This window comes from Mauremys mutica, chromosome 16, assembly GCF_020497125.1.
Source record: "Mauremys mutica isolate MM-2020 ecotype Southern chromosome 16, ASM2049712v1, whole genome shotgun sequence".
Lineage (NCBI taxonomy): Eukaryota > Metazoa > Chordata > Testudines > Geoemydidae > Mauremys > Mauremys mutica.
The window spans coordinates 5543971-5973140 of record NC_059087.1 but is presented as its reverse complement, the minus strand read 5'-3'; the positions used below and the strand labels follow the sequence as shown (position 1 = coordinate 5973140).

Sequence of the window (429170 nt, the reverse complement as noted above, 5' to 3'; positions counted from 1 at the left end):
TGGCAGCTCACCGGAGGATCAGCGCAGGAGAAAGGAAACCAGGGTGGTGACGTTGCCTTTCCATGCAAAAGCACATGCTCAGAGTAGCAGCTGAGAGCAGTGCTAGCTCCCGGGGTTGCGGGGAACCAGAGTTCTCCTGTAGGAGAGGTCAAATGCAATGAGTTTGGAGTTAGCAGGGACACCCAGGGCTGAGCGAGGCCTGCACTGCTTTGGGGCCAGCTGGGTGGTGCGCTGTGAGCCCCACGTATAACCCAAAGCAGCATTCAAAATCCAAAGGGGATCTTTATACTTTCACGGCCATGCTTTGTTTTGCCCAGGGATGTTCCAGCTGCTAGCCGGCCAGCAGGGTCAGGCAAAGCCAAATCCCAGCCATGCTCATGCTGTGAGCTCCAGAGGCCCAAAGAAAGCGGTGAAGCGAGGCGCAGAGGCTTTGGATTAGCAGGCGTAGCCGTTCCCTTGTGTTGGGCTTTGGTCATTCGTTCCCCGTTCTCCCCCTGCCCCCAGCATACCCGGAAACGAACACTGGCTGCCCAAGAGACAGCAGCGGTGAGGTAGCAGGAGCCACCCAGCCCCGGAGGAAGAACGAGCAGCAGCATCTCTAACGCAGCAGCGTGAGAGACAAAGCAATTCCTGCTGCAGCGGCACATTCAAGCTCCATGGAGCATGGCTGCAGCCTAGGTCAGTGTCTTTCCTGCCTCCCTGCAGGGAGCCAGCCCCACCTGTGTCTGCACCTCAGCATGGAGCTTCCTTTCTGCTCTGGCTCACAGCTCATTTTCCTGTATCGCTCGTCTCTGAGCTTTACCCTCCTGCCGCGGATGCTGCGGTTCACACTGGCATAGATCCCACCTGCGCTGCCACCATCTCGGGCACAGCATCAAGGCCACTGCTGCTGGATTTCCCCCTTCGTGGGCCACCAAGAGCACCTGGCTTCAGGCTGCCGGCTCCCACAATCATCCAAACCTTTCATGTGACCAGGGCATTCAAGGCGATTGCAGGAGATTGCCCTGTCCGTTACAGGTCGCTCCCAGAGGCCCAGTCGCTGATTGGCAGCTAGATGCTTTACAACTACACAATGGGAGATGCTCTGTTATGGGGCGGGCTGCCCCATCCTGAAGAGGAGCCCAGCAGGCGGGTGCTGGGAATCGCCTGTCCCAGCTGGATAGCATCAAGTGATTGGAGCTAAGCTAGCTAGGAGATATAAACAAGAGCCTGGGCCCAGGAGAGGGCTGGAGGATGCTCTCCGGGGGCTGTGATGAGGACTGGGAGAGAGCAAGCAGGCCTTGTGGACACCCCAGGCTGGGAAATTACCTGCCCAGTAAGCTGATGGAGGCCTGAGGGCCCCATGGGCTAGCAGGGGCACTTGATATTACTTGATGTTGTGAATATAAGAACGTCCAGACTGGGTCAGACCAAAGGTCCATCTAGCCCAGTGTCCTGTCCTCTGACAGTGGCCAATGCCAGGGGCCCCAGAGGGGATGAACAGAGCAGGGAATCATCCAGGGATCCATCCCCTTTGCCTTGTTTCCTTCCTTTTGCACTGGAGAGTAAGCAGGGCCCGGAAGTAAAGGCTATGACCTGACCAAAGCGTGGCCAGGTGCATTCCCCAGGCTGGCGAGCGAATCCACCAGCCTCCGCGATCTCTGCCCCAGAGATCCCTCTCCTGCTCTTGACTCTCCCGTGTGCCCCACTGAACCAAAGGCAACTGCAGCGTCAGGGCGTAAGAAGAAGGAAAAGCAGGCGGGGAAGCACATCCTAAAGCTTGGTGTATGTTTTAAGGCTGGGAATGAAACTCAATGGGAGTTGGGCACCTCACTCTCCCAGGTGATTTTAAAAATCCACCATCTGGCTGTTCACAAGCTCAGGTGCCCATTGGCATCAAATCTTGTCTCTCTGGGAGTGACATGGCAGCCACAGGGCAGCTGTTTGCTTCTGCTAGCTGTAGACTTGCTGTTTTTATTTTGTTAGGTGCTAACAGCTACGTCAAAAGGGCTCAGAACAAACTGCAAACGGGGCAAAATGCCCTGGTGCTTAACCAGATTAGCACCGGGAGCCGGTCCTGCTTCCAAAGCGGGCCTTGCCCCCAGGGCCGGCTCCAGGGATTTGGCCGCCCCCCCCCTGCAACTCCCTTTTTGGTCAGGACCCCCCGTTTGACAAACACTGGTCTCCCCATGAAATCTGTGTAGTACAGGGTAAAAACACACAAAAGACCAGATTTAAAGGGGGGAGACCAGTTTTCACGCTCCGTTTTTCATAGCTGTGAACTTGGTAGGACCCTAATTATAGCCCTGGCAAAATCATTCTCTGAGAAGAACAGGAAGACCCTGGCGTGACTCACAGGAGCCCTGTTATTGCAAGTGGTGCCTTCTGATTGTGGCAAACAGCTGTTTTAAAGAGATGCTGGCAACTAGCTTTGAGTCTCAATCTTAAATGTTTGAGTAAAGGGTCTTTCATTGTGGGGGCGTTGGGCTGGTTTGGAGTCACATTCCCCCGCAGCGGCAGGCGAGGGGCCCAGTTTATGTCCCGTGCTCGAGTCGATCGAAATGTCCAGGAATAAAAAGTGCCCTTGAGGGAGAAGAGTCACGCTGGTCCTGGGCTGCCAGCCTCCTGTTGATCCAGGGAACAGGAGATCCAGCCCCCTGCTGCCATCCAGTCTCCCTGCCCGTCATCAAATCCCCATTTGCTTTCCCCACCCTTTAGGGCTAGCACCATCTGGCTGTTCACAAGCTCAGGTGCCCATTGGCATCAATTTCCTCTGCCTTTAAACCGACCGCATGATGCAGCCCTGTGAGCCGCTCATTGAGCGTTCCCTGGCACGTGGCCTTTGTAACCTTCATCCCCACCCTGTGCTAGCGGCAGCGGCTACTGCTCCAGGGGGCTGGCCCTGGAGGGGACCCCTAGAGCTGAACAGCCTCTGAACTGCAGGATTTCCACTTGGATGGCTGTTCTCCTCCTCACCTGCATCATTTGTATCCCTCCATCACCATAGTTAAGCTACATGGCTCACACCTGCCAGGCCTTTGCACTGTGTGTTGGCCCAGATAGCTACTTGGGCGCTAGGTGCTGTACCAAGGTCAGTTATGTTTTCTCACAGCGGGCCTGAGCCGCAGCAGCTGCTTTGGAGGGGCACTGAGCCCCTTCCATTCCCATGGACTCCAAGGGGACATACAAGTGCTGACGGGGCTCAACACTTCTATGAGCGACTTGCCCGGCCCATCAGTGGGAGCCGCATCTTGTCTGACTATTGCACGTGGCAGGCATCAGCAATGCACCGGGTTTCTGGCACCGGCTCTGCGACGGGGTGGCTGTTGCTCAGCCCTATGGGCTCGGCAGGTGCACAGCTAGGGGTTCCATGCTACAGAGTGAGGGATGATCCCTTTTTTCCACAGTGGAGGGGGCTTGGAAGCCAGCTTGTAGTGGGCATTTTTTTTAAATGACTTCTGAGACTGTAAAGTTATAGGGCATGTTCCCTAGTGATTTGCACAAGCCTGAACGAAGAAAGGGCCTGGTGGAAATATCTGATTTAGTCTTGGACGACTGAAGAAAAATAAACTAGCAGCGTGTTTGCAGACAATCCATCTTCCCTCGGATGACACGTCTGCTGTTGCCCAAGCTGGCAATTCTTGGAATGATTTTAGATGTGCAAGTACTACATGCAAAAGCTCTATGAATAGTTCCACTTCCTGCACTTTCACACACAAAAAATCCCCCGTTTGGAGATTTATGATCTCGGCTCTACGCTGTTATTCATAGCTTGCAAAAAAGTATGAATTTTGGTCTGACTTGCAATTTTCCATTATTTTAGTTTAAAAAAAATAAAATATTCATCCTTCATCATAGACATGAGAGAGCTTCCACCGAGAGATGACAGGTAGTTTATAGAGCAAGGGCTGGAAGCAATTTGTGATCAGTTCATCTTTGTGGATTTCCCAGCACTAAACTAGCAATTATCAGATGGAAAACAAAACCCTTGGTGCCTCGCAGTTCTGTAGCATTTGGATCTCCCAGCATTTCCCAGGCCGTAAGGAGTGGATTTCAAACTGTAACCTCGGTGGATTCTTTAATTATTCCATTAGGTATAAACCCTCCCTCCCCCCGTAACATTCTACTTGAATTTGCTTCCTCCTAGGCCCAGGCTGATAAATGGACCTTTGACCTAGTTCAGAGTAAGTCTGTGTGATGGTATTTACATAAGCAGAACAGCTCCCACACTAGCAGCAGCTTTGGTCCTGACACTTTCACTATTAAAAGCATGTGCCTCCACCCCTTGAGCGGAACAGTAATTCCATGAGCGGGTAGCAGTAGTAAACTCTTGTCCTGTACTGGGAGGGGGTACAGAGTCCCACATTCTGCCAGCGGGGGTTACACATGATAGTGTCCTCGTGACCTGTTGTGTAAAATTGTTAGGGGTTAAACCTGAGTATAACTAAAGTCAATGTCAAAACTCCCTTTGAGTGGGGTGGGACCAGTGATGAGCTGCCAAAATATTAACTGGTTCCCTCCTCCTCACCCCATGAGGGGGTCATGCCCCATCCAACCCCCCCATGTTCCTTGACAGCCCCCCCCAGGACCTGTGCCCTATCCACCCCCCTTCCCTGTCCCCTGACTGCCCCTTGCCCCCCCATCCAACCCCTTCTCTCATTCCTGATGGCCCCCCAGGACCCCTACCCCATCCAACCACCCCTTCTCTCTGTCCCTGGAATCCCTACCCCTAACTGCCCCCCACCGCCCCATCCAACCCCTGCTCCTTCCTGACTGCCCCCCCGGGACCCTTCCCCCGTTCAATCCCCCTGTTCCCTGCCCTCTGACTGCTCTGACCCTAATCCACCCCCCCAACTCCCCTGCCCTCTTCCAACACCCCCTCCCTGCTCCCTTACCGCGCTGCCTGGAGGTGGGGGCCCAGCTGGGCTGGGACTGGAGCCGCCCGGCCGACGTCGGGGCCGGACCCGGGGGCCGGGCAGGAGCCGCGCCGCCCGGCCGACGTCGGGGCCGGCCCCGGAGGCCGGGCAGGAACCGCGCCACCCGGCCGACGTCAGGGCTGGCCCCGGGGGCCGGGCAGGAGCCGCGCCGCCCGGCCGACGTCGGGGCCGGACCCGGGGGCCGGGCAGGAGCCATGCCGTGCTGCCAGGCGAGGTCGCAGCTGGACCCGGGGGGCAGGAGCCGCACCGCCCGGCCCCCAGGTCTGGCCGCGACCTCGCCGGGTGGCGCAGCGCCTGGAGCCCTCCTCCCGCTGGCGCCCCCGCCCCCCACTCAAGCTCACCTGGTGGAAGCCGCTGCTTCCTTCTTAGCCCTCCCAGGCTTCCCGCGTGAACAGCTGAGTCGCAGGAAGCTGGGAAGGGGGAGGAGAAGCTGGAGGAGCTTCAGAAGAGGAGGCAGAGGCGGAGTGAGGTGAGCTGGGGCCGGGGGAAGGGTAGGGAGCTGCCAGAGCTTTTGTTAAATTTAAAAGCCCTTTTGGAACTATGTATCAGAAGGGGAGCCGTGTTAGTCTGGTTCTGTAGAAGCAGCAAAGAATCCTGTGGCACCTTATAGACTAACAGACGTTTTGCAGCATGAGCTTTCGTGGGTGAATACCCATTTCTTCGGATGCAAGTGAAGAAGTGGGTATTCACCCACGAAAGCTCATGCTGCAAAACGTCTGTTAGTCTATAAGGTGCCACAGGATTCTTTGCTGCTTTTGGAACTAGTTGTCCCTCCAGGAACAACCGGTTCTAAACGGGCTTCTAAATTTAACAACCGGTTCTCGCGAACCGGCTGCAGCTCACCCCTGAGTGGGACCAGGATCTGGAATTAAAACATGCAGGGTGTTTAGACTAACAAGTCAAAGCTTGAACACATGTAGAAAGCTTTAGTAAGGAAGCAAATACATTCTGAGAGAGGGAACATGCCCATGTCCCTCTGAAAGAAAATTAATGCCAGCCAAACTTGTAATGACATTTCTTTGCAAAATGTTACACTCTTGCAAGTTACAAAACAGCTCTCCCTTTGGAATAAAAACACACAGTCTTTGACAGTCAGACACTAACATAAATAAGGATGCCAGTAAATGAAAATTAAGGTACAATAACATGAAGCAAAATGGAAAGGCCAGGCCTACGTATATATAAAATGCAACACAATCCAGCTGGAGAATGAGGAGGAGATAATCCACTAAAACATGGCTGGGTTGTCTTAGTGTTTATAAGGTGGGTGTAAGACAAGAGTAACGCGCACGCACGCACACACACAGCTTTAATACAGCCCCTGAATCATTCAACGCCTCGCTGATGGTATCATTCTCTGTCTGACGTGTTCTTGTTCAATACACAAGAGAATTCCCCTCCAAGTGTTTCAGGGACACTTCCCCTTAAAGACAACTGACACTGGGATGCTGACAGTTAACACATTCAGAGGTTTTGATGCCTGTAGCACTCAGCTGTTTCTGCCTAGCCATGTATTTATTTACTCCACGTGCAGTGAAAAAAAAAATCCCAGAATTTTCATTCCCTGCCAGCATTAATCCAAGGCAGTCAAGTGTCATAGGAGTTCGATTCCATGCAGTATTTTCCAGTATGCAGAAGCCTTAGGCAACTGAGCTGGGCGGTAATGCTGGAACGATCATGTGTTCCTGAAAACCCTTACCCTGTCTAAAGGCAAGTTCACCTCTTACACTACAATATGTGCATCTGCAAGGCCAAATTCATCCTGGAGGTAACTCCACTGACTTCTCTGGCGTTACTGCAGGGATGAAGTTGCCCCTGTGAGTTTAAGGGCTCCTACTGAGCACAGGCTGGACACACAATGCCAACCACTGTAGATTGCGAAATGATCCAAGTTAAGCTCTTCTGCAGTTCTACCAGGTTGCTCTAGGTAACGTGAAAGAATTTCACTCCTGCTGTGTAAAGTTAATGGTGATTTGCTGTCCAGATGCAATTGTCAAGTCCTAAGAAACCCCATTTATCTAGTGCAAGAGTCTGGCTCCTCTCTCCTCTATTTTTAATGTCCCTGGAAACTGAGAACATTAGGAAGAGGCAGATTTCCCACAAACCAGTTTGTGCTGGAGTAGTCGAAGTTGTCAGCACAGAGATTGACACAACCAGGGTTGATTTTTCTGACCTATTCCAAGGTCAGCCTGGCTTCCCTCTGCATGAATAAGGTATTTTCCACTGCACTCGCCTACCTAACTGCAGTCAAAGACGGTGAGGTCAAAAGCAGATCTCGGCAACATTGCTTGCTGGGATTGTCAATGGATTCCTCGTGGGGGTCGATTCTGTGCCCAGGAGAACTCGGTGTTAAGTCACGGGTAAGGCAAGCATACAAATGCTAGCATCCTTCCCTGGGAGAACAGATTTAAAATGTACCCACACGACAGGTTGGAGAGGAAAAAAGTATTTTTTAAAGAAAGATCTTATAAATAACTTTTCAGTATTACAAATAAATACACACACACACACAGACCCAGCAGTGAGTCTGTGGCATGTTATACGGTACATACAAGGAACACAAAACAAGGTGCATGGAAATGACCTCAGACCTTATGCTCAGGGAGGCCATTTTCTATTTAGGCAGTCTTAGGAGTGTGAAATATTCCCAAGAACTGGACATCACTCAACGAGCCAGGAGCTGCAATAATATATGCATCTCTTCAATGGAGACGTTGTCCCACAATGGAACTGACAGGAGAGAGTAAAATTTAAAATATTTCAGCAATAAAAAAAAGGAAACACCAGAAGCCTTCAGTTCCTCACTGTGCTAAAATGCACCGGATTTTTCAGTTCTTTGCAAGCTAAATTTATATCCATGAGCAAGTGCCTTTCTGGGTACTGAATCACTGAGCTGCTGTGCATTTCCTCTATAAATTACAGAAGCTGGTTTGAAATTAGCTTGGAAAAGATGAACATTTCCATTGACATTCGTGTTGCGCTTCCCTCGCCATAGCCCTGCAGTGTTCATTGCTACAACCCCTTCAGACACAACCAAACACTTCTTATTAATACTCATTCTATTACCGTAGTGCCTAGGAATCCTAGTCCTGGACGAGGACCCCACTGTTAGTAGGAAGTCTGCTTTACACGGTCGTATGTAAAACACAGAGCAAGCCATGCTCTGCCCAAGCACTGTGGTTGTGCTCCAAACCGAAGCCCCGGTGCTGCAGCCATTTACGCCTGAAAATTACTCACTTCATGGAAGTCTTCCCATGTAACTCTCGGGGTAGGATGTTCAATCACTAAGGATCTGATTCGGTCACGGATTCCATGACTTCAAGGGAATCTCTGGGACATCGTTGGGTTCAGCTCACAGCGGCAGGGCTGGAGCAGCCGTCAGCCCCTGCTGCAGGAGCAGCAGCTTCAGGCCTGGGGCCACCAGACCAGTGGCTGGGCCACAGACCGGGGCTGGGTGAGCCCCCAGAGCACAGCCAATGCTGGGTGAGCCCCTGGCGCTGCAGGAGCAGTGGGTGCAGCAACAGGGGCAGCGGTCGAGGCCGGGGCAGCCCCCAGGAGCAGCAAGGTGAAGACCTTTTTCTTAAGGGAAAAAACTAACTCCTGTTCTAGCAAAGCCCCTTCTCTCCTGGCCGTGTTGCCTGATCTAGTTTCAAGGAGGAAAACCATCCTTCTTTAAGGAACAAATGCTTTTATCCTGCTCAGCTGATTTTCACCTGGAAAACCAAGGAACTGTGGCATTGTTTGACCTTCTTTCTGCCCAGCCCAAAAATATTAAATCCTGACCAACACAGACCTAGAACAAATATTCACACCAAGGCTTGTGCCGCTCTTTGGCCTAGACAAGTGGTTTTCAACCTTTTTTCATTTGAGGACCCCTTAAAAAAAATTGCCTGGGGATGCAGACGCTTTTGGAAATCTTAGGGGGTTGGCAGCACGGACCACAGGTTGAAAACCACTGTTCTATGGTAATGACACCTTTCCCGGACCCCTTAGACACAGTCTGTGGGCTCCCCGGGGTCTGCCGACCACAGGCTGAAAACCACTGGCCAAGAATGAACTAGGCACAAACCAGGAACTAAGAATTACCCAGCTATAATCCAGCCTGGATCAGTGCCAAAAATAGCATTGCTAGGCCAAAGGAATTAATGCAGGCCCATGTTTTTAAAGGTCCCGTACCACAAAACCAGGAGGGTTGGAAATAATTATTTAGGCCAATGTTAAATGGGGTCCCAGCTTTCCGGTGGCATCATGGAAAGTGGCAACAGGTCACAAGGTATCAGACTGTAAAAATCACAGTATCTTGGTCACTTTCTTGCTTCTCCTACTTCCACACTGATGTGATTTCAGCAGCTGCTGTCTCCAAAACCGAGAGGCCGAGAAATCCCACCCGGAAGCAGCGATTCCAGCTGCCCGGGTGCTCTAGCACATTTTTTTCTGACTCCAGCATCTCACGGGATGTCAGACACTAGAATAATTTCAGGAGGACCGTTACATAGAGTGACCGTTTTTAAAGGGACAGTCCCTTTTTTGGGACTTTTTCTTATATAGGTGCCTATTACCTCCCACCCTCTGTCCTGTTTTTTCGCAGTTGCTATCTGGTCACCCTAGCATTACAGAGACAGTCTGCAAGCAACGACACACGCTTTGAGAGCCCCAAGCGTGTCCCTCCTGAGCTGTGGTGCTGGACCAGCAAGCGCCTGAGCCCCGTGTTAGTGCAGGAAATGACTTTCACTGATCGACACTGGCCTGAGGGGTTTGGACACAAAGCCGCTTTGGCTCAGAAGAGCTCATCGTCTCCAAGGTGCCATGAATCTATTGCCAGCAATGGGCAGGTCAGGCACCTAAATCCAGAGGCAGAGTTCAAAACCAACTGTCTCCACTTCCACATCAAAGCCGCTGCTGGCAATGGAAAGACAAGACTCAGCGACCCACGGGATCACTGCTGGAGCCGGGCATGCGACACCGGGCAGGCAAAGTTCCCGGCATGCAGGAGTCGGATCGGCAGCATGTGACCGTGTCTCAGGCGGCACTCGCAGCCAGGCCGACTTCAGAGATGGCTTCCTGTTTCCAAATGAGCCCCCCCTCACCCCCCCGGGCTCATCTCGTTGCACTCACCCCCGCCCCCACCAGAACCTCCATCACAGTTTGTGGCTCTCCTGCCACTCTCTCCTCAGCTCAGTGATCTCTCTGCCATACCAGTCGTGGAGCTTAGAGAAACACACCGTGCCTGGGCACACCGGGCTGTCCGCCACCAGGGCCCCAGGGCCACAGGTATTGCCAGATGATGCGCGTCTGCGAGGCGGCAAAGGAGGCGGCTTCACGCTTCCCTCGTGGCTGCCGCCCGCAGATGTTCTCATGCTCCCTGAGTCAGCAAGGCCCCCGGGGATATCCCCAGCTGGCAGGGTATCCATGCACTGAACGTTATTCCACACGGCACAGCCGTTCTCTTTCAGGGGGGCGCAAGGCGGCACCATGGGTCTCTCCCGGGGAGGTGACAGCTCCAGAGCTGGAGACATGGTGTCCAAGCAAAGAGCCGACTTGGTTTTCCGGTAAATCGGTGACCTCCTTTGGATGCTTCGGCTGCCAGCCAGGCCTGACTGCATCTCCTCCAGCTGCTTCTCCAGCTCCTTCACCACCAGCCGCAAGTAGTCGAAGCTGGCGCGCGACAGGGACTTGACCCAGGACTCCATGGCAGCCTGGCTCTCGGCCGCCAGGACATAGGTTCGCGACTTGGCGCAGTTAAACTTGATGGCGAAGGTGAACTCCTCGGCGGCCTCGCAGAGCTCCACCGTGCAGCCCTCCAAGATGATCACGCCCACCGGCTCCCGGCTCTCCCGCTCCTCGAAGTAGAAGAGCATGTTGCCCTTCAGCACGAACCAGCGGCGGTGGTAGGCCGTGTTCCGCTCGCCCTTCTTGAAGAGGAAGCCGGCGTTGTCGGCGGGGGAGTCGCAGGTGGCGTAGAATGCCAGGCTGCGCTCGTTCAGCTTCATGGCGCCTAGGCCTAGAGGGGGAGAGAGATTCATATGGGATCGGGGGCGAGGATCTGCCGGGTTCTCTGAGCTACGAGCAAAGGCCAGGGAGCCCAGGCAGTCCCATCCCAGGAGCTAGAGTGAGGTCCCTACTCAGAGTGCCCACGTGGGTACTGCCTGGAAACGGACAGCAGGTAGCAAACCCCTAAACAGGGGCACCGGGGCAACCTGCTTGAATTGGCTGCTTGGGGAGCCCAGGGCCAGAATGCCTCTGGGAAGAGATGGGGTCATGGAGGCCTTAACTTATCAGCAAGGAAAGCGATTTTCTATGCTTGAGGGAGAGACCCTGCTCACTGCAACTGGCTGCTTCTTTCTTTGTCAACTCCCCTGCTTGCCATCCAGGTCACCAGGCCCTATTTCTGCTCCTGGCTGTTTGTCTTTCCAGGGAGAGCCCATTGGATCAGTTTCACTTTGCTTACTGTCAGTTTCCTTTCTGGTTCTTGGGCCCTGAGGGGGAGGGGAACCACTGTTTAAAACAGGGGTCGGCAACCTTTCAGAAGTGGTGTGCCAAGTCTTCATTTATTCACTCTGATTTAAGGTTTTGCATGCCAGTAATACATTAACGTTTTTAGAAGGTCTCTTTCTATAAGTCTATAATATGTAACTAAACTATTGTTGTATGTGAAGTAAATAAGGTTTTTAAAATGTTTAAGAAGCTTCATTTAAAATTAAATTAAAATGCAGAGCCCCCCGGACCGGTGGCCAGGAGCCGGGCAGTGTGAGTGCCACTGAAAATCAGCTCACGTGCTGCCTTCGGCACACGTGCCATAGGTTGCCTACCCCTGGTTTAAAACATACTTTCAATTTAAAAGAGTTCTATTGATCTCCGCTTTTTGTTCAAGGCTGACTTTTACAAAACCAACAATGTTCTGGGTGAATCTGATGCCCTTTTCCCTTTCCCCTCAGTGGGATCACGCCCAATCTAATGCTATTTATCTAGGAATGGCTCTTCAGCTATGCCTAGAGTACACTTCCCCCTCCCCATAAATGCACTTGAACAACGCAGAATGCAGCTGGCCCAGCACTGCTAATTGGGTTCCTAGCACCAGTTTATTGCTGCCCTGATCAGCAGGGACCAGGAGTACTCAGGGTGCTGCAAACACTGCTGGCATTGGTTACTCCCTGTCAGCCATAGTCAGTTGCTTCAAGTCCTGTGGTTGCTAATCAGAGCGTCCTAGATGCTGCTGTTTTGCAAGCTGGGTGAAGTTAGGCCCTAGCAGCTTATCTAGCCACCCAGCTGCTCGAGCACATTCACAGCTGCCGCAGACGTTGCTTGTTTAGCTGTCCTTGCTCCTCCTCTGTGGGGGAAGAACTGGGAGTCAGATGACCCAGGTTCTTTTCCCACATCTACCACTAACTGACTGTGTGATTCGTGCTGCTCTGTACCCATGTCCCCACCTGGAAAACAAGGATTGTGTCACCTACCCTGCACTGCAACTACCAGCCATGAGTCCGGAAGCGTCATTCTGAGCATGTGGGTGGTTCCGCTGATTTCAGTGGGAACATGTCCATGCTTTCACGGTTAGTGTCTACTTAAGCACTTCACTGCAGCCAGAGCAATGCAAAGATGGAGGGTTGCCAGAGCTTCCACGATTCCAGTGGCCCCCGATGGCTGGCTGGAACGGAACCTCAAACAGCCCCCACCATCCCCACAATGGACCTGCCACTAGCCTTTGGAACAGTCCTTGCCGAGTGGTTTCCTTTCAGTTTAGTGACTTGGTTCTGATCGAGGAAGTAAATGGTCTTACAACCTTTGTTACCAACAACAGCTGTTGCTGGTGACCAAGCCACCAATGAAAGAGGTTTTCATGCTGTTAGGCTGCTGTCCTTGACCTCAGCAGCAGGCGTGTCACTTGTGGTGAGGAAAGGGCAGCATTTGTCCCCAAGATCTTAGTTTGCCCCCTGACTTTTAACAGGTCCATATGCTCCACGCTCTCTTCCACTCCCCCCCACACCCAGCCTTTGCAGAGTGAAATAAAATCATGTATCACGTTGGGTATGCGGACATCAAACTTCTCCCCCTCCCCCAACAATTTTTCTGAAATGCAGCCTCTGTTCAGTGCCACAGAAGCCACAGCCTCTGGGGTCTATAAATATAACACCACTGCTAGCTTTTGCTTCCTTGAAGCTACTGACAGCACCTCCAGCGCAAGGCACTCAAAGCCTGGGAGGCTGATAACTATCAGTAACCATTTTACAGCTGGGGAAAGCAGCACTCAAAGGTGAAGGTCCAAGTTTTCCAAAGCGGCCCATGAATTTTGGGTGCCCAGGTGGGAGCAGCTGGAGGTTGGCTTCTCCGAGGGCCTGAGCAACTGCGGCTACAGTTAAAAAGCAATGGGCGCTACGGGTGCTCAGCAGACCGAAGCAGCAGATTGTAGCGTGTCAAATGTGGCACCCAAACTCAACACCCAGGGGTTTAGTGACTAGCCCCAAGGAAACACAGTGAGGCTGTTTCAGAACTGGGACTAGAATCCAAGAGTCCCAGGCCTTTGCTCTGACCACTAGACCACACTCCTCCCTGAAAGACCATTGCTGTTTAACTCTAGTCCTAATCTAGTAATTTTTTTAAACATACGACTACAACAAAACACTTGGACATGGACAAGTACTTTCAAAGATTAATTGGGCTTTTCCCCTGTTACCAGAAGGTTATTTTTATAACCACACAGGAGCCTCATTCGGTGTAGAAGCCATGTAGGAAATAACAGGGAAGGTTGCAAGCTTCACAGCCTCATTCATGAAGTGACTTTTTTGTTCGTTCGTTTGTTTGTTTAACTTATTAAAAAGTGACTTTTATTCTGCAGCTAGCAGGAGGCCAGCCCAGCTAGCATGACTAAGGGATGAAAATTAAATACAAGTCTTTAACGTAGCAGCAGACCATTCGCTCATTCTTGGGTTTGTAGCTGTATGAGGTTTTGGGTTTTTTAAGTGACACTGAGAAAGCCGGGTTGAGAGCAGCCCCCATTGCACCTTGCAGTGTGTCTTTCAGCAGGCGTGTTTCCTGCATGTCAGCCAGGGTCCTAGCTTTCTGTGGACTCCTGGGGGAATTGGGTTGTTCCCCCCCGGAGCCTGCTAGGCATGGGGCAAGCTAGCAGCACCTCCCCCCCCCCGAGTGGCTTAGCTCGCCAGTGGGTGCTGGAGTCAGACACGAGTGGGGAAGGGGCTGCGTGTCTCCTGCTGGGCCCCTGGCACGGTCAGCGCAGGGAGGCAGCCAGCTGGGATGCGGGGCAGGGGAACAACCCTGGTGGCACCCAACGCTGGAGACTCCGGGCTCGAGCCCAGCCCAGCAGGGCTGCGCCAGGCAGCCTCTCGGCGCGGGCCCATCCCCGTGGCCTCCAGCCCCGCTCTAGCTCGGCCCAGAGACCGGCCTGTCCCCTGCAGCCTCCCGCCTCGCCGGGCTCTGCCCGCGCCCCGGCTCCGGCTCCGGCTCCGGCCCCGGCCAAGGCTCCGTCCCGCCCCCCGCTCTTACTGCTGCGCGCCGCCGGCTGCGCCCCGCTCCTTTGTTCCCTCCGCGCCGCTCCTGCGGGCCCCGGCTCCTCCTCCGCGGGCTGCGGCTGCCGGCCACCGGCCGCTCTTAAAGAGCCAGCCCAGCCCTGCCACCCGCCTCCGAGCCAGCGCGGGTGGGTGTGTCTACACGGCCTCGGAAACCCGGACTCACACCGCTGGGAGCCCAACCCCCTGCCGGCCACACGCAAAGGTGCAAGTACCCGGGACCCTGAGCCCTGCGGCGACTGGGGGCCAAGCCCCGTCATTGTGAAGTGTGGACGCAGCTCAAGCCCCAGAGCCCAGTCGGAAGCTCTGTGCAGCGGGGGAAGGGCCCCTTAGCAAGGCGGGGAGATCTGGGGCCAGCCCTAAACCCAGGTTGACCATGCAGTGTGGACATACCCTAAGGCAGTGTTTCTCAACCAGGGGTATGTGGGTACGCTGAGGTCTTCCAGGGGGCACTCGAATCCTCTAAATCAGTGGGTCTCAACCTGCCAGTCGCGAACTCCGTGGGGGTTGCAGGATGGGTTTAGGGGGATTGAAAGTGCAGGGCCGGCGCTAGGGGTGGCAAACTGGGCAATTGCCTGGGGGCTCGTTAAGCTAAGTTCGGTGGCTCGGGTTTAGACAAGGCTCACAAGTGAAACACAGGCTCCAGTGTCCCACGGAAAGGTAAGTACAATATAGTCCAGTGGATGGATTTGATGATGGTATGGTAGAAATGAGAACGTCAGCAGTTTTTCAGTGAGAGGGCGCCGTGCCACTTGTATTTTGATGTCTGATTTTGTAAGCAAGTCGTTTGTAAGTGAGGTGTAACTTGGGGGTGGGCAAGACCAATCAGCCTCCTGAACGGGGTACAGTCGTCTGGACAGGTTGAGACCCGCTGCCCTAAGGGATTAGAGGCGAGCCGGATGGCCGTGTGGTACAGGTCAGAACATTAATGCTTCTGGGAGAAATTGCTATTGCAGGATGTTATTATTAGTCACATTACTGGAGTGCAGGCCATGGACCCTGCTGTGCCGGGCACTGTACAACCACGGAACAGAGTCCCTGCCCCAAAGAGCTTCCAATCCGAGTATAAGACAAGAGACAACAGATGGCTATGGACTGGCCAGGACAAGGAAACAGCAAGACAATACGCAACGAGTTCCACCCTTGGGCCTTAACTTCAAGGTGCTGGGCCCACAGATAACTAGGGCTCTGGGTAAAGCCGAGGGGTGACAGCTCCACTCCTGGGCTCCGTGAGAAGCTTTACCACAAGGCTAATTGCTCTATTTGAGGTGCCCTCCTTTGGCTGCCTCTTCTGACACAGATACCGAGCAACGCGTGTATCAAAACATGCCTGTCAAAACAAGCTGGTCCACTGCCCAGACTTGTCCCCCTGGGGAAAAGATGAAAGGACAAAGAACATACGACAGGTGCTAGGCCCAGCTATTACGGTCAGCCTGGTGTACGGGCCTGTATAGAATAGAATATTGGCAGCAGGGCAGCCAGTGGTACCAGCGTACGAGCGGCTGCACTTACAGGCCCAGCTGCGATGGGTGCCCCATTGTCTTAGCTCTATGCGAGAGACAGTCCCCACCCCAAAAAGTGAGTAGTCTAGAAAAACTAGATTTATTATCCCTATTTTATACACTGCCTTGCCCAAGGTCGCACGGGGCGTCCATGACAAAACTGGGACTAGAACCCAGCTCTTCCCAGGTCCCTGTGCAAAGTTTCACAAATACATCGCCGGTCACTGACAGGCCTGAGCACAGGAGATGAATCTGGGAATTATTATTGTCAAATGTTTATGCTGCAGCAGCTAGCGCAGAGGCTTCAAATCTGATCATGGTAGGTGCTGTATGAACACACATAAAGCCCTGGCCCTTGCCCCAGACAGTCTACAGTCTAACACGAGTTCGTCCATTGAAGCCAGGGGGAATAGTTGGTGGGTTGAAGCTAAGCACGTGTCTCAGTGTTTGCAGGCTCAGGGCCTGAGTCTACTAGTGCACTACGCAGATTGTGTGTATCTCCTTGTCCGTGCTTTCAAGAGGACACAGCCAGTGCCCACTCTTTGAACGTACTGGTGCCATCAGTATTTAATTGTGGCTTGATTCCTTATATGGGGCATCGATTGAGTGATGTTATACATTGCACAACAGCCTGACAAATCTAGTGACTGCGTTATCCTTCTTAGGATAGCATCACTTACAGTATGTAGACATTATTGCTTCTTTCACAAGACCAGAATCCTTTTGTGGGCCCAACACCGGAACATAATTTGCAATCAAACAATTAATAACAGGGAAATTAAGCCTTCCTCCTCGCCCACATAAAAAGGAAATGCACAAACCACTAAAGCCTATGATGATGCACACTATAATACACATGACTGAAATCAAGAGGTGGCCACTGAGCCAAGGGTGAATTTGGTCCAGGATAGTATTGCAATTATGCAAGTGTCTAGGAATCAAAGGTCCCCTGCAGACAAGTCCATGTAACCTTGTGTGTAGGTTTTTCTTTGTAGAAGGACAGTGTTTCCTCAGGAGAGTTGGTTGACCCTGTTTTCTGTCAAAAACTGCAATTTTGTCAAAAATCTAAATGTTTGGCAGGAACGTGTCGCTTTGGCTGAAAATTTTGATGGAAAAAAAGGCGAACTGAATCGTGAAAGAACGTCAGAATGGCCATACTAGGGCAGACCACTGGTCCCTCAAGTCTAGTATCCTCTTCGCTGCCAGTGGCCAGTGCCAGATGCTTCAGAGGGAATGAACAGACCAGGGCAATTATCGAGTGATCCATCCCCCGTCATCCAGTCCCAGCTTCTGGACTTTCTGATTTTGTTTCAATAATGACAAAACATATTAAAATGTGTGTTTTAATATTAAATATATTAATGTTTTGATGGTCTTGAATGGGAATTTTTTGGAATTTTCATTCTGTGGGAAATTTTGATTTTTTATGCTAATTAATTTTGGCCTGTCGTTCTAATTTGGAATGAAAACAGAGATCACATTTCCCCAGGTTCAGCGCTGCAACACAGCTGTTGGTTTCCTTGGCAGCTAGACCCTTTCCCCTCTGGAATGGAGAATGGGTTTCGAAAGGGCAGCCAAATCAGCCCTAGTTTTTATCTTCTCTCAAAACAGGTTCTGGATGCATGGTCTGCTCGACTCTGCTGCATCATTCTCTACCCATCTTTCCAGTTCTGCACAGAGAGGCCTCGGCTAGTAGAGAGCCGTTGAAGGATGCTTTAAAAATCCCTTTCATGGGAGTTCACTTGCTCACCAGATTAGCTCTGCAATGCAAACTGATTCTACCCACCTTGTAGACCTGCAAACAGGCACCTTCAATGCATTGCCTGCTAAGGGCTGAGTGTAAAGTTGCTACGGCGTGTGTGCAGGCTCAGGCACATGTATTGCACACCAAATACAAGCCACTCAAAAAATTATTGTTGCAGCTTATTTCTTACACGCTAATGCCAGGCTGGGCACAGTGCGAGCTGCAATGATCAAGGCAGTTCCCTGCTCTGCAGAATTTACAGAATAGAAGAGAGCCATGGAGAGGGGAAAATGAGGTGCTGTGAACCCCAGAGGAAAGAGCGGGTGGGTGGGGGGAAGCGCAGTTGAAGTCAACCACAGGCTTCAACAGGAGGTGGATTGGGCCCCCGTCCAGCTGACTGCATGAGCACATGAGGTGAGTAGCCTCCATCTCACTTGGCAAAAGACTGCTTGTGGCCAGAGAATGCAGCCCCCTACTCCAGATGCTGTCAGAAGGGGGGTAGTGCAGTGTTTGGCCTAATCCCTAAGGGCCTGATCTGGCAAAGAGCTGAGGGGAACGAGGGGGCTCTGCCCACTGGCCCACAGGATGCGGCATTGGGCCCAGAGGCCTGAGCTAAACACACAGTTGAACTAAAGGTGTAAACGTATTGATACAAGCTGGTTTAAACCAGTTTAAGCATCTCTGCTCAGGGCTGTGTGCTAAATCGGGTCTGGGCCAACATGTATGTATGTAGATGAGGCCTTAACCGGAATCCAGTGTTGCTTCATTGCCTTGGTCAGCGTTGTGAGCCACACCCCGAGCAGTGCCTGGCACTATCACCCTTCCTTCCCCAGGACAGGGTGGCATGAGCCATCGAAACATGCACAGTTCATTAGTGGAGGCAGCTGTGTGGGTTGGAAACTGAACTGTGCCCTGTTGTCACTGAGCCCAGGCCAGGGCAGTCACAATGGAACAGGAAAACCCTGACACCAAGGTAGCAAACAATCCGGCAGATCCCTTTGTGAAGCAATTAAAGGCAGCCAGCTGCTGTCCTGCTGGCTAATTAGTTAAGAGGGTTTCCTCTTTAATCCGGATTTACCTATTGTTCTCATTCTGATGGCTTCCCATCACCCTCATCCAGCTGGAGCTGTGTAGGGAAGGAAATTTCACTCCACACCTGTTTGTCGCAGGCCCTATTTGTCCTGCTTACTCGGCCCCCTGGAAGGTTGTGACAATCCCTGAGTTACATCTGGCCTGAATGGGTCTCCTCTGAGCTGCGTCACACCTCAGGCATGACTCCAGTACTTAAACGGGCGTGATGGAGAACAGAACCAGGGGAGTCTCTAAAGCTGCACATACAACTTGTGTGTGTGCCCGCGCGCATCGGCGCCTTTCTGGGTTTGCTGAGCTAACCCCCCACGTACCGTGGCTGCATCCATTTCTTACAGGAAACACAAGGCTGCTCAAGAAGCTAATGGAAAACCTCACCAGTACAGCATTCTCTGAGCGAGACGCATTCATTCTTTGGGACCAAACTGCCCGCCAGCTCTTTCCAAACTAGGACTCTTATTAGTATTGCAAGGAGTTCAGACCCCAATTTTTGACTTGTGGGCTCCCTATTCCAGTGCAGTCAACACTGCACAGATGAGTGAGACCCCCAGCTGATGAAATAGTCTCTAGTCCATGGGGGGAATCTAGGAACCAGGGGACCACGAGTTTGAGGCTCACCTCTTCTGCTCCCTGCTGTTTATAGTTCTGAGCCCTTCACTTCCCTTATTCAGGAGCAAGGCCTCTGACCTGGCCCTTAGGAAGCAGGCAAGTATCATTTCCCCCTCATTTTACAGAGAAGTTAACTGAAACATTGCACTGGGTCATTGCAAGGGTCATTCCCTTCACTGGGAATTGACACCACGCTTCTAATATGCCTGACTGAGGTTTCATTCAGGCTGAATGTGCCAAATCTATATGGTTGGCAAGCCTGGCTGTAACCACTAGGTAACACTGCCTTCTGAGACAGCAGTAGAGTCCAGAAGTCCTGATCCCTAATATTCTACTGCTGTCTTGCAAATAGTTATGCATCCCACTGGCAAAGAACGTGCCACAGGATCCTCTAGTGGCTGGCCCGAATATAGAGCTAACAATTACTTGTTAGCTCACATGGTAGAGCTCTGTTCTGTGGAGCTAATGGACCAATGGCCAAGCTCCTCAATGGGAGTCAGGTGCCTGTTGAAATTAATGAGAATTAGGTGCCTAAATACCTTTGGATCTGGGCCAAAGTTCAAACCCTTCTTATGACCCAGGGGAGGATGCACCTGCTGGACATCACTGTTGTTTTTCCCCCCAGTTTTATTTTTGTAATGGTTTTTGAATCATATTATTTGGAATAATACAACAGGAGAGAAGCTCCTAAACACCAGGCTTCTAGCTGGAAACAATTACCTGTCAATGGTGGCATGAGGGGGCCACCAAATACAGGGGTTCCACATTTCAGCCATATGGCCCGCAGCGACTGTACCACTACTGCTACTGCTCTCTGGCATGATCTCCAAACTTCTCATAGCCTCAGTGGGCATTAGGAGTGTGGACAGAATGCAAGACGAGGTCCTATTCAGTAGTATATTGTGAAAACCCTTCTGCTGTGTGTACTGGGATTTTTGAATGTGTGGGGATCGAGTGTGAATTTGTTACCCAGCCTGGTGACAACCAGGTAAACAAAGATCTAGAATTTCAAAGCGGATATAAAACTTTTGTCAAACACTGATATACAGTAACTCCTCACTTAACGTTGTAGTTGTGTTCCTGAAAAATGGGACTTTAAGTGAAATGATGTTAAGTGAATCCAATTTCCCCATAAGAATTAATGTAAATGGGGGGGATTAGGTTCTAGGGAAAATTTTTTCACCAGACCAAAATATATATATATATATATACACACACACACACACACAGAGTACACGTTTTAAACGAACAATGTAATACTGTTCACAGCTATGATGATTGTGAAGCTTGGTTGAGGTGATGAAGTCAGAGGGTGGAAGAGGGTGGGATATTTCCCAGGGAATGCCTTGCTGCTAAATCAGTGGTTCTCAGACTTTTGTACTGGTGACCCCTTTCACACAGCAAGCCTCTGAGTGCGACCCCCCCCCCTTATAAATTAAAAATACTTTTTAATATATTTAACACCATTATAAATGCTGGAGGCAAAGCAGGGCTTGGGGTGGAGGCTGACAGCTCGCGATCCCGCCATGTGACCCCCCCTGAGGGGTCCCAACCCCCCGTTTGAGAACCCCTGTGCTAAATGATGAACTAGCACTCGGCTGAGCCCTCAAGGGGTAACACCTTGTTGTTAATGTAGCCTCTCACTCTACAAGGCAGCAGGAATGGAGGGAGGGGAGACAGCATGGCAGACAGAGACAGCCACACCCTGTGTGTGGGAGAGAGAGAGAGATGCGCACTGCCCCCGCCCGTGTCCCCACCCTGCTCTATATGGAGAAGAAGGGGTAAGCGGGGTGTAGGCGCAGGGGGAAGGGGGACACCCTGACATTAGCCTGCCTCTTCCCCCCCCTCCACCACACTGCAAGCAGGAGGCTCGGGGAGCAGCTCAGAGGCAGAGGCCAGGAGCAGCAGGGGCAGCGAGTTCGATGGGCCCATGGTGCCCGTGCTCCAGCAATATTCAGGCCCCAGGGGCCTGGCTCCACCACTGTTCAGCCCCACTTGCTGCCCCCACGTGCTCCCCCAAGCGTCCCTGCCTGTGCCCCGGGCAGCAGGTGGCTGCCCCCTGCAGCTCTGCGCTGTGCTCTGCTCTGCCAGCTCCTGGCATCAACTGCTGCCGCAGGGTCCTAGCGCCTCCCATCACACGTGCCAGGGCAGGCTGCCTATGCCCGTCCGCCTTGGATGGAGGGACCCTTCCCTTTTCCGGCGGGACCCTCCACCAGCACAAGCCCCGCCCCCTGCCGTTACCACTCCTGCCCCACGCTGGGCAAGAGGCAGTCCCATCCCCCACCCCCAGTGAGGCTACAGTGAGGGGCAGTAGCAGGGGAGGAGGCACACATGTGATGGCAGCCCCCCTCCCCCACCACAGGGAGGTGAGGGAGGCTTCCTGGACCGGAGAGGGCCTTAGGAGCACGTGAAGTTACAGTGGTGCAAGGTGAGTGTGCTGCCTGTGGGGAGAGGGCTGGGGGGAGTCCTCTCTGGCCCCAGCTGGGGGCAGCCTGCCTGCAGCCCAAACACCTCATCCCTGGCCCCGCCCCACCCCAGAGCCTGCACCCCGAACCAGAGCCCCCGCCCCCCAACCCTCTGCCCCAGCCCTGAGCCCCCTTCTGCACTGTGAACCCCTCATCCCCTGCCCCACCCTGCAGCCTGCACTCCAACCCTCTGCCTGAGCTCCTCCCACCCCCCAAACTCCTCATTCCCAGCCCCACTCCATATCCCTCACATTTTTACATTATTTTAAAAAATATATCGGCTTACAAGGCAGGTGTGGGGGGGGGGTCGGACTTGGACCTGTTCTGGGCACCACCAAAAATTATACAACCCTGCCACCCCTGAGGAGCAGCACATGGCAGTGGGGGGAGGGACAGTTGCACTTGCTAGCCTGCTGGGCAGCTGCTGCACAGGGAACTTAGGGGGGCGGGGAGCTGATGGGGGGCTGCTGGTCCACCCTGGTTCCAAGCCCCCACCAGCTGGCTGCAATGGGCTGCTCTTCCTGCAAGCAGTGGACAAAGCAGGTGGCTGCCAAATGACATTAGAAGAGAGCACTGCACAACTTTAAACGAGCATGTTCCCTAGTTGATCAGCAACTAAACAATGTTAACAGGGACGGCTTTCAGTGAGGAGTTACTGTACGTTTATTAGGGCAGGTCTACACTAAGGGCGGGGGTCGAACTAGGGTACGCAAGTTCAGCTACGTGAATAGCGTAGCTGAACTCGAAGTACCCTAGTTCGAACTACTTACCCGTCCAGATGCCACGGGATCGAAGTCCACGGCTCCAAGGTCGACTCCGCCACCGTCGTTTGCAGTGGTGGAGTACCGGAGTCGACCGGAGCGACGGGGAGTTCGAACTCACCGTGTCGACCCGGCAGGTAAGTGTAGACTAGCCCTTAGAAAACAAATTCTCCCTTATTAGCCAGCACAATACTAAAAATGTCCACTAGATGGTAACAGAAACTCACTTTTAGGATTGTGGCAGCATTCCTTTCTTACATGCAGGAATTGTAGGTAATTCCTCGGTTCTGGCCTGCGTCATCTCCCCTGCTGTTCTAGTCTGGCGTTCCCATTTTGGCACCAGATGCTATTTAAATGAATCCTCTGAGCCAAGGATTTCAATGTGCTTTACCCATGGTGATTAGGTTCCACAGTACCCTTTGTGCAGCCAGTGAGTGTGAATCTCTCCATTTTCCAGATGGGGAAACTGAGGCACAGACCACTGACGTGACTTGCCTGAGATCACACAGCAAGTCAGCGGCAGGTCCAGAAGACAAGCCCAGACTCCCAGAACCCTGCAGTAACCATGACACTCACCCCCCTAAAACTAAATAAGAGATTACCAAACGGGCACAGAACTTACACAGTGCTCTCCTGGTTCAAAGCAGTTTGCAACCGCTACCCTTCCCCCACTCTGCCTCCTTGCCTCGTGTCTCCCACAGCCACGTGTGCCTTTTTGCACACTGTGTGTGTGCTTGCTACGCCCTCCCTATTTCAGTCCAGCAAACCCCACTCTCCTTTTATCCCAGTGGCTCCTGCAGACTCTCTGCAGTCTAGACATCCCACAAGACGTGATTCAATAATACTAAGGATGCTTTATATAGCATGCCAGCCATTCGCTCTTCAGTGCGTCCTGGCTACTCTGAGATACCAGCTCCTTTGGAGCAGAGACTATCTTTCTTCTGGGTGATGTAAAGGGCTGAGTGTATTGCATTCATAACTAATTAATCATTAAACAGCATGCATCAGTAGCTCTCCAAATCTTTTAAGCCAGATAGCCATGAGTTCACTGAGACCCCTTATAATTTCTTTAGGAACCAGTCTCCCTAGTTACAAGAGCAGCACTGAAGCCTTTAGAAAACTGTCAGAGAACGAGGCAGCAATCGGCCGGGACACCCTGGCTCCTGGGCTGCGAGTGCATCGCCCTTTATCCTTAGACAAATCCTAGCTGGAGGCATATTACGGAGGTTTTCCTGGTGCACTCCGGAGCAGCATGGACCTGGGCCAGTCACAGTGATGTTTAACATTCCTGACAGGAAGTCACTTCCCAAGCGCACCAGAGCAAACAAAGAATCGTAGCTAAAAATAAACATCGGCTTAACCCGCTAACGGAATGGCTGTGCTGCCTGTGTGGAGTGATCGGGCACAGATGGGACATGTTGTGACTCCAACTGAGGTGATGCAATAACAACAGTGAGAGGATACCATATATGGCCTGCTCCGCAGGGCTACGCCATGAACTGTCTCGGAGGCCGTTGGACACTTCTGCTACCTGCACTCGGCCTGTTCCTGCATCTGGCTGCAGCCCCAGCAGTCCCCATGACGGCAATGGGAGCTTTGCCCTATATTTAGTGCTGAGTTGGTGTGGATAACGAGTTCCCGTGCAACAGGAAAAAGCCAATTAAAAGAACTCTTAGTCTGTGTTTTATAGGGATGGTTACAAATACGTGTGGAGGTAAAGATCTGTTACATGCTCAGGTTTTAGGGATGGTATTATATACAGGTAACAATGGAGGGATATGGGGCAGTATTGTTCTGTTATTGTTCTGTCTTATGGTTGCACTGGGGTCCCACTGTGCTAAGAACTCTACATCTTACACAGTAAGAGACAGTCCCTGCCTGCTGAGCTTACATCTAACCAGACAAAGCAAGGATTGTCATCTCTTTTTTTTTACAGCTGGGGAGTTGAAGCACAATGAGATTAAGAGATTTGCCTAAGGTCATCTAGTAAGTCTGTGGCAGAGACAGGAATTGAACCCAGGATCCCAGCACTATACCTTCAGCTTCCCAAGACATATGAGTGTCATCAGCTGTACATAGGAAGGTACTCAGCTAGTTAGTGTGGAATTACAATACACAAGCAGACAGGCAGAGGCTGGTGGTCAGCAGGGTTAGCTGTGATTGCCTGTAGGGTTAGGCACTGTGGTAGGTGAGCAGGTGTTTTCTACCCAGGCAGGTTTTAAAGGAAGCTTCAAAGTCTTTTGTGCGTCAGGTTGTCTATTGTCAGTGAGGGCACCAGCCATTGCCTATGCAGTTCTGCTCAAGAAGAAGGGAAAACCATTAGTTCCCCCAACGTTTCTGATTCTTCACAGCCTAGGTCTGAGTGTAAAAGGCCAAAGAAAGGGCCCTGTTCTTGATTTTTTTCACATACAGGCCTTGCAGTGAAGCCAGTGGGAGAAGTGACTGCACAGACCAACTAAGTTTCACTCTACAGGCAAATAAGCATCATCCTGTCATTTTGGATGGCTCAGTAGATTGTGTGTCTGAGGGCCAGTCATGCAGCCCTTAATTCTCTAGGACAGTACAATTGTCCCATTGACCAGTCTCAAACTGGAGTTACACCCAATGCTTCTTCCCTTTGCTTCCAAGACAGCAAAGACTGCTGCTGGTGGAGTCCATCCCTCCTCGCTAGGACTGGCTTGATCATAGATAGAGAAAGGCATTGTGACTGCACTTTTTATCCTGATCTCCTTTTCAAACACTGTTAAGGGAAAATCAAGGCACCGCTCTCTACTATGATCAATATTCTTTGGGCTTGGCTAAAGCCCCTCAGCTTGCCTCTTGCAGAGGGATTACGTCATTTAACAACGACGGAAGGATAAAAACAAGAAGAAAAGATTGCAGAGAATTCCCAAGTGCATAAATAGCTTTCCTGGAAGCATGACAGACTCCCTTGTGCTATAACACCAGCCACAGGATGGGACTGGCTTTTAAGGAACAAAGACCCATTTTCTGAAAACATCCCTGGTAATAAAAAAAAGTGTGTGGGTGGAAGAGTACTGAAAATATATAATATACCAATACTCTGCACTTCAACAGCATCTTCCATCCAAGGTCTCAAAGTGCTTTGCACACAGAATTCATGAACCCTCCTCCCAAGCCTTTCTATCCTGGTGAGTGTGTAAATGGCACTTTTACACCAAATTCTAGCTGGAAAATGCAAAGTCTGTGAGAACCTTTTTTTCCTTTGGTTCTTCTTTAACTTAAAAGCAGGTAACTTTTAAATTGGGAACGGGATAGCTCAGTGGTTTGAGCATTAACCTGCTAAACCCAGGCTTGTGAGTTCAATCCTTGAGGAGACCACTTAGGGATCAAGGGCAAAAATTGGTCCTGCTAGTGAAGGCAGGGGGCTGGACACGATGACCTTCCAACCCTGACATTCTATGGAAGGGAAAAAAAAGGAAATGAAGAATTAAACCAAATACAACTTTAAGTCCCCCCCCTTTGATGACACAACCACACCTCCAGGGGGCGCCGTTGCAGAGCAATGGAAGCGCAGCCGGAGGAGAACGGGACGGGAAACCTCGTGCTGGAGGCAGCGGTTTAATGTCAGGGTGCAAGTTTTTCTCCTGTCGCTGGAAAACCACCCGAGCCGAATTTCTCCTCCCCGCGCACGGCGATGGCTTCCCGGCCGTGTGTGAGCGGGGCCGCGGCATAGGCGGTGCACTGGCGGCGCAGGCTGGGGGTGTTTCTCCGCCTTTCAAGCCGTAGATAAGACGGGGGGGCGGAGGGGGGGGCTCATTCTGTGCCGCTCGGTCTCCCCTCCCCCCGCAGCCCCGGCGGGGCGCAAGGCAGCACTGAGCAGCCGGCTACTTTCGGTATCGTTTGCGGCCGGACTCCGACTCCCTCTCTCCTTATTGGTCCGAAAGTTGCCTTTTAACCGGCGGGCTGTAAACACGCAGCCCCTTTCCGCGGCGCCCGGGGAAGAGACCCACCCGCGCAGCAGCGTGACAGCGACTTTCGCGGCCCCCGGGGAGTGCGGCGCACGTGGGCGCCAGGGAAGAGGCGCTGGGGGCGGCAGCCCCCCCCGCGCTGTCTGCACCCGGGGCCCGCTGGCCTGCCCCTCCCCCGCACCCCCCAGCGCCGCTGCTCTTTGCCGACCAGCCGGGGACCCAGCAGCGGGGGGGTCCCGCGCTCCAGGCCAGTGCCGCGGGGCGGAGCCGCCGCCGCCGCCGACCCCTCTCCGCGCCCGGGTTTCCTGCCCGAGCCCGGCGCCGCCCGGCCCGAGGCAGCAGCACCTGGCCCCGCGGCCAGCACCATGGGCGAGCGCCACACGGACGGCTTCTCCTGCAGGTACGGCCCCTGCCCGCGTCCCCTCGCCGCCTGGCCCGGGGGCATCCCTCTGCCCGGAGCCCGCCTCCCGGGGTGCCCCGGGGGACCCCCCTGCCCGGAGCCCGCCTCCCGGGGTGTCCGGGGGACCCCCCTGCCCGGAGCCCGCCTCCCGGGGTGTCCGGGGGATGTGGCCTTGGTTCCCTAGCGCTGGCCCGGAGCGCAGCCCGGCGGTACAAGGGGCCCGATCCCCCCCCCCATTGGCAGCACCACGTGCGCGCCGAGCGCCGCCGACTCCATCCGCCCGAGGCAGGGACAGGTGCGGGGCTCGCCCGGCCGGGGCGAGGGGCCGGGGCCGGGGCCCTTCCCGCCGGGCTGCCCTGGAAAGTGAAAGTAGCGGCGGCCGCGGCTCCTATTCCTGCTGCGTAGGGAGGGGCCGCGCGGGGGTGGGGGGCGGCCAGGTCCTCCCGAGCCCCCCGGGAGCTGCGGGGCACAGGGGCGAGGAGCCCCCCAGCCGCTCCCGGAGCCTGAGGGGGGGGGGGGTTCAGGCCCCTCCAAGCAGGAGCCTAAGCGGGGCGGCCTGAGGCTCCAGGGCCAAGCGGTCCCCGTCCGGGGCGGGGGACCCCGCCCGCTCGGTGTCGCTGGCCACGAGGCCCCTTTCCCAGCTGCGGGCTGACAAGCCCCGGGGCTGGATGGGGCGCGCCCCGGGTCTCCGGCCTGATCCCCCGGGCAGGGTCTCCCTGGGGCAGCCCCAGTGTCAGTCCGGCGAGGCAGAGGCCCGGCTGCCCCCCCCCCTGCATTCACAGCGGGGGCGCCGAGAGCAGGGGCTGCCCCCGGGCCGGGCAGCCGGACCGCTGGGGTCGGTGCATCGCGCTCGCTGGCGATGCTCGCTCCCTGGAGCAGCCCTGCTGCCCGCGGCACCCGGGCCCGGCTCCTTCCCCCCAGCCGGGCGCTCGGAGCAGGGACGTTCCCAAGCCTGCGGCTGTTTGCCGAGGTGCTTTGACAGCCACCTGACCTGGGATTGACTGGAGTTCTTGTTACCGGTTGAGTCAAGATGGGCTGGGGAAGGGGGGTGGTAGGTGGCCCGCTGGGGGCTCGAATTATTCTTTGCAATGAGGTAACTGAACAAGTGGCGGAGAGAGGAACTGACAACATGCTCCGAGAAGCCTTTTTCTGAGGCACCTCTGGTGGGACTGGAGTTTTACCAGCAGGTTATTTGATCGAGTAGAAGGGCCTGTGAAATCAAAGGGAGGTTTTTGCCTTTGGCTTCATTTTGACAGATCAAACCCTAATATTTCCTTATCAGTTACCTCCCCCCCCCCAACAAAAACCTCCACTTTTATTTATAATTTACACAACTCGGCATTTCTGGCAGTTACAATTTCTTGTTTGTGATGATAAAACCTCAGGAAGGACCCTTTTATTTTTGAATTGGACCCATAGGAGTGGCCAGCCTGCTGGCATCCCGAACTGTTCCATGGAGATTTGTTTATAATGAGAGCTCTGTGGCTTTGCATTGTGTCTAAGCAAGGAAATCAGTGGCTTTTACTTTCAAGTCTTGTTTTGTGTGAGCTCCTCGTTCGGTTGTGGAAAAACCTCGGCAGGATGATAGAATTGGCACAAATCCTACAGAGGGTGTAGGCATAAGACAAAGTGTAAGCTGTTTAAATAGCCTGTTGTGTTAGAAGGATCATGTTGTAACACACTAGTGTTGCCACTGCAAACCTATAACGGGCGTGGCGTGACTATACGTTTATAAAGCGAGGTAAGTAGGTCCCAAGAGAAGGGGTGTGTGTGTGTGAGAAGGTGTATGACTAAGCAGGGGAAGTCTGCTTTTTAAACCCTGCTGTTAGGTACTGCTCCAGCGGCACTCTGCTCTTCCACCTCCCCGTTGGGCTTATGCCAATGTGTTGCTACGTAACTTAGACCCTACATCCCAGCGGGTACATGAGGCTCCCTGGATATTTATATCGCTCCCATCACTGAGTTAAAGGAACGTTGTCTCGACACAGAAGTTGCACCGGTTTAACTTGACTTGGCCTCGTTAAACCAGTGCAGCTTTTCTGTGTGGGCTGTTCGAGACTGGTTCTGTTGGTTCTGTTGGTTCAGCTTGCACCTGTACATTTACCAGTGCAAATTAAACCGAGATACACTAGCTGTAAACTGATCTAAGATTGTGAAAACACACAAGTTGCATGGGTTTAACTCAATTGATATAAAATCACTCTTTGAGTTAAACACAGCTCTGTGTACGACCAGGCCTCCAGCAATCCTTTTATCTTTCCAAACGTTGATATTTAAAAATAAAACCCATGTTGATTGCAGGGGGGGGAACCAGCGTGCACTCACCAGGCACATGCCTTCGTCGCCCCTCCTCCCCTCACATGCGCCACAGTTTCTTTGCCCACCGTGGCGAGAGGGTTCTGTAGTTTACCTTTGCTTGTTTCAAGGGATGTGTTCTTTTGTTATCAAGGGCACCTGCTCCCTGAGCTTCAGTCTCCCTCTGTTGCACACACACATCAGTTTTCTATCTTTCCCTGGGTTGTTGGTTTTTTTAATATTTCTGGATCTTTAGAGATCAGTAGAAAAAAGTTCCCAGAAGTACTTTCCACATCCTTTGCCTACTTAGTGCATTTATTTTACTGTCTCTCATTATTTGATCAGTTTGGAGCTGCTGTAATACCTCTAATGGTGTGTTAGATCATTATTCATACGGAGTCTGTTTCTCACGGACCCTACACTAACTTTCATTTGCTTGAGTGATTGGAACACACGTTTTATTGTCAGGATTGCGGTAGCAAGCTGTTCAGCCTTCAAGCAGAGGGTGGCTAACGCTTGCAAAGGTCAGTTCATGAGCAGGTCACAGCCTGGTATCGTGGCAATAACCTGCCAGTCACTGGGATGCCCGCTGGCTTTTCATGCAGGTGTGAAATAACTGGGCAGTTTTTAAGGTGTGCAAGTATTGTCATGTGTGTGAGATTCCAGTGACCTTTAAAAAAAATGTTGGGGAGAACACTTAAGATTTCTTTATACACTATATTATACTATTGAAAAGTCAGTGTCACTCAAGTGAGATCAGAATGTGGCCAGTTATGACCGTATTATGTTGTACAAATATAGGTATGTTTGGGTTTGATATCTCTTCCCACACTGGTGTAAATCAGGAATAACTCCACCAAAGTCAGTGGCATGATGCTAACCGGATTTTCCTCTTCATTACTTGCAGGGGTGTATGTTTAATTATAAAGGAAAAGCCCCTTGAAGTTCTGTAGCATTGCAAAATGTTAACTGTTAACAGTACTTGGCTTGAAATAAAACAGTGATCAGAGTTGGAAAATCGAATGGAAATGTAGCAGTCAGGGTGATGTCAAGTAGTGTCCCAATTCCTCTGAGGCTGGGAAAGGGAGGGGGGATAGCAGTAACCATGGATGCAGGGGAGTAGCGCATTTATGAGTTCACCCAGAGGTGTGGGGAACAATAGTGCAAGTTCTTGCCAGGCTGCTGGAGCCTGCCAGCAGCGTGACCTGGGAAGGGGCAGGAGCAGGGTTAGCCAGGTGATCTGCTGATCGGGTCACTTCCATTGGTGGGGGTTCTGGGGGAATGCAAAGCTGCCCTCCCCTGGGGGAGTGGGATCTTGTAGGCATGGTCTTGTTAGAGAGGCTAAGGAGTGAATGAATCGGGCATGGGACTTAAGCACCTTTTCACCCCCGAGGGATGGTCCCTTCAGGTCAAGGCTAGAGAGCAGCTTCTGCTGCTCCCACCCATGTTGTACCCACTCTGCAGATGCAGAGGATTTCAGTCTCCCCAGTTGCAGCACTACGTTTACTTTACTCAAACTGGTCACTGTGTCAGGTTCTAAAGCATGGTTCATGTATGATCGGGCTGGCAGCGTGCTAGACAGAGCAGCCTCAACCCTGCTAGGCAACTGCCTGGCGTACAATGCTTCCTTTAATGCATGCGATCCTGGAGAAAAACAGTGAGTTTGTTCATAGAATTTAGTTCTGGGAACTTTCTGTTTTGTTTGAGAAGTAAGTCGTAAGCAGGGCAAGAGTGTAAATGTATACAGAAGGAATGTTAAATACTCCTTGAATTTAAAGGGGAGCTGTCAGCTTAAAATTCATGAGTCTGGAAAACTCTGATTTCCTTGTGTGTGTGTTTATGTTCAGCTGATAATGTTAAAACTGAAAGTATTTCTTTAAACATCCAATTTACTTTTCAGGGTCTACATCAATTGTTTACATTTCTTTTGGCCCCAAGAATGGAAACAGAGCAGTCAGTTTCATTTTCAGCTTGCCTTGCCTAGCTCCGTTTCTGCCGTGTTTGGGTTGCAAATGCTCCCTGGGGATGTTACGTTTTGGGGTGTGGGGGTTGTTTGGTTTGTTGTTGTTTGTTCTGTTTTGTTTTATTTTATTATGTTTTAACAATTTCCACTGCAATGGCAAAAGAAGAGTTTGTTCTTGGGTTTTGTAAAAGGTGAATTTTACAAATCCTCAGTGTGGGGCCAATTTCATTTGATAGTGTCCTTTTAAAATAGCCTCTTTGTGGGTGTGCGTGTGTGTGTGCGTGTGTGTATCTCGTTTGTGATAGATGGTGGGCCTGATTCTGCAGCTCTTGCATTTATCACTAGGCCCCCTCGCTGGAGCAGTGGTTCTCAACCTATTTACCATTGTGGGCCACGTATGCAGCTCTCTGTGTATTGTGTGGGCTGTATCCACACAAAGATATACTACCTGTACACTTACAGAAAAAAAAGGTTTCGTATTTGTTATATGACAGCAATATGATTTAAATCGATAACAGTACCTGTCAATTCAACACTGGCAAAAGTCTGGCAGGAGCTTTTAAATTAGAAAAATAACTCAAAAATGAATTAATTTCCTGTAAAGGTGGCATGGCATGGTTTGTGCCACCCTCCCTGCTGTGCTGCTGCTGGCGGAGTGCCTGGGGAGTGTGGCTGCAGAGCTTGCCTGCAAAGATGGGGACCTCTGCCTGGTGCAGGGCATGCCCTAGCCAGGGACTGTCCCCCATGCACCCAGCTCCCCCTATCCAGGGGCTGTGCCCCATAGCCCTCCATCCAGGGACTGCCCCCAGACACCCGTCCCCCTCCCAGAGTCTGTCCCCCATGCACCAGCTGCATTTCCCCCCCCCCCCAGCCCTAGCCCTCTGCACTCACCCCTCCCTGCGCTGCCCTGGGCCCCTGCACCCCCTTCCCCGTGCCTGCTGGTCTCCTACCTCGGCTGCACATGCTGGGCCTGATGCTGATGCTGGGCCTGATCCTGTGCCACCTCTTTTTTGCACTCACCCTGCGGGCTCTGGGCCCGGGGCAGTGCTCCTCCCACCCCAGCCTAGTTATGCCCCTGAGGATGTCACATGGGCTGCAGCCGTGTGTGCTGATTGGGCAGCGGGTTGAGAACTACTGCACTAGATTGTGTCCCCACGTCTCTACAAAAGGGACCCAGTTTGATATGTGACTACAGCGTTAGTGAACTGCACAGGGAGACTAGGCCAGATGGTCAATGTTAGCTCCACGCGAGCTGAGTACCTGGCCCAGTGTGCCTCCCTCGCCTTGTTCCTACTATAGTCAATGGCAAAACTCCAATTGGTTTCACTGGGAATCCGCATCGGGCACAGGAACGTGAACGCCAAGTAGATCATGTGCTTGTGCTGATGCTATCGGTAGTTCTGGGGCCAGTTGCTGTTCGGGCTCTTTTAAAAGCTTCAGCACTCCTCTGCTAGGAGAGAGATTCTCTATTCTGCTGTAGCTTCCTTGCTTTGAGTAAAGCAGAGCTCATTGCTGTTGTCAGAAGCACTCAAATGAGCATGTGGAAAAATGGAAGCTCACGGTAGATCGCTTCTTTTAAAGCGTGACCTACGCCAGGCGACCTGTTGGAGTTGTGCCTCTCTTTGCTGCTTTGTGGTGTAAAAGAAGCCTCTTTCCTGTTTGTTTTTCCTTTAGAAATACCAGGTATGTCAGGTCTCCCCTTTTTGTGTTGGTCTGTTAGGCTGATGCAGAAGCTGTCTGTCCTCTTAGAGCAGGGCTGGGAAATCCTTCCCAAAGGGACTTTCTCCCATGTGTTAGCAAAACCCAGTGAATAAACATCCCAACGCCTCTCAACAAACCAGCTTTAATTGCCTTGCTTTGTGTGATGTCACAATCCCCCCGGTTCCCCATTGGTCGCTGAGACCTGAATTTCTAAAGTAATGAAACAAATAGAAAACAAGTTTGGGTTTTAAATTAAAAAAACAAACACACACACACACTCCAAACAACCAGCAACAACTTTTACCATCATAAAAACGTGCCAAAAAAAGAAGCCCCAAGCTCACTTTTTTCTCCCCTTCACGGATCACCCTTAGAGGATGTTTCTGGGGCTGTCTGCATGGCAAATTCTGGGCCAAAGCATTTGGGAAGCAATTTATTAACATCTCCCTACAGTAGGGTGACCAGACAGCAAGTGGGAAAAATCAGGACAGGGGCTGGGGGGTAATAGGAGCTCATATTTAAAAAAAGCCCCAAATATCGGCACTGTCCCTATAAAATCAGGACATCTGGTCACCCTACCCTACAGTATTAGCAGCCCACTGAGGATTGCTGCCAGCCAGTGCGACCTCACTAGAACATGGTCCTTTACAGGACTGCAGCCCAGCTTGGTGACTCAATTACAGAGCAGGTTAGACCCATTTACACAGACTAGGCCAGCCAGTGCTGATGCAACACAGATGTGGGACTATGGTGTTCTAGTGGGATCCTCCGACCGGGCAGCCTGTGCTGCCTGGGCCAGATGTGTAAGCAGGCGGCATTGCTTTGGGTCAGCATTTCTGAGACGCTGGGCTCTAGGCATCTTGTTCCCACTCAGCACAAACAGAGACACCCCCACTCTACTCTGCACACAAGGGCAGCGCAGCCTCTGCTGGGCGCTGAAAGACAATGATCAACAGGAAGGGAAAACATTTCACATGCCTGCACCTCCTAGAGACCAGAATCTCCGAAACGCTGACCCAAAGCAATGTTCATTTGAAACCTTATTGGAGCATGGCTGCTGAGCTGCATGCTGATCTGTTTTGGTCAGGGCATGCCAGAGCCCCAGGCTACCGTTTCCTGGCATGGGCTGACCCCATGTCAGGTCCTGAGGCCGCCGCTTCCCGGCATGGGCTAAACTAACAAAGGTGCTAACTGTGAAAGTGATTTTTCTGAGGACGACTCTTCCTTTTGGAGCTAGGCTGAGACCACTATATTCATTGCAGGCAGGCCCCCAGTCACCAGATAGTAACTTTGCTTCCATGACCCAGGTCGTGTTTGACCCCTGATCTGTAGGTGGAAGGTTTTGTATCCTGTTACCAACTCCCCTGGGCAGAGCTAGAAGTGTTCCATCACCAGAAGGCACGCAAACTCACTACTGGTATATTCTCATGGTACACAGACATGTATTCACAAGGCTGCCTAATGAAATCACTTCAGTCGGGTTACAGAGCAAGATTTGTAAAAGCAGCAAAGAGTGCTGTGGCACCTTATAGACTAACAGACGTATTGGAGCATGAGCTTTTGTGGGTGAATACCCACTTCGTCGGATGCATCATGCTCCACGAAAGCTCATGCTCCAATACGTCTGTTAGTCTATAAGGTGCCACAGGACTCTTTGCTGCTCTTACAGATCCAGACTAACACGGCTCCCCCTCTGATACAGAGCAAGATTTGTGGTACATGTTTCATGATGTGCTTTGTTTTATGGTTGAATAGTTTTTTTGTGCATGTAGAATTAATGATGATAGCTCTAATGGGTTCTGAGGTACGCATGGGGGGGCGAAGGGGTTTGCATGCAGCGTGTAAAACCAGCTAGCTTTTGGAATGTTTGCATTCAGTCGGTGTTTCTATCACATTTACCAGTGAAGTAAATCTCTCCGGGCCTGATTGTGGGCGGTGCTTCTCATAGCCTCAAAGCCAATAAAATGGATCTGAAAAGAAACTTAGCCCAAACCAGAGATGATTGCCATAGTTCAATTTCATGGAATATAACAAAGTGTAGTGGAAAGAATGTTCATTTTCAAAACTGATTACAAGGAAATACTGTTTTCAGACGGTGCATAATTAGACTGTGGAACTCATTGCTACAGGATGTTATCGAGGCCAAACATTTAGGAAGATTCAGAGACTGTTGAGTCATTTATATGGACAGCAAGAATATCCAGAGTTGTAATAGCTAATGCTAACATTTTAAAAAGGATGTATAACCTCATGCTTCAAGGATTAAGCCAATCGCTAGCTAGTAGGGATTAGGATGATACCTTCATGGGAGGCAGATTACCCCATGTCTCCCAACTGTGGTGTTCTTGCACCTTTCTTTGAGGCATCTAGTTCTGGCCACTGTCCTTGATACTGGACTAGAATGACCATGGGTCTGATGCAGTCTGGCAGTTCCTGTGTTACTGTCATTGTTCATTTGCAAAACAGGTCTGTTAAGAATGCAGAAATTATCATGACACCAAATCCTATTGGCTGGCCAAATCTGAGACTTTATTGCCAATCTGGGTGAAACGGCACATCCTTCAGCTCCCATGTAATTTAGGAGATATTTGCATCTGCATGCAGTCAGAATTCCCAGCAATATAATATATTCTGTCCACTTTTGAAATAGAGGAAACTCTGGGAGTGTATTTCCGATTATAGTCCTGGCTAGAAAAATACATTGTATTTTGAAATGTATTTTCAACCGCTTGCCATTACTGCTCCCAGCAACCCATTGGGACGTATCAAACACTGGATTTGGGCAGGTATCATGGAGCTTGTGGACGCAAACAACCTCGTTCATTGGCCGGTTTTGCTGGCACATTCATGGAGGCTAGAGGAAGAGCTGCTAGTTCCTGTGAGCAAAGCCTCATAACTTGCTGTCATTTATCAGCGTATTGAAGGCACCTCTGTTGAACTGAATTGCTCCATGTGTGTATATGGTGGTGTGCATGGGAAGGGGTCAGCTGATCCATAGGTGTGTGCAAGGGGCATGTTATGGTGTGTTAAATCAGAGAGCGTTGCAAGAATCCATTGGTTTCTCGGCTACTCTGCTAGTCTGCCAGGGAAACAAGACAAGTTGTCTCCTTCGTAGAAGTGTGCATGGGGAGCTTGGATTTGCTTTCTGCCCCTGGAGGGCAAGTGCAGTTGGAGAAGGCTGCTTTAACAGCCCTGCTGTCTATCCCCATTTCAGCAGCCATTGAAATTCCATGGGCCGAGCACTCGTGTTGTCTGCGAGAGGAAGCCAGAGCTGTGCCCGAGGATGCTGAGTCATTCGCAGGCTGGCAGAGCTGATAGAAGGAGAAACTCAGGGGCCCAGAGGGGGGTGAATGGCTGGGACAGTCACAACGAAGCACGTCCCCACTCTGCCTGGTTCTGGCTCTGGAGCTGTTTCTTCCTGTGTTGTTTCATGTCCCGTCAATTCCAGTTATTTCCAAACACACTCTGTTATTCTGAGAATATTGGGCAAGGCTCGGATGGCTCTCGGCAGATACAATCTCTCCCTGGCCTCGAACATTCGAAAGACGTAATAGGAAGCACAGTGGGTCTGCACAGATATTGGTCCACTTTGTGAACAGGTTAAAGTGTTTATCGTCCCAGGGGACGCTGGATGTAAACAAGAGGGGGCGCGTTCTCTGCTTTGACGTGCTCCAAATCTCCTTGCTCTTTCCATCCAAGTTGTTAAACCCCTTGGATTTTCTAGAAAAATGTAACCAATCCCTTTTAGAAAGGGCTTCCCAAACGACGTCACTGACTATCCGCCTTAATCACAGGGAGGCTTACCAGAGGAGCACTAAGCCACACGTCCCCGGAGCGGCAGGATATTTAGCTAAGTGCGGACGAAGGACGTTTCCTGTTTGAACAGAATGTACGACTTTGATAAACGCTTCAGGCAAGCAAAAGGTACAAGCAAAAGGTACAGGAATAAGCAGCCTCCCCAGAGCCAAGCTGCAGAATGTGGTGGTTAAGGACAAGTTAGCGGGTAGTTACAAATCTAGCGTAGAATGTTTGTGTCTTTAAATTCAAGGTCAAATCCTACAGTCTGTACCCAGGAGTAGGGGTAGGGAATTCAGTGCTCTAATCTTCTCGTGTCGGTGGCATTCTGGAGGTGAGTGAGGCAGTCCTTAAAGGGTAGAGGCTCTGGAAGGCCATTAGAAGGACAGCATTGTCAGAGTCACAAGGCGTCGTGTGGTTTGTCTCCAGAGCAAATCTGCTTAGTGTAAGGGTGGCTTTTCTAATTGCCAGCCCTGTAATCTCCCTGTGGGATCTGAGAGTCAAGCTGGGTTCTTTCAGGCTCACACTTAATTACTTGTAATAGAGGTTATCAGAGCCAACAGCCGTCCTTAGTTATATCCGCGAAATTCTGCTGTCCTCAGTGAGGTTGCCCATGTGTGGTCAGGGGCGGCTCTAGGAATTCCGCTGCCCCAAGCAGGGCGGTGCGCCGCAGGGGGCACGCTGACGGTCGCCGGTCCCACGGCTCCGGTGGACCTCCCGCAGGCATGACTGCGGATGCTCCACCGGAGCCGCCTGCCACCCTGCCGGCAAAATGCCGCCCCAAGCGCGCACTTGGCGCGCTGGGGTCTGCAGACGGCCCAGTGTGTGGTTGAAGGCAAAATTGGACCCGGCAACTGGAACTGAGGGCCCAATGATGCTGCTCTTTCTCATGCTGAGTAGCACCGTATTCCATGAGTAGTCTGGTTGAAATCAATATGAGTGAGAGGCAAAATCTGGGTCTGAGTTAACAAACCATGTGATGCATGTGCCAGAACAAAATCCAGCTCACTCTTCCATTGCTACCTGGATTGTGTAGGGCCAACAAGAAGTAAAAAACAGACACTTTGTCACTAAGGTTGGATGCTATGAATCTGGAGACGCATGGTGGGCCTGATCCTGGTCTGCCTTTAGCCATTTTTACAGAGCTGTGACTGTCGATGTCAGTGGAATTATTCTTGTATTACACTTATGTAGGTGAGATGAGAGTCAACCATGGGAGCATGGCTAAGAAGAAGCCTTTTTTCATGGTCCCTTGTCTGGTGACCCCTGCGGTTTGAGCCAGCCAGCTGATGTCTTTTTATTATTATGGACTCCTTCAGTCATCAGCTCTAAAGAAGGAGCTCTTTGGAGATGAAGGGGTCCTGTGGGTTTAGCGGGGAGCTAATGAAGGTGATATTGACTGGTTTAGGAGCATGCAACAGTTCCCTTGAAAACGTGGCTCACAGATGGCTTGTGGAGGGCTGGCTTTCTGTTGGGTTCACAAAGCTGCAGCCACACTGACACTGGGAAAAAATGAAACCGTCCCCAGCACCACTGTTCCGCGTTACTACAATGAGACCCCTGGTTCCCACGGCGTGCCTGGGCACAGGTGGCTGTCACTGGGCTTGTGGGCTAATGTACGGCGGGGGCAACTGAGTTGGACTTTATGTCGCTTCTAGCAGACCTGTTCGTTCAGGCTGGTCTTGTCTCCCAAGGAAGGGAAGCGATCTGGGATCAGGCAGTGCAAACAGCTGCCACCTTTGCCTCAACCAGCACTGCGTCCTCTGGAGGTGGGAATTGTCTCAGGTCCAGGTAATGGAAGGATTCATAGACTCTAGGACTGGAAGGGACCTCGAGAGGTCATCGAGTCCAGCCCCCTGCCCTCATGGCAGGACCAAATACTGTCTAGACCATCCCGGATAGACATTTATCTAACCTACTCTTAAATATCTCCAGAGATGGAGATTCCACAACCTCCCTAGGCAATTTATTCCAGTGTTTAACCACCCTGACAGTTACCTAGAGGGAGAGCGGCTGCTGTTGCTGCATTAGGGGAATGAGGATGCTGGTTGCTGCACGGGCAGGGGAAATGCCGCGGTGCTGCTGTTCTGGTTCAAATATTGACACACGTTTAAGCCACCCAGATTTGGCTTTGCACAACAATAACTGCAAACCCTGTTGTTTATGTTGGAGTCGGTCCAAATATCCAAAGCTCCGAAACAATCCCTCCTGTTGTTGAAGTCTCTAGGGTGAATCCCAGCTGAGACTGCGAGGCGAAAACTCCTTTCTTCATCACTTCCCATCCACTTGTGGCACTCAGGCCTGTGCGTGTGAGAATTAGGTTTGCAAGCATTAAAGTGGTGATTTAAACAAACATGACGCACCAGGAAAACCACAGGGGTTAAGTGTTGGGTGGTTAAGCTCAGTTCTGCGTGTCAAGAATCATCTGTAAGTCAGATTCCTACGGCTGGGTTCCGAGCATGCCATTTAGAATGGGTGCACCAGTGAATCGGCTCTCGCGGAGCTGAGCTGGCAGGGGTGCTGTCTTTCTAGGTAATATGCTTAGAAGAGCAGAGAGTTTCAGATAAAAGGCATGTCTGAGGGAAGCTTGGCTTTGGCGGCTGTACCTGCAGGAAAATGTGTCTGGCCATGGAGAGTCATGCAGAGTAAGAAGCTTGTGCTTGTTTTGGGGGGGAGCTGGTGCACGTGGGTTTAGTTGTGGTGTCAGTGTAATTACTTCCCTTTTACACTCCCCTGTGAGCCTGCCGAACGGCAAGCCAAGCGTTTGTTCTTTACCTGGACTTTTGCAGGAAGTTATTGATCCTCCCCACCTCTGGCATCTTAAACTAAAGTGAAACCTGCCAGGCTGTTCCGCATGGGTGAAATGAAACTGTGCATGCTTAGGGCAGTGGAAGGGAGAGATGCACAGAAAGGAATTGAAAGCAGCTGTGTGAACAAGGACCCCTGGAATGCTCAACATGCTTATAAAACACTGAACTAATTTAGCTTCGCAGCACTCCCTTGGGACTCATAATTTTTGCCCCATCGGGAAACTGAGGCACAGTGCAGCTAAGGAACCCACCCAAGGCCACACACAATTATGGCAGAGCCAAGAATCAAACCCGGGAATCCTGATTCCCAGTCCCTTTACTAACCTCGAGCTGACGGGTGCCTTGCTCCTGGTGTTTAAAAAACAAAGCTTTCCTTTGAGAGACGAGGTGGGTGAGATGACACCTTTCATTGCACCAGCTGGTGGTGGAAGAGACAAGCTTTGGAGCTACACAGAGCTCGGAAAAGTACTGAGTGTCACAGCTAAATGCAAGGTGGAAAAATGGTTTAGCGTAAGGGACCATTTAAGGTGAAGTGGCCAGTCAACCTGGGGTGCGGAGGAAAGTAGTGAGTTAGGGATTCTTGTAATAAGCCCTAAATCCAGTGCCATAAAGACACTATCTGGCTTCTTACAACACTCCTAAAGAGATGAGTAATGGCTTATTACAGCAATCTCTTGCCAATAGGTCCCCTCCCTTCTCTGTCCTATGACTGCAGGGGTGTTGCTGGGCCTTGAATGGTCCCATATACTAAACCATCTGTTCCCACCTTGTATTTAGCTCTGACACTCTGAGCATCTTTCCTAGTCCTGAATAGCTCGAAAGCTTCTCTTCCCCCCACCAGAATTTGGTCCAGTAAAAGGCATCACCTCACCCGCCTGGTCTCTCTAATGTCCTGAGCCCAGCAAGGGTACAATACCGCCCAAAGCTTCCCTGGGTCACCCTCGGAGTAAGCGGCTGTGGAAGTGGCAAGCGCCACGTGCCACTCTGGAACTTTTATCCACTTATATTTTCGAGGTTGATTTTTTTTCCCCCCTATCCCCCAAGGCACATTGCTGCACATACTGATAAATCTTCACTTTAATTGTTGTCTGAGCAGGAAAACTTCCATTAAATCCTCCAGTGGACCTGGAGGTGTGGTTCTCAATTCAGTCCCAACCGTGTGCTTAAACGCTACATAACATGAGCTTGAATTGACTTGCTGCCTGTAGCAGAGAATCGTGGCCTGTTGTTACTTGATGGCGTAGGGCCTGGTTCTGGTCTCTCCCCTTTTTACCTAGGGTGGCCACTGCTGCATCCCTGGAATACCGGCCGTTCCGGTGCTTCCGGGAAGGACTGGTGCGGGACCTCCCCTGCCAGCGGGCCCTTGCAGAGGGGTGTACTCTTCATAATGGGGCCACCCATTCTTGATACAGGACAAAACCACGTCCTGTTTTGTCTCGGTACCGGACAGGGGACAAAGCCATAGTTAAAGAGGACTCTCCGGTATAAAACTGGATAAGTAGCCTGCCTAGCTTTACCCTAGTGCAGTTCTGTGGGGCTCCCAGGCATTACTCATCTCAGGGAGAGTGAGAGCAGACTCAAGTCCTTTTCTAAACTGATTCCCGCTGCTTGTGTGCAGCTAAGTACTAGGGAAATCCCACCCTGAGTTAATGAGAGTTTGTCTGAATAAGGACTGGAAAAACCGCAGCTCTCTCACTGGTGTAAACGTGGAGTGATTGGACTGGTGTCAGTGCAGTTCAGTCATCACAGAACTATTGCGAGTGAGATCAGAATTGAGTCCTGAATGAGGACGTCAGGATTTGGCCCTGTGTACACATTGTACAACTTCACTGAAATGCAGCTACTTCTGGGGTGGAAGGCAGCACGTCACACAGCAGTCACGAGGGGAAGTGTCATAGGATCTGTAATATGTGTGGAGAGTGGGTGGGACGTTGGCTTTTATAAGGTGTTATCCCGGAGCACCCCTCCCCCGCGAGTCACCAGCATGGTATTTGATCATTTGAACCTGTTCTTCCAGGGACTCCAATGCTCTGTCATAGAGCTGCTCCAGCGCGAACCCTTGTGACTTGCACTGGTGCAAACTGTAGTGCACGGAGGCCAGGTGTGGCTGCACTAGGGGCTTGATCTGATGCACTCCACTGGTGCCTGAAGTCCCTGTGTTGACAAGGTCTGGGCTCTCCAGGCCTGGCATTTCCATCTCTGAACCGCCCTCTGCTGGCCTGTCAAGCAGACAGAGCCCCCCACCGGCCCCAAGAAAACCCCTCACACAGCCTTTCTTCCTTTGTCTTTGCAGCGCACCTGAATCGCTCCAGTCACTGCAATGAATGGCCAGACTATCCCAGCAAGCACTCCCGGGCGTTCCCAGGGCTGGAATGAGTTCTGCGAGCTGCACGCCATCACCACGGCCAAGGAGCTCGCCAAGAAGTACCTGCTGTTTGCCACCGAGAACCCCCACCATGACCTCCTGGCAGCCGAGAACTTCTCGGTGCAGTTCACAGACCTCTTCCAGCAGTACTTCTGCAACGAGGTGAAGGAAGGCTTCGCCATGAACCAGTTCAGGGTCCTGCCCTTCAGCAGGGTGCGGGACTATAGGGAGACCAGCAAGAGGCACGCGGACGCCTCTTCGGGGCCGGTCGCGGCCAAGGTGGAGACGGAGCTGACTGCCCAGTCTGAGGCTGACAGAGCTGCTGACACTAACGTCCGGGGCCTGCCCAAGTCGTGGAGCTCTGAGGAGCTGATGGGGGCAGCCTCCCCTCTGACCACCAGGAGACACTTCTCCCTCACCCAGCTGCGGCGGAGCTGGCGCAAGTTCCTGCGCCGGGGATCCTCCGAGGCCATCCCGGGAGAGGGGGAGACGCTGGAGCCTGCTCTCAAGACTGGGCTGACCAAAAAGATCCTGCCGTGGACCCTGTCCCGAGATCAGGCTCACGAGGTGTGCAAGGAGGGTCTCTTAAAATACGGCATGGTAGATGAAACCACCATGGACAGTGGGACACGCTGGCAGCGGTGCCGATTGGTTCTACGGAAGGCAGGGACGTCGGACAATGAAGAATATGTCTTGGAGCTGTTTGATCCCCCCAAGGTAAGCGGCCCGAGGTCTCGCAAATCCCTCCCCTGTTTGCTGCTGGCCACGGCTCTTCATTGCCTGTGCATTACTGGAGCAGTGGGTCTCAACCAGCGATACCTGTACCTCTGGCGGTAGGTAGAGGTTTCCAGGGGTACATCAGGTCATGTAGATATTTGCCTAGTCTTACAACAGGCGACATAAAACGCTCTAGCAAAGTCCGTACAAACTAAAATTTTATCCAGACAATGGCTTGTTTATACCGCTCTATGTACACACTGAAATGGAAGTACCATCTTTATATTCCAATTCATTTATTTTATAATTATATGGTAAAAATCAGAAAGTCAGCAGTTTTGCAGGAATAGTGGCACTTTGGTATTTTTGTCTGATTTTGTAAGCAAGTAGTTTTTTAAGTGAGGTGAAACGTGGGGGTACTCAAGACAAATCAGACTCCCGAAAGGGGTACAGTAGTCAGGAAAGGGTGAGAGCCACTGGGCTAGAGAATGGTCCCTGGCTGCTTGGACTGGGCTGGATTTGCATGATGGGATCTGTGGTTACTCCTTTGTCTTGGAGAGGAATGGGCCAGTTGGTCTGGCCTGACACGTCCTTAGCTTTTCTTTTAGAACTCAGACCGGGGCTCGTTTGTGAGCCGTGGTTCCACTTTGTCCCCACTGGAGGAGCCAGATTAGGTCTGATTTGAGGAAGTGACCTTTGCTTCCTGGTGCTTATATCCCCATGAAGTGTAGGGTGGAATTCCCCTGCACAGAGCTGCGGCTCCCCCCTTATGCAGCTGTTATTGAAAGACTCCCACAATGGAGGCAAGGAACAGGTGACCTAGGGAGGTGGGGGAATCCTGTCCGGGTGGTCTAGGTTTACCTGCAGTAGGATGGACTAAATCAGTGTTTCTCAGCCACTGGTCCGTGAGAGCTCCCTGACATTGTTTGGGAAGGCAGCAAACCGATCCCTGGTATCAAAAAGGTACAGAAACACTGGACGAGGGAGGCTCTTGGGCTAGAGGGAACCTCTACATTTCTGTGATGTTTCTTTTCCTCTACAAGTTCAGGATGGGATCTCCAAGTGGCCTAAATCTGCCTGGCCGTTTTTACTGGCATCATGGTTTTATTTAAAAAACAAACAAAACAAAACAAAATGTGAATCAGCTTCAAGTTATAAAGGTTCCTAGTGCTCTGGGCGAGTGAATTGGGTGTTCATTCCAGGAATTCCTTGGCATGTTTCCCATGGGCAGAGATAATCATCACTTTCCCATTATGAGCATTCTCTGAGTGGGGATTGAACTGCCAGTGGATTCAGATGCGGGGAGGGGTTGTCAACCTCTGTGCAAAAATATGGAGTTGAAATGAGTTTCCAGCTTTGGAAATAAGCGAAGGAGCCTTGTGCGTGAGGGTTTTATTGATTACAGTAGGTGAAGGCTACACTTCAGCTGGTTTATTTTCTTCCCGGAGGAGTACAACATTAATGTTTAAACCTTGATTGAGCCTCAGAATAATAAAGGGTCACCTGTCCTGGGTCTGATCCTGCCTCCAGTGACGTCCATGGGAGCTGGACTGGGCCCTTGGTGCGGCTCTGAAAGTGAAACTTCACCACACTTAGACTTTGTGCCCTACATGTTCAGAACTTTGATGCTAGGTGAGAGTCATATGGATTCCAGTCGGAGAGTTTCTCCTTTGCTTCTGCTTGAGGCTTTAGGGCCTGATGTCTGGCAAGATTAGCTTTGTTGTGAAACCTGCTTCTCGTGATTTGTGAACGACTGGTGCTCAGAGTGGTTTGAGATCTAAGCTGTCAGGTGTCTGAGCTTTCCAGGATTCTGCTCTGATGAGGCACTGGAGCGCTAGCACCCTGGGGAAAAGGCCGGGAGTGGGAAGAAAGAGCTAGCGGGAAGTTCTCGGCTCTGTTACTAGACGTCCTTTGCATCTCATCCAGAGCCTCCAAAGCTGGGTGAGCGTTACGAGCCCTGCTTTTCCGATGAGGCACGGAGGGCTTAGGTGATGTGCCCAAGATTATGCAGGGAATCGGTGGCAGAGCCAGGAACAGAGCCCAGGGGCCTGATTCTGGTCTTATCCTGGGGAGACCCCATTAACTTCAAGAAGTGACTGACTGGTGTGATGGGTGAATTGGGCTCTGAGAGTCCACCTGCCTGGGTTCTTATGTGGCCCTTATCACTGTAGTAACCGAGTCTGGAGTCTTTCCTCCTGGCCCCCCTTCTCTCCCCTCCTCCCCCCGTCTGCTAGACTGGGCCTGTCCTTGCTTGGGTATACGGTGCTATAGGATGTGGGCCCCGCTTTGGCCAGGAAGTAGGAGTGCTCTTCTGTAACAAAGGGGCTGCACGGCGTTCGCACGTAGGCCCCTGCCCTGCTCCGTGGAGGGAGAGGATTATGCTCCCTTTCAAGCCCAGCTGCAAGGTTACACGTTCACAAGGCCCAGCCCGTCCTGGGACGTGCCCACCCTGAATCAGCACAGCCAGACTTGCAGCACCCAAGTCTGGCCCTGGCTGTGCAGTCGAGCGAGAGGTGCCCTGTGGTGACTGGGAGAACCTATGCTGCTTCCTGGGTGGAAGGGCACAGACTGCTCTGTATCAGGGACCTGAATCGGCCGTTCCCACGCAGGCAGGTCACCTCCTGAAGTGACGGGGAGCTTTTCTTGCAGGGGTCCGACAGGAATGGGCCAAATTCAGCCTTTGTTGACCCCTGTGCAACTCTCCTGGGCCAGTGGGCTTTGTGCTTGGGCCAGAACTGCGGGAGAAAGCCCCCTGGAGTCTGTGTTTAGCTTAGTAGAGACGCTTGACACAACCCTGTATCTCTGTACCCGCGTGGGCTCCTTTACTCCGCAGCAGGGCTGTTATGATCAATAGGTTGACTAACCACCGCTAACTATGTCAGAGAAAGTAAAACATCTCTCTGGCTCCGATTCCTCGAGAGCCCCTCTCTGGACTGCCTCTCTGGGCTATTTTATAACCTTCTGATTTCCTTGTTGGGTCTTTGACCACGGCCTGTGAAAACCTTGTCTAGTTCCTCATGTCGAAAGTGCTGGTTGTTGCACTTTGGGGTGCTGTCAAAATAAGAGCAGCAGATGCTTCTATTGAAGAGCTGGCAGTCTAGAACTTAGGTACAACACCGCACCGGAGGAGAAACACAGGGAAGGTGGAGGGTTGGAGAAGGGTTTCAGAAATGTACAGCACATAGCGCAGGGAGCCCTGATCCCAGCTCGGGGCCCGTAGGTGCCTCCACAATACAGATAATTCATAGTATCACTTGGGTACTGACTGGGCGCATCTCCTTGGTTTCCAGTGTTGGTTCTTGTACGTGTCTTGGGAGAAGGGAGTTTGCAGGAGGGCCTGGACTGTAGGGAGGGCCGAGGTTTGGGTACCTGCTCAGCGCACACCTGTGATACGGAGAAGGAGGGAATTGAAGGGACATGGAGGCTGGTGACTCTGCTGGTGCCGGCTGAGAAATGCAAACCTTACTGGGGAGGGCGATTGGCCCAAGGGCGGCTGTGTCCAGCAGAGAAATCGGATCATGGACTGTCGCTGGAAAGGTGAACGTGGGACAGAGCCTGCACAATGGACTGATGGCTCCGCAGGGCTGGCTGCTGCCTCGGAGAGGGGGGACTTTGATCATTGACTAGAGCGGTTGGGGGGTTTGATGGGTCTGCACGGTCCGGTTTGGGGAGAGGTGATCGTGTAAAGATTGATTCTAAGGAGCCTGGGCAAAAAGGTCCCCAGGAAAACCCCTGTGTAGGATTTGATATTGGCGAATGGAGGCATCCATGGCTGGCTTGTCTGCTTGAAGCACTTAATATCCAGACTGTGGGCCGCGTTCCCCGTGTAACTCCATTGGCTTCAGGGGGGAATTGAGTCTCGTTTGCTGGAAAATTGGTCAGGTTAATAAAAGCTGACAGCCCATGACCAACGAGCTCCAGTCTGTCGGGGGGGAACTGGTCTGCGGCCCCGAACGCCCATCCCAGCTGGCCCCTGTTGTTGGCAGCCTTGGAAGAGAGAAATAAACTCCCTTGGGTTCTAGATGCAGCTGTTTCAGGCCAGAGTTAGGAATAGGGTGACCATACATCAGTCCCCTTTCCCAGTTCTGTCCCGGACGTCGCTGCTTTTCGCCAAAACTGGGCATTTGTCCCGGCTGCAAGGCAGAGCGGTGGCTGCTGCCCCGGGGTCAGCTGAAGGCAGCGCTGCCTGCCAGCAACAATGGAGAAATTTGCTGCTGGCGGGCAGCGCTGCCTTCAGAGCTGACCCCCGTCAGGGGCCTAGAGCTCAGGAGGTCAGCCCCAGCCCCGGGTGGCACGGGGCTCCCAGGTGTCAGTCCCTGCCCCAGGCAGCGTGGGGAGAGCAGCCCTGCTGAGCCCGGGGCCGTCCCATTTTTACTTTAAGAAATATGGTCACCCTAGGGATGGTGCCAGGATAGCATGGGAGAAAGAGACAATCTGCTCGTTGTGCCTTTGAAGGTGAAGACTTTATGATGGGGACAGAGGGCCTGGTGGGATAAATGTCTTTCTTTATTTTAATGAGGTGTTTACATTAGAACGTCAGGTCTTGTCTACTCTGGAAGAGTCTGTGATTAGAGAACTAGTGGAAAGTTGAGTAATTTTTTTTAGGGGGGGGGATTTTTAGTCAGACTGTTTAAGACTAAGTTCTGTGGTGGTTTTTTTGGGGTGGGGAGGGGGATGGCTAATCTCCCATTTAACTTCAAAGACTAATTAACATTCTGGAAAAGGGAAGCCTTGGCTAAAGTTTCAAGAACCTTGTCTCCGAATGGTTCTAGCGCTCAGTGCATCTGTACAGATCCATGAGGTCCTCCAGCAAAACCAGAGAAGAGTAGACTTGAAATTCTTGATATTTCTAAATTAAATAGCAGGCAAACTCCACCCCCCAAAAAACCCTTTAAAAATTAAAAATCAGGCTGCCTCTCTGTATCACTGAGAAGTGCAATTAAAAAAAAAAAGACAAAAACTCAGTTAAAAAAGGCTTTCCAGTTTGCCTTCTGTGTTGCTTTTATAAATGGTTGCTGGTCACTTGAAATGAGCACCCGCCTCACGTCCCTGGAACCGCCCGCTGTCCGTTTCATCCAGTCCATGTGGAAATGAGCAGTGTTTCAGGTCTGCTCATAGTACCACATAGACCACAAATGAAGAGAGAGCAGTTTGCACCCTTACATGTTTGTGGTGGCGCCTGGGTTACACGTATTGGTTTCACTTTTCACAGTTCCCCATGAAATCAGTTTCAGTAACGGGTAGAATTTGTAACAGATTTACACCTCCTTGCAGTTTCCCGTGAGCCTTTCTGCACATGTGCACGCTCACAGAGAAACTGAAATGTCTTCTGTATGGGCTGCCTGTCTGGCTCCACTCTTTATCCGGAGATCGGCCTCACACAGCCTCTGTCCTCAGACAGTTCTAGGCACAACGGGCTGGGTCCTGCTCCCATCCGGTCACTAATGGCCCTTCCATTGGGCCAAATTCACCCTGGCGTAACTCCATGCCCTGCAGCAGAATTACCCCAGAAACGAATTTGACCCCTGACTGCAACAGAAGCAGCATCCGGCCCAATAAGATTTGATTTGGAGGCTAATGTTTAGTGACCCCCCCTCTTCCGAGCGATCAGAGCCGGCCTGCTCTTAGGCAGTGTTCCCAGAGCAGCAGCCGGCGCTGAGACCCCTACGCCCAGCGCTCTGCCAAAATGCTTCATGAAGTGTCCTTACAGCTGAGCTCTGTGCAGAGCATCTCCCGCCAATCCAGATTCACCTGAGGGGCCAGACTCGGAAGGAAACTCTGGGCTTGGGGAAATGCAGCAGCGGCAGCGACCCTCAGTGGAGCTGGGAGGAGAGGGAACTCGGCTCGGGTAAGCCACACGAATAGGGCCTTCTGACCTGCAGCATGGTTAGTTCTTTTAACTGGGCAGCAGCACTGAATTCTGGCTCCCGGAAGACTCACACGAAAGAAGCAGCAAGCAGACATCACCTCCAGTTCCCTCCTTTTTCTGCTCCCTCTGTGGTGCAGAGAGGGGAAGACGCTCCACCCAAGCCCACGCCTGCGTCTTTGCGACCAGCGTCTCTGTGTCTGCAGAGAGAGGGGGATTTCACAATTTCCCCCAAAGGGGAGTTCTCCCTCTTTGCTGTTAGTCATTGCAGCCAACTTGCGGAGCAGCACGTGACCTGGCACGAAGATGTGGTGATAAGCTCGAAAATCAGATCTAGGGGCAGGCAAATTGCGAGCTCTCAATACTTGGTTTGTGTTTGCTGTCAGCGCTACACAACCATCAACTTGTGCTAGTTGGTGAAGCAGGATCCATCTGCTAAACTGTACAGCTGCAGTGATGGGACGGGGAAGCCGTTGAGCAAGGCGAATGAGCTCTGGGATATCAGGATGTATATCTCTGGTCAGTTTTTAGAGGTCTCTGGGGTAAATTCATTGCTAGGGCAAGTGGGCACAACTTGGTTGCAGCCAAGAGAGCGGCATTCCCTGTTTCGTTAAAGAGCAGCTGAAGTCAGCTGCATTCTTGGGTGGGATTGAGGACAATCATTTCAACAGGGCCTTTCATTCCAAAGCTGACCCGAGTCTTTCTAGTTTTACAAACACCCACTGAAGTGCAGCAGGTGGGGGAGAGGGATAGCTCAGTGGTTTGAGCATTGGCCTGCTAAAGCCAGCACTGTGAGTTCAATCCTTGAGGGGGCTACTTAGGGATCTGGGGCAAAATCAGTACTTGGTCCTGCTAGTGAAGGCAGGGGGCTGGACTCAATGACCTTTCAGAGTCCCTTCCAGTTCTAGGAGATGGGTATATCTCCATTATTTTAAAAAAAAAAAAAAAAAAAAGCCACTTCTGGGATGGCTCACCACAGATGTTCAGCCGCACACAGCAATGCTGCTCAATTGTTTGGAATCAGAACTGAAGAATACCACCACGTTCAAGGGGAATGTGAAATTAGCCCAGACAGGACACCAAGATACTTTTTTTCTCCTTTCCGTCAGTTTATACTTTTCAGTCCTACCTGTGGCCAGTGGCTCTAATTAACCTATTGTGTTTCCAAATAGTCTTTGTCTTTTCAAAGCAAAGTGCAGCCTGGCTCGCAATCTGAAGGCAACTGTAGTAACCACGTGCATTTTCCCTGACCCAGTTTAATCTTAAATGCCATTTTTGGTTTTGTACTTGATGTCTTTGTATTGAAGGAAATAATTGCCAAGGAAAAGCCACAAACTGCAAACGCCCGTGGAGGTGGATAAATCAATAAACGCAGACAAGTAGGAGTATCCTCAACAGAATAACGCTAGCTCCTCCTTTGAGCTCCTGTTTGCAGACCCCTGTCTCTCTGGGTCCTGGTCCATGAGGGGGGCTCCCAGGGGCTACAGTAAAACAAATAATAAATAATAATACTATGCAAGTACTGTATGTATAGAAAATTGGGAATTTAAGCAGTCTATTTACATTGCTGGAGTTTTATTTGTTAGGGTTATTTTTCTTCTTCTATACACCTCTACCCCGATATAACGCGGTCCTCGGGAGCCAAAAATCCCTACCGCGTTATAGGTGAAAGCCTGTTATACTGGGGTAGCGGCGGCAGTGCTCCAGCGGTGATTTAAAGAGCCCAGGGCTCCAGCCACTGTGGGGAGCCCGGGCCCTTTAAATCACCGGCCGAGTCCCGCTGCCGCAGCTCCGGGGTAGCAGCAACAGGGCTCCAGCGGTGATTTATAGGGCCCGGGGCTCCCCGCAGCAGCCGGAGCCCCGGGCCCTTTAAAGCGCCGCCCTTGCCCCGCTGCTGAAGCCCCGGGGTTACCGCGCTATATGCGAACCCATGTTATATCGGGTCGTGTTATATCGGGGGAGAGGTGTATTTAGAGCTAAAATCAGTGGTGGTGGCACAGATGCTGGTGTTACACATCAGGCCTGAGTCTGATCCTATTACGCTATTACTCCAGGGAGTAACGCTGGAGAAGTCAGTAGAGTTACACCAAGGTAAAAAAGAGGAAAATCAGGCACGCTAGGTGCAGATTAGTCAGGAAACTGGTATAAGTGGCAAGGGGCCTGGCACATGTACCCAAACCTGTGTATACCTTCTGGCCATGATCTCTCCATGCATGTTACACTCATTTTGCACACTCACTGAATGCTAAATCAGTGCAAGCTACCAGTTATCACACCCCATTTCTAACCGGTTTGTGCCCAATGTGGCATTTATTCTTCTGTTTACATCACTACTAAAGGATCAGTCCTGCAAGCACTTACACACGAGTAACTTCACGCAGCAGAGTAGCCCTATTTAGTTCAGTGGGAATGACATGAGTAAAATGACTTGTACATAAATGTTTTCAGGGATGGGATCCTAAATTTGGCCCTTCATATCTGAATTAAGGGGAACACGCTAATGTGATTTACGCCAGTATAAATCTGGAGTAATTCCCAGTGACTTCAGTTGAATTGCTTTCCATGTGCGGAATCAGAATGTGGTCCAAACACAAATAATTTTGGCTTCAAATTTAAGTTGGGGTTTTGTTTTATTGTTTTAAGTAAGTAAAAGGTGGCGATTAACAATCGGATATGAATTGAAATGCTTAATTGGTGTTAAAACAATGGAAAACATCTTTAAAACTTAAACTGCAGGTGGCAGCCTCAGAAAACTAAATGCAGCTGTCTGGTCTTAGTTTATTAATACCAGAAAATGAAACTGATTGTAAACAGAAAGTGAAACTGATCAGTCTAGTTTCTCAGCCAGGCTGACTGAAATGCAAAAAGAAAACAAACAGCAGAAATGGAGGAAAGTATATTTAGCTTTTGAATGCTTGCCCTGTTAAAGTAACTGAAGTTCTCATTCGTAACAGAGAAAGGCGTCTTTCAGATTATGGGCCCAATCCTGAATCCTTTCTCAGGCCAAACGCCTGCTAAGCGAGTGGGATTCTGTTATGTATGCGTACTCCCAGCGTTCTGTGGAGTGACTCAGGATTTACACCCTTTGGTCACAGTTTGTTTCAGTGGCAGTTTTGACTGAGGGAGGAGTTCAAGTTTGGCCCTTGTGATTCTTCTCTTATCAGGATCCCAGCATGATCAACCTCCGGCTCTCAAAAATCATGAGATGTAAAACAAACAGATGCACCTTTGGGTTCTTGGTCATTTGCCTTGGGTTCCCGAGCCACTGGGGTCACACTCGGGTCCCATTTTCAAGCTTTTTTTCTACCACCCCAAGGACTAGAAACTTACTGGGTTGGTTGGTTTGTTTGTTTAATTGAAAGTGAGATTCTCACCTAATCTCATGCCTCCAGGAGTTGAAGCTGTACGAATGGGGTGTGTGTCAGTCAAGCAGTCAGAGGGCTCTGGTAGGCTAGAGCATTGCAGCTGAACTTGGGCAGACCAAGCTGTTTTCTGGAGAGCTGCTCTCCTCTGAGAACTGCCAGGGTGATCTCTAGGATTATTCTTTTTCAGATCTTTCTCCTCTGGAGAAACCTTTTTCCCCTCCCCACCTTCTCCCCCAATAAACTCGAAAGAGGCCTAATCCTGTCAAGCCCGCTGTGCACAGCATCAGATAGACTAGGGTTGCTTTGAAGAGCTCCGATCTCGGGGTGGGTTGGCTGGCTGGGGCTGGCATTGCATCTGGCAGCAGGGTGGTTGCAGAACTTGGCCCGCCACGCAGTGAAAGCCAGGGTGCAGTGCCAAGGTCTGATCAGCCAGCCTCTCAAATGCCCTCCTTGACATCTCACGGGCTGCTTTCCTAGGTGGTAGCCTATAGGTACAGATTGCTGGATGCTGAGCCCATAGACGTCAAAGGCAAAACTTCCATGTGGTTTAATGGGGAGGATTCGGCCCTTGAAACGTGCAGCCAGCCTTATTTCATGTGTAGGTAGGTGTTTGTCGTGTCCTCCCCCTCTGCCCCCCAGGTATTGGAACGTGGGACTTAAAGAGGATTAAAAATAATTATCTAATTATTTCATGTCTCGAAAGCTTCCAGGGACACTGACTAGGAATCCATTCAGCTTGTGTGTACAAACCGAGACTTATCGAAGACCACGAGATAGGAATTGGATTTAAGCTCAGTCTGAGTTGCCGGCTGCATGTTTTGTTTTTTCCTTCGTGAGCTATAAATAGATCAATGGTTCTGTGTTTGCTGTGAGCCTTCTCCTTTAAACACTGCGGTGCTCTGATCACACAGGATTTGGGTTGCTCTTTAGGGTTTGATGTTTTTCTGTTTTTAATCTGAAATCGAGCACACGGAGAAGGGAAGAGTTCTGGGCCACTTGGCCCAGCTGGTTGTGGCTAGAGACAAACACCTGTTCTGAGGTTTGCGAATACCTGCTCCTTAAACACATTTTTCTGTGCAGAGGCAAAGCTGCAAATGCAAATTTTGATCCTTCTTTTCTTGTAAAGCTGTGAAAACGCTGCAGGCAGAATCCTGATCTCACGTACTGAAATCACTGGAGGGTTACTCCAGATTTATGTCAGCGTGGCTGGTATAAATCCTGGCCTTGCATCACTCAAAAGAGGAGAACATTCAAATGCAGATATTTAATTAGCTACTCTCCGGTTGGGAAACATATTGGGCCCAGTTCTGTGGCTTACTCCGCTTAGGAGATGCAGAGAGAGTGCAGAGCAGGGTTCCCACTGGCATGGGGAGTTCCCAGTGGATGTAGAGTCAGTATAGCTGGCGCCTTCACCCCAGCTTCTCTACAGTCCCTGGCATAGGAGGTGGGAAGTGGGGTGTTGGAGCGTGGCTGGAGCCTGCTCTGCTCCAGCCAACCCCAGCTGGTGGCTGGTCCCTTGGGGATCATTACCAGCTAGTGAGGTTTAGAGCAGCCTCCAAAGTGCTCTAAGTTCTGCAGAGCTGGCCTCAGAATCAGGGAGCTGGTAGAGCAGCAGGGGATCCGTGGAAATACTGTTTTCCTCTGGGGATCCCAGCACTCAGTGGGTTCACAGAAAGAGCCTTTCTTGTGTTTTTTAGCATGGGTGGGATCCAAGGTACCAATCAGCTTTATATGAGAAATTTAGCAATGGGAGATCTGTAACCGAGAGCTAGGGTGCTCTTCTGAGCATTGCTGGGAATGCAGCTCTTACGGCTGGCCTCAAGGGACAGGAACATGGGCTAAAATAAAATAAACATGAATGAATGTGGGGTTTGACTTGTTCTACCCTCTCTTGCTGGTAACGTTGGCTAGGGAGATGTTCTGGGCTGGGAACGATGATCCAGGATCACTCCCTCAAGCGAGGAAAATGACGTATGTTCTGTGAGCATAATGTTCCAGGGAAGTGTTTGGAAAACTACAGAGCAGTTCAGTTGAATTCGTTTCCCAGCCCTGCTTCTGACTCACTGCGTAGACGTCCCCTGGGCAAGTCACTTAACCTCCTTGAACCTCTGTTTTCTCCAGAGCTCAATGGGGTTAAGAAGAACTGATTAATAACAAACCATTGCTTCTAACGTGTTTTGAGATTATTTGATCAAAGGTGATATCAAGGCTCGATCCTGTAAGGAGTTAACCATCAAAGTCATTGCGGGTCAGCCCCTGCCAAGACACCTGCAGGATCAGCCCCTAAACGGATAACTTTTCAGTCACTGGAGGCCGGATTTTCAAAGAGATTTAGGCACCTTTCCAAATCTTGTCCTGGGTCGTTAGCCTTAGTGCTGTAGTTTCAGTAGATGTTTACAATTCCTTGTTTACCTGCCTACCTGATTCAGGCTGCTGATTCCCTTGTTTTTGGATTTTATAGGTATAAATAGATGTTAGTTTTGTGGTTGATTTTCCCCAAATCATGATTGTTTCATTGTGTAAATGCACATTTTGCTTCACTTGCATTGGCATCACTCCTGTGTGTTGTCCTGGAGTCACCACATGGCATCAGAGGGAAGCAAGGGACTTAAAGATGCCCAAAGGGCTTGCAGAAATAAACAGCTCTAGCAACGCTTTCGCAGAGGCTGACACATGTGTTTGCCAGTTTCCAGCTCTTAGTAAATTTTTGCAGCCAAGTCCTAAACCCCATGAAAATTGGGATTTCTAATGGAAATGTCCCCGGATGTTGTTACAGAAGGGAAGGGAGGGGGAAATGGGGTTTTCAGTTCTGCAGGTTTCCTTACGGCATTTGTAATGATCATGCTCTGAGATGAGCCAAGATGATTCCTGCCAGTGGGCTGCCCGAGGCAGGCCTTCTGCTTAAGGTGGGGTGAGGCTAAATCTTATCTCATTTGTGTTCTGAGCAAGGCTATTTTCAGCTTCCTTGGCTAGCCGCCGAAGCATGTTTCTCAGACTTCTAGCCGACTGAGCCAGCAGCTTTCCTACCCTGTTACGTGCATAGACTTCAGCTCTCTGGAGGAGGGATGGCCCAGTGGTTATCATGCAGGCCTGGGAGGTTCCCTGCTGTGACTTCGGCAAAGCGCTGATGTCTTTGTGCACTTCGGCTCCTACTTCTCGGCATTGTGAGGGTCTGTATATTAAAGGCACTGGGGTGCTAAGCTAAGAAGAGGGGGCATATGAGTACCAGAAGTAGACGAAGCAAACAGGCTTTATGCAGGGGCTTTGAACCTCCCCAGGGCGAAGCAGACAGTATCCTCAGCGGCAGCCGTGGTTGTAACAGAGGGGGTGGGAAGCAGGGCGGTTAAACAGTGGATAATGTCTGTCTGATTCACTCAGGCTTTGCGTGGGGGATGGGGTAGCAGGGACACCATTTGGCCCTTTACACAAATCTTAACTAGTAACAGATTGTAGGAACTTCCTTGCAGTTGGTTTGGTTGGGGGAATTCACGGCTGGCACAAAATACAGGTGGGCTGGCCTGCAAAGGCCTGGCCTCCTGCCGCAGGGGCGCCCCAGCTGAGAGCTAGAGGAGTTGGCGGAGGGTGGTGAAGGTCAGTGAGTGCATCCCAGGAAGCTAGAGCGCGATGTGTTAGTGTTACCCCGCCCTCTATATAGCGCCTTGGGTCTGGCGGGCTTCAGAGAGCACGGGGAACCCAGGCTCCGTGTTCTGGAAATGTAGGGTCTGTTCGCACTGCAGCTGGAAGCGAGTCTCCTAGTCTGGGTGGGCAGATGTGACCTAGAGTGCTAAAAATAGCAGTGTGGACATGGTGGCTTGGGCCCGCCCCGCCCCCTGAGTGTGAGCGTGGGTGCCTAGCCCGACTCTCCCAGGGCGGCACGGTCCCCACAGCTATTCCTAGTGCGCAAGCTCAAGCCCTGCTAGTGCAAGTTTGTCCACTTGGGCGAGGAGGTTCGCTCCCATCCACACCCTTATGGTCTGACTCCAGACCTACAGTGCCCAGGGCATCAGGCCAGGTGCGAGGAGGCGCAGAGAGCGGGTTAGTGCAGAGCCAGGGTTAGCGTGGATATCAGCTTTGCAAAAGAAGTTGGTTAACCATAGATTCTTTTCTGTGTACGTTCTCATCCCACATTAGTCACGGTCGTATCGGAGCCCCTTCCACCCAGCACCTGAGAGCAGCTCACAGCCACGAGACACCTCACAACCGCCTGGTTGTTACCCCCTTTCACAGAGGGGGAATCCGAAACACAGAGGCAAAAGACCCCTCACCCAGGGAGGCTGTGAAACGGAACCTGGCTGGCCTGACTTTGTCCTGTGCCTTAGCCAGGAGTCTGCCCTTCTCCTGCCAGTGGCTGGGAAGGCGAAAGAGGATGCTTGGTCATTGGCATGGAGAGAGGCCAGTGTGGCGGGCATTCCAGAGGGAGCAATGTAGATGAGAAATGTTCGCTTAAAATCTGTTTTTCCTCTGTGTGTTACCGGTCCTGCATGAAATGTCAGCAGGGCACGTTTTTCCAGGGACAGCTTTGGAATGGACAGTCTTGGCAATATATCCCTCTGTCAGAAACAGGGCTGGCTGGCTGTCCTGCCTGCCTGTGTCGTCACTGGCATCTGAGCACGTCTACCTTCTGCTTTGACTTGTGTCCTGGCAATCCAGCTGAATCGCGTCTCACTGTGCAGTTACCAGTCTGATTCTTTCAGATGTTGTGGTGGTTACTTAAAAAACAAGCTGATGTGGACTTAACCGCAAGCTCAGCTTTATGTACACCCTGGAAATCCCCACCCTGGTGTCTTTGTGAATGGAAAAAGGTCTTTCTTTCATTCATAGGCAGGAAGGGCCCACTGGAGGTCTGCTTCGTGAGCTGCTTCCGCCCCAGCGGGAATACAGACCCTTGCGGGAGCTGGTGGGCGGGGGGGTGTTCGGTTAAAACTGAAGCGGGGACTGAAGAAAGCAAAATGTGAAGTGAAGCCCTAATTGCTGCAGATTTGGGAAGTGTTCTTTGAAGGGGCTGGTGGGACTTAGACCTCAGTGCTCGCCTTCAACTTCATACACCCCACCGGGCATGAGGGCACTTACCACCTCTCTTCAACGCGCAGCTGCTTGCAGGACTGGGCCTGCCGTTCAGGAGCTCCGAGCACTCGCACCTCCACCAGCTGCCGTAGCTGCAGGAGCTCAGACCCCGGGTGCGTGGCTGTAACCCTGCGGGATGGGGCCCTAACCAGCCGCGCGGCAGAGCCAAAGCGAAGCAACAGAATCTCCGCCAGCACCGCGCTGGGTGCAAACTATCGCTTTGCTGTTTGAAAAACTGCATCTTGTGCTCACCCTTGGGCAAGCGGTTGTGTATCCCCAAGGTACTTCAGGCCTGTCGCTTTAACGTGTACAGATTCCAGCACCAAAGAGGAGGCTGTCAGTCAAGCTAATACCCCCCCCCCACACACACACACTCATACCACATGCCTGGAGGATCCAGCCTTGTGTAAATAAACTGGCTAATGCACTCGCTGGCATGCTGTGAGCCTGCTCCCACTCCTCTTGAAGTCTGTGGGCATCTCAGCTGCTTGAGGACAGGCTTTACCAGCTTGGCGCCTAGTTCCCCACTGTATGCTCACTTCCCCCCTGCCAAACAGGTGTGAGACACTCCCAGCTGGAATTTGACACGGGCTCTGCACAGGCCAGAGAGGAAGAAGGGAGTGCAGTACTTAGGGGAGAGGTTTTCGAAAGCACATACTGGATTGAAAACCAAGGGACATCAGTGCTCCTCAAGGTGCTTTTGCAAATCTCTCCCTAGATATTTTTAGAAAATCTTTAATTTTTCAATCCAATCTTAATTGCCTGTTTAAGGAGTTTAAACAGCTGGAATGAAAAAACCCGGCAGTTTGGCAGCCTGTCAAGCCAGCTTCTGTGCTGTGCCTTTGGAGAAACGCAGGACCTGGGTGGCTCTTGAATTTGGGCTGACTGCTTGTACTGACAGATTTTCACATAGAAAATCAAGGGCTGGATGTTGGAAATTTTTTTGTCACAATAAAAAGTTAAATAAGGATTTTCAAATCCTAGGAGAGAGCAAATCCCCCGCAGGTGGGAGCTGGGTCACTAATCTTACGGCCACAAGGGACCAGTACAACCCTCTAGCCTGATTTCCTGAGTCTCCACCTGGCGATTCCTGCCTGAACCCTTGACCTGTGGGTGGGTGCTGGCCAGGAGGGGAAGAATCTTCCCAAATGTTAGGGCAGCGGGAGGTGATGTGTGGGAGTTCAGAGAGGGATTTTGGCCCCCAAATGGGGCTCAGTGGATGTAAGTGAGAGCAGAACTAGCCCCTTGGCATTACAAGGGCTTACGGAGGGAGGAGTTAAAGGCTCAAGATACTGATAGGGAACGGAGGCACTGTACTGCGCTCCTGGCCCAGGCGGTTCCTCCAGGAGTGATACAATCCAGCACAAACCCATTGGTGTAAACCTGCCCACGGTGGCGTTTGCTGCCGATCGCAGCGGCTGCCTCCTTGCCCGGCCCCTCGGTGCTTCACTTTCAGCTCTCTCTTTCGATCGCCGTTCTTCGAAGGCAAACGGGGCTGGGTGTTTGGGGCTTTTTGAGATTTCAGCGGTGACTCTTTTCATTTTGGTGAGCAAGCGGGGGGAGGGGAATGGTGATGGAGGGGTGAGGGGGAGGAAGATGTGACAAAAGGTTATTTGTCATTTATTAACCACAACTTTTTCCATCCTTGGTCATGCACGGAAAAAACACTTTTAGCAGTGTAACCACAGCCCCAGCGTTAATCGCTGAAGAACGGAGTTTCTTATTTTGGAAACTGTGTTGCTGGGATGAACTTAGCTTGTGTTTGATTGGCTTATGAAGGGAAGGTCACAGGAAAAAAATCCCCAACCTGCCTGGGTAGAGACGGCTGCACCGCGTTCAGCTTCGAGCACAGCAGCTGAGAACAGTTCACTGCTCTGCATTCCCATGGCTCCCGGTGACCCAGTCCTAGAAGCCTGGAGGTGGAGGAAACTTGACGTTCGCTAGCTCATTTCACTGCCCGTGCTGGGTTGTTCCCTCTAGTTAATTTAATGTTTTGTCTAGACTGAGTTTAAGTGTCTCCAATGAGGGAGTTTCCTCAATTTCCCATGGGGAATTTCTCTGGCTAATGCATCTGGCCATATATGAGTGCTAGCTGGTGGTGGTGATCGGGAAGTTTTTCCCTGACCCCCAGCAAACTGGTTCTGTTTGTAGCACGCCGAACAATTCCTTTCCATCCTTCAGTTATCTGCAGACGTGCACCACTCACCCTGTCCCTTGGGCTGTCACTTAGTCCAGCTCCACATACCTGGTTTATATAGTGTAGTGATACTGCGGTCACCTCACACGTGAAAAGTTGCCAGTTTGAAACTCGGCAGAAACGTGTCAGAATTGTACCAAGGGTCGTGGTGATGGATTCTCCATCGCTGGCCATTTTAAATCGAGATTGGATGTTTGCCTAAAAGCTCCGTTCTAGGTTACTTGGGAGTTATTTGGGGGAGATTCTGGCCTGTATTGTGTGGGAGGTCAGACTGACGCCTGAGAATCAGTGCCCTCAGCTCCCACTAACTCAGGATGCACTCCACAGAATAGGGCCCTGTGACTTTCTAGTAGGGAAATTAAACCACAGGACATTTGTAACCCTCTCCCCAGGACCAGCTCTATGCTCCCTCATTTGGTTTTGCTTGCAGAGGTTCTGTACTTGCCAACTCTTGGGATGTTATCACAAGTCTCCTGCTAGGTGGTTTTTTCCTTAAAGTCCCAGCTCCCAGAGTCAGGAGATTTTGAAAGAGGATTGATTGATTTATCTTTAAACAAGAGTAAGTTTCTACCTCTCACGGCTGCAGAGACCAGCTTGAAAACGTGACCCTAAAGCCAGAAGGCAAGAAAAAAGAACCCACTTTTCCCCCCTGAATTCTCATTATTATTATTATTATTTTATTTATTACTTGTATTGTATTATTGCCTAGGAGCTACAGTGGTGGACCAGGACTCCGTTCTGCTAGGGATGTAGAAACAGAATAAAAATAAAGACACCTTTGCCCCAAACAGCAGGATTTTTAAGCCAATCCCATGACTTTTCTCAAAGCCCGAATCCTGAACACTTGAGTTTGGAGGTGCTGTGCTCCCAGCTACGGAGCCAGCCCCGTGAGGTGCACAGCACCTCAACGCTGGCAGGGCCGGGCCTGGGGTCTGCGATCCAGTGCAGACATGAGGCCTCCTTTTGCATCCTACGCGGTCTCTACAGAAACTCATAAATATTTACCTCTGAAATAAGCACGCAGCCTTGAACCAACCACATCCTGAACCAGAACAAAAAAAATATTACACAACGAGGAGGCATGGTACGTTGCTTTCCAGGGCTGACGCTGCCCACGTTCAGCAAGTCACTCAGAGCCCTTCCCGGTCCCAGGGACCCCTTTACCCACTAATACACAAAAGCAAATATTAGCCTCTACTTTTCAAACCTGTTTCACTCAAAATGGCTCTTGAGAGGCTTCTAAGAGTGCTTGGAAGCTAGTAGAAGGGGGAAGTGCGATAGCCGTCCCAGCACAAAGCATGTATGGCACGGCCGGCACCAATACAACCTGCCCGCCCCTTCTCCTGACAATGGACTGCACTTCAGGCCTACGGATGAACCGGCAGCTCAGTTTCCAAGGCTCATTCACTCTGGTGTCTCCGTTGACGGTGCCATCTGTGGTTTCTCTGATCTGGCCTCCATGAACTGAACTGAGGCAAACAGCGAATGTCTCTCTGAGCACAATGATCTACCACCCCTCAGACACCATTCGTACAAGCAGCCTGACAAGAAAGCAGCTCCTGTACGTCCAGCTAGTAATCCACGGGGCCTGCTGGTCCCAGCCTTATCTGGCAAGATCCTGGCATAAATGGAGAACTGTGTCATTCCCCTGCCAGCCAGCCCCTTTTTCTACTTAACTTTGCACCAAATCCGCTGTCACCAGAAACTGAGCTGGGCCGGACATAGCAAGGAAATGTCATGCTCTTACCACAGCTCTTTTTGCTGGAAAATAAAGAATTTGGAAACGTGCAATGCATTTTGCTGGCACCCACAGGAAGCCGACGATTAATCTCTTCCAATGGACTTAAAAGGCAGGTGCCCTTGTTCCCTGCTATGAACACACCTTCAGTGGAAAGCAACAGAACCTTTCACAGCAATAAGAAAGGTTGTTAAAACCTTGGATAACCACCAAAATCAACGGGATGAATTCAGTCAGGCCCTTTTAAAGAGCAGATTCGGGGAAAATATAACCTCCCGAACCACCACCATCCTCCCTCCCTCGCATAAAAAAAATCACAATCTTCTCAGCAAGATTAGGGCGTTGGAGGGCATGATTAGAGAAACGACGCGTGGACGGTTTAGATGGGGCCAGGTTGACAGAAGAATTCCGTCGACCTAGGTACTGCTGTTCAGAGCGGTGGATTACCTACGGCAACGGAAAAACTCTTTCCGTCGTCATAGGAAGCAGCCGCACTACAGCGGCATGGCTGCAGTGTTGTAGCTGTGCGGCTGCAGCCCCCGTTGTGTAGACGTGGCTTCACTCCAGTTTTGCACCAGTGTAAGAGAAGGCAGAACATTGCTGCAGGTCTCTGCCCTAGTTTTGTAATTACTCTGTGTCCTGAAGTGAGCAAAACATCACCATTTCTCAAGGGCACGTTCCCCACCAGATGCACCTGCTGGCTCTGGCTGGAGCTTTTCAGACTTTTCCCTTAGGCCTTTTGACTCCTCAGTGAAATGTGCTGGGAGAACGACCCTTTGCTATCTGCTAGCAGCTTCCCCTGTATTTCAGCACTGTCTTTAGTTTTTGTTCGTTCTTTTTCAGCTTCTTCTAGTTTTAATGAAACACAAGATGGAAAAAGAGAAAATAATTCTCCTTGAGTTTGGTTGTAGTCTCAGGAAAACCCTTCTGGGAGGGGAAGTCTCTTTGATAGATGGAGTTAGAAAAGGATTCCCACCCCACCAGTTTTGGAAAAGGGGAAACTAAACCCTGGAGGCTGGCTTGGGACAGCCTCCGTATCTATAGCTGCAGGGCTGTTGCTTCGAGCTCACTGGCTGTGTTACAGGCACATCAAGAGAGAAGGTCCCTCTCTGCAGGGCGCTGTGTGGCTGGGTATCAGACGTGTACTCAGGGTAACAGTGGCTTTGCTGAAGAACGCACACAGCTGAGCCTATGAGCTCTCTACTTCTCTGAAGTTTCTTTTGTCTGAACGTCCCCTTTCAGGTGCAACCCAAGGGAACGATTGATTGGCAGGAGAATTCTGACCGAACAGGGTGATCTTCCAAAACGTGCTGAGTGGGGATAAGGAAAAGCTCGTTCTTGCATCTCTCTGACGCTCCTGAACCTTCTGCTTGGGTTTCCATCCGTCGTTCCCTCTATCTCCCACCGTGTTTTGCCATTTCTTGTCTCAGCAGTTTCTCATCTGGTAAAACCCGAGTTGCTTTTCCGCTTGTGCTGCTGGCCGGTCACCCCGCTAGATCTTAGGCTGCAGTAACAATCTCCTCTGTGGCTCTATCTTGATTTCCTGCAGGCTGTATCCGCACTGGGTTTGTCTGCAGAGTCGGAGGCTGCCAGCTCTGGCCCTTATCGCCCTGTTTCCTACATTCTCGTGCTGTATTACAATCACATGTCCAAAGAAAGAATCCAAGAAGAAAACATGAGTGGTGATTAGAAGCGAGGAGAGAGGGAGGCTGGTTATGCAGGTGCTTGTATCTGGCAAGCCACGCCGCCCCACACTCCCTCCCTTGAAAACGTGGCTCCTCCTTTAAGCCAGACTGTGCACGTTTAATAGCAGCAGTAATTTAAACATCTGGTGTTAGACATTTCTTCCCTTCTCCCATTTCGGGGGGAGGGAGGAGACGTCACACTGAGGTTTTTTGCTCTCCCTCCCTCCTACAAATCAGTGTGTATTTAGTTATGGAATGGAGCAGGTTTATTGGCTACACTGGGAGACTGGCAGAGCATCAGGACTCCTGGGTTCCCATTCCCAGCTGTGCCACTCGCTCACGGTGCAACCTTGTCACGTCACTGAACCTCTTTCAAAGATCCATGGTGCATCTCACAGCAGTCGAGGTGTTAACCCTGGTTTAACGCAAGTGTCGTAACAAGTTGACGTCCTGCCCCGGCTTCAGTGTGGGTAATTGCATCCTGTCAACCTAAATTCCTCCTGTGGTTTCAATTGGGTGCAGCTGTTATCTGAAGTTGCTGCATAGTGTTGCTGTGCACTTAGTTAAACAATGGCTGTGAGTCACCCCAGAAGTGGCTGCATTTTAGTGAGAGATGAAAATTTTTTAGATATAATTAGGGCTGTCAATTGCAGTTAACTCACGCGATTAACTCAAAAACATTAATCATGATTGATCATACTGTTAAATGATAGAATACCCATTGAAATGTATTAAATATTTGTGGATGGTTTTTTTTACATTTTCAAATATATCGATTTAAATTACAACACAGAATACAAAGTGTACAGTACTCACTTTATATTTCTGATTACAAATATGTGCACTGTAAAAATGATAAACAAAAGAAATAGTATTTTTCGATTCACCTCATACAAGTACTGTAGTGCAACCTCTTTATAATGAAAGTGCAACTTACAAATGTAGGGTTTTTTGTTACATAACTGCGCTCAAAAATGAAACGTTGCAAAACTTCTGAGCCTACAAGTCCACTCAGTCCTACTTCTTGTTCAGCCAATCACTAAGAGAAACAAGTTTGTTCACATTTACCAGAGATAATGCTGCCTGCTTCTTAATTACATCACCTGAAAGTGAGGACAGGCGTTCGCATGGCACTGTTGTGGCCAGAGTCACAAGATATTTGTGTGCCAGATGCAGTAAAGATTAATATGTCCCTTCAGGCTTTGCCCATCGTTCCTTTCACTGCAAATCTGACAAAATGCAAAGAAGGTACTAATGTGAAATTTCTAAAGATAGCTACAGCACTCGACCCAAGATTTAAGAATCTGAAGTGCCTTCCAAAATCTGAGAGGGACGAGGTGTGGAGCATGCTTTCAGAAGTCTTAATAGAGCAACACTCTGATGCGGAAACTACAGAACTCAAACCACCAAAAAAGAAAATCAACCTTCTGCTGGTGGAATCTGACTCAGATGATGAAAATGAACATGTGTCGTTCCGCACTGCTTTGAATTGTTATCAAGCAGAATCAGTTATCAGCATGTCCTCTGGAGTGGTGGTTGAAGCATGAAGGGACATATGAATCGTTAGCGCATCTGGCATGTAAATGTCTTGCGACATTGACTACAGCAGTGCCATGCAAATGCCTGTTCTCACTTTCAGGTGACATTATAAACAAGAAGTGGGCAGCATTATCTCCTGCAAATGTAAACAAACTTGTTTGTCCAAACAACTGGCTGAACAAGAAGTAGGACTGAGTGGACTTGTAGGCTCTAAAGCTTTACATTGTTTTATTTTTTAATGCAGTTATTTTTTGTACATAACTCTACATTTGTATTTTCAACTTTCATAATAAAGAGATTGCACTACAGTACTTGTATGAGGTGAATTGAAAAATACTATTGTTTTTTACAGTGCAAATATTTGTAATCAAAGATAAATATAAAGTGAGCACTGTACACTTTGTATTCTGTGTTGTAATTTAAATCAATGTATTTGAAAATGTAGAAAACATCCAAAAATATTTACATAAATGATATTCTATTATTAACAGTGTGATTAATCACAATTAATTTTTTTAAGTTTGACAACCCTAGATATAAAATAAAATTGGAAAAACCTCCCTGATTTCTGTAGCTTGTACATGATATTAAGCATGCCAATTTAAATTCTAGCAGTTTGCCTTAAAGCATTTAAATGGGTAAACAGTGAGGTGGCAAAATTGACAGATGATCCAAAACTACTCAAGATAGTTAAGTTCCAGGCAGACTGCGAAGAGCTACAAAAGGATCTCTCAAAACTGGGTGACTGGGCAACAAAATGGCAGATGAAATTCAGTGATGATAAATGCAAAGTAATGCACATTGGAAAACATAATCCCAACTATACATATAAAATGATGAGGTCTAACTTAGCTGTTACCACTCAAGAAAGAGATCTTGGAGTCATTGTGGACAGTTCTCTGAAAACATCCACTCGATGTGCAGCGGCAGTCAAAAAAACAGAATGTTGGGAATCATTAAGAATGGGTTAGATAATAAAACAGAAAATATATTATCTCTATATAAATACTATGAATACTGTGAATCTTTGAATACTGTGTGCAGATGTGGTCGCCCCTCTCAACGAAGATATATTGGACTTGGAAAAGGTTCAGAAAAGAGCAACAAAAATGATTAGGGGTATGGAACGGCTGTCGTATGAGGAGTGATTAATAAGACTGGAACTTTTCAGCTTGGAAAAGAGGCGACTAAGGGGGGAGTGTGATACAGGTCTATAAAATCATGACTGGGGTGGAGAAAGTACATAAGGAAGTGTTATTTACTCCTTCTCATAACACAAGAACGGAGCCACCAAATAAAATTAATAGGCAGCAGGTTTAAAACAAACAAAAGGAAGATGTTGTGGTTTTCTCCCACCCAACACACAGTCAACCTGTGGAACTCCTTGCCAGAGGATATTGTGAAGGCCAAGACTATAACAGGGTTCAAAAAAGAACTAGATAAATTCATGGAGGACAGGTCCATCAATGGCTATTAGCCAGGATGGGCAGGGATGGTGTCCCTAGCCTGTTTGCCAGAAGCTGGGAATGGACGACAGGGGATGGATCACTTGGTGATTATCTGTTCTGTTCACTCCCTCTGGGGCACCTGGCATTGGCCACTGTTGGCAGACAGGATACTGGACTAGATGGATCTTTGTTCTGACTCAGTATGGCCGTTCTTATGTTCTTTGAGAACCCTCATAGCCTTGCTGGGTAACATCTAGTGTATTCACTCAGCCAGTTCACAATCCTTCCCCACAGTATAATTTCTGGAAACTTCAGTACATGGACTGAATGAAGCTGTTGCAGTTGCATGCGGATATTGTGTTTACCTTCTGTGCTCTTTATTTATTCCAGGAAGTTATTAAAACTGCCCACAATTCGAATGACTTTGGCTTAAAATAAGAATAAAACCGCTGGCAAAAATTGTCTGTTTAAAGATCCTGTTTATAGCCCTGATCTTCAAAACCAGCATCCAGCCTGTGAAATGCTTTGTTGATGTGGGGAATGTGGGTCAAAGGCGGCCCGTTTGTTTCTCCCACTCACCCTCCTTTTAAGAGGAAAGAAGAAAGAAACCATAAAAATAATAACATGTGAAGTAGCTGATAAGTGATGAGAAGAAGCAAAGTAAGATGGCGGGTTGGGGCTGTGGAGCGAAATGCCCTGTCTGGAGACGTCTTTTAAAGGTGATAACAAAGGCTCCTTGGCGCACATCGGTCTGTCATTAGATGATCTGGAGGGAGGAGATAAGTTTTCTCTAGGGCCGGCTCTGATGGAGATGTGTGGAAATCCTAATACCTAGCACATTTCCCCCCGCTAGATCTCAACGTGCTCAATCCTTGAGGGGGCCATTTAGGGAACTGGGGTAAAAATCTGTCTGGGGATTGGTCCTGCTTTGAGCAGCGGGTTGGGCTAGATGACCTCCTGAGGTCCCTTCCAACCTTGATATTCTATGACTGTGTGCAGGAGGAGCGGGTGAAGGTGTCTGTTTGGAGGTATTCTTTATCTGCCTATACTTGTGTGAATCATGCTAATCACTTTGCATTGGAGGCGGGGCTGGTAGTATTGCCTCTAGTTAAGCTTGCCCAGTGCCTCCTACTATAAGATCCTGTTTTCAGTTGCTTATAACTTTCCGAAAATTTAAGTGTTTGGACTGAAATTCTTTGAAAATCTTTGAAATGCTCCACCATCTCCATGCTTAGGAGTGGGGACTTGGCATTTGAGAGGGTGGGGGTCTTTCTCAGGGATGTGTCTTTTGCTATCCCTGAAAATCCACCCAACTTTGGCCAAGTTATAAGTTGCACATGCTCAGTAGAGACTTCTTAGATTTTAGCAGGCGTATTTGCTGAAGGTTGGTCTGCACAGAGCGTGCTGCGGGGGTCCGGTGGAAGAAGTATTACATCATCATGTCATCAAGGAGGGCCATAATGATGCAAACTTGCAGCCTTATTCTGGCACCGCCTAGCTTTTTGAGTGCTTCACTTTGCAGCTTTAATAATGTTCTTTTAGCACAGTTTTCATGTGCATAGCACGTACATAGGTGCATTCTATGGCATCTAAGCCCCAGAAAGACCTCCTGGGGTATTATCTTCTGTAACATTCTGCCACGTGTCCCACAGCCATTTAAAACTCTGATCAGGCAGTGCAGCCAATGATAAAACTTAATATTATTCTGCTATTTCACTTCTCACTAGTTATTACATGTTACCAAGATGGAAAACAGCAATGAAAAGAAACCAGTTCCATTAATGCAAGATCCTGATAAATAATGCATTGGACTGGCTAGTGTGTTTGCATGCACACCACCGCCCCCTGTTGGAAGGAATCGGAACTGCTCAGCTGTTTGATATGCTCTATATACCACTAAAGAAGTTAATGGAAATTCTCTTTGAGTCGGAGAGGGCCGGGCATTTGGACCAGGGGACTAGATGCTGGGCCTAACTGTGGAATCTCTTAACACCACAGTGTTCAGCGGATAGTGAAAACGCTAGTGAGTGTGTTCACTGGATGGAACACAAAACTGAAATATGGTGGGAGTCTGGGTTTTTCACGGTGTATGAATTTGTGATGGAGAGCCGCAGGCTAACAAAATATCCAAGTACTGTGTGTAGTTTTTGGCTGGAGCCAAGCTAGCCTGGGGCTCCCGTGGTTCTCGGTATATGCCATGTCTCCGTTACAGTGAGGAAACTGTCATGTGCAGTGCCTGACACTCCCAAGTGGGAAATGTCAGCATTCTTGTGGCCTGCTGCAGTTGTTTTGGAGCTGGCCATGCATTTGCGATTCCTAAACCTCTTTTGCAAGAGTACAAGTGCCAACCCTGGCCTCTTAGCCCAAATCCGACTTCGCCGTGGCCAGCAGTTTCAGCTGGAGGCCAGTGTTGCAGTGATCTGTCACATGCTCACCAACGGACCATACACCCGTTGGAGTCAATTGCAAAACTCCCATTGACTTGATTTACTGCATTTCTCCCCTGGGGTGGGGGGCGGGGGGAGGAAGCGAATCCTTTCTCTCTAGTTTGCAAAGTGACCCCAGATGAAACGGGTGAGACGGCATCATTGCAGGATAGTTTTCACTCCTGTGCCCTCTACCTTCGTTTCAACAACGCTAATGTTCCAGCTGCTTTTCCCTATGCCGGTATGATCTGTCTTCCCCTCCTGGACTGTATAACTCCTCTTGAGGTTAGCTGTGCTCTCTGAACTCTCAGTTTGAAAAACTGAGAAGAATCGCAGCCTCAGACTCCAGCTGAAAGCTAACCAGCTGAATAGCTGACATTCAATCTCGATCAGAATGAAAGTACCTGTGGTTTTTGAGACTTTCAGTAGTGAATGAGTAAATATTCATACCCTGCATAGGAAACAGGCCAACCTCTGCCTTATTTATTGACATTTTTATCAATGGACAAAGAGGGTTAGTCATATGCGAGTGATGTAAAAGAGCTGCTATAATTTGCTCATGAGTTAGTTCTCACCAGTGCAATTTTAATTTCCAGCCACGGCCCTTTAAAGGATGTGTTTCCTTTCAGCACGCCGAGCTTTCATTAATAAGAAAAACATGTTTGGCTGGTTGATGTGGTTTGGAGCCTGTTTTTTATTTTAATTAATTTCTTATTTAGCAGCTGTTTGCAATTTGAATAGCAGAACGTTGAGTGTTCTGTTTATAAGTCAGCATTTCAGATTGGAACTACGGTATCTGTTTAAAACTAGGAAAGTCCATTTCTGTTGGGCAGACCCTTTTGTTTAGTCCCTAGGGTAGTTCTGCAGTCAGATTGCGTGGTTTCTTTCAGGTAGGTTTTTCTTTACAAAAGCCTGCTTATTTTTTCCTCTGGTAACAGCTAATCAAGAATAACTTTTTTTAGCTGCATTTTACAAATAGGTGAAAGGCTTGGAGAGGTTTGGATTTGCTCAGGGCTATATAGTGTCCGTGACAGAGCTGAGAACAGGACCCAGGAATCCTGACTCCCATATTCAGTGATCTAACCATTAGACAACATTACCTCACTTCCTAGCCTGTAGAATATTATTGTTGTGTGATCGGCAGTGCAGTTAGGCTAAAGGAAAGCTGTTAAAAGTGACAAATGCTGCTAATCACAAGAGTATGACGGCTTGTGTGTAATGAGGAATGCCTGTAGTTTAACCCAGAAAAACAGGTTTTCACTTGAATCCTAAAAAGAGAGACATGTTTCAAAACGGCTAAGATACAGTTTAAACATTTTTTTAAGAAGCAAACCAAAAAGGCATTCTTTGCCTGAAGTTTCTGCATCAAACAGTCTAGAGTGTCGTTCTGTAGGGAAGCCGCCAGCTGCTGGGTGGGGTTGTCGTAGTCTTGAAAGTACGGGAGGGGAATTCAGAAGGATCTCGACTTCCTCCTGAATTGCGACAGGGTGCCAGGTCAGGAATGCACATGTATAAAAGGGCCTTTAAGACTGTCAGCAGAATATGGTCACTTGTTGGAGAAATACTAGTACTGTCTAGCTCCTGCAGTGTCTAGATCAGCGGAAGATGTGATAGATCTTTGCATAGGACATTTAAATGACTGGAAATTCATAACCAAGTGCGGGAGGAGAGAAGTGCCTAGATTCTAAGGTCAGAAGGGACCATTTTGACCCTCCAGTCCAGGGGGGGGCAAACTACGGCCCGCGGGCCACATACGGCCCATGGGACCCTCCTGCCCGGCCCCTGAGCCCCTGCCCCGGGAGGCTCCCCCCCGGCCCCTCCCCCGCGGTTCTCCCTCCCCCGCAGTGCTCTGGGTGGAAGGGCAGCACCGCTGCAGAGCCACGGCCTGACCCGGTCTCTGTGCTGCGCAGTGATGCTGCTGGCTCCGGCCGGGCGGTGCAGCTATAGCGCCGCCAGCCACCGGTGCCCCAGGCAGTGCGGTAAGGGGGCAGGGATCCGGAGGGTTGGATAGAAGGCAGGGGAGTTCGGGGGGTGGTCAGGGGGTGGGAGTGTGGATGGGGATCGGGGTGGTCAGAGGGCAGGGAACGGGGGGGTTGAATGGGTGCAGGGGTCCTGGGGGGCAGTCAGGAAGGAGGGGGGGTTGGATGGGGCGGCGGGGGCCAGTCAGGGGTGGAGGTTGCAGGGGGGGTAGAAGGGGTAGAAGGGGCAGGGGTCCTGGGTGGGGCGAGAAGCAGGGGTGGGGCTCCTACCCAGCCCTCCATACAATTTCCAAAACCCGATGCGGCCCTCAGGCCAAAAAGTTTTCCCACCCCTGCTCTGGTCTGACCTCCCGCGTGGCCCGAGCCAGAGAACTTCATTGAGTGGTTTCTGCATCAAGCCCGGAACAGTTTGTAAGACACAGTGAGCACTTCAGTGCTGCAAATCAAGCACCAATGCCACTGAGTCCTGCCCTGCCATCACCTCTGCTTTCCTCGGACCTGCACTCTCCTGGGCCAGTGACGTCAGCTGGTCTGCCCTGGGAGGAGGGAACTAGTCTGAGGCCTCCTGCTTCGTCTCACAGGTGATGCAGTCCCACGCTGGGACCAGAGGACACACAGGTGGGATATTCTCTTGCACGGTTAACATGACTTGTTGGGCAGGTGTCTACTGCACAGGCTTTCCCTGCCTCTTCCCACACGCTATCAGCTAAGCCCTGGCGAGACCCAGCATTCTCCTGCTCTGCAGTCCTTGGTTGCACAGCTGTTTATGGTTTCACCTCACTGCCTCGGCTTGGCCTTTCGCCCCCTAGAATCTAAGGATTTGTCTGTGCCTGGAACATGTGTGTGTGGGGTGGGTACTGAGGGCAGGATTCAGCATGCTCCTGCTGAATCCAATGGGATTGTGCACCACTGATTGCAGTGGGAGCAGACTCTGCCCCAGGATGCAGATGGGGAGTCTGATGTGGGGTGCGGTGTGTTTTTAGGAAGCCCAGGGCTGTGTAACCAAGCTGGTGTGAAGTTGGAGCAGAGCGCGGATTCCCTCACACCAGCCGTGCTGCAAATTTGGCTCATCCGCCTCCAGTTCTGCAACTCCCGCTCCAATGAACCCACCAGTGAGACTCAGGGATGGAGTGGGGGGGGCTGCTGACCCAGGCTCTCCCCACATCTCCAAACCCAGAGCAGATCAATACTTCTGGGTAAGAAAAATCATCCTAGTTTAGCACTTCCATCGATAGACTCCAGAGTGAAGACGCCACTGGGACAGATGGGGGCCGTTGGCAGCTTGAGAGCTCTTACTGCGGCATGTCTGTCTGCTGACGGAGACGGGCAGCCCTGCACTGAGACATGGGGGGAAGGCTGCCTTTGCCGTCAGAGAGGCTGGAAAGGACGGGGTGGCTCTGCTGGCCAGTACTAGTCTAACCCGTTAGACCCCCGACCAAGTATTCTGAGTGCCCCTGGACCCTGCCAGGCTCTGCAAGGGGACGCCGTGGGGCGGAGAAAACGTGAGAGAAGAGTGTGACGCATAGAGAAGTGTGTGCAATGGAGCCAGTCTGAAAGGACCACCCAAGGGATGTCAAAATCAGTTGCCTATTTAGAGGTTGGTCTTTACCTGAGGGATGAAGTCAACTGGACTGGAAGCCTTTACAGCGGTAAAACGACTACTTCAGTCAGGACGCTACTGATTGCATGTGGGCACAAGTGCCGGCGTCGCTGGCAAGGGAGCTAGCTGACGAGAGCAAGTGGGTCTTTCATATGGGACCCGATACTGTTGTATTTTTGCAGACGTTGCTAATGTTGCAGAGGCAGTAAATGGTACAGAGGTTTGTTCCTTACAACCCCATCTTAAGCCACCAGTTTATTGGATTTGTATCTGTTTTACCCTCAGAGCAACCTCTCTAGATTCCTGCCAGGGCTTGGCAGTGGCCAGCGAAGAGAGACCGGCCCCAGCCCAGGCTTTACCCAGAGCTTGGTGTGCTCTGGGAAGGCACTTCTGGGGGGTTAGTTTGTGCTGTGAGGAGACTCCCGCAGGCAGCCGTGGTCAGGTGCTTGGGTGCTGAGATGGTGTGTGGGACAAACCCCCCACAGGTGTGTGGGACAAACACCCCACAGTAAAGCTCATCACTGAGACTTGGCACCTGGATGTTAAGCGTTTCTCACTCACCTCTCAGAATGGCCCCTTGACCACCTGAATTAACCCCTTTGGTGCTGCTTGTGCACAGAGGCTGCAGGGGCGGGAGGTAGCTAGTGCCTGGCCCTGGGGCCCCTGTCGCTATGCAGCTGTTGACATAAGGGCTAGGGTGCAGTGGAGGTTGTCCGCTGGCTCTCTGCCCCTCCAGCACTTGGGAGATCAGCTTTGAAGAAGACCCTGCTTCTGGGCCTAACCTCAGGTCTGTTCAGGGTTTTACTTGGGAGCAGAGGGAGGAAATCTGGAGAGTCCAGGGCCTGTTCAGTATCTTAAGCAATCTGAGACGCCAGTAGTAGGGGGATCCGAGGAGCCTGTCTCTCCTGCCTTCTGCAAGTCCCTTTCGTTTATGGGCTCTGAAGGGACTGACTCTGTGCAAACAATCTGCGAGCGAAGGCTCAGGCAGTGGCTAAGCTGGTCCTGTTCACAATCTCTCTTAGGAGGACACGGGTTGGACTCTGCTCTCAGTTACGTAGGTGTAAATCCAGAGTCACTCCAGCAAAATCAATGGAGTTACTCCAGTGCAACCGGGAGCTGAGAGGAGGAGGAGGAGGATGGGGAGTGGTGTGGGGGACGGGTAGGGTGCAAGATGGTACTGTGGCCTGGTTTACACTTAAAAATGAGATCGGAACAGGGGGCCAGGGGACCAAGGCGCCATCACTTTTTACTCACCTTAAGGGCGAGTGATGGGGGAAGAGGCGGAGGAGAGGAGCGAGTGGGGGTGGGGCCTTGGGGGAAGGGGTGGGGCCCACTCTTCTAGGCTGCTTCCGGCACTCCTGGATCAATCTAGCTACGTCGCTCAGGGCTGTGAAGAACTTTGGCCTGGGCACGGCAGTTAGGTGGCCCACAGCCCGGGTTTCGATGGGGCTAGGTTAGTGGAAGGATTCGTCCGTCCCCCTGGCTGCCCCTCTCGGCCAGGCGGATTACGTACATCAGCGGAACCCCCTTCCAGGGAGTCCCCTGTGGACAGAGACCTGCTGAAGCCTTTATTAAAGAAACGGGGACGGAGAGAGATTTGCGGGGAGAGACAAGTGAGCGACGAGGCGTGGTGCTGATTTAAGGGAGCAGGGGAAAGGGGCATATGGAGAATAAAAAAATCTGTTCATAAAAACTGTAACGGAATGAAAAAACAAGACTCCGTGTTAGCTTTGGCAAAACTTTGTGTAACCCCTGAGGAATCCCCGGAGGAATCCCCCGGGGCTGGGGCTGCCAAGCCGCCTTAAGTGGCCGAAGTCAAACAGCCATTCAAAGGAGCAGAAGGATCCCGGGGGGGAGAGGGGAGCGGGAAGCAAAGAAAATAACAAGCAAAGGGGAAACCGCGTGAGAAAAAGCGAAGGGAACGGGCCTCTTTGCCTTTTGGAAATGGAGGGGTTTTCACCCAGGAGCCCCGTGGGTTCCTTTGGGGGGGACCTACAACACTGCACCCGGAGATGGCGAGAGATGAGGACCGACGTGTCTTAGGGGCTCAGGCTCCCTCTTCCAAGGGGTCCCCATTTGCAGATGCTGGGGACATAGTCCTCGGTCTGCAGTCTCCAGTCCAAAGCCCCGCACAGAAAGGCTTGTGAGCAGCGGATCCGGGTTGAGAGCCCAGGATGGCACTTACTGGGCTCCTTCTGGAGGCAATTACTCACCTGGCCTATAATGGGCCTCTACCATCACTGATCATGGCCTGAAAAGTCTGTTTGGACGAGCGGTGGCGTCTCTTACTTACTGAGCCCCGGTTCTGCCAACAAACTGGAGCCACAACCTGACACGGAAGACACGTTTCTCGCTCCTTCGGCCTGGGGCTCCCCTCTGAGGAGACGTGACCTGGTTACCGTCTCACGATCAGCTAACGGCTGAGGCTTGTCCTCTGCTGCGGGCGTGTGTGGGGGGATAGCAGGCATTGCTTAGTTCTTCCCCCCCATTGTACAAATGAAGGAAATGGTCAGGTAAGGGCCAGAGCCGGCACATGTCAGGAGTGAGTCAATGGGAGATTTGCCGAGATAGGGGTTGGGGTGAGGTGAAAAGCACCCAAGTGATTTAGGAACACAAATCCCATCCAGGCTCAATGTTCCCAACTCCCTTTAGAAACCTCCACCCTGAGTGAGGCGTGCAGGGCTTGGGTCTCGGATGGTGTCATCTGTTCCTCCCAGTGGTTCTTTTAACTATTTGTCCGTCGTGGGGGAACCAGTGCCTCCCCCGTGGAGCCTCCTGCCTGCAGGGTGTCCTGGTTGGGCCATGACTGGTCATTTCAGGTGAGGTTTAGCCTGTTGCATAACGGCTCGCAGGCCTCGGCTGTGACCTGCCATTTACAAGAAGCTGTGAAGTTTTGTTGCACTGTCTTTTTGGTTCTTTTCTCTCGGTGGCTTTGTCGTGATTAAGAGTAGAACCGAAAGAAGAAAGGCTGGGGATTTCCCGGATGAGTGACAGCCTGCCTGCCCCCCCATCAGCAACCGGAGTTACTTGCCATTTGTCATTCTGTTGCTCAACAAATCCTCTCCCGTCCCGCCCCCTATGATTCGTTGTGCGTGGTGGGATTCTGCAGCACGTCTGGGTGCAGGGCCACTTGCCAAGGCCAAGTCCAGGTCCTTGGTATTTCTCTAGCGCAGGGACTGCGTGGAATCCATCAGTGGCTGGGAGAGCCCAGAGAGCCTCAGTATCACCCACTCTCCATGAACTCTTTCCAGCGCCCGTGGAAATCAGTGGCAGTCTCTCCGTTGACTTCCCGGCGAGTTGGGACAGACTCGGTGTGTAGGCGGGTGCACCTGGAAAGTTTTAAATCATGAGCTTTGTAAGCTTCAAAACAAACTTAACAAACAGCTGGGAGCATCTCTCTGCTGGGAATTTCCAGGTCACCCCAAGATCACTGTGGGATTGCTCTATTTCTCCCTGCCCCAAGGGAAAAAACCATCCTGCAAAAGGTGTTGACGTTACAGTGATGCTATTTGTGATGACCTTACAGCGATAAATCCAGGATGCTGCTTTCTCTTAGTATCTGTATCTGCCTGCGATCACATCATGATGGCCATACAAGTACCAGGGTGCACGGATGTGTACACACATCCTACTCCACGTCTGTGTTTTAGGCTCTTGTGAGTTTACAGCGTCCTTCCTCTCTGAGATGATCACAGTGGGACGGTGGAACATTACATCTTTGCTACAGTGGTCGCCCTTCACAAGAGCCTTAAACAAGCCGATAATAATGGCCCAATATTTAGTGTCTCCACATTTCCTTTTACACCAGATCGTTTCAGTTGCCTGAGGCGACTGGAAAGATTTGAAGGGTGGAAAGGGTTTTTTGTTTTTAATTAAACCTTTTGGGCATATGAGTGTGTTGGAATAAATTTTATTTAATAACAAATGAAAGAAACCCGTGAGTTAATTGGCGTTGGACGCATGCCAGGGTGTGGAGACAGAATCTAGTGCTTTAGTATGATTGATGTAGCTGAACCAGCAAGCTTGCATCAACTAATTCTCCATGAGTGACTTTGATCAAAATATATTTATTGTACTTTATGTTTAAAAACAAACAAACCAGAAAGCTGCGTTTCTGCATTCTGCTGGCAGGTCTCTCGGAATGGGAACTGAATCTATTCTAGATAAGTGCTCTTTTCAGAGCAAATAGCATGGGCCTGTCTCCTAACCCAGGAGCGTTGCTTTAGTACTTCTGCCGGGGGAACCTCCATTGTGCTCTTAAGAACTCCCTCCCCACTGCAGCTCCAAGGGCAGACTAGTTTCCATGCCTACAGTCTTCAGGACACATAAGTATTAAAGAAAGTAAACTGAAAAGAAGCTGTGGTAATGTTTGGCACTGGAGATTTTTCAAGCCGGAAATTCAGCAGTTACCCTGTGCTCTTACTGGAGAAGCTAAGTCTTCAAAGCGGGTTGTGCAGCTGTGACCTTGCCTTGACCTTAAGGTCTTCTCTCCAGTGCAACCACAGACCTGCCACTTAGTGTGAGCTGTCGTGTTTCTCATTTCCGTGTTTGGAAGGGGCAGGCAAAAATCTCATGTCTTCCTTTTCCCCCTTCTTCAGATGTGCCCGTACCCAAGCATTTAGCCCCAGGGGCCGTGCAGGTCTTCACTTGGCTCTTCTCTACCCCTGGAACCAGCTCTTGGTAAAAATTGCAGAGTTTAAATATTTGCCAATGGCACATTTGAAACTCCAGCAAAAGAATGTTCCTGTCTCAGTGCATCATTCCTGCCCATCAGGCTCCCCTCCTTGTGCAGCCCTATCTGTCTGTCTCTCTGTCTAACGACGTGTTGTCTCTTGTCTTTGTGCTGCATTTGTACTGCACCTAGCACATGGTGTCATGGTGTGACTGGGCTCCTAGACATTCCAATAATGCAGATAGTAATCGTACACACTTTAACTCCGCTTTCCACTGCGGCAGCCACTGATTGCTGGGGGGGATGAAGTCTCTCCACACCATAGTTTCACCTTTGCCCTCCCTTCAGAACCGTTCTTAACTTTAGCACCGTGCAGGGTCCGTTTTCTAAGAAACATCGCTGGAAGGGCGGTCGCATGTCAGGGCATGTGAGGTGGGGAGATGGAGCTGAACAGCTGAGACTTCAGTCTCTTTTTGTGAGTATTATGAGGCTTGGAAAAAAGAGACATTGCAAAGCAACGGGTTGGGAGAGAGCTGCTTCAGACTATAGAGAAAGCAGCCGCAGAGCCCAGGCAGCAATGGCCATCTTACCATTGTCGTCATTCTTTGGTAACGTGGCGTTTCATTCACACGCTCTTGATTTCCCGACCCCTTTCTTGACTGTCTGCGCACTGCCCCAGCCCGGCGCGCGAGCGCTCCCCAAAGAACCTGAGCGTCGGATGAAACCATGATGCGTTGGTTTATGGAGCGCTTACGTTTCATTCGTTCAAACCATTCCTTTCTTTCAGAGCCTCCCCCTCCCCCACACCCTCTTTAATTTGTTCAGTGTTGCAAATTTCTAGCGGAGTAACTATGTGCCATTGACTGATTTGGTGTTAGCCAGGCAGCACCTTGCTGTAGTGAATTTCATGGGCTGTGGTTCCTTGTGCTAGCAGGACTTCATCAGCTGAGCCCCTGGAAATCATCTTGATGTGTTTGATTTGCTTTAACGTCCCTTCCTTCCTGTGAGCCCTGGAACCCTTCCCTGTTACTCGTAGCACCTTGGGAAGGATGGCAAGGATGAGCAGCTCCAGACTCCCCCCTGCTCAGCTCATCAAACATACCCGTCCATCACGTTAGCAGATGGTTCCACTTCGCAGGCCGGTGCAAGCTTTATGGCCCATGGCTTTCTTGCTTCATGAGCAATTACGTGTGTGGCTGAAATCCAGGAGGTCGCCTCTGCACACGGGGACAAAGTCATGACTTTGCTGCTGTGCCAAGGGCATGGAAGGGCTGGGGTTTCTCTAGCCAAACCAAACCTTCTCTGGGATCCTTGAATTCATAGATTCCAAGGTCAGAAGGGGCCAGTGATCATTTAGCCTGACCTCCTGTATAGCACGGGCTATAGAACGGCCCCAAAATAATTCCCAGAGCAGATTGCTTTTAGAAAAATATCCACTCTCGATTTAAGAGTCGGTGGCGAATCTACCAGGGCCCTTGGTCAGTTGTTCTGGTGGTTAATTATTGTCACGGTTAAAAATTGACGCCTTGTTTCCAGTCTGAATTTGTCTAGCTTCAACTTCCAGCCGTTGGATTGTGTCATATTGTCTGCTAGGTCAAAGAGCCACTTTCGTCCCCCCCCGCAGGTACTTACAAACTGCATCCGGTCGCCTTTTAACCTTCTCTGTTAATCTAAGTAGATGGAGCTCCCAGAGTCTCACTGTTAGGCAACCCTATCATCAGTCTTGTGGCTCTTCTCTGAACTCTCAAATTTCTCAAGCTCCTCCTAGTTCTGTGGAGCAGGTTTCTCAAAAGCCGGCTGGAAAAGGCTCTGGGCCCTGCTGGACATCTCGAGATGGCTCCCGCCGGTGCAAAGAACAAGTGTGGCACTGGCAGAGCATGAGCCAGATGCTGCTGCTAAGAAAGCTAATGCTAGAGTGACCAGACGTCCCGTTTTTAAAGGGACAGTCCCGTATTTAAGCCCTCCGGCAGGTGTCCGTTCCCCCTGCCCCCTGCCCATACTGGCATGTCCCACTGCTGGCCGGATTCCGGCTCTCCAGCTGCCCACCCACCAGCAGTGGGGGCGGGGGTCCATCTGCCGATGATGAGGGTGGATGTGTAAGGCTGGTAGCGGGGTGAAGATGCAGCATGCGGGGCCAGCCGCTCCCCCTGCTGGTCCATCAGCACATCCCCACGCTGCGTGCTGGCTCTCGGCCAGCAGGGCCCCGCCCCCCGTCCCGTTTCCGGCTGGCGATGGCTGGTGAGTGCAGGCAGGCGCCACGCAGCGGCCAGTTCCATGTCACCTCTGCTGCCCACCCGTCCGCCCTTTCCGTTTCTCCCTCTCACTGTCCTCTCCCTGCTTCGCCCCTTCGCCCCCCCCCAGCCCAGCTGCTCCTCCATATCCCCCCTGGTGGGGCGCGTCCCGCCCCCAGCGCTGTGCGGAGAACCAGCCCCCGGTTGGAGCGCTCAGCCCCTTTGCAGGGTGCTGGTGCTGCTGTCCCGAGAGCTTGGCATTGTCTGAGGTTTGTAGATGGGCAGAGACACGTCTGCCTTTGCTCTCTGCTGGCCCCGTCTGGCGCTGGGAGTGACTGGTATTGTTTGGGGGAGCTGTAGGCGTGTCCCTCAGGCACGTGATCCCATTGCACTTTCACGATTGTGGATGTCTTGTCAGAATAAGGGCAGCCGGATAAGGCCCAGAGTTCACAAGCCCTTTGCTAGGCAAGGACCCCATCCCCTTGTATTTGTCTGTGATCCCCCCATGCCCCCCCGGGCACTGTAGAGATTCCGGGTGTGTCTGCAGAGGTGATGAAACGATCTCCACCTGGCAAATCGCAGGGCCATGTGTTTAGGGAGCTTGGCCAGGATGCCAGGGTTCAGTGAGCTTCCTTCTTGTGCCTGGAGCTCTATAATGAGTGTAGGTGGCAGGTGTCTGACGTCAAACGTTGCCCTGCAGTGGCTCAGCGACACCCCGACCAAACATCAGTACAGAGACAGGGGCGGGAGCACCCCAGAGAAACACCAGCCCTTCTTCCTGCAGATCCCAGGGTTCCCTCACCGGGTCCCTCAGAGCGTAGCTCACAGGAGCTGCTACGCGTATGCCTTGAGTCGATAAGGCTGCCGGCCGCATGCTAGAAATGTTCAAGAATGACTCATGCGAGTGCCTTTGCCACCCTGTTCTGAAGCATGAGCCTGTGGTTCCTGAATGCCGTCTGGACGCAGAGTGTTGCGTGTGCAGTTCTGGTTACTCAGAAATCCCTTTCTCGGTATGATTTCCCATCTCACCCATGTATCTTGAGATCAGGTGCCCCGTCTCAGGGGTGGGGTGGGTATGTATGCAGGCTGTGGCTAGGCAGTTCTCCGAAGCCTGAGTTTGCATTGGTCACCCTATCACTGCGCTGCATCATTTCCTTTTGAAATACTTTTTTTTTTCCTCTATCTGCTCTGAGAAGGAACCTAATGTTAGTTCTGAGCACTGATGAGCTTCAGCTCCAGCCGTCGCACTGCAAACGTGCTTTTCGGGAAACTGGTTCTGTCCCAGTGCCAGGAAAGCAGGTGCAGGGCTGCAGCGAAAGCGCGGATCCCAGAAGAACAGGGGAGCATTCGACAGGTGTTTGGAGCTGTACAAGGCTAACACTCGACATCCCTGCAGCGCTTTGCGGAAGTTAACTAATGAGCCCTCGCTGTTCTCTGGCAGCACGGATCAGTCCTGGATTAATATCCCCATTCTACAGACAGAGGAACACACAAGGGTGGTGTGATTTGCCTAGGGCTACACAGTGATTTTAGTGTCAGAGCTGAGGTTAGGGTGCAGGTTTGCGCTCAGATTAGCATACTCCAAACCCGTCTCACTGTACACATAGCAGGCCTGATCTGTGTAACGTGCTACGTGTCCTCAGTCCTCCTAAGTCAGTGCGTGTTGAGAGCAGTCTCCTTTGCAGGAGGAGCTCAGAGGATAGGGCCTTTTCTATAAGCCGCTGGCATGGCATCTGAATCCTTTCCACCGCGCAGCTCCCCTCTCCCTCCCTTAGCTCCACCCTCTCCTCCACCAGGTCCCTGCTTGATCTGCTAGCCCTCCGTAGAGACACTTTCCTGCAAAGCCCCATGGTAAATCAAGCTCCAGTTGCCACGGAGAGGACGAAATAGCTGTTCACCTGGGTTAGCGCCTGCTGCTGCCATACCCCAGGACAGCCCAGCAGCATGTTTAGCAGCAATCGCCTTTAATTACCCTACAGTCGCTGCGTAAAGGCTGTGAGTGCTGCAGCAGGTCTCTGGCAGGCTCAGGAAGTCCCCAGCACCTGGCGTTGTCTTTTTCACACATTTCTTTGACTACACTGATTTGTGGATGTGATCATGCAGTTTCTGAGCACCGCTCTGACCCCTTTGCACGATCTGCTCCGTGTGAAACTTCTAAGAACTTTCTTTCAGCGGAGCTCCAAGCTGATAAGGGCTGGTTTCTTTCATGTTGCATTTCCGGCCTCAGAGTACGTTTTGTCCTCAGTAGAAAGGAATAAAAACAACAAGCAACCATCAAGGTTTCCAGAGTTTCTGGTAGAAGCTCTGTCTCCCTACATGTCTTCTCTTCTGAGCTCCTTTAGCCGAATTCCTCCGTAACGCCGCGTCTTTCAGTCACTCTGTGCAGATTCTCCTTCCCGCACAGAAGGTGCAAACTGGGTTTGATTTTTCTCTCTCTCCTCATGGAGCCCTATAAATCAAAGATGGAAAAGATGTGCTGCGAGTCTGTCCCATTCCTTTGTCAATGAAGGATTGCTCCCTGTGGGATGGTTTCTGGCCCACTGAGTTTTAAAATCCAAAGAGATGAGGTTTCCACCACTTCCTTGGGAGACTATCCCACTCTCTAAGACGGCTGTGTGCCCTATGAATTTTATACCTTCTGTTCTGCCTAAAATTCCTCTTCTTGTCCTCCTCTCCAAAGCCCTGGGTAGGACCCACTCCACCAGTCCCAAAGAAACAAGGTCTCGGGGGACTGTTCTGTGGTGCACTGTATTTAAACTGTCCCCACCTAAAGGTCTCGCTGCAGAAGCCCAAAAAACCTGCCACTGTCCCAGACCCTTCCAGGTGATTATCCACATTGAGAATTTAAAAACACCGGAGCAAATTTAAAATTTAAATTGCTGAAAGTGGCTGTAAAATGTTCATCTTGGGGAGCGGTGCCGTCAGTCATACAGAGCAGAATGTTATACACCTGCTGAAAGCCTCATCACTTGGGACCTTTCACACTAGACCAGGCAAAGCTCTGGTAGATATGGCTTGGGGAACTGTGCTGCTGGGGCAGGACGTGCGATGGGACAAGGTCACAGGTCTCTCTCCTTTCTGGATGACTCTGTGGTATATATTTTAAAGACCAACTTCTAGAGGAATCCAGCCATTCAGGCAACAACCACTGGCTTCCGCAGAGCTCGTTGTGACATTTTAAAATGGGAGTGTGTATGTGTGTGTGTGTGTGTGTGTGTATGTGTGTTGCTGTGGAAGGTCCTATCTTGTGTACCTTTTGTTAAACAGCGAGGTGGGGGGAGTCGTTATCAGAATTCTTAGAGTTTTCCGTTCTGACTGATTTCATGACCACAGCCTCGCCCACACTCAGCACAGAGACTGCCCCAGATACTGTGGTAAAGTTAATTATTACTATGATTTATTTGTATTGTGGGGGTGCATTGTGCTAAATGCTGAACAAACACAGAACAAAAGGCTGTGGCCCAAAGAGCTGGCCATCTCCTTGCAAACGCCACCCCAGCCCGGGCGGCAAACACTGAGCGAAGGCAGAGTGCCACCTCTAAGGATTTTGAGGACAGTCTCTGTTTGGATCCCTGCAGGAGAAAGATGTGGTTGAACACTAGCAATCTCCCTGGGACAGGTAAAAGCCACCCTTCTTCGCAGTCGTCAGTTCAGGCTCTCCCTCACATGAGGGCAGGTCCAGTGCACTGCAGACTGAACCTGTCATTCAATATAATACTTCTATTAAAAGATGAATGCCTACAACCCCAGTGCTGCTCCAGCGTGTACCCTCCGCATTTGCTGAGTAGGAATGGCTCGTTGGCTGACTTCACCAGCTCCCTAGGCATGCAGCCACGGGGAGTAAGGAGATGAGTTTATAAGAAGAACCAAGAGTGTTACCTAGAAGGAGGTCTGGGCTACACTGAACACACATGTCAGCATCGCTGCGTCTCGCAGGAGTGTGAAAAACCCACTGCCCCGAGAGAGGTAGCTATGCTGACCTCTAACCCCTGGTGTAGACCCTTCTTCCAGCCTAGCTACCTCCTCTTTGACGACGGGCGAACCTCTCCCGGGCTGGAGAGGGTGTCTCTGCTGAAGTGCTGTAGCGTTTTAAGTGTAGACGGAGCCAAAGTGGAAAAACCCAGACAGCTGTTAGGACCCGATCCTGATGGAGAATTGCCCTAGAGTCTGGGCTGCTAGACTGACTGCAGATCCCCCAGTGCTAGAGGGAGCTCTGTGACCAGGAGAAAAGAGCGGCCTCCCCAGGCAGTGGAGGTGACAAGCCCCACGAGAGTGTGGGGATGGAACCGCACAGCCGCGCCCGCCCGCTCCCCATGGTGCTGCTTCGCAGTTGTGGCACTAAGCAATCGGGGAAGGGGAGAGGCTCTCCAGGGGAGATCAGACCTCAGACGAGGTTTAGGATTGACCGAGTCTGAGCTGCCTTAAACCACAATCCACTCTGCAAGGAATCCTCCCTCCTGCTGCAAGAGCCAGGCTGCAGCGTGGTCTGATGACAGCCATGGAGCAGCCTCCCCCACCCTGAGATGCAAGGACAGAGCACACGGGCACAGAGCATGGGATGTCCTCTGGGTCTGAGCAAGGGGCTTGGAACCCTGGCCAGGCCGGAACTCCGTGGGGCCAGGGAGCGCTGCTGGGCCCCTGCTGTGGTTCCAGAATGTGCCCTCTCCCTAGGTATGACTGGGACATGGGCAGGCTGACCTCGTGGTCAGAGCAGGAGTCAGGCTGGGTCAGATCCAGGAGTCAGAGTCCGAGGCAGGCCAGAGAGCAGGCTGGGACTCAGGTGGCTGGAGGCAAGGTCAGCTTGCCAGGAGATCAGAGTCGGGCAGTAGGAGCAGGTAGCGCAAGGGAGACTGTCCTACACAGGGGAACCCAATCGCTGGGACAACTTCCTGTTCCTGCGCTTGGTTCAGACAGAAGCAGGGAACCAGTCAGAGGCCAGGACTGGAGTCCTCTGGCAGGGGTCAGCTGCTGTTCTGGGGGCTCTCAGACAGTCACTGGGTGGCAGGTCAGAACATACCATCTCCTAAGAGCCCAGTGGGCCAGGGCTCAAGGTCCGCGGTCCCTGGCACTGAGGTCACCATCCCTGTAGTATCTGAGCACCTGACAGTCTCCTCACGCACCCAGGAGGCAGGGCGGTGCTATTACCCCATTGTACAGCGGGGAGCTGAGAGACTCCGTGAGTTGTCTCAGGTCACACAGGGAGTCTTGGGCACAGCTGGTCTAAGGCCCAAGCTAATGCTCTAACCACTGGACTCTCCTTCCTCATGGCAGCACCTGGCCTGGGGCTGACCCGGGTGGGCTGGAGGAGGACGAGGGTGTAGAGCGAAGATGGGATCAGTACTTGCAACCTCAAGTCATAATCCGCTTCCTGTTAACATGCCCAATATTCAAATACTGCAGGTGTACCCAGTCTGGGAAACCTCTTCCATACGTTTCGTGCAGTGTCCAGGCTGCACCCAGCTGCCGTTGGTACGTTGGCCACACAGATGGTCGTGTTCTGGAATAATCCCTACTGCACCTGCATCATCTGTGAGGCTAAGCTCTGTTGCTCAGCCGCTGGACCAGCCATCATTACCGAACAGCTTCTGAGCCAGTGTTGCTGAGAGTCAGACCTTGCACCGGTTTCCTTCAGTGACAGAGGAACCGAAAGCTGACGTCAGTGGGTATTATTAGAGTTTATAGAAGCGTTTGCTCAGCATTTTGTCATGTGCCTCTTCGATGGTTTGTCAGAGTGAAACTAACTTGGCTTGGATACTCAATCCCAGCCTGCGTGTCAGCGGTGCTCTCAGCATACGAGGTGGAGCCGGCTAGGTGATGAAAGCTGGTGCAGAGACGGGCTCGGCCCATGCGGATTCCTGCAGATTCGGAGATTGAGCTTTACGCTAGGGGAGCCAGTCTGGGGTTGGTGCTGGGTGCGAATCCTGGGATGGGGCCCAGTCCCGCTCACTTTAGTCACATGACTGTGATCCGTTGTTCTCCGGAGCCAGTGCAAGTAGGACAAGAAGTAATGTGCTTAACCTGTAGGCAGGGAGACTTTTGGTTAGCTGTTAGGAGAAGCTTTTTAACTCGATGGGGAGCAAAGCTCTGGAACGGGCTTCCAGGGGAGAGTGTGGAAGCCCCGTCATTGGAGGGTTTTAAGAACTGGTTGGACCAACGCCCGTTGGAGATGGTCTAGGTGTGCGTGGTCCTGTTTCAGCGCAGGGGGATGGACCTGCTGGCTTCTCGAGGTCCGTTCCGGACGCTCTGGGACGAGCAGTCCCAGTGACCTCGGTGGCATTGCTCAAGGAGCTGCTTCTGCCACCCTCCCCCATGCCGAGCAGCTTCCCCCTCCATGGGCGTCACGGGTGAGGCCAGCGAGGCTGGCAGAAGAGCTGCTCAGCATGAGGAGAGGCTGCAGAATCAGGTCCTCCACAGGGCATGTGGTCTTCCATTGAGGCCCCTAGAGAGCGCCCGCTAGTGGAGACTGGAGACTCGCAGCCCTGCTGGGGAGGCTCCTTCTCTCGTCCTGGGCTTGTACCGGAGCTAACTGAGCTGCGGTGTGTGTGTTAACTGCATGTTCATCGGGGCTCCTGGAGCCTCCTGCACTGTGTGCGGCCCTGGTTAGGAAGGAGCTGTGGGTCCAGGACTTTTATTTTTCCCGGTGGGTGCTTTGCCCCAGGCCCCGTCCCCACACTGCCTCTTCCAGGCCCCACTGAACAGCTGTGGCTGGTGGGTGCTGAGCACCCCCTATATTTTTTTGGGGTCCTTGAGCCCTGGAACACCCATGGAGTCAGCGCCTATGGCTGTGGGTTTCAGCCGTGGCCTGTTTGGGGCAGGGACTAAGGGCCATGTTCCTGGGGACATGTTACCCGTAGGGGAGACATGGCAGCGAACGTGTCTGTGAGCCTGTTCCCCTCGGGTGCAGCATGCATTTCCCCTGCTCCAGCCTGATTCTGTTGGACAGCATTGGCTGGGATGGGGCCACTTATCTCTGTCCCTTCCAGGTTTCTGATGCTGCTCTGGTCTTTGCCCCTGGGGGATCAGATCAGGGGAGCGGGGAGGAAGTGGTGCTCTACTCAAACTCCACCCACACCCCCAAGCTCCACCTACACTCCCCAATTAGTTGGATGTTTGTGCTTCAATGATCATCAGTGCAGTAGGGTGACATTTGTAGTTAGGCTTTGTTGTTAACCCAGTTTGCTTATTAAAAAGTTCACCTGTGGAACTCATTGCTACAAGGTATTATCGAGGCCAAGCGATTTAGAGAAGATGTGGCTGTTTCTGTGGATAATAAGACATTGTTAATAAAGCAAGATGATATACTAACATAGGGGCGCAAAGCCTGTTGCTTCAGGATATAAGTTGAGGGCACGTGGTTAGAATGAACCCATCCCTCCGGGCAGTATATTCCATGAGGGTTCCTGCATCTTCCTCTGAAGCATCTGGATGCTGTCAGAGACCGGATACTAGGTTAGATGAGCCACTGCTTTGCTCCCCTGGGCAGTTCTTATGTTCCTCTTGGCCTAGAAATATTGGTTCATCTGCAACTAACGAGTCTATTTCCTGTCTCTCCCCCTCCGCCCCCCCCCCGAGCTAAAATTAGGTTACAAATATCTCAGACAGGACTCCTGTTTCTGTGAGCGCAACTCAGAGCTAATAATTCAGATCATCGCTGGGTCGGCCCCCGAAGAGAAAACAACGGACGCCAAACTTTCCTGGAAGTGGTGCGCAGTGTGTAGGCGGAAGGGCCGTCCGGAGGGAGACGCCAGCCCTGAAGAATTCCACTCAAATTGATTTCCTAGACAAAAGAAATATGCAGGATGGTTCGTTTTCTCCAAGTAGTAATAATATAAAAGTTACCCAGGGATATAAAATAAAGCCTGGCTCTTGTTGGTGCCAGGAATCTGACAGCCCGGCTAGAGCAAGCATCCAAGGAAAACCCATGACCAGGATTGTCCGGAGCACGTGGAGGAGGGGTGATTGCTTGCAAAGGCTGGTGTGTTTCATTTGTGTGTGTGTTAAATGACCACACTGGCCCAGCCATGGCTTTCTCCTCGGGGAGCCGGGGCTCTCTGGAGGACGTGTGCGCCCTCAGGACATAGGGGGCAGTAGCACAGCGGGTGCACTTTGTAGACTGGTCTCCCTCGCTTGCTTCCCGGCGGATGGGACGCTATCGCCTACAGCAGTTCGCAAGCTCTGGGTCAGGGCCTCATTTTAATGGGGTTGCCAGGGCTGGCGTTAGACTTGCTGGGCCTGAAGCTGAAGTCCTAGTGGGGCTCAGGTCACAGGCTCTCCGCCTGCGGGGGGAGTCACTAGACCCCGAACTCCTTGTGATACTGTCCGAGCCGAGCCGAGGCCGGGTCAGAAAGGGATGGGGAAGCTAACGGAATCTAAAGCCAAGGGGGTCTTGGGAGGCCTGGTCGCTGTGACTCGGAGTGTTTGAATTAGGGCCTGATTTAAACCATGGTGAAATCAAAGGGAGGCTCCGTCAAAGCCCTGCTCCTTGGCCAGCGCCTGGCACACTCTGACCCGCTCGGACCGTTGATGTAAAGAAGCAGCAGAGCCGTAGCTGTCACTGGGATGTTCCAACAGCCTGACGCCGCTGGGAATGGGTGACGGGGATGGATCACTCCATAACTGTCCTCTGAAGCGTCTGGCACCCACAGACGCTGGCTTCCTCTGGGCCCCAGGGGTGCTTAACCCCCTGCTCCCCTTGCTGTCATCTCAGCACATTGCCTCTGTCTCTCTCACCTCCTGTCATCGAGCATTCAGGGGAGGTGCTGTGGGCTAGGCCTGGAGCCAGAATGGAGCCCCGGCCCACCAGGCCAGGACAGACTGGGTGGGAAACATAAGAATGGCCAGACTGGGTCAGACAAAAGGTCCCTCTAGCCCAGTGTCCTGTCTTCTGACAGTGGCCAGTGCCAGGTGCCCCAGAGGGAATGAACAGAACAGGGAATCATCCAGTGATCCATCCCCTATCGCCCATTCCCAGCTTCTGGCAAACAGGCTAGGGACACCATCCCTGCCCATCCTGGCTAAGAGCCATTGATGGACCTGTCTTCCATGAACTTACCTAGTTCTTTTTTTAACCCTGTTATAGTCTTGGCCTTCACAGCATCCTCTGGCAAGGAGTTCCACGGGGTGACTGTGTGTTGGGTGAAAAAAATACTTCCTTTTGTTTGTTTTAAACCTGCTGCCTAGTCATTTCATTTAGTGACCCCTAGTTCTTGTGTTAGGAGAAGGAGTAAATAACCCTTCCTTATTTACTTTCTCCACCCCAGTCATGATTTTATAGACCTCTATCTTATCCCCCCTTAGTCGTCTCTTTTCCAAGCTGGAAAAACAAACAAATGACAGATACCCTGGGAAAGAGGGGCTGGTGTGGCAGCTCGGTCGTCCTCTCCTAATGCGCTCGGGTGCATGAGGCCGGAGTCCTGCCTCTGCCATGGGGCTACCCAGGCTGAGAGGAAGGGGAGAGACTCCTTCCATAAACCACAGGCTGGCTCTGGCCCTGTTGCTGGATATCTCTGCGTAATACTGCGGGACCCCACTGATTCTGCTTCGGGATCTGAAATGGCCCAGAGCGACGAGGGCTGCGCTGCCACGGAGGTCCTGTGTGGGTGTGTTTTGACAGAGCACATGCCGAATGAAGAGCTGAGAGCCGTGTGTTTGTCTGGCCGGGGCAGCCCTGGTCAGACCAGTACCTCTGTAGTTGCTGAACTGCAGCTCTGTAGCAAGAGCTTTGTTTCAGAGGCAGATAATTAGCTGAGCTAGTGGGGGCCCAGGTGCTAGCCTTCTGGCTGCTCCCCTGGTGTTTGGAAGAGGCTGGCAAAGGCAGAGGGGGCTGATGGAAAGGCAGGAGCTACCCTGATGCTCCATTCTGAGCCTGCGAATTTCAGTGAGGCCTGCCCGGAGGTTTCCTCTCTCAACACTGCAGCAGCGTGCAGCCTCTGAAACAGACAAGACCCTGAGTGCACGCTATGTCCCGTGTTGATCGCCAGGAATGTGCTGGCTGTGTTGAATTGCCCTCCTTGTGGAGGGTTGCATCGACATGGATCCACAGGGTGGTGTGCTGTTGTCACTCATATTTACTTGTATCATGGTGGTGCCCAGGAAGCCAGTCAAGAATCAGCTCACCCTTTGTGCTAGGCACTGTATGGATTGGCCATGCCCTGGGGAGATTGAAGCCTGGGTATCACAACGGAGATTAGACAGATGAACTGAGCACGGGGTGGATGGAAGGACAAGGTAACAGCAGCATGAACAACCCCAAAAGTTCCGAAATCATGAGCCAGGCCCCAACCCCATGAATGACTTAAAAATCATGAGGTGTAAAAATGAATGTGTGCAGGGTTTTTTCTTTTTTTTCTTCTTCTGGTTTCTGAGCCTTAGAGTGCACTCTGTGGCTCATTATCAAGCTTTTCTCTGCAATCAGGAGTCCTAAAAACTTTTCTTTTTTAAAAAAAAAGGACTCAGTAATCACCTGACTCCAGAAGCTGGGGCTTTAAGAAACACCCTAAGTATTGTGAGAGTTGGCAGCAATGTAACAAAACATTCAGAGTGGAGGAAAAATAGGTTAACTTGTCTGTCTTGCAGATCTCCGCCTGAGGAGAGCACAGCTTTTCCTTTAAGCTTGAGGAAGTCATAAATCTAATTTTGCCAAGCACAAAAATGAGTAACCAGATGTGTTTAATTGTCCCAGTTACATGTACAAGGAGAGTAGAACTCCTAGGCCAACATATGGTCAGTTCTACGTGGAGGAGTCGAAACTGGCAGGTGGATTGTGACCACAGCTATGCGTACGCATACACGCATACACACGTAGATGGTGATTGCACACCTGCACTTATACACATGCCCATGCCGAGAGTTTTGTAGGCATAGCTGTAGTCTTTGAAAATGTGGCCTTGTGCTTTGCTGAAATCGATTTTGTCAGCCCATTTTTCCTGCGTTCTCTGTGCCATGGGGTGGAATCCTGGCCCTGCTGGAATCAGTGAGAGTTTTACCATTGACTTCAGTGGTTCCAGGATCCACTTGCATGTCTTTTCCCTGCCTCGGGGCTCTGGTTTTGAGAGAGAACTGCCCACATCAGGGCTGAGAATTATTATTTCCTGTTGCTAATTGCCGGCAGCAGATAACACTTGCTGGAGAGCTCAACAAGACAGCAGTGTGGGAAACCGTAGGGCTTGATGTATGGTGGGTGTAGTATGCAGGTGGTGGTGGTAGCCTGTGCTGTATGGGAGGTCAGATGGCAGCGACTCATAGCCCAGGTCAACTGACTCGGGCTTGTGCTGCGGGGCTAAAAACAGTTGTGTAGACGTTCCGGCTGCGCCTGGGCTCTGGGAGCCTCCGCTCTCCCTGGGTCTCAGAGCCCGGGCTCCAGCCCGAGCCCAAATGTCTACATAGCTACTTTTAGCCCCATAGTGCAAGCCTGAGTCAGTTGACCTGGTCTCTGAGACTGACTGCTGTGGGTCTTTTTTTTTTTTTCAGTGTAGCGCACCCAGGGGCTATTTGCAAAGTTGTGGACCATGCAGCAATGAAGGGCAGAGCCTCCTGCTCCAAAAACAGAAGCCCTGACCACTTGAGCTAGAAGAGAATCTCTCAGTTGTTGGCAGTATAGGGCATATGACACACACTTTAGCAATTCTGATTCCATTCAGTACAGAGCAGTGGTAGCTCTGTCTGTCTCATGTCTCTGTTTGTCTCTCTATACACATGCCAGTTAATTGTGATGTGTTCTGTTTCTATATATACTAGCCATGATGTGCAGCATCGTAAAACTTCTCAAAGGACGAGAGGTGATCATACACTAAAGGGAAAACAGTAAAGGTGAGAATTAGAGAGAGGGAATGACTCAAAGGGGTGGGTTGTGGGGAAATGGGATGGTCCAGCACAAACAGCCAGCCCGGATATGTTAGAAGCTATTAATGAGATAGTAGGAACTAATCTGCTATCGATAAACCTCCATCCTGCAAGCAAGTGCTGTGCACGGTAAATTAATTATGGGTGTGCTGAGAGCCAGAATGCCCTTCCAGATCCCTGGGAGTTTAAAGCAGGCCTCGTGACCATGCTCTGGGAGTAAACCAAAGGGGTTGGCTGTATCTGCGAGTGGTGCGTTCACCTCCCGCCCACAGCCCTCCGTGGGGACGAACCTTTGTTTGTTTGGAAGCACTTTTAGGAAGCCGACCCACCAGCTCCATGTAAACTGTGTATTTTAGCTGTTTCCTAGAATACCCTAAAAGCTCCCAGAGTAAACTCCAAAGATTCGGCGGAGCTGGTTTCCTGTGCTGGACGTACATCCTGTCAGTGTTTAGGTAGGGATGGTTCCTGTAAACAGCTTCTGTGAAGCAGCACTGAGAATAACTTCCTTTGCTCGGAGAAAGTAAATAGAAACACAAGTGTATCCATGTGTCCCATGTGTGTACGCGGGCAGGGTGGGGGTGGGAGGGGAGGCTGATTTCTTGGTAAACAGTCACTTGGAAAATGCTGGCTCTCCCGGAGTCTGGTCAAGAGGAGTTTCTCAACCACTGCTCTGCATCTGGGGGCTCCCGACCCCCTGTTCTGCTGCACTGCACGGGCTCGAGGGGCGTGGAGGCTAATCTAGTCCCCGCTGCCTGCTGGCATCCCCAGCGTCCATCCAAATCGCTCAGCAGGGCACTTGTAACAGGAGTCACTTGAGAGCCATCCCTTTTGTTCCCCTGGGACAGGCCAGGATATAAAGGGCAGTTTGTTTCCAGCCTTCCTGTGTGCCACATCTTTATCTCACTCCACCAGTCATCCACCCTGCTGGGCAGCTAATTTGCGTGCAGTGGTTTCATGGCTTGTTTGAGGGAGACGGCACAGATTGTGGATTACTCAGCCCCTCTGCCTCACCCGTGTGACAGCACAAGCTTTCAGCTACTCATAAATCCGGTAAAGATTGTGAGGTGCCCAGAGACTGTGGTGATGGCAGCTGTGTAAGTACCATACTTAGAGCATTCTTGGATCCCAAGGATGGGCAGCTCGCTGGCCCAGCAGTGCTGCATGGCCCCAAGCAGGGCTGGCTTTGCTGGTTGGTCTCATTCAGTGAAACCAAAGGGCAGTTAATCTTCAGAGAGCAGCTCCTGGGGGGACAGTCTGCAGGAATCCCTTATTATAGAACATGTATACTGTGAATGGCACCAAAACGCCTCAGTCGTGCTAGGTGCTGTACAAACACATAACAAACAGTCTGTGCCCCAAAGAGCTTACGCTCTAATACTGCTGATTCACTCAGAACGGTCCCAGCTGTGCAGTCACTCAAATGCAGCTGCCTCTAGAGTGGAGCCTGGCGGCTATTTCACAGCTGAGAACAACGCTGCGCAGCGTTTGTTAGGATGAGAAGCAGGGTGTCACTAACCCGACGGAGGCAGGCAGAATGTGACCCCCTACTGTGTTGAGAGGCAACCTTGTGCCCTCGCCACTGTGGTGTATTGTGCACATGTGGGGGTTGTGGGTTCTTTAGGAAGAAAGACAGAGCCCTTGAGGTTTGTTGACAACAATCCAGTTGGCTCTTTGAACCCATTTCTTGTTAAGGATTATGGGTAATGTAGTCCAAAACAGGCATTTCTTGTATCTAGAAGCACTATCCTTAGAATAACCAGTAAAGGGCATTCAGAATATGGTGTGCACACATTACTGCACTGAGTATATTTGTGTGTGTGTTGAGACTGTGTGTGGCATGCAGATTGATCTGTGATTGCGTGTGTGTGTGTGTGTGAGTGAGAGCTTGTCTGTCACCTGCCACCCTGAGAACATTTCTGGAAATGTCCTGATTTGTGACACTGCCCCTTTGAGCCCAGAAGACAGTCCTCCTACGTGTCACCCATGCAGATTCTGTGCTGACCAATCTACAGGCCTTGCCGGAGGGGTGGTAGGATTCACATGCAAGATATTAGGAAACAGCTGCTATGGTTTGTAACAGTTATGCTGGGGGAGGGGGGAGCGACTAGACCTGTGGTTCATACTCTCCCAAGTGATCTGGGGAGAAGGGCAAACAGCCCTGATTAAAACCCAGGGCGTTGGACGAGAACTGGGGTAAGACGGCCTCTCCTGTCAGCCGTGGCCATTTTGCTTTGAATGCATGCACAGCTTCGGAGATCCCATTTCTGATGGGTCAGAATTGTTTGTTTCCACACAATGGGAACGAAATCCGTCGGAGGCTGTATTCTCGCTTTTATCTAGTCCTGCAACACAACGCCTATTGATTTGTCAGCTGCTGCATCCTCTGTGCTCTTCATATCCTTTGTGCTTTCATGTAGCAGCTGACTGAAAGGAGGGATTCAAAGGCTAGAGCTGGGGTCTGGAAAGAAGCATTGTCCAAGCAGGAGAACTGTAATAATGCCTGTGTTTGGAAGAGACTAAGGGGGACCAGGGTCTAGTCCAGTGTCCAGGCCTCATTACGTTTTACCTGCATTCCCCCTGGTCCAGGTAGTGAAACATCTCTTCTCATCCTAGCACACGCTGTACAGTGTTGCTGTCAGCTGTTCAATAGCTGCCCAGCGCCACTCTAGAGGTAGCTGCATTTCAGTGACTGTATGGCCAGTGCGGGGCAGAGGTGTGCTGGCTCAGTCCAGCTCTTCTGAAGGAATCTCCCCCAGTAACACCTCTGGCGCTCTGGGGAAGTCCTTCCTCAACCAAAACTGCTTTTAAGCTCCTCTAGCACTTCAGTCCTGTATGCCTTGCAATGCTGGGCGCTCCCTGAGGACAGAACCACAGCTTTGAAAAAACAATCCACCCCCAGGTTTGTTAGCCTCCTAGAGCAGGGGTCAGCAACCTTTCAGAAGTGCTGTGCCGAGTCTTCATTTATTCCCTCTAATTTAAGGTTCCGTGTGCCAGTCATACATTGCAACGTTTTTAGAAGGGCTCTTTCTATAAGTCTATAATATATAACTAAATTATTGTTGTATGTAAAGTAAATAAGGTTTTTAAAATATGTTTAAGAAGCGTCATTTAAAATTAAATTAAAATGCAGAGCCCCCCGGACCGATGGCCAGGACCCAGGCAGTGTGAGTGCCACTGAAAATCAGCTCGCGTGCCGCCTTCGGCACTCGTGCCATAGGTTGCCTACCCCTGTCCTAGAGTGTCTCTGCTGACAGACCTGCAGATTGCACTGAGGTGGGACCCATGTGACCCAGTTCAGAGTTGATACCCATGTCTCCAGTGGCCCAAAGATCAAAGAGACAAACCTGCTCTGCCAGTCTGGGGCTTTTCTTTCGTTTTCTCATGTCCCTAGTTGGGTGTAAAGCTGAAGAGTTCAGACTCTGTCACAATTGCAGCACGTCCCCTATCAGGATAGACTCTGCTGGCCTCTGGGTCCCCTGTCATTGCTACAGGGGGTTGAGCCATTACCGCAGTCACTGGATTAGTGTTTAGGCTGTAGCGGTTTTCCGAATCAACTGCGTAGTTTGGCCCGTACTGTAGAACGCTGTGGTGTTTGTCATGCATTACGTCTGGCCTTCAACATTTGGTTGTGAGATGGCTTCGTTTTCATGCTGTTTCTCCTACTTTATCCCCAAAGCCGGGTGGATCAGCTAAGCTCCTAGGCAGGGCTTTCTTAGGGTGTCTTTCGTCCCCAGCATTCTCTTGTTGACAGCTGAAAACACAGGAGCACTGGTGCAGTCGTTGAGGACTGCTGCGGCGAATACTGGAGTGCAGGTTTTTGTTAAATAAAGGTGTCCCAAAAGACCCAGTGCTGCCATGGCAGCAGGCCTCATTCCATTGCATATTGTATTCCTTGTCTCTCTAACCCAAATGCATTAGCTCCCTTTTCTATGATTGTTACTTTCCGGTCACTTTGTTAATTCCACCCTTTGTGGAGCTGTACATTGCACGGCAGTTCCTGTGACGCCAGCTGCCTCGAGCTGTTCCTGTCGGGCCCCTGTGCTGTTTATAGAAAAGGGCGGCTTTTAAAAGGACAGCTCTGGGTTAGTGCGTGTCCCAGGTACCGATTTCGTAATAACGAGGCTTTTAGAAAACGTCAGGTCACTGTAAAAGTTTCTGTGATTTTTAAAAAATTTGGTATGAAACCAGGGTTTGTTTGCACAGCTGTAAATGTGACTCTGTTGTTTGCAACAAAGTCCTTGCAACCTTGTGGGAATGCCTGAGAACCAGGAACTGAAATTGGCTGGCCTGTTTTCTGCTCAGTGAAAAGCCAGAAAGCAAGCAAGCAGCATGAATGATTAAATAAAAGTGGATTTTAACCTACTCTCAGTGGGTGACATACATTTGGGCCAGCAAAGTCTAGGCACCATTTAATCCCTGTTCCTGTTGTTCTCACGATCAAGGACCTGTTCTATACCTTAAATGGCAATGAATCCACAGTCCTGTTCTCTGTATGTCAGGGAAATTGTTCAGACAGGATTGACTGGCCAGTGCATCTGGCTGGCCTGCTTTGAACATTTATTACTAACTAAAAATGCAACTAGTGGGTGGGTTTGTTTGGTTTTTTTTTAAATCACCTACAGACCTACAGAGTGATCAGATGAGGTCTAGAAGCAAGCTCCCCCCCTCCCATGTCCTCTGCCCACAGGTCCTATGATAAGCTCAAGCTACCCTGTTAAAATTACACACCACCTGACCTGGGCAGAACTTGAATTGCAAAACTCTAACCACATGACAAATGCTTCCCTGCTCAGGGTTTTGCTCCAAACTTGAAATCCAGACCATGTTTTCTCCCAGAAGCCAAGTGAGTCATGTTAAAGCTCTATGAGGCTGGCACAGGCTCCGGGAGATCTGGAATATTTGTATTCATCCCCAGCTGTATGAAGCCTCTGATGCTGGAAGAGGAGATGCAAGGGAGAGATCAGAGACTCATAGACTTTAAGGTCAGAAGGGACCATTATGATCATCTAGTCTGACCTCCTGCACAACGGAGGCCACAGAATCTCACCCACCCGCTCCTGTAACAAACCCCTAACCTATGTCTGAGCTATTGAAGTCCTCAAATCGTGGTTTAAAGGCCTCAAGGTGCAGAGAATCCTCCAGCAAATGACCCGTGCCTCACGCTGCACAGGAAGGCAAAAAAACCCCAGGGCCTCTGCCAATCTGCCCTGGAGGAAAATTCCTTCCTGACCCCAGATATGGCGATCAGTTAAACCCTGAGCATGTGGGCAGTGCCTTGTGCTCTTTCTTCCTGTTTTGAATGTTGTGATGAAGGTCTATTATGGCCTTCACCCTCCTAGACAGAGAAGGAAGATTCTGTTTGTGGTCTGACTTAGCCCCCTCTTTTTTGCTGAAGAACTGTTTGGATGACTCAGAGATGTCTCTAGGAAACTTTCTCTGTCCTCAGCTGAAGAGGTTGGATGTGTTGAAACCTTAACAAGGAGATTTTTTTCCTAACCAGCTGCTGAGAAAAATAAGTCAGGAGTGAAGAGTTCTGATCAGTCTGAATCAAAATCACTTCCCCTATCTGTTAACTGGGGTTCGCGTCTGTGGCACTTGGGATGCCTTCATCCTTCCAATTGTCCATGGAGTCTGCTAGTGTAGATAAGGGGGGGTGATTTTCAAAGGCACAGATGGGATTTGGGAGCCCAGTTCTGTTGACCATTCCAGTCAGTGACTTCCAGTGGGAATTGAGAGCCAAAGACCTGATGTCCAAAACCCAAGCAGATAAGAAGCCTTTAAAACCAGCCAACGCTGAACTCTCTTGATCGGATGCAGATTGCCTGGTGAGAACTGCAGGGTGGAGTTGCTTGTCACATCTGTGTTTTGTCAGTCTTCACAGGGAGCTGGACGATATTGTGTTCTTGTTTTTTTCTTTTTAACAAGTCCCAATTTACTAGACTGAAATGTTTTCGCTCACTCCAGAGACTCGTCTTCCTCCCTAGCAGAAGCTGGTCCAAGAAAAGATATTATCTCACCCACCTCATCTCTGTAACGGCCTGCCCTTGTCAATGGAGTTACTCTGGTGCATCCAAGTGGGGACGCCAGCCCAGGGTGTTTCATGCCATGGGGCTCCTGGGATAGGTAGAAAGCCATGCAGGGAGCAGAGGGGTCAGTGATGGGAAGTGCTGGGGGGCTTGGGCCTGCTCTGAGCACCCAAATGGGGACATTTTCCCAATGGTTTTAGAAGCATCCTGGGGAGTCGGCACATGGGATCAGCTAGGCCGGGGGGCGAGAGGCTGGAGCAGTGAGCCGAGCTCCCAGAACAGCTCAGCACTCCCCAGTACCTGCCCTGGTACCGCGCCCTAGCCTCTGACTTCAGTTCTGTCACTGGTTTTGTTCTGCGTCACTCCCATCCCCCTGTGGTGGTGGGGATGAGGCCTGGCCCGGCCAGCCACCGAGGGACCGTAAATCCCCTGCGCTGGGCCGTTTGCCGACTGCACGCCCGCAGGCGGTGTCACAGTGGCACGGCTTAGCCTCAGGAAATGGCTCCAGCGCTCAGCCGCGGGGGAGCTCATTTCTACCGGCAGGGATGGAGGCTGTTCCAGGGCCTTGTATTTCCCTGACCCCGCCGAGCCCGCTTTTCACACGCCCCAGCCTCTTCCTCCGTGCTGCGTCTCCACTGGGAATCCCTGAGCTGGCTTTGGAAAGGGCAGCTACAAGGCTTAGGCATAAAATCAACATCCTCCAGCAGCGTCCTGCCAGGCCAGCCCACGGACACAGGGCAGCCTGGAGCGATGGCTGCTCTGGGGACAGCACGGAGCTGGGAGCCAGGCTCTCCGGAGCCCCAATCACAGCCTGGACGTTGGGAGAGTCATTTAAACGCCTCTCCGTGCCTCAGTTTCTCCTCCTGGAACAGAGATGCTGATGCTGTTGACCCGATAGTGGAGCTGGAGGGGTTAATTAGTCACTGTTAAGTCACTCTCTTTTGCAGATTTTCTGTCGCTCTTTCCTGGTCTCTATCCCTCTGGATCACTGGGTCATCACTGACACTAGCGATTTGCATGACAATGGGATATTGTCACTTATAACTCTTGCTTCCCCTTCCTCCTGTCCCTACTGCTTGCTCCTTCTGAGGCCCCCTCACTTTGGGACAGCAGATCCTACAAACCCACTCTGGCATGTGGCTTCCCTCGCTATGTAACGGCGAAGCCTCTGCTCGCTGTGTAGTGCACCTTTAAATCAAAGGCCCCTCGGCAGCCATTGTTTGTTTCGCACAAGCCACGTGCCTTGGGAGTGCTCTTGTAGACTTTACCTTTCTTCTTTTTTGTCTTGTCCGGTTAATCTCAGGGGAGGCGATTCTGGCTGTTGTTTGCTCTTGGTGCCTGCTGGAAAAGCATTACTTGCATGAGTAGCTCTGATTCCCAAAAGCAGCCCCCTTTCCCAGCTCCCACAGAGCCACTTCCGAGAGCAAGTGTTAACTCCCACAAGGAAGGGATCACAGAACCCGGTTCCAGGCCTTCGGGTTGATCCAGTTCTCACGCAGGTCTCCCAAGCAGTGAGCAGAACCCCTGGTCTCTCCCCAGCAGAGCTCTGTCCGTGCACATCTTGCTGCTTCCTCTCCCTGAAAGCTCATCCAATCTAGCCTCAGTCTCTGCCCTGCAGATGGCCCAGCTCCCAGATGTGCACAGAGGAATGGGAAACCCAACATCAGAGACGGGGAAGTAGGAAAAACTGACTGAAAACAAACCCCAAGAAGCCAAAGCCTCTGTCTGAGTTTGGAATGGTGGGCTGAAAAATAACTCTCCAAGGCCCAGTCCTGCCTCGGCGGCAGAACACCCAGTGCCCTCGATGGGAGCAGGACTGGGCCCTTGGATGGGAAGTGAGCCGTTTGCCTGCTGGAATGCAGAGGGGTGAAGCCTTCCCAGGGCTGTGACGAGGAGGTGGGCACGGCTGCTGTGATGGTGCCCTGATGGGGTTCGGTTCCCGGAGGGCACGAAGCGAGCGCAACATTCAGCACGTGGGTTGTTCTCATGCCGGAGTCAGACCCGTGCGGCCTCTCTGCGACTTCAGTGGCTGCCCTTCCGCTTTCAGTTTGAGATGCCTGCCCCCAGCCGTGCAGTAAGAGAGCCAAAGAGGGGCAGAGGAGAACTCCCCAGAACCCAAGGGGTTTGGATCTGGGCTCGGGCTGAGGTCCATCTCTGGGCATGGCAGGAACGTAGGAGACGCTGCAGCAGAGCCGGCCAGTGTTCCTTCCTGCCCCAGATCCTGACTCCCAGAGGAGGCTGTGAAATCCCCCTCTGGCTGTGCAGTGCAGCTCACGGGGCTGGGAGGAAAGGTGTCCCTGCCAGGCCCCGGTGGCGAGTCTGTGTCTGAAGCGTGGCGTCTGTGACCTCAGAGCGACATCGTCCCCGCTGCTTCGGGTGCTATTCAAAACACTGACTTCCTCTCCCTGGTGAGGCCCAGCTGGCTCCGTGGCCACCTGTCTCCTCCACCCACCTGTGGCCTGCCTTTGGGATGTTCTCCTGGGCTGCTCCCAGCGCGGTGCTCGGGGTGAGCAGCGGCCCATCGCCATGAGCTCGGTAGTTCACTCTTGTGGCTGACTGAGACGCCCGGGGGCAGATTCTGCCCTCAGTCACGCGGGTGTAAATCCAGAGCCGCTCTGGCGATGTCAGTGGAATGCACCATATCAAGCCCAGGTGAATCTGGCCTGTGAACACTGGTGACCTGTGGGCCGTAGCTCAAAGTGCACCTCTTGTCTCTGCCTTGTTGCTGAGCTGGGGGTGGGACTGTGACGGGCGGGAAATGGCCAGTTTAGGGCCTCTCGTCAGCACGGCCTCCTGTGTGTGTCCCGTCCCAGCATGGCAATAGTGGGCACGCTCTAGGCCGTGGCTCAGTGACTCCGTCAGGCCAGCCACATCCCTGGGCTGCTCTGGCAGTGCCAGGTAGGAGAGGAGCTTTCCCTGCCTGGGGCCGGGCCCCCGGAGAACTGGCTGGGAGAACGGTGGCCTGGCGGGGGGGAGGGGAGACAGCCTTGGAGCTGGGCGGATGGGGGAGGGCAGCGATCAGTGGGGTGCTGAGTTCAGTGTCTCTCAGACCTAGGCACACTTTGCTGCTCAGGCTAAAGCCGGCTCAGTCCAAGCCACCAGGGAACTACCCTGCAACATTTCCCCCTATCCTCTCCCCCCCCCAAGCCCTCGAACGGGGCAGGTTTTGCCCCTGCACCTCATTCTTCTCCTGGCAGTGAGCTCCGCGCGGGTGGCGTTCGGTGGCCATTTCCTCAGCGCTTGGATGAGGCTGGCTGAGCAATCTGTACATGAAACTGACGAGCATAATTCCCCACTCCCTTGGTTTGAGACCCCAGCGCCAACCTGCTCCAAGTTCAGGGCCTCAGACTGAATCTCTGTGTTCCGTCTGAGTGAGGGTTTCGCAGACGCTGAACCAAGCCAGCTTTGCCACTGTTCATTTATAATTGCACTTGTTCAACATGTTTTCCCTTCACTAAATACCCCGTTGACACAGTGTGATGAAGTGGGAATGGTCTCACTGTTTTCTCTGAATACTGTGTGGGTGCCTCAGTTTCCCCCATGCAGTTCTTAAGTAACTAGGTGGTGGGATAAGGGGGTGTGATTGTTGCAGAGTCCTAGAGCCAGTGTGATGGTGTCTGCACAGAGAATGGCCGACCCCCTGTCTCTTGGCAACTGATGGCCTGGGCCCCTCTTCTGCACGGGTGCCGACTGAAGGTGTTGGAGAACAAAGAGATCAGGTGACCTCCTGGCCCCTCACCTCCGGGGCTCTGGGCTCCCTGGCCCCAAGATGGACCTGACTTTAGGGGTCCTATTCTCTGTACTTACAAGCTCTGTTTAGGACCGTGTTCCTGTCATCTAATAAACCTTCTGTTTTACTGGGTGGCTGAGAGTCACGTCTGACTGCGGAGTTGGGGGTGCAGGGCCCTCTGGCTTCCCCAGGACCCCGCCTGGGCGGACTCGCTGTGGGAGGCGCGCGGTGTGGGAAGAGGATGCTGAATGCTCCGAGCTCAGGCCCAGGAAGGTTGAAGCTGTGTAAGCTTCTTGCTCTGGAGACAGTCTGCTCCCAGAGGGGAGGCTCCCCCAGAGTCCTGACTGGCTTCGTATGGAGTAGTTCCAGAGCATCGCCCAGTGACTTCTCTCTGCGTGGGGCTGGCCGGTCTTTGGGGCGATTAGTTGTCCCGATTCTCAAGGGCTGGACGATCTGGCATAGGGACACTTTCTGCGCTGGCCACGAAGGCACCATCTGTTAGCAGCTTTGCAGGGATTACTTCCTTGCTGCTCTGTTGGACACCAATGAATCACGCGGCTCATCCCAACCAAAGATGTTAACTCAGATCCCGGTGGAAAAGCCCAGGTCATTGGCTGAGGCTGGTAACTGCTCCCAGAAGTGAAAGGTTTCTGGTAAAAATATTAAGGGGTGTCACTGCCTCGGTTTCCTTCCTTAACTAGCTTTGCTCACCTGGATTTCAAAATGGCTCATTAGTTTCAAGACGAAGTAATAACAACGCTAGTGTTTTCACACATACGGGCCCATCTGAAAAGCCACATGGTTCTGACAAATGGAAATTGATCCCCGCTGGGTTTTTCCCCTTGAGTCTGTTTCTTCCTGCCCCAGAGAGAGCATCCAGGTTCCTCCCCAGTGACTAGTCCTACTGATGTTAATACAACTGGATCACAGCAGTGCGCCTTCAGCCGTCGTCCAGGTCCTCTGTCTGACAAGGCTGCTTCAGAGGAAGGTGCAAGAAACCCCCCTAGCTGCCATGTATGGAGTGACCTGCCCCTAGGGTAAGTTCCTTCCTGACCCCTCACAGGGGCTGGCTCATGCCATGAAGCATGAGGGTTTTTAGTGGATGGGTGTCCACAGCATAGAAACCACCTGCCAAGTTAGTATTAACTGGCCCCCTTGCTGGAAGCAAAGGCTGGAACAGAGCAGGTGATGGTGGGAAAGGGTGGGGAATGTTTGCTCTGCCATTGCCCAGGCTGTACCTGCTCTGTAGAGACCCCTGTGGCTCTCCCTCATCAGCGGGGGGTGGGGAGGCCTTTTGTTCCTTTGGGGGACCACCCACCATCCCAGGGTTCCAACAGACTGGCACTTCCCGTTTCTTACCCTGTTTGATTTACCCCACCTGACTGGTTGGCCCCGTTCCTTCTGGTCCCTCCCTTTTCTAAGGGTTGACCAATGATGTTTCTGCAACAGGGCTGTCTGGGCCCCTGCCCTTTTACTGAAGTCAGGTTGACTGGCTCCTTCCACCAGCTTACTCTGCCTATTTAAACAAGTCCTGTGCACGCTGCGTAGCTTTCAGAGGGTGGGATTCCCCTCCCTGGAGCGGGCCATAAAACCTATAGGTATAACTAGGATTGAAAGGGTGTCCAGCCCTGGGGCTCAAGGAGATTTCTCCCGGGGAGAGGGAAGAAGTGCTGGTTCTTTTAAACCACAGCTGAGCAGCCCAGCCGAGCAGCAGTTCCTGGGATCCTTTTTACACCTTCAGGGATTTTCAGGGTCATCGGACAGATGTTTCAGTTAGAGGCCAGCGCAGCAGCCCACGCAACAGTCAGGAATGTATCCAAGGCTGCCAGGATAGATTGGACCCAGGCGCTTTCTCGTTAGATGTCCGGGAATAGGAAAATGTGAGGATGTGCCGCTGATGCTGGTGGTGGGAATTCTGGCCAGCTAGGAACTGGCTCAATGTTCTCGTTGTGCTAAGTGGAAGGCCCGAGTTCTTCTCCAGTCTGTTTTTCTGGGGCCAGATCTGGGTTTAAACAAACGGCAAGCACAGTGAAAAGTAAACTCGCTGTTTAGGATTAATGGAGTTTTAATCCTCTCCTGTGTATTAGTCACTTGGATAACAAAACGGGGGGTGAGGGGGTTGAAAAACACACGGGCCAAGATTTTACAAAGGGGTTACTGAGTTTGGGTGTCCAACCCCAGAACCTTAAAGGGGCCTCCCGGTGCGTCCAACCCCATCTTTAGAGCTGATGGAAAGAGCTGCTCAGAGGGAGCCATTTGCAGGGCACGACATTCTCATTGTAGCAAACCCATGTGACGCTGTGTATTTTCCACTGGCACCTTATCTGTTACATGTACACAGACCTAGAGCACGCTTGTAACACTGATCGTCTATGCCCGGAAAGCCAGGCCCCTTTAAGGTGTGGCTAATTGGGCATCCCACATCACTAGCCACTTTGGAAAATCTTGATCATACCTTTTAAACTTAAAGAGCTGCATCCCATGTCAGATTTTCAAGTCCACAGGCCCAGCGTTCCCCTGGTGTAACTCCACTGAAGTCCCGCCACGGAGAATTTCTTTTTATGACAGCCGTTTGCAGAATCCTGCCCAGGAGGCATGCGAACCTTTCATGCTGGCTGAGCACTGGGTCCTGATTTGCAGCATCAAAACTGCAATGTTTCAGACTACGACAAAAGGTCTAATTGAGAACAGCCCTGGAAATGTTGGTGCCTTTTCCACTTGCGCTCTGTGCAGTCTGGCCTATAAATAGGGATTTGAAAATCAGGCTGATCGTTTAGTTCTCCGAGAGCGACGGAGACGAAAGGTTAGGAGGCCTAGAGAACGTATGGCAGCAGGGCCATGCAACTTGGCAGTCCTGACTTGTGGGAGGAAACTTAGCCTGCATCTGGGAACCAGATTATGCGGTAATGTAGTTTACTTTTGCAGTACTTTCCCATAGTTATTGTTGATTAAAAAGCAATTGCTTGCACATGTCGATCTTGAAAGGGGGTAAACAATGAGGCTCTGAAGCTCTTCTCTGGGTAAAGCAAGGAGCCCAGATTTGCAAGCTTAGGAGCAAGAGCACAGCTCATGTGTTAGAGATCAGCTGCCTTCAGGCTGGTGTCTGTTGTTTTTATCCCATTAGGAGGTTGCAAGGAAGCTGACTGCGCCGCGTGTCTGAGAGGAGGGTGCCAGGGCCAGATGTTGTGCAATATATTGATTGTGATTCCTTGCAGAGCCGCTGCCTTGTTTTGGTAGCTTGTGCCAGTTATTTGCTTAAGCACAAAGGACTGGTTTGTGTTTCTGCAGATCTGGACAGTAGAGGTTAAAATGCAATGCCAGGGGCTGCCTCAGAAGTTGTTCTGAAGTTTGTCTCATTTAACTGAAGCCAAAATGAGCTCCAGCAGGGGTCACGAACAGCAGCCAAGGTGCAGTGCTGCAGAGCAGATGAGAACTGTTTACTAGTTTAACCTTCCTCCGTAGAATATTACTGTCTTGGCCCCCAATGTACGTCTCTGCTGGGTGATATGCTGGATGGCCCTGGAGACAGGAAGCAGGACCCAGAGCCTTTCACCACAAGGTTGCTAGTAGCAATTCAGTCAGGTCGGCAGGGAGCTGAAGTCTGTGATTCTCCCTCCACCCCCCGCCCCCCTTAGGAGCAGGTCTTGGTGCTTTCCCTGCAGCGCACCTCTTGCCACATGCGGGCACCCTCTGTTCCCATGCCGGGTGGTGGGAGCTGAGGGTGCTTAGCATCACAAAGGATGCGGCCCCGCCTTAAGAGTCTCCGGGTGGGCTCTGTGTCATTCCGGGTGCCAGGGTTCTGGTTCTGCCCGCTCAGCGATCTCTCTTTCTCTCTCCAGTGCTCCAAACCCAAGCTGCTCACGACCTGCTCCGCTGTCCAAGAGATCCGGAGATGCACCCGCCTCGAGATGCCAGACAACATGAACACCTTTGTACTCAAGGTAGGGCCTGCATCTCCCCTGCCCTTACGGAAGGCCCGCGAGGGCTGACCGTAGGGTTCTACAGGCAGTGACCCCTGGGATGGGGGCCAGAGATCTACTGCCTGGCTCTGAGCCCCGGACCAAGTCCTGCAGCAGGGAGCGAATGCTCTGTGAAACTCCAGGGCCGGCCCAACACGTGACCTCAGTCTGTGTCTCGTTCTCTGCCCCTGTCAGTGATCTGAGTTCAAACAGGCCAGCAGTTACCAGCCGTTGGGGCAGCTAACGCCCATGCTGCGCCAGCCAGTGCCTGCTGCTTGTCATACAGCAGTGCCCTCTGCCAGAGCCTTGCCGCCTCCCCAGCTCTCTTCCTGCCAGCACCAAGGGGCCCGGCAGAGGCTCCTGAGCCTGGGGTGGGGAGCCCAGAGGCCCTGTCACTAGAGACAGCTCTGGGGCGTGTACAGGACAGCGAGCGTGGGCTCTGTGGCTCTCCCTGCAGGCGCAGCCTCGGCACGTTCCAAATGGGTGCCGGAGCTGCTGCTCAAACAGCCCCGGGGCCTGCAGTCCGAGTGTGCAGGTGGAGCAGAGCCAGGCTCCTTCTGTCTGGGCGAGCAGCCTCCTTGCACCGACTCAGCAGCTGCCTCAGGGCACATCACAGGCTCTGGGGTTTCCTTCTCCCCTCGCAGCATGTGTCCGCTGGAGCTCGGATGCCAAATTTCAGTTCCTCTTCTGCTTGCGGGGGAGTGGGTGCTGTTGGCTTGGGCTGGGTGTTTCCTTCAGGCCGCTGACTTCCCTGGTAGCTTTCTCTCAGCTCGCAGTCACGCTGGTTAGATGCAGGGTGTTTCCTTGTGTGGATAATGCACTGGGCTGGGGCGGGATCTGGCCCCCTGGAGACCAGCAGAAGGATGGTAAATGCTACCTGTGTCATTGGCAGCATCTGGGCTGGGGGCTTCCAGGAGCCGGTTTGTCATCTGTCACCCCCTCCTTGGTGCCCGCCCCCACTGCTGCTCTGCAGACGCTGCAGTGACCAGATTCTTCATAGCAGCGCTTGTCCGTTCCTTCCCCAAGAGGGGACGACCGAGCTGGCACCAGCCCCTCCCCAGACTGTCGTCCCCTTCTCTGCCTGCTGCCTACCCCAGAGCTGGGAGAACCGTCTGTCACATGTATCCTCTCCTTTAGGCGCATGTCCAGGCCCCCAAGCTGCGCCCATGCTGCTGTGGGCACCGGATGAGGCAGCCATCGCTCCTCGTTGCCCCGTTCTTCTGCTAGAGGTCTCCCATCCTTAGACTGGGGACCAGGCTCCCAGAGGGGTGACTGCCACACTGGCTTCTGGCCCCTGTTGGTGCTGAGGTTGCCCTGTGCAAAGCACACGTCTCCCCCTCCCATCTGCTCTGCTCCTGGTGCGGCTCTGCTGCCTGGCCTCCTTCTCCCCAAGCAGTCCTCTCCCTCTCCCTCCAGGGGCTGGCACGTCCCGCCCCATGCCCACAAAAGCAATTGGGTACGAGTCGCAGAGCTAGCCAGGACTCGGGGTGCCAGTGCAGTTTGAGACGCGCTGGCTCCAGGGGCCATGGTGCGGGACTTGCTCTTCAGTTCCCTGGCTGCAGGCACAGCATTCTGCCCACCGTCACTTGTGCCGCCCAGCCATGGGGGCCCAGTGAGGGGCAGGTGGAATGTGAGGCCGTAAGTGGCCAAGTTCCTCTAGGAAGTAAGTGGCCCAGATCTCCCCGCCCTGGAGCCAGAGCCTTCCCCACAAGAGTTTCCTTCCTCCCTTTCCTTTCCGCTGCAGAGGCCATGAATCATTTCCACTGGAGACGGCTGCCCAGCCGGGGTGGGAGGGAGAGTGGGGCGGGGGAGCAGAGAGCCAGAGGGAAGAACAGGGAGGGAACTCCCAGGGGCTGGTGGGAGTGATCCTGTAGCTGATTCTCAGGACCCAAGCGGAAATCCCCGCTCCTGTGGGGTGGGCCGTGGAGACCCGGGCGGGACAGGGGTAGCAGTGTTTTCGTGCCACGAGGCGTCCGTCCAACACTCGCCTTCTCTCCTGTCTAGGTGAATAACTGCACAGACATTGTATTCGAGGCTGGGGACGAGCAGCAGCTGAGTTCCTGGACAGCCGAAATCAAAGAATGTACGGCCCGAGGGTAAGGAGCGCTAGGGCCAGTGGCTCGGGCGCTTGCTTTGGTTGACCCCGAGTTCGTGTGACACTGGGAACAGTCGGCTCTTGACACTTACACTCGATGGGTGCGATTCCCTCCCTGGGGCCTGGGCCCCTGCCTGACACTCCAGTGGGCATCGCCTGTGCACACGTTCCCCCCGCAGAGCTGAAGGGATGCCCAGGCCAGATGGTGGAGGAGCCGCCCCTTGTTACCCTCCCCCTGTTTCCCTGGTCCAAACTCCACCTCCCGCCCACGGGCCTCAGGACACGGACCTTTGACTCTCTGCTTCTCAGTGACTGGGCGGCTTCGAGCCCTTCGAATGCACAGGGCAGGGCAGCTGAGCTCCTGAAAACATTGCCCATGTAGGGCCCAGCCCTGCTGGGTGCTCTGGGCCTCGGGCTCCCATTGGAGGCCGAGGGAAGGGAAGGGGCTCAGGCCCTGCATTGGTCCGGGCAGAGCTGTGCTCTGGGAATCCCAAGATGGAGCTGTCCCATTGCTTTAGCCATGCGGGGGCCCGGTGAGAAGGGGAGTCTCTGGGCCGGGATTTCCAGACACCCTGAGCGAGGGCTGCAGGGGAGTCACTGGCAGAGCCTGCAGCTGGCAAGGCCGAGCTGGGTGAGTGAGCCCCTCCAGGCCAGTCTGCCCACAGTTTTGCTAGGCCCCAGGGCTCCATGTGCCCAGATCTTGGCTCCAGGAAGAGGCTGCATCAAGACACAGGCGCTACAAGCCACAGTCCAAAGCCTTTATGAGGCTGCAGCGTGGCTAGTCTGGCTTCTCCAGCCTCCTGCAGCCAGTGGGGGCAGGTGAGACTAGCCCAGTGCCATGCGGCTCCCCGGGAGACCTGCCCAGGCTTTTCCCTGGGCCTCTCGCGCCCTCCCCTCTCTGGGCTGAAAATGTCGGATTTCAAATCCAGCACAACAGGGAGGGGGAACTTGCTCACGGGGTCAGTGCCCGTGGAGGGCGGGGTCCTCGGGATCCGGCACCCTGGCACAGAGCCCCCGCTGGTGGCAGAGACTGGGACGTTGGCACACTTGGCAGAGCTGCCCGGCTCGGGCACTGATATGGAAATACAGCCGGCCAGTGCCACCGTAAACGCCTGTCGCAGAGTTAGTGTCATTAAAGGAGCTTGCCGAAGCCCCCAGCCGGCTGGGGGAGCACTTGCAGCGCTGAAGGAACTCCCTCCTGCCAGCTGAGGAGCCCCTGGGCGGGCTGCATTGCAAACGGAAACGCCCCTGCCCCCGGAGCCTCCTCTGCAACTGTGGCTCGGAGCCTGCCCTCGGGTGCGTGGGGATTCCCCCAAGTGCCAGCCAAGCCTTTCCTGGCAGCCAGCCCCCCTAACAAGTGGCCAGAGCCAGATGTTCTGAACACCTGCCAGGAGCCGGGCTGGCTGGGGACTGGGATTCCTCACCCCCGGCACGCTGCTGCTGGGATGGCAGCGAGGGGAGGGCAGAGCAAATGGCTCCCTTCCCTGGGTGGCGGGCAGGCCCCTGTGCCAGCTGGCACCAGCCTGTGCCGCCTGGAGCACTCTGCAAGTCGGGGGATGGGGGATGCGCTGCGGGTGCTTCTGGGGAGGGAGGTGAGGGGCTGCAAGCAGGGCTCCGTCGACAAAAGCTGCTGCCCCGAACATCACACCTCCCAGCTGGGCTGCTCTCCTGTCCCGCCTCCCAGGAGCCCCCGAGCACCATCTCCCCTCATAGGCTCTTCCTCCCACGGGCACGTGGCTCTGCTCCCCCCATGGACACACTCACCCCTCAGGCTGCCAGGGCCTGCTCTGCATGTGTGGCTGGCGGTTTCCCAGGCCAAGCTCACCCCTGTGGGTCCCAAGAGCCTGGGCCTTGCTGTGGACTGAGGGTGGGGTGCGGGCTTCCCCCTGTACTGACCCACTGCCTGGGAATTGGGCTCTGCAGGTGATGGCCGGGCTCCCTTGGGCTAGTGGTGAGCCAGTCCAGCCATGCTGGGCCAGACGCATCCCTGGTGTGAGTCACCTGGGCTGGGGAACTATACTGGGGAGTAATTGGGCCCTAGCCCTGAGCGAGCAGGAAGGCCTCAGCAGGGCCTGACGGGGAGCCCCGAAGCCTGGGTTGTGCTGCCGCGCTCCGTGAGCTGGTCTCTGCCCCTTGCTGGGCCTCGAGCTCCGGGACTGTGGTTCCCTGGCTCGTGGCGGGGAGCTGCCAGCCTGTGTTCCCAAAGCGCCCGGAAGGGGCCGGCTGGCGTGATTCCCAAATCCCTGCTTGGAAGGCCAGGGGAGAAGGGGGGCCTGGCTCTGAGGGGCACTGGGTTGGCACAGCGAGGTGGCAGTGCCGCTCCCTGGGGAGGAAGCGCCGGAAGCCCCGGCTGGCCCGGCTATCGCCCCGTCCTGCGAGCCAGGCGCTTCCTGTTATTGAAATACCCGGTGGCGTGTCAGGGCTGAGCCCTGTTGTGATTTACGAAGCGCTCTGCTTCCCCGGTCCCCGCTGTGCTCCTTGTTCCCATGACTAGGCCAGGGGTCGGCAACCTTTCAGAAGTGGTGGGCCGGGTCTTCGCTTACTCACGTCAGCGTAAGGGTTCGCAGGCCGGTAACACAGTTTAACGTTTTTTTAGAAGGTCTCTCTCTGTAAGTCTATAGTATATAACTAAACTATTGTCGTATGGAAAGTAAACAAGGTTTTCAAAATGTTTAAGAAGCTTAATTTAAAATTAAATTAAAATGCTGATCTTACGCCGCCGGCCCGCTCAGCCCGCCGCTGGCCTGGGGTTCCGGTCACCTAGTTTGGCAGCGGGCTGAGCGGAGCCGACAGCCGGGACCCCAGACCGAGGGTGCAGGAGCGCCTGGCTGGTGCTCAGCGTGGGGGTGGGGATGTGGGGGGGGGGGGTGCAAGAGTCAGAGAACGGGGTGTGGAGGGGCTGGGTGGGGGGGGGTGGGGGGGTCAGGGCAGAGGGCTGGGGTGCTCACAGCAGGGGGCTGGAGGGGATATGCCCCGATTCCACCCCCTTCCCCAGGGGCCCATCCCCACCTCTTCTCTGCCTCCTCTGCGGAGCAGCGAGCGCGCTGCGGCTCCGCTCCCCCTCCCCCTTGCAAGGGCGATCAGCTGATCGGGGGCAGGTAGAGGGAGTGGGCGGGGAAGGGGCAGGAAAGCACCACGCTGGGGGAAGAAGTGGGGGAGGGGGAGCTTGGCTGCCTCCTGCCCCCTTAAGGAGAGAGCGATGGGCGGGGCGGGGGGCTGAGTGGGGCCGGGCCCCCAGCAGGCAGCAGCGTGCCATTAAAAGTCGGCTCGCGTGGCGCAGGTGGCCGAGCCCTGACTTCGGGCCTGCGTCCGGCCTGTGGGACCCACCTGCCGCGGTTTGACCCCGGCCCGACGGAGGCCCCGCGGCTTGCGTCAGCCCTGGGCCCTGGATCCCCTCCCTCGGGCCTAGCGCCTGTCAGAACCTGGGGCCTGGCTGCACAGGGGGCAGCAGCCCCGTGCGGCAGCAGCTGCAAGAGCCCCAGTGCCCTCGGGCAGGCTGGGGACATTGGGGCTCACCGAGCTTGGTGCAGTGCCCTGCTGGTAGAAGTCTGCCCCTGCCCCAGTGCCCTCGGCTGCTGGGGCCGGCTGGGCTGAGGGTGCTGTGCAGTCTGCTGCACGTGGGCATGGTACCTGGGGGGGGGGGGGCTGTAACCACCCCCGATGGTGGGTCTGAGCAGGGGTCAGCTCGAGTAGTTCTTAGAGGGCACAGCCCCATTCCAGGGGGTCCCTGAGGTTTTCTCCCTGCCGCTGTGTATTTTGGGGATACTTGATGCATTTCCAGGGCAGCATGTGCCCTTTTCCTCTGGTTCCTGTTTGCATCGCAGCTGTGCCCAGAGGAGCAGGGCCCCGTCGTGCTGAGTGCTCAACCTCAGCCCCGGCCCGAGAGCTCCCAGGCTGGTCAGGGGCAGGGACGGTGCAGCTGTACCCAAGTGGGGAGCTGAGGCCCACTCCGAAGCAGGGAAACCTGCCCCTACCTCAAACACAGGGAGGGGGCGGGGGCTGAATACAGCATCTGCTGCAAGCCAAGGGTGCCTCCCAGGCTGCTCCAGTGCACTGAGTCGCCCCCTGGGCAGCTCCAGGGCTGGCAGCCGAGTCTCGTTAGCCCCAAGGAGCTCAGCACTGTATTTCTCCAGTTACGCAGGCCAGCAGTGTACTCGGCCCTGGTTGGCCAGGCAGCCCCCCCATCCATCTCCAACACCGTCCTTTCTCTCCTCCCCTGAGCATCCCCATCTACTGCCTGAAGGCACTACACACAGGTGGAGACAGATGGGGAAACTGAGGCAGCAAGCGCGGCTGTGACCTGCCCATGGTCACAGGACATTTCTGGAGAGAGAGAGAGAGAGAGAGAGAGAGTGTGTGTGTGTGTGTGTGTTGTTAAAATCACACATCTCTTGCTCTCCCTCCTGTTACTAGTGAGGCCTGCGACTCTAGCAGGGGGGGGTTGCAGCTCTTTGCTGGGTTTTCCCCAGCTCTGCTGTCTGTTTCCTTTGGGCAGGCTGGCCGATGGCCCGGGCCCTGCAGCCGGTTGAGAGTGTTGCTCACGATGGCTCTGGGAACGCGCCTGCAGTAGGACCCCATGGTGCTGCAGCCCCGCAGTGTTTAGAAACTTGTTTCCCTCGGATTTTTTTTTTTAATTCATAAAAACACTTGGAATTTCCCAGCATTTCATAACCTCACGAGCCCTGAATTCTGGGCAGCGGCTGAGCTGTCACGTTCCCATCCAGGCAGTCTCTCTGCCTGGCATGTTTGCACAAAGGGAGCTGTGTTTCTCCTGTTCGCCCTGGTGCTTTGCCAAGCGGAGCAGCCGGTTCTCCACCTGGGTTCGGCGGCGGAAGCTGTGACATCCTTCCTGTGTCTTCCTGGCAGGTCCGGGGGAGCCGATGTAGAGCTGCTCTCAGGCCAGCACTCTGACACCGTGGCGTCCAGCCCTGCCACTGGCAGCACCGACTCCCTTACCCAAGGTGAGTGCCCTGCATGGGAGAGTCCCTGATGGCTAAGGGCTAATAGAGCAGACGGACCTTTACCAGCCTGCAGCAGTCCTGGGGCTCCCAGCCATGCATCACTTCTGGCTCGAGCGGCTCCAGGGGGCACCACTTGCAGGGGTGTCTAGTGCCAGTCACCCAGGGAGTGTCTCAGGTGGGTTGGGGCGGAGGTGGCTCCTACCTAGAGAGCTGGTGCTGAAGCCCAGCGAGGAGCCCCAGGAAACTAGCCAAGATCTCTGATTGGAGAGCGAATGAGGAACAACCAGCCCAGGGCAGCAACTGGAGGACTAGCCTAGAGAAGAATTACACAGCTTCTGGGGCAGGAGAACTGCTGATCTGGGGCTTGATCCTGCAAAGGACTCAACACCCTTAAACTGCCCTGGATCTGGGAGGGAGCTAAGCACCCTTGGGCCCCTGCAGAGCAGGATTCTGAGAGTTTCCTGCTCTGCTCACCTGTCCCTGCAAGAAACGTGCTCCCAATCCTCTGCCAAGAAATTACTTATCAGGCGCTGACACACAAAGCTGATTCACAGCACCGTGCCAGTGGTGTTCTCCCCTAAGGGGAGGCTGAGGTGGGAGGGGCCGATTAGCATGCTGCTTTTGCCTTCTTTCCAGCCAAGAGATTAAATCTGAACCATGGCCTCCAGAACCGTTCTGGAGCTGACGGCAGCTGCTTTGGGAGGTGGGGGGGTGAGTGGAGGGAGAGCTTGAGATTCGCTCCTGCTCCAACCCTGAAACGTCAGGCTGGTGCCTGTGTTTCCTGGAAAGAGGAACTAGGGTTGCCTGGGTCTCAGGTTGAGTTGACAGGAAACAAGAGTTTTATTGATGGTTTAAACGCTGCGTTTCAGTGTCACACAGCTCCCTCTGTGCTGTTGGCGAATGCCAGTACCGCAAGGCGAAGGACCTGGAGTAAATCAGGCTCTGGCTAAAGCAGAAGTGGCCAGTGACTGATTCAAAGCTAAAGCGTGCAGGGTGCTGGGGGAGCCTGTCACACAGTATGTTGGGGGCGGGGGGACCACCGGCTTCTGTCACTAAGGCACATGATGCACAGTAATGATGTGAGACGCCAGCTAAGCAGGGATGTGGCGAGGGGAACGAGGCGTCGGGCGGGCCTAGCGCCAGCCAGATCCGTGGGGTCAGGGCTGCTCATGTTCTCCTTGTCACCAGTTGGGCTTTTGCTGTTTGACCGGCTCAGGATGGTTTATTGGCTCCAAGTCCTGCCTGAGCTGTGCCAGGTGCTTTCCAGAGAGCAACAAAGTAGGAGCCCTGCCCTGCCCTGCCGAGTGGGGAGTTCAAGGCGCTGGTCCCACGGGGTGGGGGTGGGCAGCCTGCCAGGGAATGGCCCAGCTGGGCCCACTTGGGCTGTAGCCAAGGCTTCAGCTTTCCCAGAGCCCCTCAGCCCTGCTCAGGGTTTGGCCTATGGGGTGGCAGCGTTTCTCCCACCGGGCCTGTCCCCACGGCCGTGCCTCTAATGCTCTTCTCCCTCCCCAGGCGCTATGCACTGTGGGCAGCCAGAGCCGTCCTGCCAGAAAACCGACCAGTTCCTCTCGTCCTACCCCTGGTTCCACGGCCCCATTTCGCGTGTCAAAGCCGCCCAGCTCGTGCAGCTGCGGGGGCTGGAAGGCCACGGGGTTTTCCTTGTTCGACAGAGCGAAACCCGCAGGGGCGAATACGTCCTCACCTTCAATTTCCAAGGCAGAGCGAAGGTAGGGCCTGTGCGGGGGGAGGTGCGGGAGGCGCCAGCCCTGCTTTTCTGCTCAGGGTTTCCTCCCTCTGGTCGACTCGCCGGACACCTGAGCCCTCCCCATGCAGACCGCTGCCATTCAGAGAGGGGCCCGGACCCCCCGGCACAGCCCCCCCTCCCTGCTAAGCCAGCGTTCCTCCGGAGAGCACCAGCCGTGGTATTGGGCAGCCTTGTTTCTAACGCGCCGCGGGTCAAGGCTCCCGCGTGTCTTTGGGCTGTTCTACCCTGGGGGTGTCTGACTCCAACACCCCTGGCCCAAGACCCAGAGGCAGGGCAATTTCCAGGTCTCTCCTGAGCTCCAGTGTTCGGCCTGTGGAGGCCTGTGTCCCTCGCGGAAGGCTCTGAACAGCCATAGACCTGCCTGCAGAAGCCTTCCCCACTAGCGGCTGGCTCGGAGCCCCTGGGGAAACATGGCTGCTCCCGCCCCTGGCCTGCCATCCCCTCATGGCAGGAGACAATCCCACCCCTCCCAGCACAGGACGTAACCTGACCAAGGCCAGGCTGGTCCGACTCTTGGGGTGAGGGAAGGAAAGAACCCGCCTCTGCCGAGGAAAGTAAACCCCGGGGTTGCAAACCGGTTGTGCTTGGCTCAAGGGACCTGCTCCCGGTGACACAGACGGGGCTCAGGTCTGCTGCCCGTGCCCAGCCACCAGCCTCTGGCCCCAGCTCGCTGCCACTCCCCCCGCCCAGCCGAGCCAGCAGCCTTGTAACGCGTCCGTCTCCCTCGCAGCACCTGCGGCTCTCGCTGACCGAGCGGGGGCAGTGCCGGGTGCAGCACCTGCGCTTCCCCTCCATCCTGGACATGCTGCACCACTTCCAGCGGTGCCCCATCCCTCTGGAGTGCGGCGCGGCCTGCGACGTCAAGCTCTCCAGCTACGTGGTGGTCATCCCGTCGCCCCAAGGTATGAGGGGGTAGGGGGGCTTCGTGTGCACGTCCCAGAGGGGGACGTTTGTCTCTCTTCCCACCCCCATCACCCCACTGGAGAGCAGCTGCCCCCCACCGGCCCCATCCCTGGCTCCAATTGGCAGCTGCTGCGCCCCCGCTCTGAGAAGCTGCCAGCCCCTCCTCTCTGCACGCCCCTGGGGCCGGCTGGCCTCACCCATGTTCCAACCAGCCAACGCTGCTCGGACCGTCCGGTCTGTTAATTGAGCCAAAGCATTAGACCGTGGCTTCATTAATTATTGAATTAATCCCAAGCCCGGCCTAGAGTAGGTGCTGGAGCCCACCTGAGGCCTGCGGCCACGCTAAGACCACAGGGTTAGCGTTCCACATGGCCCATAATGATCAGGCAGACCCCCTGCCGCTACCTTAGTTCCTCAGCAGAGCCGGCAGCCAGGTGCCCAGTGGATGGCTCGCAGGCGTCAGAGGTGGATCCTGGCCCCCTTGGGCCAGGGCTGTGGGCCTGTTGGACTGTTGGCTAAACTAAATTAGCCCACAGGCCTATCCTGCCACTCCCCTCCCTTTCCCCCAGCGCTCAGCAGCTGGTGCCGCTGCCTAGCAACCCCACGCTCCTTGCTGCTGTCATCCGTGCACTGTGCTGGACACGCTTCCCCGGGAGGGAAGCGATTCTGGCAGGAGCTCACACATTGCCCTCGAATGAGGAGAGAGCTGATAACACCAGGTATTTTTTATCTCAAGTGTCAATGGTAGAGCCTCCGTTTACAGGCGTCTCTATGTTGACCCTTTAGTTTCCCAGCCTAGTGTCTATCAGCAGTGCTTTTCCTCTCCGTCCTAAGAGCAAAAATCTGTGCCAACCACCCAGTCTCCCCTCACACCTCTGGTGTGACATGTGGCCAGGCCAGGCCAAGCCAGCGGGCTTCCTGAAGCAGCTGTCTGGCCTCCTGCTGCAGTGGGCATTACCCCGCTGGGCTCTGCAATCACAGAAGCCGTTCAGCACAGGCTTGAATGTAGGAGCCTCAGGTTCCAGGTACAGCGTCTGGCTCTGCTGGCTGCTTCTGCTCTCGCCTGACTTAAAGCAACTTGTGAAAGATGCTTTTACCGTTCCCTCCCCTCCCCCTTTGAAAGGGGTGAGGTGGCGTTTAGAGGAGGTGCAGAGCCTTTCAGTTCTACACTTTAATTGCATTGCAGGGGTCACTACAGACTAATTACATGCCAGGTTATTTAAACTTCAGCACTGCTTCTGCGCTCGGTTTATGGAGGAAATGCAGTTAATGGCCTGCCTCTCCATGCAGCCTGCAGCGGGCCCCAGGCCAGCTTGCTCTGCTTGCACAGCTTTGTGCAGTGGCAGACGCTTCCCTCTTCGCCCCCGGGCCGTGAGGTCAGTGGGGTTACAGTGCCCTAGCGCAGGTGCGGCAGCCCAGTAGCTGTGATTTTACGAGTTCCACTGAGCGCAGTCCAAAGGGGGGAGCTCTAGCTAACTTCCTCCTGGGGGTTCGGTGGAGGTGGGTAGACTGCAGTCCTGACCGAGCCTGGAGTGCTGCCTTGTGACCCCCAAGTGGTTAGAGAGGCATGTTCCTGCTCGAATGGTTTTCGATTGGATAGAACAAAACTCCAAAGAGCCCCCGGCACTTTCACTCAGTTGCCTTATGATCAAGCGTTGGCGAGTCAGATGACGGGGGTGGGGGTGGGGGAGGGCGGGAAGCAGAACTGCACACTGCCATGCAAGGAAAGGGGTAGGAGCCCAGTTTAGCACTGTGTCCTGAACTCGCCTCCTCTTTCGGTACATTTTAAAACCATGGTCAGGTAACACAGTGTGGCTGAAATCTTAAGGGCCCAGCTGACCCCTAGAGTCTCAGAAATGGGCTGGAAGGGAACATGGAGTCCAGCCCCCTGGGCTGAGGCAGGACCAAGTAACCCTAGACCATCCCAGGCAGGTGTTTGTCCAGCCTGTTCTTACAAGTGTGGAAGTAGAGCAAGAGCTGACAGGGATTTGAATGTAAACAGTTACCTCTGTTAGCAGGAGTTAGGCTAGCTCTAATCCTAATAACGTGAGGTTTGCAAAAGCAAGAATTGGGTAAGGCGAGTGGAAAAAACACTGTGTGAGAAGTTGCTGCGACCTTGTGTCAATAAGGTGAAATGCAGACTAGCGTCTAAATAGAAGTGAGAAAAATAAGATATCAAAATGGCCTGTCTATAAACAAAATGCAGCTGTTGCTTATTATTATATGTAACAAAAAGTATAAATGCTTCCGGTAATTGTTTACCTGTAGAAAGACCTGCCAGGAGGGGAAAACCCTGTGTCCTAGCACACTCTCTCCCTCTATACAATTGCTTAAAATAATAAAGTATCTGACTTTGCTGCACCCAACCAAAAGGTGAGAACTAAGTTTTTCTCCGACAAAAGCCTGCAGTGATGTAAATCCCACCGTCATCCTGCTAACCTGCTCCACTACTTAATGAGCTTTATCCGTAGAACGTTTTTCCTCGTTTCTAAGCCAGTTACCTCTTGTTCTGTCTTCAGTGGACATGGAGAACAATTAACCACTGTGCTCTTTAACCATGCTGTGGTGTGAAGCCAACTTAGATGAGCACAGACCTTTCAGATGCTGGAGCCTCTAGCTCTGGCAAAGGGAATACGAATTTGCAGGGAAAGAGTAGATAGAACTGAACTGAAGCAGGAGGTAATTCAGGTCTCAGGTGATAAGGGGAGGAGTATGGGCCAGGCCCCAAGAGGCCTGCTGAAAGTCAGGTCCTAGGTTCCTAGAGGGAGTTCTCCCCTGAAGAGTTTACTCCCTCCCTTTGGTAGCTATGGGCTCTGCCATCAAACATGAGCAAAGCTGCCACGGCATTCCTAGAGCTGGTGCCGGTAGCTGGTCACTGAGTGAGTAGCAAGAGGAGGGAGAATCATAGAAGATGAGGGTTGGAAGAGACCTCAGGCCCAACCCCAACTAAATCATCCCAGCCAGGGCTTTGTCAAGCCAGGCCTTAAAAACCTCTAAGGATGGAGATTCCACCACCTCCCTAGGGAACCCATTCCAGGGCTTCACCACCCTCCTCCTGAAAAAGCTTTTCCTAATATCCAACCTAAACCTCCCCCTCTGCAACTTGAGACCATTGCTCCTTTTCTGTCATCTGCCACCACTGAGAACAGCCGAGCTCCATCCTCGTTGGAACCCCCCCTTCAGGCAGTTGAAGGCTGCTCTCAAATCCCCCCTCACTCTTCTCTTCTGCAGACTAAATAAGCCCAGTTCCCTCCTGCATTCAGCAGGAGTGAATGGCAGCAGCCTGTTAGCTGAGTGATCGCACTGACTCCTTGGGGCAGACAGGTGCAGCAAGGCCTGGGAGCCTGTATTCAGAGCAGGAAGTGCCTCTGCAGATAGAAAAAGCTTGAAAGTCACCCTGTGTCTGTTTCCTCTTTCTAAAAGAGAAGCTGCTCTAACCACTGGCCACAGAGGCGGCTCAGCCTGTTTCCCATGGCCGGCTCATGGGGATCTGATTCAGAACAGGCTGTTCTAGGAGTTCGGACAAACTCTGCGTGGAACGGGTCACCTGAGGTGGAGCGCAGCAGCGCCACCTCCAGGCTTTGGAGCTGTAGGCTGCAGCTTCAACACCTCTGCCAACCAGCATGGGCTGAGCAGGAGCAGCCCTGGATGCTTTTGGTGGCACAGACACCTTAGGGGGAGGCACCCCCCCATCTGTACATTGCACCAAGGAGAGCTTTACCCAACCTTCCTAAGGAGAGCCAGTCTGAAGGCTGCTCTGCCTCTGCAGCCAGCTCTTTAGTACAGAGCAGCTCTCTGTCCCAGACCCCTGCTGCTTCCTTGGCCAACAGGGGGGAGTAGGAGCTGCCATGAGCAGGGAGAGGCAGCCAGAGAGAGAGGGTGGACAGGGTAACCATAGACCTTCTCTGGTGCCGCCACCCTCCCTCTCACCCCCACCCCACGGCATTAGATCACTGGCCAAGGTACACGCAGGTTCAAGGGCCAGGTGCTTAGGAAGGACCCAGGAGAAAGGTAAGTTTCCTCAGCTGTGGGTCTTAAGCCAACAGGGCTTGGGTTTCTCTTAGGCTCCTGCCCATACCCTGGCCAGTTATCTAATGCTTGGATTTCTCCCCTCTCCCTGCAGGTTTGGGCTCAAGCAACACCATCTTGCTCCCGTTCTCCGTCCCTAATTGGAGCTCCGAACTCAACCTTACCCCCCTCAGTCCCTCCAGCTGCCCCCGGCTACACATGACAGACGACATTCACCACAGTTCTCAGCCAGAACAGATCTTCCACCTGGTGCCCTCTCCAGAAGAACTGGCCAACAGCCTCCGAGACAGCGAGGTGGCCGTCCTGCACTCCAGCCGGCAGCGAGACTCTGACTACGAGCTGGATTCCCCTGGCAGGGGCCACCTTCGGGCTATTGACAATCAATACACACCACTCTGACACGATGTGGGGGAGGGGTGCAAACCATGCACTTTGGCTTGGAGCCCTGTTAGGGAACTTGTGTTATAGATTTGGGGAAGTAGATGAAAAGAATGTAACTGGGGATTTATTGTTTCTGGTAAGGGAGGGGGTAAGATATAGAAATTGTTCACGCCACTATGGGTGTGATCCCTCGATTAGGCCTGTTAAAGGGCCTGTTTTACATATTAAAGCTTTCTGATGACTGTTTACACCTCGTTCCTGTTAACATGCCAGGCTCTCTGCCCTTTAGGCTAATATCTCACTTCGGCTCTGTCACAGGAGCTTCTGGTCTTCGCTGCCCTTTTTGACATGACCGAGCCCAGAAAAGAAACCAGAAGGTTCCATTACAGCCACATAATTGGACAAAAATGGATTTGAAGTTCTTTGTGACAAGTTACTGATCTGGGTTGTGCGTAAGCAAAGAAAAGTCATTTTGTGATGGCCAAGGAATGTGCTGCAGTTGCATAAGTCATAGTTCCATATTTCAAACAGAGCAGTAGCCTTATCGCTAACCTAAGAGTTCATTCGTTACTTTTGGATATGGAGAGTTCGGGCTTTACCTTAAATCACGTTAGCATTTAAAAAAACAAAACAAAACAAACCGTGGTGCCATTGAAGTCACAGCTACAGCCATGGGCAAAGGAAATGCTTACATCTATTAGTCACGATTAAAAAGTGAACACTAACTTCCTCCTATTAATATAGGCTTAACGTAACTGATCAGAGGACAAAAGAGGAGACTGACATCTTGTCATAGCCTTGGCGTAAAACTTCCTTTCTGCTGTGGAAATCTTTTAGGCACAAGTCTAGAGTTCAGCAAAAGTTTTTTTCCCAAATATGTTACCTCAGGTTGGTTCTTCAAAGCAGGAAGGGTGTTGATAACCAGCCCGTTGCTTGCATTTAAAAAAACAACTCTTTAAATACTAGATCATATTTTGTTAAGTAAAGCTATGCAATACAACTCCCCTGAGTGTCATGGTTTTCCAGCCAGTTTGGGTGTAACCTTTTCTCCCCAATATTCCCCTTGCCTGTAGGTCTTAGGAAAAGCACTTTGACTGTTGGGGTTTTGACAGCGCTTTTGCTATTTATGGAGAAGCAACATGATCCCCTTCGGTGGAACAAAGTTACCCAAAAGGGGGGGTGCACTAATGACCCTTCTTCTCATACCTTATTGTGACTAGGGTTAGACTTTGGCATTTCCTCAGTTAGAATTACAGTTGCAGGAGGAGATGTGACATATTTGCCTTGTGCGTCTTTACTGAGAGACAGGTCTGTGCAGAGCTGTGTGTTAGGAGTTAAGATTTATAGATTCACAAGCAGTAAATAGGTAATTTCACTAACCCCTAAAATTGTCACTAGGCCCAACCTCTTTTCAAGGTAAAGCACTTCAGTTACGCCAGAGTTGAGCCACACCAGAAGGGGCTCAATGGTAGAAGAGACTCTCTGGAATGTGGCTTAAGGGAGCAACGCTTAAAAAAAAAAAAAAAAAAAAAAAGACATTCAACTTAAAAAGCCCCTCTGTCTGAATTTTGTACACCCAGTATGTGTCTTCCTGTAATTGTAAGTTCGCAAAAGATGCTGTTCCCTCCAGATCACTTTTGTGCATTTGACAGCACTTTGTCAAGTCAGCGTCTCCCTTCATGGAAAGGCCCTTAAATTCTGGCCATAGAATTAAGTTCTATATACATAAATGGGACCAAGATTTCTGCACCATCAGAAACTGGAATTCTACCATCTCCCTTTTTTATATTCAAGTGGCCAGTGCCCTTATCCTCACCAAATACATTTCTAATGCACGAGCAGACTGCAAGGGACAGGAAAACCAAGACAGTCTCAACTTCATCCCAGCTTTGCAAAAGAAGCTGCTGAAGCACCCATCAATCTCTGTTCCCCCACTTTTGTCTTGGGATTTCTCCGAGGCAAGGTATTTCTCAAGCCCAGAGTGATAGGCTATAGTATACTAGGGCTCCTTTACACTCAGTAAGTGGAGCTAGCCACAGGATGGTTTCTGCCAAACAATTCACTCCCCTCCATCTCTGACAAACTGAGTCCACTTATAAGCCCATAGAGTAGCTTCTCAGTTGGAGTAAATTGTCCATTGCCCCCGGGTGACTTCAGCGGAGCTCTGACACACCACCAGTCAAGGATCTTCCCCTTGGCCTTTTAAAAAAATGAGGTTCAAGAACTAAATAGAAGAATGATGTGGAAGATGGCTACTTCTCTCTGCAACCCTTAGGAAGTGCTTGTTTTATAGGCTAAACCTTGCTTCAAAGCCATCATCAGCATGTCCCACTGACCACTAATCAACCTGCACTTTTGGCAGGCATGCTCAAAGTATTCATTCCATGCAGAGCAAAGCAGGAGTGGCTGTGACAGAACAGGGTGTGAAGGCGGAATGCTCAGCACAGCTCTCATGCCTGTTGGTAAACAAAGCACCCAGGCTGCTTCTGGGTTGAGATTTTTGGCCTAAGTCTTATTAAGTGCCAGCAACCAAACATATACATATTTGGAATTAGGTTGAATTGCTAGGGCCTTCTTTCTGGACTAAATGGAACTTTTTTTTCTTATTTAATACAATATACACCAAGTTGGTCGTCATTCATTCAGTGCTCCTGTGCAAACAAATCCAAGCACGTGACTATAAGTTCCTTCTTCTGGTACCTAGTTGGAAGGTTGTTCTGATTATTCACCAAAGTTGCAGTTGTTTCCTTCTAGAATTTCACTGTCAAGTTAGCCAAAGCTAGGGAGAATTTTGATAATCCAGATTGAAAGGCTGGCAGACCACTCCAGTTCACTGCTGAAGGGGATTGTGTATGGAATCTGAAGAATTGTACACTGACCGCTAACAAACAACAGAATGACTGTTCACCATCTCCAGCCTTCCCCAGCAGTGTTTGGCCCATCTCATTCCTTTCCTTCTCCAGCCAAAGGTCTAAACTTTCCCTAACTGGGCAAATATTCTTCCAGTCCTTCCCTGTGTTGCTCCAACAGAGCCTCTCATCTCCCCCTCACTTTGGTGTTGGGTCCTAAAACCAATTATACAATAATTGCAGGGTCAGTTCTTTAATCTATTTTCCCAGGTCGTGGGAAGCTGAACTTCTCAGAATTCCATCCCTGCTAAAAAGTAGTTGGCTTGTGATACATTTCCAAGTCTGACTTAGTTTCCCTTCCTCTTCTGTACTGCCAGGACTATTTCATAACTCACTCAGTACACACAATGCCCTCGTAGAAACCTGGGGACAAAACATTATGCCCTTGAAACATACGCAACTTCAAAGTAATTATATGGACTTCTCTAAGATCTTTTTGCCGAGTAACTAGTGAAGGTCTGTGGCATGTTTCAACATTGACTTTTATTGTAAAAGATTTTTTTTATATTTAAAAGCACATTAAATAACATCTTGTAGGCCAAGGAATTAGCTGCATTTATGAAGCGTTCTCAAGACAGTTGCTTTCAATAGTCACAGTCTTAGCAGGATGGAAAGGCAAAGGGCGACACTGAACTTTTGCATGTCTCACCTTAGCAGCTGAGCAGTTGCCTTCTCCCCCGGACTACCGGATACCAGGGAACACTGCCAGCAAGCTGCCTGCTTTGACCTAGGTTCTCAGCCCCTGCTAGAATCTCAGGATCCAGAGAAGGGGCACACAAAATTAAATCTGATTGGTTCCAAAGTCTTACCTCTGAGGCTGACTGATTGAAAACAGCTTGTCTAAGGGCTGGCACCATAAAGGAGACCAGCATTTCTGATCTTCCACAGCAATAACAGGTGGCTGGGCTAGTGAAACGTTTCTTTTTTCATAGCAACCTTAGGGCTGCGCTCCACAGTGAAGACGTAACAGTATGTAGGGCCTCAACTCGCTCAGCCTCTTGCCAGGCAGCAGCCTGGTTTAGCAGGTCACTGTGAGAGAGGCTACTGACTGTGCCAAAACAGAAACAGAGCCCTCCCACCCCCAACTCTACACCCCCTTATTCGTATGAAAAGCCTTACTTGCTATTTGCTGACAAACGGGCACTGCCTACAGGCAACTCTCGCATGTCCTCCTGGTAGACAGGCTGTGCAGGAGAAGTTTGTGTTTATCACTATGAAGTACCATTCCGGTCTAGCTCACTGAATGGGCCAACCCCACAGGGAAAGGCTAACCCAGCGTGTAAGAACAGGGTACCTAAAACACCGACAGCAACCTCATTGATCCTTCTGCTTCAAGGCTGCGTTCCACAGCGAAGCTTTGAAGAAAAGGTCCAGGTCCAGCAGAGGAAGCATCAAAGCCAACATCATCAAAGAATTAAGGCAGCCTAGTCTGTGCCACCGTGATGCAATATTGACTGACTGTTGATATTCCTTGGACCACAGAAAACTGTCAGTTTAGAGCCGATGTGGTTTTACTTTACTATGCATATAAGGCCTTTCAGTCTTGACTGACAAGTTTGAGTACAATATTCCATATTTCAATGTAAAAGCTTGTTGTATGAGAACAGGATGTTATCTTAGCCAGCACATGCCCACAGCGTAAGAGTTCAGAGTGCATTCTATCGTTCACTGCCTTTTTATCCCATAGGCAAATTAAGGCCAACAAGGGTTTTGTTGGAATCAAGTGCATTTATTTCAAAGCTCTACTTTTCATCAACAGAATTCTTGTATAGTAGATTTTCTATGTATTGTTTCTGTATGTACTGTACAAGTAACTTATTCTTGAATAATGCAATTTTGCTATAATGTACAAATCAGCTCTTAAATAAATTGTTTTTAGAATCTGTTTGTTCTTATATTAATACTTTTAGCCTAATTTTTTCCAGAAGCTCTCACTGACTTGCCAGATATTGGACTAATAGCTGCTCGAGTACAAGAGCCCTCCCTCCCCACTTTTAGAAATGAAAGTTACATGAATGTATGGTGGTGGGGTAGCCATGTTGGTTCCAGGATATGAGAGAGCCAAGGTGGGTGAGGTCTTGTCTGGCTCACTTCTGTTGGTGAGCCAGACAAGTAGAGCCATGTGTGGATACAACATTTGTATATGCATCCGATCCGCCAACATGGTCCACAGATAGCGGCAGATATCAAACGGATATCCGCAAATTTGCAGGTCTCTAGAGACAAGCTTTTGAGCATATCTCATCCAGTGCACTAAATGCCCCAACAACAACTACCGTATTTTCCAGCATATAAGACGACTTTTTTTTACTAAAAAACAACCCCCAAAAATCGGGGGTCGTCTTATACGCCAGGTATAAACATACTGTAGCTTCGGCTACATACGTCCCTGTGCTGATTTAAAAGGCTCTGGGCTCCCCACCGCAGCAGGCAGCCCAGAGCCATTTTAATTAAAATTATTTAAATCAAATCTGATGTTATTAAATGGTGTTGCCTCGGAAGGGGTGGGGGTAGTCTTATACGGCGAGTATAGGCCAAAACCTATGTTTTAACTGGAAAATTAGGGGGTCGTCTTATACGCCCAGTCGCCTTATACGCCGGAAAATACGGTATGTGGCTGAAACCAAACAATCACTGCACTCTTGAATGAACTCACACAGGAAAATGATAAGACAAAAACACGACATCACCGGTGGGTGAACACTTTTCACAAAACGATCACTCTGTATCTGACCTTTCAGTCTTCCTCCTCAAAGGAAACCTGCACAACACTTTCTAAAGACGAGCCTGGGAGCTTAAATTCATATCTTTACTAGACACTAAAAATCATGGACTGAAAAGAGACACTGGATTTATGGCTTATTACGACCATCTGTAACCCACTAAGCTACTTCCTCTCTTCCCTGTAAGTGGAGGGCCCCCATCACCTTGAATGGTCCCTTGAAATCATAGAATCATAGATTATTATGGTTGGAAGGGACCTCAGGAGATCATCTAGTCCAACCCCCTGCTCAAAGCAGGACCAACCTATGTTAACTACTTATGCTAAACAATCTGTTTCATCTTGTATTTAGCTGTGATACTGCAGGTAAGTTGCCCAGACCTGAAGAAGAGCTCTGTATAAGCTTGAAAGCTTGTCTCTCTTGCCAACAGAAGTTGGGCCAACAAAAGAGGATATCTCCGCCACCTTGTCTCCCAGTTACATGAATGTTTGCTAACCTACTTCAACAAGCTATGCTGTGTTCTTTATTAAGAGTATTTGATGAACAGAAGTACAAGGCATATTTACTCACTTGGTTGAGTAAGATACTCCATTAGTATTTAATGGTTTTATGCCCCCTACTGCCTGTCAGAATTACTTCTGTAGAGCAGTGACATTTTCATTGTACGGTGTCCATATAGTGGATTGATTTACAAGACTAGCTATACTATTTAGCCTCATCTTGCACTGAGCCATGGTATACTTTGCCAGCTATATTTAATATGTACATATTTACACGAACACATTACTAACCCACCTTTGAAATGCAACAACTGGTTTGTACCTTAATAGGTCACTGTTTTTCTCCTCCTAGCCATTAACTTTTGGTTAGCAGATGTAAGTATGCTCCATAAGGAACAGCAGTGAAGACCACCATACATTTTATGGACATGGTCTGAGGTAGCTCACGTTCACATGAAATTCACGCACTTTTCTTCTAGTCTTTTTCTATAATTCTATCTCACATTTTGCCCATCACTACTGCAGCTTTTTCTTGCTCAGCCTGGCAAGTAGCTTCCCCAAACACCAACAAACACGACTGACCTTTGCATTGTCTCTTCTGTCCCAAGCATCAAGACTTCCCATTCTGTTTCTTTCAGAAGATGCTACCTTGTGGACCGAAGCTACCGCAGTTGAATCTAGAGAGCTAAGAACATAAGAACGGCCATACTGGGTCAGACCAAAGGTCCATCTAGCCCAGTATCCTGTCTTTCAACAGTGGCCAATGCCAGGTGCCCCAGAGGGAATGAACAGAACAGGGAATCATCAAGTGATCCATCCCCTGTTGCCCATTCCCAGCTTCTGGCAAACAGAGGCATTTAAAGTAGGATACTTTGACTGAAATAATACGTATGGTAAATTGATAGTTATACTAAACCTCATGTCTTGCATAGAAAAAGATGTCAAAGGTTTGACGTCAAAGACTATTTAAATTTCATAATGCCAAATCAATTTTACCTGATATTAAATTGGACAGAATCTTATTAAAGCTAGAGAAGCAAGTATGGCAAGAGTAACATACACACACACACACCAGATTGATCAGTTTTTAAAACTTTTTTTATTTTTTAATTTTTTTTAAAGTTTTTATTTTATATTATCTACAAAGTAAAAGTTTTCTTAACTTAAAAGTTACATCACTGTCTTGCAATAGTGATCACTTCATCAAACGTGATTTATAAATAATAATCCATCAGTTTGACGATTAGAATTTTTTTTACTGAACCTGTTTCAAGTTTATTAGACGTAAAAGGGATCTCCGAGTCTTGATTTTTAGTGATAATAGCAGCAAGAATCACTTGTGTTACTTCTTTTGCTAGCTGATGAGTTCATAACTTTGAAGGGTCATTAAAAAATAAATAACTTCCAGTTTTCAGCAAGCAGAGTTTGGGCACCTGCAGGACTCTGATACAGTGTATGGAATTATGGAATAACCCACAAGTTCCCACATGCCTCTACTCAGTCCGAATCTCTCCCACTGCAAGATGAACTGTTAGCATTCCTATTGGATGTTACAAGAAATCAAATTTTTTTTTTTAAACAAAATAAATGAAATTCTAGTTTTCTGTGCTTCCAGTTGGCAGAAGCAGTGGAAGGAAGGTATTTGGCCTACAAAAGGTATCCAGCCTTTGTTACTCCAGATCAGCCTTACAACTGCTGTTGGTGGTGGGCTTGTACTGCAAAAAAAAAAAAAAGAGTGCAGGTGTAAATAGCAGATTGAGAAGCCACACAACAACGTGCTAGTTAATCAAATCACAGGATAACTATTTAGCTCAAGTCTGTAAAAAAACCCTGCATTGAAATGTCCTTTGGCTGTTTTTCTACCTAAACCCTAAGAAAGCAACATTTATTTTCCCCACCCATTCCACACCACACAAAACCAGGTATTAGTTCACGGTACAAGGTCACACCCTGCTTTGGGGAAAAACAGTATTTGAGACACCTAGGTAAGAGTTACATTTAAAGAGCAACAAAACAAGTAGGGCCTGGTTTTCCCAAGCAACAGTACTGCAAAATGTCACTCTTGGGATAAAAAGTCAACTTCAAACTGCCATCTGCCTTCAGCCATTAGTTGCCAGGAATACTCGTATCCCTGGAACAATCTTTTTACAACTATCCTCAAGACACTTTATATATGTTACATGTACAAAACTTGGATCATTACACCATAAGCCACCTAGATATTCTATCCCCCAAGACAAGGGCAGGCGGATATTGTCCTACACACACTGAAGTCTGCATAATATGTTTCAGCCATACAGAAATAAAGTCTTTGCTAACTGAGTTCATCTTGTATGCATTCCAAGTTCACATTTGGAGCACCCAAATACAAATACTAACTGCAGAAATACTGTCTGCCACCTTCAGCAGTTTGCCTCTGTAACAGGACATCTTACGGTTTTTTGTTTCTAACCCAAACCTGGCTCATAACCTGTTTTGCTCACTAATTTGACCTGGCTCAGTTAAGGTGCAGGTCTCACACGCACACACTCCTCACCTGAAGGGTGCGTCATATAGGGGAAATGTGTTGTTGTCGAGACTGGAATGGGCTGTAGTGCACTTTGAGCGATGGCGGCTTGGGGACCACCAGGTGGCTGTGTCGTCATTAGCATCATTGGAGCATGGGCAGTTGGGTGAGAAGGAACCATTCCTGACTGTACATGAGCCTGAAACAAAGAGCTCTTTAGTATAATGGTCACAAGGAGGCAACACTCCTGGCCACATGCCTAGCAAAGATTCCTCCAACTGTAATAGTAAATCCTGAGATTTACTTCATTTTAAGTCGATTGGCTAGAATGTGCACATAGGGAGTAAGTTTGAGATTTTAAAACACGAAGTGTCAAATCCTTATTCTTGGCTTTGCTGACAACATCTCCTCAGTTTGGGCAGGAGCTCATTGCTGACTAGGAGCATTGGTAAAGGATACTTTCGGAATATTATTTTTAAAAACCTGTAGATGTTAAGAATTGAGAAGCATTTCCTATGCAGAGAATGAATTGGACACTGCACACAAATAATAGGCCCTTATATAGGCCTTTACATACATGAGAAGAGCCGCCATCCCCTTCTCAGTACCTCATATGAACGCATGGTTATAAAGAGGAAGGAAAAGCATGAAGCAAAGGCAAAGATTTCTACATTTTCCCCCAGCAAAAGTCTCCAACGTAAACTTCACCCCTCAATGAACTGAACTTGGTTTCTTACCTCTCTACAATTCCCAATTTCATCACGTTCACCTGTCCTAGATGCCCATTGTCTCTCCAATGTCCAGTCTCTCTCTCTCTCGCTATATTCGCTCCCACATAAACAGTTGAAAATTAGTAATATCCCCCTTCATTCCACTATGTAATGCTGCTAGCTCAGATTTGTTCTATTTTCAGTTAAGCTCACAATATCACAGTTCTTGTGTACTGAAAGCGTTCATAATTAATCCCCAAGGGAAAAGTGAGATGCATCTGTCTCACTGCTTATCTCCTCAGTTGGTGGGGAAACTCCTTTCACTTGTTAGTAACGCTTCCTGACAGGAGGCAGGCAGAGGGACTATCTGTATTTCCTAGGTGAAAGCCCAATCAATCTCGAGCAGTAATTTCTCAATTACAAGATGACCCTCAAAAATCAGACAGCATTTAACACTGTCCATGTTTAGATTCAAACAAGTTTTCAAAAGAAAATTGGTTTTACCCATTTTAGTTGTGGGTGTGTTTTAAGTGAACTGGCAGAGGAAACTCAGATGCCAGACACCACTCCAGACAGTAGCAGGCACTGGCTGACTTCAGACTCATTCAAGTTAGATGTGCAGAAAGGGCAAAGTTCCCATGTGGCTAAACCCTGCAACTCTTTCCATAGGCACGACTTTTGCTGCATCACTGTCAGCTTTAATCAGACTGGCATTTGATTAACGGAACTCCTCAAGTTGTAATATAGCTTCCAAGAAGCCCCTGAAGGCATGAGAACTAACTCCCAAATCATACTAAGACTGTGGTTGTGCTCAAGAGCCATGCCTTCCAAACCTCATGCATTACATTCCTCATGAACACCAGCATTGTTGCTTTGACCAAGCAATGCTATTATAACCATAGCAGCCATGCTCAATACAGACATGCATATACGATTTTTTTGCCATGGTAATGAAGCTTTGCAAAACTTGATGCGTAGGTGCTGACTTTTGTAACATGCTCAGAGTTTCGTGAGTCAAGGATTCAATTAGCATCGAGTTACTAATTGTCTTTAAAATGAAATTAATTTAATCCCTTGGTGTGAGCACGTCTGGAATTCCCACCATAAAGTGATGATGAATTTCATGATAGAATTTAGCATTAGGAAATCCCTATCTCTGGTGCTTCGGGATTATTATTTGTTTTTCCTGTAAGCAGTTGAGGTAGCCATTTCATAAGAGATTTTTAGATAAATGAAGCTATCATTCCTTCACTAGAGGCTTATGGGGCACTGCCTCAGCCTGAGAAACCATCTGGGACTTTGTCAATCTTTTGAGATGTCCATGCCTATTGTTTTTATGTCTGTGAAACCAACAGCACAGATCAGAGATATAGAAGACTGGATTGTGCTCATTAAAAATATCAGAGACTTTAACAGTCATTTAGTTAATTCTGCACTACAATAAGCTCCTTATTTACTCTAGTAGTTTTTTGTGAATCCCACAAAGCAAAAAAGGAGCCAGTAAGAGTAGAGAATTAACTTCCATTTACGGAAAGCATGCTGGCACACAGGTATGCAATTGTCAGTTACACTTCAGTACAGTTCACCTAGTCCTTTCCATCATGGAAGTGAAATGATTACCTCTGCTTTTGAGGTTTGGTGCTCTAGGTGTCTATATAGCAGTCACTTGCAATTAGGCACATCTGAGGGTCCAAATGCAGGACCTTACGAGGACCCCAAAGGAACTACAAAATCTAGTCAGATACAGAACTACCGAGCTAAAACAGATCAATATCCCACCTACACCAATATCCTGTTTGAGGCAATGGCCAGATGCTTCGGGGGAAGATAAAAGGCCTATAACTAATTGGCTAAAGAAAGTCAGTTGGGAATTCCTTCACAAAACAAGAGCAAGGCAATGGGAGACTCTGAAATTAAAAAGTTATACATTTAGAATGGGTAAAAGGAAATTTGGTAAAAACAACTTTTTTTCCACATCTCCTAATTAACTTGAACAGAGACTGTCCCAGAGATTGTGTGAAAGATTTTAGCAGAATTCAGAAAAGGATTAGACTCCTTTTGGATTAACAAGCTCTTGAGTTACACTAGCCAGGGTAACATGCAAAGGGAGTATCGACCCTTCTGATTTAAGGCATAAACCAACCACTAACTGCCTGGGGTTAGGAAGAAATATCCTCCACAGGAATGATCCTGCTTAACTGTCCATTCTTTGATGTACCCTTATGTTTCCACTAATCTCGGTTTTCTAAATTACATAGTGCCAATCTCTGTTGCAGTGCCTCCTGCAGTGGTCTCTCCACACCTCTAATCACATTCACTGCCCTTCCCTGGGCCTTTTTCTATTTTTTCCATACAGGTTTTGAAGTGGGGTGACCAGAACTGAAAACAGTATTCAAGATCAGCCCATTACAGACCACTGAGATGTCCCCCGTATCCTCAATGGCAGTTTAATTGACAACCCATCGATGTACATGGTTACTCTCTTTCCTTCCCACCTCATTTTAACCTTTTCTGATGTTCTTCATAATCCTCTCAGGAGTTTTCAAGCACCCCTGAGTATTTCTCATTGAATAGACTTTTTATAAAGATTTGGCTTTGCATTCAAATGTGTTTTAACAAAATACCTTTTCCAAAGCTCTAAGTGGAGCCCCACAGTAGCTATTTTAGATGAAGTGGTGTAGCAAGATTCTTGAGCACCTGTGGCGCCTCCAGACTGCTAAATTAACGGCACTGTGCAAACAGAAACCTAAGCAACACAGAAAATAGTCGGCCAAGAGAAATGATGTAAAAAGAGGCCACTACCCCATGCGAAGACGAGATCTTTGAGGCAATAGGACATTCAGTCTTTGGAAGGTTGTTAAAGTTTGTTTACCTGGGGTACATGGGCCATGTGTGGCGGATTGGTATATGCAGGCTGAACATGGGAAGGATGAATAGTGAAGACTGTTTGTTGTGCTGTGGGAAAACTATTTTGTGGAGACTGCGTATTGGAGCCTGGTGTCATGGAAGGTGGGGTTGGAGCAAGACCCGCATGGTACATTGCTGACTGCTGCTGTGGGTTTGCCAGGTGGAGTGCCTGAGCAGCCTGGTGCTGGTGATGCTGCAAAGCAAACAGAAGGAAGAATTAGTGAGTTTCAGGTTTTGGTTCCAGGGAAGAAATGATAAATGTTTATTCCATGGAACTAATAATGAATTATTAAAATTCCACTTAATATAAAAAATTTCAGAAGCATCTTCCTATATACACTGCACAAATAAACACAAAATAAAGTGCCACATTCTGATCCTGTAAATCTTATTATCCAAGTCTGTTGCATAGGGGGGAAAAAGTCACTGGACCCTGCAGACCTGATGTGTTCTCCAGAATTGAGGCTATCATGTAAAAACCAAACGCCATCTTTCAGCACTTCTGTCTGTGACTAACTTCCACGCCATAAATCCACACATACCGAACCTGCAGCCAGAAGCACCAGGGGAGTGACGTTCCTTAATGAATTACAAATCATTCCTTATCAAAAAGGGTCAAATGAGTAACTCCCAAATACTGGACTTGTGTGTGTGCGGAGGTGGGGGAAGAACCACCCCCTGATGTTTACACAAAGTTTTTTAAGTCATTGTTCACTATCCTTTACCCTTATTACTATCATCACACTCTGGTATAAAGGCAGGCCGACTGCACTTCACTTTGGATTCGCATGCAAATCATAAGGAAAATGATATTTCCAAGCCACATTATTTCTGGAACAAGGGAGTATGAACATAGCCACTATAAAAGATTATTTGTCGAGAAGAATACATTTGGAGCTGCAGGAAGAGCAAACCGATGCCGAAGTAATAGACTGGTGCCGTGTTTTCTAAAACAATGAGCTACAAGACATGTTCCAAAATGTTTGCTCTCTAGAGTTTTGCTGTTACCTGCACTGGACTGGGAGCAGGGTGGCTTCCAGCATGTTGACTTTGCTGCTGTCCTGTTGGCGTAGCAGAAGGCTGCGGATGAGGAGGGTGTGGATGCAGGGTAGCATTCGGGTGGGCATATTGCTGAGCAAGTGAGCCAGTAGAAACTAGAAGGAAAAGGAGGAAATTGACAAGTGACAAAGAATATACATCTCACCAAATTCACTTTGCATACGAGGATTTTACAGCACATCAGTGATACTGTGAATTGGCCTTTTTTTCCCCTACAAATAGTTTATCTTGTAGTTACCTGCACATCTTACCTTGGATCTAAAAATCTATATTTACTTTAATGTAGTTTACATGGTTTTGCAGGAAAGTCAATAAATAACCATAATAAAATAGTTCAGCTTTCCTAGCTTGATTTAATAAAAGATACCGTATAGATCAAAACACAAAAGCAGTATTTAATCTGCAATTTTAGTCAAACAGATAAGTCTACAAGTGATTTGTAATCAGTTTCTTAAATTTTATAGTTCTGGAAAAAGTAAATTCTCTATTGTACAGCGTTAAATAATTTACAAACATGAATATTTATTCTATTTCCACCATCCACAAAGTCTTTGGCCTTTTACCTGGCTAACCTCACCATGCTACTCTTCTGGAGATTATTCGCAGTACAGTCAGCACACGTATATACGGTGTTCTTGCATGTAAGTTACACAAAAACAGCATACAGAAGAGCTGGGAAACTGGCTCTCCGAGAGCCAACCAGCTTTCATTGAAGTTGGAGCCTTGCATACAGCACCCACTTCGAGACGCCCTCTTGCTTTACCACCATTCCCATTGACTTTTTGATGTTGCTCTAGAACCCTTCATTTCTGGAAATCATGGACTCTGAATTCCACAACAAAGAAATTGAACACACATGTCAAACAGCAGCATTCACTAACTGCAGCAACACAGGCTTAGGGAAATCCTTCTACAGCAAAGTGAAATGTAACAAGAAGTCCCTGCTTGGTCATTCCTATCATATCGGGCTACAAAATGGGCCATGCAGAGTTTGCTCACTCTCTTTTGTGAAAGTAACAGTAATTTTTAAGAGTAGGCAGCATGAGAAGCCACACTAAATTGTTTCTAAAAGGTTTTTACTAGAGCACTAAGCAATGTGTTTAAATGACGCAATAGTCTCCAAAAAATGACTACATGCTTCCTCTATACCTGTAGCTTTTAGATTTTACATGTTTAAGATCATGCACAACCTATCAATCGCTTGTCTATGTGGCTTGCAAAGTCATTACTAATTCAAGCTCACATTCATCTCGGTCCAATACCACATTGCACTGAAGTGGAGACTAGCTTTGCTTCCCACAGCGCTAGAAATGGAATGTGTGAAGCAACCTATCACTTGGGTCCTGAACCCAGCTCCTGCCTGTATCCTAATTTAACAAGCAATTGTTTCAAGGAACAAACAGGACTGTAATTACCTGCTAAATCAGAGAGCTACACATGTAAAGTTCTGTACTGAAGTGCTAAGAAAGCCAACATTAGGAGAATCTCAGGGCCACATTACATGGACCACTGCTGCACCCTTCTAGATTTACAAAGCAGTTCATTGGAAAAAAAAAAAAAAAAAAGGAGCTCCATCTGGGATATAGTTTTAAGGTTAGATTACAGTTAAGGCCACAACCACCCACATATTCATTGCCGGCAATTCTTTTTATACTAGGAAATTCCAGCTCCAAGAGCAAATAGATTTAATTGCTCTAACTTCTATATCTCAATATGTCAAAACCCGTTACCGTTTCTGAAAGGTAGAACTTCTCCGCACAACACACATAAAAGAATGGCCTTTGATCTATTCATCCTAAAAAGCAGGGGATTGAAGGAGAGAACATACCAAACATACGGCCATTTGATAAAGTGCAGCGCTGTCTGCCACAAGGCCTGCACAGAAACTTACCACTCCATCAAGTGCCTCAGACATACTCCAATTACTTCTGAGCAAACACCCACTGTCCCAACCTTTCCCAGTCCAATTTGCTATTACTTCTGTTGCTTTACATTTGGTCAATACTTTACAAAATCCTAAACACTGACTTTATTCAGCTAGCGGTGAGCTCATTTCAGTATAAATAATCCACCTACTGAAGCCCATTCAACCCTTCAAGAACTCCCCTCACATCAAAGTGTCATTAACTCTTCATGGACCCTGTGTTTCCAGCACACACTACAACAGCATTTGCAGATTTCAATGGACAGATGAATCTTGTGAACTACACTGTAAGGCTTTCAATTTGCAAAGTACTCCAAGGGCTACTTTGACCATGACATACTTGTTACAATATTAAGTCTTTACATACCATTCATGTTTTTAGTTAGGAGTTGGGTTTTTGGAAGTTCTAAAGTTTCTATGCACCTAAACAGGAGTTAGTCTCCAGTGCCACGGTATCCTGTTATGCTTTCAAGCAGAAAAACGGTGTCTTCATTTTTAATGTTACCACTTAAATTCCATTTACAGCAGCAGCAAATTTCCATCTAATTTTTTTTTGTTTTTTCACTGCCTGCAAGCTTGTACAAAAATTTACCTATTCACACATTAGAATTAAAACTCAACTTACTGTTACAATTTCAAGTTTCTCCATTTCATCTCCTTATGAAATTAGTCTTGAGCCAATATTTATATGGCCTATCTCTAGTCTGAGTAATCCCTACAAAAAAGGGACACAGTATCTCTACTTTAACAATAAGGGACTGAGGCACAGATGGATTAAATGGCTTCCAAATCTAACCTACCTCTCCCAAGTCTGATTCTAGTGCCGCAGCCCCAAGAACTTCTTTCCTCCCTCCTCATTCCATTCTTGAGGAGATTTGTTATAAGCATGTACTGGAAGATATAGGGTATTCAAGGTTTCCCACATCTATTCTTTATTCATTGGAGGCCCTGAAATAATGTAATTATTATTCCCTAAAACGATTACTGTGCTTCATCTTTTATTTTTTTCATAGCTTGAGGGAAGACCCAAATACGAGGTATTCTGAAGCAGGTATCTATATTATGCAATAAGGCTTCATGTTGAAAAGAACTTGTTATGCAAGTCCAGAACTTACTAAAACATTTTTACATGCAGAAGGAAGTGGGAGAAGAGCAAAACACCAGTTTTCAGTAACTTCTCCTAAAGCAGTATGTCCACAGCTTGGCAGAGAATTGTGAGAGTTTTGTTTGTTTAAAATCTAGCATTTACATTTTCCCAGCTGTGTATTTGTTTTCAGAACCTATTCTAGTCAGTTTATATACAGTAAACTCCCCACTTAATAAGAACTGGAGTACTTGTGGCACCTTAGAGACTAACAAATTTATTTCAGCATAAGCTTTCGTGGGCTACAGCTCACTTCTTCAGATGCACTTAATGTCCTCTCACTTAACGTTGTTTTGATCTTACATCCCTCAATTACAGAGCATGCTCCATTTAAAGTCGTGAAATGCTTTGCTCCAACGTCATTTGGCTGCCTGCTTTGTCCACAGCTGGCAGCCCTCCCCAGCTCCCAGCGTCTCCCGCCCGCCGGCAGACCCTGCGGATCAGCGCCTTCCCCTTCTCCCCCCGCCTCCTGCCCATGGCAACCGGCTGGCTTGCAGCGTTCAGGAGGGAGGACTCAGTGTGCAGGCTCCCCCTCCGTCCCCTGCCTCCTGAACGCTGCAAACCAGCTGATTGCCACGGGCAGGAGGCAGGGGAGAGCCTGCGCACAGAGTCCTCACTCTCCTCTCCCTTGAACGTTGCAAACCAGCTGATTGCTGCTGGCAGGAGGGAGGGGGAAGGAGTGACGACGCAGCGCATCTCCCCCCTCCCTCGCCTGCCTCCTGCCCATGGCAATCGGCTGGCTTGCGGTGTTCAGGAGGCAGGGAGGGAGGGAGGGGGAGCCTGTGCGCCATGTCCTCGCTCCTCCCCCCCGCCTCCTGAATGCTGCAAGCCAGCTGATTATGGGGCAGGAGGCAGGGGAGGAGCGAGATGTGGAGTGCAGAGTAAAGGGGGAGGAGGGGGAGGGAAGAGGCGGGTTAAGGGTGGGGGACTGAGGGAAGGGGTTGCGTGGGCAGGCTGAGGGTTGAGCCCCCCCCCGCCCCTGGTGCTTACAGAGTAGGGGAAGCTGTAGCTGCTGCTGCGCAAGGTGCTTCTCCTAGCCTACAACACCTTCAGCCTCCTTGCCTGCCTCACTGCCTCCAATGCCAGTGGCTGTGCCTGTGTGGGGCAAGACGGGGAAACCTCCCAACTATAGTACTGTACTGTACTGTATGGCAAAAAAAAAAACTTCCCTGGAACCTAACCTCCCCATTTACATTCATTCTTTTGGGGAAACTGGATTCACTTAACACTGTTGTATTTTTCAGAAACATAACTACAACGTTAAGTAAAGAGTTACTGTACTATTGTGTACTAAAATGCTCACTCAACTGCTGCAAATATTTTAATAGTAACATTTAAGAAAAACACTCACCTTTGTTATTTTTCTTGAGGCTTTACCAGATTCCATAAACATCTTACTCAAGAAGGCTTCAGGAATAATGGAGCAGATCATTTAAAAAAACAAATGTATCCACCTTTTCCAGTTTATAGCCAAAGTTCAACTTGACCTCAGGAAAATTAATTTTAGGAGTTTTTTCCCCCCCACCACTTATTTCTACAGAATCTCAGTTTCTACAGAGCTGCTGATACCTCATCACTTCAAGAGAGATTCTGATACAGTGTTTCACTTTCAAAAGGACTTTCCTTCCCTTTATTACTAGGGATGTGTGAGAGGAAAACTCTTGAGTTTTATGTGCTGTAACTGTGTGCTCTCACCTAAAGTCAGGTCTTTAACATCACTATCAGATTCCACAGAGATTTAAATTGTGGTGTCACAGGATTAATTCAGATGAGTAAGACGCATGAACCCATTAAAGAAGCCTTGCAAAAATAGTCATGAAAATTTACCAACCCAGATACAGTCTACTCACCTTCATTATGATAACTTATTATAAACAATGTTTTACATGCTCATCTACAGAGTTAATCACCCTAGGTGACTATTTCCATGCTAAATTTCTATAATAAACATGGGAAGAAAAAAAATCATTGATAAGAGTAATCAGAAATCATATTACATTGTCCTTGACATGTCAGCAGTGCTATGGTTTTCCAGCTGTCGTACTAATACAGTGGTGAAAAAGCTCTATGGAAGCACATAACAAAGTGTTGCAACCTCTGCTCATCTGAGGACTGCTGATAATATCATGGTTTGCCTCCAGCAGAAGTCTACGGCTATGTCTACACTACCACGGTAAGTCGACCTACACTACGTAACTCCAGCTATGTGAATAACGTTGCTGTAGTCGACATACCTTAGGTCGAGTTACCGTGGGGTCTACACCACGGGGGGTCGACAGGAGAAACTCTCCCATCGACTTACCTTACTCTTCTCATTCAGGGTAGAGTACAGGGGTCAACTGGAGAACGATCTGCTGTCGATTTGCCAGGTCTTCACTAGACCCGCTAAATCAACGGCCGGTGGATCAATCTCAGAGCCTCAATCCTGGCTGTAGTATAGACATAGCCTAAGTGAGAAATGCCTTCTTTCCTTATGAAGAGCTCTGCAGCGTGAAAGCTTTCCTCTTTCACCGCCAGAAGTTGGTCCAATTAAAAAAAATAATTTAAAAAAATTACCTCACACACCTTCTCTCTCTTCTTTCCTAGGAGCACTTCACTTACATCACTTTTTAAACAGGTGGATTCTTGATATGGGCTACATTATTTATAACTAACCATTATTTTGATATTGATGCACAGTTAGGACAAGCAATTCCATATTGGATTGGACAAAGATACTATACCAGACAGGGTTTTAATTACTGATTTGAATTTCAACTAAAACAAGGAGGAAAGAGTAACAGTCAAGGTTGCTGACAAGAGCAAAGCAAGAAAGGCGAAAGGCAGCTATTGTAAACCCACAGAAATGGCCGACATTAAAAATCAGAGCAGCACAGATCAGAGACAGCATTACCAACCACTAGCCTAGACTGAAGTCAATCCCTGAACTTCTGACATTCAAATTTCTCTTGTGGGGAAAACGGAATGCTGACAATGGACCGAGTGAGAACTGTCAGAGGAGTAATGCACTGATACTCAGAACCTACTAGGTAGCTTCTAGGTGCTGACCAGTGAAGTGATTCCAGACTATTGCCAGACCCAGTAAGATGGTGAGGATAACTACATTTAAAGACCTCAGTTTGAATGGTAGGAAGCAGAGATATAGCATGTCTTTTTCATGTTATAAACACATACAAAATCATTTTATACATTTACAGTGGACTCCACTTAAAAGAATATCTATTAAAGGAAGAAACTTGTTAAAGGATTTCAATGCACCAAACCAAGATATGTGAACACCCTTAAGTGCTCAAAGTAAATTTTCAGTATACAATCATAGGAAGTCATTCTCTAAAACACATTTTCTGCATGCCAAAATGAAAGCTACAAAGTCTTTTAAAACCAAAATTTGTTACGGAACACAAATTACATGATTTATATTGTTCTTCATACCCTCTTGAATGAACTGACTCACAGGACAGAGGGTGTATGAAACAGATCACTACTATGAACAGGTATTGCTGCAATACAGGAGCAAGTTGAGAGGCCCAGCAATTGCACCTCACCTATCTGTGGAGGGCTAGAGTCTCTGGTGGGATTCACAGACTCTAGGACTGGAAGGGACCTTGAGAGGTCATCGAGTCCAGACCCCTGCCCTCATGGCAGGACCAAATACTGTCTAGATATTTATCTAACCTACTCTTAAATATCTCCAAAGATGGAGATTCCACAACCCCCCTAGGCAATTTATTCCAGTGTTTAACCAGCCTGACAGTTAGGAACTTTTTCCTAATGTCCAACCTAAACCTCCCTTGCTGCAGTTTAAGCCCATTGCTTCTTGTTCTAGCCTTAGAGGCTAAGCTGAACAAGTTTTCTCCCTCCTCCTCATGACACCCTTTTAGATACCTGAAAACTACTATCATATCCCCTCTCAGTCTTCTCTTTTCCAAACTAAACAAACCCAATTCTTTCAGCCTTCCTTCATAGGTCATGTTCTCTAGACCTTTAATCATTCTTGTTGCTCTTCTCTGGACCCTCTCCAATTTCTCCACATCTTTCTTGAAATGCGGTGCCCAGAACTGGACACAATACTCCAGTTGAGGCCTAACCAGCACAGAGTAGAGCAGAAGAATGACTTCTCGTGTCTTGCTCACAACACACCTGTTAATGCATCCCAGAACCACGTTTGCTTTTTTTGCAACAGCATCACATTGACGACTCATATTTAGCTTGTGGTCCACTATAACCCCTAGATCTCTTTCTGCCGTACTCCTTCCTAGACAGTCTCTTCCCATTCTGTATGTGTGAAACTGATTGTTCCTTCCTAAGTGGAGCACTTTGCATGTGTCTTTATTAAACTTCATCCTGTTTACCTCAGACCATTTCTCCAATTTGTCCAGATCATTTTGAATTATGACCCTTATCCTCCAAAGCAGTTGCAATCCCTCCCAGTTTGGTATCATCTGAAAACTTAATAAGTGTACTTTCTATGCCAATATCTAAGTCGCTGATGAAGATATTGAACAGAGCCAGTCCCAAAACAGACCCCTGCGGAACCCCACTTGTTATACCTTTCCAGCAGAATTGGGAACCATTAATAACTACTCTCTATGAGTACGGTTATCCAGCTAGTTATGCACCCAGCTTATAGTAGCCCCATCTAAGTTGTATTTGCCTAGTTTATTGATAAGAATATCATGCGAGACTGTATCAAATGCCTTACTAAAGTCTAGGTATACCACATCCACTGCTTCTCCCTTATCCACAAGACTCGTTATCCTATCAAAGAAAGCTATCAGATTGGTTTGATATGATTTGTTCTTTACAAATCCATGCTGGCTATTCCCTGTCACCTTACCACCTTCCAAGTGTTTGCAGGTGATTTCTTTAATTACTTGCTCCATTATTTTCCCTGGCACAGAAGTTAAACTAACTGGTCTGTAGTTTCCTGGGTTGTTTTTCTTTCCCTTTTTGTGGATGGGCACTATATTGCCCTTTTCCAGTCTTCTGGAATCTCTCCTGTCTCCCATGATTTTCCAAAGATAATAGCTAGAGGCTCAGATACCTCCTCTGTTAGCTCCTTGAGTATTCTAGGATGCATTTCATCAGGCCCTGGTGACTTGCAGGCATCTAACTCTTCTAAGAGATTTTTAACTGGTTCTTTTTTTATTTTCTCTTCTAAACCTTCCCCCTTCCTATTAGCATTCACTATGTTAGGCATTCCTTCAGACTTCTCGGTGAAGACCAAAACAAAGAAGTCATTAAGCATCTCTGCCATTTCCAAGTTTCCTGTTACTGTTTCTCCCTCCTCACTGAACAGTGGGCTTATCCTGTCCTTGGTCTTCCTCTTCTTCTAATGTATTGATAAAAAGTCTTCTTGTTTCCCTTTATTCCTGTAGCTAGTTTGAGCTCATTTTGTGCCTTTGACCAGAGATTATTCTATGGCCATTCCACTAGGGACCCTACCCGGGCACACCATGGGTTTCTTTCTGAAGCTTCTTCCCCAAGTTTTGTAAAGCCTTCAAATAGAAATGTAACCTCACTCAGCAGATTGTAATTTATTTCTAAGAGAATACAACATACTCCATTTTGGAATGTGCTGTGTATGGTTACTAGGATCTATTATCAGGAGAGAAACACAGAGGCTATCTGACATATAATTAAGTTGAGAGTCCAATATTCTCCTCATAGCTTAAGCAGAGCGAGTTGAAGATGTCTTTGTTCAGTACCTGGACTATCTGGCACCTTTGTTTGGCAGTTAGAGACTGCTGATGCAGCTTATCAGTTAACCACAATGACTGCTAGCCCTTTCCATTAAGTATACAGAACCACGTTGTATTTGGCCATACTCTCACACACTGGAGAAAGAGGGTGCAGAGAAACTCCCCCACTCAGCACATTGCTGCAGGACCACGTGGATGGCAGCACGCTGAAGCACAAGGACCAGTTAATGTAACTGGTAGTGCTTACCTAGCCAGCGGGAACCCATCCCCACCATACCCCATGAAAGGACACAGGGCTGAGACTAGGCTACACTTTTACAGGAATGACAAGATGTGCTGCTTGCCAGGCTCCTTCAGAGGCCCCAGAATAAGAATTCTCGAGTGATCTCTCCCATGACTACAGCGGGGATGCAGAAGGTGCTCTCCCCTCAACAGGACTCAAAATAGAGTTTTATTGCTAGTAAAGTGCTGGGGTTTTTTCCCTTCAAGAATTTGACCAACCTTGAGAAAATAGGAAATCCCATTTTGGGCAGGGATGGGGGAGGAGTGGAGTTCCTGGAAATCCTAAGGATGGTGATGCCTATTTTTTGGTGGCAGACTAGGAAGAAGCAGCTTTAAGTCTTCATCAGTTCAAGATACAGTAGAGGCTAGTTAGATGCAAGACTTCATTGCACAAAATGAAACGCAACTTGTCACGCAGAAATGTATTTACACAAATCTATTCTATAGACAAGTCACACATACATTGTACTTTAGCTTTTGGTGCCCTGTAAACTCATTCATTCAACAACTTTGTTGCTTGAAAAGAGTTTTCTTACATTTTCTATATTTTGACCTGGTGCAAAGAAAAAATGTTCCCTCAGCATGTCTATTCCTTTAACATCTACTCTTTAAAAATTATTTTCTGTACAATCAAAATTAGTACAAAAAACCCAACTCACTGGCAAAGTAGAAAGAAGGACCTGTCTCCTTGCTGTATGGTATTTTGGGACATGCTGAATTTGGGAAATAGAAAGATAAATTAGCCTCTTGCCATGTGTATACTTCCAATCTTCTGGAAAGGTCGACATTCATTTATTTTTGAAGATTGTACGTTCATGCAGATATCATTTTTATTTGTTTAGTTAATAGGGCTGGATATTTTTACTTAATTTTACAACTGAGTGAAGTTGAAATAAAGTAAGCCCCAATAAGCTCTCCTTTTGAACTGTAACACTGAGGGCTCCACTTCTTACTTTAATACAAAAATAAAGATGAACAGATATTGAGCCTCTATTACACTCCAACAATAACCTCAGAGGTAGAGTTAAAAGAGTTACAATAAAGTAAACAAATAATTAGGCTTTTGTTTTTTCAGCTGTATCACTGAGGTCTTAACAGTTCCAAAAGACACCTTTGGAGATGGTTCATTCTTAATCCCTGGAGACTCGTTGAAATTTATAACATACCCACCATTGAACTATTTAGGATATTAGAACTTATTGCTAGGACAGAAAAACAGATAAAGGTTAGAGAGAACACCAGACCAATAAAACATGTGCAGAAGAGAGAGGGAGAGGTCCAAGAACCAGCAAAAGAATAAATAATGTATCTGTGTAAAATCCAAATTTTGTTTTACACAAGTCTTTCAGACACACAAGGGAAGTTTTACAGAGGACAGCAATTACCTAAAACATATACAATTTAACCAAACAATAAACTAGTGGGAGTTAATTGTAACAGGAATATATTTGTCCTCACAGCTTGAATCGTCAATAGAAAACTTGATAACTCATGATTACCCATCTCTGGATTCTGGAGATAACCAACAGCCCATACCTACCAGAAAGTACAAAGCTTGAGCCATTGTTCTTTAGAACCAATAAACGAATTAGTTCTGTAGGCGTGCCAATCATACATATATTGTTGCTTTGTTTTAGTGCTAAGTGCCCGTTTCAAACTTTTCACACTAAGAATTTATATACGATTTAAAGGAGCCAACATTTCAAACCTAGAGCCAGATCAAGTGAATATCAGAGTCTTTGTGTTAATGATGTCCAGTTTTAGTGTTTATTTGTAGGAGCAAGAGGAAGGAAAATTGTTTAACATTCTCTCAATGTTTTAAGAAAAAACACGGATTTGGGTGTTGCTCCATCATATGTTTAGAAGTAACACTAATTTATGGTGCCCATATAGTTTAGCTACTTTCCATCTGTTGAAGAACATTCAACTTCAGGAACTGAAGTGATGACAAAATTGTGGCACTCAAGAGCAGTGACAAAGACACCAATCAGATCTCCTGAATTGCCTGTTATTGTAGACATCTAGCAGAAACATTCAATTACACAGCATTAGCTAAATGGGATCTTGAAAACTGCATCATCCTAGCCTTCACTATTCAAAAGATTTAACAGGTATAGAATGTTACATTCATTTCAGGATTCAGAGTCCTCTGCTATGAAGGAAGAAAAGTAACTTTCAGCAAATCTAATTCTCTTCACTGAACACTGCCTACTGTTTGCCATGATTTTTACTTGCCTCAAACTAATCAGGAAGGTGAAGCTTTCAGAGATTTTACTCACAGATTAAAAAAAATGTTAGGAGAATGCTTTACAAGCAATTAACACCCCCCCCCCCAATGCAGTTGCCCTTTCAGATTTCTTCATTCTGCAACACAAGTGCTCAGATAGAACAACAGTCTGATATTAAAAGGGAGTGATCCGTGCAGGGAGGCACTTGATATCACAAAGAAAGCACCCATTAGCTTCAAGGACACGGGAACCTTAACACAGTTCATCTTAATAGCAATGGGAAATCCAACGGTGTAAATGAAAAAGCCAGAAGTAAAATCTGAGAACTCACTTGGGCAAATTTATTCTAAAAATTATTTCTAACTGGGAATGGTATAATCATATGGAAGTTATTCATCACTAAATATTCCTGAAGAATTAAGTAACATACCCAAATCAAAAGTTTATTTCCAGGATATGTTGGTGTATTCACTATATGGATGCTATGCATACACTTGAGATTAATAAAATGTGGAGAAAAAAAACCTGTACTCTAACGCAAGTGGTTCTAGCTACCTGCTTACAGTATAGTCCAAAGTGTCTGGGGGAAGCTTAAAATATCTAGCGTCTCCTAATGTAAGTGACTGTTAACACATCCAGCAAGTTGCCCAATAGCAATTTACTCCACATGCCGCACATCTATTAAATGCTACAAATAGATACTCAAGCAAACAGCCACACATTGATAAATGGAAGCAGAAGTTTTATTATCCAGAAACAAGGTCGTTATTTGTGGGAAATGTAACCACACTAAATGCCACATTTGATTTGAGAATATCCTATATTTGAGCTACAGCATTAGGAGTCATCTACTAAATACCTGATGGCAAGCCCAGAAGGCTAAAAGATACAGGTTAGCTGATTTATGTTAAGGCAGGCAAAAGATGACATGCCTGAAGATGGTAAGAACATGCTATCATCCAACAAGCCACCTATGATGTAGCACTGGCATCAGACTGGGCTGAAGCAGATTTCTGTGGCAAAAATTTCAAGCATTCAGATATAAAAAGAAGAGAGGGTCAGCAGTTCAGAAAAGCAAACCGATAACCACCCAGAAGAACATCTAGCTTCTGGCAAGACCAAGTTCTGTAAGAGATATGCTGCTTGGATTTAGGTAGAAGGACACACCACCACAAAAATCTAGCGTTTTCAGGTTTCTTGTCACACCACCAAAACATGTGTCATTAGATTGTCTGAAATATATACCGACGATGGATTGAAGCTGAAAAAACAACAACATAAAAACTAGAGTTCTACAGTATGTTGGAACATCAGAAAAATAATTTGATATATCTGATTAAAGTACACTAATAGATTAAAAAATTGCTTCTTCTATTTAGTTCTTGAACCTCATTTTCTTGAACCTCAAAGACCTGCCAAATTGTGACAGGTAAGAATGATGTACAACGTAAAATTGCTGGGGAAAGTTGCGATCAACAACCAAATTCCAGATACTATTTCATATCTAGTTTTATTTAAGATAGGATTTTTTGAGGACTGCCTTTTCACCAAGAAGTCTAAAAGCCTTCAAACAGTCACTCGATCAAGACAGTAATCCCATAAAAATCACAATAAAAGCTCCGTTTACATGAATGTCTCAAAAAATTAAAGATGGACATGAAAGAGCAGAATACTTTAACAAACGTCAACATGGGCCAGTGAGCACAAAGACCTATTACTTAAACTTTACAAGTTACTTTCTTTTCAATTCAGCTATATCACATGAAATTTCAGCTGAAATATACTTTTCCTCCAAATCCAGCATCAGAACTTTTTACTGTGATGTTGTCTGTATCTGCATCATTTTTTCCTGAATTAACACACACGAGCAAAGATCAGACTTCAGTATGATACTTCAAGACAGACATGATAGATTCTGTTATCAGAATCTTAACTCTGCATTAAGCTTTAGATTTTTGGGCTTGCAAGTTTTCATAACAGACCATATTCATCCATAAGGAGAAAAATGCAAAACTTTGTCACAAAAAAACGTACAAAGATGTCTAAAGTTACATGACATCCTTTAGCAGACCCTAGGTCAACATTATTTGATGAAGAAATTTTGTTAGGTCAATCATACTCAGCCAAAAACTGTTGAATAATCATATTTTCAAGAGATGATCCTTCTGTTTTGATATCTGTGTCAAATCCTAAGCCCCCTTTAAGATCATGGACAGAGTCTTCAGTGGCAAGTTCTTGCAGCCATTTTTTCCTTTGGACGACATATTATTTTAGTGCAGATTTATGTGGCTTTAGAGATTCTTTGCATTGTATTTTTCAACCGATATCTCACTTCATGTTTTAACTTAAATATTTCAGTGAGGTTAGTGCTAGTGAAAAATGCCAGACTGACAACTTTGGAGACTTCTATTTGTCACTGAAATCATATAGCAAGCACTTATACATTAAATGTTCAAAACAGGATTTATATTCTTGGGTTTGCCAAGAAAAGGAGGATCGCCCACACAGAAATTATATTTTCCTCAGATGACAAATCTTTTTATACTGTTACTGTACATTACTAGCATTATTAAAGCAGTGGTTTTATCATGCTATTGTTGTGAGAACTAGAAGTCAAGTTTTGAAATGGAAGTCAGTTTTGTGACAACACTACAGTCCTTGTTATAATGAAGAAACAGTCAAGGACGTAGTGTTAACAGCATCAAGAAAAGCCTGTGACAGACTTGCTTAAGCTGGTATTCCTTAGCAGCCTCTCATGCTAGCACATCATCTCCAACACTAGTGCCTTATTAAAACTAGCATATTTGGATCTATTTTCACTCTAATCATATAACTCAAGTTTGCAATACCTTGCTTATTAGTTTTATGAACCATATTCTGTGTCTACGGTTACAGCTTTCGCTGTGATGCCAATGGTTGAAGCTTGAGATAGTAAATATATCCCTGCACAATGTAACAACGTAAAAAGTTACAAATAACACAAAACGTTTCCTACCATACATAGCATGCGTCTGCTCATGCGCACCATACTGTGTTGCTGAAGAAGATACTAAACCAGGCTGTGCATGTGTTGGTGGTGCCATCATTCTAGTGTTACCCTGTATTACAGGGCTATAAACATGAGGATGCTGTGTCCAATAAAAATAAAAGACAAATCAATTAGTTAAAAAACATGTCTGTACAAAAGTTAAATACACCCTTTAATCAAGCTCGTACAGTGCATGCTTAAAGGCACTTAATGATAATTTGAAACGCTACAGCTTGCTTTGCACTAGCTACAAGAATTTTTCAAAATATACCTGTCACCATTATCCAGATAATTCCTGCAAACTTAAAATGAGAAATACCTTCCACAAAAGGAAACTAACAAAAGGAACTACTCTGCTGATCTTACATTGACAAATGGTCTCTTTAAATTGAACAGAAGAAGTTTTAAACTATACCATATCCCATCCATCTTATCACACCAACTATTTTAGCAACTGCATCTTTTAAATCTACATCCAATTAATCATTTGAAAGAGATGTTCCACCATGGGATGTAGTTAATGATGAGGTACAGATATTCTGTATTTAAGATTTGTATTTACTATTAAGTGGAGATTAATGTTTGTGGAGGGCTATGATGTGAAGTGCAAAGTATCAATATTTCTGCAGTATTTGAATACTAATTGTAGCAATTACATGATGTAACAGAAGATACAGTACACAGAATTCCAGAATTAAAGTCTTAATTATACATCTGTTCCAATACGAATGCAGGAAGAGGCAACCACACACTAAAGGAGTCTTACCTGAGACTGATAATGTGGCACGTGCTGCACAAGAGGCTGATTAGGGAACTGTTGAGGACTATAGGTAACATACTGTGTTGAATAGGCTGGTGGTGTAGCTACAATAGGGGGGCCTGCGGCTGAGGCAGGATGCATCATGGTGCTCTGATGATGCTGGTCTTGGCGTTGTTGTGGCATATTTGGTACTACAAAGCAAGGAATATTTCACATTAGGAAGGGGGATCTAAAGTAGCCAGGTCTTTCCTGAAAGTTTTAATTTAAAATTACTGTGCCTAATTAGAATATCCTCACTATCAACTTTAACCATGGTCTGTAGAAGTACATTACACGGGTATGATTCTGAAGAGGAAAGATGATAAGCTGAGTTTGTAAATTAATTTAAAAATCTTTCTAAATGCAAAAAGGTAGCTTCATCAGCACAAAATGGAGCTTTCCGTGCAGGGGATTTAAATACAAGCAGCTCTATATGAACCTGGTTGTTGAAGAGAAATGTGAATGGCTCCATGTTCACAAAACTGAAACTGCTACCAAAGGGATTCTAAAGGAAGCTGTTCAGAACAGAAGAATTGTTTTATAGAGGAAAGTAACTTAACACATACAAGAAAACACTTGCATATTATCAAGCGACCAAGAGCAGGAAAGAAAATGGCTACACTAGTGGCCACTGAACCTTAGTGAAGGCATGTGCACAATTTTTCCTTAGTGGAGCTAAACTCTTACCTAGCACTGCAAAGAAATCTTGACTGCTGCAAGCAGAGACTGCATCTAGTCTAAATATGCACTTTAAGAGCTTGAACATTAACACATTCTACATAGCCTTGGATCTCTCAGAAACAGGAGCATGGTTGACTAAAAAACTCTTAAATATACATTTGGTAAAATCAGTATTACCAACCCCAAGTGGTCAGAAATCATACTTAATAAACAAAACACATTTTGGGGTTTGATTTAGTTTCTGGGGGTTTTTTTGTTTGTTTGTTTCATTTTCAGGCTTTTCTCCACAATCATTAGGGCAATAAACGTGATTTTTTTAATTAAAGCAGAGATGCTCACGTGATCAACTGCCTCCAGGAGCTGGGACTTTAAGAGCGCCACCAAATTTCCAAGAGTTGTCAACATTGTAGAATTAGAGTATTATCTAAAACATAGCTATAACAAGAAAGACAGTTCCTGCCTTCCGTTCACTTTATGTGTATTAAAAAATGCAGATAATGCACTTAGCCATACATGCACACCAAATTTTCCAGATTATCTAGCAACAGCTTTCACTCATTGGAGAACAGTATCTAGCCATAAAAGTATTATGTTAAATCACTTCCATTATTTTGGTGTAAGAGGGATGAAAAGGGACAGTGAGATACAAGGACTAGCAGCAAATCATTCTAAATAGTGTTCCAGTAGAATAAGAAGGGAAGAAAATAAACCCTTTCCACCGGAGCAGTGTAGAACTTAGTGGAAAGAGTACCATATACAGAAAATATTCTACTAAGGTGTAGCTCAATGCTCTGCTGCAAATTGCTAGAAAGAATCCCTCTTTAACAACGTCAACTAACAACATTTAGGAAAACATTAGTGATTGAAACAGTCAGCTATTAAACAATTCAAAATATTTGTAAACATTTTTAAATCTGATTTTCCTGTACTGAATTCAAAGACAAGCAATTCTCCAGTAATCAAGCTTACAGCATTTTCTTTTTTACAAAGACAAAAGCAATGTATTTATCTTTTGCATTGTGATTTTCAAGTATTTGTACCAATTTAAAATACATAAATTAACATGAACCGGATAAAAATGTGCATGTCTGTTACTCTATTCATGCTACATGCAGTCTAAAACCAAACAGGCAGTATTATTCTCACCTTTACCTGCTCTATAGGTCTTGGCTTGGTTCACTGGCATGGGAGTCATGGGAATAGGATACAAAGGCTGAAACAAAAAAGAACTCAGTGAAGTTATGGTATGTTTTTGGACATGTTTTTAAATATACAAGCTTTAGAATTTTCACTCCTGAATCTAACAATACTGTTCATAACCACCCTGAAATTAGAAGTGTTCTTAGTTTTTTCCTAAGAGCAACTGTACAGTTTTTATTCCCATAATGGGATAAGACAAATGATTATATTAACAGCCTGGGAAGGACAGTGCTTCCCTACTATGTAGGTCCCCACTGCAATATTAACCCTGAAATAAAAGCTAGCGTACCCTAGTTTTCCAGCTCTATTTATAAACTTGTTAGGAGACTACTAGGTGATCACTGTTATCTATACTACACTCACCTACACAACACAGAAGAGTATGAAGATGCCAAGGATGACTTATAAATAGCACCTTCTTACTCAGAACTAGTCCCTGCATGTATCCAGAGTAACATCTGCTGATTTTAGTACATGCTTATTTTTCTCGCTGTCTTTTACTTGTTACTACAGCAGAGCCAACACAGGTGCTGAAGAGTGAGCTGCATCCTATTCGGTCTCATTGATGACTCAAGTTGTGACAATTTCATATACAGAATCAGATTCTGCACTGTTAGATGTCTGAGGTGGTTTAGCAACGGTGATGAGGCATGAGCCAGAATGGAAATGAAGCTGGGTTCTTATTCCGGGTTGAGTTTGCAGGACAGACAATTGGAAAAATATCTTTATACTTGTTGACCAAGCACATTTCCTCTTGAGTCAAGGACACACAATACAGGCCCAAGTTTTGAAGTCTAGGAGCCTAACTTTAGGCACCCAAGGGTTGTCTGATTTTTCGGAACTTCTTTTAGTGTAAGTGGGTGGTATTTTACATCTCTGAAAACCAATTGTTTTACCAGCTGCTTAAATGTATAAATTTTAAGGACAGAAGAGACCATTAGATCATCTAGTCTAACCTTCTATGTAACAAAGGCCAGAGAATTTCACATAGCCATCCTCTGCATTAAGCCCACTAATCTGCATGTAGCTAAAGTATCTCTTCCAGAAAGGCATCTACCACTTTTGATTTGGAAATATCAAAGAGATGGAGAATCCACCACTTTGTTGGTAGTTTGTTCCAATAGTTAAAAACGTCTGCCTTATTTTTAATTTGAATTTGTCTGGCTTTAGCTTCCAACCATTAGCTCTTGTTCTGCCTTTCTCTGATAGACTGAAGAGCCATTTAGTACCTGTTATTGTCTCCTTATGGAGATTCTTATACGTTATAATCAAATCACTTTTCAATTATTTTTTTTAAAATAAGCTTAACAGATTGTGCTCTAAGTTTCTCACTGTAAAAGCATTTTCTCCATCACTCAAAAAGTCTGTGTGGCTCTTTTCTGTACCCTGGCTAATTTTTCAACATATTAAGGATCATATTAGCCCTTTTGCCACATCACCACACTGGTAGCTCATGTTCAGTTGCTTGTCCATTATGACCCCTACGTCCTTCTCAGAGTCACAGCTTTCCAGGATACAGTCCCCTATTCTGCAAGTAGGGCCTGCATTCTTTGTTCCTAGATGTATGACCATGCATTTGGCTGTATTAAAATGTGTTGTCTACATGGGCCCATCTTATCAATCAGTCCAAATTGCATCATATGTGCCCTGGAATCTTTCCTCATTTATCACTCTGCCAATCTGTGTTGTATGCAAGTTTTATCATCAGCACAGATTTTATATTTACTCCAATATTTTTATTAATGACCTGGAATAGCACCAGGCCCAGGCCTAGTACCGATCCCTGCAGAACCCCACTTGAATGCCTACATGTGATTTAAAAGACAGAAAAGTTGGGTGAGGTAGTATCTTTTATTGGACCAACTTCTGTTGGAAAGAGACAAGTTTTCCAGCTCCACAGAACTTCTCATCCACTCTGTCTCTCTCATATCCTGGGATCAACATTGCTACAACACCACTGCAAACAATACATTATTTGTAATGCAGCAGAGACCATATTCCCCAATCAGGCACGTGTTTCCAGACATATGGGAAACAATACACCATCCCTCAGTTACTGCAGACTACAACTGCAATTTTAGCTTATGCAGAATGAATATTAAAGAAGCTACTAGACTGAACTATGAAGTTACTAGATTTAGAGAGGCTTCCAATGACTATTTGGAGCCTTTTTTAAACTGTGCAAGTAACTATTTTTCCTGAGATTAATTATTTAGGATTTGTCTGAGACCATATTAATTTATTTATTTATTACCTGTGAATTTTAGGTTTTATATTTGCATACTTAAACAATAAATCACTGCAGACACTATGTAGGCAACTGATATAAAAAAGAAAAAAAGGACACAGAAAAGGAGGAGTGAAGTACATTTAATTTTAAGATGACACAGTAAAACAGATTGTTTTAGTGATTAGAATGTTGTACCTCACTTGAGTCTCAGTAAGAGAGATCTTAAAGACTGGTTGGAAAGCTACTGCATAATTAATTTGAATTTAAAACTTTATGCTGCTATATTTGCATTTTAATTTTCTTTTATGTGACATCACTGAAAAGCTATTACCATTCGAAGGGTAAAAGTGTATATTATTTAGTAGTTACCAAAAATAACCCTATCACATTCTAGTTACATGAGGATGAGCAGCTATGCTAAGAGAAAATGTGCTACAGCAATTTGTATGTTTGATGGTTTTTTGTCCTAGACTAGAGTTTCATGGTATCAATATTTGAAAAGCTCACAGTCGTACCTACTACAGGCTATTTGTCAGCCAGGAATTCGTGTAGATTCAAAACAGTGGGATCTAACTTGCATTTGGGAAGCTAACAGATACGGTATAGGTACCCTTCATTTAACATTTCAGAAGGATCGCTTCAACATTACTGCAGTAATCCTTTTTTCTCTCATTCTCCCCAAAACATATTTTATTGGAAAGACTATTAGTTGAGTCTTTATATTGTGACTAAAAACACTAAATTTTGGCAAGGGATCAGAAGATTAATAAATGTTCTAGGCTTGTAAGCACAGCTCAAGTTTCCAATTACTCAATACATAATAATAGTAGCTATGCTAGAATGCTAAGTTTGCATGTCCAAACATCTACAGACCACACGGTAGAAATCACAGAATTGTAGGACTGGAAGGGACCTCGAGAGGTCATCTAGTCCAGTCCCCTGCACTCATGGCAGGACTAAATATTATCTAGACCATCCACGACAGGTGTTTGTCTAACCTGCTCTTACAAATTTCCAACAATCCACTCTTGAAGCTAGTAGTGATTGGATGTGCTACTCTGAACAACATCTACAATAGAAAGTTTATGGATTGGATTTACGGCCAAATGCTGCACTTCAAGCTTTCTATCATGTAGACTGTAGCCTCTACAATGACAGAGGCTGGAATTTAGAGTGCTAGACCACTATGTATTTGGTAGCCTGAGGCACAAAACTCAGCGCTATCTTCACTAGTATTTGGGCAAATGACAGCATGAGGGTAAGCCTGTATATATGAACTGAAGTCCCTTCAAAACCCACTTCTGCAACAACACCTATAAGTAATCAAGCGATGTATCAGTTACGCTGAGAGGCAATTGGGGAAGTTTTCTATTTTTTAGTTGCTTACATAAATATTAAACATACATCTGAATAATGGTGTAAATATTGATCACAGAGCACATCTATCCCTGTACAGCACTGGCACAACAGGGCACTAACAGCTTACTTCTGATTTTAAGTCCCACCTCCTATTAATCATCATCTTAAATGTGCCAAGAATATTATATTTAGTTAAGCTGTTAGACAAATCTATTTTACCTGCACGCCTGGGCTCACTGGAACCGGGTACATCATATTTGGTGCAAAACAAACAGGCTGAGTATACACAGGAGTTGGCTGTTGATGACCCACCATAGAAGGGCTAGGCTGAGCTTGTGGACGAGGTGAGGTTGGTGTAGTAGAAGGCTTGGGCTACAAATAAATGAAACAGTTCACTCTGTGTCAGTGCACAGTTCACTCACGTATACCATATATGCCAGTTTTACCTATGCTCAGAGTTTGCTCATGGCAGTCAGATAGGAATGGAACAGGTTGTACTTCTTTAAAGACAGGCATTTAAAACATGTAAATTCTTTTCACCTGATTGCACAGTGAAGTTAAAAAGACAAATAAAAAAGTTTATCAAGATTTTAAGACTCTGAAGGCTAGTCCTAGAGTTAGTGTTTTCTGACTCCAAGTACTTCAAAGCAGAAAGGCTTGCTCCTTGAACAGAGGTGAGCACTACAGAAATGGCACACTGCCGGTGGGGAAGGGAAAGGCAAGAGCTAAGAGCACCTCATGCCTCCACATTTCCTAGCAGCATCAGTTTTCAAAGATGCCGCAGACCCTCCTTGTGGAAGGCTGGATGTAACATTCACAGCTGCTGTTTCCTCACTAGGAGGAGGAAACTTTTCAAGGGAAAGGTGGACTGGCTTTGGACCCCCTGGCAACAGCTCCAGGTAGAATATTGTTGTCAGTCAAGACCAAAATCTTGAAAGCCTTCCTAGAGGGCTTGTGACCCTCTGTGAATAAGTTAAATACGGTCATTAGAGTTCAGAAGAATGTAATTAAGAACCAGTTTCGACAATGGGTGAGGGAGGGGATGAGAGGATATGTGGTGAAGATCTGAAGGAAATAAATATAATCTGGCCTCCCAAATGGTCACTCAGACCAGGTATTTAAGACGTACTATTTTATTTAATAAAAAAGGCTACCACATTTGGTGTAGTCTGTTGTTTACTGAAATATAGTGAACCCCTTTCAAAATGTGTTATGGTTTGATGTACCAAACTGCTGTTGTTAAAAACCCTGAGAATTAATCTGGTACACTGTTCAATTATGAAGGAGAATTGGTCAGACACACAAAGGGTATGTCTACACTTCAAATACTAGAGCAGCACTGCTTTAGCACTTCAGTGTAGACACTACTTACACCAATGGGAGGGGCTCTCCCATCGGCGTAGGTAATGTACCTCCCTGAGAGTCAGTAGCACTGTCTTCTACACCAGGGGTTGGGTTAGCACAGCTACATCTCTCAGGTGTGTGGATTTTTTACAGCCCTGAAAAACGTAGCTATGTCAATGTAAATTCAGAGTGTAGCCCAGCCCTCAGACTCAACTAGCAGAATACAGCATACTTGACCCAAATGTACAAAGAAAAACAATATTACTGTGCAATTACTTGAGAGGTTGTATGTCACCGCATGCAATATCGCTTAATACAACTATCAACTTACTTGAGCAAAAGATCGAGGGTTGAACTCCTTTGCATTGGGATTAAGTGTTGATTTCCTAACTTGCCTACACACAAAAACACACAAAGGATTTAAAGTTCAGAGATATTCCTTCACAAACATTTCCCCTGAAGTCTTCCATAGTTCAACTGTTCGAGTTATTAAAATCCCATCACAACATAAAAATATTGTTGGATTAGGTTTATGACTGAGAAGACTTACGGGAAACTAAGGGGCACACGGCTAATCACACTGTATGGAAAGAAAAAGGAAAAAGTAATCTACTACATTTATTTCTACAAAAGCACATTTTTGATGGTGCTTAGTCTGATTGACAAAGGGACAGCGTTTAGACAAATGAGTGCAAGACTAAGTATCAGGAGGATCAGAGTTCTAGCTCGGCCACCAACCTGCAGCATGGCTTTGGGCAAGTCATTTAACTCCTGCCTCAGTTTCTCCATTTGTAAAACACAGATATTTATCCACCTAACTCAGAGGCATTGTGAAGATTAATTCATTAATGTAAAGTCCTATATAAATACTAAGAATTAATTTTTTCAAAACAGTAGCTCTCCCCTTTGCAGGGGATTCTAAAAACAGAACACACCCAATGTGCTTATTAAGAACACAATTACTTACTCAGAGGTATCTTTCTTCTCTTCTTTATCCTCTTTATCTTGTTTACTTCCAGGTCCAGATGTCTGTACACCCTGAGAGGTTACCTCTGGCCCTCGCTTCTGCTCAGAGCTACTACTAGTTGATGGAGAAATACTGGGACTATTCGATTTGCTACTGCCACTGTTAGAGTTCGCATTACTACTGGTTTCAATGACAGATTCTTTAGAGTTTGATTCTGTTTTCTCTTTAATCACATCTCTGGATTTTTCACCTTCTCGATTTTTGTTTAGCAGTTGATCCACAGTCTCTGAGGTGGAACTTGGCTGTAACTGAAAGCACCAATAGTTAACACTTTCGATAAATATCATCCCTATGCAGGGATGAAGAAAACACATGAATTACTACTAACAATACTTATGCAATCAAAAAGGAAAATGCCTTTTCCATAAACTTCCATAAACTGTTCCGCTGCAGGAGCCTGAAATTATTTTAATGGAAAATGCAGGTTTCATCACTAAAAACAAAAATAAGCGCACACATGTGATGGGTCTATAAACTTAAGGAGGCTTAGATGAAAGAACGAATTTGATGGGATTGAAGAGGCTTCCTTTTCATTTTCTAATGAAGGTACAAATCACAGCAACACCTAAGAAGTACTAGACACTATTCAATACAATGTAACAGTAACACTTAATGATGAGATAGCAATTTAAGAAGCCATGTTTGCCCCCAGATAGAATATTTAATTGAACCTTTTAGCTAAGTTAGGTAAACTATTAGATATATTATGGCATAGCTGCTTTTGGGATTTAGAGATTCTCTGGGAGGGAAGATGTGCAACATAGCTACATCACAGTTAATTATATGTGCCCCAAGTGCTCTAGCTATTTACAGTGAGACACAAAAGGGTTCCAACTAGTGTTCCAATAGACAGTATCTAAATTACCATATATACTCATTCATAAGCCGAATTTTTTTTTAGTAAAAAAGGGAAGCACCAGAGACAGGGGTCGGCTTATGAACGGGTATAGAGAGGGAAAGGTGGGACACAGCCCCTCCCCCCAAGAGAGGGAGCAAGAAGAAGCAGCACAGCCAGCAGAGACAGAAGGGAAGAGGCAGGGCCAGAGTCTCTCCACTTCTGGCCATGCTGCTCTCCCACCAGCCTCCAAAGCAGCTACCACTCCAGGGCTGGCAGACTGCAGCCGTGCCGCTCGGCCCCACCCCCCAAAGCAGGCTGTGGCCAAGCCGCCCCAGGGCACGCTGCAGCCACGCTGCCCAGCCCAGCCCGCTGGAACATGCTGCAGCCGCGCCACCCGGTCTGGCCCGTAGAGCAGGCTGTGGCCGCCCCGCCCGGGCTGCCGGAGCAGCTCCAGTCAGGTCAGAGACATCCTCCCCTGGCCCTCCCCAGATAAGGTGGGAAGGGATGGGATGGGGAGAGTGTGGGGGTCCCAGGCTAGAGGTGGGGTCATGTGGGGTGGTCACAGGGGTTACTCCCCTGACTCCCAGCTTCTACCCCAAAAACAATTCCCCACCAGTTGCTGTCCCAGCCCATCAGGGTAAGCAGCTGGCACACTTTGTTTACTTAGGTTTACCTCTGTGCCTGCAGACGCTCAAGGTAAATAAACCATCTCAGACCTGATGGCTTATCCTGATGGCCTGGGAGCCAAAACGTTTGCTGACCCCTGAATTATGGGGTCATCTTATGAACGGGTTGTACAAATTTTTCCATTTCTACTTATCCATCTTGGGGGGGTGGGGGGAGAGGGGGCTGTGTGTGTGTGTCAGGGGTCGGCTTATAAACGAACCGGTTTATGATCGAGTATATACAGTATAATCTGCATTTTACATATGCTCAATAGTCTGAGACACCTAAGTACCACATACAGATTAAGGAGAGTCTGCACTGACTTTGTTTATATTGGCTTGTATCACAATCTTATATGAATATGTTTGTTTGAATGACATTCTAATATGTACTCATTAATTTAAGGGCCTATTTTCCTATTGATAAATATGCTCAACTCCTTAACTGAAAATATAGATACACATCAATGGAAAAGGACGGTATAAAACTCTTTTAGTCAACGCCCACATGAAAGACACTTACCCTAAAGTCATTCTTAAATTTCTTTAAATCATCAATCTGTTTTCTGTGTTCTGAAACAACTGAAGATACACCTGCCAAACATAATATACACATGAAAAATTCAAACTCCTACTCCACATAAAACAAAACTTATAATAACTGGAGTTATGTCAGTAACACAACTATCATGTTTCCCAGAATGAAAGAAAGATAATGCCTTTGATTTGGAAAGTTGTTGTTACTCCAACAGGAGCAAACATTCAGTGGCAATTCTAATCCAAATCACTGCATAAGAGAAAATGAAAAGCCCCAAGGGCTGAACTGATTGATCAGTTATCTACGTGCTCCCTTAAATACATTACACTTTGGGGATTTTAAGTTAAATTTTGTGCTTTATCTGCAGAGATACTTAAATTTAGTTACAATGCAGCCTCCAAAATCTTGAGCTGTACTAACGAGGAAAGATCCAGTAATGTATCAACCTCCTACCCACGTTTCTAAACAAAGCAGAGAGAGAAGTAGAAGCAGCTCTGTATCTCAAGAAACTGCAGCCACTCATTCTTGTTTCCCCAAACTGAAGCAGTCTTGTTCGATTCTGCTTTTCCCACTCTCAAATTAGTTGTGTGAGCGCCATGGCTTTTAAACCATTTGAAGTACAGGGCTGTTAATCTTTTTATGGAGACCACACCAAAAAAAAAAAAAAAAACAAATAAAAAACCACACCGGTTCTGTGCTTTATAATACTAGAACCCTACAACAGAATGACAGCAGGCCATAATTCACAATAAGGAACACACACACACACACGTTAATACAACATCAAGTTACAAATTTAAAATAAACAAGGAAATGCAAGTGTTAAAACTTTAATACAAAATAATTTGACCTAATTAGTAATTCAAAGTACAACCTGTGTGCAAATTAACTACAAAAACTAGAGCTGACTGAATAGTTGAGTAGGTCAATGCATTTTTCTGAATAACCATTAGTTGTTAATTTTTCCACTCACGTTATTCAGCCATTTCTAAGAAACATAACTTCTGCATTTCATATTTTAAATTTGCAACATGAAAGTAGATCTTTGTGCTTATTTTCTTCTTAAAAAAACCAAAACACTCAGCTGCTTCATTATAGCTCTACAGTTTTACACAACTCCACAAACTGCATTCCTAAACACACAAAAATCCTTACCACTGAAACCATGGTTATTTTTTGGCAGATCCATAGGTTTTTGCTACACCACACTCTAGATACAGGAAAACCTAGATGTAGAGCTAAGAAACTCTGCAGTGTACTCTGTCAGACGCCAATGCAATAATACAACCTTAAAGTTTACATTGCATATGGCCAGAAACATTAAAATGTTAAGACTAGAGACTAAACTGAAAAAATTTAATAATCATAGAATATCGGGGTTGGAAGGGACCTCAGGAGGTCATCTAGTCCAACCCCCTGCTCAAAGCAGAACTAATCCCCAGACAGATTTTTGCCCCAGATCCCTAAATGGGCTCCTCAAGGATTGAACTCACTACCCTGGGTTTAGCAGGCCAATGCTTGAACCACTGAGCTATCCCTCCCCGCATAGAAGATTTTTTGAGACCTATGAGCAACTATGGAGCAGGTTATAAAGAAAGCTGAATCAAAACCATACATTTACTTTTTGTTACTATGAGAACTATAATATCCAAGAAGCAAAAATCTTATGTATCATGAACATAATACTTAAAAGGAAAACTCTGGTCCATTTAAGCTTGGTTAAAAACTAGTCTTTACAAAACTAGTCAACAGAAGTGTTCCCATATTTTATTTTAATGTTGATGGAATGGTTAAGGAATAATCCCTCTGCAAAGTTTGTAATGCTGTTCACTTTCACAGCTGCATGAACAAAAATTCTTACTTGTAGAAAGCTGAAGCAACTGCCTAAAAGTCACTCTAATAAGATGTTAATTTCACTAACTGATACTGGGATTTGTGCTTACAATTCCCTAAATTACGCTAAAAATATTTAAGAGAACTTTTAGATACAAACCTTTGTTTTCAGGTTTAGTAAAGCTAGGAGAAATCTCACTTGGCTTAGCATTTTCCTTGTTTCCAGTTGCAGAATTCTGCCTCTGGTCCTGAAGCCTGGAATCTTTAGCTAGAAATATAATTTCAATTCAAAGTTACTTTCAAATATATATATTATGTATAAACACACACCTCATAAGAAGATGGTAAGAACTGCAGGGAAAGAAATATTTGAGGGAAAACTTTAGGCCAGAAGAGAACTTAGGAGGAGGAAGAGGAAGCTAAGAACCATTTTACATTTACGAAAATTCTGTTAAAGGTGAGCTGCAAAGGAAAAAAAATAGGCTTAATTTTTTAAAATGCTTTATGATGTCTAATGAGAAACTGGGAAAAAAAATTGCACTTTGTTTTACATTAGAAATTCAGGGTCTGCCTGGGCTGAAGGACTATGGTGACTTGAGAACTAGTGAAAAGAACTCACAACAGTCAAGTAAAGATTTAAACAGTTTGGATAAAGAAAGCCACTGTTAGAAAAATGAACCGCCTGGGCTCTTCAATTAAGGTTTTACAGGTGTTTGGGAGTTCTGAGACCTTCAAGCATTCTGCTAACAAAAATATTTCTAATATTTTGGATACAAGACAAGGCTGCAAATTCAGTTTTTAAAAAAAATCTTTTCAGGTCACCTTTAAGTATGACAATAACTGTATGCTACACATTCTGTTAAGAGAAGTACAGAGGAATGGGGAGAAGTTTATTAGGCTTGGTCTACATTTAAAATATGCATTAGCATAGCTATATCAGTCAGGGACATGAAAAAAAAAAAAAAACAACCCACAACCGTGACTGACACAGCTATGCCAACAAACCCCCCCAGCACAGATGCAGACAGAAGAGTGCTTCTGCTGGCATAGCGAATGTTATCCAGATGTGATGTTCCTACACCAGCAGGAAAAATTCCTTCTGGCGGTTTATGCTGCATCTACAGTAGGGGCTATGCCACCATAGCTATGCGAACACAGGCTCTGTAGTGTAGACACAGCCTTAGCCTATCAATGTTTTTCAGCAGCGTTGCTGTGTAAGATACCCACCCCCACACTCGAATATCATGAAACTGACTATATACAGTGGAACACAATGCAATAAAATCCACAAAACAGAAGAAAAATGTTGTTTCTAATAGGAAAGAAGTATAGTGTTTGGGTCAGTATATCCTTTCCCTTCACTTAAGACTAAAACTGCAGAATTTGAAGTATCAGGACAGTTTACCTTCACTAGATGGGGTAACTGCTCTATTGGATGCAGGACTGGCAGGTGTGGGAGATGCAGCTGGGACAGGCATGGCAACTGATTCAGTAGGAATAGTACCAGCTTGCGGAGAGGACAGAGCTGGCCCAGCTGGAGTACTTCCAACACTGCTCTGTCTTGGCGACCTAGGCCTGTGTGTTTTAGGGGATAATCTTGGAACTAGAATAAATAGAAACAATAGTTATAGGATAGCTGAGCCCCTATAGCTGTTAAGTGCTTAAAAAAATGAAGCCTAAGAACATGCTTTAAAAATAGTTAGTGCAACATAATACAATTATTGAAAACCTGTTTACCTTTCAGGTACATTTCTTAGTTCTTTATAATGCAGCATTTCAGATTACATGTAGGATTTGTCAGAAAGATTCCCTCAATACACAATCACTGCCCTGCAGTCCTACAACGAAGCTGCAATTCCAAATCGGTCCAACCACAACAGCTCAGATTAACACACAGTTTCAGGCACAGCAAAAGAGGTGGCCCGCTATACAAACAAATGTAAAACACTTTTTTAAAAGTGACTGAAGGATAGGACTATCTTATATATGACTTGCTTTACATGCTCGTCTTTAGAGATTGATGCCTACTGGAAAACTGAAGTATTCCACTGAGACAGATACTTATATATGAAATTTGCTGCCATGCCAGAAGTTCTATAACTAAGAAGAAATATATGCATACAGAATAAATATTCCTTAGGAGACCACCTGCTCCTCCTGCCTATTCCTCGCCATATATTATAATCTGCTTTGACACTGATTATCTTGAAAGCAACTAGCTGTGATGCCAGAAGATTATGACCTCAAGTGAGCCCCCCCCCCCAAAAAAAAGAAAAAAAACTAAAAAAAAAATCCTGTTTTCATGTTAATAGCCCTATTGTATGTTAATAAAAGAAAGAAGAAAAATCACCAAGGAGAGTGACAGAATTGTACTGAAATAGAAAGCTTAAGGCAGCAGGTCTAAGAAATAGCCTTAGTCTATCAAAATGTGGCTATGCATTACAAAATGACATTCTTTAAAACAGTGTCTCCATTGCATGATCTTCTGGAGGTCTAGCAGTGCTAAGCTTCAAGCTCCAGACTGTATCTCACTTGTTGGGGGCGGACTGTTGCTAACTCACTAAGACAGCCCACATTATAAAAGAGTTTAAAAGCCTCTAGAGTAGACATTCAGTGTCATAAAAATAAGCTTTAAATACTACGCCTTCAATTAAGAGGCTGTTAACTGAAAATTCTGATTGAAAGAATTCAGAGCTATAACAGAACGAGACAGACCTATTTGTACTGACTGTATACAGTAATCCTGATTTATAAGATTGGAAAGGAAGCAAATTAAAACCTAGGACAGTTTTAAGAGAAACATGTAATTTTGAATTCCCTTATAAAGGCTTCACCTTAAGTAGAATTCCAACTTTTCTTGGCCTATCACTCTTACTTTCCTCGCTACCCAAGGTTCTTGTTCAGATACAACTGCACATGAATTTAGTCACACAGCAGTTACTACGGTATAGTTGTGGGAGTGGGGCCTATCCCTGTTACTCGCCTCTTCCAATAGCTTTCTTAGGAGTACACTTCCTTTCAGCTAACTCCTAGGCATTTTCCTTCCTTTCAATTATGTTTAATTGCAGCAAACAGTTGACGGAACAACCCCTTTGAAGTTAAGGCAATACTACAATCATTTAGCAGATCTGATGTTTATTCAAAGGCTGAACTGCCTGGAAGTTTAAGATTTTGCTTAACATTAATATTCTAAAAGCATCCCTGGAAAACCATCTGCAATAAGCCAAGCTATACCTACCCCCACTGACAACTGATGACCACGTCCCACCTGATGGGCTGCCTCGTGCCACTGCAGAAGTAGATGCTTCCCCTGGTGCATTATGAGATACAAATTCTAAGCCACTTGAAATTGTACCCCTACCAGTAGAGACTCTGTGACCTCGAGGGTGCCGTTGTGCCTTAGGAGACATCCGCGGTGGCCCTAGGAAGAAGAACACATCTCCACACTATGAATACCTAAAATCTCTCTTACTGTAAGTGTAGCTAAGTTTACTATCCATTTTTACAACGGGATCTAAGCTCCAATTCCCGTAAGCTCTAGTAGGACAATAAAGTCAAGCAAGTTAAATAGGTGTTGACCATAACCAGCGTGCCATGGGTTCAGGGCAATTGGACACATGGGTGAATATTACTGGTCCAATCAATCTAGGAATCCTAACTTGCCAATCATCTTGATATCTGGGCATGAATTCACTAGCAGTTACAAGCTTCATTAGTGTTTAACAAAAAAAATTTGCAGCACCAATTTACTTCTTGTGAAATTTTAAATTCAAGAATTATGTGCATTTTAATATTGCTTACTGTGACCTGAGCCAAGCAAACTAGTCTACTAGCCTCCTCTGGAGGAGTGTTGAAACCTGAACCATCTAACAACATGCTTCATTCCACACTTGTTGAATCAGAGCAGCTAAAAAACAGTGGAACTTGCATGCTGGATTCTCAAGATTTTATTTAGTCAATAAGGCTAGCAACGATAGCCAAAAGCAATGAAGGAAACTGCTGCGGGTACATCTATTACCATCTTCTTTGAAAGAGATGATCTTGAGATTCTCGCAGGCAAGTCACGACATATTAGTAATTGATTCAGCTGATCGGAGATTGCTGTGTCCCTGACTGATGTTTCTGTTGAAATATCTATTTTGAGGGGTCATCAACTTTCCAGTTAGTGCACTGGTATGCAATATTGTCTATTTCTTTACATGATTTGACTATGAATCACACATTCATGAGGTGTCCATCACCATAATACTGGAGTGCACCATATATAAATTCAGTTATACGTGGAGAAGTGTTTGAACTATGAGATTGAAGAATGTGATCCTTTATATGTACTGTTAGCTACCAAAGGTATACCATGTTGCTGCCCCACTGATGTAAGCGTCAATTATGTCAATATTTTCTATAGGTTCATTTTTAAAGTAATTCATTCTAATCTCTTTTCACAGTGCACTTTTATCAAAAACAGGATTTTGGGATCTGTGAGTAAGCAGTTGGAATGAGTCTGGTTTATTTAACTGTTGTATATGGTACAACATGACAAAATGCTTGAAATTTTTACAGCGATCCTAAAAATAACATTCCTAAGAAAGCCTTCTAAAATAACTGCCAGGCCCTGTGTGTTGCCGTTTGCTAGGTTAAGACACTGAGCAGCGTTACAAAGCTGAGTTTATTTCATACCAACTTGGGAAATTTCACAGCTTTATATTTTGTTTTTGTAAAGTTTCTTTAAATAAAAAGGTTAATAGAAATAGTCTGATAAACTAAAGTTAAACACAAATTATAGGTTAAGTAATGAAGAGGAAAAACAATTTTGTAATTAAACTCACAAAGGAGTTAAACAAAGACAAACAAAAACATGAACAAATTGTGGTATTGTACCTTCTGCAGACATGCGTTTAGGCATAGTAGAGACAGGAGCTGGAGAACCATGAGCAGAGGGGTGAGACGGGGGCCTGGACGGCCGCGAGGGGGGCCTGGAGGGCGGCCTTGTAGGGGTGGCTGCCCGAGGTGGAAGAGAGTTGGGACCTGACTGGTAGCGAGAAGGTGGGCGAGAGGAAGGAGATGGGCAAGGCGATGGCCAGGGAACACCTGACAGAACAAATGATATGAAGGAAAGTATAAAAACTAAAGAAAAATTATGGGGGGAAAAGGTACACAGAAAAAAAAAAAAGTAAAATATGACAAAAATGATTTTTCATATGATTAACCCTTTGGGGACAAATTCATTCATTTCTACAAGTGGTAGAAATAATCCCTGTTAGGTTGTTTTCCCCTCTTCGAGACTGGTCAAATTTAACATCTAAATGTCTCATGAGCTCCCCAAAGGGTTAATTTAGGATCTACAAATACTACTGAGGAATAGATAGTTAAAGCTTAATCTGTTAGCCTGCTTATATACATGTTTCTCAGTACACATTTCTCTAGATAAGATGCATAAATAGCTACTAAAGGATCTCATACAGTGATTCACATACAGTACTGACTATGCAAGCTATTACTTTTCAAACTTAATGACAATGAGCGATATCAACTTTAGAAAGTATTTCTTTACAAAAAACAGCGGTGTTCAGTGTCTGAAGTCTGACATTTGTGCCCCTACCACTTCTGTAAAGGGCTTATTTAAAATTTGTTTTTGAAACAAAGCAACCAACTTCACAATTTAAGAACATAATGCATACACTTCTGACTGATGTGCATTCAATAAACTAATACAATGAACAATACAGGCACGAAATGTAGATTTCAAACAAAATTTATATTGTTTGGGCAGTAGTTGAGTGCTGCAGATCAGAACGTTTAAAGGAAAAATATTTAAGTAGTAAACATCACTTACCTTTATCTAGGTATTGCCCAGGTCTCCTCCCCAGAGCGCCACACTTGAGTATTATGTGCTGTTTTATTTCTCCACATCTTTAAATGTTAGGCTTTTTTTTTAAAAATAAAAGTATTCCAACGAGGCTGGCGTATTACTGAACTCAATAAGCAACATATGCCAACAACTGAATGTCCAGTTCGCAGCATATAGGACTCAATTAGCTCTGTTAAAGGAAATAGTGCTGCACTTTGCTCAGTTATGTGTGTGTGTGTGTATATTATACATACATACATACATACATACATACATACATACACACACACACACACACACACGTACACACAGCCAAAGATACTCAAGAGTATTTATCTGGAGAGAAAACTTCTGAAGAACTTCCCTCTCTACCCAGTTGTTTTTCCTTCCTATTGCATATCTTAATCACGCCACACTACGTCACACTGAAATCAATGGGAGCCTTTACATTGCTTTCAGAGGAAGTTGGATTGGGTCCTCATACAAGTGCGCCAAGTGATATTTCTTCTTACACTGCTGCCTCTTTCCCAAGTCGCACCAGAGACTAGTTTGACATCTGGAGATCAGTACTTCAACTCTTCTCACACCCACCCACAACACAAAGCTGATCCTCACTAATTTAATATGTACAAGACTTCACGTAACACTACAGAAATGTGCATCAGTCATCTAAAGATTCATCTTCCCCTTCAAGTTTAAGGTGTTTTAGCAGAAGGTAAAGAAATTAAGTTCTCAGCTGCATGAAACTACCCACAATGTAGTTGAGAAAATATTTAAGTGTTCATTATCAGATAGCAATAAAAGGTTAAACCAAAGTGAAAACCATAAACTCTATATACTAGTCTGACTTATCCTTGGAAAAAGGATCAGTTTTTGCTATTTTAGTTGTAGGATTGTTTTGTTTTATGATCAGTATTTCACATAACTTCATAGTTGCCACATTTTTTAGAAACAAGAAGTCACTCAAATAAGACTCATTGATTCAACTGAGATACTTGCCTCCATTAACTACTCTTTGGTCTGCTCCAGAATTAGGACTAAAGTCTGAAGTATGGGATCCAGATCTCGAAATTGAGGGGCCCGATCCAGATTGGCCCATCCTTGGTGAATTTTGTCTGCCTCCTCCCCAGGACAGAACATCTCTATTTCGTTGTCCAGTTGGAACATACTTGCTTTCCCTGGAACAGAAAATTCCTTTCAGTGTTATAGACAGAGATGGAAAATAAGAGATTATCTGACCATTCAAAGAATGAATAAACTTTACTTATATGTACCTTCCCCACTGCAATCAAAATGAAGGTAAATCCTACACTTCCTAGTTCATATTTTGTACTCTTTTAATGGTTCAATATCAGAACAAAAAGAATACTTGCATGCGGTACATAGCTGTTGATACTATTTGTAAACCCTCACAGTTTGGTTTCTATAATCCTGCAGGACACTGGATAATTTAATGCTGAATTTTCAAGGTTTTCTGGGGCATTTTAGATGCTTTGATATGTGACATGCAGAGCCTACATTGCTATTTCCTGAAGTCTGTGTGAATTCAATACACTGATTACACTGTTTCTTCCCCTACAACAATTTGTCTTTTCTTTTTTAAAAACAGCCATAATAACTGGCAAAGACAAATAAGTATCAATGCGTAAATTACTACTGTACTACATTTATCTTTAACAAACCATGAGTAGTAGTTTTCCCTTTAAATACCTAGTGTTCACACCATGTCCTTCTCGTTCACTTGCATTTCTCTGAACAGCAGTATATTTTTCTTCTTCTGTCCGGTCATCGTTTTCCAAGGCAACCCGAGCTTTGTATTGGGCACTTGATTCAATTTCTTCTGCTAATTGAGCTGCTCTTGCTTCCCGTTTTAAAAATTCTTCTGAATTATCCCTCTCTAAGGGCACCCTAAAAGACACAATGGGAAGGCAGAGAAAAATATATTTGACATTTATAAGTGTGCAGATAATCCACAAAAAATACATTTACATAAAGCTAAGTTTAACAAACCCACAAGAGCAAGAAAGCAGTTCAAGATTAAATGAAAGGATGTTTAACTTACACATTACTTCTAATTTTAGAAATTGACCAAATTCTAAGTTATTTCCTTGCCAACCAAAGTCCGAGTTCAAGGTGCAGCATTCCCCCCATGACTAAAGATGTCCCTCACCACTAATGCCAAGTGAGACTCCAGTTTTCAACACTGTTAAAGATATGAGAATTAGCTATCAAGATCTGAAGCGAAGGTTGTTTCTCCTTTCAGTTCAACTCTAAAGCTGAAGCTCTATAACTGGAATTTCTAGAGGAGCCCAAGGAAATAAGGTGTCCAAGTCCTTCTGAAATTCAGTGAAAGTAATCATCAGTAGGTGAGGATTGATCAGAAGCTTCCAAAAAGGGCGAGATATGATCAGTAGGGATATCAGACCCTTCTTAGCCACATTGGTGCAACCAATGAGACTCTGGCTCAATCTTGTTTGATCTTGTTGAGAACCTTTAACAGTAGCAGTGTTAGTAGATATGCATACAGAAGTGCTTTCACCCATGAGATTAGGAACATGTCTCTAATGGATTGGGGATCAAGCCTCCCTCCAGAGCAATACCTGATGCATTTTGCACTGGCTGCCTTAGCAAACAGATCAACCTCCGGGAACTCCTAGGCTATGAATATCATGTGGAGGACTCGTCATTTAGGAAGAAACATCTGGTGAGATTGTCTGCCATGGTGTTCTGAATACTTGGCCTGTATGAAGCTCAGACAACTATGTGGTTGGCTATGCACCAATTTCAGAGTTTTATCACTTTGGCACAGAGAGATGGGGGAACATGTGCCTCCCTGATGGTTGATATAATACATGCATACTACGGTTTCTGCCATTATCTTTACTACTAATCAAACTGAAATCAGTAGACAGTGTAGACAAGCATTTTTGATGGTTCTCAATTCCAAAAGATGGATATGGAGAAGCTATTCTTGTCATGACCACTTTCCCTGAACCTTGTGAGGTCCCAGATGTGCCCCTCCAACCCAAAAGTGAAGCATCTGATGTTATCGCTATGGTAGGGGGAATCTGCAAGAATGGAACACCTGTGCAGGTTTTGGTCCTTACAAAGGTGGAGTGATCGTAGAACCTACAGTGGAACAGACAGTGAGATGTCTAGACTGTGTTCGCTTGGTTTGTAAATCGTTCAAAGCCATGCCTGTAGATCTCAGGAGGTGTAGTCTGGCATGCTGCACTACAAAGATGCATACTGACATGTCTCAGCACCTGAATACAATCTCATACTGTTACCTAGCACTGCCCTGAATCTTTGAGATGAGATTGACAGGGAGAAAAATCTGCTGGATAGTACGTAAGCTGAGAGACGGCGCTAGGCATAAGCAGACTAAGCAATTGCTGAGGGCCTCAAGCCACTCAAGGGAGTCCCTATTAAATTATTAATGTGTGTTTAGGAGGGCCCAAAAATATTCTTGTTTAGGGCCCCCAATGGGCTATTACTGGAAGTGGGTAAGCACTGCTTCTCACTGCATCCAGGGAAGCTCCTACGAAATCTATACTCTGTAGTAGAGTCAAAACTGACTTTTCTAGGTTGATTTGAAGGTGCAGGCTGGGAAACAGGAAACACATGATCTTTACTGATGCCAACACTTCCCAACACAATCTGCCCTAATCAACCAACCACCCATATATGGGAAAACAATTATACCCAAACAATGTAGGTGACTGGCAATCACTGCCAGAATGTTTGAAAATACCCTCAGTGCTGAAGATAGGCCCAAAAGGCGCATCATGTATTCATAGTCCTTGTTTTTTAGAAAACAAACCACTTGTGTGAAGGGTGATTAGTCACATGAAATATGCATTTTGTAGGTCTAGAGTTGCAAACCAATCTCCTACTTCTAATGAAGGAATTATTGTTGCAATTTCTGTTGCTTTACATATTTGTTTAGAGACCTGAGGTCTAAAATTGGCCTCCACCCTCCATTCTTTTTTGGAATCAGGAAGTACTCTGAACTGAATACTCTTCCCCTGTGTTGCACAGGAACTGGTTATATGTGCTCCCAAATGTAGAAGAGAGGTCATCTGCGGCTCTAGCAATTGATCATGAGAGAAGTCCCTGAAGAGAGGAGAGACAGATTTGAAACAGTTAGTGTAACCATATGTTATAAACTTCCAGGGCCCATTTGTCCAACATTATAGGCTCCCATGCACCCTGAAAAGGAGAAAAGAGGCATCTGAAAGGAGGGAGGGAGGCAAGATGCTGCAGCTATAAGAACTTGTCAGTTCAATGGTTGAGACTTTCTACCACCCCACCAAAACTGTCGCTTGGAGGACACAGAAGGCTGAGAAGATGTAGCTGAAGGAGGTTTCTTGAGTATCTTAGTTTCTTTGCTGGGGGTTCAGAGGGTCTACAATACGTTGAATTTGGGTCTGGGCATTTTCTTTGGGCTGCCTGAGACCTACTAAACCTCTTTCTTTACAGGAATGTAAATCCCTAGGGATCGCAGCATGGCTCTTTAAAGTGTGAAGAGATGTATTAGTCAAGTCCACAAAGAGCTTGCAAGCATCAAAGGGTAAGTCTTCAACAATATTCTGAACCTCTCTTGTAAAGCCCGGCAGCTGTACCCAAGACACTCTTCTCATGACCCCTGCAGTGGAGAGGGACCATGCTGCAGTATCTGCCACATCCAAGGAGGCCTGGAGTGGTATCTTTGCCAGGAACTGACCTTGTATAATGGATTTAAACTGGTCTCGATTTGTCTGGTAGATGCTAACACATGGCACATTCAATTATATTAGTGAAACAGTTGTATTTTCCCATGAGTGCCTGACGGTTTGCTATCCTGAAGTGTGGCTGAAGCATAAGATTTACAACGAAAAAGATCAAACCTGTGGTGAGTCCCTACTGTACAGAGTGGGCTTCAAGTTATGCTGTCTGCCTTGTTCATTAACAGCCTCAACTACTAGAGAATTCAGAGCTGGGTGAAAAAAAACAAAGTCCGATTCTTTAGCCAGAACATATTTTTATCCTCCCTCTTGAAGATATGCAGTGTGTTAGCAGGGCTTTGCCAAACCATCTGAGTGGGCTCCACAAGAACGTCATTGACTGGAATGGCAATCTTCATAGATGTGGAAGTGTGTAAAATATCTAGGAGTTTATGGAGGGACTCCTGAACCTCCTCCAAGAGAGTCTGCATGTCAGCAATCCACATCATCAGGTTCTGAAACTGACTGAAGTCATCTGCCATAGGAGGTGGGGGAGGCATGACCGCTTCATCAGAATAGCCTCAGGACAGGAGAGGCACCTTTTAAATCACAGGAAGCACAGCATTCCTGAGCAAAACTGGCAAAAATTTAACCCCTAAAAGGGGAAATCTCTTAACTATACAACTACCTCTATGAATAAAAAGGGGGTGGGGCACTTTAAGGTAAGTAACTATCTGAGAATAAGCTAAATATTACAGAACAGGCACACAGTAGACTCCATCTCAGGCCAATGGTGGTTGAGAACAGGCCAGACAGGCACAGTAAACAAAAATTTCCATCAGAGGTGCAGGTGCCCCTGAAGTGGAGGACCCACAGGGACACTGCTCTAAGAAGAACTTGACACTTCTGCAGCAGGCACTAAATCATTTAACATCTTTCTCCTTCCAGTCACTAAAATGCTGAGTGAAATCCTGCTTTCCAATTTCAAGCAAGGCTAAGATTGCAGTGTGAGCAGTCATGTTACTTAATCCAAAAACCATCAATGACAGAGCTCAAATGGAGCTGCTGCTACAAACAGAACACAAAATACTACCTTTAGGCCACAACTTTTTTTAAATTCTTGACCATGGAGTAAGACTTAAATACCTAGAGTACAAGGGATTGGTCCTCCCATCAGATAATTTCAGCTTTCAAATATCTTGGCACTCTCTCTAGAGCAGGGGTTCCCAAACTATGGTACGCTTACCCATGGGGGTACACAAGACATCTCTCGGGGTACATGGGAGATATTGTGTAATGCTGGATTTTATCTATTAATTATTTTATTTATTGCATTTTCATAATAGGCTACTCAGACAGAGCTTTAAAACTATGGGAATTTATTATATAAAATACAGTAGTTAATTTACATCAAGATGTACCACTGAGACACTGATGTACAGAGCCCTCACTTCCAATCACCGTACAGCATGGGTTCAGTTGCCCAGCAACTGTCCATTCTAACTGAGCTCAGAACTTAGTCAGTTGTATATGTCGCACTATAACAGGGGTCGGCAACCTTTCAGAAGCGGTGAGCCGAGTCTTCATTTATTCACTCTAAGGTTTTGCATGCCGGTAATACATTTTAACATTTTTAGAAGGTCTCTTTCTATAAGTCTATAATATAGAAGTAAACTATTGTTGTATGTAAAGTAAATAAGGTTTTTAAAATGTTTAAGAAGCGTCATTTAAAATTAAATTAAAATGCCGAGCCCCCCCAGACCGGTGGCCAGGACCCGGGCAGTGTGAGTGTCACTGAAAATCAGCTTGCGTGCCGCCTTTGGCACATGTGCCATAGGTTGCCTACCCCTGCACTATAACTATATCTGTTTGTAACAGTGAAATATGGACAGATGGCTAAAGACAGGTAGTGTTAAGAACACACAACGTATCAGTGATGAGAAGGGATGGGGTACGTGGTTAGCTGGTAGGTCTGGAAGGGGGTACGCAATACAAAAAGTTTGGGAACCTATCTGCTCTAGACAAAAGAAGCTTGTCAAATGGATGTGGATGTCCACAATATATTTAAAAATATGAACGTAGGCATTTTTTCATATCAAAGTTATCCATGCAGCAGTATTGATGGCAACCTGAAAAGTGGTAGAGAAAGTGCGTTTTCACAGTCTGTATCAAGGAGAGGACGAGTAAAAGTGAAATGAAGGTAAGAGCCAACACACGATTGTCTACCTATGTTAGGCATTACCAAGATGCCAACTACCTTGATATACGACAGTTTATCAGCACAAGAATTAATCAAATATGCTTGTTGGCATGCAAGTATCTAGTTTATGAAGCTGTTGAAGCACAGCTACAAATGTAAAATAAGTATTGAAACTCAGGAACAACAGAATCAGACAATGAATCCTTTGCCAGAGACTTTTTTTTTTTTTAAACCACATTCAAACAGGAATTTAGCATGTTCAAAGAAAGCCAGCCTTATTCCCCCTCCTCCAACTACAATCTCCCACAATTTAGTGGGAGAAATACAGAGCCAATTTTGCTTGTGTTGCTCTTGCAATGATTGGGAAACAGTGAATTTTTCCCTTGAGATTTAAAGTCATCTTTACATTTTTAGTCTGCTCCCACAGTTATCTATAGAGGAGATAGACGCAAGAGAGATATTTACAGTTCAAAAAAGTACAGAGGGGTTACAGCAACAGGGCCAACGTTTTGGTAAGGAAAGCTAAGAAAGTTATGAGTTTTTTGGTTCAAAGATTGAGAGGACAGTTTCTTAAAAAGTTCCAGTCAGTTTAAGTACCATTAAAAAACAAACCACACACACACACAAACACACACACAAATTTGAGTAGCACTGCAACTCTGGTGCCACATCGCAACACCACTCATTAAAATTTGGCCCACCTAGCCCTCCGCCATGATGGCGGGGCAGCCAAGCCAAATCTGAGTGAGCGACATTGTGACCTGACAAGTGGGGTTCACAACGCCACTGAAATTTGCCACAATAGTACAAAGTTGCAGTGTGTATCATTTGCATCTATCACGCCAGAAAGTAGGTAAAAATTCTGCATCTAAATTTAGAACCTGAAGATGAGCTATGGAGAATATTAATACAAATCTAAGAACAAAATATTTTGGAACTTACGTATAGGAAGATAAACTGCTGTCATAAGTTGACACTATGCCATAATTTTCTTCATTGTAACGAAACATGTCATTAGGATCCCATCCATTAGACTAGAAGAAAACAAGGTTTATTTTTCAAAATGACACTGGAAACATTTCCCTAAAATTTATGGCTGTTACCAGAAAGTTTAAACTTTTGCCCTTACTCCTGGATTTACCAATCAGATAGTGAAATTACAAACCCCAAACAGTATCTAAAATATATTTTACCCTCAAAATCCAGTATTGCTGCTAGTGTCTTCTCATTCCCATTTGACACTATAGGATGTACACTGCCTTACATTAGCCAAGAGCTTTGATTCCTTTGCAGAAAGTGGCACTCAGATGCATCCATTTCTGAAATATGGAATAGTGTTCCTCCCTGTGGCAAGTACCGGAACTTTTCAAATGCACTACCAACACAAGTATCTAACAAGGGATCCTCCTTGATCTCACACAAAAGCAACATGATCTCCCCATTTCTTAGTGAAGTGTTGTGTGCCATAGTAACAGCATTACTAAGATTTTTACTTTTACAAAACATACAGAATGTTTACTACAATACTTTTAAAAATATTTAATAGTTGATGACCCAATAAGGTGGATATATAGAAAGAACATGATCTATCTGAATATTAGTATTCATAAAGTAAGTGATCTCCGCAACATTACAAAGATTTCTTGAACCATATTGTTAGTCTCCTCTAATCTACAATACTAATTTCTTCTTATTCTTACATATTACAAACTTTATGTCCTTTAGTAAAAGGCTGCATTGTAGCATAAAACTAGTTGCTATACCATACACAGCAAATCAAGACAATGTAATAGATGTGGAAACTCATTCAAGACCAGTCGCCATCAAGTAATTCAGGACCCTCAGAGACAGCGTTTTGGCACTTCAACTAAACACAATCACAGTGGTGTCCAAGATTCAGTTATTCCTTTTAAAATTGTAGGGGAAACTGTGATATCCGTTGGCAAATGATGAATTTTCATGACAATACATGTTTACATTACACAGCCATGTTACTTAAACAGTTTAGTTTCAACTAAAATTCCATTCTAGATTGAACTTAAGGGACACCATGGGGCAAAACAACTTATTTATCATACATTGAAATCTTTCTAGAAAACAAGTTTACTTACAACATCTGTCTCTAAAGCTTCAAGCTCCTCAGTGGTAGTAGTCTCACCTCCATCCCATGGTTCAAGGTCCTTCTCTTTGTGTTCACCATTTACTTTAACACCAATGGCTGAATCAGTAAAAGCATCTACAATGGAGATTCACATTTGGTTAAACAAAGAAAAACACAATACACACAAGTGTTGAGGAATAACCAAATGTAAATGCATTATAAGTAAAGAACACTAGCATGATCCAAAACCATCAGAGTTATATATTAATTGAGAATAAATTCAAAACTAGGATGTGTTAATACTTCTGTTTTTGAGTAGTGTACAAAGTGTATACAAAATATGTTTTAGTTATGATGCAATTACTTAGTTTCAGCTAAGTGCCAGCTAACACTGAAAACTGAAAGACAGGCATCAGGAAATAGTTTTCGTTGCCTTTGATTTAAGAAAAATCAAAGAACATTAACATTAACTAGGACTATGCCTTTAATCATGTACAGTATTGCTTCAAGAGAGTATCATTGTTCTAAGAGACAAAATATTCACTGATGTTTTTAACATACTACTTGAAACAAAAATGCTATTGAATACAACTATACTTTAACATATTATAGACACCAAAAAACATTATGCAGATTTACTCACCCCTATGCCCAGAATGTCTAAGCTGTGTCTTAAATTATACCTCCCCTCTTTGACTCAATCCCAGTTTCTTCCATTTCAATGATTCCTTGATACCCGTGTTCACACCTTTACAGTCTCTCCATAAAAGAGCCCTGCAATGCTTGGAATTATCCATTAGCTTAATATACCAGTTTTACAGTGTGAAGCTGCTGAAAACACATTTTTCTAGAAGAAGCTTCTTTAAGTGGCAATTTACCCGAATTACATAAAATTCAAAAACCCTCTACTCACATTCAAGACAACTATAAAACTAGAGAACTAGAAACATATGAAACAGTATTATGAACATACCAATAGGCAGGTGTACTAAGCTACTCCAATCAGTAACTGGATCATGAACTTTTCTTTGCAGGCTCATTTATGTTCTATTCAAACCAGACTGTAAGAGTACAATTGAAGGCATACTAGACTATTTAAATACTTTATTAAAAATAATGATGCCATTCAGAATTAAGGAAGCTAAGCTTTAATATTTATCAACTAAACAAGCTCAAAGCTGCCTGCAGATTTTTAAATGCTTTTTTAAAAAGACAATTACTTTATAAACCCATTTTTTCATTTTGTAAGTGGCTTTCAGTCTAGTTTTGAATCAGAACTATACACTTTTCATTACAAACATACAAATGGAAATAAGCAGCCATTTTGACAGTAAAATCAGGGTTTCTCCTAAGATTTTAGGAAAAGGTAGGGACCAAGCCAACAGACTGTGCCAGAAGTGGAAGAATGCAGCTTTAACTTATTTTGGCAGTGTCTGAAATTGTATTGAAGAAGAACGCACACTGAAGCCATTGTGAGAAGAGTTTACATTTATATAAGAGATTTACTTGGCCACTAATCTGTTACATTTCATCTGCAATCACTGAAGACATGTTTTAATTAAGGCTGTCAACACAGCCTAACTATTATTTCTGCTTTATCCAGTTTCACAGTCAAATTCTGTGCTTATATCGCCACAGTTTATTGCAGAAATCATTCTGTAACAACATTCAGCATTATGTCTTATAAAATACATACTCAGCTCATATATGGCATAGCAAGACCAAATAGGATACTTCTGAAGGATTAAGCATTTAAGCATAAACAGCTTTGTTAATTAGCAAATACTGTATAAAAATTAAGGAATGTGTATAAAGATAAGACAACTGAATTATATTAGCTTAATATGAAAGTTTCCCTGAACATGAAAGACCCATTAAAGAAAAGAAACCACATGAGAGGAAGATACCCTGATGGGGCCACGTCACTTTTAGGGCTTGTTGTGTGAAAAATTAATATCAAGTCAGCTTGTAAAATGTTATTGCAGAGTCTGCCAATGAAAGCAGTGATAGCCCCTTCCTCCTTGAAGGTTGGCACTTTTTACTGAGGTTGTACTTTAACCTGTTACTGCCACATAGGTTGTGCCTGCAAAGGCACTTGGGCTACTTGTACGCTGTTCTGAAGCAGAGTAATTTATTTAGTACCATACCACTTTGTAGTTTTGGTATAATCATTTTGCATACTGAAAGCAATTAAAATGCAATAGCTAAAAATCAATGTTCTACAAAGCTCAGAACAAAAAAAGTAAAATTTTCTAAAAATGATTCTGTGAAATTATGCATGCATGTTTTATAGTGCCATAAATGTGCGAGCAGAGGTATTAAATTTCCATTACATATTATGGAAACAAGAGCATTATGAAAAGGCAAGATGCAGAAACACAGAGTGACCGCCAAAAAAAGTTACCTGTTTCTGAAGGAACTATAACAGATATGGAAAGAGAAAAAAAATTGAAAATCAGATAAAAATACACGTTCAATTTTTCAGGTGTTTCACATTACATGGTTAAATTCAGACATGGTTAAACTTCATTTATTTTGACGTTATGATCACAAATCTCTATGAATCCTTCATCTTTGAAAAATATGACAGCGATACATCTCATTCAAATTTTAATAAATATGTCCCTCCATTCACAGCTCCCTCTATCCCCCCCCCTTCTGCCTTCTAAAAGCATCTCAATCTATTCTACAAATCTTCAGGGTGAGGAATTCTTAAAAAGCATCTAAACAGCACCAAGAAAAAAAAGATGCCTTGATTACTTCCTACTTGTAGAGTATGTAAAAAAATAACTTTCAATGTTTATTGCTATTAGTTAAATACAAAATAAAATGTAAGTGTTACATCAAGCCAAAGTTAAATAGTAACAAAAGAACATGTCTGTTTTTAAGAAGGCACAATATTTTCTTGGAATGTCTATATTTACCTATATGACATTTTTATAGGCACAGGAACAAAGCAGCAACCTAATGAACTCAATGGCCTACTCCTACATTTGTATGAAGCACAAAATGTCTCCTCTCAGATCAAGACATTGAGTGGTCTCCAAACTCACTCTTGGAGTCATTGTTTATCCAAGAGGGAAGGCCAGTTTCAAACTGCACCATAGCAGCAACTGAGAAAGTCATTCCCAACAGAATACGGCGAGTATCAGGTAAGACAGTATCCAGGTAGAGAGGGATTTACAACTTTTTGCATGTTATTGAGACTTCTAGTTTCTATGAAGTGGCCTCAAGACACAAAGCTGAAGTATGCCACTTAGATAGAGCGTGAATAAATACTACCTGAATGGTATTTTATCTATCTTGCCCACCCACTCCTTGTCATAGATATTGGGGGTGGAGGGAGACAAAAAACATTCAATGGAGCTCTATAAAAAGCTACAAAGGTTCGAGGGAAAAAATATGCTGTCTGATGAAGTTTACAGAACTAACAGCAGCGTCTATAATCTACAAAGCACATAATTTGTAAGTGTTTAAAAACAGTAATACGGGGCAGACAACCTATGGCACACGTGCCAAAGGCGGCACGCGAGCTGATTTTCAGTGGCACTCATACTAGTCTTGGCCACCGGTCCGGGGGCCTCTGCATTTTAATTTAATTTTAAATGAAGCTTCTTAAACATTTTTAAAACCTTATTTACTTTACATACAACAATAGTTTAGTTATATATTATAGACTTACAAGAAGAGACCTTCTAAAAACGTTTTAATGTATTACTGGCACGCAAAACCTTAAATCACAGTGAATAAATGAAGACTCGGCACAGCACTTCTGAAAGGTTGCCGACCCCTGCAGTAACATATAGTTGTGTACAGCCATTCTTATCAAGATGATTAATAGCAGAATCCAGTACTACTATGAAGCAATGCGGAGGCACTGTTGTTTTCACCTATGCCTCACGTTGGACACGTTTTCATAAAGTTACAGAGCATGGCTCCACAAGCTTAACCATCAGGATGAATCTCAAATGCGAAAAATACAGTTACCCTTAAGGCTAATATATATTGGGGGAAAAATGGACTTCTAGTCACGTGACTCCAATCTCATGTGCAGACTCCGAACAAACTTTAAATGTATCAGGAGCATATACCCTTATGTTATGTTTTGAGAGAGGAGAGAGAGAGAGAGAGATCAATTGATGCTCATGTGACTCCTTGCAGAAGAATCTAAATAATATGCCATGTTCCCTTACTTCACTGAAGGCGATCTGAGATCTTTGATAGCCTAAGTTAATTCAGAAAGCCACATGGAGAAAATGGAGCAGTAATCTACATGCTAAATAAGTATACACAGGGCATTGAGATATTTTTTTATTTTTTTTTAAATTTAAGAGGTAAAAACAAACAAGAAGTGAGTTAGCAAAGTTTATGAGCAACTGAACATTCTGGAAAACTACAGAAAAGCAAAGAAGTCCGTAATAGTTCCTAAAATAAAAAAAGTGCTCTTATTTTTGATGAGTGTTAACATGGAAGACAGTTGAATACATGGAGTGCTGCTACAAATGTTAATCGGCAGCATGGTAACAGACAGGACTGTGAAACAGGCTTCGCATCTATTGTACATGGCAATTCATATCACCAAAGCACCTCATGAACTAATTCCATGACACTTGGAGAGATAGTCAAGTCCACAGTCAGTCCCATTTTATACCTGGTAAAACTGAGGCAAGGAGATTAGTGAGTGCACTTAGGCAAGTGAAGCCAGTAACAGCTCCTGGCTAGTCCCATGCTGGCTCTCTGACCTGATGAGGACACAGAATACACACCAGGAGGCTAGAGTTTTAGCATTCAGATCCTTTTCTTTCCTGTTTTGAATTCTGTAATTGAGCAGCGAAGAATCTCAATGGCATTTCTTTCTCTACATGGCAAAACTGCATGTTATGCAAAGATAAGAGATATATATACACATGTTCTGAGAAGCTTAAGATTAATATGTTCTTGAACAAGGTAGAGACAAGCTTGTCAGAGCTGGAGTGTGACTACGGAGATTAGCACAAAATGTTTCATTTGCTCTTGTTTTCATGAGTAAGTAGGTTCTAAGTTGTTAGATGCATATTCTAATTATTGCCCCATAAGCATGACTGGGAGGTTCAGATTTTACTAAACCAGTGTGCTTTATAGTCCAAGGATGTTCAAATTACTTGTAAAACTGAAACCAAGTTTACTTTCGCTTGAAGTAAATTGTGGTTTTAGCTTAAATGTTTTAAGAGTAACAACTCTGATGTGTATTGTCCCTGCCTACTACTGACTTGAAAGCATTAAAACAAGCTACCATCACTGCACAGTTATATTTCTTTCCTTTATTCATATTATGCCTACTGCCATTCCCCTGCTGACACAGTTGGTCTGGAAGGATGCCACCTCCACCATTACAACCCCCCAAAAGAACTTGATAGCTATTTCCCTTTGCTTTTTTATATTTTAGACTGGTGGTACAAGCTCGAATTTACAGCACTGTCAAAGTACTGTGAACAAAACACTGCAGAATCCTGCGGTTGGACTAGCAGAACCCACCCTCTTGAATTACCTTCTCTTAAGAGGGAAGCCAATCAGCCACATCTGAGCCTTGTTCCAATTTAAACCACATGAGAGCTGGCATTGCTAACTGGCATTTTAAATCAAGACAGCTTTTAGGACTACAAGAAATGCTGGGAGAGACTCACTCTGCTGAGCCATAAATGCAAGGTAGTGGGGCAGCTGCTGAAAAGTATACATGAGCCTGGTCTGAATCTAAGTACTCTGAAGTCTGCTATCTTTAAGCATTTAGGAATAAAAAGTTGCTTAATGGTCACCTATTACAGAAGTTCAGTTTCACATATTAAGGGCTGGATTTTCAGCCTTTTGATGCTACAAGCACAATTTGTATCCATACTTGGCAGGTACTTGTGACAAAGGCTATGAATAAGTACAAACAGCTTCATATTTATTTCCTAGTGCATGTTCATTTACAGAAGCTAAAAGGGGAAGCAGCCTGATTGTCTTGAACTGCTCAGTCAGCTTTATTCATCAAGCTACCCACACAGAGTAAGACTCTAATCCTGCAATAGGATGCCCTAGCACCAGCCCTTTCACCTATAAAGTTCTACTGTAGCCAATGGGAGTCCACATGGGCACAGGAGTCCACAGAAGCTCATACAGACATAGGTTAAGGCCCATACAGCCTTTTTAAAAATAAATTGGTAATGAGCCCATTGCAACCAACCCCTTGCCTTTCTTCCCCACTTCAAATTTCTGTAATCTGTAGGCATTCCTCTCCACTGCACAATCTAAGACTCAATCATTTCCCCTAGCTGCCATGGTATATTGGAAGATGCCAGATACTAGAATTATTGGGCACTAGTAGTGTACTAGAAAAGAGTTATTTTAACAAGTGATCTATTGGCATCACAGGGAAAAGTCAGTAGGGAAAGGAAATTGTTATTTTCCAGTGGAGCAGATGGGCTTTTACCAAATAAATTGGAGAGAACCCTGTAGATGGATAAAGAGAATATGGTAAAGCTACTTGGACTCTAGCTTTTGTTACTTGTCTAGGCCCTAAAGACTTCCCTTATCAAACACCACATCTGCCAATGGCAAAGCTTTCAGCCAAGGTGACAGTTTCAGGTAGCTCTTTCACTAAGGATTCCCCATTTCCAGGCAAGAAACCTCCATGGCTCCTGCAGAAAGCCTTGAACAGGACCGGAAATGAACTGAGCTGTCCCATTCTTCCACCTCCAATACCAGATTGGAGTTGAGTTAGTTTCTGTCCTATCCTATCATCTTCTGTTGGATGACTGGTTTATGACATAGCAGATTTAAGGATAATAGCAAAAGTCTCGTCACTGTTCTCAGATCCGTGGACCATGGTCTTCCAGGCTACTCCAAGGCTCAAAACCATTGTTTAACTGCACTTCCAGATCACATAACTCCACAGCAGGAGAACAGAATATGCATGTACAGAGAAAAACTTCCACAGGATTGAAGAGGAGACTGGCTTTTACTGAATCAGGATACGGCTACAGAATTTTAGAACTAATACTCCATGAAGGGAACATTTGTCTGAAGCACTCCCCAGAAAGCTATTAGACTCTGAACATTTTTTTAGACACTACTCTGGTACATGCAGAGGCTTCCAGCTGAGCCTGTCCTGCAACATAGCAGAGATGCCACCTGAATGAAAGGGCCATTTCTTTAAAAACTGAGCTGCCTTTCACATGCTATTCTCGCCAGACTGTCCACTGACTAATTACTTCACAGCAGAGAGCTCAAGAGCCAGGCAGAACTTTACAAACTTTGTTGGCTTTTGGACATGTTCTTTTAAAATCTACAGAATTTAGTTGGCTGTGTTTTACATCACACATAGTGTTGTCAAAATTAACTAGGCACTACAATGTATCCATTTCCAGTACAAACACTAAAGGAGAGCATAGCTCCATCAAGAAACTCTTATAACAAGAATCTTTAGCTTTCACTATGAACTGAAAGTGCCTGTCTGACACTACAAACCAAGAAAAATGTGAAGTTATTTTTAAAAAACAGATCGCCCACAATTCCTGTATGTCCATAAGCATGCATTACTCCCTGGGAGTCTATATTTATTATCAATATACTTATTTCTCAAAGGAGTCTCCTATTTCTTTCAAATTTTCAAGTGTGATCCGAAGGTTCACTTACTCCTACAAATACTATCCTGGCACTATTCCTTTTGAGACACCATGGAGAGGATATGAATATTCCACTACAGATCATCATGCATTGCAGCCATCTCTGATCTACCCTGCTCCAAATCTCTATAGGTTCATCCAAGTTCTCAGAGGTAAACTTTGATCTCAAAGTAGTTGAATCTAGTATTTCCAAAGTTTCTTTATTCTCAGAGAGATTCTATCCAATAACCACATGTAGCAGGTGACCTTTTAGTCTGAGGCAGCTGCTCCTTCTAGAATACTTCCCATCAATGAAAGATACCTGGAAGGAGATCGGGTGGGAGAGAAGTAACAGAATCTACATCTCTCTGCTTGCTGCAAGGGTCGGGATTATTAGCCCAACTCTCATTTATGTTAAGGCTATTTTAAACTGATCTGGAAGAACTTGCACTTAAGTTCTATACTTCACTGCCCCTTGTGCTTGGAATGTGTACCTTCCCCTAAAAAGGTAGGGTCTTTCAAAAGCCTGGAATCAGCAAGGCTCTATTCTTAGGATTAACATTAAGATGGAGATATACCTATCTCATAGAGCTGGAAGGGACCTTGAAAGGTCGAGTCCAGTCCCCTGCCTTCACAGCAGGACCAAGTACCATCCCTGACAGATTTTTGCCCCAAATCCCTAAATGGATTGAACTCACAACCTTGGGTTTAGCAGGCCAATGCTCAAACCACTGAGCTATCCCTCCCCTCATGGCAGGTCAAAGGGCATTAAAGCAGATGCTCCTGTTATGTCTCTTCTACATTACAGATGTGTAGAAATCTCATGTCTGGATGGTCTCTTCAGCAATAAATCCCAGGCTGTTGTGGCACAAACATCTAACCTACCAGTGGTACTTGTTGAGGCCTGCCAATGTACAAGCTCCACAGGTGGTGCACTTGTGGTTTTGTTTCACTGCACAAAAAGGAATAGATTACCTTTCTTCTTTTGTGGTCCAGCAAAGTGGGGACTTGTTAAGTAAACAAAGGAGACCTTAGAGATTTGCTATAAACAGAGAAAAACCCTTCAAAAGAAGCAGAGCTGCCTGACCTGTGAACATCTTAGACACCAAAAAAATAACTAGAGTCTTGGAGGCTGCACAGTAGAAAGAGAAGAAAGAAAAAGACACAAAAAGTCTATGTGACTGGCTGTCAGATGCCTGATATGCTATAAAATTATTAACCCTTTCTGGCAGTTACAAACCAAACCCTGGCTTGAAATATTACGGTAATTTTTGTCTCAGGTCCCACTGGATTCTTTTATATTTTTTAAAGTCTGAACTATAAAGCTGTATGCAGTTGATAAGAAATAAAAGTTAGTTATTTATATGCAGAGGTGGGTTCTTCCTAAGAAAAAACTCATAATTTGAGCTTTTTACTCTCCACTTTTTTGCAATAGTTTTTAGGATTTTGAAAAGAGACTTCCTTCTAAGCAAGCATGATCAGAGACAAATCCTAATTTTTGACTAAGAGGACTTCACATACCACATTACTTCTTGAAGAATGCAATACATTTAAAAGTATTTATGAATTAACGGATTCTCATGGAACATTAAAGTGCCTAAAGCAAATGCAAACAAACCATCCACGTTTGTAAGAAAATTGAGCAATTTCTGTGAATAAATTACCTCATTTTCTAGGGAGCCAGTAACATCACATTTGTTAATACTTCCGGAAGTTAACTTTTCAGACAACATAAAATTACAGGCAATGTTTAGCCAAATTTTTAAATCTGAGTGCCTAAAGTTAGGCTTCAACATACATATATTTAAGCACCTAAATAAACAGACTGATTTCAAAAAGGTACAGAGCACCTGTACCTCCTATTGACTTCAATGAGCTCTACTGGTACTCAGCATTTCTGAAGAGTCTTATTCAGGTGCTTACATTTGGTTTTCAGAGCCTAACCCAAAGCATCAAGATTTAAAATGTTTACCTTTATGATGTAAAGCTATACCCAATTTTAAAAAGCCATTTAAAATACAGAAACATACCTCTCCTTGCATAATTGGTGTCCATATCTTTAAACTGCACCATAACAAAGTCTGAAGACTTGAACAAGATACTCTCTAATATGTCTTCCCGTTTTGGCCCCAGACTGGATTCTGCAGGTTTTCGATGAGCAGCATCAAGCACTAAATCACACTAACATTAAAAATGCAAGTGAGTTTGATTCTAAATATTTAATTTAATAATACATATTGTGACTATAGAACAATTAATTACTTGTTAACAACCTACACAACAAGATTTGCAACAAGTATTAGGCATATTCAAATAGTGAATAATTTCATGAAAATGAAGCTGCTTGTGGGCAATTCCCAAACAGAAAGAGGCTAGATCTGAATAAACTTATTAAAAATTATTTGCTTTACTCTACTAATGAGTAGTAAATCAGTGGAGCTTTGTAGAAAACTGATCAGAAAGAAAAAACAAGCAAAAAAAAGTTACCTTAGGACTGTAGGTTTTAAAAACTCCTTCATATATACCTCCATTTTTCACTTGTACTTCACATTTAGATCCCTAAAATGCAAGATAAAAAAAATCAAATATGCTCTCTCACTCTGGCATAAAGACTGTCAAGTGACATTTGAATGCTTTCTTCTACACTTGTGTCTTTATGTATTTAATCTGAAGGCTCAATTTTTAGCCAAGCCTCTACCCAATCACCATTTCCATACATTCACAAACATGTGCCTATGCTTTGCAGATGCAAACACCTGTGCGCACTCAAGAGTTTGTCTTAATGGGGTTTGAAGTTGTCAATTCAAACATTTATGGCACACAAGTGTTACAACTGTCCAAGTGCACATGCAAGTTTTTGCAAGAGCAAAGTGTGCGCACATATACATGCATGCAAGGGGAGGGTGGAGGCTGAAAGCTTACCCAAAGTATTTAGCAGCAAGAATGTGGGATTGCCTGGGTGATTCACTTCTTACTTTCACCATGTCAGCATTTTCCTTAAAACATAACTTTTTTGGTGTGCTGTATTCAGACTTAATGATTTTTTAACTATCATTTGTTTCACTCATTCAAAATCTATCCTAAGATGGCAATGTCAAAAGAAGTAGGGTTGTGGGAAGAAACATACCATACCCATCACAAGCAACTTGCAACTTTCTAAACTAAGAAAAACAGAACAGTCACCACTGTGGTTCCTCATGGTTAAATCTTGGCACAAGATATCCATTGTTCTAATTTAAATGCTCTCAATTAAGCTGTGGTTAGTTTAATATTTTATAATTAATTCTGTATCAACATCACTAAAGATGTTTACCCTCCTGTCATATGACAACTTACAACAACTGATGTAAGTATGTGAACCATTCTCATGTTTGCATAGATGCCATCAAAAGAAATCTGAAAGATAAAAAGCTTGTATCAGAAAGCAAAAAAGCAGAACTATTCACCACAACAATTCAAATGAGGTTATGCCAGCTTCAAATATATTACAACATTGAACATACCAGTTTGTAAGAGCGTGTGGATCAAATACCTTGCTCAGGGCTTGCCAACAAATTTAGTTAGCATCAACCTGGAGTGTGAATCTACTAGCCTGCTGCACACTGCTGACATGCACTAACAGTTCCTCAGCGCACTCTGATCTACTCCTGTTTCAAAGCAGGGCAGATCAAAGTGCGCTAATAAACTGTTAGTGTGTGGCAGGCTAGCATGGGGCAGATTTACACCCCAGCTTCATGTGAACTACATACTCCTGTAGACAAGGGTAAAACACAAAATTCATTAATTCACAGGTTGACTCAATGCCAACAAAGGAATTAAGCCATCCAAAAAACCTCAAACCCCTCCCAAACATGCTCTGCTATCATTGCCCTCCAGTTTAAGGCTACGGGCTGTTGGTGCAAATACCTCAACTGCCACCCAAGAAAGAGAGCTGCTTTAGCTAAAAGCCTGTTGATATACCTTCTTCCCCCCCCCCCCTTCGCCCCCATTTCAGGGACTAGCTAACAGACCCAGGTTTAGGGTGACCAGATAGAAAGTGTGAAAAATCAGGACGGGGGGGTGGGGCGTAATAAGTGCCTATATAAGTAAAAGCCCCGAATATCAGGACTGTCCCTATAAAATCAGGATATCTGCCCACCCTACCCCAATCATATTAGCAGCAGTTAAAAGTATCAAATTACAAATTGCCAAGACAACTACTGAACATATTCTAAATAAACCAAGACTAGATTTACAATCGTATCAAAATCTAAGATCCTAGGCTAGGCAATCTAACCAAGTATCAAGCATGATGCTAGATTTGTTGGATTTGCACTTGCATACATTAAGTGATGAGAATGTGCGCATGGTGCGACATCTCTCCTCTCTCCCTGCCAGCTTCATTCTTGTGAGCCAACGGATGCTGAAACAGATGAATACCCCATCATATTTTGAGCTTGTCAACTGACAGCATCTCTTTTAGGCTGTGTCAAACTGTTCAGCTTAATCTAGTTATGCCTATGTATTGAAGTACATGTTTTGTGACATCACCCATTGTTCTTAGAAACCATCTTTAGAGGCACATACTTCAATATTTGTTAGTGTGGGTGATTTAAAGACATCAAACACAAAATATTTTGTTTAGCTTTAGCCTCTCAGATAAAGTATATGAAGTTTGAAGGGACAAGGGAAAATTGTGTACTAAACTGTTACTATAAAGGCACTTTTCTATCTGTAAAAATGATGCACCAGGTATAGCAATTTCAAGTCGCCCTCTCCCCCTACAGAAAAAAATTAAACAATTTAATTGCCCTTAAAAACTAGCACCATATCAAAGTTACATACATACATGCTTTTAGGGAAGGGCTTATCAAAGGTGTCTGAAGCAAGGTTTAACATAATTTTTGTTTCGCTAGAACTCCAAATGTGTAAAACTATATAAACTATGCTAATTTGTAGAACATTTTTCAGAGTTGTATGGAATTTGAAATAACCAAAACTAAACTAAACTGCCAGTTTAAGAGACAATTAGCCCAACCTTATAAATAGTGCTAAAACATTTGTTGCTTTTGTTCAACTGAATGTCTTATACTAGCTTTAGACTTCTCTACTTAAGGGAGGGACTAATATTACAGGCCTCAAATAGGAACAAATATGCAGCCATTGCCATGAGTAACACCTATATATGTACTACTATACATGTGTACGGTACAGTTGCCAAGAATATATAGAAAATAGATTTACACAGCCACAGTTCTATATTTTGTAGGTAAGTGCTTTGTTGGGGAGACTACTAATATTAAATGAATGCAAGGCCGTGAATTTCAAGAGAGTCACTCAATGTTTGACCAAGTGTTTCCTAACAGTGTCTGTGAAAATGGCTAGAATATCCATAAAGGTATTAAAAACCAAGAGAGATTTGACAATTAAGACAGTTTACTGTCTGCTGTTCTCAAATTACCTCTCTACACTGAACCGAAATATTAGAGATTTAAGTTTATTTCCCTGAAACAAGAGTTGAAATTTTCAAGTTATTAGATATTAAATTTCCATGCAAATCAAGATAGTACTATGAGAAACAATGAAATATGTACTTACTGTAGGCGGAGGCGGCCCTTTGCCACTGCTGCGACCTCTGAAATTATTAAATATGTATCAGATTCAACAAAAACAAGACAATAAGATTGCTGAAATTAGACATCTCTTGAAATCAAGTATTCAGGGAAACTGGTTGAGTACAGAAAACCTACCCAGATTACTGGTGTTGAAGAGAAAAATCAATCTCAAAGAGCAAAAAGTGTTTTATCCCAATAAAGTTTCCCTTACATCTTTTTTAAAAAGAACAAAAGCAGAGATAAATGTTAAAAATCTTAAAAAGACACCATTTCTACATCTACAACAGACCAAGGAACATAGCAGTGAAGGAACACTTCTAAAGCAATTTCACTTTAAAGACGTGTTACCTCTTAAATACTAGCCCTTTTCATACTAAAGTTGTCATGTATTTATGACCAAGTGCTATGTGTCACAAAGGTAATTACCTGATGTTTCAAGTTATAGAGTCAAGTACCACTGCAGAGTCATAACTGAGAACACTAACATGTACGTCCAGAAAGAGAAGTGGCAACTTTATAAGCAAATAAGTGTGAATTATAGCATCTTTATTCTACTAAAAGGTGCTGATACCATAGTACTTTAGAATAAAGCATATCAATATTACAGATATTACACATGTATCTAAAATTGTAAAAAAGTTTTCGTATTTAATAAATTTGATTTTGAAACAGTATGATCGCAAAATGCATGTGCACATGAGAATAGTGTTCTGGTTTCATGTTAAGCCATAACTTTTGCATTTCTGACTTCAGACTTTTAATTTCACATAATATAACATTTTTTGCATTTTAATTTGATCATCTTGTCTCCTCCCATCCCAAAGAAAAATTCTAGGGGCTATTTAGATTAGAGGAATTTGAAAGGCACCTTCTTTCTGTGGAGATCCCAAACTCAGAAAGGGTTCTTCATTCTAAAGTACATACAGCTTTCAATCCTGAATCTGTTTCTGCACGGAAAACTGTATGAGGTGAGAGATAAACTATGAAGACACTGTCAGTAGTAAAATAAACTGGAACGCCTAACATTAACAGTGCAAAGTATGAGTTTCTAAAATGTTAGCATTTGGTTTTCCATAAATAAAAAAGGATCTGAATAGCCATTCTGAAAATCTGGTACTACAATATTGGGCAGTTCATTATATAAGAGTCAGAAAGCAATTTGATATACTTAAAAATGAGAAAGACTTTCACCCTTCCAAAACTAAAACAAAATCCAGAACAGCTGACCATTTTTTCTTCAAACACTTACAAAAAAAATAAAGGCCAACGTCAACTACAGAAAATTTCAGGCCCAAAACTAAAGCTTAAGCAACCCAAAACAAGGGATTATGGAAGTGTCTCATAGCTGTAGCAGACACTACCAGGCACTAGTCGTAAGACAGAATCTGTGTTGCATGAGACCTGCATAGCAGTAATAAGCACCTCTATAGTGCTTTTGAATTACACTCAAATTACTTTACAAAGTGATATAAAGCAAAAGATGTTCATATGTAGGAAAAGATCTACATTTCCAACATTAAGAAAATAGCTGACTGAATATTAGCCCTTCTGAGTCCATGTGTTTACCTTTTATAGAGCTGCATAAAAAAAAAATGTGAAAGAATTTGCAACTATCTGAATAAGGACTTGTCTACATAGGGAATCTGGCTGGAATAGCTATTCTGCAATAACTCCTCATGTGGACACTTGTTTAAGGCTTGTCTAGGCTACAGGGACTACAATGGCCTATAGTACTGCTATTATGCCACCATAACCCCATAGTATAGATGCAGCCTACAGTGACACGAGTGGTGGTAGCAAGGCTGATAGAAGAATTCTTCTATCTATCTAGTTGCATCTACACCAGGGGTTAGGTCACCATAGCTATAGCGCTCAGGAGTATGAATTTTTCACATCTCTGAGTGATGTAGCTATGCCAATCTAAATTTAACTGTAGACCAGGCCTTATTGTCCATACAGGGAGTTATTCCAGAATAGCTGTGGCACTTTAGAATTCACATCGTCTTCTTCCAGAATAACTTCCCCATGTAGACAAATCTTAAATTCCTAGTGCCAATTTAGAGGTATCAGCACACAAATAATTTTCCAACTGTCTTATGTATTCAATATTTGGCATATTTTAGCATTTGAAGAATGAGATGTTCTGCATCGGAATATATTGTGTGAGTTGTATAAATATATCTTTCTGAATCATATTAATAGTCCCTTCTAACCTTGAAGTCTGTGTTAGACCAATTGCACATATAACCACACAAAAATCACAAATACTGGTGGTCCTACAAATAAGTGGAATTACACATTTCCTGAAAAGTGATACTGAATGGAATGGTAACTGCTCATGAGTAGCCCTACAGGTCCATCACTGTGATAAAAGGTCACAGATTCAGTGTTTTTTTCATCTGTCCAAGACTTCTCTTTGTATTAACAAGAAGAAGGGGAACAGGAAGACTCTGAACTGTCGGCTGTCCTGTTTAAAATATAAGCTTCTTGAGCAGCAGTTCTCAACCCATGGCCTGCTATGGCCCAATCAGCACACAGCTGCAGCCCATGTGACATCCTCAGGACTATACAGGTAGTATACCTATTGTGTGGATGCAGCCCACATAGCACATAGAGAGCTGCATATGTGGCCCACAGTGGTAAATAGGTTGAGAACCACTGTTCTTGAAGCATGACTTCATCCACCTTTCTGTTTTACACAGCCTCATGCATACTGATGATGCCCCATAATTAGTAATAAAATACAGGTCATTCAGAAGTCAAGCTGCCCAATTAGTTTTCAGAAGTCTAGTGAAACATAAACCAAGTAAATACAAGTTTATTTGCATGAGTTCTCTGCCTCTCCATTAGCATCACAGCTTTCTGCAAAATAGTGCCACACACTCTATTTTGAGCTTTGGTTACAAGTAGCTGACTAGGTTAATTACTTGTCAAACTACATGCTATAGCATGGTGAGCTGTCCATGTTCCTGTAACATAGGAACATCCATCTGAGCCACTCATGCAGAAGGCAAAAAAGTGATGTAATCAGAGGTGAGAGCTCCATGAAAGAAGATGTAGTTGAGTTTTCATTGTGCTCTATTACACGAATGTTCAAAACATTTAACTTTTAAGCATTACAGAAAAGTCAAGACAGCTGACTCAACCAGTCTCAAAGCAGGCTAGAAATTAGCTTGGAGATTCTTCACTGGACTCTCTTTTGTTGGTGTCAAAAGTCATTTCAGTAACCTACATGCCTCCAACGTTAGATATAAAAGTGACCATCACAAATGAAAAGATTACAAAATCACAGTTTTATTCTAGTGAGAAGCGCTTCTTAGCCTACAAGCTTTTAGGATGCTGGACTGAGCAAAATGGTTGCAGTTTTTCTTAATATTTTCAGTGTGTGCAAGGTTTTGAATTCCACATCTGCTGCAGCACTTCCATTAACAAAGTTACCGTTTTTTCCTTTGTTTCTGTAGCAATGGCCCTCAGCAACAATTCTCTTTGTCCTCACTAGCAATAATGTCTCAAATTCTAAATTGGTTCAAGAGTTAGGTTAACTTTGGGGTTTTCACCTTCTGCATTATGAGCTACTAGAGATCTTTCTGAATCTTACTTCTTGTTTTCAAGCTACATCTTAAGTCCTACAGAATAGAGGGGGGAAATCACCAAGATTTTAATATCATTCTGTTTATATCTTGCAATGCAACCAGAGTGGTACATGCCTTCTGAAAGAGGCCAATCAACTTGATGTTTCTATCCCAATAAGAAAAGGCTCAACCTCAAAACATCCTTGCTGAAGTACAATAAAGAATATTCTGAGCCATTATAATTTATTATGTTCATAATACCCAAGAGCATACTAGATTTTAACTAAACAGAGAGATATAGATTGATGGTAAACTCTTTGGGTCAGAGACTGAGACATAACCTAAAGGAACGTAACAATCAGTAAGGGCAGGAGGTGGTGAGAAGGGAAAGCAATCACAGCGATCACCATGCAGACTGTCTAAGCAGTGCACATCCTGACTGTTCAGCTAAGTTTCTAATGTAATAGATTATTACTCACTTCTTGTGGGCACTGCAGAAGTGAGGTTAAGGAGGGATTTGAATAAGAGGGTAGCAGCTGGCAGACCAAACTTGGAAACCATTCCATGCATGGTGGGGGAGCAAAATCACAGATAAAGGCACAGACGTTGTCTGTTAGAGTACGTGTCTCACAAAAGAAACAATTTAAGCCATTATTTTGTAGGAAGAGCGCCAAAATAGCAAACTTCTCATATCAAGCCGATATTTACATTATGGGTCTGTTGTGCTCAGAATTCACATTGAAAATTCAGACTGTTACAAAAAGGTATCCCCATGTGTGAAATGGTAAGTAAGTTTTCTTGGTAAGTAAGTTTTCGAGGTTTATAAAAGCTAAATCATACTATTTATAAATGCTACACAATTATACTTCAGTTATCACCTAACCATCAAATACAGTATTAATATAAAAGACAAGCAGAAAGCCATTCCTTTAAACTATTTAAAGTGTCAACTTTTATATATTTTTCTAGTTAAAAAGACAAACATACAAAGAACACATGAATATTTAAAGAAAGGGAACTTAGTTTTCCAACAATATACATAAAGTCTCATGATTCTTCTCCAAATGGAATATTTTTGTTGGTTGCATTAATTTTGCTATACAAGACTGAACATAAGAAATAGCTCCACATATATGCTGCATTTAATGGAAACAGCTAGCGCAGAGAGTTTAAAACAAGCAACTGCAAACTACAATTGTTAAATTCAACAGAGCAAAGAGAAGACTTTTGGGGGCATCAATTAGTATTACTAAGGCTTCGAAGACGGTATATGGGATGAGTTGGCTCCAGAACACTTTCCCTACAAAATAATTTGCCTAGAAACTGTAAACCAGTTTCTTGTATTGGAGAAATACCTTAACAGACAAGTATACTTTTTTTTTCAACAAATTCTCTCAGGCCCGGTCTACACTACAAAGTCAGGTCGATGGTGTCACCTTGTGTCAACCTATTCTTGCATGCGTAACTGCCTTCATCTTCTGAGAACCTCTACAAAAGTTTATCTACCTCATTTCAGGTTAGCATCTTGCAAAAGCAGACTGTCTTTATACAAATGTTTGTGTACCACAGATGCAAAGTTAAAAATCCTACATGAAGTATTAAAACAAGATTTTCAGAAGATTTTCTACAATACTGTCTACTTCAGAGGTGGGCAAACGACAGCCCGCGGGATCGTCCTGCCCAGCCCCTGAGCTCCCAGCTGGGGAGGCTAGCCCACAGCTTCTCCTCTGCTGTCCCCTCTGCCCCGAAGCCACAATGCGCTGCTCCTGCTGGGCTGTGCAGCTTGCACCCACCCACCTCCCAGCCTTTCCAATAAGCCAGTCCTGCCGCTCTGAGAGGCATGGTAAGGGGGCAGGGAGCAGTGGGGTTGGATAAGGGGTAGGAGGTCTTGGGGGACAGTCAGGGGACAGGAAGCAGGGGGCAATTGGATAGGGGCGGGGGGTCCCGGAGGGTGGTCAGGGGACAGGGAGTGGTTGGATGGGGTGGAGGTTGGGGGGGGGCAGTCAGGGGACAGGGGGTTGGATAGGCGTGAGAGTCAGGGGGCGGGGATCTGGGCAGTCAGCGGACAGGGAGCGGGGGGGTTGGATAGGGGGTGGTCAGGGGACAAGGAGCAGGGGGGGGTTGGATGGGTTGGGGGCTCTGAGGGGGGCAGGAAGTGGGAGGGGGCGGACAGGGGGCGGGGGCCAGGCTGTTTGGAAAGGCATAGCCTTCCCTGCCCAGCCCTCCATACAGCTTTGCAACCCTGACATAGCCCTCGGGCCAAAAAGTTTGCCACCCCGATCTACTTAATGCAAAACTCCTATTCTTTTAAAGTACACTTAACTCCATATTCACTGTAAATAAACAGTGAACATTAGGTCAAAGTTACAGCTCAGTAACATATCAGTTTTTATATACCTCTTATATAAAGTAGGAAAGTTGATATAAGAGGCACTGAAGAGCCTTCTTTGCATAATTGTTGCAATCACAACCATTCATGTTGTCAATTGCACTTTCTAGAAAGTATGACTCAAACATCACACAGATAATTGTTTATTAACATTAATAGCAATCTACAATTAAGAGTTACGTGTAGGTTACAAGTTAGTTATTCTGTTTGATAATTTAACAGTGTTACATTAAGGCAATATTGGGTTACTAACTAATTTGATGTAGATTGTATTATAAACTTGGACACCACAGAAGATTATGTAATCCTGGAAAATATTTTACACACATAGTGCCCTCCATCCAAGGACCTCCAAGTGCTTTAAAACGGTACGTTAAACCTTGAAGTAGCATTGAGAGATAAAATAGGAAATTATCCTAATTTTGCAGTTGAGAAAAGTGAGGAACAGAGAAATTTAGTAACTTACCCTAAATCACACAAATCAACACCATCAGGCACCTTACACATACAACAGCCGACCTTTCCCTAAAACAGTTACTAACACGATGTACAAAAATGAAGAAGTTACAGGTATTCAATGACACCAAGGGAATGATTACTATATCATGAAATGGTTACTATGACGAGGTGAAGGCTTCTAGTCAACTGAGCTCACTACTAAAAGTGTGCATGCACACAAGCACAGAGGACAGTAAGTAAGCTTTTTAGGGTAGAGAAAGTGGCGGTTTAACTTTGACTCTGGCAAAACCAGTATGCATTTCAAAAGAAGCCACCACAATAATATCTAGGAGTTAGCATACACTAATATTCTCAACTAGTTCTGTCCAGGTGTGACAACCATTCTTCCTCCTGCTCTTGGTTTACACTTTTTGGTGAGACTACTGAAAAGTGAAAATGACTAACCTACTTCATTGCCTACAAGGAAATTTGATAGAGGACAATTAGCATTAATGGTGAAAGGGGAGTTTTCAATCATTTCAGCTTTAATTGGTTCATAAGCAAGGAATTTTTAAAATACTTTTAATTTGCATCCCTTTAAAACTGAATGTTCAACATAGTTAGGCAATTGATCAAGATGCTAAAGTACTGAAAAATAGTTTTCTACAAAAGTAGACTGCAAAAAGAATGAGGAGCACTTGTGGCACCTTAGAGACTAACAAATTAATTTGGGCATAAACTTTTGTGGGTTAAAACCCACTTCAACGGATGCATGTAGTGGAGTATACAGTAGCCCATGAAAGCTTATGCCCAAATTAATTTGTTAGTCTCTAAGGTGCCACAAATACTCCTCATTCTGTTTGCAGATACAAACTAACACGGCTACCACTCTCAAAGTAGACCCTGATTTAAAAGATTGTTTTAAATAACTTTACCTGAGGACAAAAATATTGATATTTCCTCGCAACAACAACATTTTCCTTTGGATGGTGCCTCTTGATGAGATTGATGCAACGGTTTATGATTAAACGAGAGACGCAGAATAACTACATTTATATTTGGATAAAACTGAACCGATCATCAAAATATAATTCGAGAATGTTTGGCTAGCATGCTGTAGCTGTAAGCTGTAATTTGTCAGGTCTGTATACAGTGTCTGTATTTTTTGTAATATTTTTTAAGCAGTTGGACGGAGGATACCAACAGCATGTTATGTCCGTATATGCCATATTCCACATATACATACCCTAAATAAGCATGGCATTTAACACATTTGCCCATTTGTGAGACACATCTGCTTCTTTTAATGCACCTTTTCGAGGTTTTTTTTTTTTAAATATTCTTACTGAGCGGCTGCTAATCCCCCATCCAAAATGCATACAAATCTTTATCTTATACATAAGGGTAGTTATAGCAATCATCAAGTAAGTAAAGCAAGGAAGCATTCCACCCCACTGTCAAAAGAGAAGCAGGTGCTTGTCCTTACTAATTTCTACAGTTATAAATGTTATGCCTCCAATAGCTCAAATGAGCTTTATGGACAAATTTCAACTCCTAAAATATGACTACCCATGCAAAACAACAGCATCTCAAGAATGTATTATGCATGTAAACATTATGGAGTGGTAAGTAATAAAAATGTTAAGAAACCAGCTTAGCACAAGGAAGAAAATTTAATTTTAAATTTAATACCAAGGCACAAAGATTGTAAAACATATTTTTTAAAAAATAAGCTTGTTTTTAAACTCTGCACACAAACAGAGCATACATACAAATTTGCAGCATGAGGTAAATTTTTAAAAAACACTGATAATCCAAAATTAAGATTTTTCTCTTAAACTAGCAGTGGGAGTGTTTTAAAGGTGCTTCATTCAGACCCTTGGCAAGACTTACAGTGAGAAAGAGTCTCATAATTTTACAGGACCCTTCATCTAGAAAGATCTCAAAGTGCTGTGCAGGTTACATAAACAGAACATCAGTTAACTGTACCCGTAACAATTTATCCATTTGAAACCAAAAGGATAACATAGGTAGGGAAAATGTAATTGCTTTAGTTGGAATTTGACCAGGAAACATGGAAACATGAAATGACACCCTTTCTCTTGCACACGCACACACGCACAAAAGGGTTCACACCCCCACTAAAATTTCAATGGAGGAATGTTGAATGTAAGAAATCACTTCAGTAAACTGCTCAAAGTGTTAATACATTCTTAGTTTACATTGTTCTTTTCATCCTAGATCTTTTCCCCCACACTTTGTTCTGTTGACTGGTAATGAAATGAAATCCTCCTTTCAGATGTGTCCCACAACAGTCGTCTAGTATATTTTGTTTTACTGCTAGCACACAGAACTTGAACAAGAATAGAACTCCCAAACTGGAGTGCAATGCAAGAAGGAAAACTTTAATAGCAAGTACCCTGATAGACCAGGAACTCCAAACTGGAAACATTATGCATGGATCCCTCGGGATACCAGAAAGTCTGCATGGTGGGGCTGGGGAGGTGACAGGGGCAAGCACAACTAAAGAGTGGAACCCTTTTGAATGAAGAAGAATTGGGAGCATATCTTTGCCCTGAGAACCATACCCAATCATCAAGCAAAGGAGAGCAGCTCTGATATAGGGTCATGAGTAGGGAGCTTACTGCAGGGAGAGTCTCAGTACCATCAGTGGGCACTGAGAACACCTGACACCTCCCACCAGTGAGAAACGTCTTTACATTACGAACTTGGATGGCATTTCACGACATGAGCAAGCGCGCTCAAACCCCTCTTCTCCTCTGCAGGGGCTAACGTTAATCATCTTCACCTGCATCGGCAGACTTGGAGACTTTCGCCTGCTAGGGGCACTGCCCACCCGGCGGGGACGCGCCGCCTATTGCGGTGCCAGCCCCGGGGCTGAAGCAGACTCACTACGCGGGTCTCAATAAAACGCCTATTTCGAAAATAAAATGGTCACCTCTGTACCGGCGGCAGCAGCGCCGGCTGCGGGCAGGGCGCCCATTCGCTGGGCCGGGGCCTCCTTCCCCCACCCCCGCAGGTGGGGGGTTAGTCCCCGCCTCCCGCCATCGGGACCCGCCCGCTGCCCGCCGGCAAAGCGATCCCCGAGCCCTCACCCGGCACCACGAGCGTCCTCCGCGAGCCGGCCTCGGCTTTGCTGCAGCCTCGGCCTGGGAAACGGAGGCCTAGCAGCGGCTGCTCCACTGCGGAGCCGCCAGCCCCCGAGCCGGCTGCCCCCCCGCGGTGCCAGGGCCGGGTGCCCCTTCACCCGCGGTGCCAGGGCCAGCCCCCCCCCGGGCCGGGTGCCCCTTCACCCTCCCCCCCCGCGGTGCCAGGGCCGGGTGCCCCTTCACCCTCCCCCCCCCGCGGTGCCAGGGCCGGGTGCCCCTTCACCCTCCCCCCCCGCGGTGCCAGGGCCGGGTGCCCCTTCACCCTCCCCCCGCGGTGCCAGGCCCAGCCCCCCACAGGGCCGGGTGCCCCTTCACCCTCCCCCCCCCGCGGTGCCAGGGCCGGGTGCCCCTTCACCCTCCCCCCCCGCGGTGCCAGGCCCAGCCCCCCCCCGGCCGGGTGCCCCTTCACCCTCCCCCCCCCGCGGTGCCAGGCCCAGCCCCCCACTTGGCCGGGTGCCCCTTCACCCTCCCCCCCCCCGCGGTGCCCGGCCCCGGCCCCCTCAGGGCCGGATGCCCCTTCACCCCCCCCCGCGGTGCCAGACCCCCCCCCCAGGGCCGGGTGCCCCTTCCCCCCCGCGGTGCCAGGCCCAGCCCCCCACAGGGCCGGGTGCCCCTTCACCCTCCCCCCCGCGGTGCCAGGCCCAGCCCCCCCCAGGGCCGGGTGCCCCTTCACACACCCCCCGCGATGCCAGGCCCAGCCCCCCACAGGGCCGGGTGCCCCTTCACCCTCCCCCCCGCGGTGCCAGGCCCAGCCCCCCACAGGGCCGGGTGCCCCTTCACCCTCCCCCCCGCGGTGCCAGGCCCAACCCCCCCCCCTGGCGGGGTGCCCTTTCACACACCCCCCGCGATGCCAGGCCCAGCCCCCCACAGGGCCGGGTGCCCCTTCACCCCCCCCGCGGTGCCAGGCACCCCCCACAGGGCCGGGTGCCCCTTCACCCTCCCCCCCGCGGTGCCAGGCCCAGCCCCCCACAAGGCCGGGTGCCCCTTCACCCTCCCCCCCGCGGTGCCAGGCCCCCCCCACAGGGCCGGGTGCCCCTTCACCCTCCCCCCCGCGGTGCCAGGCCCCCCCCACAGGGCCGGGTGCCCCTTCACACACCCCCCGCGGTGCCAGGCCCCCCCCCACAGGGCCGGGTGCCCCTTCCCCCCCCCCCCCCGCGGTGCCAGGCCCCCCCCCACAGGGCCGGGTGCCCCTTCACCCCCCCCGCGGTGCCAGGCCCAGCCCCCCATAGGGCCGGGTGCCCCTTCACCCTCCCCCCCGCGGTGCCAGGCCCAGCCCCCCATAGGGCCGGGTGCCCCTTCACCCTGCCCGGCCTCTCCCACGGACTAGACCCACCCACCCAATCGCTCCGCTCCGCAGCCTGCCATAGGCCGGAGCGGCCTAGCAGGGAAAGGGAGTCAGCGCCCGGCCCGCGCCGCGTCCTCTGTCGCCCCCCCTCCCCTTCAGGCCCGGGGGCCGCTGCAGGCCCGCGCGGAAGCGCTGCTCTGAGGCCCGCTCTCCCCGCGCCCAGCCCCGCGCCCCAGACCCACCTGCCCATGTTCTGCCGGCCGCCGCCGCCGCCTCCCCCCGCTGCTGCCGGGATGCCGGGGCCGCCGCTGCCGCCGCCGCCGCCGGGGGGTTTGCGGTTGTTGCCGGTGGCCTGGGCCGCCTGCTGCTGCTGCTTGAGGGACATGGCGAAGGGGCCGGGCCGGGTGCGCGCCGGGGCCTGCTGCGCTCGCTCGCTCGCTCGTTCGCTGCTCCGGAGCCGCCGCTGTCTCGGCCGGTTGCTCCCAAACAGTGTGAGCCGGGCCGGGCAGGGAGGGGGAGCGCGCGGGCAGCGGGGCGCGGAGGGATCCGGCGGGGGGAGGGGAGGCGCGCTGCGTACCTGCCCGCCCAGCCCTGCCCGCCGCCTGACAGCGCCCCGCCGGGCGGCCGCGCCCCGCCGCGCGGCCCGCGGGACCCGGCCGGGGGCGTTCGGGAGCCCGGCTCCGCTCCGATCCGCCGCCGGGAGCCTCCCCGCGGCCGGACTCTTTACGGGAAGTCGGAAGGGTCTGAGCGGGGAAGCGGCGGGTGAAGGGGCGGCCGGGGAGCGAGCGCCGGCCGGGACACGTGAGGCGGCCGGGGACGGGCCCAGGGACACCGGCCTCCCCCACCTTCTGCGGGGAGGTGGCTCCGCACGGCCGCGCCGGGGGGCGGGCTCCCGGCCTGGCCGCTGGCGCGTTCCCCGCCGGGCTGTGCGGCCCGGCCCCCGCCCAAGCGCCCTTCAGCGCCGCCTGGCCGAGCCGCGGGGGGGACGCTGCTCCCTCGGCCCGGCCAAACCTCCAGCAGCGCCGGGGAGCTGGGGGCAGCGGCGCGGGCACCTCCCTTACCCTGGGCTCCCCTCTGCGGCGGGCCCCCAGCAGCCCTCCCCGCGCCAGGCACAAACGCTGCTTCAGGGCCGCTGAGTGCTCAGTGGAGCCCCCTGGGAGGTACCCGCGAGGCTGGCACCACAACGCTACCCTCTCCCCCCTCTGCCCCCTCACCTCCCGCTGCTCCCCAGCTTACTTTCCACTCCTCTCCACGCCTGGCTGCTGCCGCTCAGGTTACGTTTTTGGGTTGTAGCTGTTTAGGGCCCAGTCCTACAGTAGGCTCCGCTGGTAGAGACTTCTGCACTCCTGTGACCTGGCAGACTTCACCGAGGCAGAGCAGGCCCCTGATTGCAGGCTTAGGACAGTAGATTTGTAAAAAAGTTTTGGGGCACAGACCTCTAGGTCTTCCTCCAGGTTTGTAATGCACAATGTTCAGAGGGTGCTGTGTGTTATTTCAAGTTTATGAAACGATACGCCCCCTCCTCTCATCAATTAAACATTAAAGGACTGCTAATAGATAAAAAATTATGGGAATTGGTGGTTAATTATATTGTGCTTTACATCTTCAAATCACCTTTGCAAACATTCTTAACACTCCCATGAGGAAGATAAATATTCCTGTTTTATCCAAGGAAAACTGAGATGGATGTTAAGCCTTTTACTAGTTCTAGATACAGAATTGGCTTCAGTTAACATTTTTTACATTTGAAATTTAAAATCTTTGCTTCCCTCTTTGTTGGAGCACATAGGTATGCAGCTGACCCCAGAGCTGTAACATTCCCTAATCTCTCTGCTTTTAGGAAATTGTTTCCTTCATCTGGAGGAGGAAGTGAGGCAGCTCAGTTGTGTATGACGTCACTCTTCAGATCCTCCACCAGAGAAGGAAATAAGGATCTAACATTTATATAAAAGACATTTAAAAAAATGTCAAGCCTATCTGCATCACAGAAAAGTAGTAAAAGAACAAAGTGGATTTTTGGCTTTGCATTTCACCTTTAAAAAGACTTATCCAAGGCTACACAGTTTAATTTCAGTCTCCTTAACCAAATTGCCCTAATCACCAAACAAGGAAACCAACCTCACATCATATATGCAAACTTCTAAACAAGTAGTTTAGAATTTTCTGAGGAATCAGTGGTCCTTTAAATGTAGATTTATCACATATCAGTAACTGATTATAGCATTAGTATTGTATTTAAACAGCTGAAATAGATCCCCCAGGGTTATCACATTGTTTTCCCAACTCCCTCAGTACTTAAGATTCCTAATTTCTTAAAAATGCAGTTTAAGACATTCAAAGAAAAACTACCCAGTTAATGTTGGATTGCCATAATTGACAGAAGCCAGAACATACTGTAAGTGCTGAAATGCCAACTAACCCTGGTAGCAAGACATTTTATTAATGTATGATATTGAATATCATCCAGTTTTAAGCATGGAGTTTTAACTTTAGAACTCTTTGAGGTGTTCCTTGTACCTGTTACTTTATTCTACTTGTCATTTCCAGAGGCACTGAAGTGCAGCCAATTCATTCTAATATGTAAAAATAAAATCTGGACTGGCCTGCTAAAAGTCTGTCATGTACATAATTAGCATGAGCAGATGGAATTTCAAAACCAGGAGAATAAATTGATTTATAACCATGGTTACTCAAAATTCTTGAGGCTAATCTATTCATAGAAACTCTCTAGGAATCCCAGAGAATGTAAGTGTAAAAAAGAAATGATGCTGCTAGGCAGGCATTATTTATACACCTTGCTTGTAAAGCAAGTTTTCCATAGGTTTGGCAGAGTTGTGGGTGGTAAAACACAATGGTAAGAAACACAGCAATATTTTACAGTTTCTTAAATTAGCATTTCCCCCACATTTGTGCACTTTTGGCTGCTAAGTTTCTTGTTTTGTTTTATCTTACAGGCCTGAATAATGATGTGGTGACACATTATTGGCTGGGTGACAGTAGATGCCAACTGAAGTGGACACAGAAGAAAGAGTTCTTTATATTTAATTGGAAATGCTTGCACTGTGTGGAGCCAGAAATTTAAAGCTCTCTTTTTTCTCCCCTTTTTAGTAAATTTTGTGGCCAACTAATGATTTCATAACCACAGGAATTGAAAGCCATGGACATCAAGTATTCATGCAGTTCGTGGAAGAAACTTCTGTGTCCAGAGCTGGAGACTGCTAAAGTTACTCCTGGCACAGGTTTCAATGATATTTGCAGTAAAATTAGTCTGATGCCAAAATGCTGTAACCCACCTGGTGCCTGCTACTAGAGATGATCTTGAGCCTTAAATAATGCAAAAAAAATACAAATAAAAAAATCCTTTAACGGCAACCTGCATATTTTTATAAAATGAAGCAAGTACCCTGAACACCTAAATTGGACTAAACTCTTCAGGCCATTGCCTGAAGAGATCATATGTCCGGTTCCTAGTAATATGGTGCTTTAATCACGACAGGGGCCTCCACATGCTACTACAATACAAATAATGTAGCAGTTAAGAGACTTTCAAGCTTGTTTCAAGGCATATTTTGGATCTTTCAAATTAGTTGGAGCAGAAAAGGATTGTGTCTAGTGACTTGTAACAATGTGCCCCAAATTTAAAGGAAACGACAAGATACAATTAAAGTAAAATTGACAACATACGATTATTCAATAGTTTTTTGCATATTAAATTTTAATTCTAGAAAAATTTTAAGAGCATACTATCAGTTTGATATGCAGGTACTAGACAGTTACATGATCTGGCATGCACAAGATTGACAGAATGACAGTCCTTGCAGTTCAGAAATGCTGGAATGGGTACACATGGGATGCATTGCCAGGGCCAGCTCTGGCTTTTTTGCCGCCCCAAGCAAAGAAAAAAAACAAACAAACAAAAAACCCACCACACACAACCCTGTGGGCTGGCTGGAGCAGCGAGGGGGAGGGGGGACAAACCTGCGGGCCAGCCCTGAGCAGCGAAGGGGGAAAAAAAAAACCAACAACCTGCCGGGCTTGCTACAGACCTGGCACTGCTCCCAGCAGGGTGCTCCCCCTCCTCCGCACTGCTGACCCCTACAGGGCCGCCGGAGTGGTGAAGGGGGGTGGGGGAACCTGCAGGAATACCACCCCTTGGAATCTGCCGCCCCAAGCACCAGCTTGCTCAGCTGGTGCCTGGAGCCGGCCCTGTGCATTGCCATAGGCTACTTCCAAGAGATCTAGTATGAACACAGATATTTAAACAAGTTCTTTAACATTTGTATAAGAACAGTCTCTTGTTAATGCCTGGTATAGCAACCTGGGTGTTAAGTGGTTGATGTCTACTAGAGTTCCTCGGTGACTGCCTTGAAGGACATTGGACCCATAATAGAAAAGCTGAAAACCACTTAGGAGAGAGATACTCCCTCTCAATCCCTCACCTTTCAGCCAACTTCTAGTGCTTAGTACATTATTTTATTTTTTTTTATTCTGCCTATCCTGCTTCTGTGATGTTCGTTTCCTCTCCCTTGCATACTCATCTCTCTAGTCACTTTGCAGTTTGGCTCTGTTGATCTAGGAGTTTTGCCTCTACTCTTTCTGGTGACATCTGCAGGTTTGATCACAAGTGAATGTGTGCCAAAGAAGCATTTACGTCAAGAGAGAAGAGATAGCCAATTGGTTTAATCAAAAAAGTTTCTATAAATCCCCATGGCCAAATTAAGACCTCAACTAGGATTAAAAAAAGGCTCATGCTATATGGCATCTGTAATGTTTATCAGCTGGATGTTTTCTATAGAATGCAGTTTAAGAACCACTGTTTTCAGGGCATACTACAAATCCCTTTTAATTTTGTTGGCCTTCCTTGACTTGTTTTTCCCCTTTCCACGCTAATCTTTGCGCCAGCAAAAGAAGTGTTCTCTTTTGTTGGTGGGGTGGTCTGCTGATGGTTATTGGGTTTGCCTTTGTGCCAGATGCAGCTGGCATTGTCCCAACTGTGTAGTTCAGTTGTTTGTATTTAGGTGGGTTTTTAATACTTTGCCTTTGGATACCTTCAGCAGGCACCTTATAAACTAGACCATCCAGCATGAGTGATTTATCTACAGGTTTAGCAAGGGGAAGGATCAGGAATCAAGAAGTTTTCAAAGAACGCAACTATTTTTTACAAAGAATTCTTATTTTACAGCAATTGATGGGTCTGAGGGTCTCATTAATTCAGTCTCTGATTATTCTTTACATGGTATTGTTCTCTTGCTGGAACTATTAAGGATGGGGACCATATTTAACAAGGTGATGCACACGTGCCTGTGATGACACAGCTGACAGTAACACTCTGCTTTTATATAAAATGCTAACAGCTTAAATCCCTAATTATAATAGAAGTTGATCTTTAACAAAAATATTCAGAAAAAGACTAATTTCTTTCCCAAATTCATAGTCCTCCTTTTGGACACAAACATTTTAATTCTCTGTTCAAGCACATAAAAGTCTATCAAAAGAAGAGAAAAATACATCCAGCAAAGAGACTAGCCAGTGAAGCTACTGTTTATTTTACGTGAGGAACATGATATCTTATTCAGGTTTGGTAGGTACCTACACAACAATGAACAAAAAACAAAGCTATGTTTTAGAACTGGCAGGTGAGAGAAACTTATCTCTGACTCCTGTTGGTGAGAGAGAAAAAGCTTTCCAGCCACACACAGCTCTTCAGGTCTGGGAAAGGTACCCCTAGAGCTGAAGAAGAGCTGTGAGGCTTGAAAGCTTGTCTCTCTCACCAACAGAAGTTGGTCCAATAAAGATATTATCTCACCAACCTTGTCTCTCTAATATCCTGGGACTGAGGCAGCTACAGCTGCACTCATACATATTTGACTCCTTCATTCTCTTTCTTCCCCGTCCCACTCTCCCCCCATTGCCATACAGTATCTCCTCATTGCTTGGAATTCCATAAGTGGTTTGCTAACTCCCACAGTGTACATTTCTTGAGGTATGTCTACACTATCATTTTTGTAATTCTTACGGTTGAACTACCATCAGTGCAGTTCCACTGATCATTGGAAATGGTGGAAGTACTCATGTGGACCAGCCACCAGCATTTAAAGCCACCATGATGTCATCCAGCTCAAAGGAGATGTAGGTGACATTAAAATGCCGGTGGCTAGTCTAAATTAGCATTTTAACTGTTGTTGCCACCAGTGGGCGATTTTAAGAAAAATGTTAATGTAGATAAGGCCTTGGACAAAAGCTACAAAGATGCAACAAGCTTATGTTGCCTGCTACAACCTCCCCACTCCACCCCTTTTTTTTTTTTTTTTAATTAAGGTTAATCTCAGGAATGGACCATTTAAACAAGAGCATGTTTTCTAGGGGAGGATTGTGGTTCGGCAGGGAGATCACTAGGAGTCTGATCCGATTGTCATTGGGAAAAAAAAATGTGGAAAGACTTCCATTAAATTTAGAGCACATTGAATTGAGCATAGGACTACAAATCAAGAGATCTTGGTTCTACTCCCAACTCTGCCAAGCAATTTACTGTTCATCCTTGGGCATGTCACTTCACCATCATTACTAACCCTTCTTCATAAAAGCATTTTGATTAGCTACAGATAAAAAAAATCTCAAGTATTATTACTAGAAGGTAGCAGTAGGTAAAGCAACAATTATCTCAAAGCTTATCTCCAGTATAGTTCTATAGGCATCATGGTCTTAAATACTTCTACAGAGCATGTGTGCATCTCAATGTAGATGACAGAGCCTCCTAACCTAGTCATGACTGCAATCTCACACCCCCAAAAGTGGTTACATAGTGTACATCTACACTATAGGGACTATACCCTATTCATCCTCATAGCTACGCTGGTGTGAGCCTGTAGCATATGGAAGCAGCCTACACTGACTGAAGGAGTTTTTCCTGTTGGTGTAGGACCTCCACCTTCCTGAGCAACAGTAGCTAGGTTGATGGAAGCATTCTTCTGTTGACAGAGCTGCCTCTGTCCTGGGGGGTAGGTTGTCATAGTTACAGCTTTCAAGGGGGTGTATTTTTCACACCCCTGACTGACATAGCTATGTCAACCTAAATTTTAAGTGTAGGCCAGGCCATAGATACTTTAGTATACCCTTCTTCCATCCCTGCAGTTTATCAGTGTCAGAACCAAATTATTGCCTTAGAAACAAGGAGTTCACTCAATGGAGAAAAAGGTTGCATTTAAACAGGTGATAGGTCAAACCCCTCATACCAGCAATGCAGGGGGAGGATGTTCAGGACAGGATATTCACTTAGCAGGTGGATTGCAATCTGGTTTTCTTTGATACTCTTTCTGGGTCTGTTGGTTACATCTCAGTTTCATCTCTGACAGTTCCCTTGGTTTCCCTATTAAAGTTTCCTTGCTAACTGTTCCTCTCTGGTCCTGAAGGGGGTTTCCTGCTGGCTTTTCTTCCAACCCATGCTCCAACTGCCACAAATGTTTAGGTTTCCACATTCCATCCCTTGACATGCTGCTCACTGTTTGAAGTGGACATGAGAAAGGATATGGTGGTGTATGTAGCTATGAACTTTGTGATGCCTTGTTTTCTTTGTTCCACCCCTTTACATTCTGAAAGTTTTCCGTGAGTGGGTTTCAGCAGCCATTTTGTTCTCAGCTGCGCCAGCCTGTTACAGAGTAACACACACCATGCTCTCTTTTGTTCATTCCTGTCCTTTTCCTTAATTTGAAATGAAAGTCCTCAGACCAAAAGGGAAGGCTCTCCTCTATATACAACGAAACAGTCTCATGCCATACAAGCACTTTTTCCATTCCCTCCTGCAGAGCTTCTCTTTGGGAAGAGTCCTTTCATCCCTGCCTCATCTGCAAGTTCCCATTTCCTTTAGGCTTTGAACACAGTCTCTCTGGTTCAGAATGCAAGGTTTCCCCTGTATTTCCTGGGGGTATCCTCGTGCTCTTCTCCCATGCAGTCAAATTTCAGAAAAACAGCAAAGATATTTGTGTATGCAGTGGTGGTGTTGCCACCTTGATCCCAGGATATGAGAGACACAAGTTGGGTAAGGTAATATATTTCATTGGACCTACTTCTGTTGGTGAGAGACAAGCTTCTGAACTCCACAGGGCCTGAAGAGTTCTGCATAAGATGGAAAAGTTGTCTCTCTCACCAACAGAAGTTGGTCCATTAAAAGATATTACCTCATCCACCTTGTCTTAAGGATATTTGTCTCAGGCACAGCTCTCTCCTCCCTGGAGCAGGCAAAAATGGAGCTGGCACTGATGGAGTCCGAAGGCTGGCTGACTGCCGTGCTTGGGGCAGCAAAAAAGCTAGAGCTGCCCCTGCCCTCAGAGCCTCCTGCACACTACAAAACAGCTGATCAGGAGGTGCAGGCAGGCAGGGAGGGAGGAGATGCTGATCAGCAGGGCTGTAGGTGGGTGGGAGGCACTGGGAGCTGGGGGGAGCTGATAGGGACCTTACTGTGGCTCTTTGGCAATGTACATTGGTAAATTCTGGCTCCTTCTCAGGCTCAGGTTGGCCACCCCTGCTCTATAGAGTGCCACAATTTAAATTTACCTTGTATATTCCCATCTGGGTATTCTAAAGACTTCATGTTTATCTAGTGCTTTACCTCTTCAGGGCACTGTTCAATATCAATCAATCATCATAACTTCAAGGCAGGTAAATGCTGTACCCCTGTACAGCTAGGTTATGCTTTGCCCAAGAAATCAAGATTCGAAGGCAGGAATTTCTGCTTCCAGAATTGTATTCAGTTCACCAGATCATGCTGCCTCACTGAACAGCATAGGCCCATTTTGGATTTCTCAGAATGACCTCATTAAGTGGTGGTAAACTAAAGTGCTTTTGACAGGGAAGCAGTCAAAGTCATTTGGAGGTCTCCTGGTTACAGACAATCCTATACTGTTTAATTCCATTTGCAGAGTGAAAACCCTTGGTGAGATTAGACTTCACTTTAACAATCAGTCAGTTCAGCCAACAGGGAGGCTGTTCACACTAGTTTGTTACCATGTCAACAGTCCTACTTGTAAGAGTAGTAATAGTCTGGCTGAGATGTAACAAGTGACCTCCTCAATAGGGACTCCACACACACACACAAAATTTTAACCCAGACTTCAATATTCTTGGGTTTCACCTGTACTGAAACATCAAACAACATACGCCATGTCATTCTAAACATTGGTCTGATCACATTTAATGCACTAGGCATATTTGCCACATTTTGTCTTACATTCTTGGAACTCTACATTCTTTGCCATGCTGTTTTAAAGAGCATCCTCAAGTCCGGTTTACGTTTCCTTTGCCTAGGTTACTACTACGGGAAGGATTGAATTAGTTACTTTTCACTCATCTTGGCAAAAGAATCCAAACTGACCAGTTTTATTTTCTAGCCACCATCAGTTAGTCAATTGTTATAGGATGAATATCTCCTTATTGGATTCCTTTCTGTTGTTACAAGCTTGTTGCATCTCATCTTAAATTAATCCCTAATCCTGCAGACACTTATCCACATGCTTAAGTAAGATTGTACATATTCCCCCATGGATTCAATGGGACTCCTCATGTGCTTAAAGTTAAGCATGTACCTAAGTGTTTGCAGTGTCAGGGCCTCAGACTGTAAGTTCTTTGGGGCAGGTACTTTTTAAACCTATGTTCATCCAGCACCTAGCACAGCAGCATCCTGATCCAGACTGGGCCCTGTGAGGATTGCTGTAAAAAAATATTTGTCCATCTTCTTCACCAAAACATGAGGATTCTACTGGCACTTGACAATCCCAGGTTGCACTGCTTCTCAAATGCCTTTAGTCAGCACAACAGTCTATCTATCCCCCTTAGCCAGTGCAGATTTGTACCCACAACACATTCTTGTGAGGGTGAACTATGGGGTTTGTTGTATTTTACCCTCACTGTAAAGATTCTGTGGCAGATTAGATACATCTGCAGATTTCTATTTTACAGTGGTTTGGGAGTGGGGAATGGAAGGAAGAACAGAGACTGTGAACAATGTGCAGAAATCCCACATTTAGTCCAAGACTCCCAGGTGTCCTTTTTCCAGTGTCTCAGACTAGATGATTTCTCAAACACACATGGGTTTAATCTTGATCCTACAACCCTGTCATTTCACTGAGTGATAGATCACGGTTTGTGGTAGCCTCACAGACAAACAGCACAGGGTTGTGTGTAGATTGCCAAGGACTATTCAGAAATACAAAGCATTGCCTATGTGTGTAGAGGTGTCAACAACAGGGGAGCCCAGTTGCTAGGCTAGATACTTTCCAAAGCAGTAACACAATGAACATGCAGGGACAGCCCTACCACTGAACATTATGGATCCAGACAGTTCATGTGCAGGAGACATGGACATATCATGTCTCTAGTGACAAATACAGGACACATTTAGTAGGGATAGCCACTTATTTAGGATGATTCTTAGGGAAGCAATTTAAGCCCAATATTAGCAATGACTGATGTTTAACAGGGATGTTAATTCTGCTTAATAGGGACAGCTTCAGAGGATTTATAGAATTGTAAAAATGTCAGGCTGGAAGGGACCTTGAGAGGTCATCTAGTCCAGCCCCCTGTTCTGAGGTAGGGCCAAGTATACTTAGACCATCCTGGACAAGTATTTGTCCAGCCTGTTCTTAAAAACCTCCAGTGATAGGGATTCCACAACCTCCCTTAAAAGCCTATTCCAGTGCTTAACTATTCTTATCATTGGAAAGTTTTCCTGAATATCTAACCTAAACCTCCCTCACTGCAGATTAAACCAATTATTTTTTGTCCTACCTTCAGTGGACACAGAACAACTGATCACCATCCTCTTTATAACAGCCTTTGACATTTTTGAAGACTGATCAGGTTCTCCCTCGATTTTTTTCTCAAGATTAAGTTTGTTTAACATTGTTTTTGCATAAGTCAGGGTTTCTAAACCTCTGATATTTTTGTTGCTCTCCTCTGGACTCTCTCCAATTTGTCCACATCTTTCCTAAAGTGTGGCCCCCCAAAAATTGGACACTGCACTCCAGTGGAGGCCCCACCAGTGCCAAGCAGCATGGGACAACTATATCTCATGTCTCACTTACAATAGGCCTGTTAATACACCCCAGAATATAAGCTTTTTGGTTTGGTTTTGTTTTTTTGCAACAGCATCACATTGTTGGCTCACTTCCATATAGTGATTGAGCAGAGTACTTCCCTAGCACTGGTCTCCAGTATTAGATCGCTCCCTCCACATCATCTCCTATGCTAGGCATCTTCCACAAATAGTAGAGTCAAACCCTTTCCTTGGGCAGGCTATACCACCTCCCAGCATCAGGGGTCTAACCATGAACATAACAGGTTCAGTAGCATTCCAGAGGGACATATTACTATTAAAATAGCATCTTTAGTCAGTCAGGAATTCCACTTAATGAGGCCTGAAAAGTCAGCTAAAAGAGCTACCCAGTGAAGTGAACTCAGCAGTACTAGAAGTAGTAACCAGCACTAAAAAGAGATTAGTATTGCATTCAAGATGCCCAGATAAAGAACAAGAGGTACATGATTTAACATGAACAGTTACAAATAAATAAGTACTTTCCCCATCACTCACCTACCCCATTCTGGAGTCAGGAATCCATACAATCGCTAGTACAGTAGTGACCCATAACAATAACAAAACCATCACACCACTGAACCTATGCAAGATGCCCAAACAACCCTCAAATTACTCAACACATGCAAGTCTGCCCACTTGCAGAATAACCACATTCCAAGACACAAATTCAAGTAAAATCATTACTGTGCTCTAATCCTACCACAGTTAGGAAAAACCACCAGCTCACAGGAACAAACCTTTACCTGCTCCACATCAAACACCACCTCTATTTCATTAAGGCAACAATTCAGTCACCTGTTGCTGCTTTATAGTAGCTATTGTCCCTGGGACAAGTTCAACAAGAATTAACTTCCTGATGGGGGAATCAACATTCTTTTCCTTCATGGGTTTGGCTATTTTAACTGATTGGGTGTGGAAGAAATCCCATTGTCCCATGAATTGCCCAAAAGATAGTGGTAAAACTCCGTGGTGACAATAAATGCTTTTGGTGTTTATTTTCTAATTACATTATCAATCAATCACTTCCAGGTCAGCAAGGAACAAAGCTATAAAAGCTTCCCTATTCTGTCAGTAGAAGTGCAGGTGCAGCTGTGCTTAACTGAAAGCAGACGGTGGCTGGGAAGGGTGCCTGAAATGCAAAACTATAGCTTGATTTGCCTGGAGAGGAAAATAGGGATGTTTTAGCAAAACCACAATCACTTAGAGTTTCACTGTTGTCACCATACTCAACACCAGGGCTGCTCAGAACTTCCTGGTGAGAGGGACTCAGAACCTCTTGCTCTGCAAACACAAGTCCCTTCCATTTGAGCTAAAGGAGAACCTCTGTAATTTATCAGCAATGTAGGCTCATGGTATACAGTTAAAGAGTAGAGGACAATGATATTCTGCCCAGAAGTTAAGTACAATAAGAATACAGAAAACGTATCTTATCTGTAGCCCTTTAAGCCAAACCTGAGTATAGTTAGAGAAGCACATTATTTTAAATGACAATATACTGGATGTGTTCTCAAGCCAGGTGTCAGATTAGAAAATTGGGATAGCTACTCCAGCTCTACCCATGTCTCCAGCTCTGTCCATATCAACTGTATGTTAATACTAAAAATGATCAGTAGTGAAATAGTTAAGGATGTTTAATTTTTATCATTAGGTTTCAGAGTTAACCCAAATTGATCTGTGCAGTGGCAATTCATGCTATTGTTTGTCCTTCTGCAGGCTCAGGAATGTAGCACTGCATAAGGTCACGTTTGGAAGGTTTCTTCACAATCTCTGGGCTGGAATGTTTTATAAATCTCAAAGCTTAAATTCTATAGAAACTAACTGATCCATTGGAGCAGTGTTCTTATTGCGACTGCCCCATCTACTGTTCTTTTGAGGCTGCAGATGCTGTTCAATATCGTCTGGTGAACAGCGGCGGTCCCATCTGACTGGCAAAAAGGCATTAATTTACCACTTTGGAAAGGTAAAGGCAACAAATGAGACTGTTCTAACTATTGCAGCCGTACTCTTCTGTCTGTCATGGGGAAAGTTTTTGCTTCTACCTTATAGGCCCAAACCGCTGATATCTTAAGGATCAAGAGAAGACAACAACAAGCTGGCTTCACTCCCACAGTGGAGCAAAACTTCACAGTGCACCAGCTTATTGAGAAGGCATGAGAATCCGGTTCACATTGCACTGGTGGATCTCAAGACTGCATTTGACTCTCTTGACAGGGAATTGCTTTGGGTGATCTTGAAATTTATGGCATCTCCAACAAGCTTTGTAGAATGCTCCATCTCCAATGACTCCTCAAGCTGTGTTCTTGTATATGGGGAAAGAGCCACCTTCTTACAAATGAAGTCAGGCATTCAACCAGGATGAGCTGTCACCCCAGCACTCTGCAATGGCATCAGATTATGTGCTTGGCCCGACACTAAGTAAATGCATTTTAGACATAGGCCTTAATGATAAGAACCTCACCATTGTCCATTTTGCTGCTGACATACTGCTAGTGGTTGAATCAGTGGATGAGCTAGTTGCAGCATTTAAAGCCCTGGAAAGCTCAGCAGCAAAAGTTGGCTTGAAAATTAATTGGGGTAAAACCAAAATTCTTCCAGTCAGTGATTTTGAACATTTTTCAGGCTCTAGCAGCTTAGTGGGCAACCACCCAGTCGAGAGAGTCAGGTATTTCACCTTCCTTTGCTCTGCTGCTGACAACATAGGTGGCCTTGAGAGAGAAATTGAAGCCCAGCCTGCAAAAGCATCATTAGTAACGGGGCACCTCCCCAAGAGCATCTTTCGCAATCGGTAGAGATAGTCAGAGAGATTAAGCAGAGGATAGACACTGCTTCAGTCGTCAGTAAGCTGGTCTTTGGGACTGAAACATGACCACTCACTGTCAAGAGTGAAAAGAAGATGGACCCCATTCAGTTGAAGAATCTCTGAATGATCAAAAACATCAAATAGCATGAAGTCAAGTTGAATTAAGAGCTCCATCGTCTAATTAAACAGGTCCTGGTCTCTCAAACAATTGGCCAGCACTCTTTGGCTCATGATGTATTTGGTGGTCTCTACTCTGTCCTTGTGCCAGCATAAAAACTAACCAACCTAACCTGTCTACTTGTTCAGCATGGCCCTGATCTCAGCTGTGTTGAATAGGTTAAGGGGAGAGGCATAGTGGCAGAACTTTCTTTCTCAAAGAGGCTCCAAGCTAGGGTGACCAGATAGCAAGTGTGAAAAATCGGGACGGGGGTGGAGGGTAATAGGAGCCTATATAAGAAAAAGCCCCAAATATTGGGACTGTCCCTATAAAATCAGGACATCTGGTCACCCTACTCCAAGCCCATTTTGAAGATGGCTGAGCATTCGACCTTGCTAGGAAATAGCAAGCTCTGAAGCCTGCTCAGTTATTTATGGAAAAAGTGTCTGCCATCCGTGCTCTTTGTTTGCTTAATGATTCCTCCAGCTTGCATGTTTCCAGAGAGGATACAAATTGGATGACTATCCTGATTGCTAAGGAAATATTTTACCGAGATACTGGAAATTGAATCAACACTCAAGGAGCAAGAACAGATTATGATGCAACTATTAATGAGCATCAAAAAGAGTTTTTAAGAAAATGGGGACACTTTTGGGAGCCCTTTGGGGATGATGTTAATTGTTGAATATGACCCATCAGGACCAAAACAAACATGATACAGAGAAATCTCATCTTTTGGATTTTCTATCTTAAAAACCATTAGTGCAGTTCTGGTCTTCCATGTTTAAAAAGGATGAATTCAAACTGGAACAGGTTCAGAGACGGGCTACTAGGATGATCCAAGGAATGGAAAACCTGTCTTATGAAAAGAGACTGAAAGAGCTTGGCTTGTTTAGCCTAACCAAAAGAAGGTTGAGGGGGGATATGATTGCTCTTTATAAATATATCAGAGGGATTAATATTAGGGAGGGAGAGGAATTATTTAAGCTTAGTAACAATGTGGACACAAGAACAAATGGATATAAACTGGACACTAGGAAGTTTAGACTTGAAATTAGACGAAGGTTTCTAACCATTAGAGGAGTGAAGTTCTGGAACAGCCTTCCAAGGGGAGTAGTGGGGGCAAAAGACATATCTGGCTTTAAGACTAAGCTTGATAAATTTATGGAGGGGATGGTATGATGGGATAGCCTAATTTTGGCAATTAATTTGGCAATTGATCTTTGATTATCAGCAGGTAAGTATGCCCAGTGGTCTGGATGGGATGTTAGATGGGTTGGGATGTGAGTTCCTGCAGAGAATTCTCTCGTGGGTGCTGGCTGGTGAGTCCTGCCCACATGCTCAGGGTTTAACTGATCGCCATATTTGGGGTCGGGAAGGAATTTTCCTCCAGGGCAGATTGGCAGAGGCCCTGGAGGTTTTTCGCCTTCCTCTGCAGCATGGGGCACGGGTCACTTTCTGGAGGATTCTCTGCAGCTTGAGGTCTTCAAACCGCAATTTGGGGACTTCGATAACTCAGACATAGGCTAGGGGTTTGTTATAGAAGTGGATATAAACTCTTGAGCAATAGTCAACATGGTTTCTGTAAAGGGAAATCGTGTCTTACTAATCTATTAGAGTTCTTTGAAGGGGTCAACAAACATGTGGACAAGGGGGATCCGGTGGACATAGTGTACTTAGATTTCCAGAAAGCCTTTGACAAGGTCCCTCACCAAAGGCTCTTACGTAAATTAAGCTGTCATGGGATAAAAGGGAAGGTCCTTTCATGGATTGAGAACTGGTTAAAGGACAGGGAACAAAGGGTAGGAATGAATGGTAAATTCTCAGAATGGAGAGAGGTAACTAGTGGTATTCCCCAAGGGTCAGTCCTCGGACCAATCCTATTCAATTTATTCATAAATGATCTGGAGAAAGGGGTAAACAGTGAGGTGGCAAAGTTTGCAGATGATACTAAACTATTCAAGATAGTTAAGACCAAAGCAGATTGTGAAGAACTTCAAAAAGATCTCACAAAACTAAGTGATTGGGCAACAAAATGGCAAATGAAATTTAATGTGGATAAATGTAAAGTAATGCACATTGGAAAAAATAACCCCAACTATATATACAACATGATGGGGGCTAATTTAGCTATAACGAGTCATCGTGGATAGTTCTCTGAAGATGTCCACGCAGTGTGTAGAGGCGGTCAAAAAAGCAAACAGGATGTTAGGAATCATTAAAAAGGGGATAGAGAATAAGACTGAGAATATATTATTGCCCTTATATAAATCCATGGTACGCCCACATCTCGAATACTGTGTACAGATGTGGTCTCCTCACCTCAAAAAAGATATTCTAGCACTAGAAAAGGTTCAGAAAAGGGCAACTAAAATGACTAGGGGTTTAGAGAGGGTCCCATACGAGGAAAGATTAAAGAGGCTAGGACTCTTCAGCTTGGAAAAGAGAAGACTAAGGGGGGACATGATAGAGGTATATAAAATCATGAGTGATGTTGAGAAAGTGGATAAGGAAAAGTTATTTACTTATTCCCATAATACAAGAACTAGGGGTCACCAAATTAAATTAATAGGCAGCAGGTTTAAAACAAATAAAAGGAAGTTCTTCTTCACGCAGCGCACAGTCAACTTGTGGAACTCCTTACCTGAGGAGGTTGTGAAGGCTAGGACTATAACGATGTTTAAAAGGGGACTGGATAAATTCATGGTGGCTAAGTCCATAAATGGCTATTAGCCAGGATGGGTAAGAATGGTGTCCCTAGCCTCTGTTCGTCAGAGGATGGAGATGGATGGCAGGAGAGAACTCACTTGATCATTGCCTGTTAGGTTCACTCCCTCTGGGGCACCTGGCATTGGCCACTGTCGGTAGACAGATACTGGGCTAGATGGACCTTTGGTCTGACCCGTTACGGCCTTTCTTATGTTCTTATGGATGGGTGGGATTCTGTGGCCTGCATTGTGCAGGAGGTCAGACTAGATGATCATAATGGTCCCTTCTGACCTTAAAGTCTATGAGTCTATGAGATCCTCTTTTCTTTCTCTGTCTCTCACTGATGTTGGAAGCACAAATTGAAACAACACAAGATCTATCGGGGGAAATATTAATTTTATTAGGAACAAGGGAAATCTGCTAGGTCTCTTTTCCCTCCCCAGCATGATATCAGATAGATAAACAGTTAAGTTTGGGGAACTGGCTGGCAAAGGGAATCGCTAGTGGGCTAGAGAATCTTTCACATGGAGAACATCACTTCAAATCACAGCCACATTCATAGTGACTGATAGTTGTGGCAATCTGCTGGCTCTTTGGTGAAATCCAGTGTTGGACTTAATCCCTTGCTAGGCTAGGCCAAGAGATGAACAGACCTGGAGACTAAACTCAGCTTCCCACAGCTCCAGTTTAAGGGGGTACAGGGGAATGCTGGTGCTGTCACAGCTTGTGCAATTCAACATCCGGGGCAGTCAGACTAGCATGACGTTTACAAAAAGAAGTTGGGTTTTGCTCCTTTGTTGGTGCAGCATGTCCCTGCTCAGTAACCAGCGCTATCCACCCATAGGAAACAAAACTCAATGTAAAAAATACGTGAACAGTTATGGACAACACCCTGATAGCCTCCCAACGAGTTGTGGTGTTGAAGATAGCTTTACTCAGGTTTCTTTCATTGGGAAATAATTTTGAGCCCTTGTGTCCACTTAACATATAAAGCACATGAAGTCTGAGAATGCTGAATGAACAGCATGCATGAAGCACTTCTGGATGGAAAATACGTTGGTACAACAAAGGCTACAGGACAAGTGCAACTGATGAGCCAACTTTTGTCCTCAACTGTGTACCCAGCTTTAACCAACCCCAGTGCAAGGGCTGAACTTAGCTCCACATAAGGGGCCCAAATCATCAGTGGAGGGCTCATAACAATGATCTGTAAAAGGAGTGGAGGGAGTTTTACTTCATGATGCAGACAGGAGGCATGAAAAGTTAGGAGTTCTGGCTGATTTTTTTTTTTTACCTTAGCAAGAACAGGGCTCTCCAGTCTCATCTTCCCAATTTTTCTGGGAGAGTTTATGTCCATGGGGGCTGTCTTAGCCCTTAATAGAAGGGGGAGAGGTGTTGGATGTTTAGCTACAGATCTCTATCTACAGGGCTTTTAAGTGGGTCGGTATCAACCACCACCCAGGGGTTTGGGCAGTCTGAATGAGAATCACTTTCTCTCTCAGTCATTCTCTATGTATGTAATATCTATGACGTAATGCTCCTGGTGGTTGACCGCATCTTCCAGGAAACACAACATAGAGAAGATATAAGATTTCCCAGGAGGCACCTAAATGACTTAAGAGCATAAATACCCTTTGAAAAAGCACCTAAGACAATTTCTAGTGGGGACAAAAATGACCCCAGTTCTGGCCTTCCTTATACATCAGCACACATGGCACAAACTTGTTCATTTTCTCCATTTCAGATCATGTTAAAGAAAATGGGTTAGAGGGAAGAAGAGTTTAAATTCTTTAAGGCAAAGAACATTATCTGTCCACGGTTTTGTAGTTCTGCATTATGACAAAATGTGGCAGATGTGGAGCAGACAAGACTAGTGATGTGTAATAGTTTTATGAATACTATATGGGACGGCGCAGTGAGATGAGGTGTATATGATGGGTTATTACACTTTCCTACATGAATATCCTGATCTAGCTTAACAGGGAGGCTGCTGGAAAAACACGCAGGAAAGCAACACCCAGGCTATAGATAAGTAACCTTCCACCAAACTCTTGGGGGACAATGACAGGACAGAGGCCTAGGGCCCGGTGTTTTGGCAAGGATGGGAGCCTAGAGGCCAAAGGGACACAACAGCTGAAAGGACGCTGGAGGGAGAGTTAGGAGTGTGCTGTTTCTGGGGAGAACATGCTGAGAAGAACCAGACACACAGGCCTTGCAAAAATGTCTGAAGCAGTTTCCAGGGGCTGGTAAGCTTTGAGGCAGTTACACATGGTTCTAGTTTTAAGACCTATTTCCACTGGATTTCTTTGGTTCTACATAAATAATACTTTGCTTTAAAGAGAGTTTCTGGTTACTAGATACTAGTCATAGGTCCCAGCAGGAAATGAACTGCAGGCCTGCTGAGGTAATCACCCCTAGTACCTGCGGCCTGCAGCCTGGGGCCCAGTCTGAGAGTGGGAAAATTGCATGATTCCACCCCGAGAGATTATGGGCCAAGATAGGCCTCAGTGGTTAGTGTGCAGCACTATAAGAGGCCAGGAAGGGACAGTTAGGCCAGTAACTGTGACAAACAATTATCCTAGTGAGTAACATCACCTCCAGCTACAACAACCAATTCTTGTAAAGACAGAGAAAGTTGAATGGGATAAATCTGGACTCTTCTTCCAGGTTAAATAAACCGATTAAGAGATTCTCTTCCCCTTTGAAATTCATTCATCTCCTTTAGGTGGCATTAAAGATCTTTTCCTGGTACATTAGCTAAACACCCCCATGCAGTTACATTTCACACAAATGCAGAGAGACCATTCACCCAAGTTTCAGCACGTTTAATATCCTTTGTTTCAGATGTTACTGGACAGTGTCAGTCAGTAAGAACTACATCAAGGGCTGTCTCACACAACTGTTACAATGTAAATAAGAGGGATTCTAATCTACCCATTTACAAATGCTGATCTTTCTGTGCAAACACTTGGCAAACTACCTTAAAATGACTGAGTGCCTGTGAACGGTGCAGCTGTGACAGCTCAGGGCAGAAGTCCTTGTTAGCTACAGTAGAGGTACAGAGTGAGCAGTAACAGGCAAGTCCCCCCGCTCCCATTGCCCTGCCAGCATGCGTGTAGCTGGATGGAACGGGGTTAGGACAGAGAGTAGTTTACCCCACTATCAAATAGGGAGGTGTTAATTCAGCTGCTGGCCTTGCAACTTAGACTTGCAGAGAGGTGATTGTCTGAACTAGATCCCTAACCAGTAATATCAACTAATGTCACATACGCCCCTGAACAGCTCTCAGACAGGCTGGCATTAAGCTGACTCTCTTATCTTGTACTTTACTAACGCCATTTCTTTGACAGCTTTACCGCCAACACCGTTCCCTTTCACAGTTCTCCTTTTGCTCCCGTTTTAGTCTCTTCCCCCCCTCCACCCCACTCACAAGCCTGTCTTCCTCGATTAGAGAGTTCCCCCCTCAATAGTGTGATCAGCTACAAAACAAAAATACTGTACACGTCTAGGTCTCATTTGCTGAAAAGGAATTCTAGGGCACAGTGTTCTACACACAGCAAGCTTTCAGCAAAAGGGAAGAGGATCCCAGCTGGTGTAAAAATATATTTTAAATAAAATAGAGTTTCTATAGGAGAGCAAGCTAGGTTGTACATTTCTAATTCTTTAGAATATTTTACAGCAGCCAGAGGCCTGGTTGTAGAGTCTACACCCTAAAACAAAGCTCATGTACAGTCATGCTTCAGCAGATGAGGGCAAGTCTACAAAGCAAAGAATTGGATGCATTCAGTGCATGAACAAAAGTCATGTACGTGAGAAAACGTAACCTTCCTAAAATGAAGCCAGCCAATTGGTTAAGGCAAGAAGCAGATTTAATGCAATGCATTCTAGCCTTGCTCCTGTAACTCACCCATAAAAAACCTAATGCTATTTTCACTTGTTGGTTCTGCTTAGCAACTGGATAAGTCACAGCTTCAGTTGCATTGATTTTGGCCTAAATTGAGGAAACCGCTGCAGTTGACTGTTGAACAGCTTATCCAACGGAGAGGACAGAGGCACAAGATCTCCCACACATTTGTAAGAAAGGGTAGGTCTGCATCCTTCAAACACTGAGCACGTCATCTGACACATTCGGGCCTTCATTTAAGGGAGACACTGTAACATATCAAGTTTAACATGGGTTCTAGGATGAAGAGCCAGATTTGAACCAGAGAGTTTTCGCCCTAAGAAGGTTGCATGCCCACAGATGGCTGTAGGGCAAACTGAATGGGTGGCTTCAGTCTCTACCTCTCAACTGGAAAAACGAGAGGGGTTAAAGGAAAATAAGGGAGCCCCTGAGGTCCAGATCCTGAAAGCTATTTGGGCTCCTAATAACCTTCAGGACCTGGGCTTGCAGTGTGTGTTCAGCTACCACAGGAACTGGGGACAGCAAATACCCTCAGCTAGTCACTGCACCCAGTCTGAAGATGTTACATTATCCTGGCAGCTGGCTGTGCAGCCTGCACACGGAGTGTGAGCAGTTCCTCAAGCGTACGGCAGCCTGGAACGGTAGCAAGCTAGTGACTCGTGTGAAAGCCCAGAGTATTTGGGCCATATCTGAAAGATGACCGATTCAGAGACGGGAAAGTGAACGTGTGGTTTTCACACTACACGCATCATTCCCGCCTCACTCTGAGGACAGCACTCAAGAGTATGCAGATACCTCGCACTTGCACAATTTAAATATGCAGAAGACAAATGTATAATGCATCTTATTCCAAGAAGTATACTTCAGAGAGCAGAACAGTGTAACAATGTTAGTCTGCAACAGGTACCAGTCTTTGTATATATGGTTCCTATTTAATTAGTAGGAATGCTTATAAATAATTATGGAGACAAGGTGGGTGCGGTAATGTCTTTCATTGGATTAACTTCTGTTGACGAGACAAGCTTTCAAGCTTACCAAGACCCGAGGAAAAGCTCCGCGTAAGCTCAAAAGCTTGTCTCTCTCACCAACAGAAGTTGGTCCAATAAAAGATATTACCTCCCCCACATTGTCTCTCTAATAACCTGGGACTAACACAGCTACAACACTGCATATAAATAATTATGTTCAATTATTTCCATCGCATACTCATTTCACAATCCCTTGTACTTTAAAGCAGTTAGCACTGCACCAGACCACCTTCAAAAGGGACAGCTGGTTAATTGTTTAGCACGGACTCCCTTCAGCAGGGAGTATCACATTAATTCTCAACACCATTACCATGGTTTATTATTTTTAAACACGTCACTCCGTTTCATTGTCCATGCTAACTCATCTATTCCTATCCTAATTCTGCACTAGCATAATGCTGCAGTGTTTAGGTTGCACACACTAAGTGGGATGGGGACTGAATCAGGTTTTCAATTAAAAGGTTTTATTTATATGAGCATTTCTAATCTTGGTTAGTAGGAAGAGGCTTTTAAAAAAAAATAAAAAAACAAAACAAAACAAAAACTTTAAAACTTTGGGCTGAACCTACCCTGGCATGTCCTTTTAAGGGGATCCAAGATTTGTTTTGTGTTTCAGACACGTCTAAAACTGAACACAATCTCCAAGGAGAAAATAATGTATGAAGTGGGACTTAGATAAGATAGGAAGGCAAAATGGTGATTAAAATCTGCCTATGATTAGCTAGCTAATGCAGTGAAATGCTTTTAAATACTGTAGATTCCCCATTAGCTGGCAGCCAGCTTTATGAAAAGCTCTGAAAACAACTTCTAGCTGAGCCTTATTTGGACGTGGTATTTAGTGTTGAACGTAACATTCAGCTTGGGTCCCGACACTTGGACCTGGTCATTCAGAAGTGGGGCCAGTTGCAGTGAGGTCGATCCGCTTGTCCCAATCCTCACTTGCCCCTTTTGCTACGGCCTCTCCTAGAAGGTGGCTTTCCCATGCCCCCCGCTGGCGAGCTTGCAGAAGATGCCACTGCAATGTTGATCTGTCCTTCCTGGATTTCCTGCCTGGTCTCAGCTGGGAGGTGGTTGATTTTCTGTTGTGTTTCTAAGTAGAACATGACATCCCGCAGCTGCTCCTGTATCTCTGTGATCTGCAGGTCCTTCTGCTCACAAGTTTCCTTTAGAACCTTCTCTTCTTCCTTTAGTTTGTTCTGCAGTAAGACCTGATTTGCTCGCAAACATTTGTTCATTTCCTGTTCCTCCTTTAGCTCATTGGAGAGTTTGGCCACCTTGTTATTCAGCTGAACGCACCTTACACACAACAGACAAGGAGGAAAAAAGCAAGTGAGACATTGCAGCCACAGTGGCCTAATTATCAGAGGAGTTAAGCTATCAGGGGTGTTAAGTCAGACAAAGTTTATAGAATCACAGAAGTGTAAGGCTGGAAGAGACCTCAAGAGGTCAAGTCCAGCCCCCTGTGCTGAGGCAGGACCAAGTAAATCTAAACCATCCCTGACAGGTGTTTGTCCAACCTGTTCTTACGAACCTCCAATGACGGGGTTTCCACAATGTCCCTTGGAAGCCTGTTCCAGAGCTTAATTACCTTTAGAGTTAGAAAGTTTCTTCCTACTATCTAACCGAAATCTCCCTTGCTACAAATAAAGCCCATTACTTCTTGTCCTACACTCAGTGGACACAGAAAACAATTGATCACTGTCCTCTTTATAACAGCCCTTAACAAATCCGAAGACACTAATCAGGTCCCCCCTTCAGTCTTTTCTCAGGACTAAACGTGCTGTTTGTTTAACCTTTCCCCACAGGTCAGGCTTTCTAAACCTTTTCTCATTTTTGTTGCTCCTCTGGGCGCCTTCCAATTTGTCCACATCTTTCCTAAAGTGCGGTGTCCAAAACTGGACCCAGTACCAGCTGAGCGTCCCTCACGAGTGCTGAGTGGAACAGGGCAATTGTCTCCCATGTCTTACATACGGCACTCTTGTTAATACACTCCAGAATGATATTTGCCTTTTTCACAGCTGCATCACCTTACTGCCTCTCATTCCATCTGTGATCCACTATAACCCCCACATCCTGTTCAGCAGTGCTACTGCCTAGCCAGTTACTCCCCATTTTGCAGTTGTGGATTTGATTCTTCCTTCCTAAGTGAAGCACTTTGCACTCATTTTTATTGTATTTCATCTTGTTGATTTCAGACCAATTCTCCAATTTATCAAGATCATTTTGAATTCTAATCCTGTCCCTTGAAGTGCTTGCAACCCCTCCCAGCTTGATGTCATCTGCAAATTTTATAAGCGTACTCTCCATGCCATTATCTAAGTCATTAATGACAATATTGAACAGTAATGCAGCAGGAGGATTAATGTGTCAGGCAGGATTCCTTGCCCTTGATTTCTGAATGGCAGGAAAATACTCTTTTGGGTGAAAACGGAGATCTAGGCATTGGCTAGATGTTAGAATCAACTGGTAACACCAAGATGCGAGGACAACAAGCTACAGTGCAGAAGGACAATAGAACTGTCACATGTTAACAGCTATCCCTTATCACACAGGTTTTCCAATCCAGCCTATGGTTTACTGGCAATTTTGTGTCATCTGTTTGCCTACAAACACATGTTCCACATGCAGTATGGTACAGTAGCTTGAGCAGACTCCAGCTTTACTACTGACTTTCTGGATGATCACCACCTTTGTGCCCCAATTTAATCAGTGTGTATGACAGGGATAATGCTTGCTGAATTTCCAGGAAAGTGTGTAAAGCACCAGGGATGACAGGTTCTGTACCAGAGTGCTAGGGATTGTTACAAAGACAGACACTTTGTGAGGCATCTTTAATTTAGATGCTTCAAAGTTTGTTTTAATAATGCATTATTCATGGAGAATGCCTCCTTCCAGCTGCTTTCCTTCTTTTGCAGGTTGTATTCCTTCTGACTACACAGCTGACTGGCTTCCACTTCTGAGTGGGCATGGAAGGAGAAAGATTTAATGAATGCTAACCAAGCAAACAATGAGGAAAGAGCAGAAGCTCCAAAGCTGCATTCCATGCTACAGCCACTTTAAATACATGACACCCACAGAGGTGGGACATGGGATTTTTAAAGTCGGGGTCCTTATCACACCAGCTGAGGGTATTAAATATTCATATTCAAGAAATACTGAGAACCTGATGGAGAGTTTTAAAAAGTCAGATCCAATTTGAGTCTTAAAGTAGCGTGCATAAAAACCAGAGCTGGGAGACTTGTTAAAAATCTACTTTTAGAGACAGAAACATACTTCCTTTCCACAGATTGTTTCTCTTTAAGTAAGTTGTTCAGCCTGTGCTCCAAATTATCACATTTCTCAATGGTCTCTTTAAATTTAGTCTTCATGTTGTTAATCTGTAAAAACAAACAGACATTTCAAACAGGTCAAAGTCCTGTGCACTTTCATTACGACAGTCACGTTTTCGGGAGCATTTTCTAGACTTTGACCAATTACTGACTCAGGCGAGCAAGTGTTCAGAAAAAAAATCCCCTCCCCCACCTTTTTTAAAGAAATCCCTATAAATGCTGCTTGCCAAAAAAGAATAAGAATGAACAGAAACACTGACAAGAGGCTAATTGTTATGGAATCTGCTTCTAGAGAACCACACCTAATCTTGTAAAGATGGTGTGGGGAAGACCTTGGTGGACACTAAATAAGCCTACAGCAAATCCCTAAATTGCTGTTTTCTTTTTCTGAAGTTTAAATGTAAAGAGAGAGTTAGTTTAGCAATTCACACTCAGATGCTGGTTCCACTTCAGTGTTTACTAAGCAGCAGCAAGAGACCTCTGTCATATGACAGTGACCTATTGACATTATCTCTCAGTCATGCATAATGCAAACCAAAAAGGTTGCATATGTCCGGGTATGCGTCCTGTTCCACTGTAATATACAACCAGGCACCATTGCTTTGCTTAAAGAGAGCCACACTCCAATACGTGAGCCGTGGACCTAATATGATGTATGAAAAAACAAAAAACAAACAAGGAATGTCTTGTATCCTAACCCAGTGAACAGAATGATGGCTCAAAGTGGGGAAAGAGAGATGTCATTCAATATCGAATGAAAAAACCTTTCACATACTGGCAGCATGGACTCAAATGGACACTGCTTTTTTGAAACAGCAGCCTTGACAAGTTTAAAAGCCACCACACACACTGATTTCAATGGAGCCACTGTGAAAGCAGGTCAGGTTTTATGCTTTCCAGACTCATAGTTTAATGTTTATACAACTTCTGGTTAATTTTGGGAGGCACACTTGCCAAGGGATAGTGGAATATTTTGTACAGTTAATTCAAAAGGCCCTTCTAAGGACAGAGTTCCATGAACAATTACAGGGATCTCTAGAACAAGGAGGAGTCTTCAGAATATATGGCCTAGTTATTTTAGTTTAAAACTAGAGCTGTATCTACTGTGTTTTCAGCTATTTCAAAGAGGATTTTAACTATAAAACTTTTTCTTTTACAGACACAGATAAAGGTCTTCAGCCATTTCTTATTGAAAATGAAGTTTTCTGGACCCACTACATGTAGCTAATTTTAAATGAATTCTTTATATGTTTATGGAGTGGCTTAACTGCAGATACAGTGCATGATTAATTGGAAGCCACAAAGTTTATGTAATCTTATACAGCATGCAGACAAGTGGCAGTTGAGGATTTAGCCAAGAGCTTTTACTCACTTAAAGCACGAACACCAATTGGATCAGCAGATTACGGATATTTTTTATATTCTCCAATTTCACTAAAGCTTCTCTGTACCTTTCTGCCCAAGACATTTTGGATCAGTCCTGCCCATAAAACGCTCCACAAATCATAGAACTCTAAACCAATACATCTTTTGGGGGATGTGCGGAGCAGAGATTATTTCTGCTTTCTTCAGTGGAGCAAGATAATGTCACAAAAGACTAGTGAGGGCTAGTGTAGCATAGAGTGACATTTCCCAGATTTTCATTTCAGGGCTTCCTAACATTTCCACTAGTTCCATAGGTTTCAGAGCCACCAAATTTAAGTCAGGCTTCAATCTGGGCAGTGATTTGCCTCCTTCTGCACAGCTCATCAGCAATTTTCTGAGTCTGTGCACAAGACAGGGGAGGAATCTCCAAACTAATTCCCCTCTAAAGAAGAAAAAGAGCTCTCCTTCATATGGCAGCCTAATTCCCGGACACTCAAACTGCACAGTAATGGCCAACAACCACAACTCCCATTAGAGCCAGTGGGATCTGGGGGTGTTCAGCACATTGAGAATCAGGCCAAGTGTCCAATTAACAAGACTAGGGAAGAAAAAAAAAAAAATCTTACTTCTTCCGCTGTATCCTTTTCTATTCGGACTATCTTGTTTTCCCAGTAGATGCGCTGAGATTCCAGCTGGCTTGTAAGCAAATAGGAGTACTACAATCATACAAGACATGTGAAAATACATAGTCAGGGCAGGTTACCACCATTTCACAGATGCCAATAAACCCAAAGGGCTCCAGAAATCTAATACAATTAAACTGTGCAGAAGCAGCACTCTAAACTTTTCACAAGCGGGTACAAACTGCAGATGCAGTGCACAGATAATGGAAAAAAAATCAAATTAATTGCAAAATCTTTACTGCAGGCTCGTGGGTTCCCCCTGTGAGTTTTAAATGGGCCATCGCTAGCATCACAATAGTAAGTGCTTTATAATGAGGGGAAAGGACAATAAAAGCACCCTAGAAAAAGTGGTAAGTCCCCTTAGCTTTTACCTTCAACGAGAACATGAATTTACCAGTCACACCTGCTATCTGCATTTGATCTACTGAAGGATCTCCGAGTCAGCACTTTGTTTTCCATTTTCAGGTGGTTTTACTCTACAACTGAACAGGCTTCTAAAATCCTTAAGAAGAGGGGTTAGGTGCAAATCTCATGTGATCTGCACCTGGAGAGAAATAACTGATCTTCACCTGTGAATACGTATCCTCAGTATTTTGTGCTTTCTTCTGGCCAGGAATGCTCAATACCAATGCTATTTTTGTGTTTAAACAAGGACTTCTTGCTTTACATCTCATCTTTTCCTGTTTGATCTTCTAGTAAATTTATAATGAGGATTTGGAAAATATGATCATTTGCTTAGCTGCACACTAACACCCACCAGATTAGGACTTCAATGCAGGTTTAAGCAGGAAGACAAAGCCCTTAAACATATTCAGTAGAGACTCCAAATAGCTACTAAATGTTTCTTTCTACAAATGTTTGATCTAGTTTGCTCTACCAGCGAAGTATCCATTTAAAAATCCTACATTAAGTTCTGTTGATGGTTTGTATGCTGAATTTGAACCCAAGGCCAATTAAGATGGCAGAATTCAAGTTCTCAGAAAAAATAAGGTGATAGTGATTTAGCCATCAAGTAAGGTTCCACACTGAAAAGTATAATTGTAAAAAATGCCACCCTGGGGTCCTAGAGCTTAGATTCTAGATCAAGCATGCTCAGTTCACTTCTGTCTGCCCCACAAACTCACCCTGGGTTCCTGCAGTCAAACTAGGAGTCTTCCCTTCTCATGTATCACCACCACTGGCCAGAACTGGCCATCAGTAACACCTCTGCAACGCCACTGAGTTTGCACAGGTGTAACCGACTGAAATGTATGAACTTTTGGCTGACGATGCACAGGAAGGAACAGAATCCAGCTAACTCTTCGCTGTGTTGGCTCTGCAGGGCCAAAAGACGTAAAAAGCAGTAACACATGCGCCATTTTTGGTCACATTCAGCATTGATGCACATTTACATATAGCAGCACAAAGTGGTATCTGAAGAAAGCTAAATATTTACCTCTAACTGTAAGGAATCGATTTTTTCGTCCTGACACAAATCCCCCTCACACTCATACTGAACTATCTTCCCATCAGTTTTACTTGCAACCAGTCGATGGACATAATTATCTAAAGAGAGAAAAGCAACCAAACCAAGGGTCGTTTCAATTTGAGAAAACCCAGGTGTTATAACTTGGCTGGAACAATGGGAAGTACTTGACACAGCACAGGTAATCATGCAGCTTGATGCCACAGAGTAATACTGAGGCAAAGAGGTTAGTAATTACGTAACGTATTCCACATTTAACAGAATCTGCATTGACACTAGCTAAGATAGTTACAAAAGCTCAGTCATGCTTCAGGAGCCAGGCCTCTCCATTCCACCAATGCTACAGGGTTGCCCCACGGCATTATGGGTTTATGGCCTCCCTCTGAAGCATCTGGAATGGCTTTACCAGAGAAAACAGATGGTCCCAGAAGATGGGATATTAACACTGCAAAAACTCCCTTCAAATCTTCATGTTAACTTTATTACTAGGACGGTGTTAAAAATGCCACTGCAGAAAGATTCTGAGAACTATGTGCAAGCGAGCAAGGTTACCGTTAAGAGCAGAAAGGAGAGGTTTACCTCCAGCATAGTCCCAAACTCTGTGATTGGTTAACTGCATTGCATAAGTGTGCTGAGTCTCCTCAAAGTGTTTGTAAGCGTGCCGGCTCACGTAACGGCCGCATCCAATGTGGCCACATATCAAACAAATCCAAAGGTTCTGTCAACAGAAGGAGACAGATTTTGCACATAAATAAGAGTAACACTTGTTAATGTGAAAAAGGTGCTTGTGTGGTTTGAGAGGTTTGAGAAAGCATCCAGCAAGTACAACTGCTAGCATCCTCCATCGACAGCATGCACTGCTGCTCGAATTTCCAATCACCTTCCTAGGCAAGGCACAGGGTTTGCTTGTTGTGAACCACCGTGAAGACTAAAGGCAAGACAGCAGAAGTACAGTACAAGTCTACTGAAAGAGGTCTCAGTGTACCAGATGCAAGGGCAGCCCAAAGAGTGACCTTCCCAAAGTGAGGCATCCCGAAAGAACACTGAAAGCAAGCTCTGAACATCTGCTGTGCTTCTCAAAGGCCCTGGGAAGATTTTTCACACAGCAGGACATCTTTTTTTGTGGGACAGCATCCCCTCCCGGTGGACCGACCCCAGTGGAAAATGGGTTCATTAATCTAGCCAGAAGGAAGATGGGCCAATAGCAGCCTCATGCATTAGGGATTTAGGAAACTAAAATGACAAAGTACCAGTGGGATCAAATCTAGTAAGTCTCACTCATCTCCCACCCCACCTACTTACTTCTTGAACTCCACACTCAAAGCATTTATTCTCTTCCACTGGCTCAGGTGTTTGGCAGTACCTGCAGACAGGACACCTATAACCGTAACAATCAAGCAGATACAGTTAGATACATGGAACCCGATGGTTACTGCTGAGATGGGGAGAAACTGACCTTATCCAGGAAGCTTAAGGCAGATGTTGCATCCTGGCGTTTTGTGGGACACTCCCTGCCCCTGCCTGTCTTTCAGCTTTTTCCTCACTAGTTTGACCCAAAGTTTGCCTCCCTCCTACACAAACCAGCTGTTCTCTCACTATTTATTCCTGTAAAACTGATGAATGCCATTTCTTACACTAGATGAAGTGTCTTGCAATAATCTTAGTTTTAACTGTGATCCAGGAGTTGAACAGCAGGGATAAAGCCGGGAGATGAGCTTGGCAATGCACCCAGTCTTTTCCATGGAGAATGCAATGCAAATCAACTGATGTCATGAAACATTACTTGTCCTCAACATTAAAAGAAAAAGCACCCAGTAAAACTCTTCTGGATAGTGAACAATCTGATTATTTTGGACCGCCTCAGTACTTCCTTCAATTGATCACCATGATGATTTTGAGCTTAGAAGAAGAGAGCTGGAAAAACAAAGCTAGCCCCTTTGCTCACCATGAGTGGGGCTAGCCCCCTACATCACTATCCATCTCACATTTCATGTTTAATTTTTAATGCATCTTGGTTTGGGTCTGTGTCACGCATTTGGCTCTTGTGAGAAGTAAGAGCTGTGTAGATACAGAGTGAGGAGCAAACTCCTGGTTGGTGGGCTGTGTCCGAATCATCTGGTTGGTTAGGTCTGGTAGAGTTTTCATTCAAAGGAAAGAAAAAGCCACCCTTCTTCTCTACAGCCACTTCCTTGTTACTCAGGGTACATCTTCACTACCGGCCGGATCGGCAGGAAGCAATCGATTTCTCGGGGATTGATATAGCGCGTCTCATCTAGACACGCTATATCGATCCCCGAACGCACTCCTCTCGACTCCGGAACTCCACCAACGCGAACAGCGGTAGCAGAGTCGACAGGGGGAGCCGTGGACGTCGATCCCGTGCCGTGAGGACGGTAGGTAACTCGATCTAAGATACTTCGACTTCAGCTACGCTATTCACATAGCTGAAGTTGCGTATCTTAGATCGATCCCCCCCACCCTCCCCCAGTGTAGACCAGCCCTTAGATGTTCTCAATTTGAGACAACAGAACCCAAATTTCCTTACTATCTGTGTAACGCTCCACCGGATCCTCTTGCATTCTCGTGGGAGGATGCTGCAAATACGCACTACTGAAAATATTCTAGTCTAGCAAAACAACATTAATTAGAAAAAAAATTGTCATGCAAGAGATTTAATTTTAGTGAGGAGATGTAGCCTTGTGCAATACACATGTTTTAAGCTTTGATATTGTGCCAGTTTTTGGTTAAAAATGAGCCAGGAGGGATCTGGATTAGTCAGTCACTGGCAAAATCTCATTTCTTGAAATTTAAACTGTTTTTGATTTATGAGGCACCAAGCTATTTTTACGGAGAAGTTATTAATTCAATCCTGCTGACATTTTGTAAGGAGTATAATTTGGGACAAGACCAATTAGCTCTGCTGAAACATGGCATGCAAAAGAGGGTATATAGTGAAATGTTAACTGTAACAACAAAGGAATGATGCCATTATAGACAGGAAAGCAATAAAGAATTTGAGATGGGTTCTGATATTTAGTTTTCTGTAACATCGGGCAATCCAAGTTACTGCAACAAATGGCAACTAATTACCAGGAGGAATGCAAAATATGAATGATAGATAAAAGGATTTTGTTCTCATTGGGAGATTCTGTGAAGGACTCAGACATGTTCAAATCTGACTGCACTATCTAAATGGAATGCGTAAAACTAATAAGAGCAAAACTACTCTAAAGGATTAAGGTTAAGTAATTAAAGACAAGAATGCACAAGTTTTAAGGATAAGATCTCTCAAATCCTTCCACAACACACATTTGTAATGTTAAATGGCAGTTACACACTACTTCACTCTTCAGTGGAAATTTATATTGGCCTTTCCATGTAGCTTTTGGTGCAAGATTCCCTGCAAAGCCCAGCTAATGCTACTCCAGAAGAGGTCCCTGTAAAGCAATACAAGGCTGACTCCCCTGAGATTACTGCCTGGGAATATCCCAGCTTCAGCACACTCAGCCTCCACTGGATTGAGGAGAAAGGGAGAGGCCAAGACTCAGACCAGGGCTTTGTGCTTCTATACGCAAGTCCTATTCTCCTCCTCCCCCCCCACCACTTTTGTTTCTAAAAACTTTTGAGTAAGGGGTCAGGTACAGGCAGCTGGGTAGAACTTTAGTTAAAATACAATGCCTCTGGAAAAACCCAGCGGTTGTTGTAATGAAACGGTGATGGCAGCTAGCAGCACTGTGTGCAAGGGATCAGTCGGAGTCTGACGCTTGGTCCTGTGCTCCCTGGCTAGAAACATGAGTGCATATCCCCTTGGTCTCAGCCTAGGCCATGTTTTTTCTGCTGCGCTGTATGACTGAAGCAGCCTCCCGTTTCCCATTTGCCAAGTAACCTTGTTGGCTTTTGATCCCTTCCCTTCTGCTTTGCATTGCAGCTAAGATCTCCCCTTGGACACAGTCTGCTCTAGCTATCAGGCCCAATTCTTTGTCATTATTGTAATGTCAAGTTAGATTGAAAATGCCTCAGAGCAGAGACTTTGTGTATCTTTGGAAACATCTAAGTCAGACACCTATTGCACTACACTTCCCATACAGCCTCAGTTATCCACATGTCACTGGAGAGAACACTGACCAAATGTAGATAAGGAGAAGCTGAGCCGTGCAAGACTGGACAGAGTCAGTGGGGGTCTCTGTGTCAAACAGTGACAACTGACATCTCTCTCCTACAGCATTGTGTTGCTCTGCAAATAGCTCATGGCCGAGAAGAGCTGGAGGGAGCTTTGTCCAACTATCCTTGTCTAGATTTATCTTCTGTGCCTCCGAACAGGGAAGGCAAAGATCACTCGAGCTTGGAGCAGCTCCCATCCCCACATTAGAGACGAAGAGCTGGTCCTGTCAATGTAGACAAGGAAAAGCTCCACCACACCTTAAACACACCGCTTTGAATCAGGAGAATAAAAAGCCTCTTACGTGGTGTCTTCCCAGCGCTGCAGACACTGGCTATGAAAGCTGTGGTTACACACTGTGGTAAGGATCCCGTTCACAGACTCATCCATTCTTTCCAAGCACACCGTGCACTTTGGCAGCTCCGTCAGATCCATTACGGGAAGGCTGGCTCCCTTCACAAGAAGAGGAGCACAAGCTTATTGCTGCACACACCATATGCTATGGGTAAGTTATGTACGTTTAGCTACACAACAACTTCTTACCCTACTGCTTCGTACCTGCGGGGGCTAGGGAGTAAAGGGATTGTTGAACATTCCAGTAAGTTTAAATGCAGACAAAAAAGTCAACCACAACAGTGGCTGACCTCATTAGCTATTTTGATTATTGGTCTAACCATTGACAGTGCACAACTAATACTCAACTGTATGCACGGCAAAACATTTCAGTGATTTTTCCTAAACATCTGAGAGGAGCTATGCCAGAAACATGAGTAGGAGCCAGGCCTCAGGTTCTATTCCTAGCTCCGGTACATTCTCTGTGACCATCCACAAGTCACTTAATTGTTCTGCTTTATCTTCCCCATAGGGGTCACTTACTCCACCACACCGAGGTGTTGCGAGGGTGAGGAATTACTGTGTGTTAAAATACCAGCGGATAAATCTGAAAGGAAAATAATCCATTTGTTTTTTTTTGGGGGGGTGGGGGGGAATGCTTTGCTTTGCTATCCTAGCCCCAGCATTACTGATTCAGAACATACAACCGCCTCTCAAAAACACAGACATTATATGGTAAGTTTATCTGCACCATGCCCAATTCAGATTTCGGGAATCGCTAAGATCTACTGCAAGAGGAAGAAATTTGGACCTGGACAATTTTCAGTGATCACTTATTAGGGCTGAGCTCAGTTCGGAGAATAAGTCATTCTCCCCTATGAAAGTACTGCAACAATGAAAAGCTGCGTCGGGCTTGCTGCAGTTAAGTATCCTCCAGCCCCACAGCCAGGCCTGCCCTACCCATTCCCAGATAATCCTATTAAACTGCTTGTAAAATATCAGAAAAAGAAACTTACATCTTCCGATTTGAAGACTTCAGCCCTCTCCACATATACCAGCTGGCACACATCTTCCTCTATGGAGTTGAACTGTCGACCGTTGCATGCCATATAAAAGCTATCAGCATCAGCCTGTGCACAAACCAAAGGGAGCCAGTTGAAGAGGAGTAAGGCAAATGAGACGTTTTCCAAGTACCATGATATTACCAAAAATAAAAGGTATTTCACAGGTTAATCTCTTGAGCGCTCCTGCTAGTCAGGATCCCTTCATTTCCACACTGGTTTCAGCAGAGTAGTTTTCTACTTGAATTGGCAGGAAGAACTGAAGTGCACAGTGAGGAGAGCTATTATGATCTTAATATTCAACAGCAATAGCCAATCTCTCTCTTTAGTGTCAGTTTTGTCCCTAGTCAGCAATTTCAGCATGGGTGGAAAGCAAATATTGTCTCTTTGCAAAAACTTGGAGTAAAAAGTTTGCTGCAAAGGGCCCTATTCAAAAACACTGACATTCATGTAGGTGAAAAGGATGGCATATAATTTAACTACAGGAGAGAATCCATTTCACTTAAAAGCATCTCAGATATTTGTTGAGCCACCGATAACAGAGTATGACTTAGGAAGGGACACTCACAGACATCAGGCCCAAAATTTTACCTGCCTCAGAATGACTAGCCAAGTCACACACTCAGTGGCAACATCACTTGGTGGCAACATTTTAACAGGCTGGGATATTCCAGTAAGTGATCCCACCATCACGTGAAGCGAGCTAGATTTCAGGGCGTTTCCTCTTCCTTGCCACCCCATGTTTTAATAGTAAAATATGAAGTGATTCCAGTCTGTCCATGTCATTGTTTCAAGTCGCTTCATATATACACAAGCCCTACAGCTCCACGAAACAAATAATGATGTAATGTAATTCAAATGGCCTTTTGCTGCATGCAGCAATTGCCTTTGAGGGCCTACTGGAGCAGAAATCAGCAATTTTTGATAGACAAATGAGAAGTTGCCAAGTCAATTAACTCTAGACAGTTCTGCTGAATTAGTGCAAGATTGCTCGGAAAACGTCCAGTGCAAACAAAGCAAGTTGATATCGAGTGAGTTTTTCTGCATTTCTGGGTGCATATACATGTACACAACACATAGGAATTTTCGCCTTGTGACAGCCATGGATGAGAACTACAGTACTCGGTCATCTAGACCACCTCACCCAATTTTGAGAGAAACGAAGGTTATTACATAGTGTATGTTCAGTGGTCCTGCTGATCTTGACAAATGCCCCACTCTCCTCAGAGCAGTGGACTAGATGGATAATCAATCCTTCATTTCTATTTAAACTAATTCTGCCACACTGATCAGGCTCTTTCTGCTCTGCGTTCTGCACCACGCGCTCATGAAGATATCGGAGTAGGTTTATGGGCATGCTGTACTTTTATTCTATCCTTGTCTACTTACTAGAAGCAGTCATTTCTGAAGCACCCAAAAGCAGGATTTTCTAGGTTTCAACACAACCATCTGCTGTGATAAAGTATGAAGTAGGATAGAGAGGCACTTGCTTTCATAGCAGCCATTCAAGATGAAGGCCTAATTCCAGGCTTACCAGGCTCACTGTTGCTTTAAGGAAAGTGTGAGAAAGACATTTTGCTTTACACAGCAAGAGGATAAGATGTGTGATCTCAGGTAACACAGCAGACCGCTGAAGCTGGATAGCACCTTCAAATAGTATCTATAGAGCAATACACAAGCCATTTCTAAAACAGTTCCTACGGCAAAGGAGTCTAATATCTTTAGGTTTTACCTGTGTACTAAACTTTATCAGCACCATATACTGGTTTGGAGTGGAATCTCTGATGATTTTCATATGTTCAATTACTTCATAGAATGAGGCCACAAACTTCATAAGGTCATGACTGGTCATTGTAGCAGGGACTGTGAGAATACACAGCATGGCACTGCGCCTTACATCTTCTTTTAAGGAGGTCATCTTACTAATAAGACAATAATTAGATAGTCAAACTGAGGTCAAGTTAGACATCCTATTATAAGACAATGCCATTTTAAAGAAGACAAAAAGAAAACGATGCTTCATAGTTCAAATGGTTAGCTATTAACATTATTTTAAACAGCAACTTCAAAGCTCTTTACCTATTTGTAAGCATTTAAGATTTAACAAGGAGGTTGTGGTAACAAGTCTAAAAATGCCCATACAAATTTTGTCATGAACCGTTTGCTGAAGATATGTGCAGCACTGGAAGAGACAAATCATCCCCTTCAAACGGATATCTGTAGTTCTAGAAAAGTAGCTGGAACTTGCAAACCACAAATGCTCAAAATATTCCTAGAACAAATGAGCAATGGTTATCACTAAAAATGGAGTATGCATACAACATGTCATTGTGTCCTGGTAACTTTCACGATGAATATCGGAGACTGAAATTCTCATTCAGCTCCCCAAGGTATACAATTGTGCTATCATAAAAAAAATAATAATAATAAAAAAAAAATCAACACATTTTGAAAGTGCAGGTTCTCACCCTATTTCTGCTGTAGGAATTTGAATGCAGGGATATCCTTCAACAGAGTCCTCTCAAAACCAGTTTGTCTGAAGCCACTATTTTTTACTTATCTCGTCACTTCTAACCCTGGCACAAGCACGCACTACAGGAAGTGACCTTACCCATGGCTGGAAGGCCCAGACCTGCTTCAGGTTCTACCATTACTGCAGCTATATAATTCAGATGGCACTGTAATCCTTTCTGGATGCCAATATATCGCACTGCCAGTGTGTCACTGCTCTGCCAGTCCAAGGAGCAGCAGCCCCAATGGTTACTGACTCACCCTTCTGGATGGCAGCATAATTCTATGGCACTGTTCCCACTAAGTCTATAAATTAGTTAAGCGTGTTCTTACTTTGTTTTGTACAGGTGCATAATGCCATGAACTATTTCAACTGATGGATTCCCACTGAAGAAGGAAATCTGGTCAGGAAGTTGCTTAGATGGCGAGTCTGGAGCAGCCTCAACACATTCTTTAGTTTGACCATCACGTTTACTTTTATCGTCAACAGATGAAGCCTCTGAAGATTTTCTTCCTTCCACTGCAGCTTTTGTCTCATCTTTTACAAATCAAAAGCTTTCTGATTACACGCCACACATTAGAAACTTCAATTGCACTTTAATTGTCATCTTAATGTACAACAGAGCCGGATGTTAAGTCAAATAATTCCCTTTGAAAACAGAATTACAGACAGTTCTAATCTATGGGGTCTGGACATACAATAATCATCAACATAACTACTAAGCATCTTTAGTCACCAGTATTAGAGAGCTATTGGCAAGGCCCCGGGGTGCCGTGAAGCCAGCTAGACAAGCTCTGAAGGGTGCCATGCTAAGTTCTGCAGCACACTGACTTTTCTACAGTTAAAAAACAGATTTTATTGAATTAAATATGAAAGCAAACAGTGTCGTCAGGACAATTTTCCTTGGGATTTGTTTGGCCATAGAATTTAATATCACCTAGTTTTAATTTTTTTTCTCCATTCTGAAGTAAGTTTTCCACAAGTTATAGAATTTTACTTTAAACAATTGAGAATTTCAAAACCTGCCTGCTAATCACAAGGATAGGGTACTCTAATGTGCACGCGCACATAAACCAGTGTATGCTTTGCGATTACTGGCAAGAGGCTGTCCCTGCTGGGTAGTGCTTTGCCGGGCCAAATGGATTCACCTACCCGGTCCCAAAAAATAATTCTTAAAAAAAACCTGGCATTTTCATACCCTTACATTTGTAACACAATAGATTTTGGTTGATAGGCACTCCTGCATGCCCAGCACTTTGGAAAATCAACCCGATTTTAAATACTTCTAAGAGACAACTTATGCAACAAATTGTAGCATAGCCATACAAATGTACCAGAGAAATTAACAGGACCAAACCCACCCTTTTCAAACTTTTGGAATGAGTACCTGGATTGGACTTTATGGTCTCTATGATCATATCTGTCATCTCTCTGCGACCAATATGCTGGTGAATAGTTGCTGCTTTTTCCATAGGTGCCTTTCCTTCTAGACAGGCTGTAGCTGAAGCTAATGACTTTTCTTTGATTTCCTCATCAGACATTTCAGTGGCTAAGTAGAAACAATGATTAATGTCATTGCAATAGCTACCCAGAAGCAGAAACAAACAACTCTACTCAATCCAGGACAGAGCAGACCTGTGTAATAACAGCAATTAGGCCATTACTAGCTTATTAAATTAATTCTTGAAACTGCTTTTATTCCTTCTTCCGGCCAGCAAAAACATGAATCAGAAGAGCACTCTCCTGAGAATATATTTTACTTCCGCTACAACAAACATGTGGTCTGTCACTCTTTAAAATAATTTCTCTCTCTCTTTTATATTCAACAGCTGTGAAGCTACAAAAAGGGCAAAATGTAGTTAGATATTAGGACAAGTTAATCATCCCTCCAAACAGTGCACTTAACCAACTCTGAGTCATCATATAAGCACCATCACTGCATATATATCAGTGGCAGCTATAGCCTGGTCAGATTTCATAGGGTTTTTATCTGGTAACAAAGGGAGTCTTGATTTATTATCCTTTATACAGGAGAGTGGTCCCTTTTTAGTCACTCTTGTCAAATTTGAAAATTTGACTGCATTTATCTGCCTATACCCCAATGCACTTTAATAACAGTACCAGGTGTTTAGTCTAAGAGCTGTTGATGAGAGGACCCCCGCCCCACCATCACACCCATTTGCTGCTGCCACAAGTTTTAGTTTGCCCTGAGCAAAGTTGTTTTCTTTTAGAAATTACAAAACAAAAACTTAAAAAAATAAAAAAAAACCCACCACCAACAGAACACGTTAACCCTCCCCCTTCACAGGGCAGGGGGGCACCTGCTTCCAAACCCCAACCCACTTCAGAGATCTGCAGACAGACACGCTGCTTCCCCAGCACCCCCAGAAAGAGACAGACACCCTGGTCCCCCTCCCATCAGTCCCCTCCCACTACACAGAACGAGGAACAGGAAACTCGGCTCCCACACAGACACACTAGCCCCCCACCCCGGCTCGGCGGGGGGGGCTCCCCGCCCCTGAACCAGGGGGGAAGACACCTTGCTCCCCCTCCCCCACCAGCCCCGTCCCCCTGCACTGGGGGGGAGGATACCCTGCTCCCCCTGTTCCACCGGGGGGGGCACCTTCCCGCTACCCCCCTCAGATCAGACCTCCTGGGGGGAGGGGCGAGCGGCTCGGCTCGGCTCCCCGGGACTCACCGGCCGCGCTGTAGGGGAAGCCGGCGGGCAGCGGGGAGTGCTCGGCCAGCTCCAGTCGGATCACAACGAGTGACACGCTCATAGGGGCCGGGGATCCCGGGCCGGCGGGGCCCGAGCGGGAACGGGCCGGACACAGCACAACGCCGGGGATTGTGAGCCGCTTGCTTCCGCCCCCGAGACCTTTGCCCTCTGACCCGCCGGGGTCACGCAGGCGCTGCGCGGGGGCCCTGGTCACGTGAGATTCATTTACCTATCCCACGGGTGTTGTTGCTAGGAGAGGGCTCCCCCCTCTAGGGCCACAGCCTCGTTCCGCAGAAGGTCAGAGGTCACCAGCTGTTGTGGTAGTAACTCCCCTGGGGCCTAGGGGTGTGGAGCGCGGTGCACCTGGGAGGGAGGCGGGCGGGCGGGCTGGAGATGGGATTGGGGGCAGATGGGGGTGGACCTGGGGGGGCCTTGGGGGAACAAGCCTGGGCTTTGCTGGGGGAGGCTGGATGCAAGGTGGGGAAGGGAGGGGGGAATAGAGCGGGGCCTTGGTTAAGGAAGGTGCCCAAGGTAAATTTCCTCCCCCGGCTAAGGTGTGGCGAGGGTAGAATTGAGCAGCATGAACAAGGGTTTGTGGGATCTGGGATGGCCCAGCATAGGGGAAATTGTGTAATTGTATCTGCTGCCATGCGAAGCTGCTGTATCATGTTGACACGGGGCCACCTGCTTGGGTGAGATTCCTTCACGCTGTCTCCCTTATCTTTCCCATGGACCATGGGCAACATGATCCCTATCCATAGCCTGTGTGTTAGACATGCTCAGATAGTGTCCTGATGGGCACCTTAGAACTGTGCGTAATAAAACTGTGATACTAATAAAAATTGATACTACACTTGAACTCAGTCCAAGGTGTAAGTGGTGTTATATAAAGACCTAAGTGCAAATACTTATAATCTAAAGAAGAAGCCAGAGAATCCTAAATATATACCTCTAAAACATTCCCTTCTCCACACAGAGTTTTGCAGAATGGGCCTTAGGAGATTTATCCAAGCCTCTTATTTCCAATGTGCCAGAACATCAGGAATCCTAAAGCATGTACGATACAAACCTCCAAGTTTGGTACAGTGGAGGTATTCTGGATCAAGTCTCTATAAAGCTGTAATCTTTGACATGGGGGGAGTTCTTCTCCCTTCCCCTTACCGGGTGGCTGTAGGTGAGTATTTTTGACTGGACATGTTGACTGGAGTAGCTGACTAGTGACCTTTTTGTGCATTTAATACAAGTATATTTCACATTTATTTATAACTCTCATTGTTGTTTCCAGTACAGTGATGGTCAACTTGACTTCCTCTTTGGGGACTTACATGACATGGTGGTGGTGATTCCAATTCCCACTGAACACATACACATCATCAAAACTATTAGAATTGACATAGTTGGCAATCTTGTTGGCATTTGCAGGTGGGAGGGTCAAGGGTTGAATGGGGGGTGAAGATTAAACTGTCCTGTAGTACTTCTGACTACTATATGAACATGAACTAATCCTTTCACTCTCTCCAGTATAGGATTGAGGCACATTGGCCGGATGGCTTGGGGGAAACTGTTACTGTATTTCTTCTGTGGGTGCATAGAGGATATCAGTCCCCTGGGCTATCAGTTCAACACCTTTCATGAATGCTAATATTGCCTTTTCTGTGCTAGACTTCATTGTAATGCCAACTAGTGCTGAGGGATTTCAGTTCCATTAGTAAGGCTAAGATTTAGTCACGTGATATTTTTAGTAAAAGTCATGGTCACAGGACATAAATGAAAATTGACAATTTGACCTGTCCATGATTTTTACTATATAAATACCTCTAAATAGCAGCCCCAGGGTGCCACTGCTTTGGGAGGCCCCAGGGGCCGATGGCTAGCCTCTGCATTGGCTGTGGGGGCTAATTACCCCCAGCCACCCGCTGCTCCGAGGCCCCGGGGACTGCTGCCATGGCACTCCCTGGGGCCAGCTGCCTGGGGCCACCTGAGCTGCAGCAGGTGCAGCTGGCCCTGGGGCATTCCCTGGGACTGCTGCTTGGGCACTCCCTGTGGCCAGCCGCCCGGGCCGCCTGAGCAGCAGCTGGTGCAGCTTGCCCTGGGACCACTGCTTCGGTGCTCCCCGGGGCCAGTCTGAGGTCACGGAATCCGTGATGACCTCCTGAAGTCCCTTCCAACCCTGAGATTCTATGACTTCTGCAACCTCCGTGACAGAATCGCAGCCTTATCCATTAGGGCTTTCCCACTCCTGACAACGTTATAAGTGCTGTCTCCTCACTCTGCTACCTTCCTTTATTTAGAATGGGAGGTGCGGAATCGTATTCCTCCTGGCACTATCAAACAAGCCTTAATATCTGGAGGGGAGAACAGGCCCTGGATGAGGTACATGAGAGGGGAGCTGACATCAGCGGAGTTTTTGCAAGAATTTGGACATCAGTGCTCTGAGATTGTAAGCCAAGCTCCCAGCTTTCCTGCTTGATTCTTGCTGACTCCTCACAGGAGAATGGGGTTTCGTGCAGATTCATCAAACTGCATAGAAATCATAGAGCTAACAAAAGAGCAATTTTTAAAAGAGTCCTGTCTGTAGAAGGTTCTGCTGCTGCTTCCACTGTTGCTTCATGTATAGCACTGGGGCAGGGGTGGACTTTTCTGTCTGCAATGCAGTTTTCTAAAGCATCTTCTCATGCATTTAAGAGACACAGCTGTCTATCTGCCTAGCTAGATTTTTACACTGCAGTCATTATTCTGGTACTTTGGCAGAGGCTGCCTTAATCTGGTCCCCTCCCTCCTTGCTTCCTTGCTTTTTTTCTTAGTTTTTCCACTTCCAGTGCCAAGAGAGCCAGTGTAGATGTGTGATATCCACCTCTGATGAAGGGTTAGCAGGGAGAGAGGAGAAGCAGAGGCTCCTCAGCAAAGAGATCACCTCCTTCCTTAGGCATCATGCAGGTGGCAGAGACTGAATTTTGCCAACAGTTCCTAGATGGACATTTAATGGCTAGAAGCAACATGCTTGGTGGAGCGTCTGTCATTTCAGTGGAACTTGCACCATGCTCCAGAAGCCAACATACTCAATCTGTAGTGGAGCAAGGCTCAGCTTTTCAACCAAGCCTTTGTCAAAAAGATCAGTCTACAAGGAAGGCTCCTTTTTTGATTGCTGAGTTGTAATGAATGGTTTTATTTGCAATCCGCCCTGTTGCCGTGGTGGAAGTGCACTATCAATAAATAAGGGTCTCTAGTTGTTTCTCTTCACCAGCATCATCCCTTTAACGCTTAACTCTTCATCTCCTTCTTTCATAGAATTAGGAACCTACAGAACTTTTATTTATTGTGTTTGAGCAGTTTAGCCGGAGAGCTAGGCTGAGTGCCTCCTGTTACAGGAGGAAGTGGGGCAATAAGCTAAAATGATCAGCCAATCTCAGGCTATGCACTAAGTTTCACATTTTCTTCCATTTGCTGCTGATGATCATTGTTGGGGTTTCTCTTGTTTCTTAGGCAAACTTGTCTGTTCCAGTGGACTCCTTTCTCTCTGATCTAACCAGTAGTCAGATGTCGAAACAGCTCCCCATTATGACTGAAGCCTTAGAGTGTATCCGGGCAGAAGGTCTTAAGACAGCTGTTCTAAGCAACAACTTCTACCTTCACAGTGGGGTGAGCTTTTTGCCCCTAGACCGAAACCAGTTTGACGTGGTAAGCCTGAACAGATTAAAAAATGCATGTATGTCGCTAGATTTATAAAAAGCATTCAGCAGAATTCTCTAAGTGCAGGTCCAAATTAAAGATAGTAGAACAGCAATAAATATACTGTGTGTTAGTATAACACATGGTGTGTCTTCAGCTGCATCTCCCTCTAGTGACTAGCCCATAGCAAGGGTTAGAGTGAGTTCCAGCCACCTGTGCATTTGGTGGATTCATTACAAAGTGGCCCACAATTAGCTAGCGTATTACATGTCTAATAATGCCTGTAAAAGGTTTAGAAGATGGAATGCTCTATATAAGTTATTATTAACAGTTCCAAAGCTCCGTTCATCTCAAAGGGTCCCAGAGAGCATTTCACACACTGCATACACACGGCCCCACTGAAATGCTGTCATATCTGGGGAAGTGGACAGCAGCCAGGCAGATAGCCATCTCAACAGTTGGAGAGAGGAGGGGAAATTTTGGCCAGGGACATAGGGACTCGTCTTTGGTCTTATCAGAGGTTAAACTAAGCAAGCTGGTGCTGATTCAGCAAGCTATTTATATATTTATTTATTGTATTTAGTTAGTTAGTTATTTTGGAATGCTGCCACCTCGTGCTCCAGAATCTAAGCTTAAATCTAGTCGGGGGAGATTCTCGCTCCGCCATGGACTTCTCAAGAGGGATGGATTTTAAAGTAAAGTATTTTGGCTGTCTTCGGTGAACGTTCTCTCTCCTGTGCTGTAAACGAACACAGATGCTAAGCGTGAGCAAGGAATGTGGACAGCATTGTGAAGTCTGAAACCTTTGATGTTCAGATGTAAAGTCTGTTCTATATGAAATAATTAACCTTTCCTCTGCTGTTCAGTGGGTGGTCGAATATTCAGTCATTGAATGCTCCAGACACAGTAGCTTCATCTTCAACTCTCAAATAGCCAGTTGTGTACATGTTCACTTAATAGATATGTTTTAAAAGAAAAAGTCCCAAAGTAAATATACATTTTACCTAAGTTAATAATCTTTTTTTTTTTTTTTTGCTGATTGGTTATCTTAAATCTGGCTGAGTTTTCAGCACATTCGAAACTAAACAGGAAACTCTATACTTCCAGTTTCCTTGCATTTGCTTTAGTCACCAGGTGTCAGTTCGTTTTGCATATTAAGTGTGGAACAGTCAGTGCTGCACCTAGATTTAGCGACAATATCAGTGTATAGTCTGGACACAATTTAAGTTTTATTTTACAAGATTTCACAAAATCTACCATGAGTAGAACTCTTTCTGTGTATGTGTTGAATCCCAACTACAGAATGTAAGGAGACCCAAACTGTGAAACTGCCTTCATAAACAGGTGAGTATAGTGTCCCAGGCCTGGCTGAGTGACGTGCAACACTGAAGCAAATAGCATAGGGGAAAAGGAAATCAAAACTGTACAATTCTGTGGATTTCAGTCCTCTAGGATGTTGTTTTGTAAGGAAGGAATTTCTTTTTTTAAATCTTTTTTTTAACAATGCACTTTTCCTATATATGCCAACTCACATTTTTGCACTGACGGAACTCCAGAAGTTCACTCATAATTTAGGCTTGTTTTATAGCCCTCACTGAAGGAAAAGCAATTCATATGTGAAGAAAATCAGATCCATGTTTTTAAAAGTTATGACTGTTTAAAGTCATCTTGTTAACATCTGGACGTTAGATCATTTTCTATTCACCTTTCCTTGTATGTGTTTTACTAGAAAAACCAGTATCTATTAAGATAATATATTGTTATAATAGTAAGGTATGTTTCTAAAGTGCATTTTAATAGCTACATACCCTGTATATAGGACACGCCTAGCAGTGAAATATCATCCCCTCTGGAATGTGGTTGCCATTTAACAATGCACAGCAAGATTACGTAATAATTTAGGACAGGAAGTGAAGGAAAATGTCTATATCTTAGATATGTCTTTTTAAAGTGCCCATCAATGTGGCATCTAAGCTAATTTTGCATCCCGTTGTAAGTGTAGTATTTATGGAGACAGTATGTACTTCCTGAAATTGGAATTTGGACAGGACATTGGGGTTAACATCTCTACTACTGTGAAAATTGATTAGGGATTGCTGATGAGCATAACAGTCAAGACCTCAGTTTTGCATTTCAGCTGCAAGATGACACCCCCAGCAGTTCAGCCCGCCTTTAGCACAATATCAAACTATTGGTTTAGTACTGACTGGTGAAAGAGTGCCACCTATGGAGCCACCTGCACCCTGAGTATTCCGTGAAGGCCTCCCATCCAAGTACTGACTTGACCTGCTTAGCTTGGTTGATCCGACAAGATCACTGCTGAGGCAATATGTCTGCAGAACAATGATTCCTCAGATTAGGTCATAGACTCTCTACCAGGGCAACTCTACCCCTGTTTAGGTGTGTGCAGCAGTCTCATGGTCCTTTGTTTCATTTATTGCACTGCGTGTCAGTCACACGCTCTTTCATACTTGTATCCTCCATGTCCAGAACTGTCCTGATATTCATGAACAAGAATTACAATGGCCTTGTGCATACCTGTCTCGGTCGTATGTTGTTGTAGGTAATTGAATCTTGCCGGGAAGGGATATGCAAACCAGACCCTCGTATCTATACGTTATGCTTGGAGCGCTTGGGTGTTCAGCCAAAGGAGTCCATCTTCCTTGATGATATTGGGCAGAACTTGAAAGCAGCCGCCCAGCTTGGCATTAAGACAGTGAAGGTACAAAGTAGCACCCTCAGCGCTGCATGGGGACAGTTGTTGGTAGAACATTTATTGTCTTAAATATTTTGGTTTGGTTTCTAAATCCAAATTCTGCATTTGATGTGAGTGTGCTTAGTATTTTCACACAACGGCATTAGATACAGATTGCCTTGCTTCACACATTGAACATGTCCATTGTCCTGTATGACACCAGTAAGCCAAATAACCACAGGGTTAACTGTGGATGCCAAGATTGCAGGGTTCCATGTCCAGCTCTGCCACCAACTCCCTGTGGGCCTTGGGCAAGTCACTCCTCCCTCCCTGTGCACCTCAGTTCTCCATCTGTTAAACAGCAGTAATGACATCTGCCAAACATGGGGTTGTGAGGCTTAATTAACTAGCCCTGTGGGAGCTAGATAAGCCTTATGTACATTACACCTGGGGGCTGGCTAACTTCCAAACCGTGGTGAGGAGGTGGAAGGGTAAGGATAGGACTCATGGATGGACTGAGTTCTGACCTCCCTCTGCCTGTCCCACTGGGAACTCCCACTGTTATCACAGCCTGTGCTTGCAGTACGATCATCCTCTCCCCATTGGAATTCCTTCCCCCTTCTCCTAGGACAGAAGCCAGGCAAAATGTAGGTGCTTAGATCAGGAGAGGGAAGGCCGTGTTAGGGCTACCTTTGGTGTAGTGTCATGGCAGATGCTACAGAGCAGTCACAGGAATGCAGAGCCCTGGCTTTGCCAAGAGATCAGAATCTTCTTAGCTATTTATCGTACAACGTTTTCTTGCTGGTATCAGGTTGATGACCCAGAAGCAGCTCTCAAAGAGTTAGAAACCTACGTGGGTTTCCCTTTGCGGGGATTTGTTCCACACACTCGCCTAGTGAGACCAACAATGGAAATTCCAAAAGATCCCCTACAGAAGTACCTTGAAGAGGTCCTAGGTGGCCGGACAACAGGTATTTTAGCTCTTTTATACTTTACAACTTTAAAGGTCACATATTCTGGGTCTGCTGGCTCTTTCCAGCATAAGACAAATAGATTTTAAAAAATATTAATAGTATCAACTACTGCAAAGCCACTCTCATGGTTTAGGTACCTTTCCAAGCTCTTTGTGAAATGCTAGGCTGTTTAAAACATTGTTATTGGTATTTACCTGGATAGTTAGAAGGAAAACCTACTCTGTGACTATGCTGCATTTGATGTCTGTTCATCTGCCTGTACAGTGAGTATCTGTATTGTGTAGTATTGTGCTCCCTGACCAAAAGCTTCTAGATATTGCATTTTTCTTAAAAGGCATTTGTTGTTCATAGTGGTTCTTCTCCAACACTTGTAAAATTGGTAATAGCCACTGAATGATATTCCCTGGCAGGAGGTCACTTCTCTGCCAGGGGATTCCAGCTGCTGCCTCAGGCACATGGGTATTACATTGCCATTTAGGACCACAATGTAAACACCTCATCATCTAGAAAGTCTGTAGTTTAATTCGGACTAGGTCAAGTTTTTAAAGCAACACTGTCAGATTTCAAAGTCATGTTTCAATACAAGCAAGTATGTTAGCTGGACTATTAATAACTACTAAGATTATTTAAAGAGAGAGAATTCAACACATCTAATTTCCTTTTCATTATTCATGCTATTTGTTTACTTGCATACTTCATTCTGCTTGGGTAATGAAAACAGATCAGTTAACTTTGCTTTGGTGTCTAGTCAGTTTCATTTCTGTGTTTTCTTGCATTAGCACAGTTGTGCAACTTTTGGATGGCAAGCATTGCATGGGCAATGTTTAACTAAATTACAAAAAACAACCTTTAAATTTAAATTAAAAACAGATCATGAAAATGTTTCTTTTGACATTAGGCTTGAAGAACTTGATATGTTGAATTTCTGCTGCTTGACAATATCCTTTTGAGTAGGGCTTGGAGGATCGGGTTACAGAAATCCCGAATCCCTAGCATTTGCATGTCTGAACCAAACCTGACTTTTTTTTTATGCTCTGTATTGATTTGGATTTTAAAAAGCAGTATTTTTAAAACCATAACATAGTCCCAGTTCCTTGGCTCTAGTTGTAACTGGTGCGAAACCAGTTGCTGCTTCTTTCTGCCATTAGATTTCCAGAATCTCACCTCTATTTCAAGCCAGGAGAGGGGCTGTATTATTAAAGAAATTGCACCATTGACTTAGAAGCTATGCCCTTGTGGGTCACACTATGTATAATATGTAATATGCTGTATTAGTCAAACAAAGGCGCCGGTGTTATGTAAATGATATTGAAGTGCATTTATATGGTATTCTGAAACATGACTGTCAAAGACTGCAGATCATATGTGCACAGTTTACAAGCAAAAAGGATGATTTTCTAACTGTAATCAGACCCTGCGATCAAACTGAGGTTTTTTCAGCTCATATATTATCACCCCCATAATAAAGATTTGGAAAATAGCCGTTAGTGAACAATTCTGTTGATGAAGGAGATAGAATAGAATCCCTCTTATGTGTCAGCTCTGCAGGAATAACATTCAGTAAAAAATGATTTTCATCATTAAAATCAGCAACTCTGACTCTGAAAATGCACAAGGAGCAGATCTGCTGAGCCAAAAGGGATCATTTTTACACAGTCACTTTTCTAGCTGACTGCACTTTAAATTGGAGAGGCCATGCTGTCAGCAATTACTGCAGATTACCAGTTCAGATTGATCAGATGACTTACTAATTAATAGTTGAAATACTAGTGGGGTATGTTAGTGAATTAAAGCTGGGAGTCAAATGTGCTGCCAAGTGAGAGGATAAACGTTCACAAGCAAGCTCACACCTCTGTGCTGAGGAGCTGACCCTGTCCTGGGACAGGAGGAGTGCAGAGCTATGTGGTCCTCACTCTCATATCGCTAAAGACTGGGTCTGGAGTAGCCATAGAAATGTCTGATTGTCCTTTTGGTGTCGGAATAGTGCTGGTACTACTATAGATGACTAGAGAGGAAGGGATGGCTGAGACTGTAAGGGGAATATGGCTAAATGGGATGACAAAGTATGGAAATCCCTGAACAAGGGAACCTGCAAGGTGCAGAGCGCTCGGTCCCCAATCCAGTAAGCTTGTGCTTAACTTTGAGCATGTGAGAAATCCTACTGCCTTCATTGAAACTCTGCACCTATTCAAAGTTATTTATATAGGTGAGTGTTTTGCTGGATCAGGGCCAGTGTGCTCAGTACTTTTGAGGATAAAGCCCTTAGAGCAGGAAGGGCACGTGAAAGGAGCCTCTAGCTTGCTTTGCTGGATACAAGGTAGAGGGCTTTAAGGATCAAGCAAACAGCTGCATTCTGTACTAGCTGCAGTTTCCAAATGGTCTTCAGATGTCGTCGTCCCCATTCAGAACTCATTGCAGTGATCCAGTCTCCAGTGACAAGGGCCCAAATGACTGTAGTGAGTGCTACATTTTGCAGCCTTCAGCTCTTGTTGAGGCAGAGTAATAGCTCCTTTCCCTTTCTCTGGGAAACAACCTGTGCATAGAACTTCCTGATTGGAAAGAGCGCTGGGCAAAAATACAGAGCAAAGGTCAAGCCGATTTCTGGCCCTCTGCCATCCGAGAGTGATCCTGGTCACTCAAAAGAGGCCCATACTGATTCCATAACAATGGGGCAGTGCTCAGTCTTCTGCTGATGCAAGTGACAGTCTCTAACTTTGTCCATTTTAGACTAAAATAAAACATGGAAAAGAGAGGATAAATCATTTCAGTTCCTGTACTTTTCTCTTCATTGATCATCCCTTTTCAAACTTTCAGGTCCTCTGATATTACGACAGTTCAGTCATGGACAATCTAACCCCACTTACTATATCAAGTTTGGGGATCGTCACTTAGTCCTGAGGAAGAAACCTCCTGGCAACCTACTTCCGACTGCTCATGCTGTGGAGAGGGAGTACAGGTGAAAAGGCACAGTGTGCTACAGAGCCGTTCCCAATTCTGGCTGGCCAACATAGGCGCTCTCTGATTACTGGAACACAATTCCAAATGTGCACATCCTGTAGACAGTGCTGCTTTCCAGTCTCACCTTTAGTGTTCCAAGCCCTGCTCCATGAGAGTAGTTGTCAGTAGGAAACTGGCAGACTTAGGAAAGAGACCCTTTTTTGTAGTATAAGTGACAGGCATATTCCTCTTAGCACATTTAAGGAAGTGCTGCGTGCGAGTCAAGAGGTGACCTGGTTCAATCTGCGTTAATACTGCACCAGTGACTCAGCATGGCATTACGAGGCACTGTGCTGCCGGTGTTGCCTCCTTTAGGATGATACATAAAACTGAGCTCCTGCTGATTAGAGCTCTAAGAGTGCATATTGCAAGCATTGGAGGGTGGTAGCCTCTTTGACTTAGAATGTAATTACTCTTGGTGGAAGTAGACTATCCTGTTAAACTCACTCTGCAGCTTCAGTAGGACACAAGCTGCCTCCATTTTATGATGATTCTGTGGATGTCATCATCAGGAATAGGCCAGAGGTCTCTCCCCACCCCTACTTGATGTGAAGGAGAATCTTCTTTAGCCATAGTAGTATTAAGGCTTATAGCCTCTGGCCTCTAAAAGGTGACATGGCAAGTCTGACATTCTGTCCAGCAGAGGGGCAGTGGCACATGTATACACTTAACAATTTAGACAGGGAATTGTAATGTACGGGTTAGGTAATGTTGTGTGCTTTAAAACAGTCCAGAGGTGGCTGCATTTCAATGGGGGATGAAGTGATTCTTCTGTGTGTGTATGTTAAAGTGCTTTGAGTTCCTGCTAGGTGAAAGGTGCTGTATACATGTAAGTCAGTAATAAAGTGGAGATGAATGCTAAATATTAAATGAATAGCATGATTCCATTTCTATATGTCCATCTAGCGCTGGGGTTTTCAAACTGGGGGTCGTGACCCGTCAGGCAGTCACAAGGTTATTATGTGGGAGGTTGCAAGTTGTCAGCCTCCACCCCTAAGCCCCACTTCACTTCCAGCATTTAATAGTGTTAAATATAAAAGAAGTCCCACTCAGAGACTTGCTGTGTGAAAGGGGTCACCAGTACAAAAGTTTGAGAACCACTGATCTAGTATATACAGTCGTATTTAAAGGAAAACACCTTTTTTAACATCACCAGTACGGCAGGCAAAAAATGATCAATTCTTTCTCTCCTGACAAAGTCTCTCTGGGTTGCTTGTCCTGGCAGGGTATTGAAGGCTCTTGCTGAGGCCGGAGTTCCTGTTCCTAAAGTGCTTGCGCTCTGTGAAGATTCAAGGTGATTTTTTTCCCCAATTTTCATCAAAAGTAAGTGACAGTTGTTGCCAGAAACTTCCACTCCCAGTTTATAGCAGAGCAGAGGAGGAGGCAGCTGTCAGACTCAACGGTGGCAGAAGCTGTAGAAAAACCTAGATAGACAGATAGAACTGTTCATGTGGAAAGCAGCAGCAAAGGTGCAGTAATTTCAGTGACTGTGTCATACCTGTGAAGAAGTGTTGAAATCAACCCAGGAGGAAGGAGCCCTGTCTCGGCTGTTTGTGGAGGAGATGTGTAAAAGGCACAGTGTGTGTGGCCAGTGGAGAATGTGTGGTCTTACTGCAGATATGCTGAAATATTGGGCATTTGTGTTTTGGATGGTCCTGCCTGTTTCTGGCCTCTAATGATCCCCTGGCACTTTTTGCAGAAATAATGGTGTTAACCTAGGTGTTCTGACCAAATTTCCACTCAGATAATTCCATTCTGCCTACCAGTTGGGTATATTAATTTTGTTTCCCACTCTAAACTATTCTATAGCATTGCTAGGTGCTGTTAAACAGCTGCCATGATCTACCCCAGAAGTTGCTGTAATTCAAGGTGGATGACGCGTCACCTATGTATCCCTTGTCCACACCTCACAAAGGGCTTTTGTGGCTTAACTAATAACTATTGTGAAGCACTTTGAATTCTCCAGATGAAAGAGGCTATAGAAGTGCAAAGCACCATAATATATTATTATTATTCAGCTTGTGTTGGGTGTGTCTTTAGTATTTTATTTTTGCAATTAATTAAAATTGCTCTTACGCTCTCAAAAGAGACTGCAAAAATGGCATAATGGCACTCCCTGTATGGTTCCAGATCAAATATGCTCAGGTTCCAAGTAACAAGATGATTTTTCTACCTGCCAGCCCTGCAAACTCACCCTGAGAGCTAAAGCTGAGTTCTTTCTGGCTTTTGCATCATCATCATCAACAAAAGATTCTGCAACTGGAACTTGGTTAACAGTTCTTACAGGCCCTTGCATGAGAAGGAATAGAATCCATCTCCCTCTCCCTTTGCTATGCTGATTTTACAAGACCAATAGGTATAAACAGTAGCACAAAGTGGCTCTTGATCCTAAAGTCAGCCCTTCTGTTGAGAAAGGCGTTATTTTGACATAATCGTGTTTCTAACCTTAACTGCACTTTTGTTTTGTACGGGTATTTACATCAGATGGTTATAATGGTTAACTGGGTTCTGTCGTTATTTATTATAACTGTTCTGATTTTTGTTCGTTAGGCATAAACACTGCGCTCAGCACAGAACAAATCCTAGAATTAAAGAGCATGTTCAGACTTGGCGATAACTGCTCTACCCTGATGCAATAGCTGCAGGAATATTCTACTCATCTCTGAGGCCTGTCACTGAAATACCGTTGTTTCAATTCTGTCATTCTAGTATCATTGGCACCCCATTCTACCTGATGGAATACTGCTCTGGCCACATCTACAAGGACCTCTCCCTTCCTGGCCTGGACCCTGGCCAGCGGAGGGCTATTTACATGGCTATGAACAAAGTCCTCTGTAAAATCCATAGAGTAGACCTCAAAGCGGCTGGACTGGAGGATTATGGGAAGCATGGTGAGAAGAAAATCTGCTGTCATGCTCTTCCTGTGTGTTAGTTTTTAAAGGGGTATGGTCACATTAGGCCAAATCCTTAGGGCAGTGGTTGGGAAGGGGAGCTGTCCAGCAGCATGACGGATCCTCAGGCCAGTTAAGGGGGCCTGGAACAGCTGCTTGGGATCCTCCAGGAGTCCGTGTTCTTTGGAAATAGTCTCCAGAGCTTCCTCCCATTGGCTCTTCCTGCCAATAATTTGTTTGCTATCATCATGACTGGGCTCCCTCAGATGCTGCCCCCAGAGGTTCAACAGTACCCCCTGCAGAGCCGCCTCCGGGGGCAAAGGGCTCCTGCTGAGCAGCAGCGCCAGGATTTGGCCTTTGCTGGAATTATATTTTTTGTTTAGGACCCCAGTTATTTGTAACCAGTTGCAATATCTAATCCATTCCCCGGCCAAGAACCGATACAGAGCCCAGATAGAGAACATACTGGGTTCTTAACCCAAACCATGGGAGTGGCAGTATTACAGGAGGAGACTCCCTTCTTGAGACAGCAACAAAACGTGACTTGGGTGACCATCTTGCCGTAAGCCGCTATGCATGATGCTCTACCTATCCTGCTCCTTAAAGCTGCCAGGTGTAAAACAGGTGACGGATATTTCTGCTTCACCAGACTTACAGGACCAAAGGCAGCCTGAGCAGAAGCAGGCAAATCTCCTGGGCTGCTGGGAGTTCTGCCCAATTATTCTGGGGCTGATTGTGGCCCATGGCTGCAGCAAAACGCTCTCTTGGAGAAGTGTATTTGTCTGGTTGGACGGAGACTGGCTTTATTTTTGGCTGTTAGACCGTTTCCAGATGCTGCTCTTTTGTGGTTATTTTGAAAGGCCTCCTTGTATTTGGAACTATACCCCAGAGACTTAATTCCCTTGGCTTTAGGTAACTATGTTCAACGGCAAGTTCAAACCTGGACGAAGCAGTATCGAGCCACAGAAACCCACACTATTCCTGCCATGGAGAGACTCATTGAGTGGCTCCCATTGCATCTCCCAGGGAACCAGAAGACCACGGTTGTGCATGGAGATTTCAGGTACTAGCTGTCTGCAAGCGCCTGTTTGGAAACGGCCCTGTGTGTTACCTAGGGAGGAAGAGAGGGGGATCTCAGAGAAACCCCCAGCATTATGGTCCAATGTTGTTTGAAAAGGAAGCTGCATCACTGCTCTGTTCTGCCCTGAGCGCTCACAAGAGCTACCTGCAGCATTTCACTCCCCATTTCATCTGCCTAGTGCATTTGTAGCCTTTAAACCAGTGGCATTTGGGTGCAGAGGAGTTTAATCTAGTAGTTAGAGTAGGGAACTAGATGTCAGGACGCTTGGGTTCTAATCCCAGCTTTGCTTTTGGATCAGCAGTTTGGATTCTCTTTCGGGCACAGCCACTGCAAAACGGCACCACTGCTGATCTCACCTTAATTGAGACATAACACTGGGGATTATATGGTATTTTCTGCCTCACTCTTAGCAGTCAGAGAAGGAACCTTGCGATGTGAAGTTTAAAGTAGTGAGAGTTTAACTAGATCCGTGGTTTTGATGGAGCCTTGCCTGACGGTGGCATTAGCTCACCCGCTGCCAGTATTACAAAGGAGGTCACCCTTCAGTAATACGATGGCTGCACATGGGGAGGTCAACATTCTGACTGGTGAGAACTACTTTTATCATGAGCTAAAAAATTTGCCTGGAGCAAGAACTGCATTTGTCTCTTTAAAAGGTCATAGGTGGTAGGCAGGCTTGCAGATCTGCTGGAGCATGACACAGCTTCCGCTCTGTACACTTCAATCTGCTGGCTGAACAATTATTATTGTTTATTATTTGTATTACCGTAGTGCCTAGGAGAACCCCATTGTGCTCGACACTGTTCAAACTCAGAACAAAGTGTGGGTCCCTGCCCCAAAGACCTTACAATCCAAATATAGGCTCTGCTCCTCTAACTTGTAGAAATCAGAGCTGGAAAAGATCTGTTATCTCCCATGTATTCTGTGCCCTGGGAGCCAGGGCAGGATCGGCCCCTGTAAATCATTTCTAGTTCTCAGTGCCTGGGGAGTGGCATGCACGCTATAAATAAATGATAAGCAATGACCTGACTGCTCTGCTCCCACCTTTCCCCTCAGGAGAGTATCCCAGTCTAATCTGTCTCACTCTCCCCCGTCTTAATATCATCCCACTGTGCCCAATTATACCTCTCTGTTCCCATCCCGCCTTGCAGCCAGCTCTCATTCACTTGCCTTGCAAGGGCCTGGATTAGGGGAGCTCATGGCTCTTCCTTTGCATTTCTGATGCTGCATGGTGGATCCGTATGGCGGATCACTAACTCATCCAGACATGAAGCATTACAGTTTCCTTCACCAATAAAACTCCTATTTGTGAGTGGAGTGAGTGGGTTCTTTGCATCTCAGCAGGAGCCTTTCACACCCCATTATCACAGCCAACCTCTGTGCAAACTCTTGGAAGTCTCTAGTCTACACCACACAAAAAGTCAGCAGAAAACAGTTTGGAATCTTGAATCACTAACAAATTATAAGTGTTGGCTTAAAATGACCAATAAATCCATTTTGAAATTGACCTGAAGTCTGTCATCTTCCAGTTGGCACATGCCATAGTTTCTGTTAGTGATCTGAGATCCTAAACTGTCTTGTTTAGCTCTTTAAACCACGTCAGTTCACAATTAACCAGCCAGAAGGTTGAACAACTTAAGCCTCTTCTGTCCATCACTTCCCAGAGCTGAGCTCTCTGCTTCCGCAGCCCTCCCAAAGGAGCTAGTGATATAGAATCAATCCCCCAACTAGCACAGAGTTCCAGGTCACCTGTTTAACTGAAACTAACCAACTGTCAGGAATGCTGCTCCCTCTGATGAGTGTTTTTTCTCTTAGGACTTATCTAAACCCTTCCCCTTTCTGATCCAGGCTGGATAACCTGATTTTTCATCCAGAGGGTCCAGAAGTCCTTGCTGTCCTCGACTGGGAACTTTCTACCTTAGGAGATCCCATCTCTGATGTGGCGTACAACTGCATGGCCCACTATATGCCTTCTGACTTGGATATGTTGAAAGGTACAGTGTGTCCTCTTGGGGAAGGCACAAATTGCTTCCTATTTTGAACGTTTTACAAATAAAGAGCTGGGAAACATTGTTTAGAAACTGCCAGGACTGTTGTGCAGGGTGCTCAGCTGGAAATGTGACTCAGTGCTTCAGACGCGGGCTCCCTTTCTTATCTCATCCCATCACCACCTCTACCTTTTCTCACCTCCCTAAAGAATCCTCTTCTCTCCTTGGTGTTGACATCTTCAGATATATGTAGCCAGGGCCGGCACAACCCATTAGGTGACCTAGGCGGCCCAGTATGTCCCTTGGCCCGCGCTGCTTCCAGCAGCTCCCATTGGCCTGGAGCAGCAAACCATGGCCAGTGGGATCCGCGATCGGCCAAACCTGCAGACAGGGCAGGTAAACAAACTGGCCCGGCCCGCCAAGGGTTTTCCAAGCGGTGTCCCAAGTTTGGGAAACACTGTTTTATAAGAAGGGTAGTTTGGGATAAAGATACTGCAATCACATGCTGCCTGCCTCGGGAAAGGCCAAATTCCTATAGAGACTTGTCAGTTTTCTTCTGCCGATGTAAATTCAAGTATCTGTTAGAGGCAGAGGGTAATTTCACCTCATTTTAGCTTAGTCCTGAGCCTCTCCGGAGCTAATTTGTCCCTGGTTATAGGTGGGCTTACGATTCAGACACACCAGAGTTTGGAACCTGAGAGCAGAAAGGCCATTGCTTTATCCACCGAGCATGTGTGCCAGTCATGAAACTAACAGAATCCGTAGAACTGTCTGACTCTCTTTGAGAACACCACCTGCCTAGTCATTGTTATGCCGGATTCTCTTTCAGGTTTGAAGAACTGTGATGTAACACAGTTGGGAATTCCCACAGCAGAGGAGTATTTTCAGATGTATTGTGAGCACATGGGAATTCCACCCATTGAGAACTGGAATTTCTACATGGCCTTTTCCTTTTTCAGAGTGGCCGCCATCTTGCAGGGTGTGTACAAACGCTCGCTCACAGGTGAGAAAATGAAGCCAGCCCCTGAATGTTTAATTGATGCCACATGTATTAGGATGGAGGCTTATCTATCCTCTATATGCTGCACACGCACGCTGTCCACCCACAACCACACTGAAGAGATGTCAGTGCTGTACCAGTGTAGTAGTGTTTAACCACTGGCCGGGAGGTGACTTCAGTTACAGATGTCTGTAAAAGCAGCAAAGAATCCTGTGGCACCTTATAGACTAACAGACGTTTTGCAGCATGAGCTTTTGTGGGTGAATACCCACTTCATCGGATGCAAATAGTGGAAATTTCCAGGGGCAGGTATATATATGCAAGCAAGATGTCTGTACAGTAGCTTGTGTAGCAGTATTACAACTCTAGAGGGCATCATAACGATACATTTTGAGCGGCTCTGAAATTCCGGCCAGTAGAAGGCAATAGTGACTTACACAGTGTGGCAGGATTGAGGGACAAATGTAGCAAGTTTTTCTAAAAGGGCTAAGGTGGCTTGTGGCTGCAGCTGGACATTAGGAGATCTGGGTTCAAGTCCCAGCTCGGTCTCTGAATCTCTTTGTGATGATGGGCACGTCACCCAGGGGTACGTACAGTCAGACTGAGCACTGCCCCCACTTTTTATAGACAAAGTCCATACCTATAGAGCCTACACCTGTAAAAAGAATATAATTGGAGGGGCACACACTCGGATTTGGCACTCAGTCTGTTAGGCTGGGTTCCTTTGGGATTTGCCATGATGATGATACTCTGATTGGCACTTGCATTTCAGTTTCAGGCCCAAAAGGTGCCATCCTGAGAATGTACTCTTCCCCTTCCTCAGAGGAGTGATGGGGGACTTAATTCCTTAATGTTCGTAAGGTGTGGGAGGGGGCAAAGGGTTATTATTCAAAGAGAAATAGTTAAGAGCTCACAACTAGTACAGAACGAATCCTCCCTTGCATAGGCCTTGGAAGGCTTTGGCTTGGAAGCTAGTTGGAATGCCACGCAGCGAGCTGTGTTTGCTCAGATAGCCATCTGTAATAGAGGAGTGGTTTCTGCAAACAAGCACAAAGATGGAGAGAACAGTGTGTTTTACTAGCTGTTGCGTTTTGCTGCATTGCAAGGTCTGATGTGGTTACTGGGCGGGGCGGCTGTAGGTGAGCACTAGTATCTGCCTGATTGCTGCTCTCTACCCCAGAGCTGGCCACTTTTCAGTGGGGCTGCATGTATATTGTGAAGGGCTTTGGGAGCAATATTAACCATACCCAGCACCTGGCCTGCTGTTATCACATGCCGAGTCGAAGACCAGGAAACACAGCTCAAAGCTTGCCTGACCTGCTGTGCCGCGGAGGAAGGGAAGTGGGGTGACTGCTATTGCAGATGATGAATCTGTGAACAAGAGGAGAAATGTTTGATGGCTTTGCATGAGATCACAGAAGCAAAGCCCAGGCCTTTGGTACATATGCGAAAAGCTTGGTGCCACTACTTGGTGCTCTTGCTGGTTCACTAGCACAAGGAAACCATGGAAAGGGATGGACGTTAGTCTGTTAAACTGAGAGCGGAATCTGTAATCACCCTGGGTCCTACATAGTGTCCTTTCCCCCTTTCACTGCAGCACAGTGCGTCCCTCCGCCTGGGCTCAGCTCTTCCTGCTGCTGTAGAATGTGCCTCTTGCTTTGCTCCTTGCAGACTCATCCACTGGGGTATTCAGGGCTGACTCTAGGCACTGTGTCCTCCCAGGCCAGGGTGGCTCAAATGTTACCCTACTAGGGACTCTCTTGGCAACTTGCCAGGGTGCTGATAGACTTGGTGTTTAATCAGAGAAACTGTGACATCGTTGTCACGTCCCTTATACAATAATCCTGCGGCTCCAGCGCTGAGCACTAGTGTATGCTGGTGGTTTGGAGCTTTGTCATGTGGACTCTTTAAGCAGACAGGGATTATTAACCACTTTCATTTCACGCAGGTCAAGCAAGCTCAGCTGCAGCTGAAAGCAGCGGAAAGCAGGTGGAGCTCATGGCCAACTTAGCGTGGGACTTTGCTACAAAAGAAGGATTTCGAGTGTTTAAAGAATGTCCAGCTGCAAAACCTTTAGCAAGACCTTACAGTACCTGGACCAGGAATGGGGCATTCTCCAGGAGAAACTATGTCACCATGGCACCTTCCTCACCAGCTCACACTTCCAAAGCTCATCTTATTCTTTCTCCTGACGGCCTTCCCGGAAGAGCCCAGGATCTTTACCACAAGCTGAGGAGATTCATGGAAATCCATGTCTATCCTGCTGAGCAGGTTCTGAGAGATCATCAGGTTTCACAGTCTAGATGGACTCCACATCCTCTTATAGAAGAGCTGAAGGTAAGTCAGACTTCTGCTTAAAGTAACAATGCCTCCAAGCCTGGGTCTGTAAGATGGCACATTGATGCCCAGGACGCCTCTGAGCCAGAGCTGTGCACTTTCCTGATCAAATCACGTATCTGCTCCTGTCAGTCCACAGATCCAGTACAGTAAGAGAGGGGGAGCTGGAGTCTCATCTGGCTTGCAGCTCAATTCTGACTGCAGAATTTGTATTATGGGTGGCAGTGACTTAAGTGGGGAACCAGCTTGACTCCCAGAGCCTAGGGAAAGTTTACAGGGCTGGGAATGAAGTCATGGAGAGAGGCAGTAAATACAGAGCCCACATCATCATGTAAACTGACTGACTACAGTTGCATTTTTCAGGGAAACATTTGTCCTGGGCATCTTCTGGTAGGTGTAGCCCCTCTATCGTGTCTCCCATCTCGTGGATATGAGCCATCCCCTACTTCTGACCAAGTTGTCTGGGCTGCATTGGCTCAGTGACTTGCTCACTCAAAATCCTGTCTTGTGTATTAACCTGCCCGTGTCCCAGCACAGTTCCTGATCTAACGGGTGCTGTCTTCCATTAGACGTCATACTGGCTGTCTCCTGAATTTGATCTCTGGAGCTGTGGAAAGAGGATTGAGGGAGGGACTTCTACAAGTACAGTGTAACTGTGATCTTCATTTTTATACAAGAGGGCCTGGGCATTAGGAGATTTGTCCTTGGGGCCTGAGTCTGATCTCACACCACTATGTCCCATTGACTTTAAAGGACTTACTCCTGATTTACGCTGCTGTGATTGGCCAGAATCAAGCTCTTCAGGTCCAAATCATTCTCCAGTCCAAAGCCATCTCTCTACTATCACGCTAGTGTTTGTCCCTCTTACAGGCTGCACGTGATGTTTCCATAGACCCATAGGACTAAACTCACCCCTGGTGTAACGCCATTGACTTCAATAGGCCAACACCAAGCTGAGGCTGACGCACTGTCTTTAGCTCGTCTCTTCCCCACAGCTTTGGGTGTTTGTCTGTTGATGAGTGGGAAAGGCAGAATTCAGGCCTCAGCTCTTCTCAGCAGATCCCAGCATTGTGGGGTTGTCCTTCCGGCATCCATGCCCACTGGGGGTCTCTATGGGCAGGGAGCTGGCCCCTCACACCGGAGAGCAGAATTGTGCCCGAAGTGTCATGCTGTTCCATTCTCTAAGGACAAGGCAAAGTCTGAAGGACTGTGGAACCTTTTCTTACCCGCGGAGAGTGATCCAGAAGTGAAATATGGAGCGGGCCTCACAAACCAAGAGTTTTCCCATTTGTGTGAGCTCATGGGAACATCACTGTTTGCGCCCGAGGTACCTGCTTTAAGCCTTTACTAAGTCATCTGGGGTGGTGGAGGGGAAACACGCGGTCTGGGGGAGGGATTCTTAGCTACCCCTCTGTTGCTGGAATATTTACAGGTCTATCCGCTGCACTACTGCCCCCTGCACACATTTCCCCCCTCCTCTCCCAATTGCTCCTACCCTGGCACCTGTCTGCTTTGAACCTGAATGCTAATGCTGCCTTTGCAGTGTGTATTTGTGCTATTTGGGAGGGCCAGTGCTGGCCAGAATGTGGCCCATTGTGCGCTATGCTAGTCAGCCCAGCACCAGCCCCTGATGGAACCACGTGTGCGGGTTTCCAGTATAGCATGGAGCCATTCTAGCCAGGCTCCTACAAACCTGGCTTCCAGCCAGGTTTCACCCTGCCCTGCATTGCCTGGGGTGTGGAGTAGGAGCCTTTTTCCTGCTCCAGTGCTCCCAGGCAGTAACAGGGCAGGATCGCACCAAATTCTTAAGGGAGAGCTGGCTGCAGCACACACACCACCCAAGGGGGTTGCCTGTAAGGGGACTTGGCCAGCTCCTCCGTAGTGTCCAGTCCCTTGATTTGTGTGCTCTCACTTAGTAGTTTAAAAGATAAGAAATAAAACCAAGCTGAATGTTAAGGTTCGAGCCTCCGGGGCAGTTGCAGATCATTTAATGGAGTGAAGGAGTGTGAATGACACAATGGGTGATTTAAAATTAAAAACTTTATTTATAGTTAGTTAAAGCCAACAGGCCTTCCACTTAACCACGCTCTGCACTGACCCTGGCATTCTAGGATGGAATGATGCAGTGGGGAGGTTCTCGGGCTGCAGCTGGCCCGCGGGCCGGAACGTTGAGACCCCTGCTATAAATAGAGAGAGCGTTTTCCAAAATATGACCGTGATTTAAAACACTTGTGAAAACCAGTTAGGATCAAACTGTGTTTACAACATGACCTGGGGTTCTGCCATAACTCATCTCTAACTGGCTTCTGAATTGGCTCACTTCACTTTACTCATATCGTACCTGGCCTCACTTGATTATTGTCAAGCCATTTTCAGGAAATAGATTTTTGGGTCCACTTACATTTCTATGTAACATAAGAAAACATCATCTGTATAGGCTACAGTGTGCGCTAGCCCCAGGGGCATGCTGCTCCCCCTCAGCATTCTGCTGTGTGCTGGCTCGGGGACCTGTCTCTGCAATGCAGCTTCCACCCCTAAGGGCAAAATCTTTGCCCTTAGCTCTGGCCTTTGGAAACCAGCATGAGCTTCTGTCGTCTACATTTCCTGATGCTTTGGAATGGGCTTTTGGCAGGCAGAAGTAGCTGTGCAGTTTGAGGTTGACCCACAAACTCCCTTTCCCAACAAACATGCCTCTGCCGTGCTGACTGGTGCTTGGCTTTCCCCCCTCCAGATATTCAACTGCTCTGCCCCTGACACTGGGAACATGGAGGTGCTGGTTCGATATGGGACGGAAGAGCAGAAGGAACGCTGGCTGCAGCCTCTGTTGGACGGGAAGATACGCTCGTGCTTTGCTATGACTGAGCCGCAGGTCAGGATCGCTGTCCAGTCAACCACACAATGGAGTACAGCAGAACCTTGCTGATCCACACCATAGAACGGCGCTCCCTGTTCTCAGTGCTGGCAGTTGTTATACTCACTGGCCAAGGTTTTCAAAAGTGGCTCGTGATTTTGGGAGCCCAACCTGAGGCCCTTCAAAGGGACCTGCTCTTCAGAGGGAGGGTGCTCAGCAATTTCAGAAAATCACATTCGTTTAAAGTGTCTGTTGGAGGCACTCAAAATCACCAGTCACTTTCCAGTAATCTTGGCCACCATGTTTCTTAAGCTGTGCTCTTGTGCAGTTAGTGGTAATTATGAAGTGTAACAAAGTGTTTTCATTAAACTACTGTCTAGCTGACCGCCCGATTGGCAGAGGGGCTGGGCACCCCTTTCTAGGGGAGCTGGAGGTGCTCAGCACCACCAGGAGTCAGGCCTGGAGTCCATTGTGTGACTACCCAGCTTTGCTTTTAGAGGTGTTTGCTCACTCGGTTGTTCAGCTGAGCTGGGGTTCTCAGCCTTTGCTGTGCTGAGCTCTGCCAGCTTCAGGCAATGACTTCTCGCCTGCCAAGCCACCTGATTAGAATGTCTGAAACTTCTCTCCGACCCCTCTGAGGCTGAGAGGAGCTGGCAGATTCAGAACTGAAAGTGTTTCTGCTTAGGTTGCTTCATCTGATGCCACCAACATCGAATCTTCAGTCGTAGAAGAAAAGGGTTTCTACATTCTAAATGGGCATAAATGGTGGATTTCAGGTACATTCCAATACACACTGGGTCTCCGTCACAAAGCCGTGTGCTCCCTTGGCTGCCTGCTGTGGCGTGAAGCTGTCCTGTTGCACCTTGTCTCCAGGGTGCTGATCTAAAACAGCTCTTGAAAGGGGCCCTGGGCCCTGACTTGCACTCAGCCCTCGCTTACGGAGGGTCAGATTCTGAACTCAGTTACACCAGTGTAAATGCAGCATAATTCCACTGTCTTGAATGGGAATACTGTGGATTTACACCAGAGTAATGGAGAGCAGAATTGCTATATGCTAAGCCAAGAGTTCAAACAGCACTGTTCTGTTTCACGTACAGTTGTGACTGTTACAGGCATTTGTGCATTAGATGCTGCTGTGACCCTCCCAATGGCCCTCTGGGAAATGCTTTTGCTGCAGTCTTCAGCTTTCTGTTAATCATTAGGAAAACATCCCCTTTTTGGACGATAAAATACAGGGCGTCTGGTGGCACATGGGGTTGCTAATGGGATAGGGAAGCTTTCACCTGTAGGCGCCAGTTCTAATCCCAGCTGGGTCAGTAATGACTGCGAGCAGTTACCATCCACTGGTTGCTGGCTGTCAAATGAGTCGGGTGGTCTCGGTTCAGTTCCCAGTAGGCAGTAATGTTGGCAGTTCCTATGTTGGCAGTTCCAGCAGAGAGGCCAAGGTTTGAATGAGCCTTGAAGAGCCTTCTCCCCTCCAGGTGGTCCCTCCGTCACAGGGATGAGTGGGGTGATGTGGGAAAGCTTGAATTTGCCTGGTAATTCCATAGTAATTGTGGATAAAGGACTTCAGAGCCTTTATCAGAGCCTGGAGTTCTCATGCCAGCTCTCATCTCTTCTGTTAACTCTTGAAACAAACTATCAAACCAAATAACCAGGTCCTGAATTAGCTACAGCTAAGATGGCTGGATTTGCTCTGCTCTCTTAAAGGGCTAAGTCAGAATTAGACACAGGCACCAAATTCACCCCGATGTGCCTTCGCTGCAATCAGTGATGTTTCCCTGCGGATTGACTGGGCCTGAGGTCTACAGCACCAGTCAGTCTAGTTTTCATTGTGTCTGTTCCCGGCAGGGGCTCTGGATCCTCGTTGCCAGCTCTGTGTGTTTATGGGGAAGACCGACCCGGAAGCCCAGCGCCACAAACAGCAGTCAATGCTCTTAGTTCCCATGGACACTCCAGGCATAACAGTCACCAGGCCTCTCAGTGTATTTGGCGAAGAAGATCCCCCAGGTGAGGCAAGGAACTAGCTCAGTTTGTAGCTGACATGCCTTGACAGCTCTGCTTTGTCCACTGAATTATTCTGGTTTTGAAAGGGCCCATGTTGTGGGCACCTCTGATACACTGGCCCTAGCTTCTGTGGGACCCCACTGGGCCTTGCCTCTCCGTATTGTATGACTTGGGCATTACTGTCCTGTGGATCAGGGAACTGGGGCCCAGAACAGGGAAATAACTTGCCTGAGGTCACATGCGTGGTGGCAGAGCTGGGACTAGAACCTAGGTCTCCTGACTCCCAGTTCCTTACGTCACTCACGCACTCTTCCGTTGTCCCTGGTACATAGTCAAGCAGAGTTGTCTATTATCCAGAGCAGGGGGCTGGGAGTCAGGACTCCTGGGTCCTCTTCCCAGCTCTGCCACCAACTCTCAGTGGGCAAATCACATGACTTCTTTGTGCCTCAGTTCAATAACACCTGCCTCCCAAGGCGTCAGTGCTGTTTACTGACCGTGGAAGGCTCGGGAGTGAAAGGTGTAGTAGAAACGGGCAGAGCAGTGGTATGAGAAATAATCATTCATGGAATATGTTATGATGCTACTTCCTTTTAAAGCAAACACTGGAATCCGGGGGCTACATTCCCCGCTACAGCCTGTAGCACATTGTTAAAACATCCCAGTGACATTAACATCACATTGTATTTAATTACTTAATTAGTTTTTTCAGCCAAAGAACCTGATAGATGATCTTTTGAGCTGTTGAGTCTTTAAGTGACGTTTCCTGGCTTTGACCAAGAGAAACCACAGCAAAACCTGTATTTCAGTCCATTTAGCATTGGACATGCTTTCTAGTCCACAGTCTGTGCATGCGGAATTACAGGAAGTGGCTGTGGTTGGGGGAGCTGGGAATAACAAGGAATTGGCTGGCTCTGATGATGGGAGCTGGAAAGTGCTGATAACAGAACGGGGAGAAGCCTCCCACCAACCTTTCTGCCTTGGCTTTGACTTTTTTTTTGTTCAAGCACTGGAAAGAAACCAGCAAACCTCAACGTTTGTTAATCCTGACGAGAATCCGAATTATTAGCTCACTTGCCTGCTCCTGGCGGGTGAGAGACCATTTCAGAGCTGCATGGGCTCTGGAAGAGCCAGGAAGAGAGGAATGGGAAGAAATTCAAACTTCCTGCATGCGGGGATGTGTCCAGTGAGTGACGCCGCTGAGCTCTGTGCATTCTGTCCCTCCCTCTGCAGCTGGCCATGGGGAGATCTTATTTGAAAATGTGCGAGTGCCCAAAGAAAATATACTGCTGGGACCTGGCCGAGGCTTTGAAATTGCACAAGGGAGACTAGGGCCCGGACGGATTCACCACTGCATGAGGCTCATTGGCTATTCCGAAAGGGCACTGGCGCTCATGAAGGAGCGAGTGAGTATTGCTGCAGGTTCGACGGGGTTCCTGTCTCCTCAGTTATCTTATGCAACTGCATTCCAAGTGCTGCCTTATCTGCATTTCAGTCTCATTGGCTCTAGCATCATATTTCTCAGCAGACTGTCACTGTAGTGTGTAAACACCTTTAATCCATTTTAGCGGCATATCTTCCTGACACCCACAGCGCCATGGGTAGCAGGAAACAGTCCACTTATCCAGCCTGGCATCCAGAATCAAATCCCACCCCTGTGAATTCAGCCTGTAGCAGTGGATGTTGGAAGCCAAACTACAGTGAGTTATTCGTGGAGTCCTTAGATCTCTAGCAGGGGTGAGATTTCAGATCAATAAAATATTTCACAAGAACAGCCTCACAAGAGCAACACACCTGACCAAATGGGTTTCCCTGCCTGACTGAGTACTCCATGGACAAAGGGCTGTTTCACTCCATTGCTTCCCTTTTTCTCATGGGTGGGGAGTTTCTCTCGTGATTAGAGAAATCGACTGCCCCTGTTTGCAGCTCTGTTCAGCCAAATAAGGCCCCCAGTACACTCTGAATCTTCCTCCTTCCATTTCCTCCTAAGGGTCGAACTCTTCTGCTCTCCCTAGCGGATTCCCTCCTTAGTTGTCTCCAGCATCTGGGCCCTTTCCATGTCAGTTCAGAGTGTGCTCAGAACAGCAACTAACCAGGCAATTCATATTCCTGGGATGAAGCCCAGCAATATCTTCGGATACTCCCTGGCCAATAGGCAATCGGATCCTGACGCTGGCACCAGAACCATTGTGGTCACCCAAATCTTCCTTTTTAAACACATTCTCAGGCTCTCCACTATTCCGTCCCTCTGTTACACCCCATGCTGCTTCAGTATAGCACAGGGAGGAGAGGTAGCTGGGCCAGGTGGATCCTGAGAGTCTGGGAATCAGCAGGACAGTTAAAATCTAATTGCAGGCTTTTGTGAGATGTCTTAATGCAGGTAGTTTGAAGGCAGCTTTCAGTACCACTCTTGAGTGCTTCACTACAGATCCTACCTTCCAAGCATATCTGCCTGTGTTAAGCGGACACTGAGAAGCAGGGGGATATACTTTCAAAGTCTCCCTGTTTCTAGAAGCGTGGGGTTCCCTGAGCACTCAAAACTCTCCTCTTTCCACTTTTGTACGAGGGACATTACTTGCTTCTTCCCCTTTTTCCTTCCCTTGCTCAGAACCTGCCTGAATTTCTCCCCCGCCTTTATTGGCTTGGAGTGGTAATGGCAGGGGTCAGTTTGTCCCTCTGCCTGCAGAGGAGAGAAAATGCAAAGGGAGTGTTACACAGTGGACCTGCAGCTGTACCACCCTGGCCTGTGATCACATTGGTGCTCACGAGCTAAACAGGGTAGGACCTAGTCAATACTTGGATGGCAGACCAGCCAGGAACGTTGCAGGGAATGGGGCTGGTCCCTCTGTCAGCAAGGAATCAATGCTAGCGGGTGCTGTGCTGCTTTTTGGGGATCTGGAAACTTGAGATTCTGACTGCTGTTGCACTCTTGGAAGGACTTGAATCCTGAGTCCTGGTTAATTTCATTTTAGGCAGGGTGTCAGTTACCCTTCTAAACAATTCCCCAAGCAATCTGACAGCATTCTTCACTTCCTGTCCCAAACTGCCATGTAGTGTCACTGTGCCCTGGCAGACAGCAGCCACATAGCACCCCAGAGGTGGCTGCATCAGGATGAAAGCTTCTCTGCAGATGTAAGATATTATCACCAGCAAAAATAGCTCTCTAAGCTCAAGGCCCTTAGCCCTGTGTGTGCCTATTGCAGGTGACGTCTCGTGTGGCCTTTGGGAAACCCCTAGTCGAACAGGGCACTATCCTGGAAGACATTGCCAAGTCCCGCGCTGAGATTGAGCAGGCCCGGCTTCTTGTCCTGAAGGCTGCCCTCCTCATGGATACAGCTGGCAACAAGGTGTGTGGCTGGGGCCCTCCGGGGGCTAACAGTACCAGCCTGAGGACTGCAGCGCTCGGCCCAGTGTGCTTAGCTTGTCTGGTCGCTGGTGGGGAGTTCTAATGCTTAATCTTTTCCTCCCCGGAGGCCTGAGCAAAAATATAGCTTAAAAAGTGAGCTTGGGCCTCTCCTCCTTGGATGTTCGTGCCCATCAGCATTATCACACGAGCAGTCTGTGTTCGGGAGAGGCCCAGGACTGGGATAGCAGGGGGGCTGCAGGCCTAGCCCGGGATCATTGTTTTGGGGAGACCAGAATGGGAATAGCAGGGGCTGCAAGCCAGGACTGAGGAGGGTTCACCAAGCTGGATGGATCTGATGTGTTTGATCCTGTTTCTATACAGGCAGCTGCTCTAGAGATCGCCATGATCAAAATGGTGGCTCCATTGATGGCTCTGCGGGTTATTGATCGTGCTATCCAGGTGAGCGGGGAATGGTGCACTTGTCATTCGTTTCTCTCCCATTGCAGAAGGTTAGGGGTTAGCCCAAACAAAGCAAGCAGTTGTTTGGAGCCCCAAGGTTCTTCTGCTTTCAGCCAACTCCTGCAACTTACGAGTTAGTCCTATCCTCACCTCCTGGGATGAGGAAACTGCTGCCAGACCTCTTCTTCCTAGACATGATCCCTCTGGGGCAGGACTTAGGCACATTAGCAGGGGCTGGTGTGGGGCAAACTTGTCTTGCTGTTGCCTGTGCACTGTTCCTATTCTATGGAGAACCTTCTTCTAGCACTAAATTCACATGAAACCGTGTGATAGGAAGCAAGCTCCTCAGGCCCGTGGAGTTTGCCTTCCTGCTTCTACAGTTCGAAGTGTCCCTGCTTTGCTCTGCTGCTCCCATCATGGCATTGTCCTGCCCTTTTCACACCTCCCATGGGTTTGTTGCAGGCCTTTGGAGCAGCAGGTCTCAGTAACGATTACCCACTGGCACAGTTCTTTGCCTGGGCGCGAGCCCTGCGTCTCGCCGACGGACCCGATGAAGTTCACAGGACAGCAGTCGCTAAATTGGAGCTGAAACGCTAGCCCTGGCCCGCTGTGAAAAAGAACCACTAGGAGGCAGAAGAGGAATCTCCCAGCTGCAGCCTTGGGATGTGGAAATGTGAGGGGGGGTGGTCCTCTGATTAACACAGGGTGTTTGTGGGTGGCAATAGCTCTTTCATTTCAATGTCCTTGCAGATTGCCAGAGCCCTGGGGACAGAGGCAATGCGCTCCCCAGTTGGCTTTAATGCTGGGCTCATTTGGTGGTGGAACAAAAAGCAGAAAATGTGTCCTTGAGCCATGCAGAGTGGCCTTGCTCCAGCTGCGATGAGGCTGGCTGCAACCCCTGCGAGTCCCAGCCCTGCTCTCAGGCTTCCTGGGCTAGCGCGTGCTCAGCCTTCAGGGATGGAGAGGAAAGTCTTGTCACCCAGCAGCAGCCCTCCAGGGGCCTGCTCTGGAAAGACTTATTGACTTCACTGGGCATTAGCTCAGGCCCCGGTTGGCGGAGGTGCTGACTGGTTCGAAGGGAACCCTGCTCCTCGGAAGGGACGGATGCCCAGGCTGGGGTGAAGGGAGGAGGGGAATTGGGTGGCTCCTGAGGACTCTGCCAAGGAAGTCGAGCTCTAGTTCTGTGATTTGCTGTGTTTGGGGCGTGGGGGTTGCCATTTGCCACCTGAATATACTTGTTCACACTTCTGTAATTCACATCGCTCTGCAGAGAGAAAAGAATCATGGAAGGAATTGCGCTGATTTCTGCGCCATTCATTAGTAACGTCGGATCAAATCAGAATAAAAATAATGGACCCACTTCCTTGTGTGTGCCTCACCTGATGCTGCAATCCTTCAATCGTTTTTCCAGAATGTTTTATACCTTCTCCCCTCCCCAGGAATGATCAGTTCTGACAAATGGAGAGATGCACATAAGCACGGTTGGTTTCCTTTTTGGGTGGTCTTGAGTGACCCTGAAGAGACAAAGCGTCTGTGCATGCTGCAGCTGGGCGAATGCGTTGCAGCAGTATGGATGTTGCGGTGTGGTGGCGACTTGGGTGGCTAGCCAGAGCCTCACTCCCAGCTGCAGCATAGACCTATCCAAAGGGCCCATCGCAGCTCGCATACAGCTCTGGTCTGAAATGTGCCGACCAGGATCCCAGAGCATCATGTGCACACGAACGCCCCCATCTGGTCACTGAGGAGTATAAAGGAAACCTGGTCAGAGCGGCTTCTAACCAGGGTTTCTGAAAGGGTGCTGAACTTGCAGCCAACACGTGCTTGGCACCAGGGCATTTCAGTATGCGAGAGGAGCTCTGAGGGGGAGTGTGGGATGGAGGCAGGAGCTCAGTGACAGGCCTCATGGAGGGGGCAAGGAGGCTACAGTATTGCAGGAGACTTGTGGGGCAGCCCCTGCTGTGCATATGTGTTCCACCAGTCTGCTGTGCAGTTCCTGTCCCCAGCTCTGCAGGCCGGTAGCTCCTGCAAGGGGCCATTCTGCTGGGTTTGTGAGAACCGGCTATTCTGTAAAACAAACAGTGACAGGCCCTGAGGACAAAGCCCCACGGTTCCCTGGCTAGAAACACGGAGGTGGAATGGGGCGAGTGTGGGAGACGAGCCCCTCTGTCGGGAGGTGCGGGAGCATAGCCTGTTTTGCACAGGGAGGGTGGGTGCTGAGGGCCAAATACACTCCAGGGGCCATTGTAACTCCAGAGTGACTCCACTGACTAGAGCGGATTTACAGTGGTGTCTTTGGAAGCAGAGTGCAGCTGGCATGGATGAGCAGATGAGCTCTCAGGTTGCGTGTCTGACATCGGTGGATGTGTGCAGAATGAGCACGTTCCCTGCTGCGAGTGCGGCCAAAAAAAGCAGAGCCCCAGGCAGCTGTATCGGGACACCCAGCATGACTACGGGGCTCGGGGTAGCTACCCTGTATTAAAAAACTAATATGACACACAGAGATACAATTCTAGCTGTGGGGGGTGGGGCTGGCCGCAAATTGCTCTGCCTTGGCTCAGCTCAGCTTTCTCGTGGGCTCCGAGGATGGAATTCCACCTGTCTTACATGCAGTTGGCTTTATATTCTCCACTTGACAGAACGGCGTCTCTTGGCCCATAGCCCATGTGCACAGCCAACTGCTCTGGAGAACACTAGACTGCAGCAACTCTCATGCTGAACTCACCCCTTCCCTGACCCAACCATCTTTCTTGGGACGTCGGAGGGATTAGATCCCAAATGGCCAGCTGTGATTTACCGGAGTACAGAGCAGCCCAGCAAATTAGGAGTTTTTAAATACCTCACAAGGCAAACCTTGTCCAAATATTATTACAGTGGGTGTGAACACAGGTATATTCTGCAACGCAGCCACATTCCCTGAGGGAGAATGCTTTGGCTAGAGTCAGGCAGCCAACAATGGGGGTGTGTGTGAATTTAGCGCTGCTGAGAGAGACGTTATGAATCCTCAGAGAAAGGGAACAGAGAAAGCCCCCAAACAGGCCCTGGCTAAGAGGAACAAAGAATCCCAGCCTGCCCCCCCACCAAAGATGCCCGGCTGACACCACCTCTTGCTGCATTTACAAAAGCAGCAGAATGGCACATTTTGCTGGATAGGCACAGCCCACAGACAGTGCCTTCCCAGATATCAGTCTCTGAGCACATACCTCCACCTCCAGTGATCAGCAGATAAGGGAAACAGGCAGAACAGCACTCAGGAGCTTTGCCATTAACTCAGGACTCAGTGCTGTAGTGCAGCCATCTGAATACTCTGGGGCACAGACATGCGTAACCTGCCCCATCCTGTCCAGGACGCACACAAGGCAGCTCAGCATGTGCTTCCCATAGCTAAGGGGGAACTTGGGTTTGACTAGCACATACTGAAATCAGGGAGCAGTGTCATGGGGCTTGGCTTAAACCTGCAGGCTTTGAAGAGTAAGTCTGTGCAGTTTAGAACGAGCTTCCCAGTCCGTGTTCCACAGACCTGGGTTAGTGCGGCTGAGCCAGACCAGTGCTCCAAAAATAGCTGTGCAGACACTGCTTTGAAGCTGAGGCCTGGGCTCTGAAGCCTGGGCAGGGGCTCCAGGAGTGGAGCTGTTCGGCATGGGCAGACCCCTGGGCATGGATCCTTGTTGCAGTCAATAGGGCTCAGGGGAGGGGTCGAATCCCTCTGTGTGGCACAACTAGCAGGATCAGGTCCTACATATTAATAGTGTGCAGGAGATGCACATGAGGCAGGATGGTCCTGTGGGAAGGGCACTAGCCTGAGACTTGGGAGATGTAGGTTAAATTCCCTGCTCCACCCCAGCCTCCCCGTGTGACCTTGGGCAAACCAGGCAGTTGGCCTGTCTGTGCCTCAGTTTCCCCATCTGTCGGACAGGAAGAGCACTGCCCTACTCAGAAGGGTGTTAACACATTAAAGGCTGTGCGGTGCCCAGATGCTACAGGGACGAGGACCATACAAGTATCTAACACAGAGACAGCCAGGGACCCTAAGGGGATGCATTAGAGGAAGCCCCGGTTCCTGCCACAGCCCCCTGGACTTAGGGGGTCCAGATGGCCTGATTTAAAGGGTCAGCAGTCCCAATATTCGGGGCTTTGTCATACAGGCGCCTAATTCCCCCCTGATTTTTCGCACTTGCTAGTACATGGACGGGGCCCTCCTGGCACCGCCCCTGCGCGGGGGATGAGCTTAGCCGGGCAGCAGCCCCCTTAGCCCCGCGCGAGCCTGGCGAGCCCGTTCGCCCGTAACCAGGCGAGCTTGGCGCTCCGCTGCCGCAGCTCCAGCGGGGCCGGGGAGCGGCGGGACGGAGCTCGCTGGATCCCGCCGGCCCGAGCCCAGGCCCCAGCTCCCGAGCCCGCTCCCCGCGCACACGTGCTCCGGGGCCCGGACCCTCCCCCGGGCCGCTGGGAGGGGCTCGGCCCCGCCCCCCCCCCCGGTGGCTGCATCCGCGGCTCTGCCCAGGGCCCCGCGTCTCCCCCGCGCCAGGATGCTGCGAGCGGCCGCGCTGGGCTCCCGCCTGTGGGGCCGCGCGGCTCCGGCCCAGCTCCGCTGCCCCTTCTCGGCCGCGGCGCCCGCGATCCCCGCCCCCAACCCCCGCCCGGAGATCGCCTACAACAAGGTAGGGGGCGGCCGGGCGGGCTGGGGGTTCGAGCCCGGCCCGCGGGCGCCGCCGAGCCCGGCTTCCCTGCCGCCCACGGGGGGAGCGGGGCTGCCCCCGACCCTCCCTCCAGCTCTCGGCCCCGGGACCCCGGGGGCGGGATCTGAGCTGCGCCGCCGGCGGTCGGGCTGGGGGCTGGCCGAGCCGCTGGGCCCCGCCGGGAACCCCCGCCTGAGCCGGGGCAGTGGCATGTCCTCCCCCGGGGACAGCCCCCGTCTCCCGCAGGGAGACCTGGCACCAGCCCCCGCTGCCCCATCCGCCCCCGGGGGCCTCTCTCTAGCCGGGGCCCCGCTGGGCGCGGGCAGCGCGGGCTCCTGCTCAGAGCACAGCCCCCGAAGGAGCCCACACGGCCTCAGAGGCGCTTGTTGCCTGGGGCCTGATGGCAAACCAGCTTCACCCAGCTCCCCTGGTAGCGCATCAGACATTTAATCTGAGGGTCCAGGGTTCATGGCCTTGGTCAGGCGGCCTCGGCCTCTCCAGCCCTGTCAGGCACCCACAGCTAAGAAAGTTGTCCCTGCAGAATCCTCTCCTGCCCCAGTACATGGTGTACTCCAAGGTTGCTAGTAAATTGAGTGACTATATGACCAACCCGCTAATAAACAGAATCCTCAGATCCGCTTCACAGTCCGGCTGTCTGTCCGCTCTGCAAGCAACGGACTCGCTGCGTTGTGTCCTGCGCTGCAATGAGCCTGCTGTCGCTGCTGCTTTATTGTGGGGGTTGTTTTTAAAGTAAAAACAATGCCATGCTACTGGCCTGGCATTTGCCACCTGCATCGTGGTGTGCGGAGGGTGGAACCAATTTGCAAGTCCCTAAGTGCTGCAAGTGGAGGGTTACATCATACTTTGCTTGTCTCTGTAACCTGTCCTCTACAAAGGGTTGTGCCAATACCAAGTGCAGAGCAAACTGAAACCTGCCTCCTGTAGCGGAGACAAACTCCAAAATAATCAATCTTTGCATGGTGCTGGAAAGACTCCGCCCCATGGAACTGTGCACTAACCGCCCTCTGAAACCGCTTATTCTTCATGCATTAATGTTGTTTACCAAAGCACCAGTATTTGGACACACAAACGGGCACTGCCTCATTTTAAAAGCTTCCTTACCTGCTTTCTTAACACCTGAGATTAGGTTAAACTACATTAATGCTGAAGTTTGACTTTTTTTTCCATAAAAAACAGGAGTAATGCTACAAGGTGAATATAATACAGTCCTAATAATACCATCTTCTGTATTGGTGGTGAGCAGGAAGCTGAACAGAACAGGCCTGCAGAGCAAATGCTGTCTTTCGTTGCAAGATATTCTTTTAAAAAACAAAAAGAACCCTCCCAACTGTTCTTAATACAAGTAATTCAGAGTCTATTGGCCTTCGCAAGCAATGCAGTCAGTTCCTGAATCTGACCAATAAAGCAAGTTGTCCTCCAGAGTGTGTGTGTGTGTGTGTGTGTGTGTGTGTGTGTGTGTAAATTCAAGCTGAGTCATGACTGTCACTGGGTTCTACACTTAGATCAATTGCTGTCACCAGTACAAATGAATAGAGAGAAAACAAATTGATCCATTGGCTAGGATTTAGCATGCACCCTGGGTATGTTGTTTTGCCTAGACTATCTTCTACTCTTCCTTCACTGTTATCTCAGGGAATGCTGATTAGTCCGTTCTAATGATGGAAAATGAAATGTGACGAGGCCCTGGATAAGTACACTCTTACAGCTGCTGCGTCACTGCTTTTGAGTAACAACTTTATATGAATCAGTTGCTTCTATAGGGGAATTTGCTTGTTTTCGCTTATTGTGCAACACTGCTCTGATAAAAGTGCTGTGGTCTTTGCACTGAGACTTTGCTTTGGGTGTCTGTTTGGCTTCTGAAAGATCTCTCACCTCAGTTAATGTGACAGCTATGCTAGCGTTGAGTATTTCATGCAAAATACAGTCGAACCCATTTATGTCGACCTCGGTTAACTTGCCAATCCTATTAAGTCGACGGTTTACAAGTGGAACCGCCAAACTCCCTCTTTGTCTTATGAGTTTCTCATCCGTTATGTCGATTTGCCGAACCCTAATATCTCGAGCCCGTCCCCGACCCACCGTGTCCCCAGCCGCCGGCTCCCCGGCTCTCCAGCCGCGTGGTTCCCCAGCCGCCCGCTTCCCGCGTCCCCAGCCGCCCGGCTCCCCGCGTCCCCGACCCACCGTGTCCCCAGCCGCCCGCTCCCCGGCTCCCCAGCCCCGCGGTTCCCCGCGTACCCGCCCGCCCGCCGGCTCCGCTTCGCCGCCCGCCCGGCTCCGCTTCCCCGCCCGCCCCCGCATACCCGGTCCCTGCCTGGCCCCGCCCGCCTGGCCCCGCATACCTGGTCCCTGCCCGTCCCCGCCCCACATACCTGGTCCCGGCTTCTCCTGCCGCCCGCCCGCCGGCTCCGCTTCCCCGCCCGCCGGTCCCCGCTTCCCCGCCCCCGCATACCCGGTCCCTGCCTGTCCCCCCCCGCCCGCCCGGCCCCGCATACCTGGTCCCTGCCCGTCCCCGCCCCACATACCTGGTCCCGGCTTCTCCTGCCGCCCGCCCGCCGCCGGCTCCGCTTCCCCCGCCGGTCCCCGCTTCCCCGCCCCCGCATACCCGGTCCCTGCCTGTCCCCGCCCGCCCGCCCGGCCCCGCATACCTGGTCCCTGCCCGTCCCCGCCCCACATACCTGGTCCCGGCTTCGCCTGCCGCCCGCCCGCCGGCTCCGCTTCCCCGCCCGCCTGTCCGTCCGCCCGGCTCCGCTTTGCCGGATCCAGCCATGTGCAGGCAGCGCGGTAAGGGGGCAGGGAGGGGGTGGGGGGGTGGATAGGGGTTTATCTCGATCATTGGTTATCTCAACGGCTTTTGGCAAACCCCTAGGCCGTCGAGATAACAGGGTTTAACTGTATATCCCATGTCGCTCTGACAAAGCAGAGAGAAACCGGACTTATTTTTGTCCTTTTAAAAACACGTTAACGGCTCCTCAGCTCACGGACTGTCTGGAATAGTTTGTGGCCCTAGTGCTTAGCACAGAGCAGCCAGGCTCCTGAGTGGGGCTTTTGTGTAATGCTCCCCTCAGAATAGCAAAACAGTGTCTAGAAAAGACATGAAGATAGAGTGGGTGAGGCAGAAACTGAGCACAGTGGGTCCTTAGCAATACTTGGCAGGAGCTGAAGAGCAAAATCTTGCTCTAGTGGTGAGGAGATTGTGTGAATGGACAGCAGGAGCCACTGCTAACTGAGCAGTGAGGGGGAATTGAGAGACTTCAGTGATGTGCCCTAGCAAACACATCCTGAAACCTTCCTAAATGAAGGCTGTAATTCCTCAGGCTGGCAACCTACTAGCGCCCAGGTGCCAGTTTGCTTTATAATGTCATTAGGAGTTGAATGAATCCGTCCTCACTGGCTAAATGCAAACTGAGTCTGTGTTTAAGACTGCTTCTTCTCTAGTTCCGATAGGAATCGGGGGGGATTTGTATGGAAAAACTGTTTATAAACTAAGGCCCAAGTGGCACTGAGTCTGCAGATCAAGTCCCAAGGAACCAGCTCTGAAGCACATTGAAAACTGGCAAGTGTGGGAAATGCAATGGAGTGGGAGGAGCAGGGCCGCCCAGAGGATTCAGGGGGCCTGGAGCAAAGCGGGGGAGCTGCGGCGCTTGTACTCACCCGGCGGTGGTCCGGGTCTTCGGCGGCATTTCGGCGGCGGGGGGCCCTTCAGTCCCTCCGCGTCTTCGGCAGCAGTGAAGGGCCCCCTGCCGCTGAAGACCCGGACTGCTGTCGGGCCAGGGCTCGCGGGGCCCCTGCGGGGCCTGCTCCCCCCCCCCCCCCCCGGGCAGCCCTGGAGAGGAGTGTTGTATCCTTGCTTAAAACAGCATACGGCTGCCAAACTCAAATTAAGCATCTAACCAAACTAGACAGCTGCGGCTAGAGCTGTAGATTGCCACGGACTCGCAGGGGTGAAAGAAAATGCAGGCCTATTATTTACCAGGCTGCACGTGGCAACAGACTATATTGGTAAGGGATGCAAGGAGAGTGTGGGTCACGATGCAAACTGCAGACACACACACACACACACTACACTTAATCAATTTAAAAGTTTTATTGGGGATAATTACAAGGGGTAAGGGAGCAGCGTATGATTAGCTAATAGAGTTAATGAAACTTAAAACACACAATGACTAAAATATCTATTAACAATATTTATAAACAAAGATGCAGCATTTAGTAATAAGTGATACTTACAAATACAAACCAACGCATAACGACCGGCAAACGTAGAAGCTCTGTTTGAAACACGTGAGCTGAGAAAGAGGCTTCGAGGTGATCAGGCTCGGTTACGGGTATACACAGGATACACGGGTATACACAGGATTCGTTTTTCTTTCTCCTCTCCCTGCCTGGCAGGCAGGCCATAAAGTACCCACTATGACATCATAGAAGTGTCATAGGGGACGGGCCCAAAACCTGTTTGTGTTTGTTTCTGATTGGCACAAGCGAAGTTAACACCATGTAGGGGAGCAGGTGCCTTAAAGTCTGGCTTCGCCCCCAAAAGGTGAGGAAATGCATATTGGTTTAGAATGCGTACAACACTGAATGACAAAAGAAGAGGCCAGGGCAATACTGGTATGGGCAAGTTTTACAGGATGCAGACAGGAACTCATCTCAACAAGAGCGTGTATTGCAGTCACGTGTAAAAAGCCCTGATAAGGAGCCAGGTTCTATTGTGTTACCTGTGTTTATTGTACCTCCTGTACGAGCAGCAGGGTGGATTTGATTTAAATCACTAGTCGGGAAGACTCGATTTAATCATGGCTTTCTACATAAAAGTGCATTCTTGGTTGTTATAACCTTAATACATATTCTTCACAACTCAGAGGTAGAGGTAGGTTTCATTTTTCGAAGGTACACACGATACATTTTTAAACAGTGATTTATTTTGAAAACTTTTCAGATTAGTTTTAGTTATATCAGAAAGTGAATGATTGTTTGGTTATTTCATTTACCAAAGGTAATTGAAGCAGATTGTTCACCTCCCAATGACTTCATAAATATCTCCAGTTCAACAGGTTAATCATTAATATTTAGTGGATTTTCTTGCCATGCTGTATCAGGAGGAGAACAGCACCAGACAGACATTTAAATTGTTTTATTTAACTAAAACAACAATGTTATGGAATCTGAATTTTTTTCTTCAACAGCAAACATATAATATTTTAACAAAACAGGCATATGTCCCTCGCTTCTAACATTTATCTCTGGACTTCTTCTCCTTGTCCAGATCTGTTCCGCCCCCAACAATCTTCTATTGAACTTTTTGAAACTTGCACTTTTAGAGAGAGGTAAGGGATTGACTCTGTGTACACAAATTTGCAGAGGGACAACAGAGTTTAGGTCTGTTATTTCTCATCTCTCTTATTTATTTATTTAAAAACATGTTTGCTATTAACAAGCATGTTCCCTCTGGAGACACAAATCCACAGTTTGAGAACTGCAAAACTAAGCATCTCTGATGGTATCTTCTAGACTGAGCACTGAGTCCCACTGAGTAGATAGAAAGATTAACCTAAATAATCTATACAAAAGCCCCTGGAACCCCATAAAATTGGGTCCCTAATCCATGAACTATTGGAACTCATTTACAAAAAACTTTTCTTAAACATGACAGGAATATACTGTCTCCTACTATAGAATTAGAATTTTTAATCCCTATTCCATGATGAGATATCTTTGAGCTGTAATGTATCGTAATTAAAACTATCTTTAGACAGGTTTTTTCCTCAAAAAGCATTTTATCAAAAAAATCCGATTTAAATAAAAAAAATCCAGTTTTTTTTTAATTTGATTTTTATCCACCCTGGTGAGCAGAGTAGACGCAGTTCTTGCCCTCTGGAGCTTAGTCTAATTTGAGACAAGATAGAACGAGTGAGTGTGGCAAACAGGAGGGGGAAGGAGTTGTCTCTTGCTTGTTACACAACATACATAATAGGAAGAACCCACATAGGCAAGTGAGATCCAAGTATCTGTGTCTACTCCCTGTACGCAATGTGCAAGCTACGTGTAAACCCTGCAGCTCTGGCAGAAGGCTGGCGGTATCTGAAACACTGAGGAAAGTAAGCAGGAGACTGAGGGTGCACTCCCTATGGAAAGGGCTAGGGCCCTGTTCCTATACAGTCCGCAGGGCAAGAGGAAGATCATGCCGTTGAATAGGGAGCTGTTGCAAAACTTGGTAGCTGCGTTTTGGACTGGAGGTGTTGGTCTGAATGTCACAGTGGCCAGGATGGGGGGAGGACTCGCACAACCTAAGGCGCTGCCTTGTGTATATCGTGGAGCCCCAGGCTGGGCATAGAATTGGAGGACTGGAAGGCACACAAGCACAACAAGGTCACTAAGGGTGTATTTTGTTGTCTTTCCTGGTGTCTTGTGTCTTGCTCTGTTTGTCGCCTGCCCCACTCTGCTCCTGTTTACTCTAGTTTCACAAAATATTTAGAACTAGGGGAAGGGAAGGAAGATGCCTTTTTTCAATAAGCAGAAGGTCTTTCCGGTGGGTGCTGTTCCCTCTGCTTGCTAGCTTGTCTCGGCGGGAGGAATGGCTAAGCATGCCCTGGGGTCTCTGGCAGAGGTGGCTGGGTGAGCTCTGTCCATTGATCTAGTACCAATACCACACTCATTGTTCTGGTATCCAGGGGCCTGGAGGGGTTCTCTGCCACACTCCCAAGGGCATATGTGTGGGCTGGGATGTCTGCAAAATGGGACAGTTGCACAACTGGCTACCCTACCATGGCAGAGTCTAGCACAGGGGAGTCTGTTGTTATGGGGTCCCAGCGGCTGGAGCTGTGTCTGTTGTGGATCATGCACTGGTCAGTTTATCTCCCTAGAATGAGGGGGTTTGATGCTGTCCTGACTCAACGCTTGACTGTGGATTCCTCCCTTCCCGTGCAATTTTGCCTGATCCAAAATGCTGTGAGATTAGCTGTGTACGGCTTAATGACTGCTCCTCAGAAACCCTTTGCACGTGGCACATGTCTGAGGGGTTTTCTTTTTAAAAGCCCCAGTGGGAAATAGCTTTTCTATGACTCTCTAGTGTTTTGCATGTTAAAAATTATGTGCAGAGGCACACACATTTAATTTGAACTGCTTAAGGTGCAGAGCTGTGCTTCCAGCTTCCTCTTAAACCCAGCACCAAACAATAGAGCTTCCAGATTAGAAGACTCTTGGGCCTGAATACTTACGTCTCTCTTCTTTGAATTACAGATTTTCATAAACAATGAATGGCATGATGCAGTCAGCAAGAAAACCTTCCCTTCTGTCAACCCAGCAACGGGGGAAGTTATCTGCCAGGTTGCTGAGGGAGACAAGGTAAACGCTGTCCTTATAAGATCTCAGAGACTGATAGGTGTTGACTTACAAAATCATGGCATAAAAAGAGATCATGTACATGGCTCTTTATTACCCCTGTCCAGAAACTGTTTGCTCTCTATCCTTTATCCTGCATGTGCCTGAACTCCATGTTATGGGAAACTGCTACATGTACTGTATAGAAAGAAGTGTCAGTGTTGCTTTCCTACCTAGCTTTGCTCTGCTCCTAATCAAAGGTAGGAAGTCAAACAGGCAGTGAGGATACTTAGCTGTTATATGGGACTTTGCTATTCCCTGCCCTACCCCAGAAAGGTGCCTGTTTCCCCACATTTTGAACCTTGGGAGACTGAGGCAGCAAGGTGAAGTAACTCAAGGCCACCAATGAGTCAGCATCGGAGCCTGGATTAGAACTGCGGCGGGGTGGTGAAGACGAGGCTGAGCTCCCAGGGTTGGGATCAGTCTTTGAAGAATGTTCCTACCCCAGGCAAGGACGGAAGCCAGCCTTGGTGGGTGCCAGAGGGCTGTGTACGTGACCTCGGTGCTGTCAAACAGGACGGAGGCTTGGGGGGGTCCCAGTGAAATGGAAGGGATGGATGTTTTATCAGCAGAACAAAAGGGACCCGAGCGCCTCGTATTGCCGTAGTACCCTCATGTACTACGTGCTCCACATACACACGTGGGGACAGAGACGCTTCCAAAGAGCTTATAGTCCAGAAAGACACGAGAAGAATTATCTCGATTTTTACAAGCGGGGAATCGAGGCACAGACAGATGAAGTGACTCACCCAAGGTTGCTTGGAGTCCAGGCAGTGCCAAGGATTGAACTCAGATCTCCTGAGTCCCTATTCAGTGCCTTAACTACAAGACCAACCTTCCTCTCTCAACTGGTCGATTTATGGTGTTGTCGGAGGAGGGGGAGGAAATCACTTGGATTTCTGCATGCCCTGGTAATCAGCTTCATTAGTTTGGCACATATGCCAAAAATGGGAACTGACTAGAGATAATAAACACTATAAAATAGAGAGATGCTGGATTCTAAATTGAATCAGCCATGCTAAACCTAAACAAATCCAACTAGAGACTTCAGAAGTCACCCCACCACCCTTGCTCTTGTCCTCTGTTGCCAGAGGATCTAAAGTAAATATTAACCCAGCAGATACTGCCACTGAAATATGCCTAGTGTAAACATGCTTGGCTTTACCCAGGGCAGTCGCCTTTATGTGGTGATGTTTGCTCAGCCCGTTACACCCATTCTTTTCAAATATAATTTCATAACGTTATCTCCGGATGTAGCATGCAGTGCTGGGCAGGCTACAGCTGGGTCCATAAACAGTGACTCTGCAAAAACCCCGCAGGCTGGAATCAGCCTGCAGCCTGCAGAGGATCAGCTGACAGCAGGGCTGGGTTTTCCATGTATGAAAGATGCCACCTGGTCTTATCAAGGAGATAACAGGAGCTCTGTGGTGTCACTTGGATGGACGTTCTGTTCCCTCCCACAATCCAGCGACCTTCTCAGCCAGTGGCTGGCAGCTGTATTTTGAAGGGGGAGGGTTTCTTTAAGTTGCATGAAGTTCATGAATAAATCATTGGCTTTGACTTAGCCACTGTAACACCAGTGTTTGGCAGTGCTGATGTGGGATTATCCAGCTCCTGGGGATGGGACTTTTGCAGCCTCTCCACCATTCCCTTCAGCTGAGTCAAAGCGGGAAAAATCAGGACAGGCTGGGACCTATCATCCTGTAGTCCAAGATATTGACGTAGGAGACCGTCTCTCCTTCCGGCGAGGGCAAAGGTGGCCAGACTGCATGGCTGCTGGCTCCTGAGCGTCAGCCCTTCCACCGAGGCCTTACCCAGCATCTCTCTGCATTAGGGCAGAGGAAGGATCCCATTTTCCCATCTAATATACATATGTGATGAGACACACAGGGTTTTGTCCCCCTGCCTGTGTCGTGGCTTGGAGTACGGCGCTGCTACACGCAGTACGCGGCCTCCCACCGCCCTGGGACACAGGTCAGTGTTAACCCCAAGGCAAACACAGGGGACTAACCTGGCACAGGGACCTAGTGTAGAAACTAAATGTACAGTTAGAGCATGCGCCGGGGACCCAGAAAGCCCTGACTCTTAGTTCAGGCTGCATTTCAGCTTCCTCTGTCTTTCTCCTGGGCCACTTCTCGCCAGCCTCTCTCAAGTCTTTTTCCCTCTGAGTGCGGCCTCTTCCATTCAACCTCAGATAGGCGGTGGAGGAGGGGAGCACTGTCCACTCAGCCTGTCTGTCTGGTTTCCTCCTCAGGCGGATGTGGACAAGGCCGTGCAGGCGGCCAAGGCGGCCTTCCAGCTGGGCTCGCCTTGGAGACGGATGGATGCCTCTCACCGGGGGAAGCTGCTGTACCGCCTCGCCGACCTGATTGAGAGAGATCGGGCTTACCTGGCCGTGCGTATCGCACTCCCTGGATGTTCTGTCTGTCCTCCCCAGGGTGGCACAGTCTAATAAAGCTGTCTGCTGGGCACTGCTGGTCTGGTTCAGCTGGGGAGGGGAGGGATTCTGGCAGTGTCGCCAGAGGTGGATATGGCCGTCTCGGGGGAGGGAGCTCGCCTGTGCGCTTGGCTGCATGTGTAAAAGGGAGCTGCCAGGTCGGGTGGGAGGAGCTGGCAGTTGTAGCTCATGCACTAATGGCAGCTCTGTGGGGTACGAAGGGTAAACAAGCCATTCCTCGTGTCCGGTAACCCATTCCTGCAGTCAGAGCAAAGGAAGGACCCGACTGCTTGCTCCTGTCTGCAGCGGCTATGGCTCAGGCTTGGAACCCTCTGAACTGGCGGCCGCCGGAGGCTCTTTCTCCACCTGGACTGAGTGCTCTGAGCATGCAGCAGGCGTGACCTCTGCTAGAAGGGCCTTGCAGCCTATCGGCCAGTCCTGCTCTTGCACGGCTCTGAATCTTGCACTGTCAGAGACGAGGGAGCTAGCCTGGTTTCACTGAGAGCAGACGTTCACCCTAAGAGTCTCACAGGCTGAAGCCTCACGGCACACTACTGTTAGTATGATACACGCTGAGACAAACCCATCTAGCCCAGCCAAGGGCCTGCAGCCCCATTGCTTCCCCCTACCGCTCACAGGCACGATGACAGTGATCACGACTACACTGCTCTGTCTCGTTAGTGGGGAAAGGAATAACTGACTGTCCTTTGGGGTGTCTGACGGTCTGAAAGCTCCGTGTGCTGCAGCATGGGGTGATCCAAGCTCAGGTCTTTAGCCTGGAGTTTGGAATAGCTCTGGGGCCAGTATACTCTGCCCTAGGAGAGGGGAGAAGAGGACCTTGGATCAGTCCCTTCTAGCCTATGCAAGGAAGGAGGTGGGGGGAGTCTTCACAGTGTTGGGCATTTGGGGCTAGGTAGGAAGAGCTAAATGAGGAACCTGTCCAAAGAGCAAACCCAGAGTCAGGCTCACCTTGGGCTGTGGCTGGGAGTCAGGGCTGGGACTATCCAAATATGAGTTTGTAACTCTCTTTGTAGGAGCTGGAAACTCTGGATAATGGCAAACCATACTCCATATCCTACTTAGTGGATCTGGACATGGTAACCAAGTGCATCAGGTAGGAGTTTGTTTTCTTCATGCAACGACGAGAGCAAGTCCAATGTGAAGTGCCATGAAGTCTGGCATTCAGCTGATCTGTGGTAGCTGGAGATTGGTGGGAATTCCTGTCTGGGTGCTGCGGTAATTTGAGCATGCTAGCTGGTTAGACTTGATCTGACCTGATGGCATCCTGTGTCCCGTCCTGTTGGCCTGAGGCAGGGCGAAATGCACCCCGAGCCAGTGACTCTCACTTTTAATCAGTTCAGCCAGGTTAGTGCAGTCAGTTGCTTCCTCAGTATGGCCCTGGAATGCACATCTCCAAATCCTGCCTTCCTAAAGCCACATACCAACCCTGAAAGATGCTATTGGCAAATCTGAGACCTCTGAACTTGTTAAACCCATCGTAAAGGGTAATGGGCTGCTGCGAGTCCTGGCTGGACCCAAACAATCTGTTTCTGCTGTTTGTATTCAACTTGTTGTCTATAAAGCAAGGAAAATACCAACCTATGAGTCTGGTGTCTGAAGACGTGCCAGTGATCAGGTGCTGGCTAGAGGCTGGATGGAGGCTTCCTGTGATGAGTATTTGACACTGGCAGAATCCTGTCCTTGGGGCTTGTCCAGTTTTGAGCTGAACTTAGCTCAGTGGCATAGCTCAGTGGAATGCATGTTACTAAAAGTAGCCTTGCCAGATGCTCATGAAATCATTAGCCGAGAAACACACAACCTGCTCTGCCAAGTGATAAGGAACCAAGGAATGCAAGTGTTATTTTACTTGCCTATCAAAAAAAATCATGCTGGACTCGTGGGTTTAGTCACATAGGTGGGCCTGCCACCCTGGGAGCTAAAAAAGGCCTGTACCCTTTGAAGCTTGCAATGAGTACTGAGCTTAGACTGCTTTGAAGGAGCTCTCACTCAACCCTAATGCACTGTATATTTAAAAAAAAGTGATTTCAGGTGACCTGAGCCTCTTAGCAATGTTGTGGCTTTCCAGTCAGGTCCCTTTTAAAATCAGTGTTTGAGAAACATTCTTCTTTGAGTCATGGTCCGTATATGTATTCCTGTCCCCCATCATGCGCGCCACGTGCTGGAGCCAGGAGATTTTTTGACTCCACATGTTGACCCACATGTGCGTCATGCGTCACCTCGTGTCTCAGGCAAGGTTATAGTAGGTCATGTGGGGCGACGCCTCTGTAGTTCCCTCTTATTGCCGCAGGATCAGAGTCTGAATCCCTGCCCGAGATGTCAAAAAAAAGTTCACTCTTATTCCTAAGTGGGAGACTTGTTGTCCTAAACCAATGACTAAAACAATGTGATTGTCAGGTACTACGCTGGCTGGGCTGACAAATGTCATGGAAAAACCATTCCCTTAGATGGAGACTTCTTCAGTTACACAAGACATGAGCCAGTAGGGATCTGTGGACAGATCATCCCGGTAAGTAAAATGTATCATGAGCCTACAGAAATGCACCTTGGCATAGAGAGTAACATTAAGATGCAAGTTTCTGGCCTCTGCTAGGCATGATTTCCCTTTAATACTGAGGGAAATAACGCTTAGCAGCCCTTTGCATTGTTCTGGCAGTGATGAAGCAGACTTGATGTAATTGTCAATCCGACTCTGTGCATCCAGCTGTGAATGACAGAATTCTAACCCTCTTTACTGCAAGTACCTCATTTACACTTATAGCCCAGATCTGATGCAACTTCATTTGTATCTATGAATATTTCTATGAATTGCTGTGGACATAAAATAGTGTGTAAATATTACCTTGTTAGAGATCAGACATGGTTGTGATGCATTGGTTGTGATGAACTGTGCTTGTGTGTCTCCTAATGAGCAGGAATTGGATGTAAACCTTTAATTCTGGAATCTTAATCTGTTAGCGAGTTTAGCATGAACTTTTTCATAAGCAAGCTCTTGCAGACACTCCACTATCAGTGTTTCAAAGCAACTCGTGGGCAATTAGAAGAGGCCTGGTTTCCAAGAGTTAAGATTAAAACTTTCAAGTTAGACGTAACTTTTGTAAATAGACATCCCCCAAAATACGTCACTCATTTAAAAATAGCAGCATCTTGAGAGGCAGAGAACCAGCTCTTCACTCTGTCTACTAGTCTCTTCTGTTTTTGTTCCTAACTATTTGATAGACTCCAGAAGTGAGTGAACAGTTCTCCTGTTCAGTCAACTCTAGCTGTGGGAAATGAATAAAATCTTTTACTTCCTGTCCCCCATCAGATGAGCCGTGCAGGTACTTGCAGTTAATGCAGCATCCATGTCTAGTGTATCCCAGGAAGGACGGCCTTGAGGTTTCTGCACTTGACTGGGATGTGGCATTTTGGCTTTGGTTCTTAGCTCTGCTACAGACAGTGTGACCTGGAACAACTTGCTTAATCTCTGTGGCTCCGTTCCACATCTGTAACATGGGAATAATGCTCTTCTGCCTCACGGGGGTGTTGAGACTAAACTCATCCATTTGTGATGGATCCTGTGGTGGGGTGTGTGATTACGTTAAATCAGTAATGAAATGAATAAAAACTTCTAAGAGACAAGGCCAGAGGTCAGGCCCATAACGTTGAATCATTTAAGTAAGTTTTTAGGAAGTTGTTTTAAGTGTCAATGAAAAGGCTTTAAATTTTTTTGTATCAAAATTTAAACGTTTGCAGTTCCATCTTACCAGCGCATGAACCAAGGGCAGGGATAGCGAAAGGAACCACACATTTATAATCCAGGGTGTTAGTAAGGCAGGGATGGAAAGGGAGACAAATACAGGGTTGGATCCACAGCTGGTGAAAGTGACTTCAGTGGAGATGAGCCAGCTACAGAAGCTGGGGATCTGTCAGGCCCTTATTCATCTCTCTAATTAATTCAAATGGCGAGTCCGTGTTTTCAAATGTAGTCAAGAAGGTTTCCTTGTGTCTTGCAGTGGAATTTCCCACTCCTGATGCAGGCATGGAAAATCGGGCCTGCCTTGGCCACTGGGAATGTGGTTGTGATGAAAGTGGCTGAGCAAACACCCCTGACAGCTCTTTATGTGGCCAGTCTGATCAAAGAGGTGAGAGAAGAAGCTGGTTCTGACTCAACCTCCCACTTATACTTCCCGCTGTGGTTGTGCAATGTGCTGTGACCACATAGCAACACAAAGAGTGGGCTACAGGAACCTATATGAGGCGGGGGCTGTGGTGGTGGAGGAACAGCCAGAGGAAAAAGTTGCCATGGCCGAAGAGGAAAGACATGTTTTGTTTTGTTTTGTTTTTTAAACATATCCCATCACCTAGACTAACCAGATGTCATTCCTGTTCCTGCCCTTCTCTCCGGCAGATACAGGAGATGCTGCTTTAGGATGGGGATGGAGTTTTTAATGAACTTCAGTGGGCTAACTAACTAAAACGAACTTAAATGAATGCTGTCCCTTTAAATTAGTCAGGGGTCACCCAAGCTGGCAATCTGGCTTTAAGCTACTGGAGGCAGGTGTCTGTGGTCTAGCAAAGTCCGTAAAAGGCTGCAGCCTGGAGGATGAGAGTGAAGTGGAAAGGAGCTCTGTTTTTTGCGGGGCAGGGTATTGGAGGTTGGTGTGACTGATAGGGCTGTGGATCCTCTTGATTTGTAAAGGGCATAATTAACATCAGTTTTCTTTGGCTGGTGAATTTACAGGCTGGCTTCCCACCAGGGGTGGTTAATATTGTTCCCGGCTATGGGTCCACTGCGGGGGCTGCCATTGCGTCCCACATGGAAGTAGATAAAGTGGCCTTCACTGGCTCCACTGAGGTAAGACACGGCGTGTCTGCATCCCCGTCAACAGTCTCGTGTAGGTGGCCTGGTGGTCTGTGTAAAATTTATGTTCTGTATCAAACACTAAAAAACTGTTTTGCCTTTTTTTTTTTTAAATGCATCTGTCTTTAAGCACCAGAACTGATTTGTAACCAAACTAAGCCTTATGCTGTTGAGATGGGTTTTTTTGGAATGCCTTTGGGCTGCTTTTCTGTAGGTGAAGTTTAATCTCTGTGCAGACTTCAATGATTCAGCTAAAATGCAGACAATGAAGAGATTATAAGGAAACCGCTGACAGATACCTGACACCGGTAACCCAGCCAGGTGACGCAATAAGCTCTAGCAGGTGCTGAAATATCTAGGATGCTGGGAGATGCACAACACACAGATTTTAAATTCTGTATGTCTCTCTTAAAATCAAATCCGCACAAGCTGTACATCTGTGTCCAGCTCTGCTTGGTCAGAGGTTCTGATGTCTGTCATTACTGCTGATTTTTGTTACCGCCTAGACTTCCTGAATGAAATCAGAGTGGAGTACAACAACATGGCTTCCTTTTCTACGTAGTGTATGTCCTTGCACTAGCTGCTTGAAAAGCATTAGGACAAAATCAGACCCTTCACTGCAATGCCCAAGAGCATCAGAGTAACACAGGGCAGCTATAAGAGTTGCTTAGTACAGTGGTTCATAAACTGTTTAGTAAGGTGACCCACCAACTGTATTTTTTTTTTTGTGATTCCTCCCAGGGTCCAAATTTTATTGGGAATCATAGGCCAACATCCTTCGCCACTGCCGCCTCCTTGCCCCACCAAGGAGGCTCCGATCTCCCACAGCAGTACCTTCTGTCCTGGCACCACAACCCTAATCCCAGGCCGGAGGGAAGGCCCTGAGGCAGGTGATTTGGAGAGTGAGCTGGCCCCGCACTTAACCCCGTGGGGCTGGGCCAAGCTCCTCGCTCTGGGCGTTGTGGTGCACAGGTTGAAGTGCCATTCACTCAGATTTGGCCCGGCCACCCCCTCCATCGTGACAGGGTTGCTGCTGTGGGGTGAGTGAGGAGCAGGCTTGCTCTCTAACTCCCACCTCCCAGGGCCTCCACAACCCACATGGAACCTTCCATCCACTAACCATTTGGGAAGCACTAGCTGAGAGGTGTTTATTTCCTAATCTTGATTCCGCTCCTTCCGATACAGGTTGGGCATCTGATCCAGAAGGCTGCAGCAGAGAGTAACCTGAAGAGAGTGACGCTGGAGCTTGGCGGGAAGAGCCCAAATATCATCATGTCTGATGCCGACAGTAAGCACCGACTCAGTGCAGTGTTTGAATTGTAGCGCTCGGAATGGCTTTTTGCAGCCAGGATTTGTGAAGGGCTGGAAGGTTCTCACAGTGATTCCCACATAAGCTCCTATACCGAGAGACTCTCTGGACTTCTGTTGACAGCGCCACCTGGCTATTGTCCTACAGAGTACACGGTGCATCTTGGGAGGAGTATCTTACACACAGTGAGGCAGCCAAAATGGTGTATCAGCATTTCCTCACAAAACAATAGAGGGCATGGGTGGGGATGGGGGAACTAATTTACCCACAAATTACACTTCTTTGTTGTTTTCCTGCAGACCTCTCACATCTTTTACTCATTCTTTTGGGCTCTATTTCATTATCTTCTGTATTTAGTAGTGTTTCCTCCCATTCTTTCCTCCATTAGGTTTTGCTTCACTGCTGTGCCTGCCTCTTTCTAACCTCTTGCATTTTTTCTTAGTTAGACTCATAGACTTTAAGGTCAGAAGGGACCATTATGATCATCTAGTCTGACCTCCTGCACAAAGCAGACCACAGAATCTTACCCATCCATTTCTATAACAAACCCCTAACCTATGTCTGAGTTATTGAAGTCTTCAAATTGTGGTTTGAAGACCTCAAGCTGCAGAGATCCTCCAGCAAGTGACCCATGCCTCACGCTGCAGAGGAAGGCGAAAAACCTCCAAAGCCTCTGCCAATCTGCCCCGGAGGAAAATTCCTTCCCGACCCCAAATATAGTAATCAGTTAAACCCTGAGCATGTGGACAAGACTCACCCGCCAGCACCCAGGAAAGAATTCTCTGCAGTAACTCAGATCCCATCCCATCTAACATCCCATCACAGACCACTGGGCATACTTACTTGCTGATAATCAAAGATCAATTGCCAAAATTAATTGCCAAAATTAGGCTATCCCATCATACCATCCCTTCCATAAACTTATCAAGCTTAGTCTTAAAGCCAGATATGTCTTTTGCCCCCACTACTCCCCTTGGAAGGCTGTTCCAGAACTTCACTCCTCTAATGGTTAGAAACCTTTGTCTAATTTCAAGTCTAAACTTCCTAGTGTCCAGTTTATACCCATTTGTTCTTGTGTCCACATTGGTACTAAGCTTAAATAATAGTTCTCTCTCCTATTTCTCTTCCATGTGGATTTGTGTGTGTGCGTGCACCTCTCACTTGAGCCAAGAAACTGGCACACTCTGTAAGTGGTGGTCGGGGAAGGAAATTTCGCTGGATCTGAAACAACTTTTCAGATTTGTTAATTTTAATGGACACTGCAGTTTGGGTAGAATTTGATCTAAATAAAGAGTTGTTCAGCATGTAGATCCACATTTATACCCTTGCTATAGGAGCAGTAGAACCTTCCATATGAAGTGACTGATTGGACAGGAGTTCATAACCCTGACATTCCTGCTGTTGACTTAGGGGAGAACCTTCCTCATGCCATCTACTGAGTTTTTGCCCTCTCTTTCCTAGTGGACTGGGCTGTTGAGCAAGCCCACTTTGCCCTATTCTTCAACCAAGGCCAGTGCTGCTGTGCTGGATCCCGGACGTATGTCCAAGAGGATGTATATCATGAGTTCGTAGAGAGAAGCATTGAGAGAGCCAAGTCCAGGGTGGTTGGAAACCCGTTTGACTCTCAAACTGAACAGGGACCTCAGGTGAGAACATGAAGCTTCAGTTTTCCTTCTCTTGAGATGCTACTTGATTGTGCATTGAAACCTGGGACTGTATCCATGAACCAGTAGGCTAGAAGGTACTTGGCACTCATATGCCTAACTTGCGTTAACCTTTGCCTGTTATCTAAATAAATGGGGATGAATGAACTGGCTTAGATAATCACTTTGACCTCAAAATACTCCCTCTGAAACTTAGATTCAGCAATTTCTGCCCTTGCAGACTGGCTTAGGAATCTGTCTGAATGCAGCATTGTTGTTCTATTAACACCTTCCTAACTCCATGTAAAGAACTGGTGTATATAGACCACAATGTGGTGGAATCCTTTTCTCTCTCCATAAGGATCAAACTGACCTATTGCTATTCTTTTTGATCTTAGGTAGATGAAGAGCAGTTTAAGAAGATCCTTGGCTACATCAGCACTGGGAAGCAGGAAGGAGCCAAACTGCTCTGTGGTGGCAATCCTGCTGCAGACAGGGGCTATTTCATCCAGCCGACTATCTTTGGAGATGTGCAGGACAACATGACCATTGCTACAGAGGAGGTCAGAACAACTGATTTGTAAATGTCTCTTTTCTCTAACTTTCTGCCAAGTGTCTAGCCCCCACCTCCTATCTGCCCCTCCTGTTCCCTTATGGCGTCCCCGGGACCCTTGCCCCAGCCAACCCCTCCTCTCATTCCTGACGGCCCCCCCACTCCCTGCCCCCTTACTGTGCTGCCTGGAGCTACCAGGTATCTGCCACCCAGCTGGAGCTGGGCCACGCTGCCGCCACCATGCAGCTCAGAGCACCAGGCCAGGCCTGGCTCTGCATCTGCGCTGCCCTGCCCCAGGAGCTCGCAGCCCCACCACCCAGAGCATTGCACTGGCGGCAGAGCAAGCGAATTGAGGCTGTGGGGGAGGGGGGACAGCAGGGGAGGAGCTCGGGGGCCAGCCTCCCGGGCCAGGAGCTCGGGGGCCACGCACGATGGTCCCGTGGGCAGAATGTGGCCCGTGGGCTGTAGTTTGCCCACCTCAGGGCTAGACCATGGTGGATTTTTTTTTAATATGCTTTGTTTTGATTTCACAGATATTTGGGCCAGTTATGCAGATCTTGAAATTCAAAACCATTGAGGAAGTCATTGAGAGAGCAAATAATTCCAAGTATGGTCTGGCAGCAGCAGTCTTCACAAAAGATATTGACAAAGCAAACTACGTGTCCCAGGCATTGCGAGCTGGAACTGTCTGGTAAGAGTCTACACACAGGATCTCTGTTGCCCAATCCTTCCTGAGTTTTTAAAAGCTGTGGCTTTCTCATTCAAGCTACCTCCTTCATTAAATGTATAAACTGTGTTTTATTACACACCCTCAGTGCAGGTACAAAACTAAAACCAAACCAAATGTCAAAAATCTCCAACCTTCCTCTGGCAAAATCTGTGCAAACAGATGAGCCTTGAAGAGTAAACAGAGGCTTGGTGGGTGGGATGGAAGAACAGGCTCCAGCATTAGGTCAGAAGATACAAGGGGGGGGACCTTGCCAACTCCCAGCCCTGTGAATTTAGAAGCTGTTAGGTCAGCAGAGAGGTTTGTGCTGTCTTGGCTGCTGCAGCACAATACAAAAAGAGAGCTGTGTCTAGTCAGGGCTTTTAGTATATAGGTCAAAAACAACTTGAACTGTACTGTAGAAACAAACTGGAATCAAGTGAAAATTCTGGAACACCAGCATCTCACTTTCCCTTCTAGAAAGGGCATGGAGTAAGCAGGTAGTCGGTACTTAAAGTTGGCCAGATAGGGGCAGCCTCAATGCTTGGTGTGCTGACAGGTGGGAGACCTGAATTGGATTCCTGACTCTGTCTTACTCCCTGGGTCAGTAGGGATGAGGTTAGTGCTCAACCAGCAGAGGAGTGATCGTTGTACCTTATTTCCACCCCCCCACACACACATCCTTCCTGCTTGACTCTCCGATGGATGCTGAATTGTGCCTCCTCTGGATCTGCTTGGCCAAAAGGGTGGTGTGTGGGAGAGAATCCTTGTAGATGTGGACTACTTGCTGTAACTGAATCTGAGGAAATGTTCATCTCTCAATCATGGAGACTTTCATGGAAAGTCTTTGGTACTGTAGATGCTCTGGAGCAACAAACTGCTTCTAAGGTTTGATTTCCATTCCAGGATAAACTGTTATGATGTGTTTGGAGCTCAGGCGCCGTTTGGTGGGTACAAAGCATCTGGGAATGGGCGAGAGTTGGGGGAATATGGCCTGCAGGCATACACAGAAGTGAAAACTGTGAGTATCAATGTGTGCGCGCCAGGGGAAAACACTAGAGGTATGGGCTTTGTACCTTTTGACATAAGACTGCCAGAAGAAGGAAGCTGGCCCTCAGTATTCAGTGTCACAAACCGTCCTCTTCTTATTTATCACTTTACACTTTAATTCTTGTAGCTCTGAATTTTATGCTTCTAAAATAACAAAACTTGTGGCACTTGCTTAGCATGTTTCATTAGAGAATGCCAGAGTACTTTACAAATGGTAAATAAACTTCACATACCTATGTGAGGTGGGACAGCTAACCTCTGTATCAGGTTTCCTCACCTGTAAAATGAGGATGCATGACTTGCTCAAAATCTCACAGTGAGGCAATGGTAGAACTGAGGCATCCTGGGTTCTATTCTAACTTCCAGTTTATTGCCCCATGAACACTATCTTCAAGAAACCTCTTAGAATCCCCCCGTTTTAAGTGCATTTGATTGTAAAGAATGAGTGGGCTAATAATGAACTCATTTGGGAAAGGAATTAAGCCTGCATTTCTGAAGAACGTGTGCTGCTTAGAAGCTTGAATATCAGTAGTGCACTTATAAATCAGCCCCTTAATAGTTGGAGTGTAGTTTGTTACTGGAATGGAAGACCTCCAAGCAGTGCTGACTATTTAAGTGCCACTCTTCCATCCAAATCAAGATTGAATCCAGGCCTTCGCATGTGTGATACTAGAAGAAAGGAAACTACTAAACTGAAAGTCCAGAAAAGTGAGCTCTGTTGAACTGTAAAATTGTGGTTAAAAACCCACCACATGGTGCACTTAAAACTAGAGTATAGAGGATGAGTGAGCCACAGGGAATAATCAGTAACAGCGATGACCTAATGTCTCTTCCAGTTCTAATTTCTGTGGTATTTATACTTGAGCAATGGGAAGGGAACAAAGTGAATCTTATAACACTTCAAATATAGGAAATTAACCAACATTATTCTTTCTAGGTAACAATAAAAGTTCCACAGAAGAACTCTTAAGGAACATGCTAGTTGGTCCATGCATCTGAACCCTTCTATGGAATTGAAGTTTAATGGGATAAGAACGTGGGGAAACCCTTCTTAAAGCAAGCAAAACCTGAAGTCCATAAGTGCAAAGTATATAACTTTTTTTCTGTTTCTAAAGATTTTTTTTTGTGCCTGAGGCAATTTTGTTCTCTGCTTGTCTGAAACTTCACTTAGCTTTAACTTTTTTTATACCAAACATAATTCTCTGTGCACTAGTGTTGCACATATGAGTAACCTTGTTTGCATTTGTCCAAAGAATCTAATGTGCTCTTTTGAAATCATTTGAGTGCTTTATGAAAATACCGCTACTAGAGACTGCCAATTAATTGCTTATAATTGGCTTGCTACATATTTTTTGTGAGGAATAAATCTATTTGCTTGATTTTGAGAGTACTCTCCACTGACATGCATGAGCAAAATTTGGCCTTCTAACCTAGTAGCAGAGATTAGGAAGATACTGTGTTACATTCAGAGTAGCTATAGTTTGTGTATGACTTTTTTGATAATCTGAATTACTCTGAATCAAGGTAAAGATTTTTCTCTCCTATCCTGTCATCTGTGAAATATCTTCTTGTACTATTTGCCCTTTCATAATAAACATACCTGTGTTTAACCTGCCAGACTATGGGAAAATTAATCTTATATTTTGGTTGAGTCTAGGGATTGTTATATTCTAAAACTGTTAACCTAAATTAAAGTGCATGCAGAAGGTAATGGTTTCATACAGATACTCAACATGTACTACCAATTTTGATACTAATTTCAGGAACTATGCCTTGGATAAAGTCTGAAAAACAAAGCTAACTTCAGAAAAACCTCAGTCTACCATCTTTTAACGTTCAGCTTTAGTTTAGTTTTGAGCAAAAAAAAAAAAAACTGAAGAATTCGGAGTTCCCTGCAGAAATATTACCTTTACTTTGTACGGGTAACAGCGCTATCCTTGCATTAAACAGTGCTCTAAAAGAGGAAAAACGTCATACTTTCATTACCTAGATAAGCTTTTTCCAGTGGCAGAGAAGATTGCTACTTCAAACTGGATGTAACAGTATAACCTTTGGCACCTTATACCCACGAAAGCTCATGCTGCAAAAACATCTGTTAGTCTATAAGGTGCCACAGGATTCTTTGCTGCTTCTACAGAACCAGACTAACACGGCTACCCCTCTGATAGTATAACCTTTGTGATGTAGCTTCTTGCCTGAGCCAAATGGATGATTTTCCCCCCCTTTTAAAATGGCTGGGGGGGAGAGAAGAGACACTTGCAGGTGAATGGGATTAGGTTGCCACCTCTAGGACACTAAGCTTTTCCATTATCGTGGAAGTTTTCACCTATGACTGTCACCCCCACAGCTGTTGCTGTTTAACTGAAGCTTAGTCTCAAGAGATTACACATATACACCTTGTTTCCCGTTCGCTAAGGGCACCTGCGTGCCGATCATGCCGCTGTTAGTCAGTGCTGACACATGCTGCAGGGCTGGCCAGGGCCCGAGCCCAAGGCCCCTGCAGCGAGCTCAGGCTTTTTAGCGGCTGCCATGGTGCAGAACCAGAAGGCGACAGGGCCCAAATAACGTCACCGCTGCCCGGCGTTGGCCTGGGGGCCGGGCCCCTGGCTCAGCTGCCGCAGAACTGCCAGGGCCCCCGTTAGCCCGGGCGCCGAGCGCCTCACACCGCCCCAGCGAGGGAGGCACTTTCAGCCCGGGCGCAGAGAAGCGCGGCCGGGCTCCCCCAGGGCGGCCGCGGGTCCCTGCCTCAGCGCGGTACTTCCCTGAATAAAGCCCCGTCCCCGCCAGTCCCCCCGCCACGACCCAGGCTCGGGGGGGGTCTCGCCTCCGCCCCTCGGGCCTCACATGGAGCGGGCCGAGCCCCACGGACGAGCCGGCACGGCGGCTACAGCGACCCGCCCCCCCGTTAGCAGGCTAATGCCTCCTCCCTGCTCCCTCCCGGCGCGGCCGCAGCGCAAAATGGCGCTTCAGGTTCAGCACGGCCCGCGCTTAGGTGTTCGTTGGCCTGAAATCTCGCGAGATCTCGGGCGGGACTGTCCCGCCATGACCCATCTCGCTGGTGCAGTCTCTTTCGGGACATTTTCGCGCAGTGGGCGGGTCCTAGCTGTCTCTAGGGCGGAGCTACGGGGGGGTCCTGGTTTCTCGCTCCGCCTCTTCCCCCTATTGTCTGGCCTAATCTGCCCCATATCCCTTACGTCATCAGTGCGCGCCTCAGAGGTCGAAGGCCCTCTAAGGGGTCCTTGGTGGCGGCGTCGCCTTCTTAGACGGGGAATGCGGGCGCCTGTTGATTATATAATCGCCGCAGAGGTGGCTTCTAAAATCCTCCTAGTGGCGTGGGGAGTTAGCGGCGGGTGCGGGCCCCCGAGCTGCGTTAGCGTGGGTAGCGCACCGGGTGACTCCGTGCGGCGCGCAGCCTGGCGGGGCTGTCCCTCACCAGGACCCCGGCAATGTCTGGCTCCCAGGCAGCGCTGGCCGTAGCGGAGTGTCGGCTGCGGCGATTACCGGGTTAAGCGCCAGCCTCCGGGGCCCCCTGTGCCCGCGCAGAGACGCCTCCCGGCCCCTCCCAGCGCCCCCTCCCGAACCACCGACCCGGCCGCGCGGGGATGAGGCGGCGCAGCGGCACAAAGGCTCCTCGGGGGCTGCCCGTTGCCTAGTGCGGGCGCGGCCCGGCTCCCCCTCCCCTCATCCAGCTGGCCGGCCTCCCTCCGGCTCCCCCCCCTTCCCGTGTCCTCCAAGCTGCCCCACCGCGCAGCGGCCCCGGGTCCCTGCCCTGCTCCCACGGCCTCCTTTCCTCTCTCCCTGGGGACCGGCAGGCGGGATCCCCCGCCTCCCCTCCCCGCTCAGCTCGGGGCCCCGTGGGGGAGGATGTCGGAGGATCACGAAATGGATAAAATGATTAAGGTAGGAAGGAGGCGCCGGAGCTCGGGGACCCCCCAGCAAATCCCTCTTCTCCTCCCCCCCTGCCTTTCCGCTCGGGGTCTTCAGCCCCCTAAAACAGCTCACCTCTTTCGCTTTGGGGGCTTGGACCCCATCCCCAAAAATCTCTTGGGATGTGTATGGGGGGGGGGCGAGGCGAGTCACCCATAGTGCTGGCTGCAGTCTCTACAGGGGCCACAAATTTTTGTTCAGTTTTTTTTTTCAGGGGGAGGAGGAGGGGAGAACCTGGCTGATCTTGTTTCACTCAGATGTCTCACGTATCTGGGGGATGATAAATCTGAGCTCCCTCTTACAAATCTTATTCCTTCCACCAACATATTCTTTCACACATGCTGTCTCTCTGAAAACAAACTTCAGCCATCTGTGTCCTTTGATGCTGCGAATAAAGAGCTAAAATATTTGAATATTACTTTAATTACAGTGCTGTTAAATTTGGCAATGGAAATTTAACCAGCTGGCAGAATAGCTCTGTGCTATGGTTATTGGCCGATCATTGGTTTGAGTGCTGTTAGGGTAATAAATATGTAGGCACTCTGATACTATGTTGAGTATAAAAACTTGCACCTGCATCCCACTGATTGCAGGAGCAACACCCTGAAGTCTTTTGCCTTGTAGTGGACCAAATTTACCCAGACAGTTTTGTAGTTTCACTCCTCAAATTGATATGCAGGTAATTTGTCCACTTTAAAAGAAAATACTGCTCTTTATGAAAACGACTTTGGCATGTGTGACATCTGGTTTTTGGGAGAGGGGAGGGCACAAAACAGACTTAGCTTTGCACAGCAAGAATTATTGTAAGAACTTAGGATTCAATAGGAAGTTGTCACTGCCTGAGTTGATTTCCTGAAGAAAATAGTGAAAGTCAGTGAGAGAAAAGAACAATAAAAATGTACTAGAGGATTTCTGCAATGTTTTGGTCTTGCATCAAAAGTTCACTACTGCCAGCTGTAAGGCCTTCATAAATGTGTTAGAATCCCTTCCTGACTCATAATTAGATAGCACTTCATAATCCTAGATAAGTACTACTTTTGCTAATGAAGCCACAAGGATAAAACAGAAATTCCAGAAAGGCACCAGAATTAAATACAAGTGGTACCTGGGGAAAAAAGCATTTCAAGTTTCCTCTCCTCAACCTCCCACCATCCTTTCAAGACCTGAAGGGTTTCTTATAGGGCACATATAAGAAAATGTGAGCTATTTAAATTTATGTATAATCTTGTAACATTGGAGTCTAGATTTATTTGAAAATGTGATGATGGATCTTGCTTTTTAACAATGCTAGCATGGCACTTTGGTCTGAGCATCAGGTTGGGAATACCCATCCACCTCTGAAACAACACAGTCAAATACTAACAGGGTACATCATTCCTGAGGTAATAGACTGAGTACAGTGCTGTAGTTGTCCAAAAGTGAGCATCCATCTGTCTGACTTGCATAGGCACTACAATCCTGTGGCACAGTTTGTAAGAGTAAGTGTTTGCCTAGATGTCCTTGGTTTAAAAATCCACAACCCCATGGTGTGTACTGTGGTATCTGCCAGCCATCTACCTGGCTGCTATTGTCAGGATAGCTAGTTAGCAGTGGATATTGTGTGATCCTTTGGGATAAAAGGCATTATATCAATTCAAAATATAATTCAATCCTTCATTAAAGCGTGAGGTTGAACTTCCCATTTATCATCAATCAAACGTGATTATTAAAGTTTATTGTTTTCATGCCCATTGGTTCAAGTTCTGCAACAGAAGTTGGGAGAGCGTAGATCACTGTGCCAGCATGAACTAGCAGAAGTTGGAAAGTACATTTGAGCAATGCAAATCCACTAATGTTTTGAAGATCAGGCATTAATTACTCCAAATAAAATGTTTAATTGATTTTGATGTTGAATATGAATGGTTCTTTTTAAAATCCCTCTCTACAATTTTTCACTGGATCTAGGTGGAAAGTGTTGGGAAAACAAACTTGCAAGACTTTTCCCCCAAAGAGTTGATACATGCCTTCACCTTGTGCCCAGGAAGAGCTTAGTTGGTTAGCTGAGACCCTGCCACTCACTTGCTGGGCTGTTGGAGCCTGGATAGGAGATGTGTGGCATGAGTGCCCATGCCACTGTTTTTAAGTGCCCTCTGCTTATTGAATGGAAGTTGAACTCTTTACCAGTGGAACTGTAACTGATAGAGGGAGGTTGCGGGAAATACATGGCAATGAGAGTGAACCCCAGGAAGCAGGCTTAGTTCATCCTTAAGCCCAAAACAATAAAAGGCTTAAAAATCCCACAGATATAGGTGAGAACTTCAGCATAATGCTCCATGCACCCTCTTTGCATAACAAGCATGAGTGTTTGAAGCAATGTTAAGGTACAACTTAGCACATTTAAAATCCCTTCACTAGTAGCAGCTGAAGCACTTACATTCTGAGCATCCACAAATTAGTTCCAGCTGACCTGCCCGTCACTTTACAAGTTCACTGCTTCACTACACTGCTACTCCAAGTTGCCAGGCCTGTCCAGCTGGAGAGCTAGCTCCCTTTGGTACCTGCATCTATAGGTGCTGTCTCAGCCCTTCAGAAGCTATTTCCTCCACCCCACCCCCCCCAAAAAAAAGACTTTCTTCAGTTTCTCTAGAGAATCTATAGGTTCATTTCAGAAGCTTTAAAATAGCATTAAAGCTTTAAAAAGCATTGCTTTAGCCTGTACCTTTCTCCTCTCTGGTCTCTTTGTCCTATATAAGGCAGGAAGAGACCGCTGTCTTGCTGGGCTTCTCTGAGGGAGGGTTTTGAATTCCTCCTTGCATCAAGGAAATTCCAAGTTATTCCTTGGATGGTCTTATAGAAGCCATGAATATTGTTTGCCATTCTGTTTGGGCAGGGGAGGTGCTGAGGAGATGTAGAGTAATGTGTGAGCCATTGTTCAAAGAGACCCTGTCTATACTTGAATATCTTTTTAGACTGCAAAGGCAATTTTTTCCAACAGCCTGCACTCTTCATTATACAAATAACTGATCAAAGAATAAAATACTGGGATAAATCTGTTCTTTTATATGACTTTCTAAGATCACTTAAATTGATAAGAGAACTACACTTTGTCAGTGTTATTACTTGAAAACAGTAAGCCAAGTAGTAGGCACCTGCTCTAATTTTCTCCTATTTTCTCTAAGGAGGTATAACTGCTACATGTGAAAGATGCTTAAAATTTTGCCTTTGTACCTTTGTTCATGCCACTCATTTATTATTAGCACCCAACTTTACTAAGCACTCTGCAGGTCATATAGAGAGGCAAGCTCCCCGTCTTAGACAGCTTACAATAGAATTTTAGATTCATGTCTCCCCTTTACCCTGGGACCTGTTCCCTTATCCTTACATGGGATTCAGTCCTTTTCAAATCCTGCTTAAAATACCACATTTTCTGGGAGGCTGTTCAACATTAACCCACCAACTGCAGTGTATACGGGGGGTCTTTTAAATTAATTTAATTTAAAAAGACTGACCATTTGAGTTTTGCCTCTTCAGCCTGTCAGTAATATATCTGAACATCTATTTTACTTTGATGATCCACTCCTTTATCTAGAGGATGACTTTCTCTGTATACAGCTCTGAGCACACAAATGCTTAAATATGCAATTAGTTGTCACACATTCCAGAAAATGACCAGTACAGATCTTGCAGAGTGAGGGAAGGATGAGGAGCAGAAAGAGAGCTCAGACCCCAGCTTTGGTCACTATTGTACTACTTAGTCTGACAGAAAATATATAGGAAAGACTAGTCAAAATAGTCACTTGGCAAACAGTTTATTCTGTTCGCTGCATCCTCTTAACTTTTTTCTCCTGTTTAATCTTTCCCTTGCCCTGTCGATCCCTACTTCCTGTGTTCCTTATAGCAAGCCAGAAAACAAACTTATATAAATTACTTCCTGAGAGGAATAGCATCAGGAACAATATGGAATATATATTTCCCTGGAACTGTATTAACAGCTAGCATGTATAAATCTATACTCTTCTCCGGTGGCATTGCCTTTAACAGCAGTGGTAGAAGTTTTAGCCAAAACTCTGTCTATGCTAAGGCCCCCTACATATACAACAAACGATGTAATGTTGAAGGAACATGTTTAAGTACAATAGTTCCTGAGGCATATAGTACAGTTTGGTCTTGTTTGTGCAAATCGGAGGAAAAAATGGTTATCATGAGTGTGGTTCCTTAACAAACAAGATCAAAGTTTTTAGCACTGGCCTCTGCTGTGCTTAATTTGCAATGTAAGGATCCAAAGACTGGAAACCTCAGTTCTTTAGCAAGATGCTAATGTGGACAGGACCAAAGAGTAAATTCAAATTTAAAAATATTATTCATCCACGGTTTATTTTTTGGGAGGGAGAAGGGGTAAGGCAGAACTCAGAAGCAAGATAGTCTTTGCATATTATTATTTCCCAGGCCCCGTCTATCAATTGATGGTTACCCCATTCAGAATGCTGCATGACCAGCTTTAGCAAACTGCCATAGAAGCACAGAAAACATTTTACACTATAGCACCATGTTGTTATGCTAGTATTTGTATGGGTGTGTAACTTTCCTTGGTAAAGTGAAATAAAAGCATATTTTCCCCATTGATTTGTCTCTTTCAAATCTGGTCTGCAGATATATGCTTTTCAGAAAGGTTGTAGTAATTTTTTTCCTTTTTGCCTAGGAAACCTCCATTTTAGAGGAGTACAGCATTAACTGGACTCAGAAGCTGGGAGCTGGAATCAGTGGTCCAGTTAGGTAAGACAGTATACCTGCTGATTTGTGTATGCCATCAAATTGTCATGTTAGCAGCAAAGTAAAGTAGGGAGTATATATTTTAACTGTGTTAATAGTAGAAAGATGTGTAACTCTTGAAAAGTTCCTCTCATTTAGTTATAAGGAAATAGGAATAGTTTGTGTGTAGTAACAAGTTCTTGACTCGGATGTAAGGTACCGTGTACATGGCGCATGTATGTGACTCGTGTACTCTGCCACTATTGGGAATGTTTGAAATAAAAGTAAAAATCCTTCATCTCATCTCATCTCTCTCATTTTGCCCCATCATCCACCATTCTATTTGTAAAACAAACTAGGAATAGTTTGTGCTTGGGCAAGATGCTCATAGAAAACCCTGTTCCAGCATCTATTTCTCTTTATAAAACACTGTCCATACAATGCAGAGGGCACCACGCCTATCAATAGTATTGTCAGTTGGTTAGCGAAAAGGCATCTAGTGCTGAATAATTTTACCAGCTCTTTTTTCAGCTTATGTGAAGCCAATTCAGATACTGTAACTAGTCCAGTATCTGTTACCAGAACTAACTGGGTCATTAATAGTCTTATCACTGACATGCAAGAATTGGTGCTGCCTGTGAAGCACCATGAAGAGTCTCTGTCTGCCTGAAACCCCAGAACAGACGTTTGTGCTTCTGTCCTTTTGACTCACTGCTGGAATGCCCCCTCAGGGCTGGGTCTCATCGACTGCCCCTCCGCTGACAGGCGTTCTTGTCCTGCGGGGGCTTGCTTCTTCTCATGGCTCAGCCGCATGGCAAGGTTACATTTAGTCCCCCCTCCCAAGTCCAGTAAACTAAACTCAGACATAACTCCTTGCCCCTAGCCTGACTCCCTCCTCTACAGATTCTTTAACCTGAAGGTCTAGCTCCAAATGCAACAGTCCTCCCTGCATTGTGTCAGGATGTTCCCATACCACCTTTCCCAGTGGTGGGTAGGGGAACCCAGGGCCTCCCTCTCCTCTAGGTGCCAATTTAGAGACTCCATGGTGAGTAGCTAAGGTTTGTTCCCTTTGACTCTTGCTGCTTCCTGGAATTCTCTCTACCTTAGCTTTTCTTCAGGCCCTTTCCCCTAGTGTTCCCTCTGCCTCTCTCTAGGCCATTCTTCACTCTCTAACAACCAGAGATGGACTGACAAATCACCCTTCCTACCTGGGCTTCCTCCCTTTATACTCACCACCCAGCTGGGCTTCATCTTGTTGGACCTAGCCCCGCCTCCAGGTGCAACCAGGTTTCTTAATTGAGTGTTCTAGCTCCAGTTAACCTGTTTAGTGCCAGGATGGAGAATATACCTCATTACAATCCTGGAAAACAAACTTCACTGCCTCCATCACTGGGAGACTGAGAGGGAGACGACCAGTTGGGCCATCTCATCTATTTCCCTGTCCAGGAAGGATGATTTCTTACATTTTCTATCACTCTGTCCCATCTAGTTTGAAATGTCCCTTTGTTCTTTATTTGTTTATATTTGATGGCTGCCAAATAGGCCTAAGACCCTTCCCTCTGAAGCAGTCCAATCATTAATATTAAATATACATTGCACAAGTGCTTGTTTTCAACATGGTCAGGGGCCTTGTCAGAACAATGGCTTTGCATTGGAAACATTGTATGTATTATTGCTGATTAGACTCTACATTCCAGATGTTTAATTTGTCACTGAGTCTTTAAGCAAAAGCTACTCACTTAATAATTAACATGTACAATATATTGTTTCTGATCTGCAAAGCTATTTACCAGTTTCAGTCCTTGCCTTCTCTTGAATCAAGATGTGCTGTGTATTGTTGGGAGAATAAATTCTGTGTAAAATGTCCATTTTTCAAGTATGTCTTGTGATTGTTGTGGAATATGGTGATGACTTGTCATTCCTTTGAGGCTTTCTAGTCTAGTTTCTCAACAAGCACCCTGTATATTACAAATAGCCTATGTTAATCTTAGCTCCCATTTCATGAGCTAATACCAGTAATTATAAATCAGTTAATTAAAATATCTTTTTCACAATCCTGCTGACTGAATGATTTTATTGCTATAATACCAGAGTCTGCGTGAAAAAATCTACTCAAGAACGGTTTGCACTGAAAATTCTTCTTGATCGTCCAAAAGCTAGAAATGAGGTATAGTCCATTTTTAAAAAACCTGTATAATTATTGAAATGTACAAGATCTCTCCCGTTTTGCAAATTATTCCACTTGTATTAAAAAGAATTAGCTAAGGTAGAAAGTCAGTCAGCCATTGGCAGATTCCATTAAGATATGTTAAGAAGGGTTTGCTTTTTGCAGTACTGCTTGCTAGGCAGTGCTCTGTGCTTTTGACCCTCTGAACTCTGTATGTTTGGTTTCTACTGGGAACACTTTTGTGGTCTTGCTAGACATGCTATATTCACAATGGTTACCTGCTGTTTATGCACAGAAAGTTCCATTCAGAAAGGTGCATGAATTTACAGTGCCTTCCTCACCCTCCATTATGTAACATAATATGAATAGTTTAGTAATGCTGGGAGTGAGATGTATGGAAGCTAAATTACCTCTAAAGTAAGAACTGTCAGACATGCTTCAAGTTGCACTCTAAATGATTTAGGGTTGATTTGGTGTAGGAGATCTTAGATGAGCACACTAGCTTAATTTGTGATTACATTAGTGTGAGTGACAATAACATGGGAATAGCCATGTGGAATGTATGATCTTTAAGATGACTATTGCAGGTTTATATGATTTTTGCGTACTGTTTATGTTCTTTTGAATTTTGTTGAATGAAAGATGTGATGTTTCAGGCAATATTTCATCAGTGTACATTCAAATGTCATTTATTCTTAAATTAAAAATAATATATATATCACACATTCTTTACACATCTAGCATCGGTTTCCTTCTCCCTTCTTCTCACATTGAAAAGTGTATCAATCTACATAAAATTACAAGCAATAGTTTAAAATGTTAACGCTTCCCACTCTAAAAAGAAAAAAAAGAGAGAAAGAAATTGTGCTTAAGATTTATGCAAATTCCATTTCCTGCTACAAAGCAAATTCTCATTAAATTGCCTGGAAAAGCTATATGAAAATAACATCAAGGACCTGGCTTGATCCTCCAAACTAAGAGGTTTAAAACTGGTTGAAACTTGTCAGCTTCCAGTATGGCAGAATATCTGAATAGAAGGTGACTTTACGTATCATGATTACTATTCCATCTGGTCATAAAAGGAGGCAGGGTATAGAGTTTCAGCTTTTATTGGTGAACTTCCAGATTTTTGTCACTGTAAGCCATATCCTTACTGTTACAATAAGATCATTTCTTTAAAAAAAAATCTTCTAAAGATTGAACTTTGAGTGGTTTATTAGCATTGATGTCATAAACTGTAACAATTCTTGACAGGTAAATAAATTGATAATATTGTCTTTTTGTCTTATTTGAGTGTAATGTCTCCTTGGCTGATTATATCAATTCTTTTAGGCATTGTTTTGAAATAAGTGAATGGGCTATGTCATTTTTAGCCTTGGTAATTTACATTGAAGCAGTTAAATCATTTTGATTTATTGGCTCCTGTAATCTTGGGGATATGGGGAGGGATGGAGGAGTTTGATGCACACCATTGTGTACAGTAACGTTTCTTACCTTCTCTTTAAGGTACGTCTGCACATGATGTGTGCAACACATCCAAATATTGTTCAAATTATTGACGTTTATGCTAACAGTGTGCAGTTCCCTCATGAATCCAGTCCAAGGTAAGATTACATAGGGTGATTGATTCCCACAGCTTGCTTTCCATTTTTAGGCCCAGGTATAGTGGAGACTTTTTTTAATAATAATTAATGAACCTGAAAGGAGCCTCCAGCTGGGGTTTCCAGGCAAGATACTACACTTCATAGTAAGCTGCACCCATTTTTCTCATCACAGTGCCCTGGCTTTATAGACAGATACTGTATACATTGAACTTCATTTTTTGATTAAAGTTTGATTTCTTTGCTGCATATTTCCAGCCATCATCTTGTTGAAAAATACCATAATTTGGGACACATACATTGTCTGAGAGTAAACAGGCTTCTGTCCTGTTTTAATACTAGTTTGGCACATAAGAGCTTCAGAGTCAGCATTCTTTGAGGAGCTTTCCATTTTCAAGCCTGTATTAAAACAGGGTAGGAGTTGTAGTTTTATCTCTCTGACACTGATACTTTCCCTTTACATGCAGGCTCACAAATGAGATCCCTTGCAAGAGATTGGTGACTTCTGGCCAGCAGCAGGTTCAGAAATGCCAGCGTTGTTAATAATAATAATAAAAATAATAAATCTGTATATTGAATTGCATTTGAAAAATAACATTTCTGGCCTTGCAAACAGTCAAAATGTTGCCAAGCTTAAAATAGATGCAGAAAAAACATGAACCTGGGCTATTGTCAACTATTGATATGACAGGGAAAAATACTGATATTAGCTTCTAATTGGGTGTTAAGTGTAAAGAATTTAAGAGTGGGTAGAGTTTTGTTTTAATATAAAATAAAGGACTGACATCCTCTGTCTTTTTGTTCTCAGGGGGGTTGACAGTAAAACTTTAATTAAAACCGGGAGACACATGGTACCCTGCCTCTAAAACTTTAAAGATGGCTGTCAGCTTCACATTTGTAAATTGCTGTGAATACCTACAGCTCTACATAAATAATCCCTAAATGCATTCGCTTCAGTTGGAAAGCATGAGAGCCTAATGTGAAGTGCAAACTGTAGTCTCCCATGTGATAATACAATGCACTATTCAGTGCACTATGCAGGAGACCAGAAGAAACTGTATTTGACACTGTAAAAGCCAAAATTATTAAACTAATGTAGACAGAACAAGAGTATGAGACGATTACACACTCTCTCTTTTGGCCTGCGTCACCAGCTGTGAAATGTTCATTACTAGATTAGCAATTTTGTTATATTTTGACAATTTTTTTAATGTAATGAAATGAAATGCTTTTAAACAGGGCTCGGCTTCTAATTGTAATGGAGATGATGGAAGGGGGAGAGCTATTTCACAGAATCAGCCAGCACCGGCACTTTACTGAGAAGCAAGCAAGCCAAGTAACAAAGCAGGCAAGTTAACTCCCATGTATAAGCAAAACCATGAACAATAATGGTTAAAATAGTTACAATTTCATGGGGGCGGGGAAGGAAAAAGGAAGCTAAAATAACCCTCAGTTCTGATCCAATGATCATTGCCTGCTTTGTTATAATCTGACAATACCAAAGTTTTGATAGAACTGAAGAATTGTAATTTTTTTTGCTAGTCTTCCTGGGTTGAGATCTTTATACCTTTGAAGTCCTTCTTATTAGTGGTTCTCCAACTTCTTCATTCTGCTGAGCACTTAACAAGAGAGAGATCCCCTCCTGGATAGTCTCCCTGCCCTGTCCCTGGCTTTGCAGTTCTCAAAGTGTTACATTCAGGAGACCACCAGGAAGGGTCTTCATGGGGAACAGATGGTCGCAGGACTACTGGTTGGGAACCACTGCTAAATATCAGCTATAATTACTAATTAGTAGTGTTTCTCTTGGCCCATGGGAGACAGCAAATATACCATACCATGTATATATGCCCTAAGCATTCATTTTTCTCGAAGTCTAGAAAATACCAGTGTTCTCTCTAAGTGTTAAGGATCTGCTAATGTCTCATGGAAGACCTAAAAATCCATTGAATTCCAAGATAAGTCTACCAGTATGTATAGCACATGTCGTCTATGTTTCTCTTCTCTCTCTAGTCAACGATAACGCACTCAGCACTGTGGTATCTTGGCATCTCCCCAGCTTGTATTACTAAGGACTTTTGCATCCATCAAATGCTTTGTTGCTTATCAGTTCATCTGCTCATCTCCCATCAGAGGGGCCAGATGTGGTCAAGCTTGAAGAAGGGGCTCAGTGGGATGGCATTTCTGCAAGGATCCCCTTGGGAAATTCCCCACATCATTCCTTGGGGGTGGGGGGAAAAAGGGGAATTGTTCCTTCTGTGTGAGCTGTGGGGGCCACCCAGAAGAGCCCAGATTCACCAGAGGGCTGTAGAAAAAATAATATCGCTTTAGGCTGTGGTTCCTCCAGAGAACCACTGTGGGACAGGAAAGGCCTCTACCAGGAGCCACAGCAGGAGAATATTGCTGCAAAAGTGTTTGAGCCCTTCCACGCGCTGAAGGGCCCCTCTGCATGTGGCTATAGGGAACACAGTCCCCCTCACTTAGTTCTTGCAGAGAGGATTATGACATCCCAAAATGAAGATGCATGAATTGAGATGGGAGATAAGCAGAGCAAGATTCAATGAAAACTCTAAGCTACAAATATCCTGGTCCCCTGAAAATGACCATAGTGGATTTAAAAAGAAAGAGCAGACAGGGATACATCATTGTTTCTAAATAGAATTCTGTTTAAGGTTTCCATAGTGTGTTTGGCTCTTTAAACTGTTGATATGGTTGCATAGTGATTTCTTGATGTCATGATTGTGCTTCCAGTGTATTAGGCAGACTATGCTGGCTGCTGTTTTTTGAGGGGGAGGCAGAGGGGAGATTTGGAGGGGATGGAGCAAATTCTGTTCTTTCCAATTTAATTTTCTATAAAATACCTTATGTCAGTGGCTTTCAACCTTTTTTCATTTGCGAACCCCTAAAACATTTCAAATGGAGGTATTGGACCCCTTTGGAAATCTTAGACATAGTCTGCAGAACCCAGGGATCCACAGACCATGGGTTGAAAACCACTGTCTTACGTTTTGTAAGTTGTTTCTCATGAAGTTTCTCATTAATTGCAATGACCTTTCTGGCTTTCCATTCTGTGCAATGGACCAGCATAGAAATTAGATGAGAAGTGCAGGATTGTTCTCCGCAGTAAATTTACTAGTGTTTTATGAAGTTTGGTTTTAAAAGACAGCACACTTTCTGAACAAGGGAGTCTCCAGGAAGAACTCGTCAAAAGTATCTTTGTTTATTTAACTCCTTTTTTTTTTTTTTAAATCACATGGACAGAATTCAGCTCATTCAGGTCCCAGTCCTACAACCATGCATGTATGAAATCCATTGATTTCAATGAGACCACTGAGTGCATTAGTGTTTGCAAGACTAGGGTTTTAGAAACGACTTTAAAATGTTATTCTTGTGTCTGGCGTTTCCTGAATAATATCTGCAGTTAGAGAATTTTAACCCTGTGTGCCCAGTTAATGAAGCCTTGACACACAGCTTACCTGAGAACACACATTTAAGCTTTTGTATTTGCTTCTGGGTTAAGTTAGCATTAAAGCTCTCATTGCACTATTTTTTTAAGCATTCATCACCCTATCCTGAGACCCTGCTTGGGCCGAAGTCCCACTGAAATCAATGAATTCTCCCCAAATAAGGACTGCTTGACTGGGCCTTAATTTTGTTTTGTTTCAATGATGTTATGTAAACATTTTATTTCTTTTCATTGTTTAAATGAATTACACCTTCACATGAACAATCTGTGGAGTCTTAAGACTAGGTAACAAGTTTCTAAACAATTGCAGCAGTGTAAAACTATCATCCCCTTACCTTGGAAGGACTAGTAGTAGTTTTGTGTGTCACATGGAACAGGTGAAATGTAGACTGTCCATTAATGTGTTAAAGAATAAAGTTGCCTGAATGTTAGCTCTTAAGTAATGAAAGAAAGAAAATGTTGGCTGCAATCAACCTTCATAGCTGAAGTCCTGAAATAAGAACTTCACTGTTGAAAGTTAAGCAGAATGGAATCACTTGAGTACCTGCAAACATGTTAGTGACACTGCTGACCAAGTACAGAAAAGAAAGGGACACTGTCATGGTAAAACCTCAGTACTGAAAATGCATTACATACCTGGGTTAGTAATACTGTACTGCTCTGACTTATTAACGTAATTAAAAGAAAATCAGAATTTATGCAGTTTGTTTTCCTTTTGTCTAAGCTTAATGAAATGTAAATTGAACAGACTGGTCAGTGTGTCTACTTCTAGGCAGTTTCACTTCCTGATTTCCATGCATTAGTGCAGTGTGCTGTTTGGGTTTCCAGCGCTGCACAGGAATGTCTGAATCTGAAATTGGCTTTCGTTAAATATTTAACTTCTCTCTAAAAACATTTGGGGCCTAAATGATGTTACAGTGTCTCTGCAAAAGTGCAAAAATACTGTCAAGGCAAAGGAAGAAGTTCTATAACCGTAGTTGATTTATTGTGCCCTTTTTCAGATAGCTTTGGCTTTGCAGCACTGTCACACATTAAACATTGCACACAGAGACCTCAAGCCTGAGAATCTCCTCTTCAAGGATAACTCTTTGGTAAGATGGGGACTTAGTTTTCTTTCTTTCTTGGTGAATTTTATAACATGATCAAAGATGATGCTCAGAAAAGTGGAAAATAATAAGAATACTAGTTCCTATATAGTGCGTTTCATCGTTAGTTCTCACCGTGCTTTACAAAGAGAGGTCATTGTGCAGTGAGATCAGCCCAATCTTTTGGTGATAGGAATCCAAAGGAGTCAGTCATGTGCTCCTTCTCAGTGCCCCCAGGGTAATCAGATTGTGATTTCCTCAGAACAGAAACTGTCCGCACCAAAGAAATCTTATTTAGGGCCAAATCCTGTGCCTAGGCACGAAAACACGATAAATGGACCTTACATAAGGAATCTTTTCAAGGGTTTAGATGGGACAGAATCCTTCCTACTCTGTTTTTATTACCTTAGTCACTGCATCTCAACCCTCCCACCCCCAACACACACTTGCAAATATACACAGTACGGGTGTTTTGACTAGAGCAGGGGTGGCCAAACTGTGGCTCACGAGCCACACGCGGCTCTTTTACAGTTAAAGTGCGGCTCCTGGAGGCCCCCACCCCCAACCCCCCTCACAGATTGGCGGGGAGGGGAACTCGGGGCTTCTGGCCCGTGGGGTGTGCCTGCTGGGGCCCTGAGCCTTGTCAGACACCTCCCATGGGGCAGAAGCCTCAAGTCCCACCATCCTGCTGCAGGGCGAAGCCCCGAGCCCCGACCGGTGAGCCCCACAGGGCAGAAGCCCCGAGTCCCAGCAGGTGCGCCCGGCTCTAAAAGTTATGAAGATTATTGTATGTGGCTCAGAGGGCCTGTAGGTTTGGCCACCCCTGGACTAGAGGGTCCATATAGTGTGGAACCACTGTTGATGGCCCATCACATCCCTCCCTACTCCCCACCCACTCTGCATATACAAAGGAACCACCACAGTTTGCGGGTAGGACCTTGCAGACAAGGGGGTGGGATATACTTTGAGTTTCTGAGAGCAGCGTGGAGCACAAAGGGTATTCATTGCTCAAGTAAATCAGTTCATGACACCGGAATAGCAGCCTTGTGGCAGTGGGAAGGAAATAGCTGAAAAAGAGGAGTAAGCCATGGCAGGAATGAGATGAGAGTCGAATGCAAGAGGGAAGGAAGAACGCTATACTGTAAAGTAAAAGAAATTAAAATACCACAAGATTCCATAATAAAATCCCTCCTGCTGCTTGTTTCAGGACGCTCCAGTTAAGTTGTGCGACTTTGGATTTGCCAAGATAGACCAAGGTGACTTGATGACACCCCAGTTCACTCCATACTATGTAGCACCTCAGGTAATGAATGATTATTTCTCTATAACTGAAAGGACAATGCATGCAGTATTTATTGGCCACACCTCTGTACGCATGCCAGTCTAATACCCCTTTCTAGAGACTACTTAGGGACTCTTGGGTGGGATTCATTAATAAATGGATAGTGTGGATAGCCTTTCAAAACAGACTGCCTATTGCTTTACACCACTGCAATCTACTGGCTACAGCAGGGGACTGTGAGATGAGGGTCTAGAGGTCGTTTCTGGCGTGGACGCTGCCTTGCTGCATGTCCGTGGTTAAATCAATCAGTTAGCCTTTCTGTGTTGTAGTTTTCCAAGTAAAATGGTATTAGTCTGTATTTTAAATCTTGGATTTTGATCTCAAGGGGAGGCTCATCTGTAAATCGGGCAGAAACCTATTGTTGCATCTGTGTTGAGACTCAGGGTCTCAAAGTGAGCTCTGGTTGTGTTAACACAGGTGATCTGGGGATGCCTGTTGTACTCCTTGCCCCAGTGCAAACTTTTATTAAACTACACTTTAAAAAGCTACATTACAAGAACAGTAAGTTGCAAAGCCAAGTGCTCAGAAGTTAGGAAATGCCAGAAATCAAGTGCTCCATGCATCCTTCATATGGCCCCTTGGTGCACGTACGCTGTCTTTAATTATATGATCCCTTCCCCCTCCTTTCCTCAGTTCTCTGCAGCCAAGTCAGATTAATTCCTCCTCCTCCTCCTTGCTGCCTGGGTACCAGTAGGGTGAGTGTTGAGAGCACAGCAGAGGCAGTCTTCCTGCTCTGTTATGGTGCCTGGCATCACAGCAGCCTCTGAAAGCCAGGAGCAGCCACTGTAGGGAAAGTCCTGCTGAGCCCCTGCAGCCCCATGAGGGAGCATGTTCACTCATTCGATGGGATGGTGCATGCGTATTCCCCATAGCATACAGACATGTGAGGGGCTGGAGCACACTTAGTGAAAATGGACTCTTTGGAAAATTTAACTGTTCAACTCTGCCCAGTCTCTAAGGAGCAGATTTTTTGGAGGCTTATAACTTGATCAAATTTTGGCAAATTTTCACAGGGATAGCAAAAAAAGGGCACATCCCTGACTCCAGGGCAACACCCACTGCTGGAGGTACTAGAGCTTGCCAACAAAGAGTTGGAAGGATTTTTTTTGTAACATTAGCTAAACATCTAACCTTCATTCTCTAACTTCATTGTTTTGCTAACCTCATTCTCAGAAGTGGCCAAACCATTTTAGCTGAAACTTTCCCAAAAAATTCAGCCTCAGGCAGATACGTGGCAGGGAAAATTTCAGCCTGAACTGTTTGTTTGGCAAAGTTTTAAGCAGCTGAAAATAGGGTCATACAATGGAAAGTGTCAGGCAGCTTTAACTATAGGCATGTGATTTAGATTTGTGCTGTAATTTCTAATGTGGATTCTTGTTTTTGTCTCCCTGCAACAGGTACTAGAGGCACAAAGACGACATCAGAAAGAGAAATCTGGTATTATCCCTACCTCACCAACACCCTACACTTACAACAAGGTAAACTTTTCAAAGAATCTGGGTGTTGACATCTTTTAAGGAAAGTGCTTTTCCCTTCTGCGGGTAGATGCAACCATAGAAGTAACTGTAATAGCTGCTTATCACGCTACCATGAAGTGGGGCATTTGTGACCAGGAACAGTAAAAAGGTTCAGACTCTAGGCTTTCTAATACATAAAACGAACCAGATTATACCACACAGAGTTTCCCAGTGAAAAGCAGGAACTATAACGAACCTTAGGGAAATGTCACTTTGCCAAATGACCCTTTCTTTAGCCGGAATGAAGTAACCTCAGGGATAGAGTTTTTGATTTGGCTACTTTACAACGTAGCAAGTGTTGGAAAATAAAAATTTAAAAAACGAGCAGGTGGTGCATTGGCACTACTGTCAGTACTCCTTCCTGGGTATATGGTTGGTCTGATTTCATTAAGTGGGCTTGGAGAATTGTGTGCAGGTGATATGGAGGAAGGTAAAAATATTGCCACAAAAATGCATTTAATTGCAACTTAGCTTAATAGTTCAAAATACATATGTCCCTGTTGTTCATAGTTGCTTTTTTCAATAATCAGTTATTATTTTAGGGTTAATCGATTTCAGAGGTACTATGATTAGTTTCTGCTTGTTAACTGGGCTGCACAGCTTAGCTGTCGCAGGTCTAGAGATCCGTGACATGCTTAACTGTGCTTCTGGCTTTGAGTTCTTCTTTCTGATGGGAGTGATCTGTTGGTCTGAAGTATGAACTCCTTCATAATAGCACGATCAAATGAGAAATATGCCAGCGCTGTTAGCAATAGCACAGTATTAGTAACAGTAATGGTATTAAAAACTGCAAGGAAAAATGATTCCATTGGGATATAGCTGCCTGGGAAGAAATTATTTCACCACTGTCAAAGCTCTTCCAAAAGAATCCTCTCTTCTGTTGATATTAGGGGCTCCTGATAGTAGAGCCTGCTAACTTGAGCTCTCTCTTATTCATACTGTTGTCTTTTTTTAAGATGAGAAATAGTTTTATTATACAATGAGAAACTACTTGAATATCTGTACCAGTAAAGTCATAGGTATCACAGCTGATGCTAGGATTGTCTTGGCAAACGTTGTGATAGAATTTGTCCTGAGATTTCTTTTATGAGCACTCTCAAGGCCAACCAGGAAGGTTGCATTCCTTTCTGGCTTCTCCTAAAAACTAAGTCTGCTTATCAGCATCTTCCCCTCCGTAGTTAGTGGTGTTTTGGCCACTTAGGGTTTTCCTGTGATGTTTTCAGCTTTGATTGAAGAAAGCCTAGAGTTCTCTGGTTGCAAGGGGAAATGTTTGCACTGACATCACTCTCAAGGGTAATTCTTCAGCTCAGCATACACTGAGTCTTCGGTGTACGGAGGTACATTTGAGTAGACTATATCAGAAATTCAAATGGCAGTACACAGAGGTGAACTCTACTGCATTACCCCATATGTCTTGCTTGCTTCTTCCTTTTCAGGAGGAATCCCTGAAAAGTAGCTAGGGTAGAGTTGAGCGGGAAGAAACCAGTACTTTCCAGACACTTACATAAATAATGGAACAGATAGAGCAAGTCTCTGACAGGAGTTTCTTTCAGTATAGTGATTCACATACCCTGGCACTCTCTCACCCTCTCTCGCCCATTTGCCATTGAGCCTCAGGGATGGGGAAAGTGGTCCAAGTTCTTTTTGATAAGCTTTTAAAAGTCACAATCGGGGGACATGGGATGCACTTTTGTGGACTGCAGCGAGTAGATTATGCAATAGCAGATAAGTAATTTCTCTCCCTTTCAGTACAGAAGTGTCAAATGCAACTCTTGCGAGTCCTAAAAAGAAAATATTTTTTCACTGTCACGTTGATACAGAGCTTGAAGGCAGTTTTGTTCCTTCAGTGGATTAAATCTGTACGTTATCAAAGTATGAATCATATTTTAGCATAAAGGAAAGAGTCAGAAGAATAGGAATGAACTCCACAGTGCGTACCTGTATTGACAAGGTTAACCAGTTTGTTGCCAATGTGTTATCCCTTTTCACCCTGTTTAGTTGTCGTCTTGTCCTGTGGAATTATACTGTGATAAGCAGCCTTGTTTGCATGTGACAGAGATCACTTAATGAACTGTTCCAGCTCATTCTTGAACAGCTTTCAGTCATGGCTTCATTAACTAGTTAGGAGTGGTGTATAAAATGTTCTTATCAGTATCCTCCTGCCAAATATGACTCATTGTAAAAACAGCACCTAGCATATGCCCAGCTCTCTGAAATAGACTGTGATAAACTCCCACGTAAACTGTCTTTACATAGTAATTCTTGGCCACTCTGATTGCAAATGTTTAATGATCCACCTTCATGAGTAATAAATGCTGCTTATGTCATTTTGCTACAAAGTTAAATTGGAGCCTTCCCTTGAGCCTTTGAGTGTTGTTGTTTTTTTTAATTTTTGTGTACTGGATCAGAGGAGAGAGAGAGAGAGAGAGAGTGTGAGTGAGTGTGTGTGTGTAATATTTGGAGTTTTTTTTGTAAGTACAGAATTGGCTGTTAAAATGTAGACTCTAAAGGGTGGAATGCTCAAAAGAAGTTAAGCTCCTATCCATTGAAATCACTGGAAGCCTGGGGAAAATTTTGACCATGAAAGGTATCTGGTGAAACCACATAGGAGTTTGTTTAAAAAAAAAATAAAAAATTCAAACCACTGACTTTTTGTAGAAGTAAAACATGTTGGGTATCTACTTTCCAAATCCACCCTGAGGATCTGGGTGTTGGAAGGCCTTCAGTATGTCAGGGGCACGTGCAGGTATACTGGGCAAACTTGCGAAGTGTTGTCGTTTGTTTTTGACTGATCTATATACAAGGATACTTGAATCTTAGCATGTGACTATCAGAACATTACTAAGTACACTGGGAAATTACTCATTTTAAAAAAGTAAACATTTAAAAAAAAAACCAACCAATTTAGCTGGCAAAAATACTTAAAATTTAATCTGTTTAAGAAAAAGGTAAAGTATTAAGCAGCTAATGGGAGGGGAAAAAAAACTTTTGAAATCTAAATTCTTACAGAGTTTGGACACTTTTCATTGATTTTGTTTTTCCCTCTCCAATAAACTAATTCAGACTAGACCACTAGAGAGAGACCAAAAGGTATTTCAGCATTTCATAAGAAATCGTGTAGATCTTTTAACATGGCTACACAGTGCTTTGCCGTAAGTTGTGCCCCAAAAGTGATAATTTCCTTGCTTTCAGAGCTGTGACTTGTGGTCCCTGGGTGTCATTATTTATGTGATGCTGTGCGGATACCCTCCTTTTTACTCCAAACACCACAGTCGGACAATTCCAAAGGACATGCGGAAAAAGATCATGACAGGAAGTTTTGAATTTCCAGAGGAAGAATGGAGCCAGATCTCAGAAATGGCAAAAGACATTGTGAGAAAGTGAGTCAGTTGAGGAAAATGTTATATTATTCTTTATTATTTATATCAAGACATTGGAAAATCACTAAATATTTTGTCACTAAAGGCTCCATTTTCAAAAGAAAAAAAAATTGTCTGCTGTGTATAAAGCTGGAACATTGTATTTCATATTCAGCATGAACAAAGGTTGGTAAATGTTTTCCCTTGTTTCTCTTTTTCCAAACCACTGTCTTCAAATTTTATCGGCTCCTACCACTAAAATATTTAGAGTTGCATGGAGATTTAGCCTTTAACGGGAGCGGTACGGTTAAATCCTCATGCAACACTTCTGGAAAAGTACAGGTGTTTAGTGCGTAGTGCACGTGTACCCAGTCTAAAACAAGCAGCTGATCAGAAAAGGTTTTTGAGCACAGTGCAAAAGTTTTTCTGGTATGTATTTTATCAAAGGGACACTGTCAGGTCACCTTTGACCTAAAATTTGAGCATTAAAATCTGTTTAATCCTAAGACCCCAAAATAAGTATTTCTGTACATTTTTTTAAAAGCAAACCAATATTCCCTGAAGTGTTTGCAGCTCAAACATTGCAGCACTCTGCTATTGCATGATAACCAGAAAATGGAACTGATCAGAAGCCAACCGCATTTTTTAAACTGAAATAGACTAGTTGTATTTTCACTGTTCAGTCAGAGAAATGAAAAAAAGTTAAAAGCAACATAAATAGTGAAAATCAAATCCATTTAATTATTTTAACCTGACACTGTCCCCTTTAAGGCACTGTAAAAACTCCAGGAACTAAACCAATGGCATACTTTTGTAAATATTGGAGGAACCTGTTTTTAATGGTATTGAGAAAGTCCAGAAGGGCTTTGACATACAAATTACAGTTATGGTTTCACTGAAACCTTCACTTAGAGTGAAATCAGCTTTTTTCATAGAGCAGCTTCACTCTAAGAAGGTTCCACTGTATTTCAAAATGGCCACGATATTGGATTCCACAGACCGTCTCTAATTTGGATAAAGTCAGTTTTCTTTCATTCTCTTTAATAAACTATCAAAACTACTTTTCCTCTTTGTCCTTCTCCAGCAAATGTGTCAGAACCTGTGTCTATGGCTTGATGTACAGTAAGATATTTAAGTCTGTATAGGGGACCCTCTTGTTTTAGAGAGGTTCTTAGCCTGTGTGTGTGCTGTTTTCTGTTTATTTTGGGTTTTAAAAAAAAACAGATTGTTATTCACATGAGCCTTGGCTCTGGAGGTCACATTCTGCCTTCAAGTGGCTGCTTGCTTTGGAGCATGTTTAGCTGATATGTGGCCTTGATCTTTACTTAAGAATATAAATTATCCCTTTTAAATCTAAAGGAAAAAATCCATATGGCTTGGGGTCTTGAATCAAAACTGAAATGGAGGCCTGTTTGCCACCTGTGCCTTGTACCTAAATCTATGGACTAGCCTGGGGCACTGCTGACACTTCTGTAAAAGTCACCTACTTTTTCTTCCTATATTGAACAATTCTGCTATGCAATCAGATAATCAGTTTACGGTATAGTTGTGCAAGAAAGTTAATTATGGCTTCATTTGACCATATTGTTTTGTCTATTTCCAACTTGACCTTTATCTTTGACCATCAGCAATACCAATAATATATCAGCCATAATACTGACAACTTATTTTATATTAAACAGTGGTGCTTAATAGTGGGAGCTTTAATTTACCTGCAGAATCTTTTCCAGGCTGCTCTTTCTAGTCAATGTCTAGTGATTTATCTTTCTCTCCATAACAATCCATGAGGTTTTCACAGAATCTCATAATGCAACTCTTATTTACAATCCTATCTACAGTTGTTGCGTTATAGTAAAATTGTGCTTTGAGTGTTGGTATAAGTAAAAAGCAAAGAATAAGCAGATATCTGGCAGTATAGAAACTTAAGTGGAAACAGCTAATTTATACTGTTAACATGGGAGAGCTGAATATTCTGGAGGCTGTTCAATCAGTGTCAGGGGTGGAAGGGAAAGGCGGCTATCCATCTGTTGCAAGCACAGCCATTAAATAGTTGCCTAAATCAGTAGGTCACTGGAGAGTTCTTTATATTAAGTGCTGCTAATTCACCAGAGATAGAGGTTGTCTCAGTTGTAGAGGTGTCCACTTCTCCATCCTTCTGCTGAGGAAACAGTGCAAAGAAGTTGCATTATAGGAGCAGAGTCTGTTCAGTAAACAAATACCTAGCTTTGAAATTCTGCCTTACTCCGCATGCACAAAATCCTTGATTAAGTAAGTCTCACTAGCTGGCAAATCTGTAGAAGCGCATTGCCAGAGAATATTGGTCCTTTTTGCGTTGGCTATTTCTTAAAGGAGGAGAACTTTTCCTACCACAAGATCTGAAGATACAAGTTAGCTGAGTGCATTCATTACAGGATCCCTTTCTCACTTTGTGTCACTGAAGATACCCACTGTAACTCTGCAGGGCTTAAATAGAACTCCAGAAAGGGTCATTGGAATAAAACGACTGATGAGGAGCAAATCGTTTGAGAGAGGTTTTGTTGGCATTCTAGTCAAAGAAGAGCTCTCATCTCTGGGGATGGTAACTGCAAAATTAAAAGCACTATGATTCTAGGCAGAACAGCAGGTTGTTGCATAGAAAGAACAGAGCATCTTTAAGGACCGATTTGTTTTCTCTCTCAGGCTGCTGAAGGTCAAGCCCGAGGAACGGCTGACTATAGAAGGAGTCCTGGACCATCCCTGGCTAAACTCCACTGAAGCTCTCGATAACATTTTGCCCTCTTCCCAAATGATGATGGACAAGGTTTAGATACCGTTTTATTATTTCAAAAAGGTCAAGTCTGGGAACGGGCCACACTGATGTGTGTTAAGCATTTTGTCTTAAAACTGTGTCCTGCAGATTAAGAGCTCAGAGGTTGATGACCTTCAGAAAGAGAAGGAGAATCTTTGTTCCTGAAACCAAAAAGTTTCATTTAAAACTGGGCTAGAAAGAAAATGCTTGAAGATCAGCTGTAAAGAGCAACCCTGACCTAGTGAGTCTCAGGAGGAGATGGACAGTTATAGTAAATGTGACCTATTAGGGCTCTTCTGGCTCTAGGTGCTTTGCTCACTTCAGTATTGCATCCTCTTTCTCCTTCGTTTACCTTGGTTCTGCAGCTATGAGTCCATTGGTTGGCAGTCAGGGATTCAGCTGTGTGGTCTGTATCCCCGCCTTTAAATGACTAAGAGGAATACTCATTTGCACAAAGGTGGTCGCACACTCAGGTCTCTAAGATCATGGAAGTTAGACATGGAGAAGACTGAGTCCAGGCCCTTGCAAGCTCAGGATATTATCCCGCACTGGTCATTGCTCAGTACTGAGCTGGTCTTGTGGAGCACAAGCATGATTTTATTGTGCATCCCTGAAACGTGTGCAGGATTTTTATGAACTGTTTTTGTACTGGCTTATATTGGCCTTTTATACACAAAGGAACTAATTAAAACACTGTGTAACTTTTTCCATTCCAGGCAATGGTTGCTGGGATACAACAGGCTCACGCAGAACAGCTTGCTAACATGAGAATCCAAGACCTCAAAGTTAGCCTCAAACCCCTCCACTCTGTCAACAATCCAATTCTACGCAAGAGAAAATTGCTAGGGTAACTTTCTAAAAAATTAATGTTTTAAAATCTAATCATTCCTAAATGTCAGAAGCCAAGGTACTTCAATTGTTGTTTAACACTTAAACCTCTGTTAAGGTTTGTTTGACTGAAATTCCTAAAATGTCCAGTTGGTTGGTTGGCTAGTTCCTACTTCCTGTGCTGAAGCAGCTGGAGTCAAACCTAGTAACAATAATACATGTATAGCATGCTGTATCTTCACAGCTCCAGCCAACAGCTCTGTGAGGTGTGAAAATGGGGGTGTTATCCTCATCTTACATATAAGTATATTGTATTAGGAATTTGTGGACAGGGCTTAAGAGGCACTTTGCAATCTACCTACCAAAGAGTTAAAATTTAAGCTTAACAAGAAAAAAAAAAATCTTTTGACACATCTGACACCACTTAAAATGACAAAGGTTCAAATTAAGGCTACCAATCAAATGGTATGTGAACTTCAGAGCAGGTAATACACATAAAATTCAAAAATTGGAAGCAACAGACTAACTATAACTTGTAATGGTATTTTGGATATAGTAACTTTCTATTTGAGTAATAAGCAGATGGAGTGTAAGTATCTAGTTCTTAAAAGTACAGTAAATTGAGTATAATTTTTTTTCTTCTGCTGTGGTTAGAAGCAGAGTAGCTACTCTTCTTGGTTTTTTCCCAAATAGTGTTTGTATTCAGGTAGTTGGAATCTTTTATTGCATTGTATTATGGCATTTTGTTTGGAAAAATAGTTGATTTTTTTTTTAAATCTCTAGTTTTAAATGTACGAAAGGGCATATCAAGTGGGGCCCGAAGGGATCAGTTACAGGTCCAATTCTGTTCAATATCTTCATCAATTATATAGATAATGGCAGAGCGAGGACACTTATAAAGTTTGCAGACAATACCAAGCTGGGAGGGGTTGCAAGTACTTTGGAAGATAGAATTAAAATTCAGAATTATCTGGACAAACTGGAGAAATGGTCTGAAGTAAATAGGATGAAATTCATTAGGGACAAATGCAAAGTACTCCACTTAGGAAGGAACAATCAGTTGCACACAGACAAAATGGGAAATGACTGCCAAGGAAGGAGTATTACAGAAAGGGATCTGACGGTCATAGTGGATCACAAGCTAAATATGAATCAGCAGTGTAACACTGTTGCAAAAAAACAAACAGACATCATTCTGGGATGTCTAAGCAAGACACAAGAAGTAATTCTTCCGCTCTACTTCTTGCTGATTAGGCCTCAACTGGAGTATTGTGATAAAAATCCTGCCTGGCCCGGCCCGCTCTTCTCCGCCCCTCCTGCCGGCATTTGCATATGCTTTCCTGGCCCCTGTCACTTCCGGCGGAAGGTTGTGTTTCCGGGTTAGCGTGGCCATACCGCTACTTGGTGTCTGCGGAGTCTGAGCGGCCCGGAAGCGGCTCTGCCGGCGGGGGCAGGAAGAGGGACCCCGCGAGGCCTGTAAGTGGGGAAGGGTCCTGGGTCCCAGCTGCACCGTGCGCTCCCTGGACTCAGGCAGGCTGCCCCGGGGTTGGAGCCCCGGTGCTGGGATGAACTCGGCTCTGTACTGGGGCAGGCCGCGTCCCACAGCCCAAACCTGAGCCCGGGGACTGCGGCTCGCCGCCTGCTGGACCCTGGGAACAGCTGGGTCGCGCCTCTTTCCCCACCCCCGCTCCCCTCCAGCATTGAGGGCAGAACCCAGAAGTCCGGAGTCCTAGTCTCCGTCTGCCCCCCACCCCCTCAAACAACTAGAGCCCAGCTGGAAACCTAGGAATCCAGAGTCCTTGCTCCCAGCACTCCTCCCCCGAACATCAGACACCAGCCCCTTCCCGGAGCCCAGGAGTCCCAACTCCCACCCCCCTCTCCACACCCTCCAAGCCCCTGCCCAGACCCCTGCACTCCCCCTCACATATACCCAGCCCGCTGCCCTGACCTCTGCACCCCCCCACAACCCCAGCCATGACTCCAGCCCCCAACACACATCCCCAGCCCCCCCATACTCCATGCCATGACTCCTGTACCCCCCTCAGATGCCCCCAGCCCTGACTCCTGCACCTTCCTCACATGCCCCCAGCCCCCTGCCCTGACTCCTGCACCCCCCCCACATAACCCAGCCCCCACACACCCCATGCCCTGCCTTCTGCACCCCCCACATCCCCACCCCGAGCACCAAATGGGAGCTCCTGCACCGCCCCCCCATTCCCACCTGCACCCCTCACACCAAATGGGAGCTGCCCAGGTAAGCACTCCACACCCAAACCTTCTGCCCCAACCCCGAGCCCCCTCCCTCATTCTAGCTCCTGGCCAGACCCTACACTGCAACCCCCAGCTCTGTGCTCAGTGCACTCCCACCCTCAGCTCAATGCAGAGAGGAAGAGAATGGGCTCGAACCAGGGAGAAGGTAGGTACCCACTGTATGTAGGCAGGGCTGGGACCCCAGACCGGCAGCAGGCTGAGCAGCAGTGGGCTGAGCCGCTCAGCCCACTGCCGGTCTGGGGTCCCGGCTGCCGGCCCCGCTCAGCCCACTGCCGGTCTGGGGTCCCGGCTGCCGGCCCCGCTCAGCCCACTGCCGGTCTGGGGTCCCGGCTGCCGGCCCCTTGCCAGTCGGGGTCCCGGCCGCCGGCCCCGCTCAGCCTGCTGCCGGCCTAGGTGAATGGAACCCCAGGCCAGCAGTGGACTGAGCAGGCCGGTGGTGTAAGATCAGCATTTTAATTTAAAAAGCTTCATTTAAAATTAAACATTTTGAAAACCTTGTTTACTTTCCATACAACAATAGTTTAGTTATATACTATAGACAGAGAGAGACCTTCTAAAAAATGTATTACTGGCATGCAGAACCTTAAATTAGAGTGAATAAATGAAGACTCGGCTCACCACTGCTGAAAGGTGGCCGACCTCTGGTCTAGATAATACTTAGTCCTGCCATGAGTGTAGGGAACTGGACTAGACCTCTCAGAGTTCCTTCCAGTCCTACGATTCTATATCATTTATAGTTAGAACGGAGCAGACCTCGCTATAAGGAAGTGGTTAGAGCAGGACAGCTTGGGAATCAGAACGTCAAGATTTGTTCCAGGTTCTGCCACTGATTCACTGGGCAAACCACTTAATCTCGCTCTGCTGCAGTTTACTCATCTGACAATTGGGATATTAACCTACCTTCTAGGAGTATTGAGCATGTTACTAGATTCATGGAGGACAGGTCCATCAATGGCTGTTAGCCAGGATGGGCAGGAATGGTGTCCCTAGCCTCTGTTTGCTAGAAGCTGGGATGGGGTGACAGGGCATGGATCACTTGATGATTCCCTGTTCTGTTCATTCCCTCTGGGGCATCTGGCATTGGCCACTGTCTGAGGACAGGATACTGAGCTTGATGGACCTTTGGTCTGACCCAGTATGGCTGTTCTTATGATATAAGTAAAAGTCTTAATCTTCTGATCTAAGGTGCCATCATAAGGCAGAATACGACGTCAGAACTTTTAATAAATCTACTTTCTTTTACAGGTTTCCAGATCCTATAAGAGAAATATGCATGGGTTCAGAATTATGTATTGAGTAATGGATATGATCAGACTTCTTTCAAACTTCTGCTACTAGCAGTTATTTTCTTCTTAGATTTGGCTTTTGGTTACATGGCGGTGTTGTGCTCAGACTATAATAGTGTTTCCTTCTCCCTCCCATCTGTTACAGCACTAAACCGAAGGATGGTGTCTATATCCACGATCCTGAGAATGGAAGTGACGATTCCAATGTGGCTCTGGAAAAACTCAGAGATGTCATTGCACAGTGTATTCTACCACAGGCTGGTAAAGGTCACCGCTTTTAAGAAAGCTAATGTATGTTTACTGTGGTGCCAGTTTAGCCCCTGTGTCAGCAGTGAAGGAGTATGCCCAGCATTCCTATTGCTATAGTCAGTCTCAGGAGATAGGGAGCTGATCGCCTGACATGGAGTCCTAAAGGGGCTTGTTTTATAGCTATAGGACAATAGTTTCCTTGCAGGAAAGCCCAGCATCTTTGGAATTGTCCCTTTTTACCATCCCTGAAGGCAAAGCTAACACACACGTGAATCAATGCCCTTTTGCCCTAGAATGTGTATCTCTATGACACCTTATTCAGGAAAGTTCATTGCAGAAGATTGATTCATATGCATAACTTTGGTGCGACCCTTTGCTGATTTGTGTGTGATGGGATGCCTAGCTAGAAGAGCCTTCCAGTGCTTGGGAGTCACACATGCCACTGTAGGGGATCTGTGGAGGCGCGTATTGTCAGTTGTGCAGCCTTTCGAAGGAAATCAGCACCCTGTTGGTCAAGAGGCAGGAGAGGATAGAAGGCGGATCTACAGAGCCTGGGGAATGAGTTGCTGTTTAGAGCAGTTACATGGATTCTTCTTGGTATGGCCCAATGGAGACCTGGGAGAAGGAGGGATTAAGATGTGGGAAAGATCACTGCAAAACTTTCCAATTACAAGAATAGGATTGCTCTTTGTAACGGCATGTGCATTGTAAATTACCTGTGTATTAAAGTGTTAACACCTTGCTTTAACAGTGGCATATGGTCCTATTAAACTGGCTTTCTAAACAAAGCCTCTGCTCCCAAAACCAGTATGCAGGAGAAAAAGAAGGGTGCATTCTTTGCTGAGAATTTATATGACAAATCTGTTTTATCTTGTCTTTCTTTTAAATAGGAGAGAATGAAGATGAGAAACTGAATGAAGTGATGCAGGAAGCATGGAAATATAATAGGGAGTGTAAGTTATTGCGAGACACTCTACAGAGCTTCAGCTGGAATGGTAAGTGACGCCTTCTCCTAAGACAGAGACTGCTCTTACATGCAGGGTATATTTTGAAACCATTTTAACGAACCTGTTTTAAATCCATTCAGGCTTAGATGGCCCCAAATGGTGTCAGTTTTGCCAGCACAGAGCATGAATTAAATGGTTTTTTAAAACCTGTTTAAATTTTATGTTTGAGGCTCAGGTAACATTTTAAAAAAGCACCTAAGTCCCATTGATTTCTGAATGTGGGTTAGGCCTCTGAGTCACTTGGGGTTTTTTCAGAATTTTACCCTAAGCTTTACTGTCCGGGATCAAAGCATCAGTTTGTATTCAGCCAGTTACGACTGTCTGCTTTCCTCCCTGCACTACACTGAAGCTGACTTGCTTTTTCTTTAATTTCAGGCAGAGGATTCACAGATAAGGTGGACCGGCTAAAGCTGGCAGAAATAGTGAAACAAGTTATTGAAGAGCAGACAAACTCCCATGATTCACAATAGCTAGAGCTTGTTACTATTTTTTTTTTTTTACCATTTGAAAGCTATTCTTTAACTGTAAAATATTTTTATGTAAATTAATAAATCATAATTATTTCATTAAATTTCCACACTGCTTGAAAATCCTGTATAGTTGTAGATACAAAAATCATTGGTACTGTAATATTTTTTTAAAAACTCAGTTCCTCAAGGTATATATGATCACTCATGTACTGTTAATTCATGAGTCCCTTGAATGGGACAAATTATATTGTTAAAGACCGTTTGTTTCTTAATAACCAGATGCAGAAGCAGCCTTCCATCTGCTATACAGACAGCTGCAATGACTAAGTATATGAATGAGACAACCACAGTTTCTTAGCATTTTGCTCAGTAAATATTTGAAGCAAATGCCATGGAACAAACTTCACAGGCACCCTTTTTACCTAAAATCTGCAGCATTGTAGTGACAGCAGAATAACTTTCTCCTCTGCCAGATAACTCAAGAGCCACTCTTAGCATTGCTAAGGAGACATGCACTCAAGTCCATATTCTTGCTATAATTTTCAGTTCTGATTGGTAATTCTGTACCTCTCTTCTCCAGCTCCACATCTTGCTCTTGGCTTCACCAGGACTTGAGTGGCTGTTCAGCATCAGACTCCTCATCTTCATTTTAAAACTTCAGTAACTTGTTCTTATTATTTTTATTTTAATGGTGATCTTTCCCTCAGGCAGCAGCATGTGGGTGGATTTGTTTGCCTTTTCCCCACATAAATAGTTGATCCTGAGTTTTGTTTTTTTCCACCACTCCACCATTTTCCTTCTGGAATATATAACCCTGTAGAAGCACAGAACCAAGCTTGTTCTCCTGACTGGAAGGGATCATCCTGTGTATAATCACAGTGCTGCTGTGCAAGATGGCTAGTGGTCATCCATCTGTGTCCCTCATTGGAGTCCAAGCACATCCGCTCTATGATTTTCTTGAGCTTCATCTGCCTGGGGAGGGATTGACCCAGAGCTGCCCCCAACTCAAGTCCCTATGTTGCAGCATACTGTGAAGGGCCACCAAGGGCAAATCCTTACACTAGTCTGAAACTTTGGCTCAAAAAAAAAAAATCTGCTTTTTTTTATTTTTTAAAAAAATCTGTAAATATTTCTAGTTTTCTATTTTCTGATACTTTCCTTTCTTTTGAGACTCGTTGAAGGCTTTTTATAGAGATATTTTGGTACCATACCTGTGCAGACACAGAAAGTATGGTCTGCAGACTGAAGTGCCAATTCAGGGCTATTAGGAGTAATTACTCTTGAACTTTGTTACATTTCATAGCTCAATTACTCTTGGGTTTACATTTAACAACCTGAGCCATAAATCTCCCAGTGTACTCAATATGGCAGTTGGGCCACATTCTGTCTTTTTCTAAATCAGACTTCCTCTTACCTGTTTGCTTTGGCTAGCAAAGCTGCGTCTGATACTTTTTGCAGGATTTTGTAAACAATAACTCGTTTTTTCCTACATAAAGGAGATGTTTCAGTTTGCATTCTTTTCCAATGCATACATCATCTGTGTGTCGGCTGTTTTCATCCCTTCCAGCAGTTCCCGCACTGCTTAAAGCTTTAAACTGCCTGATTATTGCAATTTTAGGACACAGTCTTTACTTAGCTAGCACCTTTCCTGACTACAATGGGAGATTTTTGCGTAAGTAAGACTTGCACCCTTAAACACTACATGGAATACTTGTGCACTGATACATACTAATGAGAAAGTGAACGAGCAGGCAGTGAATAATGGTTTTATATTTCCTTGCTGGAAACCTAATTTTTTGGGAAAGTGAACTTGATCTCTGGCTAGTTCTGGTTAGTAACTGTCCTGCCCCATAAAACTATATGAGATGGGAATAACTTCCAAGGCTGTGGTCCATAGGACAAATGGAACATGGATACTTTAACTGTCCTCCATAAAAGAGATGACCTCTCCAGATTAAGGCATAGGTACAATACATTAGCAGAAATGAGCATTCTTCACTTCTCTGTAGTAGCAGCTGCAAGGCTTCAGGCTGGTACCCCTTTCCTTTGCACTAATCTCTCGCTCATGTCAACATCCATAAAGTCTTTAAATATTCTAGATTGTTTTAAACTTTCACTCGACGTCTGTTTTTCCTGGGACATCTTAATTGTCACCTTTTAAGCATGGTGTATGGAGAATTAAACAAGGCAGTCACATTTTAATAGGAATTGTGTAGCTAATTCCCCACAAACGGCTTTGAAACTTTATCCTGTGAGCCAGGAAGCCCAAACTTTGCCCAACTGAGCACCACACTGGCATCTTCCCAGGAGCATAAGGCCACATGTAGCTCGCATATAAAATGGATCAGACTGTAGTTATCCTCATCTTTAATATGGAATGCTGGGCAACAAAAAAATACCGGTCCCAGAATGCCATGCTCTCTCATGATCCAACCAATTTCAGCTTTGTGAGCAAGATGGCGTATAGCATGCAGGGACCTGTTCGCTCATGCAGGTTGATCATCATCTCTCATTAAAGGTGATCGTGACAAGGCTTGTCTTGTAGAATTCCACTGGCCAAACTTTGGGCACCACTGCCTTAACCAGTGACCTGGTATTTCCATATTGCTTTGCTTTGGAAGCGAAGCCAAGATGGGATTCCCAAAAACCCCTTTGGTGCTGCTATTGTGTAATCCCCTGTAAGAACTAGCTTCAAACTGTTTCCACAATACAAAATGTCCATTTTGTAGAAAACCTTAGAGTATTGTGGCAACTACTTCTAGGAGAAATCCAAACCAGGGCTAGAAAATGGCAAGGAAGACCTACAACTGGCTGGCTAGTTACTGAGCATTGTGACCGAGTCCCTCCTCCATTTATCGGTTTTAATTTATTTAAATGACAGGATGACTTCATGCCGTTAGTAATTGCAAGATGGGTAAATTCAGGCCTGACTTAGAACGGTTTCAGTATTTTAACGGTGCAGGTTTGGAGGGGGAGAAGTCAAATTTCCAAGTCTCTGGTGGAAAAACTGCCTTTTGTAAGTTTACTTTGATATTGTCCATTTACTAATTGAGAACAGATTACGGTAATCTGAAATGCGTGTAGGAAGGAAGAGATTATGGTGACAGTAGTTGAAACCGAAGGTCAAATGGTTTTATAAAATGATAAAACTGATTTATTTTACTTTTTAAAATTGTTACATTTAATTTTGAATTCAAAATTAAATATACTAATGGATTTTGTTTAAATATTTTTTAAGTAAATTTTATTTTTTCTGCCCTACATTTTTATTTTTCAGTGGATGAAATTGCCAGGTATTTTGTCTTGATTGTGCATATTTTTGTTTGGTAATAAACACCAGTCCTCCTTAGCAGACTGTAATATTTTAAATATCTTGAATTGAAAGGGTCTGATGGATGGTACCCCATAAAAGAACCTCTCTTTATAAAAACACAAAGGATAAAGGAAGCTACTATGCGAGGGGTTCTTTTGTTTTTAAATAAAACTCTAAATAAATCTTTGCCTGAAATCATTTGACCTTTTTTTTTTTTTTTTTAAATATATATCTGGCTTATCTTGTGATTTGACTGTTTGGGGCTATTTAAAAAAGAAAAGATTAGAAGAACTTGTCTAGAAGGAGACTGTGTTGACTTGGAAATAGGAAGTTGTTAAAGTTTTGATATCATTACCACGTGTTTTTCCTTTGGAAATCTCTCTTGGAACCCTTCATATGCCATGTTTAACTTCTGTGTATTAAGAATATTTTCATTTCTCCTTTTCAGTGTTCTCTGTAATATTAGTTTATTTTGGATCAGTATTAGATTGTAAATATTATTCATCAGTGTACATAAAAAATGATTTTACTAAACTTAAAAGGTATCTGGCTTTTTTGTTTGGATCAAGGCTGAATTTAAATCTTTGTAGCCCAATGGAAGAAAGGGACAGTCCTGTGGTCAACACCAAGAACAACTGGACTCTATTTCTCTCACTATAAGTCATCTGATCTCTCTGCTTCAGTTTTACCCGCCTGTAGTAGAATGGAATAGTCACATTCCTTTGTACCTCACAAGAGTGCTGGGCAGCCGAACTTACTCATATCTGTAAAGTGCTTTGAGATAGACAGCCCATTCTAAGGGCAAAGTTCAAAACTGGGGCTGGACCAAGCACCAGAAAATTAAGGTAGGTGACACTCTCACGCTGATTAATAGGTGGGGCAAGATAACCTGTCATCTTGTCTTTAGTAATTATGATGCCTCCCTGTAGATGGCAGCATTATACACTCGATAAGAATACAGCTTAGCCCCATTCTGTCAGAGTACATACAGTAGAACCTCAGAGCTAAACATATCAGGAATGGAGGTTGTTGGTAACTCTGTTCAGGGTTACAAACATTTCAAAGAGTGAGGGTTGTTCTTTCAAAAGTTTACATAAACAACTGAACATTGACTTAATACAGCTTTGGAACTTTACTATGCAGAAATAAAATGCTGCTTTCCCTTTATTTTTTTTCCATAGTTTACATTTAAACACAGTACTGAACTGTAGTTGCTTTTTTTCTTTTTTGTCTCTGCTGCTGCCTGATTGTATACTTCCGGTTCCAAAGGAGGTGTGTGGTTGACTGGTCAGTTCGTAACTCTGGTGTTTGTAACTCTGAGGTCCTACTGTATAACTTACTGTAGCTGTAATTTTTGAGTTGGGAAGATAAAGTTGATGTGTTTCTACTATGGTAGCTAAGACTCAATTGAATGTTTTAAATCTGATGTCTCCTTTTACATTTGGTAACCCCACGCTGTAAGGGTATTCTTGGAAGCAGAAACTAGTTATTCTTATTTCCTTAATGCGTTGCATAAAGGGAAAACTCTCTCATGCCATTGCATTAAAGAAAATGAAACTGAAGCAAAGGAAGGCATTGCAAGGCTTTGAATTCACTATGTTGAGATTTCTATCTGTAATGATGTTGCTTTTATAAGAACTTAACACAAATGGGAATAGCCTAACTATTCAGTAAAACTATTTTTAATCATTAGCATAATAGAAAGTGAGTGGCTATTTGATCTATAAAGCATTGCTGTGACATAGCATCCATGTTACCGGAGAAAGGAGGAAAGAACAGGCCTAAAAAGTCCTGGTAACTTAAAAGAAGAGAGATTTCAAGAACACAAGCAAGCTGTATATATGTAAAATTGTAGTGGGCAGGAAGCTTACAAGCCTCTTCATTTTCTCACCCTACTGAGAGAATATCTTTCAGAGCAGAATTGCTCAATGCATGCAACCCACTTTCCAAAAAACAATTTAAAAAAAAGTTAGCTTATGAGCAGCAATAAGGTGTTTAGAAAAGGGCAATACGCTAGCCAGTGCGCCAAAAAGCATGAATTAATAAGCCAAGGTGTGTCTTGTTGCTATATGGTCCCAATGAGTGACTGAAGCATTGTTCACCACCCTTTATCTTTCCATTGCCTTATTCATTCCAAATTTATATCGAGTAGAATCCCAGGGATCCAAATCTCCATTTCATGCCCATCACTGCATGGGGGAACACATGGCTGCATTCTGAGCTTCATGCCGTAGAATGTTCACATTCAAAGAGGCACGAAGAGAAACAGACACGATCTGGGCCATTCCATTGCAGCAGAAGTTTCGGGAGTAACATTTTATAAGTGTTATCCTGTTCCCAGTTTAGGAGCCTAAATTTCCTTTCGCAGACAGACTTGTTAGTGTTTCTGTGCTGTATAATATAGCAGGGTTGGGCTCTCTGGCTGGCCTGCTGCTTTGTTGGATGTAGTATTGCCCTGCCAGACAGAGAGAGAGCACCCCTGAAAATACAAAAGACACAGATGGGGAGGGTGCCCATAAAAATGTATGTGAAAGGCGGCAGGCAGCTTTGATACTCCAGGCGGCTCTAGCTGGTGATATGTAAGGAGAGTGTGGGGAATATAACTTGGTCATTAAAATGTTCAGAGTCAGAGAGGGGGGCAGTTGGTTGTGGGTATGGGCAGCAGCTAGCAATGGAGAGAGGGGCATTACCTGTGTCTTTTTAAGATGCTGGGCTGTACTGTGTGAAGGAGCTGCTCTGTGATTGAATTAAGGGCAGTACTGCTGCATTAACACACCCCAAGATTTCCCTTCTCTGCTCCAGTTTGGGCATCAGCAACCATAAATCAGATCCAGAGAGCATTCAGTTTAATCCAGCGTTAATGCCGAGGAGTCTGATGGCAAGGGACAGAGTACCGGGACAAGGGCTGCTCCTCAGACTGAGCGTCTCCATGGTGCTGCTGGGGTCTCTCCTTCCCAGCACAGACTGTAGTCCTCATCCACCTCCGCGGTTTGCTTCCTATGAAGTGATAGTTCCGAGGAAGCTAGCACCCAAGGAAGGCAAAGCCACCAATGATGAGGTGTCCTATGTCATCAAGGCAGAAGGAAAGAACCACATTGTTCACCTAAAGCAGAAGAAAGGATTCCTAGTAAAAAATTTCCCAGTCTTCACTTACGATGCTAGAGGTCAACTGAGAGTAGATCTGCCCCATATTCCAGATGATTGTTACTATCATGGGTATGTGGAAGATACCCCAGAGTCTCACGTGGCCCTCAGCACCTGCTCTGGACTCAGAGGGTTTCTCCAGATTGGGAGCTTAAACTATGATATTGAACCTGTGGAGACTTCCTTTACATTCCAGCACCGTCTTTATCGAACAGAGGAGATGGAACCCAAGGCTGTGACATGTGGATTAACCGCCAAAGAGATCAAATATCAAGCTTCTGAGACGGAGAGGAGGCAGGTTCCCAAAGCGGAGGCATTTCATCCCTGGACACACACTAAGTATATGGAGCTTCTTATAGTGGTGGACAAACTGCGGTTTGAATATTCAGGCAGAAATATAACTAATGTTTCAATGCAAGTTATTGATGTAGTCAGTATGGTGGATGAGCTTTTTTATCCTCTTCGTCTTCGCGTACTACTAACTGGACTAGAGATTTGGACAGAAAGCAACCCCATCAAAATTACACACAATATAAGTGAGGTTCTTTTCAATTTTAACCTTTGGAGAAAACGTCACATTTATCCACGGGCGCCACATGATGTAGGACACCTGTTTGTGTATATGAATTTTGGAGCAAACATTGGAAAAGCGTACCTGAGAAGTGTCTGTGATAAGAAACGTGCATCGGGTGTCGAAGCATTCATGCATGGCCCTTCAAGGGAGTTTGCTGTGCTTTTTGCTCATGAGTTGGGACATAATATTGGCATGAAACATGATGGAAAAGAGTGCGTATGTGCCAATGACAGTACCTGCATCATGAATGCACATCATACACAAGTCCATCAATTCAGTAACTGCAGTTCTAGAGACTATTTTGACCTAACAGTGTCAGGGCAAGGACGCTGTCTGAATAACATCCCAGAAATTGAAAAACTATTTCATGTGCAGCATTGTGGCAACTTCATAGTTGACCCAGGAGAACAGTGCGATTGCGGCTCCAAAAAGCAATGTAAAAAGGACCCTTGCTGTGATCACACTTGCCAGTTGAAGCCAGGGGCTATTTGTGCTTTCGGACAGTGCTGTCACAAATGTCAGTTTCTTCCAGAAGGAAGAACATGCAGAAAGAAGACAACTGAATGTGACCTGCCTGAGTATTGCAATGGGACTTCTCCATGGTGCCAAGAGAATGTGTATATGCAAGACGGGACTTTATGCAGTGACAACGGCTACTGTTTTCATGGGTTTTGCTCTACTCACAATTTACAATGTCAACACCTCTTTGGCAAAGCAGCTATGGCAGCTCCAGAAAGTTGCTTCAAAGAAGTGAACCTAAAAGGGGATCGGTTTGGCAACTGTGGAGGGGACGGGGGAGATGTAAAGTTTGAGCAATGTAAATTGGAAAACATCTTGTGCGGAAGGGTGCAGTGTGTGAATGTAAAAAGAATACCTTGGGGAGAGGATCATACGACCCTAATTCAAACTCCAGTGGATAATATGTGGTGCTGGGGTACGGACTTTCACGTGGGGATGGAGCTCTCTGATACTGGTATAGTAGAAGATGGTGCAAAGTGTGGAACAAACAAGATTTGTATTAACCATACATGTGTCAATGAGACAACAGTGCTGACATCCAGCTGTACTGTAAAGAAGTGTGGCGGTAGAGGGGTTTGCAACAGTAACGGGAACTGCCATTGTAATGATGGTTGGGCCCCTCCAAACTGTCAGTTCGCCGGCTTTGGAGGAAGCATTGACAGTGGGCCCCCCCCACTTTCCAAAGTTGGACTCTTTAGTTTTGTCGGGACTATTGTGGGCATAACCCTTGCTGCCGCTGTAGTCACTGTAGCTATCGCTCTCTTACTTAAAAAGCCTGTAGCAACAGTGATTCATAGAGCATCTGAAAGCATTGGGCAAATACATCCATCTCTCAGGAGCATGTGAAAACAAGGCGTTAGCTTCAAAAAGCCAGTGCAGAGTGGCAAGTCCATGGTTTAGGGTTTCTCAGAACAGTTGTGGAAATGCCTGGGGAACCCTGCCGGAGAATCGATGGATCCAGATGACTAGTTTCAGTAGGACTCATGTAAATGTACTTTATTCATATCCACACACACTTTTGGCAGTTTGTTCTGTTTTTTAAAAATAATTAAATAAATTTGGTCTTGGAATCAAATAGCAAAACGATCAGCGAATTAAAAAAAACTGACGGATTTAAATCTATTTATCATCCCCTTGGCCCCATCAGGCCCTAAGCAATTCACAGCTTGTCTGTGCCAGGGTTTGTAACTGGGGTCTGACTGGAATCCGGCAGCCCCGCCCCAACGTGGTTTTTTAGGATATTGGTGAAGTGGCACACAAGCGGGCAGAGGAGGGGAGAGACCCAATTGGGAGTTTTAAAAACTTAAAATTTAGGGCTAAGGTTCCTATTTTTTGCCATTTTTGCTTCACAACCCACAGGTTTTTCCCCTCAGCAGAGACTGGCACCTAGGGTGACCATACAGAAAATGTGAAAAATTGGGACGGGGTGGGGGGGTAATAGGAGCCTATATAAGAAAAATACCCAAAAATTGGGACTGTCCCTATAAAATCAGGATGTCTGGTCACCCTACTGGCACCTAATATCGTCCCCCTCAGGGGAAGTCAGCTTTCCAAATGGCCGCCATCTCGCCTTGTTCTCAGTGAGACAGAAGCCACAGGCAGCCCTCAGTTAAAATGGCTGCCACTTCCCTACAGCCTGTGGAGGAGCAGCTCTTAAAAGAAATGGACACTGTCCCTGTCCCCCATTGTAACCCGTGGGGCTAAAGTTCTGCTGCCCTGAGGGAGGAGGGCGGCCCCATATTCTGTGAGGAGACAGAGAGGGGCACTGTGAAAAACAGGTGGGTGGGTGGGGGGAGGGAGAAAGGGTCATTGACCCCAAGGGAAGGACACTGATGTGGGCAAATATAGATAAGTGAAGGAAGAAGCCATGGAGGCTTCCCAGAGAGGGTCAGGAGGGAGGTGGGTTATTGACAAGGGCAAAGGCTGGAGTGGGATCAGTGGCAGCCACTCCTGCCCTACCCCACCCCAGGGCGTAGGAGAGGGCAAGTGGAATCCCTTAAAAGCAGTGAGCGGGGGGGGGGGCACCTCTTTTTGTGGTTTTTAGCAGTTCAGGTTGAATTTTGAAGCCCACAGAAAATCAGGGTCAGGCTGCCTGACCCTGTAGGCTCAAAGGTCAGAATGCAGACCAAAAAAAAAAAGTCCCTCGCTGTTTAAAATCATCTCCTGCTATGTGGGGAGCTGAGTCATGATTTTTAAATGCTTGTTTTGGCAACACAGCCTATGACCCGCCTGCATTTTCCCTCTTCACAAGCCCTTATTTCAAGCTTCCTGCCCCCCCCACCCGCAAGCCTCAGCATAGTAGCTGCTGACAGCCATCCAGCACCCTATTCACCAAATTGTCTCCTTTCAGCACATCAAAGGATTTCTCCAAGCACACACACCTCATTATCTTAAGACGGGGAGGTGTTGGAAAAGGAGGTAGTGAAAGATGCGATGGGTGCTCTGTGGTGTACAGGAATGGGGGTAGTGCCAAATGCTAGATACCATTTCATTTCTGTCTTGCAGTTGTGGCACAGGTGCCATGTGCAGCAATATTTTAATTGCGCCACAACAAGGACTTTTGTGAATTGTAGCTTGAATAGCTGCACCAGCTTGCGTGACAGCTGACTCAAGGAACGGGGCATAGCTGGGCTTTCATAGCACTGGGCTCTGGCATAGCTTGGAAAAGTGCTAGTTTCTCTCTCTCTCTCTCTCGCTCTCTCTCTAATTGACGTCCTGCATAACTGAAAAGCCCTAAAGTCTGGCTCTGCACAAGCCACACATGGCTACGTTCTAAGTCCCTCTCTACCTCAAGCCACATGCCGTAGAATGTTCACGTTTAAAGAGGCACCAAAACAATCAACCGCCATCCCGGACATTCCACAGCCGCAGGAAGTTCAGGGGTTAAACATAACCCACCTTTTTTTTTTTTTTGGTTTTGCCCATTTAGAAGCCTGGATTTCCTTGCATAGAGCGGTTTGTTAGTGGGGCTGTGCTTTATTATATAGCGAGGAGGTCTGTTGCGTTGTGGTACTTGGTATCCCACAAATGGTGAGCATAAGCCCTTGATGTTACAAAGGAGAGATGGGCGAGGAAGGAGCCCACAGAAATGGGGTTGTGAAAGGGGGCTGGCCCCTTTGTGCATTACATGATGCTGATCTGGAGCATGAAATGTAAGGGGAGAAGTTTACTGTGTCTACTCACTAAAGCGCAGAGAGGCAGTTGGCAGCGGGCATGGGCAGCAGTTGGGAGTGGAGAGAGAGAGGCATTACCTGCTGCTTTTTAAGCTGAGAAGGAGCCACTCAATGACTGAATTAACGACTGTGCTGCTGATTTAACACACCTCACAATTTCCCTTCTCTGCTCCAGTTTGGAAAGCAGCGACCATAAACCAGACCCAGAGAGGATTAGCGTTAATGCCGAGGAGTCTGATGGCAAGGGACAGAGTGCTGGGACAAGGGCTGCTCCTCAGACTGGGCGTCTCCATGGTGTTGCTGGGGCCTCTCCTTCCCAGCACAGACTGTAGTCTTCATCCACCTCCACGGTTTGCTTCCTATGAAGTGATAGTTCCGAGGAAGCTAGCACCCAAGGAAGGCAAAGCCACCAAGGACGAGATGTCCTATGCCATCAAAGTGGAAGGTAAGATCCACGTAGTTCACCTAAAGCAGAAGAAAGGATTCCTAGTAAAAAATTTCCCAGTCTTCACGTACGATGCTAGAGGTCAACTGAGAGTAGATCAGCCCCACATTCCAGATGATTGCTACTATCATGGGTATGTGGAAAATACCCCAGAGTCTTACGTGGCCCTCAGCACCTGCTCTGGACTTAAAGGATTTCTCCAGATTGGGAGCTTAAACTATGGCATTGAACCTGTGGAGACTTCCTTTACATTCCAGCACCGTCTTTATCGAACAGAGGAGATGGAACCCAAGGCTGTGAAGTGTGAAGTAACTGATGGAGAAAGAAAACGTCCAGCAACAGTAATGGAGACTAGGAAGGACTTAATAGGTAAAGACCTGTCTATAAGATTCAGACACACCAGGTATCTCGAGCTCTTTATAGTGGCAGACAAAAAACTGTTTGACTATCATGGGAAAAATGAAACCAATGTGACATATCTCGTTGTTGACACAGTCAATATGGCAGATTCTCATTTTCAGTCTCTAAAGTTACGTATACTTCTGGTTGGGCTATTGATCTGGACGCAAAACAACCCCATTAACATTCCTGAAGACATCAGGTTGCTTCTTCAGAGTTTTAATGACTGGAGAAAACTTAATATTTCTCCACGGGTGAAACATGATGCTGCACACCTATTTATTTATAAAAATTTTGGAACACTAGTTGGGAGGGCATATGTAAGTGGGATCTGTGAAGGCTATTATGGAGCAGGAGTTGAAGCATACATTTTTAATTCTCCAATACTCTTTTCAAAGGTTCTCTCTCATGAACTGGGTCATAATCTTGGCATGGAGCATGATCACACAGGCTGTATGTGTGGCAAACACACAAGTTGCATCATGAGTGAAGCGAGTTCAAGAACCAGTCTATTCAGTAACTGCAGTAAAAATTATTTTTTAGACCTAATGGATAAAGGAAAAGGAAACTGTTTGTTTAACATCCCTGAACCTCATGCACTTTTTACCATTCAGCGCTGTGGTAACAAAGTAGTGGACCGTGGAGAAGACTGTGATTGTGGGAACCTACGAGAATGTAGAAGAGATCCTTGTTGCCATCACAATTGCACACTGAAGCCAGGAGCTGTTTGTTCTGTTGGACAGTGCTGTAGAAAATGTAAGTTTCTGCCAGCAGGAAGAACATGCAGAGCAATTGCAGACGAGTGTGACCTGCCCGAGTATTGCAATGGGATTTCCGAGTGGTGTCCTGAAGATGTGTATGAGCAGGATGGAAATGCATGCAGTGACAATGGCTACTGTTATAAGGGGAAATGCGCCACCCATAATTTACAGTGTGAAAGTATCTTTGGAAAAGGAGCTAGAGCTGCTCCAGAAATTTGCTTCAATGAACTGAATGTAAAAGCTGATCGGTTTGGCAACTGTGGGGGTGACGGGAAAGAAATGGCGTTTGAGAAATGCAACCAGAGCAACAGCTTGTGTGGGAGAGTGCAGTGTGTGAATGTGAAAGACATACCTGTCTTGGAGGAATACGCAACCATAATTCAAACGCCGATGGGCAATGGGTGGTGCTGGGGCACAGACTATCATCCAGGGGTAGATATTGTTGACATCGGAGTAGTGGCAGATGGCACAATGTGTGGCAACACAAAGGTTTGTATGAACCGGACATGTATGGCTGCTTCAGTGATTAAAAGAGCGTGTGATGAGGACAAAAAGTGCAGCAGGAGAGGAGTTTGCAACAATAATAAAAACTGTCACTGTGTCGAGGGCTGGGCCCCTCCAAACTGTCAGTTCCATGGCTTTGGAGGAAGCATTGACAGTGGCCCTCCCCCACAGAGAGTGAGGGACAAAATCTGGTGGGGTTTTTGGGCAATACTTGGTCTTGCTCTCCTCATCCTCATTGCTCTTATTCTTGCTATAAGAAGATTTAAAAAATCTATCCTATCATGTCTGCGTCGTACGTTCCTCAAGAAGGCGCAACCAAAAGGTCGGCCAGCATCGAAGGATTCAAAGAAGTCTGAAGGAAGGAAACAACGTAAGTGAAATGCACAATGGAAAATCCATCATTTAGGGTTTCCCATTGCTGCCTTAGGAAGGCTGGTGGTCCTGGCTGGAACATCAGTGAATCCAATTTACTAGTTCAGGGGGTTCGTTTAAAGTTATAAATTCTTAGCATTAGCATTATATCTTCTGTTAAGGAAGACAAACTTCAGTACGTTTGGTTTGGGTATAAATAAAGAAAAGTAAAACTTACCAAATAAAGATGAAAGTTTTACAATTTTCAGCTCAACACCAAATTTGAAAAAATAATAAAGTAGGTTCTTACTAATTAAACGGAGTGGCTGGAAGATCACATTGCACATTATTTATTTAAATTCATGAAAGGTTTTGAAGAGACCCAGCTGAGGCTCTGGACTCTGACATAAATTACAAGATAGCAGACTCCATGAGAGCCAACAAAACTCCCTAGCTCTACAAAACGACAGTCCTATCAGTCTGCAAGAGCCCGCTAGAGCGACGCGCCATTTAGCATGCCATGATGCTCAATTTACACAGGACCTATTTAGGACTAGAGCTAGTGCCAAAGTTTTAGGTACCTTCATGGAGAATGTAAATTTGCGAGTAAGCAAACAAACATTGCTAACAGTCAAAGCTGCTGCCTCACAGAGAGTACTGTGCTTTGGCAGCCTCTGATGTTATGGATCTGGACACGTCGAGGCTGATCTCAGCATTTGTGACAAGAGAAAGGACTAGAAACCTTTTTCTTTTAAAATCAGCCTGATAATGTAACTGGTGTAACCCAATCATTAAAGCTTCCTCCCAGCCATGTGCCACCGTCCTGCAGATGAGCCAACTTCTCTGGCAAGTAACTAGAGTGGCTTCTGGGTACACGAGGGGGCAGCTGAATAGCATGAGAGGCAATTTATTCTAATGGACTAAACATGCTAGGTTTGATGACAGTGGGAAAATCAGTAGTGTTATTAGCAAGTTTTAAACACCTGCTTTCCCAGTGTAGATAAATCCCCTGAGAGTAAAGTACTCCTGTAGCCTAGTCCTTCCTCTGATGCCTTCTGTGGCTTTGGGAAGTCACTGACCATCTCTGCCTCACTCTCTTTCAGTATCTCTGTCTGTAAAATGGTAACAATAATATTGACATACCTACACCACAAGAGTGGAGGGTCTGGTGATAAAATTAGTTAATTGATTTTAAGGCCACTGTAATCATATAGTCTGACCTGCTGCAAACACAGGCCAGTGAATTTCTCCAAATGATTCTGCATGAAGTCCTAGCTTGTTTGAGTTACAGAGTGCCTTTTAAAAAGACATCCAGTTATGATTTATAGATGTCAAGTGATGTGGAAATAGTGACATCCCTAGATAAGTTATTCCAGTGGTTAATTAAGGTGCAAAATATAACAGTGCAGTTATTTCTCTGCACTTGTCTATCTTCTTTTACCATCGTCTGCTCAAGCGCTTTCTACTTGTAGAAACCTTCTCCCTTTGCAATTTTTTATAGACCATGATCAAGTCACCTATTAACCTTCTCTTGGATAAACTAAATAAACTGAACTGCTTTCATCTCACCATATGGCAGGTTTTTCAGACCTCATATCACTCTTGGTAAAGAGCTCTACTATATAAGTGGTAAAATTCACCCCCACATACAGAAACTCTCCAATGGCTGCCTCAGGCCCCTAACTTTTTTGGAGAAGTAGCCTTGAAATCCCTTTTAAACATTGTCATCTACCCATTTCCTCCAGCCTTAGCAGCTGCGCTGTGCATCTCCTTCAGTGGGAGGCTGGTCACAGCATGAAGGTACCCTCAACCCCTTTTCATATACAAGGGAACCTATGTTCTGGGACTACCCCCAAAGAATCATCATGCTCTTCCTCACCGAAATTCTAGGGCTAGCACCATGCATAACTATGTGATCACAGTGGGAATGATTCATTTCTGATTTGAGAGGTGGGGGGAGGAAAACCCCTCACACAAGCCCACCCAAAAAAGGATGCATCAGCTCTGAATATTAAATGTTTGCTAGCAATGAAATCTGAGACATCAATAACATTTGACAGGAGTTGAGCATTGTCATCCTCTCCTTGTACAGGGCAGATTGCGGAGATTGTTACATACTGCGCCACCTAGTGGCTGAACGTAGTAGAATTGTAGCATTACGCCCCAGACACCTAACCTGTTCAGGTGCTTTAGCATATCTCATTAGGCATCTCTATGTAGCTTTAGGCTCCTAAATACCTTTGAAAATCTTGCCCTCAGTGACTGAAGCTTTGAAACCATTCAAAGAGAACTACTTAACTAGCGTGCAAGGAACAATGGTGTCAATATTACAGTAGTGCTCAAACCCAGAGTAACTCCACTGAATAAAGAGTAATCATATGTTAAATTTAATTGGGTAATTTATTGCTAAGACCTTTTTGATGTGTGGAAAGTATTATATTCAGAATGATTCTTGACTGCCCTGTGACTGATGGTGTGATACATTTCTAACACAGAACGTGGGAGTGCCAAAAATACTCTTTTTTTTTTTTTTTACTATTAATTATCAATGTGTTGTAGAATACTCTTTTAGTATTAATTAACAATGATGTGTTGTAGAATGTGCACTTCACAACATACAGCTCTCTGGTGAAGATGGTATTAAAACAAGTTTTAATACAAAACAGCCATCCAGCCCACAAAGCCTAGAGCATGAAATGAATGAACCAGCAAAATCAGAAGAGATCCAAAACAATCATCAGAGAATCATAGACGTTAACGACAGAAAAGCCATCACTCATCTCTCCAGTTAGACGTAAGCCAGTCACTAGAATTTGTTTTGTCCATCAATTAGATTATAAACTCCTTGGGGCAGGGATCTGACTTTCTGGGAAGCACCCTTTATACTGGTGGGTGCCATAAAATAATTTCTAACAACAATAAAATCCATCTGATATCCCATCTAGGCCAATCCCAATCAATACAGGATTGCATCCTACAGTCTATTTCTCCACTGCCTAGTTTATTCCAGTTTCAACAACTCAAGGTGATGCTGCCATCTCTTTAAGGGAGACCAGTCTCTGTTTACACACTGCAACTGATAAAACTTCTGTAGATACACGAAAGAGTCTGCAAACCCTAATGTCCTTCCCTACAGGGGACTCATGCAGCTATAGTCTCAGGCCCTCTTTATCCTCAGTCACATGTTGTAGACTGTTCACCTTCAACCAGACATGGAAGACGAAGACAAAATGCTGTTTGAAACATTCCACTGCAGCGGGTGTTTCAGAGGCTAAGGCCAAAACACTTTTCTTCTTCCCAGTTTAGGAGCCTGAATTTCCTCTCATACTACAGAGATCTGTCAGCATTTCAGTGCTCCAGAATTGAGCAAAGCAGGGCCTTTAGCTGGCCTCTGGCTTTGTGCTATGTGCTAGCACCCTTCAGAATTTCTTGTAACCTCATCCAATAGCTATCCTAGGTGTTTTACATGCATTAGCAATAATGGGTGGGAATAACGCCAAAGACAAGGCCTTTAGCTGAAGTCTAGGTTGAACTAGTACATCAGCAATATGGTCATTCAAGTGCTACAGCTGCATGTGTTCAGCTGATCCTAACTCTATCCCACAATGCAATGCTTTGATTTTGGAGGTTGCGCCAAAGCCTCTGCTCTCACCAAATATACTAGGTGAGCAGTCAAATTTTTTTCAGCTTTCTCCAGCTGGCAACTAAGGCTCCAATGCTGCAGCTGAATAACCTGTGGCTGTGCAGCGGCCTTCCAGTGTGCACCCAGTTGCTGGCTAGGGGTCTTGGTTTTGGGGCTATTTGCCCTTTGACAGTAACCAGCAGAAACCAGCTGAATGATTCTAATAGAATTTCCTCTGGGGGAGGAAGAGTAGCTGGAGTGACTGCCAAAGAACAGTGGATTCTGGGTATAGTGAAAAAGCCAAGAAAGTTTACTCAAGGTTGTTTGGATCTGACAAGTCAGGCATTTGCTTTAACTAAAACCATGTTTTCTCCACCATAATTTGTGGAAATTTGGCTGGGAACCAAGCACTGTCTGTCTATTTGCATCTTTATGAATTGCCAGTGCCAGTTAACTACCACATAGTTAAAAGAAAGTCAGAAACCTTCCACCCCTAGACTAACCCTTGGAGCTGGTGCGGTCTAGTGCATAGAGCACAGACCTGGAGCCAAGAGTGCCTGTGCTCTAATCCTGACATTAACGTGCGGCATTGCCTTGGACACGTCTCTTAGCTACTCTGTGCCTGGGTTTCCACATCTATAAAGTGGAGACTAGACTTCCCTACCTTTCAGGATGTTATGAGGATACATTGGTTAGTTTGTACAGTGTTTTGAATGTAAAAAGTCCTGATACTATATAAATAACACAGCAATGACATCACTTGTGAGTGTGTGTTTGTGCTGCACTGCCCCATGCTGGATAGAATCAGAACTGCTCACCGGTGTGTCATTGGTGCTATATTGCTGCCAGTGAAGGGTGATTCTCCTTTAGCCCAAATAGAAGGGGCCTGTGATTGTGGAAGTGAAATGTGTAGGAAAAAGAGGTGCTAAGGTAACAATGATGGGACAGCGTAAGAACCTAGCTACGTATCCCACTGCTGCAGTAAAGTTCAGCATATGGAGAACAGTGAAGTCATAGTTAGCGCTGGATTTACTACAGCTTTTGGGGGGAAAAAAACAAGAAATTCACAGTTCTCGAAAGTCTTTTCTTGCTCTTAAGGGATAGTATGAATTAGGGATGAAATGTTAGCCTCGTATGTGTATTTACTGATTCCTATTAGCTTGTATCCACTCTTTTAATGCTCCCCCTGCTAAACATTTATTAGGATGGTAACGTGACACATGCCAGCAATCCAGTGGTTAGCATTACTACATGCAGGAAGGTTTGGAGTTTCTGGAAATGGTCCAGTTCAATGACGGCTTTTCTCCTATGGTTAAAATGAGTCAGAGTCTGCAGTCCAGCTCCAGGCCCGAGCACAGATGCTGAGAAGGACAGACAGGGAGTGCCAATGACGGCATTTGGGGGGGGGGCGTGAAGACCTGTCAGCACCGACACTAACAGTCGTTTGTGTCCTCCGAACAACCGGCCTTACTCCAGTGGTGAATACTGCAAACAGAACTGAGCCTGGCTCAGTGTTTTCTGAGAAGCTACATCCTAGGTAACCTGGGGCCAAATCCTGAGCTCCTTTCTTGGGAAAAACTCCCATGGAACAGAATTCCCACCACCTCAGTGGGAACCCGAGAATTTAGCTTCTAGACTAAGAGCTTCTGAAAGCAGGGGCTAACTCAGGGGTTCTCAGACTTTTGTACGGGGGACCCCTTTCACACAGCAAGCCTCTGAGTGCAACCCCCCTTATACATTAAACACACTTTTATATATTTAACACCATTATAAACGCTGGAGGCAAAGCGGGGTTTGGGGTGGAGGCTGACAGCTCACGACCCCCCCCCAAGGCAGGGCCGGCTCCAGACCCCAGCGTGCCAAGCGTGCTTGGGGGGCGGCGTGCCGCAGGAGGGCGGCAGGCGGCTCCGGTGGACCTCCCGCAGGCATGCCTGCGGAGGGTCCGCTGGTCCCACGGCTTCGGTGGAGCATCCGCAGGCACATCTGCAGGAGGTCCACCGGAGCCGCGGGACCGGCGACCGCTAGAGCGCCCCCCACGGCGTGCCGCCCTGCTTGGGGCGGCGCAATTCCTAGAGCCGCCCCTGCCCCCAGGTAATAACCTCACAACCCCCTGAGGGGTCCTGACCCCCAGTTTGAGAACCCCTGGGCTAACTTATCCATCTGTAAAGCACCATGTGCACCCCTGGGGCTGTATAATGAATGATCACATTACAGTCAGAGGAACCAGACTCTACATCAGTGTATTTGTTATAGAACCTAGTGAGACAAGACGCGGGATACAACAGCAAGAGATAATACAGGCCAGGGGCATGCATGATTTTGGAGGTTTGCCCCTTGTAGCTGCCCAGATCTGTTTAACCTCACTGCTAACGAAAACAGAGAAATCAGCTTTCAGCCCCGGGGCATCTGCAGCTATGTCATTTGTTTGCTAAGTCTCTCTAGCCTGCATCTCCAGGCTGAGAGTACTTAGTTTGTGGTGGAACTTGTTCTTTCTCTCTCCTGTTCCTGAATAAAGTCATCAGGATTGAAAGTACAGGTTTGATCTTGGTTTATGAAAGACAGAGCAGCTACTATAGAGCAGTAGCAGCCCTGGACACGTTCTGTTTGTGCCATGACGTGCTCCCATTCCTCTTAGTTGGGAGCACCTTGGCAGAAGGTAGCCTCAACTCAACTAGTGTTTTGGTGGAAAGGTTTCTGTGAAACTCCTACTGTTACCTGTTTAACTTAGTCTTAAATTTCTCTCTCCCTTTGGTTCAAAGTCTGTACTCCCTGCAGGACTGATCCATAACTAATGAAGCTTGTTCCCACCTCTACATGCATCCTGTAAGAACTAATATAACAGCTCTGTGAATAAATGGATTTAAAATATCTAATCTGATAAAAGGATTTGGATTTTTTTTTTAAATCTATGAATTTTTTTTTTAATTTTCCCTGCAGCATTTAAGCCTCAACACTGGAGTTTTGTGTTAATGCAAGTCCCTTAAACGTCTCTGTGACCCAGTTTCACCATCTATAAAATGGGAACAATAGTACTGTCGGAAGTTCCCACAGTTGAGGAAGGCGGTCCTGGGTCCCCATCCACATACCTCTGCACAAGTACCAACCCTTTTCCCTAGAGGATTGTTAGGCCTCTGGACCAAGTACTCCACTTAACCACAGAACAATCACTGTATCTAGCTCAGACAGTGCCAGGAGTATCCCCAGGGAAGGATCTCCAGCAGGGGTTACACAAGCTCCTTTTCCCCTTGGTACAGCATATATCATACAGCCCCCTATGCCCTCCTAGGTAAGCACTTGCTCTCTGTTTTGAGCTGATCCATGGCCCCCTTCAGTCAGTCCTACCTGCCTGGCACTCTGGAGCTGGGGTGCGCTGTACACTCAGCATAGTGGGGTCTCAGCTGTCCTGTTGGCTCCAGGCTGTGCGGTCTACGTTGCTCCCTCTCTGCAATGGCCATGGCAGCTCTTGATTTGTCTCTCCAAAACCAAACTCCCCTCCAGCTGCATGCAGTCCTGCTTTCCAGCCCTACCCTGTCTGCTCATTCATCCAGAGTCTCCCAGGTGGTCTGTAGCCAACCCCTTGGCCTTGGTTTGGAGTGCTGGTGCTTCCCCCAGCCAATGAGGCTTGAGACTTCTGCGGCCAATAGTCTGTTCCTGTTCCAGAGTGGCGTTTGCCTAACGCAGTAGGAGTCAGGCATTTGACAGCCAATCACTCACAGCCACCTCACTCCCACAATTGTCCATGCCAGTTTTCCCTGGAAGGGAGGGTCTCTACCCAGTCCCACATCCCCATCCCCTAAACATGCTTGTCCTCAGGTCACCATCTGTAAAATGGAGATAATAGAACTTACCTCACAGGTGCAGGAACTAGGAGAGCTGGGGGTGCAGTAGCGTCCCCTGGCTTGAAGTGGTTTCCATCATATCCAGGGTTTACAGTTCGGTTCAATGGCTCCCAGCTCCCGCACTATACAAATTGTTCCAGCAGCCCTGCTCACGGCGTGTTTTGGGGATAATTAGCTAATGTCTGTAAGCTGTTTGAAGACATGATGCTCTGTAGAAGTGCTACATGTCACTATTACAAATGGACCACAGGCCAAATCCTGCTCACCTTACTCATGCAAAGAGCCCTCTTGTCTTAAATGGGGTTACTCATTTAAGTACTGTCAGCTGAGCATGATTTGGTCTTTGGAGCAGAAAATAAACAATTTAGTTTGTTCATTCTCAAAGCCGAGTGAAGCACAAAAGGTAAACAAACAGCATCAATGATGAAAATTAAATTCTGTTTTCAGAGTAATTTCTGTGTTAATTTAAAGCAAAGAAATATAGTTTATAAAAGCATAATGTAACTTAAATGGGTTTACAGGGCACAGTGATTTTTAACCTGAAAGTGTGACTTTAAAGTGTGACTGGCATTTAGCTGCCAGAGTTGGACTTGGTTGCATTATTGCATGGAGGTAGAAGAGCATGATTTATAAATAGTCACCTTGGCTTTATTGTTCAATTGTAATTACAAATAGCTGATAATCACTGAGGTAAGAAAAACATCCCCATGTCATCTACCCTTATGAGAACTGTCTTTAAGGAGCTGTAAAGGATCTCTGATATACAATTCCCAACAAATCCTGGAGATGTTTCCATAAGGAAAAGACTGCACTAAATGGCTTACACAGGTAAAATAATCCATTACAAATTCATAAAAAACTATAAAATAAATAACGATCTTCAGTGAAAACAGCTGATCTCCAGCTAGATGTGCTCAGGCTTTTCCAGTCTAACTCTGCATGTGCTACTGACAAAACAGTTCAGAACAAGAAAATCAGCAGAATAGCTCTAGCTGATGTCTCACAGACATGACCGGGCCAGGGTTGCAGGGCAACATGCTGCCCACTCCTTCTGGGCAGGGAATTATCACAACGCCGTGGATGTAGCTACAGCTGCTGCCTGGGTGCTGGTGGGGTACGTGCTGGCATAGTACTTCTTCTGGGAACGTAAGAGAGGTGTCTGTGTGTCGATGTCACGGCAAGCATTGCGTTTCATGCAGCGGAACGTGTGCTGGGTCCACCCATAAACGATGCAGTTTAGGAGCCCCTGGGAAGCTGCTGTTAGAGCCTAAGAGAGAACCCAGAGCATAAATGTCTCTTTCCACACACATCATAGGATATAACCCTGCCCTACACAGCTTCCTGCACATCAGGTTTGGTTAACTTCTAATCCGTAGGTTTCACCATGCCCACTGGGCCAGGGTCTGCACTAGACTCAGAGCTGCAGTTCTGTTACTGGATTCAGCTAACCCACAGAAGGACACATTTCCAAGGAAAAGCAGTGTTTCCTTGAAACTGGAATGAATTTTAAGAGCCCTATCAGGAGATCATGATCCAAAGCCCATTGAGCGGGCTTCACATCAAGCTTTAAGTGTGCTTCAGCACACAGACACAGACCTTTTGGAATCAGTGCTAGATCCTTCCACCTGTCCTGTTTTCAAAGTGCCCTCAAAGACTGTGCCCACAACCTGTGTGGGCACAAACAGGTAGGTAGAAGCTCCATTCCACAGCAGATGCTTGTTTGCAACCACCCTGGCGTTTATGTGCCATGGTCGAGGCTAGTTTCTAAATCTACCTTTAGCCGTTCCACTTTGAGCGCTCACCAAACTCAGTGGAATCGAGTTTGTTCGGTGCTTAGATGAGGAAACCACAGGCAGCTGCAGGACATGATATTTATGATTCAGTAGCTGGCCCTCTTCCCTCTGAGGCAGTATTGACCCCTGCGTGGTGCAAGGGGAATGCTGTGCTGCTGGAGTTGCTGTCTTCTGAGTGAGATGCCAAACCAAGGCCCTGACCACTCATGGTTATAAAACCCCCACTGGTTCTTGTCACAAAAGGATGATTATTAACTCTGATGTCCTGGCCAAATGTCAGGGTAATCATTTTGTCTCCCTGCATTTTCTCTGCTCTTTCAGTTGGAGACAGGATTCTTCATGTCTTCCTGGCCTCAACTGCAGTGTGGTGATGTTCTGGGCTAGGAAACAGCTACTGGGTTCTACCTCAGCGGCAGCTGCCATTCAGTGGGAGCGGAAATGATCCCTGGGTATAGTTTGTGAATCAGAGTGAAGTTTGCAAAATGCTTTGGGGAATCCTAAGGGGAAGAGAAGCACTACAGAAATGTAAGCTAATTAATATCTGGCCCTAAGAGATTCAACAGTTTGCACATTTGTCTGTTCATAAAACTGTGCCTCCGTTTTTCTTTGAATTTTTGATCTGTCTACATCCCAGTGTGACAGATGAATTTTGGAATTTTTTAGTGCCCAGTGCTAACTGCAGCTTCAGTGGCATCAAGAGATGGCCTTCCAAGAAAACTCCTGGCTAACAGTGTCACGAACCAAGGTTATGCATTCAGGTCCTGTAGAAACCCAAACAGCAGTATTCAAGGGGACCCAAATAAAGTTCTTTATCTTAGGGTCTGCATTTGACCTATTCCACCAGGGCTTTTAATGCCTTAGAACTCCATTTATGGTCCAGAATAACATAAGATCTGATCTTCTCACAGTGTTTCCAGCACCTAGAAGCCCTAATAGGGTGAGGAGACGAGGTCTTACTTATTTTCGTTCTTGTGACCTTAAAAAGCATGTAAAAAACAAACATAAGGACCACTACAAAGACCCTTCCTCAATTCCATCCATAAACCAGACACAAGCTCATCTAGGCACTGTTTGTGTGGGTGGCAGCAGACTGTACGTTTCCTGTTGGAGTACAGAACCAACCAAAAGCTCACATGACTGACAAGGAGAGAAGACAAGTTCGAATAAGAGATTTCAGCCTGGAGGGTTTTACCTGTAGAATATAAAGAACCATGCAGATTCTGCTGTTCACTGAAACAGTCAACTTCACTATTCCGAGGAGGATGGCTGTGAAAAGGGATTGATAAAATGATATTGATTTAGCCTTCATTCTTTCCAGTTACTATTACTACCTCTCTCCCTATGCCAGAACACGAGGTTTAGAACCTGGCAGAAGTAACCTAGCTCTCTACTAACCTGGGCCCCAACAACAGAAGAAAGCGATAGGGTAGAAAACCACTCGTTGTTCCACTATCTTTATCATTGCCCACTGTTGATCACCCAGGAATCCTGTTGAGTTTATGAACCTTTTGTACAAAGCTCGGGCTTGGATGAGAAGAACCTAGAAAAGAAAATGCATTTCTTAATATACTTGACTACTTAAATGCAACTCTATGATTCAGTGTGTCTCATGTACTGGCTGATTTAAGAAGTATTCATCTAGAGCTTCAAAGCACTAGTGTACTGTTAATTGGTTGTTCTTCATGTGGTACTTATTTAATCTAAGAAATATCTGGAAAATAGACACTGCAGTGCCAGATCAGAGCAAGGGTCCATTTAGTCTGGTATCCTGCCTTCAGCAGTGGCCAGTAACACACTTCTGAAGACAGTATAATGGACAATTAATGTCATAACTCATCTATGAGAGAAGTTGTGGTTGATTTATGTTTTAATGCATGAGAGTTGATTCCAGTTATGATTTGTATTCTAGCTAGTGTGGCAGCAGATAATATAGCTGGACTCCAGGAAACAATGAATCACCCTTAACATGTTTTAAAACAAATTATCACTCTTTTGTATGAGATGTAAGATTGAAGTCCTGACCACTTGCAGTCATTAAATATCCTTTGGGACATGTGTTAACCCTGGTACCCTGACCCAATTCTTAAATCATACATTCTGCCTGTATTATCAGTTGGATTCAATATTCTTCTTCACTTCCTGCCTTATACTGCTGTATAATGTTGTTGTGTACTGTTAAATAGTTGCTGCTTTCCACCTCAGAGAAAGGGCCATTTCAGAGGTGGGTGGAATAATTCCTGTGCCCACAAAGGGCTATGTATTTTGGATGGAACTTCTACAGATATTCAGTGGGAAAGGGACAGTCACACAAACTAAATAAAACATGCATTTATTTTAATAATTTATATTCTGCCCCTCACCCTGGCATCTAGGCACATCACACACACAAACCAACATCTATTTATAGCTACCCACAGAGGGAAGCAATACTACCCAGCCTCAGAGGAGAACAGGAGAAAGGAAAAGAAAATGCCTTTATAATTCTGACCTGGTCAAGCAAAGGTCTGGCCCAAAATAATAAAAACAACAATGCCTAGTTCTTATATAGAGCCTTTCATCAGCAGATCTCAAAGCGCTTTACAAAGGAGGTCAGTATCACTATCCCATTTTATAGATGGAGAAACTGAGGCACAGAGAGGCAAAGTGGCAGTGCCCAGGTTCCTCTATTCAAGGGGGTGAATCTAGGGACTGCTGATATGGTCCATCAGTGATTTTGAAATGGCTTAGGGATCATCTCTGTATAAATGTCAGTCACTATCATCCTTGCAACTCACTGTTTGATGGACAAGGACAATATTTCTTACCATAATGGCTATGAAGCTGATCAGGAAGGAGACCAGGAAGACTCCAACACCATAGAAATATATCACAGAACAAACAGAGCCACCGTGGGTTTGCAGCTGGCCAGTGAGCATGGCTGCTTCTGTGTGCATCAGGAGACACCTGCAGTCAGAAAGGGGACAGCCTGAGTGTTTACTTTTGTGACTCCTTTCATCAGCCCCAGAGGAAGCAGGGCGCTCTCAGAGGTGGGTTGCAGCTTACCCGTTGTTCTGGCTGAAGTTCTGGTAGCAATCACTGCTGTTGCCCAGACAAAACACAGGAACCATTAATAGGAAAGGGATGACGCTGAGGGGAGAAAATGGCAATAGCTCAGTTACTATACTTGCCCTCTCTTCTGTCACTATTGAGAGGTCGTTTTGCTTTTTATGGAGAACAGCCTGAAACATAATTTTTCTAGCACTCAAGTGTTATAGCCTACAGCTTCTGTGTGGCATAAAGAATGGGCCACGGGTAATGGAAGGAATTGTACCTGGTTAGCTGTTTTCAGATTCTATTACTGATTATCTCAAAGGAACATTATCATCTCAACATACTACTGTTAGTATCACTAATGCTTTATGGTCTCAAAGAACTTTAGAACCACTAATTAATCCTTGTCAGATATGTAAGGGACAACAGTAACAAATTCGTAGCAACCCAAGGTTTAGTGGCTGTCACGTCGCATATCATGGCCACTTGAATTTCATGGTGACAGTGAAATACGACTGGCAGCATGAGGCCAATGACACACAAGTGAGCAAAGTCCTGATTCCATGCACTGGAGGAAAAATGTGTGTGTATATATATACACACACGCGCACTCACTCTCATGTGCTCGTAAAAGTTGGCTCATTGCAGTTGAGTTATTATAGCTAAGTTGAATGGAGATCAAACAATTTACAGCTGAGGATCTGGCTCTTTGAGTTTGGTAAGCCCAGAATACCATGATTACCAAGTTACAGGAAACACAGTCAAGTTTGAATAAGATTTGTTTCTAAATAAAGAATATTTTGGGTCTAAAACACTCGAGTTTATTATAAACATCTAACCCTGTCAGAGAGAACAAAAGCCTACCTGGACAAAATTGTTGCTATTCGGCCAATGCAATTTGCATGATCTAAAGCCTGTAAAGATGAAAAAGCTTAGTTAAATGATCATTCCTTATATTTCAGTGCAACCATCATTTAGTTACATTTCAGCCAGGCTCATCAAAACAGGAACTCTGAATAGCTCAATGCACAAATTCTCAGTAGGGATACAATGCCAGTCTTGGGTAAGATTGCCAATTTTGTTTGGACATATTCCTGGATGTTTCATCACATGACATAATCTTTAATTAAAGAGTAATCTATAATTCTTGGAGACTCCAGGACAATCCTGGAGGGTTGGCAACCATCATCTTGAGGGATTACTGGCGGGAAAGTACCCAGATTACTAGTGTAAATGCAAAGGTCGACATTTTGGCTTGCTGAGAGCACTAGTCCCTCACAGCAACTCCTGCACTCCTCTCCAGGAATGATTCCCACTTAGCCATTTTCCTCCAGGAAAGCCACCCGGGGAGGGGGATCCGACTGTGTGGCTGTCAGAGAACTCTGACTGCTCTGAAAAATGTTACAGAGCAAATGGACCAAATTCTGAGGTCAGTGACATAAATAATGGGTTAAATTACACATAAATGGGCATCAGTTGTACCAGTGAGTGTAAACTGCAGGGGAGAAATGGAAGGCAGGAGTGCACCAGGAAAAACCACAATCAGGTGCGTATATGATAGAGCTGAAGGGTGCTTTATTTTAAAGCTTTCCTACATCTCCTGCCTTAGTTGTTTTCTCCTGCTACAGGCCCACCCTTGCATCCTGCTGGCATGTAAACCACACCATCAAATACTCATTCCCTGGACTACATCATGGCCCCAGTGAAAGCAACGGGAATTTTGCTCGACCAACTTTCACTGACTTACCAATACGTGACTTTCCTGCCCCCTGAAGATTTGTCCCTCATGTGTCAGTTTCTCATGTCACATTAAGGAAAGGACAAGAAACATGGATGCATGTTTAGTCTTGATGCTCTCCTCCCTGGGAAGACTATGTGAATATGAGACTCTGGTGTTCCAGAGACAGCTATGGGTATATGTTTACCAGATGCTGTAATAAATATTAGTGTGAGAATCCATTAAAAGGGCCAGAAAACAAATTAGAGCTGCTCACTGTATGTGGACTAACATTTTCCTCCTTTGGGGAATGAGTCAGTTTTTAATACTCAACATACTCTGAACCAAATTCCCCTTTATTCCCATGACTGGGTACTTGCCCGAAACAAAAGGGAGTTATAAATAATAAGACTCAGAGAACTTTATAAGATCAAAATGCTTTAAACATTCATTAATCTCCATATCAGACCATACCAGAGGTAGGTAAATTTTTGAAATCAGCCGCTCCTGGCTCTCAGAACTGTGTTCAGATCACTAGGTCACACCTTTCTTTGGTCACGCTTACAGGATGTGGAGGGATTTTCCCAATGTGGGCTCATGGCAAAGGATTTTTTATTGAGTCAAACTGAAGGGTGCACAATGCACTGGGGAGTGCACGATGCAATGGAAATTAACCTTGGGGGTTGTGCAGCTGTTTCTTCCACCAATGTATTGAATGGCTTCTCCTCCAAAGCTAGAGGATTCCAGTTTTCAGAAGCAAACTGGAAAAGTAACAGACTTTTGATGAGATCTTTGCATGTAGCTTATTTATTTTGTGCAGCATAACTTGGGACAGTCCTGCAGAAGTGTAACAAAGCTATGAAGAGAAGCACAAACAATTCTGACTGTTGGAGACTCTGCTCGCTGGCAGGGGCGGCTCTAGGTATTTTGCTGCTCCAAGCACAGCAGGCAGGCTGCCTTCAGCGGCTTGCCTACGGGAGGTCCCTGGTCCCACGGATTTAGCGGCATGCCTGCGGGAAGTCCGCTGAAGCTGCGGGACCAGCGGACCCTCCGCAGGCCTGATGCCGAAGGCAACCTGCCTGCTGCCCTCACGGCGACCAGCAGAGCGCCCCCCGCGGCTTGCCGCCCCAAGCACACGCTTGGCGTGCTGGTGCCTGGAGCCGCCCCTGCTCGCTGGGAGATGTATTGTGGGTGCTGGCACCAATTTGCCTTTAGGAAAGGGTAGAATTATCCTACTTTTCAAAAATATAACACAATCCTGTGCTGCAGTCATGGATCATCATTCCCATTTTATAGTTGGGAAAACTGAGGCACATAGACATGAATACATTAGCATACAGCATGCTTTCCCCTTTAAGATCAGGAATTTAACTGGTATCACTCCTTCCTCTTCCCCCGTGACAGTCTGTGTCCCTGTATTCACCTCTTGCACACTATTATAATAATCTTTGTGCAAGTATGCCTTGTGCGCTATCATTGGAAAACTCACAACTCACTGGTCTGTAACATCCTGATAAAATATGTGTGGCAACATTGTATGTAACGTTATAAGATTTCACTCTAGGGTGTTACTAAGGCTTTGTCTACACTAGCTGTGTACAAGGCACCACAGGTTACAGAGCTGAGGTGACTCAGCTGTTCATCAGTCCAGATTGTGCCCTGGGAATGTCACATCCCCTGAGTCACTTTGGGGCACAGAGAACCTATGACAGGTTAAAGAAAAAATTGTTCTGGCCAGGAATACAGAATGATGTGAGGAATTATTGCAGGTCTTGTGAATTATGTCAAAAAAGGTAAAGACGTGCAGGACCCCAGAAATTTCCTCTATATACATTGCCTGTAATACAAGAGGCATTTCTGAGGGTAGCAATGGACATTGAGGGCCCTATATAGGGTTGCTAACTTTGGCTGGACGAATTCCTGGAGATTTCATCACATGACATAATCTTTAGTTTAAAAATAATCTTTAATTCCTGGAGCCTCCAGGACAATCCTGGAGAGATAGCAACCCTAGCTCTATGCCACATCCTATCCGCAGAGGGAATACATATATCTTGGTGATGGTGGATTTTGCCACCAGATATCCTGAAGCAGTAGCTCCGTCTAACATTGAGGCAGAATCTGTAGCAAGAGTCCTTTTCACTATTCTTAGCAGAGTGGGTTTCCCTAAAGAGATTTTATCTGACCATGGGACATATTTCATGTCTCAGCTATTCAATGAGCTATGGAAATTATGTGGGGTGAAACAACGAAAAGCTGCCTCATATTACCCAGAAACCAGTAGGACCCTAAAATCCATGCTGGGAATGTTGCAAATAAAAGGATTCAAAATTAGGATGAATTATTACCATTTTTGCTGTTTGCTTATAGGGAGGTACCTCAAGAATCAAAGGGGTTCTCCCTATTTGATCTCCAATATGGAAGGAAGGTGAGGGGACTCCTAGATCTCATCAGAGACTCCTGGGAAGGGGACACTGAGGTAAAGGAAGAGACAGTAACTGAATATGTACAAAAGCTCAGGAAGGAGTTAAAAGACGTGATGGGTATTGTTCAAACTAACCTCAAGGACAGGAAATCCAAACAAAAAGTGTGTTATGATAAAAATACTTGGAAACACTCCTTTGATATAGGAGACTTGGTGTTTTCTAGCAAGCCAGGGAAAACACACTTGCTAACTGACAAGATCATCACAGAAGGACCACAGCCACCTCACAGCAGACCCTACAGGGCCACTAACAAGGTGCAAGAACAAAGCTGTGAAGAAATACAGAGCATGTTAGACCTAAGAGTAATTAAAGAGTCTGACAGCTCTTGAGCATCACCTGTGATCTTGCTCCCTAAGAAAGACAGCACTGTAACAATGTGGTCACAGTACCAGATGATGTATATCCCATGCCCAGAACTGATGTTACGCTGGACATTTTAAGCAAAGCTAAATAGCTCACTCATGATTATTGACAGATTCCTTTAGATACGGATGCACAGGAAAAAAAATCTGCTTTAATCACTGATATAGGAGTCTATGAGTTCACAACCGTTTGGTTCAATTAATGCTGGAACCACCTTTCTGAGGCTGATCAACCACGTGCTAAATGGTTTACAGAACTTTGTAAGGGCATAGGTGGATGACACCACAGTGTTTGGCAACCCTTGCGCTGATCACAAAAAAACACTTGGAAATTGTGCTGTCAAAACTCAAAGAGGCAGACCTACCCCTAAAAAGCCTCCACATGTAAAACTGGAGCAGCCAAAGTCCCTTTTTTGGGACACTGGGAAGAGGGAGGTCAAATATCCTGATCCCTTAAAAGTTGAAGCCATTGCAAATAGGCCTGTGCCTCTACCAAGACACAGGGCCAATCTTTCATAGGCCTAGTAAACTATTACAGAAGGTTTGTGTGTGGGTTCAGTGACTTTGTATCTGCAATCATTGATCTATGTAAAAAGACTAAACCCATTTGGACGAAGGCATGCCAGGAAGGGTTTGATAAGGTAAAGAAAAGCTTGTCTGAAAAGTCTGTTCTAGCTAGTCCAGATTTTGACAAAATGTTTGAACCATCTGCAGATGAATCAGGCGTTGGTCTAGGTCAGTGGTCTCCAACTTTTTTACGCCCAAGATCACTTTTTGAATCTAAGGACAACTCAGGATCTACCCCACCCCTTCCCTGAGGCCCTGCCCTTTCCCCAAAGCCCTGCCCCACTCACTCCATCCCCCCCATCTCCGTTGCTCGCTCTCCCCTACCCTCATTCACTTTCACTGGGCTGGGGCAAGGGGTTGGGGTTTGGGAGGGGGTACAGGCTCTGGGCTGGGGCTGAGGGGTTCGCAGTGTGAGAGGGGGCTCTGGGCTGAGCCTGGGGCAGGGGGTTGGGGTACAGAAGGGGGTGAGGGGTGCAAGCTTTAGGAAGGAATTTAGGTGCAGGAGTGTTGATGTGTAGGAGGGGGCATGGGGTGCTGGCTCTGAGAGGGGAGTCAGGGCTGGGGGCTTGGGGTCCAGGAGGGGGTTTGGGAGTACAGAAGGGGGTATGGGGTGCTGGCTCTGGAAGGGGGCTCAGGGTGGGGTTTGGGGTGCAGGAGGGGGCATGGGTGCTGGCTCTGGGAGAGGGTTCAGGGATGGGGGTTGAGGTGCGGCCTCCTGCCGGGCAGCACTTACCTCTGGTGGCTCCCGGTCGGCAGCGGGTGCAGCGAGGCTAAGGCAGGCTCCCTGCCTACCCCGCTCCCACACCGCTCTTGGAATGGGCCAAGACGCCCTTGAGGCCTCTGGGGTGGGGATAGTGGGGGGCATGTGGCTCTCCTGGCCAATGGGAGCTGCGGTGGTGGTGCTTGCAGGCAGGAGCAGCGAAGGGAGACCCCTTTCTCCCTGCACCCCCAGGACCACGGGGCTGCAGTGGCCGCTTCTGGAAGTGGTGTAGGGGTGGAGTAGCATTAGGCAGCCACACTGCGCTGCCGCTGGAGATCGTGATCAACTGGTTGGTGACCACTGGTCTAGGTGCTGTGCTGATGCAAATGGGAGAATCAGAAGCAGCACCCAGTTGCTTTCTTAAGCAAAAAATTGACATCCACTGAACAGAATGATTCTGTCTTAGAAAAGGAATGCTGTGCCATAGTGTGGGCAGTCAAGCAATTAAGGCCCTATCTTTTTTAACAGAAAGTTCAGGGTCGTAACAGATCATTCACTATTAATCTGGTTAAACAAAACTAAAGGCTCAAATTCCAAGCATCTACGCTGGAGCCTTATACACCAAGAATTTGATATGGAAATTGTGCATATAAAGCTTAAGGAAAACATGGTGGCAGATGCCCTGTCCAGGTAAGAGGCCCCTGACCTGCTGCCTCCAGGTCACCAGGGTCTAACCCTCTTGCAGCTTTGTTAGGAGGGAGGTGTGACTGTCTGTACCCCTGTACTCACCCCTTGCACACTATTATAATTATCTTTGTGCAAGTATGCCTTGTGAGGTATCATTGGAAAACTAGTAACTTGCTGGCCAATATTGTCCTGATAAAGTATGTGAGGCACATTGTAGGTAACATTATAAGATTTCACTGTATGGTGTTACTAAGACAGGTACCAAGTCTGTGGAGCGGCCAAACCAGTTCCACAGCGACAAAGGACAAGATGACGCCTGAGCCAGGTGTAAAAAGGTCAAATGGTGTCTCCCTTTATCTCTGCCCATGGCATCCACAAAGGCGAAGAACAAAGGAAGCAGCGTTGGACTGGGGGAGGGATCCTGGCTGAAAGAAGTTCAGCCAGTAGGACTGCTGAAACGTGTGCTGAGGGAGACTTTGCTTTGAATTCATTCTTATTTGTTAAGTTAAGCATTAGTTGCATTTCACTTTTATTTTTCCTCTAACCAATTCTGACTTTTATGCCTCATTACTTGTATTCACTTAAAATCTCTCTTTTTAATAAACTTGTTTTATTGTTTTATTTAAACCAGTGCGTTTGAACAGAAGTGTTTGGGAAACTCCATTTGGGATAATAGGGTTTGTGCATATCATTTTCTATTAATAATGTCCAGGAGCGAGCTGGGCACTAGAAGACGTTCATTTCTGGGGAAAGCCTGGGACTGGGAGTTTACTTGTATCACTCTGCACTGTAAATCAAGAGTAGTTGGCTGCAGCACTCACAATATAACTGGGAATAATTTACATGATGGAGGCTGTGTGAGCAGACCAGGAGTGGTAGCTATCACAGCAAAGTCGTGTAAAAGGCACCCCAGGTTCATCAGTCCAGATTGTGCCCTGGATATGTCACATCCTCTGAGTCTGTCTTTTCCAGATGCATGTAGACAGGGAAGAAGGGACAAGATGGAGCTCTTGGGGTTTCTAGGCAAAAGAGGCCCTTAGGTTAAGATGGTTTATTAGTATTAGTGAGGCCAGAGTTGTCCAGGTGGATTGAGCCCTAAATCTGAAATAAAGAGAGAAGTGCCAGCTAAGCACAGAAGGACTAGAGATGGTCTCAAGTCACAACACTCAGAACTAAAAAGTCTGAAAAGAAATTTGGATCTGAATGTAGGGATTAGTGAAGAAAGGAAAACATCGCCCTCGTGAGCTGATCCAAAATCTAAGCATGGAAATTCTCAAAAGTGCATTTTCATCTATCAAGTCTGCTGCTCCCCAACAGCCATGCAGAACGGGAGCCATCTGAGGAATTTAACTCTATGATGTGCAGGGTGACATCTATGCAACTTCTCGATTGGGAAGAGGAATGATATGCAGAAACGTAGCCAGTGTGTTCATTGGGATGAGTCGTATAAGTGTAAAAAAAGCCAGTTGTTCTGCAGCAATACATCAAGAGGAATTCTCAGAGAGATAGAAGCTGCTCAGAGTTTAGTCAGGTACGAACAACAAGGAAACTGCTCTGAAAAGATTGAGTTTGGTCACAGGGTGTGTGAAGTGTTTGTTTAGCCTGTACTCAAAGTCTGTTTTTCTGAGGACTGTGTCCTTGTTCCTTCACTCCCAAAGATTACACTTGATCTTGAAGAGCCATTTTTAAAGGCTAATGACGATAGTAGGGACCCCTTCTCCGCAGAGCTAATCTGTCCTGCTCCAAGTATGAATAGTACTTTAAATGCCAGCTCACTTCCATCGCACTGCTCACCTGATGCTCTTAAAGCACTTCACAGACATTCATGAATGGAGCTTTACCACACTCCTGTGAGATACTCAGTAAGTATTATCCCCATTTTAGAGCTGTGGAAATTGAAACACAAGGACATTAAGGTCCATCTTTGAGCCTTTTTCCATGCTGCTCATGCCCGGACTGCCTCCCCACAATTCTGGCTTGTCAAGCCACATCCCTTTCCTTCAAATACCTCCTTGAGATTTGTTTCTTCTGCAATGCCCATCAGAAGTGGGTTAGTGACAATAATAAACCACTTGGAGCCAGATGCTCAGCTGATGTCAATAGTGTAGTTCCACTGACTTTAAGAGATCTGGCCCTCCCAGTTATTCTTTCCTCCTGAGACCTACTGTGCAAGTTGTCTTCTCTGTTTTTGACTTTCAGGCCTAGTCCTGCAGTCAGAACACAAAAGCAGATCCACGAGTAGCCCCTGTTGACGTCCATGGCTCTGCATGGGCACAGGCACCAACCCACACAGAATCAGCTGCAGGATCAGGGCCTTAGATTGTAAGCTCCTTATGACGAGAATTGCCGTTATGTTTATGCTCGTACAGCACCGAGCACAGTGTTAGTTCTTAACATATAATAAATAATATGAAAAACTGCCAAGGTGGCACTCACCAGAGGGGACATGCTGTACAGGTTCTGATTGTATTTCACCTTTAAATCCATGTACAGATGCCAGGTATAGTTGACAGTGTACAGAAAAGAGGCTACATAAAATATCTGAAAAATAAAAACAGGCCTTATTTTATTCCATCTGTAATCATTTGCACTTTCTATAGCACCTTAGCTCCTTTCATCTCCAATAAACCCAGAGCACTTGACAAAATGACACTGTATAAACTATAAAAACGAGCCCCGAGAGAGTGTTAAAGGTGAAATATAAAGCACTCAGTAGGGGCTCAGCTATCATAGCCCTGAGCATGGCAGAAATGCCTGGCGAGCTAGATACAGAAATCAGGACATGCCAAAAATTAAGAGGCTGATTCTGGCCCGTCTCCTGAGCTTGTATGCTGCTCCAGCGGCAGGAAAGGAGACAAAGGGATGGGGCAGAATTTCCTGGAGCAGCATAGGGCTGAAGTAGGCAAGTACTCACCCTGCCTCTTCCTGCTCCCTCTTCCTGCTCCTGCTCCTCTCCCTCCCCCCAGCACCTTCTGAACACAGCTGAACAGCTGATCATACTGAACACCCACTATATTTTTTCTGTGGGTGCACATGCATGGTAGAGTGGGAGGAGGAACTGGGTGAGAAAATCCTTCATCTGGATTGGCTACCTCCTGCTTGACTGAAGTGAAGAGGACTCAGTGTCAATCCTGGTGTCACCCATTGGCAAGCCTCATGTCACCTCATCATGGGAGACTACTGACGAGGTAAGAGACACTGCGTTTCTTGCTTCACTGGATATGTCCACACAGCAACTAGTCACCCACAGCTGGCCCAGTCGACTCAGGCGTGTGGGGCTCTGGATTTAGGGCTGTTTCATTGCTGTGTAGATGTCTAAGCATGGACTGTGGCCCAGGTTCTAGGACCCTGTGGGGTGGCAGGGCCCCAGAGCTCAGGCTCCAGCCTGAACCTGGAAGTCTACACCACAATAAAACAGCTCCGCAGCCTGAGTCAGCTGGCATGGGCCAGCCATGGTTTTTTCTTTGTTGTGCAGACGTATCCACTGAGACCACAGATGTTCTTAGCCATTGCTAAGAAGGTCAAGAGAAGTGATGATTGCTTTGCAGTAAGGTATGTTGCAATGACTCTCCGGCTCATTATAGGATTTTTAATAAGGAACCATTGCCCTTCCATGGGAGGCTCTCAAAGCACTCTACAAACATAACCCATTTTACTTCTTACCAGCCCCCGAGAGCGAGGTCAATGTTATTACCCCATCGTACAGATGAGGGCACTAAGGCACACACACTTAGCCAAGGCTTCTCATGGAGTCACTGGTAGAACCAGGAAAACAGCCCTGCTCTCCTAACTTCCTATCCTCAGCTTCTGGCATTGGGGATAATCCTGCAGGCCGAAGGCCATGGTCCCCATCAGAGCCTGGCATACGGAAATAAAGCTGGCGCGTAGGAGAAAGCAGGAGCCCTTTGTTTATCTCTCTCCAGTTGCTACTTATAATCATTTTGCGATTTTCCATTGTGCGAGCCAAACAGAGTGTAATCTACCAGGATGTTGTTAGGTCATTAGAATTTAATTGGGGAAACTGTGGATGAAGTGTGTAATTATAGCATGTCATCCTCTCTGTTTTGTAGCATGGAATCAAGGGTTACGACCGGAAAGGGACAGCAGAGGAGAAAGTATGTTACTTTTTACTGTCATTTGTTCAGCTAAGTGCTGGGGACTGAAGTGGAGGAAATTGTCAAGGAAGAGGAAATAAAAGCCTGGGCCAAACTCATATCTGGTAAATCACTCATTGACCCCAATTGTAGCTCCACTGACTGCGGTGGAGTTATGCCAGGGATGAACTTGGCCCTGCATTTGGGGAAAGGAACTATCATTTGTATTGTCTTCCACTGAAGAAAGTAGTAGAAATTCTATGAGCCCCACTGGTAAAGCAGAGTGGAATTATGATGCTTGTCTTTGTCTGAAAACATAAACAGGGACAATGGGGGATAATACTTCTCTATCTCACGGGAAGTTGGGAGGGAAAACTATTAATGTTTGAGGAGCTCAGGCCTAAAACCTCAAAGGTATTTAAGTACCTATCTCCCATTGAAATCCATGGGAGTTAAGTGGCAAAACACATTTGAGGGTCAGGGCCTCAGAGTGATGAGCACCACTGAAAAATGAATAATCCAGTACAGGTTAGTCATGACTGAAAATGTTGTTACCATCTGACAACTGTTCAGTGGTTGATATGATGAAGTGTGTGCAGTCTCAGTCTGGCTTTAGTGTCCACACAGCACAAACCACCACCACAACTGGCACTAATTGAGCTCCTGGTTCTCAGCAGAGATGCCAAAGACTGAATGCGCCAGACAGTCAAAACTGCCTTCTTTCCTCTTGAGATCATCCCTCCATGTCACATGGTGAGGCAGCAGAAGGGACACTTGCACTGCTTTCCCTTTGAACTTAATCTAAGAACACTAATAAATAACAGTCTTTTGCCCATCTCCAGCCCCTCGTGGCACTTTACAAACATTAATCAGTGCCCGAAGGAACATTCTGACAGGAGGAATGTCATTGTTATTTGCTGCACATCTATGAAATGCAGCATCTGTGAGATTCTTGAGCCCAGGACAGGGAAGGTGGGGATGGGGGGAGGTTTATTCATTTAATTAGTTTACAGCTCACGTGTGGCCTGCTGAGGTGCTGCTCAACCTGTCTCAACCTGTGCCTGAGTTCTCACCCCGCCTCCTCCCCGCCCTGTATCTTATCACAAGTCCCAGGTGAGGCAGGGGTTGCTATGGTAAGCACTCAAGTTATTTTAATTCTGTCCTAGAGTAAATAGCAGAAAAGGATCTTGCCAGAGTGCGAGCTGGATCTGCCAGACCTAGCACCCTTACATCAGAGAGGGACTGCCTTTGTCCTGACCTGGGAACAGTCTGGGGGGCTAGTGAGTCCCCTGTAGCCCCCTTCACTGGCCATATGTGTTTGTGTAACCATAAGAGATCAGGGTAATGGATTCACTCACACTCACTGCATTCAGGAGCTGGCAGCGGTAGCATAAACATCTCAACAGGAGCTCACTTATTGCCATCTCTCAGGTTGGGACAAAGGCAGGTGCTGATTGGTCTCTCTCATAGGGACACGCTGTACCTTGCAGGTCCGTGTAGTCCAGTGTCCTGCCTCCAGCAGCGGCCAAGACTTTATGCTCCAAAGGAAAGACAAGTTCTCTCATTTTGCAGCTACCCTTTTAGGCTCCGTTTCCTCCAGCCTCTTGCAGATGCCCCCAAGCTGCTTTGCCATAAACCAGGGAAGCAGAGTGTGCCGTCCCCTGAACTCAGGGGTTACAGAGGATTGCCTCGAGCACACAGTCTCCTTCACTGCACTTCGGTCAAGAAGGGAGGCGTCTCTGAAGTCATTGCCAAACCCACATCTCCTGTGACACACTACAGCGCTCAGACGCCAGGCCAACATGCATTCCAACCTTTCCCAAAGTAGTCTGGAGTAAACAGAACCAGACAAATGGCAGATATTGTCACTCCCCAGAGAAGCATGTACCACGACAACCTAATCTAGGGTGATTTTATCAGGACTGTCCTGATTTTATCGGGACTGTCCCGATATTTGCTTATTTGTCCCGCGTGCCGACCTACCTTCGGTCGGGATGCGAATTGTCCCGATATTTTGCCTCCGCTCACAGGCAGAGTGGAGCCCGGAGGGGCTCGCGTCCCCCCCCACCCTGACTCCGCCCCCTTCCTCCCCCATTGGATCCCTCCCCAAATCCCCGCCCTGGCCCCGTGTCCTCAGCCCCACCCCCCTCACTGCCCCATTGGATCCCTCCCCAAATCCCTGGCTCTTCCCCAAGCACGCCGCATTCCTCCTCCTCCTCGCTCCCTCCCAGGCTTGCGCTGATCAGCTGTATGGTGGCGCAAGTGCTGGAGGGAGGTGGAGACGGAGCGGAGGCAAGCTGGTGCAGGGGGCGTGTGGCGTGGAGCTCTGGCGGACGTTTTTTTCTTTTTTTTTTGCTCTGAGCCTCCCCCCCCACATCCCGATATTGCACCTGTGTGATCTGGTCACCCTAATAATCCCCTGACCTCTTTGAGCCATGTGTGACCAATAAGACCCATGGCCTCATGATAGTATTCCAATGGCAAACTTGCATATGTGGCCTGTGAAGAGACTTTTGTCCCGCAAGCTCCCTGCATCCACACGCCTAGTGAATCTTCCCATATATTCACTTCTCTGCCCCGGCTCATTCTCCTTGTATAACCCCCAAGTAGACTATCTCCTCATTGCCAAGGGGTCATTGCCATGCCTTCCCTAATGGCTGAATTACATACAAACCTTTTGTTCCGTACCTCCAGGCTCAAGGGGAATGTGTATCATTGTTTTTACAGCAGCGTAAGAGGAGCTAGAGAGATCAGAGATAAGCTCCAAATGGAATAGCTGCTACCTAAGTACAGTACTTGGTGTCATGAGTAATAGGAATTACCCATGTGTACTGATGTTTAAAAAAACCCAACACAAAACTATGCCACATAACCCAACAACCAAATACAAAACAATGTGAGCACTCTCACGTGCTGTACATTAAGTTACCTTCCTGCCCTCTCTACAACATGCAAAAAGCCATTTCCAGCTCCCACCAGCTTGGCTTGACAGAGTGGGGTGGGAAGTTTCCTGGTAGCCTACATGGAAAATGTGTGGCCTACACACCAGAACAAACCTGATTCAAGTCTGGACTGCAATATAGGAATTAAAGAAGAGAAAACCTATTAGGTAATTTTCTCCACCACCCCAGGGGCCAATGTCATACTGCTCCCTACAGTGTGCTCTTCAGTACATTGTCTTGTCCTGTTCAAGGGTGCACACCCAGAGAGGGACCTCACTCTAATGGACACTGCTGGGGATGACAAAACAGTAGCTTTAGAGTTTTCAGCCTTTGTAGGTTGTTTTTTTAAAGCCGATTACTTGAGTCAATATTCCAAATTAGACATAAAACTGAGCTCCTGGCTGCTTGTGGCCAGAGAGCCCATGACATTACCTGTAAGAGCGGTGGTGGTAATAGCTGTGCCTTGGCCAAACTGAAGTTCAAGTAATTAAAAGCTGCCTCTCTAAATTCTCCCTGTAGTTTCAATGGGATAACAGTTCTCTTCACTTCTCACCTTACCACTGTGGCCATGCACTGCTATGTGCTGTGAACCAGTTGCCATATTCCACCACATTGGAGTGATGGCTAAATTGATTTCCATCAATTACTGATGGAATTTGCACACAGTGTAGAGATTCCTGGGCCAGTGTGAGACTTAGTTACTGTATGTGAAATTCTTTGGCTTAATGCTGACACAAGCCAGGCTGTGAACTGGGAGCTCCTGACGGGGCAGAGAGGAAGGATTTATCAATCCCAGGCAGTGAAGCAACTTCATGACCACCACTCCTGCCTCTCGAGTACAGTGGCCTTCACAACCAGCATGCTCCCTCTCTACTGGGTGAATGGCCTGGATCTATGAAGTGACAGATCAACCAGTACTTCCCTTTCTCCAGCCCCAAATCCAGTGTGCTGGTGGCTCCCATAGAATGGGGTCTCTGGCACACAGGCATGAGCACCTCATGTGCAGCTACCCAAATCTTTGCATCCCCTCCACTCCATGGAGTGGAAGCACATCAGCTCCTCTGCATCTGGGGACTTCCCTGGCCATGAAGGCAGAGGCAAGGTTTGTCATGCTAAGAGGCTTCACTTTATTTCCCAGCTAAGCTCATTCGGCCCAGAATATAGTTCATTTTTAATTTGGCCTGCTTTAAATAGCCCCAAAGTCCTAAATGCAAATAGCTTCCGAAATATTCTCCCTTCCTTACAGTACAAGCCATTCCAAAGCCCTATAGCCATTGGAGGGTAATGGCTTTCTGCACTGAGCCGTTCCTACTGCCACAGTGTTCCGTTTGCAGCCCCTCACACATTTCCTCTCCCTGCAGTCATTACCTGGCATGCTTCAGACGGCTACAAATCGACTCTGACAGGAGGAAACCCTAATGATGCAGCGGCAACCCAATGAGACAAAAAGAACTGTCAGGAAAATGATTCCACTTCACTGAGGCCCCTGCACATGAATTCAGCACAGAATAGCACACGCAGCTGACCTTCAGGGCACCAGGCTGAGCTTACCACGAGCACAGCAGCCCACAGACAGAGTAATCCAATGGGACTGCTTGGGAGACTATTGGTATAAGGGTAACAGGAGCGGATCCCTTGGGGGCTACTCATGGGAGTAAGATTTACAGGGGTGAGCCCAAGGGGGATACCAAAGTTTGTTTGTTCTTTTACAGGAAGGAGGAGTGTGGAAATACAGCAGTACATTAGTCACAGAGATAGCCTTGGGTACCTGCTCAACAAGAGATGAGACCAACTCATTTAACATAGACAACTGAACACTCCCCATAGCAACCCTAAAGTTACTCTCTGTCTCTAACAGACTTTACCTTTGTAAGGTAGGTCTGTACAATTATCCTCATTTTACAGAGAAGACACAGAGATCTTACCTATTAAGGTCAATCAGCAAGTCAGTGTCAGAGCCAGGATCAGAGCCCAGGGCTGCCTAACTCCCAGTCCTGTGCTATAACCGCTAGACCAGTTCATGACATAATTTTGTGCAAAGCAACCTCACATCACAAGCTGATAACCCAGAGTTACTCACCTGACCAGTTGTTTGAAGATTATAGCAGACAACATCTTGATTTGTGGTTGGCGTGGTATAGAGAAGCGCCCCAATGAGCCAGCACATCCCCAGAAACAGGTCAGAGAGGCTCAGGTAGAACAGAGGGCGCACCTAGAAAAGTTGAAGCGATCATTTGGCTTGGTGAATATTGTACATAGTCCCACAATGGTCAGCTAAAACAAGGGTTTCATTTTCACCCTCCTTCTCCTGATATACTTTCATGCCAAGCCAGCCTAAGAATGCTGCTATCCCCACACAAGGAAACTGGACTGATCTGTGCACTCAAGAGATGTTTACACCAGGAGCACCAAGATTTAATGTTGGCCACATTAGCAACTGCTCAAGAACCTGAGAGCTGCACCAAATCTGGCTCTGAAGATTCAAAATCCTATGATTTAATAAAATAGATTTCCTTCACTGCATTATTAGTAACATCTGTGGTGACAAACGCTGAAGTATTTTGAAAAATCCTACATTTTTCTGTCTATGGGTATGTTTGTTTCCCTGCTACATAGCACAGCTTGGAAAATGGAATACCACTTTAGTTAGCTTGTGGTCAGTTTCTAGCCAATTTCAAGTTCTCATGCACTGGCACAAGACCACTGCATTTGAGTTGTAAACACTGCAGGGAAAGATTTACATGTTTAAAAATGATGACCACGTTTTCATTGACAGTAGGAGCTGAGGGTGGTCAGCCACTCTGAAAACCAGGCCAGTTATCTAGGTGCCTAAATGTGGATTTCATTGCCTAACTTTCAGCATCCAGGAGTGAAAAATTTAGCCTTTTTTTCTATAGAAATTTTTAAAACTAAACAAAACATGCAAACATGTATATAGGTCTTGGCTTTGGGAAACATTATTTATTTTATAGAACCTACATTAGTTTCCATCATCAGGTTAATTGTATTTATTAATCCCTCTTAAAACATTTTTTAAAACACTTGCACACATTTCTCCATGCAGAACCAAGCAGTGGGTATACAGCAGACTAGAATTCTCTGCGTGGTTGTTACTATGAGTATATTAAAAACGAACAACCCTGGAAGAAGGTAGATGATCAGTTGTAACGAGTGAACAGGTATTGCAGGTCTGTGCAAGCGTAGCGAAACCCAACTGTTTATCTAGTGGGTTATTTAGGTACAGGCATATATAAGGAAGTTGGAGGAGTAGGTGACGCTGTTGTTAAAGTGGAAGGCAAGCCAGTTCTTTCAGGAAGAAAAGCCAAATTATTTATAAACTGGAGGAAGGAAATGTAAAGAAATTTAATGGTTTAAAACTGCTGGTTAGCTGGACAAAATGTGTAGCCATTATTATATATGTTCAGACTGGGCTGGGGACTCTCTGAAGCACATCTGCTTGCATAAGAAATCCTTGTATCTTCTATGGTGCATTCACAAGTGTTCCAGGGTTAGACCCTGTTTATATTTTTTAGTCACCCTGTTTTTTCTTTATCACAAAATGGGAAATTCTTTCGTTAACATGTCATGCCTTAAACGTGGTTTAGTTAATGCTGAGAGTTTTCTGGATTCTGTAGATCCAGAAAATATGTTTCAACAATTAGGCATTCAGCTGCAAGTTCTACTGTGGAAAGATAAGTATCTATCATTCCCCTACTTCTCAATAACTGGGAAATAAACCTTTCTTTTAAAAATGTTACTCTTTAAATATCATGCATCAGGGAATAATCTGATCATAGCAAGCATCAGGAAGGATTCAGCCTATGCCCTTCATTGACAGAGTTGCATAACTGGTCAGGTGCATGGTGGGTGTGAGTAGGAGTGGGATCGTACTGAGGTACTCAGCTTCCTCTGAAGCATCAGGAATCAACTACCATTCTAGGCAGAATACAAGTCTCAAAGTCTGAGACACAGTTAACAGTGCTATGTTCTTATGTAACCAAACTAGCTCCATCACAGTTCTTGAAATAAGACACTTTCTGACACAGATGGGATGGTCTAATCACCTCTAGACATCCGGGTTGAAATACCTGGGCTCCCTAAAGCTACTTCCTCAAATCCTAGCAGGGGTGACCCAGCCCTCATTCTTCCAAGGTAAATCAAAGGAGTTCCGGGAAGTTTACTCTGTGTATTGGGTGGGCTCTTTCTACGAGATCTTAAACACTGAGGCCCTGTCTTCTCTCTGTGGACAAAAGTCCCCCATTTTGTCAGAATAAGTCCTGTAAGTTTGCAATGGACTCCTTGGCCCACACACACTGTGTTCCATGGGAGTTTTGGGTGTGTGGGACCCATAACATGTGACATGCTTTGGAGATAAGGAAGATACAGAAATAGAAAAGTTTGATATAATTATAACAGAATACAAGTTTAGAAGTACTGCTCACCTAATTTATGACAGAAAATTACTATTCAGCCTCCCTCACCTTTCCTTAAACATTGAAGTTCTTGAGTCTTATTAGTGCAGTCTTGTGAAAAGCAAATGTTATTCACACATTTTGATTGAAAGTGAATTTTAAATTATTTCTGATTGGAACATTTGCTATTTACATTTTATTGGTTAGCTCTACAGGTCATCCAGTCAGGGAAAAGAGACACCATGTGACATACGTAATCAACTAAACCATGTGAATCTCAAATATTTGCAGCAAATATTTGGGGGCCATTCATATTTGGGAGAAATGCTAAGCATAAATTAATGCATCTTTTGGAATCATGAATAAATCTAAGGGTTTCTGCTAATCACCAGAAAAAGAGATGAAATTCAATGAAAACATTATTTGTTGTGAATCATTCATTCAGCTTCAGTAAGGATAATGCTTATAGCTTTACATGTAATTATATTTGGTCAATTTGTGCTCTCAAACAGAGCACAAACAGAGGTGCACAGTCCCCACTAAAGTCAATGGGAGTTGAATGTGGGTATCTGAATGCAGAATTTGACTCAATAATACTCAGCCCTTGTAACCTTTGCAGTGCATATATAAATTGTTAATCCTCACAACCCCTTTTCCTCCATCTCGTGAAGTTTTATTCTTGTTTCCATTTAACAGACTGGAACACTCAGTCTGAGAGGTGAAGTGACTGTCCCAAGGCCCAGAAAGAGTCAATGTCAGAGCAAGAATTGGAACTAAGGAGTTCTTGACTCAGACCACATGGGCACAATTTAACTTACATACATGTAATGGGGAAGGATTAAAAAACACTGATGGCATATGAACTTCATGAAGCAGTATATAAATACAGCAAAATATGCCCATGGTTTGTTTATTCATCTGCCCCGCAGCATTAAACCGTTGGTTTACTCTGTTAATAATGAAAAGAGAATGTGCCTAAATATTTGAAGCCTTCCTAGTGGAAAACTTATGCCAACACATCTGTTTTGTTACATAAAATATGATTTATCCTCAGGGTAACAAACATTCAAACTTAAAAACTGAAAGGCAGAATCCTTACCTCTGGGGATCTCACTACATTTTGAAAGACAGCATATGCAATAATTGAGCTGGAACCTATAACACTGAGAAAATAAAGAGCAGGTTGGTTGGAGAACGTTACTTTGGATCTTGTTTCACTTGACCTGTGTATAGTGGGTTGCTATTCGCTTTTTATACTCTTACTAATAAGAAAAAATAATTAATAATAAATTACTTTCTTGAGTTCCAATTAAAGAGATTTAAAGGGAATACTAAACCTCCAGGCAAGGTGCAGGGAAGGCTGCCATTTCTGACATTTGCTTACTAGTTTAAAACAATATACTGTACCTTAAAGTGGCCATGACAAACTGTATCCATTTTATAGCAGAGTAAATCTGGGGGAAATTAAAAAATGCAGATGGTAAGTGCGGCTGTAAACATACTCTGCAATCTCATATTCTATCTATAATAAAAACGGCTAAATAGTTGTCTAAACTCGATGACAGATGCGTACAGCGGGGCAGTGCAAACGCTGAGATGCCTAGGAGAAAACTCAAAGCCATGTTTGCACCTTAAAGCTGAGAGAGCCAGGCAGCATTTACCCAAGATTTCGCTTCAGCAGGTTTCCGTCCCTGAGAGTTTGGGTTATGTAAGGTGCCCTGGCATCACGGAGAGGCGAGGTTAGCTGAATGGCTAGAGACAGGGAGCGCGGAGGGAAGCCTGGAGAAGATGGAGAGAGACTCGGGGAGGAGAAAGAAGGATGACAGCAGAGAGGAAGAAGCTCTGCTCCAGTGGAGGTGAACCCAGAGAGGGGCAGACGGATTGGATCGCGGCGGCTAGATCACTCAGAGGGGCGGCTGGCCGGCTGGCTGGCCGGGCAGAGGGTGAGATCCCAGGGCTAGCGAGGGAGAACGGACGGGGCGGGCTGGGCCGCGGGAGCTGGCCCTGCTCCCGGGGGGCTCCCGACCCGCAGTCCCCGGCCGGGACTCGCCCGCTCACTCACCTGCCAGTCCCCGTCCAGCCGGGTGACATTGAGCCCGGCCGCCTGCGCTGCGAGGGCCATCGGGACACTGAGCTCTGCGCTCCCGCCGGGAGCCGCTGCCCGGCTCCTCCTCCCGGCCCGGCCAGTCCTGCCCCCGCCCCGGGGCCGCTGGGCCCGGCCACCCCCCGCCAGCGAGGGCACCCGGCCGGGCTAGAGCCCCCGGGCAGGGAGGGCGGAGAAGCGACGGGGCAGAACCAGGATCGGCCCCGACTTTACCCTGCCCCCGTCTGCCTCGCAGGGACCCTGCACCTCGCTCCTGCCGCCTCTGGCAAAACTCCCCCCGAGCTGCAACCAGCGCCCCGGGAAACTCCGCGCCACAGCGGGGTCTGGCCGAGCGGTGGGCGCGGCCCGGGGAGCAGGGAGCGGGTTTGCTGACTGAGGAGAGAAGGGGAATCGCCCCTTCACATATGCGGCCCCCTGTTGTGTAGCCAGGTCACTCTGGCGTGTCTGTATAAACTCCCCCCTCTCCCTTCCCCTGCTAGGCGGCTAGTCCTTCCCTTGCATCCTATTTTGTCCATTTCCCTCCCCGCCCTCAGCTCCCCGGGGGCACTGATGGCGCCCGCTGTTCTGCAGCCTGCGTTAGTCAAGGGAGGCTTTGTGAAAAGGTGGCTTCCTGCACCTTGCTCGGAAAATGGGCAGGATCAGGACCATCACGTCACAAAGGCACAGAAGTCACTAAGCAAACTGGGCCCTTCAGTGCAATCCGGGCCGGACTCGGTCCGTGGGGACTGCGGCTCATCCGGCTTGGCTCGGCGCGGCGCGGCGCGGCCGGCAGGATGAAGCAGCCATTAGTGGATGACACTGAGGATGTGTCTATATACTCTAACACGGCTACCCCTCTGATACTTGACACTGAGGATGTGTCTCTTGACTTTGGGAATGAAGAGGAACTGGCATTAAGGAAAGCAAAAATCAGATGAGCAAGTCATGGTGGCTCAAGTTTGCCTACTTGATGGCATCAGATACAACCACAGCCAAGTGTTAGCATGTGCTTCCTCTGCTGGGTGCACAGCCACAGAGTACCTCAGCAGTAGATATGAGATAGCTGAGTGGAGACTGAGGAAAAAACCCTCTTTTTATATAATCCTGAGATTTGAAATTTTCATTAATAGGCAAAAGATAATTACTCTGACAATATCTCACAACTCCCCTAAAGGATACTTTCATGCTTGAGGTTTTTTTGCTATATCACATTTACTACTCACTCCAGCATTCTTTGTTCTGATGAAACTGTACCAGACACAAAATCAGCTTTGCCTGCTCTTACCTTGATGGAATGGACTGAATTTATTCAATTTAAAAAAAAAGAGTAGCTTATCCACTACAGACAAGATCAATTTGCAAGACTTTGCTATAATGAACTTTAAAAAGTGCATTTGTAGGATGAGTAAGTGGCCACTCTGAATGTTGCAAAGTTTTAGGAAGGTATTTTTCTCAAAATATTCTTACAAACAATTGTGGCAAATTGATTAAGAACAGATTAAACACATCATACTTGTAAATAAAGAAGTCAAATGCAGATCCAATGCATATTGAAGTCAGTGGAACAACTTCTACTGGCTTCAAAATGGGTGTTGGATGGGATCCCAAGGTAATAGAAAATCTAAAAGAATTGGCTCTTAGATTGTATTTTCCAACCTATTGTTTATGCTAGAGGTTTTTAAATAAATCCTTGAAAGGTGAAAATAAAATTTTCATGGGAACAAATTATTTAACTCCATTTAAAGTGAGGTGGAGTTGCTCATAAGTGCTTTAAGTGTTTATAAAATGTTCCTTAATAGAAGGGCTCTTTTATTTAAAGAAAAGGGGCAGGGGAGTAGATCGATCTGTTAAGTTTTCAGTACAATTCTAAGACTAGGGGCAGATAAAAATAGAGCAAGATTTGAGCCTTTCAACCTTGACATTGTTTTTAATGAAATGATTTCACTTCCTTCTTTAAAGATCTAGCGCTTTTTTTTTTACTGTTAATCTCAAATTAGACTCTTTACAGACACTAATTCTTCTTAACATTGTCTCCATTTCAATTTGATAAATAAACCGAATTTTGGATGAAAAAAAAAAGTTCAAGTTGACGGGAAGTCAGGAGATGTCATTGGCAGGCTCTAGAAACGGCACTAGGGGAGAAACCAAAACAGAGCAGACTGTATTGTGGAAAAATGCTCCTGGACTTGAATCTACCCTGGGAGCAGCAGGGATGTTGAGAGCTCTGGGGAGAAGAAGAGGTTAAAATCCAAGCAGTCTGCTTTACTCAGCTGAGTAAAGGGAATGATGATAATGGGGTAGAAAGTTCCCCGTAAGGAAATGGAAATGATGCAAGCTTCAGCGTGTGGAAATTCCTCTGAACTGGGAGATGAGGGGGGTTGCTAGAAAAACATCTAATTGGGCTCCTTAAATTGTAAGCGCCCTGTTTTCCAATGTGTCAAGCCTGACTGGAATCTCCTGGCATTCCTGAGATATAAATAGTAAATAATAGTGATAACTCAGGACATCAGGACACCCTTGGTCATCGGTGTGGTGGCATAGGCCCAACTCAGGATAACTGCCACTGGGAATAAGGCAACTAACTATCTTTGAGGATCTGGGCCTCAGTGCTTCCACAGCTCCCAATTTCCTTTATGGCAGCCTGGGTCAATCTGAAGCAAGGCTGACCTGGCCAGCACTTCCCCCAAAACATGAATTATATTTTGTCTCGCTTGGTTTAAATCCTCCTTCTACCACAGGACAAGCGGCATTTATGACCATTTCCAGGGCTGTTTAGATTTTACACCTTCTTTATAGGACTGCTGTGCTCACAAGTCAGCACTGCAAGAGAGCTGGGCGGTAGTTACTAAGGACTAGTCTACCAGAAGTGGTACATCGGCACAGGTGCGCCACTGTAGTGCATTTATTCTGTTCTCCCATCGGCATGATAAATCCATCTCCATGAGAGGCGGTAGCTAGGTTGGCGGGAGAAGCTCTCCCGCCGATATAGCACTGTCCACACTGACGCTTAGTTGGGTGTAACTTACGTGGGTCGGGGGTGGCTTATTTATACCCTTGAGCGACAGAAGTTATACCAAGGTGAGTGGTAGTGTAGACCTGGCCTAAGACTTGGGCCTATTTTGTGTTTACAGAATATGTATAGGATGTACAGAGTCACTCAGTGGACTGTTAGCTTTGCCTGCCATTGGTCAGCTGTCAGGCTTGTTTAATTAGTAGGAACCTGGATCAAAAGCACCTAAGATAGGGAAGAGCAGAGCATTATCACATGGATTTAGGTGGATGCTTTAATGGGATAGAGAAGAGGTACAAAACAGCTCATCCATAACTGAAATTCCCACAAGTGTCCTCACCTAATCTGTATAATGGAAGAATAAAGGTACAAGGCACAACAAACAGAATGATCTTTCATAATGAATATGGAGCTATGGAAAACACCAAGAGTGACATTCACACCGGGCAGAAGGCCAGCACAAGGCCCTGTGCCCCATTTAAATCCTTTAGTGGTTCCAGGGGATATAAACAGGGTGACCAGACAGTAAGTGTGAAAAATCGGGACAGGGAGTGGGGGGTAATTGGCACCTATATAAGAAAAAGTCCCAAATATCAGGACTGTCCCTATAAAATCAGGACATCTGGTCACCCAATTAACAGTGCACAGGCCTTGTGCTGTTTCTCTGCACAGGAGTGAGTTTCACCTAGTGAGAATAGGAAGGAATAGTCAGCCCAACCGTAGTAAACATGATGAATGAGGATGGAGGGTGACCATAAAATTACCAATAGAAAGATTCCAGATCCCATTACCAATATTCGGAGTCATCTTTCCTCTACATTTCACAATCTGAGTTTACCAGATTCTATCATACAATGATAACATAGTCAATAACATCAGATCATATTTATTGGACCAGTTTTCCTTTCCCAAGGTGGAACATGCATAATTTATGCTAAAGAGGGAGTGGGTTACTGGCCAGGCAAAGAAAATTCCAGCGATTAAAAAGAAAAGAAAAGTAACTGAGACTTGTAGTTGCAGATATCACAGCTAAAAAGAAAGCTTTTGTTGACCATGCAGTGTTTATATAAGTCAGAACTCAAGAATGATAATGCTTTATTGCGCTTGTGGAAAGTTATGATTAATGTTCCACAAGTGAGTCACCGCAAAACTTTTTAAACAAATCATGATCTATGTTCCCAGTCACGTTGAAGGTTACTAATGCTGAAGTAACATTTAAAATACCATTTACTTTTCACTGTTTATGCTGTTTGATCAATTTTTGTATTTCACTCAGTAGTCAGTTTTAGTTAGTGGCTTTCATGCCCTAACAGAGTGCTGCAGTGTTTGGGCTGCAAACACTGCAAGAGGATGTTGAAATCCAAAACAAATACTTTTAAAATTTCAATCCTTTTTATAGAGAAAAATGAGGACTCTCCAGTAAGGTAAGGATAGTTATGGAGGGGAGATTTACTAGAAGTCTTTGGAATTTGCAAATACCACTGACAAACACATATTTAAACACACCGAGAGTCAGATACACACCGACACTCACACACTCAATCATTGGCTATGATACCATGGTGATGAGTGCACAGAGATAGGCAGATAGATATGCTCCTCTTGAGAGTACTGAAATTTGGACTCAATTAACCAATGTAATAATCCATTTTATTTAAATAATGCACAAACTATCGGGGCAGTACTCCTGGTCAATATAGTTTATAAAAGGCAATAGAAAGGATGATGTCTGGGCTTAATGCACTAACAGAGTGTTCACTATACACCTGATGGTCACTGTGGGTTTATGCTGGAGACCAGCTACAGTTGGCTTATGGAGATGAATACATGTCTTGTGGGACTCACAGGAAATGAATGAACCAGTGTCTGCCCTATCATTAGAAGTGGAAAAGCCACTAGAGGGAAACAAGGCTATCTGTCATTTGTACTCATTCAGTTTAAGCTCTGGGACAATTTAAACAGTTAATAAAACCTTTTACTTTATTCCTTTGGTGAAAGTTCAAGTGACTCATATTTCTTGGCCCCTTGTATTATGGAGAGTTGCTAGACAGGAGTGTCCTTTGTCTCCATTATTGTTCATTACATAAGTAGAGGTTTCAGGGGTGATACCATGGAATCAAAATAACATGAAAAGAATGCAAATTGGACAGGTGGCCATAAGATTCTGCTATATGCTGAGGGATCATCCAATGAGATAAAGTTATCAGACACTACAGGTTTTTGGGGTACGATTTAGGATCACTGAACATAGGTACAGGTGAGGCATGAAAGTAAAGACTGAAAAGTTTCATCATCTTACATGCAATTATACCAAACAGTGTTAATACACCCCATCCTGTCTTTCTGGTAATATAAAAAGTGAGTGAACTTTTCTCCAGTATGTTGTTTCTTTCTGCCTTGCACTGTAAACTCTTCAAGGCAGGACACCTCTTTTTAACATGATTTGTAAAGTACACTGCGAACAGCTAGGACTCTATATGAATGTCAGTAATCATTTTCCTCTAGCCTCCAGGCATGGTCACTCTACAGTAGGGCTGCAGGTCATTGAGGGGGAAGTTTGCACTACAACTCCCAAGAAGTGGAGGCCAGGTGGGGGTTCCCTTGAAAGAAGTGTTTTTTTGTAATGTGAGCAGTGGAGTTTTATTCATCAGAGGAAAAGATTTAAAATAAGAGATGGATGGGCTGTTTTTACAGGACAAGCTATGGACCAGATTCTGATCTCATTCATTCCACTGAGGATCTGGAGTAACGCCATTGATTTAATTGTGGTTACTCTAGATCAATCTTAAATCCCTGAGCAGTTACAGCCGCGGGCTGCACAACACAGGCCTGCTTTCCAATCTCCTTGAGCCCCCACAGCCCGGGTCACCCATTACTTGGCGACACCCAACAGCCCCTGCTTCGCTTCCCCACGCGCTACTGCGCGCACAGGCAAGCCCCTCCCCTCCAGTTTACGTTACCTCCTCGTTACTCGCTGGCGTCACGCGCTGGGCGGGTCTCGCAGACGCGCGTGCACCCGGCAGCCCCAGGGAGGGTGGGTGTGGTGCGAATAGCGCGCGCGCGGAGCCGTTAGTGCCGGCGCCTCAGCCTGCGTGGTCGGAGGCGCTTCGTTGGGGGCGGCTCAGCTCCCGTGGGCCCGGGCGAGTCTCCCCGGAGCCCGGCAGGGGGCCGGCCCTGTTGCTTGGGCAGTACTAGGTGGGGGCTCCCGGGCCCTGAGGGGCCGGGCCGGACCCCGCGGGAAGCGGGACCCGGTCAAGCCCCGAGCCCTGTCCCTCCCGCCCTAGGGAGGGAAGCGGCTGGCCGGGGCCGACGTTTGGATGAGGCGCTGGGCGGAGCCCGGGATGGGGTTATCCCCCTCCCCCCGCCCCCCAGGCGTTTGCTGCGTCGCGCGCCTGCTCTCGGCCATTCTACGGCTGCAGCGCAGGGACTGGGAGGCGGCGGCGGCTGGCGCGAGCGGACGGAGACAGGTTTAACGTAGCAGTAGTAACGCACAGGCTTTATTTGCAGCAATACTCACGCTTTGCACCCACCCCTGCGCTCCAAAGGCAGCAAAGCCTCCACTGCAATTAGCTCGCTGCGTAGCGTAGCGCAGTGCCCAGCCTCAGCCTAGTCCTTGCAGACCCTGTGTTAAACCCTTTGTACAACTGCATTTAGTGTCTTAGGGCAGCTTCCTGAGTTTCACATGGGAACAGCACATGTAGTAACACTTGCCAGGGCAGCAGAATCTGCTTGTTCACAGAGAATAAAATGATCTCTGGAAAAGGTATTATTTAAAAAAAAAATTATAGGGAGGGCTAGTAGCACTGCCTGTTACTCTGGTTGCCCAACTGTTTCCCTTATAAGACCTTATGTACACTTATAATTTTGCAAAATGTTCACCATTTGGGCTGAACTTTTCCAAAGTGGGCATCTCCTCCAGGCTGACTTTTGGAAAATTTCAGATAAAACCGCATGTCATTTTTTCAAAACAAGGCTTGCAGAACAATGTTGTTTGGCCCATGTTAAGTTTCTGAGACCATTTATGTCAGGCCTGCACAACTCGTAAAGCGGCGAGGGCCACATTACTCCAAAGAAAACAGCTGAGGGCCGAAACCCCTCGGCCCCGTGGAAACACACACACCCCCAGGACCACCTGTCCCCATGGAAACACCCCACCCCCAACACCGCCCAGCCCTGCAGAAACAAACCCTCCTTCCCCAGCGCCGCCCCACCAAAATAGCTGTGGGCCAAAAAGGAAGGTTGGGGGTAGGGAGGTGATACTTGATTTTAAATCAACCGGGGGCTCCCAGCTGAAGAGGTGGCTGGGAGCCCTCAGGGGCAAATTAAAGGGCCCGGGGCTCCGGCAGCTGGGGGAACCCGGAGCTTTGCAGGGCTGGGGCAGGGATTTAAAGGGCCCAGAGCTCCTGCAGCTGAGGGGAGCCCGAGCCCTTTAAATCCCAGCCCCAGCCCGGCTGCCAGAGCCGTGGCCGGGATTCAAAGGGCTCTGGGCTGCCTGCAGCCGCGGGGAGCCTTGAGCCCTTTAAATCTCAGCCACCGCTGGGATTCAAAGGGCTCTGGGCTGCCCGTGGCGGCGGGGAGCCCTGAGCCCTTTAAATCTCAGCCGTGGCAGGGAATCTCTGCAGGCAGCCCAGAGCCCTTTGATTCCCGCCGCGGCTGAGATTTAAAGAGCTCTGGGCTCCCCGCCGCTGCCGGCAGCTCAGAGCCTTTTGAATCCCGGCTGTGGGCCGCACAGTGAGCCTCCACGGGCCGCATGTTGTGCGGGCCTGATTTATGTGAAATGCTCCAAGAGTCTGCCACCAGGATGGGACTGGGAATTGGAGGAGGAGCAGCGTAGGTTGAGATTGAGAGCTGGTGAATAGAAGTCAGTTGGCTGGGGGTGGGAGTGAGGGAGCAGAGGGATACAGAGACCAGACAAGGAGCTTGTGGAAACTGGATCTAGGAACCAGTGTAGAGGGGGTGGGGGAAAATGGGGGAGAAGAAACAGATCTGAGAAAAAGCTAGGGTGCAGGAGAAAACTAGGACTTGCTGGGAAAGAACTGAGATGGGGATGAGATGCCTGAAGAGCAGAGACTGTAACAAAAAACCAGGGGTGGGGCAGAAAGAGGTAAATTTGGGGAGAAAAGTTCTGTGCCCACTTACCGTATTTCCCGCCAGAGCCTAGGATAGAACCCAAGATTCCTGAATCTCACTCAGCATTCTTTGCTGTCAACAAATATCTATGAAACTCAGTGGCAAAGTGGATCTTCCACCTCTAGTGCTGGTCACATAGAAGATGACAACCTGTAAATTACTATCCCTTACTAGGTCTGTGTGGTGGATTTAGTGGTTTCAACCCTGCTGCTGAACCATGTGTATGACAATATAACACTACATGGTAGGATTTCTGCTTGTTCAGTTTGCTTTTTAAAAAAAAAAAAATCTAGGAAATTACATACACAAAAACTACATTAAAAGATTATTAAGATTGCAAAGCCAAATACTCAAAAGTTAGGAAATACCCTTTTTACAGATCCAGACTAACACGGCTACCCCTCTGATACTGTACAACCTCAGTTCAGCCCTATTGTACATGTGCATTATGATAGTCTTTAATCATGTGATCACATTTTTTCCACAGGACTCCTACCCCCATTCAGTGCAGTGGAGGGATAGTTCTGCAGAGGCAACCTTAATTATATTATTTCCAAAATTTTTGAGTGTTTGACTTTGCAACCTGAAATCTGTTTTTAATGTATTTCTGTGTGTAATAGTATTTATCAACTAATACAAATCAGTTTCACTTTAAGAGGTGATTGTTTGAATCCCTACTACAGAATACTGTCATTTTTCAAAGACAACATGCCTTCCTCTGAGTTTTCTAAAGCACCAAGCACACTAGAAGGAATTTTGCTGCTCCCTGGAGGTCAAAGGGAAGTTTGCTTGCATAAGGAGAACTGGATGGGACGTTGTGTCAGTATTTCACAGCTTGTAGAAAGTTCTCCAGCAAGTTAAAGCTCTTCTTTTTCACTATTCTTCTTTTGAAAAGAGGCGAGGATGTTTAGGCTTTTCTGGAGCTCCTCCTTCTTCCCATCACTCATTTTGTTCTTCTCAAGCAGTTTTGTGATCCGGACAACTTCATTAGCAGCAAACTCCTCTCCTTGCTCCAGGATTTTACTCATGATTTTCAAGTACTGCTCAGCCCGTTTCTTCTCCGTTTCCTTGGCTTTTGCTAAACTGTCCTGCCCCTGTTTGAGAAGAGCTTGACGCTCTAACTCTTTAGTGGTGCTCACAAATTTGCCTGCCAGGATGTCATATTCTTGTAGGCAGCCTGGCATTCCCAGATAGATGCCTTTACTCTTCAGCCAACGCTGAATAGCACTGGCTTTTATTTGGCCACTGTAAGGTAAGGGATTGTCAAAGTCCCCATCCTGGAACAAGTAAAAAATAGGATAGCTGTCCTTATCCAGCTTGTATTTCTCACCCAACACTGTGTTCAGTTTATCACCATAATCTGGGAACAGAAACGAAACATGAAAAGGATCAGTGCATTAATCAGAGCAAAATCAGTAAGTAGGATCCTTTCTTCTCCAAAGCAATTCATGTTTATGTTTGTAATTACAACTCTGCTAGCACCCTCTCTCTACGAGGAATTGCCATAGGATGGAACAACCCAAATGTCCAGCAAGTCCACTTGCAAGAGTAACCATTATCGACTATTTCAGAGGAAGGTGCAAATCCCCCATAATGTATGTGTTTAACCTTGCTTTACTCTATCACTGATTTTGTCTCTTGAATGTGGGGTGGGATGGAATGATTCCTTCCTGATCCCCATCAGATTAGCTTGTAGCCTGAAGCATATAGACTGATAATACTCATTATAATTTCTAGCTGATGTCCTTGCAGACACTTATTTAGAATATGCTATATGCCAAGCAAATTTGTAAAATGACATCTAAAGAAACAGAAATCCCATGTGAATTCCTGAAGCTAGAATATTAATATACTGATTTCAGATATTCTACTAAGGTATAAAGAGTTTGTGTTTAGGTAGACTTCAGTGCCTTGTGATGTATGCCACCTGGGCAGTCTGTAGAGGTTTAAATCCTTTGTTTACAGAACAGGCAGCAGCAGGGGTGATGGCAATTCAGTCTTCAGTGCTTATATAAGCCTTGGCTCTTCTCTTGAGACTACCATAGCGACGTCAATTGGTGCCAATTATGATGCCGACACCTCTATCATAACCTCAGCAATGAATGGCAATGCTCCCTAGAGTGAATCAACAATGTAACGCTTGTTTCTTGTGACCATAATTATGCCTCATAAGGCATATTCCATAGAAGTGGGCCAAGAGGAACTGCAAATCAACTTTAATTCCATAGCTGTGCTGAGAGGCTTCACAAACTGGCCCACGGGCGTTGGGGATATCCAGCACTCCTACTCCCACTTCACATGAGGCTGTGAGGGCAGCCAGCTCCACTACCAACCAGGCTAAGGGGACATTCAATATTTCAGTAACTAAAAATGAACTTTTCAATAATTTATTCTTAGGTTCCCAACGTCATGCTGGGCCATCCTAATTCCTCAATGACCTCTCAGCATGCCAGCTACACCCAAAACCCAGCTAACGCAGAGAACTGGGTGACATTTCACAGTACGTAAGAGGTCGAGTTGTGCCATTTTGTTTTTCCCCCCACAGATGATATTATATTAGTCTGTTTACAGCTCACCTGATATTCCCACTTCAGCTATAAGCAGATCTTCGCTGGAAGCTGAGCTTTCTGCTAGCTTTTTGAATTCATCTTGCTTCTCACCATAAGGATACTGGGTGTCAAATTTCACCAGGACAAACTTATTCTTTGGAATCACCTAGTACAAGAAAAACAAAGATTAACGGAGGAATTATTGAATACTTCATAAACATGCAATATACAATTACAGGAATTCTAAATTGTATACTTCAGTATTTTGTTAAAATGGCTTGTAATTATACTCTGAAAGATTTTACTTTCACTTTGCTTATCTGAAGTCAAATTCTGATTGACATAATAGGCCAAATTCTGCTCACCTTACTGGTAGGGAGCTCCATTGACCTAGAGAGTAGAATCGGCCCCAGCTGACCTCAGGGGGACATCTCAAGTGAGTAATACAAGTAGGATTTTAGGCCAAATAAAATGTGACTGCTGAATTCAGCAGTAGAACTAACATTAGTTTAAATAAGTGAGAAATTTGGAAGTGAAGTAAAAAGTGTTACTCAGCAAACAGAAGCACCTTAGATTGCTAAAGTGAAAGTTTTTGAAAAAAATCTTATTAACATGCCATCATTTGCGCTATTGGCTTTTAGTTTCACTGCTTGGACAGTGAAACTGGCCTTGTCAGGCTGGCACCAAACACACTGACTCTTTGAGGTCAGCTTGGAAACGGACTTGTTTGCTTTCAGTCAAAACTTGGTTTGTGTCTACACCTGACACGTCTTGGCCCTTTCTATGCTAAGTGGGAAGATAGTGCAGCAAATTCTTGCTAGGAATGTTCTGAGATTCCAGTAACTGCTCCCCACCCTCCTCACAAATGCCATCCCAGGCATTTTATAAGCGTTCGTAGTAACGTATGCAATACCTGGAACAAAGTCTTTAATTCTGGTCCTGATAACTAGTGTAGTTGGCAGTACTCTCCTTCCCCTTCTCAGTATGTCTGAAAATCGCAAATACTGTAGCTCCACCTCTCAGCCAGTCTTTTTCGTTCCATCCCATAATGTAGTGCTTCACATCTGGAAATTACCCCAAAGTCCTTGCTCCTAGCAAAAGATGCTATGGAACAAGTGCTTAAGGAGTCCCAGAATGCAAATACACCAAAACTGGTCTATCAAAGTGGAGATTCATTTCAAGTGGATGAGATGAACTGTCATAAGAAAAGGTTTCAGAGTGGTAGCCGTGTTAGTCTGTATCAGCAAAAACAATGAGGCGTCCTTGTGGCACCTTACAAACTATATGCCCAAAAAAATGTTAGTCTCTAAGGTCACAAGGCCACCTCATTGTTTTTGTCATAAGAAAAGAAAACCTACAGCCATGTGCAGTCAGTGCCCCTACCACAGTTACTTGCTTAGGGTGAATGCTTCCTTACATACTTTGAGAAACAAGTTAAATAAGCTGATATTGATTCAGTGTTATTACTGCATGGACCTGAAGTAGGTGCCTAGTATCCCTTCTCCAGTGTCGATTAGAAGTCTGAGCCATGACAGCTGACTCATTTAGCTGGTGTGCTTCACTCCTACTTCTCACTCCGATTTCTTCTATTTCTGATCAATTTTCCTTCCTATTTCTAAAACCTGGCTCTTGTGCTTAAACATCATCTTGCAGTGCTAGAAACCTAAATCTTTACATAACAAAAGTACACCCTGTTAATGAAATGGAAAAAAAATCAGGAAGGTATTTCCATTTCTACTTGGTTTAAATTTGGTGAGTAAGCTACTTGCCTTTCCCTTACTTGGAAAAAAATAATCTGTACTGATTTGTCTAGGGAACTCAGGGGCAGATTGCATAGCCCATCCGCAGGCTGCTAAGAAGCATCAGTAAGAGTGAGAGGCTCAATACCATCTAGTGTGGCTGTTGTATACGGGTATAGAAGAGGGTGTTTCTGGATTTTCTCTCTTGTGGGAATGTCGCCCAGGCACATGAAATGCGAGGAGCCCGGCTGGGGCTGGACACTGACTGCTCTGGCTGTTCAGAAGTGCTTAGTGTAGGCTAGGCGGAGGTGCCTCGCACTGCATTTGTGGAAGGGCATGTGCTGCCCCAGCAGAAGTGTGAGGGGGCAGTGGCCTGTGGCTGGAAGGAAACCTGATGGATGCAGCAATCAGACACCTGCTGCAGACAAAGAGAGGAAATGCTGCAGTAGTAGAGCTGGGAGGTGCTCAGGACACCGCTGCCCTGCCAGGAGCGATGCCCCTTCTCCCACAGGTGATTACGCTGCACCGCAGCCTTGGCAAAAACCTTCACCCACGTTCGCGGTGCAATTAAGACACTTGGACTCCTGTGATTGGCCAGCTGCTGAGGCCGCCTCTCCTCTGCCCTTTCCCCATTGGCCACCGTGGTCCAGGAGCCAACGCTTGAGCCATTCCCGAGCGGCTGCCAGCCTGCAGCTTCTGAAAATGGCCCTTGCGCCATATCTGTTCTTGCCGTGAGCCGAGCCCTGCAGGGCTGAGCGCGCCGCCGTGCTATTGCACCCGCAAAGTGCCCGAGGTGCCCCATATCAGAGCGGGGGCGGGGGAGAGACTCTCTCTCTCTTCTACCTACCCACCAACCCTTTCCAAAAATCCCCTTGAAAAGCCCGGCGCTCAGGGCACGTTCCTGTTGCAGCCGCCCGGGACCTGCGCTGGAGCTGAAATGTATTTTCAATCCAGCGAGCTGAAAAGGCCCGTAGCTTTCAGGTCCTTCCCCGCCCCAACTGCCAGTGTCTCCGAGCCGCAGCACCGTGCAGGCGGGGGGAGAAGGGACGGCCAGGCAGGTACACGCAACCAGCAGCACCCCCCTTACCTTGTAGAAGGTGATGACATCCAGGGGTAGGGAGCCCTTGGTGTGCAAAGCGCTGCTGCTCTCCCAGGCGAAGGACAGCCAGCAGAGCAGCAGGGAGGAGACCGACACCGCCCTGCTAACAAAAGCCATGTTGAGAAGGATCTAGATGGAGAGGACTTGCTTTGCGCGGTTCACGTGACCCGATCCGTTGTAACTGGCTCCCCCCAAAGGGGAAGGGAAGCTTCGGAAGAGCTGTAGCTCTAGAGCCAAATGCTAACTCAGCCCCCGGGGAACGGAGCAACCGAGAAAAGGGGCGGGCTGGGGCTGCCCATGGACCACAGAGCAAACTCCTCATTACACGCTGTTCTGAAAAGCCAGCGCCTCCATTGCACAACCCCGTTACTAGCTATCCTTCCCCTCTGCTTTGCTCCATTGGTCGTTGGCTCTTTCTGGCTGGCCAAGGGCACAAGCAGCTGCGTGAAGCCCTCCCGCCCCCTTGTTAAAAATTAATTCGTAAGCCTAGTCTTTGTCGTCCAGCTGGGCATGTGTGAGGACATGCTCAGTCCCAGAGCAGGGGCTATTTCAAAGGTAGCCTCGGTTTAGCCAGCTGCAAACTCTCTTCACTACATTTGTGGACGATCTGGTTGGTCCCTGGAAATCTCTCTCTTTTACTGAATGGATTTCGACCAGCCCCCCATCAATCCAGAGTAGTTCTGAGTTATTGTTTGGGTAGGACCACACCGATCTGTAATCCATTCCACTACCGGAGAAGGCGTCCATAGAGCTAGGAGCCCTCTCAGTGCAGTAGAAAGCACTGAAACAAAACTGTGTGTGTGTGTGAGAGAGAGAGATCATCCCCCCCCCCAGCTATAACTTAAACAGTGATTATAGCTTAATTATAAGTGAGGGCAGGGCTGGCTCCCTAGTAGGGAATTTTAGCAAAAGACACCCTCCCTCCCATGCACCAAAACAGTAACAAACCCCAGTAAACCGCCCTCACTCAGTGCTTACCCTACCACCGGTTGGGCTGCACCAGGAAGACAAGGCTGCAGCATCCTTGGGCATTTTTATTATGTTAAGTAAAGCGGTGCCTTAGCACCTGTGCAGCTGAGCAGGGCATAAGTACCAGGGGGAATTTTTGGGCTAAAATTCTCTAGTGTAAAAAAAACCCCCAAAACCTTAGAATAGCCGTTCCTAAATTATGGTACAGAAACCAGCATAGGGAAAGTGCTTGCTGACGTGTGGAGAGGGGTCTGGTTACCTGATGCAGGCTCCTCTCCTAGTTTCCAGCTAGTACATTGTATTGTAAAGAGCTGAAACATAAATAATTTATTGTTTTTCTATATAAGCAATGGCAGTAGTTGCCACAGGACCATGAAACAATTGTGAATGGAAGAGTGGGTCTGCGTAATGGCAAACAGAACACTGTAAGACCACTCTTGTTAAGATGGGAGATTTACACTGAGAAATGAGAACCTTTGCCTGCACCTGATGCTTACACTGTGGGGTGAAATGTACTTGACATGCACACAAAATGCAATGCCACTATAGCCTTATTTAAGTTGAGCCACATTTCAGAAATGGCCCTTGAGCTATTTGGATAATTAGGGTTGTTCTGTTCTGTGTGCATAAAGTGACCAGATAGCAAGTGTGATTTATTTTTTTTGTTTTTAACACGGGTGGGTGGATGGGTATAGTTGCGTATGTAAGACAAAGCCCTTAATATCAGGAGGATCCCAATATCAGGCCATCTGGTCACCCTATGTATATATAATTCAGGTACCTTTCTTTGCTACTACCCAGTTAAACTTTTCTAAACCTTTGGTAGTGCAGCTTTAGAGTCACTACCCACACAAAAAAAAAGAGGAGGGGGGAGATAAAGGGATGTGTATTGTTAATGGATTTCTGTGTTCTTATCCACAAATATTGTAGCATTTAAAACAAAAAGAATTGGCAGCAGGTCAGCAAGGAATTAATGTGTAGAAGTTTCTGTTAAACAGGTTTCAGTTTCAAGTGGTACATTTCTAAACACGAATGAGGAGAAAGGTTTAAACAAGCATAACTGTCACCTAAAATATGTCCTTTTAGCAGCGCAAATGGTTCACCAGAGGATAGTAACTAATTAACCATACCTGATCCCCTCCACATCAGGGTTGACTTGCATCCAGAGGCATGGGGTTTAGGGGAAACTGGTCGTGCCGCTGCTGGTACAGTAACTAGACTCTGGCAACTTTCAACGTCACTGTGTTCACATAACATTTAAGAGAGTAAATGGAGATGGCAAACTCAAGATTAAGTTCTGAGTGTGCAAGGGTCAGAACTTCTCTGTAAGGAAAGAGAGAAAGCAGCACAAGACATGGCTTGAGGAAACAAGGGCATATTGCTTCTATCAGTGTATTGCATGTTGGAGTGGACAGGGCACTGACAGCCAGATGGGGGGCAGTGATACCGACTCCCAGATGCCACATATTGTTGTTCAAGCTGTCCCTGACGCCAGGGCTACTCTATCATAATTCCACTGGCTGCATCATACTGCAAGTTCCTACTTCTTCCTTTACTTGTCTTTAAAAACTTGGGTGGGGCGCAAGTAACGCATAAACTGACATTGAAAGTTTCTTCAACACACTGCTATATGAACATGCCACAGAACATCTGCTTCCCAATTCCACTCCTGCCAGCAAGCCATTCCCTTATTTTGCACAAAGCTTGTTTTCCCTCCCCCCTGTTCTGTTTTCAGGCAACTTTTACTCCCCTTCATGCAATAAAGGGAGCATCTGGCTCCGAGTTTGATGGGAGATTAGCATTATAAAGCGAAATGGTGAAAAGGACTTCAACTATTTCCAAAGATCCAGACAGAAAATGAAAGGCAGCAAAACTAATTTATAACGAAACTGACTTTTATATAAATTATAAACCCATCCAGTTTAAAGCAGATCACTTGTGGTTGTGTCACTTAATTCCGTAGAAGGCTGAAGCATACATAACTTCCACAGTCATAAATTACAACAAATAATCAGGAAGAGAAAGTTCAGATAAGGCTGCAGACTGTAACAAAAAACCCTTTTATATTAATGAAGCTTAAAATAAATCATGATTTAACAATGATTGCAAAATATAAATGCAATTTTTGAACAGTTAAAACTGCTAAAAAGATACAAAAACAATGGGCAATACAGGTAGGCATTGCAAATTTTTCTTTATGAAGAGAAAGGTAGATGGAGAACTCGTCACCTTTATCCACATCAGACAAATGATTTAAAGCAAAGAAATCAATTGAGGAGGAAATCTGTAGAAGGATCTTGGCTCATGATCCCAGTAGTATAAAAGCAATAATTTTCAGTCTGTAAACAGTAGTCTTGGTAGCTTTTCTAAACATATGGTTCATTTAACCACAAAAAGGATAACAGCAGCAATGGGTTATACCCTGGATTTCCTATCAAATCCCAGTGAAGGTGTATGTGCTGGAGGGGGAAAATGCTCTTTACTTTAGTAAGAAATATATATTTAACTGTACACAATTTATAGGGATTGAGGAAAGATTCCCAAAGGCTCAGGAATTAGTCAGCCATTTCTGCATACCCATCTAGTTGCCTCTTTTATAGACAAACCCTGGAGTTTTAAGAGCATCTGATTTTCATGCTAGAGAATTAGTACAGAAACATCTACTGTGTAACAAAAGAATCACACTGTTTGACATTAGGCTTAGGGTCAATTGGGTGGCTGCAAGTGGAAGTGGGAAAACAGCTGTAATCTGGGAAAAACTGAACATTCCTCCTGAACTGGTATTGAGCAAGGTTTAAATGCTAGTGCAGACTGAACACAAGCATGTTCAGTGCCATTTCTGAAAGTGTGACTGATGCTTGGTTCCACCCACTCTCAGAACTCAAGCCAGCTGACTAAAATTAACACAGCCAGATGTATAACCCAGTGGTTGCAATCTTGTTCAAAGGGAACTGACGCTGAAAAACATGTTTAGCAAGTTCTGCTTTCTAGCGTACACAAGGCTTTAAGGCTTGTAGTCTAAACTTACTTCACTAACATTTTCTACTGTTCAGTTCCGCTGGTAGTAGCAACGATGGACAGGAACTCCAGCATAGACTACTGCACTGTCTGGTCGTGTTCAGAGCTCTCTGCAACTTGGTACTTAAAAGTGTCAGTGTTTGCCTGGAGCCCTGTCTATACTAGTGAGTCCTACTGGTGTTTGCAAGGTGTGAATATTTTAGCCAAAAAGCCTAGTGCAGACTTCACCTCAGTGCCACTGTGCAATCTTAGTGATGGGACTGCTTTCACTTAAACTATGCATTTCAAATGATCAACTTCAGTCATGAGTCTTGTTTTAATGTAAATAGCACACTTGTCTTTCCAAAAGTATTTCCATACAAACATATAAGATAGTTTGCTCAGGAAAGATGTTTCACTATAAAACAGAGTTAATACATTTTGGTATTGTTTTCCCCCGGCCCAAAGCACTTACCAGACACTGCATCTACATCATAAGCACATCCATCACAATTCAAACAACTTGGAGGAAGTCCTCGTTCTCGTTTAGGAAGGGGCAAAGTAAAACTAAATCCAGCAAGAGCAGCAACTTGAAATTTTACACAGGGCTTTTAAAAAAATACTCTCGTCAACATTCTAGCATTTCTAACAAAATGTATTCAGAAGAGACAACAACACTAGGATTGTCAGCTCTCTTAAAACTTTAAATATAGATTTCAGATTATACTTGCTTTTCTTTAATCAGAAGATAAGAAATCTGTAAAAGTCTCAAGTGTCCCTCACATCCTAGGTGCAACATGTTCATATTTGTGCCTATTTGTTTTATAAGTGTGTCTGTATTACTCTTTAAATTAAAATAGCAGAAATGCAGATTTTATGGGATCGGATGATGAATTACATTTCTCTAACAGAATGACTAATGTGTCTATACTTGGATAATCATAAAAAATCAGTTACAAAAGGAAACAGTTACAAACAAAAGAGTAACATTCTCAGCCTCATACCACACTGGAAGCAAAAATTACTTCTGCCAATTTACAGCCATAGAAAGCTGACAGGACTCAATTCCATTAAAATTATTTAAGTACTTAGTCTTAAAATTTCAAGCCCCTTTTAAAGTCACAATTACTGTTTTACATAAAACTGACATGAGATCAGAGTCAGTGGTGTCAGACTTCACTGCAGATATTAGGTACATTGCCTCTAGATTTTTGCTGAAACAGTGATCAGGCTTGTAATTTTTTGAACCACCTTTCCACTAGAAACAATCTGTATGTAAACTAACACCACTCCCTTCCTCCAACAATCGCTGGGGTTCAATCTTAGAGGAAACTGCATCAATACTAAGCATGACTTACTCTGACCCTCTTCAGTTAATAATGAGCATCACCGGAAGGCAGTATATGCCTAAATAAAAGATGTGCTTCCAATATAACATCATCTCTCCCTGCTGGACCCACATGAGATCAAGTCTTTTTTTCAGCAGGGCCATGTGGCTTGTCAATAGAATAGACAGCTCCAGAACTAACCTGCTTTAGTGGAAGAGGCCACACAATATGCTCTAAGGTTGAATGTGGGCATCTACAATTTCTGCTTTTCTAAGGCAAGGACCATATAAAACCTATAAACACTGTATGGCAGATGAAAATACAACTCCTTTGAGATATATGCTTTATACTGGATTTCTATTGCTGCTTCTAAAGATTATCTCCAGTTGTCTCTGGAGACCAAAAGGGAAGAAAATTGAATTTTTCCTGTTGCAATATGCTTATGAACATGTATAAAAAGTGGTCAAACCCTGATGGAGGGTCCCTGCTTCTGGTTTATGTACAATAATTTAATCAGCTGAATATATCTTTAATACCTAAAAAAAATATTTATGATTAAAGTCCTTCATGCATTTATGAGGAAGTTCTGGATTAAAGTGATGGTATGTTGGATGTTGCTTCTGCCTGGGATTATGGTGTCACTCTGTTGTGAAGTCCTTATGCCTGGGGTGCATTTCTTAAATCTTTAGTTTTTTTATGGTATCAAGTCTCTTTTTCAGCAGCTCCCCAATTTCCTGAATTGAGTGCTGGTAACTGCTCTGGACCTTTCCTTGCACAGTCTTTGTAAACTTTTTTTCTTCCTGCAAATCAAGAAAACACAGTCATTCACCCTGCAGGCTAAAGACCATTTTGTATTTTAAATTCCTCTGTAAAATTCCCCACACCCTCTTTGCAAATATTGAAATGGAGAAAAAAGTCCAGTTTGAAGTCTCAGTACATTGTAAGGGGGTTGTGGTAATAGTTTGAATTTACTAAAAAGATCAGAAAGCTCGTCAATCCAGAATAAAAACCCCACAAGCAGTAATTTTTTTTAAACTTAAGTTAATGTTAATTTTAGCTATCACAGGATTATTAGCACATCAAAATTTCTTGACACTTGCAGGAAACATCCTTGTATAATGAATTTAATGCCAAAAAATGGCTTCCCTTAACCCCAAGTCAGTTACAAGACAGACATTTTAATCCAGTAAATTATTTATTAAAGCAGGAAGTCTCTTAAATACAAAACAAATTGCTGAAATCTAAGTTTTCATAAGACTAAGGCTATGTCTACAAAATACTCCACTGGTGGTGGTGCGTAGGGTATGTGTAGCTAGATGCTGCAGTGAAAAGCAAGCGGTGTCCATGCTGTAGTGTGTAGCTACATGTCAGGGATAGACTCCGAGAACGGGAAAAGGCTTCAGCAGCTCCACACTGCCAGAGCCTTTCACTGAAGTGAGGAAAGATGCTAGCAGGAGGGAAATCTCCCTCCCAGAGTCTTTTCTTGCTGCAGGGAAAGGCTCCAGCAATGAGGAGCCTTCCCACTACTGGAGTCTTTTCCTGTGGAGAACTTGTCTGATTCAGCGGACACAAACTTCAATGACCTTTTCAAAAGCACCAGTAATTGCGTGCATTCACAATTTTCTGGCGTGCATGTGTACACACCCACCCACCCCTTTGAAACTCTGGCCCCAAGTAATGTTATACAGCTTATGCACACTGACACTCTCCCAGTAAAGTATAAATAATGAATAGCATAACAAACATAGTATGCAGGTAGGAAAACCCCACAAAACTCCCAGCCAATGCATTCTTCAGGGTACCAGACAAATCAATACATGTGAAACTTATGTTTTCTTTAGGCTTCTGCATTTCTGATTTCCAAATTCCCTCAATGCTTGGCAGAACATAAAGGAAATATGTAGAATTTGCTGACTGAATGAGTTAGCAGAAAGTTTACTTGTGCCACTCCTAGATCATTAAAGAACCAGAAAAACAATAAGGTTTGAAGTGCTAAGGCAATTCTAGAAAACACTTCAAAGAAAATGTAAAGGGATAGGACAATTTGAAGTCTAGTCAATAAAAGAAAAAATAAATCTAAGGAGTTTCATTTGCCCCCACCAGTTTTTGTAAATGTACAGTGAAATTTTCATATTTAAGATATTAAATTTCACACAGCAACAGCAGAGAAGAAAGACCAACAGAAATGGTGGAAATTGTACACAAATTGCAATCAAATGCATACGGTCAACAATGAAAATACAATTTATTTTTCTAATCTTTCAGTTACAAGTCAGACCTAAGATGACTGTAAAAGCAGCACTTGAACGCAAACCCAGAAGTGTGATTTTTAAGTTACAGGGAATCTTGTCTTCACATTAGTCTGTAAAGCTCCTAAAAGAATGTAAAGTTGTGGCAGGACAGACAAGCTGAAAAGAGTTTGTCTGAAAGCAACAGCCCCACAGATCTGATTCTATAACTGTGCTACGCGTCTATTTTCCAGAGTCAATGACAGTTTTGCGGCTACAACCACTGCCCATTCAGTGTTTTGAGCAGCTTCACAGCACTGTTCTACAGAGTTGGGTTTTTCTCTTCAGTCCCATTGGAAACATATTTATATCAGTTCATACAACTCTTTTAATTAAAAATTGTAACAGCCCCCAGCTATTTTAGGTGAGGAGAGCATAATTTTGCAACAGAGAGCAATTCTTATACTCATTCCTATTTGGCAATAGCACAAAATCATGGCTCTCAAAAAACCCACCTCACTTGAATTATGCTATGACTTGCAACTTGTGGTCAACTTTCATAACCTAAGGTGAGGCAAGAACACCAATCTACTTTAGAAAAGACTCTCAGAACACATTTAAAGATAAAGAAATGGCTAGTTCTGTGCTTTATTTGCTAAATCAGATCTGTACATCTGAACTTGATCCTCCACCACTCAACGCCAATGATATTTTGAGGCGCTGAAGAGAGGCAGGCCATTATTTCATTGAAAGACAGATTCAACAAGTGGACAGTGAGTACGTCCTGTTGGAGGATAATGTGCTTATTTCCTGGTGTCATAATATCTTGGTCCTTCAGGGCATCTTCTCCCTCATTTAATCAGAGCAGCATTCACTGCTTCAAAAAGATTTCTTCACTGGGAATAATTTTCATATACATCTTAACACATATTGTGCCTGACGTGTCTGGGACCTATAGATTCCTGTCCTTGATGCCCACTAAACCGCTAAGAGTTAGACGGGAGAGCCATTTTCTTTCATATGGATTCAGTAATTTCCCTGGCAACTTTTATTAGTCAGAAATAATTGAACCAAAAGGATTTCCTGTCACAACTGTGCTGGCCTTTATTATTTGATGTTGTCATGTCTTTCCATATTGAAAATAAGAACATTCATTTTCATGGCAACAAATTAATGTCACAGACAGCATTTTGTTGTCCACATACTCAACTCACTTAAAAAAAAAAATACATAGGTTTACAATTCTCGGGTTCCAGTAACATTTTTTAAATTAATCAATTTGTGGAAATAAGCAAGAAATGATCAGTTTAGGGAAAGTTACTATGCTGGGCTCTACAGGTAGGAACTTTACCACTCTGGGTCAGTTTCAACCAACTGTGACACTATTCTTTTTAGCTAACAGCAAACAACTGAGTCAGTCACATCAGTGGTTATAAAGCTTTTTCAATAGGTAACATTTAAAGAAGAAGGTAAAGTTAGCCAAGAGATATTCTCTAGGTTTATTTTTTTGTTTTTAAAAGAAATCACATAAAATAAGGTACAGTGTCTTACCTGTGAAAGTAAAGTGTCATCTATGGACAGTTCTTCAAGTTTAAGTGCAGTCAGAATTATTTCGAGCCCTTTGATATGATCTATAACATTGGAAGTTAACGTCTGTAGCTCAGTAACATAATCCAAAAAACTGGTAAATACAGGAGGCTACGGAAACAGTAAGAAGTGATATTAAAACACACTTTTACACCCATTTTAAATATTTTTGTATATGACACTCAAGTCACTATTTTAAAATAAAATGATTCATTTATGTCCAAACCCACAAATGTCCTATTCAAATATAGCTTAAAAAGTAGTGCTGGCTGACAGGCCGGCAAGCATTTCCATTTTGTGAAAAACTGAGCTCTTAGAATTTTGTTGTTATGCTATATAATGAAACTGACTCTAAGCCCAGTAGTTCAGGCATGTACCTGGGAGACTCAGGTTTGGGCCTAGGTCTCCCACATCCCAGATGCATGCGCTAACCACCAGGCTATAGAGCCAGTCAGTAGCTCAATCACTCCTGTTGGAGTTGTTCCACTTGGTATAAATAATTAAACATTCACTAGGCCAGAGAGAGTCTGACTCTATTGCCCAGTGGTTGGGGCATGCACCTGGGATGTGGGAAGCCAGGTTCAAATCGCTGCTCAGCCTGATTCAGCCTGGATCTAAGAAACCTTCTTGAGGAAAGTTTCATCGAAACAGATATATTTCCATGACAGGTTTCAGTTTAGACCACCTGGCATTTTCCAATGGAATTTTTCAGTGATTTTTTTCCAACTAGCACTGTTCAAAATTACATTTCATTTAGTAGTTAATGTTTGTAAAAAAACAAAAAACAAAAAAAAAACAAACAAAAAACCCCTCTGAAGATGAAAAATATTATGTAACTTGATAGTATCCTCATTTTAGAAGCCTTTATCTTGAAAAACTTTTTTTGTGGGAACACTTTGGAAACTGCACCAACCTTGGACTTAAGATGGTTATATGCAAAATAGAAATCATACTAACTCTATCCAACAGGCTAATGCATACACTCAGCAGTGTTGGTTATGATATATTCCATAATGTTGCATTTTCCCATTAATTTTCAAAAGCACATAAGCAACTTACAAGTCCCACTTTCAAAAGTGGTTTAGGAGAGCCCCTTAATGGAGGTTAAGCTCTTAGTCACTTTTGAAAGTAGGACTTCAGTGCTTTTGAAAATTGCACCCATTCCCTTTACGGAAGCATCATAGGAGTAGAACTCATGTCTCCATTGAGTTGCCTACCATAACTACACTGGTTTCTTTTTTTTTCTTTTTCTTTTTCTGTAAGCTCGATTTGAAGGGTCGCAGGACACTATCACAGTAACTTGACACCCATAGGGTGATGGACATTGTCTGAAAGGAAGAAAAACAGATGTACAAGTCTGGTACAAATAGAATGAATACTACTGGAGCCATTTTTAAGTTCAAAATTATGCCCTTTATTAAAGACTTAAAATACAGTAATTGGGATATAAAGGGAATGGAGAGATGGTTTCCATAATTGTACATAAAAAATTGGGATCTGTGCACTTCATTTATTATGCTAAAGTCCTGAGCACAATCAATTCTAAAATATTTTACCATTATCTTCATCTACATCTCATTTCCCAAAAATTACGCCAGACCCCTTCAAGAAACAAAACGTTAGGAATCTTGATATTCTCCTGTCTTAATTCCAAGTCTGGAAGTCAGGTTTTATTTTTGCATCATCATCATCATGATTATTTGTATAAAGCTCAATGTGAAAAGGCAGGGTTCAGGGAGCCACAAGGTAGAACTCAGAAGAGAGCAGGATACAGATTTAATCTTGTAATTTGGATTGTTGTAAAACAGAACAATTAAATTAGAACAGCAGGAATTTCCAAAGCGACCAAGAACTGCAGTAAATGAAAAACGCTTACCTCAACAAAGAAGACTAAGTTTTCTAAAATGTTTGGATGAGTTTTCAAGATGCCATCTCTGACTTCCATCAAGTCACCTTTACATTTATTGAACAAGTCTGAAAAAAGGAGGACAATTCTTATGTTCAGAATAAGGATCAACACAGATGCTTACATATTTTTGATGTGGTACACATTTTAATAAACTACATGAAGCTACAAAAAGACCAATTTCAAACTAGTGTATGACAGGATACAGTTAACCAAAGACTACTTCTAGAGTGGATACAGTTTTAAAATAATTTCTGAATGAATCTGTAATGTAAAGCCTTTCTCAAAAACCTGGTATGCGATTTTTGTCTGTTGTCTTGTGCATTTGTAATTACGTGCACTTGTCACATCAATACAGCCAGAAATGGAGTAGGAAGTCAGATAACCCAACATTTGCCAGCAAACAGATTCACCTGCAGGTTTTTAATAATAAACTGGTTTAAATCAAAACCCAGGCGGTCTGCTTACAGGAAGAAAGATAGCTACAGGTGGAGATGATGGAGAATATAAGGAAGGTTAAGAACAGTAAAAGGCCAGTTTTACATGACTGTCCTTTTCTGACTGATTAAGACTCTCTTACTGCATTTTCACAGCATTCTCACTAACGTCAGTGAGAGAAATCCAGCTCTCTTCCACTTACTGATATTCTGGTGGCTTGGTGTTCTTCCTGTTATCATGCAGGCAGTTCTCTTTACATACAGAATTTTACCTTTAAACTTGATAAGTGCTTTTACTCAGTTACAGGATTAGTTTAAACCTTGTGTGCGCGATTTTAGTGCTTGTGAAGGGTGCTGGACTGACAGAGCTAGGGAACACAGCTCCCTATTATGCACAAACCTGATACAGCAGAGGCAGTACCAACTTCCCAACCATATCTCACCAGAATGCCCTAACCTTGACCTGAAGGGAAGGTTCATTCACCCCTTGCTCCCTCTGCTAGGGCTGCCAACAAGGTTGCCAGTTAGTGCCTTGGTGGTGGTTTGTGAGATATACAGACCCCTGCATGCTGGGAACTGGACTCAGTTCTAACCCATTTCACACAATACCAGGCAGCAATCATACGTTGGTAACTTTTGGCCATTACAAATTGACAAATTTCATTAAAATCCTTTTAGGGTTTTCTCTTCCCCTTTAAACAAATGTTAGATTATAACCCCACACACAGAAGTGCCAGAGCATTTGGCTTTGCTGCTGTATAGGGTGCTGGGTAGTATAACAAAACCATTCTGTGCTTAACAATGCAATCTAGATCTGTAATGACTGACTTTTTGCTTCAAAATTACCTTAATGTCTGGAATGAAGAAAGAATATTTCTAAACAGCAGCTAAATCATTTGGATTATTCTTATACCACCACAACCAACAAACTAGAATTCCAGTGTGTGACTGGTATAAACCCACGGTTCTATTTGTTTATTTATTTGGGGTGGGGGGGGAAGAGGGGAGGGAGTGGGGGGTGGCAATGAAACAATAGGACATAATACCATTCTCAGCTTCCAGCAATTTAAGGATGACATTATCAAAGAAGCCTAAAGTGAGTCATTTTAAATTTTAAAATCACTGTTTGAAGTGTCACCTTGGCTATAAATGTTTATTCCCAAACTATTACTTACCTGTTAATTGTTCTAGTAAAGATTTAAAACTATTCCCTATCCTCTCTTGGATTTCTGTTGAATCTTCTGAAATAAAAAAATGTTACAAATACATCTTTTTTAAATAATGTTTTTTCTGCTTCAAAATACAAAACAATTTAAAAAAACTCACAAAAATATGCACTGTATGGAATGCTTCAAGTGTGACTGACTGGTACATTAATATAATTGTAAGAAAATTCAGGAAGACAAACACATAAGCACACAAGATTAAATCTGTGATTTTCTTCACAACCTAAAGTGTCACACAAAAAATGGTCACTCTACACATGGTTGGTTTATCAATTTGTTTCCAACTCATTAATATAATTTATTAACTAAATGCAAAGCCATTTTGAAACTGTTTAGATACACCTCCACCCCATCCGACACCCCACACACATTGGTTTAACCTCCCTGCAACCCAAACACTTACCTAAGCCACTGGTATCTAGTTCATAAATATCACTAACAAGATAAAACAAGCTAGTCTGGCACTGACAGCTGCCATTACTGAAGAAGCCAGCCATTCGGGTAGGAGGAGGGCCAAGGGCAGGATACTAGACAAGAAGGAAAGAAAAAGAAAGATGTTGCAGCTTTTCCTTAAACAGAAAACAGTATTGTTCTTTGGCACATCTCAGATTTCAAAAGCTACAAACTCAGGATCAGTTAAGTGAATGTTGCAGCCTGCAGAATGTTACAAGATGCACTGAGTTTCTGTGCTTGCATTCATGGGCATTAAAGATTCTGGGATCACTTTTCCTTAACAGGTACCTGAATTTTCTGCTCAAGAAACTGCTTCCCTGAATCCACTGCTGTTTCCAGTTGTTGAAGCAGAGACCGTATTGTATCAATTTTGGATGAGACACCATTCTCAGCAGTCTTTTCAGAGTTCTTTGGGTGAACAGTATGACTAAGCGTTGGGAGTCCGCTTACTAGCCTTAAAGTTAAAGATCGGATTTGCAACCAGATGGTTTCTTCCTCCAATGACCGTTTCCTATGCTTCTCAGAAATGTCCCTAGAGAAAGGCACCAAAAGGTTTTTAGACAAATGTTTTATATTCATAACAGTAGCAAGCTTCCATGAACATCTTTTATCCTACTCTGGTGCAGAGCTTTGGAATCCCATGTGGAAAGGTGGGAATGACTGGAAATTCAGGGAATGGTATTAATGTGAATAAATAAGAGGAGAGCATTGTTAGAAATTGTAAATGATGCTCTTCTTAAATGTGCAGTTAGCCAGCCTAGAAAATATTTAAGTGACACTTGGAATTTATCCTGAAATTATTTTCTCCCTAAAACACATTTCTGAAAGACTGACCCCTGCAGGCCTTTGTACTCACCTGTCTTTTGGGTCCCAATTAAATAAGACCGTTAGGTCTCTGTTGTCATGCAAATCTTTCCATGGAATATCATCTTCCTCTGGACTCAGACTCATGGACTTTATACTTTCTTCTAAACTGGTTGATCTAGCACATAAATATTAGTATCATTAAACCAAATGTTTAATAGCTGAGGTGAAAGCCCAACCCACTGATATAGTCTATACTCTCTACAGAGCACATAACTGTTAGCTACCATATAGAAAAGTCAAACCTACCTACTAGTGTTAAAGAGATAGAACGCTGGTGGGGACAGCAAACTAGCAACTAACATGGATTAACTGGAGCTTGTACTGAAGGTAGTAAATGTTATTGGAGGGATTAGAAGTATTGGATAAAGTTTTTATTATAATAAATGAGTCTATGTTGTACTTCAATAGCATATTCCATCAGAGCACCTCAAACGTTAAACCTTCCAACATCCCTTTAAGGTACCCTAGTAGTATAACACATTTTACAGATGGGGAAACTAAGGGCTTGTCTACACTTATAATGCTGCAGTAGCACAACTACAGTGCAACCCACCTCCCCGAGAAGCGATAGCTAGGTTAATGGAAGAATTCTTCTGTTCACCTAGCCCTGCCTATGCAGGGACTTAGGTTGGCTTAACTATGCTGCTAAAGGGTGTGGATTTTTCACACACCTGAGTGATGCAGTTAAGCCAGCCTAATTTTGTAGTGTAGACCAGGCCTAAGGCTTACAAGGAAAGCAACTCTGATGACTTGTACCAGGTAGACAAGAAGCACCCGTTCAGGAAAGGCTGCCCTTCCCATGCAGAACCTCTGACTGGTTTACTGTTTGAGTTACTGTACTTTTGTCACTGCCATACTTACATATTTGCTTCAAGTAAGAGGTCTAACAACATCCGTTCAGTGCGGACTTGTGCAAAGTGAAGTGAAGTGTTCAGCCTGTTCCTAAAAGCAATGAATTCTGGGATCTTCTCAAATGCACCATACTTGTAGGCTTGAATAATATATTCTGAGGTCTAGGAAGGAACACACATCATCTCTGTATTAGTTGCCATGATAAAGTAAAAACAACTAGAGTCTTAACAGGGTTACAGCCAAATCAAATTGCCATGAATCTGAAGGTGTAGAGTCTATCAAGCACTTTTCACTTGGGAGAAATGTGCAGTTCTGCTTGCCCAAGCCTCCCAGACACAGATAGTGGTGTAAGCTTCGCTGCTTTCCTTTAGCAAAAGCAGACTGTACCCTGGGATAGTGTGTCTAGCAAGCTACCAATTTCTTTATTAAATAAAAGAGCCATCACTAAGAAACCGCAAGTTGGTGCCACCCCTAAAACTGAAAGGCAACTTTTTTTTTTTTAAATTGTGGAAGCTTCCTCTTTTCTTGAGATCTTGTTATGCATGCTATAGAAAGTGGGGGCATCTCGAACAAAATGCAACCATTTCATTGAGAAAATCCATTATAACCAAAATAAATCTACCCCAGATTTTCCTGCGTCTGACTTGGGCATGTGCCATTGTGTGTTACTTTCACATAGGTTTAAAAAAATTACTCATGCTACACTTTTGCTTCTCATTTTTATTAGGTTTTGAATACAGCATCACAGGATAACACCATGCGGCGTGTACACATTACATCTCAATACAATCTAAATCCCAAAGGAAACATCAGAATCCATGCATTAGTTTGCCTCCCCTCGCCAACGAAATGCAACAATAAAAGCTTTAAACCAAGATTTCAGGCCCTTCCGAGTGTTCCCCATGAAGAGATTTATATGAGTAGGGAGCCCAAAATGAGCACTTATTTTGATGTAAATATCAAAATATAAAGACATAGGAAGCAATTCATGCACCAAGACAAGATAGAGTAATTCTAGTAAAGTATCTATCAATGAGAAATTCTGGAAAATCAGAATGAAAACCACAAATGAAAGATTATGGGATGAACTCACACCTGACATACACTAGATCAAGTCACCAGTGTGTGTCTATAATACGCTATACCAACTGATTGAACCTGGCCTGAAGGGTTTGAGAGACTGTACTTAACAAAGCCAAATGTCACCGTATGTTTGCCGAAAACAGGGAATGTCCGTTTAGCCAGTTCTCTCCCTGTCTTTTTACCAAGCAATTTGGTTATTTGCATAATATGAAAAATATGCCAATATTCAACAACATACCCTCTGATAAACAGCCTTGCAGAATTCATTTCAGGCTGCGGGATTGCGCCATGGGCGCTAATTCAACTGCATCGACGCGGCTTTTAAATCCCCATGGGACACCTCGGTGCTCTGTTTGCCTGCAGTATCTGGAGAAATTAAAGACGGACGGACACAAGAAAATTAAAGAGATTACTTGTGATTCTGCAGATTTAAAGAAGGACTCTCTTGAAAAGGATGAAGTTGCCTTTTTAGTTTTGGTCAAGTACAGCAATACTGCCTCTTTTCCTCCTGGTCTCTCTCAGAACAGGAATATTCAAGGCTGTTGAATAGTGCACCCCACAGGATTCCTTAATGTTGGTCACCTTGTCAGTTTAATTCACCTTACCAGGGGGCATACATTCAGCAAGCAAGCTGAAAAATGCATTAGTTTAAGATGATCAGTACTGTTCACTAAGAACAACTGCACTTTTATGTGAGATCACTCAATTTAAACCCCAAATGTACTGTTTCAGGCAAAGTCCGATGAACAAAACACTACAGGGCACGTTTAGTGTGTTCTGTATTTGGACAATATGGTGGAGACACATGTTTTGGTGAAATTTCAAGCCTTCTAAACAAGAATCTAAAAAGTAAGGAACAAGCATCAGGCAGTATCTTAACCCAGCTAAAAAGGTAACTTTTAAAGAATAGTCCTCCTTTAACATTGCAGGTAGATGTTGCTGTGGAACTAGAAGGGGATCCGGGAAGCTGACGTCAGAACTGTTAGTAGGATGAAGAGGCAACCCCCTAACTGAACAGCAGGAGGGAATGAAAACTGCAGGCAGATTCTGAACTAACGACAGTCGAGGTGTGACCTCTATTAGAAGCCCTATTTTTCCACTGTTGACATGACATCGTCCTATTCAAACAAAACTCTGGACATGAACCTTTGTCTCCTGCAATTTGCCAACAGACAGGATTTAAAGATAAATACTACAGGCAAGCTGATAATGCTTACAGTAGTGTAGTTTCCATTAAACAAATCTAAAACTGGTGAGTACTGGAAACTGTTCAGGTCAGACAATAGAGTAAATCAATGCTTGTCTTTCAGAAATCAAGGACGCTACTAGTCAGTCGCCTTTAATGACTTGTCTTGAATTCTGTATCCTTGAGAAGAAAAATGACATGTGTAGGTCTTCAAAACTGTGACTTCAGACTAACAGTAGAAAGAAGTGGATAGTCCAAATGCATCTTTTCCCACTTTGATTCCAATTCTTTGAGATGAGAGTAAACCAATACACTAATCCAGGTAAGAAGTATTCCACGAATTCTGAAAACTGAACTGACACACCAGATTCTGAATAGTGCGCCTCCTGCCACGAGTGTCCCAATACCACATGGAATGCGATGTGGAGAATAGATCTTTATATGGATATGTGCCCTGAGCGACACAAAAGGGCAACTGAGTCTTCTCCATCCCAAGCATTTTTACAAGTCATACTGATCAGAAGAACCTTCGCCTAAATTGGTGCCTAGAGGCAGTAATGCAGCCTGGCGTTAGCTGAATTGGAGCTCTTTTCCCAATCAATATGGCTTCTTGCCACTTTACAGTCTTTAGTGCACTCCGTCAAGAGAATTATGTCCATCAGGTGTTTTCTTCAAATCTTTATTCTTCCTTCTTGGCATGTTGCTGTCAAACTTTTTATCAATGAAAGTCTCTTTGTCCTGAATTGCAGTCTCTTCCACTGAATTACTTGGAAACAGATCAAACATGGCTTAACAAAAGCAAGAGTAACTTCTCAATGAAACAAAAAGAAAAGCCACTACGTTGATAAATCCAAGACTCATCTATCAAAAAAATGAATGTTTCCATCCAGAATTTTGTTCCAGTATAATGAGTGCACAGCCATCACACACAATCCCAATGATCTTGACAAGTAAGTTCAGCAGAGGAAAACAAAAAAACAGGCAAGTAAACACAAGAGAAAGCTAAGTTGTCGTCTATCCAGCATGTCTGCTGCACAAGTGGAGTTCTCTGCCCCATTGTCATAAGATCTTTTCCGTATCAGTTGCGGACACATTTTGCAACTAAGATCACCACTTCTATTTCCACCCTTAGAGGAGAGTTAAAGCATTACAGTAACCTTACACATTGAAAGAACTTAGCTATTGACCGACCAAGGAGATTCTTCTATGCAATGACTGCATTATATGCATCATACATGCATTTCTACACAGTACAGATAACCCTTACATTTGTATTTGATGTTAGAAGGACAAAATGAGTTTTAAACCATCCACTGGGAGCCAAGAATTCCTAAATTCTAATCCCAGCTCAGACAATGACTCGAAGTGTAGGAAAATCAGTCATTCTGTACCTCAGTTTCCTCACATCAGTAAAATGGGCATAATTTTCTATTACCTACCTCTCAGGGATGTTGTGATGATCAACGTTTGTAAAGCAGTACCATGTAAGTGCTACGTATTAAAATTCATTCTGTGGTACAAAATGTACCTCCTCAATTCATCGTGGCGAGCAACACTTATATACAATCATGTAACAACTGTTACAGATTAGAGCAATTTCTTCTATTCCTAATTGCCTAATAAATACTCACCCCAAGACTAAAGAAATGAGCCTAAATATCAGTACTTCTATATCTAGTCATGTTTAAACAAACAAACAAAAAACTGAAAATGCAATTGTGGAACAACACTGATATTTTTCCTACGGCTACACCAAGATTCTTCCAGGAAATGTATTTCACAAATAAGAGTGTCATGACAATAATAATTAAAATGTGTTAAGAGTCACAAGCAAGCAACTGAATTTTTCTGGAGGCCTAGCCATGTGAATGCACATTTTAAGAAGTAGCAAATGCTCTTCAGGGAGTTCAGTTGCTCTTTCATTAGCTCCACTCCAAAGAACCCCATTACAGTGGAGAGACTCATCTTTAAATCAGGAAGACTTTCCTGCAAGTCACGCCACCTTTCACTCTGCTGGCCTGGTGGTGGCAGTTGAAATGTGTTTCCATTAGCACTGCAGAATCCTAAATCCTCATCTTTATTTACTGTTTCAAAGTATTGCAGCTAATTTTTATGTCTGTTCTGCTTTATTGAAGCCAGTTTTCAATAAAGTTAGTTTAATTTTTCCTCTCTTCATACCCTCACCCTATTCCCTACATATTTACTGCACTATTATGACAACCTGCACTACTGAGACTAACCATACATAAATTATCCTGCTTCAACCAGTCTACTGCCACCACTCATTCATGCCACCGGGATCTCTATTATCATCCTGTGCTGCCACGTAACTTTCCAAAATGCTAAATATGAATTTATGCCATCATGGACTAGTCACTTGCCATGTTATTTTTTATTTATAGTAATACAGAAATCACTATTCTTTAGCCATTATATCTAAAACGGCCATAGCAGCACTTTTGAAATAAATTTATAATATATTGGCTTTTAGAAAATGAAAGGTCAAAAGCAGAATTCCAGCAAGCAATGAAGTTTTGTGGTAGAATTATAAACCTTTCTGAACAGAAAACAAAAAGCTGAGGCAAAGCTCTGCTATAGCCACAACAAGCTGCTATGTTATAGATCCAGTTTTTCTGTTGTGATCCATCCACAGAAAATCCTGTATAAATCCTTCTATCACATGCATGTTCTTTTCGTAGTATCTTGGACACAACTGCTTTGTTAGGAGTCATGAGAGAAATTAGTGTCACTTACATCTTTCTGGTTGGAGTGGAAAAACCTGAGTGCAAAATTGCAGGATTGGGATGCAGCAGCATATTGACCCAGGGACTCTGCATAGCGTGTCAGAAGGTAACTGAAATATAACACAATAATTTGAATTATACACTGTCACACAATGCCCTGAGAATATGAATTTCATTAAGAGTCTCATTGACCAGAGAATCACAGCACAGCTTCTGTCTTCATATACAATTCTCAAGGGAGTTACAAGGTAATGGGAATTTGACAATGTTCATCTCAATTTTTTTTTAAATGTAAAGGTTCCTCTTTATTATTATTAAATTCTAATTTCGCCTAACCAGGATCTTCAGGACACAGAACTCCTCCTTCTATCTGATCCAAGGGGCAAAAGCTTTTTTAAGTTGATATCCACAAAAAAAGCTTCAAGACCCTTCCCTGCACTTGTGGTCTGTGGGCAAGTCTACATTTAAAATGCACTGGCACAGCTACACTGCTTTAATGAAGATGCTCTAAGCCTATTGGCTTAGTTATTCCATCTCCCTGAGAGGCAGTAGCTATGTTGGTGGGAGAACCTCTCTTGCCAACATAGTGCTGTCTACACGTGGTGTGTGTGTAGGTTGGTATAATGATGTTGCTCGGGGTGTGAATTTTTCACACCCCTGAGCAATACAGTTATACCAATATAGGTCTGTAATGTAGACCAGACCTGTGTTTTACCACAGCACAGTCTTGAGACTGCATGACCAGCACTGTATGTCAGAGCTAAGTTTTGCCTCCATACCAGGCATACAAATTCAAAAGGCATTTTCAAAGAAGGAAATCAGTAAGTAGGTCCCCTTCACTCAGAGGTATTAAGATTTAAAAAGTAACCAACATAAAACCACATAAGAAACAAATGGCAGAACTAGAAATGGATTGAGGGACATTATGGTGGAGCTGAAAAAGATTTTAGGTCTGTGTTTTACATGTAATACTAACTCACATTTACATAAGCACCATTAATCCCACATGCTATTTTGATAAAGCCTCACAGAAACATGGCTCCCTCTGGGGCTAAGTGGCAAAGCATGCTGAAAAACCATAGGGACAGTAGGGGAAATCTGATTCAAGGGGGCCAGGATAAATCCCCCACCTTATTAAAAACTCCATGGGATCTTCACTGTCCACCAAAAGACAAGATCTTGGTTTTTAAGATCTCATCTAACAGACCTCTCTTCCCCTCCCCAGTGTGAACTGCATGGTACTCCTTTTACCCATTTCGAAAGGTGGAAGGGCTGAGCTGATCCTTCCAGCATGGAGTGATCCTTTTAACAACAATTACTGGTTTGTAATTCTAAAGAAAACTGAAAATAGAACATTTAAAAATTGTGAGCACGGTTAGCGGAGAGCCAGTGAGACCAATTATTCTGAGTATATACTACCCACCCGATGGTGTCGTGCTGTATGTGCTTAGCATCAAGGCTGGAATAAAGCTCCACAACAGGTTCAAATGCACCAAGCATGCAGTAAATTCGTATGAGCAGCAATTTGAACTGAGCATTAGAAGGACTGTGGGTTAATCCTTCTTCTAATAAAGTCAAGGACTGCCACACGGCCATCTCTTCACCTGGTGATGAGGAGACAAGCACACACAGACATTAGGTGTGAACAGGGGGGTATTTAACAGAGAGCAGGGTTTGAAACTGGCACAACAATTACACTGGGTTGAAAAACCTCTCTCATTGCTCCTCAAACACATTTCCCATGCTGCCTGCATGTTACTCTTGTCTCTTCAAGCTACTTTGAATTATACAAATGTCTAAATAAATGGCATTACGCTCGGCACCAAAACAAGGCATGTAGGTACCTTAAAAATACATTATTAGAATTCACCCTGAATGCAACAGGCACCTGCTAGAAGGAGCTAGTTCCAGGTGCCTGGGTCTTCCACTACCATCCACCACAGGATGCAGACCCCACACACCAGCAATGTATGACAGTGAGAGAATGACCCTCTGTTAAATGACTCCTGGACCATTTAGGGTTTGTAGACTGTAACCACATCAGAAGATTAAAGGTGCCTTTAAGCACCATGGAGAGGGGGTTAACTGGATACTCCCTGCCCCCAACAGAGCCAGGAATTTCAGGGCATGTGGCTCCACCTGCCATCCTCCCTGGAGAACCTTGTGGGCTGGAGCTCTCCATGAGATTTCCCAGGATGAAGGACCAAGCATTCTGCAGAAAGGAGAGGCAGTAGCTGTCATACCACCAGGGGGTGGGAGGAGCTCCCTAACCCTCAACCACTATTGAGCCAGGACTTTGGGGAGATGTCTGTGGCCATGGTCCCTCAGTCAGTAATATCAAAGGGTGAATACTAATGCAATGCCAGCAGTCCGATGTCAGGAGAGACTTTTAAATTTCTCTTAAGTGAAGAGGCGGCTGTGCAGAAGGGAGGGGGCAGATTCTCTGCAGAAGGATACAGAGAGAGGCCGGACTGAGGAAGGATGAAGGGGGGAGTCCTAAGCAAGGAGGCAGAGTTCCAAGGATTTTACTGGGACTTAAAAATTGAAATTCTTAAAAAATGTCAGGTTTCAAATGAGTTTTGGATAAGGAAACACCAGCTCAGAAGAGGATACTTTAAACAGCAGGGGATAGTTTATGCAGAAAAAATCCCAAACCCACAGAACTAACAAGCCACATGCTAACCATTGTCACACCCCCACACACTCAAACCCTTCACTTGTAATGTTGTATCCTTGCCCCCAAACTTTGCTTTTTGTTTTTAGCTTGTAAGGTCTTTGGAGCAGGGACTGTATCGTCCTATAGATCAGAACAGCACTGAGCTAATGTAATACACATAATCAATAGTAATAGTTAGTTATTTAAGGCTATAACAGATGTGTATCTAACGTCTAAGTTAAGCAATTTAAGCACTGTTTGTAAAATAAGTTTTGGACAAGAAGGGAGTTAAGCCTCAAGGAGATGGACCCTGGCTACGCTTGGAAACAACAGACTAATGCTGAGTGACTCAACAGTGACACCATCTGCCCAATAAGTAGCAACTACAACTCAGATTTCAAGGAAGCAAGGTTCAGCCCTCCTGTTAAAGGGACGCAGAACACACATGTAGAAACAGAAAATTATTCATATAGGTTTTAAGAAGAAGAAGACTGAAGGGACTTACCTGCCTCTAACCACATATCCAGAAGCAGGTGAACTGCAAGCAGACAGTAATAATCTGAAAACTGCAATTCAGTTTTCAAACAAGATTTCCCTATAGAGGAAAAAAAAGCGTCACCCCGCATAGTACATGTATTATCAAAATCATTACATTCAATAAACAGGGCCAATCATTTCTCACATAGCTATGTAAATTGAGGTAAATTGGCAGCCTTTCAGCCCACCAGATGACATTTCTAAAGGGACATTGTCAGGTTAATTATTTTTGAAATCCCAAGTTTCCTTACATCTGTTACTAATTGTCAACGTGTTGCTTTTCCTCATTTATGCTTTTTGCAGTTCCCTCAAAGTGGACAGGGAACGGGTCCGTTTCACGTTTGTTTCTAGTGAGTTTCGCTTCCAGGCTCTTCTATACTAACTAAGTACTGCAGGGTCTGGGGTTACAGACTCCACAGAGGATTGTTTAAAGACAAAGAGCTTTTCAACCAGATGCAAATACAACTACTACTTTCTTTTTGGTAAAATTGAAAAATGTTACAAAAAGTGACAAGCTTTTGGAAATTTGGCCCATAAAGTCTAAATATGAATTAACTGCAATGCACTAGTTTCAAGATTTTCTTACCAAACTCCAATCCATGCTGGTATCTTAACATCAGCTCCCGGACTGCACTCAGCTTTTGTTTTTTGTCAATGGTGTGATAGAGACCAAGCAATCTTGTTAGCTGAACCACACACAAGTGTTGTTGCAAAGCTCTGATGTCAGCTGGCAGTGCAAGTTTACCCTCTGCTGGTGCTGACAAAGGAATAATTCCCAGCAACTGACTGATGAACTGGAAAGGAAACACAAGTGTTAAATTTTGCAATGCACTTAGTCACCTCAAGAAAACAGCAAGTCTTAAAGCCATGTTCAGAAACTGGGACAAAATGAGATGATGGAGGTGTTGTAACAACTCCATAATTAAAACGGCATTGAAATTTGAAGTTAGAGGGCTCACTCCTCAAGATGGTTCACATTCAGATCCTGAGCCTAAGAATGCAGGAAGTACCAAAAAAGTCAATGAGACTACACACAGGCTTAAAGTTAACTATGTCTTCAAATGCTTTGCTGGATTGTGGCCAGAATGCTCCATGCCTTGCTACCTTTGAGCCCCAAGTAGAAATTAAATTATATTATTATTTATTAAAAATCATATTTATCAGTACCAACCATACAACTCTTTCCAAGGAATTAACTCTCTCAAGACAGGGTAAGTTAGAATTAAACTTGTTCAGTACTTTAGGAATTAAAATGAGTCATTTTTAAAATTACACTTGCAAAATGTTACCATCATTTTCTCCTAGCTAAAAATGGCTTTAACACCACAATGATTATACCTGCTCTGAACAAGTTAGATAACATGGGGCTTAAAGTGTTGGCAGCAGCCTGTCTATAGTAGGGCTACCAACATTACCACCATTGGGGGAGCTGAGCCGATGTTAGCAACAGAGGGATCCCTAATATGGACAATGCCCATATGTAGTTTACATAGATTTTGTTAACAGCCTTTGATTGATCCAGGACTTTTTATCTAACTCCCATCCCCAAGAAATATACAACAATGGCTTAGAAGAACAAGGGGGTGAGTGGCAGGATTCCCAGAGGCTGAAGTCATCTACCAAGCTGCTCATGACTCTGCTGAAATCCTCTCTCAATTTAAGTTTAAATAAGGTAGGGGTCGGAAAGATTCTGGAAGAAATACAAATAGTGTTTCAGTCATCTCTCTCAATTGATGCTGATGTGTCCATTCGATCACTCAGATCTGCTACAGTGTTATTACTTAGTCCCCTAACTAGTCCTGGTGCTTGGCACAGATTAAGAGAAAGACATTTTCCCAGGGAGTATTTACAATTAGGCACAGAGCATGAACAAGGACAGACAAGGGGAGAAGGAAAGAAGGACAATGTTTAACACAATAGTAACACAAGTCCTATTATCTAACAAGCCAATCTTATTCATTCTGATATTTTAGATAGACACTAAAGTTCATTCTATGGAGGTTTATCTTCCCTTGACGCTCATGTTTAACTCACATTGCTTCAATGGTAGCTGTGCATGTTTATACAGGGAGAATAAATCTCTTTATGGTGATATTTTGGGCTCTACTGTATATCTCAGACTGTGACAACTTGAACAAGAGTGAGGAGAGGTTATGCCACTAAAATCAACAGAAGTGATGGGATACCACAGAACTGCAAGACGACGGTTCAGTCCTACAAACAGTTACTGAATTACTCCATGCATGCTCCATGCCTGGGAGTCACGTTGCAGGAACAAAAAGAGAGCGAGCGAGAGAGAGAGAGACACACACACACACACACCCCTGAAGTTATTCAGAACTTTGGCATTTTTGCTTTTTAAGAAACACTTTTTTCTGGTTAGAGCAGAATTTTGAATAAAATTAACCAGTCAATTATCAGCAATTTGTTTCTCTAAAAAACGGATTCCCTCCCTCCCTGAAAGGGAGTTTCCTTTTGATATCACCACTGTCAAAAGCTGCATTCAGCTGACAGCTGGTGCACTCAGCAGTCTCCAGCACCCCTCCCTTTAGCTCACCCAATGCTATTGTTCTTACCTTTGTACACTGGCTAGATGGGAGGAGGTCCACAAATACCTTGAGATCAGTGAAACAGCAGGGTTTGTCCCCAAACTTTTTGAAGTATTGGAACATTAGTTCTTCTGGGTCACCTAACAAAGAAACTCAGTTATAAAGAAGCCAGTTCAATCCTTTTTTTTAAAAAAAAAGTTCACTTAGAAGCAAAGTCAACAATATAACGAGGCTTGGAAGGATTAGATTTTTATTGGTAAATTTTGGTGAGCATCAGTTTCACCAGACACACCCACAAACTGAAGAAAATATTTTTTTTCCATTGATAACAAAAATGTGCAGTTAGGCAAAGTAAAAAAAAAAAAAAGCTGCTTGAGAACATATTAGACATGGGGTTCTCAACCTTTTTCTTTCTGAGGCTCCCCCAACATCCTATAAAAACTCAAAAGCCCACAACATCTGTTTTTCTGCATCTAAAAGGCAGGGCCAGCATTAGGGGGTAGCAAGCAGGGCAACTGCCTGGGGCCCCACACCACAGGAGGGCCTGTGAAGCTAAGTTGCTCAGTCTTTTGCTTCAGCCCCGGGCGGCGGGGTTTGGAACCCCAGGCTTCAGCCCCGGGCGGCGGGGTTTGGAACCCCAGGCTTCAGCCCCGGGCGGCGGGGTTTGGAACCCCAGGCTTCAGCCCCGGGCGGCGGGGTTTGGAACCCCAGGCTTCAGCCCCGGGCGGCGGGGCTTCGGCTTTCTGCCCTGGGCCACAGCAAGTCTCATGCCAGCCCTGCTTGGCGGACCCCCTGAAACCTGCTTTTTAAACTATGATTTGAGGACTTCAACGGCTCAGACACAGGTTTGATACAGGAGTGGGTGGGTGAGATTCTGTGGCCTGCGTTGTGCAGGAGGTCAGACTAGATGATCATAATGGTCCCTTCTGACCTTAAAAGTCTATGATTCTATGCTTGGGGCGCCCGCAGTGGGCTCCGGACCCCTGGTTGAGAACCACTGTATTAGACTGTCATTAAATAATTACTGTCTGATCCTCCCACCCATAATTTCCAGGACTCGTGAAAATTTAAACCGATAAAAATAGAAAAAAATGCTTAAAAACAGATATTCTGTCAAAATTATTTAAAGAAAAAGTAGAGTTCTGCCAAGCCTAAATATAACTATGAGGAATTTTCAGTCCTGCAAATGAACTTATTCATAGCAGTTTCTTATGTTCAAAGTTAAACAGTGATTTACAAATCATGATAGTTTCATTTCAGATCTTACAGTCAATCAGAAACCTTAAATCATCTGATAAAGAATGAGAGATGAAAAAAACCAGGAGAACATTTCAAGCTACCCACGCACAATTTATCTGATGATGATGATGATATTTACTTTCCTGCATCTAAATGCAAAATGAGTTAATTTAAATAGGGTCTGCAGAAATCCTGCTAATATTAAACCACTTCCTTACTCTACTCTCAAAAGTTTTTTTTTTTTTTTAAATCATGAAACCCCCAATAAGTGCATTTAAGAAGCATCATTGTTCTCATTTACAAGACTGCCAAAGAGCCCAAAGAAATATCAGCCAGTGATTACACTAAGGATGACAAAGGGAGAGGATTTTCAAAATTATCAAGGGATTTATCAAAGCACAACTCCCACTGAAAGTCACTGGGTTTGTGCTCTTAAACTGATTAGGTGCCTTTGAAATCTCCCCCAAAGACCTTGTTTTAAAAGCTCTAAAACACTCTAGAATTGTTATCAGAATAATATTTGACCTTCTGTAACACCTTTCATCTGAAGATGCTTTATGCATGCAATCCCTGCACACACTTTACATCAGGCACTACTAAATTGATGATCCCAGTACAAAGAGCTTGTTCTAGGTTGGTGTTCTTTCCCTTAAGGTTTAATTTATCATCCAATTAGTGGCTCTTACCTAGTTTATACTCATCATTACAACCCCTGTGTCGCAAACGTCTAATCAGCTCCAGTTCGGCTAGATAGGGTCCCCGAAGTGGCCGAGAGCTCTTAGCTTCTTCTGTTATCCTCTCCTCTATAAATTTCACAGCTTGCTCTGTAGAATAATGCACTTCTCCTTCCAGAGAGCTGTGCAGTTAAAGATACAAGTATTGATTGCAAGTATTCTTATATCATTCCCATTTCTGAGGCACTGGCAGTAAGTGGCAAGCATGCCTTAACATCACTCCCTCAAAGCAATCAGCTTCGACTGACTCTCTGACCCAGACCCTGTGAAGGGAGCAGGTTAAGGAAGCTCTAGTAAATACGCATGCCTCCAGAGGGGTCAGTGCCCTCTTGGAACAGGGACCAGCTTCCGCAGCTAAGTAGCTCGGGCACATTATGTGCCAGCAGCCATGATGACTCTTGAGATAGAGAGCTCTACATTAGCATGCATTTACACCAACTCTTTACCTATATGGATACACTAAAGCAAGGATGGGAAACTGGTGGCTTGGGGTCCGCATCTAGCCTGCCAAATTGTTCTATTCTTCCCACTGGAGCCCAGATCGGGGTAGGCAACCTGGCAGTCCCAGGGTGAGGACAGAGAGAGGGCATCAAATTGCAGGGGGAGGGTCCTGCCTACTCATGTGTTAGGTGACACTGTGGCAAGATCCAAGGTGCCGGAGCAGGGAGCCGAGCTCAACTCTGAAGGACAGGATATGTTGCCACAAGGTAAGTTCACTCCCTTGGGGGGACAGGACCAAACCTCCAAGTCTCAAACCCCAGCCCATCAATGGTTTTAGTGGGTTCTGTGGCCCTCAACTACCTTAAAATTACCTATCCCTTCATTAAAGTAAAACTATCAAGGGGCAAACTATGATTTTGACATCTACTATATGAAGAGGAAAAAACCGTCAGGGATAGTAGTTGACTTACTGCTCTCCTTCTGCTGGAGGAGTCCAGGATTTGTCAATGAGTTGAAAGACTGAATCAAAGTAAATTATATAGAACTGCCAATCATCTGAGCTAAAAACAGGCAAGGAGCAAAATTAAGGAAAGTGCAAACAATGTTACACATACATGCAAGTTTACTCCTTTATAAAAACATTGTTAGATCTTGCAAGTCACAGAACAATTAAAACCCATAGGAAAAAACGCACTAAGAACCATTTCCATTAGACAATTTCCCATCTTAAAGGGGCACTGTTAACCAGAGGTTTCTAAAACCAACATATTTCAAGAAACTCAAGTTTCTGATACAGCTTGTCCAGATTTATATTTTAAGTTCTTTTACAATTTTTTGGCTCCCATTAATATTTATAAAGGCCTTTCCAACAAGGGAATGAGCAGGTTCAAGAGTAGCACCACCAAAATGCTAATGTAGGAGCTGGGAAATGCATTTGACCATCAACAAACAAGTGAAATTGACTATATACAAAGTGCTGCAGAATGTGCAAAATAAACTGAAAACTTGTCTCTCTCTATCTAATGTTTCAGTTGTAGTAACCTTAGCTGTTGCTAGGTCATCCCCCTAGCCCCTCCCCAAGACTCTAGGCTTTAAAGTCTCCCCAGGATTTCCACTATAATTACGTTCGACCTTTTGTTAAAGAATAGTTCTTCTAAGTAAGATGTTTTTGATCTCTTGGATGGCAGCTTCAGACAGGATTCACTATAAATCCCATTAACTGTGTCCTAGTCCTTACAACAAACCCTCATGACTGCTCTCAGAGGCAGATCTGATCATCCTGATTTGCTCTGTTCTGATACACAGACATGTTCAAAGCAGCAGATGCATTTCCTAGGGCAAGTCTACACCGCTGTGCTACATGGGTGCAGCTGCACCGATGCAGCTACACTACTGTAGCGCATCTGGTGAACCGATGCTATGCCGATGGGAGAGCACTGTCCCGTCGTTTTCACACCCCTGAGTGACACAAGTCACATTGACTTAAGTGGTAGTGTAAATCAGACACCAGAAGGAAGCCTGGCAGATTAAGAGAACTAGATTGTAGGAAATAGTTGTAGGAAATTAAATTCAAGTACAAGTTCGCATTTTTTCTGAAAATTAGTATGTTGGACAGCAAGCTATGGCCCTCTGGAAATAGAGAATAAAATTTGTTTATTTCAGGAAAGCACACGTTACACAACTCATTGTTCACTGTGAAAGTTAGTGGAGCTTCCATGTGAACTAAAGATAATTTGCAGTCTTAGCAGCTTTCATCAGAGGATCTCCAAACACTTTTCAAGCATTCAGTCTCAAACTTGGAGAGACAAGCAACTGAGGTACTGTGGTGACGTGACTTGTCCAAGTCACAGAGTGAGTCAGGAGCATAGATGTGAACACAACTTACTTTTTCAGTAGCAACCTCCTGGACAGTGCATTGCATTCTGGCCACTTGCACAGCTTCTTATACATCGCCATACACTTATTCTCTCGACTCTGGAGCTCACTAGTCAACTTCTCTAAATCAGAAAGAGTTGTGAATTTATTTCATCCATCATTTTTCTTTAACAACTTTCAGAACAAAGTATCTTATCCTACACGGGATGCAGAGAGAAAACACATTCTTCTCCGAGACTGGAGGGCCAGGACTGAAGTTCAGGATCAATGCCAAAAAGCACTGCTAAACCAAGAGGTCAGTAACAGATTTAAGGTCCTATATCTTGCAGGCCAATGGTGCTAGAAATGAGGGCTTTGTCATTGAAAAGCTGGGAGTCCTAACATTTAATTATTTTTAAGGCCTAGTACCTCAACTTGCTGCATCAGCGCTAGAAACTCTTTGCTGGATCAGCACCTATTTTCCAACTGAGGAAAGTGCTGAACTTGTGATTAGAAAGAAAACATTTTATGCCTAATTATTGGTCAACATATGACATAAGGAGGGTCAGAAACTCTATTAAAATAATCTTCTCAATAACACATCACTATCCTGCTTTTTCTGTTAGAAGTATGGCTCAGAAGCTGCTGGGCCTGGGTGCAAAACCTTCCCTTAACAGGACATAGGACTGGGTGCAGAACTGTAGAGTCTGACTGGAACCTTGATATTCTGGCTGCTCTTAAGCTACACATTCACTTTTGTGGTAGAAAAATAAGCTCTAAAACCATCTAGGAGGAAGGGGCATAATGCCATCCCTAGCAGCACTGATTCTAAGATGGTAGTTGTGAGCTGACATGATGGGATTTTGTGGGTCCAGTTATGTTAATCTGATAATTGCCCTTTGTACAACATGCTGCTACTTTAACACAGATAATGAAATTGATGCTGCAAACACTCCTGAGTGTAGTAATACCACAAGCAGTCTGATGAAACCAGTGAGAAAATCTGCAGAATTGGGCTCAAGGTGTGTTACTGGTATGAGTTTAGTTAATTTACAGTTATCTTTAAACGAGTACACGTGCAGATCAATTAAATCCACATAATACAAGTTCCCAGCAAAAGACCTGGGGCAAACCTCCACACAGCTGGGGTTGTTAATTGACAGTGCGTTGAAAGACAAGTTACCTCCTAGTTTTCCTCTAACAACATCCAAGGCTTCCTGATACTTCTCCAAACGCTCCAGAATCATGTAGTAAAGTTCAACCTTAGAAGAAAGATTTGGATACACTGACATTTGGAAGTAAAACAAGTGAAAAGTGTCTGGAAATAAAAACAGTTGTGTTTCTGTCATTAGGAAGAGGAGAAAGTCAACGCTGTCTATAAAACTGTCTGATAGCCACCAGAAAGGAAAATTCAAGAATTTAATTGAACGCTCTCTGATCCCAAAGGATCCCCTGGGCTTTACAAATACTACAAAGGAATCACTTCATCTAGCAATGAACTCTTCACAATTTTACACCACCTACATCCTCTGCCCTCACTTCCTTCCACACCCTTTCATTCCTTATGCTCCTCTATATCCTCTCTCCACACTGCTCCCTTTGTCTTCCTCCTCTCACTCCCTGCTTCACACCTTATTTCATGCTGAGCTTGCAGCAGTCTCCTACTTTCTGTACACCAATCACCTTCTCCTTTCTCAGTTTCTCTTCCCAAAACTCCCTTTGGTCATGGGGCCTCCTGTGCTTATAAATGCATTGCTGATATTCCCCCTCCCCCTCTTTGCTTCTACATTGCTGTCCTGTTCAACTAAATTCCAGTTTTCAGTTCTGATTTTTACTCACTTTCATCGTGTTATTGATTACTTTTGCACCTTGTGACTTCCCAGAAAATTGTTATATAGGTTCACTTGACTGCAGAAGTCTGTTTAATTAGCAATGAAAATCCATTTTTTAAACAAATGTGAATATCAACATTTCTTTTGTCTCCCATGTTTTCGCACTGTGTGTAATCACGTAAGAAAAGCTGCTGACCATACTGCTTTGTTTGACCAAGAGGAGAAGCCCAGAGAGCACGGACAGGATGTGTACCAGCGGAAAAGGTGAACAGGACATGTATTTCACTGACAGTCCCTTTGAAAGAATCTGACCATTCTATGATTTCTCAAAGTCAGCTTTTGAAGTTACTATTGCAACTATCTCAACAGCTACTGTTTTTGGTTTAAACTGAAAACTAGAATCCCTGGCTGCAATGTATTTATATTAAGTTTGTGAGTTCTTCTGAGGCAGAGAACTTGTTTTCTATCTTAGGGGTTCTTATACATCCACAGAGCGGGTCACACTTTAATAGTTTGTCTCACGGACCATGTCCTCTCTAGTCATGTCTGCATAGGCCACCTTCCTTCACACTAGCAATCATATAACATCCCTGTGGCAACCACAGCAATTCCTTCCCTTGAACAAGAATATTAGGAGAGTAATATTTGGAGCTGTTTTTATTGAGAGTTACCAGCTGGAAATGGAGAGCCAGCATTGACCAGCCAGCTCCCCCTGGATCACCAGCAAGCCATCTACTTTGTGTACTTAATAATAAAAAAGATTACAGAGCACTATAATGGAAACCAGACTCAGTATTAGGTATGCTATACAAAGCCATTAAGCTATACTGTTAGCACAACATAAAGCTCATACAATGTATTAACGATGCTCAAATCAAGTACAAAACACATTTGCAACTCTTACTTCAGCTTCAGCTTCAATCTTATCCTCCTTCACCATTTTTTCCACCATTCTTTCAGCTAGGGGCAAAAACATTGTTTTGGAGAGGTTTTCATCTTGTGCTGAAATAGACTAGGGGAGAGAGAAGAATTACTGTAGCAATTTATCAGCCTTTCCTATTGTCCAACTCAAAATTAATTTTTTCATCACGCAGGAAACATGACACACGCAACAACCCACAAAATACCCATCAGGGCTACCATCAGCTACATGCATGGACACAGCGTTTTGTAAAACATGCTGCTGGGGAAGCAACTGATGGTACAATGAAGTGCTCACTCTTCACAACCTGAGTCTCAGAACAACGTAACAGACAGCATGTTATCAATAAAAATACAACAGTCACTTACTGAATTCATTTCTTCTACAATCAAATTATTTCAAAGCATACAATTATTATTTCCATGTTTATTTTTTGCCTGACTAAGGCTATATCTATACTAGCATTTCTGTCGTCAGGGGTGTGAACCTCCCCTACTGACTGAAATAAATTTCACTGACAAAAGTGCCAGTGTGGACAGTGCTATGTCGGTGAGAGTCACTCTCCCGCCAACATAGCTACCGCCGCTTGTTGGGGGTGGTTTAATTATGCTGACGGGACAGCTCTCTCCTGTTGGCACAGAGCGGCTACACGGGAGACTTTACAGTCGTGCAGCTGCAGCAGTACCACTGTAAGTCCATAACACAGACACACGCTAAAGGAGGTCTGTCAGGAAGTTTGATTAACGCTCAAGTCTGTTATCTGTGCTAGTGCAAAATAGCATATTTTGATTTTATTGTTGTAGGAATCTTGACATCTAAGAGACGAACAATACCAGGTAAGTTTCTGGACCACACAGAAAATATAGATTTGAGGAGGGCTCAGTGTTTACACTGATTTTATACAGAAACAGTAGCACCCTACAATGCTGGTAGGCAGCCAGCCAGCTTATTTAAGAAAGCTATTGGGTATTTTTCATAATGTGAAAACACCCAGAACATCTCAATATTAACATTACAGCCACTGTTAAAGTCTTTAATTAAATTAAAATGCTGTATTCACCTGCATAATTAGGCTCATCACCGACCAAAAGTAGTAAGGGTTTTTGGGGACAATCTTATAAAGTGCCATTCCAGCCTGAAAAATATAAGACATGTATCCATCATTTCAAAAATGCTTCAATTTATAAGCTGCATTATAGAAAGTGAAAGAGTGATGACAACAGTGACAAACAATTCCTGAGGATTAGTGACCAGATAAGAATTTATTAACCCCAACTGGATATACTCCCTAGGGCCTGGAAAGGCACTTCTAGAAGAGTGATTATTTGAAGAGTCTATAGCTTTAGATACAGGGTGCATGCGTGCGTACACACACTACCTACTTCTGCAGATTAAGGGAAGTTTTCAGCTCTGGTCTCCATTTTTGCACATGTTCAATTGTATACATAAAACCAAGCCCATGCTTTGCAAATGTAAACACCTGCATTTGAACATTTTAACTTGCACATGCATGTGTTCCGATTTTGAAGGCATGTGGCACAAGAGACAGCTGAAGAGATGCCCAGTTGAAAATATGGCCCTAAATATCAACAGACAGCCAAGTCTTCAGTCACTTAACTTAGAATGGAAGCTATTCTTAGTCACACATTCCTCACACAAGCATTATGTCTCTAAATAAATGAAGACTGAACTTTCCTACATTTACTTCCGAGTTTTTAAATTGATAAATTACATCTACACAGTATATAATATTTTACATTAGCTAAGCTACTTTTGCAAGAAACACACTCTATTCCTTGTTCATTTCTACAAATTGTTTTTGTCTGTTTTCAGATTATAATCATAGAATATCAGGGTTGGAAGGGACCTCAGGAGGTCATCTAGTCCTACCCACTGCTCAAAGCAGGCCCAATCCCAGAGTGAGACTGATTCTCTTTTTCAGGCCTTTCATTTAAAGTCTGACAGGATGCAACAAAAGATGGTTTATTTTCACCCTCCATTCAGTCAATCTCTGTCTGAAGTCTGCATCCCTTTGAATCCTTAGGTGCAGTAGTAGATACCCATTCAAAAACACCCTATGTTTGCCATTTACGAGCATTACCAAACTAGACAATCTAATCAGATACATGTTTGTACAAGGCTCTGAACAGAATATTTAGCATTTACGTAACATTTTGTATCCATATAAGACTGGTATTTTCCATTCAATATTCCAGCTAAGAGTACAATTATTAGAAGGTGAAATGTCTGAATTTCAGATTTCATATACAGCTAGTAAAGTAGCATTATATATTGGCCTAGAGTAAAAAAACGAGGTTTCTTACTGAAGGATGTTTACATCACAGCAAATCTATGCAAAAAGCTTTTTTTTTTTTTTAAAGATTCTGGTCAGAGTTCTACACAATCAATTTAGCTGTCAGAGCAGCAAAAAAGGACTTTGCTTAACTCAGCCATAAATTAAGTACACTTTACCTATAGACCAATTCATCATTTTCTAGACCTTTTACTTCCTTAGCACTGCTAATCTGGGAGAGCAACAGACTTCATTTTTAGATGGCCTGACATTATTAGAGATCTCAGGATCCTAATGATTTTGAACCCTGAAATGTAAATGTATGCTTATGCCTGTTTCTTTTGAAATCAACAAGTTCTTTAAATGGAAAACACACAGAGAGCTGTCTAGAATTATATATAAAGAGTATCCTATATAAAAATTATGGCAGTAACTGATTTTTTTTTGTAAAACCCAAAATAAAAATGACATGCACAATCATTTTTAACATAAGCAAGCATGAAGCAAACTAATTCTGTGTTCCCATTTAGCAGTATAAATATAATCCTTATTTAAGACATTAAAGTCAAGGCCAATCAAGAATTATTTGAAGCCTCTTTCTATGCAAACAAAAAAAAATCCATTAAAACAAGCAAAATTTTAAGATTAGATTAATATCCAACTCACAACTATCATAGCATATCTCAAAAGTTCTCTTTCTGCACAAGTGCAATATCATGTATTGCATGATACATTGCAAGTCAGACTAGAATCTAGCCCTTTTAGTATGAAAAAATTGTAAATCCAAAATTGTTTTGATATTCAGATGCAGGTATGTCAAACAAGAATAAATCAGTTCTCTCTGTATTGGTATTTAGCACTTTGCAGGCATATATATTTCCCTCTGATTAATAAAGCTGTAACTTGGTGATATGCATGTATCAGTGCAATGTCACAGCTTGCAAGAGATTGGTGTAGTTGGTTGTTCTGAGACTTCAGTCTCACTGACATGGGTCAAGTAGGTAACAAGCACAGTCGTAGCAAATTTAGGGATTAGCAAACCAGATACATTCCTTGGTGCTGTAGTCAAATCTACAGCTATTTTTAAATTAATACTAAAAGTACTTAGTAAAATAAGAACTATTTTTAAGTAGCAGTCTAAATTAACCTACCAATTCAGGACAGATCTGAAATGAGACACAATGATTTTACAATGATATGGCAGATTTAAGCCTTTTATGAAGAGTCATTTGATAAAAAGTTAATCATTCTCTAAGGCACCATTTATACCAATGATTCAGTACCCAATCGAATTAAGCCACTTACAGCTGGGCCACACAGAGATTAATCACCATTGTTCAACTCTTATTTTTTGGTTGAGGAGATAGGGTCTTTGTACAGAGATTCGAGTCACCTTAATACAGTGGGAAGAGAGAGCCTGGAATCAATTTGCCTGCTTCCCTGTGCTTTTTTATACATAAAAGAGGGAGTGTGTGTACGCTTTGAAAAGAGACTTCCATTTATAGGCATTCTCCAGGCACCTAATTTGGGAAGAATGAAAAACAAAACTAACAGGCATGAGATTGTCTTGCCAACTGAAAACCAAGATGCATGTAAAGAACAAACAACTAAGCTTTTCTTCTATCAAAATACAAGCTGCACAGTTTAACTCCATACTGGTTTCTAGAGATAAGAGTGCGGGCAAAAAAAAAAAAAAAAAAAGGAAGAAAGAAAGAAAACTTTAAAAGTTTGTACATTATTTGACATTGTGGCCCTCAGGAGCTCTCAGTAAAGCTAAATATTCCTGCCTAATACACTCCCTTCCCTTATGTGTAAACTTAGTACTCTCTGATATAGGTATCAATAGGAAGCTACTACGCCAAGAAGGCCAACCAACATACTGCGTTAGTACAGACAACAGTTCATAAAGTTATCCTTTTTTTAAAGGAGAAAGGAAGCAATTGTCTTTTATATAAAAAACAAAAAATCTGAGTAGTAGTTCTGTCTAACCAACCCTGTATCAAATATTGAATCATGATGTAGAATTTTAATATTGATTCAGCTCAGCTTTCTAGAAAATTAAATATAATTTATAAGGTGCTGGTCAGTAATACAGTATGATACAGAAAAGAGCCTTAGGGAAATGTTAGAGTTATTAGTTATGTTTTTTCACTGGCGACCATCAACTGGAGGAAAAACAAAACAAAAACCACACTTTTGTCTAAGAACTTTGCCCCCACTATTGTTAAATGCGACACCTATGATGACTATAACTGAAATGGATGAAGGTACCTGTTGCATTTTCTTGTATTCCCCGACCCTGGCATAGGCCATGAAGAGATGAGAATGATACTCCTCACTGTTGGGAACCTTCTTTACAGCTGCCTCGTAAAGTTTTGTTACCAACTCCGCTAAACCAAAAACAGATGTTTCAGTTCTCACACATTTGGAATATAAAGTTATAAAGCAGCTACCTCAAGATAACATCTGGGATACTTTGCAGAGTAATTCAATTAGACCAGTTCTTATAGGTGTGGAGTGTATCTCCCCCAGCACCGCAAGCCCCACAAACACACAGTAGGCGAGAAAGAGAAATGTTTAGAAAAAGAGTGTGTGTAAAATAAATAAATAAATAAAAAGACTAAAACATTCAGAAATGTACTGAATGCTTTCAGGTACATCATGTGTTGGGGTTAAAAAACTTCCAAATTCACCCATTTGGGGGCATTACACCAATTCAAGATTTGTACTTGGGTCACGAGGAGACTGTCTACTTTAAATAAATGATTTATTAAGACACAGAATTAATTCCTCAAGTTTAAATTGTTTTAAGGAAACTTCTCTAATGCAGCAGTTCTCAAATGTCATTGCACTGCGACCCCCTTCTGACAACAAAAATCACTACACAATCCAGGACGGGGGACCGAAGCCTGAGCCCCGCTGCCCTGGGGGCTTCAGCCCTGGGCGGGGGCCTGTAACCTGAGGCCTGCCACCTAGGACTGAAAGCTCCGGCCCCAGGCAGAGGGGTTTACGGGACACTTTGGCCCCAGGCCCCAGCAAGTTTAACGCCAGCCCTGGCAACCCCATTAAAATGGGGTCATGACCAACTTTGGGGTTCTGACATACAGTTTGAGAACCACTGCCTAACGTATTAGGAGCGACTATGCTATACACTAAAAAGCCCTGATGTTTCCCAAGTGACTTTTATGCTTTCCATCTCCTTTAATAATTTAATACAAAGATAATTTATTTCAAGATAAACCTATTAATATAGACCTATTATGATTAGATATTTAGGATACCTAAACACTATTTGTATTTGATTTTAACATCCCTCCTCCCCATCGCACCCAAAAATTATTTGTACTTACTCACACAATCATTATTGAATGTACTTTTCTTGAAAATTCAAATAATTCTTCAAGTAAAAGCACTATATATGTGCAAGGTATTATTGTTAATAAGGTTTAGTATGATTTTATATATTCTTGAATAATTAATTTCTATGTGTACTACATTCAGTTCTATTTATGTTTATATTCTTCTGGTTTTTAAGTTAAGAATTGTAGAAATAAAGTTTTAAAGGCAGATATGAAGAGGTTTCATATTATTACAATAAAAGTGCTTTAACAAAGCAAAGATTATGTACTGGAAAATTAACTAGTAAAGGACACACGAGGTTGCTATATGTTAAGAAATGGCCCTGGACAGTTACACCTTCTCATGTAAAAAAAAATCAGTTTTTCAATCTAAAATCATTTCTGCAATAAACCTGATGATGAACATTACTGACATGTCCTCAGGATAGTGATAAGGTAGCTCCTTGTGCTGCAGACTAACCAAACCACATATGCTTTCTCTTTCATAGTAAGCATGCACAACTTTGTTTAGTAAATGACCCAAGAAGTTATGATTCAGATGAATTGTTTTCAAAAGAGTAACAGGAAAGGGAGAGGTCAGGATTTCCCCTTTAAGTCTGCCACACAACTTCTAAAGCCATTTTGAGGGGCTAAATTCCTTGATTATGTCTATATACATTATTTTAAATTGCTTCTTTGAAGTTCATATACAGTATAAGCCATTTATGATTTACATTATTCCTATTTAAAGTAACAACATCATCATCTCAGGGTTTTTGCTGGAATAAATTTGAATGAATTTGTTTGATATTATGACTAACATACAATGTTAAAATTACTCTGGACCCAATTTTCAATAATAGGAGCCTGACCAGAACATCTTGCTTTAAGATGATCAAACAGAAACTTGCATGTCAAAGGGGCATTTATGCAGTTCTGTGCCAAACTGGGCATCTGAATCCCATGTCTGAACCACCTATTAAAGTGCCCATGTGTATAAACTGGACTTTGTAAATTTCCCTTTGAATTTTGGGCAACAATTCATTTTAAAGGAAGCCCCAAGGAAAGGTTACATAATTATGATCAAGAAGCTGAAATTTGCAGGAGAAAAGTAAAATAAAAAAGCCTACGTCTATGCATTTCCCGGTAAAGGATAGTTAGTGCTTGCAAAGAGTTGTCATCTGTAGGTTCGAGTGCTGTTACTTCTTGTGCGAGACCAAATGCTTCATCTTGTTTCCCAGTTCTCTGCAAGCCGATTGCCTTTAAAACCTACACATGTAATAAAGAAGCAGCTATTAAAAAAAATTGCCACCATCTACAGAAGAAAAACTTATTTTGAAACAAAGGATCATTATTAGAGAAAAATCCACTTGCCCATGGTGAGAAAGGGACTTGTCTAAGTGAGTGCCATCAATTTCTGAACAATCTAAGCTTGCATTTAATAAAATAAAAATAAAGGGGGGGGGCGTAACCCTTATGATTGCGAAGAAAGCTTTCCAAAAGTGAATAGTGTAAAACTGTTGTTTTCAACCTACGTCTCAGATGTCTAATGGGGTCTGCACCTCCACTCGAAATTTTTTAGGGGCCCGCAAATGAAAAAAGGTTGAAAACCACTGATGTAAAATGATGCAGTGCTGCCTTCCTCAGTCTGTGTAGACTGCCAGTTTCAGTGCTTTTGCTGCTGCTCAATTTTCCCTAGCTGTAGCAGAGTGAAAACCAACCAGTTTCACCAGTTTTCACTACTGCTATTCAGAACTATGTGGTCAGAAGAGAAACAAACAATACATGTATTCACATCTGTTTCACTCTCCAGCAGCTTGGGAAAGCTTTGACAAGTAGCAGCTGCATCAGTAGCCAGAAGCCTGGAAGAGGGATAGAACAGCAGAAGCCCTGGTAACATCATAGCAGCCAAAGGGCAGAATTTTGCAATTTAGAAAGTAACATTTCTTAACACATTTTCAAACAAACATGATATTACATGATTTAAAGTGTTCTATTAACCTTCTGAAAGATTTTAAGAAACATTGTGGGCTCTGTTTAAAAAAATAAATCAGAGATTACTGGAAGCTTGAATAGGATAGCAGAATTTCTCCAAATTTCAGAACTGTGTTCGTTCAGTAAAATAACATAATGAAGAGCAATCAAACTTACCTTAGCGCAGTGAAGATCTTTGTGTTTTTTTAGCAGTTTATCTGCCTGCTGGATTGCCATTTTATTATTGCCATTATCAAGATAATCTACATAAAAACACACAGTGATTACAACTGACAGCAAAGAAAAGATGGATATCTATTCCCTAATCTAAAGGAGGGGGGAAGGTCTGTGCTCTAAGAGTGATAATGTTCAGTTCAGTTCACAACTACTGAATGCCTGTTCAGTGACCATTTCCACACTGCATCTTAGAAATACATCTTGTTTGTTCTAGTTTCAGTCATCCCAACACGAAGACTCTTTTGGTCTTTCCTGATAAAAGCTCAGAATACATTATAATAATATGACAAGGCACAATGGGTTCAGATACGAGCCTCTCTTCACTAAAGACTAGGCTGACATCTTTTGCTCTAGTTACAAGCAGAAGTGAATTTGGTGGGCTAATAGGTGGGCTAAATCTTTCCATGGATTGAAGTGGTGGTGGATCAGACCTGAAAAGACATTTGCAATCTATCATTACAGTAAATGGATAATGAGGCTTTCATTGGCTCCAAGTAGACTATTCCACAATTAGTATTTATTATTTTCTATTACTGTAACTGTGCATGTAACAGCCCACGGCCTGGTCTACACTACAGAGTTAGTTTGATGTAATTCAGCTTACATCAATCTAAATCTGTAAGCGTCTACATTAAAATGTTGCTCCCGCCAACGTAACTCGCCCCCTACACTGACTTAATAACTCCACCTCTGTGTGCGGTGTACTGCACAGGCCAATGTAGTTAGGTCAACGCAGTGTCAGTGTAGTTACTGCATTGCTTACATCAACTGTTGCTGCCATTCAGAAGCCATCCCACGATGCCCCACACTGACACTTCAATCGGTGCAAGTGCTCCTGGTGAGGACATGCATCACCAATTCAAGGAGCACGGTGTGGACATGAAAAAGTTATTTAGTTACAGTGGATGGCTGTACGTCATCATAACTTAGGTCGACTTAATATTGTAGCGTAGACTTCCCGCAAGTCATGAACAAGACTTCATTATTCTCATCTCTTAAGGTATGTCTAACTCTGCACAAAACCCTGGGTCAACTGACTCGAGTTCACACTACATGGCTAAAAATAGCCCAGTGAGGGGGGAGGGTCTCAGAGCCTGGGCTCCAGCCTGAGCAGGAACGTCTACACTATTAGTCTCATTGCGCAAACCCTGTGAACCTGAGTCAGTTGACCTGGGCTCTAGGACCTACTGCCAAAGTGGATTTTTTTTTTTTTTGCAGTGTTGACATACCTTTCGAAAAATGTGGCTATACAGTTTAAATTTTTCTTTTATCATTTTCATATAATTATTCTCAGTTTTAACTCCAATGGGATACAGTCAGATTATTTGAAAATTACTGAAATCAGAATAAGAGATTAATTTGAGACGAGAACAATAAACCCACTCAATCTTTGCACCACATCAGACTTTTTGAGACTTGTTAACCTAAACCTAGCGTAAAACAACTGGGATGTATCCAATGAGCCAAAAAGCATAAGTGAAGCGTTCCTAATTTTCTTCTAAATTCCTGGTAAGGCGCTAACACTAGCTAACTGAAATTAAATTATACACTTTCTTGCTAGGACTGCATTTCTTATGAGGACGGATTCCACTGAGTCAACAAGGTGACCCGTAGTCATTTCCTGCCATATTCTACAAAATTCATATCCACATTACCGAGATTTACATTCAGTAGCCTTTAACATTTGCCTCTATGGTAGTATCTATGCTAAAGAATTAAACCACTGCTAAATGAACTGGGGGGGGAGGGGGAGAATTGTATAGGTTAAGCGCACATTGTGCACTCTGTCCATACTAACTAAAACAAAACTCTCAAGTATTTCAACTAACAGGGTAAAATGATATTATGACTTTATAAGACGTGGCTGTTCTGAAAAGGATGCACAGCAACCTCTCTCCAATGCCCTTCCAGGCTTGTTAGACCTTAAAGCAGTGGTCTCCAACCTTTTTTGTCTGGCGGGTGCCGGACGACGAGCCACCGAGGACTGTGGCTGGTGGACGAGCATCCGCCAAAATGCCGCCAAGAAGCAGTGTCATCCAGAGGTGTCGCCGTCAAAAATCAGCTGCTTCTTGGCAGCATTTCGGCAGATGCTCGTCCGCCAGACAGTATGCAGGCGCACACAGATGCCCTGGCACCCGCGGGCACTGCGTTGGGGACCACTGCTTTAAAGATTTGCTGAATACAGACGTTTTAAAAATTATTAAATAGAACAAGCTGGTAACCTCACTATAAATTGATGGGTTTTTGGTTCACGGATTTGTATTTCATGGTACACGCACACTCCTTCAGTATCCAGTTTGCACTGACTGTCTTGGAGTTGTTAAACTTATCTAGCTGCACTGATAAGATCTCTGCTATAGGTAGCAGTGTAACACACAAGTCACAAGGCTTTCTGAATAGTAGCAGAATAAGGACTATGTCTTGTCAATAACATGAACAAGTTTCTCAGGAACCAAAAGAACTGGCATCTTCCATTTATCACAAAAAAACTTAAACTAAAGAAAAATATTAGAGTACAGATTATTAATAGCAAGTCTATGGGTGGAGATTTTAAATGAACGGAAATGCAACATAATTAACTTCCTGATTAATGTACAACAAATTAAGATAAAAGATAGACATAACTGTCAAGGCATACTGAGTAATCAAGTACACAGTACAAACAGAAAAGTGATGATACAAGCAAAGTAACTAGAACCTTCACTCCACACAAAATCTGTTTACTTTTTGGCCTTTAATAAAAGCCACACAATTACATGTTTAAGAAGCCATGCTTCATTTATTAAGGACTATAAATACCAAATATTAACTACAACACCTTAGGTTCCCAGTGAAGCTTTCTAGAACCAACACTATGCACTCAGCACATTGCACTTTTAAAAGGCATTACACTCTCTCTGACAGCTACTAGGGGCTGAAACATCAAAATACATCTCAGTTAAAATGTCAGTATATTTCAGTGTCTTCTGGCTTAATTTTTTAAGTTAAAGTTTTTCTAACAGTTAACATTTGAATTTTTTCTAGTTTAAGAAGTTACTTTGCAAATTTATCACTACATACAAAGCCCAGCAATCGGAGCATGTCACAGAAAATTCAGAAAAACTTTCAGTACATCACACTGAACCAAACTAGAGAGCTACAATTACAATTTCTGTAAGGAATGTTTATTTTTCTTTAATATAACAATGTATTTATATTTGTATTCTTTACAGTATTTTAACTAACACCAAATAGAAGTAGCTATGGCCCCAATCCCATAAAGAGAACTACATCCATTGACTTCACCAGAACTCAACCTGGGATGCAGGGGTCTAACTGCAAAGTTTTCTTTGTGAGACAAGTACTTAAAACATGAATGGTGCACTTAAGAAAACAAGTTCATCCCTAACCAAATGCAATTCCCCTTGTGTTTCTAACCAGTGATTTATTTGCATATGGAAGTCAAGCACATTTTCTGCGCTCTCTAAATTACCTGTTCTGGGATTCTAGAAGTTTAACAACATCCCAGTGTGGCACATGCACAAATATAGAGCAAATTTTTTCTACTACTTTCTTAACCAATGTGCCTCCTAATAAAGCTGGAGAAGAACTGCATGCAATACTTAAGGATATTTTGAGGCAGACTTTTAAGACAGGAGGTTGCTGAACAAGACTACTCTCTTGTAAAAGTTTCACTGCTTTCTCTCTCTATTGATTTTTGTATAGCCATCACTATGATACCTAGGTGCCCCAATATTTCAGTCAACAGCTTTAAAGAGTGTGTGGCTTCTCTCACCCGTTTTAGTTTCACAGATAAATGAGTTTCTAACTTAAAAATCAGTTTTGCATGGGGAAGATTTGATGTTTGTTTGCAAAGGCAGATGGGGAAAGAAAGCTCAATTCTGCATTAAAAAATATGCATCCACTCTTACAAGTCTCTCAATCTTTTGTGCAAAACAAAATAAACTGGGAACACAATTCTCTTAACCAGGAGGAAAAGAAATTAACATGGCAATTGTCCAAGGGTGTTTTGCATTAAGAAATTATACCATTCTCTTCTCTCCCCCCAAGAGTTAGAGAATTGGGAGGTTTCCAAGTGTGGGAAGACAAGGCAGGAAGGATATCAAAGCTGCACAGCAAGTTAAAGCATGGGGCAATATATTTAGCAAAGGGTAATGTAACCTACAGAAAAATATACAGAAGTGGAATAAGACAAACACATTCTCTAATGCTGGTGAGAAATTAATATTTGAAGACAGGGATCAGTTTCTGGATGGGGGAGGCAGGAGAAAGAAGTTATTTGTGGCAGGGATAGTGTCCAGCACTTAGTATGTGGGTGCTACTATCATGCAAATAATGAATAGCTTCCCCAGCTCCCAATTGTAGATATAAACCACTATACTACCCTAACAGACTGTGAGCTAATTGGGGCAGGGATGCTCCTTACATTTTACCTTGAACAGTACCAACTTGGTGTTGAGGGCTAAACAGTAACATAAGGCCAAAGACCAACCAGGTAGAGGAAGAAAGGGCCAATCCCTCAGTTTCTCACCATGTAAATAAAATCACTGACCATTTGCAATAATAGCTCCTTTAGCGATCCTGGGCTTAGCACTTCAAAATACCAGTAATGATTAATCACAGATTTGTAAGGGGTGAGGAGAAGCGGGGAAATTCTCTCCTCCCTAGCCCAAGCAGGGGATCTACACTAGGTAAAGCATCTTTACCCCATGGTGGCCCCACGTGCTACAGGGAGGGAAGCTTAGTAGTGATCAGCCCCTTCACATGTTATTTCCAATATCAGATGCAAACCAGCACAACAGAGCTCATAATGGGGATAGGGTGACCAGATGCAAGTGTGAAAAATTGGGACACTTTTTTTTTTCGGGGGAGGGGGGGGAGAGGGGGAGAAGAGAGAAAGAGAGAGAGAAATAGTTGCCTCTATAAGACAAACCCCTAACACTGGGGCATCTGGTCACCCTAAGTGAGAAGGAGGGAAATCAAGGGGACACACCCCGCCTCCAGGGTGTGTGGGGAGACATGGGGGTTTGGGGCCCCCGAGGAGGGGTGAGGGGCCCCTGTGGGGGCAGCGGCTGGGACGGGGTGAGGGGCCCCTGTGGGGGCACAGAAGGGCAGGCTAGGGGGTGAAGGGCGCTGGAGAGGGGCGCCTCCCCCTCACGCAAGGGGCTCCCCTGCAGGAGCTCGGGGGCGGGGAGAGTCCGAGTCTCCGTCCCTTCCCGGCCCAGCAGGCTCCCCGATCGGCGGGAACCACGCGAGGCCGTGGCCGCGGCGCGGCCTGGTCGGGGGGGGGTGCCGGGTGCCAGCCGCGGTGCGGGGGCAGCCCCGGTGGGGGGGGGTCGGTACCGTAGATAGGCCGGAGGCGCCGGTCGTTGGGGTCCTGCACATGGCCCCGCGCCGCCATGATGAGAGCGCAGAACCGCAGTGCGCAGCCGCCGCGCCGGCGGGACCGGCCAGGCTCGGCCCGGGGGGCGGGGGAGGGTAAAGAGGCCGGGGCTGGCTGGCTGGTGGGCCGTGGCCTCCGCCCCGGCCGGGCCCGGACTCCCCCACCGCCACAGGGCCGTGCCCCGCGAGAGCCCGCGGGCTGTGGTGACAGCGCCAGCCGGGAGCCAGCAGCCCCCCGCCCCGTCTCGCCTCATGGCCGCCGGGCTTGGGCCTACCGCGATATTCCCCCCGGCTCGCGTGGCCGGGCATTCCCCCGGGGCGCTGAGCTCTCCGGCCCCCTATTCCCGCCCTTGCACGATGCCGCCCCGGGCCTGCCGCGAGGTCCCCCCATCTCCCCCCCGCACCCTGCCGGGCCTAAAACACTGCAGGGTGGTGCCCCCTCTGCATGGCCCTTGCTGCCTGCTCGGAGCTTCACAGCAGCCCTGGGGCCACCACCCAGAGCCCTGCTTGTCCCCGCCTGCCCCTAAAGTAACTCAGGCCTATGGCCGTGTCCAACAGGTGAGCTGCTCTCCTTCCACCCACTGGTAAGCGGTGGCCTGGGTGCACATCCACACATCATCAGTCTAGTACTTCAAAAGGGAGTCGGGAGTTTTATCTACTCCTTGCAAAGCACTTTGAGGGTTTTGGATAAGCGTAGACAAATGCAAAGTCTTATTAATCATGCTCCTCCTATCTCACTTCCTTCTTCTGTTTGAGTTGGGTAAAGTCTTTTTCAGCTCCCAGCCAGCTTGCACAGAGAGCTGCATTTTTACTGTCATTCACGCTCTAGTCCTGTGCAGAGGCTGGGAGTGGACAATGCAATGGATCACTTGGTCACTGTTCATTCCCTGTCAAGCACCCGGCATAGACCACCATCAGAAGACAGGATACTGGGCTAGATGGACCATTGGTCTGACCCAGTATGGCAAAGGCAGATGAGGTAGCCCTGCAACATCCCTGCCTTAGTTTCTTCCTCTGAAGTGGGTCCTCTTGGCCTTCTCCACACAGAGAAATGTGGCAGTGTGGCTTGGCTCTTCTGTCTCCTGTGGAGAGGCAAGGAACAACTGCAGTCTCTGTGCCACCATGGTTCCTTGCTAGTGCACCCTAGGCTTTCAAAAGAAACAGTGAGGAGGTGAGGCCAGGGCAGTATTCCCCATGCCACACCAATTAAGAAGTGGCTAGTTGTGATGTGGAGAGAGCACAATGCACAGTCATAAATTTCCCAGCAAGCATGCATTTCCTGTGTTCTGCAGAGCTCTGCTGAAGCACGAGTTGAGGCACAATCCCTTCTAGAGCTCCCTCTAATGTCAGGGTGGCAAAAATAATTGACACTGATTGGCTAGCTTGTTGGCATTCTCATCAGAGAGGCCAAGGACTGAATGGTTCAGAATCTGAACTCCCACCTTCTCACTCCTAGAGATGGTCCTTTCACGTTAAGTTTAAAGCAGCATGGGGGAGCTTCCACTGCTACTCCCAGGCTGTATCTGGTAGGAGGTTATAGGGAGGATTTCAGCCTCTGGGGCTATCAAGCTGGCACTTTTCAGGTACAGTAAATTAGTAATGTATGTATATTATTTACTCCTCCATACAAATTAGTCTATGAAGAATAAAAATTAATATGAAGAAAATAAATAAGAATTACAAGATTAGGATGAAGCATCACAGAGGGAACAGCTTCTGGGCCTAATTCACCAGCGGTATAACCTGAGTTGCCTCTCCTTATGTTAGCAGTGAAGTTTGCCTTTGTCTTCAGTCCTCGCCAAATGCCAAAATCAAATCACACTGTTGTCACCAAATTCAACACAGCTCACACATCACACTTTACACAGTTGCTGCAAGATCCCCCACTCCTGGCACGTAGGGCAGTTCAAAAGTTGCCTCAGATTTTAATTCATCATTTGAACTTTAAGTTTGTAAATAACCATGTAACACAATAATAACTGACAGTCTTGTCCACTGCCACTCTGTAGATAAGTATTGTCCAATATCAGAAATTCAATCTCACATCGAGGCCCAAGTTACAATCAGTGCTAAGTATGTGTTTATTATTATTATTTTATACTCTCAAAAAAGCTTTCAGACTTCAGGCCATAATCACAGAAGAAAAAAAGCTGTCACCTAAGAAGTGTTCTAAATAGCTACCAAACCCCCTCCAGGTTAGATTTAGAGAAGGGGTACTGTTTGGTTTAGGGACTGATAATTGGAAGCAGAGTGTTTCACTATTTGGAGATTAATCCTTCCTGGTGCTGGGTTACTCCCATGCTACTCCCTTCCTCATGACATCATGCCTTGTTTTCTGCTCTCAAAAAAATTTATGGGAGAGTGGCTCATGCTCCTGTGTCACTGAAGTAGAACCACCAGGTGGCGCTCTAATTTTAGCATTTGTACAATATTGTATATTCAGCAAATGCTAGAAAATTTGTTTGGTAGGATGACATACTGTTCTCACAGATGCCTTCCCCTATTGAGTCCATTCAACTCTTGCCCATATAAACATAAAGCTTAAAAAAAAACACAAACGTTTTCACCTCTGTGACTACTTGAAATGAGACCAGGGTATTTCTGTGCTATATTTAAAACACTTCTCTCTGTACCTCAAGTGGAGTTAGACACGTAGGTATATGGGCTCCTTCTCAGAACATACTTGAAGGGGATGTTGTATGAGAACACAATCTTAAAGCAGCTTCAATCAAAGAAAGTTAGAATTCTGTAGTATAACACAATTTACAAAGCAAACACACACAGCCAGAAAACAAACAAACCCCAACAC

General features: G+C 45.8%; 12 protein-coding genes and 1 long non-coding RNA gene across 40 annotated transcripts; 6 read left to right on the top strand and 7 right to left on the bottom strand.

Annotated features, from left to right (window-relative positions):
- Window positions 1–10051: 10051 nt before the first annotated feature.
- Window positions 10052–14497, bottom strand: PHETA1 (PH domain containing endocytic trafficking adaptor 1). The gene is made up of 2 exons (XM_044990376.1): window positions 14415–14497; window positions 10052–10917 (listed from the first exon to the last, which is right to left on the bottom strand). Exon 2 carries the CDS (start codon window positions 10904–10906, stop codon window positions 10055–10057), a length of 852 nt encoding a protein of 283 aa, XP_044846311.1. The 5' UTR covers window positions 10907–10917; window positions 14415–14497; the 3' UTR covers window positions 10052–10054.
- An 11859-nt stretch (window positions 14498–26356) lies between these two features.
- SH2B3 (SH2B adaptor protein 3) lies at window positions 26357–122869 on the top strand. Its single transcript, XM_044990076.1, has 8 exons — window positions 26357–26939; window positions 41797–42585; window positions 103832–103933; window positions 105956–106047; window positions 110913–111007; window positions 112520–112734; window positions 113503–113674; window positions 117799–122869. The coding sequence occupies exons 2-8, from the start codon at window positions 41824–41826 to the stop codon at window positions 118101–118103; spliced, it is 1743 nt and encodes a 580-aa protein (XP_044846011.1). The 5' UTR covers window positions 26357–26939; window positions 41797–41823; the 3' UTR covers window positions 118104–122869.
- A 2428-nt stretch (window positions 122870–125297) lies between these two features.
- On the bottom strand, window positions 125298–208998 carry ATXN2 (ataxin 2). 13 transcript variants are annotated; one of them, XM_044989571.1, is made up of 26 exons: window positions 208976–208998; window positions 186276–186312; window positions 184035–184094; window positions 183186–183257; window positions 182729–182879; window positions 175481–175495; window positions 173087–173211; window positions 171918–172009; window positions 165780–165977; window positions 165069–165247; window positions 163100–163309; window positions 161460–161642; window positions 159627–159824; window positions 158382–158489; window positions 156374–156444; window positions 154288–154595; window positions 153652–153715; window positions 152196–152348; window positions 148334–148400; window positions 146474–146658; window positions 145675–145807; window positions 141111–141164; window positions 131349–131494; window positions 130306–130533; window positions 126754–126922; window positions 125298–125932 (listed from the first exon to the last, which is right to left on the bottom strand). In XM_044989571.1, exons 1-26 carry the CDS (start codon window positions 208984–208986, stop codon window positions 125904–125906), a joined length of 3246 nt encoding a protein of 1081 aa, XP_044845506.1. In that variant the 5' UTR covers window positions 208987–208998; the 3' UTR covers window positions 125298–125903. The 13 variants fall into 13 exon arrangements, with proteins under 13 accessions (XP_044845506.1, XP_044845501.1, XP_044845496.1 ...); XM_044989566.1 differs by lacking the exon at window positions 208976–208998 and adding an exon at window positions 197389–197412 and having other exon boundaries at window positions 161490–161642; XM_044989561.1 differs by lacking the exon at window positions 208976–208998 and adding an exon at window positions 197389–197411.
- Window positions 208999–216708: 7710 nt separating this feature from the next.
- Window positions 216709–236609, bottom strand: LOC123351029 (BRCA1 associated protein). The gene is made up of 12 exons (XM_044990116.1): window positions 236436–236609; window positions 235125–235286; window positions 234070–234274; window positions 232958–233147; window positions 231181–231294; window positions 230136–230284; window positions 226975–227050; window positions 226252–226390; window positions 225643–225752; window positions 224151–224240; window positions 222104–222207; window positions 216709–220126 (listed from the first exon to the last, which is right to left on the bottom strand). Exons 1-12 carry the CDS (start codon window positions 236515–236517, stop codon window positions 219766–219768), a joined length of 1782 nt encoding a protein of 593 aa, XP_044846051.1. The 5' UTR covers window positions 236518–236609; the 3' UTR covers window positions 216709–219765.
- A 27-nt stretch (window positions 236610–236636) lies between these two features.
- Window positions 236637–266108, top strand: ACAD10 (acyl-CoA dehydrogenase family member 10). Of its 4 annotated transcripts, none has more exons than XM_044990165.1 (21): window positions 236637–236753; window positions 237433–237630; window positions 238748–238896; window positions 239940–240134; window positions 242689–242847; window positions 243632–243791; window positions 246609–246750; window positions 248017–248085; window positions 249501–249682; window positions 250595–250745; window positions 252612–252757; window positions 253581–253754; window positions 255700–256088; window positions 257275–257415; window positions 258820–258957; window positions 259625–259715; window positions 260791–260949; window positions 262177–262349; window positions 264147–264290; window positions 264671–264748; window positions 265211–266108. In XM_044990165.1, the coding sequence occupies exons 2-21, from the start codon at window positions 237444–237446 to the stop codon at window positions 265343–265345; spliced, it is 3162 nt and encodes a 1053-aa protein (XP_044846100.1). In that variant the 5' UTR covers window positions 236637–236753; window positions 237433–237443; the 3' UTR covers window positions 265346–266108. The 4 variants fall into 4 exon arrangements, with proteins under 4 accessions (XP_044846100.1, XP_044846099.1, XP_044846101.1 ...); XM_044990164.1 differs by having other exon boundaries at window positions 236686–236776; XM_044990166.1 differs by lacking the exon at window positions 236637–236753 and adding an exon at window positions 236989–237148 and having other exon boundaries at window positions 239940–240095.
- A 3118-nt stretch (window positions 266109–269226) lies between these two features.
- On the top strand, window positions 269227–290995 carry ALDH2 (aldehyde dehydrogenase 2 family member). Its single transcript, XM_044989908.1, has 13 exons — window positions 269227–269403; window positions 276679–276783; window positions 279074–279214; window positions 280291–280370; window positions 281672–281783; window positions 283270–283398; window positions 283998–284111; window positions 285303–285405; window positions 286888–287072; window positions 287468–287632; window positions 288156–288313; window positions 289235–289349; window positions 290316–290995. The coding sequence occupies exons 1-13, from the start codon at window positions 269272–269274 to the stop codon at window positions 290346–290348; spliced, it is 1572 nt and encodes a 523-aa protein (XP_044845843.1). The 5' UTR covers window positions 269227–269271; the 3' UTR covers window positions 290349–290995.
- Window positions 290996–291266: 271 nt separating this feature from the next.
- LOC123350953 lies at window positions 291267–292041 on the bottom strand. Its single transcript, XR_006573883.1, has 2 exons — window positions 291553–292041; window positions 291267–291427 (listed from the first exon to the last, which is right to left on the bottom strand). It is a non-coding gene; the product is annotated as an uncharacterized LOC123350953 (long non-coding RNA).
- A 592-nt stretch (window positions 292042–292633) lies between these two features.
- Window positions 292634–321573, top strand: MAPKAPK5 (MAPK activated protein kinase 5). Of its 6 annotated transcripts, none has more exons than XM_044990239.1 (14): window positions 292634–292684; window positions 297984–298057; window positions 300125–300200; window positions 301707–301804; window positions 303041–303149; window positions 306266–306355; window positions 307557–307652; window positions 309089–309169; window positions 312401–312588; window positions 315247–315367; window positions 316072–316202; window positions 319886–320007; window positions 320880–320984; window positions 321372–321573. In XM_044990239.1, exons 1-14 carry the CDS (start codon window positions 292649–292651, stop codon window positions 321464–321466), a joined length of 1422 nt encoding a protein of 473 aa, XP_044846174.1. In that variant the 5' UTR covers window positions 292634–292648; the 3' UTR covers window positions 321467–321573. The 6 variants fall into 6 exon arrangements, with proteins under 6 accessions (XP_044846174.1, XP_044846176.1, XP_044846173.1 ...); XM_044990238.1 differs by lacking the exon at window positions 292634–292684 and adding an exon at window positions 292692–293278; XM_044990240.1 differs by lacking the exon at window positions 292634–292684 and adding an exon at window positions 292694–293278 and having other exon boundaries at window positions 319886–320001.
- A 5468-nt stretch (window positions 321574–327041) lies between these two features.
- On the top strand, window positions 327042–330020 carry LOC123350802 (disintegrin and metalloproteinase domain-containing protein 9-like). Its single transcript, XM_044989539.1, has one exon. The coding sequence runs from the start codon at window positions 327640–327642 to the stop codon at window positions 329860–329862; it is 2223 nt and encodes a 740-aa protein (XP_044845474.1). The 5' UTR covers window positions 327042–327639; the 3' UTR covers window positions 329863–330020.
- Window positions 330021–331891: 1871 nt separating this feature from the next.
- On the top strand, window positions 331892–337100 carry LOC123350798 (disintegrin and metalloproteinase domain-containing protein 9-like). Of its 3 annotated transcripts, none has more exons than XM_044989532.1 (2): window positions 331892–332046; window positions 332365–337100. In XM_044989532.1, the coding sequence occupies exon 2, from the start codon at window positions 332412–332414 to the stop codon at window positions 334674–334676; it is 2265 nt and encodes a 754-aa protein (XP_044845467.1). In that variant the 5' UTR covers window positions 331892–332046; window positions 332365–332411; the 3' UTR covers window positions 334677–337100. The 3 variants fall into 3 exon arrangements, with proteins under 3 accessions (XP_044845467.1, XP_044845469.1, XP_044845468.1); XM_044989534.1 differs by having other exon boundaries at window positions 331892–333003; window positions 333432–333577; XM_044989533.1 differs by lacking the exon at window positions 331892–332046 and having other exon boundaries at window positions 332938–333003; window positions 333432–337100.
- Window positions 337101–342733: 5633 nt separating this feature from the next.
- TMEM116 (transmembrane protein 116) lies at window positions 342734–373353 on the bottom strand. Of its 5 annotated transcripts, none has more exons than XM_044990429.1 (11): window positions 372954–373353; window positions 366308–366354; window positions 366000–366063; window positions 362569–362700; window positions 355889–355993; window positions 347798–347847; window positions 346946–347029; window positions 346708–346846; window positions 345299–345443; window positions 345096–345169; window positions 342734–343377 (listed from the first exon to the last, which is right to left on the bottom strand). In XM_044990429.1, the coding sequence occupies exons 2-11, from the start codon at window positions 366319–366321 to the stop codon at window positions 343177–343179; spliced, it is 1008 nt and encodes a 335-aa protein (XP_044846364.1). In that variant the 5' UTR covers window positions 366322–366354; window positions 372954–373353; the 3' UTR covers window positions 342734–343176. The 5 variants fall into 5 exon arrangements, with proteins under 5 accessions (XP_044846364.1, XP_044846366.1, XP_044846367.1 ...); XM_044990431.1 differs by lacking the exon at window positions 372954–373353 and adding an exon at window positions 367951–368195; XM_044990432.1 differs by lacking the exon at window positions 372954–373353 and adding an exon at window positions 367621–367639.
- Window positions 373354–375436: 2083 nt separating this feature from the next.
- Window positions 375437–380836, bottom strand: ERP29 (endoplasmic reticulum protein 29). The gene is made up of 3 exons (XM_044990524.1): window positions 380499–380836; window positions 377700–377838; window positions 375437–376483 (listed from the first exon to the last, which is right to left on the bottom strand). Exons 1-3 carry the CDS (start codon window positions 380625–380627, stop codon window positions 375981–375983), a joined length of 771 nt encoding a protein of 256 aa, XP_044846459.1. The 5' UTR covers window positions 380628–380836; the 3' UTR covers window positions 375437–375980.
- A 2520-nt stretch (window positions 380837–383356) lies between these two features.
- On the bottom strand, window positions 383357–426681 carry NAA25 (N-alpha-acetyltransferase 25, NatB auxiliary subunit). 2 transcript variants are annotated; one of them, XM_044990121.1, is made up of 24 exons: window positions 426637–426681; window positions 420920–421005; window positions 419899–420037; window positions 417702–417820; window positions 414198–414272; window positions 413120–413227; window positions 411567–411645; window positions 410415–410526; window positions 409000–409089; window positions 408041–408210; window positions 406143–406255; window positions 404153–404360; window positions 403535–403624; window positions 401797–401977; window positions 400384–400483; window positions 395370–395521; window positions 394498–394623; window positions 393930–394173; window positions 393592–393715; window positions 393138–393203; window positions 391496–391593; window positions 390837–390947; window positions 389584–389730; window positions 383357–386604 (listed from the first exon to the last, which is right to left on the bottom strand). In XM_044990121.1, the coding sequence occupies exons 1-24, from the start codon at window positions 426668–426670 to the stop codon at window positions 386482–386484; spliced, it is 2895 nt and encodes a 964-aa protein (XP_044846056.1). In that variant the 5' UTR covers window positions 426671–426681; the 3' UTR covers window positions 383357–386481. The 2 variants fall into 2 exon arrangements, with proteins under 2 accessions (XP_044846056.1, XP_044846055.1); XM_044990120.1 differs by lacking the exon at window positions 426637–426681 and adding an exon at window positions 426323–426450.
- Between the last annotated feature and the right edge of the window lie 2489 nt (window positions 426682–429170).

Bases quoted from the DNA above. Each gene is read 5' to 3' on its own strand.
- PHETA1 (XM_044990376.1), bottom strand. From the start codon at position 10,906: ATGAAGCTGAACGAGCGCAGCCTGGCATTCTACGCCACCTGCGACTCC.
- SH2B3 (XM_044990076.1), top strand. From the start codon at position 41,824: ATGAATGGCCAGACTATCCCAGCAAGCACTCCCGGGCGTTCCCAGGGC. The intron at 103,934-105,955 runs GTAGGGCCTGCA...TCTCCTGTCTAG, and splicing joins TGAACACCTTTGTACTCAAG to GTGAATAACTGCACAGACAT. The intron at 113,675-117,798 runs GTATGAGGGGGT...CTCTCCCTGCAG, and splicing joins GGTCATCCCGTCGCCCCAAG to GTTTGGGCTCAAGCAACACC.
- ATXN2 (XM_044989569.1), bottom strand. From the start codon at position 185,081: ATGAAGCTGGCAGGGAGAGAGGAGAGATGTCGCACCATGCGCACATTC. The intron at 158,490-159,626 runs GTAAACTGTCCT...TTATATTTCTAG, and splicing joins AGTTACCCCATCTAGTGAAG to CTAAAGATTCCAGGCTTCAG. The intron at 126,923-130,305 runs GTAAACAAACTT...TCTTTGTTTCAG, and splicing joins ACATGGCCCATGTACCCCAG to GCTCATGTACAGTCAGGAAT.
- LOC123351029 (XM_044990116.1), bottom strand. From the start codon at position 236,517: ATGAGCGTGTCACTCGTTGTGATCCGACTGGAGCTGGCCGAGCACTCC. The intron at 233,148-234,069 runs GTAAGAACACGC...TTGTCTTATTAG, and splicing joins ATGCACCTGTACAAAACAAA to TAAGATGACCTCCTTAAAAG. The intron at 226,391-226,974 runs GTAAGTAGGTGG...TTCTGTTGACAG, and splicing joins TTGAGTGTGGAGTTCAAGAA to AACCTTTGGATTTGTTTGAT.
- ACAD10 (XM_044990165.1), top strand. From the start codon at position 237,444: ATGGGCCTTAGGAGATTTATCCAAGCCTCTTATTTCCAATGTGCCAGA. The intron at 240,135-242,688 runs GTAAGCCTGAAC...ATGTTGTTGTAG, and splicing joins ACCGAAACCAGTTTGACGTG to GTAATTGAATCTTGCCGGGA. The intron at 264,749-265,210 runs GTGAGCGGGGAA...GGTTTGTTGCAG, and splicing joins TTATTGATCGTGCTATCCAG to GCCTTTGGAGCAGCAGGTCT.
- ALDH2 (XM_044989908.1), top strand. From the start codon at position 269,272: ATGCTGCGAGCGGCCGCGCTGGGCTCCCGCCTGTGGGGCCGCGCGGCT. The intron at 276,784-279,073 runs GTAAACGCTGTC...TTTCCTCCTCAG, and splicing joins AGGTTGCTGAGGGAGACAAG to GCGGATGTGGACAAGGCCGT. The intron at 279,215-280,290 runs GTGCGTATCGCA...CTCTCTTTGTAG, and splicing joins GAGATCGGGCTTACCTGGCC to GAGCTGGAAACTCTGGATAA.
- MAPKAPK5 (XM_044990239.1), top strand. From the start codon at position 292,649: ATGCGGGCGCCTGTTGATTATATAATCGCCGCAGAG. The intron at 303,150-306,265 runs GCAAGTTAACTC...GCCCTTTTTCAG, and splicing joins CAAGCCAAGTAACAAAGCAG to ATAGCTTTGGCTTTGCAGCA. The intron at 307,653-309,088 runs GTAATGAATGAT...TCCCTGCAACAG, and splicing joins CATACTATGTAGCACCTCAG to GTACTAGAGGCACAAAGACG.
- LOC123350802 (XM_044989539.1), top strand. From the start codon at position 327,640: ATGCCGAGGAGTCTGATGGCAAGGGACAGAGTACCGGGACAAGGGCTG.
- LOC123350798 (XM_044989532.1), top strand. From the start codon at position 332,412: ATGCCGAGGAGTCTGATGGCAAGGGACAGAGTGCTGGGACAAGGGCTG.
- TMEM116 (XM_044990428.1), bottom strand. From the start codon at position 367,022: ATGGCCCTCGCAGCGCAGGCGGCCGGGCTCAATGTCACCCGGCTGGAC. The intron at 346,847-346,945 runs GTAAGCTGCAAC...TTCTGACTGCAG, and splicing joins AACTTCAGCCAGAACAACGG to GTGTCTCCTGATGCACACAG. The intron at 345,170-345,298 runs GTTAGTAGAGAG...CCCTTTTCACAG, and splicing joins CTTCTGTTGTTGGGGCCCAG to CCATCCTCCTCGGAATAGTG.
- ERP29 (XM_044990524.1), bottom strand. From the start codon at position 380,627: ATGGCTTTTGTTAGCAGGGCGGTGTCGGTCTCCTCCCTGCTGCTCTGC. The intron at 377,839-380,498 runs GTAAGGGGGGTG...TTCTTGTACTAG, and splicing joins ATGTCATCACCTTCTACAAG to GTGATTCCAAAGAATAAGTT. The intron at 376,484-377,699 runs GTGAGCTGTAAA...TTCTGTTCCCAG, and splicing joins AGCTGAAGTGGGAATATCAG to ATTATGGTGATAAACTGAAC.
- NAA25 (XM_044990120.1), bottom strand. From the start codon at position 426,380: ATGGCGGCGCGGGGCCATGTGCAGGACCCCAACGACCGGCGCCTCCGG. The intron at 409,090-410,414 runs GTAAGTTGTGTT...GCCTGTTTTTAG, and splicing joins AGGAGGTTGCTACTGAAAAA to CTCAGATGATTGGCAGTTCT. The intron at 395,522-400,383 runs GTAAGTGACACT...GTTCCTTCCTAG, and splicing joins TCCACTCCAACCAGAAAGAT to ACCTCAGAATATATTATTCA.